General features: G+C 49.7%; 10 protein-coding genes, 3 long non-coding RNA genes and 2 pseudogenes across 42 annotated transcripts; 8 read left to right on the forward strand and 7 right to left on the reverse strand.

Annotated features, from left to right (window-relative positions):
* Positions 1-16,700: 16,700 nt before the first annotated feature.
* C1H11orf24 (chromosome 1 C11orf24 homolog) lies at positions 16,701-26,167 on the reverse strand. Its single transcript, XM_020172465.2, has 4 exons — positions 26,031-26,167; positions 23,043-23,243; positions 19,099-19,273; positions 16,701-18,021 (listed from the first exon to the last, which is right to left on the reverse strand). The coding sequence occupies exons 3-4, from the start codon at positions 19,205-19,207 to the stop codon at positions 17,012-17,014; spliced, it is 1,119 nt and encodes a 372-aa protein (XP_020028054.2). The 5' UTR covers positions 19,208-19,273; positions 23,043-23,243; positions 26,031-26,167; the 3' UTR covers positions 16,701-17,011.
* Positions 26,168-31,750: 5,583 nt separating this feature from the next.
* Positions 31,751-35,992, forward strand: LOC141422446 (uncharacterized). The gene is made up of 3 exons (XR_012446998.1): positions 31,751-31,870; positions 32,564-32,690; positions 35,884-35,992. It is a non-coding gene; the product is annotated as an uncharacterized lncRNA (long non-coding RNA).
* Positions 35,993-58,430: 22,438 nt separating this feature from the next.
* Lrp5 (LDL receptor related protein 5) lies at positions 58,431-170,737 on the forward strand. The gene is made up of 23 exons (XM_074050474.1): positions 58,431-58,552; positions 89,050-89,446; positions 96,139-96,336; positions 98,123-98,319; positions 99,509-99,640; positions 117,505-117,901; positions 118,401-118,572; positions 129,861-130,077; positions 132,126-132,415; positions 133,082-133,308; positions 134,529-134,713; positions 139,544-139,867; positions 141,342-141,541; positions 145,381-145,589; positions 147,058-147,248; positions 147,712-147,921; positions 151,188-151,313; positions 158,594-158,830; positions 160,552-160,662; positions 162,037-162,273; positions 162,892-163,031; positions 168,423-168,517; positions 170,269-170,737. The coding sequence occupies exons 1-23, from the start codon at positions 58,465-58,467 to the stop codon at positions 170,531-170,533; spliced, it is 4,845 nt and encodes a 1,614-aa protein (XP_073906575.1). The 5' UTR covers positions 58,431-58,464; the 3' UTR covers positions 170,534-170,737.
* A 5,700-nt stretch (positions 170,738-176,437) lies between these two features.
* On the forward strand, positions 176,438-305,464 carry Ppp6r3 (protein phosphatase 6 regulatory subunit 3). 21 transcript variants are annotated; one of them, XM_074050500.1, is made up of 26 exons: positions 177,353-177,458; positions 215,509-215,849; positions 217,196-217,341; positions 232,453-232,685; positions 238,045-238,231; positions 241,257-241,394; positions 243,864-243,929; positions 246,296-246,408; positions 250,219-250,332; positions 260,106-260,235; positions 262,072-262,224; positions 263,269-263,418; positions 264,282-264,346; positions 265,670-265,785; positions 267,865-267,950; positions 274,368-274,454; positions 279,261-279,358; positions 281,074-281,128; positions 281,954-282,084; positions 289,407-289,528; positions 291,972-292,125; positions 293,529-293,635; positions 294,867-295,017; positions 300,320-300,337; positions 300,606-300,722; positions 301,226-301,470. In XM_074050500.1, exons 4-26 carry the CDS (start codon positions 232,459-232,461, stop codon positions 301,323-301,325), a joined length of 2,685 nt encoding a protein of 894 aa, XP_073906601.1. In that variant the 5' UTR covers positions 177,353-177,458; positions 215,509-215,849; positions 217,196-217,341; positions 232,453-232,458; the 3' UTR covers positions 301,326-301,470. The 21 variants fall into 21 exon arrangements, with proteins under 21 accessions (XP_073906612.1, XP_073906647.1, XP_073906675.1 ...); XM_074050489.1 differs by lacking the exon at positions 177,353-177,458 and adding an exon at positions 204,859-209,626; XM_074050511.1 differs by lacking the exons at positions 177,353-177,458; positions 215,509-215,849 and adding an exon at positions 176,438-176,458.
* On the forward strand, positions 299,058-299,175 carry LOC141416628 (small nucleolar RNA SNORA38; annotated as a pseudogene).
* Positions 305,465-339,549: 34,085 nt separating the features above from the next.
* On the forward strand, positions 339,550-344,890 carry Gal (galanin and GMAP prepropeptide). Its single transcript, XM_020184977.2, has 5 exons — positions 339,550-339,789; positions 340,113-340,167; positions 342,337-342,423; positions 342,892-342,969; positions 344,644-344,890. The coding sequence occupies exons 1-5, from the start codon at positions 339,709-339,711 to the stop codon at positions 344,712-344,714; spliced, it is 372 nt and encodes a 123-aa protein (XP_020040566.1). The 5' UTR covers positions 339,550-339,708; the 3' UTR covers positions 344,715-344,890.
* A 2,202-nt stretch (positions 344,891-347,092) lies between these two features.
* Tesmin (testis expressed metallothionein like protein) lies at positions 347,093-378,780 on the reverse strand. The gene is made up of 10 exons (XM_020184986.2): positions 378,696-378,780; positions 378,114-378,566; positions 375,077-375,235; positions 372,883-373,003; positions 372,012-372,088; positions 368,426-368,517; positions 354,224-354,326; positions 352,465-352,602; positions 349,932-350,107; positions 347,093-348,014 (listed from the first exon to the last, which is right to left on the reverse strand). The coding sequence occupies exons 2-10, from the start codon at positions 378,489-378,491 to the stop codon at positions 347,810-347,812; spliced, it is 1,449 nt and encodes a 482-aa protein (XP_020040575.2). The 5' UTR covers positions 378,492-378,566; positions 378,696-378,780; the 3' UTR covers positions 347,093-347,809.
* Positions 378,781-380,461: 1,681 nt separating this feature from the next.
* Cpt1a (carnitine palmitoyltransferase 1A) lies at positions 380,462-431,712 on the reverse strand. Of its 3 annotated transcripts, none has more exons than XM_074050656.1 (19): positions 431,691-431,712; positions 415,968-416,121; positions 413,713-413,852; positions 411,842-412,013; positions 409,747-409,848; positions 408,288-408,425; positions 407,134-407,211; positions 405,704-405,811; positions 404,861-404,945; positions 398,266-398,461; positions 393,956-394,144; positions 393,291-393,396; positions 391,771-391,887; positions 390,058-390,222; positions 388,101-388,235; positions 385,502-385,654; positions 384,681-384,794; positions 384,394-384,486; positions 380,462-382,531 (listed from the first exon to the last, which is right to left on the reverse strand). In XM_074050656.1, the coding sequence occupies exons 2-19, from the start codon at positions 416,106-416,108 to the stop codon at positions 382,445-382,447; spliced, it is 2,319 nt and encodes a 772-aa protein (XP_073906757.1). In that variant the 5' UTR covers positions 416,109-416,121; positions 431,691-431,712; the 3' UTR covers positions 380,462-382,444. The 3 variants fall into 3 exon arrangements, with proteins under 3 accessions (XP_073906757.1, XP_020040564.2, XP_073906749.1); XM_020184975.2 differs by lacking the exon at positions 431,691-431,712 and adding an exon at positions 430,660-430,786; XM_074050648.1 differs by lacking the exon at positions 431,691-431,712 and adding an exon at positions 427,311-428,119.
* Positions 431,713-442,004: 10,292 nt separating this feature from the next.
* On the forward strand, positions 442,005-450,480 carry LOC141414910 (uncharacterized). The gene is made up of 2 exons (XR_012439883.1): positions 442,005-448,851; positions 449,224-450,480. It is a non-coding gene; the product is annotated as an uncharacterized lncRNA (long non-coding RNA).
* Positions 450,481-456,432: 5,952 nt separating this feature from the next.
* Positions 456,433-457,021, reverse strand: LOC109700007 (small ribosomal subunit protein eS12-like; annotated as a pseudogene).
* Positions 457,022-461,163: 4,142 nt separating this feature from the next.
* On the reverse strand, positions 461,164-471,662 carry Mrpl21 (mitochondrial ribosomal protein L21). Of its 3 annotated transcripts, none has more exons than XM_074050680.1 (8): positions 471,505-471,662; positions 469,439-469,496; positions 467,817-467,902; positions 465,959-466,122; positions 463,928-463,980; positions 463,375-463,478; positions 461,382-461,598; positions 461,164-461,280 (listed from the first exon to the last, which is right to left on the reverse strand). In XM_074050680.1, the coding sequence occupies exons 1-8, from the start codon at positions 471,602-471,604 to the stop codon at positions 461,247-461,249; spliced, it is 816 nt and encodes a 271-aa protein (XP_073906781.1). In that variant the 5' UTR covers positions 471,605-471,662; the 3' UTR covers positions 461,164-461,246. The 3 variants fall into 3 exon arrangements, with proteins under 3 accessions (XP_073906781.1, XP_020040572.2, XP_020040573.2); XM_020184983.2 differs by having other exon boundaries at positions 471,400-471,642; XM_020184984.2 differs by lacking the exon at positions 461,382-461,598.
* An 8-nt stretch (positions 471,663-471,670) lies between these two features.
* Ighmbp2 (immunoglobulin mu DNA binding protein 2) lies at positions 471,671-500,128 on the forward strand. Of its 2 annotated transcripts, XM_074050674.1 has the most exons (16): positions 471,915-472,321; positions 472,941-473,110; positions 474,107-474,292; positions 475,729-475,924; positions 476,078-476,175; positions 478,008-478,171; positions 479,556-479,756; positions 481,457-481,604; positions 490,072-490,246; positions 492,325-492,507; positions 492,665-492,783; positions 493,298-493,392; positions 494,050-494,173; positions 494,916-495,716; positions 498,053-498,225; positions 499,257-500,128. In XM_074050674.1, exons 4-16 carry the CDS (start codon positions 475,917-475,919, stop codon positions 499,458-499,460), a joined length of 2,493 nt encoding a protein of 830 aa, XP_073906775.1. In that variant the 5' UTR covers positions 471,915-472,321; positions 472,941-473,110; positions 474,107-474,292; positions 475,729-475,916; the 3' UTR covers positions 499,461-500,128. The 2 variants fall into 2 exon arrangements, with proteins under 2 accessions (XP_020040567.1, XP_073906775.1); XM_020184978.2 differs by lacking the exons at positions 471,915-472,321; positions 474,107-474,292 and adding an exon at positions 471,671-471,826.
* A 333-nt stretch (positions 500,129-500,461) lies between these two features.
* On the forward strand, positions 500,462-507,635 carry LOC141414920 (uncharacterized). The gene is made up of 3 exons (XR_012439908.1): positions 500,462-503,625; positions 504,619-506,055; positions 506,148-507,635. It is a non-coding gene; the product is annotated as an uncharacterized lncRNA (long non-coding RNA).
* A 21,492-nt stretch (positions 507,636-529,127) lies between these two features.
* On the reverse strand, positions 529,128-534,259 carry Mrgprd (MAS related GPR family member D). The gene is made up of 3 exons (XM_074064682.1): positions 534,146-534,259; positions 531,492-531,714; positions 529,128-530,116 (listed from the first exon to the last, which is right to left on the reverse strand). Exons 1-3 carry the CDS (start codon positions 534,257-534,259, stop codon positions 529,128-529,130), a joined length of 1,326 nt encoding a protein of 441 aa, XP_073920783.1.
* A 10,096-nt stretch (positions 534,260-544,355) lies between these two features.
* Mrgprf (MAS related GPR family member F) lies at positions 544,356-552,547 on the reverse strand. 5 transcript variants are annotated; one of them, XM_074050712.1, is made up of 4 exons: positions 552,290-552,547; positions 551,226-551,284; positions 549,415-549,498; positions 544,356-546,186 (listed from the first exon to the last, which is right to left on the reverse strand). In XM_074050712.1, the coding sequence occupies exons 3-4, from the start codon at positions 549,460-549,462 to the stop codon at positions 545,203-545,205; spliced, it is 1,032 nt and encodes a 343-aa protein (XP_073906813.1). In that variant the 5' UTR covers positions 549,463-549,498; positions 551,226-551,284; positions 552,290-552,547; the 3' UTR covers positions 544,356-545,202. The 5 variants fall into 5 exon arrangements, with proteins under 5 accessions (XP_073906813.1, XP_073906809.1, XP_073906800.1 ...); XM_074050708.1 differs by having other exon boundaries at positions 549,415-549,502; positions 551,121-551,284; XM_074050699.1 differs by having other exon boundaries at positions 549,415-549,502; positions 552,290-552,546.
* Positions 552,548-566,785: the final 14,238 nt, after the last annotated feature.

Genomic DNA, 566,785 nt, shown 5'->3' on the forward strand with positions numbered 1-566,785 from the left:
GTCCCAAACGTACAATGGCCCCAATGTGGATCCTCCTGTACTTCCTGGTCATGTGTCCCTCCCATTTATAGGGAGGACCCATTGCCAGGTGCAGAAGCAGGTCCAGAGTAGAAGGTAGAGCCGGTGCAAAGTCTCATCAGTCAATTACTCACCGTGAACCCCACACAGAGGCCCACGTTGGAGCACACCGTGGGGCACCCATGGCTCAGCCACGGTGAGGAGTGTCCACTGAGTCCTTCAGGTGAGGTGCTCCTCAACCTCTTGTACCCAGCCATCCTGGTCGTCATGTCCCACAAGGGCTAGGACTCATAGGAGGTCCACAATTACTTGTGCTACATAGGAAATTCAAGGAGGTCATGACCACACACCTGCTACAACAGCAGATGCTCAGAGGGTTGGCCGCATGGACCTAGCTAAGCCTGGACATCCAGGAGCTAAGCCTTGCCATTCCCCTTTGCAGCCTGCAGACAAGGACCACCACCCCCAGCATAGCACCCCCAGCTTGATCCCAACTCCCCCCTGCACAAGCAGCAGTGGGCGGAAGACAGAGTAGCACCTCCTCCCTACACCCTTCATCTGAAGAAAATTCCTTCCTCCCCACTGGGCAACCCCATGGTGAGACCACAGCATCCACCAGTGACAAGAGCCAGGGTTGGAAGAGGGTCACCAGGAGGATTGCTACCTCTCTGTTAAGAATGTTTTCTGCCTGCCAGCCAAAAAGACACGCTCAGGTTCCAGGAACACAGAAGCTCCAACGAGAGATGCAGGCAACAGGGACAGACCCTAAATCAAAGTAGGCGGGTGTCCAGTTGGGCAAATCTACAGAAGTCGAACTAGAAGCAGATAGGGTGGTGGTTACAAAGGCTGAAAGTGGGAGAGTTGGGAGGAAGGGGAGGAGGAGGTCTGAGTCAAAGGGTCAGATGGAGGGCATCACTGAGCAGGTGACCGTGAATAACATCCTGTGTAGTTCAAAGTCACTTGAGCATCCTTTTAAATTGTCTCCCTGCATTTTAAGCAGATAACAAGAGAACCCAGGGCTCCTTAGATCCTGACGTCATGGCGTGCAGGATCCAGGAGGTGCGACTGAAACACCTGCAGGAGGGGCCTGGCAGGAAGTTGATGCTGCTGTGAGCACCCACCCAGAGGACTCGCCCAGATGACTAGGGGGGAGGTGTGCAAAGCACCACAGACAAGACGGCATCCAGCACCATTTAGTGTCCTATGCTCTGGGCGCCCAGATTGTTTGGAGACGAGAGGCCCCTCCGCCCCCCCACCTGGGGAAACATCAGACACTGTTTTCCTGGACACATCTTCCCTGTACTGATGAATTTCTGTTTCTCAAAGGTTTTATAATAAACTGATTTTCCTGAAGGATGATCACAGGTCTTCTGCTATCCTCTGTCCCCCACATGGCTGCTCTTGTACTGACAGTGCCCACTGCCTGTGGCTTCCCTGGACATCAGGTCCACATTCCTGGCACCCTAACTTCTCAGGTCTCCATGGGAGACCGGCTTCACACATTGCCCTCTCGGGGACTGCTTGCAGAGACTCCACCTCCGCCCGCACTGCTGCCTCCCAGGCTGTCCTGTGAAGTCTCGGTGGAAGCCTCTGTGACCTCGCACCTCCTGAACTCTGCAGGCCTGCAGACCAGCATCATGTGTCTGTTGTCAATGTCGCCACCGACACGAACTGTGGGGCTGGGTCCGCTTGAGCCTCAGCTTCTGCAGCCTCTGAGTGCCCAGACGCTGACCACGGGTAATGAGTCCCAGGAGCTAATTCCGTAGGTGGCCTGGGCAAGCAGGGACCCTCAGGGCTGTCTTCTCAACGCCTCTGTAAGCAGTTCACACCTTTACACCCTTGAGGCTGCGCTCAGTGGGGTCTGGCTGATTCCTAAGATGTCCTCAAGGCATCTTCCCAATGTCTTGGTGCATTAAACTTGACTTCCTCTTAAAAGCACGAATCTCTTTAGCAACTACTCCATCACTACAACTTTACACCTGTCTCTTTCCTGGCCAAAAGACACATTTTCTTTGACTTTTGCTCCTAATTCTCATGTATTTGTGGCTAAGAGCAGCCATCAGTATCCACACCACAGCCAGAATGCTGCACTGCCTTGACTCTTCCTCCATCAGATGAACTAGTTCTCCTCCTACAAACTCAGCCTCACGCACAGTCTCAGGGAATGGACAAAATGTGGGCATGTTCTTTGCCAGGTTGTAAAACAAATGGTCAGTAGTGCAGTTCCCAATGGAGTCCTGGTCCCCATCTAAACCCTCTAGCAGAACTTTACTGCCAGCATTCCCATCAGCCTTCTGCCCTCCTGAGTCCACACCAGAATTGTCTTTCGCTCCACTCGGAGAGTTCTAGGGCTTCTTCTCTAGCCACATCTCCAAACCTTTCCCAACTCCTTCCCCAAGCAGTTCCAAAGGCTCTGACCCACATCATCAGGCAGAGTCACAGCACTGCCCCATTTCTATGTACCAACTGTCTGTGGCCCTTAGCTTTCCAGTGAATCAACTGACGAGGGAAGGTCATGCCGGCTCACAGTTTTAGAGGATTAAGCCCATGATCAGCGGGCTGCATTGACGACAGGCTGTGCTGAGCTGAACAGTACGGCAGGGAGCCCATGGTAGGGCAAAGCCCTCACCTCATGGCAGCCCAGAAGCTATGAGAAAGCTTGCTCTTATAATCCAGCTCCTCCCCAATATCCACTAGGCTAGGAATCCATAAAATGCCTGAGGTCAGAGCATTTGTGATCCAGCCAACTTTGGCCACAGCTGCACTGGGGACCAAACCTTCATCACATGAGTCTTTAAGGGACATAGAAGACACAAGCCAGCTGGGGGTGGTGGCACAGTCCTGTAATCACAGCTACTGGGAGGTGAAGGCAGGATGAGCTGAAGGCATAGGAAGACGCTGGCTGAAATAATCTGATCCGTAACATCTGGCGTGCAAAGTGCTTCCCCCACACCAGGCACCAATACCTCATGAAGGAAGCTGAGGAGAAAGGCTGAGTATGCTCAGGATGGAGGGCCATACAAGTCACAGGTGTCGTGACTCTAAGTAGCCAACACAACCATCCTGAGCACCTGCCACATTCCAGGCTCCAAAATCCATACCCTGATGTGGAAACAGGGGCACAGAGAGTTAGGTGCTTAGCCAAAGGTCACACAGCAGGCAGGATTCAGACCAGACCTGAGCTGAGGGTGGACAGGGGCACAAATGCCACTGCTCACATTGTGACCCCTCAGCTGCCCCAAGTCCTCTCTTCAGGAATGCAGAAAGTTCATGGTGAGAACCCAGGTGATCCGATCCCAATCCCACTGTCTGGCCACCCACTCAGCTGTGCTGGTTTTCCTGAGAGCCACATCAGAGGCAGCCAGGCAAAGGTTTGGAGGAAAACATTCCAGGTGACAGGACGGTCAGTGGCATATGTCAGCTCAATTGGTTGGAGGAATTCAAAGGCGTCCAATGTGGCTGCAGTGATGGGGCAGGAAGTGAGGGAAAGGAACAGGAAAGGGGACAGGTTGGGGAAACATGGGTCTGAGGGGCAGGGGCAAGCCTGCAGAGCCTGTGCCATGGGAAGGACGTGGGGTTTCCTGTGGCTGAGCTGGGGAGACTCAGAGATGCCCATCACTCCGGCCTTCGTGTAAAATCAGCCACCAGGTGACCAGTGGGGAGGCTTCTGGAGAATCCCAGTGGTGGTGGCCTGGCCAGGGATGGTGGAGTAGGAATCAGCCAGGTGTGTGTGGAGAGAGTTTCTGAATGTCCAGCTGATGGGTGTATTGGGCAATGCCTGTGGCAGGCAGGAAAGTCCACAGCAGCTGAACCTAAGGATATACCCTCCTCCCTGCATGGCAGGCTCTGTTCTGGTGACAGTGCTCACTCTCCTCACCTGCTCACTGCCCTGTGAGGCTCACCCATCGCCAGCCTCCCTTCCCTGACACACAGCCAGGAACAAGGAGGGGCTGTGACAGCTCAAGTATAGCTGGGGGGTCCAGGCGGGAACCCTAGGGTCTGCTGCAGACCCCAGGTCAACCAGAACCCATGCTGAGCTTTGAGGACAGTCCGGGACCATGTGTTGAGCCATGGGTGAAAAGTGACACATTTACTGAGAGGTGGAAGGGACTGGGAAGGTGGTCACAGCTGATCTTACTATTGGGGAACCGTGTTCCTTCTAAAGAGCCTCTGGTAAGTTCATCTTTCTCTGAAATCTCACCTATTTCAGCACATATGGCTCTCAGTAAAAACCACAATAAACTTCTCCCCATAACGTAACAGAACCCAAGACTGGACACACACTCAGGCATCAGCATCGTCCCAGTAACAAAGGGCACTTGGAGCAGTGGTCAGGAGCAGTGGTCAGGTAGGTTAGAGGTCAGCGCTCAAGTGGGGTTGGTAGAGGCTGGGCTGCAGGTGCCCAGCCAAACTGCCACCATTGCTACCAGAGACTCCCACAGCACTCAAGGTCAAACCCCAGGTGCAGCAGCAGGGCAGGGCTGAAGTGGACTAATCACCCCCTCGAGTGCTGCCAGCACTGCACAGAACCAGGATGAGGTGATTCTGAAAGAGGCCTGAGGGCTGGGGAAGAGGGGACAGTTGATGCCCCATCTCTAGCCTCCCCAGGGCTGTCCTGGTCCCAGAAGCCTCACCGTCATCTCACCAAAATGTAGAGGGTCCTGGACATTGTGCACTTGAACCATACCGAGCCCCAGTGAGTGCCACTGCCTGTGGCCGTCACACCCTTGATGGTGACCGTGGCAACCATGTTACTCAGTGAAAACCAACGAAGTTCCCAGTGTGCCCTGTGTGCTTAGAGGGGAAAATCACAGCGGGATCAGTCAGCCCCCTGCTCCGCCCCTGCGGTCAGCGAGAGGGTCGGTGACTAGTGCACCTGCTTCTACCTAAAATGGATTGACCTTTGGAATCCAGAAGAAAGAAAAGACTCTGGGGGAGCTGAGCAGGCAAAACAGATGAAGGGACACTGGTGAGCCTGGCTGGACACAGGGGCCGATGCTATTTTCCTAATAAGAAGTCCATGCCACTCCTGGAAGGCCAGGCCATGTTAACAGGACAAGACCCAGGCCCCTGGCTCTGGACAGCCTGGGGGGTGGGCAGCTTGGGCCTGATCCCAGAGGGGGATGGGCCTTCCCAGACACTAGGAGAGTGACACAACTGGGTGTGGTGCCCATGGTGCCCTTCCTGGAAAGAAGGATACTTAAGCCCCTCTGAAGTGGGCTGTGGGAGCTCAGGGTACAGGGGATGGAAAAGGGGAGGTCTACCTTGCCTGGTCCACCACAGAGGTGATGGTCGTCTTGCCCCTCTAGTGTCCTGACTGTTCTGGGAATATGAGAGGACATAAAAGATCTCAGTAGGAAGGGCAGCTTCAGCTGGGATGTTCTGGACGGTGGGCAGGATGGGTGAGAGGTGCTTCTCGGGAGACTGAGGAAGGTATGACATCAGGCATGAAGCTACAGGACCCAAAATAGCAGGCAGACCAGGCTGAGGGGCCCCCAGGCCCTCAGAGGCCTCCAGAAGCAGAAGACTGGGTGAAGCCCTGGACCAGCACTCTGACCACTCTGGCCTTGGACCCCTAGAAGCCACCTGTATGGCCTGATGGGCTGGCCCTCAAATTCTACCTCCCCAGCTGTGCTCCAGGCAGCTCAGAGCCTGCTGTCACCTTTCCTAGACCCTCAGGTCCCAACTAGGATCCAGCAAATGACAAAAAAAGGACATGAAGTCCCTGAGAGCTGACTTCAAACAAAATGGCAACTGTTCACCCTGTTGAGCAAGATGGAGCCAGTGATGACCTCTGCAAAGGAGCCAAAGGGGACCTCGTCTCCTCCTGAAACCTCAGCTCTATCAGGACCATCCAGGATGACATGACTGACAACCCTGGGAGGATCTCACAATGCTTGCGTGTGTCCCCATGCCACACACGACCCACCCCACGGAAACTATGGAGTCATCTTGGGTGTGTAGGGGGAGACAACCAGCTGGAAGGGGCAGGAAGCCAACGCTAGCGTGGGAATGACCATGACCTCTCCCGCGGTCAGGGAGCAAACGTGTCTTTCTAATGCACGCGGGGCTATGGACCAGGCATCAGCGTCTGAGAGTGAAGAGAGCCCCTAAGCACTTCTAGCAGCTCCCAATGGCTATTAATAAAATTTCCAAAACTTGCCTGCAGAAACTCAGTCACACACTTGTTCATTTCATGAATAATTGTCAGTCCATTCAACGTTGGACCCCTGAGGCTGGTTACAGTGACATTTTCCTATAAGCAAACGTAGGCAGTCATGGGGCTTCCAGGAGTGAGCCCCACTTTTTGTGTTTTTATAGCAAAGCGTATAGCTCAACCATGGGGCCAGGCCACTGTCCCTCAGCCATGGGGCCAGGACACTGTCCCTCAGGCCAGTAGTCATTTGATGTGCAAACTCTTCTCTCAAATATTTTGCTTTGACATGTTCATTGCCGCCATTGTCTCCTAGGCCGTGCTGGTTAGCCTTAAAACTTTCCCCTCTTCTTCACAGCTCAAACGTTCTCTGTCTCCACAGTCTCTGTCATACTCATCATGATAGGCTCTTCCAGTGGGTTTTACACTGTGGTAACAGAAGGCCTGACGCTGGGTAATTTATCATGAACCAGGATTCCTTTGGAGGCTGGGGAGTCCAAGAGAGTTAGGCCAGCATCTGGTGAGGGCCTTGAGCTGTGTCATCTCATCGTGGGAGGCAGAAGGGCAAGCGTGGGTGAGAGTAAGCAGGAGATGGAGCCTGAGGCCCCAGCCCCTCCATAATCAGCACAGATCCTCCACGAGGGTGGTCTTCGCCTCTCACCCCTCTCCACCCCACCTCCTAACTCCGTGCAGAGCAGATTGAGTTCCAGCACAGACCCAATCATAACACAGACCTACACTTCTATCTGTTTTCTCAAACATGCTATTTGATTCTCAAATTTGATGCCTCAGCCCGGCCAGGTCACATCTTAGGCTTCCCTGGTGGTGTGGGACAGAAGTGGGCCAGTGTTCTTATTTACAGAAAGAGTCACACACAAGGACACAGGAAGAAAGTCCACAGCACAGATGGCAAAGGGACTGACAGGTGGAGAGTGGCATTCCAGAGCTCTGCCTAAGGCCTCCAGCCCCTTCTGGACAGTTCTCCCTGCCATTGCCTGCATCCGAGCCCAGGCCTTGACTCCATGGAAGGCTTTGGGTGAGGAACAGACACCACTGCACTGTGAACTATGGAGTCAGGCTGGGCAGGCAGTGAAGTCCCCAAACAAACTCCACCCTGTGCCCAGAATCTCCATCTAGAGACGCAGCCCTAGCTCGCCCTGCATGGCTGAGAGGCTGAAGCTGCCAGGGACTCAGCCCTGGTTCCAGAGCAAGGTGGCTTGGATCCAGGCATTCAGGCAAAGCGAAGTCTGGTGGGAAGGGGTCCATTCCAGGAGCCAGACAGAGGGTACAGCTGCCACTGGGCAGAGGCCACTGTAGTAAGGGAGGGCGTCCTGGAGGCAGCTCCAGAGAAACAGGGCTGACACACCCTGACCCCACCCTCACCACACTCACATCCAGGACAGGCGGTTTTCCCAAGGACAGAGCTTAAGGACACTTGGCTCCCAGACTCCCAGGAGGAAGCTGTGCAGGGACCAACCCTGAACCTTCCAGAATTCAGGACAGGAAGACAGGTGTGGGCGTGAGGGAGGCCTCTTGCCTGTTTTCTGCCCAGAACACCTCTCCCTGCCTGGCTGCTACTGCCCTGGTCCTGGTTCCACCTGCAGAGAGGCAGTCATGGCACCGAGGCACCGTCTGACCCCAGAGGGTTGCATGCACTTGCAGAAGCACAAAAGAGGATGCTCTCTTTACTTGAGCTTATTTTAAGGACTTAGAATGAAAGGATCTCTCTCCCAGTGGACAATTGCTGTTGTCCAAATTTTTTAAAAATGTAATTTTAATTACATTTTTTAAATTAAAATGGAATTTTGAAAGCATCAGAAGAGAAGTGACTCACTACATATGTTGGATCCGTCATAAGATTAAGAGCTGATTCTCCTGAGAAAGAAACCATGGAGGCTGGGGTTGGGGAGTGGCTCAAGTGGTAGAAAACCTGCCTAGCAAGCACCAGGCCCTGAGTTCAAACTCCAGTCCCATCAAACCCAAAAAATATTATGGAGCCCAGAGGGCAAAAGGGGAATATATTTAAAATCCTAAGAGAAAAAATATAAAACCTGTCAACTAAGAATTCTATATCCAGCCGGGTTCCGGTGGCTCATACCTGTAATCCCAGGTACTCAGGAGGCAGAGATCAGGAGGGTTGCGGTTCAAAGCCAGCCTGGGCAAATAGTTCATCAGACCCAATCTCAAAAAACCCATCACAAAAAATGGCTGGTGGAGTGACTCAAGTGGTAGAGCACCTGCCTAGCAAGTGTGAGGCCTGAGTTCAAGTCCCAGTGCTGCCAAAAATAAATAAATAAATAAATAAAATGTCTGATTATTGTCAGATAAAATAGGCTCTAAGTCAAAACAGGGTTGTTAGGTTTTCTTTGATTTTTGCAGAACTGGGGTTTGAACTCAGGGTCTTGTGCTTGCTAGGCAGGTGCTCTATTGATTGAGCCGCTCCTCCACCCAAAACAGGTTTTGTTTTGTTTTGTTTTTTTGTTTTTGTGGTACTGGGGTTTGAATTCAGGGACTTCACCTTGAGCCACTCCACCAGCCCTTTATTGTGAAGGGTTTTTCAAGCTAGGATCTTGTGAACTATTTCCCTGGGTTGGCTTTGAACGGCAATCCTACTCATCACTGCCTCCTGAGTAGCTAGGATTATAGGTGTGAGCCACTGGTTCCTGGCCAAAACAGGTTTTAAGAGATAAAGAAAGACATATATTGATAAAATATGCAACCACCAAGAAGACATAACAATTACAAACATATATGCCCCTAGCAAAGAGCTCCAAAACACACAAAGCAAGAATTGTATTTCTACAAGCCGGGTGCCAATGGCTCACGCCTGTCATCCTAGCTACTCAGAAGGCAGCGATCAGGAGGATCGTGGTTCAAAGCCAGCCCGGGGAAATAGTTCATCAGACCTGATTTCAGAAAAAAAAAAAAAAAATCACAAAAAATGGCTGGTGGAGTGGCTCAAGTGGTAGAGCGCCTGCCTGCCTATCTAGCCAGCACGAGGCCTGAGTTCAAACTCCAGTGCTGCAAAAAAAAAAAAAAAGTGTGTCTCCAATAATAGTTGGGAATTTCAATACTTCACTTTCAAGAATGGGTACTACAACTAGACGGAAGAGCAATAAGGAAACGGAAGTCTTAAAAATACTATAAAGCAATTCAACCTGTCAGACATACAAAGAACACTCCATTCAGCAACAGTAGAGGGTGGGGATATGGCTCAGTGTAGAGTACTTGCCTACCATGTTCAAGGCCCTGGGTTCAATTCACAGCACCACACAAAAAAAATTAGCAAACAAAAAACCCAAACCAATGGTAAAATACACATTCTTTTCAAGAAGACACAGAACATTCTCTAAGACAGACCACAAAATAAGTCTTATCAAACTTATAAAACATAATATTAAAGAGTTTTAGAATAAAATAAAAATCAGCAAGAGACGGAAAACTCACAAATATGTGGAAATCAAACAACACACTTCAACAGCCAATGAGATGAAGAAGATTGCGAGGGAAATTAGACATTACCTTGAGTATCAAAACTTAAGGGGAAAAACCTTAAGAGGTATTTTAAAAAACAGTATTGGGGATACATTTTTCACTGTAAATGTGTATATTAAAAAAGCCAGGCCAGGAGCACTGTCTACACAGTGCAAGGCCCTGAGTCAAAGCCCAGTACCACAAGAAGAAGAATGAGAGGGAGAGGGAGAAGGAAAACAAGAATCTTAGGTCAGTTACTTAACGATATAGATCTTTTTTTTTTTTTTTTTTTTTTGGTGGGACTGGGTTTTTGGTGGGAACTCAAGGCTTTGCACTTGGAAAGAAGCAGGTGTTCTACCATTTGAGCCACACCTCCAGTCCATTTTGCTCTGGTTATTTTGGAGATGAGGTCTCAACAACTGTTTGCCTCAAACCTTGATTCTCCCAGTCTCAGCCTCCCAAGTTACTAGGATTATAGGCGTGAGCCACTGGCACCCTGCCGTATATCTTAAATAATTAGAAAAAGAAGAGCAAACAAAGTCCAAAGCTGGCAGAAGGAAGGAAGTAATAAAGATTAAACTGGGATATATGGCAGAGAAAAACAATCAAAAGACAGAGAATGAACAAACTTGAATTAAAAGTCAGTGTGTACTAGTCAGCAGTCTCCAGCAAAACGGAACCAAAGAGTGTTCTAGAAATAGATTCTGGTGATATTTCTACAACACTGTGAACTTACTGCTGTTAAATTGTGCACTTAAAATGGTTGAAGTGATCCATGTCATATGCATGCATTCACCACGAGAAAATAAAAAATGATTGTTGTGAGCTGCTGTATCAGTCAACTTCACGTTACTATAACAAAAGTGCCTGAAGCAATTAATTTATAAAGAGAAAAGGTTCGTTTAGACGATGGTTCCAGTCCAAGATTGGGCAGCCCCATCACTTTGGGCCTTTGGAGACAGTGGGACATCAGGGCAAGAAGGTAGAGTGAACCTCTCACATGGTGGATGAAGAAACAGAGACTGCAAGCCTGGGGTGACTGAAGGACCTCCTGTTAGGCCCATCTCACAAAGGCTCTATCACCTCCCAACAGTGTCACCCTGGCACCCGGCCCTTTGGGGGACATTATCCATAAGGGGCCAGCAGGGAACACAAGCCCTCATCTGCCACCTCAGATGAAACTGGCTGACACCTTGACCAGTATTCTGGGACACCCCGGAGGAAGAGACCCGCTAAACTGTGCCTGGATTTCTGGCCCACAGAAACAAAGATGGTGGACAGGGTTTTTTTTTTAATGCTTTCTCCCCTTGCTGAGGACTGTGTCTTGGAGCACCACTCATCCTGCCCCACACGGCTCTCCTTGTTCTTCTGAGCTGCACTCAGTTCTTCTCTGCATGGAATAAGGCCAGTTGGACCTTTTACAATTTTTTTGCCATTACAAATAGCCCTGCCTGTGACCTTGTGACATTTCCCCATGTGCTGCCTCGTGCACTTCTGCAGGGCAGACACCAAGTTGGGCGACTGAGTCTAGTTTCCATGTTACTGCCAGCTGTCCTCAAAGTGCCTGTGCTAAGCTGGGCTCCCAAGCTGGCCTGGGAGGGTCCATTTTTCCCTGTGTCCCCTTGATCGATTGTCACTGTCACCATCCAAATTCCCCACCGTGACTTCCCACTGCGGCAACTGCAACAACTCTAGGACAGAAATCTTCTACATTTTTTCCCCTGGAACTCAACCCAGGGCCCAGTAGCATCCAAGATGTGAGTGTCCTTTTTCTCTGCCCACTCTCCCCCTTTTCTTGGAGGTTGTATTGGAATTTGAACTCAGGGCCTTGCACTTGCCAGGCAGGAGCTCCACCATTAAGTTACACCCCAGCCTTTTTATGTTTCCAACCGGGTCTCACTTTATGCTTGGGATGACCTGGGCTTCAGTCCTCCTATAGTCCCACATAGCTGGAATGAAGGCATGCATCACCACACCTGGTTTTTATTCATTGACATGGAGTCTTAACTTTTTACCAAGGCTGGCCTTGAACCTCTAACCTCCTGATCTTTGCCTCCCAAGTAGCTAGGATTCAAGCGTGAGCCACTGTGTTCTTAACAGCTGGGCTGTGCCTACAGCTCACTAGGGGCAGCCTCACAGCCAACAGTGGACTGAGCAAGAGGGGACTTTGGGAGCTGGACATAGCACCCTAAATGCACCAGAAGTTAAAAAATCCAGAGACCCCTGGAGAAAGCAGACCCTGAGAGCCCTGTGAGGTGGGGTGCTCAGAGAACAGAGCAGAGATGTGCAGAGAGAGAGTGGGGAGCTCCGACCCCTCTGCCTTGGCAGCAAAGCCCTGCTCTCTAGCAGGGCAGAGGGGGCTCTGTTCATAACGAAGTTTCCTGAGACAAAGCCACTGGGTTTGTGGAATTGTTCTCTGGGCCTCTCAGAGATGCTGAACTGGGGTCCCCAGAGATAGGGGTTAGTCTCCCTCTTTCACGCATTTCCACTTACTGGGGCCCCAGGGCTCATGCATTTTTACACCCCTAGGGACACTTTTGTCACCAGGACATCTCTGTGCTGGCTTCCTCCATGCAGGTTCCTGTGCGAGGGGTCACTCCAGTCAGCTTGGGGGACACACCTCTGTGTGTGCCCTGCTCATTGAGGGCACACCACTTGTTCAATAAGAATGCTGGATGGCCTACGGGGCTGTGGCAGCCCCATTGAGCAACAGTGCTTCAAATCAGCTCCACATGTATACCCGCACACAGAGTGGTGGGAAAAGGGGGAGTTTGGGAGCCAAGTGCACTAGGCTGGAAGCCTGGCACAACCCTCATCTATGTGTGACTTAGGGCAAGTCCCTAAGCTACTTGACTTCAGCTTCTGCATCTGGAAGTGCAGAAGTGAAAAACAAACAAACAAACAAACAAACAAACTTCCCACCAAGTGGGGAGGGGGTGAAGCACTGGCATTTTCCACAGGGCCTTTTCCCACTCTTCAGACTCATGTCTGACAGGCTCTATGTCTAACTCAACACTGAAGGAGGCAAGAGTTTGAGGTCAGCCTGGACTACATAGTACACCTCGTCTCAAAAAACAAACAAAAAAAACCAAAAACCACAAAATAAAAAGGAAAAGAAAAAAAAAATTAGTTGGAGTCACTGGTGCTGTAGCTCAGTGGTAGAGGGCTTGCCTAGCATGCTTGAGGCCCTGAGTTCCATCCCCAGCGTGAATGGGGGTGGGGGAGGAAGAGAGAGCGAGAGAGAGAGAGAGAGAGAGAGAGAGAGAGAGAGAGAGAGAGAGAGAGAGAGAGAGAGAGAGAGAAGGGAGAGGGAGGAGAAAAGAATAAAAACAGTGAAAGTCTCATGTCCCCAAGTTCCCTGGCTTCCCTCCCAGGTGTGGCACACCCCCTGCCAGCCATATGTCCTGCCCTGGACCAGCCACCATCCCAGCTGCAGGAACACAAAGCCTGGAAGGAGAGGCTCCAGTTGGCATCTTGTCCTGGTACCACCAAGGCCACTCCTTGTGGCAACCAGAGGCAGTCACTTACTTCTAAGACTGAGTGACAACTCCACCCTTCCTCCCCCTCCCTTCCTATCTGGTTTTCCTTTAACCTTTCATCATGGAAATTTCCAAACACACAGACAAAAGTGGGGAGCGTGGGAAACAGGCCCTCTCCCCAGGAACCCATTCCCACCACTGAAGCCCTTTGAAGCAAATCTCAGAGAGCATATAAACTCATCGGTGCCACCTCAGTGCGACTGAGAATGCCTTAAACCCTAACCCTGCTCATGTCACCCTGCCTGGCCAAGTCCCTTCCACTTCCTCCCTTTCCTCCCCATGCTGGGAGCTTTGTCCACTTCCCGGGGGCTCTGGGTTGACTGGTCTCTGCCTGGGGCCCCCATTTCCCTGGCGTTTTTTGAACGTCTCCCTCGGCCACGTGTTTTCAGTTCGAATCTTCCCCCACCCCCAGCAGGGGCGCATTACCATCTGAGTTGTTTTAAAAATATCCTCCTGGCTGCGGGGTGGAGGACGAGTCGGGGGTGGGGTGGGGGAGCGGGAAGACCACGATCTGAGAGAATTAAGGGAGGCGCAGCTCAGAACCCTGCGCCCAGTAAGCCCTCACGGAATAGGAGCCCTGTGCTGGGTACCTCCCCCCACCCCATTTTTAAGCGACGTGTAGATATACAGCTGGTGGCTGAGTGTGGACGTGGTTGCCTTAAATGACCCGGCTGACCGGTTCTGGGCCAGAAGCGTATTGCAGTCTCCCTGGGTTCTAGGCTGCTTTCTGGGGTGGGGGGGACACAGTTGCAGGCCCAATGACGTCATTCCCCCAAGAGCATGCTGACCCGCAGTGGGAGATGAGGTCCCCCGGCATGGAGCACCACCATGAAGGCGAGCTGTCCAGTGGGGGTGGCCAGGGAGGCTTCCCGGGAGCAGAGCTGGCTGGGGGGACTTGGCACGTAGCAGGTCGGGGGACCGCGCGCCTGCCCCGGAGGGTGGCGCGAGGGAGCTCAGCCGCCAGGGGGCGCCCGCGGACCTCCGCCGCAGGGGGCGAAACCCGCCCGGCCAGGTGCCTGGCGCTCCGTTCCCCCCGCGCGTGTCCGCGTGGCTTTGCAGACCCAGCCTCTTCGCCGTGGGCGCCTGCTCCCATTATGGACAGGCAGACAGACCGGCCGTCGCTGAATTCCATTCTGCCACTTGCTCCGTGGGTGAGCTTGGACAAACAACTTGGCCTTTCTGTGCCTCAGTTTCCTCGCTCTGAAAGGAAGAGAATGTCTTTGGGAGGCAAAGTGTGAATCGGGCTCTCACTTCTACCTTGGGCTTCTGGCACCTTCCTCACGGACTCTCATCTATCAAATAGTGTGTCAGTGTGCCAGTGCTGTGTTGAACCCCAGACCAGCCACCATCCCAGCTACAGGAGCAAAAAGCCTGGAAGAGGGGGCTCTGAGGCCCCTCCGCCCCTGTCCACAGGCCTTTTGCTCTTTCTTCACACTCTGCTTGGCCAGGGACCACCAGAGGGTGGAGAAGCCTGGTCTTTCTCTAGGTTAGGGCTTTGGGCAGGGACAGGTGTGGTCAGGTTTGCTTTGAGGGTAGAGGTGGAAAAGACAGGCCTTGGGCAGGCAGCTGGTGGTGGGCCCAAGGCAATAGGATATTTGTGATGGCAGGCTGGACTCAAGGGTCAGGCACAGGTCTCAACTCATGTGAGCCGTGATGGCACTAGGTACAGGTACAGGCCTCATAGGGCTGAACATGCTCCTGGGTGCTGATGCTGGGCTCAGCCTTGGATGTCATGAATTTGAGTCAGTGGATGGCTGGAAAGAATACCCAAGGAGGGGGGAAGCAGAGTGTGACCAGTTCTCTTAGGGGATGGAGGAATTTGGGACAGGAAGACAGGTTTTATTCCTTTTCCTTCCCTTCCCTTCCTCCATTCTTCCCTCCCTCCCATCCTTCTTCTTCCTTAGAGATAGGCACATCAGGCAGAGGCCCCTGGTCACAAGCCAGGAAGGCCAGCCCTGTGGCTGCTCCTGTTCCTGCCTCCCCAGAAGAGAATAAGGTGTTCAGTCTTTGAGAACACCCTCTAAATCATGGCTCCCTTAGGTGATATGCCACCAGCCATGATGGAGACCTCTTAAAGCCACTGGGGTGATTCCTGACCAAAGGCCCTCTTTGAAAGCCCTGATTTACTACTCACAGGGGCAGAACTGTGTTCTAGGCAGCTTAGACTCAAGGACAATTCTGTGAGGTGGTCTCCCTCAGGACAGTGAAGAAGACAAGGCTGGAGCTGGAACCAGTCATGGCTGGAGTGAACAACTGTGATTAAACAAGGTTCAGGTGGTGGTGAGTCTGCTGGGCGGGGGGAGGCCTAGCTATTACTAGAAGGGGAAAGGGACAATGGGCAGGTGGGACTGCACAGTGAGAAGGCCTCAGCAAACATGGAGGGGGTGAGTTAGAAGCAGGAGGGGAGAGCCGCTGGGGAGTTCCATCCCTTTTCCCCACTCCCTATATTTCTCCACCCCTGACTTTTCAGTAATTTCCATCAGTTCAGGAGTTTACTGTCTTTCCCTGGACCACCTGAAATCCCTTTTGGACAAGGCAGATCTCAGATGGGAAGCTGGACACCCAGTCCCTTCCCAGGGTGGTATCTGTGAGGGGCAATGGAGGCCCAAAGGTGTCCCTGGCCAGGTGTCCCCCCACCCCAGAACCCCCTGGTGCTGAGCCAGCCCCATGTAGATGGTGTCTCTCTCCACTTCCCAGGTGAAGCTGAGTTCCAGAACATTCCACAACTGGCCCTAGGTCAGTTAGCAGTTGCAGACATGGCCTGGGACACAGCTGTGGAGAAACCCTGGGCCCATGTGTGGCTCCCACCACTTAGTCAAATGGGCAGAGAAATGCCAAAAGCCAAGCTTGCCTGGGCAGGTGGAAAGAGCTAGGCCTCTAAAACCATGGGTCAGGGCTGGGTCAGTGCTTCCTAGTGTGCTTGAGGCAGAGTTCCAGCTCGAGCATCACAAAAAGATTAAAACAAGTTAGGTGACTAACTTCTGTGATCAGTGGTCCTGTCTTTAAAATGGGGATCTGTTGGGTTTTGTGCACCCCAATAAGGATGGTGGCTGGCTTGTGATAGGAACATAGCAAGTGCTGCCTCTGGATGCTGTTAAGGACTGGGGCCTGGAACCAGAACTGTCCTGCAGGGTGACCTGGGGCAAGAGACTCTGCCTCTCTAGTCCTGATAGCAATCATCCCACCTCAGTGGCTGTGCAGGATGATTCCAGCCAGAGCGGGTCCCTGGGCTATGTGGACTGATTAGCCCTTCCACTCCCAAACCAGGCTCCAAGAAGCCCACACTGACAGGCCAAGGAGCCAGATGCCAGCAGGAAGGAGGTCCACAGACCCTGGCTCTAGCTTCCTGCCAAGCCCCTGGGTGCTTTGGACATCACAGGAAGCCCAAGAAAATAGTTCAGACACAGCACACCTCCAGGGTCTCCAGTCATGTTAAACCCCATCAGGCGTCCAACAAGGCTCCGCCGTGAGGGCCGGGGCAGGGGGGCAGGACACCCCATCACAAATGCACTGAATGCAGAGCGGCCATTGCTTTAATTCTGGTCAGGATCCAACACCAGGGGCCAAGTGGGCCAGGGGCCCTGCACAGCCCACCCCACAGCACCGCACCCCTTGGCAGAACCACCGGCTGCTCCTATGCGCATGATCATTTACAAAAATAAATATGAAAAAAGCAGCAGCTCTTTCGTGACCGTGGGATTAACCTGGCGGCGAATGAATGCATCTAAGCATCCAGCAGACCTCAGGAACGGCACCGAAGGATCCGGAAGCACTTGGCTCGTCCTCAGCGGTGGAGGGGAAGGCCGAGGAAGAGGCTGCATGGGCTTCACAGCTCTGAGTCTGCATACATGCCATTGATCAGATAGTCTACCTGCGTGTAGTCCTTCTTCTTGTAGCTCTCATAGGCTTGGAGGCCAAACAACACCAAGACTGTGATGAAGAGGGTCACTCCGAGAACGAGCACCGCCAGGAGGAATGTTTTGTTCACCAAGGGTGGGGTCAGGGGCTTGGTGGTGACCACCAGGTATGGGCCTTGGGTACTAAGCTGGCACGAGTCTGTGGCTGGTGTCTTAGGGTCCCCTGAGCTCAAATGCGTTGGCCCAGTGGAGGCAGTGCCAGGTGTGGCTTTGGTCTCCATCTGCTCTGGTGTCTGAGGCGTGACTGGCCTCCCAGTCACCTGGGTAGATGACACAGGACTTGGCTGTGTCGTGGGAGATGTGGCCTCTGCCTCAGGGGCTGGGCTGGTGTGAGGTGCTGATGCTGTGCTGGCAGCTGGTTCCTTGGTTTGTGCCTGGGTGGTGGTCACCACCGCTGAGGACACTGAGGCCACAGAGGGGGTGGTGGTGGACTCTAGGGTGGTATTTGAGGGGCTGGGTGTGGATCTACTTGCTGTGTTAAGCACTGGCTGGTTTGTTGACACCGGGATAGCGGGACTTTGTGCTTGGAGACCCGTGTGCGGAGTGGGGCTTGCAGTAGAGGTAATGGCCGTGGACACGGCAGGACCGAGAGTGCTTGTGACACTGCTTGTATTTGTGGCAGTCACTGAACGTGTGGCCCCTGTTGCCGCTGTTGCTGTTCTTGGCGACATGCTGGCGTTTGTACTCGGCACTTGTGCATGAGATGTGCTGAGGAATGGAAGCCCAAGAGTACTCATGGACTGGGTCTGCCAGGAAGACGTGGGGACAGGTGACGTGGGGAAAGGTGGTGTGGGTGGTGCAGGAGCTGAGGAAGTCACACCATCAGCTGTGTGTCTCGTGGTTGATGGAGCGCTCACATTTGTCCTGTTCGTTGTCTCCATTTTGACTTCAGTAGAGTTGAAGATGGCTGCCAAAGTCCCTGTGGTAGAAGTAATGGGAGGAGGTGTCACCATGGTTGTTTTCCCAGGCTTATTAGCAACCAGTGGAACTACAATTCCAGATGACCTTTTCTTGACTAATTTATTCCACATCTTGTTAGGGACTAACAAGAAAAAAGGAGAGAGTGCGCCTCAAACACATGCAGGTGGATTGCTTAGCAAGTCGCCCAACTGCTGGCCCCTGGCGCTGGCTTTGTGGCGCCCTCTTCTCTGCCCAGTGCCCAAGTCCAGGGAGGCAATGGACAAACACTGCCTTTCCTCTTCTTCCCACTAACAGCTGGCTGTGGCCACAGGAGAAGCCCCTGGCACCCTGACTTTACAACTCTTTTTGCCCTTTTGAGCCCCAGCCCATGGGAGGCTTAAGAGTGTCAATATTTGATCCGCTTCCCAAATAACAGAAAGTCTCATACTACAGGTATAATTTGCCATTAAAACAAAAATAATGACCAAACATGGTATCACATATCTGAATCCCATCTACTTAGGAGCTGAAACAGGAAGATTGTGGTTTGCGGCCAGCCAGGACAAAGTTAGTGTGAGACCCTATTTGAAAAATAAACTAAAAAAAATGCAAAAGGCCTGGGGGTGTGGCTCAAATGGTAAAGCGCTTGCCTACCAAGAGCGAAGTACTAAGTTCAATCCCTAGTACCACAAAGCCGCTGCCTGGCTTTACGAAGTGGAAGCATATGGACGGCTGCACAGATGTTGCACTCACGTCCTGACAGAGCTCTCTGCTCTGGGAGGCCTTGCTGCAGGACTTCTTGGGAATGAGCAGTGCTCAGAGGAGGGGTGCACTAAACACTGGGTGTGCAAAAATGCAAACTCCTCGATGAAAATGAGACTTAAGGAAGCCACTGCACCTCCTCTTCTCCCCACTTCTCCCACTTCGAGGCCAAGCAAGAAAACCTTTCAGGGTTCCCCACCCACCTGGCCCCCAAGAAGCTGTCTGACAGCCCTGCAGTAGGAGAGGTCCGGGTTTACAGACTCCTCCCTTGCAGACTGCAGGGTTTGAGGGCCACCGTGGGCCCATGTGGCAGTCACACAATTTTCTTACTTACATGGCTCACGGGATGCCACTAAACTTCCAGATAAGAACAAGGAGGAAATCGAAACCAACACGAGGGCTGTCCACATCTTGCAGGTGAGCTGGGGGCAAGGCTGGGCCATGCCTGAGGCTCCCAGCCTGCCAGCCCCTCAGACTGTCAAAGGCTCCCTTCTGCTTGGCGGAGGGATCTGGGGACAAGGAAGCACACTGGTCAGAGGGCATCTGGTGAGCTACATGCTGCCTCACCTGAGGGAGAGGGCTCAACTGCACCACTGTGGAGGCGCCAGTGGGGCCCAAGGTCCAAACTGAGCTAAGTGCTTAGATCATGGCCTGGTGCCCAGGAAGAGCTCAGTGGTAATAAGGATCTGTCCCATGCCTGGCCTTCCATTGGCTAAAGCACTTGACCTGTTTTCATTCCAAGTCTTAACCTCTGCAAGTCCCATCCCAGAGGCCAGAGTTAGAGAAGGAAGGAGAGTGGGCCAAGACATGGGCACGTTGATGGAACTAAAACTTTCTCATCCCCAAAACTGGCCAAGTCTTCCTCCTTGACTTCTTTCATGGTCTACAGACCTAATGTGTGTACCCTGGGCAGCCGACTATACCCTTCATATAGGTGACACCACTTAGCCATCAATCCTCCCATCCATTCATCCATCCATCCTCCCATCCACTATTCCACACAACCATCCATTCATTTATTCATCCACCTACTCAACTATCCATCCATCCATCCACTCACCCTCCCAGCCATCTACTATTCAACCCAATTATCCATCCACTATTCTATCCAATCATTCATCCATTCACCCATCCATCCAATATTTACTGAGTAGGTCTACTCCTGTACCAGGCACTATACTTAGGACAAAAAAGATGAAAAACGTGGTGCTTCCTCTGGGTGGGGGTGGGGCACAGTCCAGAAAGGAAAGGAAGTTATTGCAAGCTAGCACAAATGTCCAGCAGGGGTGTGACCTGTATTGTGAGACAGGAAGGAAGGAAAGGGTGAGCTGGGCTGGTCCTTTGGGTGAAGGCTCAGAGGGTGCCTTGGGTAGGACTGACAGAGGGCAGGGTGTCACAGGGGGTTAGAGGACAATGGCAGCGGTGGCTATGGCAGTGGGCATGCCAAGGAAGGTTTCCGAAAACTAGCTGAAGATCCAGCTGGTGGGGAGGTAAGGGTGAGGGAACAGCTGATACAACAGCAGGGTCAGTGGTCTGGAAAGAACAGTGAGATGGACATTGGATCAGAGGGAGGCTGTTGACCCCTACGGTGGTCTGGATTTCAAGCAGGGAGACAGGACCCCCACACACCAAGCATGTAAAATACCTGCAAGTCCTACAGATCAGGCAGCACTGAGCTTGCTGGGTTCCCCCGTCTGGGAGCAGCTGCCCATCAGCAGCATCCTCAGAGAACCCTCTCCTGCCCACCTGTGCCTCACCTATTTCCACCTGCCTCCTGTACCCACAGGAGCTGTGCAGGAATGAGTGGATTTTCCACTTGGGAGACAGCATGGTCCTGGTTGACGCTCCCCTCCCATAGGCCATTAAGGAAAGTCCCTCCTCCCTTCTGACACTGCAAGGAGGTGAGAGGGAGCCCTTGGGCATCTTTAGAAGAACTGTGTTCATTTGGTTTGGCTTGTTTTTTTTTTTTGGTAGTACTGGGGTTTGAACTCAGGGCTTTGTTCTTACTAGGCAGGCACTCTACCACTTGAACTACTCCCTAGCCCTTTTTGCTCTGATTATTTTGGAGATAAAGTTTCACTTTTTACCAAGGCTGGCCTGAAACATGACCCTCCCATTTTATACTTCCCACTGTCATTGGGATGATGGGCACATCCCACTGTGCCCAGCTATTGGGTGAGATGAGGTCTCACAAACTTTTTTGGCTTGGGCTGGCTAGGAACTGCAATCCTCCCTATCTCAGCCTCTCAAGTAGCTCTCTCAAACCTGGCTGGTTTGACTTGTTTGTTTAATTAAAATAACCACAACATGGGCTGGTGGAGTGGCTCAAGTAGAGCACCTGCCTAGCAAGCAGAGTTGAACTCCCAGTACCCTCCCCCAAATAACAGTAACGAAAAGGAAATAGTCATGAGGAAGCCAGCACTTGGCAGTCCACAGCAATGAGACCATAAGCCTCACAGCCACAGCTGAATTAGGGCTGGGGGGGGTTGGGTCAGTGACCCACTCGTCACCATCACTGGGGACTAAGGGACCACTCTCCGTGTGCCTCCATGAGCAGTCTCTTAATTCCTTCAGGGATCACTAATGCTCCTCTGAAGAAGATACCACAAAAGGCACCAGGGACCCTGCAGGGAGCTGGGGGACAAGCAGTTCAGGTCACAGCCAAAGGTTCAATCCCTGCCCCTGCTTACTAACACAGTGACCTGGACAAGTTATGAAACTGCTCTGAGCCTCACTGAGGTGTGTGAGGGCGATACGGGGTCACATAGGCAAGCACCCACATGGTACCTGGCTCAGCCATCACTCCACTCACAGAAGCACTTCTGGTGGTGCTGGGAGTGACACACAGGCATCCCACACACAGTATAAAGGAATGTCTGAAGTGGCTTTCTGCCACTTATAGTCCATGGGACTGATGTCATGACTGGAAGACATCCTCCTCTGGGAAGCGGGATCACTCCCCGAGGCTTTCCTCCTTCCCCAAGTCAGTAACTATCTTTGGCTTTAAATTGCACTCTTACTCCAAAATGGACAGCTCCTGATGTCTCACAGGTTTAGAAAAAGTTACACAGCCTTACAAATCACAGACCTGCATTTGCTTTCTAGGGAGCAAAAAGTATTCTTTGTTCTGACAGAGGGAAATGGGGATGGGATGCGGCGAAGAGACACAGCAGCATCGTGACAGGAAAGAACTGAGACTGGAAGGCTTGAGCACAAAGAACTCACAATCAGTAGTTAGCAGAGGCACTGCAGCTGGGCTCTCGGCAAATACGTGCATTTAGATGGCTCTCTCTGGCCACTCACATTTACTGATTCACTTAAAATGTCACTGCCACTGGGCTCAGAGTGCTCAGAAGTCTGCTGGTAAGTTCAAGGCGGGATGATGTGACAGGGGCTCCTAATAGGTAAGAAGGGTCTTTGCCCCCTGGAGGTACCCTAGGCCTTAGGGCCTTTTGCTGCCCCTTCATCAAAAATCTTGAGGCTAGGTGTAAAGAGTCAGATAGCAAATATTGCAGAGGTTGTGGGCCATGCAATCTGAACCTGAACTACTCAATCCTGCCATTGTAGTGCTAAGGCAGCCATGGATGGGAATAAATGGATGGGAATGGCTGTGTCCCAATAAAACTTTATTTACACAAACAGGCAGCCCATGGGATTTGGCCCAGCCAACCGCTGCTCTAACACAACAGCCAACTTCAGGGCTGCTGCTGCAGCTAAAGCAGGAAGGAACTGACTTGGTATTTCTGACTCAAGATTTGCAGCTGGGCGCCAGTGGCTCACGCCTGTATCCTAGCTACTCAGGAGGCAGAGATCAGGAGAATTACAGTTCAAAGCCATCCCTGGCAAATAGTTCACAAGACCCTATCTTGAAAATACCCATTACAAAAAAAGGGCTGGCGGAGTGGCTCAAGGGGGTAGAGCACCTGCCTAGCAAGCATGAGGCCTTAAGTCGAAACCCCAGTACTGCCCACCCTCCCCCTCAAAATAAATAAGGTATAAGGATATGAAACCAAGAGAAAACCTCCTGCAGCAACTTGCACTTGTGTCACGAAGCAGAAGAGGGCCATGGAAGCTTACACAATCCCCATCCCCTACGTCCATCCCTTCCCACGAACCACCATTCTGGCTTACTCAGAAGGCACTCCCCCTACTTGGTTACTGAAGGCTTGGCTTTCTTTTTTCCCTCTGCTGACCCTGCAAATTCCTTGGGACCCTTTCTAGGCTCCCTGTCCAGTCCCCAAGCAGGCATACCCACCCTACAAAACTTGGGACACTCACCAGAGGCAGCTGCTCAGTGTGTGCTTGCAGGCTGGGCCATCGTCCTCTTCGGGGAGCTGTGAGCTTGGCACTGTGTGCTTGCCAGGTGGGGTCTGGCTTTGCAGGAGGAGAGAGCAACTTGGTGGGGCACTCGCAGGCCATGGCATGCTTTGTGGCACATGTGGGATGGAGGCAGATGCTCCACTGTGGTAACAGATGCATCTAGGGTTTGAAAGAGAGCGCACGGGAAAGATCCAGTGAGGAGGCTGCAGGGAAGGGCAGCATCGAATGTGCACTGTGCTGGCAAAATGACAATGTGTATCAAAGCTTTCAATGTCCAAACTTCTGATGTAGCAACTTCTACACAGGAATTTCTCTTAAAGAAGCAACTGGATAGATGTCCAAAGATGGAAATCTACAAAGACACTCACCAAGGCACTATTTACAATACCAAAAATCTGGAATCATTCTGTAAAGCCTAGTGCCCTTTGTACATAAAACACTATGGCAGTTGTCAGATACATTTGTTATTGTCACAGGAAGATGCATAGCATGTGTCATTATGTGACACAAGCAGGCTCTGCAACAGCACGCATACCATGATCCCACTTTTGTTCAAATGGACATATTTAAGGGTCTGGAAAAGTGTACACTAAAATGTCAATAAAGATCATCCCGGGGGATGGGTTTCCCTGTGATTTTCATTTTCTAATTAATATCTTAATCCTGCTTGATATAGTGCTACATGTAGGTTTTAACATTTTTTTGCTTTTGTGGAGGCACTGGAGTTTGAACTCAGGCCTCATGCTTTCTAGGCAGGCGCTCTATCACTTGATCCAGTCTGCCAGCCAGATTTTAATAATTTTGAGAGGCTACATGACTTTCATTTTAGGAAACACATTTTTCTAACAGGCAACTGAAATTTGAGAGGAATCTAGGAGTACAGTGGTAATGTAAAGACATTAAACAGCACAGATGATTTGCCACTGATGAATGTTTAACATAAACTCGGGACAGGATAGAAACAGCTTCCCTCCTTCCAGAAGGCAGATATCAGTAGGTAATGATGTCTAGGGAACCACCGTGAGCCTGCTACCCCAGATAAATGTGTAAATGTGCACACCTACTGCCACATGTGCAGTCACACGGGTACACGTGTATTCACACACATGCCTGTGGGAAATCACACACACAAAGGTGAGCACACACACATGCAAAGCATCCCGAGGCTGCTTCTGAAAACTCCACAAGCTTCCAAGAAAACATACTGGGTACCACCCCTGCTTATTCACTCCCACAGAAGCAGGACTTGGCCACTGTGGAGAGTCAAGAACAGGCCCTCGTTGTACCATGACTTCATCTTTCTGGAATGGTCCTGCCTCTACTTTGCAGTAGAATATTCTCAATGTCAAGATCATGTGTGGGAATCCACAATAATCTTCACAAGTTGACTCATAATGGACAAAACACTAACATGGTTTAAAATAATAGTTTCCCTGGCAAGCCCTAAATGAGTCTGGTCCTCTGTATTCTCATTATTACCTGGACAAAGATTAAGTATTAAATCAGGGAACAGGATAGACAGAAAGGTGGGAGGTTAGGTTGGTGCTGAGATCCCCCTCTTCAGGGATCAGTTCCCTGCAGGATCTGCAAGGAAGGTGCAGCAGGGCACCTCTGTGAATCAGATGACAACTCATGAGAAAGGCACCCCCAGATGTGCACCTGAGTGTCAACTTCCCTATCCTTTTCTGGTCCATGACCACAAAATGGTTCCCAACCCTTCTTGTCTCGGACTTCTTATATTCTCAGCCTTGCCTTGAGTTTTTAACTCTTCTATAAACTGTTTATGATATTATATGTAAGTTACATTAAATTGGGCTCCAAACTAGTTAATCCTCAGGCTTGGAAATAGAAAGTTATCTCAACATTCTATCGTGCTATTAGTACTTACTTATCAGCAGGAACATGACCCCCGCCCTCCTCCAGGCTAGGGAAGCTCTACGTACATAGCAAGGAGCAGAGAGACTGGGAAAGCCAACTGCAGAGCAAACTGCAGAGCAAACTGCAGACACCCAATCCTGACTGCGTCACCTGGCTGAACTTTGGTAGAAGCCCAAGGAACACAGACTTATAGCTTTGTATACATAGACATTGCCCTGTGGTCTAAAGAATGTGTCCATGTGGCAGATGGGAGCCTGGAACATTGGATATCATCTTTAATAATACTGCTTGCTTCCAGGTTTCTGTAAGATTTGGTATCAATGATGAATGCTAAGGTCTAGCTTTTGCTGTCCATGCTGGTAGAGTTGACATTCCTCTGTCCATTAGGTAGGTCTAGTGGATGCATGGAAAATTTGTATTATAAATCCTATTCTTGCTGATTTCATTAACATTTTAGAGACATTTTACCTCCTTGGAGGTAAAATAATTGCAAGTGGTTTCTTTCTTGAGGCAAACAAACCATGTCGACGTTGATTCCTGGTAGCAGCCTAACAGTTAAGCGCACACGCTAGGCAGCCACTTGGGGGAGGTAGGCAGGTAGCAGAGGGACAGCCTGGAAAATCTCATGGAAACCCACAACCCACTCCCAGGTTACAGAGGAGCTAGAAAGTAGGCCTGGGTCACCCAAAGGGTCAAGTCTTCCTGAGATCAACACTTCCTGGGGCCCAGGAAGTCCTTTCAATCCCTGCACCGTCCCACAACACAGCTTCCAAACTGGAAGCTGGCCTCTCTCTCCTCTCCAGTCTGCAATCCCAGAACTTCAGCCCTCCGCATTCCTCTTGCCTCTTGAGTCCCATCCATGCTCCTCCAGGGTCTCGGTCCGAACCTTCTTCCCTCCCTCCTCCTATTCCTCACCTCCACTCTTCATCATTTTGCACGGTGTCCCCCTCCTCCAGCTTCTCGAGCCCACATTCATCCTCCTCTGGATGTCCCAAACCCTCTCTCAGTCCCAAACCGGTTCGAGGAGCCCTAATAACTGCTCCCTGCACGGCAAGGCGAGCCCCTTACCCGAGCGCGGCAGGCCCGCGGCGGCCCGGCGGCCCTCGGACAGCAGGGAAGCGCCCTCAGCCACGCACGGGGACGTGGCCGGCCGCAGAGCCAAGACAGCTCAGGGCAGCTGCCTCGGCTCCAATCCCGCCCCGGACCTCCCCGGAAGTGACGTCACTACGGGGCGTGCCTTGGCGCTGAGCTGGGAGTGGCCGTGGCGCTGTTTGGCGCAGCCGGACGAGGAGCAAGAGCGAGGGGCGTGGCTACACTCAGGCCCCGCCCTTCGATGGGCATGCGACCGGAAGAAGCTATTTTCGGCAGGTCTCTGGCGGAAGTGGGCGTTCCCGGGCGTGCAGCCTGTGGGTACCCGGGTCCTGCGGTTCGAGCTCTGCGGCGGTGTGTGGAATTCAGCCGGCAAAAGTGTGGTTTTCGAAGACCCAGGCCAGTTGACGGAGGGCATGTGAAGACAGGTTCCTTTGGCTTTGCGTTTGCTTTAATTTCCCAACTAGTTTGGTTCCTGCGTGAGAAGTGCCACATCCATGTCCACTTCGCCGGTGAAGATACACGGCCAGTAGTACGTAGGTCCATTTAGCCCTCTTCGAAGCTCAACGTCTGTGACTGTTTTCGTTTCTCTCTTTAGCAAAACAGGGACGCTTGTTACTTCTAGGACTGAAATTACAAAGATGAGGACAGCCTTCCTTCTCTCTGGGGGTGGGGGGGACGACTGTCCTTCCTATTTAGCGCGGGCTGGCCTCAAATTCTCAGTCTTTCTGCCTCAGCCCCCTGAGTGCTGGATTGCAGGCCTGGGTCACCACCAGGCCCCTCCATCCACCTTTGTAAGTAAAGTTTTATTGGAACACAAGTTATGCTGCTTTGTTAAGTACTGCTGTGACTGCTCTTTTAATCAAAGGGCAGAGTTGAGTAGTTGCTGCAGAAACGCTATGGCTTGCAAAGCCGAAAAAATATTTATCCCTGGCCCTTGACAGGAAGGAAATGTCCACTGATCCCCAGTCTAGAGTGTTACTAGAACATGGGTTTCAGAGGATTTCAGACTACAGTAGAAATAGCTCGATAAATAGCTAGATGCACCTGTACATCAAGAAATCATAAATAAAGCTAAAATAAAGACAAAGACGGTTTTATTTTGGTGTAGAATAGGTTTGCAAATCTGGAAAATACGGGCTCGGTTTAGAGCCTCGGCAACTGCTCCACAGAGGTTAAACTAGCTTTTATAACCAACAGGAGCATTCTTGGGGAAAGATAAGCAGGATGGAGGTAAATTCATCTGTTGCAAACACAAATTGACACAGACCAGGATGGTCACAAATTTTGTAAGTCCACTGAAATGTCTACATCAACAGGCAACCTGGCCCATTGTGTATTTCTCAAAGCTTGTAAAATAATTATTAGACTCTGGAAAATCATCACGTTTGGTGGAATCTTTTCTGGGCATGATGTCTGTGTACCAACTTATGCAAAGTGAGAAAAAATTGTAAGGCCTAGAAGAGGATTTCTGCCCTCTTGTGGGCCTTTCTACAGCCATTTTAATTTTTTTATGTTATCATATTGGAGTCACCTAGAGCCTTGTATCCACTGAGGGCTCAGCTCTGAGAACTGCTTAGCTACTTCTGTGGAGCACTGTGAAGAGTAACACAGGCAGGCGAGCTCTTCTAATGGGAGTGGATAAAACAAAGACACACTTCTACCCTCCAGCTTTTGTTTCTGTATAGATTATTTCAAGTGGGTTCTATGCAGAAATAGCTTGATCTTCTTAGTTGTTGAATAAAATGTTATTTGAATGTAAGATCTGGTTAGATGCCAGTTTTGAAACTCAGGGCTCTGGAGTAACACTGCCTGATTTCAAATTCTGGCTCCCTCCCTTTTTAGCTGAGTGACAGAAGACAAGAGGCCTAGATTCTCTGAGCCTCAGTTTCATCAGTCTTTTTACTGCGGTAGTCATATGTAGTAAAGTTTCCAGAACTGCTGACTTAGTGAATACTGAGCCATTGCTCGTAGGGAAAATGCAGGGTTAGGTTTCCATAAGCCTCTGTTCACAACATTTTTATCAACCAATCAGTCAAGCAATCATTTAATATATAATCCCCATCATAGGGGTTTTCCATACCAAGCAGTTCTCTGCGGACACCAACTGGGTACCACAGGATTTAACACAATTCTTATACTAACTACCTAGAGTTAGTATAGATCCCATAGGTCAAGAGTCAGTTGCAGAAGACTGTCCCACCTTGAGTACCAGTGTCAAGAAGTGGATCCCCAGGTTACCACCCTTCTGTGTAACTTGCCTACAGATCTGAGGTTTCTCCTTCTCAGTTTTCAACTTTGCAAGAATGGCTCAAGGAAACACTTTTCCTAAACTTACTGGCTTGTTATAAAGGATGCAGATGAACTGCAGGTGAAGATGAAGAGATCCAAGCCTGGCAGCATCCTGTCCCCAAGGAGTTGAGGGTGTGCCACCCTCCCAGCACATATATGCATTCCCCAAACCAGAAGCTCTCTGCACCGCCCTTGTTTAGTTGGTTTTTTGTTTTGGTTTTTAGTACTGGGGTTTGAACTCAAGGCCTTCACCTTGACCTGCTCCACCAGCCCAGTTTTTTGTGATAGGATTTTTTGAGATAGGGTCTCATGAACTGTTTGCCTGGGCTGGCTTCGAACCTTGATTTTGATCTCTGCCTCCTGAGTAGCTAGGATTACGGGTGTGAGCCACCGGCACCTAGCATTGTTTAGGTTTTATGGAGGTTCCACCATGTGGGCATGGTGGATTAAATCCTTGGCCATTGGTGATAAACTCAGACTCAGCCCTCTGCCCCTCAGGTTGGGAGGAAGCTGAAAATTCCACTGTCTGTTCTTTCCCTGGTCTTTCTGGTGACCAAACCCCTCCTGAAGCTTCCTAGGGGTCCCCAGCTCCCAGTCATCTCACTAGCATACAGAAAGACACTTGTCACTGAGAAGATTCCAAGGGTCTTAGAAGTTCCTGTGTCAGGAACTGGGACTAAGACCAAATGTAGCAGAAGATGCCCTCTATCTCCCCTAACACTCAAGAAGTGCTGAGTTTGATGTCCCCAACTTTGTGTTGAAATTTAGTTGCCATTGCAACAGTGTTGAGAGGTGGGACCCTTAAGAAGTGACTAGGTGGGTGTGATATCTCAAGCATATAATCCTAGCCACTTGGGAGATGGAGATGAGGAGGATCAAAGTTTGAGGCCAGGATGAGTCCTGAATAGGACTCCAATAACTCAGGTAATAAGAGCAAGAATTGACAAATGGGACTGCATCAAATTAAAAAGATTCTGCTTGTCCAAGGAAACAATGACCAGAATGAAGAGATGGTTTATAGGAGAGCTCTTTGCCAGCTATTCATAGGATAAAGGATCAATATCCAGAATATATAAAAAGCTCAGAAAATTAAACACCAAAAGAATAAATAAACCAATTAATAAATGGGCCAGTGAATTAAACAGAGAGTTCAAAAGTTGAAATACAGGTATCTTTAATGGAAATAGATAAAAATGTCACTGAAGATTTCTTCTCACCCAATCAGAATGGCAAGCATCAAGAAAACAAACAAATGAGGACAAGGCTGTACAGGGTGGGGTGGGGAATTCTTATTCAGTACTGGTAGGAATGTAAAATCACTACAGAGGTTCCTCAGAAAACCAAAAGTAGACCTACCATTTGATCCTGCTATACCACTCTTGGACATTTACCTGAAGGAATGTTAGATAGCACACAGTGGAGACACCTGCACCCCCATGTATATTGCAACACAATTCACAATAGCCAAGCTATGCATCAGCCTAGGCATTCATCAGCAGTTGAATGGATAAGGAAAATGTGGTATATGTACACAACAGAGTATTATTCAGTCTGTGAAGAAGAATGAAATCATGTCATATTCAGGAAAATGGGTGGAACTACAGATCAGCATGTTAAGTGAAATAAGCCAGACTCAGAAAGACAAATAACACCTATTTTCTCTCAATGTGAAATACAAACAAACATGTATCTAAACAGAGGACTATTTGGTGAAAAGGACCAGGGGAAGGAAAGGAGGGACAAGGGACAGTGATGAGGAGATGAATAAGATCAAAGCACATTATATACATGTGTGGAAATGTCACAATGAAACACTTTATTTTGTACAATAAAAAAGAAACGAGAGTGTGATTCCATACACAAAAAGACAAAAGCATAGAGACAGAAAGCCAGCCATTGCCCAGGCACAAGGATGGGCAGAGGGTTGCCAGATAAACGGTAGGCTGCCCAGCTAACCTTGCTAACTCTGGTAACCCTAGGTCAACCACAAAGGGACCTGAGGGATCTGTTTGGAGTGATGGGCTATTCTCTATTTTGATCATGGTGATGACTATAGGACTATCATTTGTCACGACTCATGGAAATGTGAATTTTACTGCATGTAAATTTGCCTCAACAAATTAACCAATAAAGCAAAATAAATACTCAACTGAAAGAAAGGGAAAAGTAAAAAGAAAAGGATTGTTGTTGTAGTTATTATGTGAGAGTGTGTGTGAGTGGAACTAAGCACTTAAAAGGGTGCATTTTATTGTATGTAAGTTAACCCCAATAAAATTGACTTTAAAAACTCATACCAGGGCTGGGATGTAGCTCAGTGGTACAGCACTTGCCTAGCATGCACAAGGCCCTGGGTTCAATCCCAGAACCAAAAAAGAAAAGACAAAACAAAACAAAAAAAACCACCTCATACTAGAAATAGAGAGTGTCACTTAACGATACAAAATCTAACTCACTGGGAAGATGTAACCATTCCAGATATTCTAAATTCAAATGTACCAATAACAAGACCTCAAACTAGGTAAAGCAAAATTGGCAGTACAAAGAGAAACAGAAAAAGCCATAAACTAGGGAAGATTTTAAAACACTTCTGTGAGTGATGTAAGAACAAGCAGTCACAAATAAAAACCATGGAGTCATTACATCTTGAAGTATACGTTAATAAATCTTGGTTAATGAACAGGAAACCCTGGCTAATCCTGGTGTAGACCACTTGACTAATGGCTGACAGAATATGCTCACCAAATTCGCAGACAACACGAAGTTAGACAAAGTTAGAAACACTACAATGTAGTGCAGCCATGGCACTTTTCAGGCCTTTGGTTGAACCAGGCCTCCTCGTCCTGAGCTCTGTGCCAGGTGGTGAGCAGAAAAGGGTCTGCAGGTGATCGTAGGGGTCCTGAGGCAGAGACTTGGACACCTTGGGCTCACAGCTCCCCTGCAAGGCTGGGAGCATCAGCTTTGGTGGCAGTGGCAGGCCCATTGCTCCCCTTCACGGGCAAGGGCTGTGGGGCTGCGGGAGGTGTCTGTGTTCCAGCAACCTAAGGAGCAAGGCCCAGGGTCTAATCGGTGGCAGACTGAGGGTGGAGGGACTTGGAGGCTGAGCAGGGACTCTTGGAAGAAATGGTTGTTTAAAAAATGTTTTTTAGGACTGGAGGCATGGCTTGAGTGGTAAATGTTTCTCTTTTACTTATGCAAACAATATGTATTGCTTATGCAGTTTACCAAAATTTTGAAGAAGTCCTCGTTAAAAAAAACTTGACCAGGATTCCCCCAGGCTCATTGCTGAGGGCTTGGTCCCCAGCTGGTAGCCATTTGGGGAGGCTCTGGAAACACTAGGAGGTGGAGCCTCACTAGAGGAAGTACGTCACAAGGGCGTGTCCTCAAGGGCCATATCTTGTCCTCTTCCCCCTCCCTCTCTGCTTCCTGTCCACCATGAGATGAGCAGCCTCTGCCTGCGCACCTGCCACCATGCTGTTCTGCCTGCCACAGATCCAGAATCACTGGAACCAAGGACCAAGGACTGAAATGTGAGCCAAAATAAACCTTGCCTCTCTTAGTTGTTTCTCTTGTGTATTTAGTCACAGCAATGAGAAAGTCTAACAGTGCTAATGTGCTTTGATTTAAAATATATAAAACCTTTTTTTTCAGTGCTGGAGTTGGAACTAGGGCCTCATGCATGGCAGGCAACCACTCCACTGCTGAGCTGTGTCTCCAGCCCAGATAAAAACTCAGGAAACTTCTGTTTCTCAGGCACAGAGATATTTACTCAACATGATAAAGAGTGGTTATTTCAAACTAGTGTTCTATGTCACACTTACATTAAAGAAAAAAACTACAGGTGTTCCTAGAAAACTACAAACAGTACCTTTGTTCTCAAGCTCTTTGTAACATTGCTCTAGATACTCTAGGCAGAGCAAAAGGACAAGGACAATAAGTAGCGAATTCATCTTTTTCTCTCTTTTTTTTTTTTCTGGTGGGACTGGGAACTCAGGGCTTTGTGCTTGCAAAGCAGGCGCTCTGCCCCTTGAGCCACTCCTCCAGTCCATTCTTTGCTCTGGTTGTTTTGGAGATGGGGCCTTGTGAACTATTTTTCCCAGCTGTCCTCAAACCTCGATCCTCCTGATCTCAGCCTCCCAGGTAGCTAGGATTATAGGCGTGAGCCACAGGCACCCAGGCTTAGAGCATAATTTTTTGAGACAAGTTTTCTTTATTTACCTCAGATATGACCAATTACTGAAATATTGGAGGCAACTTAAAATCAATGAAAACTGCCAAGAACTAGTGAAGAAGCTGGCCAGATGCAAAATCAATGTATCAGAAGATTTCTTACATGCCACGAGGAATGAGGTAAAAATATTAAATGTCAATTATTCCCGTAACAGAAATAGAAGATACCTAGAGATATATTAGTGAGAAGCATTCAGGATTTAGACAAGTTTTAGAGGAAGAACTAAACAAACCTAGATAAATGAAATAACATGTTCTATTCTTGGTTGGGAAAATGAAATCTTACAAAGATGTAAATTTTTCCAAATTCATTCATAGATTTGATGCAATTTTTAGACAAAATTCATTTTGTAATCTTTTGAAAGTAGCTAAATAATCAAAAAAGTAACACAGTTGTGCTTTCCTGTATTTTTCAAAATGTGTATAGAATACATTTTACTTTTATAATGGAAAAAGAAAAACCTTTTTGGTGGTCCTGGGATTTGAACTTAGGGCCTCGTGCTTGCTAGGCAGGTGCGCTACCACTTGAACCATGTCTCCAGCTCTTTTTTCTTTGTTTTTTCAGTAAGTTCTCAACTTTTTGCCTGGGCCAGCCTAGACCATGATTCTTTTTATCCCTCCTGCATAGCTGGAATGACAGGCATGCACCACCATCAGCTTGTTGTTTGAGATGGGTCTTGCTAACCTCAAACAGCAATTCTCGAGATTTCTGCCTCCTGACTAGCTGGGATTATAGATGTGAGCCACAGTGCCTGGCCGAAAAATGTTTTTCATAGCAGAAACACTATTTTTTTTAGGAGAAAGGCTTTGTAACAACTTAGTCCCAACACACATGCAAGGCAATTGCTGTCCCAGTGAGCTCCACCCAGCCCCCAGAGCACATCTGAAAGTAGCAGAGAGTGGAGCTGCTGAGGCATAAGCCTTTCTTCTCATTCCTTAGTAGGTTGTTAGAAGTTCAAGTTGCTGCACTCACATGGAGGAATGAAAAAGTAGGCCTTTGAGAGAAGGCATACAGTTTGCTACTATTTTTCCTAAAGAGGAAACAAATAAACCAGTTATACTGTTGCAGGACCTGAATGGTTTTTCCAAGAATCATGCTGGTTACAGGATTGGTAGAACCGTCGCCTTCCATGTCACCAAACATGCAGGGGGCCCTGGGTTCCATCCTTAGCACGAGAGAAGAAGAGAAAAAGAAGAAAAATGCTGGGTGCTAGTGACTTATGCCTGTAATCTTAGCTACTTGGGAGGCCAAGATTAGGAGAATGGAGGTTCGAGGCCAGCCACAGCCAGTTAAGTTCACAAGACTCCATCTTCAAAGAGCAAAATGGACTGGAGGTGTGACTCAAAGGGTGGAGCACCTGTTTTGCAAGCATGAAGCCCTGAGTTCAAACCCCAGTTCCAAAAAAAAAAAAAAGGACAGGAAAAAGAAAAAGAATTGCGTTGTCTGCTGCTTGTGCAGGCAGCAAAGCAACAGTCGCGGCCAGTCAGAAGGACAGTGTTCTTGGGAACTAAAGAAAGGGCTGCTTGCTGTCCTTTGGGGTCTTCACAATAGCACACACCCTGTCTTGTCACCTGTGTTCCCTGCATGTCATTTATTTTCAGCTAGGTAGGGTGGACTGATTGTAAGCACTGAGCCTTGCTTGCTGTGTGTGAGTGGAACCAGGTCGTAAGGGCACCACATCACAGTGCACCCTGACCAGGACTGCAGGGGTGAAGGACTGCAGGTTTCCTCTCCTTTGAACATCTGGCTTCACTTTGTTGCCCTGGAGGGCTTACTGTGCCCCTTCCATCACTCCCTTCCTGCTCCCCCTTCAGAGGGTTGTCTTCTGCAGATGACTTTGGAGACTTCCATCTGCCCTAGGAACTGGCCTCGAACTTTCGTCCTGCTTCCTAGAAAGCAGCCTAGGTGGAGTGCTAGGGAAGATATCTTCATACTTTCGCCATGTGCCAGTGGCTCACACCTCTAATTCTAGCTACTCAGGAGGCAGAGATCAGGAGGATTGCAGTTTGAAGCCAGCCCAGGCAAATAGTTCATAAGACCCTATCTCGAAAAAAACGCTTCACAAAAAAGGGCTGGTGGAGTGGCTCAGGTATAGGCCCTGAGTTCAAACCCCAGTAGCACACACAAAAAAATCTTCATGCTTTGAAGACTGCACTCTTAGCAGTTCCTCCCTGAGGTACACAGGGACTGTGTCACCGTCTGCCTTCCAAAGCATGGCCTCTGCCAGCCCCCATTCAACATTGATTGCATAGCACTGCTCTCTTTCCTCCCTGCAGCCCTGAAACCATAAAGGGAAACTCCCTCCTTTATGTGCCTCTGACTTCCTATGCCCACTCATATGGCCATCTTACCCTATGGCCTCTCTCAGGACCCAGTTGTCACTCACTGGGAGAGGCTCCATCTTGGAGAGAGTCAATTCAGCTACCACCCTCAAACTGTCCTTCCAGTCGGCCCACGTCTTCACCCTGCTCATGTGTCCCTGGGCCTCAGCCCCACTAAGCACTCTTTCCTCCCTTCCTCCTGGTTGTATCCTGTGATCCAGCACCGTGCTAATATGGTGTCACCACCCCCACAGGTGTCCAGCTGTGCCCCTGGTGCTAAAGAAGACACATGGCTTCCCACCTCTGTGCTGCCAGCAAGCCATGCCTTCCTGTGGGTTGGACATGGCTTGATGGCTCCCAAGGGTCCCCAGGGTGGTGTTGTGAAGCAGGACCTAGGGGGAGGCCCTTAGATCATTGACGGCTCTGCCCTCTGAAGGGCTTGAGTTGGTTTTCATAGAGCGGAGTTGTTATGAAAGCCTGAGCCTGACTCCACCCACTCTGCCTCCTGGTGTAAGATGTGACCATTTGCTACACACCAGGCACTATCCTTGCCGGAGGCTGGATCACTGGGGCCACCTGATCCTGGCCTTTCAGCCTTGAAAACAGTGAGCCAAATAACTTCTTTTGTTTATAAAGCTAGCTGCCTTAGGTATTTTGTTATTGTAACATTAATGACAATTTGACTACTCCAGGGCAGCTCCTGCTCTGCTTCCACCCTCTCACCATAAGAAGTCTTGCTTCTTTCTTCTGAGACAGAAGAGACAGGACCCCCACACACACCTATTGTAGGGGTCTCCTGAACTGTCCACCTGCACCGGACCTGAATCCATACCCACCCTATCCTCTTCCCTGCCTGTCACATTGGAAGAGGTGTCTGCCTCGTAAATGGTTTCCTTGCCTGGGATATGGGGTCAGAGCCCTGCTGTCCTCATGAGAACATTACCCTGTGATTAACCATGCCTCTCCTGTCTGTCCCACTTCTCTCTCACAGGAAGCATGTGCTGGTCTTCACTGTCCAAAAAAGGCCTCCTTCCACCCACCATCCCTCCAGCTGCCGCCCAACTCCTGCCCCTCTCACATTTCTCATCCATGCTTCACCTCTTGTTAACTCTTTTCAAGTTTTTTTGGTTTTTAGTGTTGGGAAACTTAATAAATATATATGAAAGGGCATAATATATGTAGATATATGTGTGTTTGCTTATGTGTGTATATGCACACACACACATATGTGATCGTTGTTTCTCATTCAGAAACATTCTTACAGATACACCCAGAATAATATCTGACAAATGTCTGGGCACCCCATGACCCCATTAAGTTGACACACAAAATGAACCATCTCTATGCACGTTAGTCTTCCTGAGTTTAGACTTCAAGGCGTAGAGTGCTCTCTGCACTTCCAGACCTTCTCCTGCCTCATTGCCAGGCTAACTGGTATTTCTTTGTTGATATTCTGTCACTTTTTCTGTTCTACCATCCAGGCCAAGAATTAAAACTTTATTTGCTTCTCACATCATCTGTGTGTGTCTTTCCTCTCCTCCTGAGAGGCAGGAATTGTCCCTTCTATTTTTTTTTTTTTTTTTTTTTTTTGTGGTACTGGGGTTGGAACTCAGGGCCTTCACCTTGAGCCACTCCACCAGCCTTTTTTTTTTTTTTTGTGATGGGTTTTTTCAAGATAGAGTCTTACAAACTATTTTCCTGGGCTGGCCTCAAACTGTGATCCTCCTGATCTCTGCCTCCTAAGTAGCTGGGATTATAGGCGTGAGCCACCAGTGCTCAACTTTGTCCCCTCTTTTTTTGTAGGTTGACACTTTTGCTTTTTTTTTATTAAAGTGCTTCTGGGATTTGAACTCAGGACAGACTATTTCTTTAGAGCACACTGTCATGTGGTTGGTCCTTGTTTATTTCCACATTTTCCATTCACCCCCTGACTGCAGTGGAAGTGGCCCTCAGGGAACACAGCATCTGCACCCATGACATGTGCTCCTCCACTTGTTCCTGAGGAAAGATGGAATGCCCTCATCACACCTTCATGAAGGGCCCTACTTGCTGAGGATCTTCCTGCCATGCCTTAGAACAAAGACCACCTTGTCTTCCACGGCCTGGGGGCTTCCTACTGCCCAAGAGACTCGCTGGCAGGTGGCTCCTTGGAACTCCGTCCCTAGTGCAGGTGGTGGAGGTTTGTGTGTAGGTGGTGGATTGGCATGGGCTTGGGAGTCAACAGCCCTAAGGCAGTGAGGCAGCAAAAGTGGACTCAAGAAGGCCTCCACCTGTCCTACAGAGATCTCTGGAACTAGGACAGGGGATGGCCACCAGTCACTGAGTGTGGGCTGCCTGGGGCACAGCTCTGACCTCAGGAGAGGCAGCTTTCACTTTCCTAGGGCCCAGCCAGGGAGAACTCTGCTGAGTGTCAGCTGTAGAACCCCACGCAGCACACCAGTGTCCACCATGGACCCATTGCCTGACCAGTCCAGGAACCAAAAAAAGGCAATGGCAACCTACCTGTGGAGATTCAGTACCTGAAGGGAAAAAGATTGAGATGAGCAGGTGGCTGCCACTGAGTCAGAACTGACTGAACAAGGAAAGTGGGATCCCACAGGCGATGCTGACAGGCCACAGTTTTCTCAAACTGATCTCCAAAATTAGAAATCCAAGAGAAGTGCAAAAAAAGTTAGTTACTGCTGAGAGCCTTCTGAAAGATTAGATGAAAAACTGACAACACAGACTACCATGTAGATGGAAATCAGGGAAAGAGATGAGCCGGGTGCCAGTGGCTCACACCTGTAATCCTAGCTACTTGGGAGGCTAAGATTGGAAGGATTTTAGCTTGAGGGCAACCCTAGCAAAAAGTTAATGAGACCTCATTTCCAAAAATATAAGCAGAGCAAAATGAACTGGAGATGTGGCTCAAACAGTAAAATGCCTGCCTGACAAGCAAGAGGCCCTGAGTTTATATTTCAGTACTACAAAAAACCAAAAACAATCCTGGCATGGTGAACACAACTCTAATCCCAGCTACTCAGGAGGTAGAAGTAGGAGGATGGTCCAAGCCTGGCCTTAGTCAAAAGTGCAGGATCCCATCTGAAAACAAACTAAGGCAAGAGAGAATGGGAGACAAGACTCAAGTGCTAAAGTGCTCGCCTAACAAGCGTGAGGCTCTGAGTTCAAACCCCAGTGTCCTCGTTTGCAAAAATTTTAATCTATTCCACTCTGTACTGGCTTTTGTTTTGGATTATTATAGTTATTTTTCATAAAATATTTACATTAGCATACAATAGGTTTGTCCTTGCTATTATTATTATTATTATTTTGGTGGTACTGGGGTTTGAACTCAGGGCCTCCTGCTTGCTAGGCAGGCACTGTACCACTTGTGCCACTCTCCAGCCCTGTTTTGTGATGGGTATTTTTGAGATAGGGTCTCTCAACTATTTGCCTGGGCTGGCTTCGAACTGTGATCCTCCTGATCTCTGCCTCCTGAGTAGCTGGGATTACAGGCATGAGCCACTGGCACCCAGCTCTTCCTCGTTATTTTTAAACGAATACATAAATTTTAAATATTCTGTTTTTATTTTTGATATGGTGAACACAGATATCTTTAGGATCCTCAAGAATTTTTAAGAGGGTAAGGGTTTCTGAGACTAAGAAGTTTGTGAACCAGACATTGTCATTCCTTGGGGTTTCATCTCAACTTCAAGGTAAAGTTTACCTGCTCCCCAACTTTCCCGCACCCACTGCTTCTTCTGTGTCTCAAAGGCCCATTTTGCAGCTCAAAAGCTAAAAATAAACTCTTTTCTTGTTTTTGGTGTCCTGCTGTGTGTGCTGGGAATAGCTGGGACACTGGGCTACATAGTCACCTTTCCTACACTCTGCCATTGTGGCTCAGTGGGACACAGAGCAGTGTAGGGAAGACAGACTGCCCTCGTTACTTGGGGAAAGAAAGTGTACAGGCTTCCTTGTTCTGCTTGGAGTTCAGAACACAGCTCAGAAATATTTGAATGCTATGGAGAAAGACTCTTATATTTAAAGTGAAAAGAAAAAGAGAGGTTTATTCTAACCCAAGAACTTCACCTTGGGTTCATCTTCTGCATGGAAGACTCTTCATCCAGCTGTCCTCTTGGCCCTGTCCCTGCCTCCCTTCTGGTCTTTGCTCACACCTCACCATCTCCACAGGACCTTTCCCACCCACCCTGTGCTCTCCTGACCTATCTCCCCCTTACTCTGACCTGTATATTTTTTGTTTTAAAAATAGTATTCCTAGTATTACGTTTCTTTTTTATTGCTGTTTCCCCTCTGTACAGTGTAAGCTCCCTGAGAGTGGGGGCAGGTTGGGGCTATGGTGTAGATGTGGTTCATCCTTGCCAAAATTCATGTTGAGGCTTGGTCCCAATGTAACAGTCTTTTGAGATGGTGAAGTCTTTGGAGGCATTGAGTCATGAGGCCTCCTCTTGCGAAAGGATCTATGTAGATGCCACAGAAAGTGTTGGTGACCACAGGAACAGGGTATTGCAGAGCTAGTTCAGCTTCCTTGGTTTTCTTTGCTTTCTCTTTCTCCGTGTGACCCCTTGCACCATGAGGCACTCACTGCCATGTTTTTGGAGCTCTAGGACTGTCGCTGTTTTGTTGTAGCAACAGAAAATAGGCTGTGACAATGGAGGAATGCCAGGTTAGTGTGAAAGAGTGCTTGCCTAGCATGTGTGAAGCCCTGGGTTCCATCCCTAGCACCACAGGGCAGGGGAGGTGAAAAAGAAACATCATCCCAAATCTTCTGTTCTTGAAGTACGCAGGAGCTCTGAAGTTTGATGTCACCCTTGGCCTTAGCTCTAATTGGGTGCTGAGCCCTGAGTCTTTCTCCACTCCCAGGCCTGTGCCACAGCTGTGTAGTCTGGAGTCTAAATAAAGTCTGGCTCAGGGTTTGTTGAAACAGAACTCTCCTACATTCTGTTGTCCAAGGTTATAACCAGAGAGACCCAAAGGTATATGTGCAAGGAAGTTAGTTGCAGAATTGGGTCTAACACTTGATAATGGCTAAATGTTACTTAAAAGTAAATTGTAATATGTTCACCAGAGGAATTCATGAGCAGATATTTAAAGTGATGCTTTCCTTCCTTCCCTCCCTCCTTTCTTCCCCCTCTCTTGCTCCTTCCTTTCTTCCTCTCCTTGAGGATCAAACCCAGGGCTCTATGCGTATTAAGCATGTACTCTACCACTGAACTACATACACTTCAATCCCAAAAGGATGCTTTTTATTTTGGTGGTGCTGGAGTTTGAACTCAGGGTCTCATGCTTGCTAGGCAGGCTCTCTACCACTTGAGCCACTCCACCAGTCCTTTTTTGTATTGTGTTTTTTTTGAGATGAGGTCTCACGAACTATTTGCCTGGGCTGGCTTTGACCCATGATACTCCTGATCGCTGCCTCCTGAGTAGCTAGGATTACAGGTGTGAGACATTAGTGCCCGGCCAAAAATGATGCTTTTGAAGAACCACTAATTACATGGGGAAATGCTGAGGACATAATGTTAGGCAAAAAAAGAAAAAAGAAAGAAAAGAAAACCGAGATGCAAATTACATATAGATCTGGGGATGTAGCCTGTGGGTAGAGATTTGGTAGCCTGTGTGACACCCTACAGCCCCAGCCCTACAAAACAGAGAGAATATAAAATACAGCTACTCTTTTGGAGCTCATGAATTTTATGGGAATGTGTTTCCTGCTTAAAAATAAACACAGTTAGAAAAAAGGAATGGCTACGTATAAACACTGGAAAGGAAGCTGTTAAATCAGTACCTTTTACAAATTTTAGCCAGTAGGATGAAATAGATACAAAGCCCAAGGTAATCAACTACAGTTATTTTAGAAAGAGCTACCTTGGGCCCAGACCTGGGTGTCAAATGTCAGGCTTCAGAACTAAAGGCTCGTGGGACATCCTGTTAACATCCAGGGAACACAGCCGATCCCACAAGGAGCATCTTGTAGAGACAGAAATTTAGGAAGTAAAAAAAAAAAAAGTACCCGTAGTTGTAGTGGTGTGGGGTGTCAAAGGGATACAGGAGCCAACTGAAAGAGCTGACAATGGCCAAAGCTGGAACAGCCTGAACAAAAAATAAGCAAGGTAGTATTGAAATGAACTCAAAGTATAAATAAATACCCAGGAGTCCAGGCTGACATCAGCAAATGATTGAAATAGTAAGAGGGAGAAGAGGCAACTCTCTCTGGCAGAAGAATTCAAAGTAATTTCCACAGATGTTCCACCCTCCAGGAAAGGGTGCCACTCCCTGCCTTAGGTATGGGTTGCCCTTGGTGACTTCCTTCTAAGGAGTTCATTGTGGAAAGGAGGAAAAGAGCAGCATCATGGTAGAGGGACCCCACAAGCCCTACCTGGGCCAGGTATCAGGTCAGCACCAACGGTGAGAGCCATGCTGGAAGGTGGCACTTTGCCTCTGTCGTCTTCCTTGCACCAAACCATAACCCAGTCCCATCATGAGAACAAAATCCCAATGGAGGAACATTCTACAAAATAGGTGACCAGTTGCTTTGGCCTAAAGTATTTCCCCAAATTCATGTGTTGGAATTCTTACGCTCAATGCAAAGGTATTGGGAGAGGTGACCTTTGGGAAGTGTTTAGGTGACCTCATCAGGAATGGATGAATGCTGTCACAAAAGGACACAGCTAGTTCCTCCCTTTCTGCCTTTCTGCCTCCTGCCATGTAGGGACAGTGTGTCCCTTCTATGCAGACCACAGCAGGCAGGCACCATCTTGGAATCAGAGACCAAGTCTGTTGGCATCTTGACCTTAGACATCCAGCCTAGCCCCCAGAACTGTCAGGAACAAGTTCCTGTTCTTTATAAGTTGTGCAGTCTCAGGTGTTCTGTCACAGCAGCACATCAAGGACAAAGACGTCAGCACTTAAAACAATGGAGGTCACCAAAACCACGGAAAGTCTGAGGAACTATTCTGGTTAAGAGGAGCCTAGGAAGACTCGATGACTGAATGTGACGTGGTGTCCTGGGCGGGATCCTGACACAGAAAAGGACATCAGGGCCAAAGTCAAAAAGTCTGAGTAAAACTACAGACTCAGCTCATAACAGTGTTGTTGGGTGACTCGTGTATGACATGGATATAAGATGCTAACAACAGGGCAAATTGGGTGTGGACCATACATGACCTCTCTCTACTGTCTTTGCAGTTTCTGCAAACCTGAAACTTTTCTAAAGCCCGAAGTAAGAAAGTGCTAGAAATGAGGGTGGTGGTGGGATGGCATGTTAAAAGGTCATAGGACTCAAACTGAAAGGGCCCCTAGTGACCAAATTCGGAACAACCTGAGTAAAAAAAAATCATGATAGCATTTGATGAAACTCCAAAGAATAAAACCAATCCCAGGGGTTCATTTTTGGGTTTTTTGGTGGTACTGGGGTTTGAACTCAGAGACTTTCACTTGCTAGGCAGGTGCTCTACCACTTGAGCCACACCCCAGCCCCCTAGTAGTTGATTTTGGTGTAAATAACAGGAAAAAAAAAGTGGGGGAGAAGACACACCCTTCTTTGCAGGAGGATCAAGGGAACCAGAGAACCGCCATTAGAAAACCTCAGTAACAAGTGCTGTGGACGAGATCCCCAGACGATGCTGCACGGGGAAATGGGACATTTGCATAGCGTCCGAGTGTCTCCTCTGAGATATGTAGTAACAGAAAGGGAAAAATGTCACTTTACAATGGAGACTCCTGGCAGACACCATCTTTTTTTTTATTATTATTCATATGTGCATACAATGCTTGGGTCATTTCTTCCTCCTGCCCCCACCCCCTCCCTTACCACCCACCCTGCCCCCTCCCTCTCCCCCTCACCCCCTCGATACCCGGAAGAAACTACTTTGCCCTTATCTCAAATTTTGTTGAAGAGAGAGTATAAGCAATAATAGGAAGGAACAAGGGTTTTTGCTGGTTGAGATAAGGATAGCTATACAGGGCATTGACTCACATTGATTTCCTGTGCGTGTGTGCCACCTTTTAGGTTAATTATTTTTGATCTAACCTTTTCTCTAGTTCCTGGTCCCCTTCTCCTACTGGCCTCAGTTGCCTTAAAATATCTGCTTTAGTTTCCCTGCATTGAGGGCAACAAATACTGTAGCTAATTTTTTTAGGTGTCTTACCTATCCTCACCCCTCCCTTGTGTGCTCTTGCTTTTATCATGTGCTCATGGTCCAATCCCATTGTTGTGTTTGCCCTTGATCTAATGTCCACATATGAGGGAGAACATATGATTTTTGGTCTTTTGGGCCAGGCTAACCTCACTCAGAATGATGTTCTCCAATTCCATCCATTTACCAGAGAATGATAACATTTTGTTCTTCTTCATGGCTGCGTAAAATTCCATTGTGTATAGATACCACATTTTCTTGATCCATTCGTCAGTGCTGGGGCATCTTGGCTGTTTCCATAACTTGGCTATTGTGAATAGTGCCGCAATAAACATGGGTGTGCAGGCGCCTCTGGAGTAACCTGTGTCGCAGTTTTTGGGTATATCCCCAAGAGTGGTATTGCTGGATCAAATGGTAGATCAATGTCTAGCTTTTTAAGTAGCCTCCAAATTTTTTTCCAGAGTGGTTGTACTAGTCTACATTCCCACCAACAGTGTAAGAGGGTTCCTTTTTCCCCGCATCCTTGCCAACACCTGTTGGTGGTGGTGTTGCTAATGATGGCTATTCTAACAGGGGTGAGGTGGAATCTTAGTGTGGTTTTAATTTGCATTTCCTTTATGGCTAGAGATGGTGAGCATTTTTTCATGTATTTTTTGGCCATTTGAATTTCTTCTTTTGAGAAAGTTCTGTTTAGTTCACTTGCCCATTTCTTTGTTGGTTCATTAGTTTTGGGAGAATTTAGTTTTTTAAGTTCCCTATATATTCTGGTTATCAGTCCTTTGATATGTAGCTGGCAAATATTTTCTCCCACTCTGTGGGTGTTCTCTTCAGTTTAGAGACCATTTCTTTTGATGAGCAGAAGCTTGTTAGTTTTATGAAGTTAGCTTTATGAGAAAGTTCTTACCTACACCTACTAATTCCAGAGTATTTCCTACTCTTTCCTGTACCAACTTTAGAGTTTGTGGACTGATATTAAGATCCTTGATCCATTTTGAGTTAATATTGGTATAGGGTGATATACATGGATCTAGTTTCAGTTTTTTGCAGACTGCTAACCAGTTTTCCCAGCAGTTTTTGTTGAAGTGGCTGCTTTTTCTCCATCATATATTTTTAGTGCCTTTGTCAAAGACAAGTTGGTTATAGTTGTGTGGCTTCATATCTGGGTCCTCTGTTCTGTTCTACTGGTCTTCATGTCTGTTTTTGTGCCAGTACCATGCTGTTTTTATGGTTATTGCTTTGTAATATAGTTTGAAGTCAGGTATTGTGATACCTCCAGCGTTGTTCTTTTGACTGAGTATTGCCTTGACTATTCGTGGCCTCTTGTGTTTCCGTATAAATTTAACGGTAGATTTTTTTCAATCTCTTTGGTGAATGTCATTGGGATTTTGATGGGAATTGCATTAAACATGTAGATTACTTTGGGGAGTATCGACATTTTTACTATGTTGATTCTACCAATCCATGAGCATGGGAGATCTCTCCACTTTCTATAGTCTTCCTCAGTCTCTTTCTTCAGAAGTGTATAGTTTTCCTTGTAGAGGTCTTTCACATCTTTTGTTAGGTTTACACCTAGGTATTTGATTTTGTTTGAGGCTATTGTAAATGGAATTGTTTTCATACATTCTTTTTCAGTTTGTTCATTGTTAGTGTATAGAAATGCTAATGATTTTCCTATGTTGATTTTATATCCTGCTACCTTGCTGTAGCTATTGATGGTGGGCAGACACCATCTTAACCACTCCAGGTGAAGGTCCCATGTGCTGTCAATCAACAGTGTGTCCCCTTGAGCCAGTGTTCCTAGAAGGGCACCTTGTATCAGAAGAGCCTTTCCATCAACATGACTTCCATCTACTCCCGAGAAAACCTCGGCCAAACTCAAGCTGTCATGAGACCAGGGTTCTTCAGAAGTCTCAAAAACAAAAGGAAGGAAAGCCTGGACTATGACAGGCTGCAGGAGCCCAGAGAGAAATGACCACCGCATGCAGTGGGGGTCAGGACTGGGTACTGGAGGGACACCATCCTTGGTGGACAAACTAGCAAACCCAACAATGTCTGTCCTTGAGGTAACAGCATTGTTCCAAAGTTGACGTCCCAGCTTTGACAACTGTTCTGTGGTTACAGAAGGCATTACCACAAGGGGGAAACTTGGAACTATTTCTACAAATCTTCTGTAAATCAAAATATTTCAATATAGAAAGTTACACACACAAAAGAATGAGGATTTTCAAAGTAATAAAACTCCACAGATATCCTATATACACATATCAGCTCATTAGAACATATGACAAATGAAAAATAGTCATTAAGAAAATCTAGGCTGGGCATGGCAGCACATACCTGCAATCCCAGCAAGGAGGCTGAGGCAGGAGAATCACAAGTCCCAGGCCAGCCTGGGTAATATAGAGAGACTTCCATCTCAAAAATAAATCTGTGATAACAAACATCTAGAAAATACACAGAATACTTCTCTATAAATTTTATAAGAAGCCACAGAACATGGGTTGGGGGTGTAACTCAGTGACCTAGCATATTGAAGGCCCTGAGTTCAGTTCTCCCTGCCCCAAGAATCACTTAAATAAAAAAGAAACTGCAGGACAGCATAAAGAAAGCTACACCAATTTAGTCAATGTATTGAAAAGGACTTAAACAAATGCAACACTGTACTGTGTTCTTGGATAGAAAGACCTGACCGACTAAAAGCCCCAATAGGGCTTTTTTTGGAAAGGGAACCTAACAGAATGATTCAAAAATTCATGTGGAAGTCTATAAACAGGAGAAAGACCTGGATAGGATAATTTTAAGAAACAGCACAAATGCTAAGACGTGTGTGATTTACAGACACAGTGACGAAGACCACAATGTGTCACTGTGAACAAATCAACAGACAGGTCACATTGTCCACTGGGTTTTAGCAAGTGACAAAAAGTGGTTTTTCAAATCAGTAGGGGAAAAGTATCACTCAAATACAACGAGAACAGCTAAAGAGCCAGTTGGAAAATAAAAGAAAATTAACCAGGTGCCGGTGGCTCACACCTGTGATCCCAGACTTGGGAGGCTGAGATGAGGAGGTTTGAGGTTTAAGGCCAGCTTGGGCAAATAGTTGGAGAGACCCCATCTCCAAAATCACCATAAGCAAACAAATAAACAAACAAACAGATGGTCATTCTTTACTCCGAAATACAGATGGCTGAAACAAGATACAAGTGTCAAAAGTTAAAATGATGTAGGAAGCGTAAAATAAGAGGCTTGTGGTCCTGTTTGGCCTTGGCAAAAAGTGAGATCTGATCCCAAATAACCATCACAAAAAAGGTCTGGAGGCATGGCACAAGGGGTAGAGCTGCTTCCTAGCAAGAGTGAAGCCCTGAGCTCAAATCCTGGTATCACAAAAAAAAAGGAAAATTCTTGAAGTAAAACCTGAGTAAATATTTTTCTAAACTTGGGAGCCTTTCCTAAGCATGGGGGAAAAACCTTAACAGGCAAAGGATGTAGAAAAGTTGTAAAAAATGAAAAAGCATTATATAAAGTTAAATACAGATGAATTATCTCACCCCAAAAACCTGTTTTGGATTTCAACTTTTTTTTCAGATTTTAGAATATTTACATGTATGTAATGAGATACCTTGAGACTGAAACCCAAATCTAAGCTCAAAACTTACTTGTTTCGTGCACACTTTATGGGCGTAGCCTGAGGTAATGTTTTTGAGGTGAGGGACAGGGTCTCACTGTGCAGCCCAGGCTGGTCTCCAACTCCTTGTCCTCCTGCCTCAGCCTCCCAAGTAGGATTACAGGTGTGTGTCACCATCCCTGGCTCCTGAATGTAATTTTATGCATCAATTGTGACTTGGTCACATGAGGTCAGGTGTGGAATTTTTCACTGTGGCTGACTCTATGTTGGCACTCAAGTTTTTTGGAATTTGGAGCATTTTGGATTAGGGATGCTCACCTTATTTGTGTGGAGATTTTCTTGCAATACATGTGACAAACAATAGTTTTATTTGTCTAAGTTCTAAAGAACTTGTACGAATATTTGAGATACAGAAAAAAATACCTCAATAGAAAAATTGATAAAGAATATTGGATTTGTTTCCCAGTCCTGCTGTAACGAGTGATCACAAAGTGAAAATGTGATGTTTGCATCTTCTCTGGACTTTGCTTTAGCCCTGCCCAGCTCATAGATGGGGCAGCCTGCCAGGGCTGCCAGGGCTAAGTGGGTGAGACTCTTACACTTCCTTTCTGCTCATCAGTAGGCTTGGCCATGGCCAGGAGTCTGAGTCCCTGGGGAGGACCAGGCCAGGTCAACAGTAGAAATCTGCTCAGAGCTCTCCTTTCTAGGAGGTCTGGCACAGCAGGCAGGGCCAGAGGTGCAGGACGATAGCCATCACAGAGGCCCTCAGCAACCCTGTCTTGGTTGATGAATCTGGGAGGCAGTTTGACATCCTTGACCCTGTACAGGTGACCACCCTTGGGCAGGGGTTCGCCCAGGAGGCACTGGGTGCAAATCACAGCTCCGGGCTCTGCAGCAGGCTCTGCAGCAGGCTCGGGGGTGGTTCAGCCTCTCTGGGCCTGTTTCCTGACCACAAGCGGAAGATCGTGAGATCACTTGCATGGGCCACGTGGCGCTCAGTGCTGGGCTCAGATCTGTAGCTCTCTCAGCCTCGAATGGTGGCAGAGGAACATGTCCTGCCCATGGAAGTCATGGGCAGACCAGGAGGACTTGGAGGGGTCTTACCTTGAGATGCTCACAGGTTAGTGGGTATCCCAGGAAAGGGAACCTGGAGGATGGGTTGGGCGGCAACCCCAGAGGTTCTCAGCTGGGCAGGGGCACAAGGAACATACAAGCACAGAGGCAAGAGGCTGACCGCCAGTCGCCCAGGGAGGGATCAGCAGCGGGAAAGCCTGGCCTGGGTTACACAGAGGACAGCAGTCAGTGAGGTCAAGTTGACGAAGAGGCTGCTGACTCCATCCCAGTGAGTTAGGACCTGACTGGAAAGTCTGTCAATACAGCTGGGGGTACTTATCCCCATGCACAGTGCCAGGCTCAGAGGCAGGCTTACCCAGATGTTAACAGGGTCCCCTTCAGCAGGCACACGCTGGACCCCCATCAGGACTGCCAGGCCAGCCTGGGCACCCCCTACCATGCTCTGCTGGTAATGTTTCTATTGGTTCCCTGATTAGCTCCCTGAGTCACCATCATTTTCCAGCCAGGTGGCTACTTTTATGCCCCTGGCACGGATTAGAAAATCGAGGTTCCTATGGGTTTACCAACTTGCCCAAAGTCACAGGGTGGGCAGTAAGATGATGTTCAAATTGTGTCTAGTGACCTCTGAGCCCACGGTCTTTCCTTTCATGGATAGTATCAGCTGTGTCAGCTGTTGTCTGTCTGGCAGGTCCATGACCTCACCCTGCTACCTCCCACTCTGGTGTTGACAACAGATGGTTTTCCTCAACTGTAGGAGGAATGGATTTCCCTTTGCCAGGTGGAACCTGGCTGCTGCTGCCCCCTCGTGGGCTCATGGCAGACTACAGCCCCAAGGACCCAGACAAGGGTATGAGACCCCAGCCTCTCACCGCAGATCATGCAGGGTGCCTGGTGGGGACCAGAAATACGAGTAATGGGGTCTCCACCACACCCTTGCTGGCTGAGGGGCCTCATTTTTTCCCTCGGCATAATGGGTATGGATTACGATCTTCCTGGAAGGGCCGTTAGGGGGACCTAATGAGCAAGCTGGTCTCAGTGGTGCTTCCAGAGAAGTCACTCTGCAGCCAGGAGACCTGAGGCTTGTCCCTCCCTAGTGTGGAGCAAACAAAGTCTGAGTATGAAGTCCTTGCAGTTTGTTGACTATGAGGCAGGGCTCCTGAGTCCTGCCTACTGCTCTGGGTCTTTGGCAGAGGGGCCTGGGGTGCAGGAGAATTGCCCACAAACAGGAAAGGCCTGTGATCCAGGCCTGCAGAGCAGGAGCTGGAGGGAGGCAGGTCCCCATTGCCAGGCACCCCTAAGCAGTGGTCTCTTGGCTTCCCTGCCTAGCCCAAAGCCCTGAAAATTGCAGGTGAGCACAGGGGCTTTCTGGCTCCCTTTGGGGAGGATTCCTGTTCTTACCATCTGACACCCCAGCAAGTGAGTGTCAGGCTCACGCTAGACCTGGCTTCCCTGCAGGCCCCAGGAAGCCAGAGAAGCCCCTCCTTACTCCTGGAATCTGGCATCTGAGACCCCAGCAGAGAGAAGCAAGGGCCTTAATGGAGCTAGCACAGACCCAACACCCCCCAGGTATTGTCCTCAGCCTCAGTTCTGAGATCCCCATCCTCCCCCACCCTCTGATGCTGGGGGTGCGCACATCAGGATCCCGCGGGGATGGCGGGTGTCTTGAGGGAGGGAGGGGGGAGGGGAGAGTCCCCCATGCTCCAGCTCCAGGACCATCCCCAACAGGAATATGCATAATATTCCCCTGAACCAGAACTCTCGTTTAGGGATCCCTGTCTGGCTCCTTGTCTCTGCAGCTGTCCCACCTAAAGGGCCCTTTTCTGTCCACACCCAATCAACCAGCTGCTCCTGGCCCCAGACCTGGGAGTCACCTGCCTCGCCTCCCTCCAGGGACACTCAGACCTCCCCCAGCTTGCTGTCAACCAACTGTGTGTGGGTATTTTCGGACCTTTAGGCGGGGCATGCTGGGAGCAGTGTGTGGCAGGAGAGGCTGGAGCTGGTGAGGGCTGGGAGAGGCCGGAGGTGGCAGAAGGGGGCAGGAGGGAGGAGTAGGGTGCTGGAGACTGCAGATTCTAGAAGCAAGATTTAGCGGGAGTGGGAGGTGAGGACAGGAGGCACCGAGTGTAGACAGTGGGTTGGAGTGGCTTGGTAGCTGGTATGACATTGAGGAGCATCGATTAGTTGCTAGGTTTTCTGTTTGCTTTTTAAGAAGGGATACTCTTGCTCAGGTGTGCAGGCCGAGGCGTGAAGCCAGCACAGGGGGTGAGCTGGAGGGAGTCTGGCTGAGGGTCCAGGCCTGTAGCACTTCTACCTAGGGCAGGTGGCACTCCAGTTCTGAGCCACTGTGTCCCTCTTGAGGGGTGACTTGGAGCAGTCAGGGGTGCAGAGATGGGAATTTTTACTCCTGTTTTGTCTGGAACATTAAAAGTCTCAAACAAAAAATAGGTGCCCTCCTGCCCAGGGTGGCAAGCTTTTTAGGGTCCCTCCCCCCTCCAGCCTGCCCACCCCCCCCTCAGAGCCCAACCCTTCTACTAGGATTTGACCCAGGTACTTGAACCCCAAGTTTCCTGTGCAAACAGCATAGTCACGAGGGTGCCTCCTGCAGACACACCCTACCCCAGGTGCACCTCGCCCTGCTGGGAGGGGCAGTCAGGTGTTGGGTCTCCTCTGTCATGCACCAGTACAGAACTTGAAGGAGTCCAGAAAGTTCTACAAAGAACGACCTTCCAATCTTATGAGATGTAATCATCATCTAGGAGACAGACACTTCTTATTCTGTAGCTTATTGGTTGGTGGGTCCCTTTTTTTTGTTGTGATTCTGGGGTTTGAACTCAGGGCCTTTTGCTTCCTAGGCTTGCACTCTACCATGTGAGTCATACACCCAGCCCTTTTTTGCTTTGGTTTGTTTTTTAGATAAGGTCTTGAGATTTTGCCCAGGCTAGCCTTGGGTTTGATCCTTCTATGCCTGCCTCCTAATTAGCTGGGATTACAGTTCTGCACCACCACACCCGGCTTTTTTTTTTTTCCTATGGTGACCACCAATTATTTTATTATGTAGTTTAAAATTTTTGAATGTTCTGCCACATTTGCCAGAAATATGAATATTGAAATTGTGTTGCAGACAAGAGGATGCTTCTCCATGACGTAACTTAGATGAGCCCTCCTAAGAACATTTCACACAAGCAGAATCATTTTGTCATATCACCACCAACACTGATAATCCCTAGAGTCGTCAGAGCTGTTTTCTAAGCAGGATATGACCAGCCAGGGCATTTATTTTGTCTCTTTTTGTCTAGGAAAATCTCACTTTTAAAAATAAGTGTTGATGTCCTGAGGCATGATTTAGAACTTTAGAGCAGTAGACCGGGTTCTGAGGGCTGCTTTGGTCTCTCGTCTGTTGTCCCACACATGCTTAGGCCCTAGGGTGACCAACTCACGCATAACTGCTGGAGAATTTCCAGTCTTAGCCCTTGAAGCCCCTGGAAACCCCTCAGTTCCAAGCCAACCAGCAGGGCTAGTTGATACCTTCATTAGCTCACTGCCTACCTCAAGAATGTAAAAGAGAAGTGGGTGACATAAGAGAGACAGACAGGCGCAGAGGTGTGTCCTGTTGCTCTTCAGCTGGCAATAAAACTTCAAGGAACCACGTAGACAAGTGACCCTTGAAGCTGTGGGGATGTCAGGGGATGACACATATGTCTGGTATTTGCTCAGTGCCTGATAAACTAAAGGCCAAGGCCGTGGCTCTTGCTGCCTGGCTGGCTCTGGAACCAGGCAGGTTGCCTTGTTGGGCAAGCTGTACTTTCTAGATGATCAGGCAAAAATGTGTGTTCATGGAGACTGGACACTGTCTGAGAACTGTCCACGGTGCCTGGAGGCAGAGAAGGAATTAATGCTTAGTTTTGCAAACTATTTCCACCAGCCCTTTCCTGTCCCTCCCTCTTCCAGCTCCAGCCTGGAGGAAGTGGAGGCAGCTGAGCTGGGAGGAGCTTGTGCAGAAAGAGAGAAGGGGCCCAAGCTGTCCCCCTCACCTCACTGTGGCCTTCTTGCCTGGAGTCTAGGCTGGCTGGAGGAAGGGAGAAGTTAAGGTCTTGAATAAATTTAGCATTGTGGTCGTTAGACTCTGGCTGGAATTGCAACTCCTAAACTCAGGCTGTTTGGGGGACCAGAAGTGACCCAAGGACTTCACTGTACCTGAGAGTGACCGAGAGCTTCTGTAGGTCACTGCTGACTCCGAGGCCTCCTCTCCTTCAGGGTTGCTGAGTTCGCATGATGGCGCCTGGCGCTCAGTACATGTCAGAGATGCAAGAACTGCTACCTATTTTGAAACAGCTGTCCTCAGGGTCATGGGTGATGGTGACTGAATACCATTCCATCCCACTGGCCTGGATGGCAACCCCCACACCTGACCCTCCCCCCAACTCTCACCTTCTTCTGTTGATACTGGGCCCTTCTCTCTCTTAGCCTTTGCCTCTGACCTCTGAGCTTGGAGGGCCTGAAGCTCATCCAGGATCATGGAATAGTGATGATTTCCACATGTCATGCTCAGCCCAGTGCTGGCCCTGAGTCATAGACCTCCTCCTCCAGGAAGTCTAACGGGGGTCCTAGTTAGATGTTTTACTGCTGTGACAAAAGCCTGAGGGAAACTATTTAAGAGGAGAAGAGATGCTTTTGGTTCATAGTTTCCTTCCATGAGAGAGAGAGAAAAAAAGGAGAGAGAGAGACACCTTTAATGACCTGCTCCTCCAACTAGGTCCCACCTCCAAAAGAAGTTTCCATCATCAATAAATGCTGTCAGATTATGAACCCATCAAAGATTACCCCACTGATGGTGTCAGGGCCGCCATGACCAATCTCCTCTCCACGACTGGATCCACCGGCTGGGCACCAAGCCTGAAACCCATAAACCTTTTGGGGGTGCCCTCATATCGAAACCATAACAGATCTCTACTACAGCTCAAGGTCACCTGGCTGGTGGAGTGGCTCAAGTGGTAGAGCATGAAGCCCCGAGTTCAAACCCTGGTGCCGCCAAAAAAAAAAAAAAAAAAAAAAAATCGAAGTTCCGGGTGAGACTGCATTCCACCCCACCGGGAGCCCCAAACTGTTCCTCTGACCTGTCTTCCCTTCCATTTGCCCTGCATATGTGACCTCAGTGGCCTCAGTGGTCTCAGTGCCCTGGGTAGCGGAGCCTTCTAAGTGCTCTGGGCAAACGCTTCAACATCCTCCCTGAGTGCTCCTGGCCTTGACCTTGCTCTTAGGTCCTCTTTACCCTCACTGAGACTCAGGACCCAGTCACCTCTCACCATCTGTGCTGCTGTCAGTCATCCTGGTTACAATCATCTTGAGCCTAAAATTTCCTTAACAGACCTCCTGGCTCCTTTCCTGTCCCTCCTGGCTATTTCCTGTGCAGTGGCAGAGAGCATCTGTGACACAGAAATCAAATTTCATGCTCCCTCTGTGCCCGCCCCCTCCCCCCCATGACCTTGGCTCTTTCTGTTTCAGCCTTTTGTTGAGCCTCAGGGCCTTTGCACTGGCCCTCCCCACTGACTGAAAGGCTCCTTCCTCCCCTTTTTTGCACACTCAGGAACAAACATCTCCTTCCTAGTGAGACCTTCTCATCCCTTGACCTGCTCTATATTTTCCTAGAACAGGTATTGCCCTGTATGCCTTGGGGCAGGGGTGGGCACACCTTCCTGGAAAGGGCCAGGTGGTAAAGGTAAAGGTTTCATGGATAGTGTAGTCTGTTATGGCTGCTTACCACTGCCATCCTACTGCAAAAACAAGAGACCTTACCTGGGCCCGCCCCTACCTCTCTGACCTCAGTTTCCTCCTCTGTGGAGCGGGGTTGTGAAAACTGGGGGCTGTGGAGTGGGGTTGTGACAATGGGGATTTCCCTCGCAGTGCTGGCAGCCGGAAGCCCGGCGTCAATGCGCCAGCAGAGCTGCCTCCCTCTGAAAGTTCCCCAGGGGTCCTCCTGTGTCTTCCCGCTCTGGGGGCCACACATGTTCCTTGGATCATGGCCACATTGTTTTGATCTCTGCCTCCTCTTCACATGGCCTCCTCTCCATCTCTCTCCACCTCCTCTTCTATCTCAAATCTCCCTCTGTCTTTCTTTTCTGAGGACATTTGGAAGGAAGCTATGCTCACCGCTATACCACCAATGCAAGTGCATTTTTTTTTTTTTTTGGTGGATCTGGGCTTTGAACTCAGGACTTTGCGATTGCAAAGCAGGTGCTCGACCACTTGAGCCACACCTCCAGTCCTTCTGAGGATATCTGACATTGGATTTGGGGCCCACCTGGATAACTCAGGCTGATCTCCTTATTTCAAAGTCATTACTGTAATTCCACCTGCAAAGTTCCTTTTTCTAAACACGTTAACATTCACAGGTTCCAGGGATCTCTTTTGAGGGCCACCATTCAACTACTACAGGTGTCTTGAAGGCCCTTAAAGAGGAAAATGAAACCCACATGTCCACTCTTTAGCCTGTAGGGAAAAATAAAGCTGTCAAGGGGACCTGTCACTCCCAGAGCCTGTTCAAAGCATCCTTCACATGAAGCAAGCCACATGGTCAGCAGAATGACCAAGATGTCTGAATGACCAGCTGCAGAATCAGAAGGATGGATGACAGCTTCGGGAGGGAGAAGAAACTTTGGGAGGGTGCCTCGTGTATCTATCCTCCTGGACCCATTTTATGGATGAAGAAACTGAGACTCAGGGAGGTGAAATCCAGCATGTGCCTTTCACCTCTAGGTGTCAATGTAGAAATCATGGTGGCCACATCTGAGCCTTCCAGTGCTCATCTGCATGGTGGTTTCCCTTGCCTGCTCCCAGCACAGGTTGCTGGGAGGCAAAACTATCGTGGGGTCTGAGGGATGGGTGGCCAGTGGGCATGCCCACGGGTAGCATCTGCTGAGGTGACCACAGGAAGATGCCACAGCTTTGAGTCCAAGACACACCTCTGAATACTGTGGTCACCCTGCCAGGCAGGAGGGGCTCTCATGGCCGGAATAACTTTCTTGATTCAGCACGTTCCAGCATGGGAGGGAAACCGGAGGGCACTTTCCACCAGGTGTCACGGGCTGAGACAGCCTCCTCTCACAGGCCCTTCCTGGGCCCCAGTTGAGCCCCTGTCCCCGGAAACGATTAGATGGGACAGGTGCTGGCCCTCATTGCTTCCCTGGGCTGGAACTTGCATCTGAGGAATGGATTGAGGGTGAGCATTTCTAATGCCAGGCTCAAGAAAGGTTCGGTGCTGTTTTGAGCTGTGACAGGCGACCTTCCGGGGAAGTGGGAGCTTAACACATTCTCTGGTTGCTTATTATGTTACTGAAGGTCTAAAAATGACTGTCCTTGCCATGTCAGAATTCTGGAGAATGACACAGTGATGGGTTCCAGTGTGTTCTTTCAAGTGACTTTTCTGAATATTCTGATTGGTGTCAGGCAACCTGGGATCTTGTCCTAATGGACCTTGGGACCCAGGGCCTTGTCCTTTCCCACTGCAGGGCCCTGGGGGTCTCAGGTGGCCCCTTCTTGACATTTTTTTTTTTAACATACTCAGTGCCTTAGCAAGCCCCTCAGCCTCTCTTGCCATCTCCTGCTCCTACCACGAAGCCACCTCTGCTGGCTCCTACTGTGACCGGAGACTTGGGGTCTCTTATCGGGGAAAGCAATAGGAATGTGTGAGGAATACAAGCCAGGCTTTAATGGGACCATGGCTGGTAAGCAGAAGCAAGCAAGCCCTGATCAAATGGGAGACCAGGCTGCTGTCAAGACAGGAACACGCAGCCTTTAATGGTTGGGTGATTGGACTAACGGGCAGCCATTACCTTGACTGAAAGGACCCAGATGCTCAGGAGTCCAAGAGTGGGGCAAAAGCCATAGGACACTAAGTGCTTAAGCCCAGGCAGCTCTGAAAGACTGGGAATGTGGAAGACCCAGGGTGGCTCCAATAGCCAGCAGCACATCTGTGAGAGGCATCAGAGAATCCGACCCAAAGGTTACGGTAGCAAAGGGGATGAGAGAGATGCCAGGTTTTAACCCGTTCCAGTCACCCATTGGCCATCTGCAGGCCAAGTAAGCTAGAGGGTATATTTAGGGTTTCCTTCAGTAATGTCACCATAGTACCCATCCGCTGACCTGTGCCCCACTGCTCCCTCCCTCTCCATGGTCCCATGCCTGCTCATCAGCCAGAGTGCTCCTTTTTTTTGAGTACTGGAGTTTTGAACTCAGGGCCTCACCCTTGTTGAGCAGGCGGTCTACCACTTGAGCAACACCTCCAACCCCATAGTGCTCCTTGTGTGATCAGATCTTTTCACTTCATTTATTCAACCAACAAATATTCATCGAGAACCTACTATGCAGGGAACAAAACAGACACAAACCTGTGCTTTCCTAGAGCTTCGGCTCCAGTAGAGGTGGTGTGAGGATGTGCTTGGTGCATGGAGGGCTGGCAAGGGTGGGTGGTGGAGAGGACAGGTGTGCAGTTTTCAGGGGACTCAGGGAAGGCCTGGCTGAGCAGCTGAAGAGGTGAGGGAGGGAACTAAGTGGGTAGTAGGGTAAGAGTCCTAACAGAGAGCAGAGCAAGTGCAAAGGCCCTGTGGGCAGGAGAGTGCTTGGTGCGTCTGAGGACCAGCAATGAGGTCATGGCTGCTGAAGCAGGGTGAGGTGGGGGAGGGAGAGTGGGTAGTGATCTTGAGAGGTAAAGAGGTGATTTACAGATCAGGCTCTGTAAATGCCATAAGGCCACTGCTTCTTTTCTGACTGAGATGGGAGCCATAAACTCTTGAGGGGAATAGGAGTGTGATATGATTTAAGAGACTTCCTGGCTGCAGTGACAATAGGCTGAAGGGTTCAAGGCTGGAAGTGGGAGACCCAGAGCAGGTGGAGGAGGAGGTGTGAGAAGAGCTGGGGTCTGGATCTCATTTGAAGGTGGAAATAACAGCTTGGACCACCAGGGTAGGCCTGGGATGAAGAGGAACCAGTAGGGACGCTTGTCTCCCCAGTCTCTCTGTGGTGGCTTCCCTTGGCTCTGGGAAACCTCCTGACTTGCTTCCTGTCTGAGAACTGCTGTGTGCTGACCCCAGGAGGCCTCTCCTCCCTCACCTCCGGCCTCCTTCCACCCCACCTCCAGCTTCTGCAACCTCGGCCTTTTGTGGAACCCAACAGTCCAGCAGCCAGGCTCCTGCCCTGGGGCCTTGCCCTGGCTTTTCTCTGCCAGGTCTGCACTCCCCCAGGCATAGCTGCCCATTCCTCTGTCCTAAGTCAGAATTTCCCCCAGACATTGCAGCCCACACTCTCCACCCTTCATTTCCTTGGCACACCCACCAACTTTTAATTTTCTCTTCTTTTTTTTTTTTTTTTTTTTTGGTGGTATGGGGTTTGAACTCAGGGCTTCATTCTTGCCAGGCAGGCACTCTACCACTTGAGCCACTCTGCTAGTCCTTCTCTGTCTTCTTGTTTTTGTTAGTCTCCTTCCTATCATAAGCCCTAGGACGGCAAAGGGGCTTTGTTAGCTTTGGTGAAGAGCATGTGCATTTGGCTACCCATTCCCAGCCCTCTCTGTACCTGCAAGGTGGGCATTGCCATTCTGATTTTATTTTTTGGGTTTTTGAGACAGGGTCTTAACTATGAACGCATGATCCTTCTGCCTCAGCCTCCCAAATGGTGGGATTGCAGACATGCACCTCCATGCCCAGGCAGCCATCCTCACCTTATAAGGGCAGAAGAATGCCAGGGAGGTTACATGGAGACCTGCCTAGAGCAGGGTGATTCTAGACAGCAGTTGGGCAAGGCTTTGAACTTGGACCCAGGGTTCCAGCACTCCTTCCCTGCTCTGCAGGATGATCCCCCCCCATCTCAGCTCCGTTTGTAGGCTGAGTTGCATCTGGGGTGTGCACAGGATTGGCAAGATGCCAGTAGCTCTGTGACTGCGTTTTTTTTTTTTGTTGTTGTACTGGGACTGGAACTCAGGGTCTCATACTTGCTAGAGCCACGCCACCAGCCCTAGTTAGTGCCTGCTTGTTGAAGAACTCAAAGGTGGGTGTGCAGGCCTAGAGGGCCTTGCTCCCTCAGCCTGCAAGGCACCTTTGGGGCAGCAGGACTATCCTAACTAGTCCCGAATGGGGAGGGAACACGTCTAGTTTACAAGGAAAATTTCCAGCCCACACCTACTGGCTCATTGTCCCCTGCCCTCCCCAAGTGAGGACAGGTGTCATGGGGTTGCCCCCTGGGACCTTGCCCTGCCTGGATGGCTCTGGTTGGGGACCTCTGACTTCCAGTCCCGAAACTGCCCCGCTGGGTGCCCTGGGGTCACCCTCACACCGTGCCTCAATTTCCCCACTCGTAAATGTCGGGTCCCTGTAGGCGGCTCTTACAGGTGACACATCTGCTTCCGGGACTTGCCAGGCCGCGGGGGCTCTAGGGCGAAACCCCAGTGGCGGAGCCCCGCGGACACTCGGCGGGCCGGGGGGCCGCAGCACCCGCCTGGCCCGCGGCAGGCTCCGGGGGGCGCCCGCGGGAGGGCGCGGCCGGCGCGGGGGGCGCGGGCGGCGGGGGGCGGAGACCGGCGCGGCTTCCGCTCCCGCGCGCCCTGCTCCCTCCTCTGCCGTCGTCCTGGTCCGCGGCGCCCGAGGGGGGAGGCGGGAGGCGCCGGGAGCCGCGCGAGGAGCCGCCGCCGCCGCCGCCGCCGCGCCATGGAGCCCGAGTGAGCGCGCGCGGGCCCGTGCGGCCGCCGGACAACATGGAGGCGGCGCCGCCCCGGCCGCCCCCGCCGCCGCAGCCGCCGCTGCTGCTGCTGGCGCTGTGCTGCAGCCTGGCCCCCGCCGCGGGTAGGTGGGCGCGGGCCGCGCGGGGGGCGGCGGGGAGGTGGGGGGGACGGGCCGCGTGGACAATGGCCCCGGAGCCCCGCGGCCAAGTGCGCGGGCGCGCGCCGCCTCCTCCGAAGCCACTTTGCAAGTTGGGGGCGAGTTGGGGCGCGCGTCGCGGACCCCCCGCCGTCCCCGCCGCCGCCGCCGCCGCCCGGGGGGCCGCGCGCCGGCCCTTTGTCTCTCACCCGGCCAGGCCCTGGCCGGGGCCGGCGAGCGGGACGCGCGGGCGGCGCCCACCCCGCCAGGTGCGGCGCGGGCGGGTCCTCACCTGCCCGCCGCCCGGGGCGCGCTCGGAAAAGCGCCGGCGGGCATGCGGGCGGGCGGGCGGCCTGGGCCGGCGCGGCGTCCGGGTCCCGGCCCCCGGGCAGGCCTCGCCCGTCGAGAGCTGCTCGGGGATCTCCTTGGCGAGCCTGTTTGCCACGGCCGCGCGAGCCCCGAGAACTGATTTAAGTTGCAGCGAGAAAGTTCTGAGCCCCGGCGGCGCGGCCAGGCCTGCGCTGCTGCCCCTTTGATCTGCTGGTGTCCCAACGGACTGACACCTGCCAGGTGCTCCGGCCATCCCAATGACCCAGCTGGCCTCTGGGACCCCAAATGCTGGCGCCTGGGCGTCGCTGACCAGTGCTCAACCCTCGGGGCCGGTTGCGTGGAGTGACGTGGTCCCAGAATGTGGGGATGTCGGGAGGGGTGCCCCTGCCTCAGTGGTACCCACACACAGGGAGGTGGCAGGGCCGGGGACCTCTTTTTTTTCCCCCCCTAACTTTTGGTGTGTCCCGAGGGCTGGAGTTGAGGTCAGGAGGACTCAGGAAACCTACACATGTTCTTTTAATTTGGCGATTGCCATGTGGTTTTTGAAGCAAGCCTCTTGCTACTTAATCATTCTCTTCTGAGGTGCGTGTGTTTTGTTGTGCTAGAGGGTAACTGTCCAAGTGCCGTGCACTCCTGGCTGTTCTGTTGGTGGCAGTTTGGGGAGGGGGGGCATCAGGTCCCTTTGTCTGGGCCTCGTTAAGGCCAACAGCTGTCTCCCTGAATATTTCCAGTGTGGACACTGCAGGGAGGCAGCCAGGCCTGGCTCTGAGCTCAGATTCCCTCTGCTGGAGCCCTTTCTTAGCGGTTGGGGGTCAGCGAGGAACAAGGAGAACTTGGCCATGACTCTTTTGAGTCTTCCCGTTTCTGATCCCCAGCCTAGAGCTCTTGGGAGTGTCACCCCAAACTTGTCTCCCTGGGAAGCATGTTTACGTTTTGGGGCCACGTCTGGTGCTAACAAAACAAGGTGAAGACAAAACAATGACAGTCTCTGGATAGTCCAGGCCAATGCTGTGCCTTCTCTTTCCGGAAATGCCTGGGTCCCGGCTGCAAAAGGGGTTTTTTGGGAAGCTGTTTGTTTTAAAGGTGGGGTTTCTAAGCCGCTGGCTGTGTTGCTTTTCACCTCCTTGCAGTTTTGGATTTCCTGTGTGTGTTGGGGTGATGTTGCTGGAATTCTGTGCCAGTTGTCCTGAGATTGGAGACCCTAAGGAGAAAAGACTTACATGTGTGGAGCTTGGTTGGGTATGAGGCAAAAATAGAGTTGATTATTTTAACATTAGGAAGCCAGGCCTGGGAGCACAGCTGATGTGGTAATCCAGTCCTAAAATGGAAGGAAAGGGAGGACTCTTTCTGCAGTCTGGTTTTGACTGTTCTCCATGGTTGTGGCCCTGATTTTCCACGGTAGATGGATGCTCGGTGAAGTTGGGAGTGAAGGCAGTAAGTCAGCAGCTAATTCTTTTTCCTCACTGCTTCCTGTTGCGTTTTGGAGCTCCCAGGCCATAGCAGTGCCTTTGTTCCAGTGGTCCTGGGTGCAGAAGGGCATTCCACAACCCCAGGCCCCAGGCCTCCCTTCTTTGGGCCCAACCTGCCTTGTCCAGGAAGGGGACCCCGGGAGGGCCAGCAGGCACGTGTTCATTAAATGCTGTGTGGAGTCCTGTCCAAAGCAGGACCCATGTACTTCAAACCCTCTCGTTCAAGAAACTGTCTGGCCAGCCCATTCCATCCAACAGTCGTTTAGCGCTTCTCTGTGGAGATCCACCTCATGGTTCATAGGACCAGTTTAATTTTGGCTATCCTGTGTCACCACTCAGGCATTTGGCAGAACTGACATGTCGTGTGTGTGGGTGCAGTCAGGTGAGCACTCTGCATTGCTTCATGCCCGGGCTGGGGCTTTGGGGTCAGAACAGCCTGGGTTTATGGGCACAGTTGCTGCTTTGCTTTAGCCTCTCTGGGTTTAGCATCTGTGTCTGGCCCCCTCTTCTCTCTAGGTGATGGGGAGCCTTAGACCATCCCTGTTCCAGGTGAGGGGTGGTAGTGGCAGAGCTGAGTGACTGCAGTTGTGTGACGGGGTCCTTGATCTTTCTGGCTTGGAAGGTCAGAAGGCTGTCACTGTCTATGGCCATACCACCCTGACCGCGCCCGATCTCGTCTGATCTCAGAAGCTAAGCAGGGTCGGGCCTGGTTAGTATTTGGATGGGAGAAGGCTGTCACTGTGTTGTCTGGGTTCTGTGTGTGACATTGATACGCAGCCTGCTGGTTTACTCATTTACGGATGCAGCACCTGGGGCAGGGTGGAGAAGTAGTTAGCAAAGTGGACAGAGCCCCGTGCCCATGGTGAAGCACAACCTTGCCTCTTGAGGGTGGGGATCTTGCAATCTTGTTACTGGGACCTTTTCTCTAGTGTCTGTACTGGATTATGCACCGGGGGTACATGGGATAGGAGGGTTGTATGGACCGGTCCTTGTCTCGGGACTCTCCAGTTGGAGCAGCAAGCGGGGAGACAGAAGCTGATGTGGTCCCTCACCCTCAGGGGGTCAGCCAGAGATCCCCAAGATTCCTGTCTGCTGACAGAGGCCAGTTCATGCTGTGTTACCCAGAGCCATGGAAGCTTCTGGCAGACTTCAGACAGGGGTGAAGGACATGCAGGCTGGGTCAGGGCTCTCCTAGGTGAACAGTGTGGAATTGACTTTTTAAAAACTTGAGGTTGATAGCTGGGTGCTGGTGGCTCTTGCCCGTAATCCCAGCTACTTAGGAGGCAGAGATCAGGAGGATCATGGTTCTAAGCCAGCCCGGGCAAATAGTTTGTGAGACTCTATCTTGAAAAAAAAAACATGTCACAGAAAAGGTCTGGTGGAGTGGCTCAAGGTGTAGGACCTGAGTTCAAGCCCAAGTACCAAAAACCAAAACCAACGAAACAAAAAAAAAAAACATTGAGGTTGAGGGCTGGGGGGGGGAATGGCTCAAGTGGAAGAGTGACTGCCTTGTAAGCGCAAGGAGGCCCTGGGTTCAAACCCCAGTACTGCCAACAAAACCAAACCAAACCTAATGTCCATTGAACAACGATCTGCCCCATGCCCTAGTAAATCTGTGGATTTTTGAATCTGCCCATTCTGGCATTTCCTACGGAGATGTCTTACTGTGTTGCTTTGGCTGGTCTCCAGCTCCTGGACTCAAGCAATCTTCCTGCTTCAGCCTCCTGAGTAGCTGGAACCCCAAGCGCACACCACTGTGCCAGGCTGCGGGTCCTACAAGCGCATCAAGCAGTGTGTGATTTTTGTGCCTGATTACTTTACCATAATCTTTTATAGCACGCATCAGTATTCCAGGTCTTTTAATAGCTGAATAATAGTCCATTGTATGGATAGACTTCATTTCGTCCATCTGTTCTTTCACCGGCTGACATGGTCTTGAGGGGCTACTTCTCTCAGCAGCGTGAGCTGGGGGGGCTAGGATGCCCTAGTGGAGTTGGATGGGATCTTAGATCCTCTTGCTGAGGTTCAAAAATATGACAGGCAAATTGGAGAGCCAGTGCTGGCCTCTGGGGAAGAGGACTGAGAAGTGGAAGTAGTGCCTTGCTCACCCTCACAGGAACCCCCCAGGGAACTTGACCTTGTGGTGCAAGAGGCCTGTGGATGATCATGACAGGCTCTCAAAATAGGAAGTCTGAGGCTGAGGCCCTGGCGGGAGCTGAGGGCTGCATCTAGCTCCCTGGCTTCATGGCTCCGTTTACACATTTGTCCAGAAAGCAGCAGTGTGTGGATTCCCAGCCACCTGCCTGCAACGCAGGTCCAAGTGTGCCGGGTACAGGCAGCTATGGGGCCTGCAGAGAGGTGGCCCGTGGCTGGTGGGTCTGTGCTTTGCTTTCTCATTAGAATGCAGATTGGCTTACTGGCTTTCAGCCTCGATTTCTACACGTGCACTTTGCTGGTATTACTGGGGTTCAGTGGGCTGGTGTGTTTTGGTGGGGAAAGGATGCCGGGCCCCTTCCCCCATAGGCCTTGTGGAAATGTTCTTGGAGCCCCTGCCCTGGGCTACAGGTTTCCTTTGAAAGGGGTCCCAAATGCATGATGGAGAGGTTTCCAGTTGGGGGCTGGGAGGTGGGAAAGATTTTTGAGTTTGTGCTGGGGGAGGGTTGGCCCCTGAGGGGTGGCTGAAGCCTCAAGCCAGGAGTAGAACTGTCTGCTCCCCCTTGCTGAGTGGGAACTGATTCCTGGGCAGGAGGGAGGTGTGTGTGGATGGGGTCACCTTGCCTGCATGGCTGGCACACAGTAGCCCCCGTGCAGTCATCATGCACCTCCAGGTCCAACCTGTAGCTTCTGGTTTGTTCTAGTTGCTGGCCATGTTGAAGGGACAGTTGACAGTTCACTGGCCTCAAATGGGCTCAGGTGTGCTGGACTCTGATCTGTAGGTGGCTGCAGCTTGAGGTGTAAGCCTTGAGTTCTGATAGAGCCCAGCCTGCTCCTAGATTCTGACCGATGTGTCTTGTGCTCTGTCACTTGTGTTTGGGGTCTCTTTGCTATGGACCCTCTTGTGAGGTTGTCATGGTAAAGTTGCCTCTGAGGCAGCTCAGAGCCTACACCTTGAGCCACGCCATAAGGCTTTTTTAAAATTTTTTGAAGGTTTTTTCTGAGGTAGGGTCTTGCAAACTATATGGCTGCGCTGGCTTTGAACCACAGTCCTCCTGATCTCTGCCTCCTGTGTAGCTAGGATGACAGGCGTGAGCCACTGGAGCCTGAACAACTATGTGTTTTTAAGCATTTGCTTTTAGTTTTCCTTGATGAAGTTTTTCTTGTGGCTAAAGGGAAGCCCAGGGAGGAGTGAGGGTTCAGCCTGTCTGAGTTCTCCAACTCCACGGAGAATCTGGGGAGGGCTCCTTCTCAGGGAAGGAGTCCAGGCCATCCAGCACCCCACAGGGCCCAGTGGCTCAGTGTCCCACCACTGCCCCTGGGGAGCCACCCCATCTGTGTACCTTAGTTTCCTAACTTGTAAGATGAAACCAGCTGGCCCCGGTCTCTGGTTTTCTATGTTGTTCCTCCTTCAGGAGTCAGACCTCTGGCCTGCTGGGGTGGGCCCCAGAAGTACCTCTTCTGCCTCTCTCCCTGGCCTTGCTGATCCTCGTTCCATTGGGCTGTGTGGGTTCCCCAAGGGGCCACCTGGCTCTACCCTAACCCTGTCAGGATTGTCCCTTCTCAGGTCTGGGTCACCAACCCAGCCTGTGGCCCCAGCCCATAGAACCCCCACCAGCACTGGGTCTGGCAGAACCCGGCCTTCCCTTTGAGTTGCACAGTAAGACCTGCAACCAGCAGGGTGCCATCAAGGGTGGTAGGTGGCAGTGTGGGACAAGCTGATGGCCTGCTTCTGTGCCCTCTGCCTTCCTAGCCTCCCAGAGACATCTCATTGTGCTGCTGCGCCAAGACTCCACTCCAAGTCCCATGAGCCACACCGGGCCATGCTGCCTGAGTCTCAGACAGTGCTGACCTCTGTACCCCAGGTCTTTGCTGGTCATCAGGCAATGACTTGTAAGAGGCGGTGCAGCCACACTGTCCATGTGGATGTGGCAGGTCACTCTTCCTCCTAGTGACAACGCTGTGGCAGTGGTAGCCACCATGTGTGGCAGCGTGAGGATTAAGGGGCTGTTCAAAGCTGGTGGCTGAATGCTTACACGCTGTCTTTTCTCTTTGGCCACTGCTTGCACAGCTGGACAGCAGGGATGTGGGGGTGGGGTTATTGCTGGGCCTGTGGCAGGCTCACCTGCTGCAGCCAGACTCATGCTTGGTCTCCAGGTGTTTAGCCATTTGGGGTCTGCTTGGTGCCAACACATGGGGGAGTCCTTGTCCCGCCTGGCCTGATACCGCCTCAAACACAGCGCACCCTGAGGGGCAGGTGGCAGCCTGGAGTTTGTGGGCTCGGACAGGATTTGCCTGGCTCAGTTATGTGTTTAGCATAAACATTGGAGGTTCATCCAAGCCAGCACGTGCCAGAATTTCTTACTTATTCAGTGGGACTGGGGATTGAACCCAGGGCCTCACACATGCTAGGCCAGCATTCTACCATTAGAGCCACACCCCCTTTTGTTGGTATTTTGTTTTTGAGATAGGGTCTTGTTAACTTTGCCTGGACTGACCTCGCACCTTGTGATCCTTCTGCCTTGGCCTTCTGAGTAGTGGTGACTATAAGGATTTGCTGCCGCACTTAGCTAACTTCCTCCTTGAGGCTAGATAATATTCTCTCACGTAGATGTACCCTGTTCTGCATGTCCGTTCATCTGTCCCTGACACTTGGGTTGTTCCTGCCTTGGCTATTGAGTGACACTGCCGTGGGCAGTGTACAAGTGTCTGTTGGAGTCCCTGCCTTTAATTCTCTCGGGTGCGTACCCAGAAGTGGAATTGCTGGATCAAATAGTAATCCTATGTTTAATTTTTGTAGGAACCACCAACTGCATTCCACAGCTTTCACAGCACCCACAGTGATGCACAGGAGCTCAGCTCTCCATGTCCTGGCTGGCGCTTGTTAGTGTCCTGTTTCTTTTTTTTTAATATTCTGGCTTCTAGTGTGTGTGCAGTGGTATTGTGTCATGATTTGGATTTTTTTTCCTAGTCAGTAGTGATGCTGAGCATCTCTCCTTGTGCTTTCGGGCCGCTTCATTTAATAAGAAATACATGAATGTGTGTAAGCACTTGAACACATACCATGGTACCTCGTTCTGTGAAGACGGATGCCTTTTTGTTGTTCTTGATTGTGGGGTCTCACTATGTAGCATAGGCTGGCCTTGAACTCATGATCTCTGCTTTAGTCTGCGGAGTGCTGGGATTACAGGCCTGGCTTAAGATGAATGGCCTTTTTTTTTTTTTTTTTTGGCAGTACTGGGGGTTTGAACTTAGGGCCCAGTGCATGCTAACTGGGCGCACTAGCATTTGAGCCACTCCAACAGCAAGACGAATGTCTTAATTACCTCTTTTATTTCTCCCCTTGAAGATGACCAGACATTTAACACTTGTTTTAGTATGTTACATTTTAAAGCATGTACTCACGTTTTAATTAATTTATTTTTTTCAGTACTGGGGGTTGAACTCGGGGCTTCGTGCTTGCTAGGCATGTACTCTACCACTTGAGCCACTCCGTCAGCCCATGACGTTTGTTTCATAAATCTAATCACTCCCTACCCATCACCTGCAGCTTGCCTCTTTCCACCTTCACTTCTGAGTCTTCACGCCTCTTAAAAGCCAGTGTGGTGGACCATCCTTCACCAAGGGGAGCATTGGACTTCTCCAGGCTTCGTTGCTGTTTGAGGGATGCCACAGTGAGTGCCCTGTGTGCCTCTGTGCTCTGGGCATAAATAAACATTCGTGTGGGATCCATTCTGAGTAGAGTATGTCCATTTATGATTTTAAGTGTATTAATCTCTCCTTTCAGAAAGGCTGCACTAATCTCTACTCTTGGAGCATCTATGAGAATATACCCAGCTGGATGCTGGTGACTCATGCATGAAATCCTAACTACTTGGGAGGCAGAGATTGGGAGAATTGAGGTTCAAGATCAGCCCTGGCAAATAGTTCAAGAGATCCCATCTCCAAAATAACCAGAGCAAAACGGACTGGAGGTGTGGCTCAAGCAGTAGAGCACCTGCTTTTCATGCACAAAGCCCTGAGTTCAAATCCCAGCCCCACCAGAAGAGAAAGGGATGGGGTAGGACACTCTTTACCATATCCTCTCCAATCTGACAGTTAATAGATTCTATGTGTTTTTTTAAAATTAGTATCAATTTGGTTACAAATTGTAACACATTTTGATTTGCACTTCCTTCCTGATGCTATTCATACGTATTTTTCTGTAACTGTTTACTCTTATCCTTGGCTTATTTTTCTGTTGAGTAACTTATCTTTTTCTTATTGATTCATGGGAGCTCTTTATTTGGTGCAGACATTAATTCTTTGGAACATTTGTTCCAGATTTTCATTCTGGTCTGCCTCCCTGCCCCCGCCCCAGTACTGGGGTTTGAACTCAGAGCCTTGCACTTGGTAGACAAGCACTCTACTGCTTGAGCCATTCCCTCAGCCCTTTTTGCTTTAGGTTATTTTTCAGGTTGGTCTCCCACTTTTTGCTAGGGCTGGCATTGGACCAAGATTCTCCTACTTATGTCTAGCTGGGATTATAGGTGTGCTCCGCTTTGCCTGGCTTATTTATTGAGGTGGAGTTTTGCTAACTTTTGCTCAGGCTAAACCTTAACCTTTCTGATCTCCACCTCCTGGATGAGAAGTTGTTCCAACACCTTGATGGGATAGGCCAGCTGTCCTCATTCACTCGTGGGTGTCCATGATTGCCTGGCATCTGATCCTGGGCCCTGTTGTTTCATGACCACGGGCGTCTCTCTGTACCAGAGCACTGCTATTTAATATTTGTAGCATCAAAGTACATTTGAGATCAACTTCGTAAATCCACTCATTGTTCTTGAAAACTATTGACTGTTCTTGCACCTTTACCCTGTGTGGTGATAAACTTCAGAGCCAGCTGATTAGGCACTGTCCTTTGATCTCTTGGTGGTGGTGGGAGGGGACAGTAAATGGTGACATCCAACAGGTGTCAGAGGGTGGAATGATCTCTGATGAGGTAGCAGGTCCCCAGCTGTGGAAATCAATTCATCTCCCGCCCCTGACAGTCCACCTGTGATAGATGGACAGATGAAGCTGATCTTGACATTTGCGGTTTTTGTTGGACACTGGAGTGCTTTTGAGGTGCTGCTGGTGGGGATAGCCTGATGTGTACACGCCGGTGTGTGCTCAGGTAACAGGCCCGAGTGCAAACAAATTTCAGCATCAGCCGAAAGGCAAATGTAGTTTCTGAGTAAGTTATCCTTCGGCCCTCCCCTGGCTGATTCCAGAATAAAAAGTGAGTGCCTTTCCTTCTTCCCCGGGCTGTGTCCCTCTCCTAGCCCTCCTGGGGAGGTGGAACCTGCCTGCAGAACTCTCAGGAAATTATTCCGTGGGACATTAGTAGCCACCTGGGTGCCCTCCATTCTTTGTCCATCTCGGGCAGCTGCCGCCTTGGATTGGCCCAGGAAGGGCCAAGCGACCTCTGTGATGGGCACGGAAAGTTAATGTGCTCACTGTGACCAGGGACCAGATGTGCTCCCAGCTTGCCTCTTTGGGTGGAGGACGGTTCTCCTGACCTTCCCCACCCAAGCTTGGTTTCCAGGAGGAGATGGAGTAGGGGTAAATCATGGTGCAGCCATGCTGCCCTCCATATGAAGCTGGAATTAAGGGTGGACTTCATTTCTGCCCCCTGGACTGCCTGGTGCTGAGGCTTCACCTAGGCCCCATGGTGCTCATTCAGTGAAAGCTGAGACTCAGAGTAGATGACATTAGCTTTTAGTTCTCTGCTTTTTGGACCCTTCTTGCCCATTTATCTTACATCTCCTCCTCCTCCTGACCCCCCTGCCCCTCCAATCCCAGGGATTGAACCCAGGGCTTGCTGGGTAAGTGCTCTACCACTTGAGCTCCACCCTCAGCCTTTAATTTTCTTAAAGCTAATTTTCTTCATGTCTTTTCCCTTCCAATCTCTGAAGTGGGAACTTTCTGGCCTTTTCCATCCTCAGCTCCCTGTGTGAGCACTTGTCCAGCTAGATCCATCTCCTCCCAGTCCAGAACCTTGTGTAGTCTGCCTACCCTGGAAAGGGAGCACCTTGAGTGTTTCCCAGGTTGTGGACCCCCATCCTGCCATGTGACAGAGGCTTCTGGGGCCACATGGTGGGACCCTTCTCCCTGCAGAAAGAGACCATATTTCCAAGGCATGGGCTTAGAGAGCCTGCCACAAACAAGAGCTGTTGTACTGTGAAGAACCTGATGCACCCCAAATGGACTTGACAGTGAGGTCCCCTGTCTATGTGACACAGGTTGACCTTGCACAGCCCTGACTCTGGCGTGTCACCATGTACCCACATCCCTCTCTAGACACTTCTTATCTTTTTTTTTTGGCAGTACTAAGGGTTGAACTCGGGGTCTGCTAGGCAGGTGCTCTACCACTTGAGCCATACCTCCAGCCTTTTTGCTTTGCTTATTTTGGAGGTAGGGTCTCACTTTATGCCCTGGCGGGCTTGGGCACGATCCTGTTTATGCTTCCTGCATAGCTAGGATGATAGCTCCCAGACATTGGTTGAGATGGGGGTCTTGAGAACTTTTTGCCCTGATTGGTCTTGAACCAAGACCTCCTGGACTCTACTCCCTGAGTATCTATGATTATAGATGTGAGCCTCTGCTCCTGGCTTCCTTTTAAACATTTTCAGAAAATTTTATGTTATCTTTTTAATCGTGGAAAAATGAAGTAACAGAGCTATGGATTTTTGTGCTGAAAAAGTTTTGGTTTTGAGTGAGGGATGTGGTTAATGCAGGAACTGAAACGTGAAGAGTGCTGTCAGAGCATGTCATCTTGTGCCCGGGACCTGATGGGCTGGGGTACAGAGAGCTGCGTCTGTGGGGAGAGGCTCAGAGATGGCGTGACTCTGTCTCTGCCTGGGGTGTCCCTGGGACCGCTCAGCCTTTATGGAGCAGAACTGGCAGAGTAGAGCAGCTGGCTGAGGACTGGGGCCTGTGGATGGTGCATGCAAAATGCGAGGCCAGGGAAGGGCGGCTCCCAGCCTTTGGCTGCCTTCAACTTCTGAAGGAGTCTGTTTTGGAACATCCTTTCTCAAGGATGCTATGTTTGCCTCTTCTGGCCTCTTGTGCTTGGGTTCCTGGAGCGGCTGGTGATGAGCAGAGCTGGTCCTGCCAGGAGTGAAGGCTTGTGACTCCATCACACCTCCCCAGGCTGTTTCTATTTGGTTTTTCACAGGGTTGAAAGCCCTTCCTGGGCTGTGGGGCCTTGGGTCTGGAGTAGCTGATTTGGATGGTGATACAGAATCAGTTCTGGGATGCAGCATGTTGGTAGCCCCAGGGGTACTGGGCACAGGGTAGCCTTCCTGTGGTGTGTTTGTCTGAGGGCCTCCCAGGTGGGTGGGGCTCCTGGGCCCTGATGTCGCCATTCTGAGGACATATACCTCTGTAGCTTTCAGAACTCACTAAGGCCAGCCTGATGCCTGTGCTGCTAGGACTAGGTGTGGCTGGGGTGGAACCCCATCATACCTACTCGCCCGCCCCTGGGGTATCGTCACCAAAGGGGTCTTGTTAGGAAGCCACCTGACTGGAGGCCTCAGGTCCTTTGGTGGTAAGGGCACTGGGGGTGGTGTTTTTGATGAGAAATGGTGTGGGGTTCTTGAGCTTAGGAGAATGTGTGTTCCATGATTCCTGACACCTACAGCGACAGGGAATACAGGTGACATGTGCCCCTCTAGCTCTGTAGCTGAGAGAACAGGGGAGGCTTGTTCCTTTCTTGCCTTCCGGTGGCACTGAAGGCCAGCTTGGTCACCAGTGGCCACTCTAGGGGGCCACCTCACCGCAGCACAGGTGGCTTGCGTGCGTCTGTATAGCAGCCGCCCATGGCCAGCCTCCTGGCAGAGGCCACTGTCGCAGCATCCCTGCATTGAGGGCCCGCTGCCCCCCAGGTTTGATGTGAACAGCTAAGAAGGCACAGCAAACTGCAGGGGTTGTGGGGCCCCCCAGCCTTCTGGCCTGGAATCTGGTGGGGTGCGTGCTAGGCTTTCCCACCTGTTGCTGCCCCACTTAGATTCCTGTTACACTGCTCTTGGACAAGCTTCTTCTGGCCTTAGTTTTCTCTCCTGTATCAGGGGGATAATTGTTGTGTTTCATCCTCTCCCCTGTAGTTTGTCAAGAAGCTGCCAAGGTGACATTGAAAGCGCTTAGCTCATGGCCAGAGAGGACTGCTATCATAATTGTCACTGTTACTCTTGCAGGCTTGGAGGGTGGAGAGGCTGTTGTGTGAGTCACCTGGTCTGTCCCGATACCCATCTTGGTTCTTGCATTTGTTCTAAAGGTGGGGCCCTAGTGGGGATTTGGAGCAGGTATCTGAGCATGCCGCATCTCCTGGGGCCTCTGTCTGCTTGCAGGTGCTGCCGCACACCCTCTGCCCCCTCCTCACAAGAAGCTGTCAAGGAGACCCTGTGTTTTCCTTTCTATTGCCTTTCTCCTGACAGCAAACTAAGAGCCAGCCTGGAACCAGTGCATGGGGTTCTCACGCAAGGCACTGGGTGGGGCAGAAGCTTTCCCTTTGGTGGGCTTCCTCTGCTGACCATAGCCTTTTCTAGTTCTTTGCGTGGTCAGCTTGCTCATCCTTTCTCCCTCCCTACTCTGTCAACTTCCCCAGGGTCTTTATGTTCAGCCCAAGGTCCCTACTTCCTTCACCCTGGGACAGGGACTGTCACTGTCTTCCCTCTGGGCCACTGACCAAGCCCTGAGCCTGGTGGGTCTTCTGTGATTAGTGAGAGATGCTGCTCTCTGGCCCACGTGCCACATTGAGTCACTACAGTGAATGATGGTGTATAGCTGACTATGGTTCCCTGTTGTCCTTAGAGGGGATGAGGACAGGTCCTGCCAAAGCCCTGAGTTCCAGATCCTCTAGCTGTGAGCCAGGTGGCACTGGCTGTCCTCCTCTGTGGCTCTGTGGCCATGGCTTTTCCTGACTTCCTGTGGCTGCCTCTAGCCTGGGAGTACTATCTAGGTCTAGCAGGTGTGTGCAGACTCACTGCTATGTGACAACATAGGTCTAGGACTCCAGAGTTAGAGTGAGCATAGAGGGGCAGGGGCTGTGTCCCATGGTTAGTGCAGGTTGGGCCACATGCCTTAGCCCTTGATCTGTGATGGTTACGCTGGGGGTGAGGGCTGTGAACATGCCCTTCTTTTCCCATGCTGCTAGATCCTGGTTCCTGACCACTTGGACCCCAGTTTCTTCTAGATTGGTGTCTTCCTCTTGGGGAAGCAGTGTTTCTCTGTCCCTGCAGTGTTTAGCTTCTGCTGCCTGGCCACTTACTTTTCTACTGCTTTGATCTTTACACCAGCCTCCAGAGGCAGGAGGCCAGCCTCATCTCTGTGGTCATGTGCAAGGCTCCAAGCAGGAGCGTGGGTTTAGGGGGTGCCCCCCTCCATCCCCGCACTCCCAGGTCAGTGTGCTGCGGGAGTATTGGATTTGGTGGCATGGGACACATCTAGCTCCTCACCATAAGCCCCGTGATGCCTGGGAGGTCACCATGAGGGAGGTCCCTGGTAACATGGGGTCCAGCTCCTGGTGGCCGTGTGGCTTTGATGTTTGCCATGTCCGTGGCCCCATCCTGCAGATGTAAGCACCGAGTCTGAGGGGAGCATGGGCCTTGCCCGGTGTTGTACAGGGAAGGCAGGGTCAGGGTGGAACCCCAGTCCATGCCCTTGGGTTCTTTACTTTTTCTGACTGGCTACATCCTGCTGCCTGGCCCTGCCCTCATCAGCAGGTGAGCCTGGAGCAGGAGCCGCCCACATGGGCAGGGAGAGAGGCTTGTCTGCTGATCCACAACCTAGTCAGGAAGATGAGGGCAACCTTGGCACCTCTGGAGGTGGAGCTGCCTGCTGTCTGGATGCTGCTCCATGTCTGACCCTCTGCAGAGAGATCTGTGGCCCATTTGGTTGCCCATTAGGCAAAATGAGTCAATTTTAAGTGTTGTGGAAAGACCCTGGGCACTTGGATCCCCTTGGAACTGATTAAACAAGTGACTTTGTAAGGTTACTCGGGCTGGGTGTTAGTGGTTCACACAAGTAATCCTAGCTACTTAGGAGGCAGAGAACAGGAGGATTGTGGTTTGAGGTGCAGGCAAAAAAGTTTACAACACCCCATCTCAACCAATAGCTGGGTGTGAAGGTGCATGTCTGTCATCCCAGCTACATAAGAAGTGTAACTAAAGTGAAAAGGGACTGAGGGCATGGTCTACCAAGTGCAAAGTCCTGAGTTCAAACCCAGTACCACCAAAAAAGGAAGGTTATTTGGCCCTTTGACCTCAGTCTCCTCATCTCTAACACAGTAACAGTAGTACTACCTCCTGTGGGGACTAAGTGACACTGGATTGAGGACTGTCTCACACATAACGTGACAGGAGAGTGAATACGCACCCCCCTGACCCAGCATCCAAAGAGAGAGGCAATGCTTCTCTGTGGGTTTCCTCCACAGGGAGTTCAGTGACACCTTGGTGTTCCTGTTTGCAGACCCTGCATGTGAGCCCTGAGCACATGCTGTAGGAAGGGCTCTAATGGCCCAGGCACCATCCTCCTGCACCCTCCGCCTCCTCGCTGGGTTCTGAGATGGATCTGGTCCTTTCTGACCTTGGTGGCAGCTCCCACACCGTGCAGATGTTTGGAACTAAATAGTCCTCTGAGAATCTTAGTGCCCCGAGAAGAGAGGCTTCACTGAGACCAGGAAACCTGGGATAAACACCAACCATCCATCCCCAAAGGAGTCTGCCTGCTCTCTTGCTTGTTTCCATGCACACGGGAAAGAGATGTCATCTGAACCCAAGGCCATGCCTTTCATTGAGTTCTGGGCCTTGGCGGCCCCTAGGCCTTGGCACCCGTGTCACCAGTATTTTCCAGGAACAGTGAATCATTTGAAAGCAGAGCCTCCAAATTTTGCTCAATAAACAGATTTTGGAGAGTGCTGATAGACTTGGCAAGTCTTTATTATTATTATAATTCTCAACACTTAAAGAAAATAAGAGCGGGTACAAAGGTATGTTTGTTTCTGAAATGTGTTTCCTTCCCCAGATGTTCCTTTCTGCCAATTCCCAAGTGCACTTGGAGCTTGATTCTCCAGTTTCCTCTCAGCGGGGCGGAACAATGAGATCTTTGTGACCACATGGGAACCTCTTCCCTCTCCGGGGGCCATCCCACCTTCTCCCACCTCCGTGGAAACGAGTCGTGCCAACCTGGTTCAGGGTTGACGGTCCCCTTCCCTGAGTTGTTAACTCAAAGTGTTGTGGTTTAGGGGTGCCACAACTTCAGCCCTTTCCAGATCCTTGCATTTATTCTGAATTCTTATATCTGCTTTGTGTTGTGGGCACCAGAACTCAGTCCTAGAGTCGCACTGACCCTTTCCCTTGGTGGTCCAGCTTGGTTTACAGGACTGGAGATGGAACCCAGGCCTTTGCCTATGCTGGGCAAGTGCTGTACTGCTGAACCACACCTTAGCCCCTTGCATCTAATGCTGTCCTTGCCCAAAGGGGACACAGCACAGAGGGTGGGTGTCACAGAGTCCAGTGGCCAGAGCAGCAGACCTAGACACTTAGCTTGTCAGTTCTCCACTTGAGTTAAGTAGAGGTGGGTGGGAGGGGGTAGGCTGCTTGGGGGAGTTGTGAGCTGTGTACAGGTGCACACCCCCCCCCACACCCCCCCCACACACCCCTACCTTAGAGGTACCTCCTCAGTTGGCCTCAAAGCACAGATAAAAGCTCCGTGCAAAGCTCACACTTAGTGTGGTTTTGATACTGGCCTGAATTCATGGCAGTCTCTAGGGGCTTGCCTTATTTGGAATGTGTGTTTAACGAAAACCCTTATTTTTAAATAAATGCATCCTGCTTTAGAACACCCAAGATACAAACAGATAAAAATAGCTGGTGATCATTGTGCCTTTCCAATGAACAGGGCAGGTTCTAAAACATGTGGCTGGGTCCTTTAATGCCCTGCCCCCCTGTGTGTGGAGGCGGGGTGGGGAAGAGGGCGTGTTGTCACCCATGTTACAGATGAGGAAACTGAGGCAGGACAGGTGGAGGACCCTGTGGAGTTCATGCAGGGACTGGAATCCAGCAGTGTGGCTCTACACCTTGTTCTTCAAGATTGTTTGAATGGTAAAATATTTTATTTGAAACTTGTAAGGAGCCCCCAGGGCTCAGTAGGCCTGGTGTTGGGCTCTCCTTGCTCACTAGGCCTGGCGTTGAACCTGCCCGGCCAGACCTTGGTCTCCTCATTTAATGGAGGGACAGAGGCCTAAAGAGGGACCCTGATGTCAAAGCTGTCCTCCTGGGTGATGAGGGGTCAGTGCTCCCCCCACATGAATCTGAGCAGCTGCCCAGGGCCTGGTAGACAGGGCCTCCTGACCTTGACTGAAAGTTGCCACTGTCCCTTGTAGAGAGCAGTTATGACTTGCCTTCCCCAGAACGGCCCTATGATCAGCACCCCGTGGGCCCAAGTGTGTCTCTGTCCCAAGATGGTTTCTCTTGCTCTTTGCCGTGGTCGTGGGCCACTTCCGGGAGCCTGGCGGGCCAGGAGCTGTGGAACCGAGATGGTATGTAATCAGAATGCTATATTTTGTCGAAAATAAGAATGTTAGTAGCAGGCTGGTTTCTGGCAAGTCAAACTGGGACTCTGAAATACATATTTTTCTCTTCTCTACCCTAAACCTTCTAATTAGTGAAAACGCACATTTGCAGATATAAATCAAATGTCATATTCCCTCACGATTTGTCCCTGAGCAGGTCACATTTCAAGGTTGCTAAATTGGGGCTTGTGGAGTGTATGTGCGTGTGTGTCAGGGAGAGCATGCGGGGGTCTGGTGGCCCCCGTCCTTCCCTCTCAGGCTGCCCCAGCCTGTTCATGGTCACAGCAGAGATGCAGATGTTCACTCAATTAAAGCTTAATTAGCAGGGGAAACAGCTCTCAGGGAAAAGTACTTCCTATTAGGAAGACGTCTGCTGGGCAGCGTCCACCGCCAGGCCCTGACTCTTCCCCACCAGCCTCCCCAGTAACAGCAGCTTGGGAAAAGCCTGTCCCCATGCAGTCTTGGCTGGATGTGGATAGCGCTTACCAAGCGGCTGGCTGTGTGGGGCTTTGGGGCCAGGGCTGATCAGCAGGGTCATGCTGGTTCTGCTGGATTCCAGGGACTGGCTGCGTGAGGTGCTGTCACAGAGACCCTTGGCTCGTGGGGGTGGTTCATCGCAAACAGTCCTGTAGTGGTCTCATCAAGACAGTCACTGGCCTGGGCTAGAAGGCGGCTCTCGCAGGAGCCCACGAGGTGTGGGGAGAGCTGTGTGATATGGCCCAGGTGAGCCCTTCCCCTTGGGAGGGCTGGGAAGGGAGGGAGTCATGCCCTGCCTCTCCACCATTCAGGGATCCACACCGTCTCTCCTGGGCTTCCTCTTTCACCTTGTGTTTTTTGCTTCTCCTTTGAGGACAGTATTGTTCAAACCAACTGAACTAGCTTTGTGTCAGACATATTTGGGTAGTCCCAGGGGAAGGAAGTGAACAGGGTTTCCTTACCCAGGGATTTCTCAGAGCCTTTAAAATGGCGACTAGGCCCCAGGCTGTATCCCCTCTACCTAGGCATCCTTTATGAGTTGGGAAGAGAGAGCAGGTGCCTAAGCTGAGCCAACACTGCTCCTTCCTGCCACCCTTGCTTTGCTCCTAGGTGGCTTCTTGTTTTTTTTTTTTTATGGTGATGGAGTTTGAACTCAGGACCTTGTGCTTGCTAGGCAGACACTCTACCACTTGAGCATGCCTCCAGCCCCCAGGTGGCTTCTTCACAGTTGTCACACTGGGGCCGTGTCCAGTGACCCAGTAGTGTTGTGTTTGAGACTGAAGTCAGAGTACGCTCCTGGCCACTCCTATTGTGAGATTTGTCCGCTCTCACGTTCTTTGAGGGTCACCCTTTGGGGTTTCCCCCCCTTGGATGTATCTTAGGAGTCTCGTGTCTTGGGGTGATGGTGTGGCATGGTAAGAGGTTGTGGAGGAAAAAGTAGCCTGGGGTTGGAGACCTGGGCTGGAGCCCACCTCCTTGGTGCTGTGTGGTATGGCCTTGGTGAAGTGTGTAGGTCCTCACCTGCTGAGAGATGCAGGTCAGCTGAGCTCTCCCTCAGCAAGTGGTGGTGAGCTAAGCTGGGCTGAGGTAGAGGCCCACAGCAAATGCTCATTTCCTCCCCTGTCCCTCCCTTTAGGTGTCCTGTGGGTCAGGTGCTGGGCAGGAAGTGACCCTTCACTGGGTGGGAATTAGAACCACACAGTTCTAGGGGAGGCCCAGTGGGTCCGTGACTTCTGGTGTTAGGACCCCCAGAGTGGAGTTGCTCGAGTGGTGGCAGTCCCAGCAGACACCCTGGAGGCATGTAGTGGACCTGTTTCTGGCCCTGGGCTTTCGTTTGTCTCCCAGGACATTCTAGGGTGGCAGTCCTTGGTCAGCTCCTTTGTGGGGCTGAGCCCAGGCTCTACTCAGAGCACAGGTATGAGGATAACTGCCTGCCTCCTGTCCTTGGCACAGGGCTGTGTGTCCTTCCGCCTACCCCAGGGCCTTGGCGGCCCCCTGTCAGAGCAGAGCCCCCAGCTCTGTGCAGGCACAGCAGGGACACTCCACCTCATGTTCCTGTTCAGGGAAGACCAGTAGGCCCCTGTCCTGTTTCCCGGTGCTGGAAGGTGTCTGAAACAGAAGTGTCATTTGCTTTTTATCTTTTGCAAGTGATTTCTTATTTCCTGCTCCACCTCAAACCTGCCCCCTCCACACTTCCTGCTCGCCTGCTTCCCTGACCTTTGAAATGTGGTCCCTGCTCGGGAAGCTTGCCTGGACCTCAGAGTTAATTGCGGCCTTCCTCTGGGGGCTGTGTGTGAGCACGTGCACTCTTTGGGTGTGTGTTTGAGCATGAATGTGAGTTGGGTGAGTGTGAGAGTGTGTTAGGACTGGAGAGACTGAGTTGAGGCCAGGGAGGCAGCAGGAATGGGAGTGCCTGAGCTGAGGGGGAGGGTGAGCTCTGAGCTACAGAGGGAGTGCATGGAGAGAGAGGAGGAAGGGAGATGCTCAGCATGATCTCCAAGAGGCTGGGTTCGAAGAGGTGACCTTGTTCTATAGCCAGTGACCTCAGGAGTGCAGCCCTCACCTGACCCCCCTACCCACTAGCATGCTGTGTTCTTCAGACTTTTGTGACCAGGCTAGGTTCTGTCTACTCCTGAGCACCCCACTCTGGCGGTTGGAAGAAGAGGGATTTATTATTTATTTATTTATTTATTCATAATCCAAGCAGCTTCAGTTTGGGAGGAGGCAAGCCATCCTTCCGGACAGGTTGCAGTTGTGTACCAGACCTGAAGCAAGTGGTGGTGTTTATTCACTGATGGATCGCATGGGATTGATCCATCAGTGGCTGGATCTTGTTGGGTCTTGATCATGACAGAACTTGGAATGGGGAGGGCAGTGTTGAAGATTTGCATCCCCCTGGGAGCCCTGGGCCCTGCTTAGGGACATCAGCCACACCTGCCTTAAGGGTGGGTATGGGCTCCCTGCTGGCCTGGCCACTGGAACAGTCTCCTGGAGGATACAAGGTCTGCAGGCCAGGCTGCAGCCAGCCAGGTACCCATCAGATAGGTGAAGAGAGCAGGAAGCATTTCCTGAGGGTGGGAATGGCCTTAAGGCAAGGGGGCGGTCAGGGTGGGGGTCTGGGGGAAACTTGGTCTGCTCTGGTGGGGGTGAGATTGGGGACTGAGGCTAGGCTGGAGGGCTGGAAGAGGAATTCGGGGTATACTCTGGCTTAGTGGGTCCTAAACGTAGGTGGATGGATGGCTGGATGGGGAAGCTGCCGATGGCTGTGGGTAGCTCAGCCACAGTGGGGGTGAGGGTGGAGAGCTGTTGCCTCGTTTGGAGCGATGTTTTCAGAGTTTGGAATTTGCTAGGTTTTTCAGAAAAGGCAGAACATCTGCTGGCCGGAGGAAAACTAAGGTTTTATTTTTATTGTAAATGTTGAGCCCCTCATTTTGGATATTTTGACAACTCAGAATCATGTCATTGAGTCCAGCAAGTCATAGTTGGGGAAGAAAACATGAAATTCTGTGGCTAGAATCATGGTCATCCTGGTTGCTCGAGGGTCAGAGTGGCAGGAGAGGCACAGACACCGAGCACCTTCTGTGCACTGGGGGCAGGGGTTGGGAGCATGGGGTGGGGCGGGGAAGGTCCCTGTGTGCACGTGAACTTGAATGTTTAATGTTTCCTATACCTTCGTTAAGAGAGTTCCACAAGAAGCTAAGCTATGCTGACTACGGATGGCGTGATGGCACAGCAGAGAGGATTTCAGCCACTCAAGGATTCCCGTACTTTGTCCTTGGCAAGCAACTTGCACTTGGAGAGGGCAGACTGGACTTCTCTGTGTCACTTGTGCTTTTGGGGACTGCACCGATGTCTTCTTGATCCCCACCATTGAACCAGATCAGTTCTTTTCAAACATTGCCTCTTAGAAGGGACTAGAAAGTCCCAGCTTGGAGGTGGAACACTGCCTTACCCCAATCCAAGTGTCTTTGAAGTTTCGTGTCTTACCGTCAGATTCGTGGGAGTTTTGTAGCCTGTCACAGTCACGCTAGTTTTATTTTAAAAAATGGTTTAAATTTTAGATATATACTGTAGGTAATAAACTACATAGGATAGTGTCAGAGAAATGATGTGTAAGACCTGTGTGCAGGAAAATGATGAAACTCTGCAGACAGAACGCAGGAGACCTGCAGACATGTCCAGGGACAGGAAGGCGGGGATGGAGGTGCTTCTCCAGATGCACCCAAGATTTGTGCGCCTCCCAGGCTTGCTTCCCTTCCCTTCCCTTCCTGGCAGAGGCGCTGGCGCCTGGCTTTTGAAGAAGGTGAAAGAGAGGCCGTGTGACCATTATTTGAGTGGTTTTTTTGGCTGTACTGGGGGTTGAACTTGACCTCGTGCATCTGGGCAAGAGCTGTTCCACTGAGCTCCACCCCCAGCCCTCCGTATATGAGTGCAGTTCTGTGACATTAAAAATATTCATTGAGCCGTAGCTCGCGGTGCACACCTGTGACCCCAGCATTCAGGGAATTGTGAGTTCAAGGCCAGCCTGGGCCACATATTGAAACCCTGCCTGAAAAAACAAAAATCAGATCAAGAAGACCATTCACATTGCTGTACAGCCCTGCCACCGTTCATCTCCCGCCATAAAAAGCCCTTAAGCCTCTTCTGCTGCCACAGACAAGAACATATAAGCACCACAGCGCATCTTTCTGTCCCACTGGCTGTGACAGTTTTGCTTTTTCACATTGTAAAACCTTTAAATAAATAAATTAAAACAAAAAACCCTTTAAATAAAATGCCATGAAAAGTCCCAGTGGTGACTTTTGTGAAGCGTGGGGAGACTGATGTGAAATGTGGTGGTGTGTGGCGGGGCCCAGGTGGCCAGGGCAGCGCTGAGGGGTTGCCTCGGGAGGGTCTTGCTCTGCCAGGCCCCGGGGTTGCCCAGGAAGGCTTCCTTTTTCACAGGGAGCACTGGTGCCAGGCAGACAGACGGAAGAACAGGGGTGGAGCCCTGAGGGGTCCTGGGCTGACCTGGGATTCTGACCTTGGGGACAGGTACCAGCAGGTACATGGGCGGTTGTGTGAATGCCCAGTTTGAGGGACCCAAGTGTTGGTACCCAGAGCTGTGGGAGGCGTAGGGGAGGGTGGGGCTGTGCCGGGGAGGGTGGACTTAGCTAACTTGTGCTGTGTGGTTAGTTACCTCTTGGTGTCGGCCTGAACACACTCAGCATTCACCGAATCATGTTCCTCCTCCAGTGCTGTGAGCTCCCTTCTTCCAGGAAGCCTGCCCAGTCCACCCCCAACCAGCTCGTCCTCTGTGGGGCTCCAGGCACGTCCCATGTGCCACCCACCTTCTGTTCTTGCTTAGGTGTGGAGTATCCATGCGTGAGTGCGCACTGTCCTGTCCAGCTAAGTTGTGCCTCTCCTGTGTGGACCTCTGGTTCCTTCCATCTCTTGCCTTGCCCATGGGGCTGGTGCTGAGTAAGTGACCCCTCCTGATGGGCAAATCCACAGTGCATCCAGGCTCTGGCTGTCTGGCAAGCCGCTGGATTCTCAATCTAACGCTCGGTGAATGTAAATAAGGCATGGATAAGAATGATGCTTATTTTGGGGTAGTAACAAAGGATTAGGTTACTTCAAATTGGGCTGTGTTTGGGGTAACCATGTAAACAGTGTGAAACACGGGCTATTGGAATGGAAGCTGAAACATGTGTTATGAATTCTATATATAAATACTGGATGTGCTTACACGGGTTAGGAGGGGATTGTTGGTGCTTGGGTTTTCAGACTCCTGATTCTGCTGTGGTGGGTGGGAAGTGACAACAGGGCAGGAGGGGTGAGAGTGGGCCTTCCTCCCAGGGTTCTGGGAGCACTGGGTGCATGCCAACCAGGGGCAGGTTTGAATTGTTTGTCCCACTCACCTGATCAGAGGGGACAAGAACCCCAGGAGGAGTGTGGGGTGTCCCCAGTCCCTGCTGAGAAGCTCTGTGCCAGATTAAACTGACTCGGATATTAGGATGGACATGGGGCCTTCATCCTGCTAAGAGGCGGCCGTGCCCTTTTAAAATGTCACTTAATTCGGGAGTGGTGGTACACACATGTAATCCCAGTATTCAGAAGGCTGAGGCAGAGGATTGTAAATCTGAGGCCAGCCTGGGCTACATAGTGAGATCCTGTCTCAGGAAAACAAGTAAACAGACCAAAAATACTAGAGATGTAGTTTTCTCTCTTCTGGCCATTTCATATGCAGGAATCATCCAGTGTGGTCTTTGTGTTTTTTTATTGCTGGGGTTTGAACTTGGTGTCTTGCACTTGCTAGGCAGGTACTCTACTACCTGAGTCATGCCCCCAGCCCTTTTTTCCTGAAGTTATTTTTCATGTAGACTGTCACATTTTTGCCTGGGGCTGGCCTCAGATCGAAATCCTCCGATCTATGACCTCTTGGTGCAGCTGGGGTTATAGGTGCATGCCACCACACCTGACTTACTGGTTGAGATAGGGTCTCACTAACATTTTGCCTTGGCTGTCCTTAATCCGAGATTCTCCTCATCTCCAGAGTAGCTGGGATTACAGGTGTGAGTCCCCAGGCATGGCCCAGTGCGGCCTTTTTGGGTGTGGCCTCTTTCTCTGAGCATGGTGTCTTCAGGGCTCATCCATATTGTAGTGTGTATCACTGCTTCATTCCTTTTCATGGCTGAATGCCAGTCCACCATTTGAATAGACCACATTTTGTTGATCCAGGCATTGGTAGGCAGACATGAGGCTGCTGTGCGTGGGTGCATGCGTGCATTCATTGGAGGACCAGTTCTGTTCTTTGTGAGGATTCGTAGACATGGAGGAGTTCAGGCAGCACCATAATTGTTAGTGTAACTTTTCGAGGAACTGCTTAAATGTTTCCCACTGCCACCAGAAGTGCCTTTGAAAGAGTTGTTCTCATTTCCTGCCCCATAAATGAGGAAACTGAGGCTCAGAGGGGAAGTGAAACCTTGCCCCAAACCTCACAGCTGGAGGCCAAACCAGGCCGGGGTTTGAACCCAGCCCCAGAGTCTGAGCCCATGTGGGTGAGTGGAGCGGGTAGGTGGAACAGTTGGTGAAAACGGTGCCCCCACCCTGTGCTTATCTTTTGAGCCTAATGCTCTCTGACTGAGCTTTTGTATGATTGAATTGTTCCTCAACCCTGGGGACGTCCATATGCAGAGGCTGAAATTGACCCTGTTTCATAGGAGGATATTGAGGTCAAAGAGGACCAGGTCCTGCCAGGCCGCTGACCCTGGAATCCTGCCAGGAGTGGTCACCCCGAGCTGGCTGCCGGGCTCTCTCTGCAGAGGGCTGACCTGTCCTTTTGCCCTCATGATAAATGGACCTGAAAAAAACACTTGTCCAGATAGCTCCACAGCAAGTTAAGTGGAATTTGGAGTTCAGACATTTTTCAAAGAATGGTTTGTATTGGTCTGTGACCCAGAGACTTTCATCAGCCTTTGTCCCCAGCTAGCACTTACTCGTGACATCAGGTTTGTGGTGCTTGGGTGATTTTTGTTTTTGACTTGACACTTGACATATCACTCATTTTCCAGTGGCCCCAGGATCACTGTCCTGTTGCCTCACTGGATGCAGCTTACCCACCGAGGCAGCCGTCCGGTTACACCCAACACTGGAGCCCTTATTCTCGTTTGGTTTTTGCTATGGGCTGTAGCAAGCCGGGCATGGTGCCTCACGCTTGTAATCTTAGCTACTCAGGAGGCAGAGATCAGGAGGATCGGGGTTCAAAGCCAGCCCGGGCAAATAGTTCCCAAGAGCCTCTCTTGAAAAGATCCAATACAAAAAAAGGCTGCAGAGTGGCTCAAGTGTTACAGTGCCTGCCTAGCAAGCACAAGGCCCTGAGTTCAAACTCCAGTAATGCAAAAATAAATAAATAGTAAACAAATAGGCTGCTGTAAATTCTGCATCTGGGATTTTTCCTTCTTTGGGGCGTTTTCTTGGAATAAACTCCTGCAAGGGTGACTCTGGGGAGGGGCTTAAACATCATAACATTTTCCCCACTGCAACAGTGCATACAGTGTTGTCTCTTATGTTCCTGCCTCTGTTTTCTGTCACTGAATGACTGTCTGTGTGCTTTTCCTGGTGACCTGGAAGGAGGCCAGGGACTGGGAGCTGGTTCAGTTCTCAGCCTGTGTAGAGACTCCAAGGTGCAGGGTCAGGTGTCTGTTGCAGCGTGGGAGGACAGAACCCCAGCGTCCCTCCCCAGCCCTGCTGCCTGTCCTCTGCTTCCTTCTTGAATTGTCCTTCGATTCCTGCCCAAAGCTCAGGCCAGAGGCCAACAGGTCACTACCAGTGGTGCGACCTGAAGCAGCGGGGAACATGTCTGAAGGCTGTAGTGGCTTTGCACTGGGAGGGCAGAGCCAGGACAGACCTGGGGCACATGGGCAAGTTGCCTGGCAGGCAAGGAGCCCACAGGGCCAGCATCTGCCACCTGCCCCCTCACCCACACTACCTCTATGTGCTTCTACCCCAGGACCTTTGACCCAGTCCCCAGCTTCCTCACTTCCCAGAGAGGCTTCCCCTGACCACCTTCTATAGAATGCAGCCTCCATCTCTTTCCTGTCCCCCTGCTCTCTTTGTCCCATCTGATGACCTAAGGCCACCAGAAGTTCCACATCTATCATGTTTCTTGCTTACTGTCTGTTTCCCCATTGGAACAATCAACCTTAAAGTTGGGCCTTTGACTCCAGCAGGCACTGGATGGTCAGTAGTGTCTGCAGAAGGGCTTGTGTCTCAGCCCTGTGTGGCTCTTTCTCCTTAGCCCCTGTTCCTCTTTACTGCTTTCCTGACTCCTCCTCTCCTCTCTTCCCATTTGGCTTCTGTCTATACTGCTTCTGCCTCAGGAATGGAGGGGCTGTGGAACTCTGGGTGGGACCCCAGGAGGCTATGCCTCTGGGATGGCACCATGCCCACATCACTGGGGCTCCCCCGGCTGGAGTGGGGAGGAGGGGCTGCTGGTGCCAGCTGGCAGAGAACAGGAACCACCCACGCAGAGGCCCCCAACCCTCACTGTGGGCCCTGGGGCCGCCAGGAGGTCCTCTCCAAGGAAAGGCAGTTCTCCAGGTGACTGAGCGTTATGTGGGTTCCTCTTGTAACTTCAGAATTAAGTGTGTGGTTTTGTCAGTATCTTAGAGGCAGGAGCCGTCCCTCCAGGGAAGAGCCTGCCGCTTGGGCCAGCCTCCTCTGGCCCTCCCAGGAGGCTCCTGCAGTCCTGGGCTGGGAAAAGCACAGGAAATTACAAGACACCCACTCTGCTTTTGAAGCGCACCTGAACTGCCCCGGAGTGTAAACCTGGGGAAATGCAGTCTTTCCAGTTTGGGGAGAGCTGGGCAGAGTTGGGTTTTGTGTGCCTGGGTGGCTTCCAGCCATTCCCCCTCCCTCCCTGGCTGGCCAGGTCCCAGCGCCTTCCCCGCTCAGGGCCACTGGCTTCAGGGAAGGTTCCACTGGCCTGTCCTATCTCTGGCTTTCCCTCCTGTCCAGAAGCCCAGCCCAGCCCAGGGCACTCTTTGTTGATGGCGCCCTCCAGCCTCATCTATCCTGACCCCGTGCCCCATCTCCCTCAGGCTGTACCAAGAGGGTCTTGGCTGGGGCTGAGCCCGCGTCCACCCTGGTAGGGATCTCATGGGGCATGGCCACAGCATTCTGCCTGTGTGTGTGTCTGTGCGCATATAAGAGTGTGTATATGAGTGCCTATCCGTGTGCCTGTGCATGTCTGTGTGTGCACGTGTGTCTCGGTGTGTGTGTGTGTATGTGTATGTGTCTCTGTGTGTCTGTGTGAGTGTGCAAGTATGAGTGCTGTGTGACTACACGTGTGTGGGTTCATGTGTATGAGTGCTTGTGTGTGTCTGTGCGAGTGAGTGTGTCTGAGGCCAGCATCAGCTTCTTAGAGGGCTTGTGACCCCAGAAGGTTAGGACCCATGGGTGGGATTTCTGCAAGATTGGGCAGATCGTGACTTTACTGGGCCTGTGGGGACAAGCTGGTGACCTTGCCTCAGGGAACCTTAGAGTGGCTGGGCTCTGTAACCTCTCGCCCAAAAAACAGGATTATTGGTGATCTGGTGATCGCTGCGCTGGCTGGGTGATGCAGGGAACATGCTCCCACAGTGTCACCGGGGTATCCTGGGGGCTGGCGAGCATGGGGCCTTTTTTTGGTGGCTCTTAGTTGTTGGCTGCCACCTGCTCTCCGGACTCCCTCGGGGCTTCATGCCTCCTTCCTTCTCGGAAGACCCTGATCCTGGGCACCATTCCTGTTCTACCACCCCCCCCCCCCCCCCCCCCCCCCCCCCCGTGCTGCTATCCTGTGGGTGGCTCCCATCCGCCCAGCCTCCTAATGTGCTCAGGGCCTGGAGGCCAGGACTGTGACTCTTCTAGGCAGTCTGTCCCGCTCCTCACTTCTCCTCCCAGGTGAAGGTGAGTCAGTGTCGTGAAGTTGGGGTGTCCATCCTGTATTCCTAGAACAGCCCGGGCAGGGTGATCTGAAAAGGGCAGCGCCCCGGAGTGCACTGTCCTCTGAAACAACCCCACCCCTGACCCCACACCGGGAGGAGCACCATGGGAACACTTCGGAGTTCTCTTTGTAATTTTCAAACATTTCATACTGAAGTTTATACATGCCAAAATATGGAGTGTTCTTCCAGACAGCACCCGTGAGCCACGGCTGGGCGGGCGTGAGGCTGTGGCCCCTGGGGCCCTGAGGACTTTGAACTTGGCTCTGCGGTTGCTCTGAGCATCGTCCCCCACGTTTCCCAGCGGGATGACATCACACACAGTCCCACAGTAGCCATGGGACTGGGGTTGGGGCGGCATGTCCCCATGTGAGCCATAAAGCTGCCGGCTGTTTTACTCTCTGTCTGGCGCAGGGAGGTGTGAGGCTGGGGGACCGATGTTCTTTGCTGTGGTTTTTTCCTTGTGAGCGGTCAGAGTTTGCAGTTGTTACGTCTCATCACTTGATTTTATCTGTGTTTTAATTTTTATAGAGGTAAAATACATGTCACATAAGAATTTCCGTCAACTAGTTTGTTTGTTTCCTTTTGCTGGCATTTGAACTCAGGGCCTCATGCTTGCTTGGGGCAGAACAGCCACGCCCCCAGCCCTTTTTTACTTCAGTTATTTTCTGGTCAGGTCTGGTGTTCTTTGCCCAGGGTCAGCCTCGGATCATGATCCTTCTACCTGTGGACTCCTGTGTAGCTGGACCCAAGGTGCAAGCCACCACATCTGGCTTATTTATTGAGATGGGGTCTTGTTAACTTTAAAACCTTGGCTGGCCTCGAACATACTGCTATCCTCCCAATGTCCTCCTTCCGAGTAGTCAGGATGACAGATGTGAGCCACTGTGCCTGGCTTATTAGTTGAGGTGAGGGTCTTGCTGGCTTTTTTCTTGCTGGCCTAAAACCACAATCCTCCTGATCTCTGTCTCCAGAGTAGCTGGAATGATAGGCGTCAGCCACTGTGCCTGTCCTCATCTTAAAGTGTAGCATTCAGTGGCAACTGTCACCAACACGTACCTCCAAAACTTTCTCATCTTCTCAAGCTGAGACTGTCGCCATCCACCACTGACACCAGACCCTGGCATCTCATCCTGCTTTCTGTCTTTGTGGATCTGATCTCTTGGAACCTCATGTTAGTGAAATCACAAAGTATGGGTCCTTTTGTGACTGGTTTATTTCACTTAGTATCATGTCAGCACTCCTTTCCTTTTAATGGCTTAGTAATATTCCATCACGTGGGTAGACCCATCTTGTTTATTCATGCGTCCGTCAGTGCCCATGGCTCCAGTTTCTCTGCATTTGTGCCAGCACTGGTCATTATTATCATGAGCTGTTCTTTGGTAGTAGCCATCCTCGTGGGTGGGAGGTGGCCTCTCATAGTGCTTTTGATTTGCACTTCCACAGTGGTGACTGGGGTTGAGCATCTGCGTGTTATTTCTGTGCGTTTTGGCCATTTGTGACTCTTTTGCGGGAGTGTCCCCTCCACACCCTTTGCCTGTTTTCTAATGAGTGTGGGTTTTTTTTTTTTTTGGCTGGGACTGGAGTTTGAACTCAGGGCTTCTCATGTGCAAAGCATGAGCTTCACTGCTTGAGCCACACTTCCAGTCCCTTTTGCTCTGGTTATTTTGGAGATGGGGTCTCTGGACTGTTTGCCCAACCTAGCCTCGAACCTCAGTCCTCCTGATCTCAGCCTCCTAAGTAGCTGGGATTTCAAGCATGACCCACTGCCGCCCTCCGAGTTGTTGGTTTTCTTGTTCTGGATATGAATCCCTTTAGAGATCATTTGCTTTGCTAATATTTTCTTGTACGCTGTGCTTTCCTTTTTTCCCCTCTGTTGATGGTATCTTTTGATGCACAAATTTTTAAATATTTTCATAAAGTCTGATTTGTCCCTCTTTGTTTTTTTGCCTGTGCCTTCCTGGCTTGGAACTTACGATCCTCCTGCCTCAGCCTCCTAAGTGCTGGGATTAGAGCTGTGCACCACCATGCTCCCTCCCTACCACAAGAAACCTTACCTGACACGTGATAATGGCGGGGTTGGGCCAGTGGTCAGATCCTCCCCACGTCCTGGCATCCTAGAGGCCAGTCCCCTGGAAGCGAGAGTGGCTCAGATTTCAGCTGTTGCTCTGCTGCTATCCCCCAGGACTCATCCCCATGTCCTGATCCTGGGCAGCCCTAGGTAGCCTCATGGAGAATAACCTCCCCTCCTGAAAGAACCCACTGAACTCAGCACGGGACCACTGATGGGTTTTCTGGGCTCCAGTGCAGTTTGTTTGATTTCTGTCTCTGAAGGAGCCTTAGGTGGGGGTAGGGGTATGGGCAGCTGGTCCTCACCTATGCGGGGACCCCAGCGGTCTGCAGTTTCCACCAGGACAGGTGTCTGTTTCTAGCCAGGGGAACCTGAGCTGGTTCCCCGCCTAGCCCTGCTGATCAGTGGAGCTTTCTGGAGGCCCTGCCTCCTCATGTCTCTCGGGGTGAGGGGGGGGTAGACCCTCCTGGGCTGGCCTCTGAGGCCTGTGTCAAGGGAATACCTGCAGCTCTCAGGTTCTCATCCGGCCTGATGTGGGAATGAGACCCTGACTGGGGACGAGGGACATGGGGGTGGCAGAAGGTAAGGGAAGAAGCCCAGCTCTGCAGGGAGAAGTGGAAGCCTGGGGAGGGAGTGGTAGGAGAGGAAGAGCTGAGGTGGGTGGAGGCTGGAGGCTGTGGACGCCAGGTGGGAGCCTGACCTTGCTTCATGGGTCCTGGCATGGGAGCTGTGGAAGGCATTTGAGCTCAACGGTGGCCTCTGAGTGGCCCTTTCAGCTTGTTATTTGTAGGGCTGTCCAGGATCTGGGTGGGGAGACAAGGATGCACAGGTAGTGGGAAGCTGAGACCACAGCCCAGGGAAGAGGCCTGAGCTTAGACAGTAGCCATGGGACTGTAAGGGAGCCTCAAGGCACCGTCCACCCTCGGCCCCACCTCCCAGCTTGTGCCAAGACTGAGCCGCTTCTCAAAGCTCGGCCCCTCCGCCAGGCCTCTCCTGGACAGCATGGCAAGCATGCCCTTCTGCTCCCTTCCCTGCAGAGCCCTGTCCTTCCACCTCCTCACCACCCCATGCGTCAGGCCATCAAAGGCAATGTGACCTCTCTACAGAGCAGGGTGAGGTCCTGCAGTGTCTGAGACCTCCTCCATGACATCCATGTGTGAGGCTGGGGCTAGGGCAGGAAGTCACCCACGCATGGGGACGAGCATAGCAGTTGTTCAATAAACAGTGGCTGCCAGCTAGTGCAGCAGTGAGACGGATCGCTACCCTGGCCTTGTCTGGGCAGCTTCCTGACAGCCCCTGGGACTGAAAGGAGGGGCCCAAAGTCTTGGGTGCAGGTGGGCAGGTGCCAGGAGCAGGCCCTGCAGTGTCCCCTCCCCGACCTCCTCCCAGGGCCACGTGTGGTCCTCACAGTTTGTTTCTTCTCACAGCCTCGCCACTCCTGCTCTTTGCCAACCGCCGGGATGTGCGGCTGGTGGATGCTGGCGGAGTCAAGCTGGAATCCACCATCGTGGTCAGCGGCCTGGAGGATGCAGCTGCTGTGGACTTCCAGTTCTCCAAGGGAGCTGTGTACTGGACGGACGTGAGTGAGGAGGCCATCAAACAGACCTACCTGAACCAGACGGGCACAGCCACCCAGAACGTGATCATCTCTGGCCTGGTGTCACCCGATGGCCTGGCCTGTGACTGGGTTGGCAAGAAGCTGTACTGGACGGACTCTGAGACCAACCGCATCGAGGTGGCCAACCTCAATGGGACATCCCGCAAGGTGCTCTTCTGGCAGGACCTGGACCAGCCAAGGGCCATCGCCCTGGATCCTGCTCATGGGTAAATCCACTGCTTCCCCAATCCCATGGTGTAGAGAGCTGGCTTCTCTTTCCCACTTTCTTACACCCCAGTTCTGTCTTTAGAGAACCTGGGGTGCTCTGAGAGCGAGTTCACCTGTGATCAGGGTGTTGCTGGGAGTCCCCTCCCCTCCATGTCCCACGCTTGTGTGGCCTTTGCAGACTTGTTCTGTCAAAAGCAACTCATGTGGCTGGCTGTGGATGTGAAGTGAAACATCTTTGTCATGCCTGAGATAGGCAGCCCAGGAAGTAGGGCCTCCTCACAGGTGGACTGGGCACCTGGCGCCAGGGTTATGACTGCATCAGCTGAAGCGGGTGGGTAAGGTGCCAGTCCCTGTCTGGACACAGAGCTGCTGGGGGTAGGTTCTCCTTCTGCCTGGAAGCTACCAGCCCACCTGCTGGTCAGGTTGAGCTCTCTTGGGCCCTGGGAGGCACAGGGTGGCCACAAGTTCCAGGAGGTGAGTGGCGGTCAAACTGAGACTGTCCATTGCTGCAGGCTGGGGTGGATGGAAACAAACAGTTGTCCCTCACCCCTCCTTTGTTCCTCTTTTCTCAGGTGTGTGGCGCACACACCCTTCTCTGGGCTGCCCCAGTTCGGCCTGCTGTATGCTGGTTCAGCCCTGGGAATGCTCAGGCAGACAGTCAGACCTCTTGGGCAGAATACACGAGCTTTTTTTGGTTTGTAGTTTTTTGGAGTTTTGTCTTAAGCCAGGTTGGAAGCACTTTGCATTTTAGCTCACTTAATGTCTCCAAAACCTGTGAGGAGCTCCAGCCGGGGCCTTAGCAGATGGTGAGTGTGGTGTGACTTCTGCAGCCCTTGCCTGGGTCTTCCAAGTCAGAAACCCCCAGCAGTGGGCCGTGGACCTGGTCCTGAGGCTCATCACTGCTCCATGTCCCACCCTCCTCCCTGAAGCCAGGGATCTGGAAGCTGCTGCTTGGCCTGCGTAGTAGTGAGGTACATCGAAGGCCCTGTAGGTCTGAGCTCTGCTCCGTGTCTTGTGTCCCCACGTGGGCTCTAATCCCCATGCTACCAACCTGCTGTTGCCCCTGGCAGTGGTGTCCCTGCTCTAGGGCAACACTGGCTAAGTTGCCTGCAACCTGAGCAGAGGTGGGCACTGAGGCTGGTTTGGTCTGTGCAGATGCCCTGGGCTTTCTCGGGCAGTCGAGGTGAGGGCTGGAAAGTGGGGCTTGAGTCTGGAGGTTTGAGGAGCCAGGTGAGGAGGTGTAGTAGCTTTGGTGGGCACCCTCACCTGTTTGGATGGGAAGTGCACTGGGCTGACTTCTGTGTGTGGTGATCGCTGGGGCCTCTGGAGCTGGCTTTGTGCAAAAGCCCTGTGTATGTGAGCGTGTCTGAGTGACACAACAGGAGGGTGAGAGTGTGTGTGTGCACATGAGGGTGTGTGCATAGGTGCGTGAGCACAGGAGTCTGAGTGCATGAGTGTGCATGAGTGTCGTGTGTGCTTGTGACTGTGTGCAGGTGTGTGCACGTGTGAGCATTATGTTGTCGGGAGGGTGTGTCTGTGTGGGTACGGGTGGATGTGTTCATGTTCACGTGCACTAGGGGTGGGGTGGGGTGGGATTTTATGCTCAGTATTTTGATTTCCTGGGGCCAGACCAGAGCAGCCTAGTGCTCCCTACCTCTGGAGGGCCCTCCTGACCCCTTCTTGGGGTGCCACGCTGGGTAGCCCCATATGAGCCAGCCATCCACAGCTGCCCATGGCTTGGGCTGCCCTGCCAGGATGGCCTCCTGCTACCTCTCCCCACTCAACAGTGAGGCCCCAGGGTCCTTGTGGTCCCTGCCAGCCTTCCTGGCCTCCTTGACCCAGTCCTCTTATCTCTCTTGACCCCCTCTTCCTCCCCTCCCCACCCGGCATGTGCAGCTCTGTCCCCTCCCTGCTGGGGTCACCAGGTTCCCATTCTCCACGCTGCAGGTACAGCCAGTGTCCACCCTCAGTGCCCTTGCAGTGCTCTGGTGGAGAAGATGGTAAAGGGATGGTATGTGCCATCAAGAGAATAAAGCAGGGCCTGAGGCTGAGTGCTATAGCTTTGGCACCTGGGAAGGCCTGTTGGTGATGTTAGAGCAGAAATCTGAAGCAGATGGAGATGATAACCTTGTGGCCATCAGGGGAAGAGCCTTCCAGGCAAAGGGAACAGCCAGTGCAAAGGCCCTGCAGTGGATGAAGGCTGGACCAGTTGGTGGGGCTGTAGCAGAGTGAGGCGGGGATCAGGAGTCATGAGGTGTGGGGAGGGGCGGGGCAGGTCTTGAGTGGAGTCACCTGGTCTGATTAAAGCTCCAGCCTGTTGCCCCAGCTGATAAGGTGAGAATAGGCTTTGGGTGTACGTGGGGAGTGGTTGTTACTGTGATCTTGGCCTCGCATGGCAGTGGCTTGGAGGAGTGGGTTGGGAGGGGAAGCAGCTCTGAAGCCAGGAGCAATGGGATCTACTGTGCACATGGGTTGGAGAGAGACATGGGGCAAGGATGACGGGTGCTGCTCTGTGCCTTGGCGTCCCTGTGACCATGTTGTATGTCACATGAAAAAGACCAGTAGTCGTGGTTCAATAGATGTTGCTATTTTTTTTTTAAATGCCCTTTCTTGTCACACAAAGCACTGCTTCTGTATCTATGTGGTTCTCTGAGTTTGCTTCTTCATGGCCTCGTGCTGTGGTGGTTGGGAGGTGGCTGGGCTCCATTGAGAAGCACTTGTTGCTTGGTTGAGAGATGGTTGGCACTTATTTGGGAGGTACTTAGTGCTTGGTTGAGAGGTGCTTGGTTGGGAATGTCTTCCCCATGCTCATGTCTGGTTTGGCTTTGCCTGGCTGTGTCTGGGAGCTAGTTAGTCACTTTGGTTCTGACTGTCCTCAGTAAATATTTGAGTTCATTTATGCTCTGGCCTTTGAGCTCTCTCCCAAAGCTCTCCCCTGGATCGCATCTGTGACTGCCCCTTCCTTGTCTGCCCCTGGGGCCAGGTTGACTTTGGCATTGCTGCCCTAGGCAGGACCCTTGAGGCCATGGCCACCTGTATACCTTCTGTCCTAATACTGCACCTGATGAATGAAGCTGTGGGTGCAGCATTCCTCCCAGCCCTGTGGGGGCCCTGCTCTCTCTGTGCCCTCCTGTGTGACTGTCCCCTGTGGGGGTTTTTCTTGGATGCAAGGCTCCCTGCCCTTGCCATGATCAGGAAGGCAGGTTTTCCATCCTGGTGTCCCCTAGGCATGCACATAGTACATAGCCAGGGCCGCATGGCCGGGAAACCTGAGACTCGGCTTGGGCAGCACAGGTGGGCCATACAGGTGTGCAGACTGCGGGGGTGGGGGGGGTGGAAGGGGTGAAGGATGCCCACATGCAGCAGGGTGCGCTCTGGGAAGAACCCTGGTTCCTGAGCATCTGGGGTCAGGAGGAACCCAGCCCAGCTTGGGGAGACCTGGCTGTACCACCCTTATGGGGGCTGCAGTGCTGCTAGTCTCCAACTAAGGCCAGGGTGAACGTCACCTACTCTTGAAAGTACCTGTGGCCCTGCACAGCCACACGCAGTGCCTCGTACAGCCCTGCCACACTTCGGAGGGTGAGTTTTGCTTGTGGAGCCTAGTTGGCCTGCCCTGCGGTGGCCTCACAGACTGTGCTTGGCCAGTCCACACTAAGAGAACAGGAGGGCGGAGCTGCTCACCAGCCGACCGCAAATTCCCCATTTAAGGAAGGCAGCAGCCTCTGTTGGGAAACTCTGGAAGGAATGTGAGCTATCTCCAGGCAGAGGGCCCCGAGCCTTTTCACTGGGCCTCAGTAGAGCTGTGGAGGGCCTGAAGGGATTGGCTGAGATGGTTCTCCTGATACCTTCTCAGCAGGTGCGAGGCCACTGCGGATGGGAGAAGCCAGGGGAAGAAAGGCCTCTGCCCTAGTCATTGATTGCCTGTGTGGCCAGTGGCAGCAGGAAAAGCCCCCTCACCCTGCTTCTGCTGGGGAAGAGTGAGTCATAAGGTGGCCAGCCTGGCTTGTCCTTTACAGAGAACCAGGCTGTGCTCCGGGACTGCTACTCTGCTCATACTACCCAGGACAGGTCAGCTTTCTGGAGCCTCAGTTTCCCCATCTAATGGTAACAACAATTCTGGCTTTCCCTGCAGTGCTGTGTTCACTACACACAAGGAAGGTGGCATAGGAGACACTGTTGGGAGAGGTAGCCTGTGAAGTGTGCTGTCTTCTGTCCTCAGTGGAGCTGGAGAAGAAGGCACTCGGTGACAGGCAGGGGCAATTGGCCCGGCCTCTGTGTAGGGAGGAGGGGACCAATCTTGTCACAGCCCCTTTGGAAGGGAGTGATAGTCCTGGCTCTCATATGACCCCTGCTGGGAAGCCTGTGGCTAGGGCAGGGGTGTCCAAAGCTCCTGTGCACAGAGCACCCATGGTGACAATGGTGAGTGGGAGGAGTCAGCTGTGTACGTCTCATTTTCCCTCTTGCTCTGAGAGACCCCTAAGGGGCATGGCTTGTTCCTGTGTCCCGGGGGCCACCTTGGTTCCTGAAGTCAGCTCTGGGTTTACTGAGGTGAATGAGGTTTTTACCTGTGATGAAATAGAAGCTAAACAGGGGAGACTTGCCAGGCACCAGGATGGGGACTGGAGAGGAAGAGACGTCGGCCCTCAGAACTGGGATCTATCTTGCCAAGACTGGGAGTGGGACGAGGCTCGTCAGGGATGATCAGTGCTGTCCCCTCCCTGCTGAGAGGGTAGACTGAACAAATCTGTCTGCCATTGTTGACTTGTCCACAGCCTCTTGGGACGAGAACCTTGTATTCCCCAGATTAAACTAGATCCCCCATGAGCTCTGCTGTGGAGCCACGTGTAGCCTCTACGTTAGCTGCAGTAACGTTCCCTGGGCGCTGACTGGGTTGGGACCTGTCATCCCGGACACTGGTGTTGATGTACATTGTGTCTGCCTACTCAGTCTGGGGTCACTGGAGGGAGAACAAACAAGGAAGCCTTTAAGGACGTCATGGTTCTCATGAATGTGTGGTACCTGCCCCTTGTTGGAAGTGTGAGGACACGGGTCAGTACAGCCAGCCCACCCACTAGGAAAAGCTGTTGTCACCTCCGTGCACATCCTATCTTGTGTCTTTTTTGGGGGAGGGCAGTACTGGGATTTGAACTCAGGACCTCACGCTTGCTAGGCAGGCACTCTTGCCACTTGAGCCACTCTGCCAGCTGTTTTTTGTGTTGGGTTTTTTGAGATAGGGTGGTCAATGTTTGCCCAGGCTGGCCTTGAACATTGATTCTCTTGATCTCTGCCTCCTGAGTAGCAGAGATGTGAGTCACCGGTGCCTGACTGGTTTCTTCTGTTTAAGAATATTTTCTAGAGCAGTTTTAGGTGCATAGGAAAATTGACCAGAAGGTACACAGACTCCCCTGGTACCCCGGGCCCCTCCCAGAGTGACACATCTGCTGCGGGTGGTGAGTCCACACTGATGGCTGTTACTACCAGACTGTGGGTGCTGGTGTTAGGCTCCGTGGGTTGGGATAATGTCCGATGTCCTGGGTCCACTATCCTGGCCTCACATAGAGAGGTTTGCTGCCCTGAGCTACCTGTGCTCCATCTTTTTGTCTCTCCCATCCCCTGACCCATGGCAGCCACTGACCTTTGTGCTGTTTCTGTGTTTCACCTTTTGCTGAACCCGGGTTGGTATCATGTCGTGTGCGGCCTTGCTTCTTTCACTCACCAATGTGCATTTAAGGCTGCTCTGTATCTTTTCTTGGCCTGGCAACTCATTCCATGTTAGCACCAACTAGAGTCCATTCTGCACATTTTGAATCGCCTTTTAGAGGTTCATTTACAGCATTTGCAAGTAGCAAAAAATCAGAAATAATCCAAACATCAAACAGAGCTTTTAAAGTAATTTACAGAGTAGTTTACTATGCCACGGTTAAAAGAGCAAGAAATGTTTCTGTTAATGAAAGGGGAAGGGGTCCAGACATACTGTTGACTGAGAACAAGACGGAAGTGTACACAGTTACAGCTGTGTAAGGAGATCTCGGTCACTGATGCCCCTGGGTAGATTATGTAGCTGGCCAGTGACGTTGTCATAGCCAGCATAGTCTGTGTGCCTCCACTCTCTCTGCCATTGCCTAACAATCCATTTCTCATCATTCTTAGAATGCATTTTATGTCCTCAGGAATGTATTCCTGGCCATGCTTGATGGTACACACCTGCTACTCAAGGGGCAGAGGTAGAAGGTCCTGATCCCAGGACCAGGCTGGACAATGTAGTGAAGTCTTATGTCAAAAAAATAATAATAAATTAAAAAGGAATGGGGATGTAGCTTAGTTGCCTCGCATGTGTGAGGCCCTGAGCTCAGTCCTCAAGTCACACAGACAGACAGACACATATACAGACACACACACACGTTGAATTTCTGTCTTTAAGCAACACATTATACTATTTTGACACCCCAACTTAAAGCACTACTCCCCCAAACCTTAGACGTTGGTTATCTCGAGCTGGGCACAGTGGCACATGTCTGTAAGCTTAGTGCTTGGGAGGATTGTGAACTCAAGGCCAGCCCGGGCTATATACTGAGCCTCCATCTCAAAAAAAAGAAAAAAAAAGAAAAGAAAAACGTTGGTTCTCTTTGAGCTTTGAGGGCCCCAAATCAAAACACAGCTCCCTGTCCCCTTGTCTTTACCACCTTGTTAGGTACATGTACTGGACAGACTGGGGCGAGACGCCCCGGATTGAACGTGCGGGGATGGACGGCAGCACCCGGAAGATCATCGTGGACGCGGACATCTACTGGCCCAATGGGCTGACCATCGACCTGGAGGAGCAGAAGCTTTACTGGGCTGATGCCAAACTCAGCTTCATCCACCGAGCCAACCTGGATGGTTCCTTCCGGTGAGTCCCCACGGCCCCCCACGGTCCCCCAAGGGAGTCGAAGGCAATCCTTTTTCATGTAGCTCCCCTGGCTCTTACCTGAAACCCTGGGGACCTGAGGAATTCAGGACTTTTCAAAACTTAGAGCAGGAATAGAGTACAGGTGTCACCCTGAGCAAGGTGGGGTGGCCTCTTGCATCTAGCATGTGACTATTTCTGTAGCAAAATTCAGAATGCTCATTCCAAAGCAGACAAGCCAGACAACATAGCTGGTTCACATTGCCACATACACCCCTGCCTGCTCGGCCACACCGTACATCCTGAGGGCAGTCGCAGGGGCTGGCTTCATCTCCCTGCATCCCTAGTCCCACTGAGGGCCTTGCACATAGTAGGGCAAGGGCTCTCAGTGAGATGGGCTGAGTGGATGGGGGAGTGGGCTTTCAGCTCAGCAGCCCTGGCCTCATTACTGTTTAGATGGAGGTACAACTTCTGCGAACAGGAGAAAGACCATTTCCTCATTGACTCAACACTGCCCTGTGCCAGGTCTTGCAGGGGAGAAGGCCCTATTTCCGGCCTGCTGCAGCTCCTGGCCTGGGTGGCGTGTGGTGGGTGCTGGTGCCGAGGGCTGTGATGACATCTCCTGGAGGGGCTCCCTAGCTGGGTCTCGGCAACACAGGCCGGGCCTGCTTGGGGACACTGGCAGATCTGCTGTATGGTACTCGGACCTTGTGTATTCAGTGTCTGTTGTATATAACAAAATACCCAAAGCTTTACAGCCTGCAATGGCCAATGGTTGGTTTTTGATTGTTTGTTTGTTTTTGTGGAGAAGGGTGAGTGGGCAGGAGCGGCTTCACCAGGCAGGTCTGGCTCAGGGTGTCTCCTGTGCTTACGGTCAAGCTTCTGGCTGGGGCTTCAGTACTGAGGCTGAAGGGGCCCATTCCAATCCTGGTCCAGTGCCCTGGGCCTTGATTTCCCCTGGGCCTCCTCTTATGCCGAGCCACTTACCTCTGCTGCCTCGAATCAGGGCAGCTGAACTGGCCAGACTGGTCTGAGAGTTGGAAACATGGCCAGCCTGGAGACCGGGGTCTTGGAGCAAGTGGTCCTGGTAGTTCTGAAGGAGGGTCAGAGGCTGGAAAGGCTGCCAGCCGGGTGAGAGCTCGTGGTGGGATGATGGTGGTTAATCCACGAGGGTGGGGATGGCAGCTGACCCTTCCACAGTGCCCTCTGTCCAGGGACATTTGCAGTTATTTAACACTCACCAGCCCTGTGAGGCCTTTGCTGTTATCATTCTCTGTCTTGGTGGTGTTCAGGGAGGCACATGCGCTCACCCAAACCACATGGCTGGTCAGAGCCCATCATGCAGGGAGGGGACGGTCGTCAAATAAATAGCCACCTATTACTGGCTGTGTCAAACTACGACCATGTTGCAGTGACCATACTCTTGTTAAACATCACTTCTCCTTTGCTGGACGTTCTAAGCATGCAGAAAATGAATTTTCCTTTTGTTGTTTTCTTTTCAGTGCTGGGGTTTGAACTCACAGTCTCATGCTTGCTAGGCAGGTGCTCCACCACTTGAGCCCCTCCCCCAACCCACTTTTTCTCTTGTTGCCAAGTTTAATTCACTCCGAAAATATAAATGGTGGGCTCCATATGACAAGAACATTCTGCTCACAGCTGCTCTTGTCTGGTTGGACCTATACAGTCCACGGTGGCCACAGAGGGCTCCCAAAGCAGGACAGAGCTGGTCTTGGTAGTCTGGAGTCCTCTGTACTTTCCTGAAGGCTCTGTCCTCTGCCTCCCACTGCAGGCAGAAGGTGGTAGAGGGCAGCCTGACACACCCCTTTGCCCTGACGCTGTCTGGGGACACTCTGTACTGGACGGACTGGCAGACCCGCTCCATCCATGCCTGTAACAAGAGGACCGGTGAGAAGAGGAAGGAGATCCTGAGTGCCCTCTACTCACCCATGGACATCCAGGTGCTCAGCCAGGAGCGGCAGCCTCCCTGTGAGTGCTGGGCGGGATGGGGCAGGGCAGGGGGACGGGCCGCACTCCACTGGAGAGATGCTGGCTGAGGCCTCACGCCAGGCCGGCCTCTTCCTACAGAAACCCATGGGTGGGGAGCGGTGCTTGCTGGGCTGGAGAGAGGTGTGTGCAGAGCCAGGAAGGCAGGGGTGGGGCACAGGGCTCTCTGCTAAGCCCATCGGGCTGCTTCCCAAGGACGAGCCCATCTTAGAGGCCCAGCAGAGTATCGAATGAAACACCTGCTCTGAGTTGATGGTTCATAAGTCTAGAATCCCCAGAAGTTCATGCTGCTGATAAATGGACCTCTGTGACAAGTGACCAGCAGGGCCAGCGCCCTGAGCTTACTCCAGTCCCGCAGGAACCAGGGATAGATATTTTTGGTCAAGCCACTGTAGAAGGCTTGAACTTGGAACTTGAGTTTGGGCTCTGTTCTCAGTGCAGGACAGGGGAGGTTTGTTTTCTGATGAGAGCACCATAGTCCTTGAATCTGGCTGCCCACGTACCTCAGCCAGCATAAGGGGGATGGAGGTTCATTGCCAAGAGTCTGTTGTCCGAGTTAAGATTTTCAAGGGTGCTGAGCCCCACTTCCCCCAGGCCTAAAGACTTTGTCATGTTCAGTTGCTAATTGGTCATAGAAAGGCCAAGGGAAGTGTCCAGTGTGGCCACTCCTACCTCGAGGCTCAGCTTAAGCCTGAGTGTGGTCACCCAGTGTGGGTGGAGCCTGCAGGGTCTGGGAAGCTTGGAGAGACAAGGTGGGCTATACGTTCAGGTGATTGCTGTCTTCTGGGTCCCACAGGGGCAAGTCCTGTGATCCTGCCACAGAAGCAGAGAGGGTGACCATCATAGGGGAGGGTACTGAAGAACAGGAAGGTTTTCTTGTTGGAGGAGCTCAGAATGGGGAAGATACCCAATCTAGTGGGACAGCACATGACCCCCAATGTGGTCTGTGGTAGGCAATGAGGGGGGACCAGGCAGTGCCTATGGGAAGGGTCCTGAGGTCACGATCAGGTGGCGTTGGGGTGGGGGGATACACTGGGGGCCATCATGGGGGGCAGATGAGGACGTGACAGCATGGAGCATGCTAGTTCGTTTGGAAATGAATGGCAGGGCAGAGGTGGGGGTCATGTGCCCTGGTCTGAAACTTCCTGTCACTCTGTTCTGTTTTTCCTAGTCCACACTCGATGTGAGGAGGACAATGGTGGCTGCTCTCACCTGTGCCTGCTGTCCCCAAGGGAGCCTTTCTACACATGTGCTTGCCCTACTGGCGTGCAGCTCCAGGACAACGGCAGGACGTGTAAAGCAGGTGAGGCTGAGCACCAGCAGGGGCAGGGGGGGCCTGGTCTGGCAGGAGTGGGCTGCCACCAGCTTGGCTGCCCCAACGGAAGTATGGAGCTCGTTGTGATCATCTGCTCCCTATAGCGAAGGCTCTGAGCATTGCTGGCTCTGTGCTGGGAGGGTTCGGCAGCGTATGGCTGGGATTTGTGCTCAGCTCTGGGCTCTGTGCTAACAGGTGATGAGCTCAGGCATGGGCCAGCTCTGTTGGTTTGCCTCTATAAAATGACATTGTAATTCCACCAAAGTGCCAAGCACACTGTCAGCATGTGGTAATCACAAGCTAAAAGCTCGCTGTCATGAGCTTTTAACCAAAAACTGTTTGTTGAAAGAGGGACAGTAGCAGGGAGGACACTGGGAAGCAGGAGGCCCCTGTCCCCCATACTCACTGTCCTTATTTGCACCTTTTCCTCATCTGTTTGGATGCACATGGTCCCTGCAGCATCGGGGACCCTGCAGTGTGGTCCGTCATCTGATTTCCTACTTCTTCTTCTCCTTTTTTTTGATAGTACTGGGGTTTGAACTCAGGACCTTGCACTTGCTAGGCAGGTGCTCTACCACTTGAGCCACACTGCTAGCCCTTTTGCTTTAGTTTTCAAATAGGGTCTCACTTTTATGCCCAGGCTTGATCTGGACCTCGATCCTCCTACTCACGCTTTGCGTGGTTGGGATGACAGGTGTACACCACCACACTCAGCTTTTATTAGTTGAGACGTGGTCTTGAGAACCATTTGTCTGGGTTGGCCTTGAATCTTGATCCTTCTGATTTCCACCTCCTGCATAGCCACCATGCCTGGCCACTTTCCTACTTCTTCATGCTCATTCTTCCCTGTCCATAGGGACTTGTCACTCGCTTTGACCCTTGCCGCTCATTCCCACGGAGTCTTCCTGTCAAAATAATATCCCTGTGGAGACACAGGCAGGGACAATGTCCCTAGTGGGAATTTTCTTTTGGATGCAGGGGCTGAGTCACTGCCTCCACGTGACTGCACGGTTGTCATTGCTTCCGATGCTCTGCCACCTTTCAGGCTCTCACCTCGGTTCCTAGGCACCCGCAGCTTCAGGGCTTGTCACTTACCGTAGCAAGGTGTCATTCCCTTCTGTGGACTTTCAAGGACTTTCCTTGCTGGCTGGCAGGCGGAGGTGGGCTCTTCCAAAAACGATGCTTGTCTGGGAGGCAGCCGGCCTCAGGGCTGTCAGGGCCTGGTGGGCTGGTCTGGCCTCTGGGGCTAACTCTAGAGCTTGTCCCATGAGGGGGTCACTAGGAGACATCAGGAAAGCAGCCATCACAGTGACCAGTCTCCCTGCTTTGTTCTGGGGACAAGGTCTGCTTCCCACACCATTGTCTCATGTGGGGAAGGAGTGGTTTCCAACACAGCATGGCTGCGGGGCAGGTCTCTGAGCAGCTGCTAGAAGTACCTAGTGGATGGAGGGATCTCCTCCCTCAGCCTGCGCTGCTGCCCAAGCACTCAGAGCCCTGACCCACGGGCTTTCCTGGTCCCTCTGCTCGTAGTGGCTGTGGTCCTTATTGGTGAGCAGTGGCTGCAGGCTGGGTGGTGCCTGTCTGGGTAGATCTTCCAGGTCTGGATTGGCTCCTTTCTGGATTCTTTCCCAGGACAGAGCATTTTTCTTTTGTCGTTGTGTTGTTTGGTAGGTTTGAATTCAGTACCGTCCCCCTGCCCTTTCTGCTTTAGTTTACTTTTCAGATAGGGTCTCATATTTTTTTCTCCAGGTCCAGCCTTAGATAGTGATCTTCCTATTTCTGCCTTCTGTACGTGTAGCTGGGATTACAGGCGTGTACCAGCAAAGCCTGACTTGTATATTGACATGAAGTCTCACAAACTTTTTTTTTCATCCAGGCTGGCCTCAAACCTTGATCCTCCCAGCTCTATCCCTTGCATAGTCGGGATTACAGGTGTGTGTATCTATGCCTGCCCCACCCCCGGCTCTTTTAGTTATATTTTAGTTTTGAGATAGGCTTTTGCTATCTTTGCCTGAACTGGCCTCAACTCTTCTGCTTCTGCCTCCTGAGTAGCTGGGATTGCGGGCATGGGCCACCATACCCAGTAGATGGAGCATCTTAAAACCTGGGCCACTTGGCTGCCTCACCAAAGAGGCTATTAGCTGTGCTGGCTACTGCAGTGGACAGCGGGAGACTCCCCTGGTAGAGGGCCTATTTTCCCAAGTTGGGAGAAGGAGACGTGCCTCCATTTGAGAAGTGGGGACCTGGGTGGTCCAGGCTCCTTGGTTTTCTTAAAGTAAGGACTCCCAGCTGCTCAGAACTGGCAGCTTCCCGAGAAGTTAGCTGGACTGGGCCACCTTCATTCAGTCATTCATTCATTCATCTCTTGAGCACCTGCTGTGTTCCTCACATTCCCAGGCACCTGGCAGAGAGTAGCACAGACACGGTCCCTACCTTCTGAAGCTCTCACTGTAGGACCAAGTGGGTAGGGAGACACACAGCACCCATGCATGATGGTGCATTAGAAAGAGGGTATCTTGGAAGGCCGGCTCCGTGGTCACTTGGGGGACCTTGTGGTTGCCCTCGGCTGGGCAGGTGGTATGGGAGAGGTTGGACCTAGGTAGAGGACTTCTCGGTGAGTTGCCCTGTGAGGGATTTGGCCGTACCAGGGTTTGGACTGAGCAGGCTCACAGTGGGTTGTGGATAGTCTTGGTGGTTGGGGGAACAGCCTAACCAGGTTGCATTATTCCTCTCATTTCACAGATGGGAAAACAGGGCAGGTCACCAATGTGCAGTCACCCAAAGTAGCTGGCAGTGTAGGTTCTACAAAGTAGAGTTTCCCTGTGAAATGAGATCCTGGTGTCCCACCCCAGCCTGTCCAGGCCCCTGCCCACTCCTGGAGGAGGAGGGCTCCCAAGCCTCACACACCACACTGGAGAGGGATGCTTACATGTGGTTGCTCGGGAAGGTCAGCTTTCTTAAGCCTTCCTGTCACTTTCCTGCCTCTTTGTTGAGAGAAGCTGTCAGTCATGATCCCAGTAGTGAAGAGATGGCCTCATTCGATGATCGATGGATAATGTCTGCTCTGGAAGAGGGTGGGGCGGGGCTGGGTGTCTTGTCTGGCATCTCTGTTGCCTGAGATTTGTGGAAGGAGTTGGGGGGTGGACCATGCCTGCCAGGCAATCTCCCCAACAGGGGAACTCATACAGGCAGCTTTTGTTAATGGATGGCCTTAGGCATAGGCAACATAGGATTTGGGCCCTGCTAAGATCTCAGAGGCGTGGCCCAGGGAAGTTGCACAACTTAAGGGGCCTGGAGTCCCCAAAGAGCTTGTCCAGGTTCCTCTGAACTATAGAGGGCCACAGGTCTTCCAGGGATAGATGGTGCTTGAGGACTTTCTGGGTCCTCTTCCTTCATCTGTGTGGTGGGAGTCACAGGTCTCCCCCTGCCTGGGGACCATGCATGTTATGAATCAGGAGCCCTGGGCAGGAGCACATGACATGTGGCATGCTGCACCATACCCACCCTCCACACCTTCCACCACGTAGTCACCTTTCCCTTCTCCCTGAGGCTGGCCTGGGAGAGCTGGGCAGCTCTGTTGGAGGTCTGGAATCACTGTCACCCCCACTGTCCAGGGATCCTGGGAGTAGCCTGTCCCTTGGGAGCCAGGGAATGGCTTGACGTGCAGCCCTGACTCCTCTTTGCTCCTAGGTTTTCTATGACCAGATCCTCTGAGCCTTGGGGACTGGTGCTCACAGCTGTCATTGATAGCATCATGATCTTTCTGCAAATGTTAACTTCTTGTCTCCAGGTCCAGCCCAGAGCAGCACTGGGGAGTCTGTCCAGGGCATGCATTGTCCTTCAAGGGGGCAGCGGATAGGGTGGGGTGAAGGCCTGTGTAATGAGCAGCCCAGAGGAGGTCACCTGGGGTCGCAGGGCCCTGCTGTGCAGTCAGGGTAGGAAAACTTCCCAGGGGAGGTGGCATTGCCATTGGAGTGTCTCTGGTCCCAGTCTCAGTGGCTCTGCAGTGTGGCCCCAACCCCACGCACACCTGTGGGGTAAGGCTGTGGATTAGCAGCAAACCATGCCCCACCCAGGCTGCTTTTGCAGGCCGACTGCAGGGCTCCTGGCCTCCTTCAGCAAGGATGACCAGAGACCGGAGTCCCCTGGGACTAGGCAGCTCAGGGGCCACCATGCGTGCTCTCTTAAGAACTGTTTCTCCTCCCAGCTGTGAGAGGTGCTTCTGCAGAGACCTGGTTGGAGCATGCCCAGCACTTGGGAGAAAAGCGTTTTCTGTCATTCAGGGCCCTGCTTGAGTGGCGGTGTGAGATGGACTGGGGGCGTCTGTCCCACAGCCAGTTGTGTGGACTTTTGTACGCAGAACCTGGATTTTTCTGCTTTGGTTGCGGATGCCTGACTAGAGTGTTATGTTAGAAGGAGGGACAATCTAACCATGAGACAAAAGGGATGGGACCCAAAGTCTTGTTTGCATGAGAATAGGGCTGTGGGTTCACTGTTTTCTACAAGGCCTCCCTATTCATTGGCTGCTTGGTGCTGTCCTTGGTGTCTCTCGCTCCCTTCCCTGGGCCCACTTGATGGGGTGGGGAAAGGCTGACAGTTTCCTGAAAGGTTTAGAGTTGAGAGTGAAGAATCAAGGGTTTGCCACCAAGATGGCTTTCTACAAATATGAAGTGCTTCAGAGTATCTTTTCATATTTCCTACTCCAGAGGGATCTGGGGAGGAGTGAGAAAGGGTTCTGTCCTTGAGGGGCTTTGGGCTAGGAGCTGAGATGCAACCTGTGAGCCAGGCCTGAGAGGAAGATAAGACCGTACTGGCAAATGGGCTAGGATGCCAAATGTCCCTCATCCTCCAGGTTATTGCCACAAATGTCACATTAAAGGAAGATTTTTGTCGGGGGACCATAATCCTTTCACCTGTGTCCTCCAGGCTTCACGCGTCCCTCGATGTGTGCAGCTCTGCATCGAGGTGGACGTAGTTCTTTGTGGAATGCGGGTTTTGCCTGCTGACAATGTATGATGTATTGATTGTGAAAACCGCAGGGAGATAGGAGCTGGTTCCACAAGGGCAAAGTGGAGAAACCGCTAAATCCTCTCGTCTGTCACGGTGGGCAGTGTGGCTTTGAGGTCTTGGTGGGCAGAGGCCTGACGCAGGCACCTTGCCAGTGGGCGGTCGGAGCTGGCCGGAAGGGAGTGGTGCCCAGGGCAGGCTGCCAGTGCTGCCCACCGGGGAGTCTTCCGAGGTGTTGGGTTGGAGAAGGGAATTTAGGGCAGTCTGTGGAATCTGCAAGGATGCATGTCCCAAGGGGTAACAAACTGAAGCCTCACAGGAAGGGCTCCTGCGGTGGCCCTGGGCTAGAGGAAAGGCCTGCAGAGAACTGGAAACACAGGCAGTGGAGAAAGAAAGAGGCCATACTGGGGGGCTTCACCTGTTCTGGAAAGGAGCATGGCAGTGACAGACATTTAGGCCAGGGGGCCTTTAGGTAGGTGGCATGATTGCTCTGCAGTTGGCAGCCTGTCAACGACTCTGTGATGAGGAAACTCAGTGTTTGGCAAACCCAGACTTTAGACCAACCAGTTTTAATCATTGTGCTACGGTACTTTAATCTATTCCCTGGCTGTGTGATCTTTGAAAAAAGATAGCCTCTCTGTACTTCTGTTTCCTCATCTGTAAAGAGGGGACAATTCCAGCACTCACCTCATGGGGTTGGCTAGAGGAAGGCCTGGATGCTTATGAACTGCACTTGAATTTGAACTTGAACTGGGAGTCAGGCAGGCAATTTGATTTGATGCCAAGACAGGATTTCTTCCCAGAATGTTTGGAATCAGAAGCAGACGCTAAGGCTGAGTGGTGCCAAGAAGAGTTGGGCTAGGGTAACAGGGGTGGAGAGTCCTCTCACATGAGCGGGTGGGCAATGAGTGACCTAGCAATGAGTCCCCAGTTGGTGACTGTCCTGGGGACTCTGAGCTTGTATGACTCCCTTCCCTGTAGATCAAAGACTAGCCTTTAGGGGCAGGGGCATGGCTGTGTCAGAGTCACTCAGATTCTATGACACTTTCAGATACCACTGACTGGAGTCTCCATGAGACGGGATGTGATGGGGGCTCAGTCTTCCTCTCCAGGACCCCAAGGGTGGCTGATGTGCTCAGGTGGGGGCACTGGCACAGCTGGAAAGGCTGGGGTTTGAAATCAGAGTCTCTGGCCTGACTCCAGGATGCCTGGACTTTGCTGTGGTGTCTGACCTTTTACACTTCATGGAGATGAAGGTGAGCTCTGTGAGTCACTGATGAATTTTCCTGGGTTAAGCAAATGAAAGCCAGCCCAGTGCCAGGGGCTGATGTCTTCTCCAAAGAAGAGGCTGAGATGGTAACCATGCCAGAACCCCAGTGAATGGGGAGGGTGCTCCATGTCCCCTAGCTTGGGGAGGTACAGGGATGAGTCTTCACACAGCTGTGCTCCAGCAGGGACATGTTCCACACAGCTCTGAGCCTGCAGTCTACTCCCTTGGGAGATGGGGAGAGCAGAATGACCCCTTCTTAGCATGGTCAGGGGCTAATGAGAAGTCTTATGGAAAGAGCTTCCTTCCTTTCTTCACTCCCTTCCTCCCTCCATTCCTTTTTTCTGTTTTGGTGGTACTGGGATTGGAACTCAGGGTCTTGTGCTTGCTAGGCAAACACTCTGCCACTTGAGCCATGCCTCCAGCCATGCCTTCCTTTCTATTTTTGAGATAGGGTCTCACTATGTAGCCCAGATAGCCTCAGCCTCCTGAGTGCTGAGATTACAGGTGTGAACCACCACATTCGACTTGCTCAGTGAAGCCAGCACAGACCTACCTGGATGCTAGATGTGACTCTCCCTAGGTAGGATTCCCCTTCCATGGCCCTGGACTTTGGGCTCAGGAGCATCCTGGGTCTGGAGGCCCTCTGAATAGGGTGCCCTTTGACTCTGGGACCATAATATCTCCAGTGAGACACGGCAGATTGTCTGCTCCCGCTCAGCTCTGCCTGGGCTCTCTGAGATCTGGGGTGGCTGCCTTGTAGCTCAGCGTGAGGCAGAGAACTCCTCCTAGGCCAGGCCATCGTTGGGCGCTGGGCTGGCCTCCCTCCCCGCCCCCGTCGCTGCAGGCTCCACAAGCAGCTGGCTTTGGTTTTGTCCATGTTTTTCTAATTATGTGGATTGGGCTAAAAACAGCAGTAGCGGGGCCTTATTTGGGAGTTGCCACCACCACAGTCCTGCAAAGCCTGCCACTCCCTCCCTGCCAGTGTCTCAGCTTGCTGCTCTTTGTGGATTGTGCCCTGTTGTTTTGACTTTTGCCACCCTTGCCTTCCTCGTGGTTTGGGGGTTTTGGGGCCGTGGGCTTAGCCATGTGTGCCCCACTGCTCAGGGCCACGAGTGACCAGACTAGCTGACTCGTTGTTAGGTCCTTGAGCCCTGCCTGACCTGTGTCCACAGAGTGACCAGGCAGAGCTGGCACCCCTCAGGCCCTCTCCAGACAAGGCCAAGGTTGAGGGATGGGGCAGGTGTGGAGTTGGGATTTACAGTCCTCTGCTGTACCTTTCTAAGACACAGTCTTAACAGACGTGCATCCATCAGGGACAGGAAAGAAAAGGAAGTGTGGCTGGTGGGGGTGGCGGGAGGAACAGAGGGCCACTGTTGGGTCTGACAGACAGGCAGACAACTGGGGCCGCTGTCTCCAAGCCCCTCACGTTCATCTGTCCATCCAGGCGGATTAGTGGAGGGAACACGCAGCCTGTGGTTCAGGGCTGAGAATAACGGGCGCGTTTGTTCCCGGAGTCTGGCCAGCTCATCATTTATCAGGGAAGTAGGTCAAAGGGAAAAGAAAAGAGGCCCTGTGGGGGAGTCTGCACAGGGCCTTGATTGGCTTTGACTTTGCAAACAGAAGGCAGCTGCTGTTCTCAGCCATGGACCGTGAATTTTTAATAGCAAGAAAATCAGATCCCACAATCTAGAAGACGGTGGTGCAAGCCCAAGTGCTGACTTGTTTCTGTTTAGCCAGGTGCAGCTATAACTTGAGGCACACATTAAGAGGGTACATTCCGCTAGCTTTGACAGTTGAACGCATCTGCATACTGCCACCCAAGCCAGGTAGAGACCACTTCCACACCCCCCAGAAAGTCCCCAGTGTCCCCTGCACCCCCCACCCCTGCAGCGGCAGCTCCATCCTGATTTCTGTCATTAGGAATTAGTTTTGCCCCTTCCACAGTGTCCCAGAAATGGAACCACACAGCATGTGCTCTTTTGTGTCCTGGCCTGAACACTAACTTCTAAAGCTGTAGAAGAGGAGAGGAGGAACATAACTGTGTTCTTAGAAAGGACAGCTCATCCTGGAGCCGGGGCATAGACCAGACGGTGCCTGCCGCGGGTGGATGCCCCTTCTGCAGGCTGCAGGGTTCCACTGTGGCCACCCCCTGCCACCCGTTTTGTTTCCTCAGCCTGCTGTGTACTCCTTGTTCCTGAAGCCCATGTATAGCTCCAGTCTGACCCTAGAGCTCTGGGAGTCTCCTCATCTTCTGATGAAATTCTGGGATTGCAGGCCCTGGGAGACTCCACAGGCTGCCCAGAGGAGTCTCCATAGACTGGGAGCCCTCTTGGCTTTTCTGGGTTTAGTGATGGCCTGTGACTCCACCTTTTTCTCCATTGACAGAGCTTGTGTCTTCCCCTCTCTGCCTAGGTCCATGTGCCCTGGGCCAGCAGTGAGAAGACACTATAGCCAGGCCCATATGTGCCTAGCTGGCACCTCAGGCTGCCTGGTGTCTACAGAGAGAGACCAGAATTTTCAGCCTACTTTCTGTGTACCGGTTCCCTCCTGTTCTATGGAAATGGGTAGTGTACCCCTCTGTAGCTCAGCTCCTAAGACCCCACCTCCGTGCCCTTGCTGATACTATGCCTGCCACCTGGAGCCCCTTCCTGTGCCTTCCTGCCTGACTATAGCTTCTGGCTTCCCTTTAGACACCAGCTCTTGCACCTGGGTCTCCTTGGCTTCTGCCCCAGCCTTTCTGAGAGAATGGCTCTGTTCCCACCTCCACTGGGAAGCAGGGAGGGATTCTGGCTTCTCACCCAGATATGTGGGTAGCTGCAGTGGTAAGAGCTCAGGTTCTGTAGTCATTGATGGAGCCAGAACAACTGTCTGGACTGTGCTGGGTCCCTCTGTGCACAGCCAGGGACGTGGTCAAAACCCCTTACCACGTGACTGTGCAGGTTCTTTGGGCCTTGCCCACCTGGGAATATCAAACAAGATCCTGCTTCTGAACTTACAAACTGTAACATGCTCTGTACTTGTTTGGTTGAACCATGTAAACCACTGAGAGGTCACCATCTTTAACCTAAAGAAATGTTTTTTTCATGTGGTTCAGTCTAATCTATTATTTGGACTTTGACCAACCACTGAGGCAGGGCTGCTGATGACAGTCATGGTGTCTCTTGGGGCGGGGTATGTGTGTGTGGGGTGCTGATGTGGTGATGGGCTTAGCCCTGAGCCCTGTCCTTGTTCAGGAGCTGCATGGGGAGAGTCTGGGGGTGGCCCTGCTTCACAAGCTGGGGACCTACAGCCCACAGCGGTGAGAGCCTGCTCATGCTGTAGTTGAGGGGTGCAGTTTGGATTTTGGCCTGAGCATCCCATTCCCTACCCTCCTTGCCTGGGGCCCTATCCTACAGTTTCCACAGGCCCTGATGCAGAGGGACATGGTTGTGAATCAAACCTCAGCCAATTCAGGAGCCACAGGGCAGTGTGAAGACAGCATTAAAAGTAATCCCAGCTGATATTGAACACCTATTGTGCCTGGGCTCAGAAAGGCACCCAATGCTGGCTCTTTGAAGAATTGAGCCTTGTGCATTTCCATCACCAGCTGTTTCAAAGTCTCCCCACTCTCAACCCCAGTTCCTGTGTTTGGATGTTAGGCTGTCTACTTAACTTACCCAACAGAGCCACACTTCACCTGTCACCTTTGTTTCCCAGTGGAGGTCTCCAGGAGCATGTGTGTTTAATGCCATAGGGAGAGGCCAGGTGCTGGAGCCAGGATCACAGAATTTGTCATGGGATCTTCCCAGCCTTGCTGGAGGGCCACGGTCCACCTGAGTCTCACACGTGGGAAACAGTGAAGTTGCTTGTCCCAGTGAGGAAATAGGGCCGGAGCCAAAGTTGGGGCTGTCTGCTGCGGAGTACATTTGCTGATCATTAGACAGCACTGCCTGTGTAGGCAGCTGCTCAGTGACTCAGGTTGTTTGTAGTGGTGGTGGGGAGTGTGGGGCAGAGGCAGGCAGCAGAGGACCAGGTGAGGGGCCAGCACCTGGCGATGGGAGAGAAAGGAGGGCCCCAAGTTTGCCCCCTCTCTGGCCACCCTGGGCCCCTGGGCAAAGAGTGACTACCTCATTTAAGAGCTGACAGAGCCGAGACTTTGGGCCAGGGGGTCTGCTGAACCACTCCTCAGATGCTTGCTGGGTGACTTGGGGCACACCATAGGGACAGACGGCTGCTCATAGAACCAGCAGTGAATGGGCCCAGCCACTTCCTTGTGACCCTGTGGTCATTCACTGCAGTTTCCTGGGCTAAGGTGCTGGGCTGTGGTCTCGGCATTTGTCCAACCACTTACCCCAGGAGGGCAGTGGAGGACTTAATCAATTGCTGAAAATCAAAAGGAATCTGGCCGCTCGCCAGATGGGGAACTGAGCAGCCGGGCTGTTCACAGCCTTGGAGGCTGCAGAGTGGACGGCGGCCTGCACTGTGACCCGGCTGCCTACGCAGCCCTGGGCCTGGGAGGTGGCTGAAGCTGGCTGTGCTTCCTGTGGGGGCAGCGGAAGACCCTGGATCTGGGGGCAGAGCAGGGCAGGCGTCAGGGAGATGGAGAGGGACTGGTTCTCAGCCATCTCCAGGGCTCAGCTTTCCCTCATGAAAAGAAGTGGGGAGGGCAGAATTGTACCAGGGTGGTGCCAGCTGTGCAGGAGCGTCTGGAGAGGCCCAGGACTTCTTGGGGCAGTCTGTGACCTGGGGATTGCAGTTGTTTCCCTGTGGGAGGGTTGTGATGCCCACTGTGGCTGCTGGGATAGTCAGAGCCTTGCCACGGGGTGCCAGGAGGCCTGGGGCACCCTGCCTTCTCTTCTGTGTTGATTTGGTCAGGACACACCCTGGGATGGGTTGTCATTTTGCTTGTGAAAAAACCCCCTCTCCCACATCGGGGCATGGAGGGGATTACGGCAATAGTCTTCTAGTTCCAACATGCCAGGTGGCCTGCCAGCAAGGTCTCCTCCCCCTGGGCTTGGGCAGAGGCCACAGAGTCCACTTTCTAGGGCTGCAAGTAGGTTCTTTCGCCCCGTCCTTCCTCCTGTTCTTCCCTCCAATACACTGAGACCCTGGAAGCCAAGAAGCTTCCATCCCCAGCCTGGCACGGTGACCCGAGGGGCAGCAGGGGTCACATCACCTCCCTGCCTGGACCCAGAGCCTTCAAGGCTGAACCCATGCCCCACTACCCATCTCCCAGCTTGAAAGCCTCATTCATTTTCCTGTTATAAATAAAATATATGTTTACTGTAGAAAGGAAAAAATCGTAGTAACGAAGAAAATTTAAATAACCTGTAATTTCTCTATGCAGAGACAGGTGCTCTGAATGTGTCCATGCTTCTTTCTCAAATCTACTTTACACGATTCGTGCCCTTTATACATACTGGTCCATCTGATTCTCTCCCCATGGTATTGTTTTTCAGAATTTTCTACATCAGTTCTCTGGTGCCTGGTATTCCTGTGTAACAATGTGTAACCATGAATGCCCTCATTTAAAATGGATATTTCTCTCTCCTTTCTCTCCTTTCCTTCTCCTCCTCCTTCCTCTTCCTTTTAAGTGTATGTTGTAATCTAGGCTGTTCACAGGTTCTTTTATTCTGGCCTTTTGATTAGCAGACATTAGTGTTCAGAGGGTTTCATGTGACATTTTCGTACATGCTTGCGATGCACCCTGGTTAGCTTCAGTTCTGTTGTTCTCCCTCACCCTCACAAGTTCTTTTCCTTGGCTCTGGGTCTTTGGTGTGGTGCCGTGTGTGTGGGTCTGTGTGCATGGCTAGCCTCCCTGCTTCAGCGGTGTTCTCTGAGGGGAGGTGACAGAGCAGAGGGTTCCAGGTTGCTGCCCAGGCAGCAGGTTCTGGTCTCCTGCATAACTTGAAGCCAGGCTGCACCGCACTGGGAATAAAACAAACCTTTCTTTCTGTGCAGTGACAGTCGGCACCTCACTGTTTGTGTGTTACTGAGAAGTTACCCATTTTCTATGTTTATTTATTTTTTATCATCGTTATTTGGCGGTACTGGGGTTTGAACTCAGGGCCTCACACTTGCTAGGTGGGCCCTCTACCACTTGAGCCTCACCCTCAGCCTTTCCATTGTTTGTTGACTACTTTTCTTTTCTTTCTTTGTGTTGAGATCCTCTTGCCTCAGCCTCCCAGGTGCTGTGATGACAGGTGCACCTTTGTGTTCAGCTTGTGTTTTTCTTCTGTTGACCTGTTCATGGTCTTTGCCTTTCATTGCTGAATTTAGGGTGTTTTTTTATTGATGCGATGGATGCCTGTTAATTAACTTTAAAAAAAATTAACAGGCTTCAAGGTTTGCGCCCCTGAAGCCAGCCTCGCCCTCCCTTCCCCCACAGTGTCACCTACTTTCTGACATGCGGGTCCCACATCCTTCTTGTACAAGGGTTAGAGCTCCACTGCCACACTGGCCGTGTGCACTCTGGTCCTTGATGGGAAGAGTTTGCGTGCTCCTTTAGAGAAGCCGAGGGGAGGATAGCAGTCATCCGTGGGTGACCACTGTGGACCTCTGAGCACATTCCCTTCTGAGCTTTTGTCAGAGTGGCCGTCTGTCTTTGTGGTTGGAATCCTGCTGCGTGCACTGGGCATGCTGTTGACATGAGGCCTCCTTGGGGACAGGAGGGGATTGGAGCTGCCCAGAGTCCTATGCACAGAGCATCCTTATCTAAGAGCTGTGGCCCATGGGACAGCTCGTGCTCCATGGTAAGCACTCTAGCCTCCAAGCTCAGGTCACTCACAACCCATCTCTTGCCACCTGAGCTGCAGAGTAGCTCCAGTCATCACTGGCAGCTGTGCCACTGTCTAGTTACCCCTTCCACCAGAGATCCCCCTCTGCTTGTCTCGAAGCTTCCCTCCTGTCCTCGAAGGTCCCAGGTGGGATTATGCTCCTCAGATTGGTCTGTGGAAGTCCCGAGCCCAGCCCTTGAGCGTGACCTAGTTTGGAAACAGGGTCTCTGCAGATGTAACAAGTGAAGCTGAGGCACACTGCAGTAGGGTGGGTCCTAAGTCCCTAATATTGGTGACCTTGTAAGATGAGAGACAGAGACACATAGGGGAGGGCTGTTTGAAGCTGGAGACAGAGATTGGAGTGATGTGGCCACAAGTCAAGGAATGCAAGTATTTCTGGCCACACCAGGACTGCAGGAGGCAGGAAGGGGGGTCCTTTCCTAGAGCCTTCAGAGGGAGCTCGTCCCTGCCACACTTTGACCTTTGACTTGTGGGTTCCACATGTATGAGGGGATAAATTACTGTTGCTAAAAGCCACCTGGTTTTGGGTGACATGCTGCAAGTAGCCCCCTCCATGTTCCATTGTGTCTGTGAGATTGTGGGTGAGGTCAGCTGACCAGGATGGAGGGTGTTGAGCTAGACGTGTACGTGACATTGGGTCATCCCTCAGAACAGCTTTTGAGTTTTGAAGAGGATTCCCCTGCCAGGAAAGCTATCCCTTAGCCTGCCCTGTGCCTTGCACTCAGCTGCCCACTTGTGCTGCCAGAGGAGGAGTGGTCAGGAGCTATCTGAAGAAGCTCTAGGGACATCGCTTGGTGGGGAGTAGGGACTAGGGGGAGGTTTTACTTTCTTTGGCAATGCTGTGGGGCTATGAGGCAGGCTGTTTGTAGAGATAACCCCAAAGGAAACTGTTTAACCAAACTGTTTAAACAAACTCTTGCCCAGGATCTGCCTGGTCCCAGGGAGGAGGATGGCCTTTCCTCTTTGTGGCCAGCACTGTCCCCTGCATTCACCATGCTGACCACCCTCCCTCACCCCTAGCCTGCAGGCCCACAGCCAGGGCTGCTGTGAGGACCTTGCTACAAAAGACCCTACTCGAAGGCCAGCCCTGGTACAGCCTTAGCCAGCGTCTGGTGATTTCTCTGCAGCTGTTCCCTGCTGGCTTGGCCCTGGACAGAGTCCCCCCCACTGCTGGTCCGGGATGCCTCTGTGCAGGGCACAGTTCCTCAGATCTTCAGGCAGGCAGACTGGGCTGTGGCCTTCTTCCAAGTGTCCTGGTCTCTGTGTTTTTCTTGGCAAAAGTCAAAAACCTCAAAGGCCTTGCAGCCTGAGGGCATCAGAGACCCTCTGGGGAGTGAGTTGAAATCTGCAGGTTTGTCCCAGCAGTGACTTACTGCTGGCTGCGGCCCCGAAGACTTCTTTCTGGCTCATTCTGAGGATGCTAGAGTGGGGTGGCATGTGTGTGAGGTTCTGTGCTGACCTGATTAGCAGAGGGCTGGCTCTGGGCCGCTGTGCTCAGCTCTGATGGCTCTGGCCCCTTAGGGACACTGCCGGGATCTGTCACATGAAGCTCTTGAGCCAGACAGCAGACCCCCAGCCCCAGCAGGTCCTTTTTGCCTGCCCTGTCCCCCAGCTGTCCTTCACAGCTCCAGCTAGTTTGTGATCATATATCACTTTATGGCCTCTGCCTTGTCACCCTGGGGGCATCAGGGTCAGGACCTGCAAACATTTTGCCCATCCCTCCGTTCCCCTCAGCCAGTCTGATATTGGATGATGATCCATCCAGCCAGGTAGCAAATAAAGAATGCATGTGCTTCCTGCCTGTGCCTAGTCTACAGATAAGTCAAAGTGTTCAAAGGACCTCATTTTCTCACCTGCTGCTGTGTGTCCTTGGGCTGAGAGCTTGACCTCTCTTTGGTCCACATTGCTCTTTAGTACAATGGAGCACAGTCATACCTGGTGTTAAGATTGTTATTTTTGGTGATTGTGCTAGGAGGATAGTGGGAATGGAGATGGCAAAACAGGCTCAACTGTTGTGGGACCAAGAGTGGGTTTCTATTGGGGAGGGGGCGAGCATTTCCTTTGGAGTTTGAGGAAAACACTGCTTTGAGGCCAGGCAGGGGGTGACACACTGCCCCATCCTGGGCGCAGGACTGTATTGCCTCTTTGGACAGCTACTTGTGGCATTGGTTTATGGTCCCCTTGATGTCAGAACAGGGACTTGGGTACCATCCAGTCCAGCTGATTCTTCACTACAGATGGGAAAACAGGCCCAGAGAGAACCAGAGCCTCACACAGCATGGCAAGGTCAAGAGACCTCTTTCTTGAGTCCTATCTATCCCGTTTGCTGCCTTTCATTGGTCAGGTTTGACATCTGTCCTGGGCACAGTATTGTGCAAAAGGGCAGGTGCCAGTGTCCCTGTGAACCTAGGGAACAGTGCTTGGGGTGGAGGGCAGGGTCACCTCACCCACTGAGGCCTGGGAGGCAGGTCCAGGTTCCCAGAAGAGGAGGAAACGGCCTGTAACCTGGGCCTTGAAGGACAGGTCAGATGTCAACAGCATTTTGGAATGGGGCCCAGAGGAGAAAGTGTTGAAACTCAGGTTCCCCTCCCCCGCCAGCAGAACACCAATCAGAACTTCAGGAACACCGTTCACTGAGCTGGAACTGGGGTGTCTCTGAGATGTCTGCTGCACACTGAACACCTTCCCAGTACTGCTGTTGCCTCAGTTTCCAACCAGGGCTCCCAGTGTTGCTGTCACATGTGCGCCCTCTCGTGGGGGAATCTCATTATGAACTTGAGCTGGTGTCTGGATGGCCCCTGGCCTTACTTGAGGTACAGGGCTCTGTGACCCCAGAACAGCTCTTCAGATCCTGGGTTTCCTTGTGGAGCAAGCCAACATGGGGTGCAGGGGGCTGTCTGCACCACAGGACCGGGCAGTTGGCCTAGGGGCCAGGGTGTGAAGGAGGCTCCAGTCCCTTCTGTCTCTGATCCTGGAGCTGCTTTGTGACCTCAGGCAACTGGCCTCAGAATGCCAGAAGTGGTCTCTGGCCCTGACACTTTTGGTTCTGTGGGTCCTTGAGAACCAGAAAGGGCTGGAACAAATGAGTAGGCCGTGCAGGAGGGAGCTACGTCGTGACCCAGCGGCCTCAGGGGGCATCTGTGTCAGGGTTGGGAGCAATGTCCGGGGTCCCTGAGGCTCCATGCACTGGAAGTTCTGATAAATCCCACCACAGAGGGCCTGGGACAGGATCAGAAATGCCCGTGGGGTGCTGCTGTATGCAGGACCTGCTGTCCCTTCTCTGGGCCTGCACCCCAGTTTGGCTCTTAAGGTATACCTTTCAGCTCAGGCTGTGGAGGTTGGGAGCATATGAGGAGCAAGCCGCAGGGGTTCTGAAGAGACTTGTGATTGCTTGGCCCCCAAAGTGAGTCACAGAGATCTGAGCACTCTGCAACCAGGGGGTGTGGTGATACGGATCCTGGGGGGCTGTAGGACCTTAGGCCTGGAATTCACCACCTACTGAAGCAGAGCTGCAGGACGATCACAGCTGATCTCCCCAAGACTCCACTAACCCCAAAGCTCTCTGTGCAGAGACCCCAGGCCTCGGGAGTGGCCACAGCAGTCAGGGAGGCCTGGGCCTCACTTCTCCTGCTCTGGTTTTGTGTCCTCGGGCTCTGGTGATGACTTTTGGGGCTCTCACACACATCTTGGGGCCAGCACATCCTGCCTTCAGCTAGGAGGGGTTCTGTCCTCCCTGTGTGCTTGGCTTGTGCCTCACCTGCCTGTAGGGACATCCTGGGGGTGGCCAGGCTCTCCCCTTGTTCACTGGGTGCCACTCTGAGCAGTGTCCACCCATAAGGCAAAAAGGCTAATTCTCAAAGCTGCCTAGCTTATTGGACTCGGCCTCAGGGTACAGTGGAGACCCAGGTGACCGTGGGCTGGGGACTTTATGGTGTGATTCTGAAATGCAGTGGAAATGTGTAGACAGGGCCTCACCTGATCCATCTGTAACACCTGTTCAGAAACTAGGTCCGAGTTGCTAGGGTTGTCACTGTGTTCTGGTGGCCTGTTCTCAAGGCCCTACCCCGCTGGATCCTGGCCACAGTCAGAGACCTTGTCTAGCCCTGGCTCAAGTCAGAACACGGTGTCCCTGAGATGTTTCCTGTCTCTGTCTCAGGCACCTGCTGTGAAGTGGCCCTCAATTCTGTGTTAGTACTTGGTAGAACTGAGCGGGCCCACAGATCTGAGAGCCTCAGAGCTGGGCCCCTGAACATATGTGGGGTGAATAGTTGACAGGTATTGCAGCCCTGCCCACGAGCAAGAATGGGGCACCTGCCCGGATGCAGCCTTGGGGCCTGATGCTGTCTCGCAAGTGGGTGGGGAGGACAAGGGCGTCAGTGGAGCCAGGGAGGGTGAGGTGGGGCCCTCTGGGGCCTTTGGGAAGTGGAACTGCTAGTAGGGGTCTGAGCCCAATGTCCTAGCCCGTGTGTGGTCAGGATAGAGGCTGGCAGAGGACAAGGGGCCTGACTGAGGCAGCCCTCACACACTGAGTAAAGCCAGATAGCTCAGCCAGTGTGGCATTCAGCTGGTTGCCTAACCTCTCTGTGCGTCAATATATTTTTTTTTTCTTTTGTTGGCTGGGCCTCACACTTGCTGGACAAGTGTTCTACCTGAACCACACCCCAGCCCTTCAGCTTTCTCTTCTGTAAACTAGGGAAACAAAGAGTGCCAACCTCTCAGAAACCCTATGGCACTTGCTGTACAAGGAAATTCCTGCCACAGCTGCTGACCTCTGACCCCACTGCCCCGTATCTCCACAGGGGCTGAGGAGGTGCTGCTGTTGGCCCGGCGGACAGACCTGCGGAGGATTTCTCTGGACACACCAGACTTCACTGATATTGTGCTGCAGGTGGACGACATCCGGCATGCCATTGCCATCGACTATGACCCCCTAGAGGGGTATGTGTACTGGACAGATGACGAGGTGCGGGCTATCCGCAGGGCATACCTGGATGGGTCAGGGGCGCAGACACTGGTCAATACCGAGATCAACGACCCAGACGGCATCGCGGTGGACTGGGTGGCCCGCAACCTCTACTGGACCGACACAGGCACCGACCGCATTGAGGTGACACGCCTCAACGGCACCTCTCGCAAGATCCTCGTGTCTGAGGACCTGGACGAGCCCCGAGCCATCGTGCTGCACCCTGTGATGGGGTAAGGCGGGGGCTGAGGGTGGGCTTGGTGGCCAGGTGTGCGAGGTCGTTGGAGAGCACCTGAGACAGAAGGGGGCTGGGGTCAGGCAGTGTTGTCCCACAGCCTCACTGAGGCCATGGCCTGGGCATAGCTCAGGCTGGTTTTCTTGCCCTGAAACCTCTGCCCCTACCTCCCCCCAACCCCATGCAGTTGCCCTCTGCCTGTCCTTGGCCCCGGGAGCCCTGTAGCTATTTGTAGAAGCCCTCCTGCCTCTTTCCTCCTCCAGGGCTCTGATCTGCAGCCCACAGGTCAGGAGCCCCTGGGTCAGGTGTGAGGCTGCGCCAGGTCCTTGGGAGTGTGTCTCCTGTTGACTAGTCCATGGGCTGGTAGCTAGGCACCAGGGACACACGCTTGGTGGCCAGGGCCGGTCACCAGCACTTACCAAGCACTCAAGGGTGGGCCAACTGAGGAGGTGTGGCTCTTGGAACTGTCACTGTCACGAGCATTGCTTCTTCTCCAGCCTCATGTACTGGACAGACTGGGGAGAGAATCCCAAAATCGAGTGTGCCAACCTGGACGGGCGAGAGCGGCATGTCCTGGTGAACACGTCCCTCGGATGGCCCAACGGCCTGGCCCTGGACCTGCAGGAGGGCAAGCTGTACTGGGGGGATGCCAAGACAGACAAAATTGAGGTGAGTTGTGCCCGGGGTAGGGAACGTGGACTTAGGCCGAAGGCTGGCTCAAGGAGCTGCATGGAACAGATTCACTGTGTGGCCGAGTACTGTCTCCAGACCCCAGGCTTCACACAGAGGCCAGGCCTGGCCACCCCGTGGGCCCTTCATGTGTATGGGGTGTGGGTGGGATCTGTGGATGCCTGGCCCTGATGTTTGGCTAAATGGTGTCTTTGAAAATAATTTTTTAGGGTGTGGGGGTAATGGAGTTTGAACCCAGGGCATCGTGCATGCTAGGCAAGCACTCCACCCCTGAAGCCATGGCATCAGTTCTTTTGTTTTTGTGGGTTTTTTTTTGGCAGTTTTGGGGTTGGGACTCGGGGCCTCATGCTTGCTAGGAAGATGCTATACCACTTGAGCCACTCTACCAGCTCTTTTCTGTGTGGGGTAGTTTTGAGATAGGGTCTCTCAAACTATTTGTCTGGGCTGGCTTCAAACTGTGATCCTCCTGATCTCTGCCTTCTGAGTAGCTGGGATTACAGGTGTGAGCCACTGGTGCCTCCCCGTATTTTGTTTTTGAGGTAGGGTCTCGCTTAAGTTTGTCCTACCTGCCCTTGAACTTGAGATCTGTTTTTCTCTGCCTTGTGAGTAGCAGGGATTACAGGTGTGTATAGCACCACACCTGGCTAATCCAGAAAACAACTTCTGATGATTCATTCTGACATTCAGAGAGGCTGTGAGGAAGTCTATACTGAGTTAACACCACTGTATCCTGTGCTGTGGTCATGTGGTCTCTCTGCACTACTTTTGCTATTAACCTATTTCAAAACACAAAGTTGCAACAAAATTAAATAACAAATCCTCATGTATCTGCCATGCAGCTCCAGACATAAAACATTATCCACCTAGGCGAAGCCAGCGGTCACCACTGCCCTGAATTTGTTGGTTTGCTTGGGAGCAATTATAGACAGTTTGGGGCTTTTCATTCCTGAGCGGGTGTGCGGTCTTGTTCTGTATGGTTTGCGTGGTTTAATTAAGCCGCATCACCCTGGGTGCATTCTTGGGCAACTTGCATTCTGCCCACTGCAGAGCCTCCACCGGCTAATGTGCTGAGGCGCTCTCAGCGGTGATGACATGTCAGGTACATCTCTGACGTTGGTGCCCCTCCTCAGGCTGGTACCTCCCTCTGTTTCTGGTACCTTCTGGATAGTCACTCTGTTCGTATCACTGCTGTTGACATCACCATTGGGGTTACTCTCTTCTCAGGGCCCCTTGGGGGAGGCCTGAGCCAGGCAGGGCATGGGCAAGAGAGCAAGGTTGTGTGGCTGTGTCACAGGATTTCAGACCCTGCTTCTTGGTTGGAGCCCTAGTGCCATGAACGACAGTGACTTGGGGTGGGGGTGGATGCCCTTCCTGTGGAAATCCAAGGAGCTGTGTTCACACCATTTTCTGGTGGAGTCTTCTGTGAATGATCTTGGGACAGAGGGAGGAGGGAGGGAGGGAGGATGGGTGTGATGAAGGTAGGGAAGGATTTTGTTGCTAGAGAGAGTTTAAAGACTCCCATCTCCTGGGTGTGGGAGCAGAAGGCAAGGCCTTCCTTCTGGGGCAGCTGAGGATGCTTTGCCTTCCTTTCCCCACCTGCGTGTGGGAGCCAGTCAGGGAGGTGTGCATCAGAGACCTGCTGGGCCTATACGGGCATCGCTGTGGGCACTCCGCAGCAGTCTCTATTACCTCCTTCCAGAACACTTTGATCACCCTCAGTGCCAATGAGCACCTTTGTCAACCACAGATCTATTGTCTCTGTGGCTTTGCCTTTTCTGGACATTTTCTGTGGCTGGACTCCCACAATAGGGTGCCTTGTGGTCTGGCTTCTCTTAAGAGCAGATGTTTTCAAGGTTCCCCCATGCTGTACCATGCATTTGCATCAGCCATCAGCACCTTTTAAAATTTTTTGGCTGTACTGGGGTTTGAACTCAGGGCCTTGTGATTGCTACGCAGGTGCTCTACTGCTTGAGCCACACCTCCACTTTGCTTTATTTTTCTAGTAGAGTCTTGTGTTTTTTGTCCAGACTGGCCTGGACTGATCCTCCTTATTTATGCCTTCCTTGTAGATGTGCACTGCCGCTCCCAACTTCTATTGGTTGAGATGGGGGTTGTGCTAATTTTTGCCCAGACTGGCCTCAGACCACAATCCTTCCAGTCTCCACCTCCAAGTAATTAGGATGCAGGGGCGCGTCTCCGCACCTGGCTCTCACCTCCTTTTCTGCTTTGGTCATATTCCAGTAGTGACGGACATGCTGTGTTTATGAACTCATCAGTTGATGAGCCCTTGGCTGCTTCTGCCTTTTGTCTCTTGTGAGCGACGCTGGCGGGAAGAGTTACGCACAAGTTTTCACATGAGCATCTCTTTCGTGCTTTTGGGGACACATCTAGCAGTGTAATCGCTGGGCCGTGCGGTGACTTTATGTTGACTACTGAGGAACCGTCCAGCTCTTTTCCACAGGGGCTCTACCATTTTATGCTCCCTACAGCAGCGTGTGAGGGTTCTGACTTCTCTTCCTCCTTACCAACACTTGTTCTCTTCTGCTTTTCAAAAACATTTTTATTGGTGGTGGAGATGGGAGGACCGTGGTTCCAGGCTAGCCCAAGCAAAAGAAGTCATCGAAGTCTTATCTTAGAAACCAAGTGGGAGGAGACTGGAAGGATTGCAGTTCGAGGCCAGCCCCGGCAAAAGTGTAAGACTGTCTGAAAAAGTAGCTAAAGCCAAAGGGGCTGGCAGAGTGGCTCAAGCGGTAGAGCACCTGCCTAGCAAGTTGTGAGGCCCTGGGTTCAAGCCCCAGTGCCACATCCCGGTGGGCGTGCAGGGGTATCACTAGTGACTTAGATTGTGTTTCCCTGATGGCTAATGACATTGAGGGTCTTGTCCTGAGATACTGAGGTTGGGCCAGTTACCTGTGCAGGTGGCACAGTGTCATGGACAAGGCCCCTCATGTGTCCCCATTCTTGAGATGAGGACCCTGTTAGGGTTTTCATAAGAAATGTCCCCCACAGGCTCATGTGCTGAATGCTGATGGCTCTATTTTGGGAGGTGATGGAACCTTTAGGAGGCAGGGCCTCGCTGGGGGAGGGGGCCACTGGGGACGTGCCTTGGAGGGTTAGAGACAACGAGTCCTCAGGTGTCTCTTCCTCCTTGTTCCCTGTCTGCCATGAGGTGAGCAGCTCCTCTGTTACCCATGGATGGCTGTTCCCCAGGTCTTTGGGTGCCACATCTAAGATGAAGACACTGCCCCCGGTGCAGCAAAAGAACTTCAAAGAGTAAGAAAATACCAAGGGACAATTCACTAGCAGAGTGAAAGTACGCCTGCAGACGTGAAGATAGCGGGCAAGGACCAACTGCCTTAAAGTGGTCAGGGCCTAGGCTTTTAAAAAGTTATCCAGTGCAGTGGGGTTACCAGGTGGTGTAAAACTGGTGAATAGTTTGTAAGAAGTCACACGCCTGTGCTCTTGAGGAGGTGAGGTCAGGCATCCACGCACGTGAGGCTCTTTGCCCCTCCTGGCATAATGCCACAAGTGAGAAGTTGTCTAGCAGTCATTGTGCCCCCCCAGGCTCATGCGTGGCCTTGACACGGGAAGTGTGCTTCATAAGGAGGGTCTAGGTCCAGGTGTGGGCTCTCCAGGGTTTATGATTCCATCTGTGAAGCAGGAATGGAACCTGGTGGCCAGAAGCACTCCCTTGTTCCTGGTCACGTCTCCCTAGCTGGCTGTGCTGACACCTCCTCCTCCACATGCTCCCACTGCCATGATGTTCTGCCTAAGCACGGGACCAAGCAACCATGGACTGGACCCTCGGAAGCCATGGGCCAGAGCAAACCTTTCCTCTCTTCAGTTGCTTGTTGCAGTATTTGGTATTTGTAAAGCTTACTGCCACAGAGAAGTGGTGCTGTTGCTGTGACTAAACCCGACTGTGTGGTTCTTAATCCTTTGGAACTGGATTTCAGGGGACACTTTGAATAGTTTGGAGAAGGGGGCTAGAGAAAGCCCTGGAAGGCCATATACAGCACTTAATGACAATTCTGGTGGGAGCTCAGAAGGCCAGAGTACTGGTAGAATTGCAGACAGTAAAGACCGTACTCGTAGGGTTTCAGGTGGAAATCACTGTTGGCCATTCTGGTTACCTTTTGTCCAGGTTTTGTCTGTGTCCTGAGACTTTGAGTGATGAGTTCAATGGAGGAAATTTCATGACAGCAGAGCATTCCAGCTGTCACATGGTCACTGCTGGCTGCCTTCAGCAAAAAAGCCAGAGGAGAAAAGTTTGAAAAATGTCAGCTTGGCTGGTAAGGGAGTACATTTAAGGAGATGCAGATCAGGAGGGCATGGTTGTTGAGATGTCTCATACTTTGCGTTTGGACTATAGGAAGGATGCCTTGAGGGCATCCCGGAAATCAGCAGGACTCCACCCATCTCAGGCTCAGGAATTTGAAACTGTGAGTTCTTTTCTCAAAAGTTTTCTTTTCTTCAAGACTTTCCCTTGCGAAGAGAAAGTCTCGGGGCACCTTGCTCACACTGGGCCACCTAGGAAATTGTTTCCTCAGTGTTCCTCTCACCGTGCCCAAGTGATCAGAGACCAATGCAGCCATGGTCCAAGGGGCCCTGGGTGTGCCTCAAGCTGAAAACAGACCTTGCGTGTGATGCCTGATTCTGCAGGTATGCAAGTGCAAGATTAAGGCGTTGTGGAGGCTTCCATCCAGGTTTCAGAGGAAGTCCTGGGAGGCCAGGCGGTGTGTGGCAGGGTCAGTGTCCCCGCAGTCAGCCACTAAGAAGGCAATTTGTGCAGCCTAAGCTGCAGTGGAGACCCCAGAATGTTGGAGGTGCCAGGAATGTGGAACATCTGCTGAGGAAAGATGCAAGTCAGCCTCGGAGAGAGACCATGGTGCAAGGACAAAGGGGTGGGGCTGCCCAAGCCTGGTGGAACTCATATCATGCCACTGTGTGTCATGGATGCCAGACATGGAGCTATAGGATTTGGTGTTTGCTCTGCTGGGTTTTGGTCCAGTCTTTCCTTGCTGTCTTCTGTCTCTCGTTTTTGGAATGGGAATGTTTTCTGCGTGCTGTTGCATCCTGGAAATACACAATTTACTTTTGGATTTTGCAGAGGTTCACAGCAAAGAGATTGCCCTGAATCTCAGTAGAGACTCTGGACTTAGACTTTCAAACAACGTTGGGACTGGTAAGACTTTGGAGACTAAATGCATTTTACGTTGTGGGATGGCATATGTCTCTTTGTTGTCCGGGGCAGAATGTTATAGTTGAATGTGAAATGTCCCCCACAGGCTCCTACGTCAAACACTTGGCAGGGCACAACTGGGGAGGTTCTGGGCAGTTTAAGAGAGTAGGTCTCTGGGAGTGTACCTTTGAAGATTATACCTGGTCTCTGGTCACTTCCTCCCTGCCCTCTGCTTTCTATCCACTATGAGGTAACAGCCTACTCCTCTGCACGCTCCCTCTGCCATGATTTTCTTTCCCATTCTGCACAGGGCCAAGTAGCCGTGGACTGTGAGCCAAAATAAATCTTTTCTCCTTTAAGTGTGTGTGTGTGTGTGTGTGTGTGTGTGTGTGTGTGTTTTGCTGGGATGGTGGTGACATTTCTAGGAGGGTATGTTGAAGGCAACAACACAGTAAGGCCAGATGCTAAGAAACCTGAGCTGTCAGCCTGTGGCATATTTTGCCGCTTGAGGAGGTGGACGGATTCCGTTCAGCATGGTTTTGTGTGTGTGGCCTGGCTGTGGGCGCAGAACACAGGTGCAAAAAGAACTCAGCTCTGCACTGGTGATTTGGCTCTGCCTTTGGAGAGAGATGCAGCCAGGTTCTGATGTTTGGCCCTGTCCCAGGGAGTATGTTACCTGAAGCTGTGGCTGATCCCTTGAGGAACTGGGAACAGTTCCTCCCAGAAGTGTTGAGCTGATGAAATGGGTCTCGTCTGGATGTTATTAATGCGCACAGATCGGACCGACTGAGAGGAGGGTATGTGGGTGGGTCCAGGTGGCCCCTCTAGGCAGGGTCTGCGGCTGGCCTGGCCTGTGACAGAGGTCCTGGAAATAAGGGTTGAGGCCAGCCCTGGCATGTCAGTTGACACACACAGTGGTGGCAGCCTCATCTGAGCAGCTGTTTGCTATCATCCATGACAGGAGGGAGTCAAGCCACACTCCTCACTGCCTCCCTATGGGAGGTGACCCTGAGCCCCCTCCCCACCTGTGGAGGCCCATCCTGAGGGTGCACTTGGCCTGTGGGGCATGGGCTGGGGTCCTGGGGCACTGCCCATCTCTAGCTGTGCTTTCCTACAGTACCCCTGTTGTCTTGTTTTCCCATCCTTGTGGGCTAGGAATTCTAGTGCCATGCTATCTTTGCCCTAGACCCGCTTCTTAACCTTCTTCGAAGACTGGAGCCCTTAGATTTGAAGTTCCAGCCCTTCAGATGTCTTTAGCCATGTCCAGCTCTCCAGGGATGCTCCAGTGTGCACCTCGCACTCACCTCCCTACCCACTGCACCTCCCAGGCCTGGCCTCAAGCTTATCTGACCTGTTGCAATGTGACACCAGTTGCAGCTTGGTTTGTAACAATGACTAGGGTCTGTTAACACCCTAAGGAACCCCTTGATGACACCTGGGCCTGCTCTTCTCTCCCTCTGGCAGTGCTTCTTATCAACTGCTAGGTCTGTGGACCTCTCCCAGGCAATTCCTTTCATCCAGGGTGCTGTCCCAAGCCTTAGACCCACATGTCCTGGGCGACCTTCAGCCATAGGCCATTGTGTCATGTACATGGACTATATATACACTGTCCACCCCTGGGGCCACTTAGGGTCTTCCTTCTGAAATGGCGGCATCCTGGTTTCTGCCTGGCGGTGGAGGCTGAAGCCTGTCTATACCCATCCACCACGTGTGCTCTTTCTTGACCAGAGTCATCGTCACCATCGCCCATTATTTTGCCTGTCTGAGGCCCAGCTTGAGCTGGGGTCTCTGTGCTGACCTCTGGCAGGTGCACAGGACACACCCATGTCAGAAGTGATGCTGTCTCACCCATGCTTTCTAGGTGGCTCCACCTGCCCCTCACCAGGCATCGGTCCCTGGCCCCGACATTTACTAAGTAGGTAGAGGTGTCACAGGGCACAGCAGGAGTGACAAGTTATAGAGGCCCGTGGACTGTGCATCTGTCCACAAGCCCTGGGATGAAGTTGGAGCCCTGGGCCTTCAGGCTGTGAAGTGAGGTGAAGGTCTTTCTCATTATGTGAAACAAAATCACCACAGCGGGTTTTTGTTTGTTTCAGATTTTTTTTTGATGGTGTCGGGATTTGAACTCCGGGCCTCATGCTTGCTAGGCTTGAGCCGCTCTACCAGCCTTTTCTTTTGCTTTAGTTATTTTATCTCATGTTTTGCCTCAGACAGCAATCCGCCTACCTAAACCTCCTGTGTAGCTGGGATAACAGGCGTGTGCCACCATACCCGGCTTACTGGCTAACACGGGTTCTCACTAACTCTTTGCCCAGGCTGGCCTTGAACTACAGTTCTCCCAGTCTCTGCCTTCTGAGAAGCTGGGATTGTAGGCGTGAGCCACCGTGCCTGGCCCACCATAGCAGTCTTAGCTTGGGATTTGTGCTGGACAGTGAGTGACCATCATTGCCTCAGCAAACAGAATTCTTACTCTAGAAATGTGTGGGCAGGGGACAGGTCTTAAAGCTCTGCACCTGGCCAGGCCAGCAGAAAGAGGGGGGCCTGTCTGGTGACTTTCTGTTTTCAGGGCTCCCCACCCTTACCTCCCACCTCGCAGCTCAGCTCTGCAAGTACCTGGGGAGGTACTGCTCTGCGGCATGGGAAGAGGTGGGATCAGACAGCTGAGAGAGCCAGCTGCACCTGCTGGATACTTTCCTTGTCTCCAGACATGACCTCTTAGATCAGGTTTCCTGTCCTGAAACACCAGGGCACCGGGGTTTCTGGGGCAGGGTTGGCAAGAATGACACATGGACCACGCCTGCCTGTTACCTCTTTTTAAACCATGCTTAAGCTCAGAATGTTTTGGGCATTTTTTAAGGACTAAGAAAAGAATATCAGCAGTTAATTCACGACCTGTGAAAGTGATGAGGAATTAAACTCTCAGTGTCCATAAATAAGTTTTGTTTTTTTTATCAACAAAGTTTTATTGGAACACATCCATGCTGGCTCATCTGTGTTTTCTTCCTGGTTGCTTTGGGTGCCGGGGGCCATTAAGCCTCAAAACAAGACATATTTTCTGTCCTTTACAGAAGAGGCTGTCTGACCCATCCCAGAAAAGCTGTCACCCACATTCTCTCCCTCTCCTGCATTCATGGCTGATCAGGATTGGATCCTGGTATTTCTGTCTGTTTTGACTCCTTACCCTCCCAGGTCTCAGAAGAATTTGTCCTCCATGTCTTGTCTCCTTACATGTGAGAGTGAGGCTTTACTTGACTTGGGGGAGAAGTCTATCCCAGGGAAGGTGGATGCAGCTGACTTAGGCCCACAGGGAACCTGAAGGACCCCCAGCCCACGCCACTCTTTGTGCCCCAGGGTCTGGGAAATCCCTGATCCAACAGAGCTGTTTTCACAGATGTGTTGCAGCTGGTGGGGAGGGATTGCAAACTGATATCAAGGGCCACCATAGAATCGTTTCTGTTCCCTGTGTCAGCAGCGCCCTGCTCATTTCACTCCTCAGGTGCTTCCAGGCAGAGAGGGGTCTCATCCACATGGGGTGAAGGTGTCCTGAGGGGCTCTGCTGCTGCGCCTGCCCAGAAACCCATCCTGCTCTTGCTGCAGGCATGGCCTGGCCTGGCCTGACCTGGCCAGGAGGGCTTGACCTCCTGCTTTGTTTTGGGGCAACTAGGGAGGGAGTGGGGACAAAGGAGGAGAGAGCAGAAGTGGTACCAGCCTGCACCTGCCGCCTCCCTCTCCCCAGGTTCTGGGTGGCTCCTGTTCATTGTTCTCAGATGCAGCCAGGAAAAAGTGCCCCCCCCCGCCCCACCACACAATTTAATGTGTATAGAAATCTAGTTTGATGTTAGAGAGAATGCAATATGGACATAGAGAAAGAAGAAACAAGTTTCAAAGAGATGATGCAGTAAGCCTGCCTTATTTGTGGATTTATCGTACATGGTGTGATTAAGCACTGTCAAAAATAAATAAATTTTTAAAATCGGAAGTTTCAAAACCAAAACTTTTAAATTCCCGTACATGCTTCCTACAGCTCAGCTGACACAAAGCTCTCCGTCAGTCCCCGTGTCACCATTTGTTGTGTTGAAATCATGTGAGCTGTTGAGTGTTTCCCTGCCCTTCATTTTGTGATGATCTGCCTTCCAGAAAGCAAATGGTACCCCAAAAGTTATGATGATCCTGCTAAGCCAGAAAGGCACACTGTGTGCTTAATTTGAAGTGTAAATTTTAGGTGCGTTGAAAGGTGGCATGTCTTCGGTGGAAGTTGGGCAGCGCTATGGGAGAGAGGAGTCAAGAGTCTGCAGTACAGTCCTGTACTCTATGCATTCTGAACACGTGTGGTTTTCCCTCCGTGGTGGTCCCCTTGGAACCACAGACCCGCAGGTGGCAAGGGTCTACTGTCCTGACCTTTTGGTAGGTTCAAACCTTGAGGCCTGACTTTTTCTAGGTGTGCGTTATTTTCCTCCCAGTGTTCAGTCAGGTGTGGCATATATAGTCCCTCCCTCACCATGGTTGTCCTGGGTTGGGGAAGAGCAGGGCTCCCCAGGCTGCTCTGGACCCTGCCTCTCACTGCTGTGTTCTCCTCCCACCTGAACTTCTAGGCTGTACACCCAGGGTGATCTTCTGCCTGGTGTGGTTTTGTGCTGGGCGATGGGCCGGCCTTCCAGGTGTTCCCAGAGCTGTTGGTGTCTGCATTGCTTTTTTGTACCTTGTTGTGTGGACAAGATATAAACAAGAACCTTGGACCATGTGGACAGAGGCTGTCCATCTTTGCCCTCTACTGCTTGCCTGAGCTGCTAACCTGTGGAGAGCTCAGCCCCGGGATTGGTGCAACCTGAGCTCTGGCCTCCAGGTGTGGCCACATTTTGCACGTGGATTGCTCTGACAGCCCCTGGGAGTGGCTTTAATGAGCCTCTCATTCAGTTTTCTGGCTCCAGGTTGGTGTCCAACCATCGCCCTGTGTTTCATTACATTGCTTGGGTGACTTAGCTACTGGCTAGTTTCCCTGTTACAGGTGAGAAACTGAGGCCCACTGGCTGCAAGGAGTTGCCCAAAGACCCTGAGCACCATGGGGCAGTACCAGATGGGGCCCCTGACCACAGGTGCCAGGACCGCCACTCTTCCAAGGTGATTAAACAGTTTTGTTCCTTGCTATCCAACTACAGAAAACCAGAATTTTTTACTCAGCCCATTTGGCTGGCCTTGTATTTTTCTTGCCTGCAGAACAGCATTTGTAACTTTCCTGCCATGCTGGAAGCTGAACCCAGCTCAGGAGGCCTGCTGAGGCTTGCCTTCCATCTGCTGCCTCCCCTGTCTCATCCTGTCCCGAGAGCTGAGCTGAGACTTGGATGGTGCCTCCGTGAGGGTTGTGGGATGTCACAGCCCTGTCTTGTCCTGTGTGTTTCTAGGCTCCTGAGTGCAAAAGCATTTTGATCGTGTCCTCTGTGGCTTTTGTGGTGGTCACTTTTCATCAGTATTGGCTCTTACAGAAAAAAGATTTAACTTTTCCATGTCAGAGTGAACAGGCCTGCAGGCTCAGACTTAGAACCAGGATGCGCCCCAGAGTTCATCTGGTCATGAGTGAATGAGAGATTAGCTCGCAGGCAAGCAGAACGAGCTTGCCCAGGTCTGCAGTTCTGCCCAGCCCTTCTAAACTCTGTGTGTTGGACGTGACTGTGGATCCACTGCCGCACCAGTGGCAGCATTGTTTCTTTATCCCAGGACTCCTTCCTAGGGTGCCCTCCTTGGCCAGAGGCCACCCTCGGTGCCTGTGGGTCAGCAACAGTGAGGGCAAGAACGCCTGTTTGCTTTGCCCATCCACAATTCCACTCTCAGGCAGAAGAGGCTGCAAGGAGAGCCTCTGAGCTAGGCCCTGCCTCTGCTATGTCAGCCAAGGATGGGGTGCCATGATGAAACTGGCTCTCCAGGAACCATTCACATCTTTTAGTATCTGGCAAGGCGCAGGTGCAGCAGAGGCTCCTGGGAGCTGCACCTGTCTCATTGGGCAGCTCAGGCCCTGGGCAGGCTGAAAACTGGTGCTCTTTGGCGTGACCCCAGCCAGTCCAGACCCGTGTTTGCCTCTGCCATCCTGCAGGTGATCAATGTGGACGGGACTAAGAGGCGGACCCTGCTGGAGGACAAGCTCCCACACATTTTTGGGTTCACGTTGCTGGGGGACTTCATCTACTGGACGGACTGGCAGCGGCGCAGCATCGAGCGGGTGCACAAGGTCAAGGCCAGCCGGGATGTCATCATCGACCAGCTTCCCGACCTGATGGGGCTCAAAGCCGTGAACGTGGCCAAGGTCTTTGGTGAGTTGGGGAAAGCCCTGAGCCCTGGCTCATCTGGGCCTGTTGACCTGGGGAAGAAGTGGCAGGTGAGATACAGGTGTCCACTGGGGCTCCCACTCTGGAGATGGGCAGGGTAGGATAGGGTGGCAGTATCTGGTTTGGGACAGATGGGAATGGGGTGGCATACTGCCCAGTGTTGGTAATCATTAGGGCTAACCTCGCTGAGCACTGACTGTGTGCCAGGCCCTGGCTAAGGCAACCTGTTTGCTGATCACAGCTACAGCCCCACGGGCACTGGAGAGAGGGAGGCAAGGAGGCAAGGCCACACAGCTAATGGGTGGCCAAGCTCAGGACTCACCAGCTCAACCTTGCCCTTGTTGTCTGGCTGGTTTGTGACCGTTGTCCACTGTCTTCAGGCTGGAACTCTCAAACCCATACCTTTTACCTGAAAGCCAGGGCCAGTGAAGAGCTCATTTAGGAGCTCATTCTGAAAAGAATTCCAAGTGCAGGTCTGCAGGTGACACTGCAGAGAGCAGTGTTGGGGTGTGCATGTGTGGGTGGGGGTGGACTCTGGGAGCAGGGGCTCAGTCTCATGCCTGGTGGATGAGTGAAAGAATAGAGAGAACCAGTGCTTACAGTTGAGTTCCTTACAGTTTGGCTGGCGAGAGGCCCCAGGTTAGCTCTGCCTCCAGGTGGATGGCTGTAGCTGTGATGGTAGGGGGAGTTTGGCCTTAAAATTCCAGGGAAGTGATGGAGCTTGGAGTAGGCAGAGGTGTGGTTGGCACAAGAGATAGCTGAACAAAGCCCTGGAGGTGAGGTGGCATGGGTGACCTGAGGGACAGCCTGTGCCTCCTGTCACTGTGGACAACTGTTATGGCAATCTGCACTCTTGGGGCAAAGGCATAGGAGGGACAGGTTTATCTTTACCAATCACCTTTAAAAACACAGTTATGCCAGGTGCAGTGGTACACACCTGTAATCCCAGTACTGGAAGGCTGAGGCAGGAGTTCAAGGCCAGCCTGGGTTTCATTCAATAAAACAAAACTAAGTAAACATTCTCATTATCTGTGTTTGTTAAACAGACAGTGGAGATCGGGAGGCTTCAAGTTAAAGGCCAGTCCAGGCCTAACTCAATCGATAAGCCTGGTGTGGTGGCAGGCACTTGCCATCCTAGCTGGAGGATGAAAGTCCAGGCCAGCCTTGCAGACACCGTGTTTGGAAAAGGGCCAGGGGTGGGGCTCAAGTGCAAGGCCATGAGTTCAAACTCTAGGAGCACCAAAAAAAGGAAAAGACAAGGAAAAATGAATGTTCTGTAGGGGACTGTGATTTAAAGTTGAGAAACTGCCCTCCCCACGTTATGATTTACTAAAGAATATGGGGAAAACTGCTCTTCTTTTAGCTTACATACTTAACACTAAGTTAAAACCAATTTTAACAGCACAAAAGCCGCCAAGTGAGAAAACAGGCTGGCCGAAATAAATGAACAGGCTAAGTTCTCTCTGCTCTAATAAAGACAGGTGCCTCTGACCGTCCTGGGCAACTCTGAGTTTTGAGGTTGCTGAGGGTATCAGCGAACGTTCTGGAAGAATTGCAGGAGCCAGTCCCGTCAGCAGGCTGGTTGCTGAAGTCCCAGGAAGGGCAACTGGGCCAGTCACTGGCTCGTGGATCCTGGCTGGGCCAGATGGAACTCAGGCGGGAGGCTGGGCCGCCTGGTGGTGTCGTGAGCTGGGCCCTAACTTGTTGCTGGCCAGATTACCTCCAAAGCCTCCTGGGCCTTAGCTTCCTCCGTAGACAAATGGGGGTGAGACTAGCTCCTATGGCCCTGGGCGGTGGAGAGAGGTAAAACGGGGGACATCTCGGGACCAGTGCCTGGCACACGGCAGGCCCCTATGGTCACACTGTCATTGTTACTGTACTGTACTGTACTGGGGAGAGCTTCGGTTGCCATGGTCCGGGGCTGGCTTCTCCCCATCCCCATATGACCTGCAGTAGGATAGAGCCAGGCACGACTGCCGAGCGGCCACCCCTCCCTTTGCCTCTGGCGTCTAGAGCTGTGCGTTTCCCTCCAGGAACCAACCCGTGCGCAGATGGGAACGGGGGGTGCAGCCACCTGTGCTTCTTCACACCCCATGCCACCAAGTGCAGCTGCCCCATCGGCCTGGAGCTGCTGAGTGACATGAAGACCTGCATTGTCCCTGAGGCCTTCCTGGTGTTCACCAGCAGAGCGGCCATCCATAGGGTCTCCCTGGACACCACCAACAACGATGTGGCCATCCCACTCACAGGTGTCAAGGAGGCCTCCGCGCTGGACTTCGACGTGTCCAGCAACCACATCTACTGGACGGACGTCAGCCTGAAGGTACCGTGTGTGACCCTGCACGTGCCTAGCCTCTCTGTGGGAACCTTGCCTGTAAGGTGACTGCCTCTGAGGCTGAACACAGTTTTCAAAAACTGTACTATTTATTGTTACACTATTCAAGCTAATAAAATATTAGTGCTCCTAATTTTTTGTTGTTGTTGTTGACAGTTCTGGGCATTGAACTCGGCCTGATGCTTGCTAGGCAGGAGCTCTACCACTTGAGCCACACCGCTAGCCTGTTCCACTTTTTTTCATATAGGGTCTTGCTTTTAGTCCGGGGATGGCCTCAGACTAATATCCTTCTATTTAATTGCTCCCATGTAGCTAGGGTTATTGGTGTGCTCTATCATACCTGGCTTCTTTGTTGAGATGGGGTTTTGCTAAATTTTTTTGTCCTGGGCTGGCCTTGAATTTCCTAATCTCTGCCTCCTGAATAGCTGGGATTACAGATGTAAGCCACCATGCCTGGTCTCCAAGTAACTTTCGACAATTTTTTTTTTTTTTTGCCCCATTACATATGTTTGTTTTAAAACTCTGACCTTTGGTGATCTGATCCCATACGTGGGCAGTAGTTGCTTGAGGTGACCAAGCATCTGTCCCACAGTTAGATGTCTACAAAAGATGCTGGTTCCTAAATGCAGCACTTTCCCTCCTTGCCTGTCGCAGACCATCAGCCGAGCCTTCATGAATGGGAGCTCAGTGGAACACGTGATCGAGTTTGGCCTTGACTACCCTGAAGGCATGGCCGTTGACTGGATGGGCAAGAACCTGTACTGGGCTGACACTGGGACCAACAGGATTGAGGTGGCCCGGCTGGATGGGCAGTTCCGGCAGGTCCTCGTATGGAGGGACTTGGACAACCCGAGGTCGCTGGCCCTGGATCCCACCAAAGGGTAGGGGTCATTTCTGTCCGTTGTGTGCACCCCGCCCCTCCCACCTGTCTGCTTCAGCCAGTGCAGTGATGCAAACTGGCCACATTGGTGGTGCCTACCTGGCCCTCTGGTTAGGGCTGCACTGCTCGCACTTAACCTTGAAGGTGGACCCTTGGAGATCATCTAGTTCATTCCCAGAGGGGAAACTGAGGTCAGAGTAGAAGGTGAGGATGGAAGCTGCTGTCAGGCACTGAACTGGACTTTTCATCTGGGCTGTCTCCAGCGTTGATGGATCAGACAGAAACTGATGCTCAGAGAAGCTAAGTGACTCATCCAAAGTCCCATGGTCAGTTAGAACAGTATTGGACCCAAAAATGCCCCCTCAGGCCCTGTCCAGGGCCTTTCCTTAACATAGGGCCAAGCAGTCGGTCTTGCGATCCATGGATTTCAGGCTGTTCAGAAATAGCATCTTACAGGCTGCTGAGCCTACAAGCTGCCCCGAGAGCCACCTCAAGAGGCCCTGCCCTGGGCACCAGGGCTGGACAGCCAGGAAGCAGTCTCTCTGAACCTGAGTGTCTTCTGTGCAGGAGCACAGTGCCCACCCTGTAGGCATCTGTGATGAGTGTAGAGACACCTGAACCCTGCCTGGCACATGCTGTGTTAGGGAGAGAGGGAAGATTTCAAGAGGGCATAATAAAGTGAAAAGTCCGAGTTTGACAGAAGGGCAAGTCCAGAGTGCTGGAACGAGGGTGGGGTGCTGGAGGAGAAGAAGGAGTGCTCAGGGGATGGTGGGTGGTGGGGGAAGGCAGCTCAGGGTCCCTGCCACACCTCATTTGCTTTGGGGTCCAGCTTTCTACGCTCTGAGGAAAGGGGGGGGGTCCATTCCAGTTTGCCCTTATGACATCCTGGTCAGCTTAGCTCTGGTCCCCAGGTTGAGTGATCTGTTATTTGTGCTGTGTGCCTGCTTGAGGCTGCCCTGGGGTGTTTGCCTGCCTGACAGCTAAGCCACTGTGGGAAGCAGGCCAGGATCACAGCAGCAAGCTTAGGAGAGGTTAGGGCTGCAGCAGGGCTCAGCCTGGACCTGGTCCCTTCCTGCTTCTTGGGGGCATGTCAGTGTCTGCCTTTGTCTAAGAAGGCACAGGCTGAGCAGAGGAGATGTTGGTGGTCTCGCCCTCCCTGTCTGCCCTGCACTGGGCAAGGACTCACTGGACCTGCCCCTCCCCTGCGCTGGTGCCTTTCAGTTACATCTACTGGACCGAGTGGGGTGGCAAGCCAAGGATTGTGCGGGCCTTCATGGACGGAACCAACTGTATGACGCTGGTGGACAAAGTGGGCCGGGCCAATGACCTTACTATTGACTACACTGACCAGCGCCTCTACTGGACTGACCTGGACACCAACATGATCGAGTCGTCCAACATGCTGGGTGAGAGTGGGGCATCTGGGTGGGGTACCTTCCTCCCCTGGCCTGCTGTGGCCTGTGTGGACAGAGCCACAAGTGCTCACTGGCCTCACCTTGTCCTGGAAGCTGTCTCTTTCAGGCCCCAGGTTCCTTGCTCTAGTTGTACTGGGCCAGGCCAGACGATAGTTGTTTCTTCGGCCCCTACTGGGTGCCTGGTCCCAAGGATCCCTGTACCAGGACTCGAATTTGACACTGCCACACAGCAGAGATTTCATTGATGGAGAAACTGAGGCACAGGGGCTATCATGTGACTTGTCCCCGAGACCAGCCCTCAGTCTCCTCTCAGCGCTGCGTACCTGCTCTGTGCCCTGCATTGTGGAGGATGGGCACGGGTTCCCAGCACCTGGTGGGCGTTCTCATCTCCCATTTGCAGTGGACAAAAATGAGGCTCAGGGAGGTGTTTTGTTTTTGTTTTTAAAAAATCTATTTCAAGCCACCACCACCAGCAGCATGGGCAGGCCTTGAACCCAGAACAAGGGACTCTGCGCTCTGTTCCATTTGAGGGCAATAGTGCTGGTAGCTGCCGCATGACAGGACAGCTGATGGGTTACCATGTGAACAGACAATCGCCCCCCTCATTGGGAGAACGGAAGGAAGAAGGGGGAGAGGCCTAGGGGGCTCACAGCTGGATCCCCAGACTGCCATGGCAGACAAGAAGGTAGAGGTATGGCCTGTTGAGCTGCAGTGGACAGTCACAGAAGCTGCCCTGACTTTTGGCCCCTGGTAGCAGGGCCTTCAGTGTCCTGGGCTGGCTGGCTGGCTGTAACCTGGGCGTCACAGAGCAGTGGTGAGCCATTGGCCTGTGAAACCTGTAGCCAGGGCGGAGAGAATTCGGCTTCCGTCCTAGTCACTGCTGCAGGGTGTGGTTCTGCCCATTTTGCAGATGGAGAAAGGCCCAGCACAGGTCCTCTGCATGTAGAGCTGGAGCCAGAACCCTGGTACCCTGGTGCCAGCTGGAGCGTGCCACACTCCCTGTGGACACTGACTGTCCTGGTGTCAAAGCCCAGGGCGGAAGTTTAAAAGTCTTTACCTGAAGCTGGAGCCACTGAGGAACTGAACACAGCACGCACAGCCATGGTGGCTAGAAACGGTTATACTCAGGAATCTCCTCCCAGTGAGGAAGCCTCAGATGAGAGCCAGCCAGAACCCTGGAAACACGCGTGACCCTGCACATCAAAGTGACCCAGGCACCGGCCTGGCCCATGTGCTCTGTGTTCATTTTTCCATCCAACGCCCCAGATGTGGACCCGGTGTGGAGTGTGACCTTGGAGTCTTGCCGGCCTGGGTGTGATCCTCCAGGGCCCTGCCATTTCATAGCTGTGTGACATTAGCCATGTCACTTACCTTCTGTGCCTTAGTTCCCTTGTAATCTCTGTCTCTCAGAGTCGCAGGGATTGAGATAATACATAGAAGTGCCTCTCATGGTGCCTGGGCCCTGCAGGTGTCCTCCCTCCAGGTCAAATGATGTCAGAAAGCCAAGCCGCCTGGCTCCCAGCAGGCCCTGGGGGTGTCTGTGATGAGTCAGTCAGGGGCATCTTTATGTGATAACTTTTGTTTTCCCAGTGGCAAAATAATCAACTTCGAAAATTCCTGAAAATGCAGGAAAACACCAAGAAAATTGTGTCTCATTTCACTATTCAGTGGTGCCTGATATTCCCTTTTTGGCTTAGTCCTTTCCAGTCTTGAATGTTTTAAAAATAATTTTAAAATGCATGTTATTCATTTTTAAAGTCTGAAGCTTTCTTTCACTTTTTTGCTTTTCAGAAATGTTTGCAACTTTAAACTATACAGAATTTTCATTGTTTTTTTCTTTCTCCCATGTGCCATGAGCACGGGCAAGCATGTTCTCGTTTCACGAGCACATGGTGCCTTGGCACCATCTATACTGTAAGGTAAGACAGAGGAGGGGACAGGTTCTTACAACACATTTTGCCCATGGTGTGGCTGGGACAAGGGACACCTAGGCCCTCAGCGTTCCTTCCGTGCTTCCTCCCCTGGAATGTCGCGCTGTTCCGCTTGGCTCTCCCCAGCACGTGGCCTTGTGCCTGGCACACTCCGGTCATCCAGTTGGCGGGACAACTGTCCTCTCTGCACCTGGCTGGTGTTGGAGGGGCCTGGCTTTACCTGCAGGACCTCAGGTATCTGTACTTTCAGTGCAGCCACGGAGTCATATGGCTGACGTATTCTTACAAAAACGTAAGTCACAACCCAGTGAAAGCTCTTAGGAAAAACAAGAGCAAGCCAAACCCAAGGTCAGTAGATGGAAAGAGATAAAGGCTAGAGGGATTAACAAAATGGAGGCTGAAAGAACAAAAAAAGGATAAACAAGATTGACAAACCCTCTGCCAAACTCAACCAAAGAGAGAAGACCCAAAATGACAAAATTAGTCATGAAGAAGGCAGTACTGCAACAGCTACCAATGACATTAGAGGATCACTGTGGAAAATTTTGAAAACTTACATTCCAATAAAGGGGAAACTCTACATGAAATAGATAAGTTTTTAGATATGTGTGACCTACCAAGCTGAACCAAGAGAATATAAACAACGATCTCTAAACAGATCCAGAATGAGCAGTAAAGACTCTTCCTACAAAGAAAAGCCCAGGACAGGACAAATTCACTGCTGAATTCTACCAGAACCTTTAAAGAACAAATGGAACTGGCCACAGTGGCTCAAGCCTGTAATCTCAGCTGTGTGGGAGGTGGAGATTGGGAAGATCGAGGTTTGAGGCCAGCCCAGGAAATACTGTTAGACCTCATCTCAACCACTAAGCTGGGTGTGGTGGTGCATGCCTGTCATCCCAGCTAAGTGGGAGCATAAATAAGAGGGTCGTTATCCAGGCTAGCCAGGCAAAAAACATGAGAAACCTATTTGAAAACAACTAAAGTGTGGCTCAAGTGATAGAGCCCCTGCCTAGCAAATTCGAGGCCCTGAGTTCAAACCCCAAACTGCCCCCACTCCCCCAGAAAGCCAATGCTCCTTGAACTGTTCCATAAAACAGAAGGGAAAGGATTGCTACGAAACTTATTCTGTGAAGCCAGTATTACCCTGATACCAAAACCAGACAAGGACACAACAGCAATTTGATGGACACAGATGCAAAAATCCTCAGTGAAATTCCTGCAAAGCACACTGAAAAGACACACAGTGACCAAGCCACTTTCATACCAGGCTTGTCAGGATGGCCCAGTGCGTGCAAATCAGTAAGCATAATATATGGTATCTAAGCAGAAAAAAGGACAAAAATCACACAATCACTTTAGCGCATACAGAAAGTCTTTGACAGGATTCAAAACTCCTGCAGGATAAAAACCCAGACGAAACTTGAAACAGGAACTTAACGTAATGTGACGAACCTACAGCCTACGTTACACTAGATGGGGGAAACTGAGGGCATTTCCTCAAATCAGAAACAAGCCAGGGTGCCCACTCTCCACTTTGTCGTGTGTGTGTGTGTGTGTATGTGTGTGTGTGTATGTATGTGTTTGTATATGGGTATGTTTGTGTGTGTGTGTGTGTGTATGTGGGTATGTTGTGTGTCTATGTGTGCGTGTGCGCGGTGCTGGGTTTGGACTTGGGGCCTTGTTCTTGCTAGGCAGGCAGGCGCTGTGCCACTTGAGCCGTGCCTCCACACTTACTCAGTATGGTGCTTGAATTCTTCGAGCGATAAGGCAAGAGACAGAAAGAAATGATAGATGCTATTATTCAAACATGGAAACCTATTAAAATGCCCTCGTAGTAAGTGCTCTTTAATAATTCATTCAGTAAATAATTCACATCTCTTGTACCTGGCTGTACTTAAACTACATTTAAGTATTATAGATGCCAACAAGGCACTCTTAAGAGTACTAATTTTGGTGCTCTGGTACAGCTCAGTGATCACACGCTTGTCTGTCTAGAATGTGCAGAGCCCTGGGTTCCATCCCCAGCACCACAAACCAAGAATCATTTTTAGCTGGGGATCTAGGGCCAAGGAGCTGGCTCAGCTTTCTGCTGAGTAGTTGGGGAGCAGGGGCCCAGTGACCTCCAGAGCTTATTGGGTGTTTTCAGAAAGGTAAAATTTGAAATTTTTCTGAAGTGTAACATATACGTGGCAAAGCACAAAAATCTCAGGTGAGGAAGTTGAAGAATTTTTACATGCAGATACGTGTGTACAAACAATCCATGTAGCTCTCACCCAGGGCAAGGTAGGCCCCAAAGTCTCCCTCATGCTCCTCCCAGCTATCCCTCAAACCTGCCCAGGGGCAGTCACTGCCCTGACTTCCATCTCTGTGTACCAGATGCGAGTTACTGTTCTAGAACTTCCTATAGATCCTGCTTTTACACTGACCTCTTTCCCTCAACCCAGTGACTGAGATTTGTCCTGTGTGTGATTCTTCTTTTTTTTTTTTTGTGCACTGGGATTTGAACTCAGGGCCTCCCACTTGCACAGCAGGTTCTCTACTGCTTGAGCCACACCTCCAATCCATTTTGCTCTGGTGATTTTGGAGGTGGGGTCTTGCTCTGGCATTTCCACTGTGGGCAGACTCCACCACTCACCATTTGGACTAGACGTTTGGTCTTTTTCAGCTCATGGTTAGGGTTGCTGTGTGCAGTCTTGGCTGTGTTGTTGGGAGGATGCTCCGTGCACATCCACCCTGGAGTGGGGTTGCTGGACAGGTGCACACTGGGCTTTGGTGCACTTACCTGTTTTCCAGTGCTGTCAAAGCTTCACCGTCAGCTGTGGTCTCCGCGTGAGCTCAGTGTCCTGACTGCGCCGTTGCTGACTGTGTGTGCTGTGTCCCTGTGCAGGTCAAGACCGGATCGTGATCGCTGATGACCTCCCGCACCCCTTCGGCCTGACACAGTACAGCGATTACATCTATTGGACCGACTGGACTCTGCACAGCATCGAGCGGGCTGACAAGACCAACGGCCGGAACCGCACTCTCATCCAGGGCCACCTGGACTTCGTGATGGACATCCTGGTGTTCCACTCCTCCCGCCAGGATGGCCTCAATGACTGCATGCACAGCAATGGCCAGTGCGGGCAGCTGTGCCTTGCCATCCCAGGAGGCCACCGCTGCGGCTGTGCTTCACACTACACTCTGGACCCCAGTAGTCGCAACTGCAGCCGTAAGTGCCTCAGTTTCCCCTCCTCTCGCACCTCAGTCCCACTTTAGATCTAGCCAGCATGGGCGGTGGGGCAGGAGGTAGGGGTGGAGGTTTGAGGTTGAAAAGAGCTTTTTATGTAGGGGTGCATCTGTTATATGGATGGTTGGCAAGTTGTGCACTGCACAAACTCGATGATTCTATCTGGAGGTCCAGGCTGGATGAAGGACCTGTGCTTCATCAAGACACAACTAAACGGACTTAGTCCTCAGCCAGCAGATTCTGTGGGAGAATCTTTGAATGTGAAACCTGTCACTGGAGGAGAGCATTGCTCTCATTGCCAGCCCTGTCCAAAGTGCTTTTCACAGAGCTCTTAAGTCTCCTAGCCCTCATTTCACAGACAAGGAACCTGAGGCACAGAGTTATGTAGTAACCTGCCCAAGGCCACACAGCTGGAAAGGTGGGAGCCAGGGTGGCTCCAGAGTCCCTGCTCTTGACCCTTTGCTGCTGGCCTTGTGTCAGCTCCTGTAGCCATTAAGTGGGGCTCTGTGACAAGGCAAGCAGGGTAGGGAGACTGAGCAATACAGGTGGCCCTGAGGCAGGTCCTTCTCTGACGTCAGCTGGGAGTCAGGTTCAGTTCAAAGCCTCTGCACTTGGTGGTTGACACAGCTCCCTGTCATCAAGGCCCCATCTGAGCTTCTGCAGTTCTGGGCATGGCAGGACTGGTCTTGCCTGTCCCCATGGGGACCAGAGGTTTGAAAGGGCAGGTGGCTTACTTGAGGCTTGAGTTAGGGTACAATGCACCTGTAGCCAGAGCCTGGCTCTCTGGGGCCTGGTGTTCTTCAGGCCATGCAGGTGGAGGTGCAGGAGGCGATACCTCACTTGGGGTCCCCACTCCTGTGTTTGCAGACCTGGGACAGTAATGTGGATTTCAGACATGCCCCCGCACCCCCGACAGTGTCTGTATCCAGTGGCCTCCATGCTTCTGAGCACCACAGGTCTAAACTGGGCTTCTGAGTCTCTGAACTCTACTCTCTGCCATGAAGGGGTGCCATGTATGTCATGGTCTCTCTGAAAGCAGGTGCTTCTGGCTGTCACGTCAGTGAACCGAGAGATGCCATGTGGACATTCCAGTTCCTTCCGGCCCCTCCCAGTCCCCAGCTCTCTTGAGGAGTGTCCCCCCGCTGTCACTGTTCTCTCTCTCTGTCTCTCTGGTTCTGGGGATGGAATCCAGGGCCTCATGCATGCTAGGCAAGCACTCTACCACCGAGCCACACTCCAGCTTGTATATTATTTCAAAATTAACACTCTTTGGAGCAATATGTAGCACAGAGAGTAAAATTCCCATCATCTACCCTGGGAAACAGCTCTGCATCCATCTGGTCTTCCCTATAGTGGTGCATGTGCTGGTTTGTTCCTAGAAGGAAGTGGAGTGCTGTCCATCTGGCTCCTGCCTCCCAGCTTCCACACAGCCCTCTGTCTGTCTGTCTCCCTCCAGCACCCTCTACCTTCTTGCTGTTCAGCCAGAAATGTGCAATCAGCCGCATGATCCCTGATGACCAGCACAGCCCAGACCTCATCCTTCCCCTGCATGGGCTGAGGAACGTCAAGGCCATCGACTACGACCCACTGGACAAGTTCATCTACTGGGTGGATGGGCGTCAGAACATCAAGCGAGCCAAGGATGATGGGACCCAGGCAGGTGCACCTGTGGGAAGGCTGTGGCGAAGCTTCCGGCCTGAGCTTACCCTGGTGGCTTCCAGGCCGCCACCCCGTTTTCTGAGCGGGGAGGGGGACCACTGAGCAGGATTTGGGGTAAACAGTGATGCAGACTCTGTTTATGTAATTGCATGTGTAATCACAGGCCTGGGAAACCCTAGGCTGATGAAGAGAGAAACTGGATTTCCCGGTTGTTGAAGTAGTCTTGGGGTGTGGGGCGTCAACCCCTGAGACTTTGCTTTCCCAAGGTGTTCTTTATTTCATAGCGTCCTTTAGTTTATAACCAGTCCTGCTGTAATACAATTACATGGGCTTCTGTAAGTCGCCGTGTTGTACAACCACACAGCCGAGATGACAAGCTTGTGGGACAAAGGGGTGTAGGGCCTGACACAGGGGCATGACAAGTTCTGGAGCTCCCTCTGGCTCCTACACCTCTATGCGCTGTTGCCGCCTACAGAAGAACGCCACTGTGAGCGTGGCCCTCAAGGCCTGTGCTGACCGTGGCCGTGGGCACTGGGAGGACTGCAGCTTGTGGGCTGCTGTGTAGTGACAGAAGGAGAATTGTATGAAGTGGGCAGAGCGTTCTCACCGCGGGTGTGGATGGGTGTGACTCAGCATGTGGGCGGAGGTGTGTTATCACTCCCATGGGGCTCAGCGCCACCTTCTCCCTGTTTCTCATGAATGGGATTGTACGTGAGCAAATGCAAAGTCTGTGTTGTGCTCGAATTGTCCCCCGATGTATCGTGGCGTTGGGACAAATTTGCAAAGCTAGCAGACCTGACCCCTCTGCAGGAATGCGGGTCAAGCCTAGGAAGGCTGCACTGTTCCCAAGATGCCCTTAGAAAAGCCGCAGAGCCAAGCGGTCTCATTCTCACTGTGGCGGTCAGTGTAGGAGCGTCTGTGGTTATGGTAAAATCGCAGAACTTTATGACAGTGACACTGAGGAGTACTCCATCAGGGTTTGCAAATGGTGTCGGCTGTAAAGTAGACTTTTCGTGCTGTACCCTGCAGCTAGTGAGGCTAGTGAGGTTCAGACAGGCTGGGCATCCCTGGCAAATAAATTTGGTACCCGTAAGGTAACCAGCTGTAGTTGAAGGCCTGCGTCCTTGCTTGACCTTCAGTTGGGTTGAAGTTGGCAGCTCTGTGGAACTAAGGGAAACCACAGCTTTCTTTCATCTCTCTGGTCCAGGTGACAGTCACCTTGAGTGCCTTGGAGAGGGAAGTGTTAATTGATGGATTTTTGTCTTCCCACTGAGAAAGCTCCTGAGTTTTCTGAATTGCCTGTGATCCCATGGAGAGGCCTCTTCTGTGGTGTCTGGCAGTGGGGGGATGAGGTGGGGGACAGTGACATGGACTTTGAGGAAGAAGCTCTGAGAACAGCTTCTGGGGCCACTTCATTTGGAAATGCTTAAATACTCTGTCCTCTGTAGCTGTGATTTTTTTTTTTTTTTTTTTACAGCACTGGGGTTTGAACTCAGGGCCTCGCCACACCCCTTGCCTTTTTGCCTTTTTTTTTCAGGCAAGGTTTGTGCTTTTTCATGGTGGTGTTTTCTTTTGGGTGGTATTGGAGTTTGAACTTGGGGCTTAGTGCTTGCTCAGCAGGTGCTCTCCTACTTGAGTCACACCTCCAGACTGTGGGCCAGTCTTTGACTATGATCCCAAGTAGCTGGAACCTCAGGCATGGGCCACCACCCTTGACTTATTTTTGATATATGTATATATATATATATATATTTTTTTCTTTTTTCTTTTTTTGGGCCTGGGATTGACTTGATTTTGAGATAAGGTCTTGCTGATTTTTGCCAGACTGGCATCAAACCATGGTCTTCCTGCCTTCACTTGCTGAGTAGCTGCGATTACAGGTGTGAGCCACCACACCCAGTCTTGGCTAAGGTTTTGTTTCATTTTCTATTAATTTTTTTTTTTTACTGTGGCAAATACACATCTCAGGGTCATTGATCACGTTCACGCTGTTATAACCATCACCACTGTCCACATCCAGAACTTTCTCCTCTCTTCAAACTGAACCTCTGTCCCTGTTAAACGCTAACTCCCTAACCCCTGACACCTGGTCCTACTTTCTGTTGACAAATGACAGGACCTGACACAAGTGGAATCATACAGGATGCATCTTTTTGTGACTGGTTTATTTCACTCAACATAATGTCTTCAGGTGCATTGATGGCGTAGCATGGACTAGAAGTTCCTTGACTGAGTCATTCTCTGTTGTACAGATGGATGCATTTTGCTTATCGGGGATGTTGGGCTGCTTCTGTCTTTCGGCCCTGGTGAATTAATTCTGCCATGAGCATGTCCCTTTGGCAAGGGAAAAGGGGTATTAACTTGTTTGTGTCTACCTGGGAAGGGGTGAGGACAGTGTGTAGCTTACCACGTACCTGTTCAGATGACTGTCCCGATGATGGGATCCCAACTCTGATTCAGCTGGAGTAGTTGCAGTCTTGCTTCTCTTCTGGTCCATTGCTACACAGGCTGAGGACTCTGGCAGGAGCTCTGTAGCTTTGGGGAGAAAATGTGCCCCTAGGAGTTGGTACTGTGCTGTGGTGGGCCCACAGCTCTGTGGGTCATGGAAATTACTTGCAAAGGCTCTATGGTCCTTTAAAGTGAGGCTCAAGTTCAGATGAAGCCATACACCTGGAGCCAGTGATAGGCCACAGGTGGTGTATGTTTGGGGGCACCCTTTCCAGCTGGCTCCATGAGGCCAGGCCTGGGGAAGGGGCTGCTTTTTGGCTGCAAGCCTCTCGCCATGTGGAGGTTCCTGTTTTATTACCTGCTGGAAGCAGTGATCCAAGGCCCCTATACTCAGAGTGCCATCCTCAGACTCCCTCCCACTGAACCCAGGAGGGAATAGGGAGGAGAGCTGGTGGCCCTGTCCCTTCCAAGGCATCTACCCCCGTGGTGGCAAGGGGGAACAGCCCAGGTGCTCCAGCCCCTTTGCACCAGGCTAGGTCACCCAGAACCCAAATACGGCTGGCTTTTAGGGTCACTCAAGGAAACCAGCCACATCAGGCCTCTGGGATGGGGTGAGATGGGGAGACTCAGGGTTTTCCTTCTACCTGCATCAGTTCAGCAAAGCTTCTTGAGAGGGACTTTGTGAGGGCTCCAGAGCCAAGCCTCCTTCTGGACCAGACCTTAGCAATGGCACAGGTCAGGCTGGGCTTTGGGTAAAGACTTAGAAAGTGGGCAGAATGAAAAGTGGCAACAGGAAGTGCTGGGAAGCGTGGATTGCCCGAGCATCCTGCGCGATACTACTAGCACTCCACCTGTCCCCACCCCACCTACCCTGTCCCCACCTCCTGCACCCTCACCTGCCTCCTCCACCTGTCAGCACCCTTTCCTCCCCTGCAAGCCTCACCTGCCCCATACACCTCATCTACCCTGCACACCTCACCCGTGCCAGGCCTCTAACTGTCCTGCGTGTTCACCTGCCGTGGGCCTCTCACCGGCACTGTACCCTTTGCCTTCTCCCTCTGAGGAAAGGGCTCTGAGCGGTAGACCTCTGGCCTCATACCTACCTTCCTGGCCCACTAAATTAAAAGAACAACGAGGCTTGACCATGTTAAGCCAAAGCCTGTCTGCTGGGCATGGAAAGGAAGAGGGAAGCTGTCCTGAGTGGTTCTGGGCCTGTCCAGCTGACAGGCGGCCTCCTGCACGAGTAGGGATAGGTTGGCCACCAGTCTGGTGACACACAGCTGGGGCCTTCAGGACCGTGACCTCTGCCCTCCCTCGTGCTCTCTCCAGCGGGTGTGCAGGGTGCAGGGGCTGCTGGCGCGAGTTTTGTCTTTTTTTTCCCCTTACAGCCCTTTGTGTTGACCTCTCCGGGCCAAAGCCAAAGCCCCGACAGGCAGCCGCACGACCTCAGTATCGACATCTACAGCCGGACGCTGTTCTGGACGTGCGAGGCCACCAACACCATCAATGTCCACAGGCTGGATGGCGACGCCGTGGGCGTGGTGCTGCGAGGGGACCGTGACAAGCCGAGGGCCATCGCTGTCAATGCTGAGCGAGGGTAGGAGGCCACAGGATAGATGGACACTGCAGGGTGAGGGTGCTGCACCCTGCTAAGGCATGCCGGCCCCTCGCTGGCCCTGTGACCCTTCTGTGATACCCAGCTCTCAGAGCCCCGAGTGGTTCCCCAACTTCCCAGGACCCCAAGATCAGGAGTCCAAACAGAGCTGGGAACACTAAGTCAGCCACAGCTGCACAGGGCAGCGGAGACAGTCTCCAGCCAAGCTGAGCCGAGAGCAGGGTGGGTGGGAAGCTGGGGGAAGGACAAAGAAGACAAGGTAGGAAGGACCTGAGCTCCAATTCAGGGTTTTGTACAAATCTGTCCAACTTGTACCCTATTTAGGAATCTGCGCCCTGGAGCCCCAGCTGGAGGCTGGTTCTTCACTCTCACACCTCCCATACTGGGGTGCTCTGGGCAGCTCTTCCTTCCTGGAAGGTCCTCACAGTCTCTAGTGGCGGGGGTGCACCCAGATGTGGTGACAGGGAGTAACTAATGAGGGCAGTGGGGAAACTAAACTCACATACCACGAAGCTCAGAAACAAAGCTGAGCATGCCGAGGCCTGAGGTAGGAGCACGGTGGCCTTCTTTTAAGTATGGTGGGGCTGATGTGCAAGATGGTGTTAGCCTGGGCGAGGTAATGTGGGGTGGTGCTTGTGCCCAGGGCTGGCAGGAGCAAGCACAGGTCCTGGGGCAGGAAGACTTGAGTGCAAGTCCTTACCCTGGCATTTATTACCCAGGTGACCTCAGGCAGGTGATGCAGTACCCCAGAGACCAGTGTCTTTGTCTATGGCGAGGACAGTAGTGCCAGTCTCTCCAGTGCATGGAGGGGCTCTTGAGCAGAAGTCCTCGTTGCTCAAGGTGGCTGGTGAGGAGCCGAGTGAGCCAGTCTCCTTGATTAACAGCCATATAGAGATACGACTGGTGTCATGAGGCTACTGTAAGAACTCAGCTCAGATCAGGTATTCGCTCACAGTCCCCGAGGTCCCACATCAAGGTGTTGACTGAGCCATATTCCCTCTGAAGCAGTGGTGGACAGTCTTACAGCTTCAGTGGACCTAGGTATCCATTGACTTGTGGTCACATCATTCCCCTTTACCCTTTTGCTGGACATTGACCACCTATGTCTCTGCGGCCTTCTCTGTCCCTCTTAAAGTCACTGTCACTGGATTTGGGGCCCACCCTAGCCCACCTTACCTTTAACTACATTTGCAAAGACCTGGTTATGAGGAAGCTCGCACATCCTGAGGTTCTGGAATGGACATGAATTTGAGATCGCCATACTCCTCCCAGCATAGGGCTGACCAGCAGCCTTTGGGGCCATCTCTGAGAGGCTGGAGCTGTCCAATCAGATGCTCCAGGTCAGGGACTCTGGTGCTTCTGTAAGTTCAGTGCTGGCTGAGAAGGCATGACAGTGGGATTTCCCTGCACCTGTCCTTCACTCACTGCTGTCTACCCACTGCCTTCCCAGGTACCTGTACTTCACCAACATGCAGGATCGTGCAGCCAAGATTGAGCGCGCAGCCCTGGATGGCACGGAGCGCGAGGTCCTCTTCACCGCAGGCCTCATCCGCCCTGTGGCCCTTGTGGTGGACAACACACTAGGCAAGCTCTTCTGGGTGGATGCAGACCTGAAGCGCATTGAAAGCTGTGACCTGTCAGGTACGTGCCTGGGACCTCTCTGGTCATTGGGTCCCTTGGCAGTCTGCAGCAGTGACCTTCCTGTGGACGCCAGTAAGGGTGGCAGCTGCCACCCTGTCCTAGACTTGCTGTGAGCCTGGCAGTGTGCTAGGGGGTGTACATGTTTCATGAGGTCCAGGGTTGGTTCCCAAATGAGCCCTGGGGTGCAGAGAAGCTAGTCAGTGCTCAGCAGAAGGCTTAGGTCTTAACTTTTTTAATCAAGTTGGGGGAGGGCGGCACTGTGTTTGCAGGGGCTAGTGACTAGAGACCACAGTCAGGGCCATAGGACTTGACCCCAAGGAAAGCCAGACTCCAGGGGAGCTGCCCTAGCTTCTGGCCCCGGCATCCCTGGTGGCCTTCTCTTTAAGCTTCTGTCTCCTGAGCTGAGTATGGGCCAAGCTCTTGAGGCCAGCTAACACTCAGGAGGCTCCCATCCTGCCTGCAGGGGCCAACCGCCTGACCCTGGAGGACGCGAACATCGTGCAGCCCGTGGGCCTGGCTGTGCTCGGCAGGCACCTCTACTGGATTGACCGCCAGCAGCAGATGATCGAGCGTGTGGAGAAGACCACCGGGGGCAAGCGGACTCGTGTCCAGGGCCGTGTTGCCCACCTCACGGGCATCCATGCTGTGGAGGAAGTCAGCCTGGAGGAGTTCTGTATGTGAGGGTGGGCAGCGGTGGGGGCAGGGTCCCCTTGGGAAGGGTGGCATCTGCTCAAAGCACAGTGGCCCCTGAACCAGCCATCCTGGAGACAGATGAGTGGCCAGTGTAAAACCTATATGTCCCCAGAGGTGCTGGGCTCAGCTGGACATTGAATGTCACCAGCAGAGACTCAGCACTGAAGGCTGCAAGTGTCCAGATATCCCAGGGCCTCTGTAGTCACTTTTGTATGCTGCACAACACAGTGTAGGGCTTTAAAACAACCCACATGTCCCGTCTTCTATAGCTCAAAAATGCACCCATAGTATGGCTTACTGGGCTTTTCTGCTCAGGATCTCCTGGGAGCAGAAGCAAAGCATCAGCTAGGCTGGGCTCATAGTGGGAGGCTGTGGAGAAGAATCCATTTCCAAGCTCATTCAGGGTGTTGATGGTAGGACCAGCCCGTTTTCTTTCTGGCTGTCTCCGTGAATCCTCTCCTTTCCTAGGCCCCGCTCCCCTCGTCCTATGTTAGCCCCTTGTTAGCTTTTCATCACTGTAACAAGTGCCTGGGTGGTCAGCATCTAAAGAGAAAAGGGTTATTTTGGCACATGGTTTTAGAGGTTTCATTCCATGTTGAAAACATCTCCTGCCCTTGCTTACCATGAATTTACCAGCCTCAGGAACAAGGCTGCCCCTTCAAACTGCTGACCCCTTGCCTCAGCCCCCTCACTGCTGTGCCACTACCTTGGAGGGTCCCCTTCTCTTCCTTTCCTTTCCCTCCCTTCCATCATCTGAGTCGCTCCTGGTAATTCCTTTGCCTCCTTAGCTGCGTCCTGTCTCTGGCACTCCAGTCTCTGCACACAGGGTGTCAGTATGTCCTGTGTGCTACTTCACAGTGATTCCACTGTCCAGCTGAGAAAGGTGGCTCAGTGATGGTGTTCATGTGCCCCTCTCACGTGGATCACCAGTTCAGGCTTGGGTTTGAGGCCAGGGCCTGTGGCTCAGTCACCAGACTGAGCTTACCCTTGTGGGTTCACAAACCCACAAGTTCAATAGAACAGTGTGTAAAGTACAAACACCTCCATGGGACTGAGGCCACTGGGCTTCCTGCTCAGAGCCTGGCGTGAACTCTGAGGCAGTGAATTGGTCACCTCTGTGTTGACTGTGAGCCACTAGTTTTCTGTCCTGTGGGTTCTTGCTGGATCCAGATAACGGAGGTATCTGTTGGACACTGGGGGGACATCCCTACACGTGCTCATGTGAGATGTCCCAGGTCACATAAGTATTTCCCTGTTCTTGGTGAGGGCAGGAAATACTTTGATAAGCTGTCCTGCTTAAATGTGGGCTATGGACTTTCCAGTAAGATCCCACTGCCAAACTCTAAATCAGGGCAGTCCCACTGCCACCTGTGGACCAAATTCAGTCTGCTACCTTATTTGTAAGTCAAGTTTTATTTGTACTCAGCCATGCCCATCCATGCATGTATGTATCACCTATGGCTGCCTTTGTGTTGCAGCTGGCTGAGAGAGACTGCCATGAATGGTCTGGGAAGGAAAAATTATGCACTTTGTAGTTCTTTACTCAAAAAGGTTGCTGACCTCTGCTTTAAACCATGACTCTTGTGGTTTATAAGAACACACAATCCTGGCCAGGAGTGGTGGTGCACACCTATAATTCCAGCATGCAGGAGACTGAGGCAGGAAGATTTTGAAGTCAAGGCCAACCTGGGCTACATAGTGAGACCCTGTTTTTAAAGCAGAACAAAAACAACAACAAGCCAGATGCTGGTGGCTCACGCCTGTAATCCTACAGCTGTAATCCTAGCTACTCAGGAGGTAGAGATCAGGAGGATTGCGTTTGTAGCCAGCCCAGGGACATAGTTCATGAGACCCTGTCTCAAAAAAAAAAATCCATCACAAAAAAAGGACTGGTGGAGTGGCTCAAAGTGTAGGCCCTGAGCTCAAGCCCAGTTACCACTTTAAAAACCCAAAAACAAAAAAACAAAACAAACAGAAACAACAACAATAACAAAACCCATCTAATCTTGGAGGTGGAAGAGGACACTGATTTTTTTCCTTTGGGGGTGGAGCAGGGACAGGCAGTGCTACCTGTCATTTCTTCTCTCCTGGGCATGGCCGCCCCAGGCACCTCAATGCTTCTGCTTCCCTGGGGTTCAGGAGTTGAATAGAAGAATATGAGTTCCCCAGGGTCCTGGTGCCTTTGCCATTTTTGTGTGTAATAGTGTCCCTGGCTACTAGAATAGATGACCACAAACTGGGTACCTTTGACACCCAATAGAAATTTATTCCCCAAGAGCCAGGAATGGTTGTACACACCTATAATCCCAGCTACTCAGGAAGCTGGGAACCTCTCATCATGGTTTGAGGCCATCCTGGAAAAAAAAAAATTTGCAAGACCTGATTTCAAAAACAAGCTGAATATGGTGGTGCACACCTGTAAGTCCAGCTCCTTGGGAGATGGAAGTAGCAGGATCACCATCTGAGGTTGGCCAAGACAAAAGCATAAGACCCTACCTGTAAAATAAACTAAAGGAAAAATGGCGGAATGGCATGGCTCATTGGTAGAGCACCTGCTTAGCAAGTGGGAGGCCTGAGTTCAAATCCCACTACTGCCAAAAAAAAGAGAGAGAGAGAGAGAAAGGAAGGAAAGGAAGAAAGGAGGGAGGGAGGGAGGAGGAAGGAAAGAAAAGAAAGGAATTTATTCTTCCAGAGTTCTGGAGGCCAGAAGTCTGAGATTAAAATGTTGCCAGAGCTGCATTCACTGTGGAGATTCTAGGGGCATCTGTCCTTTTTCCCCTATGGTTCTGGTAGCTGTAGACAGCTGTGGCCTCTGTCTCCTGTGTCAGCATCTTCCTTGCTTCTGCTTCCTCTTATAAGGACACTTGGAGTTGGATTTAGGGTCTGCCCAAATCACGTAGGCTGACCTCATCTTAAGCTCCCTTGCCTCAGGCTGGGGTGGCTCAGGGGTAGAGCACTTTGGCTAGCATGTACAAGGCATGAGTTGGATCCCCAGCACTGCCAAAACAAAAACAGATCATTTATCTCAATTATAAATTCAAAGACTCGCCTTTCCAAATCAGGTCACGGTTACAAGATTTTAGAGGTTAAGATGTAGACCTGTCTTGGGAAGAGGCATAGTTCAACCATGTAACGTGAGAGAGTGACAGACTGGCATTTCGAGCGATGGTTGTGGCCTCTTCCCACTCCTCAGTCCTGCAGTGGGAGGCACAGCCTGACCCCACCTATCTTCCTCTGTCCCTGCAGCAGCCCACCCGTGTACCCGAGACAATGGCGGCTGCTCCCACATCTGCATTGCAAAGGGCGATGGGACGCCACGGTGCTCCTGCCCAGTCCACCTTGTGCTCCTGCAGAACCTGCTGACTTGTGGCGGTAGGTGTGACTTTGGTGCTTTCTGTTGGGATTTTGGACAAAGACCTAAATCTCTTTTCTTGCAGCTCACTGCCCTGTATCCTTTTAAAATTACAGTCCCAGGGGTGTCCAGACTCCCAAGCAGGTCATCTCTTTTTTTTTTTTTTTTTTTTTTTTTTGCCTTGCAAAATCCACTTTTTTATTTTTTATTTATTTTTTTTTTTATTTTTATTTTTTTTTATTTATTTTTTTTTCATTTTTCTTTTATTATTCATATGTGCATACAAGGCTTGGTTCATTTCTCCCCCCTGCCCCCACCCCCTCCCTTACCACCCACTCCGCCCCCTCCCGCTCCCCCCCTCAATACCCAGCAGAAACTATTTTGCCCTTATCTCTAATTTTGTTGTAGAGAGAGTATAAGCAATAATAGGAAGGAACAAGGGGTTTTGCTGGTTGAGATAAGGATAGCTATACAGGGCATTGACTCACATTGATTTCCTGTGTGTGGGTGTTACCTTCTAGGTTAATTCTTTTTGATCTAACCTTTTCTCTAGTTCCTGGTCCCCTTTTCCTATTGGCCTCAGTTGCTTTAAGGTATCTGCTTTAGTTTCTCTGCGTTAAGGGCAACAAATGCTAGCTAGTTTTTTAGGTGTCTTACCTATCCTCACCCCTCCCTTGTGTGCTCTCGCTTTTATCATGTGATCAAAGTCCAATCCCCTTGTTGTGTTTGCCCTTGATCTAATGTCCACATATGAGGGAGAACATACGATTTTTGGTCTTTTGGGCCAGGCTAACCTCACTCAGAATGATGTTCTCCAATTCCATCCATTTACCAGCGAATGATAACATTTCGTTCTTCTTCATGGCTGCATAAAATTCCATTGTGTATAGATACCACATTTTCTTAATCCATTCGTCAGTGCTGGGGCATCTTGGCTGTTTCCATAACTTGGCTATTGTGAATAGTGCCGCAATAAACATGGATGTGCAGGTGCCTCTGGAGTAACAGTCTTTTGGGTATATCCCCAAGAGTGGTATTGCTGGATCAAATGGTAGATCGATGTCCATCTTTTTAAGTAGCCTCCAAATTTTTTTCCAGAGTGGTTGTACTAGTCTACATTCCCACCAACAGTGTAAAAGGGTTCCTTTTTCCCCGCATCCTCGCCAACACCTGTTGTTGGTGGTGTTGCTGATGATGGCTATTCTAACAGGGGTGAGGTGGAATCTTAGTGTGGTTTTAATTTGCATTTCCTTTATTGCTAGAGATGGTGAGCATTTTTTCATGTGTTTTCTGGCCATTTGAATTTCTTCTTTTGAGAAAGTTCTGTTTAGTTCACATGCCCATTTCTTTATTGGTTCATTAGTTTTGGGAGAATTTAGTTTTTTAAGTTCCCTGTCTATTCTGGTTATCAGTCCTTTGTCTGATGTATAATTGGCAAATATTTTCTCCCACTCTGTGGGTGTTCTCTTCAGTTTAGAGACCATTTCTTTTGATGAACAGAAGCTTTTTAGTTTTATGAGGTCCCATTTATCTATGCTATCTCTTAGTTGCTGTGCTGCTGGGGTTTCATTGAGAAAGTTTTTACCTATACCTACTAACTCCAGAGTATTTCCTACTCTTTCTTGTATCAACTTAAGAGTTTGGGGTCTGATATTAAGATCCTTGATCCATTTTGAGTTAATCTTGGTATAGGGTGATATACATGGATCTAGTTTCAGTTTTTTGCAGACTGCTAACCAGTTTTCCCAGCAGTTTTTGTTGAAGAGGCTGCTATTTCTCCATCGTATATTTTTAGCTCCTTTGTCAAAGATAAGTTGCTCATAGTTGTGTGGCTTCATATCTGGATCCTCTATTCTGTTCCACTGGTCTTCATGTCTGTTTTTGTGCCAGTACCATGCTGTTTTTATTGTTATTGCTTTGTAATATAGTTTGAAGTCAGGTATTGTGATACCTCCTGCATTGTTCTTTTGACTGAGTATTGCCTTGGCTATTCGTGGCCTCTTGTGTTTCCATATAAATTTCACAGTAGATTTTTCAATCTCTTTAATGAATGTCATTGGAATTTTGATGGGAATTGCATTAAACATGTAGATTACTTTGGGGAGTATCGACATTTTTACTATGTTGATTCTACCAATCCATGAGCATGGGAGATCTCTCCACTTTCTATAGTCTTCCTCAGTCTCTTTCTTCAGAAGTGTATAGTTTTCCTTGTAGAGGTCTTTCACATCTTTTGTTAGGTTTACACCTAGGTATTTGATTTTTTTTGAGGCTATTGTAAATGGAATTGTTTTCATACATTCTTTTTCCGTTTGCTCATTGTTAGTGTATAGAAATGCTAATGATTTTTCTATGTTGATTTTATATCCTGCTACTTTGCTATAGCTATTGATGATGTCTAGAAGCTTCTGAGTAGAGTTTTTTGGGTCTTTAAGGTATAGGATCATGTCGTCTGCAAATAGGGATATTTTGACAGTTTCTTTACCTATTTGTATTCCTTTTATTCCTTCTTCTTGCCTAATTGCTCTGGCTAGGAATTCCAGTACTATGTTGAATAGGAGTGGAGATAGTGGGCATCCTTGTCTGGTTCCTGATTTTAGAGGGAATGGTTTTAATTTTTCTCCGTTAAGTACAATGCTGGCTGTAGGTTTGTCATATATAGCTTTTATAATGTTGAGGAACTTTCCTTCTATTCCTAGTTTTCTTAGAGCTTTTATCATGAAATGATGTTGGATCTTATCAAAGGCTTTTTCTGCGTCTATTGAGATGATCAAGTGGTTTTTGTCTTTGCTTCTGTTAATGTGGTTTATTACGTTTATTGATTTTCGTATGTTGAACCACCCCTGCATCCCTGGGATGAAGCCTACCTGGTCGTGGTGGATAATCTTTTTGATGTGTTGCTGAATTCGGTTTGCCATTATTTTGTTGAGGATTTTTGCATCAATGTTCATTAAGGAGATTGGCCTATAGTTCTCCTTTTTGGAGGTGTCTTTGCCTGGTTTTGGGATAAGTGTAATAGTGGCTTCATAAAATGTGTTTGGCAGTTTTCCTTCTCTTTCTATTTCATGGAACAGTTTAAGGAGGGTTGGTATCAGTTCTTCTTTAAAGGTCTGATAGAATTCAGCAGAGAATCCATCAGGTCCTGGACTTTTCTTTTTGGGGAGACTCTTGATTGCTGCTTCAATTTCATTTTGTGTTATAGGTCTATTCAGGTGATTAATTTCCTCTTGGTTCAGTTTTGGATGATCATATGTATCTAGAAATCTGTCCATTTCTTTTAGATTTTCAAATTTATTTGAATATAGGTTCTCAAAGTAGTCTGATGATTTCCTGGATTTCCATGGTGTTTGTTGTTATCTCCCCTTTTGCATTCCTGATTCTACTAATTTGGGTTTTTTCTCTCCTCATTTTAGTCAGGTTTGCCAGGGGTCTATCGATCTTGTTTATTTTTTCAAAGAACCAACTTTTTGTTTCATTAATTCTTTGTATGGTTTTTTTGGTTTCTATTTCGTTGATTTCAGCTCTTATTTTTATTATTTCTCTCCTTCTATTTGTTTTGGGATTTGCTTGTTCTTGTTTTTCTAGGAGTTTGAGATGTATCATTAGGTCATTGATTTGGGATCTTTCAATCTTTGGTCATCTCTTTTTTATACTTCTTTTTTTTCCAACATACAATTGTGTTTAGTGCTATGAATTTTCCTCTAAGTACTGCCTTTCCTGCATCCCACAAATTTTGGTTAGTTGGCCCCCGCCTGTAATCCTAGCTACTCAGGAAGCAGAGATCAGGAGGATCATGGCTTGAAGCTAGCCCCCAGCAAATAGTTTGTAAAACCCTATCTCAAAAAATCCCACCACAAAAAAGGGCTGGTGGAGTGACTTAAGGTATAGGCCCTGAGTTCAAACCCCAGTTCTGCCAAAAAAACAAAAATTTTGGCTAGGTGTATTTTCATTGTAAGATAGTACAGATATTTTTAAGTTTCTCCAAGGCATCTTCCCTGGCCCGTGTGTTATTTGAAAGTGTGTTGTTTAATCTCCAAATACTTAGGAATGTTCCAGCTAGCTCTCAGGCTCTCTGATTTCCAGTTCATTCCAGTTTACTTTGTACAGTTTCTGTTCTTTTCAGTTTGTTCAGGTGTGCTTGATTGGCCTAGCATGTGGTCAGTCTTGGGGAAGAATCTGGATGCCGCTGTGGATGGGTGCAGCGTTCTAGAAACATTACATCCAGTTGTTTGAGAGTTAAATAAGCCGTCTGTGTCCTTCCTAATTACCTGTTACTGACAAGAGTGCCGGGTTTCCAACAGTGGATTTGACTGCTTCTTGTAACTCTGACTTTTCCTCTCCTCCTACCCTCTAGACTCTTCTTCCTCTAGGGCCACATGGTGGTGATGGCGGTTATGTTATCAAGAACATGAACTTTAGGGTCAGATAGACCTGAGTTCAAATCCAGGCTCTTTGACTTCCCAGCTGAGCCTCTACTTCCTCCTCTATGAAGTTGAGAGCACTTACCTGACGGGTTTTTGTGGGCTTTTCAGCAACTGAGTACTCCACGTGGTCCCTGGCACATGGCATATGTGAATGCCAGGTGTTATGTCACATGGTGTCACCATGAGGAAGCCTGATCCCCCCAGGGCTTCCTCTTCATTGTCTCCTGGGGACTCCCAGGTGACCGTGGCTTGTGCCATTTCTGTGCTGCACTTGCTTCCCCTGTGCTCTGTGGGGTCCTGGTGGCTCAGGCTTGGTCCCTGTCCCCCGCCATGCACACAGCAGGCACAGCTCCAACTCATCTTGCTCCTGGAGAGATTGCCTGTTGCCCAGGAACTCAGGAAGTGGACTGTGCATGGGGCCTGCCCTTCCTCAAGCCCCAGAGATGTTGTCTAGGGGGCAACTTTGTGACTGCCCACCCTCCAGAGCACCCAGGCAGCTTTTCAAGTTCAGCTGATAGCTCACGTGGATTTGAGACCCAAGAGTGTTGGTCTGTGCAGCTTCTGAAGGTGCTCGAGCGTGGGGCCATGCAGAGCACACACTTACCAGCCCCGAGCACCCCAAGGAGTTGTGCCCTTCCATCTGTCTCCTGGACTCCAGGCCTCCTTCTTTTGTGTGTTTACTTTACAGACTCTTTTAAGTGTTGTGGCCACTTCTTTGGGCAGGTCACAGAAGGGCAAATGCTCTCAGATGTGAACTGGGCCAAGTGGGAGGAGCCAGAAGGGCATGGCGGGTCCCGCGTGGCATCCATGTCTCAGCCAGTGCTGCTGTTTCTGCTGTGGGAGCCCTGCCCCAGGCCTAAGCATCTCTGGCTCTTCCCTGGTGTCTGTCACTCCCTGGGCGGCCCTGTGATGGAGGGATAGTGACCACTTCTGTTTGACAGATGAGGTCATGGAGACTTTGGAAGGCCCAGGGACTCCGCAGGTTTCTCTGCTGCTGAGGGACACTCAGATCTGTTCCCAGCCTGTCTGGCCCTGCCCTGCTCTGTCCTTCTCCTCTGGCCAGAGCTGCCTGAATGGACGGCCTGGGGCAGAGCCAGACCTGCTCTTCCCAGCTGGGGAGCACCAGTGACAGGTGCTGCGGCTCAGGTGTGGGGCCCGGGCTGTCACCCGCGTCTGTCTTTCTGCGTCTGTCTTTCCGCGTCTGTCATTCTGTGGCCGTGCTTGGCACATAGGCTTTGTGAGTGGCTCAGCTTGCACATATCTGTCGTTGGTTCCTTTCAGACATGGTGGGTGCCTGGACTCCCTTCTGACCCTGCCATGTCCTTCCTTGGCCGAGCCCAGTGGGGACAGCCAGCTTTTCTTCTTTCCTGAGAGCTCCAGTCTGTGCTCAGGCCTCTGCCTGTCTCACAACCCTGGCTGAGCCTGGCAGCTGTGGGCAGCATGTGGTGTGCGAAGCTTGTGCACATTGCTGCCGCCCGAGGTCTTGTATTTCTTTCCTTGGTCAGTCTTCGGGGGCGTTAAGGGCTGTTTAACATTAAGATGGAGCTCAGCTTTCCCCAGGCTGACCTCTGTTAGGTTTTTGTCAAATGAGGAGAGTCCTGGGGGAATGAGGGAGCTGAGAAACTGATTGACTCCTGTGACTTCTCTCTGCGCCATACCCTGTCTGAGCCCCTGGCCTGGGGCACAGTGCCATTTCTGATGGTTCTGTGCACCTTGGCCTTAACCCACACTTGGCCTGAACTGAAGTAGCTGGTTTTTGCTTTTATGCTTTTGTTTTGTGGTACAGGAAATTGAACCTGGAACCTTGCAAGTGCTCTATCACTGCGCTACCTCCTCAACCCTTTAAAAAAATTTTTTTTGAGACAGGATCTTGCTATATAATAGCCCAGGCTGGCTTTCAACTTGGATGGATCCTCCTGTCTCAGCTCTCTGAGTGCTGGGATTATAGGCATGCATCACCATGTCTGGCTGAGGACGCTGTTTTAACTGAGGGTCTTTTAAGTTGGAGAGCACCTTGCAATGATTAGGAAAGACACAAGACAGAAATGAAGGGCTGGGAGTGTAGTTCAGTGGCTAGAAGGGTACAAAGCATCCTTGGATCACCCCACCCCCTTACATGGAGGTCACAGAGTGAGAGTAAGAGACAGGAAAGCCTTGTGCCACTGTCTTTCTTAGGTCCAGGGTGCTGTCCAAACAGGTGTCCCCTGGGAGTGTCACTGTAGGCTTAAGGCAGCCATGGGTTCCAGGAGGTCACTGGGGCAGACCTGCACCATCCGTGTGGATGTGGGGTCAGCAGGGGCAGGTGCGTGTAGTGCTGTCCCAGAGGGCAGTGGTTCCCCAGGGTACAGTTGGTTGGGACAGGTGTGTGGGTGGCCCACACTGAGGAGCTGGGAGGTGGGGAAGAAGTGGAATCGAGGTGAAGAGTAACTGAGCTGCTTCTGGCCTGAGAAGTCTGACTTCTGATCCAGATGGACGCTGAGGCAGGAGGCGATAATGAGGATCTCTTGCAGTGTGGAGCCCAGTGGGAAGTGGCACTTTGCTCTCCCAGCCACGCCCCCCATGGGAGCCTCTATTGGGAAGCCCCACACTGCTCACCCTGTGAGTATCCTGGGTCCTCCACCAGCCCCACTATGCTGGGGTCAGGTCCCGGTCCCCTGACAGAAAAAGGTCCTTGTTGTCTTGCAGCAGACATCTTGTGTCCCCTGCTGCCTTCTGGGCTGGGGCTGGAGCTGAGGTAGAATGGCGAGCAGGAGCCAGCATTGCTGAGTGTGCCATGCTGCACTGCCAGGACACTGGCCACACAGGGCTGGCACTGACCCTGGTCTATCTCCGGTTTGAAGCCCCATGGGGTGACCGCGATCTCTGTCTTCCTCCAGAGCCTCCCACCTGCTCCCCGGACCAGTTTGCGTGTGCTACCGGGGAAATTGATTGCATCCCTGGGGCCTGGCGCTGTGACGGCTTCCCTGAGTGCGATGACCAGAGCGACGAGGAGGGCTGCCCGGTGTGCTCAGCAGCCCAGTTCCCCTGTGCACGTGGCCAGTGTGTGGACTTGCGTCTGCGCTGTGACGGTGAGGCTGACTGCCAGGACCGCTCCGACGAAGCCGACTGTGATGGTGAGGCCTGTACCCCTACCCTGGCTGCCATCTTCCCGGGGTGACCGCCACATCCAGGCCATGTCAAGGCCACTTGCTCTGTCCTCCTGGACCAGAGCCTGGGGTTCCATCTGGCCTCCCAGCAGTAGGGGCTTTGGAAAGCCTTTGCCTGGAGAGAAATCACCAGGTCCTCTTCTGCTCTGAAAGCAATGATGTTACCTTTAGGCTCAGCATGGAAAGTGCTGTGGTCTGACCAGAGATTGACAGGAAGGCAGACTGACAGTCTGTGTCACCTTCCCACACTTGATGACATTTTCAGACACTTAAGGTAAATCCAGTAGTCAGCTGAGACTTACGTGGTTCACACCCTGGTGAACTCCCCATCCTAAAAGGCAGTGCTGTGCTCCATTGAGCAGTCTGGGATAATACATTTTCCACCACCTGGGCCCACTCTGGCTAGCAGGATCTTCTTCCTTTTTTTTTTTTTTTTTGCGTCACTGTGGTTTGAACTCGGCCTCCTAAGGTGCTCTTACCGTTTGAGCCATTCCACCAGCCCATAGCAGATCTTCCTGACAGTGATGCATACCTTCAGTCCCAGGACTATGAGTGAGTGTGGTCACTCTTGCTGCCTCCCCCAGCCACTGGGTCCTGTTCTTGACAACTCAGGTGTTGTCTGGTCATCGTTCTCCATCTGGAGTCATGATGAGTGGGTGTTTTGTAGAGGCTGAGGGCAGGCAAACTCCCAGGTGTTTCTGTGAAGCCACAGTTAAGCCCTGGCAGCTCTCTGACCACTTGAGGAGTTGGTGGGAATGGTGGACCAGTGGTTGGCACATGGTGACATATTTATTTCTGTAAATAAAGCTTCATTGGCACCTGCTGTGTCACTCCCCTCACATACATGTGGGCTGTCTGCTAAGACAAGTGAGCCCTGTGGCCCTGCAGTCCTTTACAGATGCAGCCCGCCCAGCCTTTTGGTCATCCTGTCCATGATTTTAGAGGATCTTAGGAGCCCTCCTGGGCAACTGTCTTCTCCCCGGTCCTTCTGATGCAGGGCGCAGGACTGTTGCCCAGCAGGCCCTTCTGCACGAGCTTGCTCCCCACTCTTGTTATCTTCCATGGAAAGGATGGGATCTCTTTGTATCCTGCTCCCAGGGCAGGGATTGAGTGGGAGGAGGGGAGCCTAGATAGGATTCTTGGGGTGCTAGTGCCTGAGCTCTTGCAGCTTCCTACCTTGTGGTGCTGCCAGCCCTGCAGGTCAGCATCTGGCCACAGCAGGTTGATCCTTGCTGGCTGTTCTTCTCCCAAGTGTTGGGGGAGGCAGAATTTCTCCCCACGTGGGCTGCTTTGGCCTTACAGAGCTCTGCCAGGCTCCACCTGTGCTAGGGAGGTGACACTCCTGGTGGCTCCTTTTGTTGCCCTACCTCCCTGGGAACCGGGGAAGACCTTGGAGTGGGGCTGATTAATCTTGACTGTGCAGGCCAGACACATCCCTCCTTGGAGTCAGAGGGCTGCAAGACCTCAACAGGTCTCCTGCCAGCTCCTTCGTTGCCATTGCACAGGCCTTGGAGCAGGGGTCCTTAGGAAGGGGTGAGCCCAGATCTGCCATGGCCACTCTTGGTCCAGTCCTGGGACTGACTTTGTTGACCCTGGATTTAGAACCAGACCTTTGTAGTTGGGCCTTGGGTGGCAGGGCAGGGTCCCTGGCTGCCCTGTGGTCTCTCTGAGCAGCACCCTCCTTCCAGCTGTCTGCCTACCTAACCAGTTCCGGTGTGCCAGTGGCCAGTGCATCCTCATCAAGCAGCAATGTGACTCCTTCCCCGACTGTGTGGATGGCTCTGATGAGCTCACTTGTGGTAAGCTGACTGCTGGCAGGGCTGGGGATGTTCCACACCAACCTCCCCAGGAAGTGTGGGGCCTGGGCAAGGTTCAGGGAAATGTGAATTCTGAGTGGGGCTGGAGTCTTGGGTGGGGCATGAGGCAGATGGGAGGTGGGTGCACTTGGCCTTGGAGAAAGGCAGAGACCAGGAGGGGAGACTGAGCTGGGGGGCATCCCCAGGGGAGGGCTTTCCAGGAGCAGAGGCCCAGAGGCAGGCCTGCTGCAGAGTCTGTCTCGGTAGGGGCTTACCGTGCCTGAAGACTGAACATCAGTCATAGTTACCTCACTCTGTGGGTCCTGCCCTGCAGAGGGCATCAGCCTCTGGCTGAGGAGAAGCAGTGACACCCACACTTCACATGTGCTCCTCAAGTGACACAGTCTGTACACTAAAGGGTCCAGGGACTAGAGGATGGGTGGCCAGGGCAGTTAGCAAATGATTCTTAAAGGCAATGGCTCTGGAAAGACCGTGGTTCAGACGGGAAGGAGCCAGAGTTCCAGATAGGAAGCGGGAACGCAGTGCTGTCTGGGAGCCTGCCCACTCCTGGGCTGAGACCTCCATGCAGGAGAGAGGGACATCTGGGGAAGAGGAGCTTTCCCCAAGGGACTCACTAAGCTCTTTGGCACCTTCAGCCACCCAGGTCAGGTACTTCAGGCACCATTTCAAGAGAGTGGCCTGGGGTCCCATGGTAGGGTTGGGGGCTGCTGGCATCCCCCCTGCTCCTCTGCTGGGCCGTGCTCCCTGTCTGGCGGGGCTATGCCCGTGTCTCCAGTGTGACAGTGGGCCCTGGTGTGCTGGGTGGTGCTTAGCATCCTCAGGTTTTCCTGAGGCCACCGAGAGTTGGGGGCCACCGAGAGTGGTGTAATTAACTGTCTTCAGTATGGTTGGCCAGCCTGGTGGGACGTGAATGTGTTTTTGCCAGTTGAGTCAGGGCTCTGAACATGCCCCCATGCTCTGGGGTCCTTGATAGTGAAACAGCCAGAGAGCCACCCCCCATAGCCCTGTGGCCTGGCTGCACCTGCTCTCATCTGGCTGTAGGGTGTCCTGGCTGAATTCACACACACCTCACATGGCTAGCTCAGGAGCATTCCATCTGGCCACCACCAAGCACCTCTGGGCACAGGTGTATGAGCATGTTGAGGGCCCAGCAGGAAGGGGATGGGGTCAACCAGGCAGAGCAGGAGCTGCAGGCAGTGGTCCTGAGGTGAGCACCGTCTCCAGACCCCTTCTGTCTCCTGCCATCCATCTGTGGTGCTGAGTCTGGGCAGAGCCAGCCCCTTCTAGGCAAGCCCACAGTGTCTGTCGCACAGGAGAGTTAACGTTGGTCTTCTCTTCCTGTCTGTCTTCTGGCAGAAATCACCAAGCCGCCCTCTGACGACAGTCCAGCCCACAGCAGCGCCATTGGGCCAGTCATCGGTATCATCCTCTCGCTCTTTGTCATGGGCGGGGTCTATTTCGTCTGCCAGCGTGTGGTGTGCCAGCGCTACACAGGGGCCAGTGGACCCTTTCCACATGAGTATGTCAGCGGGACCCCCCATGTGCCCCTCAATTTCATAGCTCCGGGCGGCTCACAGCATGGTCCCTTCACAGGTGAGGAGCCAAGGCAGTCAGGGTCCCAACAGCAGCAGGTCAGGACGTGGGGTATGTGTCATTAGCAGCGCCAGGAATGTGGTTATGTTTGCAGGGCCCAGGGCACCCTGCAAGGCTGAATGCTGCCGTTTCATATGTCAGTAGCCTCACTACGTCCAAGAAGCTCGCACCGTGAGGGCTGAAAGTCCCCTGCAGCTCCTGGGCCATCTTTGGGATTGTTCTGGGCCTACCCAGCCCTAGATTTCTTTCTTCTGTCCTGTTCTACCTCCTCACTGAGCCAGCCTCTGCCTGGGACCCTGAAGTCTGGGAGCTGATGCGACCTGATTGTTTTGGGGGCTGGGGTTAGTAGGGCTTCTCACAAGCTTCCAGAAGCCTGAGGCAGCGGCAGCAACACCGTCCCATCAGCTGCCCAAATTGGGATCCTGTCTGACTGGTGTGCTCTGTGCCAGGCCCCTATTGGGTTCTATTCCACAGGCCCAGATGCTTCGAGAGGCCAGCAGGGGTGGGGGTGGGGTACAGCCAGACAGGACCTACCTACCGAATCTCATGGGCAGCAGAGCCAAGGTGGGAGCATGTGGCTGAGCTGCCCACCTGACGCTCCTGTCCCTCCCCTGACAGGCATCTCCTGCAGTAAATCCATGATGAGCTCTGTGAGCCTGGTGGGGGGCCGGGGCGGCGTGCCCCTCTATGACAGGAACCACGTCACCGGGGCCTCGTCCAGCAGCTCGTCCAGCACAAAAGCCACACTGTACCCGCCGGTGAGTGGGGCAGCAGGGCTGAGGAGATTGGGTGAGGGGCAGGCTGGCTGGGGAGACTTCCTGGGACCCTCAGGTTTTTAAGTGTGGTAACCATTCCGCCCATCAGAGAAAGGTAGGGAGTGCGTGATTCCTTCCTCCCGGCACCCTTTTGGATTTTTTTGTTAATGACATGGTTTTCTGTTTAGAAAAGGAAGTCAGATAGTCTGAAATATACAGAGTAGAACTACACAGAGTGGAAATCTCACCCCTAACTACACTTCCCAGGGCTCCTGGGGCCATTTTGCCATCCAGGTGGCAGTCTTGCTCTGCCCTGGGGTCTTGCTCTGCAGTCCCCGCCCTCGATGCTGTTCTGCTGGGCCTGTGTAGCGTCTGTGGTTTTCCCCAGTGTGTCTTTACCAGCAAGGCCCAGAGCCCTACTGTGGCCTTGCAGTTCCCTGAAAAGAGCTGGGTTATTTCTGGTAGAACGGACAACCAACCACACGGTTGTCTAAAATACATCAGCTGACCCCTGGAGCTTTCCGAGTAGGGGGATTATAATGACAGGATTATAGGAAGAGGGATGTGCCAACACCTCCTGGTTCCCTCGAGGGACCCCCCGAGGTTTGCAGGGGGGTGGGGATCCCCACTTCAGAGAACTGAGACCCAGAGTGTAATGGCTGCACCATGTGAATGTGGCCCCTTACCTGAAACTGCAGGTCTCACTGAACAGACGCAGGCTGTGGCTTTCCCTGGACACACGGCCCTACAGGAACTTTAATGTACGCTTAGGCCCAGGGTGGTCTCGCGCTCATGAAAGAGTCAACACAAATACTAGTATTTTCAGACTGCGCTCGACCACAGGTGACTGAAACCACAGGCAGCGAAGCCACACCAGGAGGCTGCTGTACATGGGGACACTGGGGTCTGACTTGGCACTTGCTGTAAGCTCTCGCCATCTTCCCCAAAGCAACTCTTTCTGCAGCTGTCCTCTCTTCAGGCCACAACAGCCCCCTGAGCTTCCCTCAGGGTCCCTTCAGTGACCCCACCTTGCCATAGCTGGTCTCTTCCCTCCTTCTGGGCCTCCCTTGTCTGGTGCAGTCTCTCCCTTATCTGACCTCACCCTGGCAGCCCTGGGTGGAGGGAGGCTGTATCTCTGGGCTGCAGGACAGGAACTGAGTCTCTGGAAGCTCCAGGGCCTGACTGTTTTTAGGGGTGAAGGGGTTTGGAATACCCAGCTCTTCTCGTGCTCTCCATGGTCTCCATGACCAAGGGGGCGTGCCAGAGTCCATCTGAGGCCAGGCAGCCCCAGTGATGAGCCCAGGAGCTCAGGACTGCATTCCCCACCCCAGGCTCAGCTGGAGCTGGGATGGGCAGTAGCAGATTGCTCTGAGCAGCCTGCTGTGCATTTGAATACCTATTGCTTAACCATGCAGTTCACACACTCACAGGTGTACACGTCCACACGTGTGCCACCGCAGTCAGTGTGCTGGGCTTAGAGTGTTTTCCTTTCCAGCTGTAGTACTGCTCACAGTACAAAATTCAGAAGGTATGAAGAGCATACAAGCCGGCACCCTGGCTCATGCCTGTATCCTAGCTACTCAGGAGGCAGAGATCAGGAGAATCACCGTTCGAAGCTGGCCTGGGGAAATAGCTCACGAGACCCTATCTCAAAAAAACCCATCACAAAAAAGGGCTGGTGGAGTGGAACAAGGTGTAGGCCCTGAGTTCAAGTCCCAGTATCGCAAAAAGAAGAAGCGGCAGAAGAGGAGTGTACAGACAGAAGAGCCCCTTCCCACCCCTGGCAGGACCCCTTCCTCACGTGTCTGTCCCAGGGCACTGTCCTGGAAAGCTCTGTGCTCATGCAAGATGTGGACTTTGTGTTCTTAGCAAATAGGGAAATTGTGTTTCTTGGTTTTGAACTCAGGGCCTCACACTTTCTAGGCAGGTGCTTTACCACTTGAGCCCTGACCCCAGCCCTTTTTGCTTTACTTGTTTTTCCAATAGGATCTTGTGTTTTTGCCTGGGGCCATCCTAGGACCTTGATCCTCCTACTAATACGTACAAGCTTGTAGCTTAAATTATAGGAGTACGCCACAATGCTGGCTTCTTTGTTGAGATGGAGGTCTCACTAGCTTTTTCGCCCTGGCTAGCCTCAAACTGTGATCTTCCCAATCTCCAACTCCCAAGTAGCTAGGATTATAGGTGTGCGCCACCACGCCCAGCCCATTTTTTTCTCTTCTTATTTTGAGGTCATTGTAGATTTATGTACAGTTGCAGGAAATAATAAGGAGAGACCCTGCCATCCTCTGCCCAGTTTCCCATGGTAATATCTTCGTGACTGCATCATAGTCAGGACATGGACATGATCCTTTGACCTTCTTCTGACTTCACCAGTCTTACAGATAGACTTTGAAAACTCAAAACAGCACTGGGAGAGTCCCTCTGGGTCCGGCCTTTTGCTCCTATCAATGTTTACTGAGTGCTTCGGCTCTGTAAACAGAAGTGCTGTTCTCTGCAGAACACATTCGTCACACTTGCCTGTCCCCGGGAGGAGGGTACCACGTATTCCCATTTTGCACATAAGGAGGCCGAGGAACTGAGTGTTAACCACCAGCCTGGTCATTCCTCAGTAGGCTATGGGACCAGGCTTTGGGGTGCCCTGCCACCCGATTCTGCCCTTGGATCCACAGTTTCTTCTGTGTCACAGTACAGGCTGTCCAGTCTTAGGAATCCTGATGGCTGTTGTGGTCCCTCCTGAAAGGGCTGAATATCATTCTGATCATTATTGTTAAATGACCCCCAGAGGGGATGGTCCGTCTTCCCACCAACACCTGACCACACCTGCAAGACTGTCCCCATCAGACTTCCTCTCCATCAGTTCAATGTAGGGCAAAAAAAAAAAAAAAAAAAGCTAGGATTTCATGAAATCATGTTGAAATATTTATCACAAATAATGTTGAACATCTTTCTGTGGGGTTTAGGAGCCTTTGCACCGGGCTGGGGGTGTGGCTGAAGCGGTAGACTGTACACTTAGTAAGTGCAAGGCCCTGAGTTCAAACCCCAGTGCCACCATAATCTTTGTATTGAGCTAATCCCCAGTGGCTCATGTCTATGATCCTAGCTTATTAGGAGGCTAAAATCCAGGAGACACTTTGCGAGACCCTGTCTCCAAGTAACCAGAGCAAAATGGACTATGGGTGTGGCTCAAGAGGCAGAGCATCTGCTGCACAAGGCCCTGAGTTCAAACCCAAATACTGCCAAAAAAAAAAAAAGGAAAAAGAACCTCTGTAGTTTTCTTTTCTCACAGGGGTCTGTTCATGTCCTTTTGCTCTGGGAACCAAGATATATAGCTGGATAGATAAGTAAAGATATGTTAAGAAATTATCCTATTGCCTGGGATTTGTGTTGAAAATATTTCTTTCCCAGTTTTGTCTTTTGATTTGGGGTCAAGTGTGTTTTGCCATTTATACAATGAAATGATCAATCTTTTCTTTTATGGACCAGTGTTTTTTGGTCATGCTCAGAACATAAAGCAGTTTCTTTCCCTGTCCCTGTCTGCATGTCCCCATGACAAAACTGTGTTACATTTAAGTCGCGGTCCTGCTGGCAAGTTCTTAGACGTGCTCAGTGAGGCTGGCCTCTGATTTGCTTTGCTTCAGGTGACTTGCATTAGTCAGTGTCCAATCGGGACACAGAGACCACATGAGAAAAAGTTCCAGGCCCAGCTGTATTAACAGGACTTGGCCAGCAAGAGGTGAAGGCCATCTGAGAGTCCGGGAAGAGCGGCCCGGGCAGACTCTGGGGTTGAGCCTGCTTGCGCAGGGCGCAGACCTGGCTCATGGCATGCCCTGAGTGGCTTAGGCTGGCAGAACTGGCCAGAAATCTCTCACGGTGTTAGGAAAACCGTCTCAACAACTCCTCCCCTGAACAGCCCTGTGCCCTCGGGGGAGTAGCACTTGTACCCAACCCCAGAAGGGGTTGGGCAGAACCCCAAAGTTTGCCTTGGGAGGTGGACTTGAAGAGAAGCAGGTCTGGTCAAGTTCACGGGGAGACATGGAAACAGATCCCCACAGGCCTGGGTGTGGGCAGCTGCAGGAGGCCCTTTCTGCCACTTCCCTGCCTGTTTCTACCCATCCCCCAGCGTCATGCCTCTCACCTTTGGGGTTGAATCCCAAGGAATCTCCCAGTTGACTATTTGGGCTGAAGAGGACCATTCCCAGAATGAGAAGCAGGGGTCTGTGCCACTTCCTAAAGGGCAGGGGACGAGCCTGGGCACTTCCTACAAGGACCCACCAGTCACCAGAGCAGCCTGGGAAACAGGCCTTTGCCATGGAGAGATGGGAAACTGAGGCATGGAGTGGCAAAGCCACAGGGGGATCCTCACCAGCGATCCCCCTGAAGTAAGGAAGTGACCAAATAGGAGCTTCTGGGTCTGTCTGTACCTTTTTCACCTCTTAGAAGACATGGGGGAGTTCAGTCGTTTGGAGCATATGGTGACTGCTCTGTTCCCCCTCGTTCCGTGGGAGCTCGTGTCTGGTTGTGTCCTTTATGGGGTGATTGTGGGTAACTCACATAAGTCCTGCACACTTCGAAGCTATATGCTGGGTTGAGGTTTTGGCTATGGCGTTTGCTGGGGAAGGCGCAGGCCAGGGAGTCTGGGTACCAGGTCCCTGTCCCTTTGTGCACTGCTTATCTCTGGAGGGCACGTTCCTGTGACAGAGTTTTCTCCTTATTATCAGTCTAGGGCTAGTAACCATACAGCCCCTTAAGAAAATGGTGCCTTTTCTGCCAGTGGCTCTATGGCCTGACCCTCACCACCCACCCCTGTGCATTGGTCAGGGCTCGGGCAGGGACGGAACCTCCTGAGTAGGAGTGAGAACAATGGCGGGAGGAGGTACCCGAGTGAAAGTCAAGGGTAGGTACAGGAAGTCGCTGAGGATCCTGGAGAGGTGCTCAGTGGGGCAGTGGACACACAGGTCTATAGTAGGGACATCTGATGATACAGGGGTCAGGGGCCACAGAGAGGACTGGCACAGGAGAATAGGGCCTCGCTGAAGTCGTGCCTCTGTGTTGATGGCTGAGTGTCTGGGCGTGGGCGTGGGCGTGGGCGTGGACTCACTGCTGGCCAGCAGGGCCGGTGCTCAGGAGGGGCGAGGGCACCTGGGCCAAAAGCAGCTCTGCTGTCCACATCGCTGACCGCCTGTGCTTCTGGGCAGAGGTTGCTGCCTTCCCTCTGCTTTCTAAGTCTCGCCAGCTGGGGGAGGAGTAATTCTGGGGGTGGTAGTGTGGTGTCCCTGGGAAGTGTGGGCCCAGGACAGCCCCTACTTTGACAAAAAGTCCAGGTGGGCAGGGGCAGAAGACCTGCACAGTTGGGAAGGCCTGGAGTAACACCTGCTCCCTGCCCTCCCTCAGATCCTGAACCCACCGCCGTCCCCGGCCACGGACCCCTCCCTCTACAACGTGGACGTGTTCTACTCTTCAAACATTCCTGCCACCAGACCTTACAGGTAGGAGTCCTGTCCCCAGTCTCTGCGCATGGAAGAAGGGCCTTGTCCTCATTTCACAGGGTCACTTCGGGCCCAGTCCTGCTTCCTGGCTCTCCTGGCCCAAGTCTCCACTGGACTGCCTCTCTGTGAGTCCACTGGGGCCTGCATATTGAATTCAGAGACCAGCTGGACTCCACCTCAGGTACCTCAGCTGGGACAGGACCCCAGGGCTTTGGCTTTGAGGGATGTCATCAGGGTGTTCCCACTCCATGTGTGGTCCCATTACAGGGGGGCCAGTGCTCGGGGCCTGGGCTCTGGGGTCTGGTAGTGTCTGAGTCTGGCTGTAGGCCCCTGGCCTCAGGGCTACCTCTTGGTGCCTGCATCCTCAGAAGGATCTAATGTGTGTGTAGACGCAGCTGTGGTGCTGGCCCTGGCCACACCTGCTGTGTGGCTCCTCACTCATGACAAGTGGCTCGTTTGAGCCTGTGAACCCTACAGTTCGGCTCAGCCTGACCCTGACACCCAACATGCCTATACTGGGGTCTCGGGCTCACCTGCCTGGGTGGGGAGTAGCTACTTGAGAACGTCAAGTGGATCCTAGTTTGCTAGTCTGTGGATGGGATGAGCCCACTCAATAGGCCCCCACCCTCAAGGAACTCCCGCACCTGGCCTGACCCCGGGGGTCTGCATGACAGGCCCAGCTGGGTGGACCCAAGATAGGTGAGTGTGGAGACCTGGCTCTGGTCCACCTCTCCACTATAGCCCTTGGTCCCTGAGCCCCTGGAGTAGCAGGGCATTCTGCCATCTGCTGGCCATTTCTAGGAACTCCTGGACTGGAAAGCCACTTCTTGGCCCCCCAGGGGATCTGGGAACTGCTGCCTCTCACAGGCAAAAGCCCACCTCCTTTCTGGCCCCCTCTCTATTGGGTCACTTGCTCAAGAACCTGCGATGGCTCCCTAGTGCCACAGCATTGCATCCAGCCTCCACTTTCTGTCCACCTTGAGCTGTCACTGTCCCTACAGCACTGCCTACCACTGTCCCCAGAATTGTCATATCCATGCTAGGACTGGTCTCCTGTTTCACCGTGTACCTTTGCTCTGGGGCCCACCTCTAAGGCATCTTCCCTTCTACCATATGACCGGCAGAGGCCAGGTCCCATGAGGCGTGTGTTGCTGGTGCCCTGGCCCCACCTCACCATCCAGGGTGAGCCCCGCCAGGGCAGGCTGGGGCTCTGAAACACATCGTGATCCTTTCCCTGGACATAGGCCATGCGGCTTGACATGGGGTTTATGGGTTCTGCACCACAGGTGGATGTAGGCAGCCTCTGGGAGGCTGGAGACATCCCCAGAGTCAGAACACTTTCACCCAAGATGGGACTGGTCTCCAGCACTTACAGAAATGACATTGTGGCTGACAGTGGCCAAGCACCTTGTCTTGTCAGGCACTGACTTCTTCCAGCACTTTCCATGCAGAACCTCATTTAGTCCTTACAAGCCTCTTAAGAAATGGGGCTTTTTCACCCTTTCTGTTTATCAGTGAGAAACCGGAGCGCAGAGGCTGGGGAAGCTGTTGCCCGGCTCCAGTCCTTGCCAGGACCTGGCTGGGAAAACCTAATAGGTTGGAGCTGGGGGTGTTGAGAGGGTGAGACGTGCCCAGGCCACATGGTCAGGCCTGCCCCTCCAGCACTTGCCAACAGACAGGCACCCCCAGGGCTCCAGTGCATCCCAAGGCCGGCTGCACTTGGGCCTCCTCTCTTTCTCTGTTCCCTTCAGGCCCTACATCATTCGAGGCCTGGCGCCCCCAACAACGCCTTGCAGCACAGATGTGTGTGACAGCGACTACAGCGCCAGCCGCTGGAAGACCAACAGCAAGTACTACCTGGATTTGAACTCGGACTCAGATCCCTACCCACCCCCACCCACGCCCCACAGCCAGTACCTGTCAGCGGAGGACAGCTGTCCACCCTCACCCGCCACAGAGCGGAGCTACTGCCACCTCTTCCCGCCCCCTCCGTCCCCCTGCACAGACTCATCCTGACCTCGGCCGGCCCACCCCGGCCACTCTGCGCCCCTGTAAATATTTTTAAATATGAACAAAGAAAAAATATATTTTATGATTTAAAAAAATAAATATAATTGGGATTTTAAAACATGGGAAATGTGACAGTGATGGGGGTGGGCAGGGCCGGAAAGCTTTGTACAGTGGAGAAAATATTTATAAACTTAATTTTTTTAAATGTCACTTCCATTCTTTCTCGTGCCCTATGTGCGTCTGAGTTGCGTGTCCCCACAGAGTGGACACTAACCTCGGATGGCTGTTGTGTGCTTGTCCTCCCATGTGCTGGAGTCCCTCTGCCAGGTCCCTCGGGAGAGGGATGAGATCTGGGACAGAGGCTGGCACCTTCCCTGGGAGGCAACCTTGCCTGCAGGCTGGTGGGCTTCGTGACTGACCTGCAAAGTCCTGCAGGACAGACTTGATGTCCTGCTCTGCTGTGCCGTCCTCACCGTCTTAGGAAGTGTCAAGAAAGACCCTGGATTTCTACTTTGCACTTGCCTTGCAAATTATGTCCGTGGGCTTTGGGGTGTTCGTGGCCCATGTTGACCCCGTCTGGCTTCTATGTGCTGTCCAGCCTCTGCCCACTGCAATGGCAGGGGGGCCCTTCTGGGTGGGCTGCTGAGGCTCCCTCTGCCAGGCTGCACTTGTCCTCAGAGGCAGTGAGTAAACAAGGCCTGTAGTCTCTGTGTGACCACTCTGGTGGTACTGGCCCCTGCTCTGGGGTCCCCAATCTGTGGCAGGAGATGGAAAAGTGACCTATCGTGGTGCAGGGTGAGGAGGCCAGGCCGTTCTCTCAGTATCCTGAACGAAAGCCAGGGGGATGGAGGAACTGCATTGGATGAGAGGGTCCTGACCCCAGCCCCAGTGAAGGAAGGAGGTCAGAGAAGGACCACACTTGGTACTGGGTGCAGCTGCACTGAAGCACTGAAACAGAAAGATCTGGAAGAAGTGCTGAGTGTGTCTCCTGGCCTCCCAGCAGGACCCTGACATGGAACCCCCAGCCTACCCCAAGAGGACTGGAAGTGCAGATGATGGTGACAGTAACCGAGAGAGGGGAGATCCACGCAGGAGTGGTGGACATTCAGAATGCACTGGGCTCTGTGGTGCCTGCTCTTCATGGGACACCTAGGGAACAGATCTTGGGGAATTGCTCCACTTCCCGACTGCCCTGGCGTTTCCTAGGGTGATGATCAGTGTTGCAGTGACAGAGGCAGGCCGACCTGCCAGTGCTGCCACAGAATCAGAGCTGGGACCTGGGCTGGGGAACTAGCCCAGGCCCCTCTATAGACAGGAGCAGACATACCTGTCCTGGAGGGTTGCTGTCACCTCCCATTGGCCCATTGTTACCGTGAAGGAATTCCTCCTGGGAGTGGCTGACAACCTTGGTAAATGGAGGCTGTGACCTCTTAAAGGTCCAAGCTTATTGCCAAGACTGGCAGAGCTCCTAGGCCCACAGGCCAGATGTCCTGCCATCTGCCACAGCGCTGTCCCTGGGGCTCAGGCTCCCAAGCACCCCGAGGCCCTCACCTGAGCAGCCCAGCTCAGGCTTCTGCTGGCATAGAAGCAGTGACTGCCATGGAGCGCCTGGGAGCACCCTGGGTTCCTTTTGCCCAGCCAGGTCAGGCAGGGCGTGGGGAAAGAGCGACCAGCGTTGCTGAGCCTGATGGGCTGGGCGAGGGCTGAGTCACCCTGTGCAGCAGCCCCTCACAGAGCCCCTACATGGTGAGCTGTGCCCTCTGGTGCGTAGAGGCCTCACTGCAGGCTCTCCCTTGCTCATCGGTCAGCTGTGGGGGTTGGGGGGAGGAGCCAACCACTAGCCACCTGCAATGTGACAAGCCAATCTGATAGCCTTTAGCAGGCACTACATGCTGGGCCCTACACTTAAGTCACTTGCATGCTAGGAGACCCGGGTCAGTCAACTGTGGCCCCTCCTTGAAAGTACCCCAAATCTATTTACAAAGAAAAGTAGAGCATGAAGATACCCTGGGAAAGCAGGAAGACTTCCTGGAGGAGGTGATGTCTGAGTTATGTCTTTTTTCTGTTTTTGGGGTTTGAAGTCAGGGCCTTGCAGAGGGCCTGCCTCTCCAGGTAGGCAAACCCCTGGGCCTTGTACTTTTCAGGTAGGCAGGTGCTCTACCACTTGAGTGAGCCCTTTTATTTTAGTTATTTTTCAGATGGGGTCTCACTTTTTGCCTTTGATCCTCCTACCTCCGCCTCCTGCATAGCTGGGATTACAGATGTACACCAGCATGCCTAGCTTATTTGTTGAGATAGGGTCTTGCTAACATTTACCCGGAGTGGCCTCAAACCACAATCTTCCCATTTCTGCCTCCTGCATAGCTGGGATTACAGAGTGAGCCACTGTACCCAGCCCTGAGCTGTGCCTTAAATAAGGGGGTGAGATGAACCTGCTTAATTTTGCTGCAGTCCAGCTAGGTAGATGGTGACTCTAATTTGTAGTTGAGGAAAACCGGGCTTGGTTACTGAGAAGCAAAGCTACAACTGCCTTCATTGACCAATGACTAATATGTGTTACTAAGTGGCTACTTAATGTGGCCAAAAGGGCTTCTACTGTCCCTCTCACCTCTGCAGTGACAGCCACTATTCCCTGAGCCTCTGTCACCCCTCACTGAGCACTGCAGGCTGATGTAGCAAAGTTGGCCTTCTGCCCAGCTCAGCCCTTCTCACCCCTTACCACAGGAGAGCGTGGGGGCTTCCTGCCCATCCTGGGCCTCACAGTCCCCTTGGGCCACTGAGGTGGTGTCCATCCTGGATAGCTGCACAGACACCACGTGGCCAGGTCTTGGACATTTTCACTGCTGGGCAGGCCACATGCTTGGGTGTCCACTCAGGTCTTTCTCATGGCCACTCAGCTGGTTCTTCTCAGCCTTGAGACACCCTTATTGGACTACACCTTGGACTAGGGGGCTGGGGACCCACCCTGGAAGTCCCTTGCTGGCTCCTCTGCTGTGGCCACCCCCGAGGTTCTCGTGCATACGCTTCTCTGCACCAAAACGTCCCTTCTCTCTCTTCCCCTCTGAAGTCCGATGGCAGCTGAGTGGTTGACAATCCCAGTGGTTCCCCTTTGCGCCACCACTTGGCTACCAGCCATCTTGTTTGTGGGAAGGCGGGCTCCGCCCCAGCCCCAGCCCGGATGGAGTCTCACTGCTCAGAGGGAAAGGAAGAGAAGCAGAGGAGTTGAATTTCCGTGTTAAGTGGGTCGACCCCTCGGATCCTCCAGGAGTCTGCCTGGCTCATCCACAGCCTCAGCACCTCCTGACCTGCTCCACCGCCAGCCTGGATGCCCAGGCTCCTGGATACCAGCCCAAGCCTTTCTGGATCTTGCCCTCTGCCAGGGAGGCCCCACTCCAGCCCCTGGATCTGGATCTGGGTTCTGGCAACAGAACAAAAGGAAAGACAATGTGTCTTTGAGCTGAACTTAATCAATTTCAAGTCTCCATTCAGAGCTCGTCTTGTCTTTCCTATCTGAGAGTTAAAATGGCCTATTATATAAAATCATGGTCTTTTTTTTTTAAATCATTTCTTGATAGATTCAAACATTGGCACCTCCGTTTGTTCCCTGAGTTTAAGGCATGTCGGCTGGGTGCTTTCATCACACTCTTCTCTATTTCTCAGTATGCTGGAAAGTATTAAATGTGTGTATGTTTTTTCAGAAGTCTAGGTGACCCAGGTGCTGTGGCTCACGTCTGTAATCCTGGCTACTCAGGAGGCAGAGATCAGGAGGATCTTGGTTCAAAGCCAGCCCCTGGGCAAATAGTTCACAAAACACAATCTTGAAAAAACCCAACACAGAACAGGGCTGGTGGAGTAGCTCAAGGTGTAGGCCCTGAGTTCAAACCCTAGCACCGAAAGAAAAAAAAAAAAAAAGGTCAGGTGGATTGAAAAGTTAAACATTTAACCTTTAAAAGGTTTAGCACGAGAGGGCAGTGACCTATGAAATCTAGAAATTTTCAGATGCGGTGGTGTCTAATGCAAGCTTCCATGTCAGTCACTCCCCTGCTTCAGGCCTGTCCTTGGTTCCACATGGCCCATGGGCCAAACTCAGACACCTCCTTCCCCAGGAAGTCCTCCCCGACATCAGCTACTCTGGTAGGAGTTCACCATAACTGACAACCTAGGCGCCCACTTTCCTTGGGCAAGGTGTTGTTTGTATCATCTCACTTAGTTTTAGTGCACTTGTCCCTGTGCCCTGAGTCAGGGACAGAGGAATCTGAAGCAAACACTGGCAGACTGTTGATGATGAGTGAATAAAAGGATGGGCCAGTGTGAGGCTGGGAAGATCCCCTACCCCCAGGCAGATACCACAGATCACAGGTCCCAGCCCTGGCTGTCCCCTCCTGCCTCCCTCTCAGGTACCCCCCACTGCCCAGGGTTCCCTGTAGCCTGTCCCGTGCTTTTTAGGCTAGCTCTTGGGTCCTGTATTACTCTGTCCTTTCTGAAGTGTGGGCACTCCTTTTGCCCAGCCCTCCCTGGCTCCCACTGACCTGCAAGACCCCCACGAATCCCTCCTGACCTGCTTCCTGCTCTCTTCCCCCACACCTGTGATTGTCCTACCCCACCTTCCCTGGAGGACATGGCACCAGCTGCTTCTGTGGTCCCTCTCCCTGACATGCCCACTCCACCCTGCCCCAGGTCAACCACCTGTATGTCCCTTGCCTTCACTCTGCATTGACTGGCCTCAATTTTGATGGTTCCTCATTGTGGCCTCGGGCCCAGCCTCTAGCCTCTCTGGGCAGCAGGATGAATTGGACAGCTGGCCTTGCAGGCTGCTTCTCTGGACGCCCTGAGTGGTGAATGGACACAGGTTTGTGGTTGTCACCCAGAGAGGACCTGCACAGTCAGAGAGGTCCCCTGGCCAGTGCAGCTGACCTGGGCTTAGAATGCTTTCTGGGCCTAAATTGGCTAATCTGTAAAATGGAGGTAATAAGGCCATCTGGAGCTGCCAGCAATGAACTCTAGAATTCTAGAGTCTTCTCTAGCCATAGGCATGGTAGGCTGGAGATGGGGGCATGTTTGCCTGGCCAGAGACTCAGCTCCATAGGCCCTGAATTTGGCTCGACCCAAGTTGTGCACAGCTGGCCCTGCCACCTTGATAATGGAGCTCAGAGAGCCTGAGGCAGTGAGGGGGAGGGAGCTCAGGCCAGGTGGGGTTGTGCAAAGGGCAGGGGTGGGAGTGCAGAGAGATGCCTCAGTGGGTGCCCGGCTCTGCAAGTCACACCCTCCTCCAGCCCAGTGGTCAGGCTCTGCCACTTTTCCCAGGGGCTGGCCTCTCACAGGACCCTGGAGAAGCCACACAGGAACCACACTATGCCTTCCTTGAGCCAGAGTGGCTGGCCCTGACCCAGCAGCATCATTGGGGCAGCTGCTGGATCTGCTGGAGAGACCTCCTTGGAGGGAACACCTGAGGTGAGAGCATCAGGGAGTGGCACTGTGGCACTGTCCCTTCAGGCCCTGTGACTCGGTCACCTCTGCTACCCAGTCTCCCACCATGCCTACTTCGAGAGCACTCCAAACCCCCACTCTGGGGTCTTGGTGTCCCCATTCCTCTCCCAGGCACGTCCATCCCGGAATCCGGGACCCTGTCCTTCCTGTCCTGCGGTGTGAAATGCTATCTTCAAGGAAGGGTCTTGTCCCCTAGCTTGTTCACTTTGGCCACCTGGTTTTCCCCAGGTGGTGTTGGGACATCAGACTTGGCCCTCTGGGCCCGCCCCCTCTTGCTCTCGCGAGTAGGTGAGCAAGCTGTCCCTGGCAGGCCACTGCAGTGCACCTGACCTCCATGTCTCTCTCCGGCTGCTTCCTGCTTCTGTCCCCAGCTGACTTTCAAGGCACTCCCAGAGGCTCTGCGAGGCCATTGTGGAACCGGGCAGGTTATTTGTACGGAATAAGGTGGGCAATCCTGGGTGTCCTTGGAGGCTGGGTGGCAGGGATTCCGAGGTCCGGGATCTCGGTCCTCCCCGGGGGGAGGGGGAGGATGGCGGGGAGGAGGAAGCATTTTGGAAGAAGTTCGCGTGTGCAGATCCTTCCCTGAGACAAAAGGAAGGTTCCTGCTCAACCTCTCCGAGAGGGTCTCTTCTCTCCCGCGGAGGCGAATCACATTTGGGGACACTCACAGTGCACCTTTAGTCTGACCCCAATTCCGATGCTGTCACCTTACTAGGTAAAGAGATTGTGACAGGTGGCCGAGCGTAAAATTCAGCTGTGGAGAATGCGGGCATCGATCCCGCTACCTCTCACATGCTAAGCGAGCGCTCTACCACTTGAGCTAATTCCCCAGCTCAAAGCCACTTCCGCCGCGGTGCGTATTGTGGCTCACGTCATCACCGGTTCCCCCGCAGCCCTGGCCCCGCCACCCGTCGCCATCGCACCATCCCATTGGTTCTCTTGCGTCTTGAGCTCCACGGTCGTGATTGGTTTGGCTCCATTTAGTTTTAAAAGGCATTGGCCGCTCGGATTGGTGGTCCGAAGCTTCCGTCAAGCGGAGGTCCTGCTGTTGCTATGGCGTAGGGAGACCTAGCCAGGCTTCCCCCAATTTCTGATTTGTTTCTCAGACTCCGGGTCCTAGAGGTTCCGGATCTGTCAAGTCCATGGGAAAAGAATGCCCACCTCGCGCTTGACTGACAAGGCTCGGAAGCCTATCGGAGTGGAGGCAAGGGAATCGCTGGGCGATCCAATAGGTTGCGGGGGGGGGCGGGGAAGAGAGACCAATGAACATTGCCCAGGGGGCGGAGCCATGTCCGCGATTGGCTGCGAGGCGGCCTGAGGGAGGGCACGGGGGGGCAACCAAGGCCTGCTTGATACGTCCGCCATTTTGGGCGCTTCGCTGATGGTGTCGGTGAGCGCGTTTCCCGCCTGAGCGCAACTAGCGGCGGGTCGTGGGCACCTCCAGGTAATGGGGGTGGGGGCGGGGGAGCGGAGAGCGGCGCGGGATGCGAGGGTCGCGCGGGTGGGCGGCGGGGCTTTCGGCCAGGCCTGGGCGGCGCGAGGAGGGAGCGTCCTAGCCCCTCTCCCCTCCCCCCCGGAATTCGCTGCTCGGCGGCCCGGGAGGCGCGGCGCCCAGTGCTTCCCGGCCCGCTGCCGCCGGCTCCTGTCAGCCGGGCCCCGCGGACCGGGCGCCGACGGCGGGACGCGAACTTTGCGCCGCGTTGACGTTGGCGGCCTTGCGCGGCTGCGGGAGGCCGGACGGGCGGGCGGGGCGCACCCCGGACTGAGTCGGGCTCCGGGTCCGGCCGGCCTCGGCCCGGCTTCCCGGCGGCGTCGCCCACCGCCCGGCCCCGTTCCCGCCCCGCCTCCTGGCTGCTCCCGGGGCCTCGGGGAGCGTGGTCTGGTGATCGCGAAGGACGTTGTTGGACGCTGTTCTCCGAGGAACAAGTTCGGTGGGTTTCCGTGAGCTCGTCGCGCAGTCGTCGGGGTACGCGAGCCGGTCGGGAGTTGCTCAGCAGCCTTCCCCGCGGCTTCCGAGCTCCGATGGGGGGCTCGGGTGTGGACCGGGGCTGGGAGCCGGGGGATGTCCTGCCGGCTCCGAGGACCTCCCTCCCAAAGAAGCCCGCTCGCGGTCCGCTTGCTTTGGTCAGAACTGGACTTGCAGTTGAGGGTGGACGGAAGGAGTCCTCTGGTGTGTCGCGATGTCCTGACGGCTCAGCCTCATGACTTACTGCCGCCTTCTACCCCCTCCGCCCCCTCTGTGGCGACCGCGGAGCTTCGTTTGTGGTTTGCTTTTACGTGCGAGGGGACACTTGGGAGCGATTTCCCTCCATCCTCCCGAGCGTTTGTTCAGGTTGATTCTGCTAAGTGAAGTTCACAGTGATTTTTGTCCTCAAGGTCATGTTGCAGATAAGCAGCAAGTGAGGAAGGGACTCCAGCTTCCCGGCCACTCAGGTGTGTCTTAAGCAGCAAGCGCAGGACACCCAGGTAGTGGTGCTGGTTGAGCTTTCTGCTAGACTGCTCATCGCTTCAGATCTCGAGCTCATCGCTTGCTGGCTCTGCGACCTTGGGCGAGTTACTCAACCTGTCTGCGTCCTCTGTACTGTGGGAATAATGATAGTGTCTGTTCTGTAAGTTTGTAAGCATGTCACAGGGCACACCTGTGAGTAAGACAAAGCAGCTAGCACACACGATCAACTCAGTGACGAGTGGTGCTTATCACGAACTTAAGTTCGAGTTTTAAATATTTAGCTACAGTTAGGAAGGCTGTGTACTTAAGGGTCACTTGGACTGAAAGTTATTTAATTTTTTTCAAGAGGAAGGTTGTTGAAAATTGATTGCACTACATGAGCTTGCTGGAGTTCTCAGCGGTGGCACTTTGGGCTGTTTTGTTTATAGCAGTACTTAGCTATAGAAAAGCCCTTGAGCTTAAACAGGACTGCCCTCTGCACCACTGGGCACTGCTTTCCGGCTTTGATTGGCCTCCAAGCCAACTTTAGGGTTTCTTATACTCCCTTGTTTTTGAAGACCACACGGCTACTCTGTTTTGAAATAGTTAATCCTAAAATACAAGTGACCATCTGGAATCTGAAAATCCAAAATGCTCTGCAATTTGATTTTTTGAGCATCAGGTCAGCACTCAAAAAAATAAAGTTTCAGGTTTCTGAGCATTTTGGATTCGAGATGTTTAACTGGTAAAGTTTCTGCACATATCCCAAAGTCTAAAAAACTAGGAATCTGAAACTCTCCTGATCCCAAGCTTTTTTTTTTTTTTTTTTGTTTCCTTCCTGTATTGGAGTTTGAACTCAGGGCCTTTGGCCTTGCTAATCAGGAGCTCTACCACTTGAGCCACTCCCCAGCCCCCAAACATTTTGAATAAGGAATACTCAGCTTGTGGTTTGGGAAGTGGCTTTTGTCCTGGATGACTGCTTTGAAAGCTGTTCTGTGCTTAACTAGGCTTGGTCAGGAAGTCTAGAATATTTAGCCAGGTGCCCTCCACTCATCCACAGTCATACCTAAACTCAGAGTCTTTTAATGCCTGCCCTGTGCTCGCCCTTCTCTTGGTGTCGCTTGGGACTTGGCTTGTTTTGTTGCTCTGGGGAAGTGTATTTTGACAGACTCAGTCTTAAGTAGAGTTGAGCATCTTGCTGATGTAATTTACTCAAAGACAGGAAGAAGATTGCTTTGGGTTTAAAGATGTTTACCTTTTGTGTAAAATATAGCAGCCCCCCCCCAAAAGAAATGCCACATGCACAAAAATCAACTTGTTAGGTTCTTTTAACAGAATTTGAGAATCAGACTATAGCTGGATAAAAATTGATACTAATGAGGTTAAGACTTGATAGGGCAAGGCTTAGCTTCTTTAAGATAAAAGTTTTGCATCAGCTTGGTTCAGAAGATAATGTGCTTGTTATAAATAAATATCTCTTCCTTAAAACATTGTCCAGATTGGTAGTCAGTTTATTTCTGTGATAAATTTGTACCTTGCAATTTTTTGTGTGTGTGTGTGTGGGATGGGGGTTTGAACTCAGGGCTTTGCACTTGCAAAGCAGGTGCTCTACCACTTGAGCCACACCTCCAGTCTATTTTGCTCTGGTTATTTTGGAGATGGGGGTCTCTGGACCACGATCATGCCAGTCTCAGCCACCCAAGTAGCTAGGATTACAAGGGTGAACTACTGGTACCCACCTGCAATTTTATATTTGAGGGGTCTAAAATATATGTTCTAAAATTGTACACTTTACTTCAGAAAAGTAAGTGGTAATGGTGAGGAAGCTCTTCTGTCTGTTCAGCTGAAAATCAGGTTTGAGTTTATTTCATAAGCATAAGAGCCTCATGTGGTCCTCAAGTCACAATCTGTACTGAAATGAGAGCCAGTGCAGGCTGAGTAGTGTTAGCTACTTTCCCTTAAGATGTACTGAGAAAAGTAGGCCTTGCCTCTTGGCTGTAACCAGCCATTTCATATTTATTTCGTTTTTTTTTTTTGGGTGGTGGAAGGCTTGTGCTTGCAAGGCAAGTGCTCTGCCACTTGAGCCATGCCTCTAGCCCTTTTGCTCTTAGTTATTTTTCAGATAAAGTCTTGTACTTTTGCCCCAGCTGCCTGGGATCCTCCCATCTCAGTCTTCCAAACAGCTGGGATTAAAGATGTGTGTTACGGTACCCCACTGTACCCATCCTCTGTCCTTTCTTAGGAAGATTTCATTTTAAGTAACATAAAATTGTACATATTTTGGGGGTACAGTATGACATTTCAATATAATATGTGTATACAATATGGTGATCAAATCAGGGTAGTTAGCATTTCCATCTCTATTATTTCTTTACTTTTGGAGCCTTCAAGGGTCTCTTCTCTAAAGTTATTTACTTGGGGGCTGGGGATGTAGCTCAGTGGTAGAGCACTTGCCTAACATGTACAGGACCCTGGGTTCCATCCTCAGTACTGCAAAAAAAAAAATGGCAATAAAATGATTTTTTTTTTTTTTAATTTACTCCACATCAGAGGTTCTCAACTGGGATTTGATTTTTGTGTTTGCCCCCCTCCCCCTCACCCCTTCAAGAAACATTTGGGAATGTCTGGAGACGTTTTTGCTTGTCACACCTCTGGTGTATTTCTAGAGGATAGGGACCAAGACCATTGTGAAACATTTTGTAGTGCTCAGGACAGCAACTTTCAGTCCCCCAGATAACAGTGCTACTGAGGCTGAGAAGCCCTGCTCTAGAAGATGCTAGACTGGCATGCGTTACAATCATTCTGGACACTTTGAGAGCATGGATATTGGACTCCACCTCTGGGAATTTGTGGCAAGATGGAGAATCTAATTGGTAGAAGCTGTTGGTTTTGGAACCACTGTTCTGGATCACAGATTCGAGGACCTGTGTATTGTGAGTTTCCAGATCCTTCGGGCAGGCTGTGCAGTACCTAGATCTTGCCATAAGATTATTTAGTATTGGGAAGAGGTGTCATACATACATCATTTTTCTGGTGCCTGAAGACCAAACTTTAAAGTAAATATTAAATGAATTGATTTTATAAAATAATTTTGAAACTTTTTTCTTCCTTTACCTCATGAAAATACATTACTATATTGTACTGAGACTTTCCTAGAATTCCAGATTAGGATTTGCTCCTGTGCTGAGTAACCTTACACTACTGTGAATTGTCAGTTCTGGTTTTAGATCCCAACTTTAACTTTTTTTTAAATGAAAATCTTTTCCCAAAGAGTTAGCCCTGGATCAGTTTACCAGTTCTGCCCTTTGAGGGCAGAGAGACATATGGTATGCCTAACCTTTACTACAGTGACCATGCTGTAGACTTTGAGCCAGTAGAGGAATGGCTTTTCTCCTGGGGAGAAGCAGTGCAGTCAGTACCAGAGAGAAGAGCAGAGGGCCTTTTCTTGTCCACACTGAAAATTTGGATGATCTAGCTTATTGAATAGGAAAATGTTAGGGTGAAACTATACAGACTTTCAGCAGCTAACTGCTAATACCCAGGCAGAGTTGTGGAGGCACTTTCTGATCTTTCATCCTTTGGCTCTTTTGAGATCTCCAGGCAGTCTACGTCTAATCTTCACTTTTTTTGATCAGCAACTGTATTGTGTACTTACTGTGCCAGGAACTGTATTAGGGATTCACCAGTGGATAAGCCCTTGAGGATTGGCAGTCTAGGGGCAGAGACTGGCAAGCACAAAGATGAGTTAAAAACAAAGCTTCTTAGTTAAGAGTTTATAGAGCCAGCCCTCTGTCTCTGTGGGTTCCACATTCTTGGGTTCACATCTGTGGGTTCAGCCAGTCATGGATTGAAAAGACCTTTAAAAAATGCAGAATGTTCCAGAAAGTAAAACTTGAATTTGCCACAGGCACTGAGCACTTGACTGAATGCCCTTGAATTAAATTGTGTGTAGTCATACTCTGGTGTGGCTGCTAGCCACTTCGCAGATCTTCAGTCCTCAACTCTCATGGGTGGAGCATTGTCTTTGTGTCTTTCACATACTGTGCAGTTATGGGGGAACATGTAAGGCTTTTCCTTGCTGTTCCATAAACAATACAGTGTAGCACCTGCTACAGCATTATGGGGTAGTGCTGTTACAGGCTGCAACATAGCATTACATTGTATTGGGCATTTTGAGAAATCTAGAGATGATTTAAAAGTATCTAGGAGGATGTGTGTAGCATTTTATGCAAGGAATTTGAGTATCCACATAGTGTGTGATGAGAAGGGATCACTGCACTGCACTACACGTGGTTTAGGTAAGCAGGCTCTGCAAGCCCGAACGTTTCTGCTTGCTGGTTGTTTGGGTTTATTAACTTAACCTTTGGGTGGTTGAGATTGCAGAAGTCTTATAAAAAGTAAAATAGTTCCACCTTTGTTTCTCATTTGTGCTAAGTAGTTCCTTTAACTTGCCTCCTTAGTCTTTGGTGGTTTTAAAAAGCACTGCCATTCCTCCTGTGCCAGTGAAGCTGCTTGGTCATGGCAAATAGGATTGATGTTCATTGTTCCATGTACATTGGTTGTCTGACCATCAAACTTGTTCCTGACCCATCAGAAACTTCCTGTAGGGCTCATTTTGATGATGGAGTCTCACCAGCTTTTTGCCTAGGCTGGCCTCAAACTGCATTCCTCCTGATCCCAGCCTCCCAAGTAGATAGGATTATAGGCTTGAGCTACTGTCCAGCTTTTAGTGTTTTGAGATAGGGTTTTGCTACGTAGCCCTGGCTAGCCTGTCTCAGCCTCCTAAGTTCCTGTAGGTTCTTGCTAAACACTGTAAGCATCCTGGAAGTGGATGGTGCTGGGAGTGGGTTGTTTTTTTGTTTTTTTTCTTTTTTCTTTTCCTTGCTTCAGTGTAGGTGTAAACTGACTGGATAGTTCACTGGCTTCAAATCATGATTCTCCTGATCTCTGTCTCCTGAGTAGCTAGGATTCTAGGCGTGAGCCACTGTGTCCAGTTTGATGGAATTTTTATACATAGAAAGTTCGGTAGGTGCTGAACATTAGATTCAAGGAGGCTTTGATGTTGCACCTCTCAATGACTCTGGAAAACTAGGATATCATTAGTTCCAAAACTTCTTATGCTGGGAATATATATTGACCAAAACGGGCTGTACCCCAGAGGTTGACTGCCATGAAATCTGGTGGTCCAAGGAAAAAATTAAGTGAAACATCAGTTTTCAGGACAGTTAGAGAGTGGAACTAAAATGGCTGTAGAAATAAAAGCAGGACTGAATGCCAAGTCAGACTGGAGCAAGCTGTGTGGATTGCTGTGGGAGCTTCCAGTTCCCTATAGCTGGATGTAAATCTGAACGAGAATATGGGTGGCAGAGACACACTGTGAAAAGAGCTTGTCTGAGAATGTAATCAAGGCACTCTAAATCCTGTTGAAGGCAGTTTACACTTCCCACTAATGCGTGCTCCATGGTGGCCTTGGCTGGGCTTTCAGTTCCCAGATGGGAGCAGTGATGGGAGGAACGTTGACGGAGCATTGCCTTGATTGGTTGTTTGGGACTTCCTTTCATGAGAATCGTAGTTTTGGACTGGAACAGAACTTAAAAGTCATTGGTATTCACAGGAAACATAGACCATGCCAAAGAATAGACCTGGTGTGGCAGAGAAATTCCTTAGGGTTTTGGCAGCCCCACTGGACCACAGTTTTAAGTACCATTTGTTTCAAGAGGAGATCAGTTGGATCTCACTGAGAGTTAAGAATAAATGATTAACTTCTGAATTATGTTCTTTTGGTGGTAGTACATGCCAGTATTCTGTCATTTATGTAGTAGATGAGGGGTGATGTCTGTAGGTTTTCTTTTATTGACATAGAGGTTTACAGCGTTTCTACTGTCTTTGGCAGATCTGATGCTGTTAGATCCTGCCCTTTCTGATTTAACAACACTGAATAATCTGCCTTTCCACTGGATTTTTCATCCTTAGTTCATTACAAACTTAGGTGGATTCAGCAACTATGCATTTGGCGCCTATCATAGGCATAGCATTTTGCTGCTAAGGTACTTGATGTCTGTACTCAATTTAGAATATATTGTGGTCAAGAGTGCCTAAGGCCTAAAATAGCTAGTTTGACTTCTGGATCACACAGTTCCAGCTGTAGAGTAGTTGGCATTTGTTCCTTAGTTTTCTCACCTGTGAAATAATATTAAATGTAAACTGTTTAGCATAGTGCCCAGAGCGGAGTAATATTTGTATTATTGTTGTTGCTGGGGTTTTTCCTTACTACTAATAATAGAGACAAGTACAGAAACAAGTCTATAAACCACAGTGAATACCCTGAAGGAGAGATCTGGAATATTATGGATCATAGAGAAACTTCAGGGTCTAACTAGCTGCTTTGACAAGTACAAGGTGATGGTGATTTTAGTGAGGAAGGTTTTGGAGTGAGTGTTTATGTGCAAGGCTTTTTGCTGAAATTAGGATTATGTTATATTACTTGTTTTATTTCAAATGTAAATAAAACATGTATAAATAAAATCCTATCTTTGATTGTAGTAGGGAGCATAAATTTGAGGTTTCGAAGTTTGTTTTGTAAAATATTTATCTTCACAAACGCTTTCTGGCACCCCAGACATTCTAAATGTAACTGTTTGCTGTGGACTATCCCATTTATGTAGAACCGTATTTCAGCATGTATTGTGATAATCACATATGCCTTGAAGGATCAGTATGTGTTAGCAAATGACTGAGTCTTTTTGATTTTGTACTTAATTTATTTACACATTCCACATTGTGATCAGAGAGTTTTGTTGAGATCTACAACATTTTCTGAAAAGGGTCAGTTAGTAAATATTTTAGGTTTTTCAGGTTAAGTGGTCTCTGCAACTCCTCAGCTGTGTTTGTGAAAGTACCCACAGCCAATTCACGAACTAGTGAAGGTGGCTGTCTTCCTGCAGAACTTCAGAACTTCACTATGAAAACAGGTGGTGTCATGGATTTGCCTATGGGCCATAGTTTGACAGTGCCTATTCTAGTCTGTTATTTTAATGACATCATCTATTCAAAGATGGTGTGTACAGATATTACTAACATTTAAAACTGACAGTTAGCATTGACACTTTCATCTGTAAGAAACAGAATGTTGGAGTTGAGTGCTGTGGCTTATGCTTGTAATCCTAGCTACTTGGGAGGTAGAAATCTAGAGGATCAGTTCTCCAGGCCAACCTGGACAGAAAGTTAGCAAATCCCATCTCAACCAGTAAAAAACTGATCATGATGGTATGTGCCTGTCATCTCAGCTACTGCAGAAGTGGTCCAGGCCAGCCCTGGCATAAATGAGAGTCCCTGTCTCAAAGATCACCAGAGCAGAATGGACTGAGGGTGTGACTCGTGACATATGTGCCTCCCTAGCGAGTGCAAAACCCTGAATTCAAACCTCAGCATCACAAAAACAAAGCAAAAACTCAACAACCTTGCTTCCTGTGTGTCCCTTCCTGACCACCTTCCTCTCTCTGACCTCAAGGCATTTTACCGCTTTACTTTTATGGTGTTGCTGTCTACCAGTGTATCCTTATATAATGTGACATAATTTTTGCATGTCCTTAAAGTATGTAACTTGAATTATTTTGTTCTGTGACTTCTTTTCCCGTTAGCATTGTTCTTGAAATGTTTGAGTACTTACTATGTCTTACTTGTTGTAGGGCAGGTATATTAGCAGTGAGCAAAGCAGATGAAAGCCGCTGCCCTTATGGAGCTTACACTTTAAGGGAAAGACAGCTAACAGATGAGTAAGAGGCCACATAGTGTCAGGTATGATGGTGTACATTGTAGTCTCAGCTACTCTGGAGACAGAGGCAGGAGGATTCTGAGTTTAAGGCTGGTGAAGGCACAGGTAGAGCTGCAAGACCATCTCTCAGAAACAAACAAAAAGGACTGGAGGTATAGCGTAAGTGGTAGAATACTTGCCTAACATGCACAGGGCCCAGGGTTCAATCTCCAGCACCACTTCCCTCTCCCACAAAAAGAAAAGTGCAGTATCCTTATGGTGCTAGGAGCAGGTAGAAAAGTAAAACAGACATGGCTGGGGTTGTTTGCATATTGAAATGCAGTGGCCAGGGTAGGATTTCCTGAGAAAAGGGGCCCTTTGTATGGAAGGTAGGGGGCAAATTGGCATGGGTGGGAGAATGTTGCTGAGGCTCCAGCATGCATGAGATGCCTGCCATATTGGAGGGAAAGTAGGAAGCCATTGTGGCTTGGGGGAAGAGCCAGAGGGGGAGTGCTAGAATAGGTCTGCCAGGCTTTTGTTATGATTTTGCCTTTTTCTGAGTGAAATGGGAAATCAGTCTGTTTTGAGCAGAGGTGTGATCTGGTTTCTAGAAGGTCCCCCTGAAGCTGTGTTAAGAATAGCTGTCCCATTACTGTTGGAAGGAGACTAGAGGCTATGGCAGTGATCCAGCAGAGCAGTCATGGCTACTTGGGCTGAAGAGGAACAGGGGTGGTGGTTAGAAGTGATGAGATTCTGGATCCTTCTTGAAGGAGAGCAGACAGGATTTGCTGGCAGATTGGGTGTGGGTGAAAGGGAAGACTGGGCAGAGCAGGTTGTGAAAACTGGATCAGTAGTTGGGTTTGTACATGTCCAGTTTGGGAAATGTTTAGTGAGCAGTCTGGAGCTATGTAGGATTAAAGCAATTGGAGTTCAAGAGGGAGGTCTGTACTGCCATAGCAATGTGAGTCTTCACAGTGTAGATGGCACTACAGGGTCGTGAGATTGAGCAAGGACACTGGAGGAAGGAGGACAGGAAGGACCAGCCTGCGTTAGGAAGAACCAGGCAGGGGTGGCTGCTGTGAAGCTAAGAAAAAAGTGTTGGCCTGAAGCTGGTGGGAAACTGCTACAGCAGTAAGATCAAGTGTGATGAAGGTGGAGATTTGTCTCCTCACTTTGGCAGCACTGAAGTCACCTTGACCATGGCAGTGTGAACCTTGGAAGGAGAGAGAGAAGGTGGCAAGTAGAGAATGCTTTGTCATGGGGATTTGCCACAGGGATGGAGGGATATTTGGAACCCTCAGGTTTCTGAGATGGAAGAAATCACAGCATTGTTATAATGTTGGTGGCAGATGATTCTGTAAAGAAGGATCAAGCAGGAGAGGTGACACTTTCTGAGCATTGGTCTTGGGAAGGTATCAGGGCCTGGGCTGAGTGCCCTCATGGTGAGTTGGGATCCATAGGCTCCTTCTTAGTGAGAGGAGGTTAGAACAGACAGAGGAGGTGGGGACATTTTCTTCTAGGGTTCCCCCATCCCCTCAGGGAATGAGTTCTCAGCAGTTAGTGAGAATGAGGTGTAGTTGGGGTAGGTAGGGTGCAAAGGGGAGAAAGGATAAGTATTCTGTGGGAAAGAAAGACTGTGAACGGATTAGCAACAGGTAATAGCCTCCCTGAGGAGAGAAGTCCTGAGGTGAAATGCAGCCCGTATAGCTCTGAGTTGGGGTTGTTTTTCCAAGCAAGAATGGCAAGGCAGCAGAGGGGTGGAGAGTGATTAGAAGGTGGCACATGGCCTTGAAGCTGGGAAGAGAGAAATGAGGACATGCAGATAGTGAGGTTCGTCCACATCAACACATGCCACCCTAGTTTGTCTTTTCACTTCTGCATTATATTTCACATCCAATGAGTTTCATTTTAGTCTTTGTCCTGTCATTGGAGAATAGGATTGTTTCCAGTAAGAAAGAAGGCTACTCTCAACAATTGCAAAAACAATTCTCCAGGGGATAGACTTTGGAGAAAATTTCAGAGTAGGTGAAACATGTATGTTTTTGATGTTAAGAGAAGGTGCAGATTGTTTCCAAAGTGGTCATAACTGCTTTACCCTGCTTCCTGTGCTGCTATTCTTCAGTCTGGCCAGTTCTTGGGATAGTCACCTGTGAACTTATGTCTCAGGGGTTTTATTGAGATATAATTCACTTACCATAAAACTCACCTATTTAGATTGTATGATTTAATGGGTTTTAATGTATTCACAGAATTGTGTAATCATCATCACGATCCAATTTTAGAACATTTTTACCATCCCCCAAAGAAAGCTTTGTACCCCTTTGCCTATTTTGAACATTTTATATAATGAGATTTTTTTTCCTTATTTTGTGGACTGGGTTTTGAACTCAGGACCTACACCTTGAGCCAATCCACCAGCCGTTTTTTGTTATGGTTTTTTCAAGATAGGGTCTCACGAACTATTTGCCCAGACTAGCTTCAAACCTCAATCCTCCTAATCTCTGCCTCCTGAGTAGCTAGGATTACAGGCGTGAGCCACCGGTGCCCAGCTCAATGAGATTCTTTTGTGACTAGCTTCTTTGACTTAGGATAATATTTTCAAGGATCACCTAAGTTTTTGCGTGTGTCAATTTTAGTACTTCATTCCTTTTGATTGTCCTGTGATACCCTCTGATATGAATTTACCACATTTTATTTATCTGTTTCTACCTTTAACTGGTAAGTGGAACTGCTCTTGACTGTCCCCCTTTTTCCTTTTTTTGGAGACAGGGTCTTGCTGTATAGACCAGGTTAGCCTCCAACTCACTATCCTCCTGTGTCAGCCTCCCTGAGTGCTGGAAATACAGGCCTGTGCCACCACATCCACCTTGTAAAGAATTCTTGTTATGCTTCCTTTGTCTGAAAATCGGTGTGTTTCTTCAACTAAAAAAAAAATTCTTGACCAAACTTGGTGGCTCACATCTATAATCCCAACTACTCAAGAGGTGGAGATTGGGAGGATCGTAGTTTAAAGCCAGCCCAAGCAAAGAGTTAGCAAGATCCCACCTCAACCAATGGTGGTACTCACCTGTCATCCCAGCTATGAGGGAAGCATAAATAGGATCAAGATCCAGGTCATCCTGGGCAAAGATGGGAGACCCTATTCAAAAAAATAACTAAAGCAAAAAAGGTTGGGGGCATGGTTTAAGTGTTAGCGCACCTGCCTAGTAAGTATGAGGTCCTGAGTTTAACCCCCAGTACCGTCAAAAAAAAAAAAAAAGTAATTCTTTGCTAGTGTTACTCTCTTACTGTCTCACCTGCTTTTTCAGTTACCTGGTATTTTGTTTAAATTTTTTCTTGGACCGTCGCATACTAGTTTCCATCCTCTTGTCTGTCTTTTCCTCATCCTCATCCTCTCCATCTCTGTCTCTCTGTCTGTCTCTGTCTCTCTAGGCAATGTCTCACCATGCTGGCCCTTAACTCTTGCCTCTGCCTCCTGAGTGCTGGCATTACGGGTGGGAACCAGTAGGCCTGGCTTTCCATGCTTTGTAATGTCTTTCTTTTTTTTTTTTTCATCATTCTGTGTCACAATAATTGTCTCTTGTTTTTTGGTAGTACTGGGGTTTGAACTTGGGGTCTCATGCTTGCTAGGCAGGAGCTCTATCATGTGGACCACTCTGCCAGCACTAATAGTTGTTTCTTAAAATTTGTCCAGTTTGAACTTTGTCCATTGACAGACGTTACTGAATTTCATTTATGGGGGGAACCGATAAATTTATTAACCCATTTATTAGGGTGAACCTAGGTCAAGCACTCTCGCACTAAGCTACACTCCAGCCTTCGTCATATTTTCTGATTTTGACAAATTCTATTTCTTCTCCAAGTCTTCTTGGGGGTAGGTTCTTATTTTTTATACTTTCTATAGTTTGTTGTTTCAGCTGTATTGACCATGCATTCTGTAGGTTGTATCAGTGTTTGTATACTTCTCTGGTGGTGGTTGTTGTTAACTGTTTCTGGAAGCTTACTTCCTCTTTTGTTTAATTTTGAGTTTGTGTAGCAGTCTTTGTTTACCATGTTCTACTTTGGACAAGAATGACCAGATGCCCGCAGTACACTTGTAGTCAGTGTTCAGCAGGTATTTATTGAGCTCCTGCTATTGTACAAGACACTATCCGGGCACTTGGTATTTATCGAAGAATAAAATAGGCAGTGTTCTGTGCTTGTGCAGAGCTTAGCTTCTAGTTCAACCTTCTGGGAAGCAGGTGTGAGAATTTTCTCCTTGTTTTTGTCAGCCATGTTTTTCAGTTCAAGAACTGCTTTAGTTCTTGTGCCTGGATTTTAAAGTTTTCTGTCTCTGAAGTGCTCTTCTTGTTATCCAGATCAGGCAGATATGTTTAGTATCTTATGTTTAGGTTGCTGGCGTTATCTGCCAGTTTCGAATAATTGTCAGTACAATAGAGGATTTTCATTTTTTCTAAGAACTAGCAAATATGAGTTTTTGCCTTTAGCGTGGGTTGTTTTTGTGTCATTGAGGAATTTCTTTAATTTTTCTACTCCTTCATAGTAGTTAGCTTGTTTTTTATATCCAGAGGTGGAGAAGATTTCATGTATAATTGTTGTTTTGATTTAGGATCTTTTAACTGCTAGAAAACATTTATATTTATGTGTGTGATACCAGCAAGTAAGTATAGAACACCAAAAATACTCTGGAAAAGGAGTGTGTCAACATAGGTCATGAGGTAAATCCATCATGAGGAAAGGAAAAGAGGAGAGTTCAGCATTTCTCAGGGGAAGGAGGCACTTATATTACTTCTTTACATTAAGAGTACTTTCTAGTTGGGTGCCAGTGGTTCACATGTGTAATCCTAGCTATTTGGGAGGCTGAGATCTGGAGGATTTGTGGTTGGAGGCCAGCCCTGAGGTGGGGTGCAGTTCATGAGAGCCCATTTCAACTTATAGCTGGACACTGTGGCACATACCTGTCATACCAAGCTACATGGGAGACTGAGCTTGGGAGGAGCACTGTTCCATGCCAGCCTGAACCAAAAAAAAAAAAAAAAATTGTGAGACCCCCAACTTGAACAGAAAAAAGCTGACTGTGGTAATGTGTACCTGTCATCCCAGTTATGGTAGGAAGTTTAAAATAGGAGGATCTCAGTCTAGGCTGGCCTGGGCCAAAGGTGAGACCCTGTCTCCAAAACAACCAGAGCAAAGAGGACTGAAGGCATGACTCGAGCAGTAGAGCACCTGCCTAGCAAAGTGCAAAGTCTTGAGTTCAAACTTCAGTGCCACCAAAAAAAAAAGTCTTATTTTGACTAATAAATTAAAAAGGCAATCAGTGACAAAATATCATTGAGGAACCTAATAGCATGCATGCTGTGGCTAGAGAGGGGCTTATTTTCTCACACTGGTAGCAGGCCCTGTGAGGTCTCTGCTGACCCTGCTTCTGCCACAGTTCTTCCTGTGGGCAGGGGCTTTGGTGCCAGAAGGGGCAGAACTGTGGTTCCCAAATCACAGCATTAATTAATAACTGCCTTTGGTCCTGCCTTAATAATTTCCCTGGGAGCCAGAATGTGAAGCACATAGGCAATATAACTGTTGTTTTCATCCAACCTCAAGAAGCAAAGCTTGATAATTCTCCAGGGTGAGGAGGAAAGACTGAGGAGCAATTTCAGGGGTCATGGGTTAGAGAGAGCTGGGTTAGCAGAGTTATTGTGAAGATTAAGAAGAAACATTACTGGCAGTTTTTATCTATTCCTAGAAAAAGTAGAAGTGTATCTTGCTGGTTGCCATATCATTAGGACTGGTTTTCCACTTCCTGGAACGTTGTATTTAAGTGCCTTATTATTAGTGCCAACCTTCACCTGCTTCCCATGCTTACTTCCCTAGCATTTTAAAACTCTTGATTCCCTCAAGGTGGATCTTTTTTTTTTTTTTTTTAATGTGGTTCTGGGGTTTGAACTTGGCCTTGAGCTTGCTAGGCAGGCATTCTACCACTAGAGCCACACCTCCAGCCCTTATTGCTCTGGTTATTTTGGAGATAGGGTCTTGGTTTTGGCCCATGCTGGTCTGCACCATGACCCTCTTATTTTATGCTTCCTGCTGTAATTGGGATGACAGGTATGTGCCACCATGCCGAGCTTTTGTCCATTGAGATGGAGTCTCAGAAACTTTTTGCCTGCACTGGTCTTGGACCATGATCCTACTGATCTCAGGCTCCCATGTAGCTAGGTTTATAGGCATGAGCCACTAGCACTTGGCTTGTTTTATTTATTTTTCAGGTAGGGTCTGGCACTTTTTACCCAGGCTGGTGTTGGACTCGATCCTCTTACCTACATCTCCCTCCTGATTGGAATTACAGGTATGCCCCACCATGCTTGTTTGTTGAGTTGGGGTCATGTTACCTTTTGGCCCCGGCTTGCCTTGAACCATGATCCTCCCAATCTCTTCTTCCCTTTTTAAATTTTAATTTTAGATCGTCATCCTTTCCCCCGCCCCCAGATATTGGGGATCAAACCCAGAGACTTGTACATGGTAGACAAGCACTCTACAACTGAGCTACATCCCCAGTCCTTGGTCTTTTTTTGTGTATGTATGTTGGAGGGGGGGGACTATGACTGGGGTTTGAACTCAGGGCTTTCCATTTGCAAAGCAGGCACTCTACTGCTTGAGCCATACCTCCAGTTCATTTTGATCTGGTTATTTTGGAGATGGGGTCTCTGGAACTATTGGTCCAGGCTGGCCTGGAACCTTGATCCTTCCCATCTCAGACTCCCAAGTAGCTGGGATTACAGATGTGAACCACTGGCTCCCGGCTCAGCCCTTGATTTTTTGAGACAAGTTCTCAATATGTAGCTCAGGCTATCCTTGAATTCCCCATATACATTAAGCTGGCCTAGAACTCACTGTCTTCCTGCATTAGTCTCCTGAGTGCTAGAATTATAGGTGTGTACCACCATGCTTCACTTGGATCCTCAGCTTGAAAAGATGGAGCAGGGCTGCACTTCCCTAACAATCATGAAGCCCTGAGTTCAAGCGCCAGTGTCACTCCCTCAATTTTTTTTTTTTATTAAAATTTAAAAAAGATGAAGCCATAGCCTGGAGGAGAGAGACTATGTAGCTCTAGTGATTAAAAGGAACGATCTTTAAAAACTAAGCTCCAGTTTCTTCATATGTAGACTGAGAATAATATTAAAGTTGTCTTTTCCACAGTAAAATGATTGGGTGATTTGAATGTGATTTTTCATTTTTCATTTTTACTAAATGTGTTTACGTAGAAGTCTTAGAATTTAAGGTAAAGGCCAAACATACATATATATATTAATGAATGATCGCTTATGGACTTTTTCTGACTTTGAGTTGGAAATCTTTATAGTACAGTTTAGGATATTGTGAATTTTTTATTTTATTTATTGCCTCTGAAAGTCTTAGCTTCTAAGAAACTTACTTGAGTAATATGTGATAGATTTATATTAGGGAAAAAGTAAAGGCTAAAATCCTCTGTGATCACCTTCCATCTTCTACTGTTAATACTTTTGTGTCTACCTTTTCTTCCCTTGTATATCTGCATTCTTCTGTGTGCTTGTAGGAAATACACAGTGCTGGGTATGTGTGTTTTACGAAATAGCACTGTGTTATTGTGCAGCTCACTTCATTTGTTGCTTTTCACTGAGCCCTATGCAGTATAGCTAGATCTACCTCATTGTTTTAAACCGCTACGTACTGAGGGTGGATGGCATAGCCTTTTCCCATATCAGCAGCGTATAGATTTTCATTTTTGCCATCACAATTCAAATTGCTTTTAGTTTGGCATAATAAAGTGCTTTGTTTTGAGAAGTCTTTAGAACTACATTTCTTAGTGCCGAAGTAGATACAGTACTAAATTTCACTTGATTTCTGTGCTTTAGTCTTTGCATCTGAAATGGAATGCTAAGTAGTGGGAAGAAAACTTCTCGTGGAAAGCTTTTCTATTTTTCTCCTGCTGAAATGAGATATGACATTGCTCTTAAGCTCTATTATTTTTTAGTGAGTCTTTAAAATGTGGCAAAAGCTGGCAGCGCGGCTCAAGTGGCAAGAGTGCCTACGTTGAAATCCCCCTCAAATAAAATAAAATTAAAAACAAATACAAAATTGTGGCCAAATATACATAACATAAAATGTGCATTTTAACAGTTTTTTAAAATAATAAACTATTTCTTAGAGCAACTTAGGTTCATAGTAAAACTGAGCAGAAAGTACAGAGTTCCTAAAATGCCTTGTGTCCCCACACGTGGGAACCTTCTCTTCCTCATGAGAAGGGTCTATTTGTTACAATCCATGGACCTACACTGACACATCATTATCACCCAAACTGTGGCTTAGCACAGGGCCACTCTTGGTATCGTTCATTCCCGGTGTTTCTCACTGTCCTAGAAATCCTCCTTGTTCCACCTGTTAATCCCTTCCTCCCCCACTGATCTTTGTACTATCTATATTTTGCTTTTTCCAGATTTTCAGATAGCTGGAATCACAGGGTGATTTTCAGATTGGCTTGTTTCACTCAGTTATATACATGTAAGTTTCCCTCATGTCTTTTCACAGCTTGGGAGTTCATTTCTTTTAGTACTGAGTAATATTCCTTTGTCTCAATGTACCAGACATTATTCACTCACCTACTAAGGACATGTTGGCTCCTTCTGTGTTTTGCCAACTGTGGATAAAGATACTATAAATATCTGCGTGCAGGTTTCCAAAGTGGCTGTACCATTTTTATCCCTCACCAGCAATGAATGAGAGCTCCTGTTTCTTCACATCATTGTTGGCATTTGGAGGCATGTTTTAGATTTTGACTGTTTTAATAATAGATTTGTAGTGGTACCTCATTGTTTTCATTTGCAGTTTCCTCCTGACATATAATGTTGAACTTGTTCTGTATGCCTCTGTTTGTATATTGTCATGGTTTGGATATGAAGTGTCTTCCAAAAGGGCTCCTGTGTTGAGGGCTTGATCCCCAGGTGGAACTAATCCTTGAGAGGTGGTTGGATCCCGAGGGCTCTGACTTCATCAGTGGGTTAATCCCTGATAGATTCCTAGCGTGACAGCACTACTGGGAGGCGGTGGGACGCAGGAGACACGGTCTAGGAGGAGGGAGTAGGTTGCTGGGGGCATGCCCTGGAAAGATTTACCCTGGCCCTGGCCCCTTCCTGTCTGCTCCCTGGCCACCCTGAGGTGAGCTGCCTTGCACTACCGTGTGCGTCCATCCATGATGTTTTGCCTCTGCTCAGGCCTGCATACTATGGGCAGTGGAGCTTACCGACTATGGGCTTAAACCTCTGATACTGTGAGCCAGAATAAATCTTTACTCCTTCACACTATTTCTCTCAGGTATTTGTCACAGCCACAAAAAGTCTCACTAACAGAGAAAAAATCTCCTTTAATAAAGTATCTGTTCGGGTCCTTTGCCATTTTTTAAATTGGGTTCATTTTCTTATAATTGAGTTTTAAGAGTTCTTTGTATATAGCGGTCATTTATAAAATATATCATATTTTGATCAGAATTGCACTAAATGTATAGATCAAGTTGGGAGAAACTGATATGACAATATTGGTTCTACCTATTCATGAATATATAATATCTCCCCATTTCTTCAGTTCTTTAGATCTTTCATGAATTTTACTGTTTTCCTCCTATAGATCTTGTGCAAATTTTATTAGTTTATACTTAAGTATTCCTTCCTTCCTTTCCTTCATGCTGGTGATCAAACCCACAACCTCATGCATGCTAGGCAAACACTATTGCTGAGTTACATTCTATTGCTAGTTGAGAGTTTATTGAAATAATTTGTTGGATTTCATCATACTCTTTTTCTGCATCTTTTGGTATTATTGTGATTTTTCTTCTAGCCTGTTGATGTGATGGATTACATTAATTGGTTTTAAATATTAAATCAGATTTACATAGCTGAGATGAGTGGTTGTGGTGCATAATTCTTTTTATATGTTGTTGCATTTGATTTCTTAATATTTCATTGAGGGGTTTTGTACCTATGTTCATGAGAGACATTGATCAGTAGTTTTTCTTATAAAATATCATCTGATTTTGGTAATATAGTGATGCTAACCTCAAAGAATGAGTTAGTACAACTCTTTGTACTTCTGTGTGTGGAAGATACATGGTAGGATTTACTAGCGAACCCATCTTGGCCTGGTGCTTTTTGTTTTGGAAGGTTATTAAATTCAGTATTGACTCAAATTTAGGTCATTTAAATTGTCTTTTTGTGTCTGTTTTGGCAGACTGTTTCAAGAAATTGTTCTGTTTCGTCAAGGTCATCAAATTGGGGGGGAGGGTGGAGAGTGAGTAGTCCATGATTTTCTTCTGTGGTCCTTTTAATGTCCATGGGATCTGTAGTGATGTCCTCTCCTTCATTTTTGATATTAGCAACTTATAATTGGTAATTTGTATCTGCTCTTTTTTTTCTACCCTCATTAGAATGGTATCAGTTGTATTGTGTGGTTTTTTAAGCCATTTGATTTTTTTGATTTTATACATTGATTTCCTATTTTTAATTTTATCGACTATTTTGATTCTCATTTCTTCTGTATTTTAAAGGGACTGGGGTTTGAACTCAGGGCTTCATGCCTGCAAAGCAGGTGCTCTACCACTTAAACCATGCCTCCAGTCCATTTTTCTCTGGTTATTTTGGAGATGGGATTTCACAAACTATTTGTCTAGACTGTCCTTGAATCATGATCCTCCTGGTCTCAGCCTCCCAAGTAGCTAGGATTACAAGTGTGAGCCACTGGTACCTGGCTACTTTAAATTTTTTGAGACAGTGTCTCACTTTATAGCCTAGGCTGGCCTGGCTAGCCTCAAGCCTCCTGAGTGCTGAGACAACAATAAATAAAAGAGTTGTGGGGGTAGCAGGCATGTGCCACCATGCTGGCTCTTATTTCTTTTCTTGTTTTTACTTTGGAATTAATTTACTTGGCATTTTCTGGTTTCCTAAGGTAGAACCTTAGAATATCACTTTTAGATTCTTCTTCTTTTCTACTATGTGTATTCATTGCTATTAATTTCCTTCCTAGCAGTACTTTTGGTACATCCGGCAAGTTTTTCTAAATTGTGTTTTTATTTTAATTCAAAATGTTTTTAACTTTGTCTTGAAATTTCTTTGAACCACATGTTATTAGAAGTGTGTATTATTTAATCTTCAAGTAATGTTTCTTATTTCTGTTACTTAAAATTTATTAAGGTACGTTTTGTGACCTGGAATGAAGTCTGCCTTGGTGAATATCTCACGAGAGCCTCAGGAGAGTGTGTGTGCTGCAGCTGGGGGCTGAAGTTCCACTGGACCTATTGTAGGCAGTTGATGATGGTCATGGGTTCAGCTCAGTCCTTACTGAACTTCTGACCATTTCTGATAGGCGGGTGTGGACGTCTCCAACCATGAAGGTGGATTCGTGTGTTTCCCTGCACAGCTCTGACCACATATGTTCATGCTCTGTTGTTAGACACATCCACCCCAACGACTGTCATGTTTTCTTGGAATAGTCTTCTCTTTATCATTGTGCAGTGCCTCACCTTAGTCCTAAGAACTTTACTTGTGAGCCAGGGGCCTGTCTTAAGTGGTAGAGCCCCTGCCTAGCAAGCATAAAGGCCCTGAGTTCAAATTCCAATACCATCAAAAATTTTTTTTCCTTGCTTGGTCTACTCTGAAATTAATGTAGGTGCTTCTGCTTTCTTTTGATTAGTGTTAGCATGTTTTTTCTTTAATCTTTATGTATCATATTTGAAGTGAGTTTCTTCTAAAGGTAACACATAGGCATTTTTTGTCTACTGTGAATATTCTGTCTTTAATTGGTGTATTTAGACTACTGACCTTTGATGTGATTACTGATACAGTTGGGTTACTAGCTACCATATTAATTGCCGTTTTCTATGTTCCTTTGTCACTCATACCACTTTTGCCTTTTGTGGTTAAATTATTTTATGTGATTCAATTTTTCTCTCCTTTGCTTATCAATTAGGCTGTTTTTTTTCCTTTTTAATAGTATAATTACATTATGACAAATATTCCTAGTTCTTCTTTTGTCTACCTGTCTGTCTCTCTTTCTCTGAGACACGGTCTCACTGTATAGTTCAGGCTGGCCTGGAACTTGTGATCCTTTGGCCTTTGCCTCACAGAGTGCTGGGATTATGGGCATGCTACACCATGCCCAGCTTCTTTTGTTTTCTTGAATCATTGCTGTTTTCAGAAATAAGCTTAACTGCATATACAAATATGCATAGTTGAGGACATTGTTGCAATTATTATTTTGAAAAAACTTACCAATTAACAATAAGAAAAGGGAGGGTTTTATTTTTTTTTTTTAATGTTTATTTGTTCATTCTTCAGTGCTTTTTTTTTTTTGAGGTACTAGGGTTTGAACGCAGGGCTTCATGCTTGCTAGGCAGGTGTTCTACTGCTTGACCAAACCTCCAACCTCCAGCCCTTTGGTGCTTTTATGTGTAGATCAACTTTCTTTCTTTCTTTTTTATTTTTTATTTTGTTGGTACTGGGGTTTTGAACTGCTTGGCAGGCAGGCAGTCTACCCTTTCAGCCACTCCACCAGCCCAAGTATCTGACTTGCGTGATTTCCTTCTCTGAAGTATATTTTGCAACATGGATTTATTGCTAAGTACCCTTCATTTTTATTTGTCTGAGCGTATCCTTCAAAAGGATAATTTCCTGATACAGAATTCTAGATTGGTGATTTTTGTTTTGTTCTCCTTTCTTTTTCTTCTCAGCACTTTGAATACGCCCTTCGTACTGGTGTGATTTTCTGAAAGGTTGGATATAATTCTCTTTTTGATGGTACTGGGAATTGAACTCAGGGCCTCATGCTTGCTAGGTGGACATTCTGCCACATGAGTCATGCCTCCAGCCTGGATGTAATTCTTACCTTTACTCTTCTGTGTGTCAGGTGGTATCTTCCTCCCTTCTGGCTTCTTCCAAGGCTTTTTCTTATTTTTCATCTTCTGACGCTTGATATGACATGCCTAGGTGATGTGGTGTCATTACTTGATGTTCTCTGTGCTTCCTTGGTTGAAGGTCTGGCATTTGACATCAATTTGGGGGAAATTCTCATTTTTACTTAAAATAATAGCTTTTCTTCTTCAAGACAGGCTCTTGCTGTGTTGTCCAGGCTGGTCTTGAACTCTAGATCCTCTTGCTTCAACTTCTTGAGTAGGGGGAATAATAGGCATGTACCAGTCTGCCCAGCTTATTTTTGTTGTTTTTTATTTTATTCTGTTTTCCAAATTTTTGCTTTGCAGTTTTGGAGGTTTCTATTGTCATATCCTCAAACTCAGTGATTGTCTCCTCACCTGTGTTCATTCTACAAATGAGCCCATTAGGCATTCTTTGTTCCTGTTAGGTTTTTTTTTTTTTTTTTTTTTTCCAGTATTGGAGCTTGAACTCAGGGCTTACACCTTGAGCCACTCCACCAGCCCTTTTTCGTGATGGTTTTTTTTTGAGATAGGGTCTCAACGAACTATTTTCCAGGGCTGGCTTTGATCTCTGCCTCCTGAGTAGTTAGGGTTACAGGTCTGGCTTAGAATTTCCATCTCTCTGCTTACATTATCTTTCTGTTCTTGTATGTATTGTACCTTTTCCCACTAAAGCTTTTAGCATATTAATTGTGGTTTTAATTTTTTTTCTGATAATTCTATAATTTCTGCCATATTTGACTCTGGTTCCGATGTTTGTTCAGTCTCTAGGCTTTGTTTTTGCCTTGTAGTATGTCTTGCAATTTTTCCTTGAAAGCCAGGCACGATTCAGTAGGTAAAAGGAACTAAAGTAAATAGGCCTTGAATATTGTAAGGTGGGGGGAGAGAGGGAGAAAGGAAAGCATTGGTGAGCCTGTCTCCCTGTGAGAATCAACTAAATTGAGTCTTTTCTGTCAAAGTCTAGCTCAGTAGAGCATGAGACTTTTAATCTCAGGGTCATGGGTAAAGTTTCTGCCTTTAACAGAGAATTGTTTGTCATCGAATGTTCTAAACTCAAACTGCTGGTTTTAAGGTCATCATTGTCTAAAGGAATCTCTGCTCCAAGATCCCTTTGGCCCACGGGTTAATTATATACTTGGTGCTGCCATTTCAGGTCAAACAGTCATGTCAGACCTCATTTTCCCTGGAATCATAGAATTCCCACCTCTTGAGTCACCCCTTTGTCTTTGAGTACACTAACCAAAATAAGTTTCCTGTCCATGTTGTCCAATCGTCTGCCCTTCCCCGTGCCCACCCTTAAAAACCTCAGCCTTAGTTACGGAAGACTGTGAACCTGAGCTCCCTCCATTAGAGCGAGGGGGGAGTCCTGCATTAGGGATAAAAATTGAGGTGGCCCTTCCTCCCGGTGTGTTGGCCTGCCTGGCTCTGGTCTGAGGTATACCTTTCTGCCGAAGTAAGTTTTGCCCTGCCCATCAACTTCAAACGCGTCTCATACGTGATCAAGGCAGTGCCCTATGTTTTAACATCCCTAGGCTGTGAACTTTGTTAGTGCGCTAGCTGTGTTGTCCTGTGTCATGTCCCTCGTGCTCCCCAGCCCCCACCTCCCTCAGTGGGGCAGGCTAGGCTCAGGTGAAATAGGTTTTCTTTTTGTTTTTATTCTTTTATCATCCATATGTGCATACAAGGCTTGGGTCATTTCTCCCCCTCCCCACCCCCTCCCTTACCACCCACCCCCTCGATACCCAGCAGAAACGTGAAATAGTTTTTCTTGATGACAGTTCTTGTTAAGAACGGAATGGTCTCACATATTTTTATGCTCTAGAACCATATTTCAAAAAGGGTTCTTTTCTCCTTCCCCTGCCAGAGACAAAAGGGGATATTTCTCTAAAATTCACTATTAGAACCTGGTAGAGCCCTCTGTTACTACCGTGGTTCCTCCTAGAATTTTTCAGAGTTGTTACACTGAGCTCCACCTGTCCACTATAGTTGAGGTTTCCTTATCCTTTTTCCACTGGTAAGTTGATTCTCTGTATTTGTCTTGCTATCTCTCCAATTTGGGGGGCAGCAGTTTGCCCTGTGACCTCATTTTTTTTTTTTTTTGACAGATCTAGGAAGAATTGGATTTTTTGCTTTCTCAACTTTTTAGTTTTTGCTAGGAGAGAGTGGTGACTTCTAAGTTCTGTTCTTGATGGATTGGAAACTGAAGTTCCAGTTTAACCATTTTGAAGTATACAGTTCCTTGGTAATAAGTATGGTCACCATGTTGTGCAAACATCACCACCATCCACCTCCAAAATGGTTTTCCTCTCCCCAAGTTGAAATTCATTACCTATTAAACATTAACTCCTCATCCCCTTTCCATGTAATCACTAGCAGCCACCATTCATTTTCTGTCTCTGAATGTGACTCCTTAAGTAGTCATATAAGAGGAACCTTAGGTTTTCTCCTTTTATGACTGTAGCGTACTGGCATCAGTGGTCATCCGCATTGTAGTATGTGATAGAATTTCTTTCCTTTTTAAGACTGAATTATATTCTTTTTCATGTATGTATCTTACATTTCGCTTATCCATTCATCAGTGGACACTAATTAGATGCGCCTTATGGCTATTACAATAATGCTACTGTGAACACAGATACATACATAGCCTACAAATACATACCCAGAGGTGGAATTGAATTGCTGGGTCATACAGCAATGTATTTTTACTTTTTTGAGGAATTACTGCCTCATTTTACCTTCCCTGCAGTGGGGCAATAGGGTGCCAATTTGTCTACATTGACACATTGTTTTGAGTGCTGTACAAACGTATTCAAAGCACTGTTGCTTAAATATTTCTGGCAGTAAAATTCAGGGAAGAGTTTTCTTTGTAGAATTTATAAGTTCTCTTTTGCTTTATCTTCATGGTTTTCTTCCTTCTATTCTTCTCCTTTTTAATTTTATTCCAGGCCACTTTCAGATTTTGTTCTTCAGCCTTTCTTAGCTTTCATAGTACCTCTTGGGCAATACTTGTTTTCAGGGCTAAACTTACCATATGTGCGGTCATGATGCTCACATCTCTCTCTAGCCCTGAGTGAGGCTTTCTAAGTCAGGTATGACCCTAGGAAGATAGGGTTTAAGTGCTAGCGAACTTGAAGCCTAGTACTACTAAATGATAGTTTGGTCTTTGAACTTCAGTTCACTTTCTGTATAATGGAAATGATAACAGTTATGAGGATTAAGTGATAGTTCATATGATGTTAATATTGGAGTACACATGGATAATTGAGATACACCCCTTATTACTGTAGCCTTTGTACAAAAATCCACCTCTCTCCTTTTTTGGTGGGAACGGGGTTTGAGCTCAGGGCGTCGTGCTTACAAAGCAGGCACTCAACCACTTGAGCCACACCTCAGGTCCATTTTGCTTTGCTTATTTTGGAAATGGGGTCTTGCAAACTATTTGCCTGGGCGGGCCTCAAACCTCAATCCTCCCAATCTCAGCTTCCCAAGTAGCTAGGATTGCAGGTGTGAGCTACCAGTGTTCAACGTCCCCTTTTTGATAAATTTCTTTTTAATTATCATTAGGTGCTATCATTTTTATTTTGTAAGCAAAATTTTTCATTCCTTGCATTTGAAGTATATTCTTTGGCATCTCTGATCTGAGATGCTTTGCCTCAGAGATGCTATCATTTTAGAATCTTGTCTATTAGACTATTTCTTTAAATGCTGGTACTCAGTAAATCAAAGTGCCTGTTTCCCCATGTTCCTCTTCCAATTTGATTAGTTTTAGTTGTGATTTATTTGCTGATTTCCTGAATATAAAGTGATACTTTGTGGATCAGTAAAAAGTTAATTAAATGCTGAACATTTTTCAAATGGTAGCTTGCATTTTGGCTTCTTTAATGGGTGATCCATTCATATTGTTGGACCCATTATTAGGTTTCTGTATTGTTGACTTCCCTTCGGCTCGGCATTGTATAAGTTGAAGAATGATTCTCTGGTGTTTTGAACTGACTGTCCAGCTCTTTTTGAAAGGACTTCCTGGGATTTTTTTGTTTGTTTGGGCTTGGGGTTTTCTTTTTTGTTTGTTTATTTTTGAAACAGGGTCTCTCGCTATGATAACTCTGATACCTAGGTCAGTAATTGTCTCTGCAACTCAGTTTATTTGCAAAAAATCAAACTTACAAGATTGTTGTGAGGTTCAAATGAAAATGTATGAATGCATTATACATTGGCAAGGCAAAGTACAGGTGCTAAAGTTCTTAAAAACAATCTTTGCTTAGCATCATTCATTTCTAACAGCTTTATTGAGATACATATCAGAGTTCATATGTGTAAAGCATACAGTTTAGTGGTTTTTTTAGTGCCATTTATGGAGCTGTTCATCTATCATCACCATCACTTAAAATTTTTCATTACTCCAGGAAGAAATGCTGTACTCTTTAGTCCTCCCCCATTTCCCTCCCATTCCCCAGCCCTAGGCAACCACTAACATACATTCTATTTCTTTATAGCTTTGCTGATTCTGGGCATTTCATATAATGGAATTATGTGGTCTTTTGTGGCTAGCTTATTAGCCTTAGTCATTTTCATCTGTGTTTATCAAGTACCAGTACTTCCTTTCTTTTGCCAAATAATATCCCTTGTGTGGAGATGCTGCCTTTTGTTTATTCGTTCGTCAGTTGATGGATAGTTGAGAGTTTCTAATTTTTAGTTTTTGTTAATACTGTTACTATGAACATTTGTGTGTAAGTTTTTGGTTGTCATATCTTTTCATTTCTCTTGAATTATATGCGTATACACACACAAACACACACACACACACACACACACACACACACACACACGAGTGGAATTGTTGAGTCATATGGTCGCTCTGTGTTTGTACTTTTGAGAAACTGCCAGCATGTTCTCCAAAGTGACCGTACCATTTTACATTCTCACTACCAGCACATGAGGACTCCATTCTTTCCTATCTGTGCCAACACTTGTGATTGTGTGTCTTTTTTGATTATAGTGGGTGTGAAATTGTATCTCATCGTGGTTTTGCTTTCAGTGCTAATGATGTTCTTATTGGCCATTTGTTTATGCCAGTTGTCCATCTTTGGAGAATTGTCTATTCAAATTATTTGCCCATTTTAAAATTGGATTATCGATTATTGAATTGCAAGAGTTTCTTATACTATCCTGCATACAAATTTTTATCAGGTGTGTGATTTTTTTACATATTTTTCTCCACTCTTAAGGGTTGCCTTTACACTTTTATTTGTTTATTTATTTATTTTGGTGGGACTGGGGTTTGAACTCAGGGCTTCATCTTTGCGAAGCAAAAATTCACAAAGCAGCACTCCATGGCTTGAGCCACACTTCTGGTCCATTTTGATCTGGTTATTTTGCCCCTTTTCTTTCTCTCTCTCTCAGGGGGTAGTACTGACATTTAAACTCAGGACTTCTTGCTTGCTAAGTAAGCATGCTACCACTTGAACCACTCCACTAGCTGCTTTGATTATTTTGGAGATGGGTTCTCACAAACTGTTTGCCTGGGTTGGCCTCTAACATTGATTTTCCTGATCTCAACCTCCCAAGTAGCTAGGACTATAGGCATGAGCTACTGGTGCCTTTTTACTTCTTGATGATGTTATTGAGGTAAAACAAAAATCAACTTGATAAGTCCAATTTATATGTTTATGATGTTTATTTCTGAGAAGCCCTTGCCAAATCCAAGGACAGCAGGATTTACTCCATGCTTTCTTCTAAGAGTTTTGACTTGATTTTAATGACTGTACTTCATTGGCTAGATAAAAGTACTTTAGTTCATATATAACCATTGTTATTTATTATTGAGTACTAAGGTATCATGTATTTGTGCACAATCTGGATTGTTTCTTCTGTGGTATTCCCCAGAGTGTGTTTGTGTCTTCTCTATTTAGATTGTTCTCTGTTTTTCTATTGTAAGCTCTTTGGGCATTGTTATATATGACATATATACTCAGTATAAACTCCTTAGGATAAACTCAGAGAAGTAAGTAATTAGGTCAAAGAATATGGGGATTTTAATGCCTTTTGATATCTACGACCAGAAAATTGCCCCAGTTGCAATTTTACTTTTTCTAGCAGTTCCTGCCAATTTCCTATTAAATTTAAAACTTTTTTTATTAGGTGAAAACTTGCACATCTACAAACTATAATGAACCTTCAGTTACCCAGCTCCCACAACTGTGTACTGTCAGTCTTCACTTTCTCTCTCTCTACTCTTTCCGTTTAGCCTATGAACGTCTGGTGTGGGAAGGACAAGCAAGGGTGAGATTTAAGGACTATCTAAGTGTTAATACTTGAGAACTCTGTGGAAGTATTTTAGGAATGCAGAAAAATGTACATTTCATTAATAAGTTTTCACAAGCTGAAACCTACCTAGTAGTCAGTCCCTCAGGTGCTTTCTAGTCATATCTGTCCCCCAAGGACAATCTGAAACAGCACTGATGAGATTTGTCCAGTTTGTAAATAGAGTCTTAGAATATGTGCTCTTGTGTCTGACTTCTTTCTTCTTGACATTGTTTGTGAAATTTTCTGTTACTACATTCAGTTGTTGCCTATTTTGCTGCTGTATGTAATTTAACCCTACCAAGTTATTCTATTGTTGATGGACATTTGGATAGATGCTAGTTTTGGATGTTACAAATAGTACTGCTCAAAATGTTCAAAGTTTGTGTCTTTTGGTGAATATGTGTGTGTGTTTCTATTGGTAACATACCTGAGAGTAAAATTGCTAAGTTATAAGATAACTGTGTATAGCCAGTGTTGGAAAACTGACAGAAGGAGCTAAAGTGGTTGTACTAAGTTATATTTCTGCCAGCAGTGTGTGGAAAGTTTCCATTTCATATTTTTCATCCTTTTATTTTAGTCACACTGGTAATGGGTTAGTGGTATCTTATGGTAGGCTTTGGAGGGGGTGCTACTTGGGTTTGAACTGGGGCTTTGAGCTTGCTAGGTAGGCGCTTTACCACTTGAGTCACTCCACCAGCCCTGTTTTGTGATGGGTTTTTTTTTTTGAGATAGGATCCCTCAAACTATTTGCCAGGGCTGTTTTTGAACTTTGATCCTCCTGATCTCTGCTTCCCGAGAAGCTAGGATTACAGACATGAGCCACTGGCGCTGTCCTTAAGGTAGTTTTAATTTGCTCTAATGAGGTCTAGTGTCTTTTTCATACTTTCATTAGACACTTGGAAAATCCTTTAATAAAGAGTGTATTTATAAAGCCTTTTTTCCTAATGAATTGCCTGCTTCATTGCATTAGCTCTTTACTGCTGCGTAATAAATTACCCCACTAGTGACTTGAAACTAGTGAGATGAACCATCTCATAGTTTCTCTGGGTCAGGAACTTGGGAGTGGCACAGCGTGGTGGCTTTGGTTCTGGTGTGATTAGTCCTTGGAAGACTTGATAAAGCTGGAGGCTCCTTTCCAGAATGGCTCATTCACATGCCTGGCAAGTTAGTTCTGGCCGTGAGTGAGAAGTCTTGCAGGTCCTTTTCACTGGGCTTTTGCCAGGGATGTCTGAGTGTCCTGCCTGATAGCAAGACATAGTGACTGCCTTTCCCCAAGAGTGAGTCAGGGAAAGGCACACCTTGGAAGTCATCATATTTATGACCTAACCTCAGAAGTTGTATTGCATCTAATTTTGCCATGTTCTGTTAAAAGAAAGCCACTTCAACGTGCATTGTACATTGAAGGGGAGGGAACTGGACTCCCATTTTTGAAGGGAGGAATGTCAAAGAATTTGTAGGCATATTTTAAAACACAACACTTAGTAGGAGTTTTTTGTTCTAAATACAGAACCTTTGGCAATTACACTTTGTGAATGTCTGCCTGTTTTGTGGGCTGTTATTGTGCCCCTTCAGGAAGGCAAATTCTATTACTTTTCTCTCTGTGGTCAGCCCTAGCCAAATTATTTTGAAGAAAATCCAATAATATAATTGTGTTAATGTACATCTTTAAAAATTTTTTTTGTTTTAACCGTAACAATTACAAAACCATCACATCTTTAAAAGAAAACACAGAATTGCTTGATATTATCCAATAGCTTGTCAAAGCTGAAATTGACAGTGGTCTCATATTGTACAGTTTTCTAATTTTGGCAAATCAGGATCCAAATAAAATATTTTAAATATGTGGGTTTCCCATTTTTGTCCCCATTCCCCACCATCTATTTGTGGGAGCCTCAGATTATTTGGTTTTTGTTGCTCCCTACCATGACACCAGTAGAAGCACCTGATGTTGCTGCTTTGGTTGTGATTGTCTTTGGAGGTGGAATGTAGAGCCACCCTGGCAGATTTGTCAGGGTTTCCATCTAAATCACATTGAGATCCATAAGATGATCTTAGTCGTCTTACACCAACAGTGTCATGTTGTTCACTTTGGAATGTACTTTCTGTATCATCCCTTATCTGTGTGTTTTCAAGGCCCTGTGACAGTGCGTTTTTTGTGGGGTGACAGTGCACTCCCTGAGCCTTGTCATTTTGAGTGAACCACACCCTCTCCCTCTCTGAAAGTCAGCATGGGTCTAACTCCTGATAACTATTCTTCCATGCCTATTGTTTTCTCCTTGTACTGCCTACTAGCTTTCATTTTCTTGTGGCTGTTTTGAGTTGTGATGACCAATATTTTAAGGGCTGATTACTGAAAATTCTTAAGTTCCTTTTCAGCCATCCTAAATACGTCATCTTAGAAATTATCAATGGCAAGCTGACCAGCATGAACATTAGAGAAGCAATCATTGTTCTTAAGTTGCATGTGTATCCAAAGAAAGGTCAAACTTAAAAAGGGCATCTTTAAAATTTTCTTTTAAAAGTTATCTTCTTAATTCTAGTTTTATTTTGAGTATCATTTAACTTCAGTAAGCATTAAATAATTTAGTCAAGGTTTTTTTGTTTTTTTTTTTGTGTGTGTGTGTGTATGGGTGTGTGTGTGTGTGTGTGTGTGTGTGTGAGACATGAGAGTTTGAACTCAGTGCTTCACGTTTGCTAGGCAGGTGCTCTACTGCTTGAGCTATGCTTCTAGCACTTTTTTCCTCTGGTTATTTTTGAGGTAGACTCTCAACTTTTTGCTCAGGCTCACAGTAGCTGAGGTGACAGGTGCATGCTACCATGCCCAGCTTTTTTTCAAAGACATGGGGATCTCATGAACCTTTTTTACTTGGGCTGGCTTGGAATCATAATCCTCCTAATTTTAGCCTTCTGTATAGCTGAGATGATAGACATGTGCTACTGTGCCTGGCCTCAAGCTGTGATATTCCTGATCTCAGCCTCCAGACTAGTGGTTTTCTTTTTTTTTTGTTATATTGGGGTTTGAACTCAGGGTCTCAAGCTTGCTAGGCTGATGCTCTACCACTTGAGCTACTCAGCCAGCCCTAGTGTTTTGTTTTTAAGTGAATGTAGATAAATGACACCAGTTTTTGGCCAGCAGTTCAACTGGCAAATATTCGGGTACCCGCCTTGTACTTGCTATGTTTTGATCATATGTGGTTAAAGGAAATTGATGTAGTACTGGTACCTTCAATGAAGTGCTCAGAGCAGCGTATAAATAAAATACATATAAATACAAATACAAGTATATTTCTGTAGAAATATAATGTAAGATGCACAAGTAATCTGAAATATTCCAGTAGCCACTGGAAAAGTTTTAAAAAGGGGGGGTAAATTAATTTTAATTACAGATCTTAATAACCCAGTATAGCCAAAATATTTCACCATGTAATCAGTAGGGACAGATTAATGAGATATTTTCACTTCTGTCTTTGAAATCCATTGCATGTTTCATATTCAGAGCCTTCTCAATTCAAACTAGCTACATTTCAAGTGTTCAGAAGCCATGAGGCTGCTTCAGTGGACACCATAGATCAGAATTACTGCTCATAGAAGTAGTGGGGGATTCTGACTAGGAAAGAACCCAAGTAGAAAATGACTTGGAGGGACAAGAGGAAACCAGGAAGATGAGTTAGAAGCTGTGTCCATCCTTCAGGATGGAGAGAAGGGAGATAGGAAGATGAAATTGATAATGTTTCGGTGACTTGGATTGATAGGGCAAAGAAGAGCAAGGGCTTTGTCTTTCACAACGGGGAAGACTTGGTGATTGAAAGGTTTGGTTGGTGGTACCTAGTGTGTGATGGAAAGCAAAGGCTCTGTTTTGGCAATAGTAAATATAATGTGCTTGTGAGATATCCAGGGGTAAATACCTACTAGTAGTTGGGTACCTGCATTTGAAGTGCACATAGTCTTAATGGTTTTACAGATTTGAATCTCAACTATATTTATAGAGTCATTTATGAAACCCATGGAAATGGCTAAATTTATTCAATGGAACGTGTTTTAATTCTCCTCAAGCTTTGTTTCAGATGCTGGGGAAACTGTGAATAAAAAAAATGCGAATTTACTCCTGTGAATGTGGTAAATTGGAAGAGTGTGATATAGGTTCTGTCTACAACCTGAACTCTTAGGAACTACTACATCGTAAGTACGTGGAAGAAAGGAGAGGAGGGAGCAACCCTCTGGGTCAGGAGAAAGGAGGGTCTATTGATGGACTGTGTGAACCCTGCTGAAAGCAAAGTTATGATGAGGATAAGAGCTTGATTTGCATTTAGCCCCATCTGACGTCATTGGTAACGTGAAAGAGCTGCATCAGTTGAGTGGTGCACATGGCTACCGGAGTGGAATGAGTTGTAGAGGGAAGGTTATCAGACAAAGGGCTCATTTTCTTATTTTTAAATAACCACTCCAAATCATGGAGAAGACTATCCCTATAGGAAATTGGACAGAGTGTATCAGCAGACACTTGGCAGAAAAATAAAATGTAAATGGCTCTCAAAAATAGGAACATTGCCCAACCTCATTCGTAAGAGAAAAGTAAACACATTGACAAGAGTCCATCTGGGGAGATGGGAGTGGGTGTGGTAGGTATGACGTGTGTGGAGAACTATTTGGCTATATGCACCTAATTAGATGGGAATATCCTTTTAGCCAGCAATTCTGTGTTGGAGAATTCTGGCATTTTTTGTAATAACAAAAATTGATAATTAAATGGTCTTCAGTGGTGACTTGGTTACAGCAGCAATAAAATAAGGAAAGTATATACCAGGTAAAAACTTATATTCTCTAAGAAAGAATTTTTGGACTTTTTTCTGTCATTCTGTAAATCGAGTTCTTGGAGAGTGATTCTCCCCCTCACCCCATTTTAAAGATTGAGAAATGTAACAGTGGATGTGACGTAAGCCACAGAAGGTATATATAAATGTGCCTTTCTGCTTGACCTTCTGCCGTTTAGCACTTTTTACATAGGTCCATATCCCCTCCTTCATATATCTGTTACGATTTTCTTCAGGGAACTCTCATGTTTTATATACACTGGAGTATATACCACAGGAAAGAGGTATGGCTTATTTTATAAGCTTTATGTATAAATTTGCACTTCCATTTACCTTATTGAACCTAAAAATATAACCATAGCTTCTATCAGAGTGTTAGGTTTGGCTCATCAACAAAGTAAGCAAGTGCCTAATGCTTTTTGAGAACTCTGAATGGAGATAATATTGTAAGCTGCCTAATGTAGGAGGAAGACTATAGGTGAACTTTTTGTGGAACAGTTCAGACTTTTGTGAGCTGTTAAGTTCTCATGCTACCCACACTAACGTGGAGCACTAGCCTTTTTTTTTTCTTTTTTTTTCAGTTTGACCTGTAGAGACAGTGTGTTTATGTGTGGAGTACAGCAAAAAATGAAAAACAAGACCCATCTACACAGACCAAATCAGCCTTCTACCAGAGTACATTGATACTACACAACTTTAATTTCCGTGTCATTCTACTTTTAAGTTTAAATTTACTTAAGTAACTTCTTAAGAATTTGAGACTGTGGTAGTCACTGAATTGCTTTTTCTTCATTTCTTTGAGTATCCTTATTTCACTTACATTTCTTTACTTTTTGGATCCATAGGAATGAACTTTAGAATTTGAGAAGTAGTCATTTAACCTCCCATTTTATAGGTAAGAAAACAAGCACAGAGAGGTGAGGCACCTTGTCCAAATAGTGAGTGAACTTCCCCCTCAGGTCAAAGTACCTGCCATAATTTAAAAGAGGGTATGACTTTAACTACTGCTGTTCAGATGAAGACCATTCATTTAGAATCATGCAGTAATCCAGTTGAGCTCTTTGTACATTGTTTGGTTGAGAAAGTTAAGGTGTAGGGACATGCACTTTTGTCTAAGATGATAGACCATAAACATCTCTTTTGTGCTTAGTTTTAATGTGAGTTATAGCAGCATTGTCAATTAGAACTTTGTGTAATGGAGTTGTTTATCTGAGCAAAACTTAAAATTTAGTCCCTTAATCTTACTAGTCACCCAGGTGTTAAGTTAGTATTTATAGCTAGTAGCTACTGAGTTACACAGTTTGGTCTAGAGTGTTTAGTTTACACACATGCACACACTCTCACAGCACACACACAACACATAACACACCCTTTTGAGAACTTTAGGGATGTTAGTGATGAAGACCAAGATGTGTAAGTGTGACTGAATTGTCAAATAGAAATTAGAAAGTTTATGTTCAAAACTAGGAGGAACAACTTTGCTCAAGAGTTTGTGACAGTGTTGCATCTGGTTGTGACTTGGGTCTTTGTTCATGTTTCATCTTCCTTTTAAGGGCAGTGATAAGAACATGTATGAAGTTTTTAAACTTTTATAGTTGTATAGATTTATGGATACAAAGTGAGTCTATGATTTATAGATACACTGGAGTAAACATGCTAATTAAATAATTTATCCATTACCTCAAATGCTTACCTGTTTTATGCTAAGAATATTTGAAATTTACTCTTAGCAATTTTGAAATGTATAATGCATTCTACTTACTATTATTGATGATGCTGTTTGGTATCTCAAAAAAAATTTTTTTTGGAGATATGGTCTTGCTGTGTACGCTAACCTTCAACTCCTGATCTTCCTTTCTCAGCCTCCTGAGTGCTGAGATTAAAGGCCTGTACTACCACACCTGGCCCAAAGGGGGGAAAATGATTCTGCTATCCAATTGGGGCCTTGTATCCTTAGACTGTCACCTCCCTTTTCTCTCCACTCACCAACAGTCTCTATACTTTCAGTCTCTTTATTGTCAAGGTGCCATATAAAAAGTTTTGGTGTCTTTCTTGCTGTTGTACTCTGGATTATGGAAGTTTCAGCAGATCCGTCAAGTATAGCTTCAGTGTGTACTCAGTACAACTTGATGATTGGGGTTGTGTAGTCATTTGTACCATCTCTCTGTATCTTTGTCTTCTGTTGATATAATAGGGATAGGTGGTTCTCCTTGCCTTACTTTGGATGCTAATTTACTAATTTGTAACTTGACTGCGTTTTAATAGCTACTTAGATTGAGTTGGCTTCATGCATGCCCACAGTGATTTGAGTGCCCATTAAGGTGCATAGCCAGACAGTGATGTAATCCAATCAGGGGCCAAAGTACATTACATACATGCTACTGTGTTTCGAAGGTGGTAGTATGGCTTTACCTTGGGTATTTTGTACCTTACACAGTAGTCTTTTTACATTCTTGGTATGGTGTTGGTTGATGAATGGTATAGAAGCCTTGGTATTCTTGCCTTGGCTTGTATTAAAATAATTGTTGCTTCTGAAATTACCTGATAGAGTTACCTATAAATGTGCTTCTGAAATTACCTGATAGAGTTACCTATAAATGTAATTTTTGTTGTTGGAAGATGTTTCTGAAGGCATAGAAGTTTTTATCTGCGTTATTCTCCCAGTGATGGTGTTTGTACGGTTTTTAATGAAGTTTATATCAAAGTTTTATAGAGGATTTTTTTATTCACCATGTGCTAGGCACTGAAGGTAAAATGATAAACAAGCTTTCATACAACTCTATTGTCTTCTCTTCTCATTGCCTTCACTCTGATCAGATTGAGTGTTTTGGAAATCCTGTGTACGGATACTTGCAGTGGTGAGATAACAAGACCCACATTAAAACCACACTGATCATGGTGGTCTACCCTAGGATTTCCTGCTGCTAGTAAGAAGTGAGGTCCTTGCTTTTGTGTGTCCAGGCTTTGGGCTAATCTGTTTGAATGTGCTTATTTAGTTGTGACTGATGCATGATAGGAGAAGTGTTTTCTTATATGTGTAATAGATATGGCTTCCTCTTGTGAATTTGCATCAGCAGGAATGTTGTATTATTTATATTCAAGTTTATATGTGAGTATAGAGAGTAGACAGTTAACTATTTTTCCCCTACTGTGAATTTTTTGGTTTTAAATAAATTCAGTGTCCATATAAAAGTGAATTAGGATAGGTTCGTTCTTATCCTTAATTTAAGAATAGTAAGTAATAATAGACCAACACGGTGCTGACACAGAGGTTCTGCCTTACTCCAGTTATAGCTCACTGGGAATAGGGTTCAACCTATGAATTTTGAGGATAACAGACCTATTGTCTGTAATTTACTTTAGATTTTTTTAGATACTGCTTCTTTGTCTTTGGTTTGTTTTTAATAGAGTCTCCCTTTGTAGCTCAGTCTGGCCTTGAACTTCTGTCTCAGTCTCTGGAGTGCTTGGATTACAGGTGTGCCCCCAACCCCATGACTTTATTACTGTTTTGGGCTTTTTTTTTGGTGGGACTGGGGTTTGAACTCGGGGCCTAAGGCTTGCAAAGCAGGCAATCTACTGCTTGAGCCACACCTCCAGCCCTGTTGGTGTTTTTTTTTGAATTGTGGTAGAATGCATGTAACATAAAATTTATCATCTATTTTCATCTTGCAAAACTAAAACTCCATACCTATTAAACAATAGCTTTCCATTCCTCCTTCTCTTTCCACTGGGCTCCTGGCAACCACCATTTTCTGTTTTGATTTTGACTATTCTAAGTACAGTTGTTCTCCCTTACTTGAGGAGAGCCCTAGTAGATGCCTGAAACCTCAGACACAACTGATTTCCTGCATGTACCATGTTTTACTCTCCATTCATACCCATGATAAAGTTTAATTTGTTCAATGAGGCACAGTAAGAAATTAACAGCAATGACTAGTAACAGTAGACCTGCTGTAGCAATATGTAAGGGTTATGTGAGTATGAGCTCAAAACCAAAACATCTTACCCTACTATACTTACCCTTCTTGCTGCCTGCAAGCAACTGAAACCATACAAAGAGAAAACTATAGAAAAGAGGGAACCACTGGACCTCATGCTAAGTAAAATTACTTAGGCTCTGTCAAAGACATTTTTGTCTTTTTTTGGTGACTGCTTAGCATGTCTTTAAGCTTTATCCATGCTATAGTATATGTCAGAATTTCCTTCCTCTTTAAGACTGAATATACCACATTGTGTGTGTCCTGTTATTGGTGGATACTTGGTTTGCTGTCACGTTTCAGCTATTGTAAATAATACTGTTGTGAATGTGGGCATATACAAATACCTCTTTGAGACTTTGATTGGAGTTCTTTGAGTATAGAACACAAAGTGCTCTGGGTTATTTGGTAATTTGTGTGTGTGTTTGTGTGTAACTGGGGTTTGAACTCAGGGCCTCACACTTGCTAGACAGGTGCTTGACTGCTTGAGCCACTTCACCAGCCCTTGGTAATTCTATTTTTAAATTTTTTTTGAGGAATCAACATACTGCTTTCTGTAGTAGTTAGATCATTTACATTCCTCCCAGCAGTGTACAAGGGTCCTAATTTCTTCACATCCTCATGGACACTTATTTTCTATTTTTTGTTTTATTTGTTTACTGATTAATTGATTGAGACAGTTTCTTACCGTGTAGTACAGTTTGACCCTGAATTCATACTCCTCCTACCTCAGCTTCCTGGTGCTGGGATTGCTGGCCTGTGCCACCATGCCTGGCCATGTTTTTAACAGTAACCATCCTAGTAGGTATAAGGTGGTTGCTTTAGTATCCCTTTGTTGATGTTCTTTTCTGAAGGTGGCTGATGGGAAACTCAGCTGAGGCTGAGGCTCAGGCTCATTGGCTCAAACATTAGCAGCAGCTCAGTCACGTGGTTGTGGAGCCCCAATGAATTTTGTGGTCTTTTTCTCAAGGTCATTCATCCCACTCATAAGACAGTCTGCAATGTCTTGCCTGCTGACTGGAAAAGGGAATTTTGGCTGGGCTTGGGTGCAGTGGGATGTGTCCAAGCATTCATTCTGCATTCACAAAGTCTCTCCATTTTCATTGTGCTGGCCCAACCTCAGCTGGGCTAACTGGGGTCTTCCAGTGCAGAGGGCTCTCTTTTTAGCCTATGGACATTTGCTGGTGTGGGAAGGACAGGAGAGAGTAAGATTTAAGGATCTAAGTGTCCATTAAAATACTTCTTGATCAATATTCTTTCTGTTCTGTTCCAGCATCTCTCCGATTTTGTTGTCTTCTGGTCCTTGTGGATTTTGCCTTTAAAGAAAATAAAAACAAAACAGCAGCAGTCCTTTTCCTGGAGCCTCAGACCTTATTTCAGCGTGTGTTTATTGTTCACTCTTTACCCAGGAGTACCACCACTGTGCTTGCACACCACTGTCCCATTCTGTGATCTTGTTTCTTATATTCTTAACCCTGCAGAATATCCACATTTCTTAGTATACATAATGCACATTCAGCATTTCCCTTAATTAGTCTAAGTGAAAAAACTGTGAGCAATTAAAGACTTTTCAAGAAGAATGTATTATGTCTCAGCATACTTATTACACTTTAGGTAAGTCCTGAATTCACAATGCTGTGAACATGTTTGATAGCTGTGTTTCTTTTGGTGTTACTAAATGAAACCACGGAGTATGGTGCTGGTAACTACTGGGAGCCTGTGATTGAACGAGCCAGCAGGTGGGCACAGTGGGTGGTTGTTGGTGATGTGAGAAATGACAGCAGATTGACTTTGAGGGTACACACATTTAAATGCCAGATTTTGTACATACGTGCATTTGGGGCCGTATTAGCTTCTTAAAAGGATCTGGAACCCTAACACAGAATGTCTGATGGAACTGGGCTTAACCTATGACATTTAGTAATGCAGTGGGGTTTTTTGCTTGTGGGTTTGTTTGTTTTTGCAGTGCTGAGGATTGAACGCAGGCTCCTTGAGTGTGCTAAGCAAGCATTCTACCAAGCTACACCCTCATCAATAATACGTTTTTTTACACTGCCATTTTTACTATCATGTTAAGTTTGTCACACCTAAGGACTCTAGCAGCACATAGTGGCACATGATATGTTCTTTTAATTGTAAGCAAGAATTTAGATGATCTAGGCACTTAAATGGTAAAATGTTTTCCTTATCAGAATTAGATATACTCCCTTTCATTTTCACTTAGGTTTATTATTGTTTCTGTTTATTCATTTTGTCTTAACAAGTGGTTGGCATTGTTTCCTTTTACTTGAGGAAGTATTGTTCCAGTCATAATGTAGTGTGAGCGTTACTGAAGAAAGGAATAACATAAGTGCATTTTTTGTCAGTACTTGGTAGACTCCGTTCTTAGAGGATTTCTAATGAATACAATGTCCACAGTTTGAGTCCTTTTTTTTTGAAATACTAAGTTATATATGAAGTGCCTTGGAAAGTAGTTTATTTTCTTTTTATGTGCACTGTTTGGCTAATTGATGTAGAGAACTTGGCTGCAGTGGGGCTTTAGTGACCTTCATATTCTAGTGAGAATTCCTGATAAAAGCTATTAGATATTACCTGGGGTAATAAACAAGATATTTTAAATTTTACTATTTTAAAGTATAGTGTCACGTTGGCCAGCCTCGAGTTTACCATTTCATAAAATAAAAAGAAGAATGTGTAGTTTTCGTCTCTTACTGATAGTGCTATTATGACATCTGTATTTCTTTCTGGGTTATTGTTTAGTGTAAGATAAAAGTCTGGGTAGAGGAACCATGGTGTTTTATTTCTGTGTCCACATGGAAATTTTCAGTTATCTAGAATTTTTAATTCACTGAGGTGTAGTTCAAAATCCTGAACCAGTGTCTTTTAATGACAGCTATCTTCAGAACAAAAAAGAACATAAGTGATTTTCTGCTCTTTTTTTTTTTTTTTTTTTTAAATAGGAGTGCTTCTGTTTCATACAATATCCTACTTTATTCCTGCTAATCTGCTAATGTGGTAACTTGGAAGAAAACTGTCACCAGGATAACCTGTAATGGGCAAGGAGCCACAGAGACGTTTCTTTTAATTTTTAACCTTGGTTTGAAAGGTAAGACTGTTAAAATCATCAGGAGTTTCCTTCTGTAAGTTACATGTGAGGTAAAGCAGTGTTTTCTTGTGAGACGCTAGAGTCCAGGGGAACCAGGGTGGTCTCTAAGCTGGGTGTAATATGGTACTGTGTTTTTAGGAAGTTAAACAGTAGCTGCTGTGATGTGCTTTAGTATATTTAATATATACTAGAGGGATTGAGTTGGACACTAAGAACTAGTTTGGCCTAGCATGCAGAGAAAGAGTAGAGACCTGCATCCTAGATCACTGCTTTTAAGTCATCTGTCGGGCGGGGGGGGGAGTTGTGTGTGTGTGTGTGTGTGTGTGTGTGTGAGATGTTTATTTCATACCAGTTGGCTTCTAGCCAGCCACCTGATTCCTTTTAAGTCCTAATTGCTGTCAATTTGGAACTCTTTTTACTAAAGATCATAGATTGACTTTGCATATTTGACTTTTGGCCCCATTGGCACCTAATAGGAAGTCATATAGTAGAGCCGTTTGGGGGAGAGTATCGTGCAAGCATACTTAATCCAGTTTAATTTGGATTGTTGTATCTCAGTGAGAGTAGGCAAACCATTAGATCATCTACCTGTCTGAACTGTTGCTTAGCTAGACTTGACATTTTAGTCACTCTTTAAAACTGTGTTTCCGTTTATTCCTGTGCTCCATCAGTTACATACCAAGGCCTGTGGGATGTACTCTCACATTAATTCTTTTCCTTTCCTCCTTCATGCTGTGAAGACAGAGTCTGTTTCTAATCCCCAAGGGATCTTTCCTAGAAATCTAGAATACTTTGTGTGTGACCTCCCTAGCCCTTCAAGAATGCGTCAGCGAAACCTTCAGAAGCTCTGCTGGCACTTCCACAGTGACTCTGATTCTTTGACCTCATGCTCAGGCTCTCGTACGCGCCTTCCCCATGTTACTCTGTTGCACGAATCTTATACAGAGAAGTTCTGCACTACACATTCGCCTCTTGCCTTCTAGTTTTCTTACTGTTCGTCCTCCAGTCTCAACTTTCTTTCTACATTTTTGTCAAATCTTTCTGGTTGTCCCAGCACCTTTGTGATACTTTTAGGAGTACTCATTCAAGTATTCCAGGATTGTTTTTTTCTCTTCAACTAGATTTCAAACATTTTGTGATCCAGGAGTTTTGAATTCTACACTGTGTTAGTAATACTTTTCAAATAATGAGAGTCACTAATAGCTTGGTGATAGGATCTAAAATTTCAGAGGCATTTCTCAGGGTAATATTTTTGAGACTTTCTCCTTGTCTTCCCTCCTGTTTTGTTTTGTTTTTCTTTGCTGACAGAGTCTCTTAGCTTTGGCAGCTTAGAGAACAATTCCTTACCTTTAGCTGTTTTTCCTTTTTACTTTTTATTTACCTCAGCTCCTCATCAGCATGCTGTCCCATATTAGAACGAGGGGACTCCTAAGAAAGGTTATCCAGATATTTCCAGGAGTCTTAAATCAGTGCCAGACTGTTGAGAAGAAATTCTAGAATGGAATAGACTAAACTTACATTGCAGAGGGCCAGATAGCAAATAATTTAGGCAAAAAAGAATATTTTGAAGGTGTTTATATAGCAAAAAAGAAAAAGTTACAGTTGAATTGAGTTCAACTTTTTATAATGCATATCTGTCTATTAATAAGACTGGAACTCTTTTTCTAAGGGGATAATGTCTCACCTTATTGGTAATCAGAGTTAAGAGTTGCTGTCATTAAAAGCTATTGCAAATCTACATCTCATCCCTTTTTTTTTTTTAATTTTGTTTTTGAGATAGGATCTTGCTACGTTTGCTCAGGTTGGCCTCAAACTCAGAACCCTCCTTCCTCTACCCCCAGAGTAGCCAGGATTACAGGTATGTACCACCAGTGCCTAGCTTCATCATCTTGTTACTGATCAGTAATGAGGTTTACACATTTCATCTTTGGAAATATCTTTTTATGCAGGCAGGTGTTGCCACCCTCTGTTATTGGCTTCTAAGTATCTGACTTCAGTTGAGTATGTATTTATTACATTGAAAGTCTATGTTCTATTAAATTCTATTGATACTTACTTTTATTTCTGTTCTTTTTTCGGTTGTTGTTGTGCTGGGTATGGGTACATTGTAGCATTTGCAAAGGTTCTTACAATGTATCAAACATACCAAACTTGACTTTCCCACTGCTCTAACCCATTCCCCCAATATTTGCTTTTGAGCACATCATTACATTGTAAATTAATCACTTTGAATTGGAGGCTTGGTGAGAGGTCTTCAGCTGAACACCTGAATAGATTTCAAAATGAAAATGTCTTTTGCTCTTGTGTCAGGGTCTAAAAATGCTATTTAGCTGTACTTTGAGCTCAGAAAATACATGTGCAGATTTGTGTGGGAGTGGAGAGTCTCACATTTTACTTAGACTTCTGACAGCATGGGAAGTAGATGGAGCAGGTTAGCCCTCGTGATCCAAACAAAGGTAGTTGTTGAAATGACATCACTGTAGTATAAGGTTCCCGTGTCCACACTGTCTTACTTTGTAATGTTAGGCTGAATTCAGTAAGAAACATAAGCACCATGACGTCAGCAAAGGTGAATTTCCATAGCCAGCCAGTGCTTAGTAACTGTGCTTGAGGGCTGTTATTTCAGAATTGGCTCTGAACTCAAAAAATTGCAGTCAGACCTTAACCACTGATAAGCTGTGTGAGAGAACTTGTCAAGAGCTAATGGTAGCTAACCGGATGAGCAAGGGAGCTTCACTGTCGGCACTCCTGCTTGAGTAGCACAGTGGATTAAAAAGTCTCCCAAGTGCCTGCTGGTGAACAATAGAATAAGCTTTAAACACCCTATATTTTTTATCAACTTTAAAATTTGAACCTTCTTTAGCTCTCACACATAATTTTATCACAGCTTTTACCACATTGAGTTTGTGGTATGCCATAGCAGATTCTGCTTTAGGTTGTCTTTTCTCAACTTCTTTGAAAATACTGTGCCTGTACTTACTTCATGAAGATGTCTTACAGAGAAACTAAGAAGTCAAACTGTATCACAGGTATATAACAAAAAATAAAATCTTACCTCCCAAATTCCCCTGCTTGCCTGGCTGACTTGGAACTGCTGCCTTCACCTCTTATTTACTTCCACATTTCTAAATAACTTGCCTTTCTCTATTCCACTTCAGCTCTTACATGCATAGCTCCTTTTCTCCTGCCTTCTAACGTACTTAAAGCACTGCTTTTGCATAAAATCTGTATTTATTAAAGGGGTGTGTACTTTTAATTTCTCCTTAAATCTCTTGATTTATGTGAAAAATTCTTTTCAGTACAGTTAGATACATCCAGCAATCTGTAGCTCCATCTCCTTAGATACGTTCTTTCTAGAACCCCCTGTCTTTTTGCCTTGTTCTAGATTGGTTGCTCTTGACCTCTCTGTAGCTGCTACATTTCCTCTCATCTTCTAGATTTGTCTTCCTTCTGGGTACCTTACATACTTGTTTTGATGTGTGTGTAGAGGGATTGTTTTTGGTTTTGGTTTTTGCCTTGTTTTGGCGAAGCACATTCTCAGCAGCTTCCTAAGAAAGTTTGAATAAATCTTATTACTTCCCTTTCTGAAAATGTTCTTTTCTGTGACTGCTGTTAGTGGAAGCTGGTGCCTTTCTCATTTCCTCACCTTCTGTAAATGGTGGTTTGTTTTGTTTTAAATCCCTTACTAGACAGGTTTAGATACTTCATCTTTGCTGCCATGGCATTTCACCTGTGCCTACGAGGGTCTCTGGCCACTCACTGTGATGCCCTGTGCTGGTGCTAAGGGAAGCCACATTTGTTACACTCTCAAAACCTTTCCTTTTACTTTTTTATGTTGGCCATGAGGGAGGTAGTAGATTATAATGTTCTTCTGAGCTGGGTGTGGTTGTGCACACCTGAAATCCTAGTACTCTGGAGGCTGAGGCAGGAAGGAGGATTATGAGTTTGAGGCCAGCTATCTCCAAAATACATATGTGTACACACACACGTTTATGTGTATGTATGCTCTTGTAAAAGTTCTTCTATTTGAATATTAGGGTTTTTCCGTTTTCTGCCTTTTCACAAATTTTGTTACCTGTCATTTCTTTTTTAGTTTGTCCTTTATTACTGTACTATAGTTTCCAGTGAAAGATTGGTTGGGCTCAGCCCGCTGAGCCTTTGGAAGGTTGCATAATCCGTTTTTCCCCATGGTGCTAGAGATGGAACTCACGATCTCACACATTCTAGGCAAGCGCTGTGTCCCTGAGCTATACCCCAGACCTTTGTTACCTCATTCTTAATCTGAAGACAGCTCCTGGCTGTTTTTCAAAAACATAATATGTTCTAGATTTTCTGTTTGATTACAAAAGACTATACTCTTTAGGCAACTTGTCTGTAACAGGTGTGTGACTAATAACAGGTATGTGAATAACTTGCTTCAAGTTGGGTGATTCACAAATTGCATATAACCTGGTTTTACTTGGTGAAAACTTAGTGCTGAGTTAGATTTTCCAAGTCTTCCTCCCATTCCATATTAGTACAGAATTCCTATTTTAACTGGGCAGTTTTTGTACCTTTCCTTATTTGTTCAGGACCACCCTTCCTCCCTGAAGTTGCAGAGACATAAACTTTTTTGTGTTGTTGCAAATAATAGCCATGTTAATATAACCATGATTCCTCTTGTTTTGCAGTTACATGTCACTTTGTTTCTGATGCCTGACTCATTTATGGACTCTCAAGACCTTACCTGGTATTTCAGAGATCTGGCAAATACTGGATGCTTTTTACATGGCACATTCGCTATCTCTAGGGCCCATGAGAATTTACTGATTTGACTCCTGAGTTTTATCATGCTCTGCTGCTCATATTCATACACTCTGTTGCATGTGCACACACTGGACACACAGACACCTTGACCCATCTGAATTTTCCTTCCTTTTAATTGTTTTTATGTTTACCCCATGTGTATACATTGTTTGGGTCACCCTTACTGACCACACCAATTTTGTTCCTTTGATCTTTGGTAAGTCTCCTGGCAAAATTTGATATCCTGGCAAAATTTGACTACCAAGTTTTGTCATCTTTATTACTTGCCCTTTTCCTTCTAACTTCTCAGTCTCGCTTTAAAAAAAAAATCCTTGTTCTTAATAGCAATAACTCATGATTTGCATATACTTGAGGTTTTTGAAACAATAGAAAATGAGAACAGAAGTTTATGGACAGTCATGGACTGCATAGTGATGTTTTCACCAATAACAGATATGTATATGTGAAAGTAGTCCCACTATTATGGCCTAAGTGACACCATAGCCATCTTAGTTTGTGTAAGCATACTCCATGATGTTCATGCAGTAACAAAATTGGCTAATGATACATTCTTAGAACAAATCTCAGTGGGAGTAATGCTAACTGACATTCAGGTTTTCACAAAGGAGAATTTGTAGAGAAACATATCACTGTACTTGATTTAATCTGAATTAGCTGACACAATAAGTCTGGATTTTTTTTGGTTGTGAGGTGACTTCCTTCCTCCCTCTCTCCACGCTCCCTGAACCCCTGAACCCCTGGACTGAAGTGATCGTCAGCCTCCATTAGTAGCTGCTACTGCATGTGTATGGCAACACACCCAACTTTGGCTTTTTAACTATGAAAGTAAAGTAGACAGTACCGCTTGCCTCACTCTTAGCATCTTACTGATGGGCTTTGGCCAGGGTTTGCATGGGCATTTGCTGTCTGAGCATTGTGTATTTTCCAAGCAGCTGAGAATTCCAAGGGCAAGCCATGAATTTTTGTCATCTGATACCAGATGCACAGTTCAGGAATGAAGAAAAGTGAAAACTAGACTTCAAGGTGGCAGAATTGTGGTTAACACCTGAAGAAGCATGATAATTAGGGTGAAATCTCTTAGGGGACACCTGATTTTCAAAGTAGAGGCCCTTGTAAGAGCTTACCCTCTTTTGTGTCAGGCTCATTCCCTTCCTGCCCCACATTGCTTTTGTGCCAAGAAATATAAACACTGTTGAGTGTGTGCTTGCCACAGCATCAGTGTCATTTCTTCTGTCAAATCTGCTGTCTACTATTTAGAATTAATTTTTTCTGTCTGCCATGAAAATACTTTGTTTAATCTCTACCATAGGTGGTGTACATTTCCCTCAATTGAAACTCATTGGCTCTGTCTTTTCTTCTGCAACAGGCATGCACTGTGCTGGACATTCATGCACAGCCCATGAGACCTGGCCTTGTGTTGCCATCTTACTGCTGCTACCTTCCCAAAGGGAAGGTCACCATGGCCTTCTCCCTGCTGTGAATTTCTTGAAGCTACTGGGTCTTCTGATTATCTGTGCTTCATGCTGCTCTATTACCTACTAAATCCTTTCTCTTTTCCCCCCCTTGAGATAGGATTTCACTAGGTAGCCCAGAGTGGGCCTTGAACTTGAAATCCTCCTGCCTCAGCCTCCAAACAGTTTGGCTTCCAGGTATGTCACCATGCCCAGCTCCTGTATCTTTTGCTGCTTGGCTTAAGTGTCATTTATAATGAAGTCTTCTGTTGCTTTTCTTCCATGGAACTTCCTTGCTATGTAACAGCCTTGGAGTTTGTGCTTCCTTTGTATTTGCTCTGTTCTCCGTTTTATTGTGTTCTTCAAGGCAGTACTGACCATTTTATTACTCCTGTAATGTCTCTGTGTCTCCTCCCCCTCCTCCTTCTGTCTGTTTCTCTCTCATTAATGTGTATTAATTGCACAAAGGGGTTTCATTGTGATATTTCCATACATGTATATCATGTATTTTGATCATGATCAAATTCCCCTTGTAGTACTCTTTCTTATCCCTCTCTCCTTTTAAAACAATTTTTAACAGATTTTGTTCTATTTTCTTTCATACATGTGTATTAAGTACTTAAATCATTTTCACTCCCCCCCCCCACAGTGCATATTAATGCTTAAAGTATCTCCTGTTTAGCATACCACATATTAAATGGACTTGGTTCCTTTATTTACTACTCTCAAAAAAGAAAAAAAAAAGATGGGATATCAAGAGTTTAACTTGTTTTCCAAGTTAAAACAGGAAAAGATTCTGGGATACCTGGGTGATAAAAAGTTGATTGCTTTTGACACCTTTTTTAGAAGAAGCAGTAGAGAGAGCCAATAAAGTGAAACTGGCTCTGAGTTTGTTTTCCCATTTCTCTAAAGAAATACATTATATTGCTGGCATTTGCCTGTAATTCCAGCCTGTAAATTATAAGGAGACACTAACAAAGAAAGAAAGGGGTGAGAGAGGGAGACACAGGCAGACGCTGTATATGGTAGAGTCTCTCTTGTCTGACTTATTAAATGAAAGGGCATCAGTGTGAGTGTTTGGGTGCCTTCATGAACTTTAGAGTTTTTACTAAGCATGAACGTTCTAAAGTTGTTTTGTTTTGTGATGTTTTTCCTTCCTATGTAGTGAAAAGTGCTTTCTAAGGCTGTTTTTATTTTTGTGTTCCATGTTTCTGCTTCTTGTGGAAATTATGACATTTCCCTGGTCATTGAACTTTGTTGTTTGGGGGAAGGAAGAGTTTAAGGTTAACCTACAACACTGAGAGGTGGCTACTCATCACAGAGAGACTTTGCACTCTCTTATTTATAGATACTTTCCTCCCTATCACTTCTTAGCGGTGTGTCGCATTCAGCATGCCAGTTCTAATCACTAAACCCTTCTCGAACTCACTTCCCCATTTGGATCTTGAGTCGAAGAGTGTCTGTCCAAGTTGTATTTTAAGAATGTACATGAGTAAGTTCAGATGATGGCAAGATGCTAATTTTGAAATTTCATTAAAATTCTTTATTATTCCCACAGTTTACAGCTCATTTATAGGTAGGATAATGAGTAGTTTCTCTTTTCTGATAAACAAAGGCTCTAATAGTGTATCTTTTGGCATGTTTATGGTTTGTTTTCTCGGCTCCTATTGGAGAGTAACATAGTATGTTGTGCCTGTGTCTTTTTGGAAGGAAACCCGCTCATACCAGCTTGTCCGAAGGGAGTAACTAAAGTAAATAACACAGTCACATGCCTGCATTAATGAGATTTTCATTGTTATATAATCACTTGAATATATGTATTGCAGTTTGTGAAAACATGGGCTAAGCTAATCCTCAGTTGTTCCTTGGTGAATTAAAACTGATTTAGTAGTGTTTTAAACTTGTGGCATCAGAAGCATCTGGGAACTTGTTAGAGATGCAGAATCTCAGACCAGAGCCCTGATTTACTGAATCAGTGAAGACTGCATTTCAGTAAGACCCCTAGATACTATAAAGCTCCTTGATTGCATTGTCGGGCATGTTTCCTGCCCAGTAGCTACTGTTCGCCAGGTGCCTGCCTCTAGGTTCCAGGTGCTCATTGAATGAGTATAACCAGTTAATTTGATGAGGACACTGAGGCTTATGGGGTGAAGTGATCTTTACCAGGACATCAAGGTGTGCAATGACTGAGCTGGCAGGGGAATCTAGGTCCATTTGGATGCTTAGTAGTACTAAAAAAGTTCAGGGGGAGGTTGTGTAGTTGATGAAAGCAAGTGGGTGTAGGTGGTTTCCATCAACCACCACTGGTCCTCTGTTACATGTGCTATAACAGAGAGTACCCTGGCAGATTCCACATGTGGACTGATGTCTTGTCATCACTCTTGCAGTAATTCTCCCCACATCTCTGTCCAGTCCCTGTGTCAGAGTCGAGGGAACACCCTTTCTCCCAGATACACTGTCACTGCTTGAATGCTTTGAAGTAAAGGGACCACACCTCAGATTTCATTCTAAGAAGGCTGTGGTATCATGAGAGTAATTTAATAATTTCAGCGAATCTTTTAAAGCTTTGAGCTGAGATAAATAGATTCACTCAACAGATGGGCCCTTTGGTCCTGTTTTATATAGGTAAGATGGCAGTTTTTGCTTGTTGTAATTTGCAGAAGGGTTGAGAACAGCAGAGGTTGTCCTCTGTGGCTTTAGGTAACAGTTGGCTCCCCAGTGATCTGTTCATTTGATTTCTAGTTAGAAAACAGTTTTTTGGAGAAAATCCCATTTTCAAATTTCTTAATCCAGTTTATGAAACAAGTCTAAGATTTTGAAGAAAGATGGAGGGTGGGTTTATTTCATCAAACTCATTGTCTTGATTGGTTTCCTATAAGAAATTGTTCCTGCTTATCCCTAAATGCTGTTTAACTATAATGTAGGGTATGAATTTTAAAGTACACTTATGTTTACTAAAAATGAGTTGTTAGTTCTGACTCCAGTTTTCCTGTGAATGGGAATAATTATATTTGTTTAAAGGACTCCATTTTACCTTAGGGCAGGCAGTTGAACTTTGTAATTAGTATTTTATGTCTGGCTTTTTTCTACCTGAAAAGGCACAAATAGAAACAAGGGCCAAGCCAGAGGTAATTAATTTACTAGTGCCCTTTGTTTTCAGTCCGCTTGCTGCTTGTCTACCAACTAAAATATGTCTGCTTAATGGATCTTCTGTGGTTATATCTTGATTTTGAGTTTGTGGCATGCCCAGTATAAAGGAAATTCACTGTGGAAATGTATATTTCAGAGGAATGTTCTGTTTTGAAAAATGCTATTCTGACTCAATAGTGGAGAAGAGAAGTAATTAAAGTCATATAAAAATAGATAGCTGTTGACAAAGTCCTTTTCTCCTGTGTAAATCTCTGGTTAAAATATCTTGTGTTACTTGGAAGGCCGAGATAGGGAAGATTGCAGCTTGAGGCCACCCTGGGCAAATGTTTGCCAGACCCCATCTCAATCAATAGCTGGGTGCAGTGGTACACGCCTGTCGTTCCATACTACACAGGAGGCTGAGATCAGGAGGATTGTGGCTGCAGGCCAACCCAGGCAAAAAAGTTTGCCAGATCCCATCTCAAAAGAAAAAACTAGATGTGGTGGCACTCACCTGTCATCCCAGTGATGGCAGGAAACATAAAATAGGATGGTGGTCCAGGTGGGCCTGAGCAAAAAGTGAGACTCTATTTCAAATAACCTAAGCACAAAAGGCTGGAGGCTTGGCTCAAGTGTTAGAGTGACTGCCTCGCAAGCACGAAGCCCTGAGTTCAAACCCCCAGAACCACTAAAAGTATACACACACACACACACACACACACACACACATGTACACATATGTACATACATAAAATAAAACAAATGAGCTTGTGTTTTAAATAAGTATGGTAAAAACCACAGTTATGGCTTGTGGTGTTGGAGGGACTGAGTCATCATGGATGGCTGCACTGCTGGATACACAGCCTCAGTGGATGCTGACTTTGTCGCCATGCAGATTGTTTCTCACATATTGTAGTGGCCTGAACAGATGTTCAAATTGCCAGGCAACAGCTTTCTTCTAGGTGGCAGTTTGGGGACCAGGTCCCCTCTCCACTTGCCATTTTTACCATCCTTTAGGCCCTTTTTGGTCATCAGCAACCAACTAAATGTAAGGGAAAGAGCATGGAAGTTTTATGGTTTATGGCACGTTGGAGAAAACTCTCTTGCCTGGCCTATCTACGTGCCAGAGCAGTAGGAAACCATGCCTAGGCAAATGCCCAGGAGGGGAAAAGAGAGAGCTAGCTGTGCAGCTGCACCAGGGCCGGAGGAGGGCTGCGAGTCTATCCCAATACATGCCTGAGTAGATTCAGGAGATGGTAGATAGCAAGTACTAGTGGGAACTTCATTTTCTCTGGAGCAAGGGACACAAAAGGAAAGGACCAGATAATAAATATTTTATGCTTTGCTGGCCACAGGTGGTCCCTATCATATAATCTCCCCTCCACTCTAAAACAGTCCTTTAAAAATACCACAACCATTCTTGACTGTCAGGCTATAGACTGGATTGGGTCTGTTTGACAACTCTTGCAGTTTTTCATTATGACTAATTGTCAGTCTTTTATAAATCCCTAATTTACTTATTTAACTATTCATTTATTTAGGGGGTACTGAGGTTTGAACTCAGGGTCTCACAGTTGCTAGGCAGGTGCTCTACCACTTGAGCCACTCCACCAGCTAAATCCCATATTTATAATGTTAATATTTAGGCAGTTTTTCCTTGAAGTAGGTAAGTTGTGTCTTGATTCATAATTCAGCGGCATGACTCTAGATTGTAGGCATTTATAGCTAATGGTAAGTACTTTATCAGAGTTGCTTGGGGTTTTGTTTTTGTGAGATAGCGTCTTGTAATGCAGCCCAGGCTGGCCTCAGCCTCCTGAACCTTGGGATTATAGGTTCCCCACACCTGGCCAGACATCTTTTTGTGATTTATTTATTAGTATTTTTCATTATATTTTGCTTTTATGTTTGGGATTACAGAAAATAAAGGCCTGCTCACTTAATGAGACCCAATATTTTAAAGGCATTAGGCTAAATTGTTAAGTGTATGTAGTTTTCTTATTTCTTATAGAGAGAATATTAAATTATCAGAACTAATAACTTTCAGACTAAGTTATATGCTGACCTAATAACACTGGGGGACGAGGGGTTTGTGGGAAGGTGTTTTAATATACATAGTTATCTTTTTAGAATGTTAACTTTGCTGAAGTATTTTAAAAAGCTGAACCAATCTGCAGATATTCTAGGATCAAAGTTTCCATGATCAGCTTTGAAATCAAGGTGACTGAGGAGGAGATTCTTCAGGGTGATTTTGCTATTGTAGCTAATCTGAGCCATAGTTCTTGCCTATATCTTTAAAGGCTAATGTTTGGAGTCTGTGAACAAACCAGTAACATGCAGGCTTATGCTCTGGTGCACTGTGCCAAACGTGGCTGTTTAGTCATCATAGGCTCTAATGTTACATGTGGGGAGGAGTGGTAAAAATACACTTTCTTAAGAGTTATTTTTAAAAATTTGTAGATTAATGAGCAGTTGTGCTATTCCAGCAGAAGTATTATGGAAGACAATGTCAGTGCTACATTGTGCCACCAAACAGTGGAGGACTTCTCTCCTTCCTCTTCATAAGAGTGAAATCCAGCTGTCCCCCTTCCCTCCAGTGGAGATATCTTTTGTATCCTTTTGTCTTTTTTTCTGCGTCTCAATTTTATTGAAATACAATGGCATGATACATTTTTTATTTGCCATTTCTCACAAATCTGAAAACCAGAAATCCCACGTATGTCTGAGGTTTATCTGCGCTGGCCTTTTCTTCAGAGTTCTTTTCCTCTTGCCTGTGGGTCATGTTTGACCTGATTTCCTAGAAAGCATTAGGTCAGTAATTGTGCTAGAGTTCAGTTGCTGTTCACTTCATTAGCAAATGCCTTTCATTGTCCACCAGGTGGCCCTGCAAGGTGCTTCTTCTCATCTTGGGCAGAGAGGTCACCTGCTAGTGTGGCCACTGCTGCCTTTACTGGAAGTTGTGTTTGTGTAGCGTATTCTGTGATGTCATCTACACACAATTATCAGCCTAATCACAAAGAGGAAAGAGCGACACCTCACACTGTGGGTCACTGCCTTGTGTCTTCCCATGGAGCTTATTTCAGCTGCGTGGATTCCGCTTGAACTAGGTTGTGAGTCTGGATTGGGTGAACCACACAGCTGCTTTTTGCCCTAAGCAAGTCTTAGGCTTGTTGCTGCCTATGATCTTGAGCATTTTTCTGTGTTTCCTGGAGAGTAAAGATTTTCTTAAGTAGATCTGACTTGTATAACATTCTTCATATTTCATGATATTACTATCTAAAACTTAATCTCTAAGGATCTTCTTTGAACTTCCTTAAGACTCATATTTTAAATGCTATGATCATATACCTAACAGTAAAGTCCAGTGTTCAACACCCTATCACACAAAGTGGATATACCTTTATACATTCTTGGAACCTGCCTTGATGCACTTTTCTTTTTTTAACTCATGGATTGATCAGTGTGACTAGTGTAGATAAATTTTGCCCTCCATGGTCTCTGTTTTTAAAAAATTACTTTGGCTGGTGGAGTGGCTCCAGTGGTAAAGCGCCGCCTAGCAAGTGCGAGACCCTGAGTTCAAACCCCAGTGCAACCAAAAAAAAAAAAAAAAAAAAAAAAACCAAAAAAATTACTTTGAGGTAGATGTTTATGAGTGTATCAGACCAGGGTATATTCTTACCTAATCTCCTAATTGTGTAGACTTAACAAAATACCTAGTTGTAAAACTGTGTTACGTAGGTTATGACCTTCCTTCCTTTTATCTAGGACTCTTTTAAGTAATGTTGTTAATAATGACAGGAGCACTTGACTAGGTGAGTAGTGACACTCCAACTGATGCAGAGGTTTTGTTTTTTTTTTTTTTTCTTTCATTTTTCTTTTATTATTCATATGTGCATACAAGGCTTGGTTCATTTCTCCCCCCTGCCCCCACCCCCTCCCTTACCACCCACTCCGCCCCCTCCCTCTCCCCCCACCCCCTCAATAACCAGCAGAAACTATTTTGCCCTTATCTCTAATTTTGTTGTAGAGAGAGTATAAGCAACAATAGGAAGGAACAAGGGTTTTTGCTGGTTGAGATAAGGATAGCTATACAGGGCATTGACTCACATTGATTTCCTGTGCGTGGGTGTTACCTTCTAGGTTAATTCTTTTTGATCTCACCTTTTCTCTAGTTCCTGGTCCCCTTCTCCTATTGGCCTCAGTTGCTTTAAGGTATCTGCTTTAGTTTCTCGATGCAGAGGTTTTGATTTGGGGTTTCATGACATCAGTATGTCTTACCCCACCCTGGCTCAGGAATTCAGCAGTAAGCGCCTTTGGTAGCTAGCAGTGACTTTTGATTGGTCCTGTTCCTACTAAGGACTTGAGCTTGATGCTGTCATTTTGTCATTTGTTGGGCAGAAGTGGCTTTTGAGATGGTCTCATCCTGGCAGCCTTTGTTTTAGGTGACACTGGGGTTTGAACTCAGGGCCTCATGCTTGCAAGATAAGCACTCTGCCACTTGAGCTACTCTGCTAGCCCTCATGGCAGCCTGTAGATTATATAGTTGGCCCACTGTTCATGCTTCTTTTTACAATAAGTACCTTCTTTAGTTCTGTAACTTGAAGAAAGCAAATTGTGTTTTCATTGTTCAAAGAGGGAGTGGTGGAGATAAACTTGAGGGGAGAATGCATGTCTCATTGTGGAGTGATTGCTTTAAGTTTGATTGTCAAATGAAGTGACTTAAAATCAGTCTCTAATTCTTCAGCAGTTACATTCCAGTGTTTAAATATCTTTATAAAAAGTGGCACAAGTCTTACCATTTTATGACTTCTCAGGCTTTTGGGGTATGAAAGAGCTGATAGTGCTAGTTTTTAGTGGTTATTTACTTCCTTAGTATAATAAAGAGTTCTAGTTATGCCTCATTAGTTGTCATTTGTTGCTGAAGATGGAGTTCTGTAAAGAATGTGTTTTTCACCTTTTAGGAGAGAGTTACTTGCCTTTTCCTGCATTAAATTCTTAGCAAAGTATAGATTAATTACTTTTGCAGGTTAAAATCAACCCAAATTTTAGCTTTGAGTATTTTTAAGCCAGCATTTTTTGGATATGCTTCTGGGGTTTTAATTCGGGGCTTCATGCTTGTAAGGCAGCTGCTCTATGACTTGAGCCACACCTCTAACACTTTTTGCTCTGGTTATTTTGGAGATAGGGTCTCGCTTTTTACTGAGACTTGTTGGACCACAGTCCTCCCATTTTATGCTTCCTGTCATTGCTGGGATGACATGCTGCCACACCCAGCTTTTTTCTGTTGAGATGGGGTCTAGCAAACTTTTTTGCCCAGACTGGACTGGAACCACAGTCTTCCTGATCTCAGCCTCCTGTGTAGCTTGGGATGACAGGTGCATACCATCAAGCACAGCTATTTGTTGAGATAGGGTCTCACAAACTCCCTGCCCGGGCTAACCTCAAACTGTGATTCTTCTGATTTCAGCCTCTCAAGTAGCTAAGCTGATAGGTATGAGCCTCCGGCACCTGGCTTCAAGCCAACGTTTTTTGAACAGATAAATATTTTCTGAGAAAGAAAAAAAAAAATCTGCCAATATTACTCATTTAAAAAGTATTTTATAGGTTCAGAGTGAGAATTATTTTACTTATATGTGAGCCAAGTTGACATTTTAGACTGTAAAACTGAACTGAAATTTGAATTATGTAAAATTGAAATTTTATAAAATACTCTCTGCGTTTTGTTTAGACCAGCATGTTTTGGAAATTTGATCTTCACTCATCATCCCACATAGACACACTTCTAGAAAGAGAAGATGTAACACTGAAGGAGTTAATGGATGAGGAAGATGTTTTACAGGAATGTAAAGCCCAGAACCGCAAACTTATAGAGTTTCTGTTAAAAGCAGAATGCCTCGAAGATTTAGTCTCATTCATTATAGAAGAACCACCTCAAGACATGGATGAAAAGATCAGATACAAGTAAGAAAATTCAATCTTTTCTTTAGGGTGGGGCAAAAGTGAAGTGGGGATAGAAGATAATAGCTCTTGATGTTCAAGAATCCCCTAGAGTCACTTAGTCATTGACAGAAGGTTATGATGGTCAAGTGACAGGCTCAGTAGAGCACATAGTCTACTCTAGATCTAGAACCAAGTCCAGTGAATCACAGGAGTCTGAAAGTGAGTGTTTTGAATTTCAGCCAGAGGTTTCATGGAAGAGCAAAGTGCTTTGTAAAGTGATGAGCAGTTTCTTAAAATAGTAAGGCAATTCAAGTAAGTAGCTCTCCTACTTTGCAGATAGGAAGCCAGCAATTATGTGACTGCCCTAGATGGCCTAACAGGTCTGAGTTGAAGCTTGAGTTGTGAAGAGCACTATTGATAAAATAAATCTGACCTTCTGTTGCCTGAAAATTAGGGCATGGGTCTTGGTGAACATTAGTGAAGCTATTCACACAGGAAACACCACAGATAGCTACAGTGGATTTATCTACTTATTAGTTTAATCTGCTTACAAGCAAAACAGAATAGTTCAGTGAGAATCCCTTATTACCATCACTTACAGCACTTTTATACATATTCTTGGAAACTTTTGTGAATACTCCATAGGTGTGTTAAAACTGGGCTTTTCATTATCTCTCGTGCAACTCTATTAAAATAACGCCCCCCCCCCCAAAAATAGAGTCCTCCAGAAGCAAAAATGTGTTCATGCACTAAATAAAGTTAATAGGAAGAAGGAAGACCTTTTAGTAGTGTCTTCTTTGCCCTTCCTCCCTAGTTGGACCCTCTTCAGGAATCTGCTATTTTCTTCTTGGGGAGAATCATGATGTCAGAGAAGTAATTCTTGTTAATGCCTTCAAGTTTGGAGGCTCCAGAGTTCAAGGATGTCACCTTCTCTGCCAGCCATCAAGAGTGATACCTTTCAACGAAAGCCTCTACGCAGAGGTCAAAGCTTTGTAAAAGAAGAAAAGTATGACAGTGGAAGTTCTAGTGTGTCCCAGTCCTCCAGAAGATTAGACACTGCTACTCTGGAATTCCCTCCACAGTGAATTAGCATGTGGGTGGGTGGGTGCTATCTGACCTGGGGCTTATCTCTTTGTGTTTCCAAGAGCGCAGACCTGTAATCACTCTGTACAAGTTCTGAGAACTTGGACAAGTGGCTTTCCTTCTTGGCTCTCTAACATGCTGAATGGAGTTAACAGTTGTTTAAATGAAAGGAAATTGCATCCCCTTTGCCCTCACAGGGTATAACACATAATGGAATCTGAAAGCTTGGCAGTGATAGTGCTGGTCGTTAGTACTGCTGTTGAGGGTATGGGAGCAGCATACCTTCCTGGATCCATAGTATCATTTGGAAGAAACATGGCTTGTTTAGGAGAGAGAGGTACTTAGCTACGCATCTGGCATGAGCAGAGCCACCAGCAGTGTAAAATGTACTTTGGGTGACCCAAACACTCAAATTCGCATAGAGTGCTTTTTCAAATGGATCTGAAATCTTTTCAGGATTAAGGTGAACTGTAGTCATCTAAGGAAGTTTAACATTTTATAATTTGAGCTGTATCTGGTGACTGAGACTGAAAAGTAAACTGGCAGTTTGTCAGAAAAGTCCTCTGGATCAAAATAAAGCAGGACAAGACAGATTGAGGAAGGTGGTGGGTGGGAGGAGAGAGTTCAGGAGAAAGCCTCATTAAGAAGGTGCTTTTGGTCAAAACCATACAGGAAGTGTGGGGGTTACCATGCTTGGCAGGGAACATCTAAGCAGAGAGAACAGCAAGTCCAGAAGTGTTTGATGTACCCCAAGACTAACAGGGCAGCCAGAGAGGGGACAGCACATGAATGAAGGCGCATCAGAGAAGAGAAGGCCAGGGATAGGGTCTAAGTGGGCCCTAGAGACAGGACATGTGGGGTCTGATGGGCTTAGTCAGGACCTTTGCCTTACATGGGATGAGAGGAAAGCCATCTGAGAGTTTTGAGCAGTGCATGATGTTGCTGACTTTGGTTTCCAGGTCCACACCACTCATTCTGGGGTGGTGTGATTCTGGAGGACAAGAATAAATGGGAGAAATCAGTTAGGAGGCTGCAGTGATCGACAGAGACCTCAGTGGCCTAACTGGAAAGAATGGTCAGATTCCAGATGTATTCCAGATGAAGTTAGAACTGAAGGGTCTCCTCCTAGATGTGGAGTGGGAGACGGAAGACTGAGGGTTTTAGCTGAGGCTGTCAAGGGGTAAAGTGGCTTTATGGCACTGAGGATAGACATCAGGGAAAGGTCAGGCATTTGGCTTCAGCCTTGTCAGGTTTGAAATGCCTGGTGGCATGAAGTGGGGACAAGAGTGGCAACAGGTGGATGGGGGCCTCGTGATGTAGGGAGGCTAGCTGAGATCACTTGTGGAGCTGAGGCTGATAGAGGAAAGGATCACTTGTGGAGATGAGGCTGAAGATGGAAGTTATTTGTGGACCAGGGTTCCACATACACGGGGACCAGCTGCAAGAGGAGAACCATGAAGGGCTGCCGACCTGAAAGCCACAGAACACAGGCTTCGTGGAAGAGAGAGGGTCAGGGGCTGCTGCTCATGAAAAAACCTTGAGTTTATAATGTGGAGATACGGGCCTCATCTGCGTAGGTCCTTTGGAGTGACCAAGGCGAGAGCCTGGCTGGAGTGCCTCTGACGAGGAATGGAGGAAGACAAGTTGAGACAACTCCTTCCTTTCCAGCAACAGAAGCAGAGCAAGCACACGATAGCTAGAGACTGATGTGGAGTCAGGAGAGGTGTGGGTGTTTTCATTTGTTTATTCTGTCTTCCTGCACAGAAGAAGTGCTGGTCTTTATATTCTGGCAAGGGTGGTGTGATAGAGAGGAAGTGATGCCAGCTGAGGGAGTAAGCTGTCTAGTGATACTCTGCTCTGTGCTGGAGCAGGTGAGAGGGAATGAGGTCCAGAGGATAAGTGGAAGGTGACCTCAGGAGGAAGGGTGGGCCAGATGCAGATCTGGATGCAGTGGGGCTGGTTTCTCAGACTGCCATATCCTCTGTACAAGGAAGTACAGTCAGAGTGAGAGTGAGTGAGTGTGTGTGTGTGTAGGTGTAGGGTCTTGCCAACAGTTGGAGTGGAGGGTACCTTGGGTGCTTTAGAAACTTACTGAAAGTTAAGGAGGTAGCATGACGCAGTAGTCTTGGCCTGTCTAGAAGAGAATTTGTAATGCCTAGGCCCCATGATATGAGCACCTTGAGTGGATCATACCTCCAAGTTACCTAGAAGCGGGAACCGTGTTTTAAAAATGCCTATACCCTGCTTTGGAGCTTATGTGTGGACTTTGAGTATACCCGTGCATTTGGCTCACTGCCAGGGTTGAGTCTGCTACCCCCACATCCCCACCAGTTTTTTTGGTTTTTTTTTTTGTTTTTTTTTGGTGGTACTGGGGTTTGAACTCGGTCTTGTGCTTACTAGGCAGGCACTCTACAACTTGAGTCGCTCCTCCAGCCCTTCCTTTTTATTAATCCTTCATTTGCCAGTAGTTTTCACATTGGGAGAGTTGAGGCAGTGTATCATGCCTTCCGCCCAGTAGCAGGGGTGTCTCAGTAGCTTTTCTGTGGTTTGATAGTAATAGTTAAAGAGAATGCAAGTAGCTACCATTCATTGAGCACTTACTTTAGCCCATGGTCTCTTCCCAGTATTTTGTACATACTGCCTTCCTCTACCAGATAAGGACTATGTCTTTAATATTACAGACCTGGAAACTGAGGCACAGAGAGGTTAAGGAACTTGCTCAATGATATACAGCTTATAATTAGTTGAGGTAGGATTCAAACCCAGGTGGTGTGATTCCTCTAGCTGCAACTGCAACTACTGCATAATCCTGCTCCTGGAAAAATGGTTACTTTCTGTAAGTTTATGTTCTGGCATGTCTATAAGTTTAGGTTATTCTTACATAAAGTGAGGAAGACTGAGCCAGAACCCTCTAGAGGACAGAACCTTCTAGAATCTAGAAGACCCTCTAGATTACCTCTTTGGTAATGTGAACCTCTTGCCAACACGTCTACCAGGTCTGTTTTCTTTTTTCAGTCTCCTTCCTGCAAAGGAGGTGTGTATTTTGATGCATTCTCATACTGTTCAGTCTCTGGCTTTACCCCAGAGCCTCTTAGGTGACAGGGCTTTCTGTTTGCTGCCAGCTGCCTCTGAGCCAGACAGATGTCTCACCTCAAGCAGCCGTCTACTTGGCTTCCAGGTGTGTCATACACATTCTAGCCCACAGTCCTCGCCTCTTGTCATATGACCACTTCTGGCTATTTTTTCTCTTCCACTCTGGTGACTAGCTAGAGCTATGGTTCCTGGCTGCCTGACAAGGGGGAATGTTGTTGGAGCAGAAAAGGGACCTGTAGGTCTGACAAAGTGTCATGTAGATGGGCCTTGGAGTCTCCACTGTGACTGTTGAAAACAGAGAAATAGTTTGTAGTAAAAGGGGTGAGTGGAAAAGATGGATCTGCCACCTGTTTTCCAGAATGAATGGTCTGGCCATCAGAGGTGCACATGGTTGAGGAGGTACAGATATTTCTAAAGCTGTGAGTTCTCAGAAGAGCCAGAGGGCATACATGCAGAGCAAATACCCTTCTGTGGGCTTATATCCTAAAGACTGAGATCATAGAGAAGAATGACAGTGGAAAATCTTGGAAGGCTGGTGTGGAAAGCATGTTTGTTTTATGTGTGTATAGCTTCTCCCCTGAGTAACAGGCTTTTGTCCTCTTCTCCCCTTCAGTATATTAGGATATGTATTCTTTTACAATCTAAGGTAGACTGAACACTTGGTAAGGCATCAAAACAACTTTGTAGTGTCATTTGCAACCCATCTGAAAATAGCAGCAGCTGGCTTAGGTACCTGTAATGTGCCTTCAGTCATTACTAGGCCCTGTGTACAGTGCAGCTGCCTGGAAACCAGCAGCCCCTGAGTTCCCTGGTGAACTGTGCTGTTTCTAGGCCTGAGCTGCTTGGCTGTATCCTGACAGTCATTCTCCCTCCCGTCCCCCAAGCCTCTGCTCTCACTGGAAACTGAGAAGGCCCAACCCCTGCAGTGTGATACATCCCATGGCTCTGGAGTCCTACATGTGCTATAGTTTTATTGGGGGTCGGGGGGAGGAGATGTATTCTGCTTAAAACTTGGTTTAAAGATAATTTTTTAGACAAAGTAGAAAATTTATTTTAATCTGGAGGTTGACAGAATGGATTGAAATGTTCTTTCCCAATAGATGGTTTCATTGTTTTTAAAAATTTTAGGAAGCCTTCCTGATTTTTATTTTACTTTATGTAATTAAACTATTAATGTAAATTATATACTATCCTGTTCTTCTAGGTATCCCAATATATCTTGTGAGTTGCTCACTTCTGATGTCTCCCAGATGAATGATAGACTGGGGGAAGATGAATCCTTGCTAATGAAATTATATAGCTTCCTCCTAAATGATTCCCCCTTGAACCCACTACTTGCCAGTTTCTTCAGCAAGGTGCTAAGTATTCTTATCAGCAGAAAACCAGAACAGGTAAATATTGTTTTCTAAAAGGTAAGTATTAGGACCGATTATCACCAAAATGATTCCCAGTAACATGCCGTGTGTAGTGTTGTGAGTTTGCCTTAAGTCCGTTTTCTGTAAGGAAGTATAACTTCAGATGTCGAAAACATTCCGAGCACTCAGTGGCTTAACGCTGATTTATACATCACTATTTCTCCCGTGGCATATTCATCTAAGTGCGTCATAGCTCAGCTTGTCAGCATACGTGCTTTCTGCTTTGGATAAGCAGTTGGAAGCATGAGAATATTGGACACCATGTGTAAAGGTAGTCCTGAGCGCCTAACTAACTGGTTGAATATGAGAGTGAAATCCTAGTGACCCTCGGTATCAAACCGTTTGCTTTGTTTTCCCTCCTAATGATCACAAGTGAAGCTGAAGGCAAAAGATGTACCTAAAAAAGTTTTAGCTTGAGACACCTGGTTATGGATGGTGATATATATAAATAGCTCTGTAATAGTGCTTGACAGCAGTTCATACCTCAACTGTTCTGGCAGCAATCCCCAGACCCTTTCTCCCTCCCACCAGCTTTGTTTTGTTCTAACTTAGATATACTCAGAAGTTAATTTCCCAAGTATCTCACATATGTAGTGTTTCTCCAAGTGTAGTCCCTGAACCAGCAGCATCAGTATCACCTGAGAATTTGTTAGTATTGCAGGTTTTTGAGTCATACAGAATCAGAAACTATAGGGGTGAGGCTCAGAAATCTGGGTTTTTAGCACCCTGCTAGATTACTTTGATGCATATTAAAATTTGAGAGCCACTGATCTAGTGGGTATTAGTGTGAAGAAGGCGTGGACATTACATTGTAGTCTATTTATGGAATTGGGCACCCAGGGAACAGCTAGTGCTTCAGATGCTCAAATACAAACTATGACAGACTTTCAGAATTGCAACAAACAGGTGTGATTACGTGGGGTGAAATTGATCAAACAAGTCAGACCTGGTGTCTTCCCTGGTGAAAAACAGTCTCCAGTGACTTGTCCTTGCTGTCAGCACACACGAAAGGACTCAAACTATTTTGGGCAGTATGTTCTGTCCTATGCCAAGGTGAAGTGGATACATGTTTTATTTTAGGACAGTGTCCTTCTTTTCATTCTCATAATTGAGTAGGATAATTTTCCTAAGTGTGTTGGAGGTAAAATTCTTTTCCCTTATATAATAATTCCCAAATAATGGTTACTATAACATAGATTGTCTCCTGTTTTTGCCTTCTGCTTAGAAATAAAAGCACTTCTGGCTGCTTTGGGAGAGTGCAAGCCATCCCATCACACCAGTGCAGCCAGTCAGTTCTCTGAGAAGGCTTTAGTCATCACTGAGACATTATGCTTCATTCTGCTTTTTCTCCTCATTGTGTGCTATTGGAACCCAAACTTATGAGTCAAGATTTTCAGTGTTCATATTATGGTGTGAGAGTATATGTAAGGTTGGGGCTCTGAGTATTTGTATTGGACTTCATAGTCAGGCATATTATCTGTGTGCCAGTTGAATCTGAAAAAAGAGCCCTGTCAACCTCTTGCTTCTTGTACTTCTCCATCCAGGACTGCTTGGATGATAATTAGAGGAGTAAGCAGCCCTTGCTTAGCTACAAAGGTCTATATCCTTTGAGAATTATGAATGTGGATAAAGGCTTCCTGTTGTGTGAAAACATCAAATAAGACATAGGCAGCCGCAGGTAATGACAAAAATTCAGACTTGATTGGCTTAGCTGATGAAGAACTTTTTAGCTGGTAGAACAGAGCATCCAGCTGTAGGGCAGTGTTGTGTGGTTTCGCCCTCAGCAGAGTTACCCATGGTACAGGCCTGTGGTCCTCATTGTATTGTCCTTAGCACTGGCTGAGGTTTGTGTCTATAGGCTCCAGGTCCAGTGTTTCTGCCACTGAATCATGGAGTGTTTTAGTCACATGAGATTTTTTTTGTCCTCTCCTTTCTAAAACTACTATGTGACTCAATTGTCAATTGACTAACTATACCATTTCTCAGAGGTTTGTGTCACAATATTTAGCCTCATTGTGTGTGATGGTTAGTCTTATATTTATACCTGATTGTATGCAGCAGTTCTGGTTCTGTCCATCTCTGTCTGTTAGATTCTTTATGTAGGCTGATGGATAGCCTTTGGCTTTTGCAGCATACAGCTCTCCGTTTAAATCCTGGAGTAGCCACCTTTTAGCTCTAGAAGATACTTAACCTGTCTGAGTCTTGATCACTTCATTTAGAACACTGGGATGTTTAGTCCCCACCTTCCAGGGCTTAGTGATATTCTGTGACTACAGCTGCCATACTGGTCATGCTGCTCCCAGGGCACATGGTTGGCGTGTACAGGCAGAAATCAGAAGGTAAAGGAAGCTGTGTGGAACAGAGCAGTCACCTGCTTCTTCCAGTGCTGAAGTGGCCCAGGGCAGTCTTCATTTTCATTACTGTTTCATCCTCCCTTGGCATAGTTATCTGCCGCCTCTTCCTCTGGCCACTCTTCTTGTGTTAGGTGAATTGCTGACATAAAATCTAGCTTGCCTTTGCGTAGCAGGTGAGCTAGTTACTTTGACTGAGGTAGAAATTTTTATATTGTGAGTTTTTTCCTTGTCAGAGTATAATTAGGATTTTGAGTACTCTGCATTTTAGTGTTAAGTCTAATGGAATTCCTTTATGTCTATTAACTATAAAACAGTAATTTTCTTTCTTTTTATAGATATGTTAAAATTTTGATCCCCATTCTTTGAGAACTAATGAAAATGAATAGAAAGAAAAGATTCTATTATGCTGTGTTTGTATTAGGGGATGTGTGCTAATTTGAAGTTTTTTTCCCCCCTCCTCAGGGGTTTTTGAATATTGTAACTCACATTTTTCAGTTTGACATATAATTACTAATTCAGCACTTGCCTTTCCTCAACTTAAAGTAGTGGCAGAATTTTGAAGGGGATGGTAGTCAGAATTTAAAACATCCTACAATTTGTAGTTCCCAAGTTTCATGTCTTTCAGTTTTTGATTTATTCTCCTCTAGATTGTGGATTTCTTAAAGAAGAAACGTGATTTTGTAGACCTTATTATAAAGCATATAGGAACTTCTGCTATCATGGATTTGTTGCTCAGGCTCCTGACATGCATTGAGCCTCCACAGCCCAGGCAAGATGTGCTGAATGTGAGTAGACATCTCACCTGTTGGTGACCAGGGTTGGGGGTACTGGTGTGTGCTGGGAGGAATCCCATGGGACTAGGGTTAGTAGCAGAGGCTTGTTTGGGAGACTTGGGAGCACTGAGGGAGTTGTCCCAATGTAGGAAAAGATACAGATTTTGCATGACTTGAACATCCCAGGGTCTGTGGGATATTGTGAGTGGTTCTTTCCCCTTTGCTGCCTGCTTTTGTTTCTGGGGTGGCAACATAGAATGGATCAAGGATTTGTCATGTGGCTGGATCTGGTGGTAAGAGCAGAAAAGACGGTCCAAGTTCTGACTCATCTGAGTATGCTGTGATGCTTTTATGAAAGGATGCACAGGCCTATCTCCAAAAGTCTAAACTGGTGTACCTACAGGAGTGTGAGATCAGGAGAACGGGGGTTACACTAAAAAGAACATATTTTAAAATCTAGACAGATTATGATTTTAGAATATGTGCATCTTGCATAGATAGATGTCTTAGGTAGAATTGGCTGGGCAGGGGCTAGGGTAAGAGTAATCTGAAAATAAGGCTTCTGGCTATTCATCTGTGCTTTCTCTTCTCCTCTCTGTCTCTTGATCTCTCTTTCCCCAGACTCCTCTGCCCTGTAGACCCATTCCCAATTCATTCCATCTCTAATACTCACCCCAGAACCCTAAAACTTATACATCTGTAATCCCAGCACTCTGGAAGCTGAGGCGAGAGGATCGAGTTTGAGATCAGTCTGGGTTAGAGAGATCCTGTGCCTCCCATCCCAATGGCAAATTTCTTTTTATTGAAAATCTAATTTTAAAGACCCAAGGGACCAGAAGGCAAGCCTGTGAGAGGAAAATCTGCCTGGTGTTGTCTGGTGCAGAGCACACTCTGCTGAGGAGGGCAGGCATGCATTTGTGTGATGGATCTGTCAAGATGATGCAGACACTGAGGTCATTTGGGGAAACCAGCTGAGTGCACCTAGCAGGTGTCCTATTACTTACCTATAGGCAGGGCCTTACATTGGGACACCTGGTTCTTTTATTTAGGTGTCTTTGTGAACATGGGTCTTTTCTTCAAAGAGGTTCATGATGCTGGGGAAGACTGTTAGGATGGGAGGGAGGCTTGACACCTCTATAATTGCGTTGTTATGAGCAGAAGTTTGCCTGTGTGCTTTGGTGATTTATTCCTCTGGTTACTTCTAGGTTGAATTTTAAAATTCCAAATAAATGTACTTCTGGAGAGAAAGAGCTAATAAGGTGGTTAATAAGGGCCAAGGTTAGGGGAAAGTTAATAGCAGCTCCTGAAGTCTCATTTGACTTGGGGAACTAGTCCAGAAATTGACTTGGGATGTAGGTGTGGCAAGTAGCTGCAGAGCAGGTGGGCATCCAGCCCTGCTTAGCTCTCCAAGTTTTCTTGGCTTCTCCCACAGTGCTCAGGAGTGTCTCTCGCCATGCATAGCTGTTTGTCATCCTATTTGGGGACATTGCTTCTCAAAGTATGCCCCAGACGTCATTTGTGGGCTTCTAAAAAATCTACTGAATCAGAATCTTCATTCTATCACGACTTCTGGGTGATTTGTGCCCACATTTTAAAACATCTTTAAACCAAAGTTGGGTCTCTTCCTCTGTGATGCCTGCTTACTAGCTTTGGTTTGTATTGCCCTTTAGTTGAGGGAGCTGGAGACAGTGTCAGGCTTCTTTATGCCTTTAGCAAATTGTATTTAATTTCTTTACCACAACTTACTGTTAACCTTTGGACTTTTTTCAGTGGCCTTTCTAGAAGTGAGTGGCCTTGTTTATTACGGTATTTCAGTTCCTTGTGGAACTAATGTGAAGCCACCTGGTTTTTCCATTAGTTTTTCTTATCCTAGTCACTTTTATATTTTTATTTACTGCATTTCATGCAGAAGTTAAGAAGCGATTCCTGTGGTCATGATAACATCTCTTTATTACCTGACAGGGCTGATGACCATCACTCTGCTTCTTAGGTGTCTCCCCCAGCCCAGCCACAGTATTTCCTCAGTGGATTTGGTTTTGAAATCTAAAAGTCCCTCTGTTTTCTTGACTCAGAGACATGGTGCTAAGTACTGCTTTTCCCAGTTCTTCTAAAGTTCAGAATGTGCATTCTTTTATAGAAAATGCGTACATTCCTTCCTACTTAATGTCCTCATTCTAGTGACCAAAGTACAGACCCTTGTGAGCGCTGGCTGTCTGGGAGTTAGCGCAGGGCTGTCAAACTCATGTGTAGAATTTTACTTAGTGGGCATTGGAATTTGGGGAGTTAGTACTATTGTCACTGTTAATGTATTCACTGGCATTTTCCTTGGGGGACTTTTAATTTTCTGTAGTGTTCAAAGTCCAGAGAAACCTGTAACATTCTACTTAAAATGTGATGGATAGTTCCAAGTTTGTTAATCTTCACTGGGGCTGGAACAAGAGCCAGTCATTGCTATGATTACTTCTACAATGTGTTTTACAGTGGTTAAATGAGGAGAAAATTATCCAGAGGCTTGTGGAAATAGTTCATCCATCGCAAGAAGAAGATGTAAGTTCTCTTGTGTGACTACAAATTTGATTTTTTAAAAGCTGCTTATTTGGGTACAGAGCATACCTACATAAATGTGAAGGTGAAAAAAGAAGATAGGTAGGACAGTGATGGCATTCTTGAGTTGACAGTTTTCTAAATAATATTACATTTTGCATATACCCAGAAAATTTCCAGAAATGGGAGATAGCACTGTCTCCTTTCTAGAGCTGGGATTTCATGCTGAGCCTGACATAGACACAAATCTCCTCCTTCCATGCTGCTTTTTCTTTATACCTACCTATCTGTAGTCCACTTGATGTGGCCACATCTGCACTTACTTGTGAGATCTGACTGAACTTCACAAACAGCACAGCAGGATCTTGAGCAGCTCCAAGTCCCCATAGCAATTTAATTGTACTTCCTAGTCTTGGCCTTTGAGAGTTGCCTTGAGTGCTACAGATTGACATGGTAATGGTATTGAAGCCTGAGTTGGAGTTCTTCCCTCCCCATTGAGCCCTGTGTTGAGGGGTCACATGTCAGGGCCAGTCAGTGTTATCTCTCTTAACATCTCCACCTCAAGTATCAGGCCAAGCTATTTGAGATTGCCTGTAGCCAACACTATCTATAGACATGGTTCTATATGGGTCAGCTTCATATCCACAAGGAGTTGGTATAAGGGTGCTGCAGGATGCATAGTGGGCCTGAGGACCTCCTCCTATGCTTCTAGGTTACAGGTTAGATTGGAGAGCACCATGGATGAACAGGGCAAAGGGAGAGGTATGTAGTTGGAGTGTAATTGCTCTCCAAAGGTGAGTTTTCTGTGGAGTTGGATCTAACCCCTTCTACTCTTATCTATTCTGTTCAAAAACTTTTGGTACTTGGAGTCAGTCTAAAGCAGGCCTTTAAAGAAAGTCATCATTTCCTCATTGTTCCCTTTTGGGTCAGCGCAGTACATGTTCCCTTTACAGTAGTAGCTGCTGTTACCAGCGTTGACATGCTTAATGCCTCCCAGTGTACATGTGGCTGGGTGCCAAGGATGTACTCCATGGGAGAGCCCCTGTCTAGGAGAGCTCAGGCTAGTTCTATGCCAAGCACACCTTCTGTGAGCAGGGGAACTGTTTTCCAGGAGCACAGTTCCCCTGTGCTAGAAGTGTAGCCAGTGCAGGGTGTGGAAAGTGATGTTGTAAGTAGAGCCCACCCATATATACTTCCGTTTATAGGGAGTGATTTCCATGAACGAGGCTTGTTCCTCACTAGGTTTGTTTCATTGCGCAGAATTTGGTTGCTTAACACTTGTCTGCCGGATCCAGGATAGATTGTAATGGAGAACCCCAGCACTAAGGTTTTTGAGAAAGACAAAACATTTGGGATGTCATCACCGTCCCTACTTGAGTTATAAAAATGTTAATTTTACCCTTTGTATAGTGCCATTGATACTTGTCTTTATTAAGTGATGAAATTGCATGCTAAAATTATACTGACCAGGCAAGGTGCGGTATACATACCTGTAATCCCAGCACTAGAGAGGCCAACCCAGGAGTATTACAAGTTCGAGGCCAGCCTGGGCTACATAGTGAGACCCTGTCTCAACACACACACACACACACACACACACACACACACGAGTGTGCATAGTCATGCATGTGTAGGTGTGTTTCTGTGCATCTGTGTCACAGTTAATGACCAATAAAAAAGTATTAATTTCCTGATCCCAGTCAGTGGGTGTGGATGGCCAGAATGTGTTGCCATTTCTGCTGTAGTGTGGTCCTCTGCCTGTATTGGGAATGCACTGATGTTTTACATGCCACACAATGCTGAGACTTACAGCTTCCACACACACACACACACACACACACACACACACCCCCCCCCCCCCCCCGGGAGACATCATAGCATTTGTGACCCATTGGTATCTTCCACAGAGCTGTATTTGTTTTGGGGTCATCCTCCCCCTTGGCTAGTGTGTGCATCTATTTTGATAAAAGTGTTTTCTAGGGATATGTTATTTTTAAGTATTCAGTAAGAGATTTTTTATTTCGGAGCTTTGTTCTCATCTGTCCACACTCAGTAACGTACACTGTGCATTGTTGCCAAATGTGGTTCATCAGAGTGGGTAACAATAAAACGCTCAAGGCTTCTTTTCTGACTTGACTTGTACACCAAAGCTAGGGACAGACAATGTTATGTTAATTTCTTTTTCTTTTTTTGGGTGGTGCTGGGGCTTGAACTTATCATTGTGCTTGCTAGCCAAGTGTTCTACCACTTGAGTCACACCACCAGCAATTTGTGTCATTTCTTAAGCAACCCCACCCACACATATGCTTTTTATTATAAAGTTAACTTCTAACAAGTTTTATAGCTAAAATTGTACTTTTTTCCTTTAGCGACATTCAAATGCCTCACAATCACTTTGTGAAATTGTTCGCCTGAGCAGAGACCAGATGTTACAAGTTCAGAACAGTACAGAACCAGATCCCCTGCTTGCCACTCTAGAAAAGTATGTTTAAAATTCGGTTCTTATTTCTCTCATTGATGCTGTTTGATGTATTGCCTCGTGAGTGACTGGTAAGTGCAGTGCTGCTTGTGTGGGCACCATGTCCTGGAAACACCCGTGGGTGGTGAAAGGCTGGAAAACCTGCTCTTTCTCTCGCGTTTGTGACACAGAGTGGTGACCGATGGGAAGAAGCTGAATGATATGTGGACTTTGAACTTTTCAAACATCTGTAAAGAGGATTTTACAGAACTATCCTGTCATGTGATAGTCACTTCATAACTGCAACTACCACCTTCAAGAGGCATTTGATGGAGAGTAGACTTGTATACATGTGAATTTGACTAATTTATTTGTGGGTTTTTTGTTTTTTTTTTTTCCCCAGAACAGCTTTCTGGGGTTTACTGTATCTTTGAAGATGAATGGGATTAACCTGAACAGTTATTTCATCGTTGAGGAGAAGGCACCTCAGGAATGTGCTGCTAATTTGTTTCCTGGATTCACACATTTTTATTTTTCTAAGAGTAAAGCAAACACAAAGTTGATTGAAAGGATAGCAAAGCTCCCTGCAAGGGAAGGCTTAGTGAAAAAAAACCTAAGCCAAGGAGTGGCTGAAGTCTAGAAGATGATATAGGGCTCTGCCTGATTTAGGTCCACCTAGTCTACCTGGAAACTTCATTTGTGATTGGATGTTATTTAGTTGACTTCTGACCACCTGGCCACCACCATCCTTATTCATCTGGAGATTTTAGGAGGGTCTGGTCAGCTGGTCCTGGCCTTGAGGGTTAGCTGCTTGCTTACTTGAAGTTTAATTTACTCTTTACTTAAGAGTAATTTACATCTGAGAGTGTACTTAACAAGACATGTACTTAACAATGGCCCAAACCTGGGAGCTGGATAGAACAAATGTTAGGATTTCAAACAGAAACTCTTATTAATTAGAGAAGACCATTGTTTACATAGGTAATTATAGTAAATAGTTTCATAGGTAATCTCTCTCAGATAACAAGACAATAACCTCAGAGATTCACACATTTTTAGAAAGCATGCTCCTTGGCCTGCATCCAAATAGCTGAAAGTTACTGTGAGAAAAACCGGGCACTTCCCCTCTTTGGATGAATCACTGGGAAGAGTATTGTCAGTAAGTGTGAATGGCAGTCTTTTCAGTCCTTTTTTAGTTTTCCTACAGAGTGAATCTCTTTGCATCTTTTGGCTTACAACCTGTAATGATTCTTTTGTCAAAGTAAAACATTGGTGTTTGCTATTTCCCTAGCAAGTATGAGACAGACAAGGAATAAATTAGAGATGAGGTAGCTTGTTTTCAACTGTCTTATGAGAAGTAAAGTTGTGGTTCCCAGTATGTGTTGCCAATAGGAGATAGTTGGTGCTTTCGCTGAAGTAGCCAAACTACAGGAGATTACCAATTGCTGAGTAACATGGCATTTTACCTGTCCCACTTCAGTAACTTTGGCCTTAACAGCACATAAAGATTTTCTAGTGTGAAGTGTAGCATATCAGCAGTTTCATATGGTTTACTGTGTCACTATCCAGTAGAAAGAGAGTCAAATTCGTATGTAACTTAAAAAATTGTTTGAAGTCTTGAAATCCAGCATGAGGTTTACACTTCAAGTACGTCATAGTCTGCTTTGAGGTGCTGGGGTTTGAACTCAGGGCTTCACGCTTGCTAGGCAAGCGCTCTAGCACTTGAGCCACTCCACCAGCCCTTCAAGGCATGTCAGATTAGACGAGATACATTCTTGGTGTTGGTTGGTGGCTACATGTACTGAGTGACCAGTGTAGGGGCAGCCCAGCAGGTCAGCATGGTAACCAAGTCCTCAGTTACAGAACCGCTAAAGGCTATGTGCATGCTAGCTTTTAAATTTCAAGTTGTATCTTTAGTTCCCTGTAATTTCTGGAATGAAGATAAGTATGTGCTCATAGTTCATATCATTAAATGTTGGAGTAAGATTCTTTAAGTACATGGACCTGATGGGTCAGTGGTCCTGCAATGCTGTCAGATAAAGGCTTCATTGCATTTAGCAGTGGGAGACTTCATCTATAATAGTGAAACAGGCCTTTTGAGAATGAGACTCAATCCCTTCTAATACCTGACAGTGTCTGTTGATTGAGAAAATACAATGACAGAAGGCTTCCATGAGTTGAGAAAACCTTTACTAAACATAGGAGCAACTGTATATTTGACAAGCATATAATGTTTACTATATATGTTTAATAAATTAATATGCTATTAATACAATCTTCTCATAAGACATAATATAAAATAAATTATCTAACTCCATATTATAACACCAAGCAACCCACAGATTGGCCACCACTGTATATGTAAACATCACATATGTAAATGTAAGTATAGATTAGTACTTAAGTGTTTGAAATTAGCTGAAGTTAAAAAGTAAAGGGGCTGGGATAGTGGCTCAAGTGGTAGAGCACCTGCCAAGCAAGTGCAAGGTCCCGAGTTCAAATCCCTAGTACCACCAAAAAAAAAATCCCCAAATATAATAAATATAATAAAGGCTAATAGTAATGCCATGAAATCTTCAGTTAAGTAGATTAAAGTGTGATAATTAATATTTAGCGGTTCTGGAAAAATTTTGAAGTTCAAAAATTCCTTGAACAGTTTTTTTAGGATTGCAAATTGAGTTTGATTCCATTTGAGCCAGTTAGTTTTGCAGGAGTGAGTCTTTCCTGTAGCCTCCCTTATAAAAAAGAAAAACCAGAGTGAGCCATTGTCCCAAAGACATGGGTAAAGAATCTAGATGGCTTCATGCATAAACAGCTCATAATCATGAGTTTTACTGATGCTCACTCCTGTTTTTTTTAAGTAGAAAAGTGAATATATTCTTCCTCATGTAAACAAAGGCCTTTTATCTAAATAAGACATGTGTTTTATCCAGTTTGGTGAGCTCAGATCCTCTGATGGTCTTTTCTGTGATTGGTGATAATGGTATATTTAGGTAAGAATCAGAATATGGCGCAGGTGCTATGCTGTTGAATTATGGTTATTATGTTATTCTTGTTCATCAGTGGCAGGCTTCCAATTTGATGCCACCATGAACTGGTTCAGGCCTATTAGACATTACCTTCATTGTTAGGAAAGTATGGCATTGCTCTGGTGAGAGAGAGAGCACTGTGTTGCTTGAGAATATGGACATGCACAGTTGCATGCTGTGCCACTATACCTCCACCTGGGTGAGGCCACCACTGAATAGTGTATGTATTTACTGGAAAAGACAGCCTGTTTTCTAGTGCTCAGTTGTAAACCTAATCTTTATTCCATAGACTGGTGAGTGGGTGCTATATGACTTTTATAATACTCTTTTTGGCTAGAGGTCTCACAAATTTTAGCGCTGGTTATTTTGATTTGTCTTTTTAAGGCAACATGTGATACTCTTTTTACCTCTTTTAGATCTGTTAATTACATATTCACGCCTGTAGTGAAAAACCATGGGTTCTACTTTGCCTTTTAGAAAATTTCCCCTCCTTCTGTGGGAGTGACGAGTTCTAAGTCTTTTTACCACCTTAGCCATCACCTATCAAAGCCTGGTCTGAGTAGGGGGTCACTTTCAGTCTTGAAATACTTGTTGCTTCTCATCAAGACTGGCAAAGGCAAACGTGGCCCAGATTACTGTGCTAAAGGGATATGACTTATGTGAGTAATAAGCAGAATTTATTTTGATAAATATATTAAAATAAGTATGAAGTAAAACAAGTATCCCATGTGCAGTTGACTCTTACATGAGTTGTTATATTAAATGATGTTGCAATTAGTCCTTGACTGTTGATTTGTTTCCCTAGGCAAGAAATTATAGAGCAGCTTCTATCAAATATTTTCCACAAGGAGAAAAATGAATCAGCCATAGTCAGTGCAATCCAGATTTTACTGACTTTACTTGAGACACGACGACCAACGTAAGCTTTCCTTTTATCTTACAAAATGATCCATCTTGTTTGCCTTTTAGGTTTCTTAAAAGAGTTCTTACTAGATAACCTACAGTACCATGCCCTTTAAGTTTACTGTGCTGGATCTTTTTCTGCTATATAAACTATAACTTAGTTCTATTTGACTATCATGTAGTATAGAATGTGGTTGAAAAATATGGTTTGATGAACACTACTTATTGGCAGTATTTTGTTTTTTGTAGTAGCTATAAAAATGCTATAATAAACAAAACAGGAACCTGGACAATGTTGTAAACAAACAGCAGCATATTTCTTGCTCATGACAGTGGAATATAGGTGTCCCTGGCAGGTGGGTCTTTTTCCTCCATGTGCTGATTGAGGGCCTCTTTCCATCTTAAGACTGTCTTTCACAGACCCTCACATGGAATGTTTGCCTGGGTTTCACTGTGAGGGCACTGCAGTTCCTGAGGCTGTGGGCAGTGGGTAGGCAGGTGGCTTGGAGCCTGAAGGACCGATGTCTGCTAGCTGTTTCATAAGCAAGAATGTGGTATTTTTTTCCCATGTATGGATTTTTGTTCCTGAAGCAGCCATTTAATGTTTGTCATGTTATTCTTTACAGTTTCTATCCAGGGTTAATTTGCTTACTAATTGTCTAGATTTTCTAACTGCTCTTGGAACATGAGAATTTGAAGAGGCAGGAATATGTAACTGTTCCAGGAATGTGTAATTTAGAGGCTGGGGTATTTTCCCCCCTTATCCCTCATTCCTGGATCCATTAAATCAGGTGACACGAAGAAGAAAGTCCTCTCTGAGCAGGTGAAGTCTTTAGCCATATAAGATGTCTGCTTTTACTTTTAGTGCTGAAATGTTGATTCTGAAACAATGGTAAAGACAACCACACCGCCTTCTGCTTCCCAAGTTCCTCATCTCTTTTTCTTGCTTTGTCTTTGGTCAGTAATAATGGAAGGGAGGTTTAGCATCATTACTTCAATTATATTGTCATATGGGGATTATGTGTACAATTTCTGTGTCTTTCTTTGAAGCTCATATTTTACAAAAGTAAGCGACAGCATAAGTCACTAGTCAGTTGGTGCATGGCTGTCTTGTTGCTCATGCTTGAATACATTCCACCTTTTCTCTGCAGCCTAAAAACGCGTTAAATGGTATTGGCAGGCTTATGTGGACTACCCTGACGTGAAATAAATCTGAGATAAAACCATCCATTTTTGCATATGAAAAGGAGGAAGCACAACTGAACAATTTAAACAGACCAAATAAAGAAGATGATAATGAAAGGGAAATTTCTGACTAGAAGGAGGTTTAATTCTCATCAGAAAAGTTTACCAACCAAGATTAAAATTATAAAATTAGGTTCAGGAGGCTGACGGAGGGCTTAAGCAGTAGAGTACCTGCCTAGCAAGTGTGAGGCTCTAAGTTCAAATCCCATTACCATAAAAAAAAAAAGCAAAACAAAAACACACAGAAAAACTAAAAACGACTCAGATTTATCTTGATATGATTCCTGAATCCTAGAGATAAACAATAAATCTTCAAAGTGTCTGGATAAGAAACCTAGTTTACCTATTAAGTGCATCAGATTGCTAGGCATCTCATTTGTAAAGCTGTCTAAATGCTGGAAACCAGAAGGCAGGGTTGTAAGCCTGAAATGATGTAGTCTGAAGTGTGAGAACAAAACAGACATATTCAAGTATATAAAACTTGGCATTCCTTTTTATACTGTTCTTCGGTACATTACTTAAAGGCGAACTTCACCAAAGCCAAACAGAAAAACAAGGATGAAGAATTTAAGATATATTGGGCATGGTGGCGAACACCTGTAATCCCATAATCCCAGCCAGCACTTGGGACATTGATGTAGGAGGATCTAGAGATCAAGACAAGTCTGGGCTATGTAGCAAGACCCTGTCTTGGGGGAGAAAAAAGGAAATATATTGGTAAGTTATGAGTAAGAAACAATTTTGATCGAAAAAAGTCAAATGTCGAGGGCCGGGCATGGGTGGTTTACACACATAATCCCAAATCCTCCTGAGGTAGAGATGGGAAGGTTCAAGGTCAGTCTGGGCAAAAAGTTGGATAGGCCCCTTTGCAATCAATAAGATGGGCATGGTGGTACAGGGCTGCAGATATGTTTCAAGAGTAGAGCACCTGCCTAGCAAGCGGGAAGCCCTGAATTCAAACCCCAGTAACCCCCCCCCCCCAAAAAGTCAGATGTTGGAAAAATTCCATGTTATTTTAACAAAACTTAAAATATAAGAAGTTATATATACAATAGTGCATATTACAGTCCTTAAACTGTGGCAGTTCTCATACTTTGTTTCTTTGCTTCTTGGTAAAATTATAATTCAGATTTTTTATAATTAGAGTAAGAGTGCATTATGTAACTTCTAAATCACCTGACAGCTCTGACACCAGGACTGTTTGCACACACTTGCAAGTGCTTCTTCAGAGAAATACTAGTGGCAAGGCAGGGAAGTTGGGGAAGCTCCATTGTAGTATAGGCCTGGTCCACAGAGCAGCCATGGGGGGAAATGCAAGATACCCCTCCAGGACCCTCTCAGTTCTTGCCCCACCTAACAAAACCCTAAGCCCCTGAGAAAAGGGAAGACATATAGTGGGAGGAAGGAACCAGGAAAATTCTCTATCCTGTGAGAGGCAGAAACATTGTGTGCACAAACTATTAGAGGTTCCCTACAGCTGGAGCAAGGGTAGGATCACTGAGAAGACCCCACCCCTGAGACCCAGGACTACTAAGACTGAGGCTGAACCAAAACAACAGAGCATTGTTCCTACCTTGTGCCTCTCCTGCAGGTGTGAGGGAACAAGTTGCAGTCATTTGCTGCTGCAGGAAAGGCTAGCACGCAGAGGGGTGTGCTCCAAGCTCAGGGCAAGCTGAACGGGGAGTGTCATCAGTCTGTGGTGGAGCAGACATCCAGGAAAATTTAACACACTGACCCTAACCATAAATGCAAAGTAACTTGAGACTAATTTGAAGTCTTTAGTGCACTGAAGGAAATCACTGTAATAACAAAACCTAAGCCTAGCTCTGCTGCTGGCTAGATTAATTCAACCCCCCACACTAAAGGGCTAGGATGTATCCACTTTTACATAAATACTATGTACATCAGTTTCTGTGCCTACGCAAGAAGTCCACTATCAACTGAAAAATAAGACATGAGAAATATGAAAAGAACCCTTACAAACTCTGAAGAGAATAAGCAGTAATAGAACTCAACTCAAAAAAATGTTAGAACTTTCAGAAAGGATATCTAATATAACTATGATTGATGTGTTAAAGAGTTGTAGAAAAAGTGGACAATATGCAAACAGATGAACTTTAGCAGAGAGATGGTCGCTCGTGGAAGTGTAGAAATTAAGGACAGTACATGAACAATGCCCCTAGGCTTTGGTAAACATTGACATAATTAAGGAGAAAAATCAGCATAGGACATTAGAAATGACCCATGATGAAATAGTAAGAATTGGAAAAAGACAGGGGCTGGCAGAATGGCTCAAGTGGTAGAGTGCCTGCTTAGCAAGCGTGAGGCCCAGAGTTCAAACCCCAGTACAAAAAAAATTAAAGAAGACAGTTGCTTGTGAGCTGAGAGGACCCAGAAGTAATTACATAACACCAGGAACACAAGTTAGATTGTCCAAATCTCCAAGTAAAGTACAAAGTCTCCTTAGTAAAATGACTGGTTCTATGACTTGGGCAATAAACATACAAAATGAAACATCTTCAAGTCCCAGAAAGTAGGGAAGTGCTGGAAAAAAGTGTGAGTGTGTGTGTATAAAATGATATCTTTCAGTGGCCAAAGCTGAAATAATTGGCATAATAAAGTGGTATTGTATATAGCCCAAATTATAAAGTCCATGTCCATGAGTCCATCTGATACAAACAGTTAAATAAACGGAGGGAGAGAGGTGACTCCTATAGAAGAATTCCACATAGGTTATGGGCTCATCGTCAGGAGGTAGGCTGGAACTCTCCACTCCTTTTTAAGTATGGACTATACATGGTAACTTCCTTCCAAAGAGCACCATATGGTAAAAGAATAAAAAGAGTAACCTCACAGTATAGAGCCTGACAAATGGCCTCAGCCAGATGACCAAAGTTGACAGCAGTGATCAGTCATGTTCCTAACGTATGCCCTAAATAGGATGTATTAAAGGCGGCATTTTCACCCATGTGGTCTTCCTCCCGAAGACCTGTAGCCATCAGAAGAACATCAGAACGTCCCAGTGGAGGGTCTTTCTGCAGAAGACCTGACCAGAACTCACTGTAAGGTAATTCCAAAACAGAAACGTCTGTCTACTACAGCTAAGAGGATACTAAGAAGATAAGGCAGCCAAATATAATGTGATGCCCTGATGGAATTATGGAATAGGGGAAGGGCACTGGCTGATAACTTAGGAAAATCTGAAGAAAGTGTGGATTTTATACATCAGTATTAATTTATTGTGACGAATGTACACAGGTGTTAATAGAGGAAACTGGCTGTGTGTTAAATGGAAGCTGTGTGCCATCATTGAAATGTTTTCTGTATGTCTGCACCTAGCCTGACAGAATTTGACAGAACAGTCATACAGAACACGGAAGACTTGGACAGCACCAGCATACTTGCGGTCTTCCTGACACTTGTAGAACTCTTCCTTCAGCATCACAGAATTGACATGCTTTTCAGGTGCCATGAAACTTGTGCCATGAATCCTACTTCAGGCTCCTATAACAAATTACCATAGACTGGGAGGTTTAAGCAACAGACATTTATTTTTCACAGTCTAGAGGCTAAGAAGTCCAGGATTAAGGTACTGACAGATCCAGTGACTAATGAGAGCTACTTCAAGGTTTGTAGATGCTACCTTCTTACCGTCTCTTCACATGGTAAGAGAGGGTGGAAGCAAACTGTCCTCTTCTGATAAGCTCACTAATCCTGTTCGTGAATGCTCTATGTTCATGCCATAATTACCGCCCTGAAGTTCAACTTCCTAATGTTTTCATATTGGAGGTTAGAATTTCAATATATGAATTTTTAGAGATTAACATTCAGTTGATAGTATGGAGATAGACTAGATTTTCAGCCATAAAACAAATTTAAAATAATAAAATTCACAAAACATACATGTTTAGGCCATATTGCATGTATGACTCTTCAGTCAATAAAAAGGATTTCTGGCAGAGTGGCACAAGTGGTATGCCTCCCTACCAAGCATGAGGCCCTGAGTTCAAACCCCAGTACTCCCCCCACCCCCCAAAAAAATTCTGAAATAGCTTCAAGTATTTGGAAATTAAACAACACACTGCAAAATAACCCAAGTGTAATAGAAGAAATGGCAGGGAAAATATTATGAACTGCTTGATATGGAAACAAAACATGTTGGAATTTGTAGAATTCAGTGAAAGCAATACAGGGAAAATTGTAACACTAGATGACTGAATTAGTGGGGGGAGAAAAAGCACATGTCAATCTAAGCTCTGACCTAAAGAAACTCATTATTAAAAAAAGCAAATTAAATGCAAAATAAGCAGGAGAGAAATTACTTAAGAGTGGATATCAGTGGAAAAGAAAAACAATACAGAAAATCAATGAAACCAAAAGCTGCTTCTTTGAAAAGATGAATAAAATTGATAAAACTTTAGCCAGATTGACTAAGAAAAATTAGAACAGACACAACTACAAAAAAACAGGAGTGAAAGAGCACTATGAAACTCTTCCCTGTGAAAATTAAGAGAGTAGTAGTAGAGTGGAGGCTGGCACTGTGGCTCATGCCCATTGTCCTCAGTTTGAGGCCAGCCTGGGGAAAAGGTTTGTCAACCCCATCTCAACCAATAAAAAGCTGGGCATGGTGGTGTGTGTCTGCTGTCCCAGTTACACAGGAAGCTACACAATCCAGGCTGGCCTGGGCATAAACTCAAGTACCTACTGGAAAAAATAATGAGGGCAAAAAGGGCTAGGGGCATGGCTCAAGGAGTAGAGCACCTGACTAGTAAGTACGAGGTCCTGAATTCAAACCCCAGTACTGCAAAAAATAAAAGTAATTTTTAAAAAATGGTACAAACAACTCATTAAGTAAATTTAGCAACTGAAGGAAGGAAGTAATTTAGATTCTTTAAGGGGGGGAAGAAAAAGCTTAAAAAGACCACTTAAGAAATAGGTAAGGCTGGCGGAATGGCTCACACCGTAGAGTGCTTGCCTAGCAAGCATAAGGCTCTCAGTAGTTGAAACTCCAATACCACACACACAAAAAACAACCCACCAAATAGAACAACAACAAAAAAGAAGAAATAGGTAGCATGAACAATACTATACAAACTCCTTGCCTATAAAATAGGCTATTGATAAATTCTGCTAAAGATATAAGAACTTTACTAAAATATAGAAGAGGGAACAGTTCATATTATCTTGAAACTATATTAAACTAGGCAAAAGTATTAAAGGGGAAAAAAATGCAAGATTACATAATAGCTTACATGCAAAATTCATCCAGAAAATACTAGCAAACCAAATCTTAACAGTTCAACAGCATTTTGAAAGTATATAGTATGTCGTGATGAAATGTGGCCTATCTGGGAACTCGAGGCTCACTCACCTTTCAAAAATCAACACATGAACAGGACAATGAAGCAATCTTATATGACCATTTCATCAAAATCTTTCAGGTAATCCTCTCGCATATTACCTGGGAAACTGACAAAGGGCTCTGTACAAACTCCATAGGGAGTCCCTCCAAACTGAGGGACAGGGCAAGGATAGTCACCGTTACAATGCCAGTTCAGCCCCTTGCAGGAGGGCATTGTCAGTGTGGTGAGTCAGGAAAGGAAAGAGAAGCACAGGTTGGAAAGGACGGTGCAGAATTGTCTGTTCACAGAGGGAAGGGCATCTTTGTAGAGAGTGTCAGAGCATCTGCCAGGAGACCAAGTCAGATATCCAGACATGAGTTGAGTCTCTACATACAAGCATTGGACGATTAGAATTTGAAAATGGTAAAAACATAAATTCATTTTGTTGGGGTATTTTTTGGCAGTACTGAGGTTTGAACTCGGCTTCACACTTGCTACCACTTGAGTCACTCCTCTGATGTGTTGTGTATGTCTGAGATAGGGTCTCTCAAACTATTTGCCCAGACTACCCTTGAACCTTCTGTTCTCTTCCTCCAGAGTAGCTAGGATTACAGGTGTCAGCCACCGATGCCTGGCTAAATAAGATTTTTAATAGAAATCAAGCTAATTCTAAAACTTAAGGAAACCCAAAACACAATACTCAAAAAAAAAAATTGGAAGAGAAAAATATTTGGTGGGCTTAGACTCTGAGATTTCAGGACAACATGGTGAAATAATAGACATAGGGCATTGGAAGAATCCAGAAGTAGACCTACACGTATATGTGATTTTTGACGGAGAGATGGGGGCAAATCAGTAGAGAAAGGATATTTCCAGTACTTCCACAAATTGGACATTTATAGGCAAAAGAAATCAGGTCTCCATATGTACCTTGCAGATTATATAAAAATTTACTCAAAATGCTTTATAGAAACACATTAATCCTAAAATGGGACGAAAACAAAATCTTTTGCCCAGAGTTAGGCAGAATTTTCTTAGATATATCACCAAAACCCAATCTATGAAGTTGGGCTGGAGGTATAGCTCAGTGGTAGAACACTTGCCACGCATGCATGAGGTCCTTCCTTGTTTGATCCCTAGCACTAAAAAAGAAAAAAGGGAGAGGAGGGAGAAAAGAAAGTTGATGACTCAGATTACATTTAAAAATTTAAATTCTGCTTTTCAAACGAACACTCGGTAATAAGAAGACACTCAATTGTAGGGGTTGAAGTTGACCAGGAACATTTGTCACTAATGAAATTCAAGTTAAAACCACATTGAGGTACCTTTAATAGAACCTATATTTGTTTCCTCTGTCTGTGAACTAATACTTCAAACTTGCGCTGTAAAACAACAGAAATTTGTTCTCTCACAGTTGTGGATGCCAGAAGTCCAAGATTAAGGTGTTGGAAGCACCGTGTTTCCCTTGAGTTGCCTTTTCCAGTTTCTAGTGACTGTGGCTTGTGACCATCACTCTGAGCATCTTCGTGTTTGTTGCCTTTTCTTCTTTCTTATCAGTACAGTGTGATAGCATTTGGGGCCTGCCTGTGTAACCTAGGGTCGTCTTTCATCCGAAGATTGTTAATTAGATCTTCAGAAACCCGCTTCCCAAATAAGGTGTCATTTATAAGTTCTGAGGATTAAGCTGTGGACATTTCTTTTGGGCAGCTACCACCCAGTCCACTATGTTCCTAAACTGCAAGAACTACATGGACCTTGCCCAGTGGTGGGGACGTGGTCCACCTGGAAGTCACATGCATTCCTGTTGGGGTACAGAGTGCCATGGCCACTTTGTCAAAGTATTGCCAGTTTCGTAGACACTTAGACAGTCTTTCTTACTGCATGTGATAATACACCAGCATTACAGTGAAAGTGGCAGTGCAGTGCCAGTGTATGTGTTGTGAAAGTACCATGGGCATTGACTACGGTACTCAAGCCGGACTGCTGTATAGCACTCACCACCTCACCAAGCGTTTATTAGGTAAATGAATAAAGCATGAAAAATTGAAGAGTTTTAGTTTGTATTTTAATGTTTTTACATACATGAGGAGAAGCCAGTCATTCTAGAGTCATGGCTAAGAAAGTGGGAAAATATAATACCTATACCTCTTAAAGTAAATTCAGATAAGTTAAAAATACCAAAAGGAAAAAAATGCAAATGATTACAGAGTTATGGGGATATAAAGAAATTTTAAGCATGGCTTCTTAGACAGAAACTAATAAAATTCTCTTTGGCTACATAAATTATGAGAACCTTTTCACATTTAAAATCAAAAGGTACCATAATCATAGCCAGAAGTACTTGAGTTTCTGAAGGCTGTTCCATGTGGCCCTCAGGAACTACGTACACAGGGTTGGGGGTGTGACTCAGTGATACAGGGCTTGCCTAGCATGCAAAGGGCCCTGGGTTCAATCCTCAGCACTGGAAATTACCACAGTAAGCACTATACAGTGCTTTGTGTGGCATTAGTGTGATCCTCACTGCAGTCCTAGGAAGGATGTTCTGAAGTCATGATTCACTGGTAAGTGAAGTAGCTGGATTGGGGCTCATACAGTCTTGCCCTAGCAACAATGTTATTTAGTTGTTATTTTGCGTTGCTGTGGAGTCAACACACCATTTTAATTTGAACTTCATATTCCTACTTGTAAACTCCTATTGATGTGTCCTCCTCCTTCTCCTGGGCTTGTGGGTCGTAGTGACTGACTTTATGTAGAATAAATGAAACCTTTTTAATAGGAAACAGTGTTGACTACCCAACAGTGACTCTCTGGGATAACTGCAGGCCTGTTTATCATTCACATCCCAAACTGGTAGGTAATCTGATGTGCCCTATAATTCAAGAATCAGCTCTCCATTTGCTCTCTAAATTTTCTGATCAGTCAGGAGTCAGGAAGTCTAGAAAAATCTGGAGCGATCATATAATTTGCCATGGCACACTTAGCCGTTTTTTGGATTGGCTAGTCTCCAACAAAGTTTATTGCACCCTTTTTTTTTGTTTTACTACACTATCTTTTTGTCTGTTCTCCTACCAGCCAGAAATGTTGGTGTAACCATTGTGTGGACATGTTATCATTAAATGTGTACCTACATGTTTGATAAGGGGCACTTTAAATGATTTATTCTAAAATTATAATAACTAAATTTACCTTTCTTTGTTTCCAGATTTGAAGGTCATATAGAGATCTGCCCTCCAGGCATGAGTCATTCAGCAGGATCAGTTAACAAGAGTGTTCTAGAAGCCATCAGAGGAAGGCTTGGATCTTTTCATGAACTCCTTCTTGAGCCACCCAAGGTAGGGGTGCTGTCATAAGCACTGCTGGCCAGCTAGAAATTTGATTTAAGCAGTCACTGGAACTATGTGGACCTTGGGAATAACAAGTATTTGTGGTCAGCATGTGCAAGATGTGTTTAAAAGGTACACTGCCAGTTATTTTTGCTGCTTTAGAATTAGCTTTTAATTGGCTTTTATCCATATGTATTGTCTAAATTGGTGAATGAGGTAAAATTAGAATTAAACAAAATGTCTGCTTAGGAAGGTGAGGCTTTGTTCTGCAAATTCTTGGGCACTTAACAGTAAAATAAGTGGTTTTCTTCTTGTAACATGTACTTTTCAGGTGTCTAAAGTAAAGTTAGTGACTCAGGTTCTGTCGCTTTCTCATTGAGAGTGGGAGATGACCTTCTTTAAAAAGTAGCAGGTTTCAGTTTTAGTGTGTAGCCTGGGAAGGACAGGGTGCAGGGTGTTTCCAGTGGAAAATGTAGCCATGAGTGGGGCCTTTGAAGAAACCTGTGATGGAGGGCATCCACCGTCTGTGAGCAGCATTCCCTCACAGCCCACAGCACTCGTGTTGCTGCAGGGGTTTAGATGAGGGGAAGAGCATGCACTTTGGGAAGACTGGGTTCTTCTAGAATTCCCCCATGCCAGTTCTCTCAGATTCCTTTTTCCTTTTGCCCTGTGTGGTTGGATCAGTGTCCCCTGTAGTGTGCATCTCTGTGGCTGTCTCCTGTGCTGCTTGTTGGGAATTTAGTGTACTAGCTTCTCACTTCCATATTGGATGTTTTCTGTTTAGCCTTTCAGAGGAGAGGGAGCACAAAATAACTCACCCATGCCCTCAGGAGTCTTGTTCAGCTTCCAGATTGTCTTTTCAGGTGGCTGGCACTACTGGTTTAGGTTGATCGCGTTTTACGGCTGTGATCCAGAGGCGACTTCTGAGTTCATATTCTCACCTTGAATTTGGCAGACTATGGAACTGTGCTCTACGACCACTTGTAGCCTCTTTTAGTTTCCTAGACTTCTGGCCAGAATTTGAGATAGTGAGTGGTGGTGGTGTTGTTGTTAGTTACTGTTTGGAGTTTTTTTGTTTGTTTGTTTGTTTTTCTATGAACTTATTTTCTGCTTTCTCTTTAGCATACTTTGGTTGCTAGGGCAGGGCTACACTTGCTTTCTTATAAAATTTTAAGTCCAATGAAATTACTTGATCTTTTTTATTCTGAGTGATTATTTCATCATCATCATCTCTCTCTCTTTCTTTCTCTTTCTCACTCTCTCTCTAGGGTTGAACTCAGGGCTTTACACTTGCTAAGCAGGCATTCTACGTCTTGAGTCACACCTCTTGCCCATTTTGGAGATAGGGTATCGCTTTTTGCCCAGGTTGGCCTGAACCTTGATCCTCCTACTTTAGGCTTCCTGTCATCACTGGGATGACAGATACATGCCACCATGCTCAGCTTTTTTCAGTTGAGATAGGGGCTCTTAAGCTTTTTTGCCCAGGCTGGCCTGGAGGTGCCATCCTCCTGATCTCAGCCTCTAGTGTAGCTTGGGAAGGTAGATATGTGTCATCATGCCTAGCTATTGCTTGAGATGCGGGTTTCATGAGCTCCAAGCCCAGTCTGGCCTGGAACCACAATCCTTCCCAATCTCAGCCTCCCAGCTAGTTAGGATCGTAGGCACAAGCTGCCAGGACCCTGCTCTCATCATCTCTTAATGCTATCAGTAGCAGCTTTACATTTTCTCTCCAGCGTAGAATTCAAGCTAGAACGTTTGACAGCGTTTGGTAGCTTGGTGCTGTGCCTCAGCACATGTGCCTTTTGCTTGTTTGTTCACTTAAACAAATTTCATTTACTTCCTCAGAAAAGTGTGATGAAGACAACATGGGGCATACTGGATCCCCCCGTAGGGAATACCCGGTTGAATGTGATTCGGTTGATATCCAGCCTGCTTCAAACCAATACCAGCAGTATAAACGCAGACCTGATGGAGCTGAACAGCATTGGAGTCATATTGGTGAGCCTTCCCCCTCCCACACATTGGCATTTGCCTTTGATATTTCCTGAATATTTAGCATGACTTGCAGATTCATAATGACTTACTTGTTCTGAGTATGCATTCCAGTAATGTCCTCCTGGCCAAGGCCGAGGACCATTGATGGCACGGACAAGTAAGACAACTACTTTATTAAGCAGGTCTCTGCCAGGACTGCTATGCTGGCCATAGACCCACTGACTGCCTATCACAAGCCTGTGTATGATGTGGGTGTGGAGGTATCAGATTGTCTCTGTTGCCCGAATTCTCCAGACACTCTAAGGGAGGTCTCCCCACGCATACACACTCTGTAGGCACAATTAGGGGGAGAGGCTATCCAAGCGCTGGATGTTAGGAAACCAGAACGGACAGAACAAAGTGGTCGTGAGGCACTCCCCACACTGTGTATGGCCCTGTCTGTGACATGGGTAAGGTACCTTGTTAAATGACTTGCCCTGAGCTCTTCACAGTGTAAATGAAAACTTTAATAAGTTAAATTCTCTGACTATAGTGGATGTAAATCTTTGCAATGAAAGTCTTAAATTAACCTAGACTTGCATTCTCAAAAAAAAAAATAATAATGCTTTGGATCATATTTCTTATTTTCAAAATGATCCATGGTTGCTTTATGGTTTAAATCTGCAAAGAAAAGTTTACTGGAAGGCTGTTGATCAGAAAAGGCTCATTATTCTTCATGACATGTAGAAATTACAGGATGAAAACTACTGAAAATGTATCAAACTTATTATTTGCATGAATTGTTTGAAAATAAAAAGGTACTTTCTTTCTGTGAGAAACTTATGTTGGTGTGCTTCTTGTTAGTTTCTCATAGATTCTGTACAAATTCTGGCATGTTGAATAAGCATGTTGAAGTGGTATTTTAAATCCACTTTAAAGTAAACTGTTCCCTTTAATTAGTCTTACTGGACTGAGAACACATCATTTTTACTTTATTAAATTAGTGAATGTATGAACATAGTAGCTTGAGCATTTAGGTAACTGAAGAAAACACTTTTTCTTTTGTAGGATATGTTCTTCAAATATACATGGAATAATTTTTTGCATACACAAGTGGAAATTTGTATTGCACTGATTCTTGCCAGTCCTTTTGAGAACACAGAAAATGGCACAATTACTGATCAAGAGTCCACTGGTGACAATTTGTTATTGAAACATGTAAGCTCATATAGTCTTGTCTTGCTGTTATTCTCTCCGGACTACCATGGTTTTCCATTTCAGGGTCAAACCAAGTGAAGTTTAATGACAGATTAGACTTTAGAGTCCTGTCATGTGTTCATTGCAGTTTTGTCTAATGAATCAAATCCTGGACAAATAATTGTCCTTTAAGAAAAAAATCGTGAAATGGGCATCTTTTGCTCCACCCTGTAATCCTAATCACTTGGAAGGCAGAGATAGTGAGGATCTCAGTTCAGGGCCATCCCCAGCAAATAGTTCATGAGGCTCCACCTCTAGAATAACCACACCAAAATGTACTGGAGGTGTGGCTCACTCCATAGAGCTCCTGCTGAGTTCAGACTCCAGTACCACAAAAAAAAAAAAAGAAAGACCCTTTGGGGACAGGGAGGCACAGCAGCCTGGGCCTGGCCCTTCCTTCTACCATCACCACCCATCCTCGCTGGCCACCTTGTGCCAGTCCCAGGCTAGTGTGTAAAGTATTGTGTTGGATTCTTAGTTAAGTTTTTGCCGAAGGCATAAATCTTCTTTAGTACATTTGAATTTTGGTCAGGCTGTATATAATTCTGACTGAATTTTCCTTGCTGACAGCTCCCAGCTTTGCCTCAGTTCAGTGCTCCTTTGTGGCAGTCCCTGTAACAGTGAGTTTCCCAGTTCTGATTAGAATTCCGAAGTGTTCTGAGGTTCTGGAGTAAACCTATCACCACGTTGCGTGTAGCTTGGCCAGTGACTCATAGCTGCCTTAAGGATGCCACTACTCTGTTCATCTAGACTTGTATTTTGCTTTAAAGTTTGACACTTTGACATTTATATAAAGGTTAACTGGAATATTCTTTCTTATTCAGCTTTTTCAAAAATGTCAGTTAATAGAACGAATACTTGAAGCCTGGGAAATGAATGAGAAGAAACAGTAAGTAAATTATTTTTGAAAAGAATTCAGTTTGATTTAATTTGAAGAAAATAGCAGTTTTCTCCTTTTTCGCTATAGTAAAACAAAAATAAGTTACATTTTAGCAGGTATTTTTCTTTGTTTTGTTTTGGTTTTTTGGCAGTACTGGGGTTTAAATTGAGGGCCCCACCCTTGCTAGGCAGGTGCTCTACCACTTGAGCCACGTCCGCAGTGATATTTTTCTAATTTTTGTTTTATGGCCAGCACCGGGTGCCCTATGTACTCTGCCCTCCCTCTAGGCCCGTCCTCTAAAGGCTAGGCGTTCCAGAAGAACTTTGTTAATGCTTTCTTTGGCACCAGAAGCCAAAATCAGATCGGCAGCCCTGGACAAGAAGCCTTGCACATGGACCTTTGTTTTCACTTAACAGGCTTAAGGGGACTTAGAAGCTGCCCACCAGAACATTTGGGTCTCTGGATCTTACTGTGAAACAAAAGGAGGCTTTTACTAGCTCATTTGAGATCACCCTATCCACTAGGAACATTAGAGGGCCCCAGATCCTCTCAGGTTATCTAGGGGTATTCTGTTTTCCAAGCAAGCCTCCAAGCATAGTATCATTTAGTTTTGTGGCTCCTAAAAGGTTTTTCTCCCTTTACACAAAGATCTCTTCAGTTTGTACTCTGCCATCTGCCGTCAAAAATCTTTTGTTTCATAAAGTCTTAAAACTTTGTAAACAGGCGGTGAAATCACATAGAAAAAACATTTGTCTCAATTTAAGGATTGAACATGGTTAGGAAGATCAGGTCCTATGAAAAGGAGAAAGGAATATGGTCTAAGTTGGCTTGCCTGCATTCAAAGTGCTGTAGTGGCAAGTGCAAGTTCATTAACTCTGTTATCTCAGCCAAGTTCTCAGACCAGCCATAGCTTAACTTAAAAATGTCATTGGTAGTAATTACCTGTGTCACTTCATATGACTGAAGTATGTTGTCTTGTAGGAAAACAAACCAGCAGAATGCTCACCTCAGTCCTGTAATCTAATTAAAAGTCTTAAAACTATGCTAAAAGAAGAAAAAACGGAAAGTTACAGTGATGTCTGGCATCAGTGAATGTGAAGATGCTATGTTCCTGACAACTAATGATTTCTTTTTGATATTTGAATTAGACGTGTTCTGTTAAGTAAGGTTGTTAGATAATCTTGGAATGAGCAAAATATACTCCCCATGCCTTGCTGCCTAGTAATATTCTGGGACATTCCATTTTCAGACTAGTTTCCTAAGAATCCACAGTATTTGCCTATCAGATTATTCCTATCAGTAATCTGAATGTCTGTCCTTTCCCCTTGTCAGAGCTGAGGGAGGAAGACGACATGGTTACATGGGACACCTCACCAGGATAGCTAACTGCATCGTGCACAGTACTGACAAGGGTCCCAATAGTGCATTAGTGCAGCAACTTATCAAAGGTAAGTTGTTTATACAACGTGAGTTATGTCTGTGTTGGAGCACAGAGCAGGTTTAGGGGTGAAGGTAATGTGTTTAGTGCTGTTCGTAGAGTATGTTTTACACATGATCTGGAGTTCCAAGTGCATGAGAGTGTGTTCAACTGCATGGCTCTCAGCCTTGTCCCTGTTCAGATGTCTGCTGTTCTTTCATTTTAGCAGGCACTGGGTGGCTTCAGTATATTAGAGTTACTCATTGTTAAAGAGTGGTGTTTGCTGCATCATGCTTTTTAATATTTTGAGCTTGCAGTATGTGTACACTAGCAACAGAACCACGTAAGCTATAACAGTTCCTGCTTTTTTTAGGGGCGATACTGGTGTTTTAATTCAGGGCTTTGTGCTTGCTAAGCAGGTGCTCTATGACTTGAGCCATGTCCCCAGTCTGTTCTTGCTCTTTATTTTCTTCTGAAGGCCTTTGTCTCACCTGTGGGTTAAGTTCCTTTAATCGGGACATTAAGGCATGTCCCAGCATTTCTTCAATATCTCTGTCACTAGAATGAGGGATCTTGGTCCCTACAGGCTTCTTTTTGTGCCAGCATTTCAATTTGATCAGCCCTAGGTTACTTGGAAGAAACTGTGAATGCCTTTCTCGTGGGCCCCCAGGCCACCAGTCCATCCCTTCCAGAGTGAGAATACCAGGAGCTTTGTGAATGCAGGGGTTCTGCCCCAGTGTGATGGCTAGATCAGAGATTCCTTCCTCTGAGTGCAAGAAATCTGGAACAGAGTTGGTTCAGTATTAGCTTGTTGAAAATTGCTTCTTGGTTTGTCCTTCCAGATTTTTCTCTAAAGAACATTTGTTCAAGAGAATGTTGCCTGTCAAATGTGCAGTCAAGGTCCAGTTGTTACTACCCAATGACAGAAAAATTGAGGGTGCCCATTTTGCTTCTTCCTTAAGTCATTCCCCCATCATAGTGGGATTTTGGTTGTTGTTGGTGTTAATTTCCGTATTAAGGTTTGAGTATGGGGTCTCATGCTTACTAGGCAGGTGCTTCACCACTTGAGCCCCATCCCCCAGCCCTTTTTTGCTTTTAACTTTTTTTTAGATAAAGGTCTCTCATTTTTACCAGGGGCCAGCCTCATACTACAATCCTGTGTAACTGGGATGACAGGCATAGATAAGCTGCCATGCCCGGCCTTTTGCTTAAGATGAGGTCTCACTCACTCTGCCTAAGCTGACCTTGAACTGTGATCTTCCAAGTCTCCACTGCAGGAGTCCCCAGCTGCCATCATAGTTTATATCCTTATTGAAGAGAAATGGCTGTATGATATGATTAAGTTTGTTAGATCAGTCTTTTTTTTCATAGAAGTTGTTTGCTGGGTGGTATCTGTGCCTGTGTGAGCGTGCACCCACACATGGTTGTTTAAGTCAGTATAGTCAGATGACATCCTTTTTGTAGTTAGATCTCAGTTGACAGCCATGGTTTCATTGTCTTTGAAAAATATTTGTGGATCCTTTCCTTTGAAGTTTCTCTAGAATGTAGACTCATCCTTGCATTTATTTTCACATATTGGGTCATTAGGCAGACATTTAGGAGACATTGTCTTGGAGCAATTTGAGAAGCCAGACAGGGTTTCGTGCAGCATTGATTGGCCAGATGCCCATCAGAATAGTTCATCATGGGAGCTGTCATTTGCAGTATTTCCTAAACTTGACTAGAAAAAACTTGGCTCCCTACCCCTCCACACACTTACCTTAAAGACTCACTACCTTTCTCAGAAGAAAGAAACTGGGGCAAGGGGGGAAAAATGACCCAAACATTGTGGGCACATATGAAAAAAGAAGAAGAAAGAAACTTGATGAATCAAGGCGCTTGGCCTAATCAGGCCTATGCTGTTGCCAAGGAGGGGCTGGCTGTGGTCTGGACTCAGAAGTTCATAGTTCAGGCCAGGTTTTCTGACTCCCTCTTCTGAGAGCACTTCCGTAGATGGGGCTCCCTTGCTTGCCATAGAGAACTAGGTGAGCTGCTCTGTACAACCCTTCTCTCCAGTCATCTGTGTGGGTCACTGTAGTGATAATGCTTTTCTCCTTTTCTCATTCTAAAGATCTTCCTGATGAAGTGAGGGAGCGATGGGAGACGTTTTGCACGAGCTCCTTAGGAGAAACCAACAAGAGGAACACGGTAGATCTAGTAGGTTTTACAGGTTACATTTGTTTTTTTTCATTGCTTTTAGTCTTTGCTGTTTATTCAGAAAAGTGTATAAGATTTCCATGTGGCCCAGTGAGTGTGGGCCCATGATAACCTCATACCTCTTTCCCAGGAAGAGGTCAGTATTCACAATATTCTGCTGATTTCTCCAGTCACCTCCTAATTACCTGTCTTAGATTGAAAAAAAAAAAAAGGGGGGGGGCACTAAAAAGCCACCAATTTCCACTATATCCCACATCAGTTTGCACCTCTCCTGAGCCTGCTGTCTAAGTACCTCAGCACCAGCCCCAGCCTCCCTTGGGCTTAAGGCAGGGTTGCTGCCTTAAACCCCAGATAACCCTTAAGCTTTCTGGTATTATCAAGTTGAGCTTACTCTTATTTTGAATAATTCCCAGTTTGGGGGGATTTGTAGATGACTTTGAAACTCCAGCTTTAAAATCTTTAACAGCCAGGGAATAATGGCATTGATAATTTTTGAAAAATTATATTGGACTTTGGAATGTATTTTTTTTAATGCATTAAATTTTAAGGTAAGTTTTGCTTTGTTTTTGCTTTTAAAGAAGGTGGAAAGCATTTTCTTTTTACAAGCATGTGCCAGCTGATAGTCAAGGTGAAAGCCTTGACCTAGAAGTAGTGCTGTCCAGCATTTAACTAATTATTCAGAACTCAGCAACTCTAGTGTTGAAGCTCTAGTACATATTACCGCCTCACTTTAGCATCTAAGTTCCCTGGCAGCCTTATCTGTTCTGCGCATAATTCAAAAATGAGAGGGAGCAGGCTCTGAAAGCTACAGAGCTGTGTTGCACTCCACAGGATTTACAGGCCATCTCAGAGGTTTGGTTTCCTTTTCCAGAGACTTGACAGAGTAGTGGTATACTGACTTTTTAACATGGGCATGATACAGTTAGAAAGTTTGACGATTTAGAAGAATTATGAAATGAAAAAAACTACAAAAAGGGAGTTTTGTGAGTCCTGTCAGTAAAATAGGTCTAAAGATCCCACTGTTTGTGTGTACTGCAGCCCAGCAGAGAAATTGACTTTTGTGATGACAGCAGTGGCTGATCAAAGAAGACTGAGTCACTTGTATGAACATATTACACACTGTGGGTAGTTGGGGTTCTTCTCACTAATAAAATTAGCTGGATTAGATACCCAGAATATCACCTAACCTGAGTGTTGTGGATACTCAAGAGTTTTTGTAGATTAAAACTTCCTTCTTCCAGACTCTGAGATTTATTTATTCAATTTTAGAGGCTCCTGTATTAATTCCTTGTTAAGAATGCAGGTTGGGCTGGTGGAATGCTCAAGTGATAGAGTGCCTGCCCAAGCATGATACCTTGAGTTCAAATCTCAGTGCCACAAAAAAAAAAAAAAAAAAAAATTGCAGGCAACACATTGTCCTTTAAGGGGATTTTTTTTTTAAATGTATAAAGGAATATTTAGGAATAGTAATTCTGATTTTGTTTGGGAAACTTCTTTTCATGGGCTGGTGGAGTGGCTCAAGTGCTAAGAATGCCTGCCTAGCAAGTGTGAAGCTCTGAGTTCAAACACCAGTGCTGCCCAAAAAGAAACTTTTTTTTCAAAAGTAAAGGTCAAAAGTGTCCAGTTAAATTTCTTAACAGCCTTTTAAAAGAATTTTTATCTCACATACCAGCATAATGGGAGAGGGTGATTATGATCAAAATGCATTCATGTATGTATAAAAATGTCGTAATGGCACCCATTAAGATATGCTAATAACCCCTCCCCCCCCACAAAAAGCCCTTTTATCTTAATAGTTAATTCAGGCCAGTTTCATTGTGAGCAGTTCTACAGTAAGGCAGGCAGCACTGTGGTCCAGACAATTCTGGGCTCCTTTACATGCTCCCAGTAGCTCTACTGTGTGATTAATTATTATGTAATAAGGGGTAACATGCAGTGCAGAATGCATACTCAGCACAACACACACACCCCTGCCCCGCCCCCCGAGTCAAACACTTAACACCTGTTCTGCGTGGAGGAGAAAGTCATCAGAGCTCCATCTTCCACTTGAAGTGGAGTTTAGTTCTTTTTGGAACATCACACTTGTACTACAGAAGTATCCTACTATAAAAGGAAATAGGAAGAAGTTGGCCTATACAGCACAAAGGGTCAGATTTGTAGAGCCCTGTTAACATTGCTGACATCCCATAGAGCTAGCCCTACTCCACAATTGTACTGTCACGTTGATCTAAGGACTTCTTTATTCTTTGTCCCAGACCATTTCCTCAGAGCTAGCTCCATTTAGTTTTTAGTTCTTCCAATAGGGAATTTTGCTTTGTAGTTTTTTAAGGACTACAAATCTTCCAAGCATTTAAGAATGCCTATGCATTGGTCCTAGGCCAGCAAGGAGACTTTAACTGTGCTCTTCAGACCCTTCATTTTCTTGCCAGGCTATATCTCAGTGGGGTTGGGTACCATGTTCTAAGTTAAAGAAGCTATTGTGAATATTGCTTTAAAACAGCTTGGTAAATATAGTGGACCTTACCTTTGGAAAAGTGATAAAGCATGTCTGTTAAGTGTAGTGCATGCTCTTAGTAAAGGCACTGTCTCTTAATATATTAATTCCTGGAACTGGCTGTTGAGTAATAGATTGTTCCTTTCCAAAGGGGACAGGTTAGATTGGATCTACCAACTTTCCAGTTACCTCTCCAAGGTTTGTTTCAGGTATAGCTTGAGATAGTATGTTGATTAGTTGCCCTGGCTGTTCTTATTTTTCTCTTCACAGCAAGGAGACATTCATTTATACACTGAATAATAGTCCTCGGTGTGAGGACTACCTGACTTACACAGGATAAGCTATGCTGGCCCGCAGCTCCTGTGGCTTCTATTGCAGCATTTCAATTAAACGCAGATAACTAAAGTGCTTTAGGCTTTGACCCCATCATGCCAAAATATGTCCACAGTGGATTCATAGAATGCCTGTTTTTGTGGAGTGTGTTTATGGCAAATCAAATTTGGTGTTTTAATTATATGTTTTGACTAAACCCTCAAACTATAAAAATTGTCAGGGACTTGGGTAAAGTTAGACAGTAGGAAATGTTTTAGGCTAACTTTGGAAAGCTGAGTGTGTTTCCTTCTCCTGTCTGCTTTTTTCTGCAGTGGGGAAAGTGCATTTTGAAAGCATTAGTGCTGCTTTCCCATCATGGGTAGATGGTATATGGAGGTGGCGTGCGGTGGCAGGAGTGTGCAGGCGTGAATCGCCTAGGGATGCCACAGACTGGTGTGGAAGGAGGGCTTGGTGTCACCAGCCCTAGATTAGGCATATTCTGGGGATCAACAGTGGTATCACACTTGGAGCAGTGAGGAATGAGAGTCCTGCTTATGCTTCTCATTAGTGGGCCTCAGAGTTTAATGACCACATCGTCCTTCAGGTTTTTCTTCGCAGCCTAGGTGAAGCAATCACGTATTTGTGTTTTCCTATAACAGTAGTAAAGTTTAAATTTTATTTTTTTTATTTTAGTTTCTATTTATCATGCATTAATAATACAGGGGGATTTCATTATGATAATTCCATAAGGCTGAAATTTCGTTATGGAGGAAGATAATACCTCAGAAGCTTCTTTTTCATGGCAACATCAAGAGTGTACTTCACTTAAATCCAGGCATGGTGGTACATGCCTGTAATCCCAGCACTTGGGAGGCTGAGGCAGAAAGATCCTGAATTTGAGGTCAGCTTGGGCCTGCTTGACCCTGTCTGAAAAAAAGAAAAAACAAAAAGCAAATACTTCACTTAGAGTACAGCCAGCCTGGTGAGAATGTTCTTATCCATTTGCTGGCTTTGTGTTGGATTTGCATTTAATGTCTTACTAGTATTCATGAATTCAGTAGACATTTGATTGCCTACTGTGTGCCAAACACAGAAGATAACAGTACTAACCAAGCCTGGCAACAGCCCCTGCTTCAGTGGAGGAGGATAAACAAATGAGTGAGGCTCACAGTGCTGCTGCGTGCTGTTCAGGCAGGGAGTTGGGAAACATGTGAATAGACAGATGCTTTAAAATTGGATGACCAAGGAAAACGTCACTGAGGGAGGTAACATTGTGGAGGCCTGAGGTTGGGGTTTCCCAGTGCGTGCAGGGACTGGCATGGTGTCTAGTGTGGCTATATCAGAGTAAGCAAGGGAGAAAATATAAAGGCAGGAAGCTGGAGAGGCACTGAACAACTGGAATTTGCATGACACTTTGTTTTTTGTTTTTTGGGTTTTTTTAGCAAGGTTTTGAACTAAATAGTGACATAATTTGATGTTCTTTTTTTTTCTTTTGGTACTGGGGTTTGAACTCAAGGCCTCATGCTTGCTAGGCAGGCACTCTACCACTTGAACTACACCCCCAGCCTTGATGTACATGTTGAGAACAGACTGTAGCCAGGCAGGAGTTAGGAGCAGGAGACTGGTGAGCTGCCTTGTTAGCACTGGCACAGGTGAGCAACAGTGGCCGGTACGCACTGGCGAGCTGGTGGTGGAGAGCGACTGGCATTTTAGGTTCAATTGTGAAGTAGGCTGGGGAGATGTGAGTGGGACAGGGGAGACAATGACTGACGTTTTAGCTAAAGAAGAGTATAGGTGGCATTTCCTGAGCTTGAGACACCTCAGAAGAAGAGTGAGGGCAAGCATACATCCAAAAGTGTGTTATAAACACCTGACTAGCAAATTCCCCTGTGTATTAATGAGATGGTGTTTAGCTCGTTTTATTAATGCTTTCAGATGGAATTATATGCGCAGAAGCAGTCACAGCTCCACTGGCATGCCTGTGAAGCTGTGTGCACCCTGTGCTAGCAACATTGACTGGCTAAAACTGGCTTGTTTTTAAGAGAAGAACGTTGTAAATACCTCCCAGGATTGCTGTGGGGAGCATGTGTTACAAAGGATGTGTAAGGGTGCCACATGTCTGCTCAGCAGAAGCTTCCTTTTCGTTAATGAGCTGGTACACTCTTGCTTTATAGGAAAAAGTATCCTGTGAGCACTTAAACATGCGAGTCCTCCAAGCAGCCACATTTCTTTAACTCTCTCATTCAGTTCAGCTGGCAAGAGAGTTGTTCTGTTTCCGTGCTCACCATGAGGTTGTACTCCAAAAACATACATTGGCTTAACATAACGTGCACTAGCTTGCTGTTTAAGTAACCCCCTAGAATGCAGTTGTTCCATAAGATGGAGTTGCCACAACCAGCAGTACTCTTCACCTCTGGCATCATCACCTACACCATCTCCCATGCCCTCATGTCTTCTCAGTAACTCTCCAGAGCTAATGTTGATTCAAGTAGGTGCCCTTCATTGACCACAACTCTTACCAGGTACAGTGCAAGTGCTTGTTTCTTAGGGAAGAAAGAGAGAGAAATCATTGGAAACATCATGCAAAGAGAAAAGGAGATGAATGTAAGTTAGGCAATGATTTAGGGAGAATCTCACAAGCCTTACTTCATACAGACCTATTTGGATTGTACTCTGAGCTTCTCGAACCAATGTTAGGACAACTTCTGAAGCAGAGCAGGCCAGTCCCTGTTAACTCCAGCTGATTAGGCACAGCCTCAAGAGTTGGCAGGTGGCAACTGCTCATGTCCTTCCTTAAAAACAGAACGCTTCCATGAAGAGTGCAGAATAAATAGAGAGTACAGTGTAAGTGACCATCAGAAGCAGAATGCTGCTTTCCAGACTTTTATGAGCACATTTATCACCTGCTGTATAGCAATTACTATTAGTGCTGTACTTAATTATTTGTATATCTTGACTTCTAATTAATATATTTCCCCCAATACTGTGTGATGTTTACAGATTCAGAAATCATTTTATCATGAATTGGTTAGAGTTTGTGTTTGTGGTTTTCTTAATGACTGAGTTGGCTATACATTCTGTGATAAGGGCACATTTTCAGGGGCAGAAGATTTGGGCCTTTTTGTGAGCTGGGAAGTATCAAGTTGTAACATGACCAATTCTTTCTTAGTGTGGGCAGGAAAGTTAAGAATTTTAAGTGAAACGGTTATATTTAAACCCGACCTTTCTAGTGGCTCATTAGTAATCCCTTGGGATTATTTTTATCTGCTCCTTTGCTTTTGCCTTCCCCTTTGTCAGTATTTAATTGGAGGTAATTATCAAAGGTAATCATTAAAATATAGTGACTGGTCTCCCTTTTGAGTGTGGTCTCCCCTTTGAGTGTCATGCTAGTGATGAGGAGTGATACCACAGAGGTGGGCAGCAGCAGGCATGTGGTCAGACTGAGGAAAGTTTGTTCTCCATGATTGGGTGGGTTCAGAACTTTACTGGTACTTCTGGGGTTTTTATTATACATTGAGAAAACTGAATATGATTTTTTTCCATAAAAATGCTGATACAAATGTCCAAAACTTTTCTATGTTAAATAGTTTTTTACATTTTTATGCATATAGGTTACAACCTGCCATATTCATTCATCCAGTGATGATGAAATTGACTTTAAAGAAACGGGTTTCTCACAGGATTCCTCTTTGCAGCAAGTGAGTCACGCCTAAAGCTTTGCTCTTTATTTCTATTTTAAATGCTTAGTTTAGTTGTCATTTGTGAATCAGTTTCGGAAACAGATTATATACAGAATGTAATTTGGGGTTATTTATTAGTTAGACAAATGATGTTTAAAAGAGGAAGGTTGGGTACATGACAGGTAGGTTTATATTGATATATTCGCATGGAATAGTTCATATCTGGTAACAGTGAGTAATGTAAATTTCAGGAGAGTTGAATGAGCAGAATAGTTAGCAAGTCATCTCACACATGCTCATTCTGCCAATTTGTACAAGATGAGTTGTTACTTAAATAGATTTGTGTAGCAGAGGCCTTGGTGAGAATAACAGAAATAAGACTAAAAAATGCGTGAACTTTCACCAACATTTCTGACCCAGACGGCTTATTGAAATGATCCTTCTCCTGTTAATGCTGTATCTAAATTAAATTTTAGTTGAAGTAATCTATTGCCACCCCTACCTTTCTGCCCCAAATTCATCTCCATCTGCAACTTTTAATCTTGTGCAAGAGGAAAAAAAAAAAAACAGGCTATAAAAAATGTGTACTAATTTGTCATCTCTTGGTGGTTCTTGGGACAGTGAGGAATGAGTTTTACATTTCTACTGGGTATCAAGTTTGGGAGCTCAAAATTCAAGCCCTTTAGCAAGTGATCAGCTGTTCATATGGGGAAGTTGTCGGTAGCCATTCTGGACCTGGGATATAAAGTACTTTGGTGTGGCAGTACAACTAAGGAAATACCTTCCCACCCTGCACAGAGTGTTGCTTGGCTTTTTCCCTGTAAGTCTCGGCCTCATCCTTTGGCCAAGGTGAAACTTCTGGTGATCATGCAGCTCTGTCTTCTAGCTTCACTTTGCATGTCTGTCATCCTCCAGTATTGGTGGAGCTAAGCAGTTGCTTTGTGCTGACAGGAAGGTAGTTTAGCGTTCAACTTTCCCAGACATTTCAGGACTTGGCAGGCCTCTCTTGATTCTTGACACCAGGTGCCATTTGGCAGCAAATCTCCTGAGCTTAGAGTCAGGGAGCAGCAGACTCAGTAGGGGTGCTGCTGAGGAGGGGAAGTACCTTTTTGAAAAGTACACACCTAGCTTTTCAGGCAGCACTACCACAGTGACCCAACATGACTAATTGTGAGCTCTCTGCTACTGCCCAAGGAAGCGCTTAGACAAGGGCCTCTCCACCGAAGCACTGCAGAGTACTGAAATAGTCAGCCAGGCTGAACCCAAACGCTACACATTGTTCCACCCTAAAATAAATCTTGATAACATCAAACGTCAAGTGAAATCTAGTTTAAGGAAAATGTTGTCCTATCATCTATTTGAAAATACGTTAGTAAACCTGGAACTTCCAGCTTTTATTTCCCCTGCGTTTTTGCAGTGCTGGAGATAGAACTTGGACCCTTGCATGTGCTGCACTGCTGAGCTGCAGCCCCAGCCCTGGACTTCAAGCTGTCCATTCAATACAGAAATAGTTACACTTTAGGCCTCTTTTCTACATGGACCCCTTAATTATCACGCTTTCTGGTTCCAGGATTATGTCTATTGTGGGGAAAGTTTTCAGACATTATTTTTTCTTGTTTGACTCACTGCTAGTGTACATGTATGGAGTAATCAAATCCTCACCAAGCTCCTAGTCATAGGGATTTTATCTACTTCCCACAAGCAGGAAGAATAATTTCCCTTTTCTAACTAATAGCCTTCCATTAAACTTTTCTTTGCATATTTAAACCATAAACCAATCATGGGTTATTTTGAAAATAAGAAATGTAACTCAGAACCAGACACAGTGGCTCACTGCTATAATCCCAACTATGCAGGAGGTAGAGATCAGGAGGATTGAGGTTTGAAGCCAGCCCAGGCAAAAAGTTTGTGAGACACACCATCTCAATCAATCAAAGCTGGATGTCGTGGTATACACCTGTCATACCAGCTCTGCAGTAAGTGTAACTAGGAGAATCATCAATTGGGAGGGCAGCCCAGGCACAAACCTAAGACCCTATTTGAGAAATACCTTTGAAAAAAAGGGCTGGAAAGCATGGCTCAAGTGGCAGAGTTCCTGCTTAAAGTTCTCTTTCACATTTGAAGTTGGACCTCATATTGACAAAGCCTCTGAGTGTGGAGCGCTTAGGACAGGTCATTAAACAAAGTACCTTACCCATGTCACAGATGGGGCCGTATACATTGTGGGGAACGCCTCACAACGTTTGTGCCCCTGCCCATTTTGTTCTGTCCCTAGTCCTTTCTGGTTTCCTAACATCCAGTGCTTGGCTCCTCACCCCCTAATTGTCCTACAGAGTGGGGGGAGAGGGTGCTCTCCCTTATAGTGTCTAGAAAATTTGGGTGACACCCACTGTTGGGCCCTAGCGACCATCTGACACCTCCACCCCACATCACACATAGGCTTGTGATAGGCACTCAGGTCAAATTGAGTTCACAGTGGTTTCTATGGCCAACATAGCAGTCCTGGTAGAGACTTGCTCAATAAAGTAGTTGCCTCACTTGTCCGTGCTGTCAGTGGTCCCAGTGGTCCCCGGCCTTGGCCAGGAGGACAGCACTGGAATGTGCACTTTCTTAATAATCATCACCACCATGTACACTTTCCAAATGTGGATTTCTCCAGGCTCTAAGTACTTTTAATACAGAGTACAATTAAGTTTTCACTTACGTGGGTCTGTAAGCTCTTACAGCTTTAAGTTAAGTCAGGTTTGGAATACAAAGCTTTTTACTAGTTCGTGTCTTCCTGGAAGGGGTAGTAGACACAGAGCTAATGAGGACTATAGTTAATCATTTTTCCTTCTTCTCTGCACTATTGCACAAAGTTCATAGAGTCTGTCAGTTGCTATTATATTTTTGTCTAGATCAACAGATAGAATGAAGGTAGATATGTGTGTGTACATATGGGTGTATGTCTGTATATGTATATCTATGTACATATACGCATGCATACATTTGTAATATATTTACTATGCATTCTGTTACCGAAGCATCTAAAGTGTCAAACACTTCTTGGAACATTTCTTTTCCTTTATGCCCAAAAGAATCACGGAATGATCAATAATGGAACAAAAAAATCTAAAGAAAGAAAAAAAAAATCAAAACAACTTGGAGGGACCCTCCCCGTTAGTGACCAAATTTCTAGTCTAGATAAATTCAGAGCCTCTCTGTGCTGCTTGCTTGGCAGAAGAACTGAATAGCTCCTTAGGACATCTTGGCAGTACCAAGCATCCATTTTACCTCATGAGAGATAAGGCTGTTACAATTCAGAGGAGTTGGTTTCTTTCTTTTCGATACATTGAATTTGAAGGCTGTGTATCATATTTTCTGTTCATATGCCCAAAATCCAGCCCATCACCTAGAACTTGTTCCTGCCCTTCTTCTTTGGCCCAGATTCCCAAAACTCTGCCTTTGATACACTCCAGGCCTTCCCCAGTGCAGTCCTGCAAAGCCACTGCATCTGGAGATAAATTGTGAACAATGGCCCTGCTGCCGGTTACCCTGACCCCATGCCCCCATGTCATCTCTGTGAGCCAGAAAGGAAACAGCATGGAGGTATGAGTGAACAGAGGGTGTAGGTGAGAGGGAATTGCAATTTGGATCCTCTCTGTCTAGCCATATTAGATGAAACTTTTTTCAGACCTCAGCAAGAGATACCTTCCAAAGCCAAATATAAGGTTTATTTTTTAATTACCTGCAATTTGGATTATCTATGCCATAATTCCCTGCCACCAGAATGAGTCATCATTAACTGTAGATGAATTTCTGCAGTGGGCATCTACAAGTTGGATTATGTGCTCTGTACAGATGTGGGTTCAAGGTCAAGTCTGTTGACTTAGTACAGCTGCTTCCTTCTCAGCAAGTGGCTGTGGAATAAAGCTTCAGTTCAGCAAGCACTGCTGCTGCTGCCCCTTGTGGGTTCACCTGTGGGAAACGGTGGCCTATTCATGTGGAACACACACAGGGTCATTTGGCCCCTATGATTGATTATCTGGGTGACAACGAGGAGGCAGCACTTGCTTGTCTTCATTCCTTCTGATCATTGGTTAACTGTTTGCTTAAAATTAGACTCACCATTTTTGTAGAGTCCAGTGTAACATTCCCCATGTTTCAACCAAGAAGACCCTCCTGAGCCTGGTGCTTACTAGAATGGTGTAAGGAAACACCTCCTGTGTGGGCTTAACGTCCTAGGCTTTTGAGTGGTTTCAGATGAGGTTAAACTTTCTGTCCAGTCCTTAAGGTAGGCAGTATAGAAGTTCCTTCTGTCTCAGACACTTCCCAGTCTCAAAGACTTTAATCAACATTTTATTTGTAGAATCACAATTGTATTCATCAGTCATTCTTCCTCTGGTGCTGTTTTGGTGTGATGAATTGGGAGGGGGTGACAGAAGGTGATGGTTGGGTGGGCGGTCAGTGCTTGTTGGTTGTGTCTAGAGGTGATGAATGCACCTTATAATTTCAGACTGTTAAATGTCTCGATCACTTCTTCAAACTCAGCTTAACCCAAACCTCTCTAAAGATTATTTACAGTAGAGGACACTGTAGTCACTTATCATTTCTTAACAGTGGTATGTGTATTAGAACAATTTGTAGACCAAATTTCAAACATTTCTTTTTTTTTTTTTGCAAAATGTGTCTGAAATTATTTGATTTTTTTTTAAAAAAGAAACACACCAACTTTTAAAGTCATATGACTGTGAGATAGGTGATTTCTGAAGCACAAGTGGGCAGATAGTATGTAGAATGTCCTTAGAATCACGATATCACTGTCACTGGTCCTGGGGTTGCCAGGCCTTTTCTGATTATCAGATGCAACAAATGACGTCCAATTTTATTGACCAGTTTGGCTTCAACGATGAGAAGTTTGCAGATCAAGATGACATTGGCAAGTGAGTATGTTTTCCTGTCTCTGTAATTGTCCCCTGCACTCCTCTTTGTGACACATTTTTGTAATTCTGCTGGATTCTTTGGCATTCCTGAGTTAGGAGGAACCTACCTTCCCTGGTGGTTCTTTAGCTCCACTGCATGGAGTCCTGCGACTGGGCAATCAGGACAGTTAGCTAAACTTAAAACATTACTCCTTGGACTTGATCTCTTTCACAGAGCTTTATTTTTAATCACCCCTTATTATTTAATTTATTTGATGTTATTTATTTTTTGAGATGAGGTTCTCACTATATTGCCCGGCCTGGTCTCAAACTCATGAGCTCAAGTGATGTTCTCCCCTTAGCCTCTGGAGCATGTGCCATCATGCTTGACCTCAAATGATCCTTTTTGGAGGCTGAGTCATCATTCTGCTCTTGTCAGTAGTGTTTAGTAGCATTGCCTTAAGTAACTAATCCCCATGTTCACTACTGGTCTGAGGCGAGGTCGTGATGGGCCATTGCACTCTGGCAGGTGACTGAGTTGGCAGGAGTAGCTCTGCCTGTGTGTTCTCTGTTCTGGGGAACTCATCATAAGGAGATGTAGGTTTGTGTAAGAGAGGCACAGCATGGGAATTACAGTACTGTACAGGATTAGGTACTTCACAGGAATGAGAACCAATGGTCCAGCAGCTGACTAGGGAAAAGCAGAGAAATATACAAAGAGAGGTGAAGGGGAAATTGTAGTATCTAGGATTTAAATCTTGAGTGTGATAATCAGTCCTTGTGCCTGTGAACACACAGTGTCTGCTGTGGTGCCTTGCAGCAGTCATTTTTCAATAATTTGTTGAACATTGAAGGCTGTTGTTTATTACAAATTTCAGTTTACAGTATATGAGAAGCTAAAATATTTTTACAGCACACTCTGTGCCGTAAACATGCTGTATTGGCACAGTGGGATGGAGACTCCACTGCGAATAGCAGGAGTTGAGCACTGACAGCTGCCATAAGGATTGGCTCATCTAAATCCAGAAAGAGCAAGGGCACTCCACAAAAGAGATTCTTCCCGAGATTAGATCCGCACCTCAAACCTGCAAGGTCCCCACTTGACATTTTGGAATTTTCCTGTCTAGATTCTCACTAAGTGTTACTAGTTAGAAATCCATAATCTCCTTGGTGCTTGGAATAGTGATCGATTAGAACAGATTGGTTAATAATTATACCATAGCCCTACCTGTTCAGAAATTAATTAATTGGCCATGGGTTCATTTGCTCCTTTATTGCTTCTGGATTATGCCTTGTTAGGACATCAGATTTCAGGGATGCCTGTGTATTTTGGGTATGAATTTGACTATAACTAGAGAAAGTCTGGTGTTGGGCAACATTTTTGCACTTTTTCATATTTTGACTTGGTTTTTCTTTGCAAATATTTTAACTAAGTATTTTCTTAGTTATTACTATGGTTTTTGGAACCATGGTTGTCACCTAAGATGTTACAGATCCTTTATAGGAAGGCTTATAGGGTGCCTGCCTACATCTCCAAAGGCTTCCTCCCACTCCTGCCCTTTCATTTCTTAATGCCAGGGGAGGTGGCATCATTTGATACATGAAGACTGTTTTTGTTGATTACTAATAGGAGTTGTAATGATACTATAAATATTTTAAGTTTTGAACAGTTTATGAATACTGTTTATAGGAGCCTAGAGATAAGATGATTAATAATTCTTATCTTTTGTTTATAGTGTTTCTTTTGATCGAGTATCAGACATCAACTTTACTCTCAATACAAATGAAAGTGTAAGTATATGTGTTCCTGTTGAGCAAAATGGCATTGGAGAAGTGGAGAGGTGGAAGACTGGAATTGGGTTGTGCTGGAGCTGGAATGTGGTTGCCCTTGTGCCCTAGGATCCTCTGTACTCACATCCTAGAGCTATGTCACATATGTCATCCACTCATAATGCCTCCCTTATCCCTGTGGGTATGAGTTCACAGCCCTGACTTAAGATGTGACCAAGCTAATAAACCCAGGGCCACTTGTTATGGCAGTGTAGACATTTGGCCTCAAATAGAAAACTGTAGTTTGTCCCCTTTCTGTTGCCTTGAAAGAAAGTTGGGCTACATCAGGGACAGCCCTCTACCAGGCTTCTCTGGTGACACCAAGACAATTCAAGTGGGCACAGTCTTGACTTTAGGTTGGCTAGCATGAGAGACCTCTGGTTTATTGCTGAGCCTCATCAGCTCATCACTGCTTAGCTGGACTGGTAAAATCAAAGACAGGTCTCCTTGTTGGACAGATCTGGAACTGCATCTCTGGAGCAGAGGAAGCTCTTGGGATTAAACTGGCATTTGACAAAGACAAAGTGAATTAACGAGAAGAATGTGGACCAGGATTCCCATGTGCTCATTGTGAGCGCAGTATTTTTAAGGAACTTTGTATCATTTACACGGAAGATAACATTTGATGCTTTTTACTTTTTTGATTTTATTTTGGTGTATGTGATAGGCACCACTTTTACAGCAAATGGAAAAATGCAATTTACTTTGGTAACTTTGAGGAGAAAATAACTTACTTTAAATTTGTGTTTTTGTGTTACTCTTTTTCTCATTTTTGTTTTTATTTAGGGAAATATTGCCCTGTTTGAAGCATGCTGTAAGGAAAGAATACAGCAGTTTGATGATGGTGGCTCTGATGAGGAGGATATCTGGGAGGAAAAGCACATTGCATTTACACCAGAATCCCAAAGAAGATCCAGGTAAAAGATAGTTCTTTATGTTACAATTACAGGCACTCTACAAGGTAGTTGATTGTCATTACACATGCAGTTGAGTTGTCATGGAGATGTGTCTAACCAAGAGACCAGTGCTTTTGTTCTGACCAGAAGAAATGTCTTTATGCCGGTTCTCCTGCCTGAGTATGACAGCAAAATGATGTGCTTTAAAAAATACTGCTAGTGTTCAGGCATTGTGAAATGTGGCCCAGTATCTTGTGAGTGGAAAATGATGGTGAGAAATGTATCACTTGGGCTATGTGAATGGTTCTCTCGTCAGTGATAATAACAGCTGAATTATATATTGTCTCAAATTATTTCTCAAAGATGATCTATCTTGAAAGACAAGGTCTTGTCTGCTGATATCATCTGGGTCAATCCAGTGTTTTTTAAATCACTGTTATCATAAGAACCTAAATAGATTATGCTTCTACATGCAGAGTTCTTGTTACAAGAGTATTTGTTATCAGAATCTGCATAGTTAAAAGAGAAGTCTTGACCCTGTCACCCTGACTCACTTCTGTGATCCTAGCAACTTGGCAGGTAAATAGTCAGAGGATCATGGTTCAAGGGTATCCTGGGCAAAAAGTTTGCAAGACCCCATCTCAACTAATGGCTGTGCACGGTGGTGCCACCTGACATCCTAGCTGCACAGGAAATATAAGAGGCTCAGGGGCTAGGCCTGCCTGGGCAAAAAGTGAGACGGGCAACAGTGGTAGAATGCCTGCATGGTAAGCACAAGACCCTGAGTTCTTCCCAGAATACCACCTAAGAAAAAGAAGGCTGAGTGACAACAGATGAACTTTCATTTTTTAACTAATTTTTAATAAGTAATGTTTTCACATGGCATGAAATTCAAAGGGAACAAAAAGCATGTAAAATGAAAAGTTAAATCTCGTACTATCTCCCAGGCATCCAGGTCCTCTTGCTGGATAGAGTCTGTCAGAGGTGCGTTTCCCTGCACACGCCAGCAGTTATGTTCTCCTAAGAGTGCAATATCTGCTGCTGCAGGTTTCGAAAGAGTCAGCAGTGGCTTAAGCAAGAGAAAGCACTCTTTTTCCCTTGAGAGCCGATGGCAGAGTTTAACAGGCTTTTTAGACTCAGCTTCTTTCATTTACTCCCGCTCTGTCATCTTCTGCATGTTGACTTACACAACAAGATGGCTGTTGTGGCTTTGGGGCCAGGCAACAAGAGATAAATATCTTCACAGTGACTTTTTAAAGGCAAAGATCCAATCAGACTCGTGTGTCACCATTTACTACGACGTACTAGCCCTTGCGTTGAGTGAATTCACCAAATGGCCATTGTCTTCTGCCATTTTTCCTTTAGAGTCAGGCTGGCCTCGTGTTCTTGGAGAAATGCAGTATCTCCTTCCAGAATACCACCACATGTACAGAGCATGCAGGGAAGATGTCCTTGGGAGATGGCACTTACACCCAGAGGGAACACAGGGTGCAGAGAGAGCAGATTTTTGTTTATCTAACAGCTCTACTGAGATATGCAACTGGCATATAAAAACTGCATATTTACAAATTGTTCAGTGTGGTGAGCTTCAGCAGCTGAGACCATAGGCTTACCCTTCACCACTCAAGCATTCTCAGACCTCTTTAAAATCTTCTTCCCGTCACTATCTGCCATGTCCTGTAGATTCATTTGCCTTTTCCAGAGTTGCATAAGTGCTACCATGTATGACACACTTTTTGTCTAGCTTCTTACGCAGCATAATTTTACTTTGAGAGCCATCATGTTATCTAACATATAATACATATGTATTTGTTTGTTTGTTTGTTTTGTTTTGTTTTGCAGTACTGGGGTTTGAACTCCAGAGTTTGTGCTTGCTAGGCAGGCACTCTGCCACTTAAGCCACAACCCCAGCCTGCCTTATATATTAATAGTGCATTTGTTTATTGGTGAGTAGTATTCCATTAAATGGATGTATTATAATTTGTATATTCATTTTCCTGTTGAAACATTGGGTTGTTTCTGACTTCAGCCTATAATATCACTCAAAGATTGGCTGTGACGAGTTAAAGGTGCATATACTAAAAAACCCCAACACAATCCCTGAAACACAGAAGCCAAAAAGGAAATAAAGCATTTAAAAATTCCAAATGCAGACAGAAAAAGAGAGCAGAGGGTAGTCGAGGCAAACAAAAGTAACAATGAGATGATAGAACTAACCTTATGAAGCTCTGTTAAATTAACAATCCAGATATCCACAGTACGGAGTAGAGGAACTGGGGGTAGAGCGCAGTAGTGGAGCACTTGTGCAAGGCCCTGGGTTCAGTCCACAGCACCAAAAGTAATTTAAATAAATAAATAAATAGCAAAGATTGTCAAATTGAATTTAGACATAAGGCCTAGTTTCATGCATCCATAAGAAACATTTAAATGTATAGACTAATAGGTTAAACCATATCAACATAATAAAAAAATGAGCCAAGATGTCAGTTCCATTCATGAAGAGAACATAACATCATATGGAAAAATAAAAGAGTTGGAATAGTAAAAATAATCCTAAGCAAAAAGAGCAATTACGTACTTCAAATTATACACCAAAGCAGCATGGCACTGGCACAAAAACAGACTGGAAAGACCAGTGGGATAGAACAGAAGAGTCAAAAATAAATGCATATAGCTTTAGCCGTCTCATGTTTGGCAAAGGAACCAAAAAGCATACATTGGAGAAAAGATGGCTTCTTCAACAAATGGAAGACCAAAACCAGACCCATCTCCCACCTGTACAAAATCAACTCAAAATGGATCCAAGATCTCAATATAAGATCTGAAACTTCAAAACTCCCATGAGAAAACACTGAAAAGATACAGGTATAGGCAGGTTTTTGTTTGTTTGGTTTGTTTTTGTTGGTAGTATGGAGTTTGAACTCAGGGCCTCACACTTGCTACACAGGCTTTCTACCACTTGTGTCATTCTGCCATCCCGGCAATTATTTTCTGAATAGGACTTCAGTCGCCCAAGTAATAAGAGCATGAATTGACAAATGGGATTGCATCAAACTTCTTTTTGCATGAAAGGAAATGATTACTAGAATGAAGAGACAACCACAGAATGAGAGAAAATCTTCCCCAGCTATTCAACAGATAAAGGATTAAGATCCAGAAGAACAGCACAATTACCCAATTAATAAATAGGCAAATGAATTGAACAGACAGCTCTCAGAAGTACAAATGGCTAATAAATACATGAAGAAATACTTAACATTCTTTAGCCATAAAGGAAAGACAAATCAAAACTCCGCTGCTTTCTTCTCACCCCAGTTCAATGGCTGTCTTCAAGAAAATAACAAGAAATTCTGATGAGGATACAGGGAAAAGGTAATGCTCCTACACTGTTCATAGGAGTTTAAATTAGTGAAACCACTGGAAATCAGCAGAGAGGTTCATCAAAAATCTAAAAATAGAACTACTCTATGACCCTGTTATACCAGTTGGGCATATAACTAAAGGAGTGTAAATTAACATACAAGAGAGACATGTGCTGCACTGTTCACGGTGCCCAACACCAATGAGTGGATTAAGAAAGTGTGGTACGTGTACACACAATGGAGTGTTACTCAGCCATAAAGAATAATAAAATGACTTCATTTGCAGGGAAAGGGATGGAACTGGAGATAATCATGTTGTGTGAGATAAGCCAAACTGAAAAGGCCAAATAACACATGTGTTCACTCATGTGTGGAATCTAGACCTCAAATGATAACAGTAATAATGGGAAATGAGTCTAAAGGGGGAATCAACAGGAGGTGGGAGGGGGAAAAGAGAAGGTACTGCAGGGTGAATAGGACCAAAGAACATCTCTCGCTCTCACTGCCCCCCTCACTCACATGTGCATCATGAGCCCCACAAAATACTGTTTGAAAAAGGGGAGGGAGGGACTAAGTGAATATAATAGAGGGGTGAACTATTTCAAAGTATACCGTATGCATCTTTGGAATTGTCACAATGCAACCCCTTGTTCTGTTAATACATGCCAATAATTTAAAAAACTGCCTACATACCTAATGGGAAATCCTCAAATACATGGAAACTGAGTAACACATGGGTCTAAAGAAATCAAAGGGGAAAATTTTCTCAGTACTTTGAATCAAAAGAATTTGGGGGATGCAGCTAAAATAGTATTTAGAGAATTGCACTAATTGACTGTATTAGAAATAAAGAAACCTCTAAAAGTATCAGTGTTCTCAGCTTCATTAAGAAACTAGAATGGAGAAAATTAAACACAAATAAGCAGAAAGATACCCTGTCTGAAAGATACCCAAACTGAACGTGATGGTGCACACCAGTCATCCAGTATACACAGAAGACTAGGCAGGATTGCAGTGCACAGCCAGCCTTGGGCAAGAGGCAAAACCCTATCTAAAAAACAACCTCAAAGCAAAAAAGGCTCAGGGCATGGCTCAAGTGATAGAGGACCTGCCTAACAAATGCAGGGCCCTGAACTTAAACCCCAGTGCACAAAACAAAGAAAAAAGTAGCTTGGAGTGAAATACAAACAATCAAGAAAATGAGTAACCTCAAAAGTTGCTCTTTGAGAAGATCAATAAACTTCTAGCTAGAATGATCAGGAAAAAAGGTATGAATTACTAATATAGAAATGAAAGAGCTGACATCAGTCTAGATTCCACAGATATAAGAATGATTTAAGATAAGGGAATACAGCTCTATGCCAATAAATCTGACATTGTAAAAGATCTTTGAAAGAAAAGACCAAAATCAAGCAAAAAAAAAAAAAGGGGAGAGGGGTGTAAAGGAGAAAGATGAAAGGGGAGAATTTAATAAGATGTATCGTAAGCACTTCCATAAATGTCACAATGTACCCCTTGTACAACTATAATATGCTAATAAGAAAAAGGAAAAAAAAGAACAAAAAAAGATAACCTAAGTAGTCTGGTGTCTATTAAGGAAGTTGAATTTCTACTTTCAAACTTCCCACCAAGATGTAAAAATTCCAGGCCCAAGTGACTTCACTGATGAAGGTGAGCAAACATTTTAGGAAGAAATTTGACCACTTTTAGATACAAACTTCTAGAATATTGAAAGTAAAGAATATTACCCATCTAATTCTATGAGGCCACATCAGTATATCCAGATACCAAAATTTGATAATATTTTACAAAAGAAGAAAACTGGGTAATAGTTTTCATGAATATATATAAAGAAACTCCTTTAAAAGTTTTAAGCAGATCAAAAATGGCAATATGGCATGACCTAGGTTTATTCCAGTAATACAGAATTGCTTTAACATCCTAACATCTATCAGTGGGTGCGTGACCAAACCCAGCATCTATCCCTGATAAAAACTCAGCAAAGTAGAAATGGAAAGTATTTGTAAAAACCACACCGTATCATGCTTCACAGTAAAGGCCCTGGTTCAGGTACCCTGTTCAAAGGTGTCCAATCTCATAACTTCTCACTATTACATTGGGATTCTAGCTATAATAATCCCAATAAATAAAGATAAACAAAAAACAGACAACATGACCATTGACGTAGAACATTTGCTGGAACATACAAAAAGACTTCTAGAACAATTAAAATGAATTTAGCAAGGTTGCACAGTACAAGAGCAATATAATTGTATTCATTGAAGCACCAAAAATACTAAATAAAGGGGATAAATCTGAGAAAAGATCTACAAGATCTCTATACCAAAATCTGTAATACATGGCTGAGAGAAACTAAAAGACCACGAATGTTTATGAATTGGAAGGCAATATTGTTACAGTTCCAATTCCCCACCTTGATCCATAATCCCCAACAAGATGCTAAGAAGCTTTTTTCAGGTGCTACTTACAGTTTGGTTCTTATACCCATATAGAAATGCAAAGGACCTAGAATAGCCAAACTCGCTTTCCTGGACACTGGTGGCTCATGCGTGTAATCCCAAATGCTCAGGAGATCAGGAGGATCGCAGTTGGAAACCAGCCTGAACAAATAGTTCTCAAGACCCTATCTTGAAAATACCTGCAACAAAAGGGCTGGTGATGTGACTCAGGGTGTAGGCCCTGAGTTCAAACCCCAGTACCAAAAAAAAGAACAAAATTGGAGGGCTGTCACTACTTGATTTGTAGGCACTGTAATTGAGGCTGTGTGATACTTACAAGAAGATAAGGAATGGGTCAGTGGGACAAGAATAGGTAGCCCAAGGTGGCTAGCCCACCTTGCATGTGGACAACTGTTGGGAGGAGGGGTTGTTGTTTATTTGTTTGTTTTTGACAGTACTAGGGTTTGAACTCAGGGCTCCATGCTTATTAGTCATGCGTTCTATTGCTTGAGCCAAGCCTCCAGTCCAACAACTGATTTTTGATGGAGGTGCAAAGGCAATTCACTGGTGCTGGAACAATGATCTTCGGTTGCAAGGTGACCTTCAGTCAGTCTTCTTACCCTATACTCAGCATTGTCTCACAATGAGTCTTAGGTCTGCGAAACGTGAAGCTAATGCTGCTACAAGAAGATGCAGAGCACCTCTGACGTTGGGACAAGCAGAGATTTCTTAGATTCGTCATCATTAAAGCACAGTACATGAAAAAAGTTAGCTGAACTTCATCGAAATCTAAACCTTTACTCTTCAAGAGACACAAGGGAATAAAAGGACAACGGGGAGACGATTTATTTTGTGTTGTTTGTTTTGGGACAGTTCTCATATGTGTTCTGGCCTGGCCTCAAACTCAGAATCCTCCTGCCTCTGCCTCCAAAGTGCTGGGATTGCAGGCATTTCAGGTACATGCCCAGCTGAGACAAAACATTTAAAATAATAATCTGGTCAGGAACTTGTACATGGAGTTACAAAGTCTCTTTGCCCAATTTAAATTTTTGCAAAAAGACAGGTTGGGAGGATCATGAATTAAGGCCAGCCCAGGCAAAATTAGCCTGAGACCATATCTGCAAACCAAACTAAAGCTGGAGGGCTGGGGCACGGCTCAGTTGTAAGAACCTTTGCTTCACTAGTTCAAGGCCCTGAGTTTAATCCCAAGTACTGCAAAAAAGACAGCCCAGTGTTTTGAATACTCTTAGAAGGTGAAAAGATACTGTAAGGTACAGGATGGCAAGTAAGCAAATGCCAAGATTCTGGGTGGCCTTGGGCACTAGGAAAATGCATGTTTTTCTGTGCACCTGCAGAGGCGTGTGTGTGCACCAGGCATCACACGCTGAGCCAGAGAGCACAGGCAAATGTGATGCAGGTGAAGCCACTGTGACTTTTATGTTGTTGCATGACCTTTAGAATTTCCTGTATTTAGCTGATGGCCAAGGAGCAGCAGTAAGTTCTTCAGTCCTTTTTTTCATAGCTCGGGGAGTACAGACAGTGAAGAAAGTACAGATTCTGAAGAAGAAGATGGAGCAAAACAAGACTTGTTTGAATCCAGTAGTGCTAATACAGAAGATAAAATGGAGGTGGACCTAAATGAACGTAAGTTGCCCCATCCATGCATGTTAGTTACGGTGGTTGAAATTGGGCATTTTTAAAGATAGGGAAAACAGTATCCTGCAGCTTCTGAGGGGTTAGGTGAGCTGAAACACACACTGTGTTATGAACCGCTTGCAGGCTTGAGGTTCCAGGACCAAGCCTCAGGGAAGGAGCAAGGTACTTTTTGATAATGTTGTCTGTGTGAGTCTGGCGAGACATGGCATACTGGATGGTCCCCCCTCTGGCCAGGTGCTGTAGCAGAAGGGGAAAGACCAGAGATTATGCAGATGAAGAAGTAATTATGTCTTGTGGAATTGTAAATGGGGTACACCAGAGGAAGCAACTTAAAAGCTAAAGCAGTTTTAAATGATTTCTTCATAGTTTGCTTATAAACATAGCCCTAAAACTTGTTTATCTATAGTGTGTGTGTGCCCTGCTACTTATTAAGAACACTTGAGTGTGCTAACTTCTAAAAGTTTGGAAAAATGTGTGTGAAAGTACCATATGGGTTGATAAGGGACTTTTCCCCAAGCCTGACCAATTCCCTGACCCCTGGAAGGCCTTTATAACTTTGGTACCTCGTGGGACCACAGAACCAGTCAGGGCCCGAAGTAGTCATCCAGCAAATCCCCACACAATACAGAGCAACAAACTGGCACCAGAGAAGAGAATTGCCCTCCAGCCCTTGCCTCCTCTTCCAACTTCCTGTCTTTGGACAGGACTGTCTTTCTTTTCATGATTTAGTTCAAGTCAGCATATCTGTCTGGTTCCTATGTACTGGGTGCCAGGCAGGTAACAGGAGCCACAGCCTGTGCCTCCAGGGGTTCAGTGCCTGCCATGGGAATAGAGCAGGGTTCTGAGAGAAGAGTGCTGGAGGGCTGAGAGGGGAGCCCAGCTCCACCACCATGGGACCACTAGGGATTAGTCCATTGGAAAAATAGCTCAGAACCCCTGTGTGGCTCAAGAACAGGAAGAGATAGGTTGAGAGGTGGTAAGGCTGGAGGCCAAATCAAGAATTACATTCTAAAGGTTATAGGAAACCCCAAGGACTTGACAGTTATAGCAACAGTGTGAGAACTGGACTAAACATGTGCTGGGGACAGGAAAACTGTTGAGACAGTAGGAGGGCCATGAGGAAGAGTCCAGGTAATGGAGACAGGAGGAGGAGATGGTGTGGATACACCCTAGTCTTTGGGCTCTAGCGTCTGTGTGGTGTATTTTCTTTCAGGTGTGATTTGTAGTGTTTTGTACTGCATCCTCATTGTTATGCAGTAGGTCACTAGAACTTTCCCACCTGCCCATCCTGAGAATCAGCACCCACTTAACAACTCCCATTGCCCCCTGCCTCATCCTCGGGCATCGTTCTCCTCCGTTCTGATGCTATGAATCTGGCCACTCTCAAGCTCATGTAAGCAGAATTAAGCAGTATTTGTTAGTTTTGACTATCTCATTTCATTTGGCACATTGTCCTTAAGGTTCATCCATATTGTAACTGATAAAGGACTCCTCTTCATTGAGTACTCCAGAACTGCAATACTGTGATGGGGTTGGGGATGTGATAAGTGACTTACAGAAGAGACTATAAGCTTGGCTTGCTATGTACCACTGCTGCTGGCACTCAAGAACTGGGAGTGAAGACAGAGATGAGGGGAATCCCCTGGGTGACAGCCACATTTACCCTGACTCCCTTGGGCTCAGCTTAACAGGACACCAGCCTCCTGCTTCCCTGCTACTTGGGAAAGGCTTTCATCATCATATCCAAGGCACATGGGGTCAGCTAGAAGACGAGCCCTATCCTCCCTCCCAGTCTCCATGGCATCTCAAGTCTATGGCCCTCTCAGAGCAGTTTCTCATGTTCTACTGACTCTGGGGAGCTCACTGAGGAGGACTGACCCAGAGTGGTAACAGCAGAGAAGTCCTTTTAGTGTAGCCTGATCCAACTGTGACGTGGAGCTCTTTGAGCCTGGTGGGATGGCTCCAGAACTTTGCATGTGGTGAGCAGGCAAAGTGTCCATCATTGACCGTTTTGTATGTAGCTCTCTATTCTGGTGTAATATTTCTATTGGGAAAACTTCTTCTAGATGAAACTTGCTGAAAGGAACCAGTTTTACAATGCCGTGGGCATTGTCTCCTTGACCTCCATGTGACCGTGCCCTCCCACTCCTACCAGTAATTCGTTAAATTGCTATTTGTTTTTTATCATTGCTAATCTGTTTTTGAACAAGCTTTCCCTTTTCTCCCTTTCTTTCTGTCTTTCTCGTCCATGGGACCTTGCCGTGTTGCCCACGCTGGCACTGAACTCCTGGGCTCAAGTGATCCTCCAGTCTCAGCCTCCCAAGTAGCGGGGGCTATGGGAGAGCACCCACATCCAGCATAAGAAAAAATATCTTGTGTTGCACTAAACTACTGAAATATTTTCCAGATGAAATTTTTCCCCTCATTTTAGCACCCAACTGGTCAGCCAATTTTGATGTCCCGATGGAGACTACCCATGGCACTCCATTAGACTCAGTGGGGTCTGATGTCTGGAGCACAGAAGAGCCAATGCCAACTAAAGAGACTGGCTGGGCTTCTTTTTCAGAGTTCACATCTTCCCTGAGGTGAGTAAGTATGTGCTGTCTTACCAACCTTTTCACAGGACTCAGAGAGTAATGCATGTTCACCATTAGCATATGTTCTTCACCTTAACTTCCCTCTAAGTTGAATATAGTGCATTTTTAGTGTACTGCATTTAAATAAGATTTAAAATCAACATGAGGGAAATAGTGACACAGCTGTGCATCACAAGCAAAACCATTACCATCTTCCTTTGCTCTACTACAGACTGGGTAAAGGAGAGTTCTTGAAGAAAGTGCATCCAGTAGAATGGAGCAGATGGAAGCCCTGGGGCTTTTCCTGCTCTGTCATTGGAATAGGATTGAGAATAGGAATGAGCTCCTGATAGACACCTCTGTGTGGAATGTCACACACATTGCACACAGATTCTCAGATCACTAGATAATATGAGCTTATATTTCACTTGCAGCTAGTCTAGACTAAATTAAGAATGGTGACAGGTATGACTGCCAGTCTTGATATTTATGCTATTCTCTGACAGAAATCTGTCATTTCATAATTTTCCTCAATGATATCAGCATTTTAAGTATTAGTCATGTTTTATTTTTTCTATAAGAAAAACATCAATCACCACCACCCCATTGGAAAGACTTTATTTCTCTCCCTGTTCTAACAAGCAGTGTTTTTAAACAGTCACTGGTGATGCAAGGTAGGACATTCGTTATGAGCCAACAGTCACCAGCTGAGGCCAAAGAGAGGCTAATGCCTGTACTCTCTGTAATAATTCTGTTGAGAGCATTGAGGAAATGTCTCTGAATATTTTGTTTCTTCAGCCCTGCTTAGTCCAGAGCAGCTAAGTATCATCTCTATGACTAGAGGATAAGATCCTTGGTTCCCTAAGAATGTTGTTGAAGCAGCTTACTTCCCTTGAACCCCATACACTGGGTGAATGGGGGTGTGTTACACATGGAAAGGGGGGTGGTGTTTGAAAGAGGAAGTAGTTATCTTCAGTCTCTTGATGTTTTAGTGTTTTCACAACACCAACAGTGGCCATTATTTAGAGGGCCAATGTCTCCAGGCAGTTTGGTTCAAGGTAACAAGGTAAATAAGGGCAGTTATAAAAATAGTTAACCCCATAGATAGAGCTGATACTGGGCCTTGTATCTCTTTGCCATTTAGGCCCTGGGATCCTGGTGATTACAGATAAGAGGTGGGGCATTTTAAACCTGCCTTTACAACCCTTGTTTAGAACTTTGCCCTCTGCCCTCACCTACTGCTCCATGCAGCTGCTTGCACTTACTCCCTGTGTCCCTGGAGTCTGTAACCCGACCACTCCTCACAGGTGCTAACGTCTCCCAAAGAAACCACACTAATTTCAAAAGACTGTGAATAGTGGGGTAACTGAAGGGCACTGCTAACATCTGAATTTTCTTTCTGTTTTCTGAAGCACAAAAGATTCTTTAAGGAGTAGTTCTCCAGTGGAAATGGAAACCAGCACTGAGCCCATGGATCCCCTGACTCCTGGTGTGGCTGCCATGGCAGCACAGCCTGAAGGTGAGTACAGTGCAAGCTGGCGTGCACACACAGGTATGAGAAACCCGACCTCACTCAGGCTTAGGGGCAAAAGGAGCCAGGCAAACCAGATGGTGGCTCTGATGTTCACAGTGCACCTGAGGAGAAGAAACAGTATGTATCATTCCAGAACCATAGTGTGGAGGTCCTAGAAGGAGAAGAGGTCCCTGGTTAGTCCCATCAATGTGCAGAAAAGGAGCCTAAGTACCCCCAAAGGACAATACCTTGGCCTGCAGTACCTAGAATGGGTAAAACCAGAACCAGACACCATACTCCAGCCTGTGCCCATTGCCTCCTAGTACTCGCTTTGCTGAAGCTCATGGCTGTCTAAGCCTCTTCCAGGCTGTCTGCCTAGATTTTCCCTCCTCATGTTCCTGAGCAGACGAAGTGGCCATGGTTGTCTGAATTTCAGGGGGCTGTGTTACCACTCATAATGTTTGCATGTGTTCCTTCATTGCCCCTCAATGGTTTGCAACCTGATGAATAGAGTTTGGGAGGTGGGAGTAAGGGTAAAGGGGAGATGATGGGAGGTGGAAGGATGTGGAGGCAGGGTAATAAGGAAGGAACAAAATAGTGAGTCCTTGGACAAAGAAGGAGGCTATAGGCAAAGGCTACAGGAATAGGGTCTAGGAAAGGAAGAACACCAGTGACTTGTGGGGATTTTATTTGTCATTCAGCATTTGAAATAGAGGCTTCATTTTACTTCATTTGCAGCAGTTCTTTCATAGCTTCACTGGCCCCATTTGATGGGTAAGGAAATTGGGACACAGTTGGTTCCTTGCCCACAGATTGATTACACATCTAGGAATTGGGGGGTACTGGGTTCAAATCCAGAAGTCTGACTTCAGCATGAGCTTATAACCAACATACCATGTGGTTTCCCATTATAGAGCAAAGAAAAGATCCACCAGAATGGCACAAAGAATTGAAAAAATATGAAAACACTTGGATGCAACTGGTCCCCTCTGCCCTGGGCCATAGAGTGGCAGGAGCAGCTGAGTCTGCTGGGAGGAAGCTGCCTATGGAGTGAGCACAGCTGGGAAGGCTGTAGGGGACTTACCCTGATAATGACAATTAATGACCTAGCCCAGCACCCTAGTGAGCATGCAGCAACACCAAGCCATCTCACGCTTATTATTGTCACAAGCAGTAGATGTGACACGGGCAGAAGAGGGCCAACATTGTGTGACCATCAGCTGTGTGCTCTTTCCAGCACCAGGTAGCATGGCCATGGAAGCCAGCTCGGATGGGGAGGAGGATGCCGAGAGTACAGACAAGGTAACTGAGACCGTGATGAATGGCGGCATGAAGGAAACGCTCAGCCTCACTGTAGACGCCAAGACAGAAACTGCCGTCTTCAAAAGGTAACCAGGGCCAGGTCCTCCTGTGCCTTCAGGTTATCAGGAGGAAGGTGGAGAAAAACTTCAGACATGAACATTTTCAGTTTATTCAGATGAGTGTTTTTAGACATTTGCTTGCTATCTTTCTAACATGTCCATAAAACTCAGTAAATCTTAATGGAGAGAGAGTTGAGACCCCTGATGGGCTTTTTTCTGCGTATGTGTACATGCACTGAAGATTGTTTTGAATTGGCATGTTGTTACTCATGGTAGAAACTGAATTTTGTATAGAGCTCAGCCTATCAAAATCAAAGGCTTGGTGTCATACACGCAGAGCATTGTCTCCAGACATCATGTAGCCTGTTGTAATTCAGTGATAGAATGATAGCCTTAAAAACACCACGCTCAATACTTGGAAATTAGTGACTTCACTTGTAAATTCATGGATCAGTAAAGGAGTCAGAATGGAGATGTGAAGCTGTGAGAGGGTAGTAAAGAAGTTGTATCAAGACCATGGACTGCACATAAAGGAGTGATGCTCAGAGCTCCACTTCCCGCAGACCCTAGACCCTTTCCAAGATCACAGAAAGAATGCTCCCGGGTCACCACAAAACAAAACCACAGGACAGCAAAAGTTGATGTGTTGATCAACATTCTTCAGTTAAGAGCTAGCAAATCAAACCCAACAATTTATTCAGTCATGACACTTCAGCGAGAGATACACATTGGTGTGATGTGTGGTATTTATTCCTAAGACTGGAGCATTAGAAGTATTTATTTCACAAATACGAACCAGCCAGTGCAACCTGCAGACACAATGCTTCCTCAGCCCTGTGCCAGTGGTCTTAGCAAATACAGCATAACAAATAAAAGACAGATTTGAAGTAAATAACATTCCCTTGTTTGTAGACTTAGGATTTTCTGCATAGAAAATTGTAATTCAAAATGTAAATAAGTACTGGAATTAATAGGGAAGTTTAGCAAGTCTGGATACATAGAAAAAAATCATTTTGTCCTGTAAACCAATGCAAGATATTCTACCTGTGTCTGTCCTTAACAAAAATGTGAAACCTTATCTAAAATATATGAACTCTTTGAGAGAAGAATTTCAAGACTCAATATAAATAGAGGTTTGCTGTGTCATTAATGGAAAGACATCTTCGGCACTTCTCAACAAATTAATCTATAAAATTAAAAACTTCATCAAAATCCTAACAGTGAGTATCATAAAAATTGATTTTAATATTTATAAAGAAGACCAAAGAGAGCCAAGAAGAACCAAGATCATTTTTGAAGAGAAAAGGTGAGGGCTTCACCATACTAGCTCTCACAGACATTGCATCCTGGCAAAAGTTGAACTTGGAGACCCCTCCACTGCCTGAACGTGGCACATGTCAGATTCTTGCAAGTCAGGAAAGAGTGGACTAGTGAATAATGACTATCCACTTGAGAGGAGAGCATAATTGAGCCTCTTTTCTCAATATAAATATGAGAAGTATAACCACACAACTTTTAGAAGACAGCATAAGAAAATATCTTTGCAATTTGAGTGTACAGTTTCTGGGTTTTCTTAACTATAACAGGCCAACCCATAAAGGAAAATATTGATATGCTTATTCAGTTTCTAATATTGCAAAAAACACTAAAATTAAGTCAAGCCACAATCAACAAAGAACCAGTAGTCAGGATATGGATGTTGATATATCAGTAAGGAGAGGATCTAATTTTTTAAAGATAGGTGTTTAAAGCACCTCTCTGTGGAGGAAAACAAGTAACAAACCAAATCCACCTTAAGTAAGTGTGGCTTGTCAATTACAATGTAGTTAAATGCAGTGCTGTTCCATTCATATAAGTCTGTTAATTCCTGCCTTACAAAAAAGAGAACAAGATTATTTTATGAGGGCAATGAGGTCTGCATTCCGAAAGCAGATAAGGTTACAGAAAAACCTTATACAGGTATAAGGTATTTGCTAACTGGATCCAAAATTAAAACATTCACTTGGGGTTTATCCTGAAATGTAGGGTTGGTTCAATGTCAGAAAAATCTGTTGGTGTAATCTCCAGACATTAGACTCCAGACTGAAAGTTACTTGATTTTTCAATAGGGTTCTATACTTATACACAATTAAAACTCGGAGCCAACTAGTAACAGAAGTGAATTTCTTTAATTTGGTAAAAATTAAATCCAAAATGCAGTAGAAATTACACTTAACAAAGAAATTTTAGGTGCATCCACTTTGAGATAAGGGTTCACTTCACATACACAGGTAGTGCTGGGAGGGAAAGAAAGTGAGGTGGAGACAATGGTTAGGAGGAGAGCAGAGCAACTGTGACTTTGGCTATGACCAGCCACAGCCAACTCAGCAGCAATGCTTGTGCCTCACAAGAAGCCAGCAAAACTGGTGGACGAAAAAGTAGCCCTTCTCTACATCAGTGCTAAACAATTAGAACATATACTAAAAAGCAGGGCACCACTGACATCCAAAATATATCAGTCTATACAATTAGAAATTATGATGTAGGTCTGTAGAGAGAACTTGAAGGTGACCTGACCTGTGGAGACAGTGCCACAGAGACAGCTACCACCATCAGATTAGCCTTGAAGTTTAGTACAGTCCAAATCAAAATGTCAGTGGGGTTTTTGGAGGGAATTTGAAAAACATACCCTAAAACTTAAGTGGGAAAAATAAGGTTCCCAACTTGCTTAGAAAACCAAAGGGACAATTAAGTAACAGACCCAACTCTGCCAAGCATTCAGTCATGCTGCAGAAGTCATAGTCGTTTAAGCACTGTGATGTTAGCATACACAGGGCAAGGGCCAGTGTGATAGAAGAGAGAGAAATTGGGAGTGGGGGGAGGGGCTGGGGGTGTAGCTCAGTGGTGGAACACTTAAATAGCATGCACAAGACCCTAAGTCCCATCCCTCGCACCATTTAAAAAAAAAAAAACTGGCTCACATGGCAAAAGTGTAGCCAGAGCCTACCTAGTGTACATTCTAAAATAACTCCAGGAGGATTCAGAAGAGTTAAGAGCAAACGTGTACATGTGTCCTGCGCGCCAGGCCCTGTGCTCTCAACCCTTCCCCATATGTTTACTTATTTCTCTTGGAACCCTATAAGATGAGTATCATCCCCACCTTCCTGATGAGGAAACTGAGGCATCAGTTAACTGATATGGCCAAAGTCTTATGGTAATTAATAGAAGAAAATGTAGAATATATTTTTAACCTATGGGCAGAAAAGGGCTTCATTTCCAAAAAAAAATTTCAGGACGGGGCATAGTGGCTTACTCTTCCAACCCAGCTATTTGGGAGGCAGAAATAGGACTGTAGTCGAAGACAAAAGTGCAAGACCCTATCTGAAACAAACTAAAGCAAAAAGGACTGGGGACTTGGCTCAAGTGATAGGGCACTTGCCTAGCAAGTGAGAGGCCCTGAGTTCAGATCACAGCAGAGAAAGAGAATTCATAATCAGAAACTGTAATACAAAGAATAAGATTATATTGAAGTTAAGAATTTGTTTGATGAAATACCATAGACAAAATTAAGAGGCATATAGCTAACTTAAAAATATAGGACCTAAATCAATAAGAGACTTGACATTTGATGTTCAAGGAATTCCTATAAACCAGTAAGAAAAAAAAAACCTGAATCAAAAATGGGCACAAGAACTAGGTGCTGGTGGCTCATACTTATAATCCTAGCTACTGGGAGGGCAGAGATCAGGAGGTTCAGAGCCTGGGGCAAATAGTAGTTGTGAGACCCTATCTCAAGAAAACCCATCACATAAAAGGGCTGGTGGAGTGGCTCAAGATATAGGCCCTGAGTTCAAACCCCAGTGCTGCCCCTCAAAATGGGTAAAAGATGGCAATTTACAGAAAAGTAAACCAAGTGAAGAGATGACTCCCACTCACACATCATCAGCAAGTGTGTTGGCAGCATAAACATTCCGTGTTTATTTGACCTGTTGGACGTCATGCTGAGTCCTGATGGGGAAATGGAGTTTCCAAAACCAGTGGGCAACTAGTGGATAAACTAGGTGGTTACTGTGGATAGTAGGAGGGGATTCTTTACTGAGAGAAAGGTGGATGGCCCAGTAAGAATTGGAGGCAAAGAAATGTGGATCTGGAGAAATCTGGGGCCAACTTGTTCCCCGTAGGCTCAAGACCAACCCTTCCACATAGAAAAAAGAAAGCTGGCCCAGAATTTTCCTCTTCTGGATGTGCAGCCCTAAGAAATGTCCAAACAGACTCATTAGGAGCCCTGGATGGTGATGTTAATTTCAGCATTGGGTTCAGAGGCCTGGAGTTGGGGTGTGCATTGCTTTGGGGAGCCAGGCATTGAGATAGGTGCATTCTGTGGGCGTAGTGCCACACTTAGCAGGAGCAAAGGTGCTAAGTCCAAAGAAACGACAGTTGAATGCTACATGGCTTGGAATACATGTATGCAAATGACTGTTTTACAAAAATTACAGTGATAAGCACATTGGATCATTTGCTTTCAGTGGAAGAGTTTAAAAATACAACAAGGTGGCCTGGGGGTGTGGCTCAAATGGTAGAATGCCTGACTAACAAGCACAAGGCCCTGAGTTCAAATCCTAGTACCGGGGATGGGGAGGGTGCTTGGGGACTGTAACGAGGGGTTGGAACATAGCTCAGTGATGTAGCATGTGCTTAGCATGCATGAGGCCCTGCAGAATAAACGAAGTAATGACTTAAGTAATTCAGATTGTTACCAAATCATTAGATTTTATTTTGTTTTCCTACTTACAAATTTCATGGAACCATCTGGAAGCCATCCAAGATACTGTCCTAAAATTAGCAAATCCAGGGCAAGACTTGGCTGTGAAAATGATGGGCCTGGGGGGAAGGCCATCTTTTGCCATTTCAATTGTGTGAAAGTAGGAATCCAGGCATACCTGGCAGAGTCAGGAAAGTATCTACTATTCTCTAACCAAGAACCACCCCTGTTCTATTCCCTGAAGTCCCCTGTGCCCTTGGGGTCAGCTTTCATCTGCTCTTCTCCTTCCACTTTTTCTTCATGGTGTGTGCACTTTGCACAGTTGATGGAGGGCATCTCGAGAAGTCTTTAAGTCTGGCTTGTGCAGCAGGGTTTCTTCAGACTGCGGTTTCCAGCCAGCAGTCAGGAGCAGTCCCTGAGAGCACAAGACTTACACCAGAGACTTGCTCCTTTAGATAGGCTCACTTGACACCTCCACCGACTGCGGCTTGTTCATGTGCAGTTGTCAGCATGTTCCCCTTCCTCATTTCTAGGAGAATTCTGACATCCTTGTACATTTCTTTTTCTGTTTTGCACACTTGGCCTCAGAGTGCTGAAATCCTATCGGTATGTGCGGTAATACAGGACCGTTCCTGCTCAGACGCAGCCACATTACATTGTCCCTCTCTCAGATTCCCGCCTGCGTGTGGCCCTTTCCTTTCATGGTTCCCCAGTCACCATCTGTGTGTTTGTGCTCCTTCTACCCTGAGCATGCTCAGCCCCAGGGCTTGCCCATGAGAGTCATGACTTCAGAGCCATTTGCATGTGACCTCATACTCTGGCACCTGGGTGCTGTTTCTGACATGCGATGTACTTGTCATCCTCTCTCCTGTAGTGAAGAAGGAAAACTGTCTACCTCTCAAGATGCTGCTTGTAAAGAAGCGGACAGCCCTGAGCCTGTAGAGGTGAAGTGTGCAGTCCCCCGGCTCCCCAGCAGCAGTCCCGAGCAGAGGTAATTGCCCTGCTACCCAGCATGCCCTCCCAGGCTTTGCCTGCCTTCACTTGGTGTCTTCTGGGTGGTGGAAGGGGAATGGGCAACCAGGAGATGGGGGCCTAGAGGGTCTTACAGCTGTGCCCAAGCCTTCGGCAGCATTCATTTCTCAGTCCTGACAGCAATTAGGGGCCCCAGCCTTGAGTGCCTGATCCAGAGGCTGGCTTCAAGGAGTTCCTGGGAAGGGAAGACTTGCTCAGGCCCCCAGTGCCCATGCTCTTGTGAGGCTGAGTTGCAAATTAATCAGCCCCTCCAGGATCGGAGTCCTCAGTGCCCCTGTATAACCTCCCGGCAGATCTCAGGGCCTGTTTTCCCATGGCCATGCCCACGTGGTACCAGGAAGCTTCCCTGAGGCCCTTTCCCAGCCCTTATATGAGTCCCTGTGGGGTTGATCTTGTCTTGATTAAGTGTGACAACCCCACTGCCAGAGCCGTGTGATTTGGAACGTGGTGTTTTCTTTCTAGTCACCTTTTGCTTAGACTGAGCCAGTGGTCTGAAGGGATAAGCCAAAGCGTCAGCCGCCGAGGGCCGGCAACCGGGCCATACACACGGCCTCGCAGGTAGAGCCAGGTGGCCTCAGGTGCACCGGAGCCCACGCCAGAAGATGAATGACGATTTGCCCCTGGACACAAGGAACTTTGTTCAGCACCTCCCAGTTATCTAAGATTGTATATTCCTTCCGTAAGGAATAAAGTGACCTTTAAAGCAATCTCATAGACGTTGTATTTTCCCGCTGGCCGTACTCCCCCAAAGGGTTCAGGCATCCTACAGAACACAACCAGCTGGAGCCAGCAGGGGGCCCTCTCTCCTCACGGATCTGAAAACTACTATTCATGGCATAGCAAGCCCAGTTTTTGTTCCTCTCCTAGAAATTCTAGCCAAAATGAGAACTTTGGTTTTGTGACCAAAATTGTTTTGCGTATTAAATTAATCATAATAACTATTTGAGCATGTTTGCTCTCGCAATGGCTTTGGGAGGGAAGGCAGGTGACCCTGGGGTTCGGGGCATCAGCCCAGCTGCAGCTGTGTTTCTGAGGGCTTGGGGAAACCTCTTTCCTGGGGTTTTCAGCATCTGTTTTTTAAATGGTCCTTTGTAGATCCCAGTCAGTTACATCGCCTCCCTCACTGCCTGTTAATTTAGTCTATGTAGAGGGCTGCCTAGGAGGCAGGACAGTAATCCTGGTCTGTCCCAGTTTGGAGCAGTTGCTCTGGCAGTTTGTTCTTGATTTCACTGACATACATGATACAGGAAACTGGGGTTGCTTTCTGAGCCTCTGCTTGCTCTGCTGTCTGGCTGGAAACACAAGGGAGGAAGAGCTCTGTCCTCCAGTCTGCAGGATGGGGTGGTGGAGGAAAAAGCTGAGCAGTGGAAGAGGAGAGGCAGCACTTGGGTCTTGCATTTATCCATCCATCCATCCTCTGCCCAGCTCGTCTAGAGCAATGGCCCCTGGCAGCTGGTGCAGAGCACTAGCAGGTGCCCAACAACTTAGGGCACATAAGGAACGTGTTCGGGAGGAGGCAGTGAGGCTGAGTGCAGGAGTAAGGGCCAGCAGCGCACATTAGATGGTGGGTGAAGCCTCTCTGGACAGGTGGTACTGAGCTGGTGTGAGGGGAAGTGGAAAATAAGTGTTCTGATGCTTCCCATTTGGGTTTTAAGCCATTTGTGGCAGTATAGAAGATTGAAGACCGACAGTCTTCCCCAAATGCTTCCTACAACACTCTGCTGCCACAGTCCTATGGATACCGAGCACACTGTTTGCTATGAACTGGAAGATTTTCATGGCCAAAAGATCTCGCTTCACTGCTGCTCACTCTGCTGCTGTCTGTGTCAGCCAGAGTGCAAGTGCTTTGCGTACACTATGCACTTAACAAGGCCGTGGGTTGGAGGGGTTAGTGTGTGTCCCCGCCCCCATCCTTTTGCAGAGGAGAAAATGGAGCTAAGAGGGGTTAAGATATTTGCTTAGAAGCACACAGTTTGTGAATGGCGAAGGCAGGGTCCGCACGCAGTTCTGTCTGGTTCCAGAACTCTTAGTCCCTGTGTCTGATAGACTAAAGCACTATCATGTTAAAGTAGAGTGTAGCGTGTATGGAGCAGACTTCTCGCCTCGGTTCCTGTGATAACTGGCAGGGATCAGGTATGAAAGCAGTCTAGTCGAGTTTTTGAATGCTAGTAAAAAGCACTTGTATACTTCCCAGCCACAGCTACAAGCACCCCTTCCCGAGACTACTTTTGTCACTTTGTTTATATACTGTCCCACCTTTTCTTCCTTTCCAATTTTCAGCCTGACATTTGCTTTGTGGGAATATATTCAAGTATTTTCAACATTTGGTCCTTCCCCACCCACCTTTCCCAGTAGCACACTCCTGCTTTTTGAGTAAATTTTACGTGGGTTCCACTGAACGGGGCAAATGAAAGTTTTCTGAAGGAACGGAGCCTAGCAAGGCTTCTGCTACTCTGTAGTCCTTGCTAATCAGCGTTTTCTGCCCTGGGAGCTTGGGGTAGGGAGGGAAGGAGAGAAGTTCATTCTCCCCTCTCTGTTTCAAGTGCCTCAGGTGTCTGTCTCTTACTCTGTAGGACTGAGCAGCCAAATGTGCCAGGTGACACATCAGTCAATGGCCCTGTATGATGAGTGATGTTTGCTGCTGCTGACTGAGGACTGCAGGCCACCACCCAGAGGCTCTGGAGGGGTCATCTGGAGCCACTAAACCGCCACTGCTGCACTCACTCTGCAAGGGATCAGGACCAGCAACCTTTATATTCTAGATTCTAAGACATTGTACAGAGAAATTCAGAAGTGTAAAAATATTGCACATTGACAAATACCAAGAATTTTTGCGTATGTTTATATTGTACTGTTGGAAATAATGGGTAGCCTGTGAAATAAGATCTTGCCGCCCGTGTAAGAATAGTGGTAATACTAGAGTTAAGATGGCTGCAAGGCTAGTTTTATAAAAGTGAACACAGAGCTATGGTATTTGAAACTCTTTGACAATGATTAGTGTGACCAAAGTATTAGGCAGTTTTCATACCCTCACCTTGTACAAAATTCTGAACTCGCTTTTCTTCCAGGCTTGGCGAGGAGTTGCAGAGCTGAGCTGCTCTGTGCGTGTCATTTTGGTGGTTCTAACTTACAAAAGTGATTTTGAATAAGAAATATTGGGTGTTCTTTTTATAACCAGTTTTTGATTGGTAATTGTTTTCTGTATTGTTTAAAACGGATCAAAAATGTAAGTCTCTTGGTAGAGATTAAGTATTTATTGCTACGGCTTAGCTGATAAATTGATGTTATTGTAAAGCCATATGTTCTGTTAAAGTCTTGTTTGCTTGAAACCGATTCTTCCTACAGGTGAAACACTAGAACATTGGAGTGGACATGGCTGTGGTTTGGGCTTTATTTTGTTTTTTGTTTGGTTTTGATAGTTCATCTGCCTTTTAACCCATTCACCAAAATTTACCTTGTTTAACAAGCATCACCAACGACCGTTTCAGAGTGGTCTTCACACTTCCCTCCCTAAATCACTTGAGGCAGGTCGGCTGAGAAAAGCTCGTGCTGCAAATGGAATTGGAGTGTGTTCACCTGCGGCTGGTGTTTTAAAGCTAGAAATCAAAATCCAGCCCTCCGCATGTTCCTCGTCTGACTGTACCGTGTGAGGTTTTCACTCGTAAATTCTAAACCAGTGTATTTTTTTTAGAGCTGGTTTGTGTATATATATAGTGATGATGGATACTAATTCAATGTAATTTATAATTTTCTATGTCAATATAAAAATACATCACAGCCTTCTCCAACAGCTGAAGCAATATTACTGCATATTGCCGTACCGTCTGGTGAAAGGGTTAGATCACTTCACCTCTTGCACTTTTAGATGCAAATCAGTTTTTCATTTCTGTAATAGAAAATTATTCACGTATTTTTACATTGTTTGTTTTTCCTGACCAGTATTTAAAACCAAAAGGATATTCTGAAAAATGGCCAACGAATTTTTTAGAAACAGCATCCCAAGCAGCGTGCCTAAACATTACATTGCATATGGAAATAAAAGAATCAAATGTGTGGTGCCTTATTCCTTATTTCCCATCCACTCCAGGTAGTGAGTGCAGAAACTTCTGAAGCCACCAGGGCACAGGAACCGGGGCCCACAGGGCCTGGGCACGCCCCTCAGCACCCTCTTTCTGTTGGGAGTGCCTCCCAGGAGACTGTCCTCATGCAATTCTCCTCTAGGACCTGGCACTTTCAGAGGATGGGGCTCTTGCTGCTTGACTCAGGGATACCTGACCCGCAGGGCCTCAGATTGCTGATGGACGGTGTGCTTGCCTCACCTGGTAGCTAGCCCTGCTGGCCATGGCCAAGACTTGGCCCCTGTGGTGGCCCACCTGCCTCCACCCTTTGGATCTGGTTGGCCTCTCCATCCCACCCAAGGTGACACCATGTCTCACTTTGCCCCGCTTTCTGCTAGGAATGAGTATTTGGGGGTTGCCTTTGGGGCAGGAGTTGGGTTTGCTCATTGAAGGTGACAGGGAAAGGACGTGAGGATGGGAAGAAGCAGGCCTGTCGGCTGAAGGCTGCCAGCCCGCCACAGTGAGTTCCCACTCCTTTAGTCGTAATTGCTGTGTACTGGCCATATGAATTGCAAGACTAACGGATGTCTACCATACCTGTATTAAAAATAACAAAAATAAAGCCTGATTCTTTGTTTCTATAGATCTCTTGTACCTTTCATGGTTTAGAAGCCAGACATGGTGCAGGGCTGAGCAAGTGAACCACCTCTGGCTTTAAGGGCTTTTCCTGAGTTCTGTAATCCAGCTGCTGCAGAAAGGCCCAGCTTTGCCAAGAGACTGATATCTGCAGCCCCTGGGGTCATTTCCCCACTGGCCCTGCCCCACGCTCCTGGAGCGATCAGGGCCTGCCTGACACAAGTGTTCCATACGTGGTCGCTGCAGGTACTGCCAGCAGCTCCCACCTGGAGACACACTGGTCTTAGTGTATCACCTCCCAATGTTGCACTCTCTTACCTTCAGATAGCTCTGTAGTGACACCATTTCTCAGGTATTTCATCATTCTTTAGACATGCCAAGTTAGGAGGGGTGGTACACATGTGTAATCCCAGCACTTAGCAGATTGAAGCAGGAGGATCACAAGTTACAGGTCAGCCCGGGCTACCAATCAAGACCGTCTTAAAAGAAAATACATGATTCTGTATTATAACTAATTTCTCTCCTTCCACCTAATTACTTTAAAGAAAAAAGTCCCCCAGAGTTTTGCTGCTCTGGCAGGTCCTCTGCTCAGCCTCCCCACTGGGCACAGTCCTCAGCTCACCTGGACTGCAAGCATCTCATGGTAGGCAACTGCTCAGTCAAGGGCCCAGGCTCCAGAGCCAGGCTTGTGTGCACAGCCCATGCTGGCTCGTGTGGTGTGGCTGAGGTGAGTTAGTTTTCTTTCTATGCTGCTTTTGCTACCAGATGAGGAATACAAAGGTTGGGTAGAATAGTTCATGTCTTAAAAGCAAATGTATAATAAGTGTTAGCTGTTAACTCTGTTCTCAAGCCCAGAATGTCCACTGCTAACCTTCCTGAATACTCAATTTGACGTTACTTTATTTAAAACCTTTATGTCCAGAAAAATCTGTCTTCCTCGTGTCAGGTGGATTTAGTTGTTCTATGCCAGGGGCCGGCTATACCCCATGTCCCAAATATTTACAGATAAAACTGGATGTTTGCATGGAAATGAACCTTGATTCCTACTAAACAAGAAATCCAAAATGGCCTAGCAAGCATGAGGCTCTGAGTTCAAACCCCAGTACCACTAAAACCAAAACAGACCATAGCTCTAAACATAAGTACTTAAGCACTGAAGTGCCTACAAGGGCTTCTTAGCGCAGAAACCATCAAAGAAATTAGGCTTCCACCAAAATGAAAATGTTTTCCAAGTGGAGAGGCAGGCTGCGGACTGTGAAAGGATTTGTGCTGATGAAGGCCTCATTGTGAGTGTAGGAAAGGAAAAATACGAAGACCAGCAAGCCAGAAGATAAGATGAAAACCCAGTTTAACAAACAGGGATCTCCTAAGACATGTCACAAAGGCACAGTGGCCAGGTTCAACATCAGAGTCCCTGGGTACTGCAGGTTGAAGTCACAGGCAGGGCAGGTGCCATTGCAGTTAAGACAATGCCAGCGCTATGGAGTGTGACTCCTGTCACTGCCTGAAATCACGCATCCCATTTGGAAAACTGTTGGGTAAGTTTTTTCAATTAAACATTCTCCTGTGTTTTAACTCAACAATTGTAGATATTCACGTAATGACATGTCCACAAAAGATTTGTACAAGGACTTACTGTCACTTTATTAAGAACTATGATGACAACCATTTGTGGTTGTCTTATATAGAGTTTATTTATATACTAGAATTTACACAGCAGTAATGATCAATAATGAATACAGCAGAGTATATAAATCTCAGAAAAGCATTAAGCTGAGGAAGCAGTCCGTAAGAGTACCTGTGTGTCTACAGAGGTCTAGCACTGGCCAGACTAACGTGTTACAAATCAAAGTAGTGTTGTCAACTGAAGGGGGAGAGAGGTGTATCGGCCCATTTTCTGCTGCTAGCAACACCACCACAGAAAAGAGGCTCACTGTGACTCACGGTCTGGTCCAAGGTCGGGGGCCCGTGACTGGTGACGGCCCTGTTGCTTGCACAGTCCCAACTCAGCACTGCATGGCGTGAGGAGAGGCACGCTGTGTGTTTTCTGACCTTGCTCCCACAAGGACACCCATATTCACTCGTGGAGCTCCACCCTGATGATCTCTTCTGATCTCGATCCCCTCCAAAAGGCCCATTTCTGAGCACCTCAGTCAGGTTAAGTTTCTGCACTCTTCCTTCTCACAGTGGGGATTAAACTCCGATGTGCCCTAGCAAGAAAGTGACGTGGGGAATCTGAACGTGGGGTGCCTCCCACGCCTTGTGATGCTGGTTACATGGGTGAACTCCAAGATATATGTTTTATTGTTTGTAATTTATACCTAACTATAGAAGATAGATCCAAAGAAAGGGAGAAAGGAAAAAGACAGTAGTTAACATTGCTACGTTAACAGTAGTTAACGTGGACACATTCCCTGTGTCACGCAGTGACCCAGGAATTTCCTCCCTAGGGAGAGGAACTTGCTTTGCTCACCGTGTTCCGGTGTCCAGGCTGGATCTGCTGTCCTGTGGTGAGGACACCTGGACAGTCCTCTTCCATGAAGAGGATGTCATCCACCTGAGGGAGAAGTCTGCATTGGTCCAGTGCTGCTTGGGACCAGGTGCGTGAATTTGTCCAAAAAAAGTGACAACAGTAAAAATAAACAGGAAAACAAGGTGCAACAACAACAACAAAGTGTCATCAGACAAAGTAGAATGTAAAGCTGAAAGCACTGTACAGGACTGAGACCACGACAAGCTACAAATAAACGTTCTGCCAACAACAAGCTGAACCTTTTCGCTTTAAAGTTAAAAGCAAGCAAAAGCCATAGGTACTCAGAGGCCGACAACCCAGGGAGAAGGGAATGCACTGAAGGAACCCTAGCCAGTACCACTTTGTTTCCCCCGGTGGCTCTTGCTAATTAAGTGACAGGAGGTCACGCAGACAGAAGCCCACCTTCATCCAGGCAGGGAAGACAAACAGCATTGAGAACCACCAAGGAGTCAGCCTGGAGCCACTTCTCCTGCCATGATTCCTAAGCTGTGCAATGGGAAAGGCTGAAAAGCCAAGCACAAAACAGCAGCCGAGTGGCAAAGGTTTGCAGACCACTCAGTGTTGGGGAGGCAGCCCTGGGAGTTTGGGAACACCAAGGAGGAAGGACTGTGTTGAACATGCCGGGGTCCGGGTGGAACCTCAAGTTGTAAAAGCAAACTAGGGAGAACGCTGTCACACCTACTGGAAGGGACACATCACTCAGAAAAAACCGTGCCCCCCAGATCCTCTCACTTTTCATTTAAAGTTGGCATTGGATAAAAGTTACTTAGATGTGCAAGTGACTGAAAACCGCAAGAAAACAGACACACAGTTGATCCAAACATTGGCGATTTCAGACTTGAGGATTAAGGACCGGGATGGAGCTGTGTAGCACAGCACTTGCCCAACATGCATCGAGGCCCAGGCTGGGTCCCCAGCACTGAAGAGATGCGATGAATACAACCAAAATGACAGATGACCGACTGGAGAGCTTTTTTACACACAAAAACCAGAATGGAAATTTTGGAGCCAAAGCATACAATAATCAATAAATGAATTTTAAAACATCCTGAACACAAAAGAAGACAAGATTTATATAGGAACTGGAGGCTGGGTGTGGCTCAGGTGGCAAAGCACCTGCCTAGCAAGCACAAGGCCCTGAGTTCAAACCCCAGGGCTGCCAAAAAAAAGCCAGTCTTTCTCAGATGTGGAGATAATTTTTGAACCTGAAACACAGCAGACATTGTTTCAGTGGACATAACCCGTGTGTACGATTTTGGTCAATGTTCTGTAAAATATTCTTTCAGTGTGTGCTGATCCTGGTTCCGTGTTTCAGTAGAGGGAGGGAACACCTTTCTTCTCTCACTTTTGACAAGCCGATCAGAAGTACTTTTTTAAGAAGAAAATAAGTTTAGGAAATTGTATTGATTCAGAAAAGGAAAAATGTGCCAGTCTTTGAAGAAATTAGGAGAAGAACAAAATATGTCAAGGAAATAAAGATAAAAAACTGAAGATACTGAAAAAAATCCAAGTAAAACTTGCTTGGACACAAGGGCCAGGGTACTTGAGGCTTGGTGCACACGGTACCATTTTTCCCTGTGGAAGAAAACCATGGAAGGAAACTGCCCCTCACCAGGGGAACGCTTGGTGCCACTGAGTTTTATGTGGCTTTTAAAGAGAAAGATTTGAATGTCTGCTCGACCAGGCCATTTCCACAAGATAAATGCAGCACATTCGACACAGTCTGGAGGCGTCGAGGAAGAGAAAACCAGGAGGCCACGCCAACCCCCCAGAACCAGAACCCCAGGAGAGGCGGGCTGAGGTCCAGGCCCAGAAGCAGGTGGAGACCACGGGCCCCTGGCACTGTGTGGTCACACACAGCCTCAAGTGCTCCCAAACGAGTTACAGCAGGGACGCCAGCCTCTGTTTAGAGCCATCACCTTAACAGCAGCCTGCAAGAGACCAGAAGGCCGGTCGGCTGCCCCAGGCTTGGTGACTACATCCAGAGTGTTCTCAGGGACTCCACAGAACAGGCACAAAGTGCCATCATGGGACATGGTTCAAAGTACCACAGAGCCGGGAGGATGATCATAGAGCCACGGTGAGTGAGGAGCGCAGAGAGAAGGAGAAAGGGTGGCACGCCGTTCTGAAGAACCTGCGAACCAAGTTCCCAAACATACACTGAATTCCACAGCTAACGGTTCCCAGCCCAACTAGAACCCAGTTCAAGATGACAGCGGCTTTGCAGCCTGATAAATACTAAAATAAGTCCACCTGGGAGGTTCAAGACAAGAAATGAGGCTGCCCTGAAATGCAGACACTTCTTCCTTCTCAAGCACAGAATTACCAACAAAGCAGGAGAAAAGAACCAGCGAGAGCCAGGAGGAAGACACCTTGCAAAGGAGTGGCTCGTGGTGAAGGCCCTGAGTTCAAGCCCTAGTACTGCAAAATAAATAAATAAATAAAAATGGCCATTGAACTTAGAAAGCACCACTTTAAGGGCAGGCACAGTGGCTCATGCCTGTAATCCCAGCTTCTCAAAAGACAGAGATCATGGGGTTGAGATTAAGGCCAGTCTGGAGCATAAGTTCTGAAGACTCCATCTCAGTTGATAAGCTGGGCATGGTGGTATGTGCCTATCACCCCAGCTATGCAGGAAGAAAAAATAGGAGGATGGAGACCACGCTGGTCCTGGGCAAAAACTTGAGACCCTATCCAGAAAAAAAAAAAACTAAAGCAAAAAGGTCTGGGGGTGTGGCTCAGGTGGTAGAGCACGTGCCTAGCAAGCCCAGGTCCTGAGTTCAAGCAGCAGTATTACAAAAAAAAAACAAAACAAATCACCACCTCAATAGAGGGGTGATTCAGGGACTTGGTGGATGAGAAGATGAGGTTGAGATTCTCAGTCAGAACCTGGTGTGAAAGGAAAGGCAGCCTAGCAAGCAGGGAGACAGATGAGGGAGGCAGGAGAAGGGAGGAGGGAAATAGGGGGAGGAGGAAGGAGGGGAGGAGGGAAATAGGGGGAGGAGGGAGGAGGGGAGGAGGGAAATAAGGGGAGGAGGGAAATAGGGGGAGGAGGGAGGAGGGGAGGAGGGAAATAGGGGGAGGAGGGAGGAGGGGAGGAGGGAAATAGGGGGAGGAGGGAGGTGGGAGGAGGGGAGGAGGGAAATGGGAGGAGGGAGGAGGGGAGGAGGGAAATGGGAGGAGGGAGGAGGGAGGAGGGGAGGAGGGAGGAGGGGAGGAGGGAAATAGGGGGAGGAGGGAGGAGGGGAGGAGGGAAATAGGGGGAGGAGGGAGGGGGGAGGAGGGAAATAGGGGGAGGAGGGAGGTGGGAGGAGGGAAATAGGGGGAGGAGGGAGGAGGGAAATAGGGGGAGGAGGGGAGGAGGGAAATAGGGGGAGGAGGGAGGAGGGAGGAGGGAAATAGGGGGAGGAGGGAGGCGGGAGGAGGGAGGCTGTGCATGAGGAGGGGAGTTGTTAACCCTGAGAGTTCCAGAAGTGGGGAGAGAAATGACCCCGCAGACCGAAGTTGCAGGTTGAACATCCGGCAGGACGAGGACTAAACCCTTCACACTGGCTCAGCTGACCTAAGAATGTCACAAATGTCATTGAAACCAAGTGCCAGTTTCCAGAAAGGGTAGAAGCGTGGCTTCATGAAGTGACGAGAGGAAGAGGTGTTGAATGACTTTACTGATGAGCGTGCGTGGGCATGGGAGGGCAGCTTGGGGGACGTCAGACCCTGAAAACAGAGCTGGATGCTCCCGCTTTCCTGCAGCCACGAGCTGTGTCACTATTCTAAGTTGTGGTCACTGACCCCTGGGATCAAGTAATCGTATTGCTCAAATCGAGGATCAGGGGAGTGAACGAACAAAAGAGTGAGTGACAGTGACATGGGGACTGCGAATCCATGCAGGCATGCACAGTGACACCACGGATGTGGCTTTCCCGAGGCTGGGCTGTCACTTGTGTGTCCACCTTCCACTGATCCCAGAATGTGTCACCAGGCAGGTCCCTCCGTGCCCAGCAGAGTCCGGGTCTCCACCTGCTGTGTTCTGAGGCTCACGATGGGTCCCCTGATGTCCCCTGGCTAGAGACCCTACTGAAAACACAAACATGGTCTATATATTCCTGTTACACAGAAAAGCTTTTTCTGCCATTTTTCTTTCAATGTCAGATGCATCCTTTGGAGCTAACATGGAGCCCTTCTTTCTTTTCTAACCTCGTGTGACAATAACTCCCTTCCGTTGTGTTGGTCTGGGAGTTGGCAGTTTTCTGTATTGGCTAACTTTTCTGCAAAGGGCCCGATGCCCAATATTTTCTGCTTTTCTGTCCAGTTCCACCATTGTAGAGTGAAATCAACCACAGACAGTAAGTAGATGAGCGGGTGTGGCTGGGGTTCCAATAAAACTATTTACAAAAACAGGCTTAGTCTCTTGACATAGATTGTGCCTGCTGGTGGTGTTGGCTTTGGGTCTGACACTGAGCTGTTTATTTTCCTGGTTTTGTCCCCCTTACCCTCCTTGCTTGGCTTCTGTGGTCTTAGGTAACTGGTTTTTTTAGTATCCTACTTAATTGCCTTATGGACCATTTTATAATTTTTAGTGGCTTCCCTAGAGAGTTTAACATGAATCTTGAACTTATCAAAATCTTCTTAAGGTTAATATTGAATTCCACTTCCCCTATTCTTTCTTAGTTTACAAATTTGACAATATATTGGAGTCAGTTTTTGCTTTTAAACTCATGTCCTAGGAGCCGGACGGTGCAGGCCTGTAATCCCAGCACTCAGGAAGCCAGCCTGGGCTATATAGCAAGACCCTGTCAAGACTTTAAAAGTTAGTTATGTCTTTCTTGGGCAGGGCTGGTCATTTATTTCATTTTATTTACTTTTTATTGAGGTGATATTCAGATAATATAAAAGTAACCATTTTAAAGCACACTCCTGGGTGACATTTGGTACCTTTGAACATGTGTGACCCCAAAAGGGACCAGCACTCACGTGGCTCCCCGTCCTCCCCCCGGCACCCCCCGCCCTGCCTTCTGACTCTGAGAATGGCCCTCTTCGGGGGGCTGCACAACTGGACTCCTGTGATCTGTGACCTGGTGTCGGTCTGTGCTTTCTGGGCTCCCCGTTGGATTGTGTGCTGTGCCTTGGACACTGGCTTGGGTCACACGATGATCCATCCATTTGGGGTCTGTCTCTACTTTCGGGCTGCAAGAGCCGCACAGAAATCAAGAGAAGGGAGAAGTCCCCTGTGCTCCCCGAGCGTCGCTGTGAAGCCACACAGACTTTCCTTCACCGCTGTGAAGCAGTGAAAAAGGACTGTTGTACCCAAGTCGTCCATCACCCTCGGCTGTGGCCTCTCCAGCGCAAGATACCGGTGAGATGTCAACTGCCAATGTCCACAGCAGGGCACAGACTGGTGAGGGACGGGGACAGATGGCAGCAGCATCCACCACCGTGGCGGGAAGGGGTCTGCTCCAACTCCGCCTGGGACACAGGCCGGCCAGTCTGGAATCCGATTCCTCCTCCCTTCTGCTGTGCCTGGCACAGTCTTTTTGAATCCCCTCCATCCCCCAGGGGCCACAGGGACCACCCCAGACAACTCTCCCCGTCTTACAGAGACCCTTTCTTGGGTCAGCAAGGAAACGCCAGGCCTGGGCTCCATGTAATCCGGCCAGACCCCGCCAGATGGAACTTCAGGTGCCGTGAGCAGTGTAGCTATTTGGCCATTTTGCTCATTTTCAGAAGGCACAGCGGCCGTCTGGCCTCTCCTGCTCTGGTGTGTGAGTCCTTCCCCCAAGTCCTGCGCCCATGTCATGGGCTCCTCAGGGCTTCTCCAGCTTGGGAAACACCAAACCCTGGCATATGCTACCAGCATCGGAGCCGATGGTCTTTATTTTTAAAACAAGCTCATGTGAGCTAGGTAGGCGCCAGTGGCTCACGCCTATAATCCCAGCTACTCAGGAGGCAGAGATCAGGAGGATCACAGTTCAAAGCCAGCTGGGGCAAATAGTTCTTGAGACCCTATATCAAAAAAAAAAAAACCATCACAGAAAAGGTCTGGCAGAGTGGCTAAGTGGTAGAGTGCCTGCCTAGCAAGTGCGAGGCCCTGAGTTCAAACTCCAGTGCTGCTAGAAAAATTAATAAATACATTTAAAAAACAAGTTCTGTTCTCATCTCTGAGAAGAGAACCTGACGGCCAGGAGCCAGAACGCTGGATCCTCTTGTGTAAAACACACGGCCAAGGGTCCGAGGCCTGAAGGCAGACAGCGACCACAGCCAGATGTGACCTCCCTCCCTGCCCCCCTCGGAGAAAATCAGTGACACCAGGCGGGAATGACTAATCACAGCTAATGTGGCCTCGTCTCAATTAGCCTCATTAGCAGAGCGACTGAGCACAGGATGGTATTACAGTAATTACCGCAGGGGCTCAGAGCCGAGGGGGCTGCTTGCAAAGGTCCCCAGACCGGAAATTAATCAGGACCTCCTGCTTTGTCAGAGATTCTGGAAAGCGAGCAGATAAAACAATAAAGGTGAGGGAAGTTGCACAGTAATTTCTACTGTTATTTTCTTACTATTTTATTTGCTCTGCTAAAGTGGACCCAGGGCCATTGTCAGCTTTTTTTCTTTCTGAAACCTATGCGTGGGAGGCAAAATTACCCGCATTAGCGTTCAGACCAGACATTAAGCCCATTAAGCCAGGCGATGCAAAGCAGCCTGCATCTTACTGCTGGGCTCAGGAGGGGGGACCAGCGACAGCTGCTCTTCCCCAGCTACCCCCTCCGGCCACCCCCCCCAGCAGCTCAAGGCCCCCTGGAGCCCCTGCCACCCAGCTGGGCGCTGCACACCGGGTTCCTGCATCCCTAAGGGCCCACGCTCAGGTGACATGGTTGTATCATCCCGGCCTGGCTCACTAGCTGTGGGGTCCTCCCATGACTGCCTTGCCTTCCCCACCTGGCCCGCTCGACATCAGCTTCACTCCGGCAACCTTGGGGTGCTCAACTGCACCCCACTTCCTCAGTCCTACAGGTGCTTGTGATGATGAGCGCTTCAGAGCCTTGGACCCTGGGGCTGTCCCCCGTGACAATCCCACCATCCCTGTCAGATTCTTGTCCTGGGATTCTCCATTTTCTGTTGGTATGGCTCCTCCCTGGGGTGGCCTTGCCCCGCACAGGTGACAGGTGCACCTTTTTTTTTTTTTCAGTGCTGGGACTTGGACTCAGGGCCTTGACCCATGCCACCAGCCATTTTTTGTGAAAGGTTTTTTCAAGATAGGATCTCAGGAACTATTTGCCTTGGCTGGCTTTGAACTGTGATCCTCCTGAGCTCTGCCTTCTGAGCTACTGGCACCCAGCAGACAGGTGCACTTTAACCCACATCCATTCAAACTGTTGTTGACTCTGCCCTGTGCCAGGCCCTGGGGACGCGTGGACCACTCTCCATGGGGCTGACGCTCTGAGGGGATAGAGCACTCTGAGCACACAGAAGCAGAAGAAAATTGTGGTGTACTCTCTCAAACAAAAATTGCTGCCTGTAATCCCAGCTACTTGGGAGCCAGGGATAGGTAAGATCTCAGTTCAAGGCCAACAGGACAAAAAGCTAGCAAGACCCCATCCCAACCAATAAGCTGCATGTGACGGTGTGAGCCTGTCAGTCCAGCTGCACTGAAGGCCATAGGTAGGAGGACCTCATCCGAGGCTGGCCCTAGGCAAAGCAAGATCCCATCTGAAAAATAACTGAGCCAAAAGGGCTGGCAGAGTGGCTCAAGTGGTAGAGCACCTGCATAGCAAGTCCAAAGCCCTGAGTTCAAATTCCAGTACCAAAGAAAAACTAAAAGTTTGCAACTTAAAGACAGTGAGTTGCACTTCCTCCTGGGTGCCATTCTAGCAGCCACACCCAGAACACTGAGGGTCCCCCAAACCCCACCCTGTTCCCTTCCAGCAATACTCTTCCCAGAGGCAAAGGGGCTGGAGTCCAATGTGGCCTGAGCCCCCAGAAACTCCCGTGTTGGGGAGGTTGCATGGTGGGATCTGCTGGGTCTGAGCCTGTGAGGTGGCCCAGTGGTTCCCGGTGGTGACACTGGTCCCTCTTAGTCCCTCTGCAGCGGTCCATGCACAGATGACCACACTGATTGTTGTGTTCTGCTGGGAACAGATATTTGAGTTGTAGAAAAATTTTTTTAAAATAGTATGTCCATCTAAATGGAGTGTTTAGGTGGCTACCAGCACTGCTGTGCACCAACTGGAGGCCCCCAACTGCTGCTGGCCCCTCCTCCCCTGGGCTCAGGGGTTTTGTTACTGCTCCCACTGCCCTCCTCTGCTCTCTCCTGGCCTCGGGCTCCCCAGAGGGCTTGGGGTCAGAGGGCAGCAGAGGGCTTTGGGGACATCCCCGAGTGGACTCAGGTCTGCCTGTGCCCACTCCATAGAGTGAGTGACCTGGTGGTCACAGCTTCTGTCTTCCAGTGGCTGCCCAAGGCTGATTGAGGGAGGCAGGCAGGAAGGACGGGGAGCCTGTCTTCCTGAGAAGGACCCCCAGCCTCTGGCCAGTGCCCTGCAGCTGCGTGGGGCAGACGCCCCTGTGCCCGGAACTGGGCTGAATTCTGCTGCAGGTAAGAATCCCCAGGAGTCTTGGCTGACGGAACAAGGAAACAGGGCAGAAGAGGAACTTTGGTTCTTTGAGGACCTGGCTGTCCAGCTTCGTCCTGGCTGAAGGCCACTGATCCTGGCCCAGCCCCCTCCCCTGCCAAGGCGAGCTGGGGCTGCCGCTTAGTCTGAGAGGCCACAGGGCCCTCACAAGGCTCTGCCTCTGCAAGTGGGATCCACGGGGGCGGGCAGGGTGCTCTGATGACCCACCTCAGTCATCTTGGGTCATCTTGCCAGGTAACATTAAGGCCCAGACACATTTTGATGTGCTTGGTTGGAGCCCGTTGTCCCCTGCCACTGTTTCTGCTGGGGACACAAGTCCCAGAACAACTTGCTCTGTTCCCGCACATTCTTGCCTTGTGGGCCGTGAACGCCTTTGGGAGCTGCTTTCAAAACAAAGGCTGCTCTGAATCCCACGAGGGTTCTTGGTGACAGGCAACTGTTCCTGCAGATGAGCACGCTGTGCCGGTGAGAGGGACATCCTGTCGGCTGAGGCCTTGGGAAAGCAGCCCAGGAGGCCTTGGGAGCCCAGGGGCTCAGAGGCCTCTGTCCCCAGCCAGCTGTGACCCCTGACCTGGCCTAAGGTGATTCTCCCCCAACCCCCAGGCAGTAAGCGGTCTCCCAAGGCTTGTTAGTCACTGTGTCTGTGGACAGAGGAAGGACACAGGAGCGCGCTGCACCTGTCCCCTGTGGGCCTCGGCATGTGAGAGGCTGAGGCAGGACTTTGACAGATCATGCCGCTTGTCCATGTCACCTGTCCACAGTCATGACTCTGTCTAGAGCAATATTCTGCCTTGGGGACATGTGGCCATGCCTGGAGACCTTCCCAGGTAGCTCTCTGTGGGGGAGGAGAGGTCACTATTGGCATCGGTGAGTGCAGGACAGGGAGGCTGGCAAACTCCTGCAGCTCCAGGGACAGCACCACAGCAGAGATCCGCTGGGATGCCAAAGGTGCCCAGGCTGGGAAGCCTGAGTTGGCACGAAAAAGCAAAACCACAACAAATTACATATTTACAAACCCGGAGCACTATCAACATCACAAAGTGCAGCCCCTGGTTGTAAAACTCAGCTTAGGTGGGGTCTTTTCTGTCAAAGGATTTAATCAGCAAGCACCGCCGTTGCAAATGTTAGTCTCACTAACTCACTTCCCGCACGCTGGCTTCATGGACTCAGCTTAATGTGATAAAAGTTTCTATTAAGAACAAAGGGTTGTTATGCTCAGCTGGGCTGGGCCAAGAATTCTGCTAGATGCAGATAAAAGCCCTGTGCACTTCCTGCCCTGTGTGCTTGCTTCCCAGGCTCTTCGTCAGGTGCACACCCTTCTGCAGAAGTAAATTTTGCCTTGTCTACTGACTTCTGAGTAGTGTCGTCTCTCTCGTGACACCCCAATATCTTAAAAATAATTCTAACGCAGTCACGACCTGAGTTGGTGCTGACACGATGCAAACCTGCGCCCGTTCACCTGTCACACAGACGGGCCTGCACGTGTGCGCTTACTGTCTACAGAGAACAGGAGGTGCGCTGCCTCCGTCAGGACTGAGGGCCATTTATGCTTCACAGCTGATGGTGTGGAGGAGTCCTTGAAGCCTCACAGCTCAGAATCGGTGACAGCCCGAGCAGTTTTAGGATGGATGTCATTTGGGGAAATGTCTACCTGGTGTCCCTCTGTGAGCTTTTGCCACAGGGTTCAAGCTGATGGTGGGAGCTGTGGGGTTCTGTAAACGGGTAGGGCCAGTGTATTCCACTTGGTTCCCACCAAAAAGAAGAGGGATCCAGGTGCCGGTGGCATGCACCTATCATCCCAAGCTTCAAGGGAGGCTGAGATTGGGAGGATCTCAGGCCAAGATGGGCAAGACGTTTTCAAGACCCCCCCATCTCAATGGAAAAAAGCTGGGTGCAGTGGTGCACACCTGTTATCCCAAAGACAATGGGACGCATGAAACGAGGAGGAGGAAGAAGGTGCAGGGGGAGGAGGAGGAGGAGGAGAAGGGGCTGGAGCTCAAGTGGTAGAGCGCTTGCCAAGCGTTCATGAGGGTTCCATTCCCAGTACTGAAATGAGAGAGAGACAGACAGACAGACAGACAGACGGAGAAGACATGGGATGGGTTGTCCTAATGGACGCTTTGTGAGCAGGTTCCTGGCAGCCCCCACGGGAAGGAATTGCCCTGCTTCCCCTGCACCCCTCAGCACACAGGGCTGCTGCAGGACGAGGTGACACCACATCCACCAGGCTCTGCTGTTGTATAATAAGCCGCCCAGTCGGCACATTGTCCTCCGAGGAGACATTTCCACATGGGACGGCCAGCTGCAAAGTGCACCAGCAAGTGACCTCGATCCCCATAATCATACCCTGCTGGGGAAGGTTTGAATGCTCCAACATCGCGGCAGTGATTTGGCTGAAGAGCTGAGCGCCCCTGAAAGCCCCGGCCTCAGGAGGGGCACAGCTGTCCCCATCTGGGTTCCTCAGCTGAGTCCTCACTCCTGACTTCCAGAAGCTTCAAGATAGAGACCATTTGATCCAGCAATACCACTCTTGGGGATATACCCAAAAGACTGTTACTCCAGAGGCCTGCATGTTTATTGCGGCACTATTCACAATAGCCAGGTTATGGAAACAGCCAAGATGCCCCAGCACTGACGAATGGATTAAGAAAATGTGGTATCTATACACAATGGAATTTTATGCAGCCATGAAGAAGAACGAAATGTTATCATTCGCTGGTAAATGGATGGAATTGGAGGACATCATTCTGAGTGAGGTTAGCCTGGCTCAAAAAACCAAAAATTGTATGTTCTCCCTCATCTGTGGACATTAGATCAAGGGCAAACACAACAAGGGGATTGGACTTTGATCACATGATAAAAGCGAGAGCACACAAGGGAGGGGTGAGGATAGGTAAGACACCTAAAAAACTAGCTAGCATTTGTTGCCCTTAACGCAGAGAAACTAAAGCAGATACCTTAAAGCAACTGAGGCCAATAGGAAAAGGGGACCAGGAACTAGAGAAAAGGTGAGATCAAAAAGAATTAACCTAGAAGGTAACACCCACGCACAGGAAATCAATGTGAGTCAATGCCCTGTATAGCTATCCTTATCTCAACCAGCAAAAACCCTTGTTCCTTCCTATTATTGCTTATACTGTCTCTACAACAAAATTAGAGATAAGGGCAAAATAGTTTCTGCTGGGTATCGAGGGGGTGGGGGGAGAGGGAGGGGGCGGAGTGGGTGGTAAGGGAGGGGGTGGGGGCAGGGGGGAGAAATGACCCAAGCATTGTATGCACGTATGAATAATAAAAAAAAAATAAAGTAAAATAAAAAAGATAGAGGCTGGGGGTGTGGCTCGAGTGGTACAGCGCCTTCTTTCAAGCTCGAGGACTTGTTTGAAAACAGGTCTTTGTAGGTGTGATTATTTAAGATGAGGTCACAGTGTACCTTACACCTAATGACTCAGGGACAGATACACAGACCCTCACAGAAGGAAGAAGGCCAGGATAAGACAGAGCCGGGGTTACAGAGGTGGCCTCAGGCTACTGAGCAAGGACACCGGCCACCCAGAAGCTGAAAGGAGGGAAGTGAGGGAGCCCAGCCCTGGCCACACATGGACTTGGAGCTTCTGCCTCCCGTCTGCACGGTCATTTGTTACAGCAGATACAGGACAGTTCCCTATTACCCAGTCCACACCGGTCCCCGGCTCAGCTTCCTCTTAGCCACAGTCTACAAAGGCTGCAGTCCCCAGCCCTACTTCAGGGTTGGGGGTGGCAATGCTGGAGCCTGACCTTCACCGACTGCACTGAAAATAGCTAATTTTAAACAATTCACGTGATTATGTGGACACGCTGCAAAAAACGTCCAGGGGTAGAGGGAAGAAGCCAGGAGGGAAGGGTCAGGTGGTCTTTATATGAAACCCCTCGGGCACAGCAAGGAGCAAATGACTCGTGTCTGCTGGCACGCCCTTGACCCTAACTGGGGAAGGAGACTGGAAGCTGAAAGGGGGCTAGAGGGGAACACAGGAGAAAGAACGGGAGAGAAAGGGGAAGAGAGAGGAGGGGAAGGGAAGGTGGAGCAAGTGGCAGAAGGAGAAACCAAGGCAGGACCCAAGGCGAGGTGGGAGAGGCTTGCAGTCCTCCTGAGCAAAGGAGGAGGTGGGGGAGAGCCCGCTCCAGCTGGGAGTGAACTTAGGCTAGGCCCGGCCCATTGCTTGCTCGCACAGATAAAGTTTTATTGGCATACAACCCCCTTGTTTATTTGCATGCTGCCTTTGGCCACATGACCCTAAAATATTCATGCGTGGCTCTTGTCAGAAAATGTTTACTGGCCTTTGATTTGGACAGTTGCAGAAAAGCCAAAGTTGTCCTTCACCAGATCCAGGGCGTGGGGACCACCAGCAGCCTGAGGGTCACCTGTGGCTGACCCCAGTGGCCCGAGCCCCCTCTGCACCCTGAGCCCCTTCTGTGCAGGAAATGAAGCCCTGGGCTCCTCTGTCATCCACCATGAGCTGGCCGCTGCTCCCATTGGCCAATTCTCTAGAATGTTCTCAGCTCGAGCTCTTAATTCCGACAAATCGTCTGGAAATGCGTTTTTAACAGAGTTCCAAATGAAACCCAAATCTTGTTAGGTGATCCAAAACAAATTAAATATAAATGTCCATTTATCTTTTAACATTTTCTAATATTAAAGTGACCCATGGAGAGGCAACTAAAGAAATAAAAATGCAAATAGCGCGGGCAGAGACTTTGCCTGGGGCAGCAAGGTCCTTTCCTGCTTCCTTCAGGGTCTGGCGCCTCACTTGGACACTGGCCTGTGACGCTGGGCTAGCCAGTCCTGTCCTCCAGTTTCCAAATGACAGAATTGGGGCTCATAGTTAGAGGAGGGAGCTCATGTCCCAGCTGTGGACAGACACATGGAAAGAAAAGAAAACCAAACCAAAAAGTTCCAAATTATGGCACAACAGCAATGATGGCAGGAGGTGTTTTGAAAAACCAGCCACCGGCCCTCGAGCTTCAATGGCCCAAATTACAGATAATTTCAGCACAAATTAGGTCGCACTGCGCCGGCGCTCTCCCTTGGGGATGAAAAGCAGGCACTGAGTCTCATTGTCCCCCGCAGATGAAAGAGGCATGGAGGGGGGCATTCCTGGCCAAGTCCCCTCACCCCTCTTCATGGAGGGCTCAGGTTGTCGCTGGGCCCCTGGTGGGCCAGCGCTCACCTCACCTCACCCCAGTAGCCCCAGGCATGGCCTCAGTATGACTTCAGGGGGACCTGAAACTCAGCCAGACAAATGGCTCATGACAGACAGGACATTGCCTTTGGGAATGGGGGCGATTGACACACAGCGCAGGTCACCTGTGTGACCAAGCAGGCAGTCAGGAGCAGAAGGTCAGGACCAGAGGAAGCTGTGGCTGAGGTTAGGGACTGTGTGTGGGACCCACCCTCAACCCCATGGGATGGCTTTTGCTGGGCAGTTAGGGCTACCTGAGGTCATGAGGGTGTGATTAGTCCCCTTACAAGAAGTGACACCAGAGTGCTCCCTTTCTCGCTCTTTCCCCCTCCCTCCACCTTCCTCCCTCTCTGTCCCTTTCTGTCTCTCTGTCTTTCTCTGCATTTCCCCTGTCTTTCTCTCTCCATCTCTCTGTCTCCCTTCATCTCCCTCTCTGTCTGACTCTCTCTCTCTCTCTCTCTCTCTCTCTTTGCTTCTGTCCATCTGTCTCTGCCTCTTACCTCCCTGGGCTCCCACAAGAAGTGGCACATGGTGAGTGCACACTGAGAAGAGGCCTCAGAGTGCCCTGACCTTGGACTTGGGTTCCCAGGGTTGTGAGAGTCGCAAATGGTCTGTGGTGTTTTGTGGCAGCAGCTGAGCTAACACTCTGGGGACCCGGGCTTCCGGGCTTCCGTCCTGGGAGGGAACAGAGCACAAAGGCGGGGGGAGGTAGGAAAGAGCCCAGGGGAATCACTGCGGAGCCACAGAAAGTCACTTTTTTGAGAGGGACTTTCACAGAGGAGGACTGTGTGCTTTGGATGCTCAGGCAGCAAGACCTGTCCTTGTCACCCACCTGTCTAGGATGCTGAAGCAGGACTGTGCCTGTTCCCTGGAACCCAGCAGGGCGTAGAGTCACAGCCCCTTCTGTGCACTGTAGGATGCTTGGTCGCCTCCCTGGTTTCCCTCTGCTGGCCACCCTCAGTTGTGACAATGTCTCTAGACATGGCGATGGGGGGCACAGACTCCCTGTTGAACCCTTGCTTGACAGCACGTGGAGAAGGGGGCCCCCAGGTTTTTAGGGGGCTGGGATGGCTCGCTTTGCCTTTTTGTCCTCGGCTTTGTCTGGCCTTGTCGGGAGCTTGGTGTGGTTTTAGGAGTTGGTGGTGTGACCTGTCTTAGTTCTAAGTGAGACCTGGCACATCTGAAGCCATGGCTGACAGCTGGATGCTGTGCCTGGGATGGCTGTGTCCTGCATGGGGACGAGATGCCTAGGGAAGTGGCAGTGTGGCAGCCCTCTGTTTCAGAGCTGGGTGATCAGCTCACTTCTTCCTCCACACTTCGGGGTGGGGCTGGGTTTCACAGGTGGGCCAGGCTCACCTGGAACAGCAGAGCACCTGAGGCCAGAGGACCCGAACCACGGGGGATGGGGTGTGGAGGGGAATGGGACAGCTGTCCTCCAGAGAGGCACCGAGATCCCACCCAGCCCATTCCTGTCCCCTGGGAGGACTCCCCTGGGAAGTGGTCATTCCGCCTCCTCACCTTGCCCTGCTGCAGGCCCACTTTGGAGAATGGCGGGGGCAGGTGGGCTCAGGGGTGAGAAGCATCCCATGTCACATAGCTGGAAGAGGAGCTGGAATCTGGGTGGGCTAGTGACAGGTGACCGCAGTGGTCATCAGTATGTTCCCTTGCTTGCTGGGTGGTGACCCAACAGCGGCCCAGCCTTCAGAGAGAGGACCTCCTGCCACCAGCAGGGAGCCCAGTCCTGGGACGTGGGGGGCTGCTCCCGCAGGAGACCCCACTCTTCGCACAGCATCCTGAGCCTGGCTCCTGGCTCCTGGCTCCATGCGAGCGCCTGGGGGCTTCGCTGTGTGGCTGCCATCTTCTGTCCCTGGAAGAAGCCTCACAGACAGCAGGGAAAGTCTCCCAGAGCAGAACACTCAGGGCCTGGGAGTCTTTTGTTGTGTTTTGTTGTGTTTTGTTTTGAAGAAGAGTTCATTTGTGATAGATCATTTGATTAGGAAACTTGCCAGGCATGGTGACGCTTTTTTAAAAGGGCAGAAATAATCTGATAAGTGAAATCTGATTTGGCAAACAGACTCTGTGCTTTCCAGGGTAATTGTGCTGGCAGCGTAGTGAGGTGAGGGAAGAGGGAGGACGGGAGACGAGTCACAGTCTGATCAGAGGCCAGGCAGGAGGGAAGCTGAGGGTCCAGGACCCCGCGCGGAATGACAGACACCCCAGAGCCAGGCACCAGCCCAGGCAGTGCAGGTGAGGGTGGCTACCTGGAGAGAAGAGAGCCCCTGCTGTGACCCAGGTCCCCTCCCACCCCAGAGTGCTCCCTTTCCTTGCCCCACTCCCTTTGCACCTTAGCAAGAGGCCTGGCAGGGCAGGGCAGGAGGCCACTGTCACCCCAGAATTAGAGGGAATCACCCACAGGGAGTGACCCAAGGCTAGGGCAAACCAGGCAGGTCCACACACATGCACACACGCGCCTGTGCACACTCACAGCTTCTCATAGTACACTCACTGCACACGCCACAGACTTGCACGCTCACACGCGTGTACTCACCACCACACACGCCTGTGTGCACACACCGACACGAGCCCACGCACATGTGGCTGCATGGCCACAGCCTCTTGAGGAGCGTGGAGGAGGGAGAAGCCCCAGGGACTCAGGCTGAAGGACAGGGAGGGGCAGCAGGGGACCACAGATGCCAGGCCATGGAGCTCGAGGCCTCGTCGCATTAGGGGCCCTGAGTGTCCCCCATGTGCAGGTTAGGGGGACTGTGGTGGGAGAAGTCTGCCCACCACACTGAGTGCCCCCCAGTCCCTGGCACAGGGGTCAGCCTCCTGCAGATGCCCTGGGTGAGGGGGCCTGCCTGGATCCTACAGCTCACCCAGCTCTGGCCTAACTGGACCTCCACGGGCCCCTTGGAAATCCCCAAAGACCCCCAGATGAGACGGGCAGAACCGTGTGTTTGGTAGCAACTGAGGCCTGGGGACTGGGGCTGGGGCCTGACCAGCTGGTGACCCACGGAGGGTGGGTAAAGTGGCAGGTTTGGCTGTCTCTGGTTGTCTCTAGCTTCTCTCTGTGGGAAATGGGGCTGTCACTCCTGCAGATGGCCCCTTCAGAGAATGAGATGGGGGACGGGGTGGCCGGGAGTGCCCCCCTGCACGGTGCCCGTCCAGTCTAAGATAGCCTGGGACCGATCCTTGTCCTGACACCTCCGTTTCCAGTTGTAGATTTCACTAAAGCCACGGGCCACAGTGGCTTCCTGTACCGGGACTCAGGTGTCAGCAGAGTCCTGGGACCTGGTGGTGACAGGTCTGGAATTGGTCTGGGAAGGAAAGAGCAGGGGGTCTGATTCAGATTCTGGGTCCCTGACCAGTGGGGGAGCCCCATACCTCAGTTTCCCCACCTGCAACATATCATTAAGCAGCTTCCAGGAGCCTGGGGCTGCTTGGGGCTCAGGCGGTAACTCAGGGCGGGTGGGGGCAGGGCCTGGGGCCATCTGGGTGCAGAGTGGAGGAGCAGGGCTGGGCAATTAGGCTCCTGAGGCTGAGGAGACAGGAGGGCGTCCATGCAGCCTAGCACTCCTCATGCTGCCGCTGCCGCTCCAGAGTCCCACTGAACTGGGTTCTAATCCTGGTTCTGCTTCTTTCCAGCTGGGCTACTTTGAACAAGTTACTCAACTTCTCTGAGCTCTGTTAAGGACTTAGTTAATTCAAAAATTTTGGTTGCTGTAACAGAAATTGACTTGAGGTAATGTAAGCTAAAAAGGTGAAATCGTCCAGGACATATTTCTGGGACCTTACGGACAGCAGGCAGCTGGGCCTCTGGTAGCCCCTGGAACCCAGGACACATGAGCCATCTGCATGTGCTCTGTCCTTGGTCTCTTCTTTCTGCTCTGTACTCCATTTTGCCTCTTTCCTCCCAGCCTCCTGCAGGGTGGGAGATGACATCCTGGCCCCAGACTTTCATTCCTCAGACTCCCCCAACCGGAGAGCTCTTTCTTAGTCTCAACCCCAAATTCAGATGAGGAAGTTCTGATCCACCCAATCTGAGTCAGGTGCCCAGCCTGACTCCTGTGATGGTGGTGGGAGGGCTCATGGCACAAAAAGGCTGCCAGGTACCAGCCCATGCAGATGAGAAAAGATGGTGATGGGAATTCCCGTGTGCTGATGGCTAGCTCACACAGCTTATTACAGTCAGGACTTGGGCCCAGGTTGACTAATTCCTAGCCTTTGGCTTTTAATGCTTGCTGTAGGGTGGATTTCCTCCAGCACAGCCCAAGACAGGGATTCCTGCATGGGTGAGTTATTGAGAACCTGTACAGGAGCCGGGGAGCTGGCGAGCGGCAGCCTGGCCCCTCCAGGGGCTCCGAGTGTCTGTGGCCTCAGGCCGACCCCCACGGGGAGAAAGGAGATTGAGCTGATCGTCCATTAGTCCATTAGGGGCTGTGCAGAGGGAGGTTCAGGCAGCACAGAGCTGGCTGGTCCCTCAGGCAGGGGGGTGGCATGGGGCAGTGGCCGGGCACCTGCAATGGGGGGCCCTGGGTGTACAGACCAGAACACAGAAGGCGGTGCAGAGACACAGGCTACCATTGCCCTGCCCTGACCACGGGCTGCACATGCAGTCCTGGTACAACGTCCCCGGTAGTGGCCAGGGGCTCAGGGGGAAGAGACGAGGGGACCATGAGGCCGGCCAGGTCTAGGAGTGCTCCTTCCGTGTTGCTGCCTGTCTGTGCCCCCAACTCAACATGTCCCCTTAAGGAGAGAGACCCTTGGGAAAAAGACGCCTCTGACCCCATGATGACCCCCTCCCCACCCCACGACACGTCTGTGGACCTGTGTGGACCGGGACGGGCCCATGTCCCCATCTGTTGCTGGCACACAGCAAAGGAGGAGGAGAGCTGCATCTCGAGTCTGAACTACAATATTCATTTAAGTATCCATCCATCACGATGACCTAGAAACGAGGACTTGGGATTGTGCCACCGGCGGGGTCACGATGCTCTCATGACTCCCGGACAGGCACGACTTTATGTAATAAACAGAAAGCCTTGGGGTGTTAAGTGGCCCAGGAGTCCCGCCAAGGCGCGTGGGTGACGCCGGCCTTACTCATTACAGCTGGATTTTGAAGTTTATAAAAAGACTGCTTTTCAAATTACTTTTTATTTGGGGAAATTTTGGAAAGGACCAAGACTTTAAGGATCATTATTTCGGCTGGCTGCTTTTTTTCATTTTTAAAAAATAGTGGTGACCATACATACATAAAATTTCTTGTTTTCTACATTGTTGTGGTGTTCTGGTGGTACCGGGGTTTGAACCCAGGGCCTCACACTTCCAAAGCAGGTGCTCTACCGCTTGAGCCACACCTCCAGTCCATTTTGTGCTGGTTATTTTGGAGATGGGGTCTTGTGAACTGTTTTCCCCAGCTGGCCTCTACGGAAGATCCTCCCAAGGATTTCAGCCTCCCGAGCAGCTGGGATTACAGGCGTGGGCCACCGACCTGTTTTGTACATTTTAAGTGTGCAAGTCCTCGGCACTGAGGCATTCACAGTGTGGCCGAATCACCACCGCCCTCCGCTTCTAGAACTGTTCTTCTCACACAGAAACCGGCCCCATTCGCCACCAACCGCCGCCGACCAGCTCGGCCTCCGGCTCTCTGAATCTGCCAACGCCAGACTCCTCGTTTCTCTCGGCACCTTGTCTTCAAGACTCTGCCAGGTCGAGGACTGTGTCAGAACACTCCTCCTTTTTTCGGCGGTTCTGGGGATTCAACTCAGGGCTCAGGGCCTCACGCTGACTACGCAAGCACACAGCCCGGTCCTTTGTTCGTTTGAGTTTTGTTTTGTTCTTTCACATAAGGTCTTGTGCTTTTTGTCTGGGCCGGCCTTGGACTGTGATCCTCCTACCTCCTCCTGCCAGGTAACTGGGATTACAGGAGTGCGCCACCATCCCTGGCCCAGAATGTCCTTCCTGCATAAAGGGGATAACAGCCCATCAAGTGCACTTACCCCGTCCGTGGACACTTGGGTTGTGGTCACCACGGGGGCTGTGACTGTCGCTGAGCTCCGTCCTCCAGCTATTTTTTGGGGATACCCCTCACCGTGTCCGGCCTCTTCACACACACACTTCCTCCCCCCAGGGCCCACTTGACCCTGAGCATCTTGACCTCTCTGTGTCCAGCCCCTGCCAAGGACAGGAGTGAGAGTCCCTGTGATGGGTCACAGTCCAGGGAAGGTAGGAACCACTACAAGGAAGTCAGCCTCAAGGACACTCCAGGACACTTGGCTCTGGTGGCCTTTGGCCTTCTAAGAACAGCAAGGCCCTGTCCGCCTGCAGCCCACTGGAGGGGAGCTGCCTGAGAGACTGGCTCTGCCCACCCCCCTTGGGCCTCCCTGAAGGGGACAGTGCCACTCCTTCTGCCTTAGTTTTTACTCAATAGTGACTTACTTTCTGAAGTTTCTCATTTTTTACAGAGCAAAACAAAAAGCAGCTGTAATCTCAACTAGGAGCAATTAGGAGGCCCTCAGTTCAAAGCTACTCTGGGCAAAAAAATTATCAAGACCCCATCTCAACAAACAAATCAGGCACAGTGGCTCATGCTGGTAATCCCAGCTATTCTGGGAAGATTCTGGTCTGAGGCCAGTCTTGGGTAAAAAGCACAAGACCTATCTAAACCATAACTAAAGCAACAAGGACCGGTGGCGTGGGTCAAGCAGTAGAGCGCTTGCCTAGCAAGCACAAGGCCCTGGGTGCCATCCCCAGCACAAGAGAAACGCAGAACGACATCAAAGGTTTGACGCTCGTGCCGTCAGGCTGTGATGTTACATAGATACGTTGGTACAGAGCACGCCTCCTTGGTCTGGACCCTGCGTGATCCTCACTGGATGCTGTGAGACCATGACGCACTTAGGCCACAGCACAGGCCATCGGGAGGCAGGAAGAGGCTGGAGGTGGGCAAATGTACACCTGTCTCTTGTTCCAGAAACACATTTTGCTTCAACAGGGAATGTTACCCATACACTCTCACAAACATATGTTATATATTTTATAAAGGTCACTTCCTGACTAGCATTGGATTAGGACACTGACCTCAAATTCTGATCAGACCTCTCTCTGAGCATGGTGGTGTGTTCCTGTAATCCCAGCACTTAGGAGTCTAAGGCAGAAGGATCATGGGTTCCAACCTGGGCTTACCTAGTATCATGTCTCAAAAATAAAAGAAATTAACTTGAGGTAAAACGGAACAAAGTCCAGCTAACGGGGCTTAACATTGCGCAGTTACCCAGAATGTTAGTTAGACCACAGGTAGATGTGTGTACACGTCACCGAAGTGGTGGTGAAGCACGAAACGCTTCCGTTAAAACTCTCCCCTCGCTCTTCCTTTCCTCCCCTCCCTCCTCCTCCCTTCCTTGGTCTTGCACTTGCAGGCAGGTGCTCTGTTGCTTGAGCCACACCCCAGGCCCTTTTTGCTTCGGTTATTTTTCAGGTAGGGCCTTGCATTTTTCGCCTGGGCTGACCTCGGCTACGAGTCTCCTTCCTGTGGCCTCCTGAATAGCTGGGATGACAGGGATGGTCCTGTGCCCAACTTTAGCCTTTAGTATTTTAAAAACAGGCCTCACTATGTAGCCCAGCTGGCCTGGAACTCGAGCTCCTCCTGCCTGTGCTTCCAGAGTGCAGGGGTCACAAGCATGTACCACCCATGTCTGACCCAATATTCATTAAAGAAAAGCGATAGGTAATTTCCTTTTTTCACAGATAGGCAAAAGGGAGTGCGAAGAGAAACCAGGAGAAGCAGATGCTGCTCACAGGGCTGCGGTGGCATTGGTAGCTTTGGGTTTTTTTCCTTTGGAGGGACTGGGGTTTGAACTCAGGGCTTCATGCTTGCAAAGCAGGCCCTCCACCATTTCAGCCATGCCTCCGGTCCTGCTTTGGTCTTTATACCAGCAACTTGCACTCCCTCAGTGGACACCCAGCTCCTGCCTGGTGACAGTCTCCCTGCAGCGCGGCATGGACAGTGGCCTTCACCTCCCGCAGCCAGCTGTCCATGCCATGTGAGAGCACAGCACCGCCATCGTCAGAGGGTTCCCGGACACGCTTCATTAGAAGGCCCACCACCCGTCCTTGCCCAGAGACAGCCATCTTCTCAAGGACATCAGCTTTCACAGAGACCAACCCACTCAGGACAGGTGCTGCTGTCCACTCCTGCAGCACCTGACCCTTGGTGTGGATGGGCCCTAGCTTCCTGGGCAGACAGGAGCCACCTGCTCCTCAGGCCGGCCTGCCCAGTGCCTCTGTCTTCCCTGTCACACTCATCCTCGTCGGCCTCTGTAAGTGGCCGCCACTTTGACATCCCCAACCCACACTGGTGGGGAAGGCCTTCTCTGCCTCAGCTGGCCCAGCCCAGGACCCCACAGTCCTCAGAACCCTGCAAAACAGGGCCTGATACGGTCCCCTCTGCCACTCTGGGGTGTCCCACTCTAATTTCAAGAACTTTTCTTCCTGGATATTGTATTCTTGGAGAAAATGTCTTTATTACTCATACTGATTCTTGGGAAAGGGGACATTTGCCATTTCTGGGGGTTGAACTCAGGGCCTCTCACTTGCTAGACAGGCAGGCTACCACTTGAACCACTCTGTCAGCCCAAGAAAAGGGGACATTTGAAGGTAATTTTGAAATTTTTTTGGTTAACAGGGCAAAAATGCAAACAGCCATGATCGACCTATTTCCTAAAGGAAGAAATAAATGCTATCTCCTTGTCACAGTTAAGATTTTAAGACTAAATTATTTGCAGGTTACTTGTGACAGTCCACGGTATAAAATGAGTTGCAAAGCCAATTGCCATTCTTATAAGATGTGCCTTCATTTATCAGAAACAGACATAGCAAAAATGGTCACAAATATCCCATGCCACATTGCTCTAACCCATTCGGATGACAATGAGCCCGAAGACACCCAAGAGACTTTCTTATTGTCACTGCCCAAGGGGGCTTCAGAGTGGAGATAGATTCCGACTCCTGGTCCTGCACCAAGGGACAGTTCCCATGGGGTGTGTGGGCTGCATTTAGTGCCCCCCTCCCTCTCCCCCAGGGCTGGGCAGTGACATCTCTGGGGCAGAGAAGGGGTGTCACCCCCTCCCATGCGCCAGGGTTCCACTGTTGGTGTTTTGGGATTTACCTGTACCTGCTCTTACATGAGGGCCGTGGACTGGGGCTTTTGGGGCACCTTGAAAACCCCCCCAGAGAGAGCCCTACAGATGCCTGTACCTTACATGTAATATCCTCCAGAGCTGTCCCACTGCCCTGCAAAGCCACCTAGGCTTGGTTCCTTTGCCTGGGACTCAGTCCTGCTGTAAAGAAAACCAAAAAACCTGGCCCCTCGCCCATCCCCTCTGAGTGCCCACTGCAGAGCTAATGTGTTTCCAACTTGCCTTTGGTCCACACTGAAGGCCACACAGGATGGGCCCTGAGGGACCAGCAGGAGTCTGGTCTGCCTTTGGGTACTTAGCCCACCCCAACCTCAGGCTGCCCTCCCCTCCTCCCATGCTGGGTGTCTCCCTGTCCTTGGCTCCTAGCTGACCCTCATCCCTCTGCAGAGCAGGGCCAGGGCCCTGTGGCCTTAGGACAGCTGCTACCTCTCCAGGCCTCAGTGTCTATGTCTGCAACCAGGGTGAGCAGAGAGGCCAGCTGGCCTCCGTGGCACGTTGCAGAAGGACACTAATAATGGCCCATCCTGTCGGGGACAACCTTCCCTTCCCACCCCAAGACTGTGAAGAGGAGGAGTTGCTGACCCTGAGTGGGTTTTAGCACAAGAAGAAGATGGTGGAGCGAGTGGAAAAGGGAACCTGAGGGCAGGTGACAAACCCTGTGTTCCCTCCTGGGCAGGGGGCTCGGGAGGGGCCAGGGCTCTGTGGGTGGAGGTCAGCCACAGACAGAACCTGCCCAACCGCCTCCCAGCGTGATTTGAGTCCCCAGATGAAAGAGGAGGTGCTGGTCGGGACCTTTATCTGTGAGATGCTGAGACATGAAAGCTGCTCTGCAGTCCAGCGAGGCCTGGCGCCGTCCTTTCATCTTTGCAGAAGCAGCTCATTAGGACTGTGCGTGGCGGGCGCCGAGGTCCCGGCCCGGTTCCTGGCTGCCAGGCCTCTGAGCCCTGGTTCCCTGAGTTGGCAGAGGCCTCGGCACTTGCCAGGCTTTGCCCTTGAGGCTCCAGTCATCCCTTGTGGGGAACTTGGGGGACCCAGCCTGCAAGAACCCCCTTTCACCCTGCATCCTGGGTGACCACACAGAGCATTCTCCAGACCCAGCTGTTTCTCTGTAGATTTAGGATGGAGGGGAGGAAAAGACTCCATGTTCCCCTGGCCTTATCTCTCTGCTCATTCCCTTCCTGGGCACCTTGAAGCTGGAGTGATCACCTGGGTACTAAGTGGTCCTGTGACCTCTGTACCATCTAGAAACCATCTTCGTGTGGTCTGGTTAGGACTGACCCCACCTTCTACTTCCCAGATCCAGGTATGAATGAGCACCTGCCCTGAGCCAGGCCAGCCAGCAGCTTCCCTTCCTTTGGCCACCATGACTGGTTTAGAGAGGGCTTGTGACTCATTTCAGTACTGTGACATCAGTTCTATGCTGGTCGGACATGCCGAGCCTGGAGTTCAGGGTGGGGGGGTCCCCACTGCTCCCCACAGGGGCTTTTGCCTGCTTGTGCATATAAAGTGTTTCCAGAACAAGGGACAGTACGTCCCTGGGGTGCAGAAAACATGGAGCTATGGTTAGATCTGGGGTTCAGAAGGCTCCAAGTGGCCGCCCCAGAGCAGAGCTGAGGTGCTGCCTACCGAGGGGAGGGGCTGTTTCTCGACCCCCTCTGTCCAGGCTGAGCCCAGGGCTGCTCTGAGCAACAGGACACAGCAGGAGTGAAGCCCAGTAGCAGCCCTCGGCTGTAAGAGGCTGGCTTTTGTTCCTCCTGCTTGGTGCTCACGCACCACCCTGTGAGGAAGCCAAAGTAACCGTGCGGAGGAGAATGAAGGGCGCTGGCCTCCGACTCTGGCAGAGCCCCAGGCCTCCAGCCAGCCCCGACTTACCAGTCATAAGAGTTGAAGTCAAAGTGAACCCACCGGCCGAGCCAGTCCTCTGAGGGGACACAGTACGGGGCAGAGGTGAGCTGCGCTGCTCACATGGCAGAATCACGAGCAAATAAATGTTATTTTAAACCACCAAGTTTTGGACAATTTGCTACATGAAAAACTGGATCTGAGCAGGCCAAGGCAGCCGGCAGCGACTGGGGGAACCTGTGGCGGGTGTGACAGCTGGTCCCAAGTGTTATTTCCTGCAGAAATCACAGCCACCTCTCCCCACCCTGGGGTGGGACAAGCTGTTGGGCAGTAGCTGCCTTCTGGGCATCTTGCAGGACAGCTGTGCTCCCCGGAAAAAGCTGGTCCTGGCGACTGTAATTGGTCATGTCCTTCCTTTGGGAAGTCAGCCTGCCCCTTCAATTAGAATAACAAGCTTGAGAATTTAAGATTTCCTCAGGGTCACGATGCCTTCTGCTGTCCAGGCTTCCAGGGGGAAGAAAGTGCTTGCCACAGGATCTGCCAACCTGATTTCCTCTTAATTACTACTTATGTCCAGTGTCTACCAGATCTATGTTATTTAAAAAAAAAATGGATCACAGCAGGCTTTTTCATTTTTCCTGTGGTCAAGAGCTCAGCCCTAGAGGAGGGGGCTCCCACCATCCACCTGTCCTGACACCTAGGAATGCCCAGGTCAAATTTGGGCTCCAGATAACCAACAAGGAACTTTTTTTTAGAATAATACATATATATAGTCAGTACTGAGGTCTGAACTCCGGCCTTTGCCCTGCTAGGCAGGCTCTCTGCCACTTAAGCCACATTCCCAGCCCTGTAATTCACCTGGGACATTGCACGGGACCTATGCGTAAAAATGACTTCTTGTTTGTATGAAATTCAACTTGAACCCCTCACCCAGTGTCTGAATTTGCCTGATCACACTTGAATCATCTGGGAGGCCACTTTGGGGTGACACCGGGGCAGGAGGGACTCAGAGAAAGGTGGGGTTGGTGTGAACAGGAAGAGCTGGGGTGGGGGCTGTGATGAAAGATGCAGGGGGCACCCTGTGGGGCAAAACCAGGGAGCAAGCAGCCAGCACGGGTGTGGTGGCAATGGGGTGACCGGCTGTCCCAGGCTGTCCTGAATTTCTTGGTGTTCATGTGGAAAATTCCATGTTCTAGGAAACCCCTCAGTCCTAGGAAACTGGGATGATTGGGCACTAAGTGGGAAGGATGTTCTGGACAGAGCAGACCTCTAGCACCGAGCTATCAAGGCATACTTGCCGCCTGGAAACAGCTGGGATGGGGGAGGCGCGGGTGGAGGATGACTTCCCCTGAAGGAGGTGACGAGTGGCTTCATCTGGAACCTCGTCAGGCCTCCCGGTGCTGGCTTCCCTCCAGTGATGTAAACCCACAGCCATTCTGGTGTTTCCAGGGGACATGATTCACCCCTGTCCACCAAACCAGAGGTGAGGGTGGGGATGCTGTCATCTCAGGCAGGAAACTGAGGTCATCAGTAGCCGAAATGCCCCTGGTTCTGGTTTTGCCATGTGAGCAAAACAGAGGAAGTTTCCAGAAGAAGTGGGGGACAAGGAAGCAGACACCAAGGAAAGGCAGCATGCACCCCTTTACTGAAGTTTAGAAATGGGTGAAATGGCAGGGCATGGTGATACACACCTGTAATCCCAGCACTTGGGAGGTTAAGGCAGGAGGATCGAGAGTTTGAGGCCAGCCTGGGCTACATACAAGACCCTGTCTCAAAAAGCAAGCAAATAAAACCAAAAACAAAACCAAATCAAAAAAAAAAAAAAAATCCAGGCAAGATGCATCACTGAGGTTAAAGTCTGATGTAGGTACCTTTGGGAGGGTAGGGGGCAGTGGCAGGTAGTGACAGAAGGGACATGGGGGAGGCTGGAGAATTGGATGTGTCACAGGTGCCTTGAACATCTGCTGGTGACACAGGTGCTAGATTATACCTCAACAAGAGGTTTTCAAAATGCTCTGTTTGAAGTCCCTTCAAATATGTTGGGGTCCCTTGGAAGGGGGGAGGCACAAGACTGTGACCCCCATTCCACACTGCTCCCTCCATTCAGAGTGGAAAAGCCCCCCCTCCCCTCCACTGCCCTCCAGAGATAACCACATCCATTAGCCAGATGGGCTCCCGTGGGACCTGGGGACCTCAGTGGACTTGACTCAGGTGCAGCTGCCCAGGGCCTGGCTGAGTCACTGGTTCCCCCAGGTCCCCTCCCCCAGCTGCCCAGGAAACACCACTTGGGTGGGTCACTCCCAGGCTGAGCAGAGGGAGGGGAGAGATGGGGCGGGGTCTTGGCCACAGGGGCGGGGCCAGGCTGCACCGGAAGTGGAGGTTTCCCTGGCACAGAGCCCAAGGCAGCAGAGGCGCCCAGTGGTTCTCAGCTTGCACCCTGCAGGCCTTCACACATCTTATGAACCCAGTTAACTGAGTTACACTGAACAGGTGAGCTGTAGACTCAAACACTCCCTACACAAGGACACAATTCTGTCACCTGGTGCAGGTGTCACTGTAACAGGGTCCTTTGTAAGCTACTGTTTTTCAGGGGTGTGGTTCTGGGTTTTTTCCCCATGACCACTGTGTTACTGGAGTGGAGGTGTGGGGGTGAGGGTGGGACCAACTAGAATCGTGGAAAGGGAAGGCCAAGGACACTGACATTTTCCGGGTCACATAAAGGAAGTTTTTGATCAGCCAGCCACTGCCTGGCTCTTCCAGTAGCAGTAAGATCACGGTGGAGGTGGAAGCCAGTCAGGCCCTTTTCCAGTCTCTCCTTTCTGTGCTGACGTGGTCCTTACCAGCATTGGCGGTGACACACCCTTTCATTTGTTGGTACTAATTTATTCATCAAGCGTTTGTTGAGGGTTTTATGGGAGACTGATCAGAGCACTTCCAATGCAGATAACAGAAAACCCCAAATAACATTGACTTAAATAAGAGAGCAGTGTATTTCTGGGCTGTGAAACAAGCCCAGAAACCAGCAGCCTGAGAATCCAGACTCATGGTTACCCAGGTGCCAGGCTCCTTCAGTCTTGCTATCAATTATCTGAAGCCATCATCTTGTGGTCCAAAGTGGTTGCTGGCCTCCAGCCCTCACAATCACATTCCAAGCAACAGGAAGAAGAGATGGAGAAGGATCAAAAAAAAAAAAAGGGCTGGATACCCATGTGATCCCCCTCCACTTGGAATGTGCGGGGCTCCACTCTCCACCTGGACATTCCTGCCCACCTGGCAGGTCTGGCTCCTTAAACCACACAGGTCCTTCTCATGACAGCCAGATGGTGATTTAATTACTGTGCGCTGGGTCTCCATCAGATTGCAGTCTCCACAAGGCCAGGGGCCTGTGCTGCTGGCTTCACTGTGAGCCCCAGTGCCAGGCTGTGCGTTCCCGTGTGGGGCACGGCCGGTGTCCTCAGGACCCGTGCTCTTTCTGGCAATGAGACTCAGGTGGTTTTTCTCTGCGGTGCTCAGGAGTTGAGCTTCTAAGGGAGGGCGAGCCAGCTCACAAGGCTGTCATAAGGCCGGGAAAATGACGCTTTCGGCTGGATGTCCATTACTGTAATGGTGACCCATTTTATCTGCCACACACTGGGCCGCCTTGAAGATGACAAGTTGACAATGACTCCCATTGGGTCACCGGTGAGTGAGGAGCCCATTATAACATGCGCTGCAGGTTCCAGCACAGCCTGTACCAGGAAGCAGGGGACTGTCATCCCAGACACGCTGTCCTCATTTACCTGAAGGAACCGCAGATCAATCAGGAACCCTCAGCAGGCCTCCCAGCCCCTACCTCACTGGGCCCGCGCCTTCCTGTGCTCAGCACACTTCTGGGCCAGGGGCCCAGTCCCACTGCAGGATTTGAACAGAATCCCCCATCCCCAGGGGAAGGGGGGAGCAGCGGCAGGGACAGTGGTGGTCACCGGGGTGCAGGAAGCGGACACGGGTGTATTTGCTCCATCTGTGTGCCTGAGTCTTCCACGCAGCTTTACGTGGATTCATAGCACAAGTGAACACGTACTTGCTGTTGCCCACAGCTTTTCCATGAGACCATGGAAACGGTGGCTGAAGGGTGGTTTGGGCTCCTTTTTAATTGCTGTTACTTACTTATTTATTCTTGAGACGGTCTCACAGCGCTGCCCGGGCTAGCCCTGAACCCCTGGGCTCAAACGATCCTCCTGCCTCTGCGTCCCGAGTAGCTGAGGCTGCTCTTAGCGCCCATTAAAAATGTCTTTGAGCTTGGGGCTTGGCTCAAGTGACAGAGCGCCTGCCTAGCAAACATGAACTTGAGTGCAAACCCCAGTACCACTAAAAACAAAAAAAGTTCTTATTTTCTGAATTTGATCAAAGTACATTATATGCAATCTGTAAATATCACAATGAAACTCCTTTGTACAATTTTAATTTATGGTAATAAAAAAAATTAAAAACGTTTTTGTTCTATCTGTTGTGGGCCAATGCCTCCTTGGTCCACCCTCACCATCCATCATGGTCACTCTTGAAACCATGGATGCCTTAGAACTCTGCTTCCTGGGAAGCAATGACCGTGACAGAAAATTTGATGCCCATCTAAAGCCCGTCCTGTTTGTCTGCAGGTGCCACCTTCTCCCCACTCTGAGACCTGAGCCATGGCTCCATGACCACAGAGCTCAGAGCCTGGCCTGTTCGTGGCTGATTTGTCCTTGGAATGTGGGGGACACGGGAGGGAGCGAATTGCCTGTGCTGCACAGAGGCAAGTTCTCCATGCCTGTTGGTCTTGCACTTTGCAGGAAAGAGGATGGCTTAAAGCAAAGCCGTTTTCATAAGGAGGCTCCTGCCAGATAAACAAAGTTGCTTTTAAATAAACAGAGAAGGAAACCAAGAGTCCAGCGGCCTGAATAGAAGGTCAGTAACACTTACCTCACTTTCCAGCCTGTGACTGACCAACAAGCTTGATATCTAGTTTTCAGTTCATCCCAAGGATTTAGGATTTCTGCTTTGTCAAACAGACTCAGAGCCCCCTTGACAAGGGGAATTGAGAACTATAACTGTCCCCAGGTTCTGGTGAGATTGATAAGAGGGACCTGACGTAGGAGAAAGAATGCTGAAGATGGGCATTGTGTCCCCTGCACTGAGATGGATCTGTCCCCAGCAGGAAAGCCAGGATGCAGGACAACTGACTGCAGGACTCATCTCAAAGCAACAGCTGGGGAAGGCTGTGGATTCACAGGTAGCCTGGTGCACCGGTGGCCTCAGCCCCTGCCAGCTCCCCAATGCCACATGCATACAAGGACGAGGGCATGAGAGACTTCACTTCTCTGCTGAGTCCCAGGGAGCCACCTCTGTGCTTCCATATCTCAGCTGTCCCTCTCCCTCATCGGCCAAGGCTGCCACAGACACAGCCCCTCACTCTCATCCGTCACTGGCAGGATTACTGTGGGTTCCAGAGCTCAGTCTGCGCACCCTGGCCAGGGTTTGTGCCTTACTCCTCTCTCACCCAGGTGCTGGAAGTACGAGTGACCGGAAGTCAAGCTGTGACCTTGATCCTCACCTTGGCCCCAATCTCTATTAGGATCTGTGCCTGGGACCCTCTCTCCAAGCCAGGCGTCCCTGCCACCTTCCCTTTGTCTCTTTCCATAACCCAGAGAGGACACTGGACACTGTAGCTAGAGGCCTGTGCCTTCCAGCTGGCAGGTGGCCTGGACCAGAATCCCCAAGCCTGATGTCTTTCTCATCCACGCAGAGGTGGCCCGAGCTTTCCAGGGGGCGCCACATTTACGTGTGTGAGGGTTCCTATGACTACAGTGTGGACACACCTGTGAGATGGCATCACTGTCAATACCGTTTGTCCTGTATCCTGGGGACCCCAAGGTCCCAGATGACCGATCTGGGTGGGGTGAGGGTAACCCCTCTCCCCCGTTGAGGTTCCAGGTAGGAGGACAAAGCCAGGCAAATGTTCGGCAGACAGCCTCCTTTCTCTTTAGGAGAGCGGAGGTGCCACCCTGCTTCTCCTGGTGCCTGGACTGGCAGAAGGGATGGGGCCAGTATGCTGTCCTCAGCTGGCCAAGTGCTTTGGACCTTTGGACCTTGTTCCTGCTGCTGTCCCCCCCCCCCCCCCCCCCCCCCCCCGTGCCCACCAGTAGGCACCCTCTGGCCCAGCCAGAATAGAGCTCAGCCTGCTGGTGTGAGACAGGAGGGGTCAGAACTGCCACAGCCCTGGGGAGTGGCTAAGCGCCTAACCCCATCTCCCCCTTTTAGGAACAAGTGTGTGTGTGTGGGGGGGGTCCCTCGGGCTCGGTGTGGGGAGCTCTGTCCTCTCCACCGTCCATGGCTCCCCCACCCCAGCGCACAGCACCACAGGCAGGGAGCATGGCTGGGGGGCCACTCTGCGTGGGGCGTCCCAGGACAGCTGGACGGAGCCTCGCTTGGGCCCTGGCCGGTGTGGGGATGGACCCGAGGTGGGGGCTCAGCCACGACCTGAGGTTGGGGGTGTCTTCCTCGGATCAGCCCCGCCGCCCACCTCCCGTGCTGCGGGTGCGGGGAGCGGAGTTCCGGTCACTCGGGCGGCGGGGCGGGAGGCGGCGCTGAGCCGGGTGACGCGGCGGCTCCCGCGCTGCATAAATAGCGGCGGGGCTCGGGTGGCGGCCACGTCGAGGGTCCCCGCGCCGCGCTTCCCGCCGCCGCCCGAGCCCCGCGCCATGCGGTGAGCGCCCGCCCAGCGCCTCCCGACCCGCGTCCGATCCGACGCCCGGACCCCACTCGCGACAGCCGCCACCCGCCGCTCGAGTCTCGGGGTCCCCATCGCCCCGCGTCCTTCGCTCCAGATGGCCCGAGGCGGCGCCCTCCTGCTCGCCGCGCTCCTGCTGGCCACAGCCCTGACCGCCAGTCTGGGACTCGGGTCACCGGTGAGTGCTGGGGACAGCAGCCTGGGGATGAGGATGGAGGTTTATTCTGGGAGAAAGAACCAGTAATTCTGGATACAGGGAGGGGGCATGTCCCCAGGAGAAGGGTCCCCAGGACCTGCAGGCTGGGAGGGACGGCTGAGGGCTCCCGCATGACACACCCTGGGGTGACAGCCCCACCATGGCAGGCTCATTGCGGGGAAGCTGAGCCTGCAAGATGAGCGATGCTGGGTGCAGCCAGGAAAAGCCAGGGGGCCTGGAGAGCCTGGTGGGTTCCCTCTCCCTCTGCCCACCCGCCCATCTGACCCCCTTCTCTCCTGCTCCAGGGAAAGGAGAAGAGAGGCTGGACCCTTAACAGCGCCGGCTACCTTCTGGGCCCACGTAAGTGACACGCTGTGATTGGTCACCAACTCTGTTTTGTTGGTCCTGCTTTTTGTGGAATATTGTCATCATCTTTTGAGACACTGATGTCCAATTGTAGATAAAGGGGAAGGGGACAGTCTAGCCTAACCAACTGTTGATTTAAATTTATCTCCTAAATCCCTGGGGAGCCTCCTCTCCCACTCCCCAAAAGTTAGCCTTCCTCTTCCTCTGTCTCCTCCTCTACTCTGCTGTCCTCACCTACAGCAGATGGATGAATTCCTGGGGTCTCTTGATGCTACCCCACCCCAGGCTTGGGGTACTTCCATCCGTGGAACTCCAACCCCAGTCCTCCTTGCTGCAGCTGGTCACAGCCTGAGTGCCTCATCTGCCTGGCATTCCCCTTTCTCTATTTCTGAGGGCTGCCCCACCCCACTAGGCCCCTTTGACACCTCTCCTGGCCCACCAGGGACCTCTGCACATTGACAGTAGCACTGTTCTTTCCAGAAGCTTCTTCCTCTGGTGCAACTTCCCCGGCCCTTGGTGGGATCCCTCTTCCACCTTTGCTCAAGCTTCCCCAGGCTACAGCCCTGGAGGCTCCTTGGAGCTGTTGGGGTTTTCTCCCCAGGTCCCTGGTGCCTCCCTAAACACCCTCATCCACCTGAAAGGCAACTGACCTCACCTGAGTGAGGGCTCCATCTCCAGGCAATTGCCAATAACCTGAGAGTAGCCCAAATACCCCCCACCCCCACCTCAAAACTAAACTGAGATGGTTCCCTTCTTGCTCAAGCCTGTCCCCTCTCCCTCTCCCTCTCCAGGACTACTGTCATCCCCAGGACTCCTAATGGTCCCTTGCCCTAGTTTTTCTCTTGTCCCCACTGCTTCGTGGTCAGAGGCTGTCTCAAGCATCTTCACGGCAGGACTTGGGATATTTTCGAATGGCTGAAATACATAAGTGAGGAGGCTAGCAGAAGTGAGCGGGTTTACATGCACAGGACAGGGCATTGGCTGGTAGAAACCCCTGCAGGGACTGGCAGGCAGGTGGGCTTCCCCCTGACCCCAGCAGGGGAGGCTGAGGTGCCCACATGCCTTTCATGGGGAGTCTGCCTGTTTCCATGGACACCTAAGTTCATGAAGAAGCTGCCTGCCCTCAACCCAGGCCACAGCCCCCAGGCCCCCAGGAGGGCTGTTTGGGGTCTGTCTCCTGTCCCAAGGGGACCTGTGTCGTTAGCACTTTCTCTGCTTTGACAGCTCAAGTCTGGGCAAGAGGGGGAGTCAGAGGACTTTGGCCAGCTTACAGCTGTGCCACGGTTGGGGCTGTGAACACTTCATCCAAGTGCGTGTCAGCCACTCCCACCACCCGCCCATCACACTAGGGGTGTGATACTTGGGTGTCTCAACCTTGCATTTGACATTGGATGTGTGTGATCATTTTGTTACATTAACCAGGCAGAGAGTCCATGTTGGGGATTCTTGTTGGGGCTAGGGGGGCTCTAAAGTCCCCCTAGCCCCATGGCTGCGTTTACAGACAAGCACCCCAAGACCCAGGGAGCAAGGACTTGCTCTCTGCTCTGGAATTCACAGGAAGGAGCAGGAGATGAGTGCAGAGACAGGCTGGTCCCTGCAGAAAGGAAGCACTGTCCCCTGAAATCCCTGTCACTATGCCATATTGAAAATATTCTTACCAAAAAGCTTTTGAGTCTGAATAGACACCAAGCTAGTGTGCACGGTCAAGTCCATGCTGCTCTCCACTTGGCTCAGCAGAAGTGCGCTGTAGACTGGCTCTGTGTTAGGTGCTTCTCAGCCCCATGGTGTGCCTGGACTTCTAAGGCCAGAGCTACTGCCCCCCACACCCAGGTATGATGGTCCCATGGGGCGTCTCTGAGATAGGCCACTTAATTTCTCTATAAATTTAGTGTCAAGAGCTCTGTCTCCAAAGAGAGAATTCATTTCTCTTCCTCTAGCCTTGTAGGTGCCACGAATCACCCAGACTCAGTAGTCAGAAACCCCCTTGCTTTTGTTTCCTAAATTACCCACTTCCAGCCCCTCTGCTGGCGCCTCCCTTGACCCTGGCTTACAGCCGTGTGTGTTTTGGTCGTGAGCACCTGCGTGTCCTTCCCGGGGGTGGAGGGGGGAGGGTGTAATGCACAATAATGACAGCGGACTCCTCCCTCTCTGGTCTGTGAGCAGATGCCATTGACAACCACAGATCATTTAGCGACAAGCATGGCCTGGCTGGCAAGCGAGAGCTCCAACCTGACGACGAAGCAAAGCCAGGTGAGAGGGAGGCCTTGGGCTTGGGTCCGTCACTCCCCAAGATGACCGGGTGCTTCAGTAGCAGTAGGGGGGAGTCAGGATACCTGGCACCTCCTATCTACAGCCACAGCCCGTGCCTGGCCTGGTTATGGCCAAGACCATGTGGCCTCACCACGCCTATCAAACCTGTCCCAGGCAGAACCAGTGAACCTGAAAATAAGACCATGGAGCAGCTCAGACACAGGGAGGGAACTGGCCACAGAGGCCTTGTGACCAAGGAACTGGTGGTTTGGGGCCTCTGAAGAGCTGCCCAGGAGCAGCCCTTCCCACTGCCCTAGAAGGGCCCTGGGGAATGGCAGTGATGCCCTGGGCCCTGGGAGGCTCTCTGGCCACCAGCACCCACCTCCTCCATGTGATGGGTGACACGGGTAGGGGCACAGGAGTGGCCATTGTGGCAAGGTGTGAGTGTTGACCATTTCTGTCTTCTAGGAAGCTTTGACAGGTCCCTGCCTGAGAGCAGTGCTGTGCGCACAATTCTTGAATTTCTGACTTTCTTGCAACTCAAAGGTATGTGAAATATTTCCAGTTTAAAATACCTTCTTGAGCTGGGGGTATAGCTCAGAGGTTTAGCACTTGCCTAAGCGTCCAAGAGGCCCTGGGTTCCATCCCCAGCACCACTTAAAAAAAAAAACAAAAACCAAAAAACACCTCTTAGAACACTGGACACAAAGTCTAAGAACATGATGATATGCACTGTACTCCCAGCAACTCAGGAGATGAAGGCAGAAGGACACCGTGAGCCCAGGGGTTTTGAGACCAGCCTGGGCAAGACAGCGAGACCATGTCAAAAAAGAATGAAAGTAAAGGAAGGGTTCCATACAGTTCCACTGAGAAGTAGCCCGTCATTCACCTAAGCACTGCTATACATTAGTGTCACAGGCATGTGACACTTGAATTCTGTGTGCTGGGCTGGGATCGAAGCACCATCAGGACACTGTTTCTTGCAGTGTCATCAGACCAGCAGTGCTACCAGGAAGAATGGGGCTTCTGGCACAGTTCACTCTAGTGTGACATGGTGACACCTGCCGCGTCTTTTAGGGCAGTGGTAGGCCATAAGCCAGGTTCTGTGGAGGCCATCTGAAGTCATATCTGTACATGCAAACCACAGGAGGTCAGACCTCAGATGGCACTTTTCCTTCATGCTTCTCCTGCCAGGAAGGCTGCTTTTTCTTTCCTTTTTTTTTTTTTTTTTGGCAGTACTGGGTGTTGAACTCAGAGCCTTGTGCTTGCTAAGCTTGGCTTGAGCCACACTCCCAGCCCTTCTTGCTTTCTGTAGAGAGTCTTGCTTTATGCCCAGGCTGACTTGGACTGTGATCCTTCCAGGTGGCTGGGATGCTGGGTGCATACCACCCCATCCAGCTTTATTGGGTGAGATGGGGAGTCTCCAAAGTTTTTTTTGCCCCTGGCCCAGGCAGGCTGCCTTTGAATCTAACAGAAGAGGCTCTTGGTCCTGGTTGCTTTAATCAGTCACTGTATGGTGAAGGGAGCCAGGGGAGAGGGGCTGGCCCCCAGCACTTCACAGCAGGGAGACAGTTTGGGGACAGAACTAGTTAGGTGTGGAACGGACCATTTTGTCTCTTCAACATTTCGTTGTCAAATTTTGCACACCAGTTTTGTTGTGGCTGAGTCTTAGCATCTTTCTGATGTAGTCGTTTCGTTTGCAGTGATCAGGTCGATGTTCCCCTGCTTTGAAGGACTTTGGGCAAGGTGTGGGGAGGGGAAGAGAAGTGGGAGGGCTGGAGGTTTAAGGTCGCAGAGGCTTAGACCCATCCAGGGGCAAGGAGAATGCAGGAGGACGACTTGGAAGCGATGGTGCTAGTTAGCAACCTTAAAACCTCCAAATGAGTGACCCAGTCCCCCCCTGGCAGGCCAGGGCAGATTTGGGGGACCTCCATGAGAAAAGCTGGTGACTTCCTGCAGTGCTGGCTCTGCCAGGCAGCTCTTTGTTTTAGTTTTAAATTTTTTAACATAAAAGCTAAATTTGAAGACACCAGTTTTCATCACCTGAACAGGAATGGCACTTTTTCAAAGCATGAATTTAGAAGTCGGACAGTTTCAAGTGTAAAGTATGGGATTTAGTCACTCAAAGTGTGACACAGAGTACCAAGTCAGGACTGAATCCCACGGTCTCCGTTCCTGTGTGCGTGTTATGACACCTATGTGTGGTTCTTCCCTTTCCAGAGGCCGGGGCCCTTGACAGCCTGCCTGGCCTCCCCTTGGCCGGCTCCTTGGAGGACACAGAACAGTCCTGAGATGACACTGTCCTGGGCATGATTGTCTGTGTGGTAATTTAGTCATTTAGATGAGAGTCATGTGATGCCAAGTCATGCAGAGTCAATCATCATTTCTGTGCTCTGCCTTGATGCTGTGTTGTTACAAAGTAAGAGTTTTGGTTTTGATGGTTACTTTGAGTGACAAAATAAAAAATAGCAACTACTTGGGATTGTCTGATTCTTCCGTACTTCAGCTCGTCACAACCGCTCCCCATGTGTTGAAAAGATAACGCTTGATAATAATCATAGGTGTCGGACATAAATCTTAAACCCAGATTCCACATGGAGAGCATCTGAGTCACCTCTTACTGAGTGTCCAGGGATGAAGTTATTTTGCTATTAAGCTGAGTCAAGCATAATTATGGAGATGAGTGTGTCACTGAGGTGACCAACAGCACAAGGGACAAAATTCCTGCCTGGAGGAGCTGCTGTTCTGGGGAGACAGGAATAGGCAAGTGTGTATCGACCAGGGACGTAACAGACCAGAGGGTGGCGTGGGGCTTGTGAAGGAGCCAAGTGAGGAGGGTGCAGGCATGGGGTGAGGGGGACTGTTGGTGGGGGTGGGACAGCTCTGATGCAGATCACAGCCAGGGCTTCCGAGCAGAAAGATCTTACCAGAACGCCCAGGAAAGCGGGCGAGGAGGAAGAGCCAGACACCTCAGCAAAGCCAACGATGCTGCAAAGCTGCAAAGGCCCCGTATGTGCTCATCTGAGCAGCAATACGTGCACAATGGCTGCTTGTGTGTGTCCCCTGGGGAGGAGTAGGGACTAAGGAGCCTTTGCCAGGGTGGCCCACTGACACTGCACTCCTCTGGGGACAGCTACCCCAGCAGATGGCCGGGGCAGCCACACGTAAGAGGGAATCTTGTCTCAGACCTACGGCAAGGGACATGTGGCCTTGCTTCCCTGGCCTGGTGACCTGCTCCCTCCCACTCCCATGGCCCTTCCCCAGACCAGCTGCTCCCACTCAAGTACCTAGTCCACTCTATGGCTTAAGGTTTGAGCATTTCAGACCCATGTGCCCACTCACTCCCAGCTCAGGTGCAGAGGCCTTCCCTGCCCAGGCCCGAACTTCGTCCCCTCCCCCCACCTCATTCTTCTTTTTCCTTTTCACATTTCTTTAATGCTCTCTGGACTTTGGAGGGCTTGTCCGAACTCAGGCCACCAGGCCCTGCCCAGGGCCAGGAGGGCTGTGTAGGCTGCACCATATTTCTTAAGTCCCCGGCCCGTCCAGCGGTGACACCTGGGCTGCTTGCCCAACCCAATGGCCCACAGCCTGTCCTCTGTGTCTCTCTAGCCTTGCTCCCTCCCACCCAGGACCAAGGACACCCTGTCCCTGCACAGCCTGCCCTGTCCAGTTCCTGCACTGAGTCCTCCACACCACCACCAACCACAGCTGTCACTTCCTTGCTCACCTTTGCACATGTCCCCAGGGCTCAGCAAACTCCTACATGGCCCCTAGCAGTTCACTCCAGGGTCACCTTGTTAAGGGCTGCCCTTCCAAAAATCATTCTGGTTCTATTGCTGATTTGCCTGTTCTCACCCAAGGAGCTGACAGGTTGATTAGGCCCTGCTGGGCCTTGCTTCCCAGCCCTCCAGAGTTGTCCTCCTCCTTCAGAACTGTGTGCTTGAGCCATGCCTCCAGTACATTTTGCTCTGGCTATTTTGGAGATGGGGGGTCTCTGGACCATGATGCTCCCAATCTTTTTTTTTTTTTTGTGGTACTGAGGCTTGAACTCAGGGCCTATACCTTGAGCCACTCCACCAACCCTTTGTGTGTGAAGGGTTTTTTTGAGATAGGATCTCCAGAACTATTTGCCCGGGCTGGCTTCGAACCATGATCCTCCTGATCTCTGCCTCCTGAGTAGCTGGGATTACAGGAATGAGCCACCGGCACCCAGCTCTATACTCTTTTATATAAGGAACTGGAGCACTGGAGGTTTTTGGTAACTGACAGGTAGAGGAGGGGTCCTGGAACCAATCTGTCACCTATTCCAAGGGACAGCTGTCTTTATCTCTAGCTTCTGCCACAGAGTAAGGATTCCCAGGAGTCAAAAGGAGTTGGTAAGTGAGAAGAATTAAGTGGATTTTTTTTCTCCTTCGAGGGTCTTGATCTGAAGCAGGCTGTTCCAAACATAGCTGTACAGAAGGCCATTTGTCCCCTGCGCCTGGCTCACAGATGTACCTGGTCACTGGGCCCCACAGCCTCCTTCCATCAGCCTGTTTGTGTCTGAGTTTGCTAACAGTCTCTAAGCACCGATACTGTTTATAAACATGGAGACATGAAAATGCCATCTCGGTGTATTTCAAGGTGGTGATTAGAGTTTAAATCTATGTCAGTTCTCAGTTCACTACAATTGAACCCCCTGCAACGTTTTATTCATCTTCCTCTTACAATGGAACCAAAATAGTCAACATAATAACTAATCTTACCGGCTGGTTTCTACAAGCTAGTTACTTTAGCCATATTTTACAGGCAATGATAATGTCACAACAGTAATTATGGCCAAGTTAGTTGGATAATAACGGTTTTCCACAATTCAAGTACAAACGCGAGAAACTAGATACAATCTGAAGCCCCCCTCAGCACCCCTGCTGCCCCCGCACCCGAGGGAGACTGGGGAGTGTCTACACTGCAGAAATTCCCTGGGTACTCACTAGTTCTCTACAGATTTCAAGTTGTATCACAACGACCATCTGGAGGGTTTAGTTGTAAACAATCTGAAAAACGAACACAAAGAAAACCCAAGAAACCGCCCTGGTTTCTTATTTGGGGCAGGCAGCCCCTGGAGGGTACTTCCTGAGAGAGAGAGAGCGGTCCACAGGGACCGTAGGAGCCACTGACCGGAACCCACTCTCTCCCCTCTGGTCCTGACAAACAATGTCTATGTCACACCCGTCCTCAGACAAGGAGCTCTGGCCACCGTCCTTCAGAAAGCTTGCCAGGCCCCATGCTGAGGGAGAGCTTGGTCTTAACTCCTGCCGAGGACTGGCCTTAGGCTCCTGCAGACCACTGTCTAAACTAGAGGTTCCTTGTCATTGACGAGGCAAAGGTGACAAGCGCTCGCACTTCACTATATTGTACCCAGCTCAATCTTCAACCCTTTGGATTTGAACTCCATGTGGAGAATCTGTGACAAGCACCTCCCGAACTCCTCCAGGATCATCTGCTCGGCCAGGCCCTCCGAGCAGTGCTCCTTCTCGGCCTCCTCGCCTTGAGCCAGCAGGCAGGCACATGTGGTCTCCACCACCTCCCAGGAGATGCACGACAGGGGCCGCCTGTGGAAAGGGACGGCGGGGTCAGCTCAGCTGCAACGTACTTTTCTATTTGACAGAACAGTGCTTGCCCGCGCCAGCTTAAAGAACGTCACCGCTATAATCTGGGTCCCCTCTGCTGATAGAGAAGGCCGATGTGGAGGAATGGCACGGGCGAGTGCATCCTGCAGGATCTAAGTTTTCTGAGTTAGGTCCACGGACAAACTCAGAGGTTCCTGAGATTCAGGAACCCATAGCCAGGGCAAGCCTTGGTGACACAAGAGTCCAAGATAGGACAGGGCACCATAGTCAAGTTGTGCAGCTTGGTGTGAGCTGTGTGCTAGGTCAGCATAAGGAAAGGTGGCGGTGTGACAGCCAGGCTGAGTGTCTGCCCCTGCTCTGACAGAGCATCTGGACTCTTCAGTCACACTTTGGGTCACACTGTGAGGATGGTCCTGCACCATGAAGTTTCTCAGAGCTGCACTGTGTTGTTTAGAACCAGCCATTTTCCCACCAAGCTTGAGCAAAAAGTGTGGCTTACCCAGACAGCGTCCCGAGCGGGGCTGAGGTCCAGAAACCTCAGGGGAGCCTTATGGAGGAAGGGAACGTTCTGGACTATGGAAACAGCTAAATGCTGGGTGGGTCAGAGTCTGTCTGTAAAGACAGTACACAATGGCTTTTGTTGATGCTACCCTTGTGTCAAGAAGAGCTGTGACAGTGGGTTATGGGGCATACACCTGTAATCCCAGCTATTTGGGAGGTAGAGGCAGGAGGATAGAGTTTAAGGCCAGCCCAGACAAAGTTAGCTTGAGACTCTGTCTCAAAAACAAAATACAGCTGGGCACTGGTAGCTCACGTCTGTAGTCCCAGCTACTTGGGAGGCTGAGATCAGGAGAATCATGGTTGTAGACAGCCCAGGCAAAAAGACTGTGTGAGACCCCATCTCCATAGAAAAAAAGGAGGGTGTGGTAGTGTGCACCTGTCATCCCAGTGATGGCAGCAAGTGTGAAATAAGTGGTCTAGGCTGGCCTGGGGAAAAATGGAGACTCTATCTTCAGAATAACCAGAGCAAAAAGGGCTGGGGGTGTGGCTCCAGTGGTAGAATGCCTGCCCAGCATGTGTGAGGCCCTGGTTGCAATCCCTAGTACGGAACAAAACAAAACAAAACTGGACTTCAGTGCAGGGGATCTCTGTCGCCTACTGCCACCTTCCACAGGACATCACCCCAGGGTGCTGAGAGCAACACAGAGGACGCAGCCAGCTTGGGTAAAAAGATCTGGCCTCTGGGTGTTTCTCATGTCTCTCTAACCAAGTAAAGCTGAGTTTGGTTTTGCAAAAGGAAATGTACTCACTGGTGACATCTGCGACATCACGACGTGACTCATAACATGGAGCTCAAAGAAAATGACTCTCAAATATGGTAAAATCACTTCTTAACCTTTAGGATCTGCTAGGATTATAATACAATTTCAAGGTAATTAAATAGTAAAGCGTTCAACTAATGGTTCTCCATAACCCTCCAGGAAAGGTCTGGACATGTGTCAGATGTGTTTGCTGCTGCCCAGTGAGGAGCAGGCTGGGTATTACAGCCCGAGCCAACGAGGCTCCTGACTTCTTCAGGGGCGCCATCGGAACACAGCTGCCTCTGCTGGTGACAGTGGCTGGCCCCCTTTGGTCTGTACAAAACAGGGGGCACCTCCAACCAGGAGGAAAGAGGCCAAGTTAAGATGATGGGCGAGACAAAGCAGTTTCCAAAGCGGGATCTGCAAGGAAACCAAGTGCTAGCCAGGATCAGCCCAGGTGGGGACAAGGGCTTCTTCTGTCTTTCCTGTCCCCACCTTCCCCTGCAGACTCACACATTCTGTCCAGGGCAGAAATCGTTTTTACTCTCCTCTCAAATTCAGCTCTATCCCTACCTAGCTAGATAGGTAGAGTACCTACCTATCTTTTCTGAGTTTTGGCAGGCCTGAGAATTTACTTGGTGACAAATCATGGCTGCTTTCAAAGTCTCCAATCTCCATGTAGCTGGGCAGCGTCATCAGTGTTTTCCGTTCAGGGCTTTCTTCATAGTTTTTGCAACCAATGCACTTGCAAATGGAAGAGCACATAATTTTGGCCTGGTGATATAAAATGCATCAGGAAAGTTATGCTGTCCTACAAGTCACCAAAGCCTGGCATATTCTATTTGGATCTTAAATAATTCCTTGCCCATATTTGTGTGTGTGTGTCTGTGTGTGTGTCTGTGTGTCTGTATGTCTGTGTGTGTCTGTGTGTGTGTCTGCGTGTGTGTATGTCTGTAAAGTCTGCAATTTTCATGCTAAGAAAAAAAAAAAAGGATACACCAAGAGTGAATGGTGGTGATGTAAGGAGAGCAAGGTGTGTCCCATGTCCTGCTGCTGTGCAGACACAGAGGTTCTGCTGACAACAATGGGGTGTGTGTGTGGCTGGGGGGAAGGAGTCCAAGAGGGAGGCTGTCCATCCTCCACTGGGGAAGAGCAAAGCCCTTCATCTGACTGGTTCTGAACAAAGCCTGCCTGCGCTCCACGGCTCTCGTGAGGGTGCAATGAGCTGCAGAGATCGTGTGGTGGGGAGGACATGGAACCAAGTTCTTAGGGAACCCCTCCTGCTTCCTGATGGGTGGACCTGACTAGTCCCTCCTAAGATTAGGATGGTCAGGGTCAGGGTCCCCCACCTCCTTGCCCATGAGAGCCCTGGGGTCTTGGAAAGCCAGCACTGCCAGCTGCGAGGTTCCTGGCTTCCTCTCTGTCCAGCGTAGGACCCCTCTGTTTTCTCCAGCTCAGAGGCGCATCTCCAGGGACCACTGGGGTCTCAGCTTCACCTCTGGGCATTTGAAGCATGAGGCCTCTCCAGATGTCTGCCCTATGCTAACACCAGACCCTGAAAGTCAGTGCTGGCCTTTCTTCTTTGCCTGCATATCCCCTTCAGAAAGTGGGCTGGGTCATGATTGGTGGCTGCCCATGAGGACACTTTGTCAAAATCACTTCCCTGGGATGACACCACCTCTGCAATATTTAGACTGAATTTTCAGAATCCTAGCTGGGGGCTTGTGAGGTATGTCTGCTCGAGTCTTTCTGTGTGCGCACAATCACTGAGAAAAACAGGACATTTAGCCCTGTGTCCCTGAAACATCCTTCCCATTCCCAAGACTCTTGCCAAGTCAAGGGGACAGGGAAAGCAGGCCAGGTCAGAACACTTCATTGAGGCCTCTTCAGGGCCTCTGCCGTCCTCTCACACCTGCCTCGTGCACACACATTGGGTCAGCTCGTCCTCGGATGCTGAGCCAGTGACGTCGCTGCACGGGCATCTAGGCTACAGTGCCCATCCCCGCGGTAGTCGGGCAGTCCAGGAGTGCTGGGGAGAGCACAAGTGCTCTTGGTCACCTGCCACCACTGGGTGTCCGAGCAGCACTGCTGGTTTGTACAGGAGCCTTCTGCACCTGCCGAGCAGTGCCGTGGGACCCCTGTGTGATCCTTGTGGACCCTCCCTCTTATCGGGCCACCAGGGACATTTGACCTTGTAGTAGGTTTCGATTAACCCTGTGTTTCACATGTCGCCTCCATGTATTTCCTCTGGTCTCCTGGCAACCTCCCCACCGCCTTAGAGAGTGGGCACAGCTGGCTGTGGACATTACCACCTGCACTTCCAGGTGCACATGTCACTCTCCAGGACAATCTCTTTTTCTTTCGAGACAGGGTCTTGCTAAGTTGCCCAGGTGGCCCTCAAACTTGCAAGCCCCCTGCCTCAGTTTCTTGAGTACCTGGGATTATAAGTATGTATTGCCATACCCGGATCTAAGACAACCTGTTAAAAATAAAATTATGGGTCCCCAAAGACCTCAGGCAAGGAGGCAGGAGGATGCCCACTGCTTCCATGGAGCCTGAAGTCTCTCCCTTTTACTTTCTAGAAAATGGAAGCAAAAGAGGGAAAAAATAAAAAGAGGGGAGAGAGTCTGTCTACCACCATAAAATCTTGAAGAAAAAAAGACTTCTCTCTAAGAATGAGTCCACACCTTGCTTTGTCGACAGACCATCCATTCTGGTCTCTGAGGGGGCTATGAGCCAGGCAGGATCTACCCCTGCCAGAGTACCCCAGCAAATGGGTACCTGTGGTACCCTAGGGCCCCACCAGAGTGTCCTGGCTCTGCCCAGGGGAGAAGAGGCACAGACCATCTCCAAGAGCACCAAATTGTGGCCCCTGAGCAGGCCCAGCATGTAGGTCAGTACTGCAGAGGTCTGGGCACCCCCTACTGGACACGTGAGGTGGGCTTGGAGTAGCCCATGCTCCAAGGAGCCTTCAGCCAATCACCCATCTTAAGGCTCAGCTGATATGTGAGAAATTAATCTGGATTAATATGAGAGGCATTTAGAGATCCTGGAAGGAAGAACAGCTACTTAGCCAAAGTATTTACTTGGTCTTTCAAACGTCAGCGCTAGGCAGCCAGCCAGTCACTCACCTCGTAGCACTCGCAGTAATTCTTCAGGCAGCCTGACCGCTTACAGTTGCACCCCTTGGTATGTCGGGGCTTGATGGCGCCTAGCTTGCTTTTCCCAATTTTTGGTTGAAAAGCTTCTGGATTTCTATCAAGACATGCCTACGAGAGAAAATGGGAAACTCTGTAAGAAACTCCCACACTTAGCAGCAGGGATCTGTACCGTCCAACACCAGAAGTGCAGGCACACGGCCATGATGGCAGACAGGCCTAGGGATAGCACTGCCCCGCGGTGCTAACTTGGTTCTTGCATTTCCTTACTACTGAAATGTGACAGGCAGTGGGCGCACACACCTGGGGTGCAGTGTGACGTGTGCACACCTGTGTACCACACCCAGGTCAAGGCAGAGGCCCCCTGGTGACCCTTCCCTATTGGTGCACTCTGGATGGGAACCACTATTCTGACTTTGACAGTTCTGAATTTGCCTGTTGAGATGTCCTTGAGTGGAACTGCACAATGTGTCTTGTCCTGGCCTTCTTTCTCTATGGCATCGGCCAGGCTGCTGCACTTAGCTGGCAACTTTCTTTCCCTGTGACAGGCAGTATTCCTGTCATACACCTCAGTGGCTGTCTGTACTTTACCACTGACGGCTTGTTTTCAGCTTCTTGCCATTACAAATAGAGTTGCTAAGAATGTTCTTGTGCAAGTCTCTTGGGGGTCTTCATGCTTTCTGCTGGCTATATCTCTAAGAAATCGCTGGGCCATTGTGACAAAGATTCACTAGTATGAGCTATGGTCAAACCGTCTCCTAAAGTGGTTGTACTACCTTGTATTCCTATCAGCAATGCCTGAGAAGTCTGACTTTCAAAATAACATTTGCACTTTCATTGTAGATACACCCTTTACCTCTATGAGTAAAGGCGGCTCTCCTGAAGTCTAGATGCATCATAGTTTTCTGTCCTATAGGTTTGGCCATAACAGGGTTTTGAGCTTTGCTAGGTAGCTGCTCTACCACTTGAGCCATACCTCCAACCCCTAAATTGATATTTTAAAGTAATTATTCCATAAGAGGGAAATTCAATTATTTTAGAAGAAAATAAACAGACCAACCATGGTGTAGAATCATCATTTTGTTCCATCTGCACAGGGTGGACCCAAGTCTGCCATTGGTGGCCTTCGATTTCCCTTTGTAAACTAGAGGACCCCAGGAATTGTCTCCCTGGAACAGGCTGACAGTCCCAGACTAACTGTCCCCCAATCCCAGAGGTGATGCTCACAGAAAGGGACAGCCACTGTAAGCTACTGAACTTAAGTCTTCTGCAGAGTGGCCTTCAGGGCTTCCGGAGGTGACCTTTTTCCCCTTTAGGACAGCCTAGAATCTTCCTTCCACCTGAAGTCAAGTGGTATAAAACTTTCACATATGTGAGGCTGAGTGTTCGCCCTCGTCTTCCTGAAGGAAGGTCTGCATCTTTTCAGGCTACCCTGCTCCGACTAAAGGTCACCTACAACATGACTGAAATGCTAATCCCAAGCCAAGACATGCTCTTGAACCAGAACCTTCCCGGACTCTGCCACACCCATGAAGTGATCCCACGCTGGTGAGGGGTAAAGAGCTTTCTCTGCCGGCTGCTTTCATGACAGCCCCTTGACATAGGCCAGTGCCCCCAGCTAGAAGAGTGTTGATGTAGACATCCTTCAACTCTTCGGGCTTTCCCAGTAGCGAAATTAAGAATCTCTGAGCTCATTTTACGAACATCTGAAACACTTTTAAAAATTGATTACCTTAATGGCTCTAAACCGTTCAATTTCATGACGCAAATTGTTGCAACAGTTTTTACAATTGCAGTTGTTGCAAAAGTCCCCGCTGGCGAAGCAGTCACAGTACCTGTGAGGAGAAAAGCAGCGTGAGTCCCAGGTGCAGGTAGCCTGGTCAGCCAGGGAGGGGCAGGAATTCCCCTGACACCCTTTGATATGAAAACTGGACCAGTAGGGATGCTGTTCTCCAGAGACCAACACAGAAGAAAGAGAGACCAGCAAAAGCCTTTGGTTTTATAATATAGGATTCTATAAAACAAAACAACTCCTGGAAGATGCCAGCTGCCATCAATGTCTCTGTCCCCCAGGGTCCTCTGCCATTTCCCCAAAGAACAGTATGTTGGTGACTAGATACACCAAAGAATATAAACCCATTTCCCCTCAACTCTCCAGTCCACCCAGCAGCTGCGTCTTGAGTGGACCCTGCTATGAGTGGAAGCCGAACATGGGGACCAGGCCTGGGCTTCATCTTAAGCTCATTCCATGTCTCTGACAAGGTTCAGAGAAGGAAGCGAGTGGGGGGAGAGATGCCTACTGTGCCCCTTCTTCGTGGAAATGCAAGGGCTGTTCACCCTTCAGATTCCACACATCAGCTCTGTGAGCACAGGGATGTCTGGGCCCTGTGACTCCAGGGGTCATGAAAGCTGAGGGCCTCTCTCTGGGGTTCCCTCCTGCTCACTTGCTGTTCTCAAACATCCTGAGCTGAGCACAGAGGCATCCACAGGCCCGTGCTTACATTTCTCACTGGGCAAATGGCACCCTTCAGCCTCAAGGTCAGGATGCCTAAGATCCTGTTTGTAACCTGCTCCTGCAGGGGCCCTGGAAGGCCCACCAGCTGCTCTATGCTCCAGTCTGTGGGCAGGGAAGGGGAGAGGGGGATGCGTTGAGAAGCGCTCCACACCTGGGTTTTTGACATCAGCTCTGCCCCCTGCTCCCCTCGTGTCCGATACAGGTTATTATCTGTCAGCATCAGGAGCCGGGATCTGAAACCATGGGGCTTAGCCTGCCAGTCCCAGAGGTGGGGGACTGCCCCAAGACTGTGAACTGGGTGCACTTGCTACAGTGCGATGGAACACAGGGAGGTCCCTGTGCCTGGCACATAGAGGACCAGATGTCTGCAGAACCACTTGGCAGGAGTCCCAGGCACAATTCTTTTCATATTTATTACTTTCATATTGTTAAAGAATATTGTCAAATGCACACTGAGCCAGCAGGAAAGGAGGTCATCAGAGACCAGCCAGCCAGGAACTGGGGAATACAGACAGGTGAGTTCTGTGGCTCTAAGGCTGGTCCTGGGCACCTGGGTCCCCCGTCACCCTAAGTGTGGCTTCCCATGTGCTGCTCACGCAGGGGACAAAGTCCAGACTGAAAGGTGAGAGTTAGACCAGAGACCCCAGCACAGGTGGGATCTCTTAGAGTGACCTCCTGGTGGGACAACTGGAAACAAGACCACTGCACAGGAAGCAAGAATGGAGGCAGTCCCTCTCTGGGGGGCCAAGAGACATGCAGGTCTTTCCTGGGCCACCAGGGTAGAAAGAAAGGAGACAGTGACAGAAAGTTTAGAGGTGGGAAGCACGAATAAGACTCAAGAACCTTAAATCAGCAAGAAAGAAACGAGAGGCAACTTTGGGAGCCCCAAGAGTGGTGGCCAGGCCCCATCTGTGTGAACGACTCAGAGGAGCCCTGGCTGTACCTCTGTCCATGAGGTCCCTTGGCCCCTTCCTGTTGCCAGCACTGGTGGCCACCACCGCCACCACCACAGCAAGCCTGGAGGTTATTCTCTGGGTTATGACAATGGAGGAGCTGATCCCGTAGTGCACAAAGGCCCTGAGTTTCTTCTACTCAGCTTCTAGAATTCTAACAGGGAGTGAACAAAGCTGTCTTAGAGCCCAGGAGAAAACCCCAGAGAGGCCAAGAATTGCGTTCCCACAAAGTGGCTTTGTCCTATCAGCCTAGATGAAGTCGCTGAAAGCGAGCCCCGCCAAGTCACCACGACTCACCCAGGCAGCCTGTGTCTCAAGCAGGTGACCCCCAAAGGTCAGCAGACCCCAGAGGGACCCTCCAGTGGGAAGGACAGGCTACAGAAGCAGAGAATGTGGGGACAGGAAAACTGGAAGGACCAACCACAGCCCCGAGATCAAAAAACAGTGTTGAGTTCATCAAGAGTGTGGTGCTTTAGAAAATCAGAATGTAAAAAAGCCATTCTAGAAAATAAAACTGTGACCCCAGAGACGAAGAACTTAGGAGGAACCCTGAAAACGAGGACTGGCAGAGTAAAGATCAATAGGAGAGGACGAGGTCGGAAGGTCCAACATTTATAACCTAAGAGCTCCAGAACAGTAAAGTTGAGGAGTGCGGGAGAGCTGAAGTGAAAGGGCTGCAGGTGATCAGAACACTAAAGGAAAGACACTAAGCCAAGGTGCAGCCTCGCTGAACTTTGGAGCACTGGGAACACAGAGAAGGTTCTAGAAAGAACATAGCCCGTTTCATACAAAGGGTCAATAAAAAGAATGTGCTGGTATGGTGATTCATGCCTGTAATCCCAGCTGAGGCAGGAGGATTGTGAGTTTGAGGCCAGCCGGGGCTAGATAGCAAGACCCCGTCTAAAAAAGAAAAGAGAAAAGAAAGATGCCAGAATATCAATGCTGATATTAGAAACTACAAGAAATGCAGCAAAACCCTCGAGTCTGAAGGAAAATGATGTTCCACGTTCAAGTTCTGCTCCAAATCCAAATCATCCACAACAGGCCACGACTGCTCTAGACACGTGCGTGACGAAAACCTCCTGTGTGCGCCTTCTCAGGCAGCTCCTTAAAACAAGGGGAGCCATGGGCGAGGCCTGGGACTGAGGGGCCAGGCCCTCACATAGGGATCAAAGGGAGTCCAAGGCGGGGACTGTGAGTTAGGCCAGGAGCCAAGTCCTTCAACAGGGAGGGCAGTCAAGATAGAAGGGACTGGACACCTGCTCACGTGTAGGTGGAGAAGACTGGTGCACAAGAAGGCGGGAGTGAGGGGAAACCGGGGCTGAGTATGCAGAAAAAGTGCTAACTAAGCCCTCATCCAAGGACAGAGGTAAGGAAGTCCAGGGAAGGCGACACATGCAAGTCTCAGCACGGGCTAAGGTGCTCATAGTGAAGTACTCAGTACTGATCTAAGCAAATGCGTCTCACGTCTGGTTTGGGAAGTGTGTGATCAGGGAGAGGAACCAGGGCTAGCAGGGAGCACCAAACTGGAAAGCCAGCGTCCAGGCACACCTCCTCTCCGGCATCTGAGTGGCTTTACTAGCATGAGTTTTCCAGAACTGATGAATGCTGGACACCAAGAACCTCAGAGCAACGAAAAGTCAGACAGAAAGAAAACTTCTGAAGCAGCAGGCAGAAAGGCGAGTGACCCGGCTCCATCCGACTTGTGCTTCGGGACGTGAAGGCAGCAGGACGAGATTCTCAAAGCTCCGAGAACAGCTAGAGTTTTGCTCACCGAGACCCCGGTGGGCCCATTTCTTGCTCCCCACAACTCTGCTCAGTGGCTTCATTAACTCTTACCACTTGCTTGCATTTTGAAACTGATGTCACGAACCTGCTCTCTGTCCTGTGCTCCAGCCCCCAGAGTCCCTCTTTCCCAAGCATCAGACAGGGTGGGCCCTCCCGCTCACTCCATCCCCTTGGACTTGTGTGTCCCGTGGCTGTGGCAGGCAGCCCACCACAGCGTGCGAGGACCTGAGCACCACCGGCCTGGGCTACACTCGCTCCCGCTCGGCAGGGTTCACCTCTCCCCGTCACCCACTCCTCTGCCACTCGGTCTCCCCCCCATGCCCACGGCTCCCCCACCCAGGAACAACCACGGAGCCAACAAGTCTCCCGATTCTGCCTCCAGCTCTTACCAATTTTATTTGTGGCCCAAGTAAGTCACATCTATTGTAGAACATTTTTAAAAATATAAATAAGCAAAACTAAATTATCATCAGAAGCCCATCTCCTAGAGATTATCACATGATTATATTTCAGGCTTTTTCTATAAAACCATACATACTGAAATAAGGATATGTTGTTCCCACACACATTATGTGTAAATAAAAGAGAGGCCATCTTCTATATACTGTTTCGGTGTGCTTTTATCACTTGCCTACGTCAGTAATCAACTAACAGCTGCCTTTTATAACTTACCAATATATTGAGGGTTTCCCATGTCCATAAGTTCACACACCATTTTACTGGCTGCATGGTGCTCCATTCACTATGAGCCTCTTAATCTAGTTAATATCTCCTCTTATAAAGAAACTTTGGAAATACAGATGGTCCCCGGCTCACGATGGCTCCATCTGTGGTTCTTCATTTCTCAGTGGTGTGAAGGTCCGGTGCGTTCATGAACTGTGACATTTAGCAGATTTGTGTACGAAATGCACATGGGCTCACTGGGACACAGCCCATGGTACATGAGGAGCACCTGTATAAACAATACTACATAAGTGAAGTGTCCCCTTTCTGTGCTCAGCACTGTTCAACTCTGTGCCACAGGGACTTTGCACCTGCTCTTTGCACTGCCTAGTTCTTCCGCTGTCTCCCTGTGAAAGTGTTGGGAGGAAGGGTGTGTAACGGGCTCAGTGCTGTCCTCTCTGCGCCTGTGATCACGGGCAGCTCAAAGGATTTGTGCCACAGGTGTGGATCGTGAGGAAAAATGCTACCACGCATGTTGTCTGCAAGGGCTGAGCCCACGGCTTTCCCTGTTACCGCCTCCAGTTGGCAGAGGTGGCGTGGGAGCCTCCTGACTACGCGCCACTCTGGCTCCCTCTACTTTGCCCTTGCTGCAAATTTCCCAAAACACACCAGGGGAAAGAGGCAAAGGCAAAGCAGCATCAGAAGCCAGAGTGCAGCTGTGCGCTCCTTGCGGTGGTCAGATCGTGCAGCTCTGTGCGAGATGGCGTGAGGTCCGCAGAGAGCCGCACTTACGGTGACCAGGGGGTCCGGGAGTCTCGCTCGGGTGCGTCCCCAAACTGAAAGCAGGGCTCAGACAGACACGGGTACCCAGCGTTCACAGCAGTCACTCACAGCTGTCAAGAGGTGAGACAATCCAGTGTCCAGTGACAGAAGAGCACGTCCACCGTGAAGTGCCGACACATGCCACAGCACTGGTGTCACCTCGCACATAAGCCGGTCACAAGAAGACACTATTGTGTCTTCTCACATGATGTCCCTAGAACAGGCAAATTCAGAGGCAGGCGGCACACAGGTCCCTGAGGCCGGGGAGTGGGGCTGGTGATTTCAGGAGCCCACGGCTTCTGCGCGGATGGTGACAACACTCTGGAAGTGGAAGATGGCGGTAGCTTTCGACACTGTGAGTGTCTCTTTTCTTTCTTTTGAGACAGGCTCTTGCTATCTACAGCCACGGCTGGCCTTGAACTGAGACCCTCCTGCCTCAGTCTCCTGAGTAGCTAGGGTTACAGGTCCTGCCACCACTCAGCTGAGAGTCTAAATGCACTGAACCGTACACTTAAAAAGCTTTAAAATGGTAAATTTTATGTACTGCCTATTTTACCACAGTTTTAAAACCAAGGTGCAGGAGGAGTATGATGGGGTGTTGCCATTTGAGTGAAAGAAAAGAATTTAAATAAATTTTAAAACTTCAAAAAATAGGATGGCACAAATAAGTCCGCAAATACCAAAATCTCTGACAGAGAGTACAGATAGAGAAATCTATTAAAAGATACAGATTAGTAGATTTGCTTTTTTTAAAAAAATCCAGCAATGTTAAGCTTACAGGAGACACACCTGAAACCCCCCACCCCGGCTCCAAGTGTAAAATAAAGAATAAAGGGACTTAATGTGTCACCCTCTATGCTAACCAAAGAAAACCCATTGTAGCACCACCACCACCAGACAAAAGCGAGCTTATGGTGCAGCACCGGGGTACACAGGTGCAGTAATTCATTTGATAGGAGGATGCCCCAAAAGACGTAACAGACATTTGTGTGCCCTTCGCTCTGCAAGTTCAAAATGTACAAACCAAAATGGAACTGAAGATGAAATTATAAGAAAAATAGACAAATTCACAAGTTTACGTGAACGAGCTTATTACACTTATCAAACGTAGATTAAATCACACAAAATTTCACAATCATTTAACAGATAAACTATAAAATTAACAAATTCAAGCCAGTGGATAGATAACCACCCCCAATCAGTAGAAATAATCCATTTTTTTCAGTTAACATATGTTCAAAGTTGGTCAAGCATTAAATGATAGAGGAAGTCTTCATTAATTTCAGTATGATATCATACAGATTATATTATCTAACCACAGTGTAAGAAAATTTAAAACTTAACAATAAGAATGTAATTTTAAAATGCATATATGATATACAGACATGCATACAGAACACAAGTTTGAACATTTTGAAGTGTACACCTAGATAATTCATGAGGTGAGAACGTTACAAAGAAAATTACAGAATATTTTAGTGAATGACAATGACAGCCCCTTTTATCCACTCTTGTTGGACACAGTAAAAGCATACATGGGTAATTTATAGCTTTGAATGAATTTGCTAAAAGAATTGAAAATAAGTAAGTTAAGCAGGTAACACAAAAAGCTAGCAGAACAGGACAGCGAAATGAAGGCGACAGAAGAGAGAAAAACTAATGTACTTTATCAAACTGACAGTGACACAACGAAGAACACCAATAAGCCCTGAAGCCCAGATCTGACACGACGTACGAAGTGGGCCTCTCAGGACACCAGCCAAAAAAGAGAAAAGCTCAAGTAAGCGACAGCAGAAATAAAACTGAGAACTAACAAATTAAAAGGCTCCAACTATAGAAACAGAGATAGTTTTTAAATAAAATAAAAACACTTTCATATATTTGAAATTTTAAAGAATTCATTGATTTTTCAAGGAAAATATAAAAATTGACTCAAAATGAAATACAAAGCTTAAAGAAAACAGCAGGTCTTAAAGTGGACAGGGAAGGCTGGGGGTGTGGCTCCAGTGTCAGCATGCCTACCTAGCAAGCTCCAGGCCCCAAGTTCAAATCGCTGTACCCCCAAAAAAAGAAGTGAACGAGTAATTCGTCTCCTCCTTCACTCCAATTAAACACTCAATGAACGCATAAGTCTACCTTACTCAGACTTTTTCAGAAGCTACAGAAAAGGAGATAAGTGAGGGTGGAGTGAGGAAGCCTATTTAATGGGTTTTTTTTAATTGGGTGGTACTGGGGTTTGAACTCAGAACCTCACACTTGCTAGGCAGGTGCTCTACTTCTTGAGCCCTTTTTGTCTTAATCATTTGGCTCTGAGCCTCTGTCATCCTATCTATGCCTCCCTCATAGCTGGGATGACAGACATGCCCCACCATGCCCATCTTACTGATTTGAGGTAGGGTCTCACTAACTTTTTCCCTGGGGTGTCCTCAGACCTCTATCCTTCCCATCTCTGCCTCCTGAGTAGCTGGGATGACAGGTGTGAGCCACTACACCACGCCCCGTAAAACTTTTTTTAAGTTCAGGAAACCCTTTCCAGAACAAATAATATAAATCCAGAAGGCTAGCTAAAACTAAAGGCTGCATCTCCTGACCTCAGCAGCCAGAGACTTTGGTTGAACTGCTCCAAACAACAACAGCTGTAATAATGGCGAACAGCTACAATCTGCTCCAGCCCCTGCTTTATGTACATTAGCCCTAAGCTGGGGGGCGCAGCAGGGTGGGGAGCCAGCTCCCAGTCTGCACGAACATACAGCTAGAGCAGGGAAGACTGACCCAGGAAAACTCCCTGCACACAAATGCCCTGGGCATTGCCTGGCAGAGGGAGGGCTCATTCCAGCTTGATACCTGAACTCACACTCTGCTGCCTAGAATAAAAAAAATGAGCCAAAATTTTAAGTTGCCCACCTTGGAAGAGTCACTTCGCTCTAGGCAGAAGCAAACACAAAAGTTTATCTGAGGAATGTATTTTCAAAACAAGCCTAAATGAATCCCTACAAGTAAACTTCCAAAGATTGTAATTCACAATAAAAAAGTCACAAAATCCAAAGACACAATGAGTGAAAAGTCAACAAATAAACCATAGACTCAGATAAGCAAGAAGTTCAAATATTAGAATTATAAGCTATAGAATATAAATTCTCTACTATCTTAAAATTTATAAGGAAAATCCAAAGTATAAATAAGCAACAGGAGACTTTGATACTTGACCTTCTATTCCACAGAATCCTGGTGGCAACTGTTAATCCAGTCAATCAGAGACAAAAGGCCACAGAAAGCAACAATACAAAAGACTGCCCAATTGGTAACTAAAATCTTAGGGCTAAAAAAAGTTCAGACAGCCAGGTGTGATGGCTCACACCTGTAATCCTAGCTACTTGGGGGGGCGAAGATGGGGAGGATCATCTTTGAGACCAAGCCTGGGCAAAAAGTTCTCAAGACCCTATCTCAATCAATAAAAGCTGGGCATGGTGGGGAGCACCTGTCGTCTCATACTTGGGAAGCTGAGGCAGGAAGACTGAATTCCAGGCCAGCCTGGGCTATATAGCAATATCCAGGGTGGGGGTGGGAGAAAAGAGAGAGAGAGACTGAGAGAGAGAGAATGGAGGCCACTGGTGGCTTACATCTGTAGTCCTAGCATCTCAGGAGGCAGACATCAGGAAGATCAGGTTGGAAGCCAGCCTGGGTAAATAGTTTGTGAGCCCCTATCTTGAAAATACCCAGCACAAAAAAAGGGCTACTAGAGTGGCTCAAGTGGTAGAGTGCCTGCCTAGCAAGCATGAGGACCTGAGTTCAAACCCCAGTAGTGCCAAAAAAAAAAAAAAATGGGTTTGGATTTGTTTAAAGTCAATATACAAACAGCCAATTAAAACTGCCCTGAAAAGAAAATCTATGCCCGTAATAGAGACCTCTACTTTAATATATAAAGATTATTTCCAGTCTTCATGAAAGAAGAGACTTCCCTCTGCGCCAGTGGAGACTGTCATTCTCGTTCTAGGGCATCACTGTGCAAATCTCTTAAGAGTCACATTGCTGCCCAGCTCAGAAAATCCTGCTGGAAAGCAAGTTGCACGATGGGTGCTTTAATAAGCTAATTATGATTAAGTCATTGTTTAAAATACATAGAAATTAACGAAGGCCTCAATCACAGTCTGCGCCTTTCTCTGGACTTCATAGGTGTTTGACCTGTCCGGTCCCAGCCAGCAGCTGAGCAGCTCCTGTCCAGGGGCCACCACCTGCTCACTGTGTCCACTCTAGACACTGCCACCTCGCCCTTCGCTCTCCTTCCTCCTCCCACTGCCGCACTTCTAGGGTCTCCTGCTCAGTTGCCTCCTGGGTCTCCAACGTCCAGAGAGTCACAGGGCTGGCATTCACAGACTAGCCCAGCGGCTGCTCAAACATTTTGAGTCAACCCCAGATGTCAGCGTTACTTTAACCATCAATTTGTTTTCGGTTTGTTCTGTGGACCAAGTTTCAGACTTCTGGGTTTTACCCACGTGTGCACCCACATCACCGCCCATCAATGGAGCTCTCAGCGACCTCAGGGAGCTGCAATGAAGAAACCGTGTGGAGACTGTGGTTAGGGTCGTCAGACATCACCCAGGCACGTCCTCCCCCTCCAGCAGGGAACTAAGGCGAGGCAGGCGTGAGGGTGACAAAGAAGTGGCCATGACAAGAGCTGAGTGTGGGGCAGGCAACAGGAATTACAGATCTCAGTCCCAAGTTCCATGTGACCATGTGGGGTGGCTAGGGCTACCTCCAATTTTGGTCATACTGTCTACTCCCCCCGGGCTCTGTGGGAGTCTGCTCTAGCCCAGGACTGAGCCTCCTGAGAGGGAGCTGCCACCGAGGGGCAGAATTTTTCTGAAAAAGAAAATCAAAACAGAGTGAACCAGTTCTCAAGCTTTTAGGAAACGGCGTGGAAATGTTACCATTAGCACTCAACCATGGCCGTGGCACTTGCCAAGGGGGTCAGGGTGGAGAACAAAACCAAGCCAATGATGCCCCTGAAGGGTGGGCAGTGGCATTCTTGAGGTTAATCAGCCAAGACAGCACCAAGAGTTCAGAAGCAGGCTCGGGCCCCAGCGTGGCTCCTGCCTGTCTGGCCTGCGATGCGGTTAAGACGCGGCCCTTGAGGACTAACTGTAGCATGTACACGGCTAGCCCTTCCGCCTTCCGACTTGTCTACACTACGCTCTGCTTACTGACTTCCAAACAACCTTATTCGTATTTAGTAATGAAGGATTTGTGGTTACTTACAATTTCAGACACTGGGATTTGGTACAGTTACATGGCTTTTTAGACCTTGTGTCCCATGACCTAAGAGTTACTCTATAAAGATTAAAAAAGAAAATGTATTCAGATTGTTACTCTTCAAAAGAGGATTAGCTAAGAACTGGTGTTTCTGAACAAGTTCTAAGAGTCTCAACAGCAGACGCTTACAGGTATCATTTATATGCACTTGATCACAAAACAGTGGCATGAGTATGTCACAAGCAGCCTGGCCTGGGACCTAGTGGTGGGGGTGAGGTGAGGGAGTGTGGGGGGTGGTTTCTTCTTTCACACTTCCAGAAGGCTCCCTGGAGTCTCTCCCCTCTATTCCCTCTATTCTGTATGCCCCTCCCCATCAAAGAACTTCCCCCACCAGATCTACATGCAATGGGAAGCACCATCAAAGAACAGATGAACCCCTCCCTGCCCTGTTCAAGAGTTGAAGCTGCCACACTGCACCTTCACCAGCATCATCCAAGTGTGTGCCAGGAGTGTCACGTGATCACTGGGGCCCTCTTTCGTGTTAGAAAGGGAGTGCTATCACCGCTAGGTAGCCATCTTTAGAGAAGAGGGAAACCACCACCCCACTGGTGTGTCTCTAGGTGCTGTTCAGCTGCTCAGAAGTGCTGCTCACTGTGGGAACTCACAGTTCAGTGATGCAGGGAATGGAGGAGGTGGTGGTGAAGAGAAAGGCACAGGAGGGGACGGCCAGGTGGCATGAGGCTCTCCTGGCACTGGCAGGGGTGTGTGCCTGTGACACGGGACAACGAGCCCCTGAGAGTACATGGCAGGCTTCACCTCTTCAGGTGGGCAAGGCCTCATCAGGTGTGGGGGCTCCTGCGGAACTAGAAGGGCACTTGGCATGTGATCTGTGCTGTTTACCACGTGGGTATATTTCATGCAAATGCCCGGAGAGGAGCAAGCCTTCGCCCTGGCCTCGCTCCTCTGAGCCCACTCTCGGCTCTGCTGTGCTCAGCCTCTCCTCTCTCTGCTCTGCCTCTGACTCCACCTGGGTGAGTTTTTTGTCTCTTACTTTTTTTCTCACCATCTGTGCCTGTTTAATGACACCTGCCCCCAACACACAACTCATGGTACTTCCCGCACGGTTACATCTGAGGAATAGCTCCCATCTTAAAGATTATGTCAGAAAGTTTTGTATTTTTTTTTTTTTGGAGGTACTGGGGTTTGAACTCGGGACCTTGTGCTTGCTACCACTTGAGCCACGCCCCTGGTAAATGCTGCATTGACTTGGCGTTTACGTAGTTCATGGGGACTAGAGGCAGCAGGTCTATGTACCCACATGTGGGCCTGTTTAGAGGAAGGACTCTGACACCACCTCACTGGTCCAGCCCTCAGCCTTCTCTGACCTTCCCTGAGCTAGGACACAGGGAGGCCTGGCACTTTCTGTCTAGAGGAACCATAACTCTCCTTCAGACAACAGGGCTGGGCACATGGAGACATTCCAGAATTGTGGAGGGAGGGAATACAGTTTGACAGAACTACGGTGAGTATGGGGCAATCTCGCAGCTAGGATGTGCTCCAGAGGACACCAAAAAATAAGTATCTTTTATATTCACAGTGTGTCTCCTGGAAGAGTCTACCAAATACCTGGGGACATGGACAATAGCAAATTGAGAACAGAACAGTATATAATCCACTGTTGAATTGACTTGTACTTATTGTAAATGCTACAAGAGTCCAGTGACAGGATGGCAGTTTACAGATGGAAGAAGTTCAAACAAGTACTGCGGAAGGTGGCTGAATGGGAAACGGACTTCCAAGGTTGCAGGCTGAAGGATTTCTCGGTGACAGCAGCATGAGGAGTGACAGAGTGTGGTACAGGAGGGGCCCGCTGACTGTAAGGAGAACTAGATGGGGAAAACGACCCTGGTTCTAAATTTGACTGCCTCTCCATGCCAAGCTAAAAATTAAAGCGGTAGAAGGCTTATTCAAGATGTGGAAATCTGCATCTCAGAGAAGCATTACAAATGAACGATACATGAGCACGGTATGAGGTCATCTTTAGGAAAAAGTTTCCAGAGTCACAGGCTCCTGGTCTTCTTTGTTATGGTGCTCAGTGTGTCACCAAAAAATCAGCTTCAACCGTGTGTCACAGTTACCTGACTGATAATCAGAGTATTAAGGCTACTCAGAGTGAGTGCCAGGACATGAATGCTTATTCCAAGGGGCTTTAGAAAGATGGCAACAGAAGGTTAATAAGTTAGCCAGCTCTCAGAAGGATGACTGGGTCAGGCCATGCATCAGCCTTAAGACCCAGCCAAGCTGCTTCTGCCATCTAACAGCTCAGGTATGCGGGAACCATTCTGGGCTGATGTTCTTTTCTGATCTCTTCAGATGTGGTTCAACCTTGTTATCTTGTGGAAATCAAAGAGGGCTGAGGACGCAGATGAGGAGGGGAAGAGGTGATTTGTTAAGCAGCCATAGTCGGGAATCCCTACAGAATGACACCACAGCTGACAGCTCTCTCTGACTGCTCCCTTCCTGCAAGTCACAAATTGGCAGAAGTTCCAGTACTAGGAATGATGAGATAAAACTCATCAGGGCTGATTCAGCGGAGTGCGGGGAATCAGGTCATTATTGCTGCAAAATAATACAAACACAACGCTCATGTTGTTCCTGACACATCGTTACAACAGGAAAAGCTTTTGTGGCCTGCCTAAGTACTTCAGCAAAGAAAAATACGCACTGATTAAGCAAAACTAATACAGACCGAAGAGGAGGAGGAGTAGGAGGAGGAGGAAAGGATAGGGGAGAAAAGAAACAAAATGTGTGACAGAGGAAACTGCTCCTTTGTGCAGGTGCACATCGCCACACCGACAATGCCTCAGGTGGCACTGCAGTTGTGAGGCCCAGAGAGTGTGAAAGGACCAAATTCCCTTGCTTGTTCTTGACATGGTAAAGCATGCAGTGGTGCAACTCAGATGACCAGGTGCCCCCAATTACAACAAAGCTACAGAAGCACCTTGTGGCTTCTGACAACTCAGGCCACCCTTGTGACCTGAAACCTAATGCAATCAGCAAGATCTGGAAACTGCTCAGGGCATTCTCGTTTCACCCAGAAATGTCAACAGCCATGGTGAGATGACCACTCACTCCAGCTCACTCACTGAAAGTCATCAGCCGACTTGGTACAGCATTGCACCAGCTGGAAGAGCCACCACTAAAACCTAAGCAGCAGGTTGCAGTGACAACCACAGAGACCAAAGTGTGGTCTGAACTGCCTGTCTCCAAAGCCCTGCACAGCTGTTGGCTCACTTAACAGTCTTTCATTCCTGTTCCCAAAACAGCTTGCCTCACACTTACCACGGCCGGGACGGGGTACCAGAGGTTGAATGCATTTTGTAAGGTACTTGACCTGCTGTCTTTCAGCCCTAGATGCATACCAGTATTGACCGTGGGCCACACTCATCTCCACAGTCAGCACACAGGATACAGATGTGAACATACGGCGCTCCGACCAGCTCAGTTAGTCTAATTAGTTACAATTAGAAATCCAACTTTAAAATGCCAAGGCAAGGTCCCAGCTAAGTGCAGCCTGTGTCTGCCTGGAGATCACAAGGACAGACTTACGCAGAGCTGCCACACAGCGTGCACTGACTTAGCATGGTGGTGGGCAGAGGCCACTCTGCCGACCACCATCCACATTAAGTGACTGATGCTTCATGACTTGCATTGATGACAGAAAAAAAAAAAATAGACCAGCACAACTTGAATCCATGTGAAACCAAGACAGAGCCACAAGTCCCTGACACACTGGCACAGGACAGCGGACCGTGCAGTGGAAACAAATGACAGTTACAGATTGGCATGTCAGTGCCACTGCTCAGGTTTGGAGGTGAGGCTAATTCTCCCAATGTCCCTCTTACATTAAAGAAAGTGACAATTTATTGCTTTGAATTCTTACCCAGCCAAAGTTATTTTGGGTGGTCCTGGCAGAGTCGGTCCCGAGGGGAAAGCCGGTCCGTTGACTGCTGATGGAAGGGTGCCGTTATCAAGCTGTACAAAGTGGAAGACAAGAATGTTTTCTCTTAGTCTGTACTCAAAGTGCCAGGCAGCCCGCCCGCCCCTGTGAATTGTCAAAAATGACCCTTTTTCATCTAGAGGTTTACATCACAATCCTTTATAGTCACTTCTGGACCTCGTTACCACAGAAGTCACTAGCCCACAATGCCTAGGCCCTCTCATAGACCTGACTGACCCCAAGGCCCCAGAACACAAAAGCCCTGACCATGGGGACAGAGAAGAGAGAAGTATGTGGGGAACACAGGGCTGCCATGGACAAGCCAGAGAGCAGTACATGCAGCCATCAGGTGGCTGGCTGGGGATACAGTAAAGGAACTCTTTTTCATTTTTATGAACTATTAAATGTGAAATAAAGTCAATTAGGTAAATTTCCATAAACTTAAAGTGTTCTTCACTGGGCACTGGTGACTCACGCCTGTAATCTTAGCTACTTAGGAGGCAGAGATCAGGAGGATGGCTCTCGAGACCCTATCTCGAAAAACCCATCACATAAAGGGCTGGTGGAGTGACTCAAGGTGTAGCCCCCAAGTTCAAGCCCCAGTACCAAAACAACAACAAAAACCCGCATTCTAAAATTATTATATTCTTCATATAACAAGAGATTGATATTTGAGTCTCATTGGCAAATTCTTTCTCCTCTATTAAAAAATTATTTTGTAGTCAGTGTTAACCAATTTAAAAGCACCATCACAATCTTCATGTCACTCTTCTCCTCTGCTTTGAGTTTCCCCGCTGTCATTTCTCTCACTAATGCACAGGGAATGGGTGGGCAGCCAAATGTTCTTATTGGAAGCAGCAGATAAAATTAGGTTTAAAGATATCTGTCTATCCAGTTCAGTCTCCTTTTCCACTCTGCCTTCCAAAAATGGACATTTTAAAAGTTTTGTTTAAAAAAAGCATACATCTTCATTTTTTTCACTTCTGCCTCTTTTTCAATTGTGCCTTTACCACCTGACAGAGTCCTGAGGCTCACGGACTTCTCCCCTGGGACCTGGGGTCCCCCTCTCCTGTCTGGCTTGCTCACCCCTCACTCTGCGTCAGAGGGAGTGTCCCAAGTGACTAGAACTGGTATCTTACAGTCAACCAGACACCTGACTGTTAGAGCTGTGTGTTCTTTTGGAGAAGGGATTTCAGTTCTCAGGGAGGAGGTAATTCTTCGAATAAACCAGGTGAAGTCTTTTTTTTTTTTTCCTTTTGCTTATTTAGCCCAAAAGTCAGGCAGAGACACAGAGATGCCTTCTGGGATCTCTGTAGGTTGTAAATTTAGGGCAATTTGATCCCAGAATCTGTTTCTTCAGCCATGTTTGTCTCCCAGGAGGGAAGAAAGTGAACTCTGAGGTGAGGCTTCCATACTAAACTGTGTGCCCAAATCGCCTGGGAGTGTGTTAAAATGCAGATTCTGCCTCAGAGGGTCTGAACTCAGGTCCAGCACGGGCTCTGTGACTTTGCACTTCTAGTCAGCTCCCAGGAAATAGCAAAGTTCTGGTCTGTGCGGCATATTTTGAGTAGTAAGGCCCTAAAGAATAGACAGAATTGGGGGTCTGGCAAGAAAGCAAGAGATTCTGGGCCATGGCAAGTGTACTGCTAAAAAGAATTGTCCCTGAGACCTATCCTAGGTAAGAAATGGGAGGGGGGCGGAATCAGAATGGGCAAATAATAAGCAGTCAGGGAAAGATGGGGACAAGGGGGAGGCAGGAGGCTGTGGTCACAGGAGCACTTCTAGTGTGAGATGTTAGGAGATGGAAGAGCCAGCACGCCCTCCGGCTTGGTGGCTGCAATGGTGAAAAAAGGAAAGCCAGTGGGGTGGACAGGACCAACAGGTGGAGTCTGACGTAGTACCGCAGACTCCCTGGCCGTGCTCACCTGCCCCAGCACAGACCTGTTTTGCCAGCACTGCTTAGTACCCTCTTTCCTGCTGGCTAACCTAGGATTTAAGAAAGGATGCACACCTCCTCTGCTCGCATGGCTTCCAACACCACCTCTGTGCCAGTGACTCCTGACTCTGTCACTCTATCCTGATTTTTCTCAACTTTGCTACTAACCTCTTCCCGGGCTGCCTGAGACACCTCAGGTCAACACAGCAGACGGGATTCCTTAGTTCCCTCACAAAACCTGAACCAGCCCATGTCACTGATGGAAACTCCACCTTTCCCTTTGTTCAGGGTGGAAATCAGCAACGGACCTACAATGGTCTTGAAGCAGAAGGAGGGCAGAACAGTCCGAGTTGGCCAGGAGCCATGTCTATGTCTGACTTCAGCCTTAGCCTCTTTCTTTACATCTCACATTGGACCGAACAACAAATCCTGCTGGCTCAACCTTCAAAGTATCCTGAGAAGCAATTTCTTGCCACCTCTGTGGCTACCACCTGGTCTGAGCTGCCAAGATCACAGCAATAGTAGGATGACCTGTTGCTACCACAACCCTCCCCCAACCAGACCCTTCCCAAGCAGAGGGAAAGTCACAGTCCCTCCCTCGGACATCCCCCTGCTACCCTCCTTCTCACTCATTCCACCCAGCCTGGGTGGCCACCTTTGCTCTCACCACATCTGACAATTCGACCCCCACCCCAGGTCTGTGCTGCTCCCTCTGCCCGGAATGTTCTTCCTGTGAGAACTACATGGCTTGCTCCCTCAGCTCTTTCAGGTCTTGCTCATGTCACCTCCATGGAGCTATGAGCACCCTGTTTATACTTGCAAGCTGCCTCTTGCCACCAGGCCCCGTCCCCCAAGTCTTTCCCTCTGCTCTCTGCACACAGCACCCAGTCTACTTATTTATTAGCTTTGCTTGTTGTATGTCTCCTGCACTAAAATGTAAGCTGCAGGAGAGTGGAGTTGGGGTTCCCTTAGCTCACTGATGCCTGGTGGTGGGGTATAGGAATGCCTTATGTGCAGGCTTCGCTCTAGGTTCAGGTAACAGAGAGGGACAAGACACACAGGACCTCTGCTCCCATGGAGCCTGCATACCACGGATAGATGGAGACAAAGAAACAAGCAGAAAAATACAGGGTGTTACTGACAATGTGTGCCGAGCTGAGGCAGACGCTGTGACAGTGACTGCCTGTTCATGCTCTGCTGAGGAGGTGACACTTTACGGCAGGACTTGAGGAAAGGACCACATCTCTCTAATGATAAGTAATCCATGCATATTATGGTGTCATCATAAAAGCAAAGCTAAAAAAAAAAGTCCATGGCACTGAGGAAGGAAAGGGATGGCAGAACGCTGAGCACAAGGACAGCAACAGGGCACAGGATGGACTGGAGGCCAGAGGAAAGGGCAACACTTTGTGACACTCCATCCAGCCCATTGTCTGACATGGGGCAAAAGGATTGCATATTTGATACATGTTTTACTGCTGATTTTAAACTGGAGGATAAAATAATATTCTCCTAATAATTCCAACATCAACAACTGAAATTTCAAGAAACAATAACGCCCAATTGCATTTTTGTATCTGAACAGTGACTCACTTGTTGTGTAATGAGGTTTAATTTTGCTGGTACTGGCAAAAATCTTCCTACTAAAGTAGTCATTGGCTTAGGGACATCTGTAAGAAAGACAATTAAAATTAATTGATAGTCTGTATCATTTCTACCTGCACGAAAATGGATTATGGACTTATGTACAAAGCTATTTACACTCATCGTGATTCTGTTTGCATTAGCTATAAAACCCTCCAGGTCAATGGATTCTTTTAGTTATACTATTTTTTTATTGTTGTTTTCGTGTGTGGAACTGAGATTTGAACTCAGGGCCTCACACTTGCTAGGCAGGTGCTCTTACTGCTCCAGCCACACCTCCAGTCCTTTTTTGTGTTGGGAATTTTTGAAATAGGGTCTCATCAACTATTTGCCCAGGCTGGCTTTGAACTACGATCCTCCTGATCTCTGCCTTCTGAGTAGCTGGTATTACAGGCATGAGCCACCTGAGCCAGCTTTTGTTGTTTTCCATCATAAAACAGCTTGACCTGAGTTTCCAAGGAGAATCTACTGTGCTAAAGATGTTGTTAGTGCCCAGATTCCCAAGTGCCCTTGGGTACCCCAGCAAATTCACCAGGGCCCCCTTGGTTATTCTACATTTTCAAAGAAAGCCCCGTGACAGTTGCTGGACACCACATGAATTACTTTCAATTTATGTGCCTGCTTTTCTTCAAATAGTTACTAGGTTGTTAGGAGATACTGATTAAGCTATTTGGACCAAGCTACTTATGGAGCTGAAAGGTATTTCTTTGACCCAAGAGTTCCATGAAGAACATTCCTGAGACCTGCTTCTTTCACTCTAACTATAAGGCCAAACGCATTCACTTATAGTACAAGACATCGTTTCATTCATTGACTCTACCTGACTGAAGATAATTATTTTGATCTTGGTACTGAGGAACCAAGTGGAGCGCCTTTAGCTCTCTTGTGCCAGAATTGTCTATGCACAGCATTTGTGTGCCTCCTTTCAACTGGCAAATCACCTGCAATGGAAACCAGTGATGAGGGTTCATTGTTCAGAACAGTGAGCCTCAATAAACTTACATGAGAGAAGAGCTCTAGTCCAGGATTTCAGTTTCAGAGGAAGAGGGAAAATTATAGATTGCTTTTCATTTCTTCCTCTACAACAATTGCTCCCTAAATACCTCGCAGAGGTGTTTCTGCGGTGCCTTCCATGTGCTGAGGGCCTCTTCCTGTCTTCTTCCACAGGTGTCTACCCAGTGGGACTTGGCCCAGACACCAGCCAGGTGCCATGCACAGAGCTTCCCTCGCCCTGTCCTTCACTCCACAGCCCATGTTACAAGGGAGAGTGCTGTTCTCCAAACCTTAGCTCATTTGGACCTCATTTCTCCCCTTGGTACCCTCTGTGGCTGGGCCCATCTGTAGAATAAATTCTAACTTTGCTACAGTGTCTTTTCCTGCCACACATGTCATCATTTTTCATGTTTACTTATTTTATTTCCTATGAGGATGGTTTAGAAAGGCTAATTCAGGAATGAGAAAATGAAATTCTAGAAGCCACATTGATCTTCCTAGGCCTGACTAGCACCATCAGCTCTCCCATTTGGATTCTGACAACTAATAAACCCTCAAAAAACCAGGTGAGTCCAACAGTCAGTCCCACCAGCCAAAAGCACAGCTAGAGCTCACTGTGCCCCCAGCCTGTTCCTGGACGAGTGGTGTGGGCCCAGAGACAAGAGAAGCCATGGTTTTAGCCCTTAGGCTGCTGATAATCTAGGAAGTAAGTCCCAAATGGGCAAAAAGGTCAATGTCACAGATAACACACACAGAACCCACTGTATAGGAAGGACAGACCCTTCAAGTCACCCTCCTCAGCGAGAGGTCAGTGCTAATGCCCAGCTGCAACTGTGTTTGTATTTGGAGGACAACGCTGTGCTACACACAGGTGTACAGATTAGGCTGGGGAAGGCTAAGAGTGGGCTCCAGGCCTCTCTGTGCTGCACACTCTTGGGCTCAACACCCCCAAGAGAATCTGCTGATGCAGTCTGGGGGAATCAGAGTCCTCATCCAGCTGACTTGTCCAGGGGTCCTGGAAGAGCTCTGCCATCAGGGCCAGGGGTGTGGTCCAAGCGGCAGAGCACCTGCCTAGCAAGCATGAGGCCCTGAGTTCAAACCCCATTACTGCCAAATTAAATAAATTAATTAAAGAAAAAAAAAAAAAAGCCCTACCATCAGACCCCAGGGCACTGAGTCCCAGCTAGGGTCAGGTAGTATTTGCATAGCAAATCAAGTTTCATGGGGAGCTCATTTCAAGTGCTTCCTGGACAAAGCCTCTGCCTTAGATCCAGGGCCTCCTTCTGTGGATGAACTGCAGGAAGTGCTTATTGGTTGTTTGGACTCTGAGCACTTTTAAAGGAGTGCTGGAGTGGACTCCCTGCATCCTCCACCCAATCCCACCCCACCCCAGGCCTATTCCTCACCTCAGTGAGATCTGGTGCTCTGGACACACCACTTACAATGTAGAAGACGAATGCAGGCCATGTTAACGACTCTGTTGCCTCATCCATGAAATAGGGGTAAAAATAATGCCCACCCTAGGGTGTTGGCAGGATGAAACAACATGACACAGGTACAAAAATCTTATGCAACCAAAGGAGACCAATTACATGTCCTTCCCACGTAAGCTGCTGGCAATAGAAACCTGGAGGCAGGGAAGAAAGGCTCACAGACTCTGCCTAGAAGCCAGGACACTGCAGCCCATGCCCCCAGCAAGCCAAACCACAGTGTTCAGCTGCTGCGCCCACTCCGGTGCCCGAACCCCTTTTCTTGTGGACTGATGCCACATGGGTTACACTCCCCTTAATGAATACATCAGTGTTTGATTGCTAGATCTGGTCAAAATGGAACCTCAGAGGTGAAAGATTAAAGGTGAAAGGCTCTAGTTGACATTCCCTCTTTTTAGGCAAAGACAGCCAAAAGTGCTGACCCAACAATTAAACCAAATGAGAGGCACAACTGGACAAATTGATGGCTTGGTGACCATGGGCGCCATTTGTCACAATGTCAGTCTTGCACATTTTCTTCCCCTTAGTTACCATCGGGCTTGAGTCTTTCTTGCGAGAGCAGCCAGAGGTGTCCTCTGCCTCCTGGGATGATGGGAATTTGCAACAGAACTCCTGAGCCAGAGGGTTCTGGAAAGCTGCTTCCTCTGGGTTGCTACTGGCAACAGTGCCACCTGTGTCCTTTATTTCAACCTGGAAAAAGCAGCAGTTATGTCAGAGGACTCTGTGGACATTGGCTCTTGGAGTTGCATAACACAGAGAACTCAAATCTGACTTTGTGTCCAAGTAAAGAGTGCCCCCTTCCCCACTGGGGCTTCTGAAACCACTGTTTTCCCCAGAGGGCAACAAGAAGGGGTGACAAGTCATCCGGCCAGACTTACTCAGGACCAAAGATTTTGAGGACCCAAATCACCTGTTCATGAAGTATGGAGCTGTGATTCTGACATGGTGCTTGTGCTGTCTCAAAAACATAGTCTAGGACTGGAGGTGTGGCTCAAGCAGTAGAGTGCCTGCTTTGTAACCACGAAACCCTGAGTTCAAACCCCAGACCCCCTCCCCCCAAAACACAACAGCCTAGATGCCAGGGTGTGTTTCAGGGGACCAGAGCTGCTTAGCAGGCTCTAGGCTCCGAGTTCCATCCCCAACTCCCCCTGCGCGCACACACACACGCACACACACACATGCACACGCACACACACACACACACACACACGCACACACAGTCTAAGTCACTAAGAGTCCCCTGGTGTTCCTGTGCCCCTTGTGCTGCTTAAGGTCCCTCCTCCTGCACTAGGAGCTGGAAGCCTCGTTGGACTGTCCTTACATCACCTGAAATGTCCCCAACACACGTACTTCGAGCACACTCCTTAGGGTGTAGCGAATGCTCTATTGTTTTGCCTGCTCCTGAAGAAACACCAGTCCTCAGGGATGGTTTAGTATTATTCATAATTACTTCTATATTTATCACGTGTGATGCATTGAAGGTGACAGTTCTAATTACACAGTGTCCTTTCCTGACATAACAGGAGGACAGTAATTACTGAGAGCCAGTAAGAGTGGGAATAACTGTCAGCTTTGGTTTTAAGCTATACTGTGCAACAACTGTCAGTTCAATGACACATTCGTAAAATCACCAAAAATAGGAGGAAATAAATGATCACTGGAAATCTCTGGAGTTTGAAATCTGAAGAGCCTCAGTGGTTAAAAAACTACCATTGGACCTGAGTGCTTCAAATTGGGATGCTTATTTGTAACACTTGATAAGGATGCAAGGGGACCAGGGGAGAGTGCATCCTTGGCATCGCCCTCACCCATCTTCTTAACCCCTCCCATCGGCCAGGAGGCAGTCCTCTTTTGAGGACTTTTTGATTCTATGGTAAAGATGACTCTACATAAAATCACAGAATAGGCAACCCATCTTCCAATATATGGCCGTTGGCTTGAACTTGGAGTTTGTCTAATGCAATACAGAGGCCAAATAATAACAATTACTCTGTATTGGCAAAAAACAAAACTTAGCACAGCAGACTAGCACCAGGTATAAATCTTAAGAGCAAAGTTTAGCTATATTTTAAGTTATAGCCTTGTTTAGACATTTCAAGTTGTACAGAAATACAGAAAAATTTACATTTTTCTTTTGCTTGCTGCTTTGGGGAGCTTGCCATGTACACCTCATCAAAGTTTAGCTTTAATTTAGCTCCCTAGGGCCAGCAAATACTTAAGATACATTATTTCCTCAGCCCCATGCAACGAGTTTTTGAACTCCTTATACACTACAGAAAAATTGCACTCACAGAGTGAATCTAAACAAAGGCCAGTGGTGGGAACAAATGTCCAAAAAAAGGAAATTAGTAATTCACCCTGAATATTTACTGGGAAATAATCCCATTCTGTTTAAACTGTAAACATATCCATGTTCAATCTTTTCATAATGAACCAGGAAATGGTTCTTAAAAATTCAAAAAGAAAATTCTCTATTTTGCAAACCCAGATTACATTAAAAGAGAACTTTGCTTAACATCAGCCAATTCTTTTGACTGCTCTGACTCCTCTCTCTCTTTCTATCCTCCCGCCCCGCCCCTTCCTCTCTCTGGCATTCTAACATTTGAGCCACTCCCCCAGCCATGCAAAATGGAGTTTGTAAAGTTTGGAGCCACCTGGAAACGGTTCTGAGAGAGACCTCTGTTGTCCTGGCCTCTGTCTAGGGACAAGCAGAAGATCGGGGAGGCCTGTCCTCTGCGCCACCTTTTCCTGGCTACAAAGGAGCAGTGAGTAGGATTTTAAGAGAACCAGAAGAGCAGAAATCTGAGTTCCTGGAGCTGCCATAGCTCCTACAGCCACCGCAGCTGTGATTTAGGACATGTGAAATCAGGCTCCAGTCATCTCAGCACTAATTCAAGTGTTCACAAAGGCCTGTCCTAGAGATACTGAAATGCTTGCAGGGAGGAGTAATCCAGTTTTCCAAGCTGGATCCCTTTGAGGGACCAATGCACATTTTCTTGCTTTCCTTTGCAACTAATCTGTTAGTTTCAAGCAAGAAGCAGCAAATCACCAGTGGCTCTCCATCGCTAAAGACAGCAGTTAGCTGCGAAGCAGCAAGAATTTATTCAGGCTCTGATTGCTGCGTATGTTTGAAGAACCTTCCTTCATTCAGAGGGAAAAACCTAACACCTTGATTTCAAGGCTCAACAAACCTAGCTACTCTGAGTCCTTGGTCTGAACAAGCCCTATAGTAAAAGGAAAAAAAAAAAAGAAACAAACCACTCTGGCATGCGTGAGACCCTGGATTCCATCCCCAGCACCACGGGACGCCGGGAGCCCAAATTAAAAACCTACAACGATGCAAACAGTGAACTCCTTACTCCCCCATGAGTAGGCTTCCTCCCTACAGCTGGCGATAGCCGCGGGGCGTTGCCACCTGCAGGCGAAGGGCTACGGGAAGGAGGGGCGTGGCCACTTGCAGGTAGGGGGCGTGTCCACCCAGAGGAGGGGGGCGTGGCCGGGCGCGTGCTGGACCTCGCTGGGGGATGGGCTCCCGGGACTCGGGGCCCCGGGAGGGTCCGGCTCTTACTGGGATCACCCGCACGCCGGCGCCCAGCGGCAGCAGCGAGGACAGCACGTGCACGCTGTAGGCGGGCGGCGGCGCGGCGTCCTCCGGGGCGCGGAGCTCGGGGAGCCCCGCCAGGTCCCCGAGGAGCGCGGCCGGGACGTCGCCCTGGCCGGCGGCACCCGGCGGAGGGCTGAGCGCGCGCAGCAGCGGCTCCCCGGGGTCCGCGGCGCCCAAGTACGCGTCCCCCAGCACGGGCAGCTCGTCCTGCTCGGACTTCACCACCACGGCGGGGCTCAGGGCCAGGCCCTCCGGCACGAACGGGCGCTCGGCGCTGAAGAGCTCGGTCGCCATCTCATCGTCGGGCCCGGGCATCGCGCCGAGCAGAGGGGCCTCTTCCATGGCCGCAGAAGGACGGGCGGCCGGGCATCGCCCCACCCTGCTCCGGGCGGGATCCGACTAAGGCGGGCCGCGCACCTACAACGAGCTGCAGTGAGCGCCCCGCCGTCCCCTCCCCGCCCGCAGCCCCGAGGCCCGGCCCGGGGACGCGAGGGGCTCCGGGCGAGGCTAGGGGGCAGGCACCGGAGGGCCGCCTGAGGAACACACCTGGGCCGCCTGGCTGCCGCTGCGCGACACGGTAACCGGGCGAGGGTCGCACAATGCCGGGCCTGGCGCTCCGCGACCGTTAACTGTCGGGGAAGGGGGCGGAGCCTGGGGGCGGAACCTATAAGAGCCCGGGGGGGGAATCTGAGTGGGCGGGGCACTAAGGGGGCGGGGCCCAGAGTCTAGCCTTCAAGGGAGCCTATGATGGGTCGGGTATCGTGGGTGGCGGGCGGGGTGGGAAAATTGCGGGCCTGCGATTGGCCGAGTATCGTGGGTGGGCGGGGCCTTCGGGGCGGGGACCGGAGTCGAGCCTTGGCGGGTGTGGAGGATCAATTGCTGATTGTCACTGTGCTAATTGGCTTCAGCATTCAAAAAAATCCCAGGAAGAATTTGCTAATTCTCAAATTTCGAGTGGCAAGGGCAGTCAAAAAAAAAAAAAAATCCGTAGCCAGGATTTCCTTAACTGAAAAATTACTCTGGGACATTAGAGCGCACCTTAAAATTTTTTTACAGTGTGTAATAAGATTTTGACTATTGCTATGTAAACAACCTAAAGTGCAAGCAACTAGAGAATTACAAGGATACCGACTTGAAGTCCTTCTCTTGTTTATGTCACCAGCAGCCAATGATGCTGGTGGAGAATCGCCCCATTTTCTCCTGTCTGATAGGGCAGGATTCCTCAGAAAGTTCTAGTGGTTTCTTCAAATGAAAATCAGGATCTCTTTTTCCCTTATTTCGTTATATGTTACACAGCCACCTGGCTAAAAGAAGTATTATAAAAGCGTGACTTCCCCAATCACACCGCCTGTCAGAGTTTGCTGTGAGTCGGATGCCACTGGCAGAGATCAAGAGGATGGAGGTTTGAAGCTAGCCCGGGAAATAGTGAGTCCCTATCTGGAAAATACCCAATACAAAAAAAATAAAGGGCTGGCTCAATGGCCTGCCTAGCAAGTGTGAAGCCCTGAGTTCAAACCCCAGTGCCACAAACATAAAAAAGTTTATTTCCAGCCTTCTCCCTTGGTGGCTATGTACTTGTTGCGGGGGGTGGGGGGGGGAGGGGGATGTGCCAGTCTTACTCACATTTGACGATGGAATAATCACCCAGTGATTGAGAGGCAGGGCTGAGATCTAACGGGTCCCCTGAAATTGGAAGGCTTAGGAGGCTACCCAAGCCAAGGAGCCCAACCAGAACATCCATTGGGAGGACCCTGACTATTACAACCCGCAAGGTAGTGCCACTTGTGCATTCATCAACGGGACACTGAGTAGCATCGTGCCTGGTGTGCAGTCACTGGTGTGTGACCAAGCTGTTCAGAAGAACGAAGCCTGAGACCTCTGTACCTGCTGCTGTTCCTGGATGCTCTACTCATCCTGCAGGATTGGCCAGAGCTGGCTCTACCTTGTCACTCAGTCCTCAGCTCCAGCCCACTGTATATCAGGCACCTTCCTGGGCCAGTTTCCACTGCCCGCACCCTGCACAGGGCCCATACTGAGGATCCTTTACTTGGCTGGTTCAGTCCTCTATCTCCTCCCACCAGAACTGGGGTGACAGCCAGAGCCTGGTGGGGTCCTGGCTGCATTCTCAAGAAAACCTGCTGAACAAAAGGAATTTGTCATTTAACATATTTATTGAGCACCTACTGTGTCAGGCACTGAGCAAAGGGATGGAAGAATGAATGATGTAAGTTAACACCAATGGCTTCTACTTACATGTCCACCCTGCCCTATGACCCCCCCCCTTTCGTTAGCATGGAAAGGACAAGAACACATTCTGTAGTAGACAGGGGTAATGTTTTATTAAGGGTACCCTACATCCATGCTGTGCATTTATAAGATTTACATCCAAGGAGGAGCACATGGTATTTACATGTAATGCACGGATTAAGACAGGAATTCAAGCCACAGCTGTGGTAAACTACAGTTTGTTCCAAATTATACAGAATACTCTTACCTCCCCCTTTCCGACATGTACAATAAAAACCCATTCTTTCCCCTTTTAAGGAATAGAAAATTGCATTGACAGCTGCACTGATTAGCAACGATTACACTAGAAACATTTAAAACCTGAGAGAAGCCCAAACACGTTTGAGCACTAACACATCTACACTGGAATTCATGTGAGCACATGGTAACACAGATTGGTCAGCAGTCACTAGCGTGGGACTTAGGTGGCTCTGATGGAGGCTGCTGGGCCTCGTGGCTGGAAGCGACACTCAGCCTGGGAGGACGGGGCCACTCCCCCCAGAACCTGCCTGACTGCACACAGTCAGTTTTTTTCTTGTTTTTGCCTTTTGTGTTCATTCTTTCTTGCTTTTAAGAGGTGGGAATTTTACATTACAAAATGTACACCCATTCTATGCGGATGTGCTTTGAGCAAGCCCCCCTCGCCAACGCCGCCAGCCCTGCAGAAGCAGGAAGAGGGCGAGCCGAGCGAGGACTAACCGAGTGGTCAGAGAAATAAATACACTTCAAAACGGGACAGCTAAGGCTTGTCACGACAGGCCAGAGGCGGGGATGTCGCTCTGTGATGCTCTATGTTTACATTAAATGCTGAAGATGACTCAGTGCATAATTGCTTTGTGGTCACTCCTCTCGAAGGGTGTGATGAGTGGACCTAGCACCGTGCCTTGCAACCCTTTGCTCTGTCACCAAGATGACCCAACCTACTGTGTGCAGCCACCTCTGGCTTCTCTGGAAATGAGGGGTTGTTTTCTCAGGCAGGAGGGATGAGAAGGAAACCCTGCTGGCGTGTGGCACCCGACTCCTGACCACCATGAGGCCACCTGCCCTTCCCCCAATTCTGCTCAGTTCTTGGTGGCCAGTGTCTTGCTCTCCTCACCGTCATGTGGGGAAGTGCTAATGCTCTTTAGTTTGCTGGGTTTGGGGAAGCTGTGATCCCGAGCGCACACCAAGGTGTGTCCTCAGCTAAGTCTCTGGGTATCATGTCACTCGCTCCCCTTCTCTCACACACCTGTCATTTCTTTTGTTGTCTAATGATGACAGGAAGGAGGCTAGTGAGGGGCACCTGCCCTGGGAGGGCTGGGAAAGCATAGCAAGCGGTCTGTAGGGTCACCCATACTCAGTAAGCTGAGAGGGGAGCAGCAGCACCCCACAACTCCCCCCAAAGACTCCTCAAGCCCTCTGGCAGCCCCCTGGCTCTGAGGACCTTTTGTCTTAAGGCACTGGGTTTTGAGGACATGCAAGTTGGGACCATGGTGGTACTCTGGTTGCTTCAAACATGGAGATGCAAGTGCAGATTACCAACTGGGACGGTGACAGTCACCCACTGGGTGGACACCACCCCTAAGCATGGTGTTTTCCACTAGCTTGTTATAGTGAGCTGGAACTACTGTCACTGCCAATGCCAGTGACACTTTCTCTTTTCACAAGTTAAATGCAAAAGTCCACAGGGTGAAGTTAAACACCCATTTTGTTACCGTCGGGGAAGTGCAGCCCTTCCACTTCCCATGTGTGAGCCACAACCCCACTCATTCCTTCATGAATAAGTATGAGCCGATGCAAAGGCTTCGGGGACCAAGCAAGGCCAGGCTTGGAAGTGGTAGGGTTACACTTCACACGGTGGAGCCCACCGTTCTAGAGAGACAAAAACAATAAATGCTTTCTGGAAGGAAAACTCTTTAAGTTTTCTAAGAGCAATTTTTCATCCTGAACTAGGATCAGGATTAATACCTATTCTTCATTTGGTTTGTGTCACAAGAGTCCATTTTCCCTCACTGTGCGGCCTAGTGGAATTACTTTTTGGAATTAGCGGTGAGCTTAAACAAGGCGAGGATGTCACTCATTGCTTCTCTCAGGTGCTTTCCAAAGCGATGAGAGTCCTGATTAAACACAGAAAGCAAAAAGACATTAAGATGTGGAACTCTGACTGAGCGTGGTGGTACATGCCTGTAATCCCCACTGCTCAGGAGGCAGAGATAGGAGGATCTCAGTCTATGGCCAGCCTGGGTAAAGTTACTGTGAGACCCTATCTGAAAAACAAACTAAAAACAAAAAGCCTGGGATGGCGGCTCAAGTGGTAGAGCGCTTGTCTAGTGAGTGGGAGGCCCTGAGCTCCATCTCCAGTGCAACAGCAACAACACAAGTGGAAATTCGCACATTTAAAGCCTTTATGTGTGTCAGCTGACTCCCAGTTGCATCCAAATTCCTTTCTGCCAATTCCCTAAACTTTGAGGGAATAACCAAATGTTTAATGAGAGCATCTGGAAAAAGGTGGAGGGTGGAGACCTCTCAGGTGTTGTGCTGGTCACAAACAAAGAGAGCAGGTGGAGTCCAGGGCTTGCTCTTACCAGTGACCGTATCCCTGAGGATGGCAGCCTCTGCAATATCACCCTGTAATTACTTGGCCAGCCCTAAGAAAGCTTCTAGGCTGCCAGCCCCAAACAGCAAGCTAAATCTTTAAAAATGGCTCTCAAAAACCTGGAATGAGAGACAAAGGAGAGACAAGTGGGGAAAGTCCTGAAGCCTGGCACAGTGGGTGGGGATCCAGTTTTCCCTAGAGGGAACAGCTGGGGCCTTGTCTAGAACTGATGACTGGCACCTCTGTAAGGCTGACAAGGCTTCAAAGCCTGGCCCCAGGCTTCCTGCCTGCCACAAGGGCACTTGACATTCTCAGTGGGTCTTGGGGAGAGGTTTTTTTTGTTTTGTTTTGTTTTTTGTCTTTTCTTTTTCGGTGCTGGGATCGAACCCCAGGCCTCACGCATGCTAGGCAAGCACTGTACCACTGAGCTACATCCCAGCCCTCAGTGGGTCTTAAACACGAGGTGTCTGTGTGTCCTGGCTTGGCACCTGGTAGCCGTGCTTCGGACATTAATGTAACATCCTGCCGATCCCAGCCCCAAGCCACAGAGGGACCTAGGCTCAGAAGCCTAGATGCTCCCCACTGTGATGGGAGTCCCAACGGCCCGTCACCCTGGATGATCCAAAGAGGCCCACGGAGGTGTGCTGAGACCCGTGTGAGGCCTGGCCCTGAGTGGCCTGACATTTGAAAAGGTTCAAGGAGTCTGAGAGAGGCACACAAGTCTGTGGCCCGGGCTGACCACAGGCTGACGTGAGCAGGCCTGCAGGCTGCCACGTGTCTTAAGCCATGGGTAAGCACTCATTTTGAGTCATGGTTTCTCTGTGTAGCCCAGGCTGGCCTCCAACTCACAACCTTCCTGTCTCAGCTCCTGACTGCACACATCAGTTTTCTGTACAGAAGTGAACACTGCTTTCGGTACACAGGTTATGCCCCAGTATTCTTTTCCCCCTCCACCCCATTACTCGTATCTCTCTTGATAAACCTTATTATCTTTAATAAACTCCTACTTTAAAAAAAAAAGTGATTGTGGCACTGCTTATCAGGCTACGCACAATATAGAAAGGAGGGGATAAGCAATGGATACGAGAGGAAGGTCACGTGCTCGCCCGCAAAGGACCTGGGGGCCCTGCCTATGTGTCCTGCACGCGATTCTTAGCTACCTTCCAAATGTTACAGGGCTTCAAAGTTACAGGTGCATGCCAATGTTGACATTTAATGCCACTGCGACCTGCAAAGGTGGGGTAAGAGACTTTTGAAATTCGTCTCTGTGAAAACATCCACACCAAGTAAAAGTGGAACACTGAATTGAACTTCCTGTTAAAGATGTACTCCCTTAAGAAGAAAAACACGCCATCCTTAGCAAAAGGGGCGTCTTTCCCGTACCGTCTCGGGGCTGGAGAACTTGGAGGAAATGTGGAAGTGAATGTAGTTCCCCCCCACGATGATGTACGACACGCCATAGCCATCGTCAGCCACCTGTAGGACGAGGGATGAAAACTCACTGGAGATTTGAGAAGGTGCTTCCAGCCATCCCAAACACAACCCATCAAGTCCCTTATGATGGTAGACCCAGCAGTACTGAGGGGTACTCAGAACCAAGATGGGCCTGAAGTGGGGACCCAGCACATCCCTCTGTGACATCAGCAGGGCCACCCGAGAGCCATGCTTACCGGCCCAAAGCCCCCTCCACCAGACACGTGGTGTGGATTCCTCTCAAGGTCAAACAGCTCTATCTGTTGATGAGGGGTCTGGCTCGTTGACAACCTCCAAGGCTCAGATAACACCTGTAAGAGAAACAAGGGAATGTTCAAGTGACACCGTCCCAATCCCCGTCCTCTTCTGTGCCTGACGTCCCCCGTGGGGCCACAAGAAGAGACCTGCTTGGTTAACAGGCTGCTTTGAACGCCAAAAGTCTATGTCCCTGAGGGAGGCACTGGCTGGGGTCAGCATGTCTGCAGAGAGGACGCAGGATAGGGCAGGGCCCCTGCACTGGGAAACCAAGCCCTCCATGTAGTGACCCAGACAGATGGGGGCAGATACAGTCAGTCAGAATCAGAATGGGGTCACAGTCCTGCCAGTGCCTGCGAGGCAAGTGCAGAATTTTCAGGCATTCCCAAGCTGGTAATTAAATACAGCCACAGTGAAAAATGAAATTTTGTAACTGAGCCTGTCGCCCCAGCAACCCAGAAGCTGAAGCAGGAGAATGGCCTGAGCCCAGGGGTTTGAGAGCAACACAGCGAGATCCGCTTCAGAAAAGAATTAAAAGTTTATGAACTTACAATTAAATCACACTAAAAACAAAGGTGCCACCACTCAGGGCACATGGTCGGAGGCTCGTGGTCACTTCTGTACATTAAGTCAGGCCTTCTGCGTCCCTACCGCTCGGTTTCCGTCTCCGTGACGGCTGAGCCCACTTTCCTTATGCTCGTTCTGATGGGCGAGGTGGAACTGATGTACCAGGTTTTGTTCCTGCCGGGGGGGGGGCACCTACTTCCTTAAGGAAGGGGGAGTCCACGGCGAGGTATTTGGACACCACGTAAAGGCAGAAGAGATGGCGGTCGATGCCAGCGCCCGTCATAGAGAGGCGGTACATGTGCTGATGCTTCTCGGACGCCAGCTTGAACAACTTGAGCCTCTGCTCCACCTACGGGACACAGGGTGGGAAGGACACACTTTGGACACCCCAGCTGTGGGGTCTGGAGCTATGACCCAAACAGAAGGCAACCATCACTTTGCCTCCAGTGGTCTGACAGTGCAGGCAACTGGGACCCCGTAAGATGTGCCAGGGTAGGCAGTGACCACAGGGTCCTGACGGAGCCCAGCGCCCCTTCCTCACATTCCTGCCTGGAAGCACTACAAGGGGCAGGTTGTTGCTTGGTGGCCAGGGCCAGGAAGCTTGGGCTTTGAGTGCTCACTGTCAAAGGCAAGGCTCTGCCCCTCGGTTCCCTGTGGCACCACAGGTAGTACAGGGCCCTCCACAGGGGTCTGGCCGATTACTCTGCTAAAATGGCACCACTGGGGCTTCAAATCTGACCCAAAAAGACTGCTTTGGGTTCTTTTGGACTCTGCAACAGAAATCACAGAACCTGAGCACTGTGGTGCCCTTCACACAGGGAACTGGGGAGGCTGGGACCCACCCACGCAAGACATCTTGAAGGTTTCCGGCCACAGCTTAGAGCCATCTGTCATGGTGTGCACAAAGGGTCCTGTGAGAAGTCATGGCTTCCCTACCCTGAAGTCAATGACCTGTCCTCTCCTAGTCCCCTGCCCATGTACTGGGTCCATTCTGATGGGGAGACTCTTAGCACGTATGATCTCATTTCCAGAAGCACAGTGGGGACAAAAGTCTCTTTGTGTGTGTCCCCACTGTCATCTCTTAGCACTTTCTGTTCCCTTGAAAGGGGGAAGGAAGGAGAAGCTGGGGGAAGAGAGAGCATCTGGGGAGGAGGGAACATCTGGGGAGGAGGGAGGAGCTGGGGGGAGGGAGGAGGAGCTGAGGAAGGGAGGAGCTGGGGAAGGAGGGAGGAGCTAGGGAGGAGGGAGGAGCTGGGGAGAAGGGAGCAACTGGGGAGGAGGGAGGAGTTGGGGAGGAGGGAGCAGGTGGGGAAGGAGGAGGAGCTGGGGAGGAGGGAGGAGCTGGGGAAGAGGAGGAAATGGGGAGGAGGAGGAGCTGGGAAAGGAGGGAGAAGCTGTGAAAGGAGGGAGGAGCTGGGGAGGAGGAGGAGCTGGGGAGGAGGGAGGAGGAGCTGAGGGAGGGAGGAGCTGGGGAAGGAGGGAGGAGCTGGGGAGGAGGGAGGAGCTGGGGAGGAGGGAGGAGCTGTGAAAGGAGGGAGGAGCTGGGGAGGAGGAGGAGCTGGGGAGGAGGGAGGAGCTGGGGAGAAGGGAGCAGCTGGGGAGGAGGGAGCAACTGGGGAGGAGGAGGAGCTGGGGAGGAGGGAGGAGCTGGGGACGAGGGAGGAGCTGGGAAGGAGGAGGAGCTGGGGAGGAGGGAGGAGCTGTGAAAGGAGGGAGGAGCTGGGAAGGAGGAGGAGCTGGGGAGGACGGAGCAACTGGGGAGGAGGGAGGAGTTGGGGAAGAGGGAGCAGGTGGGGAAGGAGGAGGAGCTGGGGAGGAGGGAGGAGCTGGGGAGGAGGAGGAAATGGGGAGGAGGAGGAGCTGGGAAAGGAGGGAGGAGCTATGAAAGGAGGGAGGAGCTGGGGAGGAGGAGGAAATGGGGAGGAGGGAGGAGTTGGGGAGGAGGGAGGAGCTGTGAAAGGAGGGAGGAGCTGGGGAAGGAGGGAGGAGCTGGGGAGGAGGGAGCAGCTGGGGAGGAGGGAGCAGCTGGGGAGGAGGGAGGAGGAGCTGAGGGAGGGAGGAGCTGGGGAAGGAGGGAGGAGCTGGGGAGGAGGGAGGAGCTGGGGAGGAGGAGGAGCTGGGGAGGAGGGAGGAGCTGGGGAGGAGGGAGGAGCTGGGGAGGAGGGAGGAGTTGGGGAGGAGGAAGCAGGTGGGGAAGGAGGAGGAGCTGGGGAGGAGGGAGGAACTGGGGAGGATGGAGGAGCTGGGGAGGAGGAGGAGCTGGGGAGGAGGGAGGAGTTGGGGAGGAGGAAGCAGGTGGGGAGGAGGAAGCAGGTGGGGAAGGAGGAGGAGCTGGGGAGGAGGGAGGAGCTGGGGAGAAGGGAGCAGCTGGGGAGGAGGGAGCAGCTGGGGAGGAGGAGCTGGGGAGGAGGGAGGAGCTGGGGAGGAGGAGGAGCTGTGAAAGGAGGGAGGAGCTGGGAAGGAGGAGGAGCTGGGGAGGAGGAGGAGCTGGGGAGGAGGGAGGAGTTGGGGAGGAGGGAGCAGCTGGGGAGGAGGGAAGAGCTGGGGAGGAGGGAGCAACTGGGGAGGAGGAGGAGCTGGGGAGGAGGGAGGAGCTGGGGAGGAGGAGGAGCTGGGGAGGAGGAGGAGCTGGGGAGGAGGGAGCAGGTGGGGAGGAGGGAAGAGCTGGGGAGGAGGGAGGAGCTGGGGAGGAGGGACACAGATGATGAGGGTGGAGAGGCTGCGTGCCAGTGTCCAGATGCCCTGCCCTGGGAAAGCACGCACAGCGCACGCTGTCCCGGGCTGATGGCACCTACTGTCTGTGAGGGGTCCTCCATGGCCAGCACGAAGTTGCAGGACTCTGTGGTGCAGGAGCGTACGGTCTCTGTCCGCCCCTCTCGGAAGAGCCGGGTCATGGAGGCCTCGTAGGTGAGGCAGAACTTGCCCATGTCCTGGGAAAGGGAAAACAGTTCAGTGTGGCAGGTTAATGGCCTTAAGTATGCAGGGAAAAGTGTCCATGGGTGGCAGCAGAGGTGTCACAGACTCTGGAAGAGCAGGGAGGAGGAGGGAGTTAGCTTCTGGATGACCTTGGTTTCTGACCCAAGACACAACTGATGCCACGACAATCACTCCAGCCACATACACCCTGACTGAACTTCCCCGCGTGGACCTGACCAGTGTGAGAGCACTGACGGGTGTCCAGGTGTCACCTCCTTCCAGAGCCCAGAACTGCACATTCACAGGCAAGGTTCCTCACCCAAAACCTCTGTTACACCCATCAAGGTATAACCTGTGGTATAACTCTGTGACCTGTAGGGGACACAGAGCGGAATTGTTTCCTGCCGTGCTTGGGCTCCATTTTAAATGCTTTTGGGTTAAGCAGTTCAGTGTGCGTATTGGTGGGAAAATTAAGCTTCCAGGTTTTTCTTTTGCAGGGCTGGGGATAGAGCCAGGACCTCGCAAATGCCACGCCCCAGCCCTAAGCTTTGTGACTGTCACAATCTTTCGGGGATCCGTGTGACCGTCAATTATAAACGGCAGTTTGGCCATCGTTCTAGTTTATCTGATTTCAGCGTTGCCTCTTTTTACTTTTCTGCATTTGGTTCTTTTCTTAGCAGTAGCTGTGGAAATAGAGCTTCCAGGCTTGGACTCTGGAGCCACTGAGTGACTTCTTCCCTGCCATGTACTGTCACCTTAGCAAGTCACCTGAGCTCTCAGCACCTCAGTTTCCTCACCTGTGAGGGAGGCTGTGGGGGAGTGTGAAGGAAGCACTTATATCAGCAGCTGGCACAGAGCCAGACTCAGCAATAATAACTGTCCCCAGGGGACGCCAGATGTCACATGTGTGCACATTACTCATTGGGTTTTGGTTTTTTTGTGGGACTGGGATTTTAACCGAAGACTTCACAGTTGCAAAGCAGGTGCTCTACCACTCGAGCCACACCTCCAGTCCACTTTGCTTTGCTTATTTTGGAGATGGGAGTCTCACGAGTTATTTGCCCAGGCTGGCTTCAAATCTTGAGCCTCTCCATCTCAGCCCCCCAAGTAGCTGGGATTACAGGCGTGAGCCACCAACGCCCAGCTCCATCACTCATATTTTACCGTAAAAAGACTTCAATTAAAAACACAGGCCAGGTGTGGTGGTGCACTCCTGCAACCCCAGCCCAAGGGCAGAGGCAAGAGGATGGAGATTCGGTTACATGGTGAATTCCAGGCCAGCCTGAGCCACATATGGAGATCCTGTCTCAAAAAACAAAACACCAATAAACAATGCAACAGGAAATATCTTGCCAATGCCATGATGACTTCTGCTGCCCCCAGCATCCAAGGGCCCCTCCCTGGGCAGAATGTTCCTCCTCAGCCCCAGGAGTGCCATTCTGTCCTCTCATGGGCACAAGACTGTTTCTGTGACTGGGGCTGTCATGGGAGCAGGTGTTCAGAAAAAGCAGATGGAAAAGCCATGGGCTCTTAGGTTAGCCTCGCCTGACCCAGAGCATCTCCTAGTAGCCTCTTCCTTTTATGGAAGAGGACATCAAAGGTCAGGGACATGAAGTAATTTGTCCTAATAGTTGGACTCTGCCACATTCCAGGACTTGGGGTTTACTCTAGGGTTTAATTCTTCCCCTTTGCTTGTCTCCCAAACTTGCTCTCTCCTGTGCAACAGGAGCCTGGGAGCTGCCAAATTCTTGCACATGGTGTGGGAGGGTGAGGCTCACGGAGCTCGGGAGAGGGGTGGGCTCAGGAAGCAGCCTGGGCAGGTGTGGAGGCCCCTACCTTGTAATGTGCCAGCTGCAGGGCAAGCTGAATGAAGGCATCTGGGCTGGTTTGGCATTTCTTGATCAGCCCTTTGCCAAAGGTGTGGAAGGGGAAGGAGTTCATGTCCACGTCGCTTGCCAGCAGCCTTGCGCTGCTCAGGGACGTCTCCATGACCTCCTGACACTGCAGAGAAAGAAGAGGGAGGTGACGACCCACGGCAGAGGACAGGGTGGATCTCAGACACGCACAGAACCTTTTGGCCTTTCTGGAAAGGTTACCCAGAAGCCCCAGTGAGGCAGTGAGGAGCAGTGGGGGTGTGAGAAGGGGGGGACACAGGTGAGAGTCGAGGGTTCCCTATTCCCAGTGAGACTCCACAGGGAGCTTCAAGCCGTCACGGGTGCCGCCTATGAAGCCCATTGCCGTTCCTCAGTGGTGACTGAGGAAGAAACAGACAACCATGGAGTAGAATATTACCCAGCATAGAAAAGAACAGAGCTGTGCAGCCACAGAGACATGGAGGAACGTAAGCGGACGAAGCCAGTGTGCAGAGGCTGCGGGCCACACGAGAGCCATTCTGGGAAAGGAGGAACCATGGAGACAGCAGAAAGCTCGCTGGTGGCCAGGGGAGGGAGAGAGGATGAACGAGTGGAACACAGAGGAGGCTCAGAGAGTGACGCTCTCTCCTGTGTGGTGCTGTGATGGTGACACAAGACACCCCCTAGCTGTCCCAGCCCGTGCAACACAAAGCCACGGTGGCCCTAATGTCAACCGTGGGCTCTGGGTGACTGAGCACGCATCTTGTGAGCTCATGGATTTACCATGTGGCACTGGGAGGAGCTGGGGTGGGGGACAGCTGCCGAGCAGGGTGGGAGGAATCTCTGTGCCTTCCTCTCAGTGTTGCTGTGCATCTAAAACCACTCTAGTGCAACATGGGTTGAAAAGAATTTTGTAATAAATGGTGAGCCGGCCAGGACCTGAGTCCAACCTCGCAGCAGCCTCAGGGCTGCAGTGCAGTAGCTAGGGGATTTTGCTATGTCAAAAATGACTTCAGTGACTCCTACCTAGATCAGTCGTGCCAGGACTGGTGTGTCTAACCCTAATACCTCCTCCCCAAGGGCGGGACTGTGTCTGAAAATCTTTTGCTTGTTTCTTTGTTTCTGTGAAACAGGGTCTCACTAAGTAGCCCAGGCTGGCCTCGAACTCACCATCCTCCTGCCTCAGCCTCCTGGGTGTTGGAATTATAGATGTGCACCACCACACCCACCTATCAGACTAAGGCTCTTTAAGGGGAACAAAAATGAACTATTTTAAGTTTTGAAAATGATAAAATTGCCATTTAGAGTATTTCAACTGAATGGACTGGGGACATGGGTGACATGGTAGAGCCCCTGACTTGTCTAGTAAGTGCAAAGCCCTGGGTTCGATCCTTAGGCCCGCAAAAAAAAGCACTTCAACTCAATGTGCTTTGGGCTTTCACTTTTTGTGCGAGGAGTTTACAGACGCCCAGCTCACTCTCAGCTACAGCCTTGCCAGCAATCTTGGCCAAAAGCTTCAAACTGAGGCTGCCATAGCAGCCACGCCGGCGTACAGCAACCTGGACCATGGACAGCTTCAGTGTCCGTGGCTTCAGCAGGGCTCAGGGGCACTTGGGAGGCAGCCACAGACTCCAGTGGGAAGCATTAAACTCGCTTCCCAGCAGGAGAGAAACTATGATTGGAGGCTCTGACTTACTTCTTCTGGAATGTCCCACTGCAGCCTGGTAGGGTAGGGGATGCTGGAGTTGGTATCCCCTTTACAGTGTCCATCCTCTGTGTAGCCCAGGGCAAAGACATCAGTGGCCAAGACATACTGAAAAATCAGAAACAGAGACCCCAAGCTCAGAGTCTCCCGTTACACTCTCCAAGGGTCCAAACTGGGGGTGGGGGGACGGCGTGTCCCATACACCAGGCAAGCAACGCGTTCTGCCGCAGATGCCAGCCTGGATTGAATTTAATTCAGTTCAACTCAGTTCTGACATCATTGGTTGGGGGCTCTGTCCCACAAGGCCATGCCCCTCGTAAGTGCCCGCAAGACAGGGTGCAACCTGTCCTTCTGACCAATCTGCTGTATGTAAACCGGAGTTCCCATCACTCCCTCCTTGGTTTTGATTAATTTTCTAGAGTGGCCACAGAACTCAGGGGCATTCTTAGCGTTCCTGAATTACAGATGTGCACCACCATGCTCGGTTACCATCCTAAGAAGCTTTTTTTATGGATCTTTTTTTTTTGGCAGTCCTAGGGCTTAAACTCAGGGCCTTGCTCTCGTTAGGCAGGTGCTCTACTACTTGAGCCACACCAGTCCTACCATGTACTTTTGAAAGCTCTGTTAGGGGAGGAAAGGAACATAGGGGTTTGGTAGTAGTTGTTTTTTTTTTTCTTTTTTGCAGTCCTGGGACTTGAACTCAGGGCCTTCACCTTGACCCACTCCACCACCCCTTTTTTATGATAGGTTTTTTTTGAGATAGGGTCTCGCAGAACTATTTGTCCAGGCTGGCTTCAAACCGTGATCCTCCTGATCTCTGCCTTCTGAGTAGCTAGGATAATAGGCATGAGCCACTGGTGCCTGGATTGGTAGTGGTTTTTTAACAACCTTGTACTTTTAAGAATTAAAATGATGTTTTCAGCCAGGTGCTGGTGGCTCACACCTGAAGTCCTTACTACCTGGGAGACTGAGGTTGGGAGGATCGAGGTTCAAGGCCAGCCCAGGCAAATAGTTCAAGAGGCCCCATCTCCAGAATAAGCAGAGCAAAATGGACTGGACATGTGGCTCAAGTGGTAGAGCGCATGTTTTGCCAGTGTGAAGCCCTGAGTTCAAACCCCAGTCCCATCAAAACAACAACAAAAAAACCATGATGTTTTCAGTAAGAGACAGCTAACTTTTTTAAACTAAGATTTTAATATGCCTGTTTCCACTTGGGCTAAAACCAGGTAGGTAGGAAAATCTAGTCATCCGGCAACAGGACCATCATTTCGGAACAACCTGAGCTTCAGTTCTGCCCGATGGCCACTTTGTTATTTCAGCTCCATAGGAGGTGGCATGGCATGTGCTACTACATAAGGTCCCTGCGTTACAGAAAGCAGACTGAAATGCGTTTCATTTCTTGGTGCACCGTCACATGCCGTTCCATACGTGTCGAGAGCTCCTATTACAGATGGGACAAGTAGTGCTAAGCCAAGGTAGCTTCCACCGTCCAGCGACCCCTGCACACTCACCTCCCACAGATGGGCCACGATGGGCGCGTCTGCCCAGGAGTGCTCCGCGTTCATGCCCGTTTTGCCGTTTTTAAAGGCGATGAATGTAATGGACTTGTCAAACCACCTGCATGACAAGGTGTGCCCCTGGAACTTCCGTGTCCAAAATTACCCAAAGGTGTACATTTGCTTCATTCTGGACAGGCCAGTGACCTTGCTCCCCAGCCCCCCCCCCCATGCTCACCATGTCCCTACAGCCCGGAGAGCAAGGACAAAAGCACAGGACACCGAATTCTCACTCTTCCCCCACTTGACACGAAGCCCCCAGGCCGGGAGCAGCCCGAGGGCAGCAAGGCCAAAGCTGGCCCCCAGATCCAACCCCTGCCCTACCCTGTGCTGCCTTCTACCCAGGGCCAGGTAACTGACAGCCGCACGTCATGTATGCCCAAGCCAGGCGGCCAGGCTGGGAAGGGAAAAACCCCCAAATGCTTGGTCCGAGATGTGTGTGAGAGTTTACAGGAAGGGAAGAAGAGACCCTAGAAGGGGGAAGAAATGACCCAAACATTGTATGCACATATGAACAAAAGAAATTTAAAAAAAAGAGAACTTCAAGGGACAGATAGTTAGGGCCACTGCCCCTCTGGGGCCCACAGGAAACCCTGCCTTTGGGGAGGAAAGGACGGTACCTGTCCAAACATTGACCATGCAAGAGAGACTTGGCATAGCTGTCCAAGGATGCCTCAGGGTCTTCCTTCCTATACCCTTGCTCGGTTTCATCTAACGTCACGAAGAACGCTGCTTTTTCCACGGCATCCAGGGACTGCTTATTTTTCCCATGTCCAAAATAGGCCTGGCGACACTTGGCCCAGGGCACCCTGCGGCAGTAATTAAATACGGTTAAAACCAGTCTAAGCTGCAGCACCTGCGTGACAGGTCTTCACACAGGGTGTGCCCAATGACAATTAAACCTTTCTTTACCTGGAATTTATTTCCTTCCTTCCCCCTTCCCTTCCCTTTCTTGTTTTTAACAATACTGGGATTTGAACTCAGGGGCCTCACACTTGCTAAGTGGGCACACTACTGCTTGGGCCATATCTCTGGCCCTTTTTCACTTAAGTTATTTTTTGGATAGGGTCTTATGCTTTTTTGTCTAGGGTCAGCCTCAAGCTGGGATCTTCCTACTTAAGCCTTCAGCATAGCTGGCTTGTTGGTTGAGATATGGGCTATCCTGGCCTCAATCAAGGAGGATCTCCACCGTCTGGGAAGCTGGGATTACAGACATGAGCCACTTTTCTGGGAACTTTTCCAGGAGAGCATGTTATAATTTAGTTGATTGCCTGCTGAGTAGGCTGCACTGTTTGCTGGGAGGGGCCTTGTTGCTTGCTGACATCTGTTCCCTGGAGCAGAGCACTTTATGGGATTTTTATTCCACAAACGCTTGAATGGCCCTGTGTTCACAGCTGTGCGGAGCTGCCATGTGAAGTGGACCAGAGCACACACTTCCGTGATCCACCTGTCCACTCGACACCGGGCCCGGCAGTAGAAGTTACAACAAACACAGATGAGCCCGGCCCTCGTGCCAGACCCTGCTCCCAGGCCTCTCCCCAGCTCAGTCGCTGATCTTTCCTGTGCCCACGCCCATCTTTAGATGTGGGGCACAGACAGCCTAGGTCACAGCTACTTTGTAGCAGGGAGGGATTCCAACCCAGGCCATCTGACCCTGCATGCAGGCTGTGGGTGACCACGTGACCCCACAGGTCCCTCTACATGCCGAGGGGAGACTGTGACAGCCTCTTCCTTCTTAACAGATGCCCCGTGTAGCTTCCTCCTACTGCTCCTCCCCTTAATCTCCATTCCCAGGCTCCTCTGTCCACTCTTCTGGACGGGAGTCATCTAGCCTCCTGTCTCCTGCCCTCTTCTCTGGTCAAGTGCTCCCTGTGGAAACCCGTTGACTAATACACCATGAACTCAGCCCTTTGTGTTAGGGGCTAACGTGATGCTGGCATTGTCCCATCCAGGCTGAGGACACCCACAGTGCCCTGGGGCAGGAGGTGGGCCCGCTGTCTTCAGAGGCTTCACAGCTCTAGGGCATTCCAAGACGCCAGGCCCAGTGAGCCCACGGGAAGCGTGTGCACCTACGCACACCTTCACACGGGACGCGCTGCTCCTTTGGCTCTGACCACTTGGGCAGCACTGAGGCAGGTGCTGAAGAACCTGGGCTTCCCCCAACAGATCTGGGTTCATCTCATGCAGTCCTCCTTCTGGTCCTCCCTGCTTTCTGGGGGCCCCCCCTCCCACCTTCAACCACCCAGTCCAGAGAGAACCTCTCTCATAAATCTGCTCATGTCACCCCCAGCCTACCCGGTCCCCAGAAGGATGCCTGATGGCAGCATTCAGCCCAAAGGCAGCGAGGCATCCCGAACGCTCCCTGGCCTGGTGCCGCATCCCTCCCCACCACCTTCCTGTGGTTCTACCCCCAGACACCTGCTGGCCTGCTGACCTGCCTCTGAAGCAGGATAGACCGATGAAGTGACAGGGAATTTAAAAGTAGTAATAAGAAAATACATTTAAAGGTCCAGGCTCAGAACAAAACGAGGCAGAAAAGCTAAAAAAATCAGAACAGAGACTCCCCTTCCATCGACCCCTTTCTCCCTTGCCATGTTAAGTTAAAGTCGTCTGAGAGAGAGAGAGAGAGAGAGAGAGAGAGAGAGAGAGAGAGAGAGATATGGCAATCTCCCTCAACCGAGACAGAAAATGAGAGGACGAGTCTGATGGCTCAATATTGCACCTCTTGTCCCTGTGCCATGGGTAGGTCTAGGCCACTTGTCTCCACGCTTGAATAACACCTGTGCCTGGACACCTGTGCAATGATAAGACCCATCTTAGCTGTGCTTTGAATAACAGGTCTACCCTAAACCTGTCGTCTCCATGCCTGGAAACCTACCAAAATGATTAGGGGTTGGGAGGTTACCATGACTGTGTGTCCACATGGGAACTCAATATGGCATCCCAGATAAACCCCCAGACAAGAACCAGTATTTTGAGTCTTCCACACTCCCATTTCCTGCACGTGTAGCAGTAGACATGTCTCCCCTTTTCTATCTCTCCCCACTTTATCGTACTTTGCTAAATAAATCCTTACTAAACTTCCATCTTGTCAAACTCTCCTTTTTTGTGAGACCCCTCAAAATGCTTTTTGTCACGACTGTGATCTGCAAGGAAACAGGGCAGCAAAGGGGTTCCCTGGCCCTTTCCCTTCCTCCCTGTCTTCAGAACACAGCCCACCTGCAGTCCCTCCATCCAGGGTTGAGTCTTTCCTGGTCTTTGCAGGATCCCATACTACCCTAACAGTTACCCTTGGAAGCTTAGCAGCTCGTGACTAGGTACCACAACTGTCCCCAGTAGCCCTGGGATAGCTGAAGACACCTCTGGTTGTCACAACTAGGTGGCTACTTGCATCCAGAGGCTAAGATGTGGCCATCCCACACTGCTCCAGTAAAGGACGCTCTCAGTCCCAGGAAAACAGAACTGAGGTTGAGAGTTCTGCTGGCCTCGGACCAGCCATGTCCTCCAATAAACAAAAGCCTGTCTGATTCTTTTTCCTCAAAGCAAGGAAATGAAATCTTGAGAAATTCTGATAAGTATTTTTTGGTTCTGTCCACAGGTCCTGGCTTCTAACCCCTGGAACAATAAGCATCTCTTTTATTGAAGGTTTGGGCCTTTTGTGCTTGGTTCCTGAAAAAACTTCAGCCCAGTCACAGGGCAATGACAGTAAAAGATGGCCTTTTGTTGTAATGCTGGGGGGCTTTAGGCCTCAGAGAGCGGATTCCCTCTGGCTTTCTCCTGCCCTTCTTCCACCTACTCCTTTTTCTGGAAATTGTCATACATGCTAATTGATTAGCTGACCGTAAAGACATTTTCTGATGGGTCAGGGATCCCTGAGTTGTACAGCTTGCCTTAGCATGAACTGGGTCCTGGGCTCCAGCTCCAGTACTGGAATAGGAAAGAAAGTTCACTAATTCTCTGACCTGCCTTGTCTGATAATGGATCAGAATTGATTATGACCCCTTTGGGAGGAGTCCTGCCCTGTATCCATGAAGGAGGAAGGCTGCCCAGACAGGACAAGATGAGTATGACAGTCAGGCCTGCTGGTCCCTGCTGTGTTCCCCTCCCAGTGTGTTAGAGTGGCCCCTCTGTGCCCAACCACACTGCGACACACTTCCCCTGCTTCAGTCAGGCTTTGCAACAAAGTCTCCATAAAACCCCAAGGGGCAGGGTTTGGAGAGCAGTGGACAGCGTGTGCCAGAGATGGAGGTGGCACACCCCAACTTCATGGGATCTGGTGGGCTCCCTTGGCCATCTCCTCATGTGGCACGCAGATGTGTGTGTGGAGAAACAAGGATACACGACCAAGAGAAATGGAACCCTGGTGTTCCTTCATCTACCCTGCTGGCTTGTGTCCTAGAAGACATCCCTTCTACTGAACCTGTCTTTCCTTGAGGCCAGGGAGTCTCTAGCAAGTTAATCCAGACTAAAAGGGGTGATGGGAGCCAGTAGCCAACAGGTCAGAAGTTCCAGAGACCTGGACGAGAGTCTGCGTCTGAAATGGGGACAGCCCAGGGGCTCTGACGCTGCCTCCAGGTAGACAATGTCAGCACTAATTGAGAGGACACCAAATTGGTGACCACTGCAGAACAGAGGGCCCACTAGTGCAGAACCCCCTCCCCCAATATTTGGATCTTTGATTTACTTCCTACTTTGATAAGCATGCTCAAAGCATCATGAAAAACCCAAGCCCCCCCCCATACTTCTGACACCTGCCTGTATCTCTCCATACACATCTGCTGTCACATCAGACATGGCTCTGTGACCCACCTACCACCATGGCTTAGTCAGGCTCCAGTGCTACTGCAGAGACACCAACAGGGACAGATCCGGAGTGAGGAAGCGCATCTGCCCACACCTGGACTAGCCACGAACACGAGTGGCCACGCACCTGTCTGCAGCGGTGAGGGCGGCCAGTTTGGCCTCCCCGGGCTGCGGCTCTGACGGGTCATCCAAGATCCGTTGCATCTGCTGCTCCAGCTCCCGGGGCTTCAGCAGCCGCCCACTGTGGTAGAGCCAGACCTTGAAGTAGCGTCCCCTGTGGTACACAACGACATGTCTGCTGTCCTTCAAGTGCTGGATGGTGTCTGAGGAGAGGCACACAGAAGACACACAACATCAAAGATCAGAGTGACAGTGAGATGATCAGATCCTCTCGTGTAAATGGTGCACAGGTTCCCGGCTCTCATCCCTGAGTCTGTGGTCAGTTGAACGGGTCCATTTCCCAAGACTTCCTCAAGCATCAGTAGTGTTGGGAGCTTTGGAATCCAGCCTGGCTTCCAAGCTCAGCATGGCCACGCACTGCAGGAGGGCTTTGATCAAGTCACCGACCTCTCCAAGCTTCGAGTTCCCCATCTATAAGATGGTTCTAATACCCTCCCCACTAATGAGCAGAGCATACCAAGTTTATGTGCAGGAAGCTTCCAAAAGCAGTTGTTTTTTATTAACTAATTATAATAGGGCAGCTAAGAAAATGTTCTGATAAAAGAAGTGGAAAATTAAACACACGAGAAAGCTAGTTCATAAAACTTCCTAAAAGCTTAAACAGCAGGAATGAGATTAAGTAAATGCCTTCCGTGAATATTTATCAATACCACTCGCTACAGGGCACAGCAACAGCTGAACGAGACAGAAACTAGTGGGGAAGACAGGGTAAATGCCGCACTAAAAAGGGGACAACTCAGGAGGCAGAGATCGGGAGGATCGCCAGCCTGGCAAATAGTTCGTTAAACCTTATCTTGAAAAAAACCTTCACAAAAGAGGGCTGATGGAGCGGCCCTGAATTTAAGCCCCAATACCGAAAAAAAAAAGGACAAATGACTGGACACAATGGCTCACGTCTATAATCCCAGCTACTCAGGAGATGCAGATAGGAGAATCAAGGTCCAAGCAAAAAGCACCAAGATCCCATCTGAAAACGTAAGGAAAGCGGAAAGGACTGGTGCATAGCTCAAGTGGAAGAGATCAAACCCCAACACTACCAAAAAACAGGGCGGTGCTAAAAGAGACTAAAAAGCACAGAACAGTGGATCCAGCTTCACCTAGGGACAAGAGAACTCTGCCACCACCATCTAAGGAAGTGACATTTAAGGACTCAGACCAGATAAAGCCCAGAATATACCCCCTCCACACTTGATCTTATTTTTAAAATGTTTTTAGCAAACCAAGAGTAGAGGAGGGATTTCCTCCTGCCACTCAGAATGTCCACCAGCCACGTGGAGCCAACACAGGTTTGGTCTTCCCTTGAAATCAGAGAGGAACACACCGTGCAGCTCACGTTCAGCAGCCTACCTGACACCCTGGCTGGGGCAGAAAACGGAAAAGATCAGCCGTGTAGAAAACTCAAAACACCCCTACAGCTGTTTAGATTAGTGAGCACACAGCTAGGTAAGAGCCCAACCAAGAAGACTCATTTGAATTCAGATACCCTAGGGCCCCCACCCGCACCCCAAGTTGAAGCCCCTACTCCAGTACTGACAGAAGGAGGAGGGCCCACCCCACGTCTGAGATGCTCCAAACTTAACAACGGCCCCTCCCGGGGCCCGCACAGCCAGGCTGCCTACACGCAGGCTCTGGGCCACTCAGGTGAGTTATCGCAAAAACCCGGTTATCTGCAACAGATTTCCAGTCTTGGTGGCCTAACAAAGGAACCCACCAGAACGATTTGAGTGGGCTGAGCCTTTCCTCCCCAACCTCACAGCTCTTCACTCAGAGGTGGACTAACAAAAGCCTCCTTTTCATAATAAGCGTCTCTCTCTCTCTCTCTCTCTCTCTCTCTCTCTCTCTCTCTCTCTCTCTCTCTCTCTCTCCCCCCTCTCCTATACCTTCCTTCACCTGCTTATTCTCCTTTTCCCACAGTAGGGACAGTGCTCTACTTTTAGAGACTGTACCCAAAGAACCTAGGCCATTTCAACACCGTGGTGCCCATGGGCCACTGGCAACTGTAACAGGACCTCCCAATGTGGCCATATTGGGAGACAGGGTTTAAAGAGGTAACAAGGTAAAACGAGGGCAGTAAAGTGGGCCCTAACCCCTACCATGACTGGAGTACTTATCAGAGGAGATCAGGACACGGACACAGAGGACAGCTACGTGAAGACCCAAGGAGGAGATGCCATCTGCAAGCCAAGGGGAGCGGCCTCAGGAGGAGCCAGGCTTTGACACCCGATCTCGGACTCCAGCCTGCATGATGGAACGCGAGGAACATGTGCCACACAGGCTGCGGGACTTTGCTATGGCGGCCACAGGAAACATACTGCCACTGACCGACAGCTGGAGAATGCATTCAAAAGGAACGAAGGAACCTTGGAGTAACGCTAACAGATGTTGCAAAAGACCTCATGGGAAAAGCACAAGATTTTATTCAAATCATCTTTTGTAAAAAAAGAAAGCGAGGCCCCAGATGAGCAGAGAAGAAAACCACAAGCGTAGACAGCTGGACTTAATTTGGCAAGGATGGTATTTTTCCTCCACCGTCTTGAATTTCATGAAAGTGGAGGCCAATCCTAAACCGCACGGGGAAGAGCAAAGAGCCAAGACAAGTCCCCAAGCAGGGAGGCTTCCCCTAGCAAGATTTATTATAAAACTTAAAACAGGTGCGTGCTAGGACAAAAGAAGAGGGAGATGAACGCCGAGAGGGGACAAGGGTGTACAGCCAGCCCATCCCGGGCCTGAGAGCTGCGAGCATGTATTTGGGCAGCCTGGTCCTCTACGTAGGGCTGGACAGGGGCCATGCATGCAGGAAAGATGAGATCAGATCCGAATCTTACAGGAAACCTAAAAACAAAGTCCAGACAGACTGAGAGTTCATAAACAAACAGAGCAAAAGTTAAATGCTCTCAAAGAAGAAAGGAATTTTTAAACAAGGCACAAAAGCCCAGAGGAAAAGGCTGATCAGTGGGCTGTTAGCCCGTTTTAATACAAACATCCATTCCTCTTAGAGAATGGTTAGACCGAAGGGCACCAGAAAGAACAAAGAAGACCAGAGGAGGATGGGGACAGTGGAAGTGAAGCCTCTGGAATCTTCAAATGCCTCGAGGATGTATCAAGGAAAGACATACCACCCACTTGCTTTTCAAGTACGTAAGCTATAGGAATAAAACTTCTTAAATGGATAGAACCCAAGTGTCCAGTTAACATCTAAGAAGATTGCTGACCCCAGTGAACCCCGTATTGGTAAAAAGAAGGAATAAAAGTTCTTGATAGGCTGGTGCATGCCTGTAGTCCCAGCCTCTCAGGAGGCAGAGACAGGAGGATCACAGTGCAAGGCCCACCCAGGCAAAGTTAGTGAGACTGTCTCAAAAAAGAGCTGGGGTGTGGGGGCATACACCTATAATCCCGGTCTTGGGAGGTGGAGAAAGGAGGTTTTGCATGAGACCCCATCTGAAAAACACACTGTAAAGCAAATGGACTGGGGGCACAGTTCAACTGGAAGGTGGAGGCCCTGAATTCAACACCCAGTCCAGCAGAAAAGAGTGCCTCATAGACAGCTCGAGGGCATGTCAGTCAATTGCTTTGAGAGCAATTTGTCAAAGCCAGTGGTTGGAAGGGCCTCCTGCTCCCTGCAAGCCAGTCTGTCCCACACACAGGGGACAGGGCCTGGGGCAGTCACCAAGGCATCACGTATGACAGGGGAGGGAAAGGACAGAGCAATGCTTCTGTCCTTGAGTTGTTCTCAGAGATGACACTAATGCTCTATCTTCTTTCTCAAGTTTCTAAATTCTGGCAGTGACCCCATCACACAGCAACAAAGGTCAATGAATAGAAAAAGGCCAAGGTGCAACCATCTTGGTTTTATTGTGGGGGCCGTGGTTCCGAGACCCACAGCAGACAGACACAGTCAGAATCCAGATGCCCCAACTCCCAAAGTGACAGGACACAGAATCTGCACAGAACCTACCATACCCGTCCACTTCAAGTCGCCTCTGGGTTATGTACCTAAGACAATGTCAACGGCATGTGACTGTTGTTTTACTGTATTTTTGAGGGAATGATGGCCAGAAAACAGGCTGGACATCTTCAATATATCCAAATGTTTTCCTGGGTGTTGTCATCTGTGGTTGGTTGGCAGGATGAATGTAAAGTGTACAGACATCGACCGCAGACTTTTCTTTGCCATTTTTTATTGTGGTCAATTTGCATGACCTGACTGTGAGCAGGATGGGAGGTGAAGGGTGGGGTCACCAGATGGGACACCTAAGAATGGTGTCTGTGGCCAGTGGTCAAGGTTGAGGTGTTTTATTTCTTTGGTGAGCAGTGAGGCTGCAGGTTTTTCGCAAGTCACCAAACACCTCCTTCTGGGAGCTCCTGGGATTTGCCCTTGGCCAGTTAGAATCCTTGGTTTCCTGCCTGATTTATAAGAATGCTATCCATATTGACTCTGTTCTCTGGTGAGCCTTTTATCTGCCTGTTTAGATAGTCTGAAATAATTTTGAAATACAGGAAATTAAAGTCTTTCTATTGTTAACACCTGGATGTTTGATGTAATGGGTTGAGCTGTGTCTCCAAAGCCCCAGCACCTGTAGGTATGACTTGATTTCTTATTTGGAAACAGGGTCACGATGTTGAGATGTGGCCAGGCTGGATTCACGTGCGGCCTAAGTCCACACAGGGACAAAGGAGGCCATGCGATCGCAGCGGTAGAGATCAAGGTGATGTGTCCACAAGCCAAGGAACATACATTAAGACCCACTGCTAGCCAGGAGAGGCTGCAGAGGCACGCAGTCCTGCTGACCCTTTACCTCAGACTAGAGGATAAAGTCCTATTGGCCTAGGACACCAGCTTATGGTCACTGGTCACAGTGGCCCCAGAAAACAAAGGCAGGCTTGTTGTGTCCCAGCATGCTGTTTGTTTTCTGTGCATTGGTATTTATTCTGGAGTGACTATTGAAGTAGGCTGGCATTTCCCACTTGTCTGATGACAGGGATTTCCACTCAGAGACACTCACCAATGACAAGTACCTCCACTCAGAGACACTGATCAACACGGACCTTCACTCCAAACGCTGACTGACAACAGGGACCCCACTTGGAGATGCTAACAATAGTGACCTGCACTTGGAGACACTGACTGATGACAGGGACGCCAACTCAGAAACAGCGATTGACAAAAGTGACCCCTACTCCAAGTTGCTGACTAAAAGCAGATGCCAGCACCACACCTGCCTCCTCAAGGGCCCCGTCCGCCTTTATCATGCCCTGGTGATTCTCCTGCCGTGGAGACCTGGCTACACAGTGGAGGAAGCCAGCCTTGCCTTTCCCACTGCTGACTGCCCACTCATGCATCTGCCCTGCTATGGCAGGTGATAAGGGTGACGAGGACACAGGAGGATCCTCTTTTAGTCAGCAGTGGACAAGCATGGAGTGAAGTTTAAGAAGCTCTGAAAGCAGCATTGGAGCATACGAAGGAATCCATCTAAGGAAATGCCCACAAGCCAGCATCCACAGGGTGGCTCCTGGGCAGGCCCACAGCCTGGGCAGCACCAACACGCTAGCTGGACCTTTTCCAGTCGACTTTAGGGCATCAGTGATGACTGTGTGTGACAGTGGCCTCTGGAGTGGTCTCAGATGGGGTCTGGCTTGTCAGTCAAGTGTCTGCTTATTTGCCCACCTGCATAGACTTGGGAAAACGGAGGCTCACAGACAGCTAGGGTTCTGGCTTGGATATGAAGCGTTGCCCAACAAAGCTTGGTCTCCAGCTGGTGGTACCTCTGAGAGGTGACAGGATCAGGAGGTACTAACTCCATCAGAGGATTCACCCATGGATGAGTTCATAATGATGGGCCTGGTTGGAGGAAGTGGGTCCCCAGGGTGTGACTTGTCCCTCCCCTTCCTGTCTCTCTTTGCTTCCCAGCTGCCATAAGGTGAGCAGCTGTGCTCTACTGTGTGCTCCAGCTGCCACGATGCTCTGTCTGACCACAGCCCTGAGACAGCAGAGCCCAGGAAATAACCATGTACTGAAGCCAGGGGCCAAAATAAATCCTTTCTCCTTTAAGTTTGCACTGGGGTATTTTGTCACAGCAACTTAAAGTGACTGACAAAGCAAGCCTGAGTCCTGGGGGTCTGGATGGTCCCAGCTGGCGTCATTCTCAGGGATGTCCCAGGGTGGATGGTAGATTACATGCTCGCTCTGCCCAGCCCAGGCAGCTACTAGGCACAGTCCAGGCCCTCGAGCACAGCCTGTGCATCTTACAACAGCCCAGCACAGCAGCCAATGCGAGATCCCCAAGAATCCCAAGGAATGGGGGGGGTCTCAAAATGCTTAACACAACAGCCCTTGAATGCAGAGAAATTAAAATCTGAGATAGGCCGATAAAGTCCGTCCCAGTTCAACAAAGACAATGGAAGTCCAACGGAAGGAAGGAAGACTCATGAATCTAAATGCTTGGGAGCCGCCCCACAAATCAGCCTGGCCCCTTGGACCCTCCTGGGCCAGCGCCCCACACTGAGCACTGGTCCCAAAGGGAACCCGAGGGTGCTGCACTCACCTGTCTCCTCCCCGGGGATCCGAGAAGTGTTGAACAAGCGCTCCCACTGTGCTGAGCAGAGCGGGATCGTCCCCAGGACACGAATCTGTAGTAAAAACGTGTTTCAACCCAACAAGCAAAAATTCCACATGAGCAACTTAAGACTGCACATGTGAACGCAGCACTTGCTTTCTGTGCACACGGCCTGCCTGACTTAATCTTTTCCACTCGTTCCCTGGGGTGGCACATGGGGTGGGGACTTGCTGAGCCATGCCAGGGTGGATGTGTGTCTTGCTCATCCTGAGTAGCTCACCAGCGGTATTGCTTTTGTTTTTCAAAAACAAAGATGTCCAATTACATAATATAAGACATATGTCCATTTAGGATAGGAATGAATTAAATCTGAAAAAAAAAAAAAAAGAACACTTGGCACTTACAAATTATATCAGGTCAGGAGCCACCTGGGAAAGAGCACCAAGGGGCAGAGGAACTTTCGGGGTGATGGGTTTAGGGGTGTAAGGATAAAGACATCAAGATGTGCACTTGAACTAGGTGCCTTCGGTCAGCTATCCCTCCTCAGGGAGCTCAGAAAGAACTGTTCAGTGGGAGATGGGCTTGCCTCGCGTGCACAAGGCCCTGGCTCCAGCCCCAGCACCAGACAGAAAAAAAAAAAAGAGAATAAAAAAGTTTAAAAGGTGAAGGGCTTTGGGACATGGCTCAAGTGGAAGAGCACCTGCTTGGGAAGCTTGAAGTCCCAAGTTCAAATCTCAGTACTGTCAAAAAATAAATACATAAAAAACTGAGTTTCCAGTTTAGCACACATTTAAATTCCAGCGGTTTCCTAAAGAGCAATGTGACACCCACCGGCTTGATCTCCTCCCGGTCCAGCTTGCGTCGGTAAAGCAGAATGGCGTGGATGGCGTTCCCGGCTCTTGCGGCCTGAATGTGAGTCGGGGTGACGTAGAGCAGGTCCTGACAAAGGAAGGCATGACAACGACCAGTCACAGGGAAAGGTTAAGTACCCTGTGCGGCAGCTCCACACTGCCAAGATGCTTCCACAGATGCGGCCAGCTGCGCCCACTACGTGTGTCCACGCTTGGACAGTTGTACCCTGTCAGTGCTCTGTATAAAGTCCCCAGGTATTCCTGGGCTACTAAAAGATGATGATGTTTTGTCCCCAAATAACCTGGCCGAATGCACAGGAAGGGGAGAAGAAATAAAAGGCAGGAGCAACTGGACAACTGGGAGGTTTTCTAGATGAGCAGTGAGCAAAGATTTAAATAATCACATGTCTAGAGCTGTGCCTGCCGCTAGCTTGCTAGGCACACTTCTAAATGTCTCCTTCTCCACGGCTTGGGAAAAGACTAAGGGAAACGCAGGTGTCTTGTAAGTCCAGCATGGGAAGGCTGAGGCAGGAGGACGGGAAATTTGAGGGCAGCCGGGGCTACATATGAGACCTGTCTCAAAAAACAAGCAAGGGAAAAAGAAAAAGAGCTGCGATGATGTAGCTGTGTCAGAGCGCTGTCCTGACAGGTGCAAGGCCCTGGGTTCCAGCCCCAGTAGAAAGGAAAGAAAGAAAAGGAAGGGAGGGAGGGAAGAGAGAGGAAGGCTGGCTGGCCGAGAAACCCAGGTCTAAACACTCTGGAAGTGGCTATGCAGGACAGAACCCGAGGACATCAATACAAATGTCTCTGGGGAAGGGGACACCAGGCGGACACCCACTCTCAATTGCGCAGAGGAAAAAGTCCTGTGTGCCACACCAATGATTTTCCTCTCAGTTTGAGACAGTTTCAGTTGTGAAAAGGAAGAGGATAGTTGTGAAGGGCTGGGCGGTGGCTCAAGTGACAGGACACTTGCCTAGCAAGTGCAGGCGTGAGTACAGGGGCTCAGTCCCCAGTATCACAAAAAGGACAAAAAAAAAAAAAAAGAAGGAAAACTCTGAAAAAAGCAAACAATAAAAACAGATAAGGAAAACTACCATAAGAAGGGGACTAAGGTAGAAAGGAGAAAAATAGAGGGCAAAACCAATTCGGGTTATAATACCTACGTACACACGGCAATGTCGCAATGAAACTCCCTTTACAGCTGTCTTGAGAAACCGAGACGGGAGGCCGGCCCCGAACACTCGGTCCCCGTAAGCCCGTGGCCTTTGGCACCCAGGGCAGTGTGCAGGTGTGCGGTCTGTGGTGGCATCGGGTGGCGGGGAGGCGTGCAAGGCGTGCACGCAGCTCGGGGTGGGGGTGGGGTGGGGTGGAGGAGGGGGAGGGGGTGGGGGAGGGGGAGGCCCCACTCACCATGGCGTAGTAATTGCTGTTCACCATGAGTGGGCCGCGGCCCCGCAGGTAGATGTACTCCTCCCACCAGTCGCTCACCTGGGGACACAGACACCCGCACTCAGGACGAGCCTGCGACACGCTACTGACAGGGCCAGAAGGCCGGGGCGTCCTGTGTGTGTGCACGAGGGAGTGGAGACAGGGCTCGAGGAACATCACTTTCATGGCTTGGATAGGTAAAAAACGAGTGACCGGGTGACAGCATAGGTGGGGTGTTCTGGGGTTTTATCTTTTTGGTGGCACTGGGCTTTGAACTTGGGTCCTCACGCCTGCTGGGCAGGTGCTCTACCCCTTGAGCCACCCCGCCAGTCCCAGCGTGTTTAACAGCTGACACTGCAGGACTGGGCGGGGCTGGCAGGACAGGGCCTGCCTGGCACGCACACAGCCTGGGCCCCACCCCAGCACCCGCCGTCCCCAACCGCCACACTGCTCCCCATTTCCTAGTCTCCCTGAAAAAGCCCCCGTGTGTTGGTACCGAGGTTAGAGCCCGGCACTAACCCAGGCTCTTATTCTCCAGTGTGACTGTCCCAGTGTCATCCAGCAAGCTCTTCCTAGCCACCCATGCATGCTGCCCGGTCATCACCTCCCTTGCCCAGGGATCACTGTCTTCAACTTTGCTGCAGCACACGGGTAGGGAATGGTATGTGTGAAGAGTCTAAATGCATGTCAGGCTAACCGGCACCTCATAGAAAACAGAATATGGGCCAGGCATGGTGGTGTGTGTCTGTAATCCCAGCTACTCAGGAGGTGGAGATCAGGAGGATCACAGTTCAAAGACAGCCCAGGCAAAAAGTTACTAAAACCTCCATCTCAACAAACAAATCAGAACTGATGGTGCCCTCCTGCCGTTCCAACTACTGGGGAGGCAAAGGTGGGAGGATCGAGGTTCAGTCTGGCCAGGGCAAAAACATGAGACCCTATCTGAAAAATAGCTAAAGTGTAAAAAACGGCTGGAGGAGTGGCTCAAGAGGTAGAGCACTTGCCTAACATGCCTGAGGCTCTGAGTTCAAACCCCAGTACCACCCAAAAAAGGGGATAAAATACATAAATACCCCAAATTAGTATTTTTATACAGAAAACTTTCATCAGGAAAAGTTACGTGTGCAAATACTTACGTAATTTGTGGCCCACCAGGATTTTAACTTCAAGTACCACTGTAGCCTTGGTCCGAGATTGATGGCGAAATCTTGGGCAAGCGCCGTCATCCGCTGAAATTCCTCCTCCTTCATCAGAGGCTTCACCGAGTCCAGGTACTGGGTCAGTGGAAAACAGCACCACATCACACACCTCATCGAAGCGCGGCCATGTCGCCTGCGCCCCAAGAGAGTCACGGCACCTTCACAAGACCGTCACCCTCCCCAATGTGCTTCCCTGAGCACACACGGCTCAGTGACACGAGCCAGGCCGTGGGTTAGTGGTTGGAGACATCACACAGTGTCTAGGTCACTGCTGGGTGACCAAGGGCATTTCAAGACTGTCTCTCTTCTGCTATTTGGCAATTAATAAAAGAGCTGCCTTCACCTATGCTGCGATGACCTGGATGGTGCCATGGGATGGTGGGTGGCACTGAGAGCTCCGTGTGGGTCAGGCAGGCACTCAGTTGCAGGACGGGGAGAGGATGGGGAGGGGACGGGAGGGGACAGGTTGGTCATGACACAGGCCAAGGCCAGGGCTTGAGGGTCAGGATTTTCAGGGCACAGACAGACAGACACACGCCTCAACAACACGGCTTTGGTGCAGCTTCACACAGGTGGCTGGTTGATTTGTCACGAGATGCTCTGTCCCCAAGCCGCTGGCCGCAAGAGCAGCTTTGGGTAGTGGGGGGTCTCAGGTGCCTGCATTTCCCAGAACATGTGTGCTAACGACACAGAGACCATGCCACACACGGGAAGCAGACACTGAGCTACGTGTCACAGGCAGATGCCCACTGAGAGCCTGAGTGTCTCCCTCACCCCGTCCCCATCGGCTCCAACCCCCAGGTGAGGATGCAGGACAGCAGAGATGGGAAGGAACTGCCTTGTCAATGGGACTAAGTCATTAGGTCCTGAAGCCGAGAAGGTTCTGAAAATGGGGCCAGAAACGTGAAACCCAACAGCTAAAATCTGCCCATATGACAAGATATGATCAGCTTAAAAATCAGCAGTCTCACCAGGTGCTGGTGGCTCATGCCTGTAATCCTAGCTACTCTGGAGGCTGAGGTCAGGAGGATCACAGTTCAAGGCCAGCCCAGGCAGATAGTTCAAGACACCCTCTCTCCAAAATAACCAGAGCAAAATGGAGGTTTGGCTCAAGTGTAGAGCACCTGCTTTACAAACATGAAGCCCTGAGTTCAAATCCCAGTCCCACCAAATAAAATAAATAAAATTATCTGAGTAGTTTGCCTTTGAAACATGACACCTTTTAAAAAAGATATTTAAGATACCACGATGTATTGAGAAAAAAAAAAAAAACTATAACAGCCCTGCAAGGGACATTGCTAGGGCTGGTGAGGTCAAATGACAGAATGACACAGTCGCAGCCTTACGTAAGGGCACTGCAATGGCCTGTGAGCACATGAGGCTGAGTCACACCTACCCTGCTCACTGTGTCCTTGATGGTGGGGACAGGCAGGCGAGGCAGAGATGTCTGGAAGCTGTACAACATGGGCTTTCGGCCTGAAAAGACCTTGACCATGGCCTGCAGAGAGAAGACACGTTCAGGATGAGCTAAGTTAAGATCCAGCTCTCGGTTATACACAGCTGGCGACTATTCACAGGTCTTCCATGGTGGTTCTTAGTCTGTGGCTGCTTCTCTGCCCTACGTTCATGGGCCTTGGGAAACAAACACCTCGACCCCCGCCCCCCAAAAACCCCAGTGAGGACTGGCAGACTGTTTAAGGTGGTAGAGCGCCTGCCCAGTAAGAGTGAAGCCCTGAGTTCAAATCCTAGTGCTGTCAGAAAGTAAAGTAAGATAAAACCAAAGCAAGCTGACTAAAAGCAAAGTCTGACAGAGCCTGTGAGACACCGATGCCCAGTGTCAGGACCCCCTGGGCCTGTGGCATCCCACACCTCCTCCTGAGAGGCCCTTGGTTTTCAATTGGCTCAAAGCATTAGGAACAGGAGTGAGGTCAGCTGAGGGCCTGGCCCTCAAGTCAACCACAGGGCTGGCAAGGGGTCCCTTGGGTCATGTCAAGTCTTGTGGACAGGACATCGCCTACCATGGGCCCTGGTTTTAGACTGGATGATGACCAGCGCAAGGCTTTCCTAGGGCTCAGGGAAAAGGCAGTGGTGACTCTCAGTGCTGAGGAGTGCTGGGACTCAACTGGACATCGGCCCCAAAGGCCATCCTTATGTCCACTTATAAATTCTGCTTCTCTAGGAACCAGAACACTTCCATGCAAAGAGCAGGAAATGGATCTGGAAAACAGTGAAGCCTGGGCTGTGTGGTGACCACCAAGGTGACCCCCCTGGAGGGCCAGGTCAGCCAGCTGGAGTCACAACATGGAAACTGAGCAAAACAGCACAGGCTAACCTCAGGTGCACATGAGCAAACCTAAACTGACACATTCCATCTCACATACACTAATAAAATGAGAGTGGGGCTGGGCAGCACATGCCTGTAATCCAAGCCTGGGAAAAGTTAGGCTTTTGAGTGTTTGCCTCAAAAACAATCAAAAAAAAAAAAAAGCTTTGGGTGCGTTGCTCAAGTGGTAGAGGGGCTTGCCTAGTTAGTATGAGTGAGGCCCTGGGTTCGATCCCCAGTACTGCAAAGAAACAAATCAATGAGAAAGAGTGCCAAGAGAGAAATGACTTTAAAGAAAAGCTTACCATGACCAAGTTTGTTAAAATCATTTCAGCCACTTTATAAAAGGTGTGCTAACAAAGTTACTCTTAAGACAGACTGGTGGGGCACCCCTATAGTCCCAGCACTTGGGAGACTGAGGCAGGAGGAGCGGGGGCTTGAGGTCAGCCTGGGCTACTTAGTGAGACCTTGTCTCAACACAACAAAACAAAAAAGTTACTGTTTCTTTACAAAGAACAGCCCCAGAAACCCAGGGAAGCCCAAGACAGTGACAGGTGGTCAGGTGCACATATGTGAGCACAAGCCTGCTGTGACTTACAGGGCTGAGCTCCAAAGATGGAGCCTCAGAAGCCCCAAGGTGATTCCTACCTGGGATGGGTGATTTCTCAGAAAACTGAACTCCTGGAAATAAACAAGCTCGGACAAGTGTCCACACATGCAAGGGTTTTTTCTTTAAAGGCAGGACCCAACTTGGCCACAGGGCTAGGGACGTGCTAGGATACAGGAGTGAGCCCACCTGACTGCACGGTGGCCAGAAAGCCACAGAGACCAGCTGGACGTGAATGGAACCTCTCCAGCCACCACAGGTCATGACCAAATCACACATGAGGGGTCAAAGAAAAAAGGTCCCTGCTGGGCGCTGATGGCACACAGCTGTAATCCTATCTACTCAGAAGGCAGAGATCAGGAGGATCAAGGTTCGAAGCCAGCCTGAGCAAATAGTCTGTGAGACCCTAGCTCAAAAAAACCCATCACAAAAAAAGGCTGGTGGAGTGGCTCAAGGTGTAGGCCCTGAGTTCAAACCCCAGTACGACCAAAAAAAAAAAAAGAAACAAAGAAAAGGAGCCTCTCCCCTGGCTCCCCGCCGATGGCCAGCGCCCTCTGTTACCATCCAGATCTTGGTGGAGCGGCTGACTTTGCCGTGCTCAGCGAACATCCAGCCATGGTAGGACAGGAGCACCTTCAGGGAGTAGCGCATGGTGACGATAAGAGCCACCCACAGCCCTGTGCCGAAGAGGACATTGCTCACCACGTTCTTCGTCTGGGTGGACAGGCGGCCACTGCAAGGACAAAGCCAGGCAGATTCAAGTGCATTAGTGTGGGATGGGCAGAGACAGAAGACATGGGAGGAGGCTGCCTGGCCTCGTCACAGAGTGACACTCCAGGGACTCCTCAGCCACCTCCTTCCGCCTCTAAATGAACCAGACCTGGGCCTGTGCCTGTAATCCCAGCACTTGGGAGGCTGAGGCAAGGGATTTTGTGAGCCCAGCAGTTCAAGACCAGCCTGGGCAACACAGTGAGACCTAGTCAGGCTTTTCTGGAATCAAAACAAACTAAGGAGCCGGGCCCCAGTGGTTCACTCCTGTAATCCCAGCTACTCAAGAGGCAGAGATCGGGAGTGGCTCAAGGTGCAGGCCCTGAGTTCAAATCCCAGTACCACAGAAAAAAAGAAAAAAGTTGATTTGTGCAATCTGGGAAAACACACTGTTCTCTCCAGGGTCCATGGCAGAGGCCACCCACGGGGTACCCTGTGCCCTGGGGGACGTGGACCGCCTGGCTGGTGCTCATGGGGAATTTGTGCCATTTTCTTCAGCTCTTCATAGACTTAAGCTGTTGGTTACAATCGTTACCTGAGCTATTTGGTACCAAAAGACCTTGGTTTTGATCTAGTGGGGAATATTTGTCTTGGATAAACTGATGACCTGATCATGAAAAAGGGTCATTTAAATAATAAACAGAGAAAGGAAATATTTTCGTTTGTTTGTGAAGGGAGAGTATTTCATGGTAAAGATGGAACTTTAAAAATAAGACATAGCGGCTCACATCCAGCTACTTGGGAGGTGGAGGTAGGGAGGATCCCAGTTCTAGGACAGGCCAGGCAAAAAATTAAAGCCCCATCTCAATCAATAAACTGGGCGTGGTGGTGCTCGCTGTAATCTTAGCTACTCAGGAGGCACAGTTAGGAGGATCATGGTTCCAAGGCCAGCCCTCGGCAAAAAGATGAGACCCTGAAAAATAATCTGAAAAATAACTGAAAGCAAAAAGGCCTGGAGGTATGAGTCAAGTGGTAGAGCGCCTGCCTCGAAAGCTGAGGCCCCAAGTTTAAAGCCCAGTACTGGAAAAAAAAAAAAATTCAAACCAAAAAATCGAGCTCCTGAGGAGCAGGGATGGGGAGTTGCAGAGAGAAACCCACACAGCGCCAGGGACCGCACTCTGAAAGTAACAACTGGGGCTGGGGGCGGCTCAGTGGCACAGCTTGGTGACATGCATGAGGCCCAGGGTTCGGTCCCCAGAATCAAAACAAAAGAAAACAGCAGCCTGGGGTACTGGCGCTCCTTCCTCCCGGAGAAGACAGCTTCGGAACAGCCCTGGAGGCTGGAAGGCTCTGACCCTTAACCCTCCCTGTCTAAATTCGGCTCTGAGGTGGCCCAGTTTACCAAAATAGACTCAGAGGGACAAAGAGCCCAATCCTATAAAGACCCAGATTACACAGGGCTTTAAATGGCGGACATGTACACATGAACTCTGCAAAGGCCACTGCTGGGCCTCGGGCCTCAGATGCCTTCAGGCAGCAGTGCCCAGACCTCTGCCACTCTCCTCAGTGTGGGCTCCAGGATATGGGCCTCTAGGTCCCCAAACTCCTAGGGGACTTTGACAGCAGGCCAGGAAAGGACAGCGAAAACTTCAAATGGAACCCAGGACAGTGACAGTCTGCATATGACGAGCCACCCCAGCACCGATGACGACAGGATTACTCACGTCGTGCCAAGGGTCCGACTGATTCTCGCGATCATGCCCAAGGAGGGGTCCACTTTGGTGTAGGTGGACGACATCACGCCCACCACCACAATGAGCCAGCTGGAGGGACTGGCTGGGAAGACGCCGGTGAGGATGCCATTCTAAAAGCAGACAGGGCCAACCGTGAGCTGTGCCCTCCCTACAGTGGCCACAACTGGACTGGCCCTGGAAAGACAGGCTGCTGGGACGCCAGGCAGTGGGAGAAGGTGTCCCAGCACACAGGTGACCAAGGACTGCCCCCTCAAAGGCTGGGACTGTTCCCTGGAGGTCACAGCCGCAGCTGCTCCAACGACATTCAGCGTCTTCCCTTTGTTGACTTGTGAGCTAAACCTGCCATGCAACAGTTTCCCCAAGAGGGACCCCAAGACATTAGCACCACCCAGGCACTATTTTACCACCCAGATGCCCAGGCTCTACTCAGACTGGCTCACGTCACCTGCTGACAAAGAACATCCTTGGGCCACCATGGAGTCCCATCCTGGCCTGTCACTGTCCAGGATGCCCGAGACCCCAGTTCCAAAACCACCCATGGCAATCCTGAGTCAAGACAGTGCTGGGCCCTGAAAGGTGGGATTGTTACCTATGCTCTTCACTTTGCTGTATGTTTGAAAACCTTGAAAATGAAAATTCCCAGATGGCATGGCAGCACACAGCTGTAATCCCAGCACCTCAGAGGCTGAGGCAGGAGAGTAGGAGGATGGAGAGAGCGAGCTGGCTGGGCCACAGTGAGATCCTGTCTCTCCAAGAAAAAAAAAATAAAAGCTCACGAATGCCTCTTACTAAGATCCTGGTTTGCCCAAGACAACGGGTTTCTAACTCTTCGTTGGGATTCTCACCGACGTGAGCGCCCCACGGGGCTTCTAACTGTCGAAAGACGTTCTCTGAGCTAAAGACGCTCTTTTAAAACAAACTAATCCATTAAAGTTAAGTAAAAAATAAGTGAGCGAGAGGACCGTTATTCACCACGCCTCCCCAGTTCCAAGTCCACAGAGGCCTGTGTGTCCTGGCTGGCCCCTCTGCTCCTGCGAGACGCCACTGTCCTCGCCCGCGTGGTGTGCAGGGCTAGGCCACCCACTCTTCCTCCTCCGTGAGCCTGGCTCCCAAACTCAGCTTCTCCTACAGGTGGCGCCCTCCTCCACACTGCGGTGCACAGAACACCAGCTGATGGGTCACCTGTGCCCCACAGCCACCACTTCACCTGGGGGACACCTGTGCAATGGAGCCAGTTCCAGGGGCGCACCTGCCGCCACCTACTCTGGTTCGTGAGCCTCTCCCAGCAGCCTTGGTCTGCGCGGGCACAGTGGGCCGGGAGCTTGAACTGGCTTGAAGCTTTTCAAACCCACACTTAGTCCTGCTGGGATTTTTAAGTCAACTAAAATTAGGCTCTGGGATGAGCTCAGTAGCTTGCCTTGCATGAGCAAGGCCCTGGGTTCCATCCCCAGCACCGTAACAATAAAAACAAAAAATACACTAAAAAATTAGTTTTTTTCTTTTTTGGTGGGACTAGGGTTTGAACTCAGGGCTTCGTGCTCGCAAAGGAGGCGCTCTACCGCTTGAGCCACGCCTCCAGTCCACAATGAAAATGAACAAAAAACAAGACACCTGCTTAAAAGGAGCAGCCCATTTCCACTTCTTCAGACAGCCATAATTGGGAACATGTGGCCCGAACTCTGCTCGATAATTCATGCGGACAGTTTGCAGCTTTCGAGTATTTTACCAGCAAAGTCACCGATGTCTAGATATTCAGCCTTAAAACCAAGGTTGGACTTGCATTCCAGTCTTGACTCGGCCCCTGCTAAGCAGGTCCCTTCCCTGGGAACCTTGCTTCCTGTCCTGTTTTACAGCAAGCAGGTGCACTCCACCTGCCTTACTGAATCTCAAGAACTCAGTGAGCCAGCTGAGCATGGCGATGCACACCTGTAATCCCAGCTACTCAGAAGGAAAAGGCAGGAAGATTGTGAGTTTGAGACCAGCCCAGGGGGAACCCTGTCACAAAAACACATTTTTTTTAAAAAAGTGCTAGGGTTGTAGTTCGTGTGGCAGAGCACCTGCCTGGGAAGCGTGAGGCCCTGAGTTCCACCCCCGTCAAACAAAATAAACCTCGGTGAGGCGGTGCTCCACAGCCTCAGGTACCACCAACGCACATGGCATCCAGAGAGCCACTCTTGGCTGTCAGAACAGACACCACATACGGGCTCAAGCAGATATGGGCAGACCTTGAATCGGATGAACTTTTTCTTCCAGGAATGAAGTCCCGAGAGACAGATTTGCTTCAGGGCCTCATGGCTCAGCTGGAGGTCGATCCCGTCTGGGGTGACAGTGAACTGGAAAGCCACAGCCTGGTGAGCTTCTGCCATGGTGAGTGATTACCTGGAAGGAGAGGGGAAGCCGAAGTCAGGGTGCAGCTCTCCAAGGCCAGGCAAACCCCCCCTCCGACACCAGTATAGGTCTTTCTGAGTTTTGGATTCATGTTTGTCCCCATGTGTCACACCCTGCCTGTCCAGTGCTATACAGACCCCTGTGGCCTCTGCCGAGAAGTCCAGGCCAGTGGAGCCCCTGTACTTGCAATCCCCCCATCCATGGAGCCCCCACTAGGGACCCAGGAAGCTGATGGCTTCAGCAATTCACACTGCAGTGCCGAGTATCGCCCTCACGACCACTTCCTGGTCTGCGGGCAGGTGTGTGGCACCAACACCAGGTGCCCTGGCCTCTGGAGCACCCCTGGGCAGTTGAGAAGCCACCTCAGCCTTCCGGACAGCACCGAAGATGCAGTGTGATGTCATGCACAGACACAGGACAGGGCTGTGTCCTCCTCAATCACCCAGGGGACTTTGTCCCATGGTGGCTCTGGGCTCTTTTCCCATCTCGGGCCCCGGGAAACACATGCAAGGCTGTGGTATGGCTCTGCTGGAGGGCCCGCTGGGCAGGTGCAAGGCCCTAGAAGAGGAAACCTATGCTCTGACTGACCTTTGCCTTGCTGGAACTGGCTCGCTCCTGCCACCTTACTACACTGACACCACCGTGCCCCAGCACAGAAGAAGCGGTACCTCTGCCCCACCTGCTCCACCCCCCAAGCCTCCTGGGCTCCCCCAGCAGCTACTCCTCTGCCCGTCCCTTCTGAGAGTGCGTGACCTTCTCAAAATACTGCTGCAAAGTACTCAAGGGGTCCCCCCGCACCCCCTCGCTGGTGGCTCATGCCTGTAATCCAGCTACTCGGGAGGCAGAGATCAGGAGGATAAAGGTTCTTCGACGCCACCCCAAGCAAATAGTTCGAGAGACCCTACGTCGAAAAACCCTTCACAGGAAAGGGCTGGTGGAGTGGCTCAAGGTGTAGGCCCTGAGTTCAAACCCTAGTACTTGTCTGGCCTCGAACCTCAATCCTCTTGATGTCACCCTCCCAAACCAGGATTACAGGCATGAGCCATTGGCACCTGGCTTTCAATGGGTTTCTTTTTTTTTTTTTAAGGTAAGCAATAAAAACTCTACAGAAGTATGGTGAAATCTAAATTGTGTGTGTGTGTGTGTGTGTGTGTGTGTGTGTGTGTGTGTGCCGTGTGGGCATGCTTGTGTGTGCATGGCATATTCTTGTCACACCTGTTTGCCCGTGACGCCCCCAAGGGCCATGTGGAGGACCTTCAAAATCAACAGGATTGTGGTTTCAAAGACACCCAGTCCCCAAAATTCAAGCAGCTCAGTCTTCAGCAAGTCAGAACACAGAAACACTCCCAGATGCAGGCTTGGAAGGCAGCCAACTGTCACTCACTTGGTCATTCAACAAATATTTGCTGGCTGCGTCCCATGTGCCAACAAGGAGAGGACATAGACCCTGCAGAGGGGCCTCTGCCCTCCTCCAGCAGAGACAGGAGCAGAGAGCACGAAAACAAGTGTCACCTGAACAGCATTTGGGGTAGGGGAGAGGGGGTGCCAGGCAGGAATTTCCAGGAGACCCTAAAGCCCAGCACAAGGACCAGCCATGAGATGCTGAGCTGAGGAGGACCAGGGACAGGAGTGGGGCTCAGTTGGGGCCAGTGAGCAAGGGCTGGAGAGCAGGGTCCAGGGCAGATGCCTGTAGTCCCAGAAGGCAGCTTTGGGGTGGGTGGGGTGGGGGGCTCAGAGGCAGCCTGTGGGAGGGCTGGGTTTTCTGGGTTTTGTACTGAGGACAATGCAAAAGCATCAGCGGGGCGTGCCACCAGAGGCATCTACGTGGGTGCCAAAGGCATCGGAGGAGGCTGGCGTGGGCAACACACCTGGGACCTAGCACACAGAACCTTCTAGCTCAGCTCTGACTTGAGCAGAGCAAGTTGGCAAAACAGCACCCACTCGGCATGACCTTCACACACAGACGGGTGCTGAGCACTGGGCAACGTTTACACATGACTTTAGTGGGCAGGTGGTGGGTGCCCAGGGCCTGGCCAGGGGTGAAGACACAGATCCCATTCTAAAGCTGCAAGATCACCACCCAATGCTCGCTGCGGATCCACACACCACTCAGAAGGGAACCCCACCATGCAGCTCGGAATCCACGTGTCAAAGAGCGGCTGGGGCCTCGAGGCTAAGTCACAAAACCACCCAGATGGATCACAGTGACTACAAGGCCGGCCAGCCTGGCATCAGTTCTGGCATATAAAGTGCTGCGATGGCTGCCACCGACAACCCTCACAGCTTCCTGTAAAACTCAAGGGGTCCATTGTGACAGTAGATTAAATACAGCATCTGCCCAACACTATCCAAAAGTATGCACTGATGTTAGCTCGGGAGTCAGAGAATACTTACAGTGTCCCTTCCAGGGGCAACATGCCCTTGTCAGAGTGACCTACGCTCAGTGAAGGTCAGTGCTCCCTGAACCAAACGATGACACTGTGAAAGCACGGTCCTATCTGCCCTCCACTTGGTCAATCTTTCTAGGTCTGCAGCAGCCGAGACAGGTTGACCAGGTGACAGAAAGAGCTGAGAAGCTCCTCTGTACAAACATAATGAATGCTAATCCTGCCCTCCAGCTGGCTTCACGGCCTCGTGACTTAAAACTGTCACACTGCCTGTTGTAACCATGGGACTCAGCCGTTCCACTCGTAGGTATCTATCCACACAAAAACTTGTACACAAATGCACACAGCAGGCAAAAAGAGGAAGGGGTAAATAAAATGTGTTCTACCTGTGCAACTGAATATTACTCCATAAAAAGGAACAGAGCACTGACACGAGAAATGAACCTAGAAAATATGATGAATTCAAGTGACACACACACACACACACACACATATTTTGCTTTTTACGGTACTGGGGTTTGAACGCAGGGCTTTCACCCTGAGCTACCCTACCAGTCCTTTTTTTTGTGATGAGTTTTTTCGAGATAGGGTCTTGCAAACTATTTGCCTGGGCTGGCTTTGAACCACGATGCTCCTGATCTCTGCCTCCTGAGTAGCTAGGAGGATTACAGGCGTGAGCCACTGGAGCACTGCTAGTATGAACTATTTGAAACATTGTAAGAACTTTTGTAAATGCCACAATGTACCAGCACAACAATAAAATGAAAGGAAAAGGAAACTGATGCTAGGTGAAAGGAAGCAGACAGAAGAGGAAAAACACCGTCCGGTTCTGTACGTATGAAATGTCCAAAATAGGTAAATCTACAGAGGCAGAAAGTAGACAAGGGGCTGGGAGGAACTGAGGGGCTGGAGGTGATGCTAAGGAGGCTTCTTTTGGAGATGAGAAAAATGTCCCAAAACTGTGGAGACAGTGGCCCATTTGTGAGTGCACTAAAAGCACTGAGCACAGGCTTCAGATGGGTGAAGCCCACAGTACGGGAATTGGACCTCCCTGGGTCATGTCATGAAAACAGAAGTCTCATCTGTTCACATTCTATCTGTAAATACGCATCTGGGCCCAGACAGGGCGGGTGTCCCTGCTTCCTCTTCTCCCCCAACCCCGCCATCCACACTGCCATGCTCACACTCAGGGCTTCTGCAAAACCACTGCTCCCTCACAACACTAAGGAATCGCTGTTAAATACATTTTAGGTATCCCATGGTATCGGCCGTTTTTTATTTTAAGACCTCTTATCTTTCTGTGGTACAGACTAAAATATTTACAAATGCAGGTACTAAGTGGTCTGGGCCCCACCTCCTAGGACGGAAGAGGCCACATGCCCTGCTGCTCTCCCCGCAGGCTCACAGGGGACCAAGGGAACATGGCTGCTGAGGCCCAGGCCACCAGGCCTTTGTCCACACTGCCCACAGCATGGGGCAGTCACCAGCCACTTCACCGACCCACAGCCACTGTAAAAACAAGGAAGAGCAAAGCCAGCTGCGTGCCAGGCCACTGCCTCCCCTGGGGGCCCCTGTCACCCTTTCCTGGGCAGGAAGCCACACATCACACCGAGCAGGGACTTCTGCCTGCCACCTGCTGCTACCTACCTTTTACCAGATGAATGTGGATGTAGCCTGGTGGCCTCTGCCACCCGAGTCACTCCCAGAAACAGCAGCCGCAGTGACCAAGGACCCCATGACTTTACAAAGTCAAAGAGACCCCCAGACCCCTCCCCCAAACCCCTGAGGTCCCCTCCCTCATTCCTGACACTGGGCCAGAGTGTCCGAATGGTTCTAAAACAGAATTTTTTCCTGAAAGGGAAGCAGGCAGTAAAAGTAGGCACACAAAGGCATCCCACCTTCCCTCCCCGGAGCCCTGAAGGGCAGGGTTCCCAGACCCAAGTTGAAAACCACAGGGAGAGAAAGACTGATGGGGTTGTTAGCCAACAGAAAGCCAATGTGTCCCCAAGGCTGGCTCTGCACAACACTGACAGCAAGTCGGAGCCTCAAGGCAAACAGACGGGCAGTCCCATGCACTGGCCCAGACTGCCAGAGTGGAGGGCGCAGCCTGGGCCCCCAGGACAGCTCTCCCCACAGGTGAGCAGACCAGGCAGGTGAGGCAGTTGTGAGGGGTGGGGCAGACAAGCTGGAGGGGGGGCAGAAGGGGTGGAGGTGAGCACCCAGGGGAAGAAGGTGAGTCATGCGTAAATCCAAGGACCTCAGAAACCCTGAACTTCACTGCATTCTCTAGCAAACTTTGTTCCCTCCCATCAAGCCCTGAGATTGAACTCAGGGCTTGGCACTTGCAAAGGAGGCGCTCTACAGCTTGGGTCACACCTCCAGTCCATTTTGCTCTGGTTATTTTGGAGATAGGGTCTCGAGAACTATTTGCTCAGGCTGGCCTCAAACCTTGATCCTCCCAATCTCAGGCTCCCAAGTAGCTAGGATTACAGGCAGGCATGAGCCACCAGCACCCATGCTGTTCTCTGCCTTAAATACTCAAAATCACGAGATACTGCAAATGCACAGAAAAGTGTAGACTAGCACAATGCACATTTTATTGTACTGACTCGAGGATATCTGACCCTTTTAAATTAAGAATGACGCATCAAGTTGGACAAGGCGGTGCCCACCTGTAATACCAGCACTCAGGAGGCTGAGGCAGGATTTGCAAGTTCAAGGCCAGCCTGGGTTACGCAGTGAGACCCAGCATATGGTACGATTGTCTCACATCTTCCCATCCACTTGGAGTATGCCTGGACCACTTATGGCAACCGCACCTCACTCTTCACTCTTCACACACCTGCTTCTGCCCTGCACCAGTGCCGGAAGAACCCAGGATGTGCTGCGTCCCTCAGGCATGAGGGGTTTGTTCTCACCTGCTCACTGTCACAAACAAGGAGGCAGTAGATGACCTTGTCCACAGTGGAACATTACTCTATTTACTGTGGGGGCCTCGGAGAAAGAGCACATGGGGGCGGAGGTGAAGAAAAGAAAGAGCAAGAGGGGTAAACTTATCAAGTACAATGTACGTGTGTATGGAAAGAATAAGATAAAAATTTAAAGGGGTGTCTACAGCGCTGCTCGAGGACTGTCCAGGTCAGCACGTGACTCTTTCCCCCATTTGTATCGGCATATGTTAAATTGTATATAGCAAGGTATTTCATCATGGAATTTCCAGACATGAATATAATGTACTTTGATTAAAAAAATAAATAAATAAAAAGATACCAACTGAATAAAGCTCCCTGAATTCCCTGCTTGCCCTCAAAAAAAGAAAAAAGCACCCGTGGTGGTGGCGGGCATCCCCCAGGCCTTTGGGACAGCATCCCCTTCTCTGCCCTGCCCTCTCTGGCTGATCCGGCTCCCCCCATTATTGTGCCCCCTGTGACCTCCCCAAGGCCTGGCGGCTGCTCACTAATTCATGTTCCCCAACTCAGCCCTCCCAGGGATCTGGCTGCCCTGTTCATTTTGCTGTGGCCGCCAGGCCAACGTCAAGAAGGAAGTGTGCGTGCTCCAACACTGCCTATCCTCTTGTATCTGGGAAGTGCATGTGTCTTGGCTGTTACAGGCATGAGGACAGGCCCATCCCTGTGTGACCTGCCTGCAGGTCTTTCCTCTTGTCTCCTCCCACCACCTTCCAGCCAGGGCAGAAGGCCAAGGGTACCCATGGGCTCTGACTCCAACTCTCCCTGCCATCCTGGGCACACCCTGCCCAGGCTGGGCACAAGGCCAAGTCCCTGTGTCCACATTGCTGGATGTCCCAAAGTTCCAGGATAGAAAGGGGCCTCGGGGCCAGCTGGCCCAGCTGCTCCAGCTGGCAGGCCACCTCTGCTGGTGGCCTCCTCCTTACCACTCTACCTTCCCAAGACCCAGGATTCTCCCCACCACCTGCACAGGGGCCGAAGGGCTCTGTGACGTCCCCTCCCAGTGCCCACTAAACCACTGGTGTCTGAGTACCAGCCGCATTTCCCAGTCCTTCTTCTCCTGGGTTAAGGTCACCATTGCCACTAACGTGGTTACTGAGCCCCTTGCTATGTCCCCTCAGCCCCCTGGACTCACTCAGGGAGTCAGTCAGCTCTTCAAGGGCTCTGACTTCAGCCTGTGCACATGACTTCATGTTACAGCCTATCTACATGAGGCCAAAACCACCTGGGCTGAAAATTACCTCCCACCTTCCTGCACACCTGTGCTCTCCCCTGCCAGCTTTTCTCCTACTTGACCCCCATCACGGTCTGCCTCCGTGAGGCATGAGCAGGCTGGACCTGCCTTCACTGCCTCCCCCACCTGTGCTCAATGCAGGCAAGAGAACCTGCAGAGGTGGAGGCACGCCTGTCCCCGCCTGGGCACAGCCTGGCCTTCCTGCCCCTCCCAGCTCTCCAACCTCCAGCTCCCCTCTCTCCACAGGGAGATTTCCCAAGGGTCCTGCTCAGCTCCCCTCTAGTCTGTCACCCCTACCCCCAGGGGTGGCCCACCTATAGCCCCTTGGGGGTCTGAGATACATTGCAGCCTGGGGGAGGAAAGAGGTGGCGTCCCCAGGGATGCCACAGCAGGTCCTACACAGCAGGACCACAGGGATCCAACTCCACAGCAGAGCATGCACCTGTGCCCCAAGTCCAAGGAAAGAGCACATACTGGAAAGGCAAGCAGAAAAGAGAAGGGGGAAGAAATCTGAAAGGAAGTATGCAGATGGGTGGAGAGTGGGTGTAACCCCTGCTCTGTCCTTCACTCATTCCCTCAGATCGCCAAGCATTGATAAGAGGATTGTTCTAGCCTTTGGGTTAAAATTCCGAACCAGAGCAAGGAAGCAGTACTGTCACACCTCCTGGGTAAAGAGCCTTAGTGCTCCTCCCCTAGAAGGGAACAGCCCGCTGGGGACTGTTCCTGACACAGGCCACTTCTAGTTCTGTCCTGACTGGCTCAGGAGAAAATCACAGGTGGCTGCTGTAGCAGGATACCCTGGCTACCAGGGAGACGCTCAGAAATTTACCCAACATGCCCAAAGCAGAAAACCCTCTGTCCAGTGGCCGGTGTTGTTATGAGCTGCTGACTGTTTGCTTTCACCGACCAAAGCCACACAATCACTTCTGAGGAGCAGGCATGGAGGCCAAGTGCACACACATCCTGGGTGGCTATGCAGGGTGGGGACTGCCCACCCCAAGCCCACCTGACAGGGAGCACGCACACACCCCCTTGTATAGAGCCCACGAAGATGCCACCTGTTTCCACATTACTACAGACGGCCTCACCTCAGGGGCCCAGACAGAGCGCTAAGCACCGTACAGTAACCCGATCTTGGAACACCAACAAGATGCAGAATAAGACACCTTGAGTCGCAAACTATGACCTATTTTTTCTTTTCTTTCTTTCTTTTTTTTTTTTATTTTGTGGCAGTACTGGGGTTTGAACTCAAGGCTTTGCACTTGGTAATCAGGCGCTTACCAAGTGCTTACCTGCACTTGAGCCAGGCCCCCAGCCCCTGAGAACCAGGCCCTATTTATCCCATCCCAGGCCTACGGGTCACCTGTTCCATGGTGTCCCCTACACCTCCCCAGGCTCAGCTCTCATCACCTCCACTTGGGCCAGACCAGGTGTGGTGATCCACAGCTGGCTACCTTCTGCTCTTGGTCCATCTCTGTTCTTTCTTTTGTTCACATTGAGCTAAAAACTCGCCTCTCCCGGGGCCCTGCTCCCCACTGACCCCTGAATCCACAGGACACCTCCAGACACGCAGAGCAAGCAACCTTTCCCACGCTTGCTGGCAAAGGGCCTCCACATCAAGTACTGCTTCGTCTCCCCAACAGGCTGTACGCTCCTCGCTTACCCCCCCATGCAGCCACAGCCTGCTGCATTCTGCAAAGACTGTTTTCAACTGAACAATTCTGTTCAATATCCCCCAGCCCACCACCCCCAGTCCTTATCAGATAAGCCATTGTGTGCCCTGTGGCGGGGAGGTGGTCACTCAGTCCCCTTTCTCTCTCTGTCATCAATTCCTTTGCACCAAAAATCTTTCACCCGGGGTGAGCAGCCCGTGAGCCCTAACTGACCCCAGCCTGAAGTGAAGCAGTACTTCCCTGCAGGAGGGCCAGGTTTCTTCTTCTTGAAGACCCCCGGGCTGCTGAACTGGGATGGCAGCCAGCTACGAGAGGAGCCCAAAAGTTGGCAAGGGGCACCAGGTGCTGCCAGAATTCAGAACATGCCCAGAGAAAACGGAGATGTGGTGATCACTCCGGTGTAGACATCAAACAATAAAGGTTAGGCTGGAGGTGTGGCTCAAGCAGTAGAGAGCCGGCTTTGCAAGCATGAAGCCCTGAGTTCAAACCCCACTCCCACCAAAAATAAATACAATTAAAAAACAAACAAACGAACGATAAAGCTTGCGGGGTACTGGGCTTCCAAGAAAATGGTCTCTCAGCAACTGAACTCGGTAAATAGATTTTGTGCCACGGAAGTGTTTCAACACAGCCTTGCAGACAACAGATAGAGGGATAGACAGGTGAGTAGGTCAGGAGGAAAACAGGTAGGTAGGCAGGTAGGCAGGTACGCAGACACGTGCTTTTTGATGAAAACATACTTCCTTTCACTGAACTTGGCACGTGCCGGACAGGCCATGTTTGCCAGTAATGTATCTGACCTGCGCCAGCTCAGTTCATTCCCACTAGGACCCTAACTTAAAGGTACGACTGCTGCCCCCACTTACTGAGGAGAAGGATCAAGACTCAGGTGTCAGAAGCTTGCCCGAGGTCACAGCCAGCGAAAGGCAGAGTGGGAATAAACTCCAGCCCCAACTCCAAAAGGCATGTCCTCACCTAGCAAGGTTAGATGGTAGGTGCTGCACAGAAGGTCGATTTGGGATTCCTGAAGTTACAACGCCCGCCGGCGGAATGAGGCCACTGTTGTAACCAAAATGGTGCAACTGCCGCCAACAGTAAAAGTACAGTATCACAAACACAATCGGTGCCAGCGCAGAAATTATTCACCCGTGCCAGTCTTCCCACTAGAATTGCGTAAGTCACAGCACCAGGGAGCAAATCTGCCTTCCTTTAACAAAGTCATCCAGCTGGCAGAGTGGCTCAAGCAGTAGAGCGCGTGCCTAGCAAGTGTGAGGCTCTGACTTCAAATCCCAGCACCGAATATATATATATATATTTTTTTTTTTTCACTACAGAGAGGGACATGAAAACCCAGAATTGCTCACATGGGATTTAATGTCACGTCCACTCTGAGTCTGTGGGGGTAGCAGGGTGAGGGTCCCTTAAAACCCAGGCCCTCTGCCTGCTGTGATCTGGGAGTGGCACAATGCAGATCTGGGTTCAAATTCCAGCTCTATTACTTATTGAGACCTTGAGCAAATGTCACCTGCTCTCACACACTCTGCTTGCTAGCACAGGGGTGTACATGGCAACCCCCTCAGGGGTGGCTCCAACACCTGCAGTTCTCCGTCAGGTGTTGAAAGTGCTACATATTCCACACTTAGAAGCTTTTTTCTGCGAGTTTTTTTACTGGGGTTTGAACTCAGGGCCTACAATCTTGAGCCACTCTATCGGCCATTTTTTGTGATGGGTTTTTTCCAGATAGGTTCTTTCGAACTATTTGATGGCTTTGAAACTTGATCCTCCTGAGTGGCTGGTGTAGCACATGTTAAACAGGTCTTTATTTTTTTATTTTGGTGGTACTGGGGTTTGAACTCAGGGCCTCACACTTCCTATGCAGGTGCTCTACCACTTGACCCATTCCACCAGCCCTTTTTGGTTGGGCATTTTTTGAGTCTCGAGAACTCTTTGCCCAGGCTGGCTTCGAACCTTGGTCCTCCTGATCTCTGCCTCCTAAGTAGCTAGGATTACGGGCATGAATCTCGGTATGTTAGGTCTTTAATGCAAAAATACAGTCTGTACAAGTCCAGATGGGCCCACATACTGCCAGCACAAGTCCTTCAAGAGGTGACTGTGCTGTCCTTTTTCTCTCCAGCATATGACACCTTGGACTCTCTTCTGACTTTGACACTAACTTCAGCATTTCTTAGTTTCTTTCCAGGACAACTGCATGCACTTGACCAAGTATAGAGAAACCAAACCTCCTGGTAGGACGTCTTTCTCAGGCCACCAGAGGAGCTGACACTTGGAACATCAGGCGTGAATACATTTATAAATGAAGAATCATTTCATACAAAGCCACGTTTGAGTCCTTAAAGTTAAGGGTATTATTCGTGTCTGCTTTTAATGCAAACTTGGTAGGGTTCTAAAGAGAGGCATTTACCCAATGTCCCTGTCCTGTGGAGAAGGAGCCAGCACAATGGTCTCAGGTGCAGGAGTTCTGAGCAGGGTCACAGCACGAAGGAAGGCGTGCTGAGAATAGAGACCCAGCTGCTTCCTCTGCTCCCTGCTTCCCTTGCGTGAACTTCCTGTGGCACCAACAGAACAAATGATGGACCCTGGAGGCATCAAGAGGCTGTGGCCATCTCAGAGAGAAAGGGTGGCCCACAACCTGCCCTTCCTTCAACGAATATATGCCAGCCCTGGGTCAGGGATGCAAGTCTAACAGCAACTCAAGAAGCAGAAGTACTAGGACTTAGCCATGACCACAAGGGCTGGAGGGGGGGGTAATCTAAATGACCCTCAGGATCCCAGGACAAGTGTCACAAGCCACCAGCATGGGGGTATAGAATATTCCTGTCCTTTTCACCTAAGAGCTCCACGTTCAATGATTAGTTGGCAGTCCTCAGGAAACAGAACAACAACAGCCCTATTTCCCAACCTTGCAAGGTGGCGATCGCCCTGGCCAGGGCCACCTTCTCTCAGCAGTCCAGTTCCTCTCATCATTAACTTCCAAAACATTCCTGGATGTGAGAACAACCCTCGCAGAAAGAAGGGCAAAGGTTGACGTTTCTCGGAGCTGGGCTGCCGTGACTGAGCAGGGTGAGCTCACTCTGTATTTGCATGCTGAAGTTGAAGGCTACAAAATGCAACAAATATTTGAAATCAACAAGAGAACAAGGCGTTCTTTACTTGTGTTAGACAGGAGATTTAAAAACAAAACAAAGCTGGGCGCCAGTGGCTCACGACTGTAATCCCTGCTACCCGGGAGGCAGAGATCAGGAGGATCAAGGTTCAAAACCAGCGTAGGGAAATAGTTCGTGAGACCCTATCTCACAAATACTCAACACACAAAAAAAGGGATTGATGTAGTGTCTTAAGTGGTAAGAGCACCTGCCTACCAAGATGAGGCCCTGAGTTCAAACCCCACTACCACAAAAAGAAAACCAACCCTGCACAAAAGGGGACAGAGTAAAGGAGTAAATTTTCCCATTTGCCCCCTTTTTAACTTTGTCCTGTACTGCCTGCTTTTAAAACAAAAAAGTCCTTGTAAGAAAAGTTCAAGTTTGGCATAAGCCATCCTAAGACTATTAAGGCCTAGTTCAAATGTGAGATAACCTTTTTCTTTTGCTAGGCACGCCTACCACTGAGCTACACCCTAGTCTTCCCTCCTTGTTTTACTTGTTGGACAGGGAAGGGGTCTCGCTAAGCTGCCCAGACTGGCTCTGAACTCCTGGGCTCAAGGGAAACCCTGCCTGGGACTCCGAGTAGCTGAGGTTTCATGGGGCTGGGAATCTCCTAAACACATTTAAACATTTTATCTTGATCCACCCTTTTCTTGTTAACGCAACAATTCTTCCGGAATTCAAGTTCAGGACTCTGGCCTGCCAGTAATAACTGCAGGGTGACTAAACATTTTTTCCAACAAAAGAAAAAAATGCAAATCAAAGTGCAGAGCGGTCCCCGTCCCTCCCAAGCGCCCTCAGAGCTGAGCAGCAACTTCCACCGAGGAGCGAATGCAAGCTTGGACCGTGTCCTCCCTCGGAAGGGCACCGCCAGCGACTGTGGTTTCCGCGCCCCGCCCCTTCCCCACCCCCGGGCGGGCGTCACGTGACGGCTGAGAAAAGTAGGGGAAAGGTTACCGCGTGCCCCGCCCCCGGCCGGCGCGTCCAGGGCGCTCGGATCCTGTTCCACCGGCTGTGCCCACGGAGACCTTCCGCAGTGAGCATCCATCCCAGGGACGGAGGGCGAGATGCAACGCACCTCTCGGTGGGAAGGTCGAGCCTTGCGGTGCTCACCCTGGCAGACAGTTATGAGCTCTGTCTGTTCGGTGACAGATGTCACATCCGACAACCTGGCAACCAGGGAGAGCCCAGGGCGCGTCTGAAAGGGGCTCACTGCGAAGCCCAAAGTCAAAACTGAACGGTGTTTTTATGAATGGGCACGCAGGGCCAGGGTTGGGTAAGGGCAGGCCGGCGTCCCAACACTCCCGGGAGACCCAGGCCTGACCGCTCGGTGACTACTGGTCAGGGGCCCCGGCCAAGTGCGCAGAGGCGGCGGAAGGGACGCCAGTTTAATTCCCTTCATCTCCAGGTTAGGTGGCTTGTTTCTAGTACAAACTCGGAGGGTTATTTTGGCCTGTGCAGGCCACTTTTGATGTGTGCTCCTAAACCTGTCCCTGTTAGAGTCCAGCGACAGTTAAGATGGAGTTCAAGTGGAAGGTAAGTCCAGTCATGCTTCCGAGGAAGGAAACCAGCAATTTACATGAGAAAGCCCACTGGCTCTGGGCACAGAGGCAAAATCAACCCAGAGAATCAAGCTGAATGCTGATGGTGCCCACACCAGCTTACAACTGGACGCATTATTGTCCTCCTTACTCGCCCAGAGTCGCCTTAAATAAATGAAGGGGGGGTACTTCCTGGCACGAATAAAAGGCCAGTGCTGCCCAACGCGTTTTATTCATTTGGCTTGTGGTTTTTACAGAAATAAACATGCCTGAATATCTGGAATGACCAGAAATCAGACGCTTGCAAAAAATGGTGTAACAAAATACACGTTTCAAAAGGTTAAACTCACTTTCATTTTATTCGGTAACTTACAGTTACGTTTCCTACTGCCCTTCATGATGTTAATACACGGAGCAAAGAGGAACTGTATGAGTTGGTAATATTAAGTTTGTTCGGGTTTAATCTGGTAATCACGTGTAATTTTTTAACTCTTTAAGGTTTGTTTAAAGTAAGATCAGCCTTGTCTTGGTGGTCTGCGGCTTTAACGAAAGCCAGACCCCGATTTACATTATAAAGACGCTGACCCACCGCCTTCCCCAACTAAGCGAAAGGAACCTGCTGCTGGCTGGCCACGGAGGCCGTGCGGATCCAGGGGCTGCCCAGACCGTGCCGTCGGGCTCCAGAGCCAAGTTTGCGGAGTCCTGAACACGTGACGCCCCCCCCCCCACGCGGCCTGGCGCGACCTTGGGCAGCCTCTCCGCACCCACCTGCCCTTGACCCCGAGTGAGGGGCGCTCGCAGGCCGGGGCCGGTCCTGCTCACCGCGGCGCTCGCACCGCACCGGTAGTCCCCGCGCCAAGGGCGTGTCCAGACGGCCGCACTGGAGGTGCAAGCCAGGGAGGGTGGCGGTGGCGACCTGCCAAGTCCCGAGGCCAAGAATCCCTCCTGCTCCCGCACTGTACCTGGATGTGGGTTGACCGACCCTCGGACCATCAGGCCCAGTACACTCGCGGAGTGGGAGGGGAAAGGAGCGGGGAGAGGAACCGGTGGCCCGATTGGACCCGGGACAGAGGCGTCCCAAGTTCCGGGCGCCGAGCATCCCTCGCTCTGCCGCAAGAGCCTCGTCCGCGGGCAGACCGAACCTCGTGCGGTCCCCAGACCCAATCCAAACGCCACCAAGATGGACAGAGGACCGGGGACAGGGTGCAGGCCACCCCGCTGGCCCGCGGCCGGTGGCATCCTGTCTAGTCCCGATGGCCAAGCATCCCTCTCGCGGTCACACTGGACCCAACTTGAGGGTTAACCGACCCCAGGCGGGCCCCAGACCCGTGCGCCGTGCAAGGTGCGGGCTTCCAACCCGCTCCAGGTTCGGACTCTCGGTGAACCCAGCTGTCCGAGGACACCGCAGGAGTTCCACCCCCCTACCCCCCACCGTGCTCGACCGAGCAGCGCCCCACACACACCCCGCAACCGTGCCCGGGTCCCCGCAGCCCTCGCGCGCCCCTCGCCCGGGGCCGCAGGGCGGCACCGCAGCCCTCGCCACCCGCGGCGCGGCCGTCCTTACCGAGTCGGCGGACAGCGGCGGTAGAATGAGCGAGCGGCGCGCGGGCGCCGGGGGGCGGGAGGGCTGCGGGCGAGGACGAGCGCACCGACGCCGGCTGCCGGCGATTGGCTGAGTCCGGCCGGGCTGCGGCACCGGAGGGCGGGAGGCTCCCGGCGCGCTGCGGGCCTGGGCGGGGCCTGGATGGGGCGGGGCGTCGGGGGCGGGGCCCGGGAGGGAACTGTGGGCTCCCACGCGTGCACGCCCCGGGCGGCCTGTGTCCCGAGGGGTCTTAGGACAACAATTCTTCACCTTGTGAGCCTCAGTTTCCTTGCCTGTCAAAATGGGCCAAATCATTGGAGCCGTGGTCATAAAAAGCGTTTAGCACGGTGCCTGGCTTAAGCTACCCGTTTGTAGGCATCCTCGCGCAAAGTCCCCATGGCATCCCTGCCGGACTAATGCTGTTTATCCAGAAAAAGAATGACTAACTTGCTGAGTAGGGAGAAGTGAGCCCACGCCCCAAATCGGATCTATCCCCCGAGTGACTACTGTTGCCATCCAGAGGCAGCGAGGCTCGCGGGGCCAGCTCTAATGGGCTGCTCCTCAGATAGGCGGACATCGGTGGCTCACACTTGTAAACCTACCTACTTGGGAGGCTGAGATCGGGAGGATCGTGGTTCGAGGCCAACCCAGGCAAATAGTTCGTAAGACCCCACCCCCACCCCCACCCCCCATCTCCAAAATAACCAGAGCCAAATGGACTGGAGGTGTGGCTCAGGTGTTAGAGCGCCTGCTTTGCCACCATGAAAACCTGAGTTCAAACCCCAGTCCCACAAAAAGAAAAAAAAAAAAGCCTCCCTTATGGGGGTTTGAGAGATTTAGGAAAATAATTAGGGACCCGGAGTCTGGCAGGTCGCAGGCATCCAGGGTCTGGGAAAAGAGGACAGGACAGATCTGCCAGACATGGCAGGGGGCTCTTTCTTTTCTTTGCCCCCACTGCCCCCAGGCTCCAGTCGGGATCCTGCATACAACAGCTGCTGCATAAATGCACTGACTTTATGAAGACCTGGCCCTCCTCACGGTCAAGCACTTCTCGCGAAAGCCTCCATCTTTGTGTTTGGTGGTTACCGCAGAGGTTTAGAAGAGAAAATGAAAGTTGTCCCTTGATCCCGCCCCCAGTTACATTAACCATTGCCTTTCCTCCCCGCCCCCCCAACTCGTTGCTTTAAAGGAAGGAAAAGCGTTGATCTGTGTGTCACTCAGATCAACGCTTAGCCTAGGCCGGGGACATAGCTCTCTGTGGGGACATAGACACAGCCAGGGTCTTTCATTGGGCTGCACAGTTTTTGTTTGACGATCTGCTGTGATGCATTCAACTGGTCCCCAAAGGACATTTCGGGACTCGCTTTGCACCGTTGCAGGTAAATTAAAGCCGCAGTGGCCCTTGACGTTCTCTGGGCATCTTTTCTCCTGTAGAACTGATTCCTTGAAGTGAAGCAACCAGGCACATATGACACTTCGGGGCCACTTGGGAAGCTGCCACCCGAAAATGCTTTCCTCCCCCGCCCCCCCCCCCCGCGCCAATTACTCATCTTTGAGTCCTTGCCAGACCTAAAAGGGGACAGAATCTGTCCTTATTTTAATTGCATTCTGTGGACGCTTGAAGTTGGCCTTTCCTCCTCCTGCGTGTTCTTTTCGGCCCGCGCACCTGCAGGACGCCGGCTCCACTGCCTCGGCCCTGGCCACTGCAGCGTCGCCTTCCCGCCTCTTCCTACTCTAGGCCTCCATGGCTTGTGCCATGAAAGTTGGCACCTCGAATGACCTTCCCGCCTCTCCCTGACACCCCAGCCCTGCCAGGTCCCCAGCCCAAGGTCACCTCCCCATTTCCTCAGTGCCCTGTTTTGCTTCAGGCTCGGCTTGGCTTGGCGCCTTGTCTGTTGCGAAGGTTCTGCGGCCTTGACCGCGCGCGCCACCTCGGTGCCACCTGCAGGCCGGGCGGGGCAGGAAGCATGGGCGGGGACCGGGTGGCGGGGACCGGGTGGCGGGGAGCGCGGTCTCGCCGTGCACCGGGGACGCGCAGTAATGAGCCCATGCCTTCCTGCCACTCTACGAGTAAGGGCCGTCCACACCCGGACTCTGTCCCCTCCCCCGGCCCGGGGCTGCAGCGACCCGGGGTGACTTAAGAAAGAGGCCCGGTGCGGGGTCGGGGCGGGGGGCGGGGGCGTGCTCAGCCCCATCTTGAGTTCCCTGCGGGCCCACTCCGAAACCGCAGCAATCTTTCTTGAACTCTGTTTTATGTTAGTTTTTTTTTAGTTTTTCAAATTCTTTCCCAGCGTTGGTCAAATACATTGTAGCTGTGGACTCTTTTTTTTTTTTTCAAGCATAATGAAATTTTCTTTAGGATTTTTGTTTTGTTGTTGGTTTTGACTGTACTGGGGTTTGAGCTCAGGGCATTGAGCTTGCTAGACTGTTCTTATTCCTCAAGCCACACCGCCAGCCCTTTGGAAATTTTTTATCTTATTTATTTAGTTAGTTAGTTTTTATCACTACGTTTGTCTTTCTTTACTCTAAAAATGCCTTTTTTTATGGAAAAAAAACCCTTAAATTACAAGAACAGTGTAATAAAGGCTTATACAACCAAAACTCTGCATCAGCAATTAGCAAGCTTAGGACCCCCAGTGTTTGTCTTTGTTCCCACCCACTATTTTCTTTTATTATTTTATTTGTCTGTCTTGGTGCATTGCCCAGGCTGGCGTGAAACTTCTGGGCTCAAACCACCCTCCTGCTCAGCCTCCTGTGTCTGTACCCAGGTACGTAAACCTTTCTTTTTTTCTTTTTTCCTTTTTTTCCCTGTGCTGAGGATGGAACCCAGGGCCTAATGCCTGCGGGGCAAGGGCTCTACAAATGGAGCCACATTTCCAGCCCTAAAGATTTATTTTCAAAAACATAACCCACAATGCCATTGTTCAGCCTACAATCAATGACACATGTGTGAAGCCCCTCCAGCCTGCTCCAACCCGCCCCCCTCACCCCCTTGCTGGCTTTTCCCTGCAGGTCCTGATCCAAAAGTGTATAAGAGTTTTTGGAACTCAGCTCCATGTCCCATAGGAAACAATGTTGTAATCTCAGTGTTGGGCTTCCCCTCCTCCCTGAAGCCCTGGGTGCCCCTGAACTTGAACCTTGAGCTCCTACTGTTAGCATTCTACTCGAGTAAGTAGCAGAGGTTATATTTGCTCAGCCAGCATCATCCGGGTTGGATGAGGACAAATGAGGCTTTGCAAGGAAAACCAACTGAAGGCAGCCAGAGGGTGTGCCGGTGACAGGAACTCTCAACCAAGCCTGTTCTGAATGGAAGAGGCTTGCCCTGTGACCTGCTGATCTCACGGCTGCCCATGAGACATTCCTGTGCGAGTTGTGGTTTTCATTGTCCTCTTCATCGTCCTCTTCAGGGCAAAGGCTTTTCTGTTTCTTCTGCCTGTGGCAGAACTCAGCACAGAGAAGGTCAGCAAGGGGTCACCCTCCCAGGGGCTGCTCAGAGAAGACATGGAAGCAGAGGCCAGGAGTGGCTGCGTGGGCCCTTCCTTGTCCACTCTGGGCCTGTTTCCTCACTTAAAAAATGAGGTCATTAAGCTGGGCCTTGGTGGCTCACGCATGAAATCCTACCTACTCAGGAGGCAGAAATCAGGAGGGTCAAAGTTTGAGGCCAGTCTGGACAAATAGTTCTTGAGACCCTATTTCAAAAGAACTCATCACAAAATAAGTGGTAAGAGCACTTGCTGAGCAAGCATGAGGCCCTGAGTTCAAACCTCAGTGTCACCAAAAAACAACAACAACAACAACAAAATGAGGTCATTAGAAGCTGGGTGTGGTGCACTCAGGAGGTTGAGACAGGAAGATGGAGAGTTCAAGGCCAGTCCGAGATACATAGCAAGACTCTGTCTCAAAAAACAAAACAAGGACTGGGGGCTTGGCTCAAGAGGCAGAGCACCTGCTTAGCAAGGACTATTTTGGTAGTCCTGAGTCCTACCAAAACAACAACAACGATAATAATAGTAAGAAGAAGAGGAGAGAAAGAGGAGGAAGAAGAAGTGTTGCGGGAATCTCAAGCTGAGATATAGGAGGGACACTGAGGCAATTAGCAGGAAGCGATGTTTTATTGTGCAGGCACAGACTCAGAGGACTCATGTCCAAAGGCTGAGCCCCGAGAACAAAGGGGTCTCACCTTATATGCCCTTGCAAGCAAGTTACAGAAGCAAAAAGCATAACCATATGTGGTTATGTTCAATTCTATAGGCTACTTTACCACAGTGCCACGTAACGTTCCCCCTCCCCAGTGCTACGTGACCCTCTCCAAGTTCAAATTCCTCAGGTTTTATCTCTCTGCTATGCCATCCCTACCTCCCTGCTACTTTATCACAACTCAGGCCTAGTCTGTTTTCTTCTGATCCTCCTCCCTGCTACAGAAAAAGGAGGAGGGAGGAAGGAGAAAAGAGGAGAAGCAACTCAGGAGGCAGAGATTGGGAGGATCGCAATTCAAGGCCAGTCCAGGCAAAAAGTTAGTGAGATTCCATTTCAACCAATAAAAGCTCAGTGTGGGCAGGAATCTGTCACCCTGGCTATTCTTCCTGGGGAAGTGTAAATAGTATGATCATGGATCAGACCTGTACAGGCATAAATCTGATACCCTATTTGAAAAATAACTAAAAGCCAGGTACCAGTGGCTTACATCTGTAATCTTAGCTACTTAGGAGGCTGAGATCAGGAGTTTCAAGGTTTGGGGCCAGTCCACACGAATAGTTCTTGAAACCCCATCTCCAAAATAAGCAGAGCAAAATGGACTGGAGTTGTGGCTAAAGTGGTAGAGTGCCTCAGGCACAAGGTCCTGAGCTCAAACTCCAGTGCCACAAAAAGCAATGATAATAATAAAATTAAATTTTCATTACCTTTCTTTTTAATTTTATTTATTTAATGTATTTATTGGTGGTATCGGGGTTTGAATTCAGCTTCGAGCTTGCAAAGCAGGTGCTCTATTGCTTAAGCCACACCTCCAGTCAATTTTGTTCTGGTTATTCTGGAGCTGGGGTCTTACAAACTATTTGCCCAGGCTGGCCTCAAACCTCGATCCTCCCCATCTTAGCTTCCCAAGTAGCTGGGATTACAGGTATGAGGCAACAGCACCCAGCTTTTTAACTTTTAATCAGTTTTTTTTAAGAAATAATTATTCTGGTACTTCGGTGCCTGAACTCAGGAACTACTTGGACTAGGTTCAAATCCTGACTCTGCCACTTACTAGAAGAGCAATCTTAAGACTTCTCTGTGTGTCAGTTTCCTTCTGTATAAGATAGGAAAGTAGTAGAAGCCGTTTTGTAGAGTAAATGAAGACGATCAGAGTGACTGACTGGGAAGTGCTTGGGCGTTCCCTGGCACACAGCAGGCAGCATATGAGCACTGTCTGTGAGTATTATTTTCCCACCATGGAGCCCATCTTTTAAAAATTTCTGTCTGGCTGAGAGCAGTTACTCACACCTAAAATCCCAGCTACTAGGTAGGCAAGGATTGGGGGGGAGGATCAAGTTGCAAAGCCAGCCTGGGCAAAAAGTGTGGGAGACCCCATCTCTACAAATAAGACATGCGTGGTGACACGCACTTGTAGCCAGCTCTACCTGTCTGGCAGGTGTAAAGTAGATGGATCCTGGTCTGAGGCTGCCCTGGACAAAAACGTAAGACACTTTCAGAAAAATAACTAAGGCAAAAAGGGCTAGGGTGTGGCTAATATGGTAGAGCGTCTGCCTCATAAATGCAAGGCCTGAGTTCAAATCCCAATACTGCCAAACAAAACAAACAAAACCCTCTCTCTGAACATAGTGCAGTTAACAGGGGAATGACTTATTTCCTCTCTACTATGGGACCTCTTTAAATCTTCTTGAGATGGTCAGAATAATTCAAAGGCCAGCACTGTTACCTCAGACCTCAAATCATCTCTGAGGCCCGCTCTGGCCCAGTCCACCTGGAGAGCATGCGTTCCAGCCCAAACCTGAGTTTCTTCCCCTGGATGTGAAGTGGGCAGGGCATAGCAGACCATGGCGTAGGGGCCATAGCCAGGGCCAGCCAGCCTGGTTCTTGACGCAGTCCGGGGGACCCCAGCTCAGGGAGGACACGAGCCTTCCATAGAGCATTTTAGTGGATGCCTGAGTATCCCAAGCACTAGTGCTTGGATCTTGACTGTTTCCCAAAACTCCTGTGTTGAAGGTGGGGTCCCCAGTGCAGTGATGTTCAGAGGTGGGGCCTTTGGGGGTGATGGGATCCACATCAATAGATCAACCCATTGTGGATTCAGAGCTACTAGGAGATGGTAGAGGTGGGGCCTAGCTGGATGTGCCCATAATGGGGTATTTTGTCTCTCTGTCTCTCCTCTCTTTCTCTCTCTCTCTCTCCATTGTGCAGTGAGCAACTTTGCTCCACCACCCACTCCCCACCATGATATTCAGCCTCCTGACAGGCCCAGAAACGAGAGCCAAGTGACCACAAACAGAAACCTCTGAGACTGTGATCCAAAACCAACCTTTTCTCCTTAAGTTGATTTTCTCAGGTATTTTGTCACAGCAACAGAAAGCCACCACACCAAGGAAAGGCTTAAAGAAGTTTGTTTTTTTTTTTTTCTTTTTTCAGTATTTTTGAGACAAGGTTTTGCTATGTAGCCCAGGCTGGTCTTGCGCACACTGTTCTCCTGCCTCAGCATGGGATTACAGGTCATGCTTGCACCACACGTCCTGCTTTGGCAGAAGCTTTGTGTGTCAAAATGCAAACCTTCTTTGCAGGTAATGAGGGAGGGTAAGAAGCAGGGGAATACCTTGAGTCCTCACAATTTTTAAGCTTGGGGGAGGGGACACTGAGCCTCTAAAAACCTGATGACAGTTACAGATCCCTTCTCCAGAAAAATGTGCACATCCATGAATAGTGGTAAAATAACTTCAGTCACCATCTTTCCAAAGCTCATTTGTAGATTCTTACCTCACGCAGTTAAGAAAAATTACCCAAAACTTGGAAGGAAAGCCCAGGGCCTTCCATGTCACACTGGCTTACAGGCTCAGCCGAGGCTTAGCTCAAGTTCATTTTCAAGGACTAGGCCCACGAGTCTGTAGAGTTTGTGTGGGAACTGGTAGGTTTTTGACCAACAGAAACCCAAAGAATCCTGGTCTACAGAAAACTGTATCTTCATGGTCAAGGTTCTGTGGCCCTGTTGGATGTTCACAGGTGTCAGAGCCATTGTACTCCAGCTTGTACATCCCAGGGGTTCTAGACTCATGTTCACCAGATTTGCCAGCACTGGTCCCTCAAAGCACTAATCTCTGACCTGAGATCACTTTGTAGTTATTCATTTATTTATTTTTACTGCAGTTTGAACTCAGGGCCTCATGCTTGGTAGGCAGGCATCATTACTGCTTGAGCCACTCTGCCAGCTTGTGTTGGTTTTTCCAAGATAGGGTCTCTCGAACTATTTGCCCAGGCTGGCTTTGAACCTCAATCCTCCTAACCTCTGCCTCCTGAGCCCCTGGGCTATTTAAATTATCTTGGCAGTCACATTTGAAGCACACCGTCAAGCCAGAGAGCTGGCGTTTGGTGGCAGAATTCCTCAGAGTACAAAGGGCCTGAGGTGAGAGGGGAAGGGATCTTTACAATGACCTCCTCCTGTCCCTGGCTCGAAAAAGACAGGAGCCACAGAGGATTAAACAAATAAACACATTGGGCACTTTCTCCCAAGGGTGGGGTAACTTTTAAGCCCTCAGCCTCCAGGCCCTCTCCTGTTTTATGAAGCAGCTCTGAGCCAGCTGAGATCAACTCTGTTCTGTCACAGTCTCCTCTGTTGCCCAGTGGCTGTTCACCAGCTAGGATGAGGCCTGAGGGTTTATATGTCTTTCCAGTGGTCAGCTCCAATCTCACCCCTTCTCTCTTGGCAAACATCACAAAAGCCTGCATCCATGACTCTCCACACTTGCCGCAAGCATTTATTGAGCACCTGCTGTGTGCCAAGCTCCAGCTAACAGTGGAATGATTTAGGCATCCCTACCTCCTATCTGGGAGAGTTTTTAATCTAGCTGACTCCAACTTACCTAGCACCTTCAGCCTGCCAGTTTCATGGGGCCATCCTGTAAGGCTTGTCAACTGCTGTTCCTCCTGGGACCACACCCCATAACCTGGGGGCCACTGTTGCTCCTGTTCTCCCCCATACATGTTGTTCCCAGGCCTTCCTGGCCCCTTTTCATCTGTCCCATCCCCCAACTTAGACTGCTGGCCTTGGCCTGTCTCTGTCACTGGCAAGACTCTCCTCCAGCTCCCACCTACCACCCTGGCGTGGTCATCCTGACCCTCCACATCCTCACCAGGACTGCCTCCCAAAATGACTTGACTCAGTTGTTTCCTAGGGCTGAGTTGCCCACCAGTCTCCTGATGCCAGCGAAGTAAGACACAAAGAAAGGAACAATCCCCACCTCCCAGATGAAAGTTTCTCTTTCTTTTTCTTCCTTTCTTTGTGGTACTGGGGTTTGGACTTAGGGCAAGCTCTCCACCACTTGAGCCATGCTCTAGCCTGTGTGTGACATTTTCTATGTCAAAGCAACAAATAGCCATCAAGAGAAAACTTTGATGGGTTTTCTTATACTTATTTACAGTTTAGTATATATCCTTTCGATTATAATGAGGGAGTTGCCTTTCTTTTGATACCTAGGGCCTGGAAATACCTAAAGCTGGCCCTGCTCTTACCTGTATCCATTCATTGGTTCTTTCACTCATTCATTTGGTAACTAGGTGTTGGACTCTTGCAGTTATACCAGTACTGTGTCTAGAAGCTGAGACTCACAGGGAGCAGAGCACTGAGAACAAGCTCCGTCCTCAGAAGCCCACGTTATAGTGGGAGAGCCGGGCAAGACATAAACAGAGACTCATGTGAAAAGAGCGAGGGAGAAACACAAATCAGGGAGTGGGAACAGAATGTGGGCAGGAGGGTCTAATTTACATATTCAAGTGACCGGGAGCTCTAAGCACAGGAACCCTCCAAACAGAACATGGTATACACTAAGGTCTGTGGAAATGTTAGCTGAATATTGACTGATGGATGGATGGGTGGGTGGATGGATGGGAGGGTGGATGGGTGGATGGGTGGGTGGATGGATGGATGGGTGGGAGGGTAGAATGGATGGATGGATGGATGCATGGGAGGATGGATGGATTGGAAGGTGGATGGATGGATGAATGGGTGGATTGGTGGGTAGGAGGGAGAATGGGTGGAGAGATGGATGGATGGATGGATGAATGAATGCACAGGTGGTTGGGTGGGTTGATGGATGGATGGCAGGCCCTGCAGGCTTACCTACCTGGTGCCCCTCCATCTGGCCTTTCCTTCCCAGGCCCTCATCCCTTCTCCAAGTTTCCTTCAGAAACCTCTAACTGTGCCCCTAAGTGTCCTTCTTCATGGTCACCTTCCATATCTCAACACCTCTGATACATCCTGGGGCCACCAAAGAGACCTGGCTACATAATTTGTCAGGGATAAATGAGATGGCATATGGAGACCTTTGTTCAAAAATTATTAAGACTTCCAAGACAGTGACAGCAGAGCATGAAACCAACCATGGGACCCTAGGCCCTGTGTAACTGACTGCACAGGTGACTGCATGCCAGGGAAGTTGGCCCCACCTCCAGAGCAGGTGTAAGGGCCTTCTGAGGTCCTCACAGAGGGACTCTCCCAACCTGTGCTTGCCATCTGGGCTGAGCTCTGCACTGCCTTCACCTGGGACCTCACTCTACTTCCTGTCTCTGGGCATCGGTTCCCTCTGTCCCCCTGGGAGTGTCCTCCCACTCAGTCCTTTCTGCCATCGTGCTCAGCCCTGGACCAGAGGCTAGGAGGTGAGTGGTATCAAAGCAGACCCAGTCCTGGCTCTCCAGAGTGGACACTCAGAGAGCAGAGGGCTCTGGCCCAGCCCCTGCAGGACCCCATGGGAGACCCCAAGTGTAAATTGCCGGTGTGGCAAAGCAGGCCCACAGTGAGACCACAGGACAGGGTCCACATGCAGCTCTGCGCTGGTCTGTTTTGTTGTTATTAAGATATGACTCACATAAACTTAACCACCTTAAAATGTACAGCGTGGTGGTTTTTACAATGCAGACTCAGCATTGTGTAGCCAACACCATAATCTAATCCAGAACATTCTCCCTAAACTATCTCCCCTAAAAGAAGCCCCATAGCCATCAGCCATCCTCCCCCATGGTCCTGGCCTCAGGCAACCACTAATTACTTCTGTCATATTAAAAAATATGGGTTTGCCTATTCTGGATTTTCATATAAATGGAATCCTATGCAGGCTTCTTCCTCTCTCTTTTTTTAATGGTGGTACTGGGGTTTGAACTCGGGACCTCAGACTTGGTGATGTACCACTTGAGTCACACCCCCAGCCCATTTTGTTCCTTTTCAAAGCTGAATACTATTCCGTTGCATGGGTATACCATATTCCTCCCCGCCCACCTTCATCAGTTGATGGAGTCCCACATGCTTTCTGACCAGCTCTCAATCAGCCCACAGGGGTGTGTGTGTGTGTGTGTGTGTGTGTGTGTGTGTGTGTGTACACCTCCCCAGCTCTCACTGTGACTCTGACCTTGAAATGTCACTGTATTGCTGTTACCTTCCCCACCTGGAAAATTACTACCCACCCTTCAAGGTCCAACTAAGAGGTTACCTGCTCCATGAAGCCTGCCCAGATTGCCCAGATCACCCCAAAGAGACCAATAAGCCCTTCCTTCACAGGCCCCCCATCCCCGGGCCCAGCTCCAGGACACTCTGCCTTTGTGGGGTCCGCAGCGCCTCCCGCCCCATCCGGATCGGCGACTTCACAGAGTCGCATTTCCGAGGCCCTGGGTCCCTGCAACCCGCCAGGACTTTGGTGGAACCGAAAAGAAGGGAATGGGCTGGGCGCTAGTTGGCCGCCAGAGAAGCTAATCGTTTCCTGGAGGCCACTGGGTTTGGATGAGGGAGGGAGGAGCTGGGGAATTTCGGGGGTGGGGTCAGGTGGGTGGAGGAAGTGACTGTCCCCTCCGGCCCGCTGGCCGGTTGAGTTAATGACGCCCATGGCCTTGTCCCCTGAAGGCGTTTCTCTTGCAAGACACAGGGTGGGGAATCCAGACGCCTCAGCCCCTCCGGCCCGGCGGGGAGGGGAGGGGCCGCGGTCAAGGTCAAGGTCAAGGTCAGCCGGGGGAGGTAGACCGGGGGAGGGACCGGCGTTAACCGCGGTGGGTGCGCAATCGACCCGCACCCCGGGTCCATGCGGTTGGGGTCGGGGCCGGGGTCGGGGTTGGGGGTCGGGGCCGGGGTCGGGGCTGGGATTGGGGGCTGCACGGTGGGTCCAGATAGGCCCCAAACCGGGCAGATGTGTCTCGTCTACACCGCGCGGTCTCCGTCTACACGGCCGCGCCACCCCGTCCTGCTATCTGATGAGCACTGGGCTGTGTAGCCTTTGTCTTTTGTCTGCCTACTTAGAGATGTTTTTTTTCTTTTCTTTTCTTCGTTTGGGGCACTGGGGTTTGAACTCAGGGCCTCACGCTTCCTAGGCAGGTGCTCCTACCGCCTGCTAGCCCTTAGCGATGAATTTTTTTTCACTCTTTTTGTACCCGCTTATGGAGTGGAGGTAATGGCATAGAAATAAGCTTTTCTGGGTCCTTCTTGGGGCAGTCGGTGAACATGTACACTGGCCACAGTGGGGAATATTTTGAATCATTAAATCCAAATGGCTGCAGGCATGGCCCATATAGTAAGAGCCCTATGTGAGGCCCTGAGTTCAAATCCCAGTACTGCCAAAAAAGAAAGAGAAAGAAAGAAAAAGGAATGCAGATAATATCCAGAGGACTTGGAGTGATTGACTAGCAGGCACACAGTCCTGGCTTCCATTCCCCAGCACTGGAAGAAAAAAAAAAAGTCCATAGAAAAATCTTTCCTGTTTCACCCATCTGACATACAGCGTCTGTGTATCCCTCTGGAATTTACTTAAGAAAACAGAATCCAAAATGAACCTGGGCTTGGAAAAGGAAGCATGCATTGTGCCTGCCTTGTGTTTACTTACAAACCTCGGAGCTGTTTCCCCTTTGGTAAGTAGGGGGCTTCCTCATCAGTTAACGTCATTTCTGTGTTGCTTAAAGGGGACTGAGCCAATCACATGGTTTTGTGTGGCCTCAATTAATTTGTCCCCTGGGTCATGTGGGTGTTTCCAGTTTTTTCCTTCTGTAAACTCTGTTGTAATGAGTAAGTCTGTACAAAGGTCAGCCTTTCCTGCTGCAAGTCCATCCATAGCGGGGATTCAGAACTGTGCTTTCTGGGTCAAGGCCGTGGGCGGACCGTGTTGTTGTGTGATGTGTCCTCTGTATTAGTCAGGCTTTCAGGAAAAACAGAACTGAAAGGAGAGACAGTTCTGGGCTGCCAGGTCCCGGGAGCTGCAGTCTGCAGCTAAATTCAAAGGGCTGCAGGCTTGAGGTTCAGGCAGAGTGGGTGTTTCCGTTGGCATCAAAGGCAAGGAAAGACAGGCAGCAAGGAGTATTGCTGACTTGGGGAAAGGCCAGACTTTCTGTTCCTTCCAGGCCTTCATCGAGGTTGTGAGGCCCATCCACCTTAGGGATTTAAATCACACCTGAAACACCTTTACAGACAGTTCCAATGACGTTTGACTAATATGGGATTACTCTACAGCTCAGAGCCACACACTTGCCTACACAAGAAGGCATCAGGGCCAGGTTGATAGCTATAATGGGTTAGACAAGGCTAAATTAGCCATTTAAGGTTGCTTTTTTTTTTAACTCAGAGCTTTGGACTTGCTAGGCACATGCTGTACCACTTGAGCCACACCCCCTGCCTTTAAGTTGTTGTTTTTGTCTGCAGTATTGGAGCTTGAACTCAAGGCCTACACCTTGAGCCATTCCAGCAGTCCTATTTCTGTGATGGGTTTTTCAAGACAAGGTCTCGAAAACTATTTGCCCAGGTTGGCTTTGAACCGTGATCCTCCTGATCTCTGCTTCCTGAGTAGACAGAATTACAGGCCTGAGCCCCCTCACACCCGGAGTTTGAACTCAGGACCTCAAACATGGTAGGCAGGTGCTCAGCCTGAGCCATGCTCCCAGCACTTTTTACTTTGGTTATTTTTGAGACAAGGTCTCATGTTTATGCCCAGGTAGGCCTGGCTCTCTATCCTCCTATTTACACTTCCTGCATAGCTGGGATGACAGGCGTGTGCCACCACGCCCAGCTTTTTATTGGTTGAGATGGGGTCTTGAAAACTTTTTGGATTGGCCTGGAGTGGCGATCCTCCCAGTCTACCTCTCCAAAATAGCTGGGATTACAGATATGAGCCACCATGCCCAGCTTAGGAAAACTTAACAACTATTAAGTAATAACGTGTGACAATAAGCTACAGCAGAGCCACAAAGAAGAAAATTGAAATGAATCCGGAAACAGAGGTGATAGGAGGGGTCCCAGGGAAAATCCTTCCCCCTGGAAACACAGGTGCAATGGTAGCCAGTCACGTGAGCCACTGCAGCTGGCAGTGTGAGATGGTTGGTGCTCAGCAGTTACCCCACGGCATGGGGGTGCACTCACAGACTGGTCTTCACTGCTGGGGGGCAAGCAAGGTGCTGCCTTCCCAGCCCCGTACCCACCCCTGGGTCCCTCCCCTCTCTCCAGGGAAGGACAAGGACCACTGGTCCCAGGTGTCCAGGCACCCATGGCCAAACAGAAGGAAGGGGATGTGTGGAGGAGGAGGTAGGGAAGCCTACAGGGGAGGTGGGCATTCGGAGGATCTTACAATCGCCATTAGGCTGGCTTTGTCTGGCTGGTCACAGTGCTGAGGAGTCCTTGTCCTGTTGGGACAATGCCAGGGGCACTGCTCGGCCCAGAGGAATACCACTTGCCTCTGACCTCCCTGGCCAGAGGGAGCTGACCTTCCTTAAAACCTCTGGGCCCGAGGCACTGTGGGCGCCCAGGGGTCTGAACCTCTCCGTGTTCCTTCCTCCCTGCACACTGCTCGCGGGGGTTCCGAAGCCCCTCCCTTTTTAAATTTTCCCCACATTGCACCCCGAGCCCCCATTTCCATGCCTGCCTGCCTGCTTCCTTTTCTCTTTATGCATTGGCTGAACTTACCCTACCTTTTGTTTTTGTTCTGGAGGCATCGGGCCCCACTTTCATTTTGATTCTTTACGCTTCATGAAAAAAAATTAGCCTTTCCACTTTAAAAAATGTCCATACTTATTATTTTGAAAATAACATAGTTTGAGGTTGGGGGTGCAGCTCAGTGGTACAGTACTTGCCTAGCATGTGTGAGGTCTTCAGTTTTATCCCTCGTATTGTCAAAATAAAATAAAGAGAACTGTGTTGAACGTAAGTTAAGAGTTTAAAAAATGGGTATCTATGTGTCTGTACCTATGTGGTATCTGTATGTGTCTGTATGTGTACTGACACCCCCAATAAACCCACCCTGAGATGAAAACATCATAAGTCACAAATACACTGAATATGCCTACATCCTAGCTTAGCCTCACATACCTGCAGTGCAGTGAGCTCCAGATGCTTCCATGAGCCTACAGTTGGGCATGGAGAGAAAGAGTCACACCGCATGTGACTAGCCCAGGAAAGATGAAAGACGGACCTGGGAGGCCATACAGGGAGGCGGACAGAGACAGAGCTACTGCAGGGGGAAAAAGTTGCAGAGGGTCCTTGTGATCTCCTTAGCTACTCGCTTATTGGGAGGGTGACCGTCATCCCCAAATAACGTACCTACCGTGGAGTCACAGGCAACACACAGAGAGCCACAGCTCCACTTGGTGTTAATGGTTGTCATAGAGAGTGGAGGCAGAAATCGCAGGCACAGTTGGGAGGGGAGCTGGTTCTGGTGACTTCTTGGCTCCTCTTGGCTGCCCCGAGGGCATCTGCTGAGAACGAGTTCAGGTTTATGCTCTGCTGGAGATTTCTTGGCACTAGGTCAGTAACTAGGGCCTAGGTCAGGGCAAAGCCTGACACCGTGGACAAGCACAGGCTGGCAGGAGAGCCTGCAGATGACAGGAGGCCTGCCATCTACTTTGGCCAGCTGTGAACACTTCCTGAAGTGCTTTGGGCACTCCCTGAAACAGGGTGGGCCACCAGGGCAAGGGGGAAAGTGTCTCTAGGACTGTGATGTGATGTGGTCCTCGAAGAAAACCTAGCCACACCTGGATCAAGTCCACAAGCTAGGCCTGGACAGAGTGCCCTGCAGGGGGCAGGTATACCGCCTGATGGCCATAATTAGGGCTCACACTTGATTCAAGAATGGGCCCTGTGGTCATCTGCATCTTACACCGTATCAGTTGCCTGTGGTCACCGTCACAAAGTACCGCTAGCCGGGGCTCAGTTCTGGGAGCTGGAAATCCAGGATGAAGGTGTGGTTGGGGCTCTGCCCCCGCCAAAAGCGCTAGCAAAGCGTCTGTCTCAGGTTCCTGGTGGTTCCAGGGCTGTGGCAACAGAGCTCCAGTCTATCATGGAATTCTCCGCGTGTGTCTGGATCAAGTTCCCCCAAGTGGAAGGTCACCAGTCACACCGGATTGGGGTCCTGCTCTGCTCCGCTATGACCTCATTTGAAGTAACCACATTTATAATAGCCTTATCTCCAAGCAAGGTCACATTCTGAGGCACTGCGGGATTGGGACATCAACACACAAGTTAGTTTCTTTTTTGGGGGGGGGTTCTGGGCTTTGAATTCAGGGTCTTCACCTTGAGCCACTCCACCAGCCCCTTTTTATGATGGGTTTTTTGAGGTAGGGTCTCATGAATTCTGCCCAGGCTGGCTTTGATCTGCAATCCTCCTGATCTCTGCCTCCTGAGTAGCTAGGATTACAGGCGTGAGCCACTGTGCCCAGCTTCAACATATTAATTTCTAGGGAACACAAATCAACCTCAAACAACTGCCAGTGTCCTTTGGCCACTATGTCTGCTTGCTTCCTTCACCAAATCAGCCCTTGTGCCAGTCTGTTTTGCTGCTGTAACAAATACCTGTGAGGACAGTTTAAAGAAGGAAAGATTCATTTGGCTGTTGGTTTCAGAGTGGCTGGATCCATGGCTTTGGGCCTGAGGGAAGAACACCACAGAGGCTGAAGTCAGGACCAAGATATCCCACCTTTCAAAGGTGCGCCTCCAGTAACCCATTTCCTCCTGCTGGGGGCCACCTTCCACGGCTCCACCACCTCCCAATAGTGCATTCAAACGTTGGATCCATCAATGGATCAAACCATTGATTAAGTCAGGGCCCCTCCTGATCTAGTTGTCCCTGGAAACCCCTAACAGATACACCCAGAGGTGTCTTTATTAATCACCTAGGTGTCTCTTAATCCAGTCAAGTTGATAGCCAAGGTGAATTACCACAGCCCTGGTGCACCAGGGATACATTTGGTAAGTGGGCTGGGCTCTGCCCTCCTGACTCCCAGGTTCCAGGAGCCAGAGGCTTTGGACACTCTCAACAGCAGAAGGCCCTCACCAAGCCACAGCTGGGGACTTGTGAGCATTTGCGGCTTTCCTCGGTGTGGCTGTGTGCAGTGTTCAGGAACTCAGCAAAGAGTCTGACACTCCTGCCTGGCCTCTTCTTTCCAGAATGTAGACTGAGAGGCCGGGTGCCTTCGGCCTCAGCCTACGCTGCACCTGGGGCCTGCTTTCTCCAACAGGTGTTTACAGAGCGTCCACTATGTGCCAAGGCCTGGGCTGCAGCAGGAGCCAGGTGCCTCTGTTGCTGCCTGACACCCTAGCTGGGCTCTGCTCTGGGAAGCTGGGCCCAGGGGCATTTTGTTTTACACAGGTCTCAGAGTTTCACTCAGATGCACCCTGAACAGAAGTCAGCCTGAAACGTGGTGTGAACACCTTTACGTCAAAGTCCAAGTTAACTCTGGCCACAGAGAGTCTATTGCATCATGTCCAGGTTTATGGGACAGTCATATCTTTGGCCACCTTACGTCACCTCTCCCTCCACTCCACCTGGCACATTCCTACAACACTCTGAGCAATTTCCTGCTGCTGGAACTTTGGTACTTTTATTTCCTCTGCCTGGGGACTTCTCCCCCAGTCCTCACCTCATCCCATTAGGTTTGCCTGGAGGTGCTGCCTGGCCGGCCCTGGGGGCGGGGGTCATCTCTGTGTTACTCTGTTTTTGTCGCTACTGTTGCAGCTGCTGGTTCTGTTGACTTTGTTCTAATAAACCCACGATCTTTTTTGTGATGTTCATCTAACCCAGGACCTGTTTCATGCTTGGCAAGCGCTCTACCACTGAGCCCTTAAAAACCCTGCATTTAAAAACAGGCATGAAGCTCCTCCCTACAGCCCAGGAAAAAGAGCTGTTTACCCAGGGGACCAGCAGACAAGTACATCCAAATTGTTGGTAGTGTCACAAATAACTGGATGGGTGGTCGCTATGGGCTTTGGACATGATAAGGTTAGTGGTGATGTCATGGGGTGCTTGCTGTGGACCTATGCCCGGTGCCTCCTGGAGCAAATAAATGTTCCTACGGCTTCATGAGGAAGCAGGTTCAGCAGGTAAGCCATTTGTTCCTCATAACACAGCGAGTAAGGGATGGAGCTGGGATTCCAAGACAGGCCACCAGCAGAGTGATGGTGGAGGGACCCCACAATGTCACCCCATGCAGCCTTTTGCATGGTGAGTGGCACAAGGTACACTTCCCACAAATGCTTAGTGCTTTTACTGTAAAGATGTGCCATGGTCTAGGTGTCTGTTTCCTCATAATTCATGTTGAAACTTCATCCCCAAAGTCATAGTTACCTTGAGGGGACACAGCTACTCAGATACCCTTGACCAAAGAACGGTCAACAAGGAAGGTCATCCTCTGCTACTGAGTGTGTAGCTTCAGGAGGACTCCGATGGAGAGCTGAGGGAGGAAGCGGACACCCATCTAGTCAGCCAGATCAGCCGAATCAACCCTGGTGATCAGTGTTGTCACAGCCAGATGGCCCTCACATCCCCCAAAGTCCTATGTTACGGCAATGGAAAAGTGGGGCCTTTGGAAGATAGTTGGGAATAGACGAGGTCATGAGGGGCCCCCACGATGGCCATGATTATATGATGACCTGTGTTGCCTTGACACTGCAGGTCACTCTGGCAAGAAGCCCTCGCTAGATTCAAGTCCTTGACCTTGGGCTTCCCAGCCTCCAGAAGGGTAAGAAATACATTTCTTCTCTACCAATTACCTGGTCTGTGGTCTGTAGTTACAGCAGCAGAAGATGGACAAAGTCATTTCTAATAACACTAAAAATATGAAAGGGCTGGGGTGCGTGGCTCACGCTTAATATGTGTGAGACTCTGGGTGCAATCCCCAGGACCAAAAAATGAAAAAAAGGGACAAGTTTAATAATTGGTGAGGGGCAGGCAGAACAGGTGGGCCTTATGGGGAGAAGAAGGCACAGGTGGGGAGGCAAAATATAGGGTCACAGAGGGCCCAAATTGAGCCTTGAATTCTGCCTCCTAAAATAATCCCACTGTGTTGTTTTTTTCTTTTCTCTTTCTTTCTTTGGTTGTTCTTTCCTGAGAGTCTTCCAAGCTGGCCTCGAACTCGTGATCCTCCGTCAGCTCCAGAGTAGCTGGGATCGAGGGTGTGCACCACTGTGCCTGGCAGTAACCCCATTTTGGATTCTTCTCTTCTAGCATCTGGGTTTTTTTTTTTAAGTCCATCCAATTCAAACCTTCTCGGGAGGCACAACAGCTGAGCCATGGAGCTTCCTTGATTAAAGCTGAGCTCCAGGAAGCCCTGCCCTGGACCTTGGCTATGCTGGGCCTAGGGTCGGTGTGCAGAGCAGAGGACAGTGGAACACACACTGGCCAGCCTTCCAGCACAACATGTTCTCTTTGGCTCTGTTGGAGATCTGAATCAGCTGAAATACCAGTTTTCATGCCCATTTTTACTTCCAGGTAAAGGTTTGGCTTCTTTTCTTTTGGTGCTGGGGCCGAACCTGGGCTCTTGAACCACGAGGTGCTCACTCTACACTGGGCTATACCCCCAGTCCTAGGGTTTGTTTTTTTTTTTTTAATGGCACCTACCCAAACCTCTGTTTTATTTTAGTTTTATTCCTTGTGGTGCTGGGAATCAAACTCAGGGCCTGTGCATGCGAGGCAAGCACTCTGACACTGAGCTACATCTCCAGCCCTAGGTGTGATCATTAAAACCAAGTTTGCCCTTAAAAGGGAAGCAGATGGGTCTCTCCATTCAACCATTTGTATGCATTGCCTCATCCTGCGAGAAGAGAATTTTCTGGAAGGCAAGGAACCATCAGTGTGCTATAGAGCTGCATGCTTTGACAAGTCACCACTGTGATGACAATGACAATGATGATGGTAATGTCTAGCCCTGAACACCCACTGGTGCCAGGCAAGGTGGATACCATCTGTATCCCCACTTTACAGATAAGGAAATAGTCACAGGACAGTAATTTGCTCAGAGTCACCAAGGGAGAAAGTAGTAGGGACAGAGACTGCTTTTAAGAGTCCTGGGGTCTGCAGGAATCCCTCTGCTTCCCCTCCCTAACCCCTGAAGAAGAGGCTGGCTGTCATGTTAGAATCTCCCTGGGGGGTTAGAACAGTGCTAGACTGGGTTCCATCCCAGACACAGAGAGTCAGATTGGGAGGATGGGGCAGCAAATGGTGTTTATTTTACTTATTTATTTTATTTCAGCCCAACAATGGTGTTTTTTGAAGATCCCATGTGCACAGAGATCCTCAAGCCTCTCTGTTTCCTCCCCCACGGCCCTTCCCAACACTTCTTACAGCTAGGTTGAGGTCGTAGGACCGAGTTCTGGTCCAAAAAGAATAAGGTGGAAGTGAAGCGAACCCACTGAGACCTGGCCCTTAAAAAAAAACCCAACAAACAAACAAACAAACAAAATAAAACCCTGGGATTCTCCTGCTCTCTCTCCCACTGGATAGACCTGGAGCACACATGTTCCAAGGGGTCCCAGTTCAAGAGAGAAGAGGATATAAGGGGATCCCCAGTTGGGAATAGTGGCATATGCCTGTAATCCCAGCTACTCAAGAAGCTGGGGCAGGAGGATTACGAGTTTGAGGCCAGCCTGGGCAACTTAGCAACACCCTGACTCAAAATTCTTTTTTATAAAGGGCTGGGAGTGTAGCTCAGTGTAGACCGATAGCCCAGCAACCAGAAGCCCTAGGTTCCATCCCCAGCACTGCATGAAAAGGAAGAAAAATCCCTCATTTGGGGGGTGCTTGGTATTGAACCAAGGGCTTCAAACATGCCAAGCATGTGGTCTGCCACTGAGCCACTCGCGAGACCCCATAAGGGGCTCCCTTGGAACAAAAAGACTGTGGGAGCTTAAGGATCCTGGTTCACGGTGAGTTAGTCCTGTCCATGGCTGAACCGTGCAAATGTCTTCCAGACACAGGCCACTCAGGTTTGCAGGCTTCCATTGGACCTTGTCAGGTTCCAAAGGCAGGTGTGGTCCCCACAGCATCCACCTCACCTTCAGCACCTGGCAGGACTGAGGGAGAAACGGTACCTTCTCCTGCTCTGAGCCTCCTCTGACACCTCGGTGTAATGGTGGACATCCCTCATGACATGAACCATTTCTCGTTCCTTTACCCCAGCTCTGATTCCTCCCTGCCCCACGGCATTTCCACTTTGGAAGGGATGTTAGGTTTGGCCACTGTGCTGGCCAAGTGCCCTCCCTGTGGTTCAGTCTATCAGATGGCATGGGGTGACTGAGGTGTAGAGCTTTGGGTGTCTTGGCCACTGGCCAGGACAGTTGTATTTGCTCGCCCTGGTTCTCTCAGCAGGGGAGGCACAACCTGCCCTCTGATGTACCCAGGAATTCTGACACAGGCTTAAAAATACGGTCAGCACAGCAGCACCCTCCCCCACCTGCCTTCCTCAGGTCCATCAGAAAACAAGGACAATCCAGTGGGCACAGATACAGCCATGGTGTGGAGGGGAGGCTCTCTCTGACCTTTGTTGGACCATGTTGGGGTACAGAGTGTCCCTGTCTGAAGAACTGTGGCTCGGCCCTCTGAGCTGGGGCAATCTCTCTCTTCTGGTTCTTTTACAGGACACAGATCAGTGGTGTCTCCCACCAGGTACACAAAGCCCAGTCCAGAGTCAGGCTTACCTACCATCGTTAATAGCCAGCGCTGTGATCACAAATCCGCCACACAGCCACCAGCAGGCTTTGTTGGCAGGCAGGGCAATCCTTGCTGGCATCTTGTGCCTCGAGGGTGCAAGATGAACCTGTCCAGATTCAGCTTGTCTTAGCACTGCCACAGCCCTTGCCCTGAATCCACTCATTTCATAGGCTCAGTAGCCACCGAAAGAGAGCCATGACAGCAATTCTGGTGGGCATTGACATGTCCTGTCTCAGTCACATTTCCATATGGCTGTGTGTGTCCCGTAAGTGATGTCTTTCTAATAGGCGAGGTTGCTGTTGCCCTCCTGCCTGTCCCTGTGGCCAGGCCTTCAGCTGCTGCTGACAAGTCAGTAAAAACCCAAACCCAGGGGTCTTTCCACCATTCAATTCTTCCATCACTGCCAGGAAGACAGCATGAATCGGCCCCCAGCACACTGGTTTTAACTTCCTCCATCGAAGTGGCATCTCTGACCCAGTTTACTTGGAGCCGCTGTCCCTACACCACACAGCTCTAGGTTGACCAGTTGACACCCATGGAGGACTCACTGCCCAAGCAATTCCAGAATCCTGCATCTTTCCATGCAGGTCCAGGGTCAGTCCTGGGGGAGAGGCTCCCTGTTCATGGGCCCCACACTTGCATTCCCCACAGGGTGCAGTCCTGAACACACCACCTCCATTTTGTCACAGTGCATCTCCAAGAGAGATGCTCTCTGACAGCACTGTGAGTATTTCAGGTTTGAAGGTTCTTTTATATTCTTCAGGCCTAGGGGCAGCCTTAAATAATGGCTGATAACAAAATAATAAGGGCCCTCCTCCTCCTCCTCCTGCTTCTTTTTTAGTGGTGCCAGGGATGGAAGCCAGGGTTGCTTGCAGGTAAGCACATGTTACACCACCGAGCAACAACCCGTGCCTAGTAAATCATCAACTGAAATTCTCTAGGCCAAAGTCCAGTAGTTGTGGCTTGGCGGTGCTCATGGGCTTTGGCCCTCAGCTCCATTCTGGTTCTGCCCAAGGCTGTCACACAGAGAATGTGCTCACCCTGAGCACCAGTGCCTGCTTTCCCTGTGTAATCTTGGCACTCATTGGTTTCCATTTAGCATGGCAAAGAAATATTGCTTACATGGTGGATTTACCTGCTGTGCCAGTCAGCTTTCCATTGCTGTGACAAAACACCAGAGAAAATCAACTTGAACGGAGAAAAGGTTTATTTTGACTCATGTTTTCAGAGGTTTCAATCCATGAATTGATTAAGGCACATTGCTTTGGGCCTGTGACAAAGCAGGACATCATGGGCCTGTGGCAAGGTGGCAGAAGAGCTGCTAATCTCATGGAAGCAAGAGAGAGAGAGAGAGAGAGAGAGAGAGAGAGAACCCAAAGAAAGAGGGATCAAGGGCCTATCACCAATGATCTAACTTCCTCCCATTAGGCTCCACCTCCTGAAGACTCCACCCCCTTGCAATAGCGCCACCTTGTGGATAAAACCTTCAGCACACAGGCTGTTGAAGGACACTGGAGTCTAATTCACAGCCTGGAAGTGTTTGACAATGTTAAGTAGGGGACCGTCCCCACTCATGTACAGTGCCCATCCCATAAGAGAGCTAGGTGAAAGAGGCCCACCCACTTCACAGGAAGCTGTTCAGACACACCAGCTCTGCAGACTTTCACCTCACTTTCTTACCTGCAGACTCAACAGGATTTGGTTTTACAACAAATAGACAAGGACAGTCTTCCCAGACAGACACAATATGGCTGCCCAGAAAACATTCAGGTAAAGGAGATGGGACCTCTTTCTAAAGACCCGCTTAAACATTCTGACTGCGTCATCCCATCAAGACACTTGCTGTGCTGTCCATCTAACTACAGCTGGAGTCAGGGCTGTCAGGCTCCTGGTTGCTTCTCTGCCTCTGACTGTTTCATCTACTCTTGTAGAAAAGGAGTGTGTGTGTGTGTGTGTGTGTGGTTGGACCAGGGGACAACCTTGTTTGTTTATTTATTTTTAGGCTAGCCTGGGACCTACTGTGTAGTCCTGGCTGGCCTCAAATCTCTACCTCCTGCCTTCAGCTCCCGAGTGCTGGAACTCCAGGCATGCATCATCACACTTGATTGACCCTGGCTTCTTTGTCAGTCTGTGTTGGATTAATGTGCCTCACTGCTGCTCCAGGCCATTTCAGGACTGATTTCTCATTGTAATCCTACTCCCTGACTTTTAGCATGTCTCCATGCTGGGGTAAATGCAACACACTGGTCTGAAATCCTTTCCTGCTGGGCTGCCTTTGGTTCATTCAGTCTTTGATGATGAGCCGCTGGAAAGGAGGGCTTCCCTTGCCTTCCTCTCTGAAGGTTTGCTGGAGGGAGCTGACAGCAGATTCAGTAGGAGAAAGGTGCTCATCTTTATTACATGTACCAGGTGTGTGCAAGCTACATTGTGTGACTAGCCACCAGCCCAGAGTGATTCAGAAGCGCGTTGACGCTTTCCCACAGGACAGGGGTGGAAAGGGACAGTAGACAATTTCCAGGGAAGAGTAAGTGATTTTTAGGGACATCACCGGGCTTGAGGAACATACAATGAATGGCCTGGGACCATGTCTGCAGGCCTACAGGACAGAGAATGGACTATCAGTTGTTCTCTGGAATCCTGAATGGTTCTCTGGAAATCTGAATGGGCCAGAGGATATGGAGTGTGACAAAAGTCTTCCCAGGTTTTTCATATGACTTTAGTTTAATGATGGCTAGCAAAGGGACCAGAGATAATGGTTTTCTTCCTCGGTGGGTCTGATGTGAGCAGAGGAGGAGGCAAGAGAGGAAGTCCTCTTCCAGCACCTCTGATCTCTACCTTCCTGAATTTCAAATGTCAGCCCACCAGCCCAGTGTGGGGGTGGCTCAGTGGTAGAGCACTTGCCTAGCGTGTGCGAGGCCTGGCTTCTGTCACCAGCACTGTGTACCACGCATACCCCTAAATAAAATAACCAGCATACCAGTGTGCCACAGTCAGGGGTGTTAGTCCCTGGACTCCTTTAGGAGTGCTGTGTCAGACCTCGTTTTAGCTCACTGATGTCCCTTTAACTCACCTCACTTCCTGATAACTGTGTTAGTCAGTCTTCTGTCACTATAACAAATACCCAAGATGATCAACTTATAGAGAGAAACGGTTATTTTGGTTCACAGTTTTGAGGGTTCTAGTCCATGTGCGATTTGGTCCTGTGGGGGCACACCATGTGTGTGGTGGAGTGAAACTGCGCACCCAGCCTGGGGTGCAGAAGAGAGAGGCAGACATGGTGCCCTCCATCCCCTTTCAGGACCTGACCTACGACCTCCTGCTTGGCTCCACCTCCTAAGGGTTCCACCTCCTCCCAGATCCAAAATATAGCAACAATATCGACATGAAACTGGCCACTCTGCCAGGATGTATCCCAAGACACTCCCCTTTCTTTTCCCTCCATTTCCACCCCTCCATCAATGCTTTCTTTAGTCACGTTTTGTTTTTTCAGGTGACACTGGGGTTTGAACTCAGGGCCTCATGCTTGCTAGGCAGGTGCTCTACCACTTGAGCCACTCTCCCAGCCCCACTTTATTTCTTTATGACCTCTGTCCTTTGACTCTTCCTTGTGCTTTTTCCCTTTTTATTTTTTTTGGTGAATTTGGTGATTTTGCATGCTAGCCAAGGGCTCTAGCACCGAGCTACACCTCCAGCCCCCTATTCTCTCGTTCATTAATTTGATTTTATTGTTGTGTTTTTTCACCCATGAGGGGAAGCGGAGAGTGAAGTCGGAGAGGCTTGGACTACTGCTGGATTTCAGGGCAGCAGAGTCACATGGGGGCTGTGCATCACCAGCACAGGGGTCCCTCACCAAGACCTGGGCAACGGGCTTACTCAGCCAGTGAGCGTCTAGGAATCCTAACACTGGTGCTGCACGGCTTGCATGAGGAGCACAGCAGCTGCTTCATCTGTTCATTTGGTGCTGCTAAGGAAGCAGGACAGTCCCTCCCCACAGTGTCTGGTCCCTCGGGAACAGCCTCCCCCATGCCTGCATCCCATGTAGTCATCTGTGATTGTCCCTTAGTGATGTGTGGGTCCTGCAATCTCCCACTCCCCCTTCCACTCAGCAGTCTCCAACCAAGTAAGGCCCTCAATTACTCTCTCTTGTGGCCACTGAATCTTACTTAGTTTTTATTTTGGGGGTAGTGCTGGGGATGGGGCCTAGAGCCTTGAGCACGCTAAGTGTGCTGTACCACTGAGACACGCCCCAGCCAAAGCACATTCCACAGGGAGCCCAGGGTATCTGCCTACAAGACTCCTTCACACTGAACCCTCTGGTTTCAATAGTTCCTCCCCACAAGGCTTCCTTCTTGGTGATCAGAGGTCTGGGATGCATCTTCTGTCATCCCTGAGGGCCATTATGAGGCCAGTAGTGACAATTCAGACTCCTTGGTACCAGAGCGTGGTCTGGCCTCAGGGTTCCCCCCCACCCCAGCGCTCATGCTACAAAAGGGGTCAGGGTCTTGCTTTTTTCTTACTGGTCTGCATTTCTCATGCACGCAGTGACCCACCTCCCTAGCTGGATACGTCTCTAGAGTCACTGGTGACTTTCACCTCCAGTGCTGACCTTGGGGCAGCTGCTTTCCATGCAAGGGTGACCACATGGACAGGAATCAAAGCTATGTCACCCCTGCCCTTTTGTCCATCTTTCCATACCACAGGTTTCTGGGAACCAGGCTGTTCGGGCAAATTTGTTTTTAAGAGTCAAGAATTTTGATTTGTTCATTTCTTGCATTTGTAGTGCTCTTTGATGATGACATCCCTGGCCTGAGACTCCCATACAGTCTTTAACCGTCACACACTGCAACTTTATTTTCCCTCTCCATCACTTTTGCAGACGCTGACCATTCCCCTAGTTTCCTGTTGTCATCGACCTTAATGGGGTTAGTTTGGTGCTCAGCACACAGGGCCTCCACCAACTTGACCTCCACAGGCTCAGCACCGTTGGGTGCCAGCACATAGAGATGGGCTTGGCACTTGTTCAAGGCTTTGGCAGCTTCTTGAACCCCACAAGGGTTCAAGGATGAGGGCAGTCTTCAGCACCTCTTGTAAGGCAGAATTAACAACCATGACACCTCCACAGCAATTGCCTTCTTTGGCCAGAGAGGGGATTTCTGTGAAGCCTAATCTTGAATGGCCCGGGTCTCTGCCTCCAGGCAATTTGGTGGTGGTAGGAAGGAGATGTTTTAGCAAATCTTGATTCTGACTCCACTCCTGAGAAAACCCTCTGGCTCTATACACAGTGCTCTGACATCAGAGGTGTGGGTTTTCCATGGGAAGCATTTCCCACACAACACTGGGTGTCCTATGATTTAACTGGCTACCTGGCCACAAGTGGACACAGCTCAGTCCCCATAGACCTCCCCTACACCTACAGTCCTTGGCACTCCTGACAAGGGTGGTTACAAATTGAGGGTCCCACGCCCCCTCCTAATGTTAGATTAGGTGCTTGAGCAGCTCACAGAGCTCAGGGCAAGACTTCACTCATGTTTACTAGTTTATTACAAAGCGTACAAATCAGGAAGAGCCAGAGAGGTGCACAGGGCAGGGCGTGGAGCTGCCACACCTTCTCTGGACTTGCCACACTGCTCAGCCACCAGGAAGCTTGTCAATTTTGCAGGTCAGGAGATTTTATAGAGTTCAGTGGAGCTTCATCTCCAGCCCTGCCCTTCCCAGAGGTCTGTGTGTGGGGCTGAAAGTTCCGGTCTTCTAATCTTTGGACCTGGCCCATTCTGAGATTGTCTGGAGGCCCCATGCTAAGTCCTTTCATCAGCATGAACTCAGGTGCCATCAAAAGGGGCTTGAGGACAGGCCTGGTGGCACCTGTTTGTAATCCCAGCAAAAGTCACTAGGAGTCCCTGGAGACAGACAAGAGCTCCCAGGGCACAGCGATGGCTCCAGAGTCCTTCACTCTGGAACCAAAGGGTCTAAATCTTTTATTGTTTCTTTGGTGTGCAGGGCAGCCCCATGCTATGTGATTTTACTTTGAACGGATTCCTTGATGAGGTGGCCTTTGTCCTCAGGTCATTTCCAGAGACAATCTGATAAAGGTGTTGCTAGACCTGAACTTTTATGACTAACCTGGGTGGGGGGCCAGCCCCTCATATTTGTTTCCTGTATAATACACCATGTTCTTGGATGGTTGGCTTGCGGCTTAAGGAGGACCTCTGTGTCTCCTGGCAGCCATGGGCAGGAGGAAAAGGGAAGGAAAGCAGGCTGAATCTTTTTGGAAGGGCAGACAGGGACTGAGAATGTAGCTCAGTGGTGGAGCACTTGCCTAGCATGTATGAGGCTCTGGGTTCCATCCCAGCACCACCACCACCACCACGGACAACAACCACTTCTACCCCGACTCCCATTTCTGCCTCAGAGGCATGAGGTGTGTGCCCAGGAGGTGGGTCAAAGGACACCACCCAGGCTTCCAGTCTTTCTCTTATCTCTGTGGGCCGCTGCGGGTTTGTGGCCCCAAGGCTGAGGGCTGAGTTACGGACAGGCTGGGAGGAAAAATGATTGCAGCTGCTGTTCTGGTTTCGGGGCCCCAGAGTGAAGTGCAAAGGGGTCCTGTGTAGCCCTTGGCTGACCCTTGGTCTCCATCACAGTACAGTCCACATGTGTGTCTTCTGAAACCAGGCCTGGTGGTGGTGATCATCTCTTGCCACCAGCTTTGCCCAACACCAGCCCTCTTGAGTTTGGCCCCATAGACAGCTACATTTCATGGAAGGAGCCATTCCAGCCCTCCATGACGTCTGACTCTGGCTCACAGTGGAGTGGAATCAGGGATCCCCAGGGAGATGTCCATGCATTCAGAATGCCAACTGCTGTGGTGGTTGGTGGTGGATTTATATTAGTGACTAAAACGACTTATGGGTTGGCGTGGTCCAATGGTTGAGCAAGTGCTTAGTGTGTGCAAGCCCTGGGTTCCTTCCCCAGCACCAAAAACCCAAACCAAAAGAAACCCAACTGATAAATACCCCCTCCCAGAGTTGTCTGTCCTCAGGGACAGGGAGGACCCTGTGGACATATCAACACATGTGTGCTGATATCAGGAAGGGATAGGCCAGGAACAGAGACAGAGACCTGGAAGGAACCCACTGACATGGCTTGGTCCAGGCAGCTCCATCTGCTTTTCTTACTCTATCAGGACTGTGATATCATCATCAGGACTAATTCACAACTAAGGTCATGCTGGTGTTCCATGTTATGAAAGAGGAAACTGAGGCCTGGGGCCTTTGTGTGGCATGCCCCAGGTCACACGGCACAAGGGTATCAAGGTCACAGAAAGGCAGGTGATGTGGGCAGATGTCACTGTCCTGAGACAGTGGGGATCCAAGGGGAGGATGGCCCAGCTGCATCCAGCAGCTAGGGATGGTTTAGGCACAAGATGGCAGGTGGGTGTTAGGCCTGGGGTGGTGGGACGGAAGGATGGAAAACTGAGGGGGGATGTCACAGATGGGGGTGCAGGTGTCCCCATCAGCACTGTCTAATGGTAATGTGACAATAGCTGCCATGCTGAGCTCTCAGTACCTGCAGGCACAGTTCAAAAATCTTTGCCTGTGTTAATCCACGTAGTTATCACAGGACGCTCCATGGAAGGTTCTAAAATTAGTTCCCATTGTTGGGTATGGAAACATGTGGACAGCACTTGGCACCCAGGGATGACTGGTAATAGAGTTGGGGTCCAATCGAAGCCCAAGTGCTCAGAGGCTGGGATACCCCATGTGCAGTGTCCTTCCTTTTTCCACTCTCCTTCCATACTGTAAGATTGTGGGGTGGCAGTGGCTTGGACTAGCCCTGACTCTGCAAAAGGACAGCCAAGGTGTGCAGTCCAGGGGAGAAGATGGGGAGAGGAGCAAAGGTAGTGTTCCAGTGAGGGCAGCCAGAGCCCGGGGGCCAAGCTAGGTCAAGGTGGTGGCTGTAGTAGACATTTCCAGAACCTGTTCTGCATTTTCAGCACAAGACGCATGGGGGTGGCTCAAGTGTAGAGCACCTTCATAGCAAGTGTGAGGCCCTGGGTTTAAGCCCTGGCGTGGCCAAAAAAATAGTATGGATGTGTGTAAGTCAAAGAATACTGAATGATGCCTGGGCTGCTGGGAGGAACCCAAACAGTGGGGGGTAAGGGGAGAGAATGCCAGGACCCTCAGTTCCTGAGATGGACACACACGAGCATTAGAAATTTGCTAGAATTTCCAGACATAGCTGTGACACAGGGGGCACATTCCACACCTGAGGTTCTGTTCCCCCACCTTCCTGCCATGCCCCCAGCCAGTGTGGAGCCCCTGAAGTCTGGCTGGCTCTCCAGTGGCCCCTTCCTTCACATGGAGGCTGCAGGGGCAAGTGTGGCCAGAGGGGTACCACCCCAATACACCCAGAGGGCAAGGCCTTCTGGTGTCCAGAAGAGGGCTGGGTACCTGACAGGAGGGGTACCTGACAGGAGAGTTCCCTGACACAGGGGGTGAGGCAGGGAGCCAGGCTGGGTGTCCTGCAGGGCTACTAGCATCTGGCTCAAGAGTACCTGGCAGAAGGACCTCCTTATTTTCCTGTTTTCAGATCTCAGGGTGACTTCCCAGGCATTGGTGGGAAATATGGAGGTGAACATTTTGTTTACCATGGTCATACAGCTCTGTGTTACTTGAAAGCCCAGTGAGTGACTCTTGTCCGGGATGGCATGTAACCAGGGGCCTGGGGTCACCTGAGTCCCTCCTCCCAGCTCCCTCCAGGTCCTTCCTTTCTTCATCTTTGTAGACCACAGGTCTGGGCTCGTGATCTCGTCCCCTCTTCCGTAAATCATCTTCCCAAGGGTCCTCCAGGCCATAGCCTGACCCATGCATAACAGACCCAGGCAGTCCAAGCCCTTCCCAGCTGCCTGCTGCTGTCAGGAGCCAGCTGAATTCCCCTCTGCCCCCCACTGTCAGTCAGTCCCCAGAATGTGCTGTGCCTACCCCAGCATCTCTCCTCAGTTCTGGGATCTGGCTTGGCCTGCCCTTCTGGCTGCCTGCTGCACTGCCCAAGGCCACTGGACCTGCACGGCGACTCTTCCCTGCCAGACCAAGTGAGGCAAAGGTACAAGAGTAGAAGCTTGTTGGAGCAGCTTTTGGTAACTCAGGGCTGGAACTCACTCCTCTTCCTGTCCATCTCACCCCAGTGCAAAGTGAGCCCAATCACTCCCTTAGCCCTGCGCTGAGAGTGCTCTTTGGTCTTCATTAGCTGCTGGCCCCCCGGATCATGCTCCTCACCCTTCCGGGGCTGCTTTCTCCTCCTAGTGGCGCCACTCAGATTTGCACTTACTCTGCCAAACAGAAACTCAGGCTCCTTGGGAAACACAAGTTTATTTTTACACGTCTTAAATACCAGCTTGGCAATCAGAGCAAACACGGAGCGATCTCAATGGTGTTAATCCGGAGGACGGTCTGGGGGGTCACGATAACTGAAAGAGAGAGCACGCTGTCACAGGTTCAGCCAGAGCTTACTGGCTGTGAACTAGCTGCGGTGAGGGCTCTGCCCAGACCGGCCTTGGTACCAGCTTGCCTTGGACAGCGTAGCCCTTGGCTCCGTCCTCTGTCCTGCATGGCTGTGTTTCTCGTGTTGTGCCTTGCTCGCTCTGAGGGCTGCATCAGCTGTTGCAGCTCCTCTGGCTGAAACACCAGAGGCCTCATGGCTGCATGCTCGCCTCTACGCTTGAGATCACACTTTGGTCCCTGAGCTCTGGAGGCGGGAAGGACCCATCTGCTCACTCCGAGGCCACCTGGGAGTGACAGATGGATAGGAGAGGCTGTGGCACTACTGTCTGGGGCACACATAACAATGCCCCCTGCTGGTCACCATGAGGCTGGTGTCCTGGGGAGGCTTCTGCCAGGGCAGGCCTCCTCTACCTGCTATGGACACCTGCTGCTCTGGGACCAATGCCAGGTATCTGACTGGAACACAGCAGGTAACTAGTGGTGAGTCAGGGTCTATGGGGAGAGCAAGGCCAAGCACATTGGCTTCCAGGCATATTCCCCTCCAGAATGGGTGGGGGAGGTGGTCAGCAGCAGCAGGCCTGAGACTTACTTTACTGAGACCCCATCTGCCCCACAGTTTGCTGTCCTGGATGTACCTGCCCCTCAGAGTAAGGCAGGGAAAGTGGATCTGCTCCAGGAGCCCGCTGCACCCCCTCCCACCCTCCTGCTCTCCAGATGGAAGCTGGTGTTCTCTGTCCTGTCCCTTATCACCACCAAACTCCTCCTGCACTGTGTACCAGGACATCCAGTGGTACATCCATGCCCAGGCACCAGCTCCCCCACTGAATGGAGGACCCCCTCCTCCCCAGCCCAGCCATCCGCCATCCTGGGTGACATCCCACTGTCCTGCCCTCCACCTACCCCGACCTTGGTCCATCTATTTCCCCCCTACCCATCATATGGCTTGTCTGTGCCCTCCACAGAGACATGCAGCACCCAGAGGGCGAAGCCGGCACCTGTGAACTAACCCCGACTCTTCTCAGCCTCACCCGGTGGCCCCACAGCCCCCATGTGGCACCTGCCAGAACCACCCCTGGGGCAGCTCCCAGCTGAGGCTCTGGTCCTGTCTGGCAGCCTTTGCTTTTCACCGTCTCTTGCTTTGCTTGCTCCCTCCCACAGGCAACTGGCGCTTCAGGCCTTACCCACTCTGAACATTTCTCTAGTGGCTGCCATCCTCCAGCCTCTCCCTAGGCAGCCTCCTGGGGAGCCCTGCCTCTCTTGTCTTCCTCCAGTCTTTGGATGAGCTCTTCCTCCAGCAAAAGCCCCCTACTCCTTAAACCTGCCCAGCCCAGTCCCAGCCCTGGCCTTAGACCCTTCTGGTCACCTCTCTTTAATGGCCTTCAGAACACTGCACTGACCGCCTCCGTCCTGCTGAGGCAGTTTCCCTTAAAAAGATTTAATGTGGCATCAGGAGGATGGAATAACACTCGGATGGCCTATGGGATGACCAACTAGAAACAAGATCACTGCACATTGTGCCACCTTCCACCTGTGCTCCTCTTTCTGCTCCCCCGCTGCCCTGCAAAGGCAGTCACGCCAGTGTGTCCTGGGTCCCAGGTCTCTTTAAAGCATTTCTGTTCCATTCTACCCATGACCGGGAGAGTGCCTGAGTGTCAGTCTCGCTTGGCAGCACTGTCCTATCAGGATTTGAGCCCAGCCCCGTGCTGAGGAGTGCAGTGCCACAAAATGCTCCACCCAGAGAGCTCTCTGTGCCTCTGTCTCCCATGGTGGATGTGCAAGCTGCTTCCAGATCTCCAGCATGACCCCAGATGCCACCAGCGTCCCTCACAGTCTCGTGGTACGTGTTATGCTGAGTCACAAGGGGGGTGAGAGTTCATGGCTACTGTGTGACTGGCTGGGTCACAGCTGGGCAGTGGGAGTTCCCTCAGGGGCTCCTCACCCTGCACAACCCTGGTGCACTTGTTAGGAATGCCTCTTCCTGGCTGGCCCCAGGAGCAGGACATAGGTGACAACCGCAGTGGTGGGACCATAGGATGCCAGGTACACCATGTCTGACTTACTTTTTTTCTTCTTGAAGTTTTTCCTTCTCTTAAATTTCATGTTGATTTTTGGCCAGGATTCTGTCTTTTCAATGACTGTGGCCTCGACTCGAACAAGGTCTTTACTAGAAGGAGGGAAAATGAGAGGCCGTGTTTGTGCCTTCATTAGTTCTCAATTTGACTTATACCTTAGTACAGATCCTAAAATGAGAATCCCAGGCTGGTGAAGTGGCTCAAGTGGTAGAGCACCTGCTTGGCAAGCATGAGGCCCTGAGTTCAAACCCCGGTGCCACCAAAAACCAAACCAAAAGAAAACAAACTAAAATGAGAATCCCCACAATGAAGCAGTGTCTCTTTTGCTGATTATGAGCTTTATACCCTCTCCGTAATCATCTTGAGAACTATAAAGAAGCAAAGCACAGAGAACACTTCTGTGGAGTGCGTCAGAAAAGTCCTGATGGACATACTGTAATGAATTGGCAGCAGAGCAATGGTGGGACGCAAACACCCATGATAGATACATGGACTTGTGTCGTGCTCAGGGGACAGAGCCTAGCACGGAACAGCTCCTTACCTGAGAAGTGGCTTGCCGAGGAGCGTGAAGTTGTCTGCCCCGACCAGCAGGACCTGAGAAAATGAGACAGGAGCATTTATCACTGATTCCTTCTGACAAAGTCCTACACCAGTCACTACGAACAGGAAGCGATGTGGACACACTGAAACTGAAAACACTGTGATTAGGACCGATCTGCTACCGACTAATTGTTCCTCTAGCACTGATGAGGAGGGGATACAGCCAGTAACGAGGGGGCTGTCTTGTGTGAATGCCCAGCCCCTTGGGCGCAGGCTGCATGAAATTCAATTGTTTGATGTCATGGTTACACGTTCAGATTAACTGTTAACCTTCTACCTAAGCTGATTAAGAACAACACACAGCAAGACTGTGGTGCCGTGATGTCTCTGGAAGCTCACAGTACTGAGGTTTTTGTTCACCTGCACTCTCAGTGCAGGCCCAGTTCCAAGCTGGGGACTACAGTGCTAGCTTGTGGGGGCAGATGGAAATGGATTTGCATCCCATGCGCAATAGGCTTTACATGTTGGGGGACTTTTTTTGGAGACAGGACCTCACTATGCAGTCCAGGCTGGGCCCAAACTCATGGCCCTCCTGCACTGGCCTCCCAAGTACCATGATTACAGGCGTGAGCCACCATGCCTGGCTAACTTAGCAAAATATATAATAATATCAACAAATAATGTACTTAATAATGACAAGAAAAATAAGTATTTTTAGAGTTAATTTCAGCATGACATGTTCTCTACTGTTGGATTTCCCATCTAATCTATGTTGACGGGCTTTCTGTGAATTTTTGGTTCATGTGAAAACATTTCAAAGTACAGTATCCTTGGGTTTTGCATCCACAAATTCAACCAACTATGGGTTGAAAATATTTGGGAAAAAATGTGAAAATGCATTGAACATGTAGACTTTTCTCATCATCGTTCTCTAAACAACACTGTGTGACAGCTACTTACACAGTGTTTCCACATGTGAGGTAAGTTAGGCATCTGGACACGGTTTAAAGTGCAGGGGAGGGTCTGTGTGGGTTATGTGCATACACCACGCCATTTCACGTAAGGGGCCTGAGGACCATGCATCTTTATGGGTGTCTACAGAGGAGTCCTGAAAGCTATTGCTTCTGAGATATCAAGAGATGGCCTGTAATGGCTTTCTTTCTCGTTTTTTTTTTTTTGCGGTACTGGGGCTTGAACTCAGGGCTTTTGCCCTGAGCCACTCCACCAGCCCTATTTTATTTATTTATTTATTTTTTGTGAAGGGTTTTTTGAGAAAAAGTGTCAAGAACTATTTGCCTGGGATGGTTTTGAACCATGATCCTCCTGATCTCTCTTTCCTGAGTAGCTAGGATTACAAGTGTGAACCACCAGCGCCCAGATGTAATGGCTTTTCGAAAGGCTATAGTTACACTGCAGTGTGTCCTACTTTATTTATTTACATTGTTTTTGGTGCTGGTGACTGGACCAGGGCCTCCCACATGCTAAGCACGTACTCTACCACTGAGTCCACCCCCAGCCTGAGCGCACGTGTTCTTTAATGTCTGAAATACATAAGGTTGGGGCTGGGGTGTAGCTCAGTGGTAGACTGTGCACTTAGTGTGCAGGAGGCCCTGGGTCCCTGGGTCCCATCTCAAGAACCACAATAAATGAGCAATGTGTCTGCGCTCACAAAGTCACAACCTCGTTTTAGGGGAAGAGAGCTTTGGGGGCTACTGGTTCATAGTTAGGTTTCTCACCTCAGGCTAAGAGAAACGGCCTCCACCAGACACCCCTGCACCGAGCTCCAGCAGTCTTCTATGGGACGCACTAATGAGGCGTGGGACAAACAATGGACTGCACTCTTGTCCTCAGAGAAGCTGCTGCTTCCCTGGGGGAGACTGACTGCTGGGCCAGGTCACCTCTCAGCTCTACCCCCACTGCAGCTTTGCTGGCCTTCAGCTCAGAGTGAGGAAACCTCTTCAGTGATGAAGTGGGAAACGAGGATTCCATCTGGTGACGGGTTCCTGAATTACAGGATACAGGACAGTCTCACCTTCTCCATTCGGATCCTCTCTCCGCACTTGATGTCCAGGTCATTTTCAATTAAAATCAGGTCTTCCGAGGTCACCTTCCACTGGTGGCTGGCGAAGTGCACGACAGCAAAGAGCCGGCCATACTGGCCTCTGGCGATCAGCTCATTCACCTTCCTCACGACATCTGGGGGGAAGCAGGCACAGTCACACAGCCTGGAGAGGTAGCAGCTCACCCTAGTCCTCCATCCAACTTCCCATGGCAGCTGATGTGGAGTGCCTGGTGTGGGGTTCTAGGGCTGATGTGATGGCTGGACCCTAGTTAGCAGAGCACACTGTAGGCTGTTGAGTCCAGCTCACCCATCCTATGCGCACAGGCACCAGGCACAGGGTCCGACTGCTGTTCCAGGAATGCTGGCACTGTGGCACATGGGATTTGGAGACGAGGTTCCCCAGACCCACAGAGGAGGGCCTCCTGTGGGTCTCTGCCTAACACACAGCAGGGCCTGGCTCCATTTCTAGAGTGCCACAGCTCTGGGGTGGGGCGGGACCTCCACCTTGTTTTTCCTGTTGGTTATTAAGACCAGTAGGCTGGAGAATGGGCAAACCCAGAGAAGTGAAGGGAGAGGCCTGTGCATCAAGTGCACCTGTGTTACATCCAGTGAGCTAGGTGGGTCTCACCTGCACTGTCCCTCACGTGGCTCCTTCTTTTTCTGCTGTCACTGCCCCAGCTCGGGCCACAGTTGCGTGTCATTCTCCACCCCCACCCTCCCTGCCCCACCTTTGCTCTGAACATGCACTCACTGAGCACAAACCCCTGGCCTGGGCTTGGCATACAGGAAAGACATGATAGCTCCTGGACGTGGAGTCAAGGCACAGGCTGCACCTGGCAGTGAGGCTAGAACTCTCAATGCACAGTTGGCCGCTGTACCCTTGGGTTCCACACCATGAATTCAATCTCAGGTAGAAAACATTCAGGAAAGAACTAGCATTTGTACTGAACACATACAGACTCTTTCCTTGTCATAATTCCCTAAACAAAATAGTGGAACAACTACTTAGTGGCACTCATGTTGGGCACAAAAGCAAGCTAGAGTTGGTTGAAAGCATATGGGAGGAGTGTGCAGTGTGTATGTAGATACTTCACTGTTTACAAAATGACCTTGGGCAAGCTTGGATTTTGGTATCTGCGGGAAGTTCTGCAACCAGTCTACAGACCCTGAGGGACAGCGCTATCTTGTACAGTCCCCGAAGCAGTATCACAAATACCAGCAGATCCCACTCAACAATGCGTGGATTTCTAGCTTCTGGAAAGCTCTTCCATGTGGTGGAAACTGGCCAGCCACACTGTCCCTCCTGATGTGGGCTCCATGTGGCCTCAATGCCTGATATCCTGGACATCCCTCCAGCACCAGGGTGGCACCAGCTTCAGTTCATCAGCTCAGTTCTTCTGCTATCGTTTCTTTTGTTTGTCGGATTTTTTGAGCCAAGGTTAGCCAGGCTGGCCTTGAACTCTTTTGTTTTTGGTGGTATTGGGGGTTGAACTCAGGGCCTTGTGCTTGTCAGGCAAGTGCTCTATCACCTGAGCCACTCCTCCAGCCTGAGAATTCTGTCCTTGAATCCCCATGTCCACCTACAATGGGAGACAGAGGTGGACCGCTCTCTTTCTCTTGCTTCACCTGTCTGCAACCCAACAGTGGCCTGAGGGCTTTTGTTCACTGAATGAGCCTCTTTAATTTTGGTGTTCATTGGCAAAAATGAACATGAGTGTTTACACTGTGCTGTGTCTCAGAGCACCCACAATGTGGAACCTGCTTGGTGGCTGACTGAAGTGGGCGCTCAGCACTTCCCTTTCCTTTTAACTCCCCACAAAGTCTTTACCTGCATGGTGTCTAGTCTCATCCACTGGGTCTGGCAAAACAACTTCTGGCCAAGGTGGTGAGTTCAGGGAGGTTTTAGGAACATATCTGTAACAAACATTTCATAAACATCACATGCACATACAAGACAGCTTAAACCCCCCGAAAAAACAGTTCTGTGAAGTGTCAGGAGGGACAAGGATCCATGTCCCTGACTCAGGCCTGTTCAACACTCCACTTCCCAGTCAAGGTGAGCTGTCCTCCCACATGGACAGCACCAGCCTGGATGCGTGCGCGCACTGTCTCTCTCTCTCTCTCTCTCTCTCTCTCTCTCTCTCTCTCTCTCACACACACACACACACACACACACACACACACACACATCTGCAGGCTTATTTTACCATTTTTACATTTATTTATGTGTGTATACATTGTTTGTGCCACCTTCCCCTGAGGGACTGGCTCTTTAGGACCACCCCCACCTTTGGTGTAACCCTAGGACAGAGGCTAATCAGACACTAAAGATGCTTGAGTTCTCAGCATTCAGTTCCACAGGGTGACCTGCAGGCTTCAAGCCAGGACCAGCCCACTGTGCCTGTCACTGGCACACAGGAGGGCTCTGCACAAGTCTGCACACAATGAATGGATGCTTCCTCAGCCTGCTGGGCTTGGAGCCCCCTGGGAACATGAACTCATGGCAATGACCTTGAGGGGTGAGGAACAGCTGTTCTTTAAAAGCCTCTGTGCCGTGTGACATTTGGCCTCCTTGGCTGTGCATGACAGGCCAGATGAAGACCAATGGAGGCTGGCAGGAAGGTGGGGAAAGGGGAGAACAGGCCCATCTAGAACAATGGGGTCTCTTCCTGTTCTCAGACCCAGTACTTCCACCTCTCCTTTTGAGAGTCAGAGGCGCTGAGTCTCCTGCTGCGGAGGAAGCTGGTGCCACAGCAGCAGCTGTCAGCAGCAATTTTAAAAAATATTATTCATTTATTCACATAAGCAGCAATTTTTGACTGCAGCTATATGCCAGGTGCCACAGATGGAACCCAAAGCCTCACCCACACTGGGCAAGCGCTCTACCACTCTGAGCCATGCAGGGCCCTGGCTCAGAGCTCTTTAAATGTCTGCCTTTGCTGAATTCTGGCAGACTTGCATGGATCAGTGCTGACATGACCTCCACCCAAGAAGGCCAGTGCCTTGCAGGCTGTCCCTGGCTGCTGGACTTGGGCTGGCATTGAACCCTTGACCTCCTTATGGGTATTCCCGTTTCCGCCCTGCTGCTACTGCTTACTCCTACTGAGGACTGTGACTGTCCAATTTGCTTTCTGCAGTTCACATTAATTAGAATGTTTTGTAAGTGTCACATTTTAATAAGGACTATGCTTTTCTAAATGATGCAAGTGCTCTTCCTAGAGATTCTGACACAGCCTCTCACGAGCCAAGCTTCCTGGTCATAAATCTTGCTTCGTGACAACAGCCAGCAAGGGAGGCCTAAACACTTCTGTCCCTGGCCTTCACAGCTCTGTCTCTATTTAAAGGTCTGAGAAGCCTGTCAAAAGTTTAAACATTCTCAAAAACCCAACATAAGAAGTCTGAACTTGAGAAGGAGGAAAGGAAGCCACCAGACCCACGTTTTGATATTACCTTTGTGGAAACGGTGCACTCTGTGAACTGAACCTTTGAGCAGCAGGCCAGACGGAGGCTGAGGGAACAGAAAACAGTCATCACTGCCACAAAATGCATGGGTCTGCTCTGGGGTCTGGTTTAGCCCATCACATCTCAACTTATCTCTGAAAACACCTAGGCTAACAAAACAAAACAAAACAAAACCCCCTGTGGCTCCTGGTTACCCAGACATCTCTGGGTACACCACCACACGATCAGAGCCACCCACCCATTTGGGCCTTCCCTGACCACCAAGCACCTGTCAGGTTCTGACCCTGTTCTGTGCCCATGTGACAGTGACCTGCAAGACAGTCAGAGAGCCCTGCCTTCTGTCTTCTTTCTGTGTTGTTCCTACATATGAGCTGGTCTATGTGGCCACCAGCTTGTGGTAGAAGTGACGGTACCTCGCTTCCAAGCCTAGGCTCCCAAAATTTGGGATTTGCATCCACATTGGATGCAGCTCTCTGACCTCTGATGGGCACATATGGTTAGGAGTTAGACCTGGCCTTTGGCCAGAACTTACAGGAATGAGCCTGCCAGTGGGTTCTCAAGCTCCCATGGAGCCGTGCAGTGACTGCAGCCTAGCTGACCAGCCTGACTGCAATCTAAGGAGAGACTGAGCCAGAACCAGCCAGCTGCTCCTGTATTCCTGACCCTCAGAAACAGTGAGGGAAGGAATGTGGTTTTTGGCTTGTTTTTCTGAGACAGGGTCTCACTATGTAGCCTGGACTGGCCTGGAACTCTGGATCCTCCTGCTTCTGCCTCTAAGTGCTGGGACCATAGCTGTGTGCCACCATACCCAGCCATCAAATAGGTTTATGCTGGTGACTCCCAAGTTTATTGTCTAGACTGCACAGCCTAGACTCCACTCCTGGCCCTGCCATCCGTCTATGTACCACAGCATGTCTGACGGGCACCATAAGAATAACAGAGGCCCTGATTCCCTGTCTTCTTCTCCCACTCCTTCCCATTGCACACCATGGCAAACCATCCTGCCAGCTGAGGCCCCAAACCCCAGTCATTTTGACCTTCTGTCTCACCTCTCAGTCAACCTATCAGCAAGCCTGCTGGCTCATGATGGAGGGAGACAAGTGAAGAGTAGTCAATGTGTTCCTTGCATGGGTTATGGTCAGCACCCTGCTCTCACCCTGGGTTCCCTCTGGTAGCATGGTGGTCAGATCATGCAGCCCTCTCAGTAGGAATAACAAGTCCTTCCTTGCAGTGCCTGAAGGGCAGGGCTGTTTGATGGTCTCTTTGAATCCATCTCTCCTGCCCTTCCCTGTTCACCTGCATCTGCCACGCTGGCTTTCTTGCTATTGTGGAACACACCAGGCACATGCCCAGCTTGGAGTCTTGCCCTTGGCTGGAACATTTCGCTCCCCAACCTCACCAGGAACCCACAAGGCTGACTTCCTAGCTTTCTTCAGAAAGCAGATTTACTACATTCTGTGTGTCTATGATGACATGTCATTATCATCCAAGGCCCACAGTCTGCATTAGAGCCACTCTTGGGGCTGATATTCTGCGGATCTGGGCACAGGTATGGCGCCATGTCTCGGCTGTCACTGATGTTTTTACTAATCCCAAAGGGTACGCAGCTTTCCCTTAGAACGTGCATTTAGGTTTTCTCCAGGTCATTTCCTGGCTTGATAGCTCATCCCTTTTTAGAATGGATAATATTCCGCTGTACGGGTGTGCTACTTAATTTAACCACCCGCTTCCTGAAAGGCAGCTGTATCGCTTCCAAATTTTTGTGGTGATGGATAGACTTGTTATAAACACCTGTTCAGGGTTTTGTGTGGACCTAAGTTTCCAGCACCTTCGGGTGTATCTCAAGGGGCCTCAGTTTGCTGCTCTGTGTATGGGTCCTGTAAAGAGGCTGCAGGGCCATCCTCAGTATTTAAGCTTATACGTGAAGGATCCAGGGTCTGAACCCTCACCTCCAGGTCCCGCGCAACCTTCACCACGCATGCGATCGACACACAAGACACCAAGCTGGACCCCTCGCCTCGCCTTTTCCCTTCACCCGGTCGCCCTGGTCTCACCGGCTCCGGACCCCGAAGCTGCCAGGATACTGCGGCTGCACGCACACACTAGCCGCCCCAAGGAGCCCACCAAGGCCGAAGCCGCCCAGGCCGTCGCCATGCTTCCTGCAGCCGCGACCGGAAGCGGAAGCGGAAGCGGCGCGAACTTCGTGCGTCGACGCACGAGCCCGGCCAGAAACACGAGTCCGGCGGGGACACCGGCCCGGCGTGACAGCGGGCCTAGGTCTGCAGCCGCGATGGCTTCGGCGACTGTGGAGACCTTCGTGACCAAACAGTTGCAGCTGCTGGAGCTCGAGAGGGACGCGGAGGTGCAGGAGCGCAGGTACGAGCGGGCGCCGGTCCCTCGGGAGGCTCGGCTGACAGCCTGGCGGGGCGTCCTTTCCCGACCCCGCGTCCGGTTCCTGCTCGGTCACCTGGTCGCCTCCGGGCAGCCGGTTCCGTTGGGGCCCCGATACTTCCCTGTGGGCGTACGGTCCTCGGTGCTGTTTGGTCCCGCTCCGCCCCGCGGGCCCGGCGAGACGGGCGGGGTGCGGGGTCCGCCCGTGGTCAGGCCGAGTGGACAGGGACCCAGGGCAGAGCGCCGTCCCCCGAGGTCAGGGTGGCCTCTCGCAGAAGAAAAGTGGGGGCCTAGCTTGTGAGGGGGTCAAGACGTTCTCAAAGGAGATGTGGGAGCCGGCAGAGACCCGGATTGCAAATGGAGAAAACACGTGCCAGGATGGGGACGGGTTAGCAGGCATCCATCCACTGACGCCCCGTGCCATCCCCACAAAGTAGGCCTCTGTCACTGTCATTTCCGTCCAAGGAGAGGCGGAGACAGGTGAAGTGGGTGGCCTGTTAAGGTCAGGCCGTGGCTGTTTGAGGGTTGGATGGGCTTATCGCAGTCACCCCGACTTAGCAGAATCCCAGCTCCTCCTCTATGGTGGTGGGACTTTGGAGCCATGGCTCTGACCTGTCTGGCACAGACAGCCAGGGGTGGGGCTGAGAGGGCCCAGTGCCCATGCTGAGCAGCTGACTCTATGTACTGTTGCAGAGCATGCCCCAGATTTTGAGGCCAAGCCAGGGAGGTGACCACATGGCACCCTCAGGTGGCAGTGCTGCCCTGGGACAGGAGAGCCCAGAGGCAAGGCTGTTAGGAGGCTCTGCTTAGTCCAAGTGAATGGTGATATGGCCTTGAATCTGGGCTGGGCATTGAGTGTGAGAGACTGGGGTGCCAAGATTTTGTTTTGGGTAACTGGAAGGAGGGTCAGGGTCTGGCAGGAACTGCTCCAGGGACTGTGGGAAGAGCAGGTTTGGGAATGGAGCATATTTCAAGACCCCCATGGGGCATATTTACCACCTGTGCCCAGATTTGTCTTCCTTTCCCTCTTTTCTTGTGTGGCAGAAGTAGAACCTGGTCAAGGTACAAATCCTGAAGCATGGTACTGGGTGTCTTCCAGGTTCTGGCAGGAGAACAGCTCTCTGAAGGAACTCCAGAGCCAGGGTGTGTGTTTGCTGAAGCTGCAGGTATCCAGCCAGTGCACGGGGCTGTGTGGACAGCTTGTGGTCACCTTCGAGCCTGGCCGATGTGGCTCTGCACCAGTCCTTCCCAGTAACAGCTTCACTTCTGGTATGTGGATGAGTGATGCGGGTAGGCCGTGAGCACTGCTGGTGTTCAGGCTGCAGCTTGTGCTCCCAGACTGGACGGCAGGCCTCGCTGGGCAGCAAGGCATTGTGTTGTCTGTATCAGCACTGCACAAAATGGAGCCACTAGCCACACATAGTTTTTAGAACACTTGACTCACACCTAATGATTGCTACAAGGCTAAACTACATACCAGGTCTCCAAGATTTAGTTAAAAAGTAGTTGGGAATAGCTAAGGAGTAATTTTTTTTGAATATTGATATTGAAATGATCATATTTTTCATGTATTCGGTTAGGTAAAATTATTATTAAAAGCAATTACATGATTCTTTTAAATTTTTTAATATGGGTGTCAGAGAAATTTAAAATCACATAGGCCTTTCATTACATTTCTATAGAATAAGCAGCGGAATGGGTACAGATTGCTGAATGTGTGGTGTGCGTGGCTCTAGAGTGCCAAGTATCTCTCACCCTTTGATTAAGCATGTGCCAGCCCTGCCAGAAGGGTAGGACAGCTTATTTTTTGGGGTGCTAGGGACAGAAGCCAGGGCCTTGAGCTTGCTGGGCAAGTCCTCTACCACTGAGCCACACTGTAGGCCAGATGAAGAGTCTAGACTGCAAACCGGGAGTGCTGTGAAGACACCAGCCCTGGAAACCCAGAGACAGCAGTGTTGTCGGTGCTGTGCTTTTCCCTGTGAAGGTCTCTGCCTTGCTTTGATGGTGACAGAGTTTTTGATTTTATATCGTAATTTCAGACTCTTGCCCCAGCAGTTGCTGGAGTCTTGGCTGGATTTGTAGAAGATGAGATGAGGGGAGCAGGGAAGGCAGTGAGGGAGTCAGACCCGGGCACAGCTTGACATCTTGACAATTTTTTTGGTGGTCCTGCAGTTTGAATTCAGGGCCTTGCACTTGCTAGGAGGAGCTCTGCCACTTGATCCGTGCCCCCAGCCCTTTTGCTTTAGTTTTTTCTTTTTTGGATAGGGGCTCACATTTTTGCCTGGAGCCAGCTTGGACTACTATCCTTCTATGCCTTCTGAGTAGCCTGGATTACAAGCACGAACCACCATGCCCTTCCCCCTTGATCTTCTTGTTATGTGAGCTGGAGTCAGCACCTCTTCTCCAAAGACAGGGAGCAGTGGTACCTATGGCATTGCTGTCACATCAGGAGTAAGTAAGCAGGACTGAGTGTGTGTGAGGTGGCTGGTGAGTGCTAAAACCTCAGGGTAAAGCTACACATCCACTCAGTGAGTGTTGTGGAGCAATTCACCTGTGAGATCACGGCATGCTTAGTCAGCAGGAAGTCAGCAGAGGCAGGCTTTGAGTGGAAAAGCAGCTGAAATGGTGGTGGGTGGACACAGCAGTTGAGCATACCCAGGGCAGGTTATTTGTCCACCTTCCAGAGAGCAGTCTCAAATCTCAGTGGTTCAGAATGCAGGGCGGGGTGGGTGGGGTGAGGGACAATGGCAGTAGGAAGGGGATCCTTTGTGGCAGCATGTGGCCGTCTGGTCCCTGCCACAGAGCCCAGCCTCCACCCCCAAGGAGCATTGTCTTTATAAAGTTAGGGAAGGAGACAGGTGAGATCAAAGGTGCAGATGGGGCTCACTGTATATAGATTTCAGATAAGGGGTGTGAACAATTGGGTGGCTGCCTTTTATCTGAGTTGATTTTGCTTCCCTCAGAACTGCCTCTGTTCCAGGTGACCAAAACCTGCACAGACTGGCCTGAGCCAGAAAGGGCAGTGGCACTGTTTGTGGCTGCAGGGCTCAGGGAGGGCACTAGGACTTAGTTTATACCGTTTTGTGGCTCTGCCCTATTCTGGGCCAGTTTCCTCCTCAGCACCGTGTCAGAGCAGTTCTTGCCTTGTGCCCTTTCAGACTTCCAGTCTAGTTTGAGAGGGTGAGAGGTTCCATTCAGGTGCCAGGCACAAGTCTCACTGCATTGCTGAGCCCTCACTGTGGGGGTGTGAGATAAGGAACCTCCTCAGACTCACCTGATGGGTGGGTGACATGAGCCACAATCACAGGCAGAGGGGAAAACGCACTGCCCCTCCTACACCTGTGTGCTGCTTCTGCCTGCAGAGCGCTCCTCCCCGTGTGCATCTGCCTCGCTTTACCCAGTGTCCACCCTGCTGGCCATACTGCCAGCTTATACTCTTTCTAGAATAGCCCCGCCCCTCTGTCCGTTCCTGTGCTTTGCTGTCCCTTATCACCTGGCACTGACACGGGGCAGGTGGTTGGCCTTACTTCTCCCCTCCTAATGTGAGGTTTTTACTGTAATCTTAAGGCTTGCATTGATGGTCCTGCTTGTTTGGAACAATTCGTTGAGGTCAGATACATTTCCACATGATTCAGGTGTTGGTTCAACATTGGTTTTTTTACTGCTACTGATTTCACTTAGTAAAGTATGAAAGATGGGCTGAGGATGTAGCTGAGTGGTAGAACACTTGCCTTGCATGGGGGGAGGCCCTGGGTTCCATCCCCAGCATTGAAAAAAAGAAAGTAACAAAAATGTAATATTGTAATATACCAGAATTTATTTCCTACAGTAATATTTGGGTTTTTTTGTTTTCAGTGTTTTATGCAACTGAGCTTTGGGTTTTGCAGGTGACATCGTGGGTCTATATGATAACGCTGCTAATGAAGGTGGTCAGTTGGCCTCGGGGATCCTGACCCGCATCACCCAGAGGTCAGTCACAGTGGCCTTTGATGAATCCCATGATTTCCAGTTGAGCCTGAACCGAGAGAATTCCTACAGACTGTTAAAGCTTGCCAATGACGTCACTTATAAGCGAATGAAAAAGTAAGTGTGTGGCTGGAAGCCTGCTGGTCTTAAATTTTCCCTCTGCTGGGTGGAGAGCGACCCCATGTGGTCAGGACCTGTGTGCGCCCTCCGTGAGGTGGCGGGCTGACCTGCTGGCTGCCGAGCTCCTCACTTGGGCTCTCATCCTTGCAGGGCTCTGATTACCCTGAAGAAGCACCACGTCGGGCCTGCGTCCTCGCTCATTGAGGTCCTGTTTGGTGGATCTGCCCCAAGTCCTGCCCGTGACACATGTGAGAATTTGTCTTTTTGGTTTCGAATTTACATTGCTGCTGAAATCAAGGACAGTGCGACATGGGGCAGCTTTGGCGAGTTTGAGAATGCACATTTGGGAGACCTTTACCTTAACATCTTCAGCCATGTTTCTGTGAATGACTGGCATGAACAAGGCCATCATCTCTGCACTCGGCGCTGAAGAAGCAGTTCATTTCACTGAGTTTTTAAATAATGTTTTCTTTCCTGTCTTCTTTCTTTCTGTGCTGGGGTTAACCCAGGGCTTGCATGGAAGCGCTCTACCACTTGAACTATGTCCCTGGTCCTTTTGTTTTTTATTTGTTTCTTTTATTTCTTAATTTTTTTGATACTGGAGTTTGAACTCAGGGTCTCACTCTTGCAAAACAGTCCCTCTATTGCTTGCACCACATCACTAGTCCATTTTGGTCGGGATATTTTGGACTATTTGCCCGGTCTGGCCCAAACCTTGATCCTTCTGATCTCAGCCTCCCAAGTAACTAGGATTACAGGTGTGAGTGACAGTGCCTGGCCATAGCACATCTTTCCATACCCTTCAGTGTTCTTTAAGATGGTGCACACTCCCGTCACTGGGAGTAGAGGTGGGGCGAGGGACTGAGGCAGGAGGAGCATAAGTTTTTACCTCATTTTCAGGAGGAGTTTACTGTTCATTGAGTGTCTGCCCACAAGTTAACAATTCTGTAGATGACTCTTGTCATTTTTTAAAGCATGGCTTTGGTCCAGTCTAATGCAACAGTTGCCACATCCTATTTTTGGGAGGGGGCTCATACATGCTAAGCATGTGCTCTACCCCTGACCTTGCCCCCATTTCTGTGTGCCTGTGCTAACGCCCCACTTGTGTGTCGGCTGTGGCAACATGGGCTGCTCTATGGCACTTTTCAGTTTGCAGCCCCTCATGGCCTCTTGTTTTGTAGGTACTCATTTTCTCACTGCATTTTCCTTTGGAAATGCTAAAACCACATTTCAAAATATTTTTTTGTTGCCAGGTATTCACAACAGGGCTCCAGTGCCTGAAAACTGACTTAGAAATGTGTTAACTGTGTCTTCAGGACCATGGTGTGTCTTGATTCTAGCTATTATGTAAAGGAAATAGTGTGGTGTAGAAGGTGCTGGAGCTTTGGATTCTGTGCATCTCACATTCTACTCTTGTGACTGCTCTACATGTTTGTTTCAGTCTTGCTAGTTCAGACTGGCACGTTTTACTTACGAGCTCAGCACTCTAAGCTGTTGGATGTCTCTGGGTGGAAGACACCATGGAATGAGTTCTGGGGACAGTGCCAGTCACTGTGGTGCCTGCTTCAAGAGCAGAGAGCATACGAAGCCCCTCATTAGTCCTTTGAATTTTTCCATGATCCAAAACAGAGACTCGATCCTGCAATTAATGAGGCTGGTTTTGTCTTGGTCATTTTTAAGAGGGATGAAATGCTAGCACTTGACACCTTCTGAGGAACATTTTCTTCAAGTGTGTTACTCTAGAGCAGGAGTTGGGCAGTTTTCCATAAAGGAGGAAGTTGTTAGTGTTTAGACTTGGGCCTTGCCCTGCTGCCACAGTCTCCACCACAGGCATTAAGTAACCAAATGGAAGGCGCTTTCTGGTAGAACTTGGAAAACTGGCAGTGGGCCGATATGGCACAGTTTGCTGGCTCCTGTTTTAGGAGACATCTTCTTTTGAGACTGAGCAGATCACTTCTGTGTGGCTCTGCTTGCCCCGGAGTCACACATACTCCCATGTGTGCCACTTTTCCCGTTGTGCATAGCCAGCCAGGAAGTAGAGGGTGGAGTGTGGGGGTCTTACAAGGTGCTTCTTCTGCAGCCACGCTGACATTCTACAACACTGCACTGGACCCCTCCCAGAAAGAAGCAGTCTCGTTTGCACTGGCCCAGAAAGAACTTGCCATCATCCACGGACCTCCTGGCACTGGGAAAACCACGACTGTGGTGGAGATAATCCTGCAAGCTGTGGGACGAGGCCTCAAGGTGGGTGGCAGGCACAACCTCCTCCCCAGGACTGCCATGTCCAGTGGGCACTCGGTAGGGTCCTGGCTGCGTTTGCTGAGACTGTTCAGGGACACTGCTGGGCATTTGTATGTTGAGATGGGAACATGCCCAGGAATGGCTGCCTGTGTGATGGGAAAGTCTCCTACAGCCCTTGTCCACCAGGCCACGCCCCCTCACTTGCTCCTCATCACACTCGCAGTGCTCCTGCCCTGTGTTCAGGTCTGCACTGGTGGCATGGAGGTGACCAGGGCCTGATCACCCTTCAGGCGCTCTGTGTCCAGCAGAGAGGCCAGTGCAGTTGCAGTCTGGTTGATTGATGTGATGGACACAGGCGGCACAGATGCTTGACTTCTGCAGGTGTGGCAATAATACCGCACGTGGTTGTTCGCTTATAGTGGTAATGGCTGGGAGAGGATCCTTCGTCCTTGTCTGTATCAGCACAAGCCCTTACCAGCCTGAGCGTGTGGAAAGCCTCTTCAAACCTTCCCTCTGTTTACAGCAGCATTGGCTAGTGAGGAGCAGAGGAGCAATGGAGCAGTGATGGGCTGCTGTGGAGGTGGGCACTGGCTCAGGCTGCGTATGAGCCCCGGTTTATAGACAGAGAAACCAAGAAGCAGTCAGGTGCTTTGTCACTCGGTAGTGGCGGCAGAGTTAGGATTGATCCAGCAGAGCTGTCAGTAGTCTTCAGAGCTATAGGGAAAACTGTCAGTCTTGTAACTCTGTGTTGTGGACAGCTTTGCGGATTTTTGAGCCCAGTGAGGAAAAGTGACTTAGTGGCGGGACACAGACATGGCAGTTTTAATTGGGTGGCTTCTGTCTCTGACAAAGTGAGAGCGGCACACTGTGTTCACTGTCTTGTGTAAAGGGCCTTTGGGCACATCAGTGCAGGTGGAGGCGATGGCAGGCATGGAGAGGGGCTGCTTTCTGTCTCCCCTTTCTCATAGTGGGCCTGCAGGTGCAGAAGCGAGATGGAACCTTCAGAGAGCCCGCTTTTCTGCTCTGTCTGATGATAGAATGGTTTGCGTGATAGAGGCCCTAGCCCCTGCTTGTTCCCATGCACGTTGTGTCCTTTTGAGTCTCTTTAGTCCAGTCACAAGTCACTTAACAGTTTTGGGGGCTTTGGGGACTAGTACACTTGCAGGTATACACCTGGTTATCCATAGAGCATGGGGTCGAAGTGCTGGGTGTCCTTTGGGCTGTCCACACCCTGTTGGCGCTTCCTGTTTCCTATGTAATGTTACGAGTTGTGTCCACTTCGCCCTTCTCTCTTTTCCTTCTTGGCGTTCTGTTTGGCTTAGTGTAAACTCAGGTGGTCTAATCAGAGAAGAAATGACGAAACCCTAACTTGAGCTTGTGTCCCCAGGTTCTGTGCTGCGCTCCCTCTAATGTTGCCGTGGACAATCTGGTGGAGCGCCTGGCCCAGTGGAAGCAGCGGGTTCTGCGCCTCGGGCACCCTGCCCGCCTCCTGGAGTCCGTTCAACAGCACTCCCTCGATGTGGTTTTGGCACACGGTGACAGTGCTCAGATCCTGGCAGACATCAGAAGGGACATCGACCAGATCTTCGTATGTATTGCAGAGCCAGTGTCCCCCTGGTGTGGACTTTCTGATCTTTAAGGAGTATCCGTTAGTATTCCTCCTGCCTTTCTGTTGCCTCGTCAATTTGTTTACTGATTTAAAAAATTGGACTGGCCGTTTTTGGACTTCTAGACTACTCATTTCTTTGTTTATTGTAGTACTGGGATTAAACCCAAGGCAAGTGTTCTACCACTTGAGCCACACTCCCAGCCCTTTTGTTTATATTTTGTTTTTGAGATGGAGTCTTGCTAACTTTAGCTGGGCTGGCTCTTGAACTTGGGATCCTCCTGCTTCTGCCTTATGAGTAGCTGGGATTATAGGTGTGTACCACACCTGCCTTGGACTGCTCTTTTTTTTTCCTTGTGCTACTGGGGTTTGAACTCAGGGCCTCATGCTTGCTAGGTAGGTGCTGTACCACTTGAGCCACTCTGCCAGCCCTCTTTTGTGTTGAGTATTTTTGAGATAGGGTCATGAGAACTGTTTGCCTGGGCTGCTTCAAACCCCAATCCTCCTGATCTCTGCCTCCTGGTAGCTAGGATTATAGGTGTGAGCCACTGGTGCCCATCTGAACTGCTCATTTTTGATGCCCACGTCATAGGGACTCAGCTACTCATGGGGTCTGAGAGTATGTGGGAAGTCATTTTAAGGAAAACATTTCTTAAGTGTTTCCTGGTATCTGGTCATGTGGTCTAACTGGTAACAGCAAGGGAAGAAAAGCAGCCTGAAAATAAAGAGTCAAGGAATCAGCTTCCTCCCGAATCCTTTTGTGCACACTTGTTCTCCTGTGATAGGAGATGCCAGCAGCCTGCAGAGCAGGTCATATGTTCCAAGGAGGTGGTGGTCCTTGTGGTCCCATCACCTGAGCCCTGGTTCTCTAGTTCATGTGTCTTCCCTCATTTCCTGGCCTGTGCCTGCTCCTCAGCCGTCTCCCTGCCTCCTGTGAATTCCTTTGGGACTTGCCTCACCTTGGGGCAGTGATGGCTGTAGGGAGTCCGGCAGCCTTTTCTGCAGGCCAGTAGAATACAGGCTACCCTCGTGCAGACAGCCAGCTAGCTGTGGATGCAGCCTTGGATGCGTTTGGCGTATTCAGGAGGCTGGAACAAGGACAAGCGCTCACTGCTCAAGGTCACAGGTGGTGTAGGGCGTGCAGTGGTGTTATTTGCTCCATCACAGTGTGAATGGTTCCTTTGTCTTGTTCCTGTTGAAGTCACTGCTCTAGAATTTGCCTCTTTGTAAATTAGACATGACAAATCATCCTCCTCCCCCTCCCCCCAAACCATGTTCTCCAAAGCAGAACTCACAAATAAGGCAAGACCTTCAGGTCTTTTTGAGGGATTAAAGTAAATTGGGTTAGGTAAGCATTGTACAGGCTGAAACAGTTATTTAATCTCTTAAGGAACATGGCTGGTGAGTGAGGCTCAGCCTCTGTCAGCTGCTGCAGTCCACAGCCCTGCCTCAGCTCAGCTAAAACACCTCCTTACAGCCTCGCCACCCCGAACTTAGGTGCTCCCTGGAGGCCACCTGGCTCTGAGGCAGGTTGTGGTGTTTGGCGCTCTGTCAGACATGTACACTGAGGCTCTTGCAAGGAAGTTTCCTTAGGGTTTTCTAAGGAGCCACCAATTATGAATACAGTGAGAAAGAGCACGAGGTCGTGTTGAAACAACTGTTTTCCTTGCTTCCCCTTACAGGTAAGAAGCAAGAAGACCCAGGATAAGAGAGAGAAAAGTAATTTTCGAAATGAAATAAAGCTGCTGAGAAAAGAGCTGAAGGAGAGGGAAGAAGCAGCAATGGTCCAGAGCCTCACTTCCGCCCACGTGGTCCTCGCCACCAACACCGGTGAGAGCGACTGTGTGCCAGTGTGGCCTGCCTCAGGGACAGACCCTTCTTTGTTCTCAGAGAGTGTGTGTGGGATTGGGATCCTTTCTTCCTGAAATTCCCCAGGAGAGCTTGTGGACCCAGATTTTTCTTTGTAGAGGGGTTGTAACTGCAAATTCATACTCAGTTTCTGTGCTAGATGTAGAGCTATTCAGGTCACTCTCCAGTGAGTCTCTTTCGAGAAATCGAAAACGTAAGGCATATAGTTGCCCCCTCCCCATACTCTCACGTCTGTGCCGTCCCCCAGCGGCCTTGCGCTCCTGGTGTTCCCGACCTCATGTCCTCTTAGCTTCTGCGGCAGGTCTCATGTCTTCCTGAAGACCCAACTTCTGATTTCTCTGCTATCGTTATTGTTTCCCTTTTTCTGCTTACAGGGTTAAGCTTCTAGTTTCTTAGGTGGAAAATGAGTTCTTTTCTGATACGAGCATTTAACTCCTGTTTTTTGGCATCCCACAAATTCTGAAATTTTCTGTTTTCATTTTCATTCATTTAAAAATGTTAATTTGCTGTTTGGTTTCTTCTCTGTTTTTTGTTTTTCTTTTTCCGGAAATCTTGGTTTCTTTTTTGACTTATGATTATTTTGAAGTGTGTTATATAGTTTCCAGATAGTTGGGAATTTCCCAGATACATTTCAGTTTTTTTGGTGAGCCTGAGGTTTGAACTCAGGGCTCCGTGCTTGCAAAGCAGTGCTCTGCCACTTGAGCCACACCTCTGGTCCATTTTGCTCTGGTCAGCCTGGCTTGGCCTCAACCGTGATCCTCCCAATCTCTGCCTCCCAAGTGGCTAGGATTGCAGGTATGAGCCACCAGCACCCGGCCAAGTACAACCTCTGATGTTAATTTTCAGCATGGTTCTGTGTGGAGTGTAAGGCAGCTCATACGCCATTCGGTTGGGACTGACTTGTATGTGTCTTCTTGAGACTCTGCTTAGTGGCCAGGATACCACCTTACCTTTGCAAGTGTTTGCAAGTGTTGAGAGCAGGTGCGATGAGTGTGTGTGTGTGTGTGTGTGTGTGTGTGTGTCTGTGTGTGTGTGTTGTGTAGCAGGGCTGTAGAACCTTGTCATCTGGCAGAAGTGAATCTATCACTGAACACCTCGTCCCCTCACCCCTTCCCCCGGCCCTGGCAACCACCACTGCACTGTCTGGTTCTAAGTTGGACTATCTCAAATGCTGCATTTCAGTGTGTCTTTTTTGGCGTTGCTGGGGTTTGAACTCAGGGCCCCGTGCTTGCTAGGCAGGTGCTCTGCCACCTGAGCCCTGACATAGCCTCTTTTGGCTTCAGTTAGTCTTCAGGTAGATTCTTGTGTTTTTCCAGGGCTGGCCTCAGACCGTGATCCTTCTACCTAGTGTCTCCTGCTTAGCTAGGACCACAGGTAGGCACCACCACATCCAGCTTACTGACTGAGATGGGGTCTCTGGACTATTTGCCCAGGCTGGCCTTAAACCTCAGTCCTCCTGATGTCTTCTGCCCAAGTAGCTGGGATTATAGGCGTGAGCCACTGTGCCCAGCTAGTGTTTGTCTTTCTGTAACTGGCTTTCTTTCAGTCAGCATCATGTTCTCAAGGTCCATCCACTGCCCAGCTTCCCGTTAATGTTAGTGCTAGTGTCTTTCCCCACTCTTTTACTTACAATGTGCTCGTCTCTGTGCGCAGAGTGACTTTTTGTCCGTAGTGCCCAGTATCAATTGGGATGTTCGGAAGGCTTGTATTTACTACTGCTGGGTGCAAGCCTTGTGTTTCACTGTTTTCCGTTCTTTTTCTCCTCTTCCGCTTTCCTTTGGACTAATGACTTCTGATCTGCTTTTGTTTTTGCTGGCTAATTAGCTGACTCTGTATTTGATTATGTTAATGGTTGCCTGAGGCTTTAGCTAGGATGATCTGTTTCCCAGGGGACTCTTCCTCCTCATGGTAGTGTGAGAGTGTCACTGCAGGGTGCTGGGCGCTCCTCCCAACACTGTGCTCTTGTTACCATATTTCGCTTAGATGCCCACTGTTTACCTCACCACACCTGTTACTGGTTTAGTGGTCGATTATCTTTAAAGATGTTTTCAGAATAAGAGAAATGCTTATAGATTATCCCACATTGTTGGGATTTTGGTGCTTGCATTCCTTTTGTTTAGATGCAATAGCTCCCTGTGCTGACATTTCCCGTTAGCCACTAACATTTCCTGTGATAATGGATCTGTAGCCAGGGAATATCTGGAAATATTTTGAGTTCACCTACAGTTTTGTTTTGCTTTAGTGAGAGTGAGAACAACCTCACCTACAGCTTTGCAAGCTATTTTTGCTGGGTGTGCAATTATAGATAGTAACATGCATAGTATGCATGTTACTAAAGAGAAATCTGTTGCCATTCTTTGTCTTTTATTTCTGACTACTTTTAAGATTTTTTTCTTGTCACTGATTTGAAAGAATCTGACTCTGATGTAATTTAGTGGAGTTTTCTTCATGTTTTTGTGCTTGGATTTATTGAGCCTCTTGGACCTACAGGTTTATAGTTTTCATCAATTTTAGTTTACTATTATTCATATTTTTGTTTTGTTTTTTTGAGACAGTGTTTTGCTATGTAGCCAAGGCTGGTCTAGAACTCACAATCAGCCTCCATAGTGCTGGGACTACAGGTGTGTGTTGCCAAGCCTGGCAGTTTTCATCATTGTTTTTTTGTGGTACTGGGGTTTGAACTCAAGGCCTTCACCTTGAGCCACTCCACCAGCCCTTTTTTTGTGATGGATGTTTTTGATATAGGGCCTCACAAACTATTTGCTCGGCCTGGCTTTGAACTGTGATCCTCCTGGTCTCTGCTTCCTGAAGTAGCTGGGTTTACAGGCGTGAGCCACCAGTGTCTGGCTAGTTTTCATTAATTTTAGAAAATGTTTGGCCATTATTTCTTCACATACCTTTTTGTGTTCCCCTTTCCTGTCCTTGGAGTATTTCAGTTTGGCTGGTTGAAATTGTCCCACAGCTCACTGATGCTTTTTTTTCACATTTTTTGATTCATTCTTTTGAGTCTTATTTTAGGTAGCTTCTTTCACTGTAGTGTTTTTTTTTTTTTAAGTTTACATTAGTATATGATAGTTATCCAGGTGGTTTATCATGACTTTTCCATATGTACATATATTGTATCCTGGTTTGGTTCATCCCCTGCACTATTCTTCCTCTTCCCCCAGTCCTCTTCTTAAAATGTCTGGCAGGTTTCAGTATTCCATGTAGAAAGTACCTCAGACACATTTACCCCTTAACCCTCTTCATTTACCCTCCTCAGTCTGCATGGACCCTTCTTACCATGACCTGGTTTACGTTCCTGTACTCCATTGTTTTAAGTGTCTGTTCATTGTTCAGTGAGGGTTTGCCTTGGTATTTTTCCTGTAAATATATTGTACTTTAATCAGTCAAACTCCATATGTTTTTTTTTAATCGTGGTAAGAACACTGATTATGAAATGTATCCTCTTAAAAATTTTAAGTGTAGAGCTGGGCACCCATGGCTCATGCCTATAATCCCAGATACTTAGGAGGCAGAGATTAGGAGGATCGAGGTTTGAAGCCTGCCCAGGCAAACAGTTCATGAGACCCTATCTCAAAAAAACCCAACACAAAAAAGAGCTGGTGGAGTGGCTCAGGATATAGGCCCTGACTTCAAACCCTAGTACTGTTAAAAAAAAAAATTAAGTGTACACTATAGTATTGTTAACTCTAGACATAGTGTTGAACAGATTTCTAGAATTTGTTCATTTCATTTTTGATGTTGAGGATTGAAGCTAGGCCCTTGTGTCTGGTGAGCCTGCTTTCTATCCTTGAGCTCCACCCTCAACCTGGATGTACACATCTTCTACAGTCGAACCTTTAAATCCGTTGATCGCTGTGTTTTCAGTTTTTTTTTTTTTTTGTCAAATCTGTCCCATTAATATAATTTTCTCTGAGACCCAAAAGTTAGAGTTGGGTCTTTTTGTATCCTTGGTTTTTTTCCTTTACTTTTTGAACACTTGCACTGTAGTTTGGAATATTAACTCTTCAAGTGTTCTGATCTACTTGCTCTGTCATCTCTGCATTTTTCATTTTCTTTTGTTAAGTGTTCTCATTCTCATACACTTGTGTGTTTTCCTGCTTCTTTGTATACCTGCTAGTGTGGGTTTTATTTTGTTGCATACCTGATGTTTCTGTATGCTATAAAGATTCTTGAGCTTTATTCTGGGAGGCAGTAAGTCACTAGTAAACATTGTGTTCCTTTTGGGTCTTGTTTTTAAGATTTGTAGGGTCTGGAACAGAGTTAGTCTGGGGTTAGTATTTCCCACTCTGAAGCAAGACCCTTGTGGGTTCTCTACCAGCACACCATGGGTCCTGAGGTTTTCTCTGGCTGATGGATTAGGCACCATACCCAGCCTCGTGAGCACTGGACACAGCTGTCTCATTGTTTTGGATAACATTTCCTGCCTTTGGTAATTTTCTCATAAGCATATGTTGATCAGTGTTCAGCTGAATTCCCAAAGTGGTCACTGCAGAGCTCTAGGGTTTTCTCTGTGTGGCAATGTGGTTGGTATTTGTCATGGGAGGTTGGCTGAGTTGATCTCCAGGGACTCTCCATCCCATCTGCTTAACTCAGGGAGCCCTCCAGGCTCCTTTCCTCTGGGCTGCCTCCTGGTAACTCCAGGCAGAAAGCTCAAGCAGTCTCGGGGCTCACCTGCTTTGTCCTGTGCCTTGAAAAAATGCTATTTCTCCTCCTTCCTCTCCTTCCTTCCTCTCCTTCCTTCTCCTCCTTCCCTCCTCCTCTTCCTTCCTCCCAAACTGGAGGAACATGCAGTTCTCCTGCCTCAGCCTTCCTGCGATTACAGGTGTGTACCACCACACCTGACTTGAGTCTTGTTTTTCTCCCCCTCTTCCTCCCTTCCTTATTTTTCCTCCTTCTTCCTCTTCTGCCATATAATGTTACCAGAAGTAAAACAGCTTAGAACAGCATACATTTATTATTGCACACTCTGGTCAGATGTCCAGCATCTCCTAGCTAGCTCTCTGCTCAGGGTGTCACCGGCTGTGATCAGGAGAAAGCTGGGGTTGCAGTCTTATCTAAGACTTGCCTGGAAAAGATCTACTTCCTTCCAAGCTTATGTGGCTGCTGGCAGCATTCAGTTCCTTCTGGGTTGTTGAACTGGGTTTCTTGGCTGGAGGCTACTCTTAGCTGTTTGCCCCATAGGCCTTCCCAGCATGACCATGTCTTCAAAGCGAGCAAGAGGCAGTCTCATAGGAAGACAGGTTATAATCTTCGGTGATGTGTTGAGGTCGTGCTGTTCCACTGCCTTCTATTGGTTAGAAGCAGGTTTCAGGTTCTGCCTACCTCACAGGGAGAGTGTCTTTGCTGCGATCTCTCAGATGGTGGGCTGTTCTAAGGAGCAGAGCCCAGGCTCTGGTAGGCTTTATAGTTACTGCTTTAGCCAGTTGTGTTTTAGCTCAAGCAGAAGGAAGAAAACTTCTAAGCACAAATGCATTCACACCATCCTCTGTTTTACACTGTTTTTGTCTTTGCCTGTGTAGTTGCTTTCATCAGTCCTCTTTGTGTCTTCACATGGATTTGAGTTAGTCTGGGGTCCTTTCACTTCAACCTGAAGGACTCTGGTATTTCTTGAGAGGCAGGCCTGCTAGCAATGAGTTCTGTCTGGGGATATCTTAATTTCTCCTTCACTCCTGAGGATGGCTTTGTTCTACACTGAGACTTACTCACTGCCTGCTGGTCTTCATGGGCTCTGATAAGAAATCAGCTGCTCATCTTCTACAAAGAGGGGACCCTTGTATGTGACAAGTTTTCTCTCATGCTGCTCTCAAGTCTTTCTTTCTTTCTGCCTCCATATCCCAAGTGCTGGTATTGCAGACTTGTGTCACCACCTCTGGGCTTGTATTTATGTTTTGATGCTTGGTTGTGATGTGTCTAGGTTAGTGTCTCTTTGATCTAATCGCGTGTCTGTTGACTTTCTTGATGAACTAATGAACTAATGTTTTCATCACATTTTGGAGAGTTTTCAGCCATTATTTTTAAAAATACTCTTTTTGGCCCTTTCTGTGTCCTCCCTCTGGGGTTCATGTTATGTGCATACTGATACTCTTGATGGTGTCCTGCAGGTCTCTGGGGCTCTGTTTGTTTTCCGTCCTTCTTTGTTCTTTCTGTTTATCAGGCTGGATAATGTCAGTTGTTCCATTTTCCGGTCTGCTGGTTACTCTCGTGCCTGCTCAGTCTCTGTTGAACCCTCTCGTACCTCCAACTCCAGGGTTTTACTTGGTTCTGTTTAAGTAATTTCTATCTTTATTTGGTCAGGTATGATGCTCCTTTATTTCTTTAGACTTGGTTTCCTTTTGCTGCTTGAAGTATTCTGTGTTTGTCTAGTAAGACCAACCTGGACTTTTTGCAGGAACAATATCCATCAATTGGTTTTTCCCATGTGTGGGTTGTACTTTTTTTTTTTTTTTTTTTTTTGTGGTACCGGAGTTTGAACTCAGGGCCTACACCTTGAGCCACTCTACTAGCCCTTTTATGTGGTGGGTTTTTTTTCAAGCTAGGGTCTCACAAACTGTTTGCTGGTGCTGGCTTTGAGCTGTGATCCTCCTGATCTCTGCCTCCTAAGTAGCTACAATTACAGGCGTGAGTCACCAGTGCCTGTGCTTTGTGTTGCTGCTTGTTGAGGCTGTTTTAGTGACTGCTCTGAATGGCTTCTGCAAAGTCTGCATTCATTGTCCTCTGTGGCCATTAAAGTCCCCTCAGTTTTGTGCCAGCCAGTGGTCAGGCAGTGAACCCCAAGCTCCTGAAACTAGGCAGGAGCTCACTTTGCTGGATGTCTCTTTCAGCACTTAGCCAGGCTATTTACAACTCAGCCTCTACTTCCTGTTTGCACAGAGCCTCATGTGAGCCTGAGGCTAGAGCTTGGGCTCCAAGGGTCCCTCCTCAGCATGTGCACAGTGCTGCATGTGTTTGTGGTCTTCCAGGTTCACAGGATGAGTTCAGGGCCTCTCACAGTCCTCTGTTGGGGGGCTGGAGGTGTGGCCCAAGTGGCAGAATGCAAGGCCCTGAATTCATATCCCAGTACCGCCCCCCCCCCAAAAAAAAAAAAGCCTAATGAGAACATCTTATTTGCCAGCCTTTCCCTTTAGCTTTTTGGTTGTCATCAGGCCAGATCAAGACGTTCTTGGACATGTCCTGAGGAACCAGAAGACAGGTGTCATGATTGCACTCTCTGGGAGTGAGGCTCTGTAGGAGCGCCGACTCTGTCCTGGCCCCTCAGTGGTGGCCAGGCTGCTGATTTCAAGGGTACATAGCAAGAGAAGGGTGGGAAAGGGCACTTGGGAACAGGGTAGGGTAAGTGCTGTGGAGCTCACTTACTGGAGTTTAGCCATTTTTCTTGAGTGAACACTCCTTGTATTACTGCAAGGTTTGGTGAATTTCCAGAGATCTGGAAAAGTCAATTCTGATTATTTTGCTAGTGTTCTTGTGTTGAGTTCCCAGAGGTCATCACTTGCCATTTCCACAGCACCGTGTCTGGCTTTCAGGGCTGCAGCCCTCACCCTCACACTGCAAAATCCACTGGCGGCCCTCCTGGCTAAGATTGGGACCTGGGATGAATTCCTGAAAGTGCTCCCATCAAGAAGTCTGGTTTCTCTTTGCACTGTGAAGTCAGGTGCACAATCTGAGCACATCCTAATTACCCAAAGCCTGGTCAGAGTTCTTTGTCCTCCTGGAGCTTTCCCCAGCTGTCTCTACAGTCAGTCTCAGGAAATCTCTTGAGATCTGTGTCTTTGCCATAAACTCACACATGCATCTTTCACATAATTCACTCTAACAGAGGGGAGAAAGGCAGGAGCTAGCATCTTTAAGCCTACCCTGTGCCAGTTTTCATTATGTGAGGTGTGGGCATCATCCGTTTGTAGCTGAGGAAATGAGCCGAGTAGGTGCTTCACTTCTGGCCCACTCGGCTTGCCAGGGCCAGCAGGACCCACGTCCTGCTCATGCCTGGACTCTTCCCACTGCCCTGCTCCCTGTTCTGGTAAGGAGCAGTGGCTTTGAGTTGCCAGATATGCAGAGGCTTTTCCTGGTGAATGTGTCTGCATGTCCAAGAAAGAAACCTTGACAGAGAATTAATTAAAATCTCAATTCAGAAAATGATGCAGATGTGACATTGGGAACAGGACAGCATTCCAGGGACCTGGCACAGCCCAGGGGGTGATTAATTTGGTGACTGATGTTCAGAGCAGCCTGCGCTCAGAAGATGCGCTTTATATGCAGACACGGGTGGGCGGGACCATGGACTTAGTAATGCTCTTCCCTAGCATTCACACAGTTTTAGTGCAAGGCCCAGTCGTGAAGCACTGGCTTGTCGCCTATTTCCTGGTGTGAGTTTAGCTGAAGTGAGTCAGCCATTACCTCTATTGATGCGTGGTTCCCTTCCGAGCAGGCGCGTCTCCTGACGGCCCTCTGAAGCTGCTGCCTGAGAGCCACTTTGACATGGTGGTCATTGATGAGTGCGCTCAGGCCCTGGAGGCCAGCTGCTGGATCCCTCTGCTGAAGGCCAAGAAGTGCATCCTGGCTGGAGATCACAAGCAGCTGCCGCCCACCACGATCTCTCACAAGTGAGACCTGCGGCGCCTTTGCTGTCACTTCCCCGCCGCCCTTTGGGGCCCAGCCCAGATGCCCCGGGCTCTCTGGGGGCCTCCTTTGCACGTTTCTCAGTCGCAGCTCCTCCCCGTGTTGCATTTACTTGTTTACATGGCTGGTCTGTAGGCCGTGTGCTCCTCAAGGGTGCAAGTTGACTTGCCCTTGTCTCTATGGCCTCAGGACCTGGCATGGTGACAGCATGTTCTCAGTGCTCACTGGATGCTTGTGTCATGTGTCCCCTGATGAGATCAGCAGGCTTGATGGTGGCACCATGAGAACCCTCTCAGCTGGGCTCCCTGGCCCCTGGGCTGATTAGCTCACAGGCTGATGTGGGCTCTGGAGTCCCATAGGTGGGCACTGTTGGCAGAGGACATGGAGGCTGAAGACCCTATTATATTCTCCCTGTGGAAGTGCATGTTCCCTAAATGGAGAAAGTGCTGTCGCTGGCTGGTGCCTCTCGTCACTGCTCTGGCCATACTGGCTCCTTGGGCCTCACTGTTCCTCCTGCCTCTCTGTCCTCCCTGACTCCCCATCCCATCTGCTTCCCTGTCCCCTCTGTCTGGACCACTGCTCCCCTGGCTGTTGGGCAGCCCCACACTCCCTTTGGATGTAACCTTCACATGGTGTCCCATACCACCCAGTCTACATGGCAGCCCAAGTTCCGTATCTGCTCCCACAGTTTCTCCCTGGACTGTCCCGTGTCTCTGTTCATTTGCTTATCTTCATCTGTGCAGTCAGCTGTGGTGCCTGTGAGCCGGGCCTGGCATGTGGGTTACTCTTGGACAGACAAGCACATGTCCAAAGAGGCAGCCTGGAGGCCCAGCTGCTGTGGACACTGCGCCTTGGCTTCCTTCATCTGAGGGCTGTGCTCTTCTGGTTCTGTTGCTGTCCAGAACCAGCTCTGCACTGCTGTGTGTGCAGAGGTCCTGACTGAACCCACTTCTCTGGTTGTGTTCTAGAACCGGAGAAAAATGTGTTGCTAAAAGTGTCAGACGGGATCCCCCAGAGGACCAGATAGGAGCAGTCCCTCAGAGGACTCCTCAGATTCGGGAGGGTGGTGGGTGGAGGCGCAATGGGGAACCGTGCAAGGCTGTCCTGGCGGGGGAAGGACGGGGTCCAGAGTGGGGGCTGGGGCAGCGAGCTCAGCGTCTGCCGCCCGCTCAAGGTATTCTTGGCAGAGGGCTTTGTTCTCTAGGCACCTTTGTGTGGAGAGTCTGGGCTGTGCCTTGGGGAATGGGACTCTGTGTGTCCCCATAGTAAGTTGGGAACTTGGCCATACTGCGTGTGTCTGGGATTGCAGATGGGGCTAGCAGTTACCGTGGTTCCTCACTTCATGGGCTGTGGTTGTTTGGTGGTGATGGGCCAGATATCACCAGTTGTTAATAGCCAGTTCATCAGAGGTCCTCTCAGTCTCCAAATGAGGAGGTCTGACGTGGAACAGGATACCTTCACACAGGGTTGGCCATTGTCAACTTGGAGAGCTCAGAGGGTGGCCTGGTGGCTCCTGGCTGGGCAGCCTCGGGCTGCTACCTTAACCTCTCTGTGTAATGGAATTATTTCAGCAGCCACCTCGAGGCTGTGGTGGGGCTGAGTAGTCCACTCGCAGGAGGTTCTCAAAGCTGTGCCTGGTGAGGAGGTGTTGGGTTCATGCTGGCTGTCAGTAGAGGTGGACTGCCTTCTGCTAGAGAGAGTAGAGGATTTTTTAAAACTTCCCTGGATTAGTTTTCTGTCTGTGCGGTGACATGTCACCACCACCTTGTTGGCTTGCAAGAGCACAGATGTGATCAGAGTCTGAAGAGTTTTCTTGACTCTGACCCGGTCTCCCGCTTCTGGGGCCCTTGTGATTTTCACCTGGATGCTCCAAGATCCTCTCCCTATCTGTTTCAGGTCCTGGTGATCAGGACGCAGGTGATGTGGGGACTGTGACTCAGCTGACCCCACCCTTATTTTAAGAGGGAGCCCAGGTGTGCATTGGGTCCTGGAGTTTGAGGACAGCTTCCCTTATCTGCCTGTGCACTCAGGATCTCCTCCATTCCTCCCCTTTTGGGTGCAGGGCAGCACTGGAGGGGCTGTCGCTCAGCCTGATGGAGCGCCTGGCTGAGGAGCGTGGTGCCAGCGTGGTGCGAACACTGACCATGCAGTACCGCATGCACCAAGCTGTCATGGGCTGGGCCTCGGACGCCATGTACCACGGGCAGCTCACAGCTCACCCGTCTGTGGCAGGGCGCCTCCTGAGGTGAGTGTGACCTGCCCACCCCTCCTCCTGCCCTGTCAGATCCACCAAGCACCAGCTATTCCACTGTGCCTGGCCTGGCCCCTCTGTTGTCCTGATGGTAAGAACCAGTGCTGTTGTGTAGGACTTCAGTGCTGTTCTCTGTCCACCTGTGTGCCAGGGACCTCCCAGGTGTGGCTGCCACGGAGGAGACAAGTATCCCCCTGCTGCTTGTGGATACTGCTGGCTGTGGGCTGTTTGAGCTGGAGGAGGATGACAGTCAGTCAAAGGGGAACCCAGGTGAGCTCTCTGGCCAGGGTCTGTGTGAGTCTTCACATGGACCCTGAAAGTTGAGGTGACCTGGCTCAGAGAGGCACCGAGGGGAGGGCAGAGGAGAGAACAAGTGCTCGGCGAGCTGCAGGAGGTTTGGGACTGGGGGTGTTTACACACCTCGGGCTGGGTGACCTGGTGGCAGGGCATCGAGGGGCTGGCAGCATTGCCTTGTCCCACCTGAATGCTGGCCCAGTGCCAGGTTGTCTTAGTGGCGAGACTGTTACTTGCCAGCACACCTGTTTCTGGCTCTACTTCTGGGGCTGCTGGCTCACCACCTTTCATGTGAAATGCAAGTTAGCCAGCGTCCTCTGCTCGTCTGCTGGGCCTGGTGCCTCTCCAATACAGGTAGTCAGTTCCCAGGACGCTCACAGCCTTAGGCCCAGCGCAGGATGGGTCCTCATGACAGGTGGAAGAGCTCCGCCATCATCAGTGACCGAAGCCAGCACACACCCCACGTTAACAACCATTCTCTTCCCTCCAGGTGAAGTCCGCCTCGTCACCTTGCACATCCAGGCTCTGGTGGATGCTGGTGTCCAAGCAGGTGACATTGCTGTCATTGCACCCTACAACTTCCAGGTACAAGGGACCCCTTTTCTCTATGTCACTTGGGGCTTAGATAGCTCAAAGAGGTTTAAAGAAATGAGTAACTTACTGACTGTTGTGACCAAAAAGGCCAGGAGTAGTGCTGACCTCATACTGACTGGATAGAGGATCGGCAAGAGTCCATCTGTCCATCTGCCTATCTCACTCTGCTGTGCCCTGCCCTGTCCTCATCCCAGTGCTTGCTTTGTTTTCAGGCCAGGATCCCTAGGTGGCTCCAGCAACCTCAGATGGACCCTGTCCCACAGGCAGTCCTAGTAGAGCAGTCTGTCCTTTTTCAGCATTTCCAGAGCCTTGGCTTGGAGCTAATTGGCCTGGCCAGGCCATGTCCCCGTCCCTGTCTTGTTTGGTGATTACCAAACTGCTGCTCACCTCTCCAAGCAGCATACACATTCTGGAAGTAGTGTCCCCTCATGCTCACAGCATCATGTGTGGGCTGTCAAGGCCAGCAGCTGTCATGAGATGAGACAGAATACAGTCCCCGGTGGGGTCTTGTCTGACAGCTTGCATGGATTGTTTGGGTACTTGCACGCATGGGAGAAGGTGGTCATGGTGACTGCTCTGGTGGGGTTCCCAGCTGTACCAGTTCAGCATGATGGAGGTGAAGAGCTGCGACCCTGCTCCATATTTCAGGTGGACTTACTCAGACAGAGCCTTGCACACAAGCACCCCGAGCTTGAAATTAAGTCTGTGGATGGCTTCCAAGGCCGAGAGAAGGAGGCCGTGATTCTGTCCTTTGTCAGGTCCAACAGGAAAGGTAGGAAGTCCTGTCAGAGCATGGGCAGCATGGCGGCCAGGCACAGCCCCTGTGCTCTGTGAACAGGCCAGTGAGGGCTCTGATGGGACTCCTTGGGGATCAGCCGAGCCTAGGCAGGCAGGAGGTGTCATGGAAGGTGACCTGAGCAGTTTCCCAGAATGAGCTCTTGTCACCTGGTTGTTGGGAGAGGGGAGGGATGTGCTGTTCCTCACAGAGGGAAGAGAGAGCAGAGGCTCAGAGGTATGAGTGAGTGTGGCAAGGGAATGGGCTAGAGCACGAGGAGGGTAGAAGTGGCCTGGGTGCCATGTCAAGGGGATGGAGCTCAGCTATGCCACTGTGGTCGTTGGTGTTCCATACAGTGAGAGCACTGCACCCAGAAACAGCTGCTATTAGTGAGCTTGGGACATAGGAGAGGATGTGGGGGAAGTAGGAGGAAGGGGGAAGGCCTTTGTGCTCTGGCTGCCTGTGAATCTGGGCTTGGGGAGGAGTCCACGCTCGCCTGGACACCGGTGACATCTGGGAGCTGCTACCCACACCAGTGCTGCTGTCCAGAACCACATTGGACAGGCATGGTGTCATCCTACGGTGCCTGTGGCCGACCCAGCAGCCTCATGGAAAGCATGTGAAAACTGTGGGCTCTGAGGCTGCCGGAGCGCCGAGGATGGAGAGCTTCCCTGAATGTCCTGATGACTTCCTGCTTCTTGGTCTTAGATCTGCTCCTCTCACCTCTGACCTTCTCTAGGTGAAGTTGGTTTTCTGGCTGAGGACCGGCGGATCAATGTTGCTGTGACCCGTGCACGGCGCCATGTGGCGGTCATCTGTGACTCCCACACTGTCACCAACCATGCCTTTTTGAAGACCCTGGTGGATTATTTCACACAGCATGGGGAAGTCCGCACAGCCTTTGAGTATCTCGAAGACATTGTCCCTGAAAATTATGCCCACGAGGCTTCTCAGGGCCACAGTCGAGCTGCGAAGCCCCGAGGCCCTGCTTCCTTGGCCAGGAAGGCTGGAAGTGGGTGGCAGGAGGGTGGCCGGGAGGCCGCAGCAGCTGCCAGGCAGGACCGAAGGAAGCTGGGCACAAAGCCTTTGAACTCTGAAGCCAATTCCCAACCCGGCCTCAATGTGGGAGGACCAGATGGTACAGAGCGCATCAGGGCTGTGATTGCGGAGTTTGTAGCCAGCAAGGAGACAAAGTTGGGGTTCCCCGCATCCCTGAATTCCCATGACAGGCTGCGGGTCCACCAGATAGCCGAGGAGTACGGGCTGCAGCATGTCAGTGCTGGGGAAGGGAAGGCTAGGTATATCACTGTGACCAAGAGAAGCCCTGCTCCCCTCCCCCCGACGCCCCCCAACCACGTGTGGCTGGAGCAGCCATTCGGAGAGCAGAGCAGCCAGGCCCCCCTGGATCAGAAGGCACTGCAACTGGAGAGGCCACAGAGGGAGCAAGGTGGCCAGGAGCAGCCAACCAAGAAGGGGCAACTGGTGGCGGGCTCAGGGCCGCAGAAGCTGCCACAAAAGAAGAAAAAGAAGGAAGCAAAGGGTAAGTGGCGTCAACGCTAGAGGCACAGGTGGGGTCCTCTTACCTTAAACCTCTTGCCATCCTCAGAACGCACAGGCTAGGCACCGATGCATGGACGGGGTCAGGAGGGGCTCTTGCTTCTGTCCCTGCTTTACCTCCGTCCTGCGATTCCTGCCCCAGCGCGGTCTGGGCTCCCTGGCATGGCTGAGGCTTGGGCATGCTCTTGTCCCCAGAGCCTGGAGGAGGTCCTTGGCTTGCTTATGCAGCACAGGGTGCTTTGCAGCCTTCGCCTGGGGATAGGAAGGAGTTCCAGGCTTTTGTGCTGTGAGACCATGGTGGGTCACTGTGGAAGCCGCCTTGGGCAAGGGCTCCTACCTGCAGGCTTGCCAAGAGGGCTGTCCTTGTATAAGGCCGTGCCAGTTTCCGGGGTGGGCTTGTGTGCAGTGTTCGTCCTGCACTGATCCTCCACCCCCTGGGGTGATCCCGGCCCCTCGGGCAGCCAAGCGCGCATTGGCTCATTGCATGTAGATCTTGTTGGCCACAGCCTGGATTCTCTGGACACTTCTGGGTGCTTCTGTCAGAAGACCACTCAGGGTTGGTTCCCTTTCAGGCATTTAGTTCCTGTGATGAAAGTGTGTTGATGGGTCAGAACCCACCTCCCAGAGCCCAGGCACCAGTGACTTCACATCACAAATGTTCACTAAGCAGCTGCTGCACCCAGGGGTCACTAGACTTTGTGCTAGTGACCATGATGGATGCCAGCTCAAGAGAGAGCCATTTGCTGCTTTTTAAGCTGTGAATGCAAGTATGGTCCCTGCTGTGGACAGTGCCAAGCCCATGTGACGGCAGGACCTGGCTTCCTAGAAAGAGTAGTGTGCCCCACCCTATGTCATGGGTACTGGCATCACCCACCTTTGGAAGCCACCCTTAGAGTTCCTTTTGCCACCTGTGGGGCTTTAGGCCCTGTGCCAGCATCCTAGCCAGCAACTGAGAGGCAGAGGTGGCCTGAGTGGCTTCAGGCTTCCCCCATGGCAAAGGCTGCCCTAGCCAGTTTCCTGCATGTCCCTGCAGGAGCTTCCAGCTGTGGCTGGGGGTTGGATGTGGTAATGGGAAGCAGTGAGACAGTCTTGTGCTCTCTGCTCCTCACTCTACACTGGGGCCTGAACATACTGCTTGGTCCATCTCTGAGGACATGTGCTGCCATGGACAGTTGTGGCAGGGAGCAGGGTACCTGCAGTCAGCGTGGCACCTCCTCCAGGCTTCTCCAGGACCCTTGGTTCCACTCCTAGAGGTGTGGCAGGGTTTAGCACCCTCCCTCCCCTGACTGGGTGGCCAGCAGGCCATGTGTCTGAGCACAGCACAGCTTCACCATATGCAGCCCTAGAGTGGGGATGGGGGCCCAGACACAGGTGGCCACAAGAGAAGCAGCTGGGGTCTCTGGAGGACCCTGGTCCAGGGACACTTTCCTCCCCCTGTCCCCCCCTCTGATGTCACGTGGTGATGGTTCTGTGCCACAAACATGTGTCTCCAGATATGAAGGTGCACAGAAGACAGATGACCTCGACCATCTGACCCTGTTGTGCCCCGGCACCTCAGTGCACTGCCTGCTGAAGGGACTGATACATTCCTGCCCATCCATCCCACAGCCCACCTGTGACACTGTTGCTTCTGCATCTGTCTTCTGTGCACCTTCATGTCTGGAGACGCATGTTTGTGGCACAGAACCATCATCACGTGACACTGGGTATCTTTCCACGCATGAGTTTTCCCTGTAATTTGAAAATGTCTCGCGTCTGGTTATAAATATGAGCTGAGCTGGAGTTCATGGAACTGGTTCCTCCCTAGGCTTTAGCATGGGTTTGAGTTTTGTTGTTGCAATTGTTTTGTTTTTGGTGGCACTAGGGTTTGAACTCAGGGCCACGTGCTTGCTAGGTTGGTGCTCTATCCCTAGAGCCATTCCACCAGCTGTTGTTGCTATTGGTGTCACAGGGACCACCCCATATTTAGGGGTTCCAGATGAACGAGGGAATGCTTTCTAAGGCCTTCTCCCTGCTCATCTATTTCTGGAAGCCCTGCCCACCCACCCTGTGCCCCAAGGTGCCTACTGCTCTGTGGGTAGTAGAATAGTTTGGGGTTAACAGCTCAGTGTGGAACAAGGGCAAGTGGAGGGCGCCTGGCAGCCTGGGTGGAGGGCAAGTCCCACTGAACATGCATTTGTACGCTCTGGTCAGCCAGAATGGGGGGCCAGGCATGGGCACAGTGGGGGGATGCACCTGAACACAGCTTTCTCCTGGTGCCCAGTGGGAGTGTTTTGGTCTTTGTCTTCCCCACCTGCCTGAGCGATGCTGTCTCCCCAGCACCTCCGGCCAGAGCTTTGCCTGCTGAGGATGACTTTGACGCCCTGGTGTCAGCTGCCATTAAGGCTGACAACACCTGCAGCTTTGCCAAGTGCTCAGCCAGCATCGTGACCCTGGGCCAGCTCTGCCAGCTCTGTGGCCGCCGCTACTGCCTAAGCCACCACCTGCCTGAGGTAGGTAAACTGTCCACCTGCCTGGACAGTAGGGAGCCTTCAGCTGGAAATTCCAGCCCCTTCTGAGCCCCAGCCTCCCCAAGGACGTATTTAAAAAACAAGGGAGGATCTCAAGTGGTAGAATGCCTGCCTAGCAAGCACAAAACCCTGAGTTCAGACTCCAGTACTGCAAAAAAACCAAACAAGCCAAGGAAGGAAAGTGCCACCTTTGCCTTTGCTGAGTGACAGCTGCATCAATGGGAGCTCTGGGCAGAGCACCTGCCTGTGTCCCTGAGTTCCATCCGTTGATGGTTAACTTGGGTCCACAGGCGTGGAGGAGGCTCTGGCTGGCAGACTGAGGCCCTGAATTCATTCCTTGAGTGGGTCTTGAGGAGAACCCCCGTGCCAGGTTTGGGGAACTGGAGTTTCTGGGGCTACAGCAGGCCTGTCTCTGTAGTGGAGGCATCTGGGCCTGGTGGATGGTCTGAGAAAGAGGCCACCATAAGGGATGGTACAGGTTGCCATGCACTCCCAGAGAAATCTCAGGCAGTAGTGGGAGGCCCGTGTGGACGTAGCAGTCAGTGCTAAAACCCCAGGGGTGGGAGTGGGTGGTAGGAGGAAGGCTGGGAGTGTGGGGTGATGGTGGCAGGCAAGTCTTCTGACATGAGAGTGGCCCTGGGGAGCTAGATAGAGCAGGAGACAGACTAGGAGGGGAGTCTGAGCTGGGCCTGGTGGTCAGGTACGATTCTCAAGGCAGCAGGTAGCAGGCACCATGAAGGTATAAGCAGGGCTGTGACATCGCCACACTGCAGCAGGAGTGGCCACAGGGGCCATGTGGTCAGTGGGGTGCCCTTTCCCTGCCATACTCTCCAGGGGCTCCAGCTCAGGGACTCAACCCCTGTTCTCCACAGAGCACCCTCAGGGTGGCAACGCACAGGGTGAGGAGGAGGGAGCTTGACCCGTCCTGCATGGGGCCCGTGGTGCCAGGTCACGGCCGGTGGATCTGCGGCTCCTGCCCCACTTTGCATCTAGTTCTCTTGTGTCCTCTACAGATTCATGGCTGCGGTGAGAAGGCTCGTGCCCATGCCCGGCAGAGAATCAGCCGGGAAGGGGTCCTCTATGCAGGCAGTGGTACCAAGGACAGGTCCCTGGACCCAGCCAGGAGGGCCCAGCTGCAGAGGAGGCTGGACATGAAGCTGGGTGAGCTCAACAGCCAGAGGACGAGTAAGAGGAAGGAGAAGGGGAAGGGGACGTGAGCGTGTATCCTCCATGGGCCTGGGAGGGACAGCAGCCCAAGGAAGAACTGCAGCCACGCCGCATCAGGCCCATGCTCTGTGTCCACCAGGCCCTGCGGGTAGAGGCCTGGGCCAGGGACGAGCTTTCCCAGACTGGCAGAGGTAAAGGAAAGTGCCCTGATGCATCAGTTGGTGGCCCCTGGCCCGTCCTGCTTGGTCTGGTGCGTGGGCCAGGACGCACTGTGCGTCCCACCTTTGCTCCTCCCAGTCCTGGCCTGTGGATCTTGGTAAGGTCAAGTTTCCTTGGGCTGTACCAGAGTGACTGCCCACCCCACCTGCCACCTCAATACCTGAGGATGAGGTGACCGGAGGGTGAGGAAGCCCAGACCCTGAATGTTACACAGAGAAGTTCGTTTGGCCCCTCGTTTTGTGTGGTTGCCTTCCTTGTCCTCCTCATTCCCTGTCCCTGCAGGGCAGCGGGCACAACTCCTGTGAGCCCAGTGGTTGATGGTGTTAGGATGGCTCTGGCCTGTGTGCCCCTCTGTGCCGGGCTGACCCTGCAACTCCTGGGAAGGAGTTGCCCAGATCATTGGGGTCACTGACACCCATGGACCCAGGGCCCTGCAAGCATCCTTTGCTAGTTCTGTGTATGAGCACCTCCAAGGAATAAAGGACTTAAAGTGAAGTAAGCATGCATATGTCTGTGGGATACCCAACAAAAGGAGCTTCCCTTTCGTTCAAGTGTCACTTTGCTGGCATGGGTGCCGTGCACAGGGCGAGTAGACTTCGGTTGCAAACCTCAAGGTGTGCAAGAGCACTGGTGTAGGTGACACAGAGGATGGCATGGGTATGCAGGGCCACCCCTGGGGACATTCTCGTCCTGTTGGCAGGTGGCTTGACTTTTCTGTCAACAAGAATGAGTTTCAAATTGGCAAGTTTAGCACTGTGAAAGGTTGGGTGGGAAGATGGGAGCAGGGTAGGGAGACTTTGGGCGAGGGTGGGGTGGGGTGGAAGGACATGGACTCTCCCTGAAGCTGCCAAGGGGAAGAGGAGACCAGGCTGGTGGCCTTCCCTGCGCTCTCTTCCTCCCTGCAGCCTGGGCCTGACCCCTCCCTCCTATTGCAGTCTCAGTGCTCCATCTTCTGTTCACTTATTAACTGCCATGTGTGACCGCTTGTGTCCCTCCCTGGCCTGGTATCTGTGTCCCTGATTTTGGCTTCAGTCCCAGGAGCGCATGGGGTTGTTGTTAGGCCACTGTCCTCCAAGGGCCATTTCCTCAGCACCTTCCTCCACTGACCTCCCTACCACGCCGCACACATTGGCCCCTTTGCTCTGCCCCTCCCCACCCTGCCCAGGGTCACTGGGACCCTCTCCCCTTCTCACAAGCACCTTCATTGCTCGCTACCATGAGTGGCTTGGGACTGAATTGTTCAGGACAGGAAAGAGGGCAGGACTTTGCTGTATTTGTATTGTAGTACTGTATGGAGTGTAGTCAGTCCCTTGAAGACACTGCCATGGACTAAGTGGTGCCTGGGTGACTGCACAGTGAGCAGAGCTCCTGTCCTATCTCATCCCCCACCCCCAGTGCAGCAGGAACTGGGTGTAACTGACCTGCAGGGAGTGCATTGCTGTGTGGACACTCGCTCCGTGGTCAGCGTGTAGGGGCTGTATGCCTGCTAAGGGCGCGTGCTGTGTCTCCCTGACCTTGGTGGTAAGCCCTGACCCCTGGATGGAGCACAGGTGGCATATGTCCTCAGCAACAGCAGGGATTGACCAGAATCCAAACAGGGCCAATCGGAGCTGTGCTCGGGTTCACACAGGGATGCTGGGAGAAAGATGCTGGCTCTTCTTCCCCTGGAGTCCAGCGGCCACCCTGCCTGATTCTAGAGACCTGTCTATGAGGGGAATGACCCAATGACAGAATTGGAGCACTAGATCCAGCCACACCTGACCACTCTGTCTTTCTCACAGTATCTCTTTACTGAATAAAGGCTGTGGTGGGTTTGTCACCTGCTGCCAAAGGATCTGCTGATCCAGTGTTGGCCACAGCTATCTGTCTCACTGGGTCATTCCCTCATGGAGGCAGTGCGGAGTCAGTGTCCACTAGAGAAAGCACGATTAGAACCCAAGCCCTCACCTCCATCCAGGAGTTCCTCCCTGGGCTATGCCACCAGAGAGCTTGAGTCAAGGAAGGCAGCCAGCATGGCAAGCGTAAGAAGACTCCAATTATTGGTGGAGCCCGAGTCTGGGCGCCAGCACCACCGCCTGATAATATGTGGCCTCAGCAAGTCATGTCCCCTCTGAGCCTGTTCATTCATCGATAATCGGGCTGGAAGTCATCACATTGCCAGCTACCCTGTACCTCGCATGCCCAGTCAGTGGACTCTATGGCAGTGCCCACATGGCGTCTGGCATGTGCCTGCCACACCCCACCTGCCCCCACACAGAGCTCCCCCCTTCACCCCTGCCTGCTGCTCCTGTCAGTGATGCTTGTTTTTAAATGGCAGAGTTGTAGGTGGCGACAAAATTTTCCATTTCTCAGCCCCAAGAGACCTTGTTAGGAAAATGTTAGCTACTTGCTTAAAAGATGTCCTCCAGTTTGGCTGAACAGGTTAGCATTCCCCATGCTCCCCACCCACCGCAAAAAAAAAAAAAAAGGAAAAAATGACCCAGCCCAAATGTCTCCACAGCCCAGGGGCTGACCTTGGGACAGTAGCCAGCCTTTCAGAAAGGACACCGCCCAACAGAGTCAAGGGATCCCTGGGATGTGGGGAGGGGGGGTTCTTCCTCTCCATGGAGGCCCCCAGAGGAGGCCTGACTCTTTTGCCAGTGGTGGTGAGGCCTATATGGCAATGGCCCCTGGTTCATTCCCCACTTTACCTGGTCTGTGCCTCAGTTTCCTCACCCGTGAAATGAGGGCACAACAGGGCCCATCTCAGGGCCGTTGTGAAGATTTAACGTGTTTTGTATGCAAGGCCCTGGAAATGGTGCCTGGCTTTTACTAGGTTTGCTGTTGTTACTGCCACTTTGCTGAGCTGCAACGGAAGGGGAGCTGCAGGGCCGCAGTAACCCCCTCCCCCACAGTGGGGGCAGCAAATGGCCTTATGACCCTTGAGGCAGAAGCAAGAACGTCCAGGACCCCAGGAACTGGTCAGCTGCTCCTTCTTGGGCCCCTGGCTTTCTTCCAAGCCACACAGCCCGCCCCTGAAGGGTGGGCCAAGGACTGCAGCAGGCCGGGCCCAATGCTGTGTTTACCTTGGTTTGTTTGGGGCACTACCCCATGGGCTGCTGGGCATTGGGCTTCTCTGGGAGGTTTGGGGCCCGAGTTACAACCTTGGCACTTACAAGGAATTGTGGTCTGGGCCAGGAGCATGGCAAAAGCCGCAGCCTTATTTGGTCTGGAAACTTCTTTGCCGGAGGAATAGTGGAATGGGCAGGAGGACTTCTAACAGGCGGGCAGAGATGTGGCCAAGTCAGCATCCAGGACAGACTGTCCCGGGTGAATTATCCCCAGCTTGCTTCTCTCCATGTCTGGCTGGCTGCCTTTTCTGACAGCATGGCCGCCTTCTCCACGGAGCCGCTGCTCTGCTCTCTGCCCTCGGAGGCTGGGAGTGACTGGCGTGCAGCTCATAGAGGGGCAATTACAGTGCACAGGCCGGGCATGCCGTCACCTCGCAGTGCTCCCTGGTAGGGCCCGTGCATAACCCCTGCTCCCACCCATGGCCCTGGGAACCACAATCGCCTTTCTGTCCCTGTCCCAGAAATTCACCTGTTCTGGAAGCTTCATATTGACACATGGTCCTGTGGCCAGATCGCTTGCACATCTGTTGAGGTGAGCAGCTGTCAGTGGCAGTGGGTTGCTTCCACTTTGGGGCTTCCACTTTGTAGCAGCTGGGATCACACACGTCCCAGGCTTTGTGGGAACACATGTCTTCACTTTTCTTGAGTAGAGGCTTAGGTTGGAATTGTTAGGTCACATGACAAAGTTTGATCTTTTTTTTTTTTTTTTTTTAAACAAACTACCAGGCTTTCCCAGAGCCGTATTCCACTCTCGGCAGCTGTGCACGAGGGTGTCAGCGTCTCCACGCTCTTGCCAGTGCTTGTCACTGTTGCTGTAGTGGTGGCCATCCTTCAAGTTCAATGGTGTAGACCTCTGTGTGCTCACAAGACATTCTGTATACCTCCGGTGAGTTTAGTCACATCTTTTGTCGTTTTTTTGGAGGGAGGACTGGGGAGCAAAGCCCCCACCACGGAGGCTTCCAGAAGGAGACTTCTGGTGCAGGTGGCATGGAACAGCCGCACCCTGTCTCTGACCTGGCTCTCAGCAGTCACATCCGTGCTCAGAACAGAAATACCCCTGAATTCCAGATTCAGACAGAACCATGGCAGCCCCAGGCGTGGAAGCTGGGGGCGCCTGAGGACCCTGTGGGCAACAGAGAGGAGGAGGTGGTCAGGAAGTGGGATCTGAGCCAGATTCAGCATGGGGCTAGAAGCCAGGTGGTTACCGTGGCAACGTAACACACTCCCCAAAACTGAGGGACAAGCCACCGTTTATCACGCTCACGGGTTCTGTGGCCCAGGGATGGACTGAGCTCTGAAGGACACATGATTCAGAGGACTGGCAGCTGGCCTCTCGGAAGGACTGACCCCAGGGAAATTGTCCCCAGAGCTGCCCATGGGCTGGGCTGATACTCGCCTCGAGCGGAGACTGCTCTGTAGAACTGTGAACATGAACTTGCTTGGCATTGTAGATGTAATTAAGTAAGGGACCTCATCTCAAGGTCCTTTACCTGAGGAGGGCACTTAATCCAAAGGGCAGGGTCCTTGTAAGAGACACCCAGGAGAGATATCCATGAGAAGAGAGTAGGCTACATGAAGACAGGTAGAGATTGGAGTGATGAGGCCACAAGCCAAGGAACACAGAGCCTCAGGTGCTGGAAGAGGTGACAAAGACCCTTCGAGGAAAAGGCTCCATACAGCTGATACCTTGACTTCAAACTTCAGTTCCCCTGAACTCTGAGAATATAAGTTGTTGTGTAAGCCACCCTGTTGGTGGCAGTTTGTAAATGTGGCAACTTGGGGAAATGAATACAACTTGTGAATCTGCTACCAGCTCCCAGGCTGCTCCTGCCTCATTCTGAAACTGTCCTGTGCGCTGCCTTCCTCTCTCCATTCCCAGGCTGCTGTGCCTTCCGAACACGCTGGGAGTCTTTCCGGGTCCCCGCACTCACCTCCGCGGGGCTGTGCAGCCTCCTCAGGCCCCACTGTACTACATGGCCTTCAGACGGCGATTGTAATGGTGAAGTAGGGCACCAGGCTGTGGATTCGTGTAATTCAAGCGAACTCATGTAAAACACATACCCATGAAAAAGATGGGAAAGCATGAGGCTTTGGGATTTGGTGTGGTCCAGAGGCCAGGTTTCATATGGGAGATGAGAGCATCCTTGGCAGCCCCCAGGGCTGGGAGTTGGTTGCTGGGTATGGGTGGGAGCAGAGAGAGCGGGAGGTGTGACAGAACTGGGTGGAGCAGGATGCATGGGGGTTGGAACTTAACAGATTCCTAAATGTGGGCAGGGAGTGGGGAGGGGAGTTAAGATGGTGTGGGAACTGGGTAATTCCCTGGGGTTGTGATTCCTGAGATGGAGAAGGTGGGGAGAGGAGCAGGAGATTGGAGCTCTATAAACCAAGGACTCAGCCGCCAGTTATTAGACATCCAAGGGGAAGTCAGGTTGCTATGAGGCCAGGTGGGAGGGTGAGTAGAATGGAACAGGGGAGAGTGTCACTGGCTCTGTATAGCTTTTAAGGGATTTCAGGGTTCACCTAGGAGGACAAGTAAGGCTAGAGGGTGGGAGGGAGTGTTCAATTCTTTGTTTATCCTGGGGTCATACATATCCTGGCTACTGTCATACATTCCTCCCAACTCATAAAGCTGAAAAACCTCTCAGTTTGGGGCACTCATGGCCTCCTGAGAAAGAAGAAATGGAAGATAAACATTTGGGACCTTTTCTTTATCTATACTGGTACTTGGATTGATGGTGAGGCCCAGGTTGAAAAGAACTTTCTCCCTGCCATGCTGGTTCCTCCCACACCTGCTTGGCCTTTTTTCCCTTTTGTTTTAGCATCTTATCCTTCCTGTTTAAACCTTCCCTACATATCTGGAGATGCTTGACTCTGTTTTTATCTAAGTGCAGCATAAGAGTTGGAAAGCCCTGGGGGGTGCCGGGGGCAGGTGAGTTTGTCAGTGGCTTCTTGTCAGTTTACGGGGTTTCTTTGGGAAAGCCCTGCAGATCGTCCCTACTGTTGGTAAGTAGGCCTTCTGTCTCCGGCAGGCCATTCTCCTCAGGGTGGCAGACAGCACAGTGGCCCCTGTGATGGCCACATTCTAATCCCTTGGACCTGTGAATATGTTACTTGCTGATGTTAAGGATCTTGAGATGACCATTCTGGATTATTCTGGTAGGGCTTTAAAGAGCTCAGCAAGAATGTGAGACACAGAAAAGGCAGTGTGGTGATGGAAGAGGGGATGAGGGAGAGAGAATGCTGCACTGCTGACTTTGAACCCGGAGGAAGGGGCCACAAGCCGAGGATTGCAGGCAGCCTCTAGAAGCTGGAAAAGGTAAGAAAACAGACATTCCCCCACAGCCTCCAGGGGAGGACTGCCTGCCAGCTCACTGAAGACTGTAAGATAATAAACTGAAGTTGTTTTAGGCCACTGATTATCATACCTGACAAACTGAGCAGAGCCAGTGAAGAATCCTCCAGCCTGGGTGTTAGGGCCTCCCTCACCACTGCCTCCTGCCTGGCATCCGAGAGTACCCAGACTGGGCCGGTTGGTTGTCCATGGAGGATACTAAGTACAGAAGTGTCTGCCACACCACCTCCACCATGCTGGGCTCTGCTGAAGAGTGTGGAATGAGGAAGGGGACTTGCCGCACTGACCCTGCACCCACACTCAAGTCTCAACAGCACATTTGTGAAACTCACAGACTCAGAAGCCCCCATCTGTCCTCAACGTCCACTCTTCTGCCTCCTGGCTTCAGGGAAAGACACTCAACCCTTCCACACCTCTGTGGCCTCTCTGTGGAGTGAGGTGACTCCCAGTGCCAGGGGGACTGAGTCCCTAGCACCTGAGAGGGCGCGGGAGTCATTATCAGTTACTAGCTACATTGTGAGTGTGTCACAGTGCTGAATCCACCCCTGCGGTCTCTCAGTCACTCTGTACTCCAGCCCTGTAGGGTCACCTTTGCAAAACCTTCCCTAGCAGACATGCCTGGGAACCCAGGTCCTGGGTCATTTTTACAGATTGGGATGGGGTCTTCACTGCAGTGTGGTCTTTGTCCAGCACATGGCCTCCTGGGACGGGGACAGGGACGGGGGAGGCTGCTCTGGGAGGACCTGCTGGGATCTGAGGCCCACGGGCCAGAGGAGCCAGGACCAAGATGCCATAGTGAAAGCATTTTGCGTGTGGAAGCTCCTGGGTTCAGGCAGGGGCTCTGGGAGGTGTGCGCTCCAGGGCTCCCGGGGCATGCTCCCTTCCTCTAGCTGCCCAGCCCCCCCGCCCCCAGGCAGAACAGGTGAGAGGAGGGTGGAGTCTGGGCTGGATCTGGGGACTGAGGCCAGTGCCAGGCGACACACATACACTCCCAGCAAACACTCCTCATCCTCAAGCACGCACACAGTGTCCACAGGGATCTCAAGGTTCCCACGTGTCGCATGAAGCTGTCTTGTTCAAGGGGCTCCATCTCAGCGAGCCACTGCCTGCCCCGCGTCTGGCCTCTGTCCTCCCCGCCTGGACTCCCGGGGCCTGCCTGTCAAGTGGGTGTTTCACAGACATCATGAGTCCCTTTCTGCCAGGAATTGTTGTGGGCCTGGGGCACAGCAGGGATCAAAACAGACATGGTCCCCGTCCTGATAGTGAACACAGGAACATGTAGCCCTGGCGATAAGGGCACTAGGGCACAGGGGAGGACTGAGGAGTGCGTGTGTGTGCACATGTGTTGCGTTTTTTACAGAAGGTGGTCAGAAGAGACCTCTCTGAGGAGGTGACATCTGAGCAGTGACCTGAAGGGATAGTGTGCTCAGTTGGGAGGAACATTCTGGGCAGAGGAATAACAAGTGCAAAGACTCTGAGGCATGGGGGTGGGAGGAAGCAGGGGGTCAGGAAAGATGGGGATGGGGAGCCCATGTAGGCCGTGGGCAGGACCACGGCTGTCCAAGGGTCCAACAGGAGAGAGGGAGATGAAGTCACACTGCATGTGCCAATTTGTGGTGAGCTATCAGGCCCAACACAAGTGACTGTTAGTCTTACCTAGTCAAGCACATATTAAACACCTGCTGGACACCCCCTGGTCTGTCCTTTTTTTTTTTTTTAAGGTGGGACTGGGATTTGAACTCAGGACCTCACTCCTGTAAAGCAGGTGTTCTACCGCTTGAGCCACACCTCTACACATTTTGCTCTGGTTATTGTTTTTTGTGGTACTGGGGGTTGAACTGAGGGCCTCATGCTTGCTAAGCAGGTGCTCTACCACTTGAGCCCCCTGCCAGCTCTGCTCTGGTTATTTTGGACATAGGGGTCTCACAAAGTATTTGGGCTGGCCTCAAATTGCAATCCTCCTAATCTCAGGCTCCCAAGTCGCTAGGATTACAGGTGTGAGCCATCAGCACCCGGCTTGGCCTGTTCTCATGAAGACCTGAAGACCCCCAGATCTCGTTCTGCCCCCCTCTGCTGCCATTCAAGGAGGAACTGACCAGTGCCCATAGTGTCCCCCTCCCCAGTTCCTGCTTCCCCCGTGCAGGCCATCTGTGCAGCTCAGATGGCTGTGCACACGCTGCCAGCTCTTGGCAGCTCACCTGCTGGTACTCAACTGTGACGTGTACAGCCAGGCTCTGGAGGCCATTGCCATATGGAACCAGCTCTTCATCAGCTGATAACCAGCCCTCACCCCAAGTCCCCAAGGTACCCCCATTGCTGTGGCCCCAGCCCCCCCTCCAGAACCCCCAGGACCTCTCTCTCAATGGCCCAGAGGGGTAGGGCTCCCAGCCTTCACACAGGGCCCAGCCCCACACAGGGCTCAGGTGTCTGTACTAGTTGCCTGGTATTGGACTTCCAGTGTGGCAGCAGGCTAGGGCAGGTAACTCAGGGCTGGGTATCATGGGTGCTGCTTACAGACCTCCATCTCACTGGTGCCTGGGGATATCTCCCTGTCCCCCTGGAGTCCTGCAGCTTCTGTCTGCCCTAAGTGCCCACCAGGAAGTAAATGGCTGGTTTGGCACTGCTGTTCACGGACCAGGTAAGGTGTCAGAAACTGCCAACCACAGCCTGTGTCCACTGGGGCCGGTCCACCCAGCAGAGGATGAGCCTGCAGACTCCAGCGGCCAGGGAGCAGACAGGATGCCAGGATGGCGACATCCAGTCTTACGGGCTGCTGCTGCCAACATGGCAGGGTGCCTCCCCAAAACTGAGTGAGGGGACCACACTGGACAGGGTCCCAGTGAGTGTGAAGGCCACCAGTGTGACGGCACAGAAGATGCTGGAGCTCAGCTGCCGGGTGGGATTCCAGGCTCACCGTAGAAATACAAGGCCAGTGTGGTCATCAGGAGGGACAGTAGCCAGGGCCTACAGGTGTGTGTACTTGTGTGGGAGTGCCAGGTGAATAGGAGAGCGAGAGCCACAGCAGGTTCGGGCTCGTAGTGCTGTACTTACTGCCCGGGGGGCCGGGGCCTCCTGTGGGGCTCCCAGGACCTGGCATTCTGAACAGTCAGGGTGGCTGTGCAGAGGTGGAAGAGGCGGGCAGTCACTGCCAAGTAGAGGATGTGGATACCACAGTGCATCTCTGCAGGCAGAAGCTCAGTGACCAGGCCACCAGCTGTGGCCCACTTGCAGGTGAACATGACTTGGGTGTGGCGCCTTCCAGGACCCTCTCCAGCGTTCCTGGAGCCCTTGCTGTTGAACACGGTGTCCACCAGCCCTGGGGAAGGAGGGGAGAGAAGTGAGGTCCTGGTCCGAGGGCTTCACATTGAGCCAGAGTGTTTATTTTAGAGGTCGGTACAAGGAAAAGACTCAGGTAAAAATCAAGCTTCAACAATTCTTAGATCTAAGGTGAAAGGAATGAGGTCTGATGGGCTAATTTTCCTAAGGCGAATGAAGCTGAATTACAACACATCAGTTCTGGAATCATCAAGGCACACAGGACACCTTATCTAAGGTATTGATGAATCTGGCATCAGGGAGTCTCCTAACAGTTCTGGTACTTTATCTAGTTTTGCATCGGGGGCTGGTATGCAGACACAGCAGGTTGTATTCTTCAAGGAGATGCGGGAACAAAGGTCAAGACACCAGGTGTTGGGAAGAATGAGAGTAGGAGAGACTTTGCAAGCGCCATCATTCCCAGTCCAAGGTCCATGCCTGGTCTCCAACAGCCCCTCTCCAAAAGGTAAGGACCCCAAACTCCTTCATAACCTGCCCCAGAGTCTTGTGCACTGGTGGTTCATACAGGTGAAGGGGCTGGGGTAGGGTTTCAGGTACACCTGGGTACACCTGCACCCTTCCGAGCCAAGTCATCACTAAGAGACAGGGCTGCCATGTGTCTTCTCATTTGCCCAAACCAGTGATCATTTTCAGTTCTTATTCTTTTCATCATTGTGATGAAAACCAGTGAGGTCCCCTGGCCTCTCCCCCTGAGGATCCACTCACCTGTCCTTGGGGGCTATCACTGGCCACCCCAGGTCCTGTCCCTTCACTCCTAGCTCAGTTATGTGCTCAGGGCCTCGGGGGCAGCCAGGCCTGTTTCCCCTCCTGGCTGTGAGGGGCCAAGAGCATATGGTGTGAGGCTTCTGGCCCCACCCCACTTCTTCCTGTACAGTGTAAATCGATCAGATTGCTGTTTTCTGATACTCCTGTCTGCTCGTGTTACTCACAATGTTATTTGTTACGGGATGGTCCAAGGCCTCCTCTGTGCCAGCCCTGGGTGGGGTTGGGGATACAACACTGAAGGAGGCTGCTTCCCTACCAGGGGCTCCCTGGTCCCAGGACAGAGAGCATGAACCAGAAGGCAACTGCCACAGCCCATCTTAGCTTCCCTTTGCGTCCCACTTGGTGGCATTGGAGGACAAGAATGGGGGAGTGGTTTGGGTAGCTGGGAGAACAGATCTGAGTTCAGGAATCTAGCAGGGCCTGCAGAATTCTATCAAGGATTCCCTTTGACCATCTTTACCCGACTTTCTCCTCACCCCTGCCATCTGAGGCCTGTCCGCACCGGGAGTCCTCATTCAGCTCAGATACTGGCATTGCTCCCCTGCCTGACCCAGGCCCACTTCTCTGCAGGAAGGTGCTGCAGCCCTGATGCTGGCAGCTCCCTCCAGCTCCCAGAGTCCCTCTAGCCCCCCAAATGCCTCCAGTCCCCTCTGTCCGCCCCAGCCCCCTTAGTTCCTCCTGAATTTCCTGAGATGGCCACCAGGGTCTTTTGAGACATGTGTGCTCAATCAGGGGAGCGGAGTCAACAGGTCACTGAAGGCCAGCCAGCCCCAGCACCTCTCAAGTGTATCCCAGCCTGGATGCCCACCTGAATGGCAGAGTTGGGTAATTGATGGGCAGGACTCCAGTACCTGTCCATCGAGGGAGGGAGCCTAGGTCGCAGCAGGTTGGGGACCCCGCCTGTCCTGTGCACTTTTATTGTACCTTACGACTTCACTAAGGGGAGGGAATCCTGTTCTGTGGCCTGGTTGCTCCTTCATGGACCCAGTGATAGAACCTAGAAAAGGACCAAACATCCACCAGACAAGGCACCGCTGCCCTGCAAAGGGCAAAGCTCCCCGTGGGCCTGCTGGCTGGTTTCTCACCCGTGTTTCCTGTGACCCTATGCCTCCAGTCTTCCTGCTGGGAAGAGGGGCTGTGCTCACAGTTCAAGGACACCATCATTTGACCTTCAACAACCCTCAGAGGCAGGGATCACCATCCTTAGTTCACAGATGCAAAACCGAGCCCCAGATGGTAGGGAAGGATGACCACTTGGTGCTGTGACATCTGCCCTCCACTCTGGGACCATACACAGTGGTCCTCTTGTAGGGCCTGCTCCCTCAGACCACTCTTGAAGGGCTTGGTGTCTGGGGCTGTGTGTGGAGGCCTTGTGAGACCCTTAGCCATCTTCTTCACAGGAGCTAGGCTGTGTACTAAGGGACTTGCCGACACTTCCTGTTAGGGAGGCTGAAGGGAGGGCAGTGCTCTGGCAGCTGCTGCTTCACCTGGCCTGGCCTCCCTGAGAAAGCTGTGCAGGCTACAGAGGCTGCCCAGAGTGGCCAGGGTCCCCAGCTGGGAGCTCTGGGGGCCCACGAAGGGGCCTGTGAATGCCCTCTGGCCGCTCATCCCGCAGCCAACAGCAGGAGCAGTGTGTCAGGTTCATGAACCTTCTGGTTTCTTGAAGCTACTTCCAGGAAGAGAAAGCTGGGGGCATAGAACTATAGTCTGGGAATCCAGAAACTGGGTTAGGCCCCAGTTTGGCCACGGTTGTGTGACTAAGGGTGACTGAGTTTTCTGCAGAGACTTGGGATGTGTTACACTGGTGTGTGGGGCACAGGGTGTGGGAACTCTCAGTGAGCCAGAGCACCAGGACAGGAGATGAAGAGAGAAGCCAGGTCAGAAGGACAGCAGGCCATCACACGGTCCTGATGGGCAAGACCTAGGCATTGTGCCTTGCAGGTGGGACTGAGTGTGTGCCCCCTGCCCGGCAAAGGGACAGCTTTTTGGGTATGCCACTGCCTTTCACACGGGCATCACTCAGCAGGGGGCAGTGGCCGCCTTCACTTGCATCTGTGTTTAAGGTCCCGTGTTCTCATGTGTCTTCTTTACTCCTTTTCATGGCTGCATGGTATTCTGTCACATGGAGAGACCCGTGTGTTTCTGTCCACCCCTCAGGCGTTCGGGTCATCCTGGCTCTTGTGAACAGTGCAGCAGTTGTGAACAGTGCAGCAGTAACTCTGTATGCACAAGTTCTCATGTGGACATGCGTCTTCAATCTTCATGGGTGGCACATGTACTCGGAGCCACTGGTCCTCTGTGTTCGCATTTCCTGGCTGCCTGCTTTTGGGATCCGTCAGAGAGCCCTGGTGGCCTCTGTTTGACAGCAGGAGAGGAGCTCCAGGTATAGCTGCAGCCTTCCCGGAAAGTTGCTTCTGGACCAGGGAGGCCTCATTACAGTGAGCTACAGAGGACAGAGAGGAGTGACTAGGAGACAGGTTCTGATGCCTGGCTTACCCCCAAACAGTTCTCAGCACGCAGGAGCCATCAGCAAGGGCTGGCCCCTCCTCCCTCAACGACCACCTGTGTCAGGTGGGCAAGGGACGTTTTGGACAGCTGGGTGAAGGGCACTACCTGGGGCTGGATTGGAACAACCCCAGCCTGCAGTGGAGTGGCCTGGGGCAAGTCCCAGACCCACCTCTTGCAGCCTGTGCCAGCTCATCCTAGAAACCTAACTGGGAGTGACGGGAGATTGAGAAAGGACAAAAGACAGAAGACAAACATGCAGAAAGCTGGGGTCAGGTGGGCTGGGCACTCTGGTGGAGACACACACCAGCCTAGTCCATCCCCAGGAGTTTATTATATACAGTGCAAACAAGGAGGTGGAGCAACAGTTCTCGGGGATGTGACATTGTGGTCATCGGGAACAGGAGGAACCTGCGATCGCTACTCTCTTAGGAAAGGCAGCTGTGCTGCATTTTGCCTCACCCCCTTCTGCAGCAAGGGGCTGTGCCAATCCCAGCCTGCGGATTATTTGACACGGCTGTGCTCGTGTCAAGTTCTCACAGGCCTCTCATACTCTGCTCCCCACACCCATCCATCCACAGAGCCACTGCTGAAGCCCCTGGGCCTCTCATGGTGGCATGAGCCTCTTAGTCCCTTGCCTGCCTCCTGGTCTCCTTGTGAGGACAGATGGGCACACTTTGCTCGTGGAGGCTTCTGTTGTGATGCATGTAGGAGGATCTTTTGAGACAGCCTTTGTCCCAGGCCTTGTAGTCATCCTTGGCCATGGTGGGTGGAGAGCCAAGGTGGGGAGACCCTCAGCCGGCCTTGCTCCTGTATTCAGGCCCCTCAGATACTGTGGGTGGCACATGGTGCTGACTGGCTACTGGATGGTTCCTGGCACCAGTCACCTAGCACAGGTGGCACTGCATGGTCCACAGGTCTCAACTCTGCCTGTCCTGCCCACTGTCCAGGTCTTGCCGGTAGCTGTCCTCAGCCCAGCCAGGTCAGCCCTCTGGGCCTTCCTCTGGGCTTTTTTTTTCATTATGGAAATTTAAACCCACATGTAGAACCAGAGGACAGTGCCACAAACCACCACTGCCTCCAGTTCAGTAGGGTCACCTCTGAGGGGCTGCTGTCAATCTATCACACTTTTTGGTTGCTCCCTATTAAAGCAAATCCCAGCCTGGGCATAGCTTTGATTCTAAATGTAAATACTTTTTTTTGTAAGCACCAAGCCAATGTTGGTATCACAACAAACAGAACAAACACTTGCTCCTCCCCAACATCCCACAGCCGGGGTCCAGCACAGCTCCTTTTTCCTGAAGGTTGGCAGCAGGATGCACCAGGCCCCCTGGCATCTGCCTGATGGCCAGGGCCTCTGCCCCTCTCTGAGTGGTTTCCATGCCTTTGACGATCCTTGCCAGAGCCATTATTCCATAAGGAACTGAGAAGGGGTGGTGTCTGACTTCAGCCATTACTCCGTGGCTATTAGCTTGGCCATCAAGTCAACAGGGACTTTCTGATGCCCTGAAATCTGGCCTGGACTGGACAGTCAGTGCAAATGTTTCATCTCCTCTCCTCGCCAGTGTTCAGAGAGATCCTCTAGCCTCCACCTGACTCATGGTGGTTCCACTGGAGACTTCTTGACCTTACGATGGTGTGGAAGTGTACCCATAAGCCACTGCTGTCCACCTGCTGGACAGTACTCAGTACATCACAAGAGGTAGCCAGATTTCCTTATAATAGGCTTAGCACTAATGACAGCCAAGCCAGCTGTCTCTAATGGAGAGTTCTGAGCACACTGAAGGCAGGCAAGGCCAAGCTGCAGTGTTCCTTGTGTCAGGTGTACTCAATGCCTTGTGACGTATAATATCCTCAGCCTACAGGCTTAATCCTGACACAACCCCACCCTGAATCAAGGAGCCTCTGTACTTGCATTGCTCTCTGGGAGCCTTCTTGTACTCTCCTTTATCCACACGCTTTGTGAGCTGAATTTTGGAGGCTTTAATTTTTTCTCCAAAAGGCAACTTCTTGCAAACCAAAAGCCTTCCCCGCTCTCCAGTACTGGGCTTGAACCAGGGCTTTAGCCACAAGCACTATCTCTTGAGCCATGCCCCTAGCTCTTCTGTTTTGTATTTTGTTTTTGAGATAAGGTCTTGCTAACTTTTGGCTAGGCTGACTTCAAACTTGCTATCCTCCTGCCTCAGTCTCCTGAGTGCTGGGATTACAGGCATTCCACACCACGCCCAGCAAGTCTTTTTCTTTAATACTGTATTTTTTGTTTCTCAGGAGTTGTGCTCCTGAGGGGAATGTCCTGGCGTGGGACCCTCCTGAGTGGGAGTCCTGCACACTGGTCCTGGCTCCTGATGGTAACAGATGAGGGTCTCTTGAGCACAGGTGCAGAAGGAGCCACCTGGGTGGGAACAGCAGGATAAGCAGGAGCCTGGGAGGCCCAGGGGGCTCTGAATTCTGGCTCTGGATCTCCTCTCTGCGCCTTGCCTGGTGCATCTCCCTTGGAAACCATGCAACCCCTCTGCATCCATTTCTTCTTTTGTAACATGGCGTTCCTACCCAGAGGGCTGAGGGCACGTCTGATGCCTTAGCCAAGTGCAGGAGCTGTGCAGGCCATAGTGAGCACGTGTTCCTTCTGCGTGAGCACTTCAGTCCACCCTTCCTCCAATGGCCACTGCTGGTCTTACTGTCATCCAACAGGTGAGGAAATGCAGGATTGGTTAGTGACCAACTGCTTGCCCAGGCCTAGGCCTGGGGTGTGGACAAGGTGGCCTCTCAGCTGCTGTGTTTGGAGTTCATGATCTCAACACAGAGCGAGGGCAAGGAGCCCTCAGACTTTGGGACTGAGTGATGGAGCAAAGGTCTCCTTCAGAATTGAGTCCTATAACCTTGTTCCTAGATACAGCCCAAAGCCACACTCCCCGAAGGCCTGAATAGGCTCAAAACCAGGAATTCAGTGGAAGGTAGATCTGGACTGACACCTCAATTCTCAAAGAGTTTCCCATAGATGTGGATTCAGGTAAAATAAATGGTTTGTGATAATGAATCCCAACGCATTTATGTGAAGAATTGTAAAAGTGAGTCAGAAGTCAGCCCCATAAAACATACCAGTCTGGAGGTCCCTGGATTTAAGGCTCAAAAACAAACAAACAAACAAAAAACCTAGAACCTCAATAGATGGGTTGATTAGATGCAGCTAAAGAGCAGATTAACACTTTGAACCACAGGCATGTGGAAAACATTGGGAATTCAGGAGGCTGAAGTAGGAAGATGGCAAGTTCGAGGCTAGCCTGGGCAACTTGGTGATACCCTGTCTCAAAAAAGAAAAAAAATACACGAAGTCTTCTTTTTGCTCATGGATCTGTAGGCTGGGAAGTTCGGGGTTGGGCAGCCGCAGCTGGTGAGGACCTTCTTGCTGAGGGACTCTGCGGAGTTCCGAGGTGGTGCCAGCATCATGCGGTGAGTGAAGCCTAGTGTCCTGGCTCAGATCTGTCCCTGTGGGATCAGGGCCTCACCTTTGTGGCCTCACTTAGTCACCTCCCAAAGGCCCCACCTCCAAATACCTGGCAAGATTAAGTTTCCACCCTCTTAATGTCCCACAGTGGGTTACATTTCAGTATGAGTTTTGCCGCAAATGTTTAAACCAAAGCTGGAAGGTCATCCCGGGACGTAAACAGACAATTCAGAGAGTAGAGACACAGCAAAGAGCCCCTGCCTCAGGCATCCATGTCACCATGCCTCCCAGGAGGGCCCCAAATCCCAAGCACGCTGAGCCAAACCCAAATTCAATGACATCTTATGACAAATCATAAGATGGCGATGACAGAGCACAAACACCATGTCCAGGACCCCAGCCCCCGTGTGCCCCTGCCAGGCGTGGTGGAGCTGTGCCTGGTGTCCACGTTGGCTATGGGGTCAAGGCGACAGGTTTCAGGACCTCAGGCCTTGTGTGTAGCTTCTCCAAGGAAAGGGGGCAGCGTGAGGCTTTACCTGGTCACCTGGGATCCTCAGCGCGAGGACCGGGGAAGGGATCCCTGGGAGGAGGTTGCCATCTGTGAGTTCTGCACCCCCATATGCAGATGAGGTCAGCTCTGGTCCCAGGCTGAGCGGAGCCCTGGCGTGCTGGCACGTTCTTTACTGCAGAGGTTGGGTCTGACTCACACCGGGGAGTCAGAGGGTGAGAGCGAGGCTCTGGTGTGGAGCCAGGGAGCAGCTGCATGGGGCTAAGTTTTCCCAGGGCCCAGACTGGCCATGGAGGAAGAGGAGGCTGGCATGGTACGCCCTTGGTCTCTCCAGCAGGACCACTCCAGCGGGAGGCTGCATGCGGGGAGCCTTGGCAGAGATGCGTGTGCCCAGGAGAGCTTCAGGAGGGGACAGTCCATGTCCTTTGTCCACCAAGCCTGTTGGGAGGAGGGGACTGGGGTGCAGCTTGAGGCTGGGTGACCCTGGGTGTGCTGTACATGTGGGGCAGCTTTGTTAGTCCCTTTCTGTTGCTGTGATAAAATACCTCGTGCTGAGTACTTTATACAGAATAGAGGATTATTTAGCTCAGGGTTTCTGAGGCTGACAGTCCAAACAGCATGGAACCAGCCCTGGTGAGAAGCCCCTTGGCTTCAATGCATGGATGACATCATGGTGGCAGTGTGTGTGAAAGGGAGGGGTCACATGGCAAGACAGAAGCCCGAGAGAGTGGGAAGGACACAGTCTTGCTCTTCAATAGCTACCTTATCTTGAGAGCTAAGAAGAGTCCCCAAGACCTCTCCTAATCCCTACCTTAATCCCTTCCAAAGGGGCCCAAACCTCCCGCTAGGCCATACTTCTTAAAGGTCCCACCACCTCTACACCATCTGCCACACTGGAGACCAGGCTCCTGACATGTGGCCCCTCAGAGGACATCAAATGGTCCCTAAACATAGCAGCTGCCTCCCTGACTGTTGCCAGGCTAGAGGGCCTCAAGCCACCAGCCAGACCACCAGCCTTCTGCTGCCTTTCCCTGCCTTGCCTCTCTGGCCCCCCAGGTTGTGCTGGAGGACAGGACTGAATGCCAGGTCCTGTCTGCTGTGTCACCTGAAATTGCCTGTGTTTGCAATCTAAAATACCCCCAAGACGCTGTTGCCTAAAAACGAACAGAAAATTCCTCAGCCTGCCACCAGGTCCACTGGCAGAGGCAGTGGAAGTGGGTGACACGGTGTCTCTCTGCAGGCCGACATGGTAGCTCCTGCAAGCTGGGGCTGACGCTGGGTTTGCTCACCTCTTCCACCCAACGTCCCCATGCCCCTGTGCAGTCATTCCACTTGTTCTCAAGGGTGTGTGGAGACGAAGGAGGACTTCCCCTCTCACAGATGAGAAACTGAGGCTCAGGGAGTGATGGGAACTGCTGTGTCCAGCAGGAATGTCAGCAGCTCTGGGGACTGACCCACCTCCTATGGGGTGATGGTGTGACCCCCGCCCCAGCCCCGAGGCAGAAAGATGCGCTGGTCACCACTTCCTGGAGCCCAGGATTCAACCACCAGGGCCCTGTTGGGCTCTGGCTCCTGGTAGCATGGGCCTGGATCTTTCAGGACAGAGGCCAGGTCTAAGGGTCCCTCGAGGGAGGTCTTCTGTGACGTCATTCAGCCAACCACAAAGAGGAGCCCAGAGACCCCATTCCTGGCAGGGGCAGGTGCAGGTGCATTCTATCCCCCACTCACTCCTGGCCTGCACCCCCCTCACCCCGGAGCACAGAGAAGGCTCCAGGCACTGTCACGAGTGGCCAGGCTGCATGAAGAGGCTGAGGAATGAAGTTTCTGGGGCTCCAGAACCTCCAAACTTCTCCAAAATGGAGCCCTGAGGAGAAGTCCTGAGGTGGGAGAAAGGAAAGAGGGCCCTGGAGTTGCTCCCCCTTCTTCCCCTGTGGTTGGCCTCTCCTGCATTCATTTATTCTTACTTATTTTATTTCTAATTGTGGGGTCAAAATTTACCATTTCAACCTTTTTTTGTGGGACTGGGACTTGAACTCAGGGCCTCACACCTGCTAGATAGGTGCTCTACCATCTGAGTCACTCCACCAAGCCCTTCTTTAGCTGTTTTTCAGATAGGGTCTTGCTTTTGACCTGGGCTGGCCCGGACTTTGGTCCTCCTCCCTGTGCCTTCCTCATAGCTGGGATTGCAGGTGTGTACCCCTGAGCCCAGCCCATTTTAACTGTTCAAGGGTATTAAATATAATCGCAGTGTTGTAAAGCCAACACCACCTCCTTCAGAGCTCTCTCATGTCCCAAACTGAAACTCTGTCCTCATTCAACTCTGAGTCCCCAGCCCCTCCTTGGCCTAGGCACCCCATCCTACTTCTTGTCTCTGTGGAGCTGATGACTCTGGGGGCTTCCCCCCAGGCCAGTTTCTGAGAGTTAGTGACTGCCTTTCCAGGTGAGCATCTTGGCGGCTGACCTCACCCAGCACCTGTGTTCCAGCAATTCTTTGGTCTTTTGACGATGGTTGAGCTGTCCACTTGCTCGGTCCTTCCCCTCTCCCACCCCGCCGTGTCCCCTCGCGGCCTGCTTCTCTGTGACCTCCTTTCCCATGTTCGCTTGCTGCTCTGCCTCCTCTCCTCCACCCACCTGAGCAGCCAGGAGAGAGGCGCCAGTTCTAACTGCCTTATTTTAGGGTCAAAGATGATGACTTGCGGGCCCTGTGCAAAATGAAAATGTACCAGAGGACAACACGTGAGGGCCACCGGGACAGTAAGCAGCACCCAGAGGAATCAGGAGACAGGGGACCTGTTCGATTTACTAGGAGTTCCCAATTGGTGACAGTAGAGCCTTAACAAGCTGGGAGCCCTGAGCCAGACTGCCTGGCCATCACACCTTCACCCTAGACACTCTGACCCCTGCGGGTCCCTCTAAGAAGCCCTGGAATCGACTCTCTGCCCTGCAGCCGTGAGGTCACCTTCCGGCTCCCCTTCCTGCCTCTCCTGTCATGGTGTTTAGAGCCCATGGACTCATGGTCTACCTGATCTCGAGGTCCTCCACCTGGTGACATCTGTTTCAGTCATGGGTCTCCAGAGAGCCAGAGCCAGTGGGATTTATCCATCTGAATCTGCCCATGGATTTACCTGTATTTATCCATTACAGGAATTGGCACTTGTGGTTTGGGGGGGTGGGGAGCCCCATAATCTGCCACCTGATAGCCCAGAGAGCTAGTGGTGAGACTCTGCCTGAGTCCACAGGGGTTCCGATGCTGGGAGGAACCAGAGGAGGCCCACCTCCAGAAGGGAATTCACCCTCCTCCCTCTTCTTCCCTCCCCTCCTCTTCCCTCCCCCTTCCTTCCCCCTCCTCTCCCTCCCTCCTTCCCCCTCCTTTCCCCTCCTCCCCCCTCCTTTCCCCTCCTCCCCCTCCTTTCCCCTCCTCTCACTCCTTTCCCCTCCTCCCCCTCCCTCCTTCCCCCTCCTTTCCCCTCCTCCCACTCCTTTCCCCTCCTCCCTCCTTCCCCCTCCCCCCATCCTCCTCTCCTCCTCCTCCCTCCTTCCCCCTCCTTTCCCCTCCTCCCACTCCTTTCCCCTCCTCCCTCCTTCCCCCTCCTCCCTCCTTCCCTCTCCCCCCCATGATCCCCCTCCTCCCCCATCCTCCCCCTCTTCTGTCCAGGTCTCGGGGAGGGAATTGGATGAAGAGCTCACATTGATGGAGGGGGACTTCAAACACTCATCTTTCTCAAAAACTCCTAGATATACCCACAAATAATATCACCAGCGACCTGGGGTCCCTTACCCAGCCAGTTGACACATAAAATTAACTATCACAGCCAGCAAAGGCCTTTTCCCAAATAAGGTCACCTGCACAGCTCTTGGGGATGAGGACATGAACAGGCTTTTAGGGGCCATGGCTCAGCCTAGGACAGTAAGCAGGAGACCTGGGGACCTGAGAATCACAGGTGTGAGGCGGGGAAGGCAGGTCTGTTGTCTCCCATCTACTGGTCCCTTGGCCAGGGCCTGCTGTCCTCCCTCATACTTCCCCTCTGACCCGCCCGCACAGGGACTTGGTGATATCCATGCGACGCTCTCCACTAGACCCTGAGAGCCGGATGCTTGGGATCCTTGTGCTACAGGGTCTCCAGCAGCAGCTTCGTGGTGATGTTTATTGAGTGAATAAAGGGAACACAGCCTGTGGTCCCTGCCAGGAGGACCCCTACTGCCCCTCCTCATGGCTGACTCTGAAGGAATGTTCTAGGTCCCCCACCCACGCCTGGCCCTGGGGAGCTGGGCTTCAAGCCTCTCTGTTGCATCCAAGATACACAGCCGCTTGGAAGGCCTGCGGGGCAGAGGAGCGGGTGTCCCTTGTCTGTGCTAACAAGAGCAAGCTTTAAAGGGGAGAACGAGGATCACCTCGAAACAGCTTAGGGGACATTTTCCATTAGTGAGTATTTCCATCCATTTTCTTCTGTTAGATGAGGAAAATATTCTGTCTTTTGATTTAGCTTTCATCTTCTTTCCTTTCTCTTTCCCTCCGTCCTTCCTTCCCTCCCTCCCTCCTTTCTCTCTCTCTCTCTTCTTTTCTTTCTCTCTCTCTCGCCTTCCATTCTCTCTCTCTTGCTTTGTCTTTTTCTTTTGACAAGGTTTCTGTATGTAACCCAGGCTGGCCTTGAACTCATGATCCTCCTGCCTCAGCACAGGTGTGCTCCACCACACCTAGGCCTCTCCCCACACTGGAGTTTGCACCAGACACTCTACCACTCGAGCCGCATCCCTGCCCTTTTTTTGCTGTAGTTATTTTTCAGGTGGGGTCTCGTGTTTTAGCCAGGGGCCAGCCTCAGACTGCAATCCTCCTACCCCTGCCCTCCACGCAGCTGGGATCTCAGGAAGGCGCCACAATGCCCGGCTCATGTTTGTTTTTGAAAACTTAGATGGGCCCGCCCTCGGGTGTCAGGCAGGTTCTGGTCCTCCTGAGCTGCTCTCCTTGGTTTGCAGAAGGCATCTTTTCCCTGTGCCCTCTCGTGGCCGTTCCTCTCTGTGTCTGAGTCCTGCTCTCTTCTTAGGGGACGCCAGTCAGATTGGATTAGGGGCACCATATGACCTCATTTTAACAGAACCACCTCTTCACCCTAACTCCAAATGCAGTCACTTTCCGAGGTCCTGGCTGGGGGACAGGACTTAGGGGAACACAGCCCATGTCAGAGCCTTGGAAGGGGAGGGGGGGACGGTCAAGGCTTCAGAGGCTTGTGGGGCCCCATAAGTTTCCCTCAGCAGCACACCCAGCTTCTGGAAGTGCACTGTGAATGATGAGAGCGACAGGGCCGTGCAGAGTCTTCTTCTGCTGGTGTTAGTGACGCAAGGAGCTGAGAATCAAGTGATCGGAACCCCTGGCTTTACTCTGAGGTTCCTGCAAAGGTTGGGTCACACCAGGTGACCTGGGAGAGTCCCTTCAGGCCCTAGTTCCTGACCAAGAAGCTGGATGGCATCCCAACTGTGAAGGCCATCTGTCCCCTCACCTGGGAACCTGGGCTGAGTGGAGGAGACATGGTGGGGACCCAGAAACCAGTAGCTCTTGGAGACTTTATTATTCAGTGGCACCCGGGACAAAGAGCTCAACCCCCCTGTGGGGTGGGAGCCCTGGGCAGCAAAGCCCAGCGATTACAGCTCCATGAATACAAAATGAAGTGACGGCTGTCACCTGTCTTCCTGCTTTGAACAGATGGTCAGCTGTCATTCCAAGTGGCATGGGTGGTTAGTTACTTGATGTGACGTCCAGCTTTTCCTGGTTCCCTCAGTCCCCCCTCCCGATGTCTTGGATGGGCAGGAGGCAGAGCCTGGGCAGCTGGGAAGGGCTGGGACCTGGGCAGAACGCGGTGTCTCAGGGCTGAGTTACAGACCCTGACTCCCAAGGCCTTGGCTTGGACTCCAGGAATTGAAGGAATGCAGAGTCCCATAAGGCGACCAGTTTTGAAGGGAGCTGGCGGCCGGCCAGACCCAAGCCTGACCAGCCAAGGTCCTGGACTTTGCATTTGCCGGAGGAGTCCCAGGTGTTTCTCGATGCGGGGGGTTCTGGCCTGTAGCTGGCTCTGCGTGAGGGTCACATGCTTGGGACTCAGGGAATCAGCACACCCACCCTGCCCTGATTAGCATGGGAAAAAGTACCTGAGCCTGGTCCAAGAGGACTCAGGGCCAATCCATCCAGCCACAGTCAGTCCCTGTAGTTTTATGGGAAACTCAGAGCAAAAGAGCTGCCTTTCTGGGGATCCTGTGTGTGTGTGTGGGGTGGGAAGCCAGCACGGGGGGAGAGCTTGCCTGAGAACCAAGGTCACTGGGATCCTCTGAGCTCCCGGAGGAAAACAGTTCTGCTGATGCTCTCTGGTCGCCTGGATCCACCCTTGCCTGAAGCTGTGGCTGGTGTTTGTAGGATCCAAGGAGTTCCTCTTTCCTTTTATGCAATCTGACTTTAGAGTTGTTCTGAGTCCAAAGTACCTGTGATCATTTAGGAACCAAGTGACAATAGTGCGTGCGTGTTTAGGTGCACATGAGACATGTACCCTGTCTCAGAGTCAGACATTCGCTAAAAGCAGGGAGCGCTGACGGACGGGTGAGGAGGGCCCGTGTGGGCCAAGGACATGTTTTCCTGGTCACTTGTGTTGAGCTCCAGTTTTCTGGGGATGAGGGTGTATGCTCCGGCAGGCTGAAACCATAACCAAACTTGGTGGCTCGTACAGGAGGCTTCTGCATCGGTGACCTGTGCTGCTGTGACCCAGACCCCGAGACAACCACACAAGGAAGGAAGAAAGGACTTACTTTGCTCATCGGTTTCAGGGTTCGGCCTGGTCACTTGGCGCCGCGTGCTGGGGCAGGACGTCAGGGCGCAGAGAGTGTGGTGGAGGAGAATCTGCAGCTCGTGGTGGACAGGAAGCAGGGAGTGAGGATGGGACCGGGAACAGGTGTACTGTTCAGTCACCTCCTCCAGCCAGGCCCAGAGCCTTTCCCAGACAGCGCCACCAGCTGGGGACTGAACGTTCAATCTGGGCCTCGGGGCCAGTTCACCTTTGCACCCAGCAGCCTTCCATCTCCCACAGCTCCGGAGGCCAGAGCGAGAGGTCAGCCTGGGCAGGGCCGGCTCCCTCCACAGGTCCTGGGGCACAGTCCTGTCCTGACCTCTCCCAAACCCTGTGTCCTGGCAGCAGTGGGCAGCCCTTGCCTTGTGGGGACGTCACTCTGGTCTCTGCTCCATCACCTCACGGCATTCTCCTATGGCCTTCTGTAAGGACACCAGTCCCACTGGATTAGGGACCACACAATCTATATGACCTCATCTAAACTAGCTACATCTGCAGAGACCCTCTTTCCTAATAAGGTCGTATTTCAAGGTTTCAGGTGGACATGGGTTTGGAAACACTGTTCTACCCAGGTCCGGCCATGTGCACACCACTTGGTTGGGAGTTGATGAGAAGGGAGTTGGAGAGAGGGCTTCTTTGGCCTCCGTGGAAGACTAGAGACCATTCCTACAAGGATATTCTAGCTTTTCTAGAAAGGGGAGCAGATGAGCCGGGTGTGGTGGCTCACTTCTGTAAGCCCAGCTATTTGGGAGGCACAGATTGGGAGGATCATGGTTCAAAACCAGCCTGGGCAAAACATTAGCAAGACCCGATCTCAGCAAACAAACTGGGCACGGTGGTATCTGTCTATATGTCTGTGGTCCCAGAGACATGGAGGATTGCAGTCTGAGGCTGGGCAAAAACCTAGAGGCCTCGCCTGAGTAATAACTAAAGTAATGAAAAGGGGCTGGGGGCATGGTTCAAGTGGTAGAGCGGCTGTCTAGCAATCAGAGATCCCGAGTCCTGAGTTCAAACCCTAGTACTGAGAGCGAGCGAGCGAGAGAGAAAGAGAGAGAGAGAGGGGATTAGAGGTTGCGCCCACCCAGACTCAGTGCACAAGGCAGCCTGTAAGCCTGTACCCACCCGTTCTCATGGACACTCTTCCAAAATACCCACAGCCAGCGCTCTTTCCTCCTTTGCTGTCTCGGGTCCCTGGTGGGCAGAACCCCTGGGTCCTCTCTGGGGCCATGTGTGGAGGGACAGTGGGAGTGCAGGACCCCCACACCCGATTCAGTCCTCTTCTCTGATGTCTTGAGTCCCTCCATCTATGTCCAAGGCTCCCTGCCATCGGAGCTCCTGGCCTGGGTGTCTCAGATTTGCTAACAGCCTCGAGACCCTCTGGACCACCACAGGACCCGGCCCGGGTGCAGGCAGTGCGAGGTGCCCACCGGACATTCACCTGGACGTCCACAGCGTCCGCCCTCAGTGGTAAGCACTCTGCAGACCCGATCCCCAGAAGTGACCCAGATGTGTAGCTGTGTGGAGTCCGGGATTCCACTTTCCTACCCGCCACTGGCCAGGCTGGGCTCCCATCTGGAGTAGGATGACCGTGAGGAGGGGCAGGAGGGGACCTCCATTATGCTAAGTCTTCTTCCTTCCTAGGGCTCCTTCTTTGGGGAAGGGTGAGGAGAAGGACGCCTTCAGGCAGAAACTGGTAGGTTCCACAAGGCGAAGCTAAGCTGTTGGCTGTCCTGCGTCTTCTGAAACTTTCCTGATATATTTTTCCAGGACAGATAGCTGGCATCTTGTGAGCAGGTCCTTGCTCATAGTAAGTGCTTGCAAATGTTTGTAGAATGAGTAACAGATCCACAAATTTACGAATTCAAGAGACTTTTCTTTATCTGTGGTGTTGGGAGGTGAACACAAGTGCCTTACCACTGAGTCAATCATGAACCCAACAGACGCTCTAATTCAGCAAATCACAGAAGTACACTGTGAGGGTTCCCCTCCCTCCCGTCAATCAGCCTCCAGGCTACCAAAAGAAGGAAAGAAAAAAAAAGCTTTCTTTCAGCTTTGGCATGGAAGGTCCCCGAGTTTCAGTCCAAATAGCAAAGCGATGCAGTTGTCGGGATTGTCCAGACATCCAGAGCAGTTGGGAGCAGCAGCTCTGGCCTGTGACCTCCGCCTCCCCTCCCCCCGGCCCCCCAGGTGTCTGTCGCAGCCCGGCCTCCTCCCTCCAGACAGCCAAGGCTGACCCACGTGTGGGTCCCGATGACCATCTGGAAGTGGAACACGGGGTCCCTCTGCCTCCCCTTCAGGGACAGATTTTGTGGGACCCAATGCGTCTTATTGGGGGGGCGGGCACTTGCTGAGGAAAAGGAGTACAAATCATCAATACAGAGCCAAATGGACAGGATGAGAAAAGAAGTCACAGCCATTCTCGTTTTTTACGAGCTGATGCCACCACAAGGGACGTCAGGATGTCCCCACCTTTCCTGGCTGCCCCTTTCCTGGGATAAGAATGCATAGCATTTCAAGTCTTCTCTCTCTTTTTTTTCTTTCATCTTTTGGCTGCTATGTAGCCCAGGCTGGCCTGGAACTTGCCATCCTGCTGCCTCTGCCTTGCTAGGGCTGGGATTATAGCTGTGTACCACCATACACAGCTTCAAGTTTTCTAGGACAGTGGTAAGTCAGAAAGTGTCTTTGACCTGATGACATTGGTTGTCCTGGTCCTTGCTGCAGTGATGGACATTTGATAAACAGGAAGTGTAAATGTCCCCAGAATGTCCATCAGATGAGTCCCTTTGTTGGTTGGGTCATCAAACACCCAGGAACCTATTGACTTCTGTTTTGGTTACCTTTTAGTTCTCAATGCCCACTGGTGTCTGTGGATTTCAGTTTTCATCTTTAGCCCCTGTGTTTGCTCGTCTCGTCTGTTTGATCTGCAGATTCTCTGGTTTTTTTTTTTTGCAGAATCAGGGCTTGAACTCAGGGCCTACACCTTGAGCCACTCCACCAGCCCTTTTTTTATGAAGGATTTTTTGAGATAGGGTCTCATGAACTGTTTGCCCAAGCTGGCTTCGAACCGTGATCCTCCTGATCTCTGATTCCTGAGTAGCTGGGATTACAGGCGTGAGCCACCATGCCTGGCTCTCTGGGTTCTTTAGTAACAGAACATGGTGAAGTTGTCAAAGAAGGTCCTGCCCTGCCCACTGAGGCAGCTCTGCCCGGTGCTGCCCGCTCAGCTCCCAACTTGAGCTCAGTCTTACAGGGCAGACCAGCCAAGTCTTCAATGACGACCAGAGAGGGACATAGTGCGACCATGGGGAGGACAAGGGTCCCAGTGAGTTGGGGAGGGGCCAAACCACCCCAAAAGAAGGGGCATTTGGGGCGCATCTGATCCCTGGTCTGAGGCCCTCTCTCTCCTCTCTGTCCAAGGTGTCCTTCATCCTTCAGCCCTCGGTGGTGCTGTCTCCTCCAGGAAGCCCCTTGGCCTTTCTGGCTCCCTCCTTCTCCTCCCTCTCCCTAATGTCCTGTAGCACCTATGGCCCTTGGTGTCCCTGCATCTCTGCTGGGACCTGGCCTGGGGCTGAGGAGACAGAAGCTCACCTAGGGTCAGGCATCGCCCTTCCAGCCTCTGCCTTAGCTGGGAATGGTCACTTCCCCCCCCCCACCGCCCACCTTCCTGAGGCCACTGCGCTGCCTGGGGAAGTGGATCGAGGACGCTTGTCCCACACAACCCAAAGTGATGCCAGAGAGGGACTCCTGACAAGAGCAGCCGGGACAGGCAACCACCGAGGCCTGGCTTGGTTTTGAAACAAGTGGCTGTGAGGTCATTCGACTGGCACAGACGAACGCAGTGTCCCATGACAAAAACGCAAGGGTCTTCATCTTTCTTCTTGTTTGTTCCCTTTTAATTGACACGCAGTGATGTACAAACACGGGCAGCGGTACGTATTTATCATGTAAACATCGACCACACCAATCGGCGTCTCCGTGACGTCAAACGGTTTTCAATTCTGTGTGACAAAACATCCCAGATTCTCACTTCCAGCTCTTGTGAAATCAACAGTGTGTGACTATCCGCTCTGTCACCATGCTTTGCGACTGAGCTCCGGGGCTCACTCCTCCGATCTCGCTGGAACGCTCTACCCGCTCTACCCGCCGGCTCACCTCTCCCCAGCCCACCCTCCTCCACCTTCCCAGGCCTGTGGCAACCACCAGGCTGCGCTGCCTCCAAGAGACCAACCTTGATAGATTCCACACAGAAGGGAGAACACAGGCTCCCTGTCTTCTGTGCCTGGTTTACTTCACTTCACACAGTGTTTCTAGGCTCACCCACGCTGTCTCGAGTGACAGGATTCATCACTTTTTATGGCTAAATAGTATATTCCACTGTACTCATTACTACATTTTCTTTCTCCATTCATCCACTGGTGGACGCCTAAGTTGATGCCACTGTGAGTGGTGCTGCAGCGAACTTGGGATTGCCCAGATCTGTTTTGGTTTTGTTTTTTGGTAGCACTGGGACTTGAACTCAAGGCCCCAAGCTTGCTAGGCAGGTGCTTGAGCCACACCCCAGCATTCATAATCTGTTTGGCGCACTCATTTCCTTTCTTCTGGGCAGATATACTATAGTGGGACTGCTGCAATCTACATACAGCAGATCTACCTTCAGTTTTGGGGGGACAGCCAAAAATTTTGGGAGGAAATCCATACTGATCTCCACAGGGGCTATAGGAATTGACACTCCCACCAACACGGGCAGCGGTCCCCATTCTCCACAGCGTCACCTGTCATCCCTTGACGCTTCTGATACCTACCAGCCACACTAAAAGGAGTGACATTATGTCTCACAGGGCTTCCTTCTACCTCAAGGCCGCACAGGGGCTGCTGGCGAGGACTCCAGTGTGGCCAGTCCAGGGAGCGCCTGGTCACCTCCAGGCCTCCACCCTTCCCCAGGGGCTGCCTCTCAGTCTAGGTGCTGTCTCCCTGGTCTCTGTGGTCATCTGCTCTCTCCAGCATCCATTATCTGGTCCCCGTCCCAGAACACTGTGGGCTTTGGAGGAATAAGCCTGCCAGGGTGCAAGGGGCAGGTGGGGCCGGACGACCCCATAGCACGGACCAGGGTTCGAGTGCTGACCAGGGCCAGGTGGGGGATGAGACATCCTCGTAGGCCACTGCCAGTGAGACGAAGTCTGAGACAGTTAGTTGTCACACGTGGTGACAGATGCATGCCGGTGGTCAGGTTAATATCGTGTCACCTGTCCAAGGACCAGCCTTGGATCCAGGGCCACAGGAGCCACTTGCCATGCATAGACAAGGCCCCCAACTCAGGGAGGCAAGGCAGCTGGGAAATGAGGTTCACTTGCAAGTGAGATGCCTGTCGTCACCTGCAGAGACCCTTTCCATAGACACTGGGCCAAGAGCCAGTGTCTGCCCTCTGACCTGGCGATCTGCTGTTCATGAGGACATTACGCCTCATCTCCTGGGTTACATCTGGACACAATGCAGGGGGTGGCGCAGCCTTAGGCAGGTACGAAAGTGACCCCAGCGGGTGGCTGTGAAGTTTTGGGACTCCCCGAAAGCCAGGGGAGCTTGCAGAGAAGGACTGGGAGGCAGCTCTTGGCCAGGGGGAGGGGATACTCCAGGGCATGGGCTTTGCCTATCCTCAGATGCCCTCGTTGGTGGCCGTGGAGGGTGTCTCCCTCCCCTCCAGCTCGGGCTCCTCCCGCAGTGCCCGGCCCAGCACAGCCCCCAGGGACTCCTGCAGCCCCCGGCTCCTCTGGCTGCCCACCAGGAAGTAGATGACGGGGTTGGCACTGCTGCCAATGGAGGAGGAAAGGCGGGACAGACTCGTGTACAGGAGCCACACTTCCCGAGGCAGGCCCACCCAGTACAGGACGAACCAGTAGAGGCCCAGGGGCAGCGAGCACACGAGGAACACCAAGACGGAGACCAGGATGACCACGAACAGCCTCCGGGGTCTCTGCCGCTGGAGCAGGGAGCTCCTCCGCACCCGGACATAGAGGATGGCGCTGGACAGGGTCATCACGGGCACAAAGACCCCAATGATGAGCACCCCGAAAACCATGTCCACCTTGAAACACTGCTGTTTCTGGGGATTCCAGAACCAGCTGCAGAAGAAAGAGGCCAGCGTGTTCATCAGAAGGGACAGCGCCCAGAGCACGGCGCACACCACGGCCGACAGGTGCCGGGGCTGGTGACACTTGTACCAGATGGGGAAGAGGACAGAGACACAGCGCTGGGTGCTGATGGCCGTCAGCAGGCTCAGGCCGGCGGTGTAGGCGAAATACTTGGTTCTACTCAGCACCTCGTAGGCCTTGATGACCTCCACCTCGTGGCTGTCTCTGTTCAGCTCGGCCAGCGGCTGGGTTTCCAGCCCCACCAAGGCAGCCATGCAGAGGAGGAAGAGGAGGTCGGCCACCGCCAGGTTGAGCACATAGACGTGGAAGGGGGACCTGTGCGCGCGGCAGCTCAGCAGCCACACCACCAGGCCATTGCCCACTATGCCACACACGCAGGTGGTCACGACCAGGGAGCAAACCCCGAGGTAGGCCAAAGTTGCCGCATCCATCCCCGAGCTGCTCGCCATTGACCTTGGGGTCGGGAGAGTGCTGCTCAGGGCGTGGGTCATCCCTAGGGGAGGAAAAGGGACCGACATGAAATTCTGTGTTGCCTGGAACATGGATGACTTTTGGGGTCCTCCCATCCCCCCGCCGCCAAGAACTTCCTCCCTTGGGGCTCTTGGGCCAGGTTCTTCTGGGGACAGACCGTGGCCCTGTCTCTGGGACTCTCGCTCAGCCTGCATCAGCCACCAGGTCCCCCTCAAGGACACCACCTTGCCATAGGTGCCCCTTCTCAGCTCAGGCTGTCTTCTTTTAAAATCATGGAGGAGGGCTTTGACGTGTATCAAATGTCTTTCCCACATCTACTGAGATGACCATTTTTTCCCTCCTGTCATTTTCAAATCCTGTTGAATTAATTTTTTGAAAATTAGATTTTCGGAGTAGAGTTAATTGCATCCTCTCATCTGAGCCACCCATGGCCACGGGTCCAGTCCTCCGTCTGTCTCACTCGTCTTCATCCTGGCTTTTCCTGTCCTCCCCCTACTTGTGTCTGTTCTAGCCCGTTTAAAACAGGCCTTTGGACATATCCTTTGGAATAGGGTGGTGCCTGTCAGTGTTTGTTGTTTGTTTGTTTACTTAATTAGTATTTGGGGGTTTGAACTCAGGACCCTGCACTTGGAAGGCAGGCCTTTTACCACATGAGCCAGGCCATCAGTGTTTTAAGTGTGCATAAATGTGTGATTTAGAATTTATGCTTTTTTTTTCTTTCAGCAATCTGTTTTGGGGTATATCCAGGTGGCTTTATGGAAGAGTGTTTTGTGACAAAATCTCATGCAATACATTCACCCGTTTTCACAGTGGAGCCTCAGCTTGCTTCCAATCCAATCCAATATTAATCCTGGCCAGAACTTTTTTTTCCAGCTCTGGAAGTTGCATCTTCTCTCATTTATATCTTTTTTCCTCTCTATTATGTTCATTTTTCCTTTAAACTTTTTTTTGATAGGACTGGGGTTTGAACTCGGGGCTTTGTGCTTGCAAAGCAGGCACAAAATACACCTCCAGTCTATTTTGTGCTGGTTATTTTGCAGGTGGGGTCTTGTGAAGTATTTACCTGGCTGGCCTCGAGCCTCGAGCCTTCCAATATCAGCTCCTCCCAAGTAGTCACGATTACAGGCATGAGCCACTGGTGCCTGACTTTTTCCTTTAAATTTTGACCATGTTTACAATATCTGCTTAAAATTCCTTATTTACTAGTCTTATGATCTGTCATGTTTTGGGTTTCTGGATTTCTAAGTTTTGCTCTTGGCTCTGGGACCTATTTACCCACATGTAGTGCGAGTTGATGGGATTTGGACATGGTGCCTTTTACATTGCTGGGAGCCTGGAGTTTTTCATCTTCCTTAAAGAGTGGTGGGCTCTCCTCGGGCAGGCATCCCATCCCCTACCTTTCAAGACCTCATTGAGCTTTGTGGGGGCGGGGTGGGGGGCGAGACGGCTGTCAAAGCAGTGTCTCTGGGCTTTCTGCGGAAGGCCCAGGTGTGGGGTGGGATCCCTCCGTCCAGGCTTATCGGGATCTGGGCCCTCCCAGCACTGTGTGAGCTCTGGGATTTGGTCTGCTGACAGTTCATGGTCGTTTTTGCCCAGGTTCCTGATATATGAAGCGTCATCCTGTAGAAAATTATTTTTCAGCTGAAAACTCCACAGACCTCTCTGCAGAATTTGGGGTTCTTTCTCTGAACACCTCACTCTCTTCTCGATGATATTCCAGCCACCTACATCTCCCCTCAGTGTGAATTTTGTATCTTCAACTCATGCTTGCCTGGCTTCCCCGTTTCCTGCGCCACCGTCCAGGGTAATCCTCCAGCCTCTCCTGTTTGTCTCCTGTTTGATCACAGTGCTGGGCTGCTTGTCTGCCAACAGTGGCGTCTCTGTTCTCTCCAGGCGCTCATGGTGGGAGGGATGGTCCAGTGCTGTGGTTCCAAAGGCCACAGACAGAAGCGCCTCAGTTAGCGTTTCCTGTTGCTTGCCTCTGTGTACAGGAGCATAGCTGGTTCCCGGTTTTGTTTTACTAATGGGGCCACTGCTCTGATTCATTTTATCATACCTATGTTTGTGGAATATTTTGATTTTTGGGGGTAGCTATGACAGCACTGTATCCTTTTTCCATGCCTTACAGGAGTCAAGCACACCTAGCTTCTTCCTAAAAATAAAAGAAAATGTGTCTACGGTTTCTATCAGATAGGATTTCACCCTAAGTTTTTGGCATTCTTTTATCAGGATAAAAAAATTACCTTCCTAGTTTCCTGAGAGGTTTTTTCATCATAAATGCATGGTGCAATTTGCCGAAAGCCTCTTTCTGCATCCACTGATTTTTGTGCATATAAATATAACAGAGTGTGTAAGTGTCTATGTGTCATCGCGGCACTGAGGTTTGAACTCAGGGACTCGCGCTCACTAGGCAAGTGAGCCAACTCTTGGGGCACGCTCAGCTCTTTTCGCTGTGGTTGTTTTTCAAATAGGTTCCCGTGTTCTTCCCTGGGCTGATCTGGACCACCGTCCTCCAATCTGTGCCTCAAGAAATGCTGGGAAAACAGGCAGATGCCATCATTCCCAGCTTTTTTGTTGAGATGGGGTCTCACTACCTGTTTGCCCAGGCTGGTCTGGAACCGGGATCCTCCTGATCTCTGCCTCCCAAGTAGCTGGGATTACAGGCGTGAGCCACTGTGTCTGATGAGATAATCCTGTTTTGTTTTCTTCCATAGTCTGTTTACGTGATGAATATACATTGGTAGGCTTTCCCTAAGTAAGGAGTTATTCCTTCCTTGTTTTTCTAGGATAAAATATAAATTTTATAGTTTATTTTATTTTTCTGGTTTGGTCTGATTTTATTTACCCATTTTCATCCCTGTTCGTAAGTAAAACCGGCTCATGCTTTCCCTTTCTGCTGCTATCCCCGTCTGGCTTTATCTCAGAGTTGTAAGGTTATGCTGGCTTTGTAAAGTGTGTTCGAGAGACTCCTCTTTTTCTTTACCCTCTCGAGCAATTTGCACCCCGTAGGGGTCGTCTTTCTTTGAGGGTTTGGTAGAAGGAAAGCAATCTTATGAGTTTTTATGTGAGTGGGAGTGGGTGTGCATAGCTGTAAAACAGAAATCCAAGTTATTTAATGGTACCGTTCTATTCAGACTTCATCCCCTCTTGAATTAAAGTACATGATATTTTTCCTCCCTTTCTGGACTCATTTCTCAGTATAAAACTCTGTAGTATTTGTCTTATATTCAAGTAACTTTTTACTATCATAATATGGTTTTACTGGGGGTCCCTGGTGACACAAAAGTTCTTACCATGGGTCATGGTTGAATTCACCCCCTCCACCATTTTTCTTTATCTCCCCTCCCACCATTCCCGGAATAGTTTCAGCAGGTGTCATCTCTCCATTTTCGTACACGAGTGCGTAATATTCCACCACATTCACCTCCTACACCCTTTCCTTTTCCTCTTTCCTCCCCTGGTGCCAGCCACCTCTGTCATTCTTTATGTGTTCCTTGGCTTCTTTTTCTTATTTCTTAGCTTGACAGAGAGGGTTTTTTTTGGGGGGTGGGGAGCAGTTTGAGACAGAGTCGCTGTGTAACCCAGGCTGCCCTCAAACTTGAGGTCCTCCTGCCTCTGCTTCCAAGTGCCGGGATTATATGCGTGTGCCATGTGTCCGGTTTAGAGTTTAAAAGTTGTCACTATTGTTTCTTTGATTTACATTTCCTAAATTCATGCTTTTGTTTCTTCCATCTTTTTGGATTTCCCTTGTGGGGTTTTCTTGGGGGGAGGCTGTCCTGGGGGTTTCTTTATAATCTATTTGATTGAGCTGCTACAATTGTGCTGTGGCCAGGATGAGGCTCAAGTGGTAGAGCTCTTGCCTGGCCAGCACAAGGCCCCGAGTTCAAACCCCAGTACTGCCAGAACAAAGCAAAAATACAGTGTGGCGTAAGTTCTTTTTGTCCTCTCTGATTTTTGGTCCCCAGTGAGCCCTGGCCATGCTGACTGTGGCGTCGCCATTTTCTCTTTCATCTCTTTGAAATTTTGTTATCATATGCCAACCCAAGGCTACCTGGTCGGGCGACTTGTGCCTTTTATTCATTTTCCATCTACTTTTCAGTGCTGGCTGTGGACTGGGGGCCTTGTCACTGCTTCCCACGGCGGCCACGCGGGTCTCCATACCCATGCCCGGTGCCAGCCGCGGCCAGCGCTTTCTCCACCACCCTTGCTCTGGCCGCCTGCAGAACCCACAGCCTGCCACCTGCCACCGCTTTCCACCCACTTCTCCCACGGAGATTGGCTGTCACGCGAGCGGCTCTGACTTGCATCTGACTCTGTTCACGGTCTGTGATGGGGCGGATCTAGAACTTTCCTAACGGTGCCCAATTCCACGAACACGCAGACGTGCCACCCCCCCACCCCCGCCCCCACACACCCCACACCCACCCCACCCCCACACCCCCACACACTTCCACACCCCCACACCCCACGCACCCCACACCCACACCCCCACCCCCGCCCCCACACCTCCACTCACTTCCACCCACACCCCCACTCACCACATGCTCTCACACCCACACGTGTTCACATCCACACACCTCACACCCATGTAACACGTGTGCTCACCCCCGCAGCCCCTCACACCTGCACTGTCTCAGTGAGAAGGGACCAGCCACCAGCCTCCCTGTGGATGGGCTTCTCCTGTGTGCATGGCCCACAGCCAGGGGGACAGGCGCCTCCGGACCAGAAATGGCAGCGGGCAGCGGATGGGGCTCAGATTGAGGAGCTTTCCTTATAACTGGTCCTGAAGGGGAGGGGCAGGTAGTTGGCGCTGCAGGGACCCTGAGCACCCTGCACCTGCAGAGCCTGCTGTGCAGCTCGGGAGCGCAGGTGACTTCTGGAAGGACTGTTGTCATTGAGGGGGGGGCTGGGGCAGGGAAGCAGGACACGGAGGGTGGGACTGGGCTTCTGGACTAAGGGCCTCCTTGCTGCATACCTGTGTGTGAATGGAGTGACACAGCAGTGCAGCAGAGGCATTGGCCAGCCAGGAGACAGTCATCGCCCAGGTGGGAAGAGGACCAGGTGACACGAAGTGGAAGTGCCACGGCCCGTCCCCATGCTCCCCTCCCTGCGTTCAGGGAAGATGGAGGGGTCATTCTCCACCATGTGGTAAGCAGCAGGGGTGGGGAAGGAAGAAACAGAGGGTGGGAGGAGAATGCATGTCTCCCCCATATCAGTGCCCAGCACACAGTGGTGCTCAATTAATGATTGTGCGGGTGTCCCTAGCTAGACACTCTGCTGCGTGCTGTCTGATCGCCAGCCCTCCTCCCCTCAGCTCTGGAGAGGGGCAGGAGTGGGGTTGCGAGCCGCAGCTGCGTCCCTCACCTGTCCACCCTGTGTCTGGCACCATGTATGCACGTGAACTTTTCAACAGATAAACAGTGAGCAAATTGACAGACTGAGGACCCGGCCAGCTCCTGCAGTGCCCTGGACAGTGACTCCCTGAAAGATATGTCCCTATTCCAGACCCCGTGAGTAGGAACTTGTTTGAAAATAGGGTCTTTGCAGATGCAATTAAGAATCTGAAGATGAGATTGTCTTGGATTAGTCAATGGCATTTGTCAGAGGAGACACGTGGAAGAAGAGAGGTCACCTGAAGACAGGCTGAGATTGGATTTACAGGGCCCCAGACACACAAGGGTGCCTGGAGCCACCAGAAGTGAGAGGAGAGGGGAAGGAGACTCTGGAGGGAGGGAGGGAGAGAGGGAGGGAAGGAGGGAGGGAGAGAGAGAGGGAGGGGGAATAGGGAGGGAGAGAGGGAGGGAGGGAGGGAGGGAGGGAGAGAGAGAGGGAGGGGGTAGTAGGGAGGGAGAGAGGGAGGGAGGGAGGAGGGAAGGAGGGAGGGAGGCCCTGCTGACACCTGGTCTGGTTTCTGCCTTCTGACTGTGTGTTAAGTTGCTGTTTTGAAGACACTTGCTATGGTAGCCACAGGAAACTCATTCTGCAGAGAACAGTGTCATGGTGACAAGCTTGCCCTGCTGGTGTTTGATCCTGGACTTGAAGAGAGGTTCTGTCCCCTAGCACAGCAGAACAGTGGGGGACCTAACACCAGGCAGCCCCCTCTTTTCAGTATTCTCTTCCTGGGAACCACGCTGGGCTGTGAGGTCCAGCCTGGGGGCCTGAGCCTGGCACTGTGGGGAGCACTCAGAGTCCCCTGTGGAACCCCAGGCTGCTCAGCCCTCACTGGGGTCACAATGGCCTGGGATGGCTTGAGGCTCCTCTAAGGCTTTGAACTTGAGTTTGCTCAAGTTCAAAGCTTTGCTGGGGACTGTCCCAAACTGACGCTAACTGCTGGCCTCAGCACCAACAAATGGTGGCAAAACTTAATGCGGGCACTGACAGTGAGGGGAAGGGACCATTGCTTATGCCAGGGAACTGCCACCCTTGATCCCAAGACACTTGGCTTCCTGACCTGAGAATGGAGCCCTTCAGCCCATTCTCAACTGTGCTCCGGCAGCTATGGTATGTTTGCAGTGTTCCCACTCCCCCGAGGCTGAGCTTAACATTCTTCTGACTTTAAAATTATTTTCTATTTCCACTGCTTTATGGTCAGGAAATGAGCCTGGTTTTAAAATGCATCGCTCTCTGTCTGTCTTTCTCTCTCACTCTTTCCCTCTGAAGCACTAATTTTCTATGTCAGATAAGGTTTAAAATGCAGAACATAGAAAATTAGGCTTAGCATTTCTGACCTCTAAGCCTCATTTGAATTTTTGTTCATTCCACTAAAAACACAGAAGTGGCTTCTTTTCCGCTCCTACTATAACATTCATTCTCCTCCTAATTTAGCATTTTAAAAAATTACACAGAGAGAATCCAACACAGTCCCATTTTAAAAGATGCCTGTGCTAAAGAGGTCATAATACTCCCCCATCTGTCTTCTTTTTTGGGGGGAGTGGCATTCTGGGGCTTAAACTCAGGGCCTTCACCTTGAGCCACTCCACCAACCCTATTTTTTTTGTGTGTGTGTGAAGGGATTTTTGAGATAGGATCTTGAGAACTATATGCCCTGGCTGGCTTTGAACTGCAATCCTCCTGATTTCAGCCTTCTGAGTAGCTAGGATTACAGGCGTGAGCCACCGGCGCCCAGCTCCAGTCTGTCTTCTTATCCTCACTCCCTGGTGTCAGGCTCTGGGATTGGGGTCACACACTCTCACTTTAAATGCTCAAGAGGTAGGTCTTTTTAACCCCTCTCTTAGGAGATGAGGGCTCAGAGAGACCGAGACACCTGTCCAGGTGGTTCAGCAGGCCCAGCAGAGCAGGGGCTGTCTTTGGATCTAGCAGACAACAGGGCAAAGCTTCTAACCACCATGCTCACCTGTCTGTGGATGTGGCCTGCTGGCCTTCAGGGTCCCTCGCGGCTCTGGTCCCTGGAGACCTCAGTAGCTTGTTCGAGGTCCCTGAGCCGCTCCTGTCCCAAGTCCCTGGTGTCTCTCCACCAGGAAGCGCTGCTCCCTGCTGTCTTCACTGTCCCCAGCTTCAGAGGATCCTTGTCCCCTGGACCCCCATCCCTAGAGAAACTGCTCTGCTCCCTCTGAGGAGTGAGAAGGGAAGCCAGCCTGAGGTATAAGGGCAGGAAGGGCGCCGCCCCACCCTCTAGAGACCTCCCCACGTGGGTGCCATGGGTGCCACGGAGCTGGTCCAGAGGAGCCGACTGCAGGCTAATGGGCCTCACAGGTGTGGCCCTCCCACTCCCTGCCCAGTCCCCCGTGAGGCGGGCGGGCCTGTGAGGAGCAGTGAGAGAATTACCCCTTCCGTGCATCCTGGAGGCGCCTGGCTTCCCGGAGCATTAGTGTCGGGAGTGGGGTGGAGCTGCAGAGGGAAGGGGGCTCTTGTGGGCTGAGAAAGCCCATTATGGACCCCCCATTGCCCATGTAAAGAGCTGCAGTGGCTAATGGACTCAGCCAAGCTAACTGTGGGATGGCGAGGAAGGAGCTCTTGGAACCGAAGCTCTGCCTTGCGTGAGTCGGTCAGGTGGCTGTACAGTTCTGGTGACCTCATCGAGCCTCAAAGTCCCCACCAAGGGGCTTGTCATCCCTCCTTGGACTCCCAGCTCCCCAAGAGAATCAGAGGTGGTGCCGATGCCACAGGAGGCACAGGAGGGAAGGGATGGTTTCAGCCTGGCTGGTCACCTTTCCCCTCACATTGACCATCTCCACCTTCCTGCCAGGCAAGTGAGGAATTCTGATGTAAGGCTCTTCTCAGATGGGATGGAGGCTGAAGTCCCACCTGGGCCACCTGGGCCTGTGAGGGGCTGGGCTGGCACAGGTGCTCAGATGGCCATAAGTGTGAAGCAGCCAAAGGCTGAGGCCCTGAGATGGTTCCAGAGCCAGCACTGCCCTGCAGATGGAGAACATTTGGGTGTGAGAGACACCGAACATCAGATTGGGCTAAAAATGCGAGTGAGAAAGAGAAGGTGGGGAGCCCGGGAGTTGGAACTTACAATGGAGATGCCATGGGGGCCCTGGGCTGCTTGGCAACCCTACAGGATGTGGGTCATCCTGACCCTGCATTCATGGCCAGGACTTCTATGAAACGGTTGTTGTGTTTCCATGGTAACTATGTGGACCCCAGGACGTGAGACCTAGCCTGAGAACTGTGTTCTGGGAAAGGAACACAAGACCTCAGACACAAGAGACAGAGACAGACGCTCAGCAGGATGGAGTTTCCTGGCGTGGGAATCCTGGTTCTCGCACCTCTGTGCCCTGAGTGTAATTACTGCGTGATTGTCAGAGTCCCAGAGTCCAGGCACCTGGTCTATCTACACCTGACTTTTTATTACTATGAGCCAATCCATTCTGTTTGTGTGTGTTTCAGTGGAGTTTCTGTCAGTTACTGTGAAGAAGGGACAAAAGGGCAAATACCTCTAACATGCAACTGAGTCTTGCTGGGATGACACCGAAGTTTGTAAAACTCTTTAGGTTGGGCCATGGATGCCAGGAGGCAGCTTGGCTATGCCTCCCCATGTACAGGGTTGCTGGCTTTTGTTGATCTGAGATCTCCTGGAGGCCATTTAGCTGAGGCCTGGGGAATAACCAAGTCCTTAAGAACCTTGATCAAGTGATAGAATACTCCAGTCTAAGGTTTAATTCGAGGACCATGTTTCAGGAGGGATGATGGTTTTGGTTGCTAGCTTATTGTGACGACCAAAAGTAAAGGGACCAAAAATTATAAAGGGGATAAGAAGGTTGCATTGTCAGAGATGTCCCAAACCTGGCAACAAGGACTCATCCTATAGGGCCATTCCCCAGACTTCTGAATGTGTATCGCTGGGAAGTGAGTCCTGTTGTGTAGTCATCATTGGCCCTAGGGTGCTGTCACAATCTGAACTGTATCCCTCAAATTTCATGCTGAAACCCTTTGTACCTCAGAAGCTAACTGTATCTGAGATAGAGTCTTTAAGGAAATAATTAAGTTTAAATGAAGTCATCAGGGTGAGCCCTAACCTAGTCTGACTGGTGTCCTTGGAAGAAAAAGAAATTTGACCACAGACACATATACTCCCAGAGGGACAACTGCAAGGGGACACTGGGAGAAGACACCATCTGTAAGCCACAGAGAGAAGACTCAGCACGACCAACAGGCCAACTCCTTGATCTCACACTTCTGGACTTCAAGACTGTGGGAAGATAAACTTGTGTTGTGTAAGCCCCTGGGTTTTAACAATGGTATTTATCACGGTGGCCACAGGAAATTAATACAGCCACTAATCCAAGAGGAGCTCTGGTCTGACGGAGGGAGGCTGGGCAACCATCCAATCCTGGGCTTGGTCTAGGAGGGGGCATCCCTGAAATGGACCTGTGGTCATCTCGCTCCTGTGACCGAGTTATTTATGTTGTAAGCAATGCAACTCCAGGTTTGGGGTGGGAACATTTTAAAATAACATGTGAGGCAGAAGAGGATGTGTGCAAGTTGGGCCTGGGGGAGGAATGGAGTGCCATTTGCCTTCATGCCTGCCAGCCCACACTTGGTTTTACCTTGAACTCACGGCATCCCCATCTATGTCCACTAGGCCAGGTGGCATCGGTGTCATACTCTCCTCCCAGGCCCACCTCTAGTTCCAGTCCTGGACAGTGAGCAGTGACTGGCAGGACTTTTGCTGGGGCGATCAGGACAGGGCTGCTCCCTTCTGCTGTGTTTGCTGAGTTTGTAGGCTCTAAACTGGACTTGCTGGTGACCTGCCATCCATTACACAGACAGAAGCAGACAGGAGAAACAGAGGAAAGAAAAGGGCCCTACAGGACATCCTTTGAGACCCCAGATGCAGCAGTGTCTGAAACTGGAATCTCTTCGGGAACTTTCTGGGTATTGAGTCAATAAATCCCCCCAACCCCAAGGTGCATTACAAAAAGTGATTCTGTAACATGCCACCAAGAGTCCCTGCTGATGTGGGTTCAGATCACCAAAGAGACTAATGGCAGCGGTATAAAGTAGAGACACACGGTCGCCCTGGCGATGGCAGGATGGGGGGCCAGACTGACTGCCCAGTGGCCCTAGGAAACTTTGGGAGGGGGCTGTTGGAACTGTTCCCTTTGGGGATGACATCCTGTGTATCGATTTGGTTGATCACATGAGTATCTACACATTTGTCAAAGATCATTGGATATACATTAAATGGGTATGTTTTACTGTATGTCAATTAGGCTTCAATTAAATTAACTATAAAGACTGGAAAACAAAATCCGCCTAAGTAGGTGAGCCCTCTGTGGGTTGCCAGGAAACTGTGAGCTGCAGTCTGACTCATCGACGTGGAGTTTTCTGTGGGCTTTAATTTCATTATCGGTGCCCTGTCATGGGCTCTCCAACTTTCGAGCCCTTTCTGGCTTCATGATTTCGTCCTCAGTGGCTCCCAGCATTTCTGATTCAGGACACTCAAGGCAGTGTTTGTCTGGCTTCCTGGCCTCGTCACTACCATGTCAGAGGGCACATTTTCCAGGTCCACAGCCTCCCTGCAACAGTAAGAAACTGGACCCCTGTCAATGCCCACCTTCTAGATGAGCCCACTGTTCCTGGGAAGGAGGAATCGACTTGGCTGGGGAGTTCTGAAAATATGAAACCCAAGTTATCTGAAAACCACAGCTAGCAGGGCATCTGGGATGGAGGGAGGCATCTGTGACCCTTGGCTATGACAGAAAGTCATTGGTCCTCCCCCCATGTGCTGGCTGTAGAGTCCCGCACCCATTCTCACCGTGCTCTGTCACTGACAGTCTGAGTCTGAGCCTTTTCCTCCTTTGGCCTCAGGATACTGTGGGAACCAATCAGGCCCGCCTGGGCTGTCCTGGGTCCTGCTGGGCAAGTCCACTCCTGACATCTCCCTGAGTCCAGCTCCCAGCACTTCATGGATGGGACACACCAAGGTCAGAGCTTCCAGAACCACAAGACAGTGCTGTGGGGAGCCTTTGGGCTCCAGCCAGGGCTGTCCACCCAGTGTGACCAATCTTGAACGACAGCCTCCATCTGTGAGCTCTGACTTCCACAACTGCTACCTGTTGGTAGGACCTGAGTACATCGCCTCAGGTCCATTGTGAAGACTGAAACAGATACCTCCAGGAAACTCTTAGCCAAAAGCCCACTGCACATAGTAGGTCCACTGCAAATGGCAGTCACTGCCTTGATCACCAGTGTTGGGGCCCAGCTGTGTGTGAGTGTGTCCCTGCTCCTCTCCCTCCACCCAGCTAGTGTCTGCCCAGATGCCTGGCCAGCAGTAAGGGCTGTACATGACTGGAGGTACTTTTTTGGGGTGGGGGGGTGGGACTGAGGTTTGAATTCAGGACTTGGCACTTGCAAAGCAGGAGCTCTATGGCTCGAGCCACACCTCCAGTCCATTTTGCTCTGGTTATTTTGGGGATGGGGGTTTTGCAAACTATTTACCCCTGACTGGCCTTGAACCTTGATCTTCCGCTCTCAGCTTCCCAAATTAGCTAGGATTACAGGCATGAGCCACTGGTGCCTGGCTGGCTGAAGGCACTTTACATCAACCCTGTGCAGTCTGGTCAGTACCATCTGACCAGGAAACTGACCTCGGGAAACTGAGGCATGGGAAGGCTGAGGTCCCATGGCTGGTAAGTGGCACCTTTCTGGTTCCCTGAGGTGTACTCTTGACATTCCAAAGTTGACCTTGCTTTTTCCTCATATTATATCTGAAAGAGTGTGTATCTTGTATCTTCTTGCTTGTTTTTGGAGAGATAGGGATGGGCCGGAAATATGAAAAGCGTAGCGTGCTGCCCTGATCCCCACCTCCTCCTCCACCCCCTCTCCCTGTCACAAGCTGGCGGAAAGTCAGCCTTAGCATTTCCAGCAGCTCCCTAATAGGACTTAGGATGCTCAGCCCGAAACTTGACTGTGTTATTCAGCTGTGTCACAGAGAAGGGCTTGGCTCCAGAGATGCAGGGTAGAAATCCGTGATGTGTGGGGGACCCCCAGCTTCCTGCCTTTACCAAAGGCCCAGAAAAGAGGTTTGGGAGGACCTCAGGACCCCCACTGTGCTCCTGGAGGGGCAGCAGCACACACTCACGGCCTCTGCAGCTCCAGCTTCTCCGCAGCCCACTTTAATAATTAAATACCATAGGAGGGAGGAGGAAAGTGGTGGCTGAGGTGGTGTCTGCTCTGAGTCGGCTCATCTCCATTATCATGGAAAGTGGGGGCTCTGGGGAGGGACAGAATATCTGCCTGGAGCTGGGGGACAGAGGGCTATGCCACCTGGTCTGACTGCAGTGATCTGTGCCTGAGAGGGGTTCAGAGCCTGGAGAGATGACCCTGGAGTTCAGCCCACCCTCTGTCTCGGCATCTAGGGGCAGGTTCCTCCCCACAGTCAGCCCAGGCCTTCTGACCTCCCTGCCTGCCCACTCACCAGCCCTGCGTGAATGGTTGCAGCTGGACCCAGGCAGGGAGGGCTCTTCTGGGAGTGCAGCTCCCACAGGGGTTCAGGGCTGGCGCCTGAGGTGGAGGCTCCTAAGGAGGTGACTTTCTAGGAACTCAGATTCACTGGAGCCTGGAACCCCCCAGGTGGATGCTCAGCCGCAGAGGCGCCCTGAATCGGTGGATGCTTTTGCCACTAGATAGGTCCCAGCCCTACCCCCATGTTTATCCTCTGGGCCCTGCTGCAAGGTTGGAGCCTGCCACACCCACACCTTGTCTCTGGAATTCTGAGCAGCAGTGGGGGGCAGGAGGATGGCAAGGCTCATCGAGGCACTGGGAGCAGTTTAGGTGAGCACATGGGGCTCCTGGAGACACCTGCTTGGTCACACCACATGAGGTCCCCTCTTCCTGTAGAACACTGGCCTCTCTGGGAGGACCAGCTGGGACTGTTGGAAAAAGGAGTAGACAGGAGGACAAGTCAGGGGGCTGGGCCATCCAGGACATGGACTTGGGGGTCAGGCCCCCCAGGGACAGTGCTGCAGCCTTGCCCTGGGACTGCATAATCCAGGGTAAGGCAGAGTAGGCTCAGGGTGTGCAGCCACCGTGACAGGTGACAGACAGGCAGGCACCATTTGTACCTTCTCTGTTTTCCTGGAGAAGGGTGGGCAGCTCTGTCAGGGATACTTCCTGATAGGCCACAAAGGCCTCTTCTTTGTTTCTACTTGGGGTCACGGGGAGAGCAGTTTCCTCTGAGAGCTTCCCCTCAAGGTGTTGGGGTTCTAGACCAGGCCTCTGTGGTGGGCTGAGCTGAGCAGAGCAGGGGGCAGTTAGGACCCCTCCAGCCTTGGCCCTGGCCAGTGCCTGGGAGGGCTTCCAACCTGTGATGGTGTAGGAAGTCCAGTTCCTGTCCAAGGGCTCGAGATGGTGGGGGGGTGGGTGGGGGGTGGACAATAGGTGGAGATCCAGCCACCTACTCCAGGAAGTCCTGTAGGGACCTGGTATCTCTTATAGGCAAGGTCAGTACCACCAACACAGGGCTGTGTATGAAGTAGATGAGAGTTAAGTTTCCCTAGGTGGTGGGAGCCCTGGGAGAGTCAAAATCTCAATGGCATGGCCTGCAGAGGCCAGCCTAGGGACTATTGTCCCCCTGGCAGAGGAGGGGACAACCCTCCAGGAGGACAAGGAGTACATCACAGGAGTTAGCGGGGAAGGAGGCCCCAGAGTGAGAGGAAGATAGCAGGTGGTGTTGGTAGGGAAGGGCTGCCCACCTTGGACTCCAGCTATCCTTGGCCACACTCACTGTGGGAGACAGAGACCACAGAGAGGACAGCCAGCATTGAGCCTGGCTGGCTGCAGCATATAAAATGTTTATTGATATACATTTTATTGTCTTTTTGAAAAAAATCTAAAAACCTTCTTTTGGCTATATAGGCCACTGTGCTTTTGTTGATGGGCACTGAGGTGCCAGTCCCTGGGTGGCTGGGGTAGAGCCACAGCCAACTTTTAGGGGCCCTTTCCAGGAGCTGCTCAGAAGGTCCTCAGTGGCCTGGAGGACACATCGGTTCTCAGGAGGCTGCTCAGGGTTGACCCAGCCCAGAGTCAGAAAAAGCAACCACCTCCCCAAGGTGGCTGAAAGTCCTTCTTGCCTCCAGTGGCTTACCAGGGTCAGGCCTTCCCCTATTAAAGTCACCAAATGATTCATCCATGGAGCAGTGACTTGTTGGCAGAGAGACAGCCACAAGACAGGCTGATGGGACCCCCTCCCAGATAATGCCAGCTCGCTCAGGTTTGCTGAGCTGAGGTCTTGGGAAGATGGACCGTCAGGAGCGCCCCCTGCTGGCAGGGCGGAGGCTGCTGACCAATGGCAGCGGTGCTGGCTGGCTTACTCTCAAGGAGGGTTGACTCCTTGACCAACCTGGGTGAGGAGGGACCCCCACCACACTTGGGGCCAATTTTGATACAATGGGGTCACTAAAGTAGAAAGGCGGGGAGCACAGGGCTACAGGGTCTGATTATAGGTGGCTGCTCAGCCTCTCAACCAGCTCCAGAGCCTACGGACCAGTGAGAGTGAGGCACAGAAAGTGAGGGCAGTGGAGATAGCCCTTCTCCTCCTCCATGGGCACCAGGCAGCTGCCCTGTTCTTGCCCCTTGGCAAAGTATGTCTGGAGGCCACAGGTCACTTCCTGCCCCGGCCTCTTCCCAGGTGCTGGTCTCTCAGGAGGCGTTCCCAGAGGGGCACTGCATCTCCATGGTGACCGTGTTGGGTGTGCTGCCCGCAGCCTCCCCCAGTTCAGCTCCATCCCGCAGGGCCCGCTGGAAGACCACCCTGAGAGGTTCCCACAGGCGCTGGGACTTGTCCCTCCCAGCCAGGAAGTAGACGATGGGCTTGGCGCTGCTATTGATACAGATGCACAGGTCGGTGACATACTCGGGGAAGGGGGCTGGGATCTGGAAGACCCAGAAGAGGAACCAGTCGATCCCCAAGTAGATGGAGGACACGAGGAAGATGGAGACCATGGCCAGGACGACATGGTTAAGCTTGGCAGACCGCTGGCGCCGCGGTGCCCTGCACTCCACGTGCAAGATAAGTGCCAGGCAGGGAAGCACCATGAGCGGGCAGAAGAGGAGGAAGAGCAGGACGCCCAGGAAGATGTCCATGGGCCGGCAGGACGCCCTGGATGCCTCACGGCCCAGGAACACACAGAAGTAATTGTGAGTGCCAGTGACCAGAAGGGAGAGCAGCCAGAGCAGGGCGCACACCACAGCCGACAGGCGCTTGGGTCGCCGGCGCCAGTACCAGACAGGAAAGATGACAGACACGCAGCGCTCGGTGCTGATGGCCGGCAGGAGGCTCACACTGGCGACGAACGTGCAGAGCCCCAGGATCCTGGACAAACTGCGGATGTAGTCAGCAAAGGTGCCCAGGAAGCCCCCGGTGTTCAGGAGGGAGAACACGGCCTTGCTGAAGAGGTAGGTGCCATCTGCGCTGGCCAGGTGCAGGAAGTAGATGGAGAAGGGGGTCCTCTTGATGGAGAAGCCGAAAAACCAGAGGACCAGCCCATTGCCCACGAGGCCACACAGGCAGAGCAGCAGGAAGATGTAGTTCATGACAGCGGGGGGTGGCAGGATGTCAATCTGTTGGATGGTCAGGAAGCCTCGGCTGTACAGCTCCGGGGCCTCGCTCATGGCGGGACACACCTGCACAGGGGTGGAGGGAGACACCTGTCATGCTCGATGCCCCTCCCCGCCCCAGCAGACCCACATTGGTGTGTGGCCCAGCCTGGTGGTCCCTAGTAGATACTTGGGTTTCTACTCAGTAGACTGAGGTTTAGAGGGTCACTGGCTGTCAGTTAACTGGCTGCAGCCAGAGCAGAGACCAGCCTGAGCCCACTTGACCTTCACACGCTTTCCCAGAATCCAGAGCTTGGAGCACAGACTCAACAGTTGTCACATAAGTGCTCTGCCACAAGTCAGAATGGTGCAAAAATGTCCACGTCATACAAAATAAGGAAAAACAGCGCAGCTTTTCCAGATAAAGCAGACCAAAGCCATGACAATAAACACAGCACTGCAATCCTAGGTTATACACTGAACCCAGACAGCAGCTGCCAGGGGTACTGTGGAACAAGGGGCGCCTGAGCACGGGCTGTGCACACATGATGGTGGCGTGCACACGCTGTTCCCATGGCCGTGCACGGGAATGTCCTTGTCTGCAGAACACACAGGCTATTTGGAGGTAAAGGGATTCATGTCTGCAATTTATTTTCAACTGATTCTGGGGGGTGGTGTCCATTTATCAAAAGGTGCATGGAGCAGGGTGCGAGGAGCTCATCCCTGTAAGCCTAGCTATTTGGGAGGCTGAGATCGGGAGGACTGAGTTTCGAGGCCAGCCTAGCCAAATAGTTTGTAAGATCCCATCTCCAAAATAACCAGAGTAAAATGGACTGGAGGTGTGGCTCAAGCAGTAGAGCACCTGCTTTGCAAGCACGAAGCCCTGAGTTCAAACTCCAGTCCCACTAATAGAAAAAGTGCCTAGATAAAAAGTCCATGCTGGGGGCGGGGGTGGGGGGGTGGCAGTTAGCAATGAGTGAACGGATGAGGTGAAGGAAGTGTGGAAATTTCAGCGCCCTATTCTTGCAATATTTCAAAACTAGGACATGAGGATGTGTATTTCTAAAGACATAAAATCATTTGTAAAAGATTTTTTGAAAAGAATGGCAGGACCCTGTCCCACAGAGGGACCAGAGAAAACTGGGGATCAGAGGCTTTTGCTGTCTGCTGGGCCGGGGCTGCCTCAAGAGGTTCTAGACTGTGGGAAAGTTTGGGGTCCCTGGGGCGGGGAGAGGCTGGGGGCAGTGGCAATTCATCAAGCCACAGGGAGCATTTCAATATTTTATAACTGGTCTAGCTAGGAGAGTGCTATCCAGCTAAATACTAGCTCTGTCCACAGGGGTCGAGCCAGCATGTAAATGCCATCTGCCCCAAATTTGCAGGTGGTGGCACAGTGGCAAACCCAAGGGCACCACCCTGAACAAGGTAGGCATCCTATTTTTGCCCCAACTGGTGGGCGCCAGTGTTGGAGTATCTCCCCAGTCTCTAGAGAAACCAGAACTCTGGACTGAAAAACACTTAAAAAACCACCGTGGGCCAAACACATCACATCCACAAGCCAGGCTGTTCAAGGGGCTTTTGTTTTTGTTTTTGGCAGTACTGGATTTGAAGGTAAGGTTTTGTATTTCTGCCCAGACCAGCTCAGATCACAATCCTACCTGTGGTCTTCGGTGTATTTGGGACCACAAGTGGTCACCATCCCCAACTTAATGACTGAAATGGAGCTTTGCTAACTTTTCTGCCTGGGCTGACCTTGAACCTTGATCCTCCTGAGTAGCTGAGATTACACGTGTGAGACACCGGCCTGGCTCTCAGGATTGTTTTTGACCTCTCATTCCCAATGGCAAAGGCCATTCTGAGCAATTGCTCCCCTTCCCACATCCCAGGAGACGTCACTAATCCACCCCAGTTTCTCTCTCCTTAAGGCCTGTATCTACTCCCACGGCTTAGGGGTCTCCAGAAAGGATCCCGGTGACAGGATCCTTCCTGCCACCTTCCAGATGGCTCTGGTAGAAAGCTGGGTCCTGAACAATGGCTCTTTGTCTTGACACACCCTAACAAAGGGAAGGATCTTCTGGCCTCGTTCAGACCAAGGTCAATCAGCAAACAGGAATTGGAGGTGCCGGCTAAACTTGGGGAAGCTCTTTATGGGGTCTTGCTCACTGCCTATCATCCTCCAACATTCATCAGCTCAACACCTTTGCACCTCCGTCCATCCCCAAACCCACTGCTTAGCTGGCTCCCTGCTTCCGTTTCCTGGGAGTGACCAACTGCTCCAGGCCTGGCTCGTTCCCCTCAGTGGAGATAGACCCACGAATCTGTAGACCCTGTTTGGGAGTACTAGCTCAGCCACTAGGAGGGAACTGGCCTGTGGGGGATGGACAGAGGGAGGGCCTCTCCCAGGCTGGAAAAAGTCTGCAATCCCCTCCTGGAGGGCAAGGGGGAGGCCGGGTGAGTCACTGGGCGGGAGCTGCCATTCCCAGCCACATACTGCCTTGTAAAACCCCCGCTCTGGAGCCTGGCCCCTCCCTAGATGCTATCTCCATTTTGGAGATGCCACCCACCGCCCCCCGACCTAGTATAGCGATCTCTGTCTCCCAGGCTGCCATCATTCCACAGTGGGCCCTATGGGAGGGAGGGAAAGGACCAAGAGCATGGGGCCGGAGGGTGTGTGGAGGGCCGGGCAGCAGTCAGTAACTACCCTGGTGTAAGCCTCAGTTTCCTCAAGCGTAGAAGAGATCAGAGTGGGTCAGAGGGAGCCTTCCAACTTGAGAGTGTTCTGCTCAGAATTTGGAAGGAAATCCCAGGCTTTTCAAGGGGCTCAGAAGTAAATGACTGAGGAGAGCAGGAGGTGACGGGACAGTCCAAGCCTCAGGCAGGGCTGGTGCCTGCCAGTGAAGTAGGTCCAGGGCTAATGTACCCTGGACTGCCCACAACTCCATGGCTCCATGGAGCATATGACACCAGGGCCACCTTGGAGCCAGCATCTGAGGGCTTCCTGGAAGGGCTGGCCATGGTAAATACCTGGTTGCCCTATCTCTGCAGGGAGAGGGTGATCCAGGGAGACCGTTGGAAGGGACTTTCAGGGTGTCCAGTGCCTATGTTTTACTTCACTGATGAGGACACTGGGATATGAGGACCAGCTAACTAGGGACAGGCCACATGGCTCAGATGGGACTGCTGTCAACTGCAGCCCAGAGATGGAGGGTGGGCCTGGGAGGCAGAGTGTGGACAGCAGATGCTGGACTGGGCTGGGCCTCCCCTCTCACCCATGCCCTCTGGCAGTCCAGGTCCTCTTTGCCTGGTGGCACTTGCCTTGTTCCTGTTGGCAGGATGGGCTTCCCAAGAGCAGTTTCCGGCCATCTTCAACTCCTGGTCACAGCTCACTGGTCTGCACACCTACCTGGCAAAACCCCAGAGAGATGGTGGAATGAGGGCACCCCCTTCAAAGCCCTGCCCCCCTCCCAGACCCCTGTCCGCAGGGCTTTCTGGGCCTGAGGCCCTCAGCTTAGAGGAAAGGCCACCTGGCTCTCTGAGAGGCAGGAGCTCTGTGGACTGTCCTGGTGGTCACCCTGCAGCACAGCCCCTCCTGCCTGAGGGCCCCACATTCAGATGCTTGATGACTCCCTGGAGCCCCACGGTTGCTCAGTGGGGAAGAAGCCCTCTCCTCCCTTTTCTCACTGGTCTGCAGGATATGCCGTGTCCCGAGCATCTCCTTTGTGTTTGGATAGAGGGTCCCCAGCAATCAGTCAGAAGGGGCAGGTGGAGGGCAGACCATTTCTGGCAGAAGGACTTCTTGGAGGAGGAGGCCTTGGGCTGGGCCTTGTGTTAATGACAGGCTAAGGCATCTGGTGTTTCCCTGCAGGTTCCTAGACAGCAGATGGCCCAGCCCAGTCCTGGGTGTCATTGTCACAACCACCATTCCCAGCATCAGCGTGGTCCTCATCCTAGCCCTGGGAGAGGTGCACCCAGGCCGGTTATGAGGCACACTCATAACCAAGGCACCAACACAGCACTGCAAATGTGCCTGTCAAGACGCAGTGATGCATGTTGGAGGGAACAAGCCAGGAGGCCGCTGTGGTGGCCCCGGCTGCAGGCTGGGGAAGGGGAAGCTGGACTCCCACCTAGGGCTGCTAATCCAGAGGTCTAGAAGGGTTGACAGGCTGGGGAGGGGGCCACCCTGGCTGCCCACAGCTGATTGTCCCACCCTGGTTCTCTTGAAATTGATCCCTGTCTCTCCCCACTGAGCAAGTGGGGAATTTGAGGTTGTGAGCAGAAAAGGGTCTTGCGGGGGCAGGCTGCCAGACCCGTCCCTCTACCCAGGGGGAGCCCAAGCTCCCATCACTCCCCAGAAATTCCTTCCTCGCGCCGCCAGGCAGCCGCCGCCACGCTCACCCACCCTTCGCCCCTCCCTCCAGGGGGCGGGGGCCGAGGCGGCTGAGCCCATCATTGGCTGCAAAGGGTGTCCGTCCGCGCGGGCGGCCCGCCCCCTGATTAACCCCAGGCCTCTCGCAGCTGGAGGAGCCCAGTGGGGTCACAGGGGTGGAGGTGGGGACTGCAGCGCCTACCACCATGCTCCCGGTCAGCCTCCCACCCTGGGCCTCGGGGTCCCCAGTTGTGCGAGGCTGGAGGGCGCGACCCTGCGCTCTCGGGGCGTCCGCGGGTGTGCGTGTGTCCGCGTGTGCCCGGCTTGCGAGTGTCATTGCGGGTGCCTGGGAGGGAAAACCCCGTGCGAGAGTGAGTGAAGCATGCATGCGCAGTGAGCTTGCAGATGGCTGGTGCCATGAAGTGTGCGTCTTTATCTCCCTGCCACCCCCAACGCATTACCTCGAGCTACTGTCCCCTTAACCAGGGCCAGGCCCGCGTGCTTCCAACGCGCTGGAGGTTGCCCAAGCTTTCCCAGTGCCTGCACCCCACCTACTTGGCCCCGGGTAAGTGCCTCCCAGTCCCCTCCGTTGTTCCCACTCTTCCACCACCCCAAGCTGTGCCCCCCAGGGATGTCCTACTCAGGACAGCCTTACCCTTTCATCCTGCCATGCTGGACCCCAACTAGGCAGACACCCCTAGGGCAGGAGGCTGGCCTGCGCACTCTGTAGGTGGGCATGCAGTAGGGGTTTTCTGCTCACCTCTGTGATCAATTTGATCTGTCTCTTCTACAGGGACGATCTGAGAAGTGATTTCACTCCTGCACAGAGAGATGTAGAAGCCAAGTGGACCCCAGATGGGCCATATTAAAGACACGTGTGTGGCGTGTACGGGATGCGTGTGAGTGTGTGTGCTTCTCTGGCTGGGATCTAGGCCATGACAGAATCAGCTTCCACTAAAACTGAGTGTGAAGGTTGCCAGCTCTGCCCCATGTGTCCCCTGTGCCCCTCCCCTCCTAACAGGATGGCCTGGCCACCTGTCTGCCTCCTCACTAGTCCTCAGGAAACTCCCCGCCTCTTTTACGTCCATCCTCCCGTAACCCAACCCCTCTCTTCATCCCTTGCTGTGGTCTGGATGGAGCCCCAGAGCTCCAGGAAGCCTGTGTTTTCCCAACTCCATGGAACAGATTATCTGGGGGAATGGAGACCGGCAGGACGCTCAGAAAGGACCTTATGGGAGGCTAGCACAGCACCAGGCACCACTAGCTGGGAGAAGGTGGAACCAGAGCTGCCCAACCTCCTGTGGCTGACCCCAAAGTGTCCACCCCAGGGCTGGCCCCACAGCTGTCCAGAGTGTCTCAGCCCTTGTAGAAGTCAGCATACATGAGAGCCCTGGGAGCCATCTCCCCATGCTTGGGACACTGCCCGCTGGGTGCTCCCTCCCAGTGCTTCCAGAAAGCAAGTGTGGACAGCAAAGTTGGGGGAAGGACAGGGAAGCTCCCACCCACAAGAGGACAGAGCAGGAGCTGGCAGTGCAGGACAGCTTGGGGCTTGGGGGTAAGGCTAGCTTGGCGGTGGGGGGGGGAGGTCAGGGCCTGCCACACAGGAGGGACCCTCTTAAAGACTTCAGAGCCTTGGGAGTGGTGGAAGAGGTCCTCTGGTGGGTGACAGCCCCACTCGGGGGTCTCAGGGCTCCCTACTTGGAGAGGAGGGACTTCAGAGAGCTGCCTGTGCTGACAGTGTTCACGTCCCTGCCTGCCTGGCCTTCACCTTGTATGCCTGTTCCTGGACCCCCTCCCCCTGATCCTGGGGCCCCAGGGTGCTACCTGCAGCTGTCCTGGTCTGCAGAGGCCTTGCCTTTGTGAAGGGTTCCTCCTGGAACTCCCAGCCGACCAACCCACTGCCCAGAGCCTCGGAAAATGCAGCTTCAGGGTGGAGGATGAGCCGCCTCCCTGGCCTTCGGAGGAGATGGCTTTGGAAGCAGAACCCGCCCCAAACCCAATTCCAGGCCGGGCAGGAGGGGGAGGGGAGGGGAGGAGGAGAGGAGAGGAGGGGCTGAGCAGCGATGAGGCTTCAGGAAGGAATGCCCCGCTCCAGAGCCCCCCCAGAACCCCACTGGGAACTCATCTCTCTGCCTGGTGACGTCAGGCTGGCCCGAGCACTGTGGCCAGAGTCCAGCTGCTAATCTCCCTTCTATCCTGTGTTTCTGCAAGGCTGCCGGCACCACGGAGGGAGCTCCGGCCTTCCACTAGGCTAGAGCCTTCCGAGCCTTCCATCTGCTCCCAGTGGGCATTTTGGAGCATGCAGGCGAGGCGGCGGCGGGGGCGGGGGGGGCACACCATTGTTTCAAGTGACCTAGGGGTTGACACAGAGAAGCTGGAAGCCCCAGGTGAGGGCCCCACCAAGAGTGGTGCAGAATTGGCAGCAAGAAGGCAGTATCGCCCACATGGTACCCACTACCCCTTCCCACCCCGGAATCTGCCTGGGGCCCCCTGTGGCTTATGGAACCAGGAATTCCCTTTTCCCCAGCCCTAATAGCATTCAGATGGTGCAAGTGGAAAATCACAGCGTGCCTGGGCTGAGCAGGGAAGTTGGCGGGCCGCGGTGCCTGTGTGCGCGCAGTCCGGATTGGATGAGTCAGCCTGTCCCAGCGAAGGGGTCCTGGAATGCGTTAGTGGCCGGGGCACGGAGCCCAAGCCTGGGTGGAGGGGTTGGGTTGTGGGGAGAGGGTTCAGGGGCCAGAGGGGTGGCCACGAGGGTGGGGTGCTGGAAAGGCCCCTCCTGCCCTGGGCCAACTTTCCCATGGCCCTGGAAGCCCAAGGGAATTCCGTGCTTTCCCCGAGGGAACAAATGGTGCCTGGATTGGGGGAGGTGTGCCTCCTGGGTATTTTGCAGAGCCCCAGTATAGAGCTCTTCTGCACCTGCCCTGGAGCCTCTGCCTCCTGCCTGTGGAGGCACCCACTGTCCCTGTGCTGGGCAAACCTGAGAGCAGGAGGCAGCAAGCTTCCCGGGGTCTTATGTGGGAAGGGGACTGTGGGATGCTGGAGGCTCACAACCACCATGGCTGAGGCCAAGAGAAAGGCTGGGCTGGCTGCAGGCAGGCAGGGTGGTGACCCGTTGCCTCCCCAGGGCAGCCAGCTGGGGCCCAGCTGGGCGCTTGTTTACATGGGGAGGCTGGGGGAGGCTGGATTCATGCGCACTCCAAGTATAATTACGTTTGGACACTTAAAAGGAATTGTGTGAAGTGGGCAGAGGCTCTGGAGTCCACCGCCTTATTTGGGATGGAAATTTGTTTCTTTCAAAACAAGAGAGAGGTACGTGTAAGTGGGACCTTGGCCTTGGCCTGAGCCTGTGGAGTCCTACTGCCTCTGTCCCCATCCCTCATCTTTGGGCTGTTGGGTGGGGGCTGATGGACAGCAGGAACTTACTCCCCCAGTACTGGAGCAGGAAGGCCAAACTCAAGGTACCTGTGGACTTGGTGTCTGGGGCCAACCTGATTCTGGTTACAGATGCCCCTCCGGCTGTGTCCTCACATGGTGGAAGAGACAGGGACCTCTCTGGGTTCCTTTTATAAGGACATCATCCCATTCAGGAGGGACCTCATGACCTAATCACTTCCAAAAGGTCCCCTCCTAACACCATCAACTTGGGAGGGGGGTGAGGATTTCAGCAAATGAGTTTTGGGGTGACATGGAGTTCACAGCAGCCACCCCATATCTCCATGTGGGCTGGGGTTGGGAGGGCGGACTGGGGAGAGGCTAGATGCCCGGCTCTCAGAGGGACAGTAGAGAGAAGCCCGGCCACCTTGTGGGGGTCCCTGGCTGCCTCCAATCAAGGGTGACCCTGGGCAGTTGACTTTGGGCCTTAGTTTGCTTGGGGGGGTGACAGTGATAAAGGGGTTGGATAATAGGAAGAACAACTCCTTGTGCACCTCACAAACACGGTGTGATTGGTGTCACTCATCGCTCACTCACTCACCAGGGCTCAGGGCTCAGTTGTGAGGTGACCAGGGAGGGGCTGGCTGATGTGACTGAGACATGGTCCTCATTCTTCTGACCGTCATAGTCTGTCTCCTCTCTATAAGCAGCCATCATCCTACCATCTGGTCCCTTTGCCTGCCCCTCCCAGTAGAAAGGGACTTTATTTTTTAATAGTCCCTTGCCAAGGGCTTCACAAATAAACTGAACTCTCTACAACCCTACCAACCTGCCTCCCAAAGGTGTAGGCCTGGACACTTCTCCCCTGGTCCCCAGAGACAAGAGGCCGGTTCTGGGCCAAGCTGTTTTTGCCAGGTCCTTCTATGGCTAGCTTATGGTTGCCTGCTGGTCCATACCCAGCCCTTCGGCAGCCAGCAATGCAACCAAGTGCTTCATGGTGACCTTTCTCTCACACGTAGCAGACTTTTCTTGGACACCTGCTGGGCTCCAGGCACTGGGCTCTGTGCCCATGAACAAGATAGGCAAGGCTCCTGCCTATGGGAAGAAAGTTTTTTGTTTATTTGGCAGTACTGGGGTTTGAACTCAGGACCTTGGGTTTACTAGGCAAGAAGTCTGCCACTTGAGCCATCCCAGGTCTTAGGCTCCTGCCTGTGGGGAGCTGAGGCCAAGCGGCTGAGGAGGCAGGTAAGAATGAAAGGGAATCTGAGGTCTGTGATAGTAGACCTCAGATAGGAAGGAATTGGGCCTTAGGGGACGTGGTGACATGAATGGCCTCCTTGCGAGTGTGTCAGTGTTGGGGTAGGGCAAATATCAGTGCTGCATCTCTTTTTGTGGTGATGGGCTTGCTCTGTAATGCCGTAAATGTATGTAATGTCATCCATAATTCCTTAAAGAGCTAATGAAATCCCACAGGTAAGAAAATCACATACCTGATATGCTTGTTCCAGGCTGACTTCCCCAAGGCTCTTTGGTGTCAAGTCCTAAGCTAAAAAGGTCTCTCCCAGGTCTATCTGGCTTTCCTCATGATGAAGGCTGAGTGGGACTCCCTCCCGTTCTCCTCTGGCCACTCGTGTGGAAGGTGAACCTTGGGAATCTCAGAAGAAGCTTACCTTCCCTTCTACCCTGTGTGGGGGAGACCATTCATCCACATGTTAATTGCTCTTTTGGGGAGGTGTTTTTCTTTTTTATTGACATTTTTCTGTATTTCTCACACAATACTTTTTTTTCCTGTGGCAGTGGGGGTTGGACTCAGGGCTTCACAATTGCGAGGCAGGCGCTACCACATGAGCCACTCTGCCAGCCCCACGCTTCTTCATTTCTCTGTCTGTTCATCTATCCATCTTCCTTCCCTCCGTCTACCCCACTCATCCATCCGCACATCCGTTCACCCCCATCCATCCATCCATTCATAAACCCTCCCATCCAACCTTCTACCAATCCATCCACTCTCTTATTCACCCACACATATCCATCCATCCATCCACATACCATCCACCCCCATACCCCACATATCCATCCATCCATCATAACCCATTCACCCCTACATAAATCCATCCACCCATCCTTCCTTCCACTTACCCATCCATTCACACATCCATTTACCTATTCCCCCAGCCATCCATTCATTCTTCCACCCACCCATCTACCATCTATCCATCTATCCACACATCTATTCAACCACCACATCCATATATCATCCACCCAAATATTCATACATCTATCCATCTATCCACCACACCCACATCCATCCATCCACCATTCTTTTTTCTGTTCCATTCATCCATCCACCCACCTATCCATCCACACACCCATTCACCTCTCCCTATCCATCTATCAATTCATCTATCCATCCACCCAGCCATCTACCAATCTATACACACACTTATGCAACGCATCCATCCATCCATCCATCCATCCCTTCCTCCCTCCCTCCATCCATCCATACACCTATACTCATCCTTACACTCATTTGCCCATTCATGTACCCATCTATCTACTCATCCATTTACCCAGGCTTCCACCCATCCATCCATCCATCCACTCACCTATCCACCTATCTAGTCATTCTTATATTCATTCATATTAACTGAACCCCAACAGTATTTGTTCTTGGGAAAGAATCGTGGAGGAACCCAACGTGGAGAGTGAGAATAGGTGATAAACAGAAAGCCAATGAAAACAAGAATTCCAACCTGGGGTCAGTGCACTGAGGAAAAGGAACAGGTGCACTCACAGAAACTTTTGTGGTAGAGGAGAAGAGGGGGAAAGTGGGCTGAGTAATGGCCACCTAAATCCACAGATCCTGAGATCATGTGACCTTACACATGGCCAAAGGGACTCTACAGATGGGATGAGGTTAGGGGTCTTGTGACAGGGACATTACTTCGGCTCGTTAGGTGGGCCCCATGGGTTTCTGTGACAAGGGTTCCTATGAGAAGGAGGCAATGGTACTTTCCACGCACTGAACTTCTAGATGTCCCCTAAGCTGATCTGTGACCTTCTCAGCACACACTCAGCAATAAGCCACTCTGGAAAGCCCACCATAGCTGTATCATTCCTAGAAATAATGAATATTAGTACCTAAACCATTGTATCAGGCAGTGTCTAGGGTTGTTTCGTTTTTAGAATCCTGTGTGTGAGAATCAGGGACCAAACCAGGTCCATTGCTAGATGGGATCCTTTTGATCTGTTCTCCACTTCATCTGCCTCTCTTACTCTTGCTCCTTTGCTCTCCTCTGCCTCTCTCCCTTTCTCTTTTTCTCTCTTTCTCCTTCCCTCTTTTTCTTCCCCCTCCTCCTCTCCTTCTTCCTTCTCCTATTCTTCCTCTTCTTCCTCCTCCTGTGATAAGGGTTTAGTACAGGGACATGGTGGGCCAAGGCTGCAGGCAGAGGATCAAAGAGCCAGTCACTGGGACTTTGGTTACACACAAGGTGGAGGAGACTGGCAGGCAACCATCTGGCTGCCTGAAGCTCAAGGCAGGGTCTATGGAGGGTTTGTGTGTCCAGCCACCATGGCCTCTTGGGAGTAATGGCTCTCCTTTGCTCCCCCTGCTGACCACACCTGGAGCGCCTCTGTTGGAAAGTCCTAAGCAGTCACTGTCCTGGCATGGAGTCAGAGAAGAGTTTGAAGCCTTGGGGCTGGAGTGGGGGAGGCTGTGATGGGCCTACAGCCATCCAGCAGTTGGCCCCTTTGTCCATTTGGCATGCGTACACACCCTTCAGCTTCTTTTATGGGGTACTAGGGGTTTACTTGGGCAGTGTTCAAGGAAGTGCCACAGGCAGATGGCAGTGTGAGATGGGCAAGGAAAGGAATTAGAATTCATGCCACCTGCCTTTGAGGGCTGTTTTTCAGCTAACCGTTGCCCTGGCCTCCTTCAGTGGATTGTGACAGTAGACTCTGCAAACCTAGGCCCAAAGGAAGGGTGGCTTGGAGGCCTTGAGATCAGTGGGAGTGAGATGGGGGGTGCTGGCAGACTTTTAGTGAATGAGTGTGACCCTGCTTCTGATTTGGAGGATTGGCAGGGAGAGAGGCAAGGGGTTGCACTGTGGAGTTCTGCCTGGGCTGGTCACTGGGGATAGGTACAAATAAATTATGTCCGATTTCCACAGTAAAACCAGCCACTGCTTTCCCTGGGTGGGGCTAAGTAGAGCTGTCCTTCAATCTGAATGATCCAGTGTCTTCCATTTCCTGCAAGGAGCTACTTCCACACGAAGCTTCCAGACTGGATCCCTCTGGGTCCTGATCTGAAACTTCCCCAATGGCTGGTCCCATCTGTTGGCTGAACAGGTTACACTGATGTGGGGAGGGAGGAAGATGTATTCTGAGTCACTTTTTTTTTCTTTTAAAACTTTGGGGGCTGGAGGTGTGGCTCAAGCAGTAGAGTGCTTACTTTGCAAGCACAAGCACAAAGCCATGAATTCAAACCCCAGTCTCACTGACAGAGAGAGAGAGAGAGAGAGAGAGAGAGAGAGAGAGAGAGAGAGAACTCAGGCTGGGCACAAGTAGCCTATACTCCTAGCTACTCAGGAGGCAGAGATCAGGAGGCAGGAGGACTGTGGTTTAAGGCCAGCCCAGGCAAATAGTTCACAAGATCCTACCTCAAAAATACCTAACACAAAAAAGGGCTGGTGGAGTGGCTCAAGTAGTAGATAGGCAAGTGCCTGCCTAGCAAGTGTGAGGCCCTGAATTCAAACCCCAGTACTGCCCCCCCAAAAATTGTTATGTGTATTTTATGTGAATACATATTCCATAGTTTGGGGCTCTGTGGGGGGGCATTCCTGATCCAAACTGTAACATCCTGCCTCTAGGCCCTGGCGTCCACCATTCTTCTCTCTGTCCAGGTTAACATATACCAAGCTTCCAGGTCCCTACACCCTCCCCAACACTTACTTTCTGTTTTCTTGGTAGTAGCCGTCCTGGGGGGCGGTGTAAGGTGACATCGTGTTTACCTAGACTTAGTTTATGAATAAAAACCAATAATAGCATCCCTTTCCTAATGTGACCCAACAGCCCCTTGCACAGGCAGAGACATGCTACCCTTTTCTGAAAGAGGAGGTTAGCGGGTCCATTTGCCCCTCACCCACGCTGAGGTCGTGTTCATGTCTACTGTACCTGTGCCACACCCCTAACGTCCTGTCTCTTAACACTAGTCAGAGAGCTAACCACCTCAACTATCCATGTACCTTATATTAGAGCAGCAGTGGAAGAAGGGAGGAAGGAATCGGTGCTAGGTAATAGCTGTAAATATCAAAGCAAGAAAATCGCGTGGCCCTTGTTTCTGTGATTCCAATGAGGTAGACACCCATGCTTTTTCTTCACACAGCCTCATTCCTTACGCTTTTCCGGCTTCTTTGGTGGGTGGGGAGACCCAAGCCTTTCTTCCTGAAGGATCTGTGTGATCAGTGGGCCTGCTGCCTGACTCTTTTAGGCTGCTGTAGTTTCCTGCAATTTTGATGGCAGGATAGAACCTCAGACCATTTCCTGGGTTGCTGCTGTGGTTTTTCCATAGTGATGTGGCAACTCTGCTTCCCCTGGGAGTCAGGACAGGGCATGCTGGCCGGGACAGGCCCTTCTTTGTCCTGGCCCTGTGGTTGCTGGCTCAGAGTCCATAGTGTACCTGTGGTCCCACAAAGTGTCATCACCCAGCCATGAAAAGGCCATTCCTCCGTCCAAAAACACTTGCTGCTTAGAATGACAGAGGTCAGTGGGCAAAACCTGTCTGTGTACTTTGTTGCAGAGACAACGCTGTGGGAGACCATGACCACAATCCAGAAGGTTCCCTAAGTCCATTGTAGGCAGGGATGACAAATCCATAGTGAGAGCAAGTGATTATTCCAGGAAAAACAGTCACTGTCCCTTCTATGGTGGCAGTGATCCCATGAAATCAACACGCCCCCAGGTTGGCTGCTGTGCCCTGGGGTGTGGGGTCCTGGCTCTCAGCATTGGCTGTGGACGATCAGCCGTGGTGAGGGGAAGTCCACGTTGCTGGGCCCAAGTAAGCAAGGACAGCTGGGAACTAGGCGGGGGACAACCTCAGAACGGGTCCCCTGGCCCACACGATTCTCCAGAGTTTCCTCTGTGTGGTTGGCCTTTTACAAGTATCTACATGGGACACAAATGTCCAATTGCCCACCTGGCTTATTAAATAGTGTCACCTCATACTGCTTCCCTGATGTGACCTGTTGTGACCATGTTAGTCCACATGGACACGTATAACTGACCTTCCTCCTGTGTCCAATGAACCACCAAGTTCAGTGCGTGAAACTCCATCCCTGGACACTTCAGGGTCACCACCCTAGGGTGATGCCTGCAGAGTCTTATGGGGAGCAGGCCTGTTGTGTGTCTTCCTCTGTCAGCTGGTTGTAAGGGACTCCCCATGGGCTCCTGGGCGAGGAGCCAGGGAGTGAAGCAGGAGCCACCGGGGGCTCTGCGTCATCTGCCTTTTCCTTTACAACCTGCTCAAGCTGACCTCCTATGTCCTGACCTCCTATGTTCCACTTCCACTGTGGCTGGTGCCCTGCTGGGCATCCAAGTTTAGACCCTGTGTGGCTGGCCAGACAGGCAGCTGGGACCACATCGTAACTTCGTGGCCTGTGGTCACACTGAGTCTTGCCTAAGACCCAACAGCAAAATAGAAGCTGGCTCTCTTCAGAAGAGGACATGCTGCTCCATCGGTCTGTCTGGGGACACAAGCAGGTGCCTGCTGAAGACCTCCTTCTGAATCAGCACATGTCCCGAGCCCTTGAGGTTGGCTGATCTGCTGGGTCAGCAGGCTCAAGGATGTGATAGTTTGCAGAGATGCCCAATGTCTCAGAGTCTACCCTTGTCCCCAGCCTTGCTTAACCCTGGCAGTTGTACTGGCTAGTAGAATGTGGGGTGGGAGAGCACCTCACAATGAGGCCAGTGTCATACCCACATCTAAAGAGGGCTGAGTGTGCAGCCTTTTTTTTTTTTTTTTTTTTGGGGTGGTACTGGGGTTTGAACTTAGGCCTTGCAAGGCAGGTGCTCTGCCACCTGAGCCATGCCTCCAGCCCTTTTAGCTCTGGTTATTTTGGAAATAGGGTCTCACTTTTTGCCCTGGCTGGTCTGCACCATGATCTTCTTCTTGCTTCCTGCCATAGATTGGGATGATACGTGTGTAACACCACAACCGGCATTTTTCCATTAAGATGGGGTCTCACTGGCCTAGAACTGTGATCCCCCTGATCTCAACTTCCCACATAGCTTGGAATGACATGTGCATGCCAGAGTGCCCAGCTATTGGTTAAACTTGGGTCTTGTGAACTATTTGCCCAGGTTGGGCTCGAACCTCCATTCTCCTGATTTCACCTGATTTTACAGGTGTGAGCCATCAGCACCTGGGCCACTGCTACTTCTTAGAGGGAACATATGAGCAAGCCCCAGGCTACGGTACCCTGCAGTTATCACCAAGGGCTGGGCATTTGTGAGGCTCATTCCCCCACCCTCTCTTGGTGCCAAAATTTGTAGGGATTAGCCAAGATTTACTCTCTTGCTCATCAGGTCCAAGCTGCATGGCGCTGTCAATACTGCTGTCCCTCTTTGTCCATGGGGCGGGGTGGAGGGTACATTCCAAGACCCCCAGAAGATGCCTGGAACTGCAGACAGTATGGAACACTGTAGATACTGTGTTTTCTCCTATGACAAAGTTTAATTTATACATCAGGCACAGTAAAAGAGTAACAACAATAAACTGGGATGGTGGTTTACATCTGTAATCCCAGCTACTCAGGAGGCAGAGGCAGGAGGATCTTGAGTTTGAGGCCAGCCTAGATAGTGAGTAAGACCCTCATCTAATAGAAACAAAAGGGTGTTGCTCTATACCCAAAAGACTGTGACACAGGTTACTCCAGAGGCACCTGCACACCCATGTTTATTGCGGCACTATTCACAATAGCCAAGTTATGGAAACAGCCAAGATGCCCCAGCACTGATGAATGGATTAAGAAAATGTGGTATCTATACACAATGGAATTTTATGCAGCCACGAAGAAGAACAAAATGTTATCATTCGCTAGTAAATGGATGGAATTGGAGAACATCATTCTGAGTGAGGTTAGCCTGGCCCAAAAGACCAAAAATCATATGTTCTCCCTCATATGTGGACATTAGATCAAGGGCAAACACAACAAGGGGATTGGACTTTGATCACATGATAAAAGCGAGAGCACACAAGGGAGGGGTGAGGATAGATAAGACACCTAAAAAATTAGCTAGCATTTGTTGCCCTTAATGCAGAGAAACTAAAGCAGATACCTTAAAAGCAACTGAGGCCAATAGGAAAAGGGGACCAGGAACTAGAGAAAAGGTGAGATCAAGAAGAATTAACCTAGAAGGTAACACCCACACACAGGAAATCAATGTGAGTCAATGCCCTGTATAGCTATCCTTATCTCAACCAGCAAAAACCCTTGTTCCTTCCTATTATGGCTTATACTCTCTCTTCAACAAAATTAGAGATAAGGGCAGGTATCGAGGAGGGGGGTAGAGGGAGGGGGCGGTGTGGGTGATAAGGGAGGGGGTGGGGCAGAGGGGAGAAATGACCCAAGCCTTGTATGCACATATGAATAATAAAAAAATAAAAATTTTAAAAAAGGGGTGTGGCTCAAGGGGTAGAGCAATTGCCTAGCAAGCATGAGGCAAAAAAAAAAAATTTATTTTTAAAGTTGAACAAGTCAGGTGCTGGTGGCTCCTACCTATAATCCTAGCTACTTGGGAGGCTGAGATCAGGAGGATTGAGGTTCAAGACCAGCCCAAGCAAATAGTTTGTGAGACCCCCATCTCCAAAATAATCACAGCAAAATGGACTGGAGATGTGGCTCTAGTGGTAGAGTGCCTGCTTTGCAAGTGCAAAGTCCTGAGTTCAAATTTCGGTCCCACCAAAAAAAAAATCCATAACAATAAAACAGAAAATTATCACAATATACTGTAATAAAAGTTATGTGAATGTGGTCTCTCTCTCTCTCAAAATGTCCCCCCACCTTCTCTCTCTCCTCTATGCTTTGGTGAAGGCCCCTCCTGGGGCAGAGTTGGGGAACAGGGAGTAGGTTGGAGATAATAAATCCGCTTCGGTGTTCCTTTCTCCTGAAGTTCTGTGATGCCTTTTCCTCCACCAGTGACTCTCAACCAGGAGAGACTTTGCTCTCCAAAAGGGGACACTGTGGGTTGTCACCACTGAGAGGGATGATTTCCTAGCACAAGGAATTATCTGGCCCCAGGTAACCATGGTGCCAAAGCTGAAAACTGCTCTCAGCACTGAAGAAGTCCTAAAATTGCACCTGCATTTCTGGCGAGTCACCAGTGACAAAGTGAGTGCACAGTTGCAACCCCTGCAGCTGCTGAGTCAGCACACCAACTGCAGACCTCCTCAGAGGGCATCCGTAGAGAAAGAGGCAGTCCAAAGTGACATGTCTTCCACCCTGGTTTAACTCCCTAGGGAGCGTTCCATGCATGCTCCCCAAGTTTCTGCCAGTCTAAGCAGGAGGCATTTCCCCAGGTCAGGTTCTGTGGTGGCATTCCTGGGGCTGGCTGTGGACCTTGGATGGAGGTTTGAAGCCCACTGGAATCTTTCCTGGGTTCTACTCTTCCAATAAGGCCCTAACTTTGCTGCAACAGAACCTGTGCAGCCATGAGTTCAAATCCAGCCTATCCTTCCTATCTGTGGTTCTACATTGGCAGATTCAGCCAACCTTGGGTGGAAAATATCTGAAGGACATTGCTATCTACTGAGCATGCACAGATGTTTTCTTGTCATTGTCCCCAAAACAATACAGTAGGACAGCTATTTACATAGCAATGGGTGTTATAAGTCATGGATGATTTGAAATATGCCAGAGGCTGAGTACAGGTTCTATGCAAATCCCGTGCCATTTCCTATGAGCTTGGATTCTGGTATTGTGAGAGTCCACTGAAGTCAGGTCTTCTCTGTCAAAGGGGTTATGCATAGTGTATTATCATTGTACAGATATCAGATTAACTTCCCTAAATTGTTGTCTCTGTGCCTTCTGAGATGTCACTTAGCCCTGTAAATTCCTGTTTTAAACAAAGGGCTGTTCTTCATAGCCGAGCAATTCCTGTTATCACCAGGTGCCCTAGTTTCAAAAACTGCTTGTTTAAGACAACTATTGTTCAAGTAAATCTTTGCTCTCCCTGCCCCAAGGTCGCTTTCCCCATGTGCCCCTTTTTCAAATTAGCCAATTGTGAAGATTGTGAACTCTAAACCCATTCAATCAGGGGGAAGGGCAGACTTGCATTAGAGATAAAATCTGAGTGGACTTCCCACCCAGTGTGCTTGCTAACTGGACCGTGTCTGTGGCACACCCTTCTGCAGAAGTAAATTTTGTCTTGCCTATAGACTTCTGAGTTGTTTCGTCTCTCTTGTGACACCCCAATATCCTGAATTCATTTCTAACAGTATCCATGGCTTGGCACACCGTGGGATGAAGCAAAATAGGCACTTCAGCCCATCATCAAGGTACAGATAGGTAGAGTTTCAGTAGAGGAAGAACTGGGGTAGAAGGAGAGAGGTGTGTGTAATTGAACAGTCCCACTCACAGGTGTGGTTTTTGATTTGTGACACAAGATGCTTATCCACCGGTCCTGTCATCCTGTCTGTCCTGGATTCCAAGATGGCTGCAAAGTGACTGCAGAGAGAGTGGCTCAGAGTGAAGACAGATAAAATAGAGGCAGGGATGCCAAGCTTCTCTCCTGTTTTTAGCCACCCTTGGACATCTGCAGTGAGGAGCCAGTGCTTTCAGCAGAAGCAGCTCTATGCACCTGTTATTAGGCTTCTGTCTAAAGCTGTCTTTTCTACCAAGTTCTTCTCTGGTGCTGTTGGAAGAGGCTGAGGGCTTCATAGCACGTGGAAACTTCACTTTCGTTGCCACATTCAGCAGCTGTAGGCCTTGGCTTTGCCTCAGTGGGCTTGGCTTCCAGGGGCAATAGTTAAGTGACCGCCTTGACTGAATATGTTTAGGAACCATGGCATCCCATTCACTGGTGTCATTGAGGTAGCGAATCCTTTGTCTATAATCAGGCTGCATGGCAACTTTCAGCTTTCCTTCTTTGCATTCTGTTCTCCTGGCTCCCTCACCTCCGTGCCGGCCATTGCAGCTCAGACTCCCCTGGGAGGGAGGCTTCAGGGACCCCGAGCAGGTAGAAGGACCAGCCTTTGGATTGATGTCCACCAATCCTGTCCAGCCTCAAGCCTGGCCCTTGGGAGCCCCCCACTTCCTGCCTCCAGGCTTTGGGTTTCCTGTCCCTGGGGTCCTTGGGCTTGTCACTCCCGTGTGGAGCCTAAGGAGCTGTCCTGGCAGCAAGCTCAAAGTCTGGACTGCTCTCCAGGACGGTCTCTGCTTCTGTCCCTGTCCCTGTATCTCACAGCATTCCTGCCCTGAAGCCCCAAAGAGGGACTCTTTCAGATCCGCTTTCTGCTGTGGCATCCCAGACTTTTCTCTCTGCCTGCAGTTTGCTACCTGGGGCAGGATCTCCTTTAAGACACTGTGGGGTTCAAATGGCCACTCTAGGGCAAGATGACTCCCACTCACAGCCCTCCAAAGCTGGGGTGAAAGCACAGGTGTGGCATCTGGGAATGGGAGGGGGCTGTGCCTTCTCTCCCTCCAGTCCCCTCACTGCTCCCTGCCCCCAACAGGGTCCCTTTAAAAGCACAAATTCTACTGCCTCCTGGCTGGGGAACCCTCTAGCAGCCTTCTCCTTGCTCTCAGAATGAGATCCCGAACCCCACAACATGGCTGCCAGGCCCCATGGGATCTGCACTGCCCCCTCCCTTCCTCTTAGCCCTCAGGGTTTTGCCCTACCCCGTCCAGGCCTCCCCATCCTCTCCTCCTAGAAGCCCTCTCTGATCACCTCACTTGAGGACTTCCCTGCTATGCACATGATTTTCACATTTCAGATGTAATTCATTTACCCTAAAGTGTACTATGTGGCCTTCTGTAGCTCAGTGCTTTCAAGTTCACCCATGATGCACACGTGTCAGTGGATCTTGTGTGTGGACCACGCTTCACTGACCCAGTTCCTCGGTCCTTGTGGTGCGAATCCAGCATGTGCTGTTTCTCTTGGCGCTCACTTTTCTTTTTCAATGCCCTGGACGAAACAAGGCCCTTTGCGAGGGAAGGGGCTGGGCCCTGCGTTCCTGGCTGTACCCTGGGGGCTGGTGCGGTAAATGGGCACATGGGAAAGGTCTGAATGCCAAGCTACCTCTTACGGTGGAGGGGTGGAGGCCTTTGGTACCCACCCCTCTGAGCATGTTGTCACCCACAGATCAGGAACAAGCTGATGGCGCCTCTCCCACGGGGAGACTGGTGCCCTAGGAGCAGCTGGCACTGGACAGGAGTGGGGAGAACACCTCAGATTCCTGCCCAGAGGCAGAAGACCTTGGAGGTTCCTCCTATGACATCTCCTGGAGGTAACCCAGGGGCTGATCCAGTTGCCACCAGCTGAACACCCCCTATTTGGCTTCCTCTCCGTCCCTGCACACTTCCTAACTCCCTTCCTCCCCCAGATAAACTTCTTGAGCTCCAGCTCTTTCTCTGGCTCCTGACTTAAGAACACACTTGTGCGTGGGTCAGCCTTCAGAGGCCCCAAGTCCACCATCCTGCCAGCCTTGGAGTCAGCTGAATGCTACCTGCCTCCCCCACAGAGTGTCTCCCCAGCCTGCATCCCAGCACAGCACCCCAGCCTGCAGCCCTCAGCCCTCCTGTCCCCACAGCCCCTTGCTCTGCTGCCACCACTGCAGCTGCTTCCCAGCATTTGCTGAACAAAAAGCACTTGTCCCCAGATTCCTGTTGCTTGGGTCATGGGCAGGAGAACTCAAAGCGCTATTCTAAATGACAAGTAATAGATACAAAA

The sequence above is a fragment of the Castor canadensis genome, chromosome 1 (assembly GCF_047511655.1).
Source record: "Castor canadensis chromosome 1, mCasCan1.hap1v2, whole genome shotgun sequence".
Taxonomy (NCBI): domain Eukaryota; kingdom Metazoa; phylum Chordata; class Mammalia; order Rodentia; family Castoridae; genus Castor; species Castor canadensis.

What these genes read in the sequence shown, in the direction of transcription:
- Lrp5 (XM_074050474.1), top strand. Translation starts at nt 58,465, where the DNA reads ATGGAGGCGGCGCCGCCCCGGCCGCCCCCGCCGCCGCAGCCGCCGCTG. An exon ending in TGAAAGCTGTGACCTGTCAG is followed by an intron (nt 147,249 to 147,711) that starts GTACGTGCCTGG and finishes TCCTGCCTGCAG; the next exon opens with GGGCCAACCGCCTGACCCTG. An exon ending in CGACGAAGCCGACTGTGATG is followed by an intron (nt 158,831 to 160,551) that starts GTGAGGCCTGTA and finishes CCCTCCTTCCAG; the next exon opens with CTGTCTGCCTACCTAACCAG.
- Tesmin (XM_020184986.2), bottom strand. Translation starts at nt 378,491, where the DNA reads ATGGAAGAGGCCCCTCTGCTCGGCGCGATGCCCGGGCCCGACGATGAG. An exon ending in CCGGCGTGCGGGTGATCCCA is followed by an intron (nt 375,236 to 378,113) that starts GTAAGAGCCGGA and finishes TGCTTTTTCCAG; the next exon opens with GTTGAAATAAAGGACACAGG. An exon ending in AACGGTTTAGAGCCATTAAG is followed by an intron (nt 352,603 to 354,223) that starts GTAATCAATTTT and finishes TTTCTCTCGTAG; the next exon opens with GCATGTCTTGATAGAAATCC.
- Mrgprf (XM_074050716.1), bottom strand. Translation starts at nt 549,462, where the DNA reads ATGGCCGGAAACTGCTCTTGGGAAGCCCATCCTGCCAACAGGAACAAG. An exon ending in ATCCTGCCAACAGGAACAAG is followed by an intron (nt 546,187 to 549,414) that starts GCAAGTGCCACC and finishes ACCCCTGTGCAG; the next exon opens with GTGTGTCCCGCCATGAGCGA.
- C1H11orf24 (XM_020172465.2), bottom strand. Translation starts at nt 19,207, where the DNA reads ATGGCCCAGCCTTGCCCCCAGCTCACCTGCAAGATGTGGACAGCCCTC. An exon ending in AGTGGCATCCCGTGAGCCAT is followed by an intron (nt 18,022 to 19,098) that starts GTAAGTAAGAAA and finishes CTTCTACCACAG; the next exon opens with GGACTTTGGCAGCCATCTTC.
- Mrpl21 (XM_074050680.1), bottom strand. Translation starts at nt 471,604, where the DNA reads ATGGCGACGGCCTGGGCGGCTTCGGCCTTGGTGGGCTCCTTGGGGCGG. An exon ending in AGTGCACCGTTTCCACAAAG is followed by an intron (nt 467,903 to 469,438) that starts GTAATATCAAAA and finishes TGTTTGTTACAG; the next exon opens with ATATGTTCCTAAAACCTCCC. An exon ending in CTCGGCAAGCCACTTCTCAG is followed by an intron (nt 463,479 to 463,927) that starts GTAAGGAGCTGT and finishes CCCTCCTTCTAG; the next exon opens with TAAAGACCTTGTTCGAGTCG.
- Ighmbp2 (XM_020184978.2), top strand. Translation starts at nt 471,741, where the DNA reads ATGGCTTCGGCGACTGTGGAGACCTTCGTGACCAAACAGTTGCAGCTG. An exon ending in ACTTATAAGCGAATGAAAAA is followed by an intron (nt 475,925 to 476,077) that starts GTAAGTGTGTGG and finishes TCATCCTTGCAG; the next exon opens with GGCTCTGATTACCCTGAAGA. An exon ending in CTGTGGGACGAGGCCTCAAG is followed by an intron (nt 478,172 to 479,555) that starts GTGGGTGGCAGG and finishes TTGTGTCCCCAG; the next exon opens with GTTCTGTGCTGCGCTCCCTC.
- Cpt1a (XM_074050656.1), bottom strand. Translation starts at nt 416,108, where the DNA reads ATGGCAGAAGCTCACCAGGCTGTGGCTTTCCAGTTCACTGTCACCCCA. An exon ending in GCTCCACCAAGATCTGGATG is followed by an intron (nt 409,849 to 411,841) that starts GTAACAGAGGGC and finishes TTCTCTCTGCAG; the next exon opens with GCCATGGTCAAGGTCTTTTC. An exon ending in CATGGTCAATGTTTGGACAG is followed by an intron (nt 393,397 to 393,955) that starts GTACCGTCCTTT and finishes CTTGTCATGCAG; the next exon opens with GTGGTTTGACAAGTCCATTA.
- Gal (XM_020184977.2), top strand. Translation starts at nt 339,709, where the DNA reads ATGGCCCGAGGCGGCGCCCTCCTGCTCGCCGCGCTCCTGCTGGCCACA. An exon ending in GTCTGGGACTCGGGTCACCG is followed by an intron (nt 339,790 to 340,112) that starts GTGAGTGCTGGG and finishes CTCCTGCTCCAG; the next exon opens with GGAAAGGAGAAGAGAGGCTG. An exon ending in TGACGACGAAGCAAAGCCAG is followed by an intron (nt 342,424 to 342,891) that starts GTGAGAGGGAGG and finishes TCTGTCTTCTAG; the next exon opens with GAAGCTTTGACAGGTCCCTG.
- Mrgprd (XM_074064682.1), bottom strand. Translation starts at nt 534,259, where the DNA reads ATGGGTATGGAGACCCGCGTGGCCGCCGTGGGAAGCAGTGACAAGGCC. An exon ending in GGCACAAGTCGCCCGACCAG is followed by an intron (nt 531,715 to 534,145) that starts GTAGCCTTGGGT and finishes AATTTTCTACAG; the next exon opens with GATGACGCTTCATATATCAG. An exon ending in GCTCAATGAGGTCTTGAAAG is followed by an intron (nt 530,117 to 531,491) that starts GTAGGGGATGGG and finishes TTCCTCCCCTAG; the next exon opens with GGATGACCCACGCCCTGAGC.
- Ppp6r3 (XM_074050511.1), top strand. Translation starts at nt 232,459, where the DNA reads ATGTTTTGGAAATTTGATCTTCACTCATCATCCCACATAGACACACTT. An exon ending in GAATCCCAAAGAAGATCCAG is followed by an intron (nt 282,085 to 289,406) that starts GTAAAAGATAGT and finishes TTTTTTTCATAG; the next exon opens with CTCGGGGAGTACAGACAGTG. An exon ending in AGCAGCAGTCCCGAGCAGAG is followed by an intron (nt 300,723 to 301,225) that starts GTAATTGCCCTG and finishes TTTTCTTTCTAG; the next exon opens with TCACCTTTTGCTTAGACTGA.